Source organism: Eubalaena glacialis, chromosome 8, assembly GCF_028564815.1.
Source record: "Eubalaena glacialis isolate mEubGla1 chromosome 8, mEubGla1.1.hap2.+ XY, whole genome shotgun sequence".
Taxonomy (NCBI): domain Eukaryota; kingdom Metazoa; phylum Chordata; class Mammalia; order Artiodactyla; family Balaenidae; genus Eubalaena; species Eubalaena glacialis.
The window spans coordinates 98,317,252-98,830,106 of NC_083723.1; the positions used below are offsets into that span (position 1 = coordinate 98,317,252).

The 512,855-nt window shown below is 36.0% G+C and overlaps 3 protein-coding genes across 4 annotated transcripts; 2 read left to right on the forward strand and 1 right to left on the reverse strand.

Annotated features, from left to right (window-relative positions):
* Positions 1-4,542: 4,542 nt before the first annotated feature.
* On the forward strand, positions 4,543-483,407 carry KCND2 (potassium voltage-gated channel subfamily D member 2). Its single transcript, XM_061197978.1, has 6 exons — positions 4,543-5,657; positions 470,853-471,015; positions 476,826-476,921; positions 478,317-478,409; positions 481,318-481,565; positions 483,230-483,407. The coding sequence occupies exons 1-6, from the start codon at positions 4,543-4,545 to the stop codon at positions 483,405-483,407; spliced, it is 1,893 nt and encodes a 630-aa protein (XP_061053961.1).
* Positions 72,249-72,611, forward strand: LOC133096402 (large ribosomal subunit protein eL28-like). Its single transcript, XM_061197975.1, has one exon. The coding sequence runs from the start codon at positions 72,249-72,251 to the stop codon at positions 72,609-72,611; it is 363 nt and encodes a 120-aa protein (XP_061053958.1).
* LOC133096403 (COX assembly mitochondrial protein homolog) lies at positions 134,832-135,152 on the reverse strand. Of its 2 annotated transcripts, XM_061197977.1 has the most exons (2): positions 135,136-135,152; positions 134,832-135,045 (listed from the first exon to the last, which is right to left on the reverse strand). In XM_061197977.1, the coding sequence occupies exons 1-2, from the start codon at positions 135,150-135,152 to the stop codon at positions 134,832-134,834; spliced, it is 231 nt and encodes a 76-aa protein (XP_061053960.1). The 2 variants fall into 2 exon arrangements, with proteins under 2 accessions (XP_061053960.1, XP_061053959.1); XM_061197976.1 differs by having other exon boundaries at positions 134,832-135,152.
* Positions 483,408-512,855: the final 29,448 nt, after the last annotated feature.

Here is a 512,855-nt window from a genome sequence, read left to right on the forward strand (position 1 = left end):
GACAATCTCTAAAGGTTACATATTGCATGATTTCCTACATATAACATACTTGAATTGATACATTATAGAGGAGAACAGATTAGTGGTTGACAAGTGATGGGGGCAGTGAAGGAGATGGTTATGGCTATTAAAGGGGATCCTTGTAATGGAAATCTTCTCTATGTTTATTGTGATGGTGGTCACATAAATCTACACGTATGATAAAATTAAACAGAACTAAGTATAAACACATAAAAATTAGTGTATGTAAAACTGGTGAACTCTTAATAAGGTCCACGGATTCTATCAATGTCAATATCCTGGTTGTGAAATTGTACTATAATATGCAACAGTTCACTTTTGGGGGAAACTAGGTAATAGGTATAAGGGATTCCTATTATTTCTCACGACTGCATATGAATCTCTAATTATCTCAAAATAGTTTTTAAAAAATCACTCTAGGTACAGTATAAGGATAGAACGGTAATGAGGGTGGAATACACAAGGATCATTGGATGAGTGTGTGTATTTGTTGGGGGAAGTACTGAAAAACAGGACATGGGCTATGACACCTGCCAGGTTTCTTCCTTGGGCTTTATTCATCCCAAGAAGAGGAAACAGAAGGAGTAGCTGACTGGAGAAGAGAAGGGATGAATTCAATTTTGATTTTGCTGAGTTTATTTTCAATCAGCCAAGCAGAGTTTGTAAAATGATAATACAAGAAGGAAAAACAGGAATTTCTGGACAAGGGAAGAATATAGTGTTCTGCTGGATTCTGTATGCATACTCTTCATATAGCATTTCATTCAATGAATGAATATTAAAATATCAGTTACCTGCATATCATGGCACAGGAATTTTTGAACTCAGAGGCAAGAGTAAATGTACTAAAATAGCTGAATAAAATGAATTGCATTTCCATTATGCATTAAAGTGAAAAGGAACTGAGTTACCCTCCATGTGTGTCAAGTTCTACATTGGTGTTCAGAAGTATTTTTCTGCTTAATCTTCATGACAGGCCTCAAAAGTTAAGTTTTATTATCTATAATTTCTAAACAGAGAAGTTAAGTAATTTGCCAAATGAAACAAAGGCAATGAGTAACTTATTGGGCTAGAATTTGAATCTAGCTGTGTTTAACTTCTAAGCCTCCATCTTTCCACTATCTCAAGAAGCCTGTGGAGAGTCGGGGAGAGCAGACCATAAAACCTTCTTAAAGATGCAGGCTCTATATTATTGCTTCTTTAGACGTTTTGTAGGGTTAAACGTATACGTTTAGATTTGTAAGCGTTCAGTTTCCTACCGGCAAATTTTAAAGGTTCTGTTTAGGTCACTTGTCTCATCTCTACAGGATGGCATGCCAGTTTGGCATCAATTGATCATTCATGGCTTTCCATTCTCTGGATGCACCTGTCATGTCTGGGTTAGGAAGGGGTTAACTTGCTTATACTAATTGCTAAGTAGTCCCCTTCTTTTTATTTTCCAATTAACAGCTCAGGTCGTTGCTGTTGTTTTCAGGTATACAGGCTATACAGATTCTTTAACAAGCATCTTTCTGCTCAACTAAGACAAACAGATGAACAGCAGATATCTTCAGTTCTGGGATCCCAAACTTACATGGTGCGTTAGCTACGACTTCATTAACTACTAACTTGGGATTCCCTAAGCCTCTACACCAGTAAACAAGTAAACAAACCAAAAATACCTTTCCATCTCTACAGAAAATCCTGTGCATTATAAGGTTTGTTTTTCTGCTTCTCTGGCGACTTTCTATATACTCTGTTTTTTAGTTCATGTCTTTTCTTTGAGGTATTTTATTTCAAAATTGTAAGGTTGACACATCATGCCTAAAATCTCTAGGGCCTGAAAGTTGATTCAATTTAAGACGATACACCACAGTCCACTTACTTTACAAACCAAGAAGAGTCCAACCAGATCTTGAAAAGGTAATTTGCAGGTAGACATTGGGCTTCTCTCCTTAGTCAACATAGATGAAGCTTCACTGTTTCCAAACACTCTTATTATTGTTGTTGTTGTTATTATTATTATTACTCAGTAATCTAGATTTAATTTTGAAAGGCATTTCAACAGAAACTCTCCACATTACATCCCATACCCATCAAAATGCAGGCGTAGACCTGAGTAGCATATCTCCTATAAATACTAAAAAGGTGGGTGGGGGCTGGATTTGAGGATATTTATGTGATCTGATGCTCTGTTGGGTCAGTTCATTTTGATCCTTCACCTTTCTAAAGCATCCAGACCTGAGGTGTGGATTTAACTTCTCGCCATTCACGCCATCTAGTGGTTATAAATGTTAGATGCTTGGTTTTAAGAAAGATTTCTAATGACTTGGGGGCGGGGTACTCGAAAAACAAACCCGTTGACAGCGACAATTTCCTAGTCTCCCACATTACGTACCCCTCACAGGGAGCCCTTTACTTTAATCATTTTAAGTGTGCGCATGGATGCGCAGAGAAAATGAACGGGAAGGCACACTCACGGAGACGCACGCCCCTCGACGCTGACATTTAGAAAAGGGTTCTAAGTCCTTCCTGTCATTTGCAAAGGACAGGAAAAGGAGTTGTGGCAAGACCCCGACCAAGGAGGCTGTCTGACTTTTCTGCAAGTGGGACAGATGACATATTAACTCTTGCAACGTTAACATCTGGTTCGAACAAACCAAAAGACCGAGAAAGAGGAAAAAGCGCTTAAAAATTCCGCCGCGGGGCTTTGCAGGTCTTGCTACCCAAGATCCCTCAGAAGACAGCCAATTCCTGCGCTTTCCGCTCTGCTCACCCTCCTACCCAGCTTCTCTCTCTCTTTTTTTCCTTCCCTCCCGCCCCCCCCACCCCCTCACGCTCGCCTTGAACCGGGACCCAGGAAGGCAGAAGCAAGGCATCAGTCCCCTTCCTCCTCTCCTCCACCAAACCACCGCAGCCGAGCGCGTGAAGCTTCCCTTTGTTCAACGAGGCTCGCACTCCTCCCCAGCAGATCCACCTGGATGCTCTCCCTCGGTGACATTTTGCGCCGGGGCTGGTGCGTGGCTGGGGTGGAGCGAGAGGAGCCCGAGGGGGCGGGGGCGGAGAAAGGTCAAGTCGAGGGAAAGGCAGGAGACGCCTTGCATAACCTGCGTGGCGGGGCGTGCGCGCGGTTATTTATTTATTTTCTCCTTATTTATTGATCGCACGAGCAAGAGCGGAGCGGGGAGCCCGGGGAGATGCAGGACCACCCACTGGCGGGGAAGCAACGAGCAGCCCTCCCGCGCCCCCGCGCTGCCGAGCGCCTCTTGCCTCCGCGCTCCGGCGTTTGCCCGCGCCGGCCCCGGCCCCGCCGCGCCGCCGCCGCCCGCCCGGCCGCCCCGCAGCCCCGCCGCCCCGCCGCGCCGCACCGCGCCGCTCGGGCCCCGGCAACCGCCGCGGCGCAGTAAGTTGGCAGGAGCTAGTCCCCTCCGTTCTCGACTCCCCCGCACCTTTTGAACTTGTTGCTGCTGCTCGGCTCGCCTGCGCCTGGCTTTTGGAAGGTGAAAAGGAGGAGGGAGGCACGGAGGAATGGGGGAAGGGGAAGAAGAGCTCGCTTGAGCTTTATTTATGCTCCCTCGGCGCATTGGATTCGGCTGCTCGCGAGCTGCTTTCTCAGCTTTTCCCGTTCCGGGTGCACCGCGAGGAGAAAGTCTCCGCAACTCAGCCCCGGCGCGCACTTCGCCAGGTATGTACCGCGGCCGGGGCGCGTTCTGCGCGGAAGCAGATGTTGCTGCCGCGGCTGCAGTGGCGGCGGCCAGCTCCCGGGCTCTGTAACTGTCACACTGCACCTGAGGTGAACTTGACAAGAGAGTGAAGGGGAGATTGGGCGAATGCTTTTGGCGGACACGGCGGGTGCTCGTAGACGTGGGGGGGAGGATCTATATTAATGCCCTCTGGCCGCGTCCAACGCACAGCACTTCCGTCTCTGCAAATACGTCCCGAGGAGTAGAGGTGGCGACCGGACTCCCAAAGAGACGTGGGGCAGCGGCTGTGACCGCACCTCGGAAGCTACAACAACAGGTCTCCTTCTTGAGATTCCTTTGGCGGGAAGGGCCACTTGGAAAGGGAAGGTTTGAAAGAGCTGAAAGGGAAGGTGGAAGGGTTCCCTAATTCTTCAAAAGAATACCACTGAGTGTCTGTCCTTCGTCTCCTCTATCCTACACGACACGTACTCCAGACTGTGTTAAGGGAGAAATCAAAGACACCTGTTTGAAGAAATTGCGGCATCTAAAGTCACCTGTGTACTTATTTGTGCCAGGGCTAGCCTGGTCCGACTGCAGGAAGAGGTTTGGTTAGGTTTTGTGGGGTGTGATTGTTAGGACATTGTATTTTCCCCCCCGTTACTCCAAATACCTTGTCTTTGAGGGAAACTTGCCCTTCTGAGAACTGTGACTTCACCAGGAGCCCTACCTTGGAATAAGGCTGATACCTCTGGACCACGTTTCTCAGTAGTAGTTGTTGGGGGAAGTGGGTGATTGTGGCTACTCTGAGTGACCCATTGTAGAGACTTCATTGCCCTTCTGGCCTGCACTTGAAGGAACCATGGCGGCGGGGGTAGCAGCGTGGCTCCCCTTTGCAAGGGCAGCGGCCATTGGCTGGATGCCTGTGGCCTCGGGGCCCATGCCAGCTCCCCCGAGGCAGGAGAGGAAAAGGACTCAGGATGCTCTAATTGTGCTGAATGTGAGTGGCACTCGTTTCCAGACATGGCAGGACACCCTGGAACGGTACCCAGACACTCTGCTGGGCAGTTCGGAGAGGGACTTTTTCTACCATCCAGAGACTCAGCAGTATTTTTTTGACCGTGACCCAGATATCTTCCGCCACATCCTGAATTTCTACCGCACTGGGAAACTCCACTACCCTCGCCATGAGTGCATCTCCGCTTATGATGAAGAATTAGCCTTCTTTGGCCTCATCCCAGAAATTATTGGCGACTGCTGTTATGAGGAGTACAAGGACCGCCGGCGAGAGAACGCGGAGCGTCTTCAGGACGATGCTGATACCGACAACAACGGAGAGAGCGCGCTGCCCACTATGACGGCTCGGCAGAGGGTCTGGCGGGCTTTTGAGAACCCTCACACCAGCACAATGGCCCTGGTGTTCTACTATGTTACCGGGTTCTTCATTGCCGTCTCAGTCATCGCTAATGTGGTAGAAACAGTGCCATGTGGGTCTAGCCCAGGTCACATTAAAGAACTGCCCTGTGGGGAGCGGTACGCTGTGGCCTTCTTTTGCTTGGATACAGCCTGCGTCATGATCTTCACCGTTGAGTACTTGCTTCGCCTGGCAGCAGCTCCTAGTCGTTACCGTTTTGTGCGTAGCGTCATGAGTATCATCGACGTGGTGGCCATCCTGCCTTATTACATTGGGCTGGTGATGACAGACAATGAGGATGTCAGTGGAGCCTTTGTCACACTCCGCGTCTTCCGGGTCTTCCGGATCTTTAAGTTTTCCCGCCACTCTCAAGGCCTGCGCATCCTGGGGTACACATTGAAGAGTTGTGCCTCTGAATTGGGCTTCTTGCTCTTCTCGCTCACCATGGCTATCATCATCTTCGCTACAGTTATGTTCTACGCAGAGAAGGGGTCTTCCGCCAGCAAGTTCACCAGCATCCCTGCTGCCTTCTGGTACACCATCGTCACCATGACAACGCTAGGGTAGGTGCCATCAAGGGAAATGGGATGGAGGTGGAATATGTATGTGGTGGTTGTGCACCCCTTAAAGTTATATACTTATTCAGAGCAAATAATCTTTCTCTTTCTTAAATGGGTTCAGGAAAATATTATCTAAATGGTTTTGAAGAACTCTTTTGATCTATGAAATGAGTATGATATAGTGATTGAAGTATTTAGGGAGTTGCTGGCCAGTGTTAAGTATTGATGCCTGAAAGTGATACAGAAAGAAATTTAGGAATTCCTGAATATAAAGATCATCAATATTATATGTATGAATACATAAAAATATAATGACAATGAAAAACGCAAAATTTGTGTCCAAGTAAAGGTATGAAAATACACACTGTATATTGAAATGCCTAGAAAGTGCTTCAGTGTATTGAACTGAAAAGTTTCCATGTATATTTGAAGTATTATTTTCATATGAATACTTCTGGCATGCATTTTCCCTCTAAGAACCATAATTCTCATTTTACAGCATTTTAAGACATAGATTATAGATATTATCAAAGGATTTTGTAATATGTATGCACATATTCATATATATGCATTTTCATTATGGCTGATAAGTTATGCAGTGTTTTAGAATATCAGGGCTGAAACTGATCAACTCTACAAAATGCAGTGGAATGATATTTGCAACATATTTGTTTCTACGTTCATAGTTTCAAATAAAGAAGCAAATGACTCTTATCCACACGTTTTTTTAAGAAACTACAGATCCCATCAGGCAATGGGCCCATATTCATTGAATACACATAGAGGGCAGAGCAGTATCTGATGAGATTGATGGTCACCAAGGGCTGGTTGCATTAGAGAATTTTGGGCCCTAATTTCCTTTTAGAATTCTTTTCTTCATTATTTTGTTTGGTGGTAATGGTGTTTTGCCACCAAAGGGACAAAATTTAAGCTAGAATTAAGATTTTTAGATGATTGAAGAAAGATATGACATTATTAATAATGTAAAACTGCAGAAAAGTAGCAGCATTTATATATTAGAGTATATAGTAAAATAAAATGGTAAGAGCGTTTTACTTTTATGAGTTCTTAGATAAGCCAGGTAGTGATGTTAGTGCCCTTTCTTCAGCTTTATGCTGCTTTTCTTGCATAGTTAATCAGTTCAATAGGATTTGGTAATGGCTGTAAGAAAAAAAGTTATTCCCAAGGCTGCTTTTTAAATTTTGTGTTTCAGCCTAATTTAATTGCCTTCTTTAAATGACAATGTGGTTAAAGTCAACTTAATTTTATTAGACATATTGTGTTGAACAGAATTCTCATGTTGTCCTATGGCTAACTAATGGAATATTTTATATGTGAAGAATTTTGGGCTAAGTCAAGAAATTATATTAAAGTAAAATATAATGACTTATGATTTTGATTTAGTCTCACATATTTTTGAAGGCCTGCTGGTGGATTTTCAAAAATGAATCAGTGAAAATTCTATAACCTACTGCTTATATTTCCCTTTTATCCTGTTGGTAATTTTGTGACACATTTTGAAGAAGATGCAGAATACCTTAGCAGTGCAGGTGCTTAGTTGTAACCAAGAGGTTTGTGTCTTGTTGTCTTTATGTCATTTGAAGTCTTTATTAAGGACAGTTGGATAGTGTAAATCACTATCAGGACTTCAAATTAGAAGTACCTATGAATAAAAAGAGGACTCTATGTTAAGAGGAAATGAAAGAAGAAGTATTAAAAGGAAGTATACTTTAAAAAATTAGGTGTCTGTGACAGTGTTTTTCATGAAGTATCAGTAAGTCATTTTAATACTATATACCCTCTATCTGATTGAATTTAAGCATTATTATAATGAATGTTGATGAGATGCTAATTTCATCTGGCTAGAAATTTCTATTCTAGACTTGAGAAGTTAGTATTATTTTAAAACTTGTTTTCTGAAATGACTTTCAAATTTTTATTTTATTTTGAAATTTATTTTTGTTTTCAGGAAAAGATGAGGAATTGTTAACCACTGATGACAATTTTTATTATATAAATAAAATGCTTAGAAGCATCTACTTTTTGAAATGAATTAAGAAACTAAATCACAATACCTGAGTAAAATCTATGAAATGGTTTTAGTTCACGTGTTCTGAATTTTGGTATGTAAGAAAAATTAAATACACACACTTTCTCAGAACTTGGAAGCAAAATGGGAGTTACTTCTAAGACTTAAGTTCCACTATAGATGAAAATTTTAATTTTCAGGAAATTAAGGTAATTAATGATCCTGGTAATATAGCAGTCATACTTTAAAGATGTAGAAATGTTGTTGCAATCAAGATACAACCCATTTATTGGAGAATATATGCAAACATTTAACAAAGCATATGCTTTATAATATAGCAAAGTTTTCTCAAAAAATGTCTTCTGTTTCTCATCAAAATATATTTTAAATGTATTATACTTTTCTGAAAAAATAGATTTTTTAAAAAAAATCCTGCCTTTTTGGTGTCTTAACTTTGGTTGCATTGTGACTCAACAGCTTTATTTAAGAATAGAAAGTATTAACAAAAGCCCTTGCTTTAATTTATTTTTTACACTGTAGTCTTATACGATGAAGTGTAAGATACAAACTTTTTGGTAAATACTCAGTAGTTGTAGCTAAAATCAATCCGTGTCTGATAGATGACCAGGAATTTCCTATTACAGTCAATGAACTCTTTTTATGGGGCTGTTATTTTTAATGGAGCTAATATTCATCAATTAATGATAATAGAAGTGAAAATGCAATGCTAGACAGTGGTTTTTGAAAGTTCCAGCTCATACAAACATTATCTACATGAAAAGAAAGAGCCAAGAATTTTGTAATTCAGGACTGGCAGAATTACCTGCTACCTCTCAGGTCATTTTAGACAATATTCAGTTGGTTTTTCGGTCTGAAGAAATGAGTGCGTCTACTGTGTATTCATCTAATCATTTCTGTGCTCCCTGAAATAGCAAATATATCATTATTCCATATTTTAACCATGCTCATTACATAAGTAATTATTTGATTTGCTAGTAAAGTGAATGCTTTAAAATATAATTTGAAGCCTACCCATTTCCTATTAATTAAAGTATGAAACATCAAGAGCACAATTTTAAAAATCAATGAAAGAATGTCAGAAAGGTTTTTTTAAAACAATGTTTAAATTGGGTGGCCCTGTATATTTCTTCCTCCATTCAGTCCTTTCTTTCTGAGCATACTTGTTGACCTGCACTGGGCTCTGATGACCCTTTTACTCCCAGCCTCCCTCTTTTCTGCAATGTAACCTCTAGTTACTACCCTAAACTGCCTTGGGAGAATAAGAACCTGGAACTCCTCTTTTGTCTTAATGACCTCTGGGCAGTAACATCCTGTTGTTATTTTTCATTTAGGTGGTAGTACTTAAATGGTGTCAAATTTAGGAAATTTCCAAATGTTCACCCGTAATCAAAAATGATTTTACAAACATATATTTAGCTTCAGTTTACCATTGAACCTTAGGCTCATGACTTGTGAATTAGAAGAGGTACCAGGTGGCACATTAAATATTTGGGGAGCTATTATTTTAGGCAATACCTTCATTCTTGGTTTTCCTGCAAACCTGGGAAAACAAAAATTTAATTTATAGTGTACATTCATCAGAAACAAATGTGGTAGCATTACAACTATGGTCCTAGAAAACTTAGTGTAGTTGTCTATTTATAAGACTATCAAAACTAAATCTATAATATTTTGATTTTAATGTAGTTGGTAAATTGCTATTTTAAGAAACAAAAAAGCAAAATAATTTTATTGTAATTTTCCTAACAATTATGAGGAAAATTCCTCTTTTTAGAATGGCATAATTGTAGGGGGATTATATATTTATATAAAATATGTCATATGTATGTCATATATGTTGTATTTCATATAACATACAAGTATGCTATATATCCCATACAACATATACATATATTAACTGTGTTGTATATGTTATATATTTTATATAGTGCATGTTATAAAGTATATATTATTAAAAAGAAGAAGAAACTTTGAAATATCTTCCTTCTATTCGTCACTATTGTGACTACATAGCTTTACGGAATGTTGGGAGTGTATCTTGTGGAATCATTTATGTAGAGACTTCTGGTTTACCCAGCAATACTGAAAATGGGTGGAATTATAGTTTCCCCTGTGCCAGCATCTATGCATAAATATTGCTAACGTGTTAATCAAATACATCTTCACAAGGTGCCGGGCCGGGGGGCGGCGGGGGGACCAAAATTTATCTTTTGGGTGAAGAGCCATACTATGAGTAACATCCATTTTTATTTTGGCATACTATACCACATTTTTTACAAAGTTCTTTATAGAGCGTGTTAATTGATGAGAGCTGAAAATGAATTTTAAAGAGATGTAGAAAATGTGATATGTATTCCTCTTTTAGCATTACAGGGAACCAAATCTTAAGTGTCTTCATTTTGTTTTAGTCACCATTTGAATTAGAGATAATATTTGACGTGACGTATGTATTTTTTGAAAGTGTGTATTCACCCAGCTTTCTGTGTCTTTTTCTATAAGCATTTGCTTGGTTGAAAGACAGAGGTATGTCAGGAAGAGATGAGATGTGTTCTCTTGGCACGGCATCCTAGGAAAGGGACTGGTTTCTAATTTTCAGTGGGTCTGTTATGATTTTTTTTTTCTTTTCAGGATTTCCCTTTAGAGTACAGATAGACTTGGTCTTATATATATTTTATTTGTATAATTACTTCATTTAATTCTGATGTCATGTATTTTGTATTTGTCTAAACTTTCCTCCCAATTATACTCATCTTTGAAAATGAGTTAATGAAGTTCAAATTTCTTATTCCCTAATTTCTGAATTCCTGGTGGAAGGAAACTTAGCTGTTGTCTATTTAAAATCCATCATTTTACACATACACGATTGTTTTTGGCCTGCTCATAGTTACACAATTAAATATCAGTAGTACTTTTTGAAATTTCAATTTTTTACTCTTTTTTTTTCCCTGAAGACCTTAAAACATTATCTAGAAATGTGCAGTAATAATTAGCTGGGGGTTACTGCGGACGCTCAGGGATAAGAAAAGAATAAATATGCTCTTTATTCTATTATTTTAATGCATTTCTCTCCTAGTTCTACTCTCTGTGACTCACTCTTTCCACATCCCTCAGTATCACTGCTAGCTCTGCATTTATTCATACAGTACTGGAGTTTATCATGAGGTGCCCAGTTGATATAACGCAACCCTGTGTTTCTCATCTGGTGAACTCTTAGGCCATTTGGGGAAAAACTACTTAATGGTGAAATTTTACCTGGCCTGATGGAGAAGAAAATAAATCAGTTATTTTGTCTGAATTATCTATAAAGGAGTTGGCCTGTAGATTGTTAAAAACTGTACAATTTAACTTCTCTTTCATTGAAAGAAGGGGAAAGGTGAAAAGAACTTTCCCTGAAAAGGAGGTATGATTCTTCCTGCAGAGCTGTAAGAATGATTTCACTCTTTTTTTTCCCTACTCTCCATATGTCTTATATTGTTTTCCGAGCGTGAGTATATATATAGAAATAGGCATTGTTCTCCCACTAACTTCAGCAGCTAGATTTGACGGTGTGGGATATGATCTGGTATTGAAAAGAAACCCAGGGTGAAACACTGTCTCTACATTTCTGTGTACATTTGCATATCTCCTTGCATTAGTAGATTCCATTGGATTTTTTTGCCCTTTAGTTTTCTCCTTTGAAAGCCAGCCTTTACACTGACCTTGTCCATGAAGCCTTCTCAACCTCCCAAGCCTACATCTTCTATAGTTGGAATTACACTTGACATTAGTAAATGCTATTTTTTATATAATTTATGGTTTTACTTCTTGCCTGCCTAACTACATTGAAAGGCTTTTGAGGTTTGGGTCTATACCTTTTGGAGACTTATTACCTGGTTACTGTGTTGCCGATCATGCTGTGAGATGATACATGCACACCATGGAGAGCTCCTTAGCCATGGACCAGTGCCATCTCAACATTAGCAAGAATCGACTAATCTAATCACATGCTTTGTTCAATGTTAACAAATTTCAAGTTTTTTTTTTTTATTTGAACACTTTGTCTTTGAATCCATCCTTTTTATTTTTCTCTTTTAACTAGGGAGGGCTGTAACTCATTCTTCTCTGCAAAGGTTAGAATTAATGGCTGTCGATGGCTATTTCCTTAATCAGTTTGCTTTCTGGTGAAGGCTGGGTAAATTACAGGTACCTCTGGGAAGCATATGGAGATATGTTATAATGTAAGTGAATCTGCACAGAAATATACTGCCTTCTTTTTCAAGTTCAGTCCCCTATCTAAATATGAGTAGCCCAAGCGACACATGGGTCAAAAAGATACCTGGGTGACAGTCATTAGAAAGGTGTTCTCTTTCTTACCCAGTAAACACAAATTGACACTTTTTTCCTTTATTCAGGTGCACTCATTTATGCATAGAATGGAATTGTTTAAAAATAGAGAACTATTGTCTGTAAATGACACATGAGATAAATGTATTCTCTGTTCAGGAAGAAGTTTTCATTCTAAGCGATTAAAAGGCAGTTTTACAAAATGTAAATATACATGTAGATACATATCCTGGCATGGTGCAATCCATTTTGCATTGGAAGTTTTGACAAGTCTATTATGTAAAGAAGATCATAATCATAAAAAGTGTGCGGAGAATAGGGAGTGAGTTATCAGAAGTTAATAATGAGAAAAAAATAACATAAGAGTAGGAAGACAGTTGAAATAATGTCAAATAGAATGGGAAGGTTTTGTTCTAAAAGTAAAAGGTCTTGTCTTTTTTGCTCTTATGTGGGCCTGATTCTTCCATCTTCCTCACTTTCCTCACTTTTAAGAATACCAGTAATAGTGCTTTGGGAAACCCAAAGTCTTACCAGTAACTTATGCTCTCAGGAAATCAAAATGTGACTCATCGCGTTCAATTCCATTTAACAGACTTTTGTTGATCACTTACTACCTGTCACTGACCATGGCAGTAAGCATAACTGCCAACTTCCAGACCTTAAGAACTGTGTATTCTAGTAGGAAAGGCAGAAAGTGAACACAGATATATAATTCCAGGCAGTGATGGGTGCTATTAATAAAATAAGTCAGGGTAAGAAGTGTGCTATTTTGTATAGGGGACAGACAAAGCCTTTCCTAGGGGAATATTTGAGCTGATGGCTTTCTGAAGGGATGAAGGAAGTCCTTTGAATATCTGGATGAAGAGTTTAGAAGAAGAGAGAAAAGAATTACCAAGACCGCAAGGTGTATTCTCCCTAAGGCCACTGTAATTGAAGTAAAGCAGGGGCGGGGCTTAGTAGCAAATACTGTCTGAAAGGTTATTGGGATGAGATGATGTAGGACATTGCGGACCATAGAAAAGATCTTTGGTTTCATTTGAGACATAATAGGGAGACATTAGAGAGTTGCGAGCATGGTAGGGATGGGATATAGTTTCTGTATTACAAGATTCATTTGTAGAGTTTAGAAAATTCTGGGTGATGTTTCTTAGTGTGGATGGAAGACCATCAGAATTAGGACCACCTGGGACACTTACAAAAATGTAGATCCTTAGCAGTCACCTAAAACAATTGAAATAATGTCTGGAGGAGGGAACCATGAAAACTGCATTTTCACTTCTCTCATAAAATTTTAAGAACCAGTGATTCTTAAAATTTCCAGTGATCTGGAAGAATGTATGTTGAGGATAGCTCTAATATTCTAATCTGGGAATATTTTTGACCTTAAGCTGGTAATATTTTGAAAGGAGGTTAAAATACACTGTTTAAAACAATGACTCTTGGATCCATGGGTGAATTGAAGTGCATTTCTAATATGCAAGTGGGTTTAATTTCTATATAATTTTGTAATTTGTCTGTAAATAAGGGAACACTGAAAAATGACACTTTGGTACTTGTTTATTGTACTGGCCTCCTATGGCAAGTACTCGACATCCCTTATGCATTATATACATATTCCACCTTTCTTTCTTAAGAGAAAACTAACTTTTCATTGGTCTGAAGAGCTTTATTCCATTTCCTTGCTAACGAATAGTTGGCATATATTCGTAAGTATGCAAAGTTCATCATATAGTCTCATGTGAATTATTATTTTCATCTTTTGTCCTCAATTATTTGTCATTCCTTCTGGCTGGGATTTGGGCTGTGGAATTTGCATTAAGAGAGACCTGTGAGGGGACAATAAAAACTAGAGCTGGAGATGAAAAAAACCAAAACCAAAACCAAAACAACGATCTAGACGAAGTAGCAAAAGTGCTAGTTTTTAATATTACCTAATGAATATATATGTAGGAAGATAGATAGAAACTCAATAATCTTCAGTGTAGGTGATAAACGGATTCTGTTTTGCAAAAGCCCTATCCTATCTTGTGCCAAGGAACAAGGTTTTGTGGATAATGGATATTAGTACTGCTGTTCTGCAGAGCAACTAGAATAAAGACGATACAACTGCTTCCTTTTGGGAGTTTGGGATTGTGAGCTTTTAAACTTACTGACTTCCTAAACTGTCACGCATAGGTGGGCTGAGCTTTCCTCAGTGGGGGCAGAAGCTAATTGGCCAACTGATCATAATGAACATAAGGAATATGGAGTCTTAGATCGGGGTCTGCGAGTTAAGGAAGAGCTTATGAGAAGCCAAGACAGCACCCAGTGTAAAGTCAATCTAAATCTCATGACACCAGAATTTTCTTAGAGTATATTTTTTTTCTCTTTTTCCTCTTTTTTTTTTTTTTTTTTCTATATAAGCAGAAAATTGATTCAAAAGGATTTACTTTTCAAAGAGGAAAATTTTTAATCACATGTTAGGGATTTCAACTGTGGAGGACCTAAAGATAGAAAACAAATTACTAGTGCATTCTTAGATTATAATTGAGCATAAGGGAAGTTTTGTGTAAAAATCCACAGAATGGCTGATTTGATGTTGAGCTTTTTAATTGGCTTTTCATGGCTGCTAGCTTGTCCAAAATGACTTCATAGTCTTTCCTGGTAAATATAGGGAAGTATGTAATGAACCTTTTCCCATGAGGTCTAGGTGCAAAGAGAAGGGTCTTGGGAAAGGTTGATTGAAGATTCCTATGGCCAGGAATTGAAATTCACTTCCTGCCTTGGAGGGTGCTGTCTGATTAGCTGTGGCTACAGGATTTCTGGTTATTAACTTTGGTAAAAGGAGGAAACTTTTGGTCAAAAGTTATGATTCAATCATAAAAGTCCTGATAAATGTAATCTCATGGAAACTTAAATGTCTCTTAGTGTCAAGATCAAGAGACCTGCCATGACATTTCGAAATCTTGGTTTGAAGTGAGATGAGTTAGATGATGCAGGTTTATTCCAAGTCAGATAAATAGGAAAGACAGTCTTATCAACCCTCTGTAATGCCACTTTTGCTGAACAAAATATATGTGGGGAGAGAGAAAAAGGGAAGGAGGGAAGGAGAGGGAGGGAGAATATGAATGAATGTGTGTGTAAGGAGATAATCTGACTTCTAATAGGGCAAGGAAGAGTCTAGATTTATTGGGCCCATACTTTCTGGCAGGCACCACCTCCATAGACATAGCAGTGATATTTTTTCATACCATGCATGGGCTGTCCTTCTTGCTTTGGCACATTTTCATTCCCATTGTCAAGAATGATCAATGAAAATAAGTTAAATAATTATTAGAAACATGTTTTAGTTCAAACAGCTAGAACTGTTATTTAAAAAAATCAAGCAAATTCTTTTAGTCAAATTAGGAAGCTGGAACCCAAAACAATAGAACATGTTTGAGAAACAAGTCTGAATTTGGATATGAAGTTCTTCTAGGAGAATATCAGAGAATATTCAACAAAAATTCATGATCCTGATCAGGTATCCCAGTAAAGGAACCTTAGGCTTCTACCAAAGATTGGAGCCAGACAGAAACATCAGCCAAATACCACTTGCACCGTGCTTCAAAGTTCTGACCTGCTATTGAAATCCGAAATCTTTTAAAAAATGGATTTAAAATTTTTAATCCAGAATATATTTTAATTGGGTCTGTAATTTTTGTTCACTTTTATTTTAGTTGATTTAGAAGAATCTGTTTTATTGAAGAGCTACACATGCAACTTATTTTTAATAATTTGTTTCTAAGCTCATATTGTATTTCTGTTTCTTTGCAGTATCCCTAGGAACCAATTAAGAAAAACAATCCATGGATCTAAAATGCTCTACCTGTAGCCTTGTTGTGTTTAAGGTGCCTTAATATGCCCGCTGACAAAAGTTCTCTCTTCAAAGAACCTCAGACTTTAGTTGAAATCTCCCCTGCAGGTTTTATAACAATGCCTAGAACATTGCTTTGTGGATCATGGATGCTGAATAAAGATTTTTTTTTTCCTTTTTACTGTAGAGTTAAGTGTCCAACCCACTTTAGGTACTTATATCACTCATAATACTTTCTAGCTACTTCTCTCTCAGCTACACACATTCTCTGACACACAAATATCTGCATACAGAAATAAAATTCCCACAGATGCAAAGTCTTCAGCTCAACGTACATTAAAAATTACACATGAAATAAATGTCTAGAGTTTTGACATGCTGATTTTATTCCTCTGTAAAACTGTTCTCCAAATCCTTATTCACCTTCCTTAACCTTCTGAAGAAATCCTCTACATTTCTGTATTATTTCTCTCATCCCTGTGCTGTTGGCTCATAGCTATACATATCTATCCTGGGCCATTCTTCTGAGCTTCAACAAAAATTTCCAGATTTATGCCATCAGGAAATGTTATGGCCTTGGCTTTTATAGACAATCAGCATAAGAAATGGCCATTTAGAGAATATTTCCAAATCTAATGCAAAACCATTAGACATAGACTATTGTCTAGCTAGCACATTACTCACTATCCCATATACTAAGAGCTATGGAAGTGTATATGTATATTTTTTTTTCTTGTATGCTAACTCCATTAGAATTTAGATGTTTCCTGTGTGACTGATGAGAAGAATTTTCAGGCATGTCTAGGGTCACCAGTAATGGATGGAATGGCCAACTAGTGATGTCAGCCATGGTGGGGCATAGAGGAGGGTTTCCTTACCTGGCATAAGCAGTCTCAGTGGCAGAAAAATGCAGAGTGTATTCTGGGCACAGTGCATAGATTCCTTTGGCACTCAAATATCTGTCGAATGTTGACTGAACAAAAATCTGGAATCACTTGTCACGTTTTAAATCTTAATAAATTCTGCCCTGAATGAATTTGAAAGTAATTATTGTAACACAAATAATAGTCCCTTCACTTATAAGTTATATTTGTCCTCATATTTGTATTTTTACTTTTCTCATGTGTTTTGACCCTCATAAGTGATCAATAAATATCCTTGGAATAAATGAAAGTAAATTAAAAATGTCTTTCTGAATGCAAAAAATTCAATTCATATTTGTGAAATTAGGGAAACAATTCTAGCAGGAGGATGGAATAGAGATTGAATTAGATGACATTTGAATCTTGTTTTATGGTCTTAACACTTGAGCACCCTAAATAATCAGTGATACATGACGTATGACTTTACCTCTCTATAATATTGTTCTCTGTAACTGTCTCTCACCATCACCTTAGCATTGGTATTTATTAATAATCTATGAAATTGATGTACATCAGGTGTTGCATTCAGTTGAACATGCTGGAACATTACTGTTTAACAGAAAAAAATATGATGCCCAGAAAAACAGAAAAACAAATGCACAGTCATATGCAAAACCTAGCCAATAAACATAGAATCCAGATTTCATTTAACTCAATTTATTGACTATCCCTATGTGCCAGACAATATATGCTTGGCACTATGAAGAAAAGATATAAGCATGAGAGAATAATTTCTATGCAGAACTGGAATTTTAAATCCTGGCTCTTCTCACTGGCTGACTCTACAGAGCCTGGATGCAGTTTAAAGATATATTTGTGTTTGCACTGTATAAGATGTGTGAAGAACTTTTTAATGCTCTGAAATGAGTGATTGTTTGCCTGGGTTGGAAAGAACAAGAGTCAACCATCAATTCTTGTAGTCATGTTAGAGACTGTGGAGCATATGAAATTACAAGGATATTTGAACAGGGTTATTCTCCTATCACGGCCTCCTTTCCTCCTTTGAGGCCTGTCCTAGTAAATAGGAAAGAATGGCTAGGATGCATGTAAGCTAACTTTTGAGTTGGTTTCTATAGCTGTTGGTTTTCTCTTAATTTTTTTGTTGGTAAAATATAATTGGTATTTGCTTTTTTCCAAATGGTTTAAGATTGCCTATATCCATTGTAGTTTTAAATGATGTCATCATTTAATAATTTATAACAATTGATGTTTAATAAACATCAATTTATAAATAGTTCAGTATTACCATTGAAAATATTATAATATTTGCTCTTTAATATAAATATGTTGATTCAGATAAGTACACTGAAATATATTAAATGTCTTTAAGTGTTCTATATTTTGAAAGACCCATTTCTATGATAAGAAAGCAATTAATTTAAATATTACCTCTCAATTTTCTTAGTGCTTTTGCTCCCTTTGTTCTAATTAACTTTTACTTATTTGCAGCGGTATCCAAATCCCATTTGATTTCATGTTATTTGTTTAAGCCATCATATTCCATGAGACTTACATAAATTCAGTAACATGTTCGCAGATATAGACATTTAAGTGAGATTTTTCAAACAGTAGTTCTTTATATTCTTAGAATCATAGAATCTTGAAACTAAAAACTTCTTGTAGATCACCTGGCTCAAACTTCTACCAGTTGAAAGCCCCTCTTTCTAATATATTCTCTATATTTATATGGCCTTCTATGAACTTTTTTGAATATTCTGTGTAATTGGAAGTTTAAGGCAGCACAACTCACGTTTTTATCCAGTTTTAAAAAATTGAGCTGACATGGAACACCTTTCTCTATCACCCGTTTATCCAGATTAGGTTTTAGAGACTGAACAGAATATGTTTTCTTTTTCACATCTTTTCCAGGGCTGTACTTGAAGAGAGATATCATGTCCCTCCTTAGGCTTTTCTCTGCTGGGGTGACTTTCTTAAGTCATTCAAACTTTGTCATGTAGTGTGATTTCTGGACTCCCCTCATTGCCTTGATCTCAGATATCTGAAGTTGATCTGACTGGAAGAAAGTACATTGAGGTCATGACCTACAGTGACACTAATACTGTGTATCTCTGAATAGGGCCTAAATGCAATGACTTCTATCGATCTTGCGGTAAAATAACAGGTCTTTTATTTTTACTTGAAGCGCTATAAAACCTTTCTTTCTTCTCTTTCCTTATACTGTTTACTACTTGAGCATAAATTCTATCAGATTTTTAAAATCCTTGCTAAATTTCATTCTGTGAGCTAATAAAAATGCATTGTTTGAATGTTACCTAGCTACATGGCTCAGATTTCTCCATGCGTCTGTTTAATTGTATTATAAAAATGAAACAGAACACACAATAGACAATGTTCTTCTGGAAAAGCTATAATAGGAGTCCTTCTCATCAATGGAAGTGTTTATCCATATCGTTGTACCTGAAAGCATCTACCCAGTGCAAACAGACATTTAAAATCCAGTAGGGAAGGGAGAAGAGAAGGAGAGAGTATATTAAAAATCCTAATTGAATTGTTCTAGCACCCACGGGCTAGTCTGGTTCTGTTTGACCAGAGGCTGAGGTTCATTCAGGTTTCTGATGATTTTTCCCATCACTCCCTAGGAAGATCATTAATAATGAGCCTATTAAGACAACTGGGATGGAGAGAGGAAAAGGGTCAGACATGCAGCTTTCCTGTTCCTCCTTATTTGATCCGATTAATTCCATGACATAAAAAATGGAGATGACGATGATGATGATGATCATCATCATCATTATGACAGAAGCTCTCATTTAATGAGTAATTACCCTGGGTCAGGCACTACACTAAGCTCTGCTTTACATACGTTGTTTCTTATAACATGTGATTCTGCCATATAGGCTTTACTTTTATTTCACAGGTAAACAAAATGTGACTTAGAAAGAATGGATTAGTTCTGTCTCCAAAACATGTACACTATCCTCAGAAACACGTAAGTCTAGAAATTATTTATATTTGTCAAGTAACTAGTAGTAGGACTGTAAACTGCTTTTCTAGAGGTAGAAATGCTGTAGGAAAAGGCTTGGTTCAAAGTGTGTCAAGACCAGCAATGACAAAACTAGATTTCCTGCTCTTGAAGTGTATTTACAAAGACTATTATAATAGACTGTTCTAGCAGGTGTTGTTTGTGATTTGCACCATTCCTAATTGAAGTCACTCAAGACGAAACACAATCCTTAACACAGTCATTCTAAAATAGTTTAGTGAAAAGGCGGGCAGGTTGTGGAGCCTTGTTTATTTTATCTTATTGCAGAGGGAAAAAAACCTCTAGGATGTTTTCTAACATCTTCTGTTTGAAGTTATCCAAGCATCTTTGAAATGATACATGACTGGATAAAATATACATTCAGTACAGCGGAGAGGATTGATTGTGTCACTACTTTAGAAATAGACTTTATATTGGCTACAAGAAGTTAGTTGTAGACTCTCATCTGACTTGCTTATTAGTATGTTATGTCAGCGGTAATGAACATATATTAAGTCAGAAAATGATGTCAGCTTACACTTGATAAATGGGCAAACAATATTTTCAACAATCTTAATCTCTTTTTTTCTTCCTGAAAGTAACTTATTACGTTATGTCTCATTTATAAAATCACTAGATTATTAGTGCCTTAAAAAATAAAAAGGTATGATTACAAAGTATATATTTATAAAGACATTTTCATGTAACTTAAAATTTAGAGACAACATACATTTAGGTTATAATGAGCATCTTAGAATGATTTCATAGTTTACTAAAAATTAATTAGGACTTGACTGAAAGCCATTCCTATGATGAAAAATTTATAAAAATCATTAATGTGGTGAAGATTTCCAAGGAAAATATGCTTGTTAGGTAAACACTATGGCCTGTTATTGTGCATTTAACTTCTCTACATTTCTATTATGTATATTGTAGCTATGTACATAGATATGAACACACACATACATACAAAATATATTTGAGAGGCATCTATGTTTATTTATCTTGTACTTTCTCTCTTGTATTAAAAACTTTTAGAGGTCAGGAACTGTATCTAACTTAATTTGATCTAACAGTCTGGGCATTGAATACATTATTTTGCTGATTTTTATGTTGGTTTTGATTAAAATATGCAGTATACTGTTTATAAAGGGAAATTATCTCAGCTTGGTGATAATGATTTTCAATATGTAGCACTAAGAACTCATATTGAAAACAAGGAAGCAAACTCAATAAAACATCAGTTTAGTTCAGCTTTGGCTGCAAGAATATTAAAATGTTCTGTTTCAGTAGCTATTAGAAAATATCAAGATTCTATTCTTTCATTTATTCAGCAAATATTTGAATGCCTACTCTGGGCATGCTCTTGCTAAGTGTTAGGGTTACAAAGATGAATGAGGCATAGTTTCTGCCTTGAAGGCATATGCCATAGTGTAGTCTCTCTCTCTCTCACAATACACACACACACACACACACACACACACACTCACACACACACGCACATTACAATGTGAAGGGTACAGTAATAAAGTTATGCCAGGGAATTATAGGAGCCTTGGAGAGGGACACCTTATCTAGCTGGGAGTCTCATAGAGGGCTTGCTGATAGTGAGTCTTGAATGAACTATTTAAGGTTGAGTATGGGCTCTTAAAAGAAATGAGGATGAGAATGGGAAGATCATTCCAGATGGAGGGAATAACAAAAGCAAAGGTCTAAGTAGGGTATTTTAGCAGTAATACAAATATTAGATATTATGTGTTCAGTATTTACTATGTATTAGTAATTGTGCTAATGGTTTTACATGGATCCTCTAGTTTTTGTCGTACCATAACTTTATAGAAATTTGCAATTTCTATCAATATTTTGCAGATGAGTTAGTACAAACTCAAGAGTCCAAATGTGGGAAAGTTAGGATTCAAGTGCCGGCATCCTGAGTCCAAAATCCCTGCTAGCAAGCACCTTTACACAGTCTTGACTTTTGGGTCGGGATACTCTCAATGCTTTAGAGTGGCTATAAACTGCTCCCCAAAGAAGGATTCACAACAATTGGGCTGGACTCCCTACATTGAGAGTTCATGGAAATTTTTGAGGTAAACACTGAATACTCAAATATAACCTAAAACAATTGGACTTCTTTTTAATGTGCAGTACTAAAGACTGAATTCTGTTTTTCACACATTGAAAAGGTTGGCATAACTCTTCTAGGGCTGGAGAATTTATCTATAGTCATTCAGTATTCTTTTGGCAGGTCAGGATGGCATTCGTGTATGGTATTAAGAAGTGTAAGTGTTGCATCTGAAGTTGACATTTCTTCCAATTCTTGAAAGCTGTGTTTAAAACAAACTGTTTTCTTCCAACTGAAGTGTTTGAGGTCATACTTCAAATGTGGTGACTTTTGTCCCACAAAATTTTCAAAAAGTTTCAAAGTGCTGGATCTCATCAAGTTTAATTCCTAGGACCATGGAGAAAGGAAATCTCTATTTCAATTTAATCTCTTAAAAGTGGATTCCTGATTTCAGGTAATTCTCCTGAGAAACACTTCATCCTAATAACTAGCTCCATATTATCCTTCACTTTTAGAAAAGCAGAACTGAATATGTGCCTTTAGTGTGATCATATGGGAATATTAATTATTTTTTTGAAAAAGCCTCTTTTAGTCCATAGTGAAGTAGTCTGAGTGAATTCTTTATAGTCATCCTAATTATCTGGGTGGTGCTCATCATATAAATTTGGAAGAATACTTTTTTTTTTTTTAATTTATTTATTTATGGCTGTGTTGGGTCTTCGTTTCTGTGCGAGGGCTTTCTCTAGTTGCGGCGAGCGGGGTCCACTCTTCATCGCGGTGCGCGGGCCTCTCACTGTCGCGGCCTCTCTTGTTGCGGAGCACAGGCTCCAGACGCGCAGGCTCAGTAATTGTGGCTCACGGGCCCAGTTGCTCCGCGGCATGTGGGATCTTCCCAGACCAGAGCTCGAACCTGTGTGCCCTGCATTGGCAGGCAGATTCTCAACCACTGCGCCACCAGGGAAGCCCTGGAAGAATACTTTAAATGCGATACTGTACTATACATAGTTATTGAGAGAAGCAGTTTTCCAATACTTAGAGAAATGAAGAATCAAACATTTGAAGTAGTCTTTGGATCTTCTGGCTAGGTTAGAAGAAACCAGAGCCAGAGCTGGAAAAGAGACATCATTACAAAGAGCCAAGAAAGAACAATTAGAATTCCCAAACACTAAACCTTCCATCCAGGTAGCAATTATTTTCTAAGAATTTTTTAAGCTATTGGTTTTTAAAGAATTATAACTTTGATATGATAAGGAGACTGATTCCATTGTTTTTATTAGTTGAACGCTCTTACTTGACATTTATATTTCCATGATGCTTCTTTTAAATCAGATTATTTTTCAATAGCTTCTCTGCATTAATCTTATTTTTCAGAAACTTTATTTTTTTAAACATTTCTAGTCATGGCTATTTTATGAATAGCTATCATTTCCCATGGAGTTTCAAGCCTCCTGGCCTCTAACTGAAATCTTTTGGACATTTTTCTTTTTGTATTTTCTAAATTTGTTCTGTTGAGTAAACATTTTTAAATTAATACTCTTTCAAAGTGTGTTGATACACGAAAATCTAGTTCAGTGTTGTCCAGTAGAACTTTTTGTGATGGTGGAAATGTTCTATATCTTTTTTATTCAAAAGAGTAGCCACTAGCCAAGTGTGTCTGTTGAGCACATGCAATGTGGCTAGGGTGACTGAGGAATTGCATTTTTAATATTATTTAATAGTAATTATTTAAAATTTAATAAGTCGCACGTGGCTAGTAGCCACCTTGTCGTGTAGAGCAATTCTAGTTACTATATTTTAACTGTGTGGCTAGTAAACTTTTGTATTACTAAAGATGTATAATTGAGGTATTAATTTAGAAAGGCAAGCACATCGTAAAAAGGTCTCTATACACAGGTGTCACAGGCTTCTACAAGGACTGTCTTCTCCCTAGGTAATTTTATTGTACAATTAGAACAATCACCAAAAAAGGGAAACTCATTTAACTAGAACACCTCAAATATGCCACTGTGCTACGATGTTGTTGAAAACGAAAATAAGTTTTCACATTGAGAACAACTGGCAATATGAACTATACCAGTCCACTGACTAAAACTTTCTGGCCACTGATACTTTTCAGTCTAGCTATTTAGTGATTGATGAGTTCGTGATTTTAAATTGAATATTCAATGTGATTCAGATGATGGATGATTGAGAGTACTTCCTTATCCAGCCATACATTTCTGGTGCTCCTGCTAATAAACTCTAAAAATAAGTGTTGAGAACCAGCACAAAAAAGTTTTCTGAGAGAAGGATGTTGATTTAAGCATTTCTTTTCACTTCTGCTTTGATGAATTCAAAACAGTATGTGTCAGAGCAAAGTAGGGAATGTTTCTCTCAAAACCTAATCTTGGAGGAAACACACAGAGGATTAAGATCCAGTTCTATTCTGCTCATGCACAGTAATAATAATTGAGCTCTGCTATTAGAAAGGATAGCTCTTAAGCTGTGTCTGACATGGCTACTGGCTCTTGATCCAAGTAAAAAGGTTGAGGACAGATTCGCTGGTTAATGCAACATATATCGTTTAGCCTTACTTGTTATTACTGTTTGGTTCTGTTTCATCTTGTTTTCTTAGTAATACTTTGTACTGTCAGTAAAAGAAGTAGGCAAATGCCATTCATAAACAAAAGTAAATAAATGAGTTACAATCAGTGAGTTAAGAGTTTGATAAGGAGACTGTCATAGCTTTTACACTTTTGTCCTTCTGTGTGTGTGTGTGTGTGTGTGTGTGTGTGTGAGAGAGAGAGAGAGAGAGAGAGAGAGAAACTTGCATGAGAAAATTCTCCTGGATATCTGAGGTTTTCACTATCTTGTTATTTTATTAATATTCACTCATTTTTAAACACCACACTTAATGTAGTTTAGACTTAGATTTAGCTATGAGTAACAGAAATTAAAATGGCTTAAACAAGAGAGACATTTCTTTATTTCTTAAATAAATGAAGTCAGTATTCCAGAGCTGTTTTGGCCATTTCTTCATCAGAGACACAGGCTTCTTTTATCAGGTTCTCTACCAAGTTCAACACATGGCTTCTACCTTACGGTCAAGGTGGTTAATTGAGCTCTAGATATCACATCTGCATTCCATACAGTAAGAAGAAGAAAAGGAAAAAAAGCGGGCAAAGTCCTTATATTAGATGTCTTTCGAGAGATTTCGTAGTAGTTTCCATAGGCAATTCCAGGCCTGATATGACCATGTCTCCCTGTGAGGTAGCTCATCCGGGGGTTTTTGACAGAAGAGATGAAACATTTAGGTTCCAGTAGTAAGATTTCCTTTTGAAGATTAATGCTGAAGTATTGACAGTCAATAGATGACTTTCCTGCCTTATTGTAGAAATAGACAATTATTTTGGCACATACTAGAACTATGATATATACAAAGCTCTGCAAATGAAAATCCAGAACTGGTTCTCTGTTGCAGCAAAGTTGGCATTAAGAAAGATCCACAGTAAAAGGGGTTGGTCCCATTGAGGGAAACATTAGCGGTCCCAGGCCCTAATAAAGATATACTTGATAAGTGACAAACTTCTTTTAGAACAGTTTGGAAAAGATTCACTTCACTAGATTGAATTAACTTAGAATGGACTAATGCATGTTAGTAGGCCATTTATAATTTTATAATTCCATTGTATTTTGTTCAGAAAATAAGAGGCAAGTGATAAAACTCATAATGAACTCCTCACAACCAACAAGTAAAATAACTAAATGGTGTTTCCACAACAAGGAATCATAAATTCATATAATATCCTTGAGTACTGGATTTGCATTCTGATGCTGAATTGGCAGAAAGACTTAGAGAATAAACTAAGAGCATTTGGATTGCTATTTAAGAATACTGGTATAGGTTGTTTTCATTTTGAAATTATCTGAAGCATATTGTTTATCTTTAAAATATATAATGAACATGGATATTACTCAGAAAAAAAAAACACTGAGTGGTGAACATATGCTAAGATTATATTTTCTTTTTGATTAAGTTATTTGTATAGTGACTGATGCATTGTGAAATATTCTCACAAATTTAACAAAACAGATTAATTATGGTTAAATGAAAGTCTTCATTATCATCCAGGAACTTAACAGCTAAGAACTATTCTCCCCCGTATACTCCAAGTTCACTAAGCTTCTGATATCCACAGGTGAACTTCACATTAAGCACAGTTTCTATGGCCCACATTACTTTTTGAGGGTCCATGAGAATGGTTTACTTACTTTTAAAGTAACAGGAAAAAATGAACTTTTAGGTAAAAAATTTTTAATATTTAATATTAATGTATTCATATTTATACCAACACAGTTGTAAAATATCATTTTTAATTTTTTAAGGGAGGAAGGCCCCACAAAAGTTATAATGTCCCCTTGGATAGCCAATAAGAATCTGAAGAAATACCTCCATTGGACATGAAGAATTGCATATAACAATCACACAATAACACATAACAAACAATAACTTAAGCTTCTGTAGTATTAACTACGGAGCCAATGCTCTTGTGTTTTATATTAATTAACTCATTGAATCCTTACAGCAAGCTTCTGAGGCAAGTATTGTTATTATAAACATTCCCATTTTTACGTGATCGATGCCACTCTTTCACTTCTAGGCAAGATCTGGAAATACCTGCTTCTGAGCAGTAAACATAAAAATGCTACAGCCACTGCATTATTATCTGCTTAGTAAAGCAATGAAGCAGAATTAGTCATCAAGTGAACGTTGAGTTTCTCCCGCCACATTTACCAAAGATCTCCTTATTTTGGGGGTGCATTACCATCCAAAAGCTTAAACAGGCTTTAAAGGGTTTTTTTCTGCTGCCGTAGTTGTTTCTGAGCTTAATGAAATGTTAGAATGATTTCTGCCAATTTATTAAGCCCTGGAATCACTTACTTTCTTTATAAATAAGAACTACAAAAACTGCCACCATGTTGGCTCCAATTCCATGGCAGCTCAGTTCCTTCAGAGGAATAAAATTTGGCAACCTCTGAAATTATAGTATTCCAATGTTATCTTTGCTGGCAATAGAATATGAGTTTTTCCAGCTTAGAAATTTTGCTTGAGTTATGCACATAAAGGCAGCATTTGTATAAGCTAAGATTCAAATAGAGACTATAAATTGAAAGTATATTAATTAATCAACAAAAATGACAGAAATTGTGCTGCCGTCATATTTTGCATAACCCCCCCAGTGCTTACTTGAATAAGGGAACAGGGCAAACTGAAACAGGTAACTAGATGACCATTTCTTACTAAAATGCATGTTTGCTAGAATTGTATGTATAATTTCCGTATTCCTGCAGTACTTGTTTCATCGCTAAATATGGCTTTAATTTACTTGTTAGAAGTTAGAACAAACTACACACAAGCTAGTATTTCGACATGTTGCTATTAGATTCTTTCTATCTTATATATTTATATATATGATATATATAATACAGAGAACTATTTACCTAGTTAATTTATCTGCAATAACCAGTATCACTAGTGAAGACTTCCTATATGTTCAAACCAGTTCTAACAACTTATCTAGCTATATTATTACTGTAATAAAATGAATTATTGCATATTCTATGCACTTTAAATAATATTAATTAATACACTAAGCATGCTATTAAAAAGGGTCTTAAATGTTTTATGTATAGTTGAAATGTTTGGATCTAAAAGAGTGATATAAAAACAGCTTATTAATTTTATTCTACCAGAGAATATAATGTCTTCTTGTTAATACTCATGCACAAACTGTATTTAAAAGCATATTTCTGAACTAAGAAATATGGAATGTCTTTTAACCAGAAACCATCCCAGGACCATAGACAGTTTATCAGAATAAATCATATATTTGGAGAGCTTGAGTAGATTTTAGAGGTTACCTCATCTAATGCTCTCATTTTACATATGAGAAAAATGAGATGCGCAAAGGTGAAGTGATCTTTACGAGGTTGCTCAGCTGTTTAGAAGCAGAGATAGAGTAGAAATAAAAACAAGATATTAGAACCTCAGTCTCCTCATTACCATCCTTTACAATACACTTTGTTACCTGTGTTACCTGTTACACAGGTAACAAAGGTAACAATTCAACAGGTAACAACAGGTAACAATTCAAAGTTCTGTTGCTAATATATTTTACATTGTTTGGCAAACACATGTTATAAAGAAAAGATGGGAGGTGTATATTACAAGTCAAAATGACTTGAGAGCTGTCTTTTGGCAATAAAATTTCCATAGATTATAGCAGGGAGAGATGAAGCAATTACTTCATAAAAGAAGATACTATAGTTTTTGAGAAAGAGTAGATGAGGTTTATTCCCAGAGATCTATGAAGAGACTCACCTATAATTGTGAAAAACACAGCTAGTCTTCCTCTGTGGATTATGAAACAACAAAATTGGGGATCTTTTCCCACAGAAGTTGAGAATTGCATTTCCAAACAGAGCTACTATTTACTTTTTTGGAATAAGAGGTTTTAGAGGTTAAAGATCAGATCATTAAATACTTGTCCTTGAAAACTCAGAAAAGGCATTACAGTCAGGCTTTCATATCCATGGGTTCCACATCTGACTGTACTATGCCATTTTATATAAGGGACTTGAGCATTCTTGGATTTTGGTATCCACCGGGGTCCTGGAACCAATTCCCCGAGGATACTGAATATAAGTTTGCTTATTGCTTCTTGATATTCTACCAGGGACAAAGTTTTGATTTTGGCAGAATTCGGGGAAATGCCTTTTATGACTTCAGCCTCTTTTTGGACATAGCAAGATTTAGAACTATTTTCATGGATATTCATCTGGAGCAGGAAAAAATAAGTTCAGACTGTCTTCCTAAGCATCCTGAGATGGGTGAAATAGAGAATGTACCTTTCTACTCTCATTCTGAATATATATGTGTGTGTGTGTGTGTGTGTGTGTGTGTGTGTGTGTGCATACATATATATGTATACACACATCTTTCTTCTGTGTGTCAATGTCTCTTTTAAAATAGTGTCTGCACAAGTGAATAACTAAAAAATTGATCTGTCCAAGAAAAAGCACAGTGGGATCCTTTTTTTCTCTTAGGGCTGTTGGGAGAATTAAATATTGTAACACATGTAAAATAAAGCACTTAGTCAAATGTCTGGCACAGAGTAAGTGCTCAATTACTGTTATTAATTGTGGGTGCAATGGTACCTTTAGCTGTTGAGTTAGTAAGGCTTTTTTCATATAGCACCAAAAGATATTCTGAAACAACTGGGGCAAATCATACTTGCACCAGCAATGAATGAGAATGCCCATTTTTCTGTCACTACCCCATCAGCATAAATGTGCACTGCTTTCTTGTTTCTTTTTCTTTGCACCTCTGATATGTAGTGAAATATAAAATAAATCCATTTAATCATAGCACAAATATAAGTAATAATGATTCTATCATAGGAATAGGTAGGAGAAGTTCACTGTCTTAAAACAAAATAACACAGCACATAGAAAGAATAATGACTTTTAGAAATATGGTTATTGAGACATATTTTCTTAATAATGTAAGGAGCAAACTGAATGACACCTGTTCTTTTCTTGGTAAGATTCCATATAGATGGAGGCCTATAACTGTTCTCAAAGTGTGGTCCCCAGACCAGCAACACTGGCGTCACCTGGGAACTTTTGAGATACGCAAACTCACATGCCCCACCCCAGACAGTCTGCATTAAAAACTCTGGGGGTGAGACCCATCAGTCTGTGTTTTAAAAAGCCCTCCAGCTTATTCTGATGCCTGTTCAAGTGAAGAACCACTAATATATACAAACGGCCTCTCTCACCCTCTTCCTCCTTCCATGTCTCCCTTTCAGTCTTCCTTCCCTTTACCACCATCTCTTCCTCTCTCTCTCATCCATCTCCCTCTTTCTCTCCCCAGTCTTCCCTTTCTGTTCCTCCTATCCTCCCTCTACCGTGAATAGGTGGTCGAAAGTAGGCAGTGAATTATTGTGAAACTAGAGAAGTTGACTAGTTTGACCTAAATACTCAACTGATAATTAAACGAGCCTGATAGGAATGCCTGTCTCCTTGCCTTCAGCCTGACATTCTTTTCACTATGCCACAGTCTGCTAATAGGTTGAAATGCTCTTGAAGAAACCTCCTCCTATTGTCAATATTATTGTCCTCAGAGACACTGTCTCCCTGAATATAATAGAATTTCAAAGCTTACTGATTTAATCTTTCATGCTTCGGATCCAGACACTGCACTATATTCTAGGTGAAAGATTGCTATTTCTTTATTATTAAAGGAGGAACTGTGTCTTCCTAGCTATAATTAGTTACATCAGCCTTCGCATCAAAAGGGTAGTAATTTTCTGAACCAGAGCTTGGAAAAGTAGCAAGAAAATAATTTTACAAGTGTCTTTTTCAAGAGCATGAAAATTATGAGGCTGTAGGTTCAAACTGTTCAGTTGAAAATGTGTCCAAGTTAAGCCAGACATAAATTTATATTCTTTCTATCTTTTTCTTTTCTTGTGGCCCTTCTACGTTGCTATGACATTTTATCTTACCCCGAAGGAATCATAAGGAGATGGCTAGATAAGTAAAAAAGTAGACAACCTGTAATAAAGGAAATTAAGTAGGTGACATCTTCAGCCCAGAGGTAATCAGGGATTTTTTTTCTTATATCTTAATGATGCAATGATAAAGCCTTACCTGATTCTCTGCTTCCAACTTCAGTCTCCTTTATCCTCAACCATGAACTCATTGTTCTCCAAACCGTTCCACTTGCATTTTCCTGCTCCTCAGAGGCTTTGCAGAGTCTATGGGTTCATTGCCCTTTCCTCAACACTCCAAATATTTCCTCCCTCGATTTCTACCTTTAAGTTCTATTCCCCTAAATGAAGCCAAACTTGTCTGTACCAAGTTTAGCCCAGGTTTTCTTGGAGGCATCCTGTAGAATTAAAGTCATTATAAGCTCTTAGTAATAAACTTTCTTACTGCTAACTTAAAGATTTTTTTTATAGATTCTCTTTTTTTTATAAATTAATTTTTTTAATATTTAATTTTGGGTATGTTGGGTCTTTGTTGCTGCACGTGGGCTCTCTCTAGTTGCGGCGAGCGGGGGGCTACTCTTCGTTGTGGTGCGCGGGCTTCTCGTTGCTGTGGCTTCTCTTGTTGTGGGGCACGGGCTCTAGGCGCATGGGCTTCAGTAGTTGTGGCACACGGGCTCAGTAGTTGTGGCTCATGGGTTATAGAGCACAGGCTCAGTAGTTGTGGTGCACAGGCTTAGTTGCTCTGCGGCATGTGGGATCTTCCTGGACCAGGGATCGAACCCGTGTCTCCTGCATTGGCAGGCGGATTCTTAACCACTGCATCACCAGGGAAGTCCCTACTTACTTAATTTTAATTTCGTGAGCAGGGTCTTAAATTTGAATGCTTTTTAAGGGCCCGGCCACTGGTAGCAGATCATTTTGTGAGAATATTCAAATTTACCTGGCTTTTGTCTTTGTCAAGGTTCTTAACATGTATAAGAATGGTACTAATCTTAAGATGTGGGCAGAAATGCGTTTAGGGTAGAGAAGTTTGAGAATTTGTTGAAATGACGTATGTAAAGTGACTAGTGTGTAGCGGACCCAGACTTGTTCCTCCAGCGAGAATTTTGTGGCTCTTCTCTTAGTATCGGAAATCCTGTGTTGCTTTATGGTCTCTCTCCAGTGCCTCATCCATAAAACATCACTTAGACGTTACTCACAAAATTTACATATATTTTATGAACATACTTCACTCTATTTGTTAATAGCCAACTATCTTCTTTTCTTAAACTCAAACATGATTTTTTGTTAAAAATTAGTATTTTTGAACAGCTGTTTAGTCATTGTTTTGAGCTCTTTATGGTGCCCTGTTTATGGAAAATATTCAATAGTATCTGATGAATTTAGTTTTAAATTTAAAAAAGTAAAAATTAAATAGCAAAGTTTAGAAGAGGGTGAAACAAAACAAGTTGAAATATTACTTGTCACACTGTACATAAATAATATTTAACATAAGTCCATTGCTTATGTTTCTTACTACCATTGTAAAAAACAAATGTTTTTGCAAGAAGTATCCCTAACTTTATGAGGCCATGTTCTTCATCAACTTATAATTGCCAGATTACTCAAAAACCTCTATAAAACAACAGGTTTCTCTGTGTATAAGTGGGGGAGGGAGTTGTGTGTATAGAACTTTTTCAAATATTGACTTCTACACCTTCTGCTTATTTCCCCTCTTCTTCCACCCAAATATTTTATATTTCCAATAACTTAAAAAATTATGGTGAGGCATGAAAAATCATCAGGGATAGCTAGAGACAAGGGAAAGAAGAGAAGAAATACATCTAGGAGTAGGATAAAGCAGAAAAATAGAGAGTATTTACACCACTTTTTAGACTGGTACCTTAACACTTTACCTTCCAGGACATTGTATTATCATAGAGTAATCTTCAGCTTAATAAAAGTGACTAGAAAGTGAAAATGTCACAGATTGATAAAGATAGTAAGTGACAAATCATATATGATTAGCAGCTATTACAATCAGGGATATATATATATATAATATATACATACATTTTAAATAATCCTATTTTATGAACTTTGTTCTTTTTGTCAAATTGGTCATAACTCCAGTAAATGGGGAAGACCAAACTGTCATAATAAAAAAGCACAAATCTTCCTTCCAGATAAGTGCACACTGGAGTAGCTTCAGGTGATTTTTGGGCTTGGAATACCTCTCAGGTTGTTCTACCTTAAACTAAGACCTTATGGCTCTTGATATTTCGAGATATCTGAGATAGAGTACACAGAAGAGAATTTTGTAAAACAACAATTTCAAAAATACTTTTAAAATGAATTAAGGGAATTTAATCATGGTTAACTGTCAATTATTTAAATTTAAATTGGGGACTCTGAAGAACATAACATAATATGCTGTAATACATAAAACCATTCTATATTAAGTTGTTAGGCGATCTAGCTGATTTTTGAAATGAGTTAGGTAAAATGTTACTAACATTTCTATGGTAGAAGCTATACAGAAATATTAATTACCACCCTGGTGAAAGTCTTAATCAAAACAACCTTTATGTTAATGGCTATTATTATATCTGATGATAAGAAATACATATTTTTTACAATTGCCTAAACGTATGTTTACAACTATTAAAATAAAATAAAGGTGATAAATGTGCATTTCTTATATAACTGACTTAAAAAAAATTTTAGGGGTTTGAACATTACCTAACTACTTGTGAATACAATTAAATATTTAAGAAAAATTCAAGGGAATATTATTAGTTCATAAATAATACTCAGCATCAAAATTACTGAAACATGTATGTACTAAATATCCCTCAGAGTTTTGCACTGTAGTATTTCATACAAATTGTGACTCTGAGCCAATACCCTACCCCAGCTCTGGCAAAAAATAAGATATTTATTCTTAGAGGAAATTAAACTGCACTTTAAATAGTGAACAATATGCAGACGTAAGCATCATCCGGTCACTCTATGGTTTTCATTAAAGTTTATTCATAGGTTCACTTTTAAAATCCACGCTGTGTTTAAGATTAGGAGCAAGTTTTCATGTCTTATATGATATGTTTCTTTCCTCTACTAGATTTTTCTTCAAAATCTCATGTCATCAGATAAGAGGCATATATCCTTTTGGGGAGCTTCACTTTTACAGGAAAAATAAAACTTTCATAGCAATTTAGGGGAGCATATATTATTATGACTAGTCTTTTCCTTGTGCTTATTTCTTTCAACAGTGGGAATTGTCAGCAAAAGGTGAATGTTTTTAGAAATAGCATGTGAGAATTTTTGTGATTGTTCTTTTACAAGGTGGCAAAAGTATACAAATATGGGATAGTGATGTACCTACCTACTCTGTGCCTCTCTTACAGGTTTCCTATAACTTGTACCAATACAGTCTTATCTCTTGAACATAGTGCATTCATAATGTCATGATATTTGGGTAAAAACTATGACAAGCATATTTCTTTCTCTTCTTCTTCTTGAAAATGGTTTCAAGAACTGGAAATTTGACATTTACCTCATTTCTGAAGTGAGACAGTCTTCCCAGTAGTAGAAGGAGGTTGAACAAGTAGAGAGAAGTGTTTAAACATGCCTGTGTGGTCAGATATCTGTTGTATCACAGCATGCATTACTCATGTTGCATAACCTACCCTGGAAGCATGCCTCAGCCACCTGAGTGCGGCATATCAATGTGTAAAAATTGGAGTCACTCTGTAGAACAGAAGCAAGCTTTAATAGATGCTGCGCAAGCTTCTGAGACCAGACACCATGAAGATTCTCTGGGCTATTTCATTAACAAATTGTATCTCTGCAGCCTGCATTTCTCTACTTATTTATTGAACAGATAATAGGAAACAACTACTTTCTTTGTGAAGTCGTAAATAATATGACAGAAGGATATTAAATGCACTGAGATGTGACCGAAGAGCTAAAACTTGTGGGTTTTAGAATTTTATGATGCAGCCTTTTTTTTTTTCTTCATGAGTACATGTAAAGTAAACAGATATATTTGAGTTGTTTATGTGGGCAATTACCAATTTAATATTACAGCAGCTGAAATGCAACTATCTTAAACTCAGAACTTCTTCTTATACTTCTTCCTGGAATACCACTTGCTGAAGGGCTTTACTAAAGAGAAAAAAAAAAGTTATCTCTTAGCCTTATCCATAGTCCAACTTCAAATGATGTAAAACCTTTTATGATTATAAAGGTGGTTTTATGTCCATGCTTCTCATAATCACCGTATGACTCCTGTAAAGGTGATAGGAGGGCACCAGCTCCTCTGGTCTAACATAGCTTTATCCTGCTTACTGAAATAGTTCCAAGCAGTACCATGCCGAGATGATACATTACCATTCTTACTGCTAGCATCACGAGAGCTCTTTTGGTTTGTCTTTTGAGGGCTTAGTAGGATTCTACAATTATTTTTTAACAGTAAGTGAACAAAAACTCAAGTAGAGATAAAATTGGAGAATTAAGGTTTCAAGGGGCCTAGGCATTGTATTTCTTATTATCAAAATTATCTCAAATTCTATTGGTCAATATACTTTGTTGATTCAAACATTGTTTTCAGTTATTACTGATTACTGAAACATGTCTTAGATATGATCATTTTGGTTTCCTTATCAAGAAGTCGTATTTGTTTTGTCTGAAGAAGTGCAGGAGAAAAATGGCCTTGGAGGCAGATACATCTAGAATTAATTTTGTCTTTGACCAGTTATCAGCTGTGTAAATGACAAGTTACTTAACTTCTCTGAGACTCAGTTTCCCTACCTGAATACAAAAAATAAACGTTTCTAGTTTACAAATTAACTTGAACATACTTATCTCTACTCCTTTCTGAGACCTCATTAAACTGAGAGCAAAGACTAGGAGAGGAGGTGACAACAAATGAATGTTTACCATAAGTTTTTAAGGAATGGGAAATGTGTGGACAGTGGTAAATGACTCAGTAGATCAGATATGCTAAGACCTAAATGTTTTCTACAGGGAACACCGACAGAAAACAACACAATGTGGTGTGCTGCAGGAAACCGTGCAGCTCAGGAAGTGGAAAGACTTGGTATTTTGGAAGAAATGAGTGGGGAATGAGTTAAAGGTCTTTTTTGGGAATAGTTGTGAAGTACTTAGAACAGAGCTGGAGACATAGTGAGCTGTCTAAAAAACAAGCAAACAAATACTTAATATTATATTTTATCTATTCCCTAGAGAAACTCTCGTATTCTTATGCCTGTTACTTTCTTTTTTCTCTAGGGATCTATCCAGTTACATATAAAATAGTATGTTGACCTTCTGTAAATGTCAACCTTCTCTTATTAATATGGTGTCTCGCCTCTATTCTCTGTTGCACGAAGCTTCTCTTTCTATAAAAGTTTTCTGGTTGAATTTCCATGAAGAATAATTCTCTTACCATTTGCCAGGGTCAGGGAAGAGTATTTGCTTGGATGCAACGGGTGAAACACTGGGAAGGAGGTCTAACTATCCATGTAATCCCCAATTCAGCCATATGAGGTGGTGTTACTGATTCATCTCCTGCCTTCAGATTAACCTAGCCCCTCTATCCAATCTCTGATCTTGTCATTCTCTAACTTAAAACTGTTCAGTAACAACTCTCTGTATACAAAAATCCAAACTTTTTATTGTGGCCTTCAAGAAAGGCTCTTTATTGTCTACACACCAATCATGGGGAATTCTTTGACACAAGCGAAATTCTCTCATATGTTTTTGCCTTTATGCATTCTATCCCTTCTGCTTTACACTCTTTAAACTCTTGTGTACTTGAAGGATTTTCTACAATTTCTTCAAATCTTATTTCAATTGTTACTTTTCTGTGACTCCTTTTGACTTACCCAAAGGAACTGTTTTTTTTTTTTTTTCCCATGTTTGCAGAGCACATGAAACATTTCAGAGAAAGGGAGAGAGAGAAAATGAGAAAGAAAATAACATTAACAACGCACAATGTTAATTTTAGGATTAAGAAGAGCTTTAAACTGTGTAAATAAAGAATAATGATTTATCAGAAGCTAAGTCACTTGTATTAACCTAAATTTAAAAAAATTGCATATCTTTCATAATAACAAATAAATAAATTCATAGAACTTATAATTATCTTTCAGTTAGTAGCACACCATATATTACGGTTCCTAAGGACATTGAAGAACAATTGAACTTGATTTATCCTCCCTTATATTTTCTTTAAAAGAAAAATTTTCTAATACATAGATAATTGACACCTGTCAGCTATTATTTGCAGAAATCTCACATTGATATCTGGCTTAAAACATGCGGATTGACACAGAGTATTGAGTCTGTTTTTATTCCTTTATTTCCCCCTGTAGAATTACTACTAGTATATATAATTGTGTTTAAATAATGTGATTAAAGAAAAGCTAATATATATTATAGAAAGTTAAAGTATGTATTGCAGTTTATATTTTGCTGGGTTAGTGGGTACCTTAGACTCGTATTCTTACTTTCATAACATATACAGTTTTTTCTTTTTCCTTTTCTTTATTTAGGTTCTTGATAAAGAGCATAGAGGCGTGCCCCATCCTCTTGTTAGTAGAACTGTGTGCTCTTTGGGAATTTTTGCCAACATATCCATAATTCTTAGTGGAAGTTTCAAGAAGCTGAGATAAGAATGCACATTTTAAAGATCTTTTAAGGGTTTTGTAGATAATTATTCAAGTGGCCTTTGTTATAAAGAAAAAAATTAGAACAATATAAATATTTTAAATATGTCAGAATTTCCCATTACAATGATATTAGGGATTTTAATTAATTACAGAATAATTGGGATAGAGTGGGACCTTTTCATTTGAAGAAGACTTGGGAATGAGCCCAAAGTTTCTAAACTGCCTCCTTTTAGTAATAGCAATGACTGATAATAGTACACACGATATTACACCTACGATATTAGAGGAACTATCCTGAATGGATTATCTCCTTATATCCTTAGAACTCTTAAGTGACAGGGACTTCTTTTACCCACATTTTTTACATGGGTAAACTGATACAGAATTGTAAAGCAATTGCTAAGTTCATGCAGGTAGAAGATTATTGTGTAGAAGATATTTAGAAGGGATATTTGATTCAGTTGTGGATATTTAAAAATTGACATTCATGGGTATGGCAAGGAACATCTTTACATACAGCCTCAGAGTATTACGTAAAGGCTTAACTAATTTTCCCAGGTTTTATTCATTGCCTAAATCAGTAAATGATAGTTCTAGCTTAGTCTTGAATGGATGAGCAAGAAGAAGCATTATCATCATTGGAATTACAGAAAATAAACTCAAATGAATGGATATTGATAGTAGTAAGGATAATAACCACAGAATAAAGTTGAATAAATGGATATATGAATGGTAAATGGATAGGTGGATGGGTCTCCATCAACTATTTCAAAAAGATCCAAAAGGAGCTCTTTTGGTTTTTTTTGGTCTGATGGGATCCTTCCCAACATTTTCACAAATCTTGGGCTTCCAGCTATGATGGCATTACCTGATCTAGAAGGATCTAACATGGCACAGGGCATGGCACAGTTAAAGACATTCTAAGGGCTTTTCCATTGCAGAAATTTGAAAAAGTGAATTTCCTTACGGTAGTTTTTTTGATCATTTGGAACTTTATTAACCAACTCTGCACCCAGAAAGCCAAGAATTGTCTGTTTACTCACACATTTCCATTTTTGTTTGTGTGCACATGAAAACTTCTCTGGAAATATTCTGTCTGGTTCAGCAGAAGGTCGGTTTGAAGTGAACATACATAGAGATGCTTGTGGAATAGAAATTTACCCTCTGTTACTGCTGATTAGGAAATTATCTTAAATGAATTGATAAAGATAGTTTTTCATCTTATTATTCTAAGAGATATGGTATTTCTATTGTATATGTGTATACATGTATGCATGAAAATTAGATAGTGGATAGCTTGTTTCATTGTTAAGGTAAGGACTTTCGGGGACTGAGAACATTTGTTGTTAAATGTTTTCTTGTGAAAAGAAATATTACTAAAATTTAAAAAATACATTGTGCCAATATTAAGTACAGAAAGCATAACTATAGTTAATTGAACTCCAACCACATTTTCTGTCCCTTCTGTTTTTCCTTTCAGTAGTAATTACAAGAAGTGGATGGCAGAGATAGGAAGACTACTTGAAGTCGTAGCAGCTGAGTCTTTGTTGAATGCCTGTTGGCTTCTAAATTGCTCCTAGGTCTGTCCCGGCTGGTGGGGTACCTAAGCTTTGTCATTCTTTAGAAAACTCTGCTCAAGATGTCTACAGGGAATTTTTTGTAAATTTAAAGAACAATGTCCTTCTTTGGAAACATGCAATATTTTTAGAATCCTGTGATATTACACTGTAAGACATAAGCCAACAGTTTACACATCCCTGTCCAGGAAGCTGAATAATAAGTAATCCTGGGAATTTAAACCTCTATTTTAAGCCTCCTTAAGGATACTCTCATTTCTTTTGTGTAAATTCAAAAAAAGCAGAGTCTGATCTTTGACTCACTTCAAAAATAGCCTTATACTAGGGTAGAAAAATGAACAAGTGCAGGTGGAAAGAGCACTATTCAGATTGAGTGAACATATTTCCTATTTTTTGAAATTACTTTTGTGAAAGGTTGTATATAACGTGGGAGATATATTTATTATTTTCCAAATGCATTTTTTTGTGTGTGTTACTTGATTGTTTAAGGGCAAACAAACAAGATCAAAGACCATATGGACCTCTTCTTTTTCTCAAACTCTTGGCTTAAAAGGCTAATTAGTAAGATGAATAATTTATAGACAGTATGAAGGAATAAATGCATAATCAAATTAGTACTTAGTAATTCTTTGGCATTTCATATATTTTATTCTGATTATCCCACAGTACTATAAAAAAGAAATTATAAATCCCATTTTATGCATAGGGAGCCAGATTTTAGAAGCTTGACTGGTCATTCATTCAGCAAATGTGTGTCAGAGCTGGGATAAGCAATGGATCTATAAACAACATAAAGAATGCCAGAGTAATTACAAATTTGTTGCCTGTATACATTACAATGCAAACCAGTACATAATTGTAGCCAATTACCAAGAGATATGATATGGAGCTTGCAATTCATAATAATCTCTACATACAACACGAGCAGAGAAATCTACATGAAATACGAAAAAATAATGAAATGTTATTATAAAAAGTTAAGTGTGTTAAAATTGCCTCTGCCCATTAGCTACATTGGAAGCTTATGTCATAGAGCTATTTCTTTGCTGAAATACCTACATTATCATCACTGATAATCACCACTTTAAGGGAAACACACACACACACACACACACACACACACACGATCTGCAGAGAATATGAAAAGTACAATGATTGAAAGATATATTGAAGTAAATTATCAATTTATTAATTGATCAAAGCTTAGTCCAATGTGAATTGCTTTGTAAAGGGGGAAAAAACATTAATAAGATTTATTTCAGACCCATGCAAGCTTGAAGGAATTGAACCTTGCTTCTGCTGCTTTCTCCTCTCCCCTCCACCACCACATATACATGTGACTCACACTCACAAAAGCAGAGTTTGAGCAGACCCAGAATTTTCTGTGGAAATTGATGCATTCATAGGAAACAGTGTTCGAGTTAATAATTATTATACTTTACTCTGAAAAATCCTGGTTATGCATAGTATGGGATGCTTCTCAGGGTCTCTAGGAATATAAGCCTTTACAGGTTATTTTACGATGACACAGCAAAACTAGAAAGAGTGGAAACCTGTGGTACTTGAGTTTTTCAAAGCAAAGTGGAAGACTCAGAAGCAGAATGGTACCTAAAACTGTCTACTCCTGCAGTGAAACTCAGTATCTCTTACTTAGCTAGGCATAGAAAATAGCACATTTATTGACTACGAAATATTTGACACATTTTGGTGCCACTCTTCTGCCACATTCTGTTCTGGAATAGTCCCTGAAGCCCCAGATGTGGGAGTCACTCTGACTCTGATAATGTCCCCTAGATCAGCATGTTGTAAATTTCCTGGTTCTCAACCACTATTACAAATGTAGGGAAAGTCAAGCAGTGAGATATTGAGTGCCTTGTGGTTTTTCCTTGAACTGTTTTTTGTCCTTTTTTAATACTTAGTATTTTTAGAATTAGTGACTAGCTTCAACTTGGGAGTAAGTGGATTACTAAATCCGATGGTATACATTTTAGAGTGCACAGATCTTTAAATCAAAGGAAAGTACGTGCAATAAACTGTGGGTCTTTGGCATCTCTTAGCTGTTTGGTTTATATCGAACAAATGGCTTTTGCATATTTGTTATATAAATGTTTACACACATTGTGTTTAACTCTTGAAGGAGTATTTCTAGACATGAAGATCCAGTTATAAGATGTAATTTTGATGATATTTTAAAAAACAATTACTATATTTAGCATAATATTTATAATTCCCCTTTCCCCTTACATATTCATATAAATTACCCTGTTAGGTAAATTGTTAGGTAAAATTTCAAATTATATTATATTCACCTTAAAAATTAGATAGTTATTATCTTACTAGGTTTTTTAGGTGAATAAACAAATTTAAACTAAAATCTTTGGGGTGAATTTCCAAGACTAAATGATCTTATTTCGATTGCTTAAAAATTATGTTTCAGTAGTGATGAAAAGAATGAATGACTAGAACCTCAGTTTTCTTCCAAAATAATACTTGTTAAGTTTTATTATCAGAAGTAACATGTGGGTCATGACACTCCGCAATTTGGGAAGTATAACAATAAGTTCACAGTACTGAATTATGTGATGTAGTACTCAAATAGAAAACAAACGGATTCATCAATCGAAACTAATTTTTAAAAATTTTCCAGACTCTGAGCATTCATATATCTATCTTTGAGTTTTTTACCACTATCAAGTGGCATTTATGACCAATAATAGACTATTCTAATTTGTAGCTGACTGAGAAACAGCAAATAATGGTGAAGAGCTACAAAGTAACTCTTACTGGGATCCCTATGACCAATGAGTTTCATGATGCTCTCTCCCTAATAATTGGGAGAAAAAGATTCTTAGAATTGTTTTTTGTCATCTGGGCTTTCATATCCAAGAAGAATGAATATGGAGATAAGTAATGCTGACACATATTCTTAGATAAGACTTCTTTCCCTAAAAGTACAAATCAAACCACTAGGAGAAAGAGGAGTTATCAGGACAAATATAGTTTTAAAAATAAAACACAGATAAGTTACTTTCTCTTGATGTTACATCATTGTACTTCTTTATAATGGTAACAATTTTGATCTATTTTTGACTTTTGATGTTATAAGAAGTGGTTCCAAGGGACTGCAAAAAGTGTGTCAGCACTCAAGACATTTTTACTTCACTATTTGGACAGAACTAGCTAGGTTGAAAACTAGCTGTTCATTACTGAGAAGTGACCATAGCATAGATGAACTTTCATCTCTCATTCTTGGAGCAAATGAATTATTTGAATTAGTGTCATGCTTAAAATGTTTATGTAGCTGTTTTTTTTTCCCTTAGGGGAACTTCAGCAGTAGTGTTTGCTCGGCTCTACCTGTTAATGTCGAGTCTAGAGGGCTGATAGATGAGAAAATGTTGGGATTTTATTATATTTGGCATGGGTTTCTGAAGCATTCCTCAACATATTGGAAATTAGATGGTTCAACAAGACCTGGAAAATGAGTAAGATTTAGGACTGCCAAATTAATAGTAGGTGAGATGAAGAAAACCAACTAGGGAAGTCAACAGACTGCTTGATAAACAAGGAGTAAGAAAGTGCATTAGGGTGTGAACAGATTTCATCAGCAATAGGACTTCCTGGCAAACTATTAATCAGAAGAGAATGTGTGCACTCACCCAATCCTGGGCAGGTTCATCATAGGAAGTGCAGCAGACTAAGTACAGAGCACAGAATCTGCTAAAATCATCTCCTAGAATAGTTTGGAAGAAATAACAGCAACATAGTTTTTTTTCTAGAACTGTCCAGAATTCTGTCTCCTACTTGAACCCTCTAAGACTTAGTCTTTCAGTTCGTCATGCATGATGCATGTGTACTTAATGGCACGAACATATCCAATTTTTTTAATCCAGCACTCTCTGTGTCTATTTTTCTTACGCACTTTTCAGCTAAGTGCCTGTGACAATACCTGAGGCTTATATTAGCTTTCTCAAACCCAAGGAAACCGAGCAGCTATCACACAGCCTTGCTGATATTTTTGTGTCTGTTTTTCCATTGCTGTCACAGTTATTATAGTTAGTGAACCTGGGTATTCAGCATCAGACTAAGAAATCTATCCACTGCAAACTGATGAAAATTGAAGATGATTAAATCATTGGTAACATTGCCAAAGCAGAGTTTTTATAGATGCATCAAAATTCCAGACATCTGGAAGGAGTAGGCATAGCTTGAAACAAAAAAAGAAAAGTATAAAGAAATAAATGCATAAATACATCAATAATCAGTTTATGTCATTCTGCGGGGGGAATGTTGGAAATATTATTTGTTTATTCCAAAAATTTAAATATATCCATGGTTGATAAAGTCATAGTACATTATAAAAGAAGAATAAAAGTATCTCCAGTTTTAGAAATTTAAAAGCTAAAACCATATTCTTTTTCATCTGCCTTAATGTGTTTCACAAGATATGGTAATCCAGGTGCTTCTGGTTTCCATACCACTTTTCCTTGCACCTATTAAAATTCCAATTTTACTTTGAAAGAAAGAAAAATGATTCCATTTCTAGGATTATTTAGCTAGCTAAGTGATGCAAAGACTGTTTTCAGATTTACATTCTTATCACTGCTCTGTAAGCTCAGTTATTTTAACAAGATCTTTCCAATTTCCCCTAATGTTTTTCATAACTACCTCAAGCTTATGTTTAAATCAAAACTCCTTTTTGAAATAACTTATTTCTCCTAGACTTTTGAAGCTTTCAGCATTGTACTTGTATGAAGTTCCTGCTTCTATATGTGAAGTTTGGTATAAAGATTTTCTTTTTCTTCCAGTTGGTTTATTTGAGCTACAGCCAAAGTCATTAACATGAATTTTAGGTTTACATTTTACGGGATATTTTCAAATCATGTTGATGTATTGGCTACTTATTCTGGTTACTATGAAGAAGGACTAACCAAACTTCAAAACAGTAAAATTTCCATTATATATGATAAACAAGTTCTAGAGATCTGTTTTACAATATCGTACTTATAGTTAATGATACTGTATTGCACAGTTAAAAACTTGTTAAGAGAGTAAATATTCAGTTAATTGTTCCTAGCAGGAAAAAAAAAGTATGTGTAAAGCTTTATATTTGGCAAAGAAATGGTATAGCTTTTTATTGTACTAAAGTATTGTGCTTTATGTTCAAGATTTAAAAAAAATCAAATCGTGACATACTACTTGCAGATCATTTTTGTAAATCATTTATATATTCAGTGCTTTATTGAGCAGAAATATTATATATTTCAAACTTCTGAAAGAAACTGTTAGGACTACTTTTATATCAATCTATTTTATGATGAATGGTAAATGTTCTGAGAAAAATACAGCCATCAAAACATGGCATCACATCCTCTAAAAAAATGCATTAATTGTAAATTAGAATATTTTTACATTAATATTTCATTAACCTTTAAGATAGTTAAACCACAATGTATATTTGTCGTACCTACGTTAACACATAGCAAGTTTGTGTCCTTACTTGTAATTACATCCTTCTCCAAAAAAAGGAATGCGTTATGCTTTCTGCATTCAGATGTGCACAGCCTGAATTACATATCTTTCAATGAGAACATCTCACTAATTAAAAATACTCATTTACAATATTTGGTCCTAATATGACTTGCAAGTTACAAGTTACCAAAGATTTAAAGATAGGTTTAGAGTCCTGCAAAGGGAGACAGATTGGTTTTCATCCTCCAACTTCATCCCACTTTGATTTGTGCGAATCTATGATTTGGCTGAGATTACAGTACATAGCTTAGAAATTAAATTGCCTTTGGAGATTATTGCTACCGTGCATGTGTAATTAAGTGTTCTCATTATTGTCTGTAAAGCTGTACAAACCTGCAGTTTTATGGGAAGAGTGTAAAGCCAATGATTTCAAATCAATCAGTTGGAGAGAGTTTTGAGATGTTCCAACCATTAGTTTTGTGAAAAACTTTAAGAAACACAATCTTCCTGCAGTCAGCCTAGATGGATAAAGTAGTAAAAGCTATGCCATGTTAATTAAACAAGCATTTATTCAGAACCTGCTATGTATTTGCCACTGTGTATGCTAGGGTGTGAGGGCTGTTATGAAAGATGTAAGAGTTAGGGAATGTTAGATTTGGGAAGAACTTTAGAGAAAATCTTGGTCCAATTTTTTTACTTTATTGTTGAGACCTAGAAAATGTTAGTGACTTAAGCTCTCATATCTAAAATTAGTGTCAGTACTAGAATTAGAATGCACAAGAGAAAACACAATTAAGCAAGTGAACCTAAGAACGCAGAGTAGGTGTTGGGTTGACTAAAGATAGTAAAGTGTAACTGTTCAAATAAAAGAGTGATGCCATAGGAGGGAAAGTCAAGGAATGATTAAATATAAAATTCTATTTTATTGTTATATGTAGATCATAGACCTTATATTTTTCAAATGCAATCAACTATCACTGATTCCATACGAAAGATGAATTCTCTGTTGATTAATTCATAATGCCCAAAACATGTGGTGAATTAATTAACGCTTTCATAATACTTTAAATTTAATCATAACATTAACAGAACTCTTACATGTTTATGCAGCATATCTATTTGCTCTAACGGCAATGCTTGCTGCTCATGTGGCTTCAAAATACCGTTACCTTGAAATAACTCTCTGGTGGTCTAAATCCAGAGGTTGGGAATCAAATAAAAACTGATGAGCAAATTTTTCCTTCAATGGTGTATGTAACATTTTTAGGGCTTCAAGGCTCTCTTCCAGGCCTCACATCATGAAGAACAAGGAAATACTTTTTATCAATCTAAACAAATAAAATTCATAGTCAATACTAGCATGCCAGATTCAAAAGATGGCTTTCAAAAACTTGTATTGCTCTTTGAGAAAATGCTTTAAATGTTTATAAAGAGATCATCATTACTATATCTCATAGCAATCTGGAAATTAAACAAAATAACCTTATGTCGACATATGGTAGACTTCTCATCGTGTAAAGATTATTTGTATTTTAAATTATTCACCTATAATTTAGAGACAATTTGATGCTGTTGTTCTCATCCCTGTTAGATAGTTTTCCTTTCACCCACTATTTTTTACCCTTCTTGTTCCCTGTAACATTACTACATGGAAACATCAGAGCATTTAGTTTTATATTTTCTGAGCCATGGTTCCCTTCCATTAACCTAGTTAATAGAGATGATTCTAATACCTTTCTTCCTGAATGAACCCTAAATTTGCTGTTTGGTCTTTTTCTTATTTCTTATAGGGCTCTAAGTATAATCTCTGGCATTCCTCCAAAATCACCATGGAGCAACGAGGGACTAGCTATAGAGCTATTTTTATTTTTAAAAGATAAATTGTAGAATAGTTATACACTGTACCAAATTATACTTTTCTTAAACAAAAATCTAAGCCAAAAATAGGACACAGACCTTACATTCTATATTCTGTTCCATAAGCTTCATATATTATAATAGACTTTATTATTAACATCAGGCACAGGTTCTGGGCATTTAAATTTCTTTGTAAGGTAGAAAAGCTTTTCAAAATATTGGTTATGAAATTGAAGGCAAATGGAATATAGAAGCAAATTCTTTTCTCTGCTTCTAAAGGTAGGTCACAATAAATAACACTATAGTTAATTCACCTAAATGTGCCATGTTTTTATACCTTCTTCTTGCTTTAAGCCACTGAAGAAACAAAATCATGTCAAAATCACTTTGGAATTATTTAAAAATATCCTTTAGATAACTGTATTGCTAAATCAATACTTTAAATATTTCAAGAAGCTAGAGATAAGACTTGATATAATTATATTCTTTATTCCATGAAGTCTTACTATATAAACATTTTTGCCCTCCATTTAATGTAGAAGTCATATAATGAATATTATACTTCATGTTTCTTGCTATATATTCTAATTAGCATCATGTTATCTTTTAAGCAATGAAGTATTTTCCTAACATTCAGATTTTAGCTGGTCAGCATTTAAAAGGTCCTGACACGAATTCCAATGTGTGAAGAGAGGGGTTTTCCCCACACATACATCAAACAATGCTACAGACACCAGCCTGGTGACCTACAATCAGATTCCACAGGTTAAGGGAGAAATAGTACAAGACCAGCCCCTTCCCCTACTTTTTTTGATGCCAGGTGCATGCTTGGCATCACCTGTATTTATGACCAACTGGCTGTAAATCAGAGGTTCCCACGACCCCCTCTTTAGGTTTGATTAATTTGCTGAAGTGGCTCACAGAACTTAGAGAACATTTTTCTTACTAGATCACTGGTTTATTATGAAAGAATGTAATTCAGGAACAGCCAGAGGGAAGAGATGCATAGGGCAAGGTATGGGGAAAGGGTACCGAGCTTCCATGCCCTCTGCAGGTGCACTACTCTCCCTACATCTCCACGTGTTCACCAACCCAGAAACACTCCAAACCTAGTCCTTTCGGGGATTTTATGGAGGTTTCATTACAAAGATATGATTGATTAAATTACTGGCCCTTAGTGACTGAACTCACTCAGTCTCCAGCCACTCTCCCCTCCTCGGAATTCAGAGGGTGGGACTGAAAGTTCCAACCCTCTAATCACATGACTGACTCCACTGGCAACTAGCCCCCATCCTTGGGCACTTTCCAAAAGTCACCTCATTAACATAACAAACAAAAGATACCTTTATTTCTCTCAACACTTAGGAGATTCCAAGGGTTTTGGGAGTTGTGAGCAAGAAACCATGGAGGAAGACCAAATATATACGAGGAATATATTTTGGTCATCTGAATGAACAAATATATATTTTTCTTAGGAGTCACAATATCACAGTATTAAATATTAAAGTACATATATTACTTTAGGCTACAAAAATACAAAAGTAAGAAAATCATTTTTTAAATTTTAACAGGAAATATACTGAAATTAAAGTCTGTCTAGTCAGTTAGCCTGCCTGAGTGATCCTGTCCCACCTAGAGCTCCTTTGTCAGTTGGTACTACCTGCATAATAACAAACACTGAGTAGTTTTAGAACGGTATGTGCCAGGCACTAGAAATACACAGAAGTTGAGTAGCTCACAGACCCATAACATAGAGAAGTGTAACATGGATTATATAGAGATACAGGGGTATTAAAAAGGAAAGAGTAATCATATCTGTAGAGGGGACTTAAGGAAAAATTCACAAAGGAAATGTCACTTTCATCTGGCCAGGTAGAGTGAATATGACCCTGCCAGGTGTTCAAGATTGGAAAGAACATCCAAGGCCTATCAGATGCAAAACCCAGAAGTATGAGAATTTGGTACGCCTGTATGGTTCAGTGTGTGTATGTGAAGCATATAATGCAGTCAGGGTGAAGTCATGTAGGCTGCAAATAAGGGAAACGCCTCTCTGCTCAACAAAAGGACTTCAAAGACAGGGGCTCACTAAGGAATTTCAAGTCAAGAAGTAAGATGTGGCTGCACTTTGGAAAATTGAGTAAAGTGGGTTGAAATTGAAAGCAGAAAAGCCAATTAAGAGTTTATCATAATGGCTGTTACGGAAGAAAATGAGAGGGAAGATTGTAGTAAAGGAGAGAGACACGGTTAGAAAGTAGAAGCAGAAGGATATAGTGACAACCTGAAAATGGGAGTTGGAGGGAGGATGGTGATTGCTGTGCCTCTGACCTGGTGGGGTAGAACAAGACAAAGAATGCAAGAACAGCAGGCCTGTTGAAGAAGAGAAGTTCAGTTTTGGATATATTAAAACTAAAGGGTTTGTGGAGATGCTCGGTACCTATAACAAAATACTTTATGAATGAATTAAGGATTGTTCAGTAAGCCTATGTTGCTGTGCTTAGAATCTATATCCAAAGTGTAGTGTTTGAGAGTGTCCAATCCACAATACCTTCTAGTGTTAAGTGCTATCATTTCCATTCACTAGTCATGCATTCATTAGTTAGTTCATTCAAGAGATAGTCGTAGATTTTGCTGTGTAGGCATGTTGCTGCATCATTAAAGACCACAGTCCAGCCTTCTACTATTTTAATTTAGCAGGAAATACTAACAGATAAACTAACAATTACAGTACTGTGTGACTTACTCCATTGGAAGTGGTAGTTTGTTGTTTAATTTGCATGTATGTGATTATTAGGACAAACATTTAAATCAATAGTTGTGTTTCTGTCTATGGTTTTTCTGTGTATATCTTTGGACCATCTCTGTTAAAAAGTAATGAGTTTAAACATCGTTTGTCTAAGGCCTTTATTTTTTGTAATAATAATAAGCTTTGTTTATTGAAAATTGTATTGTCCACCTTTTATATTTGATTATTTGTTGATTTTATTCTATTATTAAAACTACAAGAATGTGTTTACACTTTAAATTTAAAGATATCTCAGGTAGAGTTGGAGACTACATATGTGAAATGCATTGCATTGTGCCTCACAGAGAATATACACATCAACACTTTTTTCTTCCATTCTTTGACTTTTCTTTCTAGTCCCTTTCTTCCCATATACTGTCTAATGTTCTAGTTATGTCCAACACACTCTCTCTTCCATGCTTCAGAAATATATCTTGGAAAGAGGAAACCAAATTTTGGATATCTTTCTGTGCACACCAATCCCTATCACAATTAATCACTCACACAATAAGCATTTATTGGGTATAGCATTCTGGAGATGTTAAGATACATAAAATATGCCTAAAGTGCATTACAGAAGCTCAGAAGAGGTGACATTTACAGTAATGAGAAAAGATGAGTAGGAAATTGCCCCCAAAATACCCAGAGAAAGTGTAAGGATATTACAAGTAGAAAGAATAGGTTCAAAGATTACTAGGCATTAAATGATAAGTATATTGGAGGCAAAAGCTGGTTCAGTTTGGCTGGAGAACTGCACACATAGAAGAAAGTCATGCAGGGTGGGAAAGGTAGCCTAGGTCAGATTGTGAAGGGTTTGTTGTGCCTTACTAAGAAACTTTAAGGTTCTTTTGGATTTTTGTTTGTTTGTTAGACATTGAGAGATGCCAAGCATTTAAATCAGGAGAATGATATAGATACACATTAAATGTTAAAAGGTGCCTCTTTTCATATTCGAGGGGATGACGGAAGAGGAGAGATGCTGAACATATTAATACATAGTGATTTACTGCTAGATGGAGTTTTTAACTATTTTGTTCATGCCTGTGTTGTGTGTGTGTGTATGTGCTTGTGTCTGATTTCTGAAAAATGCATGTTGAGTATGTATGTTTGGTAGGGAGGGATAGAGGGTATATGGTAAAAATGCAGAACTTTTATAGAAAGTATATCGAATTTAGACAGTTTAATGCCTGTCTGTATTGATGAAAAATGATTGTTGAGTATTGAGACCGGGACATCTACTGAAGAGGAATGGGAAGATTAGAGTCATTTTTCAGCTCTAAAATTCTATCCTTGATTCTAACAACCATGTTTTGTTTTGTTTTTTCATTGTTATCAGTACTGTCAAAGGATAATTACTAGTAACAGGGAGAAGTTTGTGTTAAAGGAGTTAACATAGACATAGTCACTGAAATGTATGTTTTAAAAATTGAAAACATACTGGAATTAATAAAGTGTACACTAGCTATTGATCTGAGAATTAACAATAACTAACATTAAAATAAAACAAAACAAAAAGCAAGTATTTGTCAAGCAACACAGTGGTAGGGTTTTATGTTTTCATTGTGGGCATGCCAAATATACTTTTTGTGAGATTTTATATTTTCAGATCTATAAATGACCAATTGAGTTTGAACAAGTGAGTATAAGGACCATTTTAAGAGTATCCTTTGAGCTGAAGAAGCTACAAATATGGTGTAAGAGATTAAGAAATAGAAAAAGGCAATTTGGACAATAAAACAGGAAAATAATAAAGCTGATGGATTAGTTTAATCTACACTATAAAGATTTGGGGATCTAATCTATTACATGGCATTTCTAAAAGGTCCTAAAGAGAAGCTATCATAAAACATCTTGAATATCTGTGAAGTAATCATTTACTGGAAAAGGAACTAGACGTGGGAGGAGGTAGTTCATGGTTAAGGCTGCTGGCTCAGATTAATCGTTCCTATTTTATTTATTTGGTCATTCTTAAATTCTTCAACATAGTAACTTGGCAAAGAGTCTTTACTTCTCTAGGAACCAACTCCAACTTTTATCGTAAACCTGGGTGAGAAGAAATCTATAATCTCCATTTTACCATTAATTAGTTTTTGTTACTGAGTAAAGAAAACTTAATTTCAGGTGAAATGAATCAGTATTGCAGTGAAAGAATTCTTTTAAAAAAGCATACTTGAAATCAATGGGGTATATAAATTAGTCTAGTTCATAACACTTTTTACGTCAAATATAAGCTACCTTTATAGGCTTTTAAGTTTTAGAAGTATAAGAAAATTCAACACTGAATTGTTCTAGATTCCATACTTTGCATGGGGGAAACTAAGACCCAGGGGTACTAAATACCTCATGTGAGGTAGCATTTCCAGTCAGTGACAGGATTAGGAGAAAATCCAACTCCCCTCCCTTGTCCATGGCTCTTTCTGCCATGCAGCAAGGACATGTTATGTCATATGTTAAAGTTTAGAGTATTTTAATTGGAAACAGGTCATAAAGCAAACAAAATTATTTCTAATTATTATAATATAACTTATTTGTCTTGAGATTGTTATTCTAGTCTTGCATAGCTTAAATAAGATGTTATGCATACTTCAGACAACTTATTCATTTAAGGAAGAAAATATTTATTTTTAATTTTGCCACTGACATCATCTAACATTTAGAAGATGTCTGTATACTGTTCCCTGGGTGTTACATCACTGTAAGAATGAAAGATTGCACTTCTCTCTTTGTTAGCTAGTTAGCTGTTAATATTGTCTATGATTTGAGTAAAACTCAGTAAGTAGTATTATTGGCAAGATAGGTAATGGCTGTCTTTTGATAACAGATAATTTGTTCCAATAAATGACTTTTAGGTGTTGGATCAATGAATACTTGGCTTTTTATCTTGTGCCATTAAACTGAAAGTTTTAAACTAAATCCTAGATATTACTAAAAGTAGTTTTTTAGTGTAAATGTAATTTTCTGATTATTTTTGGCCACACGGTGCGGCATATGGGATCCTAGTTCCCCAACCAGGGATTGAACCTGCACCTCCTGCAGTGGAAGTGTGGAGTCTTAACCACTGGACAGCCAGAGAAATCCCAGTTTTCTGATTTATTAAAAAAAAAAACAAAACACAGTTCTGAAACAAAGTCATTGATCAACACAATGGCTTTAATTACTGGATTCAAATAATGACCTGGAAGAAAAATTGTTAGTATTTAAAAATAGAATCAGCCATTTGAGAATAACAGTGTCAGCTGGGTGTGAGATGACTGGCGATTCATATCGATGAGGTGGCATTGACCTGTAATGCCATGTGGGGTCGACCTTTGGTCATAAAGGAGCCCAGTACCCACAGCAGGAAAAGACAACTGATATCAAAGGGAAAGCAGGAGAATAATAGTTCAATTACCAGTGAAATTAGGAACCCTGGTTTTCAAAGTTTTTCTTAATTGCACAAATTGATTTCTTTAAAGATGTGAGTTTGATGAGTTTGATAAATGACATGGGGTTGGGCCCACATAAAAACTTATAAATGAAAGCCTCTCTGGGCACATTCTATTTTCTTAATAGATTATTAAAATATTATTTGTATATACATTTAAATATTTATATTGAGTAAATATATGACTGTTTATTCATATGTTAAATATGCACTTCCTTGATTGGGAAAGACTGATACAGAATACATCCACGCACAGATGCTGCCTACTCTTCTTTTGAGCTTCCTGAGAGGAGCACTCTGATAAATTGAATGTAGCCATTTTAGTACAGTTCATTAATAAATGTTTCATTACTTTATGACAGAGTGGAATAGAAAAATGACACTTGTTTTATACTTTGATCATGGACATCTGGTCAAAAGAAAAGAGTGGAAACTTCTGACTTAAACCAAAAGGTTCAAAAGGAAAGTGATTACATTGAAGATTCTCATTAATCTATTTCTTTAAGTGACTTGTTCAGTCACAACAATATGCATAAATGTGCATAAACATCCATGCATATTTATAGATACAGAAGTAAAATCAAGAATAATTGGTAACCTACTACTGTAGGAAAAATTTATTTCATTTTGTCTTCAAAATGGAGAATTGGAAGAACTCTTCTAGAATGTATTACAGATAATTACAATCAGATTCTCTCAGAATAAGAATATAAAATAATAAATCAAAATAAATATTTATTCATTTTGTTCTTTCACATGTTCTACAAATATGTATTCAGAGCCTATTTGTTTATCTTCTGTCTTGCCCACAAGAATATAAACCACAGGAAAGCAGTGATATGGTCTGCCTTGATTACTGCATTATACCCTGCACCCCTAACTGTGCCTAGACAGGAATAGACATTCAATAAACATAGATGAATGAATGAATGCCTGTTAATGAATGATAAGTGTACGCTGGTGACCAAAATAGGCCTAGCCAGCTGCCTTAATGTCTAGCTGAGGAAGTGAGATAGGATGAAAAAATCAAATCCTTACATCAATAAATATTTAGTGACAATTGTGTTAAACACTATGAAAAAAAATGACATTTTTTTCAGATTTGAAAATGTTAGTTTGTTGATAATAAATTTCTCTTCTATGTTGTCATAAAATATGCAATCTACAAGGCTTGCTAAGTTACTTAAGTTTAGACTCAAAAGGAGAAAAGAAAAAGAGAATAGAATCTACGACTTTTGTGGCAGTTTACATTCTAGAACTAAGGGCATGAATTTGAATATTGTTACCTGTGGTGACCTATTAGCATAAAAGTTCTTTAGAGAGTGCAGGTGGTATTACACAGGAGCTACATCAAAGCTTTAAGATACAGATGTCCCAACATGAGTTTTCACACACCCTAGGAGGAAAGGTTAATGATCACTAAATTCAGAATGTGTTTGTAAATGTTTTTATCTCTACATTTATCTAAAATATTTCTTATATAGACTAGTTAACGTTTAGAATTCCATCTCCCTCTCTTCCTGTATCAAGAATTACTCTCCCAAAAGTGTAAATAGGATTTACTATTTCAAGACTATAGACAAAACTTTGTTTGCTAGAATCAATCCCAAATTACAGAACCTAAAAAAATTTATGAATTAATAAGATTATAGGAAATAATTAATTTTAATATGAGGCACATAATACACTGTTCGACACCTTTATAGCCTTCCTTGAAATTGACTGAAAAAAAAAAAAGCACAATCTAAAGGCTGAGAATTCTGTTTCATTTGGTGGACTTGCTGAGAACTTAAGCCAAGGAGACAGTCTCTCAGATAGCTCTGAGGGACTATTCTGAAGAGGTAAGGGAGGAGCCAGGATATATAGGAGTTTCACAACAAACAACCCCAGATAGTCAGAACATCAAAAGATGACTGTTAATTAAAGAAAACTCAGATCTCTCTAGTTAATGTATTTAGCACTTTTCTATGTATGGGAAGGTGCAAAGGTCTGGGCTTATTGAAATCATTCCTTTGATATGCGCCTTAACTACCTAGGGCCTGTATCCTGTTTTTCTCCATCCTGAATCCCCTCAGGTTATACAGGTGGGTGTGGCTGCAGTGACAGACTGCTTGATGGTCACAACATGCTTTGTTTACTGATATGGCAGGCGACATTCTTTGTCCTCGTTGCACTTATTCAACTCTGTTTCATCTTAAAGGAATGGAAAATATATAAACTCAGGTTTTTGGAAAGTACATTACAGAGGTGGTCACTCTTGCTGTAGAAGATGTCCTCTTTTAGAAAGTTTTAAACAAAACTTTTTAGGTTTTTTTTTTTTTTAAATTGAATCTTCCTATCCAAGAATGTGGTATAACTCTTCACTTATTCAAGTCTTCATTATTCTGAATAAAGTTTATAGATTTCATGTAAAAAAAATAAGAGCTAGGCGTAAGTTGCCATTTCCTAATTATTTATACTTGTTATTTTAATGTAGGATTTTTAATTACCTTGTCACTGGCAACATAACCTTTTAAAAAGCAAACTGTCCCAGGTCATCAAGAATTTTTGGCATTTATTTTTTAATTATATAGCATTTGTGAAAATATCTATTGTATAACATGATCGAATTCCCACTGAGTCCTTTCTTCCTTGGGTGAGTTTCAGAGCATGCCACAGCAATTAGGTTCCTAAGTCTTCAGGTTCAAAGTTGTCCCAGATCTCATTGAGCACCTACTAAGATCTATAACACATAATCACCCACTAAGACATGTATCTTAATTTTGCTCAATCACTTCCTGTAATTTTTCTTCCTGCTACAGTTCTTGTATTTTATTTGTATTTCATGATGTACTGTCATGGCATTCGCAACTGGACCTTGTGGTAGCATCTTGCAATAGCTCAGTCTTTATTGATAGAGGTTTCATTGTTTGTTTCCATAGAACACTGCACAGCTCTTATGAGGTGTTACAAGAAGATTTCCTAAGTGCTTCAGTAGTCCAAGTCATTATTAATTTTTTACTCAATATTTGATATTTTTTGAATATTAACTTTGTGCTAGGCTCTATACATTATCTCCTTTAATTTTTAGAACCACCCTATTGAGTAGATGCTATTATTATTCTCACTTTATACGTGAGGAAGCTGGTGCTTAGAGAAAGTAATTTGCCAACAGCCATAACTAGTAAATAGCAAGGTTGGGAATCTAGGATTATCTGTTTCCTAAGTAAGCATACTTAAGGACTGTGCTGTGAATAGATGGATCTGTTCAATTATAGCATCAAGAGGAGACATTTTATCTTAAATAATGAATGAATGAATGAATGAATGAATCAGTGAGTAAGTAAATTTGTACATAAAATGTGTCTCAACACTAAAGAAAGGCAGGAAAATATTATTAAGAAATGTGGCAAAATTTTAATCTATAGGTTGCTTATCTATCATTTTCAGATTTTGGTTCTGAACTTCAAAATAGGAAAATAATTTTCCGAGCTTATATATAAGATGCATAGGCATACTACAGTCTTAATTTTCCTCAAGTATTGAGTCTACATATACATTCGAATTTGTTTTAGTTATATATTCTTTATATATAAATTATGTGAGTTAACAGATGATATTTCAATAAGTATGCATTTAATGTTTGTGAAACTCAGCTTTCAGTACTTTTTAACAGTCATGTTTTTATCTCACTGAAGTCATCTGAGAAATACCATAAAAATATCTCACTATAAATTGTTCAATTGGTTACTTATTTGCCCTGTCTTAATTCAGTTATGAATCTCCTTAATTTAGCTAATGGGCAGCTACTGCAATCTATTGTCATGGAAATAAAATAATATCATGTGGTAAGATGAAACTACAAGATAATGAAAATATAACTAGCTTAGTATGTTTTTATACTCACGCATACTTTCTGATTCAGAACCTTAATATGAATTTTCCTTGCCATTTCAAAATTAAGTTACATCTCCCAAGAGTTCATTCTGATGCTATTTTCATGAAAATTTCAAAATTTAATGAATGTTAAAGGAAAGAATTCTTGCTTTTCCCAGCAGAAAATGATGGATTTTTGTTCAATAAAATGAGGACATATATCTTTTAATTGTCATGTTGTCTTTTCTGAACTGACCTCCTGCTTGCTAAAGTCCTTTTTGACAATGAATGAACTATTCTGAGCTTCAAAATTTGCAATGATTTGATAAAAATCTTTCAATTTATTCTTAAACTGGCCACTCTGGGTGCCAAATAACTGATTCTGTATAGGGAGTGAAGGAAGTTCTCTCTGCTATTATCCACACAATTAAGAGTTTTTGTTTTTGTTTTTAAGAGTCCAGTAAATTTCAGAATTTCAAAAAATGTAGAAAATGCTTGTTGATTGTGCTACAAATTTGTCCAGGTTATTCATGACTTTAAAAGTCACGTATATTACATTTTATTTTACATCCCAAATGATTAAATAAAATGCTCTGTTAATATTCACAACTGAGAAGTGTTTTCCATTTGTTAGTTTCTTTTGTTTTACTATAAACAAAACAAGATCTATAGAGGGAGTATATTGATCCAGTCTCTAGAACTATATGGCCTGGGTTGAAATCCTAGCTCCCATTCACTAGATAGGTAAACCTTGGGCAAGTTGCTTAAACTTTTTATGTGTTAGTTTCTTCTTCTTTAAAATGAGAATCACAAAATACCTCCTCTAGATGGATGTTGAAAGGACAAAATGAGTCCATCTATTTTAAATATGCAAAAGAATGCCTGGCATATTAAAAAAAAATCAGTTGGCATTTGCTAACATTACTATTCTCAATATATACTTTTTCATCAAACTCAAACACAAAAGCTGCTGAAATAAGAAAAAGGCACAAGAAACTGGTCGTACACTGATATCAAAAATGATGGATGAGTTCAACTTCAGAATGTGAAAAATGATAGAACCATCATGCACGTGCGAGAAATTAATATATGTAGATATTTGGCTATTTCATTATTTTTATGCTACTGTTTCTAAATAAAGCATGATGCTTTCAATACCTCAGAAAGGATTTTAAAAATAGATTATTAAGCATCAACGTTCTTAACTATGTAAAATTCACATACGAACCTAAGTGAAATTGAAATGAGGAATGAAACAGGTTCCAAACTGATTTGAGGATTAAAAAAACAAGAATATTAAGTGGAAAATAACCTTTTAATGAAAATTGCATAGTGTGACTTTGTAATCAATTTCTTTCTTAATCAATTTTTTAAGATTTCAAAACAATATTGTTTTCCTGTGTTTTAGCTTTTCACACTACTAGAGTTAACAGCCATATAGCATGAAACATTTAGGGAAATAACATTTTCCCAGATTTAAATTTTAAACATATGTCTTATTGAATGTACTCATTTTAGTATTAGATAGTAATATTCAAGTAAATTAATATGCTTTAATTATAATTTAGTCACTCTTTATGATTCAAATTTGTAATGAAAAAGGATCAAGGTAAAGAACCTTTGCTTTGCCTTTTTTAACCTTATCCTTTTTTAAAAAAAATTCTGTTTTTAATAGTTGAATATTTTGATCTTGATAGTTTTCAAAATTGTTTTGTCCTTGGCCTGGGCTCTCAGGAGTGGCTTTTCATTATGAAAAAAGAAAGAAATAGAGACAGAAGGAGAAAAATACATGTGTAGTCGAGGAGGGATTAGAAAGGTAGATTTTGCTGGTTTTAACCCTATTAACAGAAGTAACAGAAAAGTGTTTTTGCTTTGTTTTAGCTTTTATAATACCACAAGTAATTGAATAAATTAACAATGGTTATAAAATAGTGACTACGCTTATAATTTATTTTCTGGAAAAACATGTAAGAATATGTCATATTAAAAGAAAAATGCCACCATAATAAATTGTCTTGTGGTTCTTCTGAGGTAAGTGAAAGAATCCAAAGAACTCAAAAATCACCCTGATGCTTTGGCTGCACGTTTAAGTACCATATTCTAAGACTTTAGAATACCTTGATTTTATCCCATTCTCTCTAGCCAAAGGTCTCTCTTTTGCTTTTTGTTTCTCCTTTTAAAATTTCATTTGTGTCCCATTCTCCAGCTCTACTTTCAGTGTCTTTACCCCACTATAGCCAATACCTACTGCAGTGGTATTAGTGAAATGTAAAGTAGTAAGCGAGTTAGTATCAGAAGCAGCTCTTTATCTTCCACCCAATAAAAACAATAATGAAATAATTACCCTTAAAAATATCAGAGAAAGGCAAATATCCACTTGTGGAATCATTTTAAGTGTTCATAACTTTAAGCCAATTATCAATTCCTATTGCAGCATATCGAAACTGATTTTTCAGCACTGCCTAACGTGAGACATAAGGCAATTTGCCACATATACATTTTTTTGAATTTTATTTTATTTTTTTTATACAGCAGGTTCTTATTAGTTATCTGTTTTATACATATTAATGTATACATGTCAATCCCAATCTCCCAATTCATCCTCCCGCCCCCGCATTCCCGCCTTGGTGTCCATACGTTTGTTCTTGACATCTGCGTCTGTATTTCTGCCTTGCAAACCGGTTCATCTGTACCACTTTTCTAGATTCCACATATATGTGTTAATATGTGATATTTGTTTTTCTCTTTCTGACTTACTTGAATCTGTATGACAGTCTCTACGTCCATCCGTGTCTCTACAAATGACCCGATTTTGTTCCTTTTTATGGCTGAGTAATATTCCATTGTATATATGTACCACAACTTCTTTATCCATTCATCTGTCAATGGGCATTTAGGTTGCTTCCATGACCTGGCTATTGTAAATCTTGCTACTGTGAATATTGGGGTGCATGTGTCTTTTTGAATTATGGTTTTCTCTGGGTATATGCCCAGTAGTGGGATTGCTGGGTCATACGGTAATTCTATTTTTCGTTTTTTAAGGAACCTCCATACTGTTCTCCATAGTGGCTGTATCAATTTACATTCCCACCAATGCTGCAAGAGGGTTCCCTTTTCTCCACACCCTCTCCAGCATTTGTTGTTTGCAGATTTTCTGACGATGCCCATTCTAACTGGTGCAAGGTGATACCCCACTGTAGTTCTGATTTGCATTTCTCTAACAATTAGTGAAGTTGAGCAGCTTTTCATGTGCCTCTTGACCATCTGTATGCCTTCTTTGAACCAATGTCTATTTAGATCTTCTGCCCATTTTTTGATTGGGTTGTTTGTTTTTTCAATATTGAGCTGCATGGGCTGTTTATATATTTTGGAGATAAATCCTTTATCCGTTGATTCATTTGCAAATATTTTCTCCCATTCTGAGGGTTCTCTTTTGGTCTTGTTTATAGTTTCCTTTGCTGTGCAAAAGCTTTTAAGTCTCATTAGGTCCCATTTGTTTATTTTTGTTTTTATTTCTATTACTCTAGGAGGTGGGTCAAAAAAGAGCTTGCTGTGATTTATATCAAAGAGTGTTCTTTCTATGTTTTCCTCTAAGAGTTTTATAGTGTCTGGTCTTACATTTAGTCTTTAATCCATTTTGAGTTTATTTTTGTGTATGGTGTTAGGGAGTGTTCTAATTTCATTTTTTACATGTAGCTCTCCAGTTTTCCCAGCACCACTTATTGAAGAGAATGTCTTTTCTTCATTTTATATCCTTGCCTCCTTTGTCATAGATTAGTTGACCATAGGTGCATAGGTTTATCTCTGGGCTTTCTATCCTGTTCCATTGATCTATATGTCTGTTTTTGTGCCAGTACCATATTGTCTTGATTACTGTAGCTTTGTAGTATAGTTTGAAGTCAGGGAGTCTGATTTCTCCAGCTCCACTTTTTTCCCTCAAGATTGCTTTGGCTATTCGGGGTCTTTTGTGTTTCCATGCAAATTGTGAAATTTTATGTTCTAGTTCTGTAAAAAATGCCATTGATAATTTGTTAGGGATTGCACTGAATCTGTAGATTGCTTTGGGTAGTATAGTCATTTTCATAATATTGATTCTTCCAATCCAAGAACATAGAATATCTCTCCATCTGTTTGTGTCATCTTTGATTTCTTTCATCAGTGTCTTATCGTTTTCTGAGTACAGGTCTTTTACCTCCTTAGGTAGGTTTATTCCTAGGTATTTTATTCTTTTTGTTGCAATTGTGAATGGGATTGTTTTCTTAATTTCTCTTTCTGATCTTTCAATGTTAGTGTATAGGAATGCAAGAGATTTCTGTGCATTAATTTTGTATCCTGCAACTTTACCAAATTCATTTATAAGCTCTAATAGTTTTCTGGTGGCATCTTTAGGATTCTTTATGTATAGTATCATGTCATCTGCAAACAGTGACAGTTTTACTCCTTCTTTTGCAGTTTGTATTCCTTTTATTTCTTTTTCTTCTCTGATTGCCATGGCTAGGAGTTCCAAAACTATGCTGAATAATAGTGGTGAGAGTGGACATCCTTGTCTTGTTCCCGATCTTCATATATGGCCTTTATTATGTTGAGGTGTTCCCTCTATGCCCACTTTCTGGAAAGTTTTTATCATAAATAGGTGTTGAATTTTGTCAAAAGCCTTTTCTGCATCTATTGAGATGATCATATGGTTTTTATTCCTCAATTTGTTAATATGGTGTATCACATTGATTGATTTGCGTATATTGAAGAATCCTTGCATCCCTGGGATAAATCCCACTTGATCATGGTGTATGATCCTTTTAATATGTTGTTGGATTCTGTTTGCTACTATTGTGTTGAGGATTTTTGCATCTATGTTCATCAGTGATATTGGTCTGTAATTTTCTTTTTTTGTGGTATCTTTGTCTGGTTTTGGTATCAGGGTGATGGTGGTCTCGTAGAATGAGTTTGGGAGTGTTTCTTCCTCTGAAGTTTCTTGGAAGAGTTTGAGAAGAATGGGTGTTAGCTCTTTTCTAAATGTTTGATAGAATTCACCTGTGAAGCCATCTGGTCCTAGACTTTTGTTTGTTGGAAGATTTTTAATCACAGTTTCAATTTCATTACTTGTGATTGGTCTGTTCATATTTTCTATTTCTTCCTGGTTCAGTCTTGGAAGGTTATACCTTTCTAAGAATTTGTCCATTTCTTCCAGGTTGTCCATTTTATTGGCATAGAGTTGTTTGTAGTAGTCTCTTAGGATGCTTTGTATTTCTGCAGTGTACATTGTAACTTCTGCTTTTTCATTTCTAATTTTATTGATTTGAGCCCTCTCCCTCTTTTTCTTGATGAGTCTGGCTAAAGCTTTATCAATTTTGTTTATCTTCTCAAAGAACCAGCTTTTAGTTTAATTGATCTTTGCTACTGTTTTCTTGGTTTCTATTTCATTTATTTCTGCTCTGATCTTTATGGTTTCTTTCCTTTTACTATTTGTTCTTCTTTCTCTAGTTCCTTTAGGTGTAAGGTTAGATTGTTTACTTGAGATGTTTCATGTTTCTTGAGGTAGGCTTGTATTGCTATAAATTTCCCTGTTAGAACTGCTTTTGCTGCATCCCATAGGTTTTGGATCATCATGTTTTCATTGTCATTTTTCTCTAGGTATTTTTTGCTTTCCTCTTTGATTTCTTCAGTGAGCTCTTGGTTATTTAGTAATGTATTGTTTAGCCTCCATGTGTTTGTGTTTTTTACATTTTTCTTACCTGTAATTGATTTCTAACCTCATAGTGTTGTGGTCGGAAAAGATGCTCGGTATGATTTCAATTTTCTTAAATTTACCAAGGCTTGATTTGTGATCCAGGATGTGATCTACCCTGGAGAATGCTCCGTGTGCACTTGAGAAGAAAGTGTAGTGTACTGTTTTTGGATAGAATGTCCTATAAATATCAATTAAATCTATCTGGTCTATTGTGTCATGTAAAGCTTCTGTTTCCTTATTTACTTTCATTTTGGATGATCTGTCCATTGGTGTAAGTGAGGTGTTAAAGTCCCCCACTATTATTGTGTTACTGTCGATTTCCTCTTTTATAGCTGTTAGCAGTTGCCTTATGTATTGAGGTGCTCCTATGTTGGGTGCATATATATTTATAATTGTTATATTTTCTTCTTGGATTGATCCCTTGATCGTTGTGTAGTGTCCTTCCTTGTCTCTTGTAACATTCTTTATTTTAAAGTCTACTTTATCTGATATGAGTATTGCTACTCCAGCTTTCTTTTGATTTCCATTTGCATGGAATATCTTTTTCCTTCCCCTCCCTTTCAGTCTGTATGTGTCCCTAGGTCTGAAGTGGGTCTCTTGTAGAGAGCATATATATGGGTCTTGTTTTTGTATCCATTCAGTGAGCCTGTGTCTTTTGGTTGGAGCATTTAATCTGTTCACATTTAAGGTAACTATCAATATGTATGTTCCTATGACCACTTCCTAATTATTTTGGGTTTGTTTTTGTAGGTCCTTTTCTTCTCTTGTGTTTCCCACTTAGAGAACTTCCTTCAGCGTTTGTTTTAGAGCTGGTTTGGTGGTGCTGAATTCTCTTAGCTTTAGCTTGTCTGTAAAGCTTTTGATTTCTCCATCTAATCTGAATGAGATCCTTACTGGGTAGAGTAATCTTGGTTTTAGGTTCTTCATTTTCATCACTTTAAATATATTGTGCCACTTCCTTCTGGCTTGTAGAGTTTCTGCTGAGAAATCAGCTATTAATCTTATGGGAGTTCCCTTGTATGTTATTTGTTGTTTTTCCCTTGTTGCTTTTAATAATTTTTCTTTGTCTTTAATTTTTGTCAGTTTGATTACTGTGGGTCTTGGCATGTTTTTCCTTGGGTTTATCCTGCCTGGGACTCTCTGCACTTTCTGAACTTGGGTGGCTATTTCTTTTCCCATGTTAGGAAAGTTTTCGACTATAATCTCTTCAAGTATTTCCTTGGGTCCTTTCTCTCTCTCTTCTCCTTCTGGGACCCCTATAATGCAAATCTTGGTGCGTTTAATGTTGTTCCAGAGGTCTCTTAGGCTGTCTTCATTTCTTCTCATTCTTTTTCCTTATTCTGTTCTTCAGCAGTGAATTCCACCTTTCTGTTTTCCGGGTCACTTATCCGTTCTTCTGCCTCAGTTATTCTGCTATTGATTCCTTCTAGTGTATTTTTCATTTCAGTTATTGTATTGTTCATCTCTATTTGTTTGTTCTTTAATTCTTCTAGGTGTTTGTTCTTTAATTCTTCTAGGTCTTTGTTAAACATTTCTTGCATCTTCTTTATCTTTGCCTCCATTTTTTTTCTGAGGTCCAGGATCATCTTCACTATCATTATTCTGAATTCTTTTTCTGGAAGGTTGCCTATCTCCACTTCATCTAGTTTTTTTTCTGGGGTTTTATCTTGTTCCTTCATCTGGTACATAGTCCTCTGCCTTTTCATTTTGTCTGTCTTTCTGTGAATGTGGTTTTCGTTCCACAGGCTGCAGCATTGTAGTTCTTCTTGCTTCTGCTGTCTTCCCTCTGGTGGATGGGGCTCCACATATATTTTATTCATGCTTAAAAATTAGTGATACATTTACGAAACAAGTTTGAGGGGAGTAATTATGTCGAGTAAAGAAAAGTAGGTAGATGTGGGTGACATTTTTTGGAAGGTTCTTTATTAAATGTAAGTAACCCAATGCAGTTAGATTTTCATTTAATCAAGTAGTACTTCCAGTACAAATGAATGGCTATTGATGCCTTTATATCCTGTACTTTTTCTTAAATGCTTCACTGAAATTTTAATACCCTGGCATCCCAGTTTAGAGCTTCTTTTAAAGGAGTCTTTCATAAAACTTGGGACAGAAACCTGCTCTAGATGACCACATGGAGAGTTTTACAAAAGAGCAACAAATTATAAAAGCTCCGTGTTACTTGGTTACTTAAAATGTGTCTTTCCTCTTCCCTCTTTCTCCCTCTTTCGTTTTACAAAAAATATTGATATTAATCACTGACCTACTTTAGCTTATGGAGCCTAAATTTGACAATTTTGTATAAAGGTTCACATAAAATCATTTTATAATAAGTGAAAAGAGAACTAGACAAGTCTTTTGAAATTAAGCAATCAGAAATTTGGCCAACACAGTAAAGACAACTTATTTAGCAGATTCAAAATCATTTCACTTCACATGCTATTATAAATTATGTAAATCAATAAATGCATCCAGATTTGTTGTGGACAGTCTTTGGTGTTTTGGGTATCTTCTAGACTTTATATTCATAACAGGTATTCCTTACAGTATTGTCTGACAATTGGAAGAGCATGGGGCTGGAGAACAAATACCTGAGTCTGATTCTGTTTCAGTCACTTACTTATCTTGTTATTCTGATGTGTTAAGAAAATTGAGGTTCAACAGGATTATCTGTAAAAGAGGGTTAATAATTCATTTCTTGAATTCTTCATAGGTTTATTGCAAGAATTAATGGAAATATTGTTTGTTTTCAAATTATAAAGAGCTTATAGTAATCAGAGATTATTATAACTACAGATTAGTTGATGTAATTATGTTCCAATGTATTTTTACTAGTTGGCTGGGTTTTACGAAGGCTGAGTTTCTTTTTCCACTCAGATCAGCCACCCTGCAGATGGTTGCTGTCAATCACCAGAAGAAAAAAATGATAAAAGATGGACAGATTCTTAGCAGTTCAGCCCCATTTGTTGAAAAGTAACCTGAACTGTACTCAAACCAGCAAACTCAGTTTCTAATGAAGCACTTCAGGACCTTTGCCACAATGGCACAGTTGACAGGGTAAGAAAAATAAAATTTGAAAGTTGTGCAAAGAATTTAAATATATATTTTTTCTAGAATGCAATCCAGTCGTTGCATGAATTTTGACTCTGAAATTTAACTGATTATATTATAATTATTCTTTCATTTTGATCAATACAGATATTTTAACTAGCCAGTTCCATCTGTAATAACACTTTGGTACTGGAATCAGTAGAATAGCTATTAGCATTAATAAAAATAAATTATTGTTGCCAAAATTCTACTCCATTTCATGGATTTGTGGACAGCCTTTGAGGACCATCTTCCAAAATACTTTTCAAAACATCTCTTGGTGCCTTAGATCTTTACAACTTGTAAGTTTAAAATTTTTTATTTTTAAATGTAATGTAAATGTAATCGTTTTTATTTCATATAAATTAATCATAATCAGAATTTTGTCAGTATAAGGGTGGAGAGATACTAGGTTCTTGAGATAATATATCTGTTTGACATTTTAAGCTACTTTTATGTTGGTTTTCTGTTGCAGTGGACAGTTCTTTAAGAGGAGCAGAGGAAACTCTAGGTTTAGAAGAAGAAAAAGTCTTAAATCCCTGTCACGGGAGCATCAAAATTGGTAAAATAGCCATGGCAGATTAGCCTACAGAATAGAATATTTAAGCAACAAAATAGAAATTTCAAAATAGTTGAATGGATGACATTCTGAAGACTGATGATAGGTATTCTACCTATTTACAAAGGCTAGAACTAATGGCAGTCAGTGGTGATTCCAGGGTCACTCATTTCATCTTGTCTCTTTGGAAAAATGTTCGATTTTCTAATCATTTTAATCACATATCTATAGAATTAGTTGCTTTCTTCTTCTGATCATTCTCATTTGTTTGGGCTAGGTTCACTATGTTTCTGCAGTAACTTATGTGTCCTTACTAGAGAGATGATAATTGTTTCTGACTTGAAGAACATACATTTCAATCCAGGCCTGGAGTAAAAGTTAACCGTCTGAGAGCCTACAAACAAACCAATCAATGACATTCAGCAAAACCTTACTTTCCATATTTTAGTGTTTGTCCTAAGAGTCTAGGCAACTTGGCTCATGGGTAAAAGGTATGCAGAGGTTCCACTTCGAAAACTTGCCCTCTGATAGGGAGAAGTGAATATGCGTGTCACTTCATCTTTAAATTCTAACAGGTCCTGGGCTCAGCAGTAGAAACTGTTTATTTGTGTCACTCCCAGGACCCACCATGCTAAAATATCATGAGTCTTCCTAGAATGTAAGTTTTTTAGGCATAAGATTTTAATCTATGGTGCAGTAAATAAAGAAAAACTAGCTTTTCCTTTTTTTTCCCCAATTCTTTTCCACACAGTAGGATACTGTCACAGTTTAAGAACCTATTCTCCAAGATGGATGTGACAAGTCATCTGGAGATGACTCCTTGAAGACTACAGCCTGACTGTGCTAAGTCCCCATCAAGTCACACCCCTCCTCTCACTGATGAGGTGAGGGCGGGGAGAGTAGGATTGGGTTTTAAGAAGTAGTACGGATAGGAGACATATAAATGACCCTGCTAGCAAGTCAAGGTGTGTCCATGTCTTTTATTTTTCTTTAATTTACTTCTTCCTTCCCTTGCCTGGCAGCAATAGTATGGGGATTGCCATTTATAGTAAAACTTCCCCAAAGTTACTGCATTAGAAGCACAATTTAATTGCTAACATTCATTTTAATCATGGGTTTTTCCTATGTGGCTCAAATACTTAATCAAACTTAGGGAAGCACAAAGAAGCAATATCACAACCAATATTGCTAAGAAGTAAAAGCTTATCCTAATGTAAAAACTCAAAACCATATATTCTAATTATTTTTTGCTAACCCTATTTAAAATGGGATAAACATAGTTACATTTTAAAAAAATTTCCAGTCTCATTCCTTTGTCACAGGAAGTATTTAATCAGGAACTATCAAGGCCTTGTCAAGAATATTATGTAACTAGGATAGGGTGGGTAACTATATTGGATAATGTCTTTAGCTATCTCCAAATCTGAGAGTCTTTGATTCTGTTAATAGTCACCCTGCTTTTTCAGTCCAGTTTCCTAACCTTGAAACTGCCCCTAAATTGTCCATATTGTCATCCAAGATGAAAGTTCCACCTACATTTTTTTTGTGTGTGTGTGGTTTATATGTTAGCTTGAGTTATTTCCAGATCCCTTGACAAATTCTGTCATGTGCTTGCCTATGTAACTTCTTCCCTAGGAAGACCTTTGAAATCAGGTTCCATGAATGGTAAAAATGTTTATATCTATTTCCTGCAGTGTAGGAGCATAGGGATATACTTAGTGGCAATAATATTCCTCTTAAAAATGGATAAATAATTACACAAATCTTTCAGATTCTGAGTTTTGCTCAAGCCAAAATAATTCTCTATATGTAGAGGCAGTTAGAGTTATTCCGGTTCTCGAATTAAGTACTTTTGTGAAACAATCAGTATACTAAAGGTCGAGGGCAGACAGGATGAGAAAAATGTTTCCCTTAACCTTACAGATACACCCAGTGCCTTAGTATCAGGTAGGATGCTTATTAAAATCTCCAAGTAGGTGGAGGTTGGGGTTGGATTGACAGGAGAGCCTAGATCTGTATTTTGAAAAGGATTACTAGGCAATTCTCATAAACACTAAAATAGAAAAAACAAACACTGGTCTACGAAATTATCTTCTCTCCAGCCAGGATTTGTTTACAGTCCCAAACTCTGTGTTCCCACATGAACAGTCACAACTGACTATGCACTGCAAGTAATTTTGTTAGCACTGGTTTGGTCTGCTTTTTTGTTGTAGTTGTTGTTTTCTTTGTAGAACTTATATAATAAGGAAAAGAAAGAAAAATAATAGATGTCCTCACGAATGTACGTACTTACCATACTGCAGGGTGTGACCCATATCTTTAAAATAGTATCATTTTCAGCTTTGAAATAAGAGCAGGCATATAATATTATTTCTCTCTACCTGGCAAATCAACTGTGGTTCTTACATTTATTTTACCTTTGCAGGTAAGTAATTTAAAACATAAAGGATATTGTGAATGACTTTCCATTGCAGGTAGTAATCTTTGCAATTGAAGTCATTTTTTAATCTATTCAAGCAAAGATCTTCAAACCTAATATGTATATGACATAAAACAAAAGGGTCCATCAGAGATTCTGTTTAACCTGGATTCTGTTGATGTGTTTGTTTTTAAATTTTGTTCACTTCTGTTCCTCTGTTGGTAAAATCAGGAGGTTGGAATAGATTCCCAGTAAATTTCCTTACAATTCTTAAGTCCTATTTCCGTAACTTTAACTTTCTAGACCCAAGAAACTAATACATACGTGTGTATAATGTATATATAAGCAAATGCATGTATATATATTATATGTATATAATATGTATATAATGACAAAATAAGAGCACGAATAGATATAGAGAGTCTTTGGAGGAAAAATACTCGAGAGAATCAGTTTACAAATATTTTAATGTGGTGTGGTTTTTGTTTTAAAAACAAAGTTTTTCTGTTCTTTTGAAGTTTTAAAAGTTTTTTTTTTTTAACATCTTTATTGGAGTATAATTGCTTTACAATGGTGTGTTAGTTTCTGCTGTATAACAAAGTGAATCAGCTATACATATACATATATCCCCATATCCCCTCCCTCTTGTGTCTCCCTCCTACCCTCCCATCCCACCCCTCTAGGTGGTCACAAAGCACCGAGCTGATCTCCCTGTGCTATGCGGCTGCTTCCTACTAGCTATTTTACATTTGGTAGTATATATAATTGAGCTGCGCTGAATAAAGTCTAATTGAACATGATATGCTGTGACATGGTGCATCAAAAATGTCAAGCTGTTTTACATTTCAGAGTCTCACAGTAATAAAAATTGTCCCTTTATCCGTTAAATATAACATCTTTACAGAAGAACTCTGACAGGAAGATCTTTAGAAATTTAAACAGTTTAATGACACCACTGAGCACTTTGTTATTCGTGATGGCTGTGTTGTCTTTAGACATCCTAATTATGACCATTTCATTGACTCATAATTTATTAGTTTTTTATTCCTTTGTATCACAGCGTGCTACGGTGAGCAGAGTTCCAAAACATAATTAAATTATGAAAAACTCACAATTCAGACATACTCTGTGGGTTTTGTTTCTTTTTAGTACCTCTTTCTATTCACCTAGTAGTAGAACGTACAGTGACTTTTCTAAGTGATATAGTCAATCTTTGCTTGAGTTATTTTGGGAGGGAAACTTTAAAGGGCTTTGTTTTATCTACATTATTTCTGTTCTTGCTTTCATTTTTGTCTTCCTCTTTCTAACGTGAAGGCAGATTTCTTAGAGCGTAGTATAGTGGTGTTTTGAAGTTACCAGTGGAATTCTCTTTCCCTAGGCTTAGTATCACTTGATGCTACTATTTTATCAACCTCATTGCCTGATAATGAGAAAACTTACAAAATAATTTCAATTTTAAAATGAGTGAGTGTTTTTCAAGTTTTTTTTGAGGGTTATCTACATATATAGACTCTTGATAATGTTTTTAAATTGACTGCAATTATATAAAAATTTTGTAACTGCCAGTTTTAAAGAAGTCATTTGGTCTATTCAGTAAACATATATTTAAATGCACTAAAGGTTTTCTATACAGAGTTGAGTGTAATGAAGGGCACTAGTAGGCAAGAGACCTGGTTTCAGATTCTATCATTCCTACTGTCTTTAATTGCTGTAAAATATCAGGCAACATTAACTAACCTTGAATTTCAGTTGTCTCATTGCAAACTGTGCAAAAGGTCCTCCATTACTGCAGTATTCAGGAATAGACTAGAAAATTATTATGGGAAAACATGTAGAAGAAACATAAACATTGCATACACAACTGGATTATATGAGCTTTAAGGTTCTTCACAATTTTGAGACTCTATTATTCTGTATATAGAATTATTAATTATCATTTAGATGTATATTATCATCGTATTTCAATTATAAAGGATAAATTTCCAATTCTCTTTAGAGCTGTGTGTGTGTGTGTGTAGGGTGTAGGTTTGATAAGCTTATACTTCATTATTTGATCCATTTATTATTTTATATATTAATTGAGCACATACCATGTGTCTACTATTCTAGGCACTAGGGTTACATTAGGGGAACACACATACACACAGACACACACAAAATATTTAGATAAGAGACAGTAATAAATGCTATAGAAAACAAAGCAGAGCTAAGGAGAAGGGGGTCGGGTTGCATTTTTCACTTAAATGGTGAAAATTGATGTCATTGAGAAGATGTTACCTGAGCAAAGACTTGATGTAGTTCAGGGCCATAGGCAAGCACATATCTGGAGGACAGCATCCCAAGAAAGAGTTATGCTAGTGAAAGCCTTTAGAGCATAAGTATGTCTGGTGTGTTCAGTAAGGAGTTCAGGTGGCTGGAGGTGAATGAGTGAGGGAACAATTAGATCAGAAAGGAAGTGGAGCCTGATCTGGCAGTCACTATAGTGCCTTGTTGGTGCTTGTAATGACTTGAGTTTCACTCTAAGAAGAGGAACTGGTAGAGGGTTTGGAGCAGAGGAGAGATTTGATATGATTTAGATTTGACAAGGATCACTGGCTGTTTTGTTGAAATCATTTGCACATAGATGGAAGCAGGAAAACCAGTTAAGAGATGATTTCAGTAATCACTGGAATAATAATAATCATGGCTTGGTATCAAGGTGGTAGCAATGAGAATTGTGAGAAATGATTAGGTTCTGGATATATTTTAAGATATTACAACAGGATTTCCCAAAAATTGGATATGGATGTGAGAAGGGAAAAATCTGGAATGAAGCCGAGATTTTTGTCTGAAAGCAACTGAAAGGATGGGTCACCCATTTAAATGAAAAAACAAAACAGACTGAGTGGAATAGGTTTGCAGGAGGAAGGGAATGAGAAGTTCAGTTTTGGACAAGCCAGTTGGAGATATCTATTTGGCAACTCAATGCATCTGGCAGGTAGGCAGTTGTGTATAGGAGTTTGAAGTTCAGAAAACATGTCTGGGCAAGAAGTTTAAATTTGGGTGATATGATTGTTGTTATTAAAATGTATATGCTGATTGAGGCCACGGTGTAGTGGATGCAGACAGAGGAGAGGGAGAGAATAAAGGACTGAGATCTAGGGAACTCCAACATTAAGAGGTCTGGAAGAGCAGGAGAAACCAACAAAGAAGGTTGAGATGTAAAAATAATATTGTTAGAAGAGAATCAAGAGTGTGGTATCATGGAAGCAAAGTGAAGAAAATATGTCAAGGACAATATACTTGATGTTGATAAGTATGATAACTGAAAAGTGACCATTGGATTTAGCAATTTGGAGGTAATTGGTGATCTTGACATGAATAGTTTTGGTGTAATGATCAGGGGGAAAATCTGACTGGAGAGGGTTAAGGAGCATTAGGAGAAATGGAATTGATATTACTGGGCATAGTCAAATATCTGAAGATATTTTGCTGCAGAAGGGAGAAGATAATCAGTTATAGCTGGTAGGTGAAATGGGGTTTAAAAGATGATTGTTTTAAAATGGGAGAAAAATAACATTTTTGCTGGTGGTGATTTTCTCTACTACATAATAAAAAATTAATAATGCAGAGAAAAGGGAATCAATTCCATTGTGCAGTTTCTTGGATAGGTGATGGAAATTGTATTTAGTGCACAAGGGAAGGTTTTAGACAGGAGTAAATAATCATTATCTCCAGAAACTTGAGAGAAAGCAAAGTATACGGGTTCAATTGTGGGTGAATACATGTCGCTGTGAGAGTTCCTGGAGATTCCTTCTAGTTGCTTCAGTTTTCTCAGTGGAGACAAAGCAAAGCCATCAACTGGGAGTATTAGGATGGAGGTGTTAGAAATTTAAGAAGAAAGGAGAAGTTATGAAATCGTCCTCAAGGAGAGTGGAAAGTACATGTACTAGTGAAATATAGTATGATTGTGGGCAGCCTTCAGAGTCCTCCAACACTTTTTCAAATTGAATTTTTGAAGTGAGATCATTCAGAGTCGCTGTGTGTTTCTACATGCATATTTAGCTGTACAAGTGTGGGTGTTGAAGAGAGAGTTAAATCCAAGCAGAACTGTAATTTTGCCTAGTGAAGGGAGTTGACAGACTGAGATGTGTTTCCTTCAATAGACTGAAGGTCCCAGTGGGCATATGACTGTTAGGGTTGAGATACTGGAGCAAATGAACTGGAAAGAGAGGAGATGATGGTCAGAGAACTGAGGCTGCATGAAACAGAATTGTGAAAGTACGGGCATTACCAACAATGAATAGGTCTAGAAATGGCCAGGCAGTTAATTGGCTGAGATAATAGGCAGGACAAGATATTTAGAGGGAAGAAGATAAAGCAATCAAGAGGCCACAGGTCAGGAAGGATCATATATGTATATACTGAAGTTGTCAATTAAATCAAGAGTCATGTTGGAGCGTATCCGGCCGCCGCCACCCGAGGAGCTGCCGCCATGTCAGAGCATCTGCAATGGATGATCCGGCGGAACTGCTCCAGCTTCTTGATCAAGAGGAGCAAGCAGACGTATAGCCCCGAGCCCAGTAACCTGAAGGCCCGCAGCTCCTTCCGCTACAACAGGTTCATTCACCGCCGGACTGTGGGCGTGGAGCCGGCGGCAGACGGCAAAGGGGTCGTGGTGGTCATGAAGCGGAGATCCAGCCAGCGAAAGGCAGCCACTTTCTACATGCGGACCACCATCAACAAAAACGCCCGGGCGACCCTCAGCAGCATCCGGCACGTGATCCGAAAGAACAGGTACCTCCCGGGTTTGCGCATGGCCGCCATCCGGCAGGCCTGCGCAGCCAGAAGCCTGTGATGGCGAAGAGAAAGCGGACTCGCCCCACCAAGAGCTCCTGAGCGATCTATCCACTTCCCCAATGCAATAAAGCTGTCAGCTGACTTGCCTAAAAAAAAAAAAGAAAAAAAAAAAAGTCATGTTGGAAAGAGTGACCGTTAGGCCAGAGCTAAAATAGTTGGGAAACTTGGAGGAGTTAATTGCAAGGTCATTAAGTGACTTCAACAATGAAGAAAATGAGCAATATAATCTGATGACAGGAGATTAAAAGCCAGGATTTACAGGGAGGAGAGGAGAAAAATGGTATAGAAACGATCATCTATAATGGAAGTGGACATCTTTCAATGTGACCTTTCATAAAAGGCAAACTCTCACATGAGTTTAAAAACTTTATTCTGTCTAGCATAGTGTTGAAACTCACTAAATAATTATAACTGTTTGAACTTTTATGTTGATATTTAGAATAGAGAAGTAAAGTACTTTAAACACAAAGTGTTGTGAAAAAGTACATAGATGAGAGATGCTAGAGAGAATTCTGTGTTAGAGAGAAAAAGTATGAAAGAATAAGGCAGGTGTGGGTTCCAGGACTCTGCCATTTGTGAGCTGCGTTCTTTCTTCATTAAGGTATTTCATCTCTGCAATGGGGATAAAAACAACTACCTCAAGGAGTTGTTGTGAGGGGTAAGTACAATGATTTATGTAAAGCACCTGGCACAGAATAAGCCTTCAATTAATGTTAGTTCCCTCCCTAAAAGTACAGATTCAAATATTGAACATATTTACAGGGTACTGTAGCAAAGATAGACTTCTGAGGGAAATAATTTCTATTTCTGTCACCACTGATAAATGATTCATGAACTCATTCATACACCAACTGTGTGTTATTTCAGTGACTTGAGAATGTGTTCATGGACTCTTACAGATTTTCTTTTTTCAATTTCTAGCTTTATATTACTTATTATAGCATCTACAGAGAACAACAATCAGAAGAAAATCTGGCCATTATTCTCTTTCATAGTGAATACTAAAGTGTTAATTTTTTCTTTTACTTTTTAAAATTATGCAGATGTATGATTAGCATGATCATTGAATAGTATGCAATTTTAAAAAATAATTAAATATTTAGAATATTTTATGAATATGGAATGCATATTATTGAATGATGATAGTATAAATCTAAAGACAATATGCATTTTCTATTAAAATATGCTCATGTTGAATGAATGTTATTAATTGTATTTGCTTATATACAGAATTTCAAAAAGCATTGAGATATATTCTCAGTCATTTATGGTCAATGAGGGAAGTAAAAAAAGACCTAAGAAAAACAAGGATACCATATAAAGTTGTATATTGGGGCAGAGGGAGGAGCTTCATTCCATCCCTTCATTCATGGAGGTACTTAGGACCTTTGTGATCACCTAGAAGCTTATAATCCTTATTGAATCCTCTGTGTACAGCCAGAAGAAAAATACAAAGGAGGAAAGTGCATGAAAGATTTTTAAAGTTTTATAGGCCAGGCGTCAGAGTAGTTGAACGTTGTATTTGCCCACATGGCATTGGCCAGAACTAGTCATAAGGTTCACCCAGATGCAAAGAGGTTGGGCAATGCAGTCTAAACGTGTGGCAAGAAGTAGGATATGTGCTTATGGATGAATTAGCTGCTCTATTCTGGAGTTGATGTATTACTAGATGTTAAATTAGAAGTTAGGTATGAATTCTGTGGTACTACAAAAATGTAGAAAATGGATAGGTCATTTTAAGCTGTCTGAGTACTAGATAGCCCGATAAATGCTTCACAGAAGATATGAACGATCCAGGTAGGCCTTGCAAAACTCAGGGTATTTGGTTTGTCAGGAAAGGGTCTGATATGTTTTTCAAGGAGCAAATAACAGTGAGAGTAGGAATAAACTTGCAGTATATTTCAGCGATGAAATTAGTCTGAGGGGGAAATTGGCTTTAATAACTAAGGCTTAAGAAATCCTCATATATTGATTGGGTATATAAGTTGGACCAGACTAATGTCTGTACTGGATACCAAGGTGAGAAATTGTGTGATTATTGAGAAGCCATATTTGCAACTATGTTGTATTGAAAGTAGTATAATGTTGACAATATACTTAATTAAGAAGTTCATAGCAAATGCAAGCATAATCTGGCATTCTACAGCTTGAATTTTTTATTTTATGTTAATCTGAATAAAGAACTATTTTAACATGATATTCAGGGTAGCTTCTTTTTATAGAAAGCATTGTATAAACTGATGAGTACTTATGCTTATTTCCAGGCAAGGGCTTAGCACCTCAACTATCATTCTAGACATTACTGATAGATCCATAATTTTAGACTTGGAAAGAACTTTTGAGGTAATCTAGTCCTAAGGAGTCAAAAGACTTTTCTAAAGCATCACAGCTTATCCTAAATCTAAATCTAGATATAGATCTCCTAAATTCTGCAGTTTAAGATTGTTATGAAGGAAATCATATTTTCTGTTGTCTTAATTATACCAGCTAAAGTGTGCATATCTTACATAGAAAGGGTCTTCATTAGGTTGTCCTATTACTTTGAAAAATAGCTTAATTTAGCTGCAGTTTAAGGAAAAATAGAATAACTAATATGACACACAAGTGGATATACATTAGAAAACAAATTATGGAGAACAGACTATACCGCCTACTCAGAACTGAACCAGACAAGATAAAGCATATAAGAACAGATATTGCAGTAATGAGAGCGCAGCTGTTTAGGATTCTACGGAAATGTGGGAGACATTATTCATGGAACAAAGAAAAGAAACTAAAGACAACTTTGAAGCAGCACCTTCATATTTAGCCTTATATTGCATATTTTACATATTTTAATCATATCTCACTTCCTTCTGAAATAGACTTGAGATAGTTTATAACAAGATAATGTTACAGTAGCATGGATGCAAGGATAAGACAGGATGCGGTATTGGTGTAATAATACCAGATTACTCATACTAGGTTACTAATGCTAGGGGTAAACTTTTATTTAGGACAAACTTTTGGCATTTAGTTTCTTGACATTCAAATCAAAAAAGAAAAACAAAATTATATTTTATTTTTTGGTAAAATAATATTTAGTAAAATGAAGGAGCAAGTGGGCTTTTATCCCCCCCATAGTTCTGATCTCTAAGAGGAACTAATTTCTCAATTATTTAATAAGATGGTTTTACAAGAGTTAGCTTCACCGTTATCCCGTAAATAAATACTAAACTTTTATTTCTTGCCTGGCTCTCTGCTGAGTTCTTGGGACACATAGATGAAGAGGAAGCATCCTTACCCTTAAGGAGCTCACAGATAGTAAAAAGGTAATTGGGCAGTAAACTCAATCAATGAGTTACTTGTACTCCATAATGGTAGACCACAGGAAAGAGTGTTCAGCACAGTCATAGAGAGAAGACCCCCCCACAGGGTAAGAAATGTTGAATTGCTCTTAAAGTATGAATAGATCAAAGATTAAAAGAGAAATGAGCAGAACTTTCTCTTATCTTAAAAAATGCATAATTTTATGCAGATATTTCTGAGAGAATCTTTGGAGAACCAAAACAGTATAGTTCAGATGCTTAAAATTTAGGAGAACTGGCTGGATAAAAAGTACTAAAATTTGAGGAATGAGCATTTGATTGATTCTTTCGACCCTATTTGAACATAGTTGGTCATATATTTTTCACCTGGCAGTATGCTTTTCTGCCACATAAGTTGTAAGATTGAGACATTTCAAATTTTTTTTTTACTAAAGTCTGGATTATTTTTAATTGTGGTACAATACATATTACATTAAATTTATCATCTTAACCATTTTTAAGTGTGTAATTCAGTATTGTTAAATATATTTAAATTATTGTGCAGCCAATCTCCAGAACCTTTTCATCCTGCAAAACAAACTCTATATCCATTAAACAACTCCCGCTAAATGCCCATCGACAGACGAATGGGTAAAGAAGATGTGGTACATATATACAATGGAATATTACTCAGCCATAAAAAGGAACGAAATTGGGTCATTTGTAGAGACGTGGATGGATCTAGAGACTGTCATACAGAGTGAAGTAAGTCAGAAAGAGAAAAACAAATATCGTATATTAACACGTATATGTGGAATCTAGAAAAATGGTACAGATGAACCAGTTTGCAGAGCAGAAATAGAGACACATGTAGAGAACAAACTTATGGACACCAATGGGGGAAAGTGGCGGGGGGGGTGGTGGTGGTGGGATGAATTGGGAGACTGGGATTGATGTATATACACTAATATGTATAAAACAGATAACTAATAAGAACCTGCTGTATAAAAAAATAAATTAAATTAAAAAAATTTAAACAACAACAACTCCCAGTTTTCCTCTCCTCCGTTCCCTGGCAACCACCATTCTACTTTCTATGAATTTGACTACTCTAGGTCTCTCATGTAAGTGGAGTCATACAATATTTTTTATTGGCTTATTTCTCGTAGCATAATGTCCTCAAAGTTCAGCCATGTGGTCAGAATCTCCTTCCTTTAAAGGCTGAATAATATTCTATTTTATGTATATACCACATTTTATTTAACCATTCATACATCCATGGACATTTCTACCTTTTAACTGTTATGAATATTGCTGCTATGAACATACATGTACAGATATCTCTTAGAGACCCTACTTTCAGTTCATTTGGATATATACACAGAAATGGAATTGCTGAATATATGGTAATTCTATTTTTAATTTTTTGAAGAATCACTATACTGTTTTCCATAGTGGCTGCACCATTTTACATTTCCACTAGCAGTGCCGAAGAGTTCCAATTTCTCCACATTCTCCCTAACATTGATTATTTTATGTTTTTCTGATCGTAGCCATCCTGACGGGTATAAGTGGTATCTCATTGTGGTTTTGATTTGCATTTTTCCAACAATTAGTGATGTTGAGCATGTTTTCATATGCTCCATGTTTTCATATTTGTAATCTTCTGTGAAAAAAATGTCTATTCAAGTTCTTTGCCCATTTCTTAATTGAGTTATTTGGGGTTTTTGTTGTTGTTGTTGGTTTTAGTTCTCTATATATTCTAAATATTAACAGCTTTTAGATATATGATTTGCAAATATTTTCCACCATTCTTTAGGTTGCCTTTTCACTCTGTTGATTGTGTCACTCAAAATGTTTTTTGAAAAAAATCAGAGGAAATCCAGTAGTTGAGATGTTAATGGAATCGGGAAGAAGAGTCTTTGTCCTGGAAGGAAAATGAGAGTGTGAATCACTAATTAATTCTATTTTAAAATATTAGTTGTTAATGCTTATCTTGACAAGGCTGAGATTATGGCTTTCAAGTCCATAAACCCAGAACAGATTATGTTGCCCCATTCCATATTTAATAAAAATGAAAAGACAATTTCAACTGTAAAATTTAAACTTTTCCAAATATGAGAAAAATGTATATTTATTATGAAAGTAAGTAGTTTCTTCAGAATTTTCTGCCTTTATCTCTCTTTTTCTCATCTCTCTTTCTCAATCTCTCTTCTTCTCTGTTTCTGTCTTTCTCTCTCTAAATTTCTTTATACTGCTCCTGCCTGACTGGTGCCTTGGTCTCTTTATTATGTAATCTAGCACACTGTCTTGATGAAAATGTGAGAGAAACTTCTTTTAGATATTTCACTGACTGATATGAGCATTATTAATAAGAGCTGTCATTTCTGTTGTACGTGCTAAGTGCTATTTTTGCTCTGCTCTGGAAAAGAGGAGGATATGAGAGGTTATTTCCCACATAGTTCTTTCCCTCAAAGACATAGTTCAATGGGGAAATGTGAGGCAATAAAACTGGATGAAATATGTTTGTGGCCTTCAGCGTCCCATAACTATTTTTCACTGAAACTATAGTATGAGCGACATTTACCCAAGTAGTTAAGTCCAAATCTTTACATTGTTTTGAATAAGTTGTTTCTAAGAGGGTTTAAACTCAAAAATGTTAACTAGCATCTATATGATCTGTTGCTTTGAAGATTTTCCAAGCCTTTTTTTGGTCTTCCAGTAAATAGTTCTTAAACTCATTATCAGGGTCTTCCAGCGCTTAAAATACTCAAGTAGTCCTAACAGGTTTTGGGCTGTGTATATACAGTTATGAAAACAAAGAGGCCTCATTCTTACCCAGCTTTTTAACTTCTGCATGTGGACCCTTCACTTACGTGGATTTGCAAACTCAGCAGCAACTGCATTAAGGAGCTGAGTAAGCTCAAGAAGGAAGCTCTCATGTTTGACACTAAAAAGTACATTTTCTAGATGAAGATAAATAGGAAATTATTGAACACTATAATGCTGCCTCTTTGATTTCAAATATGGTGAAGATTTCTCTTAGGTGTCCTACACACCACCATTCTACAGAATGAAGTGATTGTTACAGATGAGTCTGGCCACAGTTTTCCTCCTGTTATGGACTGAATGTTTGTGTCCCCGCCCCCCCAGAATTCCTTTGTTGGAATCCTAACTCTCAAGGGGATTGGTATTGGGAGGTGGGGCATTTGGGAGGTGATTATGTCTTGATGGCAGAGCCCTTATAAAAAGATACCCCAAAGAACTAGTTTGCCCCTTCCACCACGTGAGGGGTGCCATCTAGAAGGTGCCATCTCTGAACCAGAAGGCAGGCTCTCACCAGATAACGAGTGAACTGTGAGAAATAAATTTTTGTTGTAATAAGCCACCCGGTCTGTGGTATTTTGTTATAGCAGCCTGAACAGACTAAGACACCTCCCTAAAAGGGCTAACAGAGACATGGCTTCTGGGGATGCTGGCAGCTCTTGGAGGTCTTTCTGAATCGAACTTTAAGAAGCCGTTGCTGATTGTGTTACTAAAGCCTCTAATGATTATTTTGTTGTTCAAATGATATTAAAAGATTGAAAAGGCTATCAATTTAGAACCAAACAAAGTGGGCTCATGTGCCTTGACAAAGATAATATATATCTTGCGAGATAAAGGTCAGGTCTTATCTGAGTCAGGAGTTTAGCACTAACCATTTTTGTACATGCAAGGTAGCTGAGACATAGTTCCTCTGACATAAACAGAGATCAGAGCAGCCAGCGTGCTCTATCCTCCATAAAACCTGATCAAAACATACCTCACAACCTCATTGTGAGTAAATGCAGTCTCCTAGATCCAGCATTCTTTCTAACAAAGAATATGAAAGACCAAAGTGAAAGGGTCCTATCTGGCTGCACCTTAATAGATGTGCTTTAGCCATTATTAAAGGTATGTTTAGGGATTAATCATATCTGTACTTTTTAGAAATATAAGATTGTATATTTCTAAGTTTATGTGTATTAACTGTTGCTTCTTAATTCCTGTAGTTTATTATAATATCCTTAGAAGGCAGATGCTGTGCCTTACTCATCGGCATATCACTGGCAGTAGAGTAGGACTTGAACATGCATAGCCTGCCTAGAGGGCCCATAATAATATACCAAATACTCAATAAATATTTGTTGAATACGTGAATAAACAAGTTGACATATATATTTGTGCTATAGGTTCCAAAGAATAATTTTAATTGACCCACTCTAGAATGGGTATCATTCCACTCTGTTAACATCTCACCATGTCTCCCGTTTATGGGAGGCTTATACTACTTGCCATTACCTCTTTCTCAATCCTCTTAAGAGATTTAGTTTTGTCCTTTTGCATCCACCTAAGGAAGACTCACCATGCTTTCCTGATGCTTCTCAGGGATTAATTAGATGAACATCTCAAGTGGTGTGGGAAATATGAGACCATCATCATCACCACCATCATCACCAACACCACCATCACCGTATCATGTATGAGCTACTCCCCCACCCCACACACATGATGCTTTCCTAGGGAATGTGATCATTTTAATAGTGTCTTTCTGAATTTAATGCACCTACCTTCGATGTTTATCCCCATGAGGTAACTATGAGTAAAATAGCCTGAAGTGCAGCCACTAGTCTCAGATAGTATCCTTGGATGGATTTTCATTGTGGAAATACTTGATTTTGTTGGTCTTTTTTTTTTTTTTTGGAGTGCATAGTTGCTATGCTGGTTACTCAAATTTGCCCTGCTGTTAAACCTTTCTCAAGGACTCTCACTATCTATAAAGAGGAGCTTTTGAACTTCTGTATTATTGAAGATACCATCCAAGTTAATTTATTCAACAAATGTTTCTGAGCAGCTATTATAGCCCAGATACTGTTCTATATACTTTATGTATCACTGAACAAACCCTGCAAAGATTCTGGCCCTCTTGGGGGGTTTAATTTTATTTTATTATTTTTTTTATTTTAAATTTTACTTATCATTTATGTTTGTTTTTCTATCTTTTATTCCTTTTAGTCTGTAGTTCATTACCGACTTCATAAGAACAATGGGATCTTAATGTTATTTATTATTCCTTCCATCAAGTGCTTTTTTAGTTCCTTTACAAATGCAATAACAGTAATTGAATTAATTATATATTTGACAGGTAGATAACACTATACTGTATATGAATTTGTCTCCATTATTTAATGGATAAGAATTTTGATAACTTGATATAATATTATTTTACAGATTTTGTAGGTATATACAATAATATCGTTTTATGAGGTAACTTTATCAGTGTTTATAAAAACTACTAAATTATTAAAGTTTTCATCTGTTACCATTAAATGAGGTGCTCTAAGTGTTCCATTCAAGAAAACAGACATCATTTTTATTGAGTGAGCATAGTTCGTTTTGTCAACCAGTTTATTTCATTAAATTCCAGAATCTCATGCTAATACAATGTTAAGATTGCAGATTTCAACCTTCATAACTCAGGGGAGTGAAAAGTTAGAGTTTTAATAACAGCAATAATTTCTTTACATTTCTTATGCCTTATAATAAAGTGTACACTTAGAACACTAACCAGCAATAGTGGAATTATATATAATCAATGTCAGACAAGTTAATGTTACTAACAGGATCTTAACTTTCATATTCTCTGATTTGTTTTTATCTTTTTTTTTTAACATCTTTATTGGAGTATAATTGCTTTACAATGGTGTGTTAGTTTCTGCTGTATAACAAAGTGAATCAGTTATACATATACATATGTCCCCATATCTCTTCCCTCTTGCATCTCCCTCCCTCCCACCCTCTCTATCCCACCCCTCTAGGTGGTCACAAAGCACCGAGCTGATCTCCCTGTGCTATGTGGCTGCTTCCCACTAGCTATCTATTTTACGTTTGGTAGTGTATGTATGCCCATGCCACTCTCTCACTTTATCACAGCTTACCCTTCCCCCTCCCCATATCCTCAAGTCCATTCTCTAGTAGGTCTGTGTCCTTATTCCCATCTTGCCTCAAGGTTCTTCATGACCATATTTTTTTTTAGATTCCATATATATGTGTTAGCATACAGTATTTGTTTTGCTCTTTCTGACTTACTTCACTCTGAATGACAGTCTCTAGGTCCATCCACCTCACTACAAATAACTCAGTTTCGTTCCTTTTTATGGCTGAGTAATATTCCATTGTATATATGTGCCACATCTTCTTTATCCATTCATCTGTTGATGGACACTTCGGTTGCTTCCATGTCCTGGCTATTGTAAATAGAGCTGCAATGAACATTTTGGTACATGACTCTTTTTGAATTATGGTTTTCTCAGGGTATATGCCCAGTAGTGGGATTACTGGGTCGTATGGTAGTTCTATTTTTAGTTTTTTAAGGAACCTCCATACTGTTCTCCATAGTGGCTGTATCAATTTACATTCCCACCAACAGTGCAAGAGAGTTCCCTTTTCTCCACACCCTCTCCAGCATTTACTGTTGGTAGATTTTTCGATGATGGCCATTCTGACCGGTGTGAGATGATACCTCATTGTAGTTTTGATTTGCATTTCTCTAATGATTAATGATGTTGAGCATTCATTCACGTGTTTGTTGGCAATCTGTATATCTTCTTTGGAGAAATGTCTGTGTAGGTCTTCTGCCCATTTTTGGATTGAGTTGGTTGTTTTTTTAACGTTGAGCTGCATGAGCTGCTTGTAAATTTTGGAGATTAATCCTTTGTCAGTTGCTTCATTTGCAAATATTTTCTCCCATTCTGAGGGTTGTCTTTTTGTCTTGTTTATGGTTTCCTTTGCTGTGCGAAAGCTTTTAAGTTTCATTAGGTCCCATTTGTTTATTTTTGTTTTTATTTCCATTTCTCCAGGAGGTGGGTCAAAAAGGGTCTTGCTGTGATTTATGTCGTAGAGTATTCTGCCTATGTTTTCCTCTAAGAGTTTGATGGTGTCTGTCCTTACATTTAGGTCTTTAATCCATTTTGAGTTTATTTTTGTGTATGGTGTTAGGGAGTGTTCTAAATTCATTCTTTTACATGTAGCTGTCCAGTTATCCCAGCACCACTTATTGAAGAGGCTGTCTTTTCTCTATTGTATATTCTTGCCTCCTTTATCAAAGATAAGGTGACCATATGTGCGTGGGTTTATCTCTGGGCTTTCTATCCTGTTCCATTGATCTATATTTCTGTTTCTGTGCCAGTACCATACTATCTTGATTACTGTAGGTTTGTAGTATTGTCTGAAGTCCGGGAGCCTGATTCCTCCAGCTCTGTTTTTCTTTCTCAAGATTGCTTTGGCTATTCGGGGTCTTTTGTGTTTCCACACAAATTGTGAAATTTTTTGTTCTAGTTCTGTGAAAAATGCCAGTGGTAGTGTGATAGGGATTGCACTGGATCTGTAGATTGCTTTGAGTAGTAGAGTCATTTTCACAATGTTGATTCTTCCAATCCAAGGACATGGTATATCTCTCTATCTATTTATATCATCTTTAATTTCTTTCATCAGTGTCTTATAATTTTTTGCATACAGGTCTTTTGTCTCCTTAGGTAGGTTTATTCCTAGATATTTTATTCTTTTTGTTGCAATGGTAAATGGGAGTGTTTTCTTAATTTCACTTTCAGATTTTTCATCATTGGTGTATAGGAATGCAAGAGATTTCTGTGCATTAATTTTGTATCCTGCTACTTTACCAAATTCATGGATTAGCTCTAGTAGTTTTCTGGTAGCATCTTTAGGATTCTCTACGTATAGTATCATGTCATCTGCAAACAGTGATAGCTTTACTTCTTCTTTTCCAATTTGGATTCCTTTTATTTCTTTTTCTTCTCTGATTGCTGTGGCTAAAACTTCCAAAACTATTTTGAATAATAGTGATGAGAGTGGGCAACCTTGTCTTTTTCTGATCTTAGTGAAAATGGTTTCAGTTTTTCACCATTGAGGACGTTGTTGGCTGTGGGTTTGTCATATATGGCCTTTATTATGTTGAGGAAAGTTCCCTCTATGCCTACTTTCTGGAGGGTTTTTTTTATCATAAATGGGTGTTGAATTTTGTTGAAAGCTTTCTCTGCATCTATTGAGATGATTATATGGTTTTTCTCCTTCAATTTGTTAATATGGTGTATCACGTTGATTGATTTGCGTATATTGAAGAATCCTTGCATTCCTGGGATAAACCCCACTTGATCATAGTGTATGATCCTTTTAATGTGCTGTTGGATTCTGTTTGCTAGTATTTTGTTGAGGATTTTCACATCTATGTTCCTCAGTGATATTGGCCTGTAGTTTTATTTCTTTGTGACATATTTGTCTGGTTTTGGTATCAGGGTGACGGTGGCCTCGTAGAATGAGTTTGGGAGTGTTCCTCCGTCTGCTATATTTTGGAAGAGCTTGAGAAGGATAGGTGTTAGCTCTTCTCTAAATGTTTGATAGAATTCGCCTGTGAAGCCATCTGGTCCTGGGCTTTTGTTTGTTGGAAGATTTTTAATCAGTTTCAATTTCAGTGCTTGTGATTGGTCTGCTCATATTTTCTATTTCTTCCTGGTTCAGTCTCAGAAGGTTGTGCATTTCTAAGAATTTGTCCATTTCTTCCAGGTTGTCCATTTTATTGGCATAGAGTTTCTTGTAGTAATCTCTCATAATTCTTTGTATTTCTGCAGTGTCAATTGTTACTTCTCCTTTTTCATTTCTAATTCTATTGATTTGAGTCTTCTCCCTTTTTTTCTTGATAAGTCTGGCTAATGGTTTATCAATTTTGTTTATCTTCTCAAAGAACCAGCTTTTAGTTTTATTGATCTTTGCTATCGTTTCCTTCATTTCTTTTTCATGTATTTCTGATCTGATCTTTATGATTTCTTTTCTTCTGCTAACTTTGGGGTTTTTTTGGTTCTTCTTTCTCTAATTGCTTTAGGTGTAAGGTTAGGTTGTTTATTTGAGATGTTTCTTGTTTCTTAAGATAGGATTGTATTGCTATAAACTTCCCTCTTAGCAGCTTTTGCTGCATTCCATAGGTTTTGGGTCGTCATGTTTTCATTGTCATTTGTTTCTAGGTATTTTTTGATTTCCTCAGTGATCTCTTGGTTGTTAAGTAGTGTGTTGTTTAGCCTCCATGTGTTTGTATTCTTACAGATATTTTCCTGTAATTGATATCTAGTCTCACAACGTTGTGGTCGGAAAAGATAATTGATACAATTTCAATTTTCTTAAATTTACCAAGGCTTGATTTGTGACCCAACATATGATCTATCCTGGAGAATGTTCCTTGAGCACTTGAGAAGAATGTGTATTCTGTTGTTTTTGGATGGAATGTCCTATAAATATCAACTAAGTCCATCTTGTTTAATGTATCATTTAAAGCTTGTATTTCCTTATTTATCTTCATTTTGGATGATCTGTCCATTGGTGAAAGTCTGATTTGTTTTTAAATTTACAGCTTTAACAGTGCAGTAATGGAAAGATTTTGCATTTAATTTTCTAATTTTTCTGAAGCAGACAAGAACAGATAATAAAGGTAGAAAAGCTGATAATGATTATTTCAGCATGATGACTCTTTTATTAGATAATTTAGAGACAGTCCTGTGAATTTTTAATCAGTGTGTTTGATTTCAGAATGTTTATGCTTATAATATGTCCATGTTATTTCTTACCTCAACTTCTTAGGAAATTTCAACTTAGGGACAGATTTCTATTCACATGATAACCTGTAGCTGAACACCTTTTTAACATATACTGCAAGTAAAATTAATTGTCAAGTCCTAAATTGTGGTCCGAATCATACTTATATTTTGACAAATACTGTTTTAAGCAATATACACCCAGGTCCACTCTATGTATTTAACTGTTAAATCACATAAATTTGTTACACCGCAGAAATGAATCAAAGAAAAATCTACCTTAAACTGGTATATCCCTAGTAAATGTTGTTGTAAAGATACTTAAACGTAGTTATTTTTAAAAAATGGCTTCAAATTATATTTTATATAAAAATCTTATGAATTAGCTACGTCAAATATGCAAAGTATTCTATTATGATGGAAAAGCCATAATTTTGTAGAAAACATTTTTATGTATTATATATTACATATCATATGAACTTTATTTTATATTGCATATTACAGTTTACATTTTATGTTACATGTTGTTTTTTAATGTATATTCATAGTACATATCATATCATGTTATATATATTATGTATCATATGTGTACTTTTAAAAATTTACTCAGTTTAAATTGGATTACCTAAAAATTGGGAGAATGCATACACACATACACACACACACAAACAAACAAAATCCAAGATTATGATTATCACAGACTCTCTCTAAGCCCCCTGCAGTGTTGGCAACAAACACAAGGTAGACCGTGAAGAAGCATGTAGCAAAATTGACACTGTGATTTAATGATCTTGTTTATTGGCTCTTGTTTAGAGGTCAGGTACTTGCATTCAGGGTTGTGGATTTCATGACTTTTATTTTCAAAGTTTAGATAAATATACACTTGGTAGGCAGTTGTCTTCATTGTATGATCTGACATATTCCAAAAAGTTTCATGCTGAAAAATATATCTCCACCTGTCTGCCATGGACCCAGCCAACTCCTGGTACCATATTCTCTGTCATCTTCTGTATCAGTGGTTATTAACCTTGTCTGGATCACAGACCTCATTTGAGAATGTGAAGAAAGCAAAAGACATTCTTCTCTCCAACATGCATACATGATATTCTCTAAAAATTACATATAATTTAATGAGTTTTATAGACCCACCCTACACTTCCTCAAGCCAATCAATGGACATGTTAAGACTTGCTTTTACAAGTTTTTAGAAAACATGTGTTTTAAAAATGGCTTAGGATTTTGCCAATTGAGGACAATATGTCAGCAGGTCAATCCTAGTATATAACTTAGCTTGTATGTGTTTATATGTTACGGTGTATTTTCATCTGGTAATTAGGTAAAATCTTCAAGAATTGAGACATAAGACAAAAAATTCAAAGTCTACACTTGTAGATAATTCAGAGAACACTTTGCAGTCATTAACTGATAATTATTAAGCATCAACTATGTTTCAAAAGCTGTGCTATGCCCTGGGATAAAGTGAAGATAAGGTAAAGTTTCTAACTTCAAGGATATCATAGTCTAGAAGTGAGAAAGACATGTCGGATAATGTTTACAATAAAATTGGGAGAATTTTAAGGAGAGAATTGACAAAATAATAATCCTTAACATTTATTACTAACTCGCTAGATGTCAGGCTATGTGATAACACTCTCTATGAATTCATCTAGATAAAACTCTGTGTGAATTATCTCATTCTGTCTTTGCAACCATATGTAATAAATATTTTTACTAATTTTGTCTTTTACAAAGGCAAAAGTATAACAGAGAGAGCTTGAGTAATTTGCCAAGGTCACTCAGCTGAGAAGTGGCAGCGGAGGAATTGAGGTCAGTATGTGTGACACAGAGCCTCTGTTTCTCCATATTGCATCATCAAAATTTGCTCTTTCAAAGGCTAACTTTAGTAGGAGAGTAGAGGATGCATAGGAGGAGAAGGAGATTAGGGGAAGAAAACTGGTTATAGGGCAGTTTTTTGAGATGCTAAAGGCTTGAACTAACTCAATCTCTTAATAGTGTTGGACAGAAATGAATAAATGTAAGAGATCAGACTTGGTGACTAATTAGATATAAAGGGTTACAGAGAAAAACAATCAAGAGTGACTCCCAGGTCTTTAGCTTGAGTGACTTGTGTAATGATGGTGTCAGAGACAGGAAATGAAAGAGGAACAGCTTGAGGGAAAAGGAAGAAATATGATCAATAATCAGTTAAGATCCTTGAAAGAGCAGTGCCTATAAGACATCTAGTGGACCCTTGAACATATGGGTCTAGAGCTCAAGAAAGGGTTTTGAGCTTGTGCAGGTGCTCAAATTGTGCTCCATACCCCCCTAGGGGTCTCTTAGATACTCTTAGGAAATCCATGGGGTCAAACCTTCTAAATACCATTCAAAGACTTTATTTGCCTTTTTCACACTATTGATATTTGCAATGATGCTGCAAAAGCAATACTGAATAGAGACGCCTTAGCACAAATGAAGGCAGGGATACCAAATTTTCATATTCTTCATCACCACATTTTCACTGTTTAAAAATAAAGAGCCAGTTTCAGTTAAGAATGTGGAAGTGGTAAAAGTTGTTAATCTTATTAAATTTCAACCTTTGAGGGTTTTAATATTTAAATATTTTGTGTGATGAAATGGTAAATATTCACAGAGCACTTCTGCTTCGAACAAAATACTCTTGGTTGTCTCAAGAAGAAACACTTGTGCACTTGCTCAAGTGGCAAACTGAAGTAGCCACTTTTTTCAATGCAATACCATTTTTTTTGAAAGAACAATTGACATGTCTCCTATGATTATTGAGATGTGGGTGTTTGGTAGACATTTGCTCAAAAATGAATGAGGTCAGCCTGTCATAGCCACTACTATGAGTTTTCCAGCTTCCTAATACTTAGAGACTTCTATGATAAGGTGGGGTCTACGTTGAAAATGTGTTTTTTTATATATTTGGTATATAATGTGGCAACATTTGAAAAGTGAGTATAACTCAGGGAACTATATCTCACAAATGTTCAGTGCAGGGTGTTACAAAATTATGCATGGGCAAAAGATCGATTCAAAGCGCAAAATAGAGGAATGGATTTTAATGTAAGAGAATATGGAAACTTCATTGATGGGCTTTCAGATTCCACCTTGCAACTACTTTTAGAAACTGCCGCTAGTCAAGATTTGGTATAGTATCAAAGAAGAATATCCACAGTTATCTGAGAATGCTATTAAAATGCACCACCCTTTCCCAAATATATATCTTTGTTAGGCGGAATTGTCTTCATATGTTTCAACCAAAAGAGCATATCTTAACAGATTGAATACAAAAGCAGGTAGGAGAATCCAACTCTTTTCTATTAAACTGGTCATTAAAGAGATTTGCAAAAATGCAAAACAAAAAGGCACTCTTTCAATTCATTTTAGAAAGTATAGTTATTTTTAATGATAAAGATGTTATTTATGTGAACAAATAATGAGTTTATTATTGCTTTTTTAAAGTAATAAAATGTTTAAATTCAAAAGTTAGAGTGCATTGGTTGATTTGGAAGTGGCTTCTCCCTCAGTTCTAATGGAAAAGATAAAGCCCAGACACTTGCCATTCCCTGAGGTTTATTTTAGATAATGTGTGGTCCTTTGCATATGATGTCCATTGCATAAATGTGTATACACACACATACACATAAAGAATCATGTACTAACGAGATGCTTATTTGATATAGACAAATATGCTTTAAGGGACTTTTTATTTTGCTTTAGTAACTTTAATTAGAAATATTCTAGAGAGAACTCATAACATTTTATATATTAGATATACGTTTTGTAAACTATAATATTCTTTAGTTTTTGCAAGTATCCAAAATATGTTCAAATGAATAATATTAAGACATGTTTTTGGAAGGAATGGAAAAATCATCAAGTCAATATCCTGGTAAACTTAATCATTCTTCTTAAACTTTATCCATCCAAACAACCAAGAAGTGACCCTCTCTGCCTTGCTTGCTTGTTTATTGAAGCTCACTGGCATACATGTATCTTCTAGTAGGAAATTCATGCAGCAGAAACCACACCTTTATCAATTTTTCTCATTATTTGTAATTTCTGAGGAACTTCTACTTAATAGTATTTCTAAATCCTCCATGAAAATTTCTTAAAATAAATGAAAATATCTCTATCACTTCAGCAAATTTGCGTAATTACTTTGTACTTAGCTACTTGGAGAACACTGTGTTTTTGTTTTTCCTAAATTCTTACAGTAAGGAGCTTTTAAAATGTTATATTTTAGAGGTAAGAGCTCCTAGGATTTCAAATAACTCATTTAGATGAGGAAAAGTTATGAGAAAGGGCAAACCAGTCTCAATGGGAGTATGAATTCTGTGATTCCTATGTGTTAACCTTGAACTGAGGGAGGGCACCTAATTTTTTGTGCCAACTCCGTATCAGTGATGCTCTAATGGAAAACTGCTGAGATGTTATATGCTCCCTGAGCAGACGAAATGCCATCCCTGGTGATTATATAATTATAACATTTTTTACAAAGCCATGAAATAATGTGTGCTCCCAGAGGTATGCCATTAACATCATACAAACTATAATTACACTGCTGAGAGTAGCTACTTTAAGGATGACAGCAAGTAGTAGGCTCTATCTTTATAAACATAACATCTTAAGACATTGTAATGGCAATCCTACATCCTAGATGAATATTTTGAATGACCACAGGTCCTACAGTAGTGAATCATGACAATAGGTAAGAAATGAGATGATCATAAAATTGAAATTCTGTTGCCATAACTTAATTGAAAACAGGTGATCAGAGTAGAGGACACCCCCCCACCCCCCTGCCCCCCCGCCAGTGTGGTTGGCTCACTGTTTGGGTATAACCAGGTGTGGAGTTTTGAAAAGCCATAGTTTTGGTAAAGTCAAGAAATAACTGAAATGGAAGCAGGAAAAAAAAATCATGATTTTCATTCCCACATCCTCCCTTGCTGTCAGCTCCTTTTAGGCTTGTCATATTTTCTTATCCAGCGTAGACTAAGAATCTAATATTTCTCATTCTCTCTGTATATTCTTTTATTTTGGCCACACTCTCCAGACTGGTCTCAAGCTCCATGTGAATCCAATCATTCTCTTTTATGTTATTTCCAGGCTAGTTAGCAGTGCTGGAAAGAACTATGTGCCCCTGTGTATAGCTATCTATAAAAAGTTAGGGTAACAGACCGCGCTGTGCTTTTCAGTACTGCCTTGTCCCTAGTAAGCTCTTTATTTTTTTGTCCTCTGTACTTCACCTGCATCTATCAGACCTCTCATAATACATTTACCGCCTTTTGTCAGGTTTTTCCCTACCTTATTCTTTTTCTAATTGTACTATGTAAAATTGTCAAAATAGCCAATGTTTATTAAGCAAGTGTCACCAGAAATTAGAGTCAGTCCTTAACAATTTCTTTTAACTCTAATAATACTGAAAGTTAAGTGTTATTATTATCCAATTTTTAAATGATTAAACTGAAGGCCAACCTACACAGTTATTAATTGGAGGAGCCAGGATTCAAAGTCAGGGTTTTATGATTCCTAAGTCAAAATCATTTCCATTACAATGCGCTCTTCCTCTTTTATACTAGGATTCTTAAGTGATTTTAACTCTATCCTAGCAGTAGTTTAAATCTTCCTTAAAGAGTACTTTCCTCTATAAGAATCTGAAATTCACTCATTCGTGTATACAAACATTTAATCATCTAACATTATTGCAACAAATCAAATATCCTGAGCAGTATAAGAGATTTTTTAAAAATTGGATAATTTTATTTCCTGCCCTGCAGAGTATCGAAGTCAAATAAGGGAGATATGAAAAGTATTCAGTAAATACAGGTAGTGTATTAGTTTTCCAGGGCTGCCATAACAAAATACCACAAACTGGGTGACTTAAACAAAAGAAATTTCTCTCTCACAGTTCTGTAGGCTGTCCGTCCAAGATCAAGGTGTGTGCAGGTTTGGTTTCTCCTGAGGCCTGTCTCCTCAGCTTGCAGACAGCTGCCTCTTTGCCAGTGTTCTCACATGGGCTTTCCCCCATGTGTGTGCTCCTGATATCTCCCACTCTTATAAGGACGCCAGTTCTAGGATTAGGGCCCCACCCGTTGACCTCATTTAACTTTAATTACCTTTTTTAAAGGCTTTATCTCTAAATACGGTCACATTGTTGGGGAGACAGAAGTTGGGCTTCAGCAGATGAATTTTGGGAAGACATAATTCAGTGTATAACAGGCAGCAAATATGATAATTGTCACCAGTGAGTTTTTAAAAAAATACCATGGACGTTTAGAAAATTGAGAGTTACGTATAGTACGGATGGAGGTGATCGTGACACATATGCTGGAGAAAAGGAGATACAAACTAGAACTTAAGTGGATAATTATAATCTGAAGAAAATTTGACACAGGAGAAACAGTACTTCTTATGATGGAAACTGACTGTAAGAGCAAAGTTACTTCTCTAGGGATTAGCGAGGTGTGTATAACTGGTGTATACAACAGGCTTTAGAAGATATGCCAGTACAGATGGTGATGGCTTTGAAAAATCCTCTCAGAGTTGGCATTAGGATAGTCCTTCTTCATCCATAGCAAAATCTAGCAGACTTCGGGTGTTTTGTTTCAAATATCAATACATAATCCAAATTGGATTGATTCAAAGCTAAAATGATCTGTTGGTGGTAGATGAGGTAAATAATTACCATCATTGCACTGAGTTCAAACTTTTCATTTTAGTGCTGTAATGCTTGCAATTTAAGGTTTCATTTTGTCTTTCCTGCATTATCTCATTCTTTCTCCCTCATGAACCCTGAGTTTCTACTAGCTCAATATCAGCAGTAGCCTTAATTTATAGACCCTGTATCTAAGTCTGTCCATATACATTTGCTCATCAGTTTATCTTACTTGAAGCATTCCACCCAACTCCTCTTCATTATTTTAATTGTTTTGTAAAGGCTGTCTTTAAGTTCAGCTTGCATAGGGGTAAGCCTTGCTTGAGGTTTGTAATCAGGGAATTCCTAAACTATGTTTAGGGAAGCATTTGATAATATGCTAGCTATATTGCATATAACTTTGGATATTCCATGCAGGTAAATTTCGTCTCACTGTTAGAAGCAAGGATCTCATCTGGGGCCTCTGCATTGCATTGTGCATACAGCATATACATTGTAAACTTTTTTGACTACAACAGCAGGGTCTATTCTGTGGCATAGGGCAGATTCTTAAAAAGAGAGAGAGAAAGAGACCCTCACTAGCCACAGGTGGCATTCATTCATTGCTCCTTAGTGTTTCATCTTTCCCATTATGCTTCATGAGGGGTTAGTAGTAGTGGTATTTTACAAACTGGAATAAATAATCAGGTTATGCTATTCAGTGCTTCCTATAATGGAACATATTGAGCTCTGTCTGAAGCCTACCTTATGAATGGCAACTTTGGAAAAGATTCTCTACCCTGTGCTTAAATAATTTCTTGAATTTTCTGCCAATAAAGGCACCCTTCCTCTCTTCGTAACAGCACACATTCTGCACATTAAAAGTAAACTTGTTTAGACAATATGTGGGAGGAGGGGAAATTGTTTTATATTTGCCTCTCTGGTGACCTTCTGAACATACTGTGGCTTGTACCACCACCAGCGTAGGCCACAAAGTGTTTGACGTCTCCGAGCGTTTCAGATATTATGAGATCTCATGATATTTTAAGATCTTATGTATCTTTACAATGTTAAGTACCCATACAAATTAAAAAATATAACAAGTTACATCTATTTTGTATAAATGGCAAGGTAAATTTTAATTCTCATTGTTCCCTTATCTTTTCTGTAAAAATAAGTGCCAGTATAAATAAGGGAGGGAGACTTTAAGAACATCTTCTCTGATAATGAAAAGTGCTTAGTTTGGGAACAAGTTCTGCATCATAAAAGCTTTTAACCAGAGAATCTAAGTGTGGAAATTATGTAAATATGGCCTTTTCCTCTGGGGGCAGTATAACTCTCCATGCAGAATTCCAGGTAGGCTACTGAGAAAGATGGTAATGATTACTCCCACCAGCTCATTTTCACTATGTCAATTCAATACATTTTACTGACCTTTATTATGTATCAAATCTCTGATAGGTTTTGCAGGGAGAGGGCAAAGAGGTACCTGTCTTGATCTCAAAGAGCTATATAAGGTTATCTTTTGGTCTAATAATTTTTCTGACCAAAGATTTCCAAGGACCTTCTAATAGAGATAAAGTTTATCGAAGTCATCTCCACCTACCCTTCATTTTACTGTGTGTGCTACACTCTTGTCACATTATATCATACTTTAATCTCTGATCTGGAAGCTTTTGAAAACCATCAGATTTAAAAGTTACAAGAATTTAACAGAATATACCCAAGCCCTGTATAAAGATGATGCCTTTGTGCTTTAAATGTAAAACCATTATTTGGCTTTATATGACATTCACTTTGAAAGTAGACTGAGTGGCTCTAAATAAATTTTTAATTAAGCATCTGATTTAGATGATTTGGGACAGAGTGAAGCTTAATTTCTTTTCCCTGTCTCATTAACCCTTTTTTCCATATCCTTTCTTCATTAAAGGAGATGTGATTTGGTGCTTACCTCTCAATATTGATGCTATTATTGCATATATTTCAATTTAAACAAAACTTAAATTTTAGATACAAGGAAAGAATAAATGGGACACAAATAAAATTCACAATTTTCAAAAAATGGAACTGGCTTTTAATCCATTTTACTTCATCAAAGCCTTAAAATGATGTGTTCATTTTGTTTTTCTTTTTCTTTTCCCACTTTGTGTTATTTATGAGCCTACTGTCTGTAGGCAACAGGTAAAATTCTTTTAAAACATTTGTGCAGACAATGTCATATGTCTTTGTTTAAATAAAATTAAGTTCAGCTCAAATACTCTTTTTCTATAGACACATGTATTGGTAGGACTTTCAATATTGGACATTTATTGTGGCAGGAGAATCCACGCTTGTCTGTGTGACTACATACGGGTTTGGTGGTGCTTACATGAATCCCCAAAGTGGTCCCTCTGTTTTGACTTGCACAGTAGCCTTTATTCCTACAGGTTGAAAGTTACTGTAACCCAAGTGTACAGTGAATGCCTGAATTAAACCTTGAAACCAAGGGCTGCTTAATGAGTTGCCTTTAGCCCATCCTATCCTAAAAATTTTCCTGTCTCGCTCTGGAAAACAAAATAAAAATCTCTTTCTCACTCCTTCGTATAAGCAGAGCTCAGTGCCTAGAAATAATTTCTTACTGCATTCTGGAAGATGAGACAGATTCCCTTTTGTTCCCTAATGAATATAGCTTAGAAATAATACATAAGTTAATCTCTCAGTAGATTATCTGCCTGCATTAAGTTTCCAATAAATCACCTTCCTGTGCTTATTAAAAGGACAATTTGTAAAAGCCATTGATTCGGGGTGGAGACTTGGGATTTGAGGCGTTCAGGACAGATGAGAAGAATGAGAAACACCACCACACAGTGAGTGAGTTGCATGTTAAGTATGTGTGTGAAAAGGAGAGAGCCATGATCGAAGACTGAAAAGCAGAAAGGCAAAATCAGAAGTGGTTGAAAACACAGCTTTGACAATTGCACATGCTGATTTGCTATAATCGCATTAATCCCTATTTGGCTCATTAATGTAATGAGAGAACCTGGTTGAAAGGAAGTTTCAAAATAAGTTCTAATTCTATTTTAAAGATTTTTGTGTGGCTGTCTATTTAATTACCTTAAGGAAGTCTAGTCTATTTCTACACTGTCGAAGCTAAGTAGAAGGATGTACAGTTCCCGAAGAATCTAGTACCTTCTTTGCGAATCCAGTAAACATTATGGCTGTGTGAGGATTTCCTGAAAAAGATATAGAAAGTACGGCTGAAAAATGATAACCAAACCAATAACCTTCCATTTTATATAACTATAGGAGGTTATAATTAAAGCTACACAGTATTACCTACCTGCGTGGTATTTAATCTGTCATTTATTTTCATTTGATCCCAAATTCTTCCGGATGAAATTATAACTAAACCTGTAGTAGAAGAAAGTGCTGCTGTAAAATCTTAAGAAAATTTTTTTCTGAATTATGATAGTCCAGCACTCTCTCCATAAATAATTTTTTGGAACTATTGTAATGTCATGGTTTTTATATAGCCCAACTCTACTCATTTAAATGTCTTTAAAAGTTAAAAGTTACATTTTTTTTCTGGTTTCAATCGCAGGCCATCTTATTGGTGCAAATCATTTATCTGCTTGACGTTTTGCAATCCATAGTCCTATTCATCTTGAGGTTAACTGAAGGTCTGAACAGGCATAGAAAAAGAAGGAAAAGAAAAAGTTTTGTTTTCAAGGCCAGGAAAGTGGTGACCCTATGCTAATGGTCTGGTATTTAATTATATTTCCAAGTGAAAATATGTAAATAGACTGTGAATGCTGCAGCATATGAATAATGGCAAAAGCAGGAAATCAACTGAGAGTCCGTGCGCTCTAATAGCTTACAGGATCTCTGGGTTCTAGCTCTAGCTCTGTATTAACTAGACGACTGACCTTTTGAAAGTCATTTATCCTCCCTGGGCTTCAGCTTCCTCAAGTATAAAATAAGAGGTTGCCGTAGATTCTGCATAAGTTTCCTAAAAGTCATTAATTCTCTGACATAGGCTATATGTTATATGGCTTCCTATCAGAATCAGTTCAACAACGAAATATATTTTATCTTTGGAAATTACACAATATATTTTCTGCTTTTCTACTGAACACTACCATAGGTTGGACCAATGGTGAACAGAAGCAGGAAAGATTCCAGCAGAATATTTTCCCAATAAATTATTAATTGGGAGATAGGGAGGGGGAGGAGTGAAAGGGGAGAAGAGAGTTGTTTTTTAGGGTGACTCTGATATAAATCCTTGAGTGCCTAGTAAATCTCTCAGACTACATATGCGCAAATTTAAACTTCTGACCTTTTGCACAAAGTCTCCTCTAGCTACATCTTCACTATCTCAGTTAATGGAAAACCATGTCCTTCCAATTTCCAGGTGAAACATCTTGGAGCATCCTTGATTCCAAGCTCTTTCTCACATCCCACATGTTATCTAAAACTTTACGTTCTAAATTTATCTGAAAGCAGCTGCTTCACATCACTACTGCGCTGGCCAGAGCCATTGTCGTCGCTTACCTCCATCACCCCATCATCCACTTAACCGGAATCTCTGCTCAACCCTTACCGCATTCAGTGGCCAGAGTTTTCTTGTCAAAACCTGAGTTTGACCATGTTACTTCTCTACTCAGAGATGTGTAATAGCTTCCCATTTGAAACAGAATAAAATCCGAAGTCTTTATAATAGTCAGCGTGGCCTTACATGGTCTTCTCCCATCCTGGCAGTCTTCCCTGACATCTCCTTACTTTTCTGCCCTTCTGATATGTCTCCTCCAGCTGTTCCTCTTGCTCTCTTGCTCACTTTGCCTCAGCCTCATTGGCCTTTTTACTGCTTTTCTTATTCCTGGAGCACGTGAGGGGCCTTTGTACTCACTGTTCCTTTGCCTGGAACACTTTTTCCCAGATATCCACTTGGCTAACTGCATCACCTCCTTCAAGATTCTGCATTATCGTGTTACTGAATCCTGCACCTTGGTCTGGTTTGTTCACTGATGCATCCCAAGCATCTAGAACAGTTCCTGGCACAGAGTAGATACTCAGGGAATACGTGTTGAATGTATTAATCTTAGGTGCTATATTTCTACCACTGGAACTTGTCTTACTTTCTTAGTTGCTAATCTCATCCACGGTGTGTCTAGTTTATAAATTCAACCCTGATATCAGCTTCGTACTTTGTTTTGCCAGGTTCTTTAAGGGGGACTTCACCATTGCCCAGTGTGCCATCTACAATGATGTACTAAATGTTCTCCAGAAGGAAGCTTGGTTTAGTAAATGGAGGCATTTTTGATATTCAGGTTTCTCTGGAGAAAAACAGTGAGAAAAAGAGATAAGCTTTCAAAGTAAAACCATCCACAGACTAGGAGACACACCTTAAGGCTTGGATAAGTTGAGGTGACGACAGGAGGAGAACAGAGATTGTAAGAAGCAAAATAGAAAAGTTACAAACTATTACAAAGAACATATTGGCATGCACAATTGATATTGTCGACAAAGATATAAAACTAGGCACTTAAAACAAGATGGTGATGCTATGACAAAGCTAAGGTAAAATTCACAGCTGTTGCTTATCTCTTCATATTTAGCTTTGAGATAGGAAGGAAGGAATGAAGGAAGGAAGGAAAGTAGGTGCTAATTCAAGAGTACTAACTGACAAAGCCTGCTTTTGAGATGTGTCCTGAGCCAAGGAATCACTTTTAGACGTGGGCAGCAAGAGTTCAAGGCTAGGTAGACAAGTCAAGACCAGGTATCATTTCAGACTGTAGCAATCCAGCAGGTTTCATAATGGGTCAAGACCCTGGAGACTAAGGAGACTAAAAGGCCTGGTACAACATAGACCGAAGGTCAGTGTATCAGCTAGAGATCCTGTTCCTCTTTTCAGTCTCTACTCAGAGAGCTCAGAAGAATGTGTTTGCCTCTATTGTGGCCATGGGTTTAGTCAGTGCCCCTAACAATCCTGCCTTCACCTGAGGAAGGTAAGGGCAGAGGTGCTAGGCCTGTAGGGGATGAATGCAGAGATGAGAAAAATACTGGCATGTCAATTGTTCAATTACTTAATACTTTTTGATGGGCATGGTTAAGGCAACAGAAAAAGAAGGAAATGGAAAATGTACCTGCAAGAAAAGAAAAATGAGGTTTTTTTCAAACTGGATGCTCATGTTCTATATAGAAGCTCTATGCACAGTATTAATGTAAATTTCTTTAAGTATGACAAACAGGTGTTTAGGTGAAGAATCATATATGTGTTAAAAACAACTTGTAAATAAGACAGTTTTGGTGATCATCACTGTGATAGTTAACATCTCCTTCTAAAGTGCCTCTGGGACAGCCCAGCCCAGGAGACTTTGCAGGCTGCAGACAGAGCATGGCATGGCTGCAAGGTGAGCGACAAGTCAGGAACCTGGGCAGGGATGGGTAGAGAGGATTGAACTAACCACCGTTACCAAGCCTCAGATATGGTAAACTGCGAAAAGCTGCCTTTGGCCCCATAACCAGGGCTGAAAAGAACTGAGAGAATTCAATAGTGGGCCTATTGTGAAGAGTTATCACCTGGGCTTCCCTTGGTCTGTTTTGGTTGGCTTTACTGGTGGATAACTTTGTGTGAAGAGGATGAGTCGCTGAGGGTGGCCCCACCTGCTTCCACTCTACAGCCACAACGACCCTTCTACAGGGTTCTGAACACCTTCTCCAGCCTAATGGGACATAGGCCACACACCCACATCCATGCAGATTCTAGAAACCTCCCAGAGTACACATCTGTGTGTCCAGGCAGGACCACTATGCTTGATTCTATATGACATCGTGTCTACGTGAAAGAGGAAATATCAGAAGAGTCCAGAATCACATCCTGGCTCCTCAAATCTTTTAGATGGTAAACTGAGTGAAGGCCAGCAGGAGGAGGGGGTAACCCTTAGAAATATTGGTAGGTTTAAGGCACATGAAGTTCTGGGCAGAACTTCATTGGTTTAATTTCCATGCAGACTGGTTCTCAGACACTTTCTAATGAGATGGACCGAAGGACCCTCATAGAACGTTCCTCCTAGGACTCCCTGTCATCACCTGTCTGCTGAATTCTACCCTCCGTGAAGGCCTCACTCAGTTCTCACCTACCTAGTGAAGCCTTCTCCAAATATTTGCTTCTAGAGGAGATTCAGCCTGTCCCACGCCCTTGGCAATAGTCACATATGCTTTCAAAAGAAGTATTATGGCCTTTGTTTTTTCTCCCAGTACAATGCACTGCACATAGTAGGTGCTCAATTAGTATCTGTTGATATGTTTTGTTTTTGTTTTCACGGGTATTTTCGGGTTTTGCATTAACAGTCAATAATACCACATTGATTTAGCCCCTAAAGTGTCAGAAAATTTAGATGTGGTTTGTGGTATAAAGTGATTGCTATTCAGCACAAATTAGAGCTTTTTATTCTAACTCCAGTAAATGGGGCTTGTGTGTTTAAAAAAATATATTTTTAGTTTGCAATGTGTGATTACATAATGGAGGCCTAGTAATTTTTTTTCATTAATATTCATTTCACTTAGCAGTTCCTTTCTGTGTCTTTGTTTCTGATTCAAGCTGTGGTTCAATTTATTAAAATGACATTCCTTTAAAAGAAGTTCTGTAGCAGACTTTTAAACTGGCATTCCCCACCCCTGTATTTCAGACTGGCCTGTGCCTGGGGCAGGTAGTTTGGAGTCAGTGGATTCATCTCCCATTTTACAGGTGGGTTAATAAAGCTCTGTTATCAAGCAGACCACCCCCCTACCCGCCGCCCTGCCGCAAGGGGTCAGCCCTTTGTAGGGAGACAGTCTGTTGCAGAGGGATCAACAGCGTGGGTGAGGTATCCATGATGTAGGTGTCTATACCAGAACTAGAGGTGTGAACTCAGATAATTTAACCTCTCTGAGCCACAGTTTCCTCATCTTTAAAATGGGGATGCTAAGTCCTAGATTAGAAACTGCACCTGGCACATGGCAGGCACTCAATTAATTATCTTATTGTGCATGGAGACCACGTGAACATCATTGGGTGCCTTGCTGCTTCTTCAGCTGACTTCATTCCAAGAGTTAAGCCATATCTACCAAAGCCAGAACCCCGAGCTCTGAGCAAAGACAAAGCCCCCAGATCTGAGTACAGGGCAACACAGCAGGAGCTAGTGCAGACCACAGAGAGGGTTAATGAAAAGCAACAAGAAATATGCCAGAGAGACGCATTGCAAAAGATAAAAATGCTAGAAAGAATGCCTGCTGGAGAAATGGTAAATACACTTGACCATATTTGAGGTCAGAACAACCACACCCTAGGAATAAACTATTTTGTCCTTAGTAAATGTAGAGTCAAGCTACAGCAAGACACCAAGAGAGCACAGAAAAGCATAATCGATTATGATCAAGAACAAGAAATGACACGGTGACCAATCCCCCGCTGGCCAGGGACGATTCTCTCCCTGGGGAGGGACCCATGGTCAAAGCTAAACTCACACTTTTAGAGTATGTGTGTAATTAGTGGAAAAGCTTAATTTAGCAGTTTGGTAAATTCCATTAGCAGTTTATCTAGGGTATGAAATTAAGCCATTTTCAAGCAAATTCTTTTGGGCTAAAGGCTCCAGTTGAGAATCCTGATGGAAGATGGTTCGTAGAATACATACCCAAATCCATGCAGATTCTAGAAATCTTCTAGAGCAGACACTCACATAAGAGTCAGGGCTGGCTGGACTTGATTCTATATGACATTCCCAACGAGATGAAAGAGGCACGATCAGAGAGTCCAGAATCAAATCCTGGCTCTGAAATTACTATGACCTGGAGTATGGTACATCTCTGACACTGCTTCCTCATCTGGAAAGGGTGGTTGATGATAACTGCCTTATAGGACCTTTGGGAGAAATATATGCGGTGCTGCATAAACGGCTTAGCTCAGAGCCCAGTCCAGAGGAGGGGAGTCTCACAGAAGCTCGTTGGCTGAAGCAAGAGAATTAAACCAAAAAATAGCAAGAAACAGCAGCAGAAGGTTTGCCCGAGTGGAGAGGGCATCTGATGGCAAAACCAGTGTGCAGAGGAGGGAAGCTGAGACACAGCAAGATTGTGAGGGTCTCTGGAGCCAGGGTTAGTATCAAACCCTGTCAGCTGAGAAGATGAAAAAAGTCCTGGTGGTGGTGATGGTGGTGACAGTGGCACAACACCGTGAATGTTCCTAGTACCACTGAACTGTACACTTAAATATCGTTAACATTGTCAATTTTATGTATATTTTAGTCCAATAAAAAAAAGCCCAAGTTAAAAAAAAAAGCTTGTAAATATAATTGAAAAATAAAATGTAGCACTTTGTACTAATTTAAATAAGAGTAAAATAAGAATGTTTAATAGAAGTTTAAAATTATTATTCCAGCATTTATTTAAAATGTTCAAATGGAGAAAGAAAGTGAAATCTAAGAAGGCTTGTAGGGGTTGACAACTGTGCCCTCACTCGTAAGTGATTTTAGACAACTGTTAATTAAAGTAGAGATGATTCCAATTAGCGAACAGCGTCACAGTGAATCACATAGTACCATGAAAAGTAAACTGATGTACTGAGAAATAAACTGAGAAAACCTTGAGTTGTGATGATTAAACACAAGCAGGGCAATGTGTATAAAGGACAGTAAGGTAGGAGTCAAGGAGATTTTCATTTAGAGTTCACTACAGTTTTTGAGGGAGGAAGGCCAAGGGATGGTGATCTAGTAAATGTATCTCTGGCTAGCTGACTTTTATATTCCTTTCCCATGGAATTTTCTGAATCCAAACTATCAAAACCAAGAAGTCACTTGCTGTCCTGAAGTTAAACTTTGCTACTGAGGATTTACAATGTAATAACTACAACCGGACACAGTATTTTGATGCACTGTAGATAACTTCATGCCTTCACGATTTTATCTTTTGAAATCCTGTTTCTATGAGGCAGCAAGTCCGTCAGTCTGGATATGGCCCTGGGATTGGAAAGGTTGGGAGTCTTAATGGATTAACTTTGTATTTAAAATTTCTAAACAAGTGTTAAAATGGTCGTGCTGGGTAGAGTTCTAACTATGTTGGTCTTCTTGGCCTTATTTTAGGGTTTAGTACTGTTTTGTTTATGTTGAGTTGTGCAACATAATTATGTGTGTGGGGCATTATTCATATAATCACTTTTTCAATTCTTAGGGCTGGTAATACAGCCCTGGGTATGGACATGGAAAGTAAACAGGGCTTGGGATTTGGGGAGAATCTCCTGACTGCTCCAGAATAACATACAGACCTTTTTCTCCCAAGCTCCAGGCGCAGTACATTCGCTATATGCTTGCTCTATCCCTGCTGTTTGGCTGGAACCCAACATGTGAGGAAACTAGGTGTAGTTAGAAGACAGCTGTCCTAGAAAACAGCACACCAGTTTGGTTCTAACTTTCTCACTTGAAGTTCTCTGAACTTTTATCTATTCATTTGTTAAAAGCACAGATTGAGCCAAATTATTTCCAGAATCTGAATCGTTATCATTACTGTGGGACCTTGGGTAGTTTACCAACTTTCTGGTCTGTTTCCTCATCTGTTAAATTAAGTGGGATAATAGTTGTTAGCCTCACACATCTCTCCCTCCTTTCCTTCCTTCTTTCTTTATTCTAAGAAGTGAATGAGACAATACATGGGAGAGCATTTTAAGAATTGCAAATGTGTTATATAACCTCAAGGCATTATTTCAGTTTCGAAGGGAGTATAGGTTAACAGCTGTTGAATGCATGTTATGTGCCAGGCACATGACATGTGTTTATAATGCATGGGTTTATAATATTGCATATTATAGTATATAATTTATAATGTCTTATCTCATACAGGCTTAGTAAATTGACAAGGTGGTTATTATACCTTTGCTAGCTGGCATTCATGGATGTAAAGGGATATGTTTAAGGTCAAAACATAAATAGCAGAATTTAGGATTCAGACCCTGGTGTGCCTGATGCCATTCTCCCAAGCTTGTTTCCTGTGGTTTTTAGAGAAGCAGATTCATGAGGTGAACCAAAGGAATCAAGGCAGCTGGGGTTTTCCTGTTCTGTTCTGTTCTGACGGAATATAATGACTACCCTTCTGTTTTCTTTGAAAAAAGATAAAGGGGGTCTGAATACCTTCTTCTATGGGGTAGAGCTGGGAGATAATTTTGGAAATAGTGTTTCTTTCCCTTGCGATATTAGCATCACTGCAGTATCTCATCACTAGAATCTTGAAGTTTTAATAATTGTTCTAAAGTCAGTGTTGAAGAGGAAGTGCCTCTTTGGGGAATTTCAGGACATGAATAACTTTAAAAAGCCCCACAGGTGATTTAAACAGACCTTCCTTCCAATGAGAACGTCTAGTCTATGGTGTAAAGCATTTAAAAAAAAAGTGGAGGGTGGGGAGAGGTCCTTGGCAAATTTTAGAAGCGTCATTCTGATTACTAAACAGCTGTGGGTTTGCTTTTCAGAAGAAAGCCCAGAGACTCAGCTTGTAGGGTCAATTAGTTTCAGAAAATAGTGACCAATTAATTTCATAATCATTTTCAACAGGAACACATAGCAATGAGGACACAGCTGTTAATAGCAAATCTTTCTCTTTCATTGTCCTATCAAGGTGACCAGGGAAGGGCTGCATCAATCCTGACAAATATCTGCTTTAAAGGTTTAAGTTCCTTTGGGATCTTTCCTGCCGGAGTGTAAAAAGGCCTGGGATAGTTGTTTTATTTGATATTAATTCAGCCGGGCAAGCCATAACCAGGAGTGTCACATCTAAATGTCTGAATACACTGCTCATCTTCCACCGTGATTGGTCTCAGATTATAGTACTATGTCAGGGTTCATTTGATCCAAAGCATTTCAGCTTTAGCTTTTACCTCTCGCTGGCTCCAATGAAAGAAATTTCCAGAATGTAAAGGTCGAAGATTTCTTAACCTTTAATAATTTTATTATATTACTCTTCAGAAACTTCTTGCAAATCCTGAGATAATTTTCTCGTTAGTGGTGAAACTGTTAATTGTTGAGAATAGGATAGAGAGTTTTTATTTTTAGTGTAACTTCCTTGGGTTTCAACGTATTTCTTGACAGTTTAAGTATTTTTTTGTGTGGAAGCCAAGCTACTACACTGAAAGAAACCCATTGATGCATCCTTGATGTAAATTTTTAAAGTCTACTTAAAGTGCTTCTTAGTAAACACGGTAATGACCAAATTATCTTTGTTATTCTAAAAGCTAATTTTGCCTGCTAGAGGAAATCTGATTGTAACTTAAGAACATTTGACAGCATTTTTATTTCTAATAAAATGTACAAATTTATCCCAAAGTGTATAAGCTCTCTATACATTCTATTTAAATTTTCAAGAACAATCATTTTTACTAATTCTCCTTTATCATTTTTAGTTTGGTTAGTCATATGACGGTGTTTACAGGAAATTTGACTGTAAGTCAGATCTCTTGGATGTAATTATTAGTTTCCATTGAAAACTGAAAAGAGAAGAAGACTATAATGGAGACAGAGAATGCTTTCCTGGAAGATGAAGGACAGAACTAAATTAAAGAGGGCATTGCGGAGAAATTGAACCACTAAGTTTCTCCTCAAATATTTTTACTTCATCAGATTTCAGTTATTCATTGTCCTTAATTCTGAGGATAATCTACAGCTGCTCATTTCCCAAATAAAACTGGAGTTACTGTTTGGACACGCCTGAGTATGTTGATGGGCACTGCAGTAGAGGTGGTATTTGGTATTGGTTTTATTATTTTTGCTCCTTCTTCTTTGATCAATGTACATGAGCTAGAGTTTGAGAGTTTGACAGTGTTTTGGGGGTTGAGGTAAATTGGTTAAAGTAGAAAGGAATTTTGAAAAGTATAATAACTTCAATTAATATTTCACTAGGATCAACTCAAAAACTATCCAAATGTGCACCAACCTGCTTTGTTGTTGTCTCAAAAAAAACAAAAAACAAAAAACCCACAAACCCCACAAACAACCTGCAAAGCATGTGGCTAATTAGTTATCTCATATTTTGCTTCAGTTTATTTTCAGCTCTGTGAAGTTAGAAAGATGTCACAGCAGTGACTTGTTTTATAAGAAAAAAGGCACTATTTTAATCTTCAAAACACAACAGCTTGCGGGGGTCAATCTTTTAAAGTATATGCTTCACTGGTTGCAATTATTAATCAGTTTCCTTCAGGAAATGTATGAAATTAAATATTAAAGTAGAGATCTAAACAGTGCTACAGTCTCAGGGCTTCTGAGAGCATGATTTTCTTATTAGCCTGAAATAACTGACCTTCCTTATTCTAAATGTAGAATCTGCATGAATATGAAATCTCTCATTCTGTCTCTATACCTCATCATTTGGGCTTTATTTACCTGTTAGCACTTCCTCTCTTTTAATGGGCACGGTTTCTTAGAAGTTAACTTTCCATGATGGCATAGTTAACTGCTAAATAAAGATTTTGTTTATAAAAAGGAAGCTTTCACATTATGCTCACTTTATTGTTGGTTCACTCAGCTGACAATATTTATTTTCCCCCTATCCTGTGCCAGGCGCTACTCGAATTGCTTGGAATCAGTGAACACAACAAAGAACCCTAGCCTCCTGAAGCTTTCATTGTTATGGAAGCTAAAATATATGAATATGAAGCGTATATCATAAGCAAATTACATGGTGATAAGTCCTGTGACAAAACTAAAAAAGAAAACGTAGACAAGTAAAGGGAGTCACGAGTGCCGATTGCATGTGGGGTGGGGAGGAGGGTTACAGTTTTAAAAAGGATGACCTGTTTGCCTTATTAGGAAGGTGGCATTTGGACAGAGACTTGAAGGAAGTGAGGCACTTAGCAGTGGGAATACCTTGAGGAAGAATATTCCAGGCAGAGGGAGAAGCTAGAGCAAAGACTCAAGAGCAAAAGCATTTCCTGGACTGTTTGAGGGCCAGCAGAAGACAGTTTGCCTGGAGGAGACTGAGCAAGGGGGTAGCAGGAGACGAGATTAGAGAGGGACCAGAGGGTGTGGCCCTGTGCAGGTCTCAGAGGGCATAAGTGGCTATGCGAGGACCCAGTGTTTCCTCTGAAAAAAATGGGAAGCTACTACAAAGGTTTGAGCACAGAGTGATATCATCTGATTTATTTGGATTCTGGATACTTTCTGAAAATTGAGTCAACAGGAATTTCTGCTGGATTAGAACTGAGTTCAGGAAGATGCACAATTACATGTATTACCCGTGGAAAGCATAGATATCTCGGTAAATAATATTCATAGCAAATAATAATAGTAATAGCCATAGTCACAGTAAATATTAATATCCAAAGCCTTGTTGTATGTCAGATACTTCCTCTGTTTTACATGTGCAAACTTCATCAATCCTCACAACATACTCTTGGGGGTAAACCATTATTATTCCCATTTTACAGAAGAAGAATGTGAGGCACAGAAAATTAAGTTCCTAGTCCAAGATCACACAGCGGAAAAGGGACAGATTTGAATTTAAATCCAGCATTACCGAGTGCCCTGCTCATAACCTGAACTTTTTGTATGTTGAAGCAAAGATTATTTATAGGAAAAGCCCCAAATAGGAAAAGGTAATGAATACCTCTTATTTTAGAATGGATCTTATTTTGCTTCTTTACAAGGAAAAGATTACAAAGCTGGAAGTATTGACAACGCTGAAGGGGAGTGATTATATTACATCAGATAGTAATATCTTATGTTTATGTTGAGGGGACAACCACAGTTTCTGAACGAAGGTTTATTTCTCCCTGGTGTGACAAGTCTCTCAAGAGCCAGCTGCAGCTTCACTTCTTGCTATCTTCATTCTTGGACTCAGGTGGGATGAACAGCCCTTATCTGGGACAGGTCCGTATCATAAATGATGGCAAAGAGAATGTGCCAGGCCACAGGCTCCCCCTTAAATCTGTCAGGTAGAGACACACGTGGCCTCTGCCCACCTTTCGTTGGCCAAAGCAAGTCACATGACCACTCCTAAGTTCAACAGAGCAGTGCTATCTATACACACATCCCTCAGGGACAGGCCCCATAGAGAGGGATATGAAATTATGAGTAGATTGTAATCTACCACAGTGGCACTGGCTTCAGTTTAAGCCTACTTACATACTTTGCAGCTCCCAATCTGCTGGCATTTTCCAAGGCTGGACCAAACCTATAAATAAAGCAACACACAACACAGCTAATGGATTCCTTAGGTTGGAAGATCTCTTAGACTATTTAAATCAGTGCCTAGGCAGAGAACGCTTGTGAAGAACTGTGGCAGGTTTCCTGATTGGGGCTCAGTGGGGGAACGGAGAGGAGGAGTGTTCTTCTGTATTTTTCTCAGCAAATGGATTTTAAGATTCCATGAAAACCGTTTCTCCTGAAGGAAAATAAAAATACCATACCCTAAAATACTGGGTGGTAATCTGAACTTCAGCCAGCCGTACATAGCTCATGAAGGGAGAGAATTAATAGGAGCTAAGTAAACTATTATTTCACTATCATATCTTCTTCCTTTTATTAGAAGACATATGTAATCTCATAATGTATCTGTTTGCACATTTCTCCCATGCAATGTGAGCTCCTTGAAAACAAAGCCTGTATATTGTCAGCTTTTTCTCTAAAGAGAAAAAGCTTTGTGTACTATCTGGCCTAGTACTTAGCAAATAGAGAATAGTCAGAATTCATGGAGTGAATAAGTGAATGAATGAATGAAATGGCTAACTCAAAGCCAGGTGACTTTATTTGATCAAAGTTATCCTGAAAGCAAGTGGTATGCCAGTGGTTCTAATAATTTAATATTTGCTCTTTGTGCTTCACTTCATGAAATCTTTTTTTTTTAATTTTTTTATTGAATGCAAGATTCTTTAAATTCTATAGTACGTTACAATTTTCAAAAGTTTCACACACATGATTTCGTATAATCCCATAATAACCCTTTTTTCCCCTACCCCTGTATTGCCCCTCCCGCCTTCCCTCTCTCCACTCATAACCACTAGTTTGTTCTCTATATCTGTTGAGTCTGCTTCTTTTTCGTTTTATTCACTAGTTTGTTGTATTTTTTTAGATTCCACATATAAGTGATATGATATACAGTATTTGTCTTTCTCTGTCTGACTTATTTCACTTAGTGCAATGCCTTCCAAGTCCATTCATGTTGCTGCAAATGAAAAAATTTCATTCTTTTTTATGGCTGAGTAGTATTCCACTATATATATATATATATATATATATGTGTGTGTGTGTGTGTGTGTGTGTGTGTGTGTGTGTGTGTATACATATATATATGTATATATACACACAAATGAACTTATTTACAAAACAGAAACAGACTCACAGACATAAAAAAACAATCTTATGGTTACCAAAGGCAAAAGGTGGGGCAGGGAGAGGTAAATTAGGAGTTTGGGATTAACAGATACACGCTAGTATATATAAAATAGATAAACAAGGACCTACTATATAGCACAGGGAACGATACTCAATATCTTGTAATAATGTATAATGGAAAAGAATCTGAAAAAAATATATATGTGTGTAAAAACTGATTCACTTTGCTGTACACCTGAAACTAACAGAACACTGTAAATAAGCTACCCTTCAATTATCTCACAGCTTCTTTATCCATTCCTCTGTTGATGAACACTTAGGCTGCTTCCATATCTTGGATATTGTAAATAATGCTGCTATGAACATTGAGCTGCACGTATCTTTTAGAATTAGTGTTTTTGGATTTTGGGGGATATATACCAAGGAGTGGAATTGCTGGGTCATATTGTAGTTCTATTTTTAGTTTTTTGAGAAACCTCCATAATGTTTTCCACAGGGGCTGCACCAATTTACAATCTCACCAACAGTGTAGGAGGGTTTCCTTTTCTGAAGTTCCTCATCAACATTTGTCATTTGTGTTCTTTTCGATGATAGCTATTCTGACAGGTGTGAGGTGATACTTCATTGTGGTTTTGATTTGCATTTCCCTGATGATTAGTGATGTTGAGCATACAACTCAGCATCAAAAAACAAACAACCCAATCAAAAAATGGGCAGAAGAACTGAATAGCCATTTTTTCCGAAGAGGACATGCAGATGGCCACTCCATGAAATTATGAATGGATCTACAGGATTGATTTTTCTCCACAGAGTTGGACTGTGTGCTAGAAAGCCTTCCTTAGGAATGGGCTGCTCAAGGGGAAGTAGCCACTCTTGAATGTCATAAAAAAGGTCTTTTATATGTCAGAGAACATGTTTTTTGTTTGTTAGTTTTGCTTTGTCCTCTCAGAGTCTCTCGTATTGTTTTAGATACGAGTCACAAACTGTGTGGTAGACATTTTCTACCACACAGATTTAGGATAAGAGATTTAGGATAATTTTATGATACTTTTATGAGAGTAATTTACCCTGTTTATTTCTTGAAGTACTTGTTTTGCTGAAGATTCTCCAGTGTCCAAATATTCAGTATAATTTCTCTATAAACCTCATGCTCCCCCTGCCATTTCTTATACATCTAGAATTGCTATAAATCAAACTGATCTGAAAAGGGAAAAATGTGGAATTCTCTCATGAGCAAATACTTTCAAAATTTAATATCACTGTTACTATTCTACTATGCAATGAATAAAGGTTAATATTTTAAAATCTGAATTTATTTTATTTTTGTAAAAGAATTTACTTCTATATATATGTATATATATGAACTAAATTGGTTTGCTTTGTTTTATTTTGCTTTGTTTTTGAAGATGAAAGTGTCCTTTTACTTTGTAGATCTAGGGAAAAAATATCACAAAATTTGGAATGATGTTCAATTTTTTTACAAAGAAAAAACTGTTATTGAATTGTAGACCCATTTTATAACAACTCTCGTTTCTTTCCTTTTTTGAAATTATAATTATAGAGCTTTTGCCCAAATGGTCAAAACTATGAGTAGAAATTTATCTTTTTGTTTTACTGGTAAACTTCTTTCGAGATAGGTGTGTTTTCCCATAGAGGAACAGGACTGCTAAGTTTGACGCTGTCAAATACTCCAGGACCAAAGCCTCTGCTCAGTCTCCAAAATGGAATAGCTGCCACCAGTCTTTCAACTATAAGTCTTTATGAACTTGGACATTTTGGACGCAAGTTAGAAGTCTGTCAGCTGAATTCCCTTTATAAAGTTTTACTCCAGTTAGGTGCCCTTAGCTTCATTTCCCCTCAGGGATCCTGTAACTTCACTAGAATATTCTCTGAAAAAAATGATACCTTTCAGTGACTTGTGCCTGAGTCCTGTTGGAATTTTCATATTAGTTGCCAATGCCCTAGTACTTTTTTCCTTCCATGTCTAATTAATTTTTAAATTCAGGATGTAATTTACTTGATTTTTATAGAGATTATTTCTACCCTGGGAGTTTTTCATCTTATTTTTGCCTTCCTCTGATCTCGTACTATATTTTTTAATATTACATTGATTTACTTCTTTTTTCTCCTATAAAGAAGGTAGAAAAATACAGTAACCTGATCCTTTTGCTAGGTGGAGAGCAGAATTTGTACCTAGGTCCTGATCTCATTTCTGACTAGTATTAACTGGCATATTTCAATCCAGAATAACCAGTGTACATTTATCATCTCAAATTAGAAAGCAGGAAACTCTTTTATAAGAAATGATTCGTATGCAGATCTAAAAAGCTCTTAGCACCTCCTTACAATTGACTCAGCTTTCACTTGCTCCTTCATTTTTGAAAGTGATAATGAACTTAATTGTTCTTCAGGCCTGTCTGTGCTACTGTAAGGAGGGACATTCCATAGTTTTTGGGTTTGGTCAAGAGCTGTCTCCACACAGGGAAGTGGTCATGAGTATAAACACTTAAAGCTTTAAATATCTAATACCTTCAGAATATGAACATTTAGATCTATGGATAGTAGACAAAATTAAAAAGTCTATATGTTAACAAAACTTGTTTGACTGGCTTTTCCTTTAAACATTTCTTTATTTGTGTGGGTATTGTAGGGAAGAAAAAATATTTTCCCTCTACACTTCTGGGTTCTTGGCTGAGGCACCCCCCCACCCCTCCACCCCTGTAATAAAAGACAGATGAACAGGAGAAAAACCCACAGAAGTTTAATAACATGCATATTCCGGTATACATGGGAGATACCCAGGAAAACTGAGTAACTCCCGAAATGGCCTAAGCCAACTGCTTAAATACCTTCTCCAACTAAAGACAAAAGAGGATGTTGTGAGGCAGGGATCCAGTTATGGGAGGTTTTCAGGCAACAGCACAGTAAACACAGGTATGGTTGTTATATAAGTTTAAGTCTGTGTCTTCTCCATTGATAAGAGTTTCTAGAGATTTAGTCATCTTCCTCTTCTGGTACAGAAAGGAAGACACCCTTACACATGGAAATTTCCCTTATAAATGTAAATGTCTTTTACAAAAGGGTAGCTTCTGCTTGAGTCCTGTGTCTTCTGTTTCTTAAAAAAATAACCAGCTCAAGATAATCCCTACGCAAAAGAGACATATTTTGGGGTGGCAAATTCTGCTCGCCTTCAGTATCAAGTTTGCGCTCAGAAAAATACCACAGGAAATTTGCTGACAAGTTTTCCTTCCTATCCACTGTTAAAGAATGAAGGCAATGTCATTCAAATTAAACAACTCCGAAGTTTCTCGATCTCTATTATGAATATGTCAGAAAGGTTTGAAATATCATGAAAATTAAATATAGACAGTAATTTTATATTCTATAGTTCTATATCTTCTGGCTGGTTAATAAGCCCAGAAATATAAACAGTTAAAATAGTCGATCCTACTACTAGCTTATTTATGGTTAAAAAAGTTGGATGCATAATTAGCATAATTTTGTTGAAAGTGCAGATTGAAAGTATTTTTTAAAATTGCTTAAAATTGCCTTTTTGAGTAAGTTTTTACCTTATTTTATCTATCCTAAGGAGAAGCTTGTCTATTCTAGCCTGGGATTACATTGGTTATATTTTGATTAAATGTAATTTTTGGCAATTATATTCATGATTTTCATATAATTGTTTGACCTTTACATTTGTTTATTCTTACTACAGTGGTTACTCCTTAGTAGATATTCAAGTAACAAATCTTTAAACAAAATTTTAAAGGGAACTAAAAGGTATTTGTGATCAAAGATATTGCATTATAAATGAGCATTTTGTAATTCTTCTTAGCTGGTTTACTTCCTTATACAATACAGTTTAGTGGGGGGCATGAAAAAGAAGGTAGATTTAGACTAAAGGCTAGCATAGTTATATTTTCTGTTACTATTTTAAGATGTTCCTTAGCTGAATTACTGCAAGTTCTCTCTCTGCCTTGCCCTGTTTAAAGATCACACATTGCTTTTCAGATAAAATTTAGAATGTGTAATGGGCAACTTCAGTCCTTTGTCATATGGCCCTACTTTTTCTTTCATCCTCAAACCCTTGTAGGGCATGTTCTAAATTGCTAAAGCACTTCTCCCAAAAGCACTTTGCCCTTTGGTATTTCCGTACCTTTAAAATTGTATTTCTTTTGCCTGAGTGAACATCTCCCCCTTCACCTGCCCTACTATATTTTAATAGTCCTTTAAGATATAAGTCTGATGTCTGCCCTCCACATCCCCAGATGCGGAAACCACGGATAAGGAGGGCCAACTGTGCTGTGCCTTTTTATACAAGGGACTGGAGCAGCCGCGGATTTTGGTATCCATGGGGGTCCTGGAATACAACATGGGGGTCCAGGAACCAATCCTCCCCTCGACTGTATATGTTCTGATGAGCTTCACCAATCCTCATCTGTTCAGACCAAAATACTAGCTCTTTTCAGTGTTTACAGACCTTGCACCTTTCTGGAAAAGAAACTTATATCCCTGCCTTTTAATCATTTCTCACACTGGAACCTAAGCTTCTTTAGAAGAGTCGTCACTTGCCTCGCACTTAACCTTGGCATAGTGCTGGGAACCTATTAGGTGCACAATGCATGGTTTTGTTTTGTTTTTCATTTTTTATTTTGTTGTTGTTTAATGAGTATTCCACAAACTCTGAATTAAAATCTTGAAAGTCTCTTAGACTGTGGTATTTATGATTTGCGTAGATATTGTTTGTTTTCAGTGGAACATACATTTTTGAAGGAATAAGTAAAACAGCTATCTTTTTCTTCACAAAACACTATTAAAAATAACAGCTTATTACGAATTATTAACTGAGGACTTCTGTCCATGCCATTTCTAATCAGAATATACTTGGAAATTCAGATTCCTTCAAGCTCCTGTATGTAAATGCTGTGTGGCATAATGCTTATCACATAGGATAGAAAGTCTTTTTAGAAGGAAGAATCACTGTTCAGTTCTATTCCTTGTCAGTTTAAATGTACCATAACAATGGAAATATGCCTTTTCAATATGCTACATGAATTTATATCAAGGCTTGATAACTGAACTGTCAGAAATCCTAAATTCATGAGAGACTGCATTATTTTTATGTAGATAAAAAGATATGGTTCTCCATTCTGTTATATGAATTGTCTTCACAATATTATGGTTAAAGCTAATGAACCATTCTCTGGCATTTGAAAAGCCAGTTAACGTAGAGTTTTCCTGCCGAAGCTCAAGTTTATAAATGAATTAAGTCTGTTTGTGTGGTCGTTGTAATGATCATGGAATTATTTCTCAACATTATGAAATAACCCCTTTTTGCTCCCAACTCAGGCTGGCATGACATACAAAAAGTAACAAGTCATTTATTTAATCAAAACAAGTTATGTAGGGCTTTAAGGGGGGCAAATAATCCTATAAGGAAAATTAATTGTCATAGCAAATGTATCTTATTGAAATCTGAGTATTTGGCTTAAAGCAAAGTTTTTGTTTTCATTTTCTTTCCCTAAACAGTCAATCCCAATCAAGCACACACACACTACAATGCGCTTGGTGTACTCCTACTGTAAGTAGACTTTCTTGTCTCTCAAACAAGCAACTATTGAGACTTTCTTGTCTCTCAAACAAGCAACTATTTTTTTAAAAGTGTCACATAAAATTCCCAGTGTGTTTTTATCTGTATGCTGCTCCCTCGTCTTGAAATTCCATTGAATTTTAGTTGAATTTCAGATATCAAAAGAAGGCAGTTGAATGGGGGGCAGTCACACTTACATTGTGAGCCAAGAACCCAGTTACAAATAGACAATCCTTGCAGAAACCTCTTAGCAACTTTTGAGGAAATAATTTCAGATTTTCTTTGCCTTATTAAGAGAGTACGTTATTGAAAAACATCATTTATGTTCACTTAATGGTAATTGACATTTCCCTATTGTTATTTTTTAAAGACTTTCTCTTATTTTCTTTTTATATAAAAATAAATATATTTAAATACAAAATATTTTATAACATGAATGTCAATATAAAATAAGATATTATAGGTATGCATATATATGCATTCTATTAGAATCCCTAGACCTGAACTCACCCTCTTTGAAATATTTTTAGCCTATTGACACCATTTATTTCAATTCATTAGCTAATACTGCCTTTCAAGAATCATGAAAAACTTGAGGCTCTATCAGTTTTAGCTCAACTGGATGCTAAAATGACAACATAAAAAATTCATCCATACTGAGATTTTTAAAAATTTCAACATGTTTATTGTCTCTTTTAAAACATTTAGATGACTCTAAATTTTTTATTTTTGTTCAGCTCTTCTGGTAGTATTGGCAGAACCTATAGGTCAGGTTTTTTCTCTCACATAGGAGATGGGCTTTTTTGTGTATATCTTCTATTCACAGTGTCTCTTAATGTTGTGACTTAAGGGAAAATGTTTTCAAATTAGAATTAGGGTTTTTGGTTAACATTAGATGTGGTATTGAAGAAAGTGCTAAGATTGAACTCTGAAAAACTGGGTTCAAATTCTGGCTCAGCCATATATCAGCTGTGAGATTTTAGACAGATCACTTAACATCTATAAAAGTTAACTTTGTCCTCCTAAACCTGAAAGTAATCATCTTGACCCTATTCCCTCTGAGAATTTTTAGAAGGATCAGAGAAATATGGGGTATAGATTTAATTTTAAAAGCAAATTATGATATGTAGGTGAAGCATTTATCACAGAACATTATAATTCATTCCTTAATTGATGCAGGAAAATACATCCGGAGAAGGCAAACAACTAGAAACGTGGTGGACTCAAGGTTCCAAAGCCAGGAGGAGTTTATGTTAGGATTATTAAAGTTTGATTTTTTCACCCCTTGACTAGTTTTCTAAAATATATCCTATTTAATTTCCAAAATCAGTGAGTAGTATGTTAGTAGTAGTTTTCCTAGACATGACAATTTTTAAAGATACCAATTTTGTATACCTGTCATTCCCTACGCCCTGACCTTAATAAAGAAAAGAGGGACTTCACCATGGCACAGTGGTTAAGACTCCACGTTCCCAATGCAGGGGGCCCAGGTTCGATCCCTGGTCAGGGAACTAGATCCCACATGCCGCCACTAAGAGTTCGCATGCCACAACTAAGGAGTCCACCTGCTGCAACTAAAACCTGGCGCAACCAGATAAATCAACAAACAAATACCTTAAGAAAAGAATATATAGGGTCAAGGCAGTATATTAAGGAGTCAAACATAAGTGTATATTCAGGCTTCCCACTAAGAGTCTTAAACTCTCTGTCTTATCTTTATTTGTAAGAATGGGAGCCAATATATTTATTTTGTCCTATATTTTTAAATGGCACATATTCTAGGAACTTACAATATTCTATCATAGTTCCATGGTTTTGCACATGCTGTCCTGCCTGGAATGCTCTTACCAAATCTGTCCACATAGAAAACCTCTGTATATCCTTTACATTTTATCTCAAAAGGTGTGATGTCCTCAGCAATGCCTCCTGGAATGCAGTCAGACAGCTTAGGTGTCCCACTTCATATGCTCACCTTACATATGAAATGTGACCCCCAATAGAGCTGTTAAATTATTAGTTCATTGCTTTTTTTTTGGCCTTCCCTTTCCCAACTAGACTGTATACTTTTAGAGGAAAGAGAATGATGTGTAAGAAGTACTAGATAATTACTTAATAAGTGAATGAACATAGGAAACACCTAAGCCTAACAGTTAAGGCAAATAAAAAGTGTTAGCTTAACATTTCCCTCCCTTTTATTTTTTTTAAAAAATGGTTTATATATATACCACATATCTGTGGCTAAAATTATATACACACATATATATATGTATATAATTTTAACTTTAAAATAAGACTTTAAAATAATTTATATATACAATAGTTAAAAATTTACCTTATGATTACCACATGCCATGATTAACATTTTGAGGAATAAAAAGATGACTTGTTAAAGGTACAGAAATACATCAAAAAACATGTATTATATTACTTTCTTTCAATAAGTACAAATTTTGACAAAGACATTTGGAATATAAACTTAGACCAGCAATCACAAAGTTTGTAGATCTCCTTTGATTAAACCCACACCAACTGAAATGGAAGTTTTTTCCCATGCAATATTTTATGGGAATTAAGGAATAAACTACTTAATTAAGGTATCTCAATAAATTGTATATCTAAATTAGGAATTTCTTTAGTGACCCTCTATTTTCTCTAGTGACACAGGATTTTAAGTGAGTACAATAACTTAACTGAATACAATATGATAATAATTGTATAAAAGTCTTGTGTTAACTCTAAAAGATGTTTGAAATAATAGGTATTGTTATTAAAACAAAACTACATGCAAAGCAGGTTCACAAAAATGTGATTTTTTTTTTTTTACTGCATTACCTAGCCATATAAATCTTTTGGGATAATTTCTGCTTTCAACATAACTTTAAGAGCTCATTGTTAAGTACCAGCTCAAAAATGCCAACATCTCAAAAATGTGGCAAGAAATATAGAAAGTTTCCTTGAATAATTTGCTTTTTTTTGTTTGACTCTTACTTTTTAAAGAATATGGAATATCATATACTAGAACTATTAAAAGGATTAAAAGGGTGATAAAATCTTAGTTGTAATATTACTTTTCTCAGTAGCAAATGGCTCATGTCTTCTGTAATCTATACGGGAAATTTATATGCATGTTTAAGAGGAGAACTCGTTTGTTACTGAAAATACAATAAAATGGAAATAAGTGGCCAGGAAATTTTAATAGTTATTTAAAAGCAGGCAGATCTCTACCCATGCATATTTTTGATACAAGAAATGTGTAATGGGCTTTTTCTTCAAGGTTAACTCTTTCTTAAGAATGGAATAAGAAAGATGATTCTGACATATAGCATAGTGCAGGAAAGCAAGACAGTGTATTTTCTATGAACCATGGAATTTCCAATCTTTGTAATGCAGTTGAGTTTGAAAATATCACTGATAATATTTTGGTTACTGGCATGCAGCCATGGAAGAAGTCCTTCATCCATATGTAATAACATATGTCAGGGAAATAGAAATGATTACTGAATTATTATTATTACTCTTATTTGGTTGATGGAATGATGGCACAGAAAAATTAGGTAAGGTGTTAGACTTTAAGGTCACAATTGATCAATTTCAACTTAAATTTCATGACCCTAGCTTCCTTGCCAATTGACTATACTGCTTTGAAAAATGATATGTTAAATATTGTTTATTTCAATGAAATAAAGTACACTCAAAAGTCTTTGGGTGACTTCCAAAGGAATTTCAAATTGGCCTTTCTTGAAGTCATCCTTAAAATCCCTGCACACACAATCCATTTCTGTCTGTGGCCTAGAAACCTTTCTAAAAGATTTGTTTCTTATTCCTTCTTGTTGAGTACACATGAAAGTAGACTTTCCAAATGTCTTGAGTTAGTCAGACTATATAATATTCTGCCCAACAAAATGTAATTGGGGGAAATATGTGTGACATCTGGGCAGGGGCAGGGAAACACCACAACCCAAGCCTCTTGTCCAGATGGGCGATGCACAAAGTCAAGCTGTCCTGGATCACTAGGTGTATCACATGTACAATAGCCCTGGAGTACTGCAGATACCAACTTTATATCAATGAAATATAAATTTTTCATTGATGCTAGTTATGATATTATGATAAGATACTGAGCTTTGGGGTTTGTTTGTTCCCACAACATAACCTATACTATCCTGATATATATCTTTTTTTTCTGAAGGAAATATGACATATGATATCTGTAATAAATGCATTTATCTACTATATGAAAATATGAATTTATGAGAAAAGTATGGCAAACATCATAATGCCAGTTCAAATTGTAGATAGCTTTTAGAAATACTTACTGCACAAAGAAAAGGACATCAGTGGTCATAAGTATTTTATACGGGAATATTATAAAACCTTACCAGAATTGCTTTACCAACATCATCATTAATTGTACTAGAAACAGGACCAACAGGGACTGCAATTATGTGGCTAATCGGTGTATTGCAGGATAGCATTGTCTTTGTCCATTCATCTATGTCTTTTCTCTTCCTGTTTATAAAGGACTGTATTTGTTCTGAAGTGAGTAGGATCTCTAGGTCGGGGGAGTGTGTGGATGGAGAATTGGTGCCTGACAACTAAAGATCTGTGGTGGCTTCTGGTGCAGCACAAATTCCTAAGTAGTATGACTTTGGGAAATGACCAAGAAAAAAAAAAAAAGAATCAATTAATATGTTTTCAAACCTAACTCATCATCAGATGGAAAATATTTAATAAATTTTACTCCTTTTGTGGTTTTGCTATGAGCAAATTTTAGAGCTACAGACTTACTAATGATATCACATTAAATATTTTTGTAAGGAAACTATTCAGTTTTATATAGGTATTGACTACTTTAGGGACAAATCATGGCCACAATATATAGAAAACGCTGACAAAGAAAAATAGGGTAAGTCCTTTCCCTAAATCCAAACTGAGACAGCATTCTGCCCTACAATATATAACCAGGTTTGGAGAATTTAAGTATGCATATTTATATATTATTAAAATTTTTTTAGATGTAATTACCTCAAGAGCACTGACAATTTACCAACAATAGTGGGTTAATTAGATTATTTTAAATTCACAAAATGGTTTCTTAAGGAGTTGTCAAAAACACCAAAAATTTAAAGGTGTTACTCACAGAAAGTTTGAAGATATGAAAAATTTTCAGAATATATTGCTAAAGAAATCAGGTAACAAAATATTACACATAATACAATTTTTATTTCATGAAGGTAATTATATACTGTAATTGGTTTTTGCTCAAGGGAAGTGATTTCAAGTTTTATTGTTAATAATATGATACACAATGAAAATAAGATATGGCAGATTTATTTGTGGCTACATTCTGCCAAATTCTTTACTATCTTTTTAATTTGATATAATGAGAGGGATGAAAGAAAGCCTTTTTTTAGTGCTAGATGGAAAAATAAGTAGTAAATTAATGGGGATAGAATAATACATAGAAGTGTTGTTTATAATTTCAAATATAACTGAGGAAGATTCAACTACCCTCAGAGATAAGATACTCCCAAATAATATGAAGAAACAAGGAATGTCAAAATTATGAGTAAATGGTTTCTATGATGTATAATTGTAAGGTTTGGTTAGATTTAAATTTTATTTCTGCTAGAAAGTATTTTTAGCTAGGTAAAAACAATTTATATTTAAATGTGACTATGCCATTAAATTTTAAGAATGAGAAAGGAGGGAACTAGTACTTTCTTATTAGGTTTAATGGAAAACTAAACAATGATAAAACTCAGAAGTCAAATGCATAATTTTTGTATTTATAGAGATAAGAGTATAGTCAGTGGTTTTATATGACTTATTTACTTGACTTTATAGTTCATCTAGAATCCAGTCAACTTTGTCATGCTGAACACATTTTTATTTTTCCTTAAGGAGTTCAAAGAATATGTAGCTGATTATGAAGCATATTCCAACTAGGAGAAAGCATTTTTTCTTTCTATTTTAATTCAAGAAAATAGGGAAATGTTTTAGAATCTAAAAATATCCAACCTTCTTTTACTCTCCCCAGATAATCTTCTCATTGTGTAAAGAATGAATATGAGACGAATTCTAATCGGTTAGATATCGATTGGGTCATTTAAAAACACAAATGAAAATTTTATATAGCATAAATTTCCAAGCTGGGAACAAGAACATGGTAAATTTGTTAAGCTACTGGGAGAGTACAAGCATAGAAAGCATTCTATTCATTTTAGAATATTTATAGTACATTTTCTGTCCCAAATGAAATAATAATGTTTACCTTTAATAAAACTGAAATACAAACAAAATGACTTGGTGATTTTTTTTTTTTTAAGTCCTACACGTTGCTAAAATTTCACTTTGGAACAAAAGTATCTGCTCCGATAATTCCTGTTAACTTCTTACCTTTTGCTACTCTGAGTTAATGATTAACATTAACAGGCAAACTTAAGTTTCTTTCCTTGAGTGTATTTTTCTCTTTTCTTCCTCCACTTTTATTGAGATATAATTGACATACAGCACTGTATAAGTTTAAGGTGTATATGATTTGACTTACAGACATCATGAAGTGATGACCACAGTAGTTTAGTGAACATCCGTCATCTCATATAGATATAAAATTAAAGAAATAAAAACATATTTCCTTGCGATGAGAACTTTTAGGATTTACTCTCTTAACTTTCACATATAACTTACAGCAGTGTTCATTGTATTTATCATGTTGTATGTTATATCCCTAGTACTTATTTATCTTATAACTGGAAGTTTGTACCTTTCAACTACCTTCATTCACTCTTCCCCCTCCCCCTTCCCACACACTTGCCTCTGGTAACCACAAATCTCATCTCTTTTTCTATGAGATTGTGTGTTTGTTTGTTTTTGAAATATACTTGACCCACAACACTATGTTAGTTCTTCGTACACAAAGGAGTGATTTGATATTTGTATACATTTCAAAATGATCACCATAAGTCTAGTTATCATTCATCCTAACTTTCATATAACTAAAAAGTAGCAGCTAAGTTATAGTCAAATTGAATTATATTGTAGTATTGTGAAGACTTTGGGGATATTTACTAAAAAAATTCTATGGAGGCTTTCCAAGGCTTACTCTTTAATTACATTTTTAGATCATCTTTCTTTGTAAGTTGAAACTATAAGTTGAAAATTCGTTTAGTACACCTAACCTCCTGAACATCATAGCTTAGCCTAGCCTACCTTAAAAGTGCTCGAACGCTTACGTTAGACTACAGTTGGACAAAATCATCTAACACAAAGCTTATTTCAGAATAAAGTGTTGAATAGCTCATGTAATTCATTGAATACTGTACTGAAAGTGAAAAACAGAAGGGTTGTCTGGGTACGGAATGGTTGTAAGTGTATCAGTTGTTTATTCTCATGATCGACTGTCTGACTGGGAGCTGCGGCTCACTGCTGCTGCCCAGCATCACAAGAGTATCACACCACATATTGCTAGCCTGGGAAAAGATCAAAATTCAAAATTCGAAGTATGGTTTCTACCTAATTGCTTTCACACTGTCATAAAGTTGAAAACTCGTAAGTTAAACCATCAGAAGTCGGGAACCATCTGTATTGCATTCTGTCTTCTCAGTTATATGTCTATTGATAACTTTTATGAATATATATTAACAGGAAGCAAAAGACTGTCAACAAAGTAAATATTTAAAAAGTGCTACAGTATTAGTTACTACTAGCTCCATCAGCACAAATGGCTCCCCTTCCCTCCATCCGTGACGCATAATTTCAGTGTGCATCTGATACTCCTATGCCTGACTAACATGCTCTATAGTTTTACAATGAATTTTTGTGGGACTATTTTTTTTGAAATTGGACATGTGTGTCAGTTATCTATTGCTGCATAATGAACCATCCCCAAAACTTCATAGCTCAAAACAACAACAGTCATTCTTTTTGTTCATGGATCTGCTATTTGGGCAGGATTCAACAGTTACAACTGGTTTATGCCATGTTACGCCACCTGGGGCATCTCCACTGGGGGCTGAAGGAGCCATGTCCAAGATGGTGCACTCATGTGGTGGGTGGGCTGGTTCAGGTATGCAGAATACTACATACCACTTGAAACTATCCACTAGATGACTTGATCTAAATCTCTTTTACACGGGCATACAAAATCTTTTTAGGACATTGATTTTCCTGCCTGGAAGATGTTAGGCACGATATAGGTAGCAGGCTAAGTGAATCTTTGCTTAAAAATAACACTCCCAGATATTTTGAGAGCAAAATTCAGAACTGGTTCATATCACTGCCACTCACATTCAAGTGGTCAGAACTTAATCACATGGCCATACCTAGCTGCAGAGAAGGCTGGTAGTGTAGTCTTGAGCAAGGGGACCTTATGCCTAACCAAAACTCTATTCTTATAGAAGAAAGAATGAGTATTTAGTGAAAACTAGCAGTCTTTCATAACTTCGCAGACTGTTTAGTTATCCTTTCCTTTGTGTAAACAAAGATATTTGTACATAACTTCACTGAAAGCATATATCCTGCCATTTTGTAAGGATGAGTTTTTTGAATGCAGGAATTCCCTGTGTATCTCTGAATATCCCATGCCTAGATCCATGCCTGGCCCAAAAAAGTAGGTGCTTAGTAAATATTAGTTGAATGGATGAATTTTTCAAAAACATCCACGTTGTCACCAATCATATTTACCTATCCCAATGTAAGGAAAATTAGCAAATAGATGAATACTGAAAAGGGGCAAATTTAACTTCTAATTTGGCATAGAAAAAAGACTACTCAATTCTTCCAAATTCTTAGTCAGTAAAAAACCGCTATCAAAGCCAATAATTCAGACAAGAAAAAAATGCACGGTTCCAAGGGATATGATGTTTTCATTTGTAGACTCTTTACTGTTCTAGAAATAGCTGAACTGTGAGCCATGCCTAGCCAAAGACAACATTAAAGGTTTTGAGGAAAGAAAAGTGTTCTTGATATACACAGTTTCATCAGTCCTATACCAGTATTTTCATATGTTTCTCCTTTTCTTTACAATTATAGCTCAGTTGGCCTATGCACTGGTTTCCAGTCGTTCTGCATTGAGCTATTTTCATTCTAGTACATAGTTATTTTCAGTCTCACCTGGAAATGAGTGCAGTGACCACCTGATGATACTGATTCCATCTAACCTTCTTTGTATTCCAAGATGGAGCACACATTATTTTTGGTTTGACACTGCTTTGTATTGATCCTAAGAATTCAGCGCAAGCCTTTCCTTTTTTCTTTTTTTGTCTAGCCTCAGGAGTCTGTCAGAATGACACAGCCATTAAAATGTAGGTTTGACGGTAGGACAGACAAAGTCAGAAGCATTTGTACATTGTTTACGTCAGGAGTCGTTGCACTCAGATTTCAACTTGGAAGAGGACACTAGAATAGTTCAGGATATAGAAATATTTCTCAAGAGTTAAACATATTTATTTTTATGTTTGTTCCACATCCATTTGTGAGATCTGTTTTATATGATCATGTGTAATTGATGTATCACGGGTGATTAGTTTCTCTTGCCAACACCTTTCTCCTCTGGCGTTTGCTACCTTCTTGCCTCTCCCTTCTCAGTAGCTCTTTAGAGCACAAGGTTACCGAGGATGTCTCCAGGTATTTCAGGGATGGCTGGAAACCACAGGAGGTGGCCCTGAACAGTTCCGTGCAAAGGGCCCAAATAGAAAGAGTAAATACAGTTCCAAATATTCCTTGGTAATCAGTTAGCAATACTTCTTAAAAAGGCAAAAGAGTTAGAATTAAGGCATCCCTTTCTTTTATATTTAGGAATTCAGAAATCTTTATGGGATCCTGTCTTCCTTTTTTAGTTTTTTTTAACCTAAGAAATACAAACCATTTACATTTATATTCTACTGACAAATGCTGACATTTCCGGAAATTTCACTGTTGAATGAAACATCTGGTCATTCTTACCTCCTCATAAAGAAGTGTCTTAGCATTCTTAACACTGTCTTAACATTGCTCGTTGTTGAAGCTACTTTTCAGAAATTTCCTTGAAGGAAATTGAGGGGAAAATATTGAGGAATTATATTCTACTTAACATTTTCATAAGTAGCTACAATCAAAGTATGACAGTAATTAAAGGATGTTTCTGTCCTTACCAACTTCAGTTCTTTATTCAATGTAATTTTTCCAGCGAGGTCATTCTAACTAAATTAAATCACCATGTCCATCACCGCTTGCTTTATTTTTCTTCTGGGCACTTGTCACTGTCTAACATACTATATACTTTATTTGTTGTCTTGTTTGTCATCTCCCTTCTGCCACTAGAATGTAAGCTCCTTGAAAGTACAGACTTTTATTCTGTTTTGATTCTTGCTAGATTCCCAGCTGCTAAAACAGTGTCTGCCACATAGCAGACCAGACTCTCAGTAAATATTTGTTATATGAATAATTGAGTGACACGTTGAATAAATATACATGTGATATTTACTTAAAATTCCATGTTATTTGTGAGATTCTCCAAGTTATTGTCAAAGAATTTTGGTATTAATTGAAGTTTATGTAACTTTATTTTGCCTCTTAAAGGAAGTAAAGATGGTGACTTGGGAAAATTGCCACAAATGCTAAAAATTATGATTGTTTTCTTTTCTAATGGACAATTTAATGAAGAGTTTTTATTTTTTAATCATTTTTACATTTGAGTGGCTTATTTTTGCGTGTATGTCACTGCATAAGCCAAATGGGGACTTTTGCACTAAATTTCTAAGCACATGGTACTCCTTATATCTATACCCCTCTCCCCTGGGTCTTCTCATTATTCAAGCTATTAAGAAAGCAGCATGAAATCCCAATTGTATTTTATAAATTGATTAGGAATATAATTCTTCAAAATGTCCTTTTGTGAATGACAAAGATAGGGAAACCTTGATCACCAGAAGGTTGGACTAAATGAATATTCTCTTTTAACTTTTAGCCTTTAACAGTTGAGGATTTATTTTTTCAGTAAGCAGTGCAACTTCTATTTGTTTTAATTTTATGGTACAAAAATAAACCTCCTCCAATAGTGCCTATGCTTTCTTAATAGGATGCTGGTGATAATACATTATTATTTTTACAAATATTATTATTACTATCACTAGTGAGGATTTTGCAATGTCTTTTGGCCATCATGACAGCTGAATAACAGTCATCAGCATACATTTATATAATCAAAGAAAGTATATGAGATTCTTAGGCTAAAATTCTGATATATTTGTGTTAACTGGCCGTTGCCTGTTTTCCAAAGAACTAGATCATTGTAAATGTGTTTATATTTTTAAAGTTTTGATATATTTAATTGTTTTAATTGAATGGGTTATTGTTTAAGTGTTTACTAATTATTTCTGGGAAAAATAGAAATTTAAAGCACCTGGTATCTATTTCAAATTATTGGTAAAGTAGAAAACTTTATGGTGATGTAGAAATTAACCCCTGCCCCCAGGAAAAGTATTTTTATAGAATTGAATAAAAGCCAACTTTTAAATTCAGCTGTGTACAGTTCTCTATGATCAGTGAACTATACCTGCTGATACAAATGAGAGTTTAGCAAGAAACATTTTGGCCTAATGTCATCAGCATAATCCATCGCCCTCTCCCCAGTGCCAACATGGGGTATTAGTGCGCAGAGTAGGTGTCCAATAAGTATGTGCTGAATGAATGAATGACTGTGTGCTTAAATCCTCTTTTCTCAGCAAGGCAGAGGCCTGGGTTTCTGACTCAGATTGGGGTAAGAGAGGGATGTGATGGGGTGGGGGGTAAAACCTGTTTGTAGTTTTAGGGAGGGGGGAAAAGGGAACCGGAATTAAATTGCCAAGCCAGGAAGTTTGGAAATAAAAGGGCAGTTGGCAAACTTTAAATCCTTGGGAGTTGACTGAGAGCAAAAACCACCCCAGTGAAGGTTCTGCCATAGATATCAATCCAGATGGACTAAAGCAAAGCTGTTTACATGGGCTTCCATGGGCATATTTTCAGGCATGTGAGTGTTCTCTACAATAATTCTGTTTTAGAATGAGTGATATCTCTTTGCTGATAATCTAAAATAAGTTAATATAAGCCTCTTTCTTGTTGAATATATATATTCTGCTGCTAGATTTTACTCTTCGCTTTAGAAATTTTTTTTTTAACTTTTTTTTTTTTTTTGATTTCTATTTATTTATTTATTTATGGCTATGTTGGGTCTTCGTTTCTGTGCGAGGGCTTTCTCTAGTTGTGGCAAGCGGGGGCCGCTCTTCATCGCGGTGCGCAGGCCTCTCACTATCGCGGCCTCTCTTGTTGCGGAGCACAGGCTCCAGACGCGCAGGCTCAGTAATTGTGGCTCACGGGCCCAGTTGCTCCGCGGCATGTGGGATCTTCCCAGACCAGGGCTCGAACCTGTGTCCCCTGCATTGGCAGGCAGATTCTCAACCACTGCGCCACCAGGAAACCCTAGAATTTTTATGTACAAACATTTTGCTTCTATGTTGTTCTATTTAATTGTCTAGGGCTACTGAGAAAAGATAGAAGTAGACAATACATAAATAATACATTTTCATTAAAGAGAGGTCAAATGACCTTAATCCACACAGTAGAAAGCTGAATTTACATTGTCCAGTAGGGAAAGTGAGGGGAGAATGATTTTCACATAGCATGTTCAATAGGATGGGCTTAGTGAATTCAAAAGGTCCGTAAAGTAGCAGTTACTTAATTGCTATGTGCTAAAAATTATTAAATTTAAAAATCATCCTTCACATTAACTTGTTAATGTAATTTAGAATTAACCTGATTTGTATTGGTTTTACGTTCTGTTGTGTTTAAATTGTAGCATTTTAGTTATTTTAGGCTTATGAAAATTATAAGCATAAGGAATGTTTAACATAGATTTATATTTATATGGTTGTGCAGTATAGAAACAAACCTCTCCTGGGTTGTTGAAACCTTTATATGGAGCCCTTGGCATTTCTCAAGTTTCAGTTCAAGAAGTGGAGTCAAGAGAAATTCCTTTGGTCAGTTATTAAGGAGAGAGAGCTGGTTTGGACTTTTTAATCTCATTATAAATTCATGTTCATGGTCCTTATTGATTAAATGGATGGAAATTATTATTTCCTATTACAATCTTTAAGATTACATTAACTAATGAGGGGAAAATGAGCACATTAGCAATATCTCAAACCAAATACTTTTTTTTTTTTTTTGATTGGAGTATAATTGATTTACAATGTTGTGTTAGTTTCAGGTGTACAGCAAAGTGAATCAGTGATACATATACATATATCCAGTCTTTCTTAGATTCTTTTCCCATAGAAGCCATTACAGAGTATTGAGTAGAGTTCCCTGTGCTATACAGTAGGTCCTTATTAGTTATCTATTTTATATATAGTAGTGTGTATATGTCAATCTCAGCCTCACAATTTATCCCTCCCCCCCAAACCAAATACTTTTTGTATTACTTTTCTTTGATTTGATTTCATAAATATAAGATGTTTCACTATCTACTAATGAAAATATAAAAATGCATGACACAGAGTTTAAAAAAATGACATATTCCTTGTTTATAGGGATACATTTTGTGATGATAATTCTGATCACAATGATGATGATATCTATCACTTAAGAGGAACTTACCACTTGCTAGTGGTATGGTTTATGTTATATGGTCGGCACTTGTATATTTTATCTAATTTAATCCTCACGGTAACCTCATGAGAAAGATAGTTATTATTACTGTTTTACAGATAACAAAAACTGAGTCTTTGAGAGCTTAGATAATTGAGCTAAGGTCACACAGTTCTTGCAAAGTAGAACTGGATGGGGTTCAATTTAATCTCTAAGCTACATAGTTCCCCTCAAAAGTTATATTAAAATATTTTTATGTTTAAGATACAGTATTAAATAATGTAGTAATCAAAAGATAATTTAAGTAAGATAATTTGAGTAATCAAAAGATAGTTATGAGTTTTAGTCTTCTTCATTTTGTGTATCAATAAATGTCTTTGCTCCTAATTTTTTACTTGTTCAATAATAGATACATATGAAACTTATATGTCATTCATCATTCCCTGGATAATTCACATTTAAAATTTGTATAGATTAGAAGTGGACGATGTTGCCTTTTCTCCTCCATTCATTCAAATATCAAATATCCAAAATACCAAATATCAAAATACTTGGTTTTTAAAATGTTTAGAATGTTTTGAAAGAGAATATCTCTTCAAAGTTAAACCTATTAATAGTTTCCAGATTTATTATGTGAATATTATGAGTAATTTTGTCCTTATATCTAATTTGTTCTCCAGGCTATTTTAAGTAGAAAGATATTTATCACAACAAGGCCGATGTTAATGACTTTGAAAATGATGTCCTTACTGGGGTGATTTTTTTGCTATTCTAGAATTGCTCCACCAGAACTGTCATAAGCACCATTCTTCCTCTTGTAATGTTTATGTTACAATTAGTTAGTTCACAGGCACAGAGCTGATGTTGTCATTTAACATAACTACTGTATATAGGATATTAAAATTGATGAATACAAATATCATAAAATTCAGAGATATTTTATTAATCCTAAACTATTTACCAATCTGGCTTCCCTCTCCTATATGAATTTCAGTGGTAAGAATACATATTTAAAGCAAATATTATTTATCACATAAAATTCATATTTATTAACATACTATGTTGCTTTCACTTTTTTCCTCCAAACACTGTAATGGAGATATTTGGTACTCAATATGAAAAATGAAAGTTAATAGGGTGAAGTTTGATAGCCTCAATTTCTTTTCTTTTGTTTTCTGAATTGTCCAAAATACCCAGACCTTTTGAATTAACGGACTTTGAGTTCATTTCCAATCTAATGGAATTTACTATGTGACCTTGAAAAATATTTAATTTCTTTGAGCCTTAAGATAAATATATATAAAAAATAGGGATAAGAGTACACAACTATCAGACTTGGGAGAAATAAATCAGATACCAATATGTTAATTACCTAGCATAGTACCAGGCTCAGAGAGAGACTGTGAATATTAGTTACTTTTACCTAATAAGCACTGAAAAATCATTCAAAATTCTTTAACTCTTAATCTTAGATACCTTCACAGAGAGAAATTTCTTAGTATCAAAGAAATACATTGACTTCTCACATCTCTTTAAGCAGGTGAGATGCACATGTGTACTGTTAAAAAGTTTTATGTGTTGTTTGCAATGTTTGATGTACTTTCTTTCCTCTTTATCATATATCAATATAACCTGGCTAACGTATAGTTTGTTTAAACACCATATATCCTATGACGTTTGATTAGGGAAATTTGTGAAGATTTAAGATTCAGAAATTTCAGGCCGATTACTTTGTTTTGGTGCTTAGGTTACTTAAAAAATTCTTCATGTGATGATTTCCTCAGCACCTCATTGAAACGTCACCAGATAAAGCCATCAGGCAACATGGTGCATAGGCGCATTCCTTTCTATTTTTAATGCTTGAAAAGTATTCTTAGAAATTTCTTGCAATTCTGTTGTATTTAGTAATCCAAAGATATAAAATTCTCTAATCACCATAAATCTCAAATGGTGAAATTTTTGGAAGGAGAGCAACTTTTCACACTACTTTAAAAAACATATGACTTCATAAGGGAGAGATGTGTGATAAATTAATATAGGCAGATAATATATTCTATTTTAGGGCATAAATAATTGTTCTAACTGTGTGCTATAATGAATTTATAGGAGGAAAAATAACCAGGAATGGAAGGGACTTCTAGTGACTATCTGTTAGCTCTTCCTGCTGTCAAGTCATCACTTAAACCATCTAAATCAAATGAAATGTTCATATACGTCTTAAGATAAAAGTTGCTTTTACCTGCCTTTGGCTGAATGAGAAGAAAAGTAGTTTCTTTTAGCTTTATCTGCAATGAAGCAGATTCTTCTTTGGCTACTTGATTGTCAGAAACATGCTGTTCTATGCCATTCAAATTAATGATGCTAAGTTTAGATTCCCTGTTATTGAAACTCTCTTACTTATAACTCCTCTAACCTTTATATACTTGATGCTTAGCTATGCGGGGGTTTATTCCTGAAGATTTTCTAGTTTCACATATCAATGGAGGTGACATTATTTCTGCAAAGAATTTGGCTTTGTTTGTATTTTTTTTTTAATCTTCAATGTATGGTGAACTCTAAAAGATTATTCCACATTCTTTAGTTACAATTTTACATTGTACATAGTAAACGTATTTGAGACACTTTCCAGTAACTATTCTAATATTTAATTTCAAACTCAATATAACTCAATATAAGTAAATGTTAACTAGTAAAACGGCTCCAGTTCTTTGACCTCTTATTTAATTTTCAAGGTAGGAATGTTAACATTGGCTTGGAGTATTGGATAAGTAATTTTTCCAGTGACATAGAAATTGCATTTTTTTCCTCCCTAACCACAGTTACACAAAATTTTGTACTTTCTGCATATGTAAATTGCCTATTTTACTTGGGGCTACCCTTTATGTTCACTTACAACTTCCAACAGAGCAAATCCCAGAAGTTCAGCCATACACTGAGGTAAATAGATTACCCAAATTAATAGCTGAACTTCCAAATATAGTCAGATTAATAGGTACAAGTCCATAGTCTGACCTGGCCACATGCCGGCAATTACTTGTTTAATTTGATCCATGAAGATAGCTAAGTTGGTCAATGTCAAACCCAATATTCACTCTTTGACCTGAATGTACATTCTGTGTTGGTCAAATTAATTATAAGATCAATTAGTTTTCCTCCTTATTGTTGAGGACATTATGTGAGGCTGTGTGTAGAGCTTCGCAGAATCAACTAGTGTGCCTCAGCTAATAGTTTTCTGATTTATATCCTCAGGGTCAAGAAGTGTTTTTTATGTTAAATGTCCATGACACTCTGCTGACTTAGCCTGGAACAACTCCAAATGATTTATTCTTTGGGATGGCTATAATAGTTATATTTTAACATTAATAATAAGACTTTATTATCTTATCTATATTATTATATATTCAATAGAACATTAGTCACCTAACTTGAAATTATATTTTTCACTGAGTTTGTATTTTTAACTAGCTGCATTGATTATTATTTGTGAGTTCTTATTAACATCAGGAAACAGTGTGACTTCCAGGCAACTCAGTTAATTAGAAGGTAAGTGTTCAATATTCCTGATGTTAATTTAGCTTTTGTGTGTGCGTGTGTGTATGTGTGTCTTAGTATAACTCTCTAAATAATTTCTGTATGTTTAACAAATGTGAGCCATTAGTCATAGGGAGATTCAATGGCAAGGGCAAGAACCTTTCAGATTCATCTCTGACACACCACAGAATACCATGACCATATTATAAAACAGACCAGACATTAATGGGTTTTTGTTATTGTTGTTATTTTACCAAATGACCTGTCTTGCTAAATGACTTTACTGTTGTATTTTGTCAGTATTTAGCATGTCCCTCTAGGCTTTGGAAAGCCAAGCTATCCACATTTAATTATTTTCCATTTTCCTTAAGTTAATCTTTCTGAGTTGTTCCTGCGTTGCTTATCTGATTTTCTTTCTTAGTTTATCTACATGTTCCTAGGAATGAAGGCCCTGTACTATGTACACATTTCATTCTCCATAGAATAAATAATGAGGTATTACCTTAACTCTTCACTTGGTTGAGAGAGATTATGTAGCAGCCAATATAAAAGTGCCTATTTTAACAGCTAAAATTAACAAAATTCAAATTAAATTTGGAGTCTTTTCATTAAGCTAGTTCACCGAAGTAGAAAATATCATTTTAATAAGATTCAAAACATATCCACGAATATAAGTAAAGCACCTGGCATGTATGACTACATATTTTGAACAGATTCTCCACTTATCCAATCAGTAGTTGGTACTTCTTTCCCTTATTCCACTGTTATATATAAGGTCTTTTGACTACAACTACAATACAGAATAAAAAGTTAGAAATTCTAAAGGATGTGTTTCTTTTTCTTGTAGCATGGTCCTGCCAAGTCATGGACTTTAAAGCTGTCAATTGTAGTACTATAAATAGTTTCTACATTTGCTAAGTTTAACAGTGCTCCTCATTTTCTTTAAATTTTGCTATTTAACAACTAAATCATAACTTCGGTTAATCTATTTACTTGGTGACTGAGACCAAAATCTAATGAAAAGCAATGGAATGAACATATTCAGGTTATAGTTTTAGCATTTCTGTTAGATGGATTTACTTAAATAATCATAATGTCCTGGTAATTTGTATGTGTAAGGGTTTTAAATAAGTATAAAGTGCTCTGTAGCTATTGCTTCTTTTTTTGTTTGTTGTTGTTTAACTCGATATGAACAAACTAAGGTGGTTTATAGAAAAATAGAAACGGAAAAAAGACATATAGATTCAATCATTTAAAAACTGCTTTGAAGTTGGAGAAATGTCATTAAGGATAAAATAATAACCAATTTCAATATTAGAGGCAGCTGTATCATTATAAACTGAGTTTGAAAACTTATGTTTACAAAGGGAAGATTTATTGGCAGTAAAAGACACATGCAGAGAATATCTTAATAGCGTGTTCAAGTAATCATGACAATTGATATGACACCCAAAGTCCTCAGTATATTCCAAACAGGCAAAGAAAAATAAACATTATTACCTAAGTATTTAATTGATGTTCATAGTGATTATCATGGTGGTTTTGGTCAGTTCATCTTTATTGCTGTTGGTCATCTTTCTTAAATTTCTGATTGTTTTACTTCTCTACTAAAATCACCAACCAACCAGCCAAGCAGCCAGGCAACCAGCCTACCTGCCTTCTACCTACCTACCTACTGCATAAGCGAACAACAAATAAAAACATTCTGCGGTAAACAAACTAACAAATGAAAACATTCTCTAGCTCTTTAGTATATAGGATGAAATGAAAATCCATTAGTGTGTGTTTTGTTCACTTTTGCCTATTTTTCTTTTCCAGAGTTATCTCCTGTAGTTCTTAGGGTCAATACAAAACCAGACACAGAGGACACTTCACTTTTCCCGCCCAAAACTTCCTTTGAACCTCCAGTGCCTCTGCTCTTGACGCTTCTTTTGAGACACTGGTTTTCTTCTCCGTCAACTCAGCCTAATTCAAACTTTAAAGTCCAATTCATCTCAATTTTCTAACCCTTTCCCCTCCTACCTCCATAAATTTCCATAATACCTTGTAAATACATATGGTTATTTTCTTAGGTACTGCTTAGTAGCTAGAACTTGGGATTCATGAGGGTAGTAAAACATTTTGGTCATTACGAATTTAGCACAGCATTGACACCTATTAGACTCTCATCCATAGGTTACTGAAGGAATAAATGAAAAGAATGAAGGAAGGAATAAAGTGGTATAATTGTATTTTTACTAATAATTTAAAGTTCCCTGGGGGCTCTCATAAAAATTAGCATTTATCATACATCTGTAATCATTTTATGGCACATGGGGCATGTTTTTATTAAAGTTTTATACACACACACACACAAACACATGATTCTACAGCTAGTGCTTGGGAAAATAATAAATTTGTTTTCCAGTGTTTTTTTCTTAAATGTCTTCCTAGACTCCACAATGTATATTTTACTCGTGTCTTTCATCCTAGTATCTATACTGTTTTGTAACTCATTGTTCACTTAACAATATGTAATTAACATTTCCCCATATGATTAAATATTCTTCTATATTATCATGTTAGTTAGAAATTTCAGATATCTCAAGGTTTTATCTGTTTAAAAATATTGCTGTACTAAACAAGATTAGAGTTAAATGATTAAATACAATTATTTATGGTGAACAACTTTCTAAAAACTGAATCACTGCTTCCAAGAGCTTGAACAGTTTTGAGATATATATATACATATACACACCCCCCCACACATATATATATATATACACACACATATATATATATATTGCTCTTTTGCCTGCCAGATATATTATAAGTAATTATATGTCAACCAGCTGGTTGTAAAATTGGCCATTTTCTGAATGCATAGCAGCAATACTGGGATAAATGTATGTGTGTGTGTGTGTGTGTGTGTGCAATTTCCTTTAACAACAAAATAATGACATTGTCCTAGTAGAAGTGATAATTGAAAGTAACACTAATAAATTTTGTAAAAGCAAGCTAGAAAAAAATGTACATTGAGAACTATCCTGGATGTAATATGAAACTTCTGTTCAATGATTATTCATTCATTCATCTTTCATTCACTTTTGTATATAAAAAATTATTGACTGAACACACACTATATTCCAGGCACTGTGCTGGATGACTGGGATACAAAGATCAATGGGCCGTGACCTTAGCCTTACACCTCTGCAGAGTATACTTACGTAAAATAGATCCATTACTGTAAAACATGGCTGCAAGAGATACCTGAACAAAGTGTCCTGTGAGTGAGTGAGTGAGTGAGTGGGTGGGTGGGGAAGTTGGTAGAGGCTTCACAGAGAAGCTACTTGAGCTAGCTCTAATAGTATAAGTAGGAGTTTATCGAAAAGTAAAGGAAAAAATAAGAAAAGTAAACACAAACAAATATATATAGTTCAAATAATGAATAGGTATTTGTTTGGTTGATTTTTATTTTTAAATTTTTTTTTAAGTTTAAAAAAAATCTTTATTTCAGATAAAATTATTTCCATTATTAAGGATAAAGCAAACGCACTTCCTTGAGTCCATCATTTCAGGTGACTGTGATTTCCATGAACATTGGCGTTCCTGAGTATCATTTGAATATTTGCCTACATGCTTGTGGGAAGCTTCCTCAGCCTTTTCTTGGTAGGAATTCCAGTTTTTCTGAATTCTTCCCTTTCCTTCAGGTATTCCATTTTGCATTCTTCATGAAAGGCTGGATCATTATAGTAAGCAGTTAGACATTCTTTCAATGCAGAATTTTCTTTCTGGCATTTTACTACCACAAGGATTCCAGAGTCCTTGAAACATTTAGTGAAATCTTGAACTTGTTCAGTACATCTCTCTCGGGCCTTTTCTCTCATTATTTTAGGGAGCAAAACATCTTTTTCGACTTGTCTGAGATGCGGCTCTGCGGGGTCGAGCGCCATGTCCGCGCCCGGGAGGTGGCAGCGGCCCACACAGGTCTGGTTGGTTTTTAAATGAAAGAGAAATATGATTTGGGCCCACATTGTGGAATACTGAGTGGCCCATACCTTGATAAGAAGTTCCATAATTAGTGTAAAAAGCAAGCGAAATAGGTTTTTTTACTTTGATACATCTGTATATTGTAGTATGATTGCCACTGAGGCAATATTTATCACATTACATTATTATAGTACAGTATTATTGACTATGTTTCTTATACTGTGCATTAGATCCCTATGGCTTATTATTTACTGCTAGTTACAAGCTTGTACCCTTAAACACCATCAATCTAATTCCCCCACCCCCCATCCCCTGGTAAGCATCATTTTACTCTCTTTTGTACAGATTAGACTTTTTTAGATTCTACATATAAGTGATATTGTACAGTATTTGTCCTTCTCTGTCTGACTTACCTTGTTTAGCACAATGTGCTCAAGGTCCATCCTTGTCATAAATGGCAGGATATCTTCCTTTCTCATGGCTGAATAGTATTCAATTGTGTATATATGTACCACATCTTTTTTAGCCATTTATCCATTGGTGGGCATTTGGGTTGTTTCCATATCTTGGCTATTGAGAATAATGCTGCAATAAATATGGGTGTGCATATATCTCGTCAAAATCCTGTTTTCATTTCCTTTGGATTTTTACCCAGAAATGGAATTGCTGGATCATATGGTAGATATATTTTTAATATTTGAGGAACCTCCATATAGTTTTTCCTAGTGGTTGGACTAATTTACATTCCTACCAACAGTGTATAAGGGTTCCCTTTTCACCACATCCTCACCAGCATCTGTTTGTCTTTTTGGTAATAGCCGTCCTAATAGGTGTGAGGTGATATCTCACTCTAGTTTTGATTTGCATTTCCGTGATGATTAGTGATGTTGAACATTTTTTTCATGTACCTGTTGGCCATTTCGATGTTCTCTCTGGAAAAATGTCTAATTAGTTCGTCTGCCCATGTTAATATCAGATTTTGTTTGGGGTTTTTGTTATTCATATATGTTAATTCTTTATATATTTTGGATGTTAACCCCTTATATTTTAGATATTAACCCCTTATTCAAAATATGATTTGCAAAATTTTTTCCCATTCTATAGGCTGTGTTTTCATTTCGTTGACTTTTTTTTTTTTTGCCGAGTAGAATGTTTTGAATTTGATGTTGTTCCATTTGTTGATTTTTTACTTTTGTTATTTGTGCTAGCAAAAGAGGTTTTTAAATAGGAGAGTGACAAACTTTTCATAAAAGAAAAATACCATAAAGCAATGTAGAGAATAGACCAGAGTGGAGGAGAAGCTTGTAGTAAGAAAATAATGAGGAAACTGTTAGAATAGGCCACCTGATAGAGGCCATGTCTTAGCGGTGGTGGCAATGGAGAGAAGCTAGATTATCGTACCTACTGGGTGTGTTGGTTGAACAGAAGGGAAGAAGTAAAGATCTGAGGTTGCAAAGAAACCTTATTACAGAATAAGCTCCTTTGCCATTTTACTACCTGTGTTCTAGGGTACCATCCTCTCCTGGGATCCAATCCTGAGGTACAGAGATCCCAGAGACACGAGAGGGCCAGTGAATGCACTGAATTTTATGGGCAACAATTTGGAGACATGAAGATCCATAGTCTTCATCAGATTCTCATCTCAGATTCAAGGGGAAAACTTTTAAAAATTGTAAGTCGATGTGTTTAATAGGTACTTTTCTAGGGAGAGACTCCATGCTTTTCATCAGTTCCTTTTAGTAGATTATAACACCAAATAGCTGAAGACTGCTGATCTATCTGATAGATACCCTTTTATTTTTTCACAGATTTTCTTTGTATTTAGGTCCAGTTGTTAGGACAGGGTTGCAGGGCAGTGTGGCATAAAATACATGGGTTTAAGTCAGAGATACCTGGGTTGGCATCCAGGCTCTTCAATAATGCTGCGTGACCTAGGCAAAATTGCTTAAACTCGAATAACTGCAGTTTCTTCATTTGTAAAATGAAGAGAGTGACATCTAGTTCAAATATGGGGCTATTCATAAGAACTTATTAGCCCAGCACTTAGTTGAGTGGCTGGTCAATAGAAGACATTCAATAAGTCACAGCAATAATGAACACTGTTGTTATTATCCTTACATTTATTAGATAGCAATGCTGAGGCTCATCTCAGTTCTCTCCCCTCTATGAAGCCTTCATTTATCACCCCATCTAAAGTCAATCTCACCCTTTTCTGAGCTCTTTGCTTGTACTTCCTCTTGAGATCTACCTTACTTTTACTGAGATTATAGTGTATATGTCTTCGTCTCATCCAGTTTACTAGATATTAGGGCTTTATTCATCTTGTATTCCCTTTAGTGATGGCTATCATACATTCTACACAGATGAGGCACAAAATTTAAATATTTTGTATACAACACAATATTTAATATTTCCACAGTATATTTGGTTCAGTGGCACCTATCAGAGGACTTGTCACACCATATTGGCTCCCTGATAACACAGTAGATTCTGTGGGCAGCGTCTGTTGTGTATTCATGGTGCTTACATTGCATTAGAGGAAGAAAAGTTTGATCATGGGCTTCTTGCACTTGAAAAAACTTGGCTTTTACTTTTACTCTTTAAAAAATAAATATTAGATGTCCTGTCACTTATGTGATGTGATATAAAACCTTAAATCTTTATATAGTTTTGGAAGTATTGTATTAAAATGTCCCATATTTTCTAAAACCTCATGTAACTCAAACATCTGGAAAAACCTAGTAACAAATAATGTATAGATAGTTCAGATTTGGTTTTTATACTGTCATTCTTCACATAATAATTTCTGTATGTATTTTTCCGGTAAGTAATTTATCCCAAACTAATTATGTAAATTAAAATTTCAGGAAGGCTATGAAGCACTAACAACTCAGTTATATTATCTCAAAACATTATAATCACCTCACTGAGTAGCAGCAGAAATAGAGGTCAGAGCATTTTGTTTGTCTTAATGTGGCTCTTCTGTTTTGATTTTTTTTAAGTTACATCTGAACACAATTTTCTATATCAACAATGATGCCACTTTAAAATATCTAAATGCGAAAGGGCTGTACCATAAGGAGAAACACTGCGGTCTCATTGGAAAAATTTTAAAGAAACATTTTGTGATTTTTTAAGTGTATAAAGTAGACAGAAAACAACTGGCACCCCATTAAAGCAAACTCTTGTGATCATAGTACACAGCTGTCAGACAACCACGTTCCAAAACATCTAAACCTTCCACATGCTTAGACGGCCCTGTGCTTGTTTATCACAGCACCAATCACGCTCTATTTCCATCATCTGTTGACTTGTCTGTCTTCCACACTGGAAGGCATTACTTTCTTTTCAAACCATCTTTACACTCCCAGAGCCTATCTAGTACCTGGCACGTGGAAGGCAATAAATTGTTGTTTATGGAAGCAATTAGCGAAGTAAATAATTATCTAATTAATTAAATGACCTCTGTGTTTTCCAACAATTTTCAAACTTTAATGTGCCGAAAAATTACCTGCAAATTTAGTTTTAAAATGTAAATCGATAACCTCTGCACACATGGATTCTAATTCCATAGGTTATGCAGCCTGAGAACATGCATCTTAACAAGGCCACCAGTGTTTCTGCTTCAGGAGCAAAGATCACTCTTTAAAAATATTGATAGAGTATCATTCATGTGATTAAGAACTCTTCTTCATTCAGGCAAACTTCCGCAAAATCATTGGGCTGTTGTTCACTGATTCTGAATTGAGAGGGTCAGAGTGAGTGAGGACTGAACAGTGTAAGAAAAGTCCTGAGGGGCTCATGGGGCACACTGGTGAAAGGCTTTGCTCAAACTTTCCCTGATTCTGTGTCTGTTAGATTTGTGAGGTTTGCATGAATAGAAGGTAAAGCTAAAGGCAAACTTGACAATGTGGGCAGACTGCAGGACAGCCTAAGGATCCAGATAAAGTCTAGTCTACCAGTTGGGCTGCATTGGGGTCACTATCCAAGAAATAAGCAGGGAGAAAAAATCTAGGCCAGGTAACAGAAGAGCATCTCAAGATACAGATCATGCAAGCATACTGACACCAGAAAACTCTGAGTGTGACTTCGGATACCTGGACAAACCCATCCTTCCTCAGTTCCTATTTTAAGTTTCTCAATGTTAGTTGATGGGAGCTAGCAAAGTATCTGCTGCTCCCAGAGTTGGATATGCTTCTTAGGTATTGGTCATAGTGGAAGGTTAGATCGTCTAAAGTGTTTATACTTTCAGATTCCCCAGAATCTTTGAAAAATATTGGTCAAATTCTTGGACTCTAAGCCAGATCTAATAAATCAGTATCTCCGGGGAGCACACAATGGGAATTGATTTATGAGCATTCTTTAGGTGGTTCAGATGATTGGCCTGGTGTGGGAGCCATGACTTTAAAAAGCCTTCATAGATATTTCATTAATGAAAAATTTTTGTTGTATTTATTAGGAGTCATATCTTTCTGCCCCCCATCTTTAGCCCCACACGTTTCTGCCTCTTGCACACAACTCCTCTCCTCATATGTCTCTTAGTAGCCTCCTGTCCAAAATTACTTTGTCGTAGACTTGCTTTTTTAGGTATTCTAACCCTCTAAACTTAATAGTAATTTCCTCTATTCCTTTTCCATCAATTTTCAGTCTAAAGACTTATTTTTCTCTCCTTTTATTTCCTCTGCACAATTTATATCCTAAAGCACATTCAAATTGCATGTCATAATGTCATACACCCTCTCCCCACCCACTTTTTCATGCACCCACATAGGTAGCATGTTAGCTGGCTTACATTTCTAAAAACAATCAGGGGCCAATGACTCTGTGTGAACAAGTGAGCAAGGTCATTATTAATCTTAAAATGTCAGAATAAAGTTCTAAAATGGAGAAAGTTGCTGAGAAAAATGGAAGATGAGTTCACAATTGAGCCGGATGCCTAAGACATTTTACATTCTGACTTGTTTTAACAAGATTCTACTGCTTTGTAATTCATTTACAGAATGCTTATAGCCTCCCATTGGCTCAGTGCTCCCATTTATTCAGCGACTGTAAATAATAGACATCAGCAAAGCTTTTGAAATCTTCAGATGAAAGGAACTAAATTAAGGAAGCTTCCCCTGTTCATCCCTTTCCCACAAAATGGATGCTGACTAGAACACAGAAAGCAAGGAACACAGAAAGCAAGGAGCAGTGTAGTAATCTTACAACCTAGTATAGTCCAGCTTTTGAGAACCATGAGTGCTTCTTTTCTATGTACTGAAAGTTTTTTTTTTAATAAATATTTTTTTCTCAATTGGAACATGGTATTTCGTCTTAAGCTGTGAGAGAGATTGGAAAAGGCAATATCAAATCAGTTACATTATGTGGATTAATGGCGCAGTAGTTTCTTTCTTCAGTTATCGCAAGCTGGTTGCTATTTTAAGGTTATTATTATCACATACTACTGTACCTGAGAGTGAAATTTTTCATTACCATCCAAAGATGCTTCATTTTGTTGCTTAGCAGGGGAAACTTTGATAAATAAATTCCAGCATTTTTTAATGTTCCCATGGACCTAAAATGTACCTGCAATTTTTAAAATTTTATACAGATTATTGTTTTATATTGTTTACTTACACAATCTACATATTTTAAATTATTAGATGATTGAGCTAGCAGCGGATGAGGTTATAATTTTAATGAAGTGCTAAACCTTCCCGTGATATTACAGTTGAGTTAGGGAACCAGTCAGTACTCGCTACTCTGGGCCAACGGTGTTTAATTAGATCAGTGTGATAAATAAAATTGGGAAGCATTACTTGAAATATAGAATATACTTAACTTAGATAACAATGGATTGGCAATTAAAAAATTTATATTAGACCTCTTTGTCATTTAATCACTTTACGATATCTGATAATGTCAGTATTCAGTACTGCAGAATGCAGTAAGCAAAACACAATGTTGCCTACTAAGATCAAGTTACTGCTGGGCATTGTATGGGATGTAAGAAGTACAGACATGTTCTCAGCCTTCCAGGACCTCAAAATGCATTTGAGGGACAGATAGATAGATAAGTAAGTAGATAGATGGAGAGATAGATAGAATAGATAGATAGATAGATAGATAGACAGATAAAAGGATAGGTAAGATATATGGCATTTGTTTTCAGTAACACATCTCACACTCATTTTTCATTCAACTCAGCTGACAATTATCTATACCATATAGCCTCTCCTATTCTGTAGCTTCAAATAGTTATTTAAATTCATGAACTTTTTGTACCTTAGAGAAGATACATTTGCTTGTTTTTTTGTATTTGTTTTCTAGAATAGCTTAGGTATTGTGGATAAAGGAAACCCCTATTAAGTGCTAAAGTGTTATTGTAGTCCTCATTATCATTTTGTTATTATAGGATGTAAGCATTTTTAAATGCACTGTTTATTTCCTTGATGTCTTAAAAAGAAAAAATCAAGTATGTTTTTTTTTTTTTTTCTATTTAGATGCATCATTATGTTCATCAGGGTTTGTGATAATTTAAAGGGAAATTGTCACTATAGAATGGATATGATGGAAATCTCTTGGTTTCCTGGAAAAATGCATTATTGATCTACCTTTATGTCATTTGTATTTTTTCTCCTAAAAATGTGTGAGGCAGTTAGGTGATTTCCTGCACTGCTTCTACTAAATTACTACTAAATTAATAAGTGAATCAAAGGCTAAAGCATACTTCTTCCAAGGGGTAGTTTCATTCTGTAGAAAACTATCAACTCTATTATTGATATCAATGATCCTGAGTTTGTCAGTATCTTTGAAATGTCATCTCAGAGTTCCTCATCACCAATGTGAAGGATCATCTACAAGACTGCAGTATTCACCCTGTCCTCTATAGCACTTGCTTTGATTTTACTCCCAATGTGGGAAGGAGGAGTATTTTTAACTTCTGTAGTTTTTTAAAGAGAATTACATTTTTAGGGGTGGAGAGCTGGAGTGTGGGCAGGGTTTTTGTGACATATCAAAAGGTTAATAAAATTAGAAATCCCATGCTTAATGTTATGGCAATAATAAAATTAATAACTATTTGATAATGTCATGTTATCCTGAGAATCCTTCATTCCTAAATTACATTTGTTTTGTGAACATTCCAGAAGTTAGACTGTATTAAGAAATTAGTTTTCTACAAGATCATGAAATTCTTTTAAAGCCTCAAGGTTTTGCTTACTATCTTTTTTTAAATGTCTGATGTAATTATTCCATTTCAAATGCCAGAGCTTGATTCTGTGACTAATACAGCTTAGTAAGCTGTATCTACTTATTTGTAAAATGCTTTTTTTAGTGAATGTGGTAGCAATAGTAATGGTCTCCCACAAAGATGCCTACATTCTAATCCTCAGAATCTATCAAAATGTTATGTTACATGGCAAAGGGCTGACCTTAAGATAAGTAGATTATCTGTATTGTCCTGTTGGACCAAGGGTCCCTACAGAGGGAAGAGTGAGGCAGAAGAGTAAGAACCAGAGGGATGTCATCCTGAGAAGGGCTCAGATCGTCGCTGGTTTTGATGCTAGAAGGGGGACGTGGCCCAAGGAATAGGGGAAGCCTCTAGAACCTGGAAAGTGAAAGAAAATGGTTTCTCTTCTAGAGCCTCAGGAAGGAAAGTAGCCCAGTGAGACCCATTTCAGATTTTTGACCTCCAAAAGTGTAAGATGATAAATTTGTGTTGTTTTAAGCCACTAGGGTTTGGTAATTTGTTACAGCGGCAATAGGAAACTAAAACAGTGAGTATTGGAGTCAAAGGTAGGAGCATTCTGATGCAGTTTCCTGGAGAGTCAGTCAAACAAAATTGCTGAATTCCTATATTTTGGTGATTGTGTGTAAGGGTGCTTCTCTGAAATTTTGCATCGTTCAGAATCTTTGTACAACACAAATAGATACACATTCCTAGGCCTAATGCAGAGCCAGTGTAGATGAAATACCTCTGCACTGACACATCAACATTTTCCTGTATTTCTCTTTAAAAGTAAAATTATAGAATCATCTTCTTATTTCCATTTATATTGACTTTTCAAGTTATTAGACATCAAATTAGAAGTCTTATAAATGTTTTCTCTTTCTGTAATATTCTTGTTATAGTATGGTGCTCCTAGCTTAGTATTTCTGCTATGGCATACAATGAAATAGGCCACTGTGCCAATTCTGTGTTTCGGCTTAGTGTGTCAGGATGCAATTGCTTTAAGCCTTCGAGAACCCAGTACTGACAAGGCTCTGAGGCGACTGAGGTACAGTTAGGTTGGGTCCTATATCTGCAGGCTAGCCATAGGCTGAGAAAAATAATATATAAAAATAACTGCAACTGTATAGCACAGGGAACTCTACTCACTGCTCTGTGGTGACCTAAATGAGAAGGAAATCCAAAAAAGAGGGGATATATGTATACATATAGCTGATTCACTTTGCTGTACAGTATAAACTAACACAATATTGTAAAGCAACTATACTCCAATAAAATTTTTTTTTAAATGACTGGAAAAAAATTTTTTTAATAAAAATAAAAACAACACACACACACACAAAATAACTGCAGTGACTAAATGTGCCAGTTGGGAATGGACCTTGACTCAATCAAGGATAAGCTCCTCTCCCCACAACCCTTATTCAATATCTGAAACTAATTTTCTTGTCAACTGCATTATTATGAACTTTCATCAAATCTTTAACCGTGGTCATTTTTTAAGTCTTTTGTCATTTACAGACAGTTCTGGGTGTACTCTGATGCTTTTGTAAATATGTTCCTATAAAAGGGTTTCATCTTCAGGAAATTCATGGAAAAGACTCTGACAAGTACAGGTTTCTGGTACCTGACTGTACTGCTGAACTGAATGAATAAGCATTTTCAGAACTCTAATGAAAAACTGATGAGCTCATAAAAGTGCTAACAAAAGATCAAGATGAAAAAAAAAAATTAATTACATGGGACTGAGTGAACTGATGAGGATGAGTATAATTTTTGTGACTTTCTGGTTGAATTTAAAAAAAGAAAAAATCCCACAAGGACTCAGAGGCAAAGAATATACAAATCAATTTTCACTGCAAAGTAAAGGAGCTGTTGCAGTGGAGGATTACTGGACTGAATGTCAATATTATGACATAGTATGAGTGTGTTTCATGTTTGGTAATTGCAATCATTGTTGCTTTTGTTGTGGTCATCCATGTACAGTGCTTGGTGTCAGTCTATTTATCTCTTGTAAAAATAAAATACAGTGTGTGTGAAAAAAAAAAAAAAAAAAAAAAAAAGAAGGTTTTTTTCACTTAACTAATGTGGAACCCAAACATCAAAGTGATTCACGTAACCAAGCTGGTTCAAATGATGTTCAATGCTTGATTTGGATATTTTGAGTATGTCTGCAGTCTCCCGCATGGTATAATGTTGATTGTTCTCAATTAACGTCTCCATTTGATTACTATCAACTGGTCTACCCGACTGTGGAGCATCGTCCAGTGAAAAATCTCCAGCACGAAACTTCTCAAACCACTTTTGAAACATTTGATCAGTCACAGCACCTTCTCCATGCACTACACAAATCTTTTTTTTGCGTTTCAGTTGCTTTTTTTTACCGTTCTTGAAATAATAAAGCATAATTTGCTGAAAAAAAAAAAAAAAATCTGAAACTGATTTAACTCCACAGATGAGAACCAGGAGGACTCTGAACCTGGAGTTTGGAGATTCACTCTGAAGTATCGAAAGATTCCACTTGTTTTTATTTATTGGTTAAGTAGGGTTTCTCAGCCTCGGCGCTATTGATGTCTGGATCAGATAATCCTTTATTGTGCAGGGCCATCCTGGGGAGTACAGGATGTTGAGAAGTATCCATGGCCTCTGCCCACTGGATGTCACTAACAAACCCCTACTCTGGTTGTAACAGCCAACAAGGTCTCCAGATGTTGCCAAATGTCCCCAATGGGGCAAAATCGCCTCTGGTCGAGAACCACGGGATTTCTGTACTTGAGCACTTAACCTTTTTTCTGCAACCAGACTCCATTTTATAACTCACTTTTAGTAGATGAGCTCTGTTGTAACAGCACCTTTCAAGGTATCTGTATTTATAGCCACAGACGGAACAGCCCCAAATTTAAATACTGTGTTCTCCCTAGATCTCAGTCACCACGAGTAGTCATATTCTCAGCTATGAGATTGCACAATATCCTTCCTCCCTTCTCTTTTACCATGAACTATCTATCTGTAAAACCTCTCTGATAAAATATTCTACCCTGCTAGATTTTGTCCATTGACTTCTGGAGGCATCTTCCCTGATGGACCCAGCCTGATGGATACCTATAATTTTTTCATCCCATTAATCTGTAGTTTGTCCCATTCTACCAGAGCCTTATTTCTGGCAGTTCAATTTATTTAAAAAAAACGAATCTATCCTTATGTCATTTTCACACATACACCTCCACCACCAACAACAGTTGAGGCCTGGGTACCAAATAAGACTCTATTTACAAGTAACAGAAACCAAATCGAGAAAGCTTAAGTAGAAAAGCAATGCAAAGCAAAACAAGAAAAAAATGGTTAACTGATTAAATATAAATTGTCTCAGAAAAATCAAAGCATGCAGAATGACCTCAGGATTGCATGCAAGAATTGGGAAGTGGTCAGGACCTCAGGGAATGTATGCATCCTTCTTCTGTCTCTGTCTCCTCCATATTTCCATGATTCTCTTTTTTTCGGCAGGCTGGCTTTCTCTCATGCACTGTCCACATGACAAGATGGCTGAGCCAAAGCTCCCAAGAGTTTATAAGCTCTCCTTTTCAGAGATTAACCCAAACTGAACTATATATTTGTGACCATAGGTGTGTGAAGGAGACTTCTCACTGTCAGGTAAGAAGATGCCCCAGAGATGAGAGCCACAGATTGGTTCAGAAATTTACCCAAATTACCTGGTCACCAACACAGAATACAATTCAACGTTTTTTCAGATGACTGAAAACAATTCCACATGCAGAATTTTAACTGTATGAAAGCAATTAAAGTAAGAACACATCATCTTTGGGAAAAACACACATTAGGATAATTATGTATCAACACTCATATTTCACAATTTATCAAAGAGACATTTTAGAGGCATTTTTGCCCAGATACAAAAAATGTCTTTTCTGTTTAGGGAAATAGAAATTTAATTTTTCTTCTGCATGTAAAGAAATAAATAAAAATATCAGGATATTTGAAAAAAATTTCTAAGGGTTTTTGCACATTGTTGAAACTAATGTAAAAATAGAAATCTATTTCCAAGACAAAAAGGATAATACAACCTTTGTGTGAAGGCACAATGATGAGTTTTTTTTGTAAAGCACGTTTGTTCAGACCATGCTTGAAAATTAATATTTCAGTAGAGAGCATACAGGAAATTTCAGTATGTTAAGACAAAAAACTGGGAAGTTTGGATGTTTATGTTTTCCTAGTAAGGAGGCTCTGCTTTATTTTCTGACAAGTTCACTGACAGAGCTTTAGAGGTAACATAACGGTATCTGCACTTAGCTGTCAGCCAGGAATGAGTCACTCTTGAATTTACTAAAAATGACATGATCAACATGGCATAGTAATGAACCCTGGGGAGGATTTTAAGATACGATGTGGCACCAGATCCTCTCATTAGTGCCATGGGTCTCATTAGTACATGTCATTTTTCTAACCTTTACAGCATGGCTGGTAGAATACAGCAAACACTGAATCTCTCTACATTTGTGACATCTCTTAATGTCACATCTCTTAATAAAAAAATACTGTTTATAGCTTGTTGAATTTTCTAAACATGTTTTAAAGATGAGGAAATGGCATAAAGCAAGGAAAATGAGAAAACCCCTTAGATTTTGTGGAAAAAAAAGGTATGCTAATACACTGAGTGGGAAGAAGTGCTTGTTTCCTGTCAGTCCTTACATCCCAGGGAGGCAGCAAGCATCCCATAGGGGCAAGAGCCTGTGCTTCAAGCTAGGGTTCTAGACCCAGCTCTGCCAGCAATAACTTGAGTTTCTCTTAACCTCTCTTAGATTCATTTTTGAAATGCGTGATATAGGAAAAGAGCTATAGGATTGTTTTTTATTACACTTGGTTTTTTTTCAAGGCTCTTTGTGAATGTTTCCTCTTGTATCCCCCTCTCTCCATTGATGGATCAAATAACAAATGCCAGGCATAGTGATAGGCACTGCAGATAAAATCAGGGACTTCATTCTATATAGGTAAAGTTGAAATAAGATTGTAATATGTAAGTGGATTCATTCACACCCCCCCCAATTCATATTTAACTGTATAAAAACCCTTTTGGGAACAAATTTAACAAAGTTTGAATGCTGTTTATTTGCAGTTAACAAGATGATGGAGAGAAGCAGCTGGATTTGGGATTTAAATGCCTCCATCTAAATTTCACAACTTATCTTGAGAAAGCAGAGGATCCACTTTTTTTCAAAAGGACCAGAAATAAAAATATCCAGTATAGCTTTAGCATTTTAAAGGCTAAAACATGTAATAAAGATTGTGTTAAAGTAAGTCCAGTACATCATTTGTTATTTTCAGTTTTTAAGTTAACATTTACCATGTGCTACTTCAAGCCGACTTTACAAAGTCTGTCATGGCTAGTACCTCGTGTGGCAAATCCCAGGGGTGTCCCGACCTTCCTCAAGGGTGACTGATAGTTGGGCAGGTCCAGGTGTACTGAGTGGTGAGGATTGATATGGATACAACTGAGGTGTAGAAACAAGGAAGAGTAATGGAAAATACATCTTACTCAAAGATGGCATCTTATTCTGATGACTTGCCAAAAATACAGAATAATTTTTAATGTGAGATTTATACAAAACACATTTCCATGTATATTTACATAAATATTTCAAGTAAAATGAGTAAATAAGCACTAAAATATATCAGCTACATGCACACCATTATAAGGTTATATCTGCCAAATTCATAACAGTAAATGTCACCTCCAAATCAAAATTAAGAGAACAACAGATTTTTAAAAAGTCTGATTTGTCAGGTAGTTACCGAACTACCTATCATCATATGACTAATTTGTCTTTCTAAAGGCAGAATCGTGACAGATATTAAATGTAGAATGAAGGTAGGAGGATTCAATACTTTTCAAGGTAGTGGTTTAGACATCAGGAAAGCTCTTGGGGAAATACCATATGCTAGTGCAACTGTAAATTGCATTGAGTGTTTATTGGTTTCTGTCATTGGTATGGTAGGTATTGGTTAGTGATAAAAATGAAGGAAAATTCATTTGTAGCTTTCATTTTTCAGTTGTGTGCTTTCTGGTAGGTGTATTTGTCTTGTGTAGGAGGCAGAAAGGTGCTACTTTAGAATTCAATTCTAATCACAGAAAAGATATTTTAATGTAATTGATTTGTTCTCCAGTGGAATAGGAGAGGTATAAAATATCTGATGAAGTAACTATGATGCATCAATAGTTAATCGTAATGGATGAAATTTGTCTTTACTTCTTGAATACAGTTATTTTTCCCTGTCAAAGAATAATTATTTCAAATAAAATTCAAAGCGCTGTCTTTAAGATATGCATTATTTCTTCTAGGAATCTCAAAGTCAGCCTCATTTGCACAACATAAAATATGTAAATTCCCCATCATTTGAAATTCTCTTTCACTGCATTAATATAAAAGCTTATGATTTTAGTAAATCCCTTCTGCTGGTTTAGAAGCAGCAACAAAAGATCAGCCATTTATGGTGTGCCTGCTATAGGTACTTGCCCTGGGTGAACAGTAAGAGAATCCAGGTATAGGTCAAAGAGTTTAAAGACATTTTTTGAAAGGCAAAACAGATGCATGCTAAAAATTTAAATAACTTTCTAGTCAATAGCAGAAATATGTGACAAAGTAGTACATGATTAATTGCAAAGTAATGGCTTAGGCAATAATTGCTAAAGGGGTTCATAGAAAAAGATCACTTCATTGAAGAGGTGAGCCACACATTAAACCAAGGGGAGGAATTGAGCTGAATAATGAAGGATGGGTCAGGGCCAGAGAGGCATTCTAGGCTGAAGAAATGCCCATAGCTCAGACAGAGAGATGAGAAAGTAAAATGATTTTTTTAGATAAGGGTGAGTATGGATATATGAAGAGCTTCTGTATGGAGTGGAAAGGCTAGAAAATTAGCTGAGAGTCAGGGAATAATGTCTTTTGAATGTCTGGCTAAGTGATTTTGATTTCATCCGTTAAATAAGTATTTTCCAGATCATAGTCATCAGAACTTCAGAAAGTCCTATGAGATGTGATTGCTACTCCTGGGGAAGGAGTAAAGACAGGAGTGAAATTTAGAAGTTCAATATATTTGGGAACTTCTCAATTAAAAAAAAAAGTAAGCAAGTTCCCGTATAACAGGTCTTCATAGAGCCCTTAATATATTAATGTGCATTGTGAAACTATAAGAGGATACACCTTCATATATGCTAGAAATTTAAAATAATTTGATATTACTGAACAGTACTATATGAATAGGTAAGAGGTGAAAGGTGAGGCTGGAGAGTCATACTGAAGAGTTTTCACTTGATTGTGCAGGTTCTTGATTAAGTAGGTGATGGGTAGTCAAGGAAAGGTTATAGGAAGATTGTCATATTCAGATTTACAGTTTTGAAAGGTCATCCTGGTGACAAGCCAAGAGGCTCCTATAATCACTCATTTAAGAAATGGGGGCCTGAACCAAGGCAGTGGCAGCAGAAATGGACAAGAAAGGTCTAGTTCAAAAATATCTAAGGATTGTCTTTTCGTCTTGTTTATGGTTTCCTTTGCTGTGCAAAAGCTTTTAAGTTTCATTAGGTCCCATTTGTTTATTTTTGTTTTTATTTCCATTTCTCTAGGAGCTGGGTCAAAGAGGATCTTGCTGTGATTTATGTCATAGAGTGTTCTGCCTATGTTTTCCTCTAAGAGTTTGATAGTGTCTGGCCTTACATTTAGGTCTTTAATCCATTTTGAGTTTATTTTTGTGTATGGTGTTAGGGAGTGTTCTAATTTCATACTTTTACATGTACCTGTCCAGTTTTCCCAGCACCACTTATTGAAGAAGCTATCTTTTCTCCACTGTATATTCTTGCCTCCTGTATCAAAGATAAGGTGACCATGTGTGTGGGGGTTTATCTCTGGGCTTTCTATCCTGTTCCATTGATCTATATTTCTGTTTTTGTGCCAGTACCATCCTGTCTTGATTACTGTAGCTTTGTAGTGTAGTCTGAAGTCTGGGAGCCTGATTCCTCCAGCTCTGTTTTTCTTTCTCAAGATTGCTTTGGCTATTCGGGGTCTTCTGGGAGAAAATATTTGCAAATGAAACAACTGATAAAGGATTAATCTCCAAAATTTACAAGCAGCTCATGCAGCTCAATATCAAAAAAAGAAACAACCCAATCCAAAAATAGGCAGAAGACCTAAATAGACATTTCTCCAAAGAAGATATACAGATTGCCAACAAACACATGAAAGAATGCTCAACATCATTAATCATTAAAGAAATGCAAATCAAAACTACAATGAGATATCATCTCACACCGGTCAGAATGGCCATCATCAAAAAATCTACCAACAGTAAATGCTGGAGAGGGTGTGGAGAAAAGGGAACCCTCTTGCACTGTTGGTGGGAATGTAAATTGATACAGCCACTATGGAGAACAGTATGGAGGTTCCTTAAAAAACTAAAAATAGAACTACCATGTGACCCAGCAATCCCACTACTGGGCATATACCCTGAGAAAACCATAATTCAAAAAGAGTCATGTACCAAAATGTTCATTGCAGCTCTATTTACAATAGCCAGAACATGGAAGCAACCAAAGTGTCCATCAACAGATGAATGGATAAAGAAGATGTGGCATATATATACAATGGAATATTACTCAGCCATAAAAAGAAACGGAATTGAGTTATTTGTAGTGAGGTGGATGGACCTAGAGTCTGTCATACAGAGTGAAGTAAGTCAGAAAGAGAAAAAACAAATACCTTATGCTATCACATATATATGGAATCTAAGGGGAAAAAAATGGTCATGAAGAACCTAGGGGCAAGACGGGAATAAAGACACAGACCTACTAGAGAATGAACTTGAGGATATGGGGAGGGGGAAGGGTAAATTGTGATAAAGTGAGAGAGTGGCATGGACATATATACACTACCAAATGTAAAATAGATAGCTAGTGGGAAGCAGCCACATAGCACAGGGAGATCAGCTCGGTGCTTTGTGACCACCTAGAGGGGTGGGATAGGGAGGGTGGGAGGGAGGGAGACGCAAGACGGAGGAGATATGGGGATATATATATATGTATAGCTGATTCACTTTGTTATACAGCAGAAACTAACACACCATTGTAGAGCAATTATACTCCAGTAAAGATGTTAAAAAAAAAAAACTAAGGAATATAATCCTAAACTCCTGATGACTGAAGGGATATGAAAGTCAGGAAGGAGTTAACAATGAATGTTGAGCTTGTAACTCTGGAAACTGAGTGAAAAGCAGTATCAGTCATCAATTCAGGGAACAAAAGAAGAGCAGAATGGGGTGAAGGGCAGGTATAATGAAGGAAGACAAACAGTGAGCTGAATCTGTGGTGGGTGTTGGGCTTGAGGTCCCAGTAGTATATCCAGAGGAATCTATCAAAGAGATATTCAAATTTACATATCTGGAACCCAGGAGAGAGATCTGATCTAGAGATAAAAGTTTGCAAGTCACTGCATGCCATGATACAACATGTGAAGACATGGGAGATGATAACACTTACACAGACCATATAGTGAAGATAGTAAGATCACCAAAGACATCGTCCGAGAAAAATGAAGAATATAAAACAAAAGAGATTAAGATTAGCATTATCCAAACACAGTATTAGAAATTGTTTTATACTCCATTACTGTTCAGCTCAAAATGGGACTCCCTATTACTTCATGAGTTAGTTGTGACCAATGACCTCTCTACCCCCCCCCCCAACACACACACCACAGGGAGTTTGGTGCTCTCAGTCACTGAGGAGCAGAATCAGATATAGATTACTCTCTTTTTTCCCCCTTATTTATTTATTTAAATATGGATATCTAGTTGTGACAGTGCTGTTTGTTGAGAATACTACCCTTTCTCATTGGTTACCTTTGCTCATTGAAAAGCATCTGACCACATGTGTAAGAGTCAGTTTTTGGACTCCATATTCTATTCCATTAATGAATATGCCTGTCTTTATGCTAATATGACACTTATTTCTATACCACTACACTTATAGCATTATACTGAGTCTTTAAATGAAATCGTGCAATTCCTCCAGTTATGTTCATTAGAATTCTTTTGGCTATGATAGGCCCTTTGTAATTCTGTGTAAATTTAGATTAAGTTTGTCACTTTCTACAAAAATCCCTTCTGAAATTTTAATTGATATTGCATTAAATGTGTTGATTAATTTGGTAAGTATTAGCATCGTAATAGTATTGTGTCATCTATTCCATGACCATGGTATGTCCCAGTACTTATGTCTTTTTTACTTTCTCTTAGCAATGTTCTGTAGTTTTCAAAGTAAATATCCTGAGCATATTTTTATGTTTATTCCTATGCATTTCATGTTTTTAGATACTACCGTAAATGGTATTTTTTTTTTATTTAAATTTTTACTTGTCCATTTTCCTTGAAGATTGTTGAGACAGTACCTATGGGGAAAAGCACACATCTTTTTTTACTCTTACTTTATACCTGGTTATATGTTGACTAGCTTAACTTATTCTCTTGCAATCACTATTTTCAAGAACTTAGCCTCAGATACAGATATCGGTGACCCCAATAAATTCTTTACAGTTCAAATTTAACAATGCTAAAAGAAGTTTAAAAGGAAGAAATATTTCTGTTCTAACTACAGTTATCTATCAAGTTAGCCCGGTCAGATCCACTCTTTGGGTGTGACTATATGTATGTGTGAATAAAAGAAAGAGGGGGAGGTATACATAGAAAGAAAAGACCCTGGATACATAGGTATACATAAAAGAAAAGAGGAAGAAAGAGCACCAAGACACCGAAGAAGTATTTGAAAATATACTAGCAAGAAAATAACATGTAATACCTATTTTTTACTTCTATATTTTCATAGTGAATGCTCAAACATCATATAATGTATAGGTTATATTAGTTATTATTTACAGAAGAAGAGATTGAGGATTGGAAATATAGTGTCTTTCCCAGTATTATGGAAATGGTAAGTAGCAAATGATGTAGCGGTACTTGGGCCTTGTGAATCTCTTTTGATTGTACTATTTTCTTCAGTTACCTAGTTAGGGCTTTTGCAACTCATGTAACTAATTGCATCTTTCAAGAACTATACATAGGCATAATTATCCCTGCCTGAGTACCATCTAGCAGCCAGATGGTCAGTAGGTAAAGCTGGATTTATGTATTTTACTTCTAACAATATCATACTACATTTTATTTTTTTATTTATGTTCTTCCTGGTCCAAAAGAATCTTAAAAAGAAGGCTTCGCTGGGATTGCTCAATCAGGAGACAAACAAAAAGAGATTGATTTAGAATAATTTGATCCAATTATGGATAAACTCGATAACTGAGTCACTGAGAAGTTACATGTTTAAATCAAACAAATAAATAAAAATTAAATTCAGAATTACTGAATTGTTATGAGCATAGTTTCAATATCATCTCTCTCTCTAGGAAATCAACAATGGTTGTCTTATGATTGGATTATCGTAAGTTCTTCTCAGTTCTGTTCTTCTGTTTTCAGAGTCTTGATGTGCCATTTCCTTATCATATAGGTTGCAGAGAGAGCTTAAGAATCTCACTATACTTTACTAGGTTTGCAGGTAATCTGTTACCAAGACTTTACTTTTTTATTTGGATTCACCTTGGTTCTTCATCTTTTCTTACTCCTTTTGAAAAATTTACGAATAGTACATGCACTACACCACTCCTTGTGGTCTCCTATATAGTTTATTTTTCTGTAGTTTCTGTTTTTCACCTCTAAGCCTGAAAATAACTATGTGGCTGCTGTCACTCTATCCTGAGCTCCCCACTCTGTTTGATCACCAAGGATCTTTGTATTGCTAGCTTTTTCTAAGACAATGCATTCACTGAAGCTATAGTAGTTTGAAATATATTCTAAATGCTTTCTGAGCTATTAATTTCTTCAGGAAACTCTGGCAGTTTTGCTTTCTAGTAGAGTATCATCCTGGATTGTCACCCAACATCCTAATGCTTTCATTTTAAGATTCTTCAGGCAACATTAAAACAGCAGCCCTTTGAAATCTACAACTTCTGCAGAAGCTCTGGCAGTACTTCTTTATACCAGATCAAGTATTCTGCATTCGCATGTTAAATATAAATTCGCTGCTTTCGGTTAGTTCTGTTGAAATCCTAACCAATGAAAAAGCTTGAAAATTTCCTGCAGTAGAAGTTTGATATGATATGGATAGAGTAGGAATTGTGACTAGTAGCACCATCCTCCCAATACTGTAATTAAGAAGACTTTATTTAAGAAGTAGGATATTTAAAGGAAGATTCAACATTCACATCAATGTTGATCATGTTGATAGTGGCTAGTTAATGGAAATCTGCTGAACAATCCAGTGAAATGGTAAAGTACAATTTGAGTAAAATAAAAATTTCAAGAATTATTGAAGACTGTTAAGTTATCTATAGCATCAAACATTAATATTTCATTTAGATAAATTAATTTTTCAACTAGGAAATAACTAACAGTAGAAGAATTTTCAGGTGCTAAATAAACCATAACTTCTTCTGGGTTTATTTGTCCAGATGTCTCTACATTTGCATTTTGTTAGAGAAAAATGTGTGTTTAATTTTTGACATTTCTTTGATATATAATAGCAGTAGTTGTTCAATTATTGAGCGCACGTATTTCAGTTTTCTTCTGCAACCCAATTCTTTTTTTTTTTTTAACATCTTTATTGGAGTATAATTGCTTTACAATGTTGTGTTAGTTTCTGCTGTATTACAAAGTGAATCAGATATACGTATACATATATCCCCATATCTCCTCCCTCTTGCGTCTCTCTCCCACCTCCCTATCCCACCCCTCTAGGAGGTCTCAAAGCACCAAGCTGATCCCCCTGTGCTATGCAGCTGCTTCCCACTAACTATCTATTTTACGTTTGGTAGTGTATATATGTCAATGCCACTCTCTCACTTTGTCCCAGCTTACCCTTCCCACTCCCCGTGTCCTCAAGTCCATTCTCTACGTCTGTGTCTTTATTCCTGTCCTGCCCCTAGGTTCTTCAGAACCATTTTTTTTTTAAGATTCCATATATGTGTGTTAGCATACGGTATTTGTTTTTCTCTTTCTGACTTACTTCACTCTGTATGACAGACTCTAGGTCCATCCACCTCACTACACATAACTCAATTTCGTGTCTTTTTATGTCTGAGTAATATTCCATTGCATATATGTGCCACATCTTCTTTATCCATTCATCTGTCGATGGGCATTTAGGTTGCTTCCATGTCCTGGCTATTGTAAATAGTGCTGCAATGAGCATTGGGGTGCATGTGTCTTTTTGAATTATGGTTTTCTCAGGGTATATGCCCAGTAGTGGGATTGCTGGGTCGTATGGTAGTTCTATATTTAAGGAACCTCCATACTGTTCTCCATAGTGGCTGTATCAATTTACATTCCCACCAACAGTGCAAGAGGGTTCCCTTTTCTCCACACCCTCTCCAGCATTTATTGTTTGTAGATTTTTTGATGATGGCCATTCTGACCGGTGTGAGGTGATACCTCACTGTAGTTTTGATTTGCATTTCTCTAATGATTAGTGATGTTGAGCATCCTTTCATGTGTTTTGCAACCCAATGCTTGCAGTAATGGGTTGGTGCATGTTGGTGTGATACCCTAGTTGCTAGAGTCTAGTGCCTCATTTTGACCTCCTCATCTCCCATAAACTTTTCTGCTATGATTCAGGCAGTCAGTCTCATAACCGTGCTGTATATTTACCCCTCAAAACCATATCACCTCCACTAATTTAAGCTTCTTACTTTGTGAGTACACCTTTAATATTGAAGTATACCCCATAGGATGATTTTCCACTTCATCGTCACCTCAGTTTCCTTGATGTTACTGTAATTGTCCTCCCTTCATTCATCAGCTTGATTGTTGAAGTACCCGCATATGATCATTCTTTCACCCCATCTGAAGGAGAGGCCTCTGACACCTTATCATTATCAGAGGCCTCTCTTTCTTCATTAGCTGCTCCCACTCTTTCCCCCTAGTTTCATTTTTCTTCTAACTAGGTTGAATTGCATGGATCATCATGTCACTATGTTCATGTCAATACCCCAGATTCCATTGCCCCACTGGCTTTGGCCTTTTGATCATGAAAATCCTCAAACCCTGATGAAGGCAACTATTTGTTCTATCTGGCCTGTATCTGTATAGCTGGGCTCAGCCAGATACAATAACAGTGCACGTCAAATTAGTGCCACTATAATTAGTGTGTGTTGATTAACCTCAACTGGACTATCATTGCCATATAATCCTACTACATTTTGTCATTCCCGCCTTCTGAAAAGATTATTTCAAGCCTGCTCTATGCTCTACAAAACTGCAACATCCCTATTACTCCATTCATTCCCTGTACATAACCTAGCCAAAACAAGAAAAAACAAAATGAAACAAAACCCTCTTGATAGCAACTTTCTCAAACCTTGCTATGATACCCCACCTGCATTTACACTGTCCACTTTTTATCCCGGCATGTTTTTAAATCCAGTCAAAATTTTTGGGTCTTCGGCTTAGGGGATCATACCTTCCTTCTTGTAACACTGTTTTTTTTTTTCCTATACCAACATAATTTTTTGTGTTGTTTTCCTCCTACCTCTCTGTTCCCACTTTCTCAATGACCTTTGCTTGCCCACTTTTCTCTACTTTTCTGTTAAATCCTGGGATACTGTAGGCTCAGTCTGAGGCCTGCCCTGACCCTTCCATTCTATATGTCATCCTAGGCTAGTTAACCCAGTGAATGGCTTCAGCTCAAAACCAGTCATTCATGCCAGTGACTCTGATTATATTTCCATCGCATTCCTCTCCTGACCTCCAGAGGAGTATATCAGCTGTCTTCTAGATATTACCAGTTAGATGTTCAGAAAAGCACATCAAATTCAACATGTTCCAAGTTATACATACTTAGTTATACAAGTTATACAGCCTTCCTCCTATGTTCCATCCCTTAATGGAACGGACAGCCATCTTCCTGTTTACAAAACCAGAAACTTGAGAGTCATTCTGAACATCTTTTTTTCTTTCACCTTTTATTCAATTCATTAGGAAGCCTTGTTGATTTAGGCTCCAAATATGTTTGAGTCACTCTTCTCAACATCACCATCATTATCGCACCCAAGTACATCTTCTCTTGCCTGGACTGCTTCAATAGTATCCTGTTTGGCCTGCTCATATCTTTTCTTAGATCTCTCTCTTTTTTCTACAACAGCCAGAAATAGTTTGAATTATTAATCTTTCTTGGCTTAAAACTATTCTACCCCACTTTGTGCTCCAGCAACATTGGCTTTTATCAGTTTATTTAATGTGTCAATCCCCTATCTATCTCAGGGCCTTTCACATACTCTTGCCTCTATTTCAAAGGTACCCCCTCCCTGCCCTGCCTTTCTCCCTCCATCCCACCACCACCCATGCCTACTTGTTTTTATGGTCTTGGCTCAGATATCACTTCTTCAAAGAAGTCTCCTTTGACATTCTAGATAATATTAGTCTCCTGCAGTTGGCTTTCACAGTATCTTATAACTGTTTTCCATAAAATCTGGTTTAACAACTCTAAGTATGTATTGAAATAACGATCAATTTCATGAGAAACAAGCAGTCCAATTCAGCAAACGTTTACTGAGTGTCTAACACCAGACCCAGTCTATGCTCTTGAAAATCTCATAATCAGAGAATTCACCCACATTTTAAAAAAATAAGTGAAATGATACTTTCAAAGAATAATGCAGCCCTTATTTCAATTGAATGAATGTTTTCCAAGTAACTACCTTATGCCAGGCACAAAGGAAAAACATAAACCTGGCACTAAAGGGACTTAGACTATCAGGGAAAATATTTTAAAAAATAATAATATAATGAGCTATATATAATGCAGATATTAAGGAAGTTTTCTGATGAGAAAAAGGTTGGGCAAGCCTGATAAGTATTTTAAGTAAATACCCTCCTACTAGGACATCTAGTTCTTAAATCCATGTTAATCACAGGAAATGATTGTGCCCCCCCAGGCAAGAAAAATTTCAGTCTGTGGAAATGAAATTTCAAAGGGACTTATACAAAATCATACATTTGGTTTCCTTGGTTGTTAGAATAAATCTGAGCTAATCATGTCCCATCCCCCTCATCCCTCCAAGCTTTTCATTTTTTCAGATGACTGAAGAGATTTATTGAGACCTTACGGCTGTTCACTCCCTAATAAAGTTCTCCCTCAGTCATCCTGCTAATTTGGTTGACTGGTCTATTTCTAAAAATTAGCAGTTTTCAGAAACAGCCTCCAGTATTGTGGCTGTGAAAAATCTGTTGAGAAGAAATAAAAGGCTAAAATAAAATCTAATACTGTAAGCAAGTATAAATTTTTTGGAATGATATACAGTCCTGTGTTGTGCCAGTTTAGTCCCTCAGGCAGGAAAAAAAGCAATCTGATTTTCTGAAACATTCAAATTTCTCACCTAAGCTCAGCTAAGAATACATCATTATGGGAAGCAGAGTGGAAAGTCACCATTTTATCCTTTAATTTACAGTGTCAGTGGGAACAGCACAACACAGAATCCAAAGTTCAAAGAAAGAAAAATATCTGGCTTATGGTGAATAGAAACTTAATTTCTTTGAACCAGGTATCCAGGCCCTGCTGTGTAGCTTTAACACTGGGCATTCTAAGACTTCTTTTAATGGCCTTTTATAAATTTCAGAAATATAATAAAATATTCACTTAAAAGAAACCACTAAATAGCCACTTGGTAAAAGCTGATCCAAGAAAAGATTTCATTTGGATTATGAAGTATTTTACTTGTTTTAAGATAGAACAACTTTTTTTAGATTGTCCTTCATCTAGTACAAAAGGTCAATTCTACTTTCTTCCTCAGTTGTGATATTAATCTCTGGTTTTCGTTCTAAATCCTATTAAGAGAGAGTAGAAGCTTAACTTTATCATCTTAATGCCAAGATCTCAGCAGCATTTATCTAGATATAAACAAGGATGCCTTTCAGAAGGTTATATTCTGATGATAATGAAGAAAGGGGCTCATACATTAATTACCATGATTTCACAAAATGTAGTGTTTAGTTAAGATTCATAAGCACCTTTTATTATTTTCCCAACCTGATAAGCAAGAAAAGTTAAGGAAAATTTATCTTGTGATAAAAAGATACACCTCAGGAACCAACTACTTTCAGCAACAAAGGTCTACCTTGAACTGGACTTAATACAGATCCAAGACACCAACTGATCTCAACCCAAGCAGCTTATTAGAATAACCCCGTACAGGAAGTGGGTGGCTTTCAGAAATACCCATTCCCCAGATGCCTGACACACAGAGATTCTAATGAAATTGGTCTCAAATGGGGCTCTGTCATGGGTAATCTTCGATTAGTTTACCACGTGATGCTTATATTCATCCAGGCTTGAGAATCACTGGCTAGATGCTTGACCCCAACTCACCTCTCTCAATTAATTGGGCAGCAGCATTCAGGTTAAAGAAACAACTTTGAGTAACTGAAACTCAACTCTGAGAATGCCATCTGGCCTCCCACCCATAGTACCCACAAGGAGTTGGACTATTTTTTTCCCTTAATTTTTCCACCAAACAGATCCATTGCTTTAATATCCTAACCATTGCTAAAATGAGGCATTAATTTATTCAGGAAGGCAGGTCATTCAGTGAAAAAAAAATCATGAGTTAAATCACTTGCTTAGCTAAATTGACACTTGCTGTCTGCTGAATATTTAGTCAGATAGCCCTTCCCCAAGTCCTCTGTTGGTGAAACAATTTATCACTGTACCACTGAATCCTTCTGCCTTTTTAAAAATATATAATTGAATGTGAGTGACTCCCTGCCTTATATTTTCCTCTAAAAATGTACTGTTCCTATTGTCAAATCGGAACATATTTTACTTCCTATATATATATCACCCACAAGTCATTTTTAAACCTGGATCACTGTCTATCCTGAAATAAAAGGTCTACTACAAGGGAGGGGCAACTTTTTCCTCCCGCATCTCTTAAGCTTCGAATTCCCATCTGCTATGCATTGCTGAAGGGGTTGCTAATGCATTTTCCATAGCTTCTGCATTTTTAGGAAGCAGAATTAAAATGATTGGTCAAAGAAAAGAAAACCCTTTATTTATAAGTGATTTCTGTTAAATTTAAGTATATTTAGAATACAGATGAATCCCATTTGTCCTGGCAACGTGTTACCGGCATTTGTATGTACAAAGGAATCTCCTTTTAATGCAGTTGACTAAGCAGTAGGATCCAATACGAAGCCTCTCTTGGAGCTGATCCAAAATGTGTTCTTGGCTATTGGAGCACCTCAATTGACAAGGCAGGAAATGGCAGTGGTGGGAGGTTGTGTACATACGGTTGACCCTTGAACAACATGGGTTTCAACTGCATGGGTCCATTTATATGTGGATTTTTTAAAATAGTAAATACAGCAGTACTGCACATCTGCCATTGTTTGAATTTCGAAGCTGAACCTCGGTTACAGAGGAACCACAGTACGTGGATTTTTCTCTGTGTGAGGGAAGGCTCCCCTCACGCCTTCACTGTTCAAGGGTCAGCTATGTGTGTGTGTGTGTGTATGTGTGTATATTTACACACATTTTTATACACACACATATATGTACACACATGCATATAAACACATATATATGTATATGTGTGTATATATATACACACATATGTAAGGACATAGAAAAAGTTAAAACCAAAAACACTATCAAAAGCTGATGGCCACAACCTATAGTCACGATCTAAGAATTAATTCCACTATCATCAGATTTTTAAAACTGGATTAGAAAAAATAAACATGGCTGGCCTAAATAAACTTCACTCCCAGTGACCCTCACTGCCTGAAAAAAAAAAAAAACTGTAGAAAGGTACTTTTTTTTTCCTCCCTGACTCCTACTAACTGATCTCTGGGCAGATAATCAAGAACTGAAGGTCATCAATTTTGCATAATGGTAAAAGTACAGTTCTCTGAATTTGAGTTCTGGCTTTGCCAGGTTGTTGCAGTTTGGCCTTAAGAAATTTTCTAATCTAGCTAAATATCAGTTTCTTTTTAAAAATTTATAACGAAAGAGATCTACCTTAGTGTTGTTATGAGTACTATATACAATTAATCCATGCAAAAGTCTTTAGTTAGTGCCTAGCATAGAATAATTTCTCTATAATTAGTAATGATTAAATTGCATTCCAAGAAAGATATTTTTATAAGTGGACATTATACCCATTTTATTTTTACAAATATTCAGAGATTTAAAATTACAGAAAACAGAGACACAAAGAATTTATATACAGGAACCCACTACCTCGTGCAGTCAGTGGGTCAATAGAAGAGACTCAGGGTAAGATTGCCTGTTTGGTTGAAGGCGCTCAACAATTATTTGCAGAATTAATGAAAATAGGTCTTGATGGGGGGGAAGGGGAAAGGAAGAGTTTGGTGATGGTGCCTCTTAAAAGAGCAGTTTCCCAGGTACTTAATGAGATGAGCTTCAGATAAGTAGCTGGGAGACAATCATACCTACAACTGCATGTTCAATAGTCAAGGACAGCTTCAGTAGAAGAGGTTTATATCCATCTGGAGTGGAGAGAGAAGTGTCTAAAAAAGGCATCTGATCAGCCTGCAAGTAGACAGTGAAACAAAATCCATAATCTTGTCATCTTGTCTCTTGATGACTAAGGAGGTGGGATACATTTTCATTATCTGAGTACTGTATAGGTAAGAAGGAAAAAAAAAACCCAAATTCAAACTAAAAAAATAAAAACTATAAAGACCAAAGGAAGAGAACAACATCTTCAGAATGATGGCTGGCAAATACATCCTCTGAAAACTATTAACATAGGAATCAACCATTTATGTAATTTGGCATACATAAAATCATGAGCTATGTGAGACAGAAATTTATGAGAACAAACTGGAGTGCTGAGTGATATTGTTATAACAATAACAATATATTATACTTTTTACAATAACAGTTATAATTATGGCTGTTAATATTGTGACAAGTATTCAATCCTATAAAAAATAAAATATATCAATAAAAATACATAACAATAAGATATGACCAAAATATATTTTAAGTTATGAGATTATACTTGGCACTGTTAGATTTCCTAATCATAGCACTTGCAATTCAAGTATCTGCCACTTTAGTTAGTGACAGGTGTGGGTAACTGAGGGGTGATGCTCAGTCATCAACAACAATAATGTCAATGTCCTTTATGTGTGAATTGAGCACTGTTATCATATTGTCTTAGTAATTGTAAATGTAGATAATTACCTCTGTTCTAGAGATGATGAAACTTTGGCTCAGAAAGCTTAGACAATTTACTCTGAGATAGAAGTACAGGATAGAGCCCTTGTCTGTGGCCAGGACACTTCAGCCTTTCCTATGAAGTGACCTGCACACATGACATCCGTGCTGAAACTCAGGTTTCTATTTTGAATATTGGAGAACTGGACGTGTTCATCACAAAAAAGCAATGTGAAAGTGTTTTAAACATTTTGCCATATTGTTGGGTCTGACCATGACGAGACTAGGAATCTTTTTCCAAAGCTCCATGAGTGATTGTTAATTTTCAGCCAGGTTTAGAGCTCACCATTTGGAAACACTCTGATGAGAATCTGGCATGAACCATTCAATCTCACGTACTCCTTGATCTCAATATATAGAGCATTCCCGTTTTTAGTTAGGACCATATGAATACCAGTCATCATTTCAAGCTGCTCCCTCTTTATTGAGATACCACACTCTGAATTGCTAGGCTAGTCTACTTACAATCTAGATAGCAAGGTAGAACCCCTCCATCCACAATCTCGGTACCAGCCAGCCCAACACAACTACTCCTCACAAGAGAAGTGGTGGGAACCACGGACCTGCAGTCGCTTTTTAAGGAGTTGTGCACTGTGGAGGCATCACATGTCAGAAGCATGGCTTCTGGGAAATTCCTTGTAGAGATGCAGCAGGACGGCAGCATGGCAGAAGGCTGTTCAGTACATTCTCCTTGCACAGCCTTTAGGAAAATTACTAAGTTCATGAAATGCTAAATGTAGAAAAAGAGTGAAGGGGTGGATCCTCTCATCTGGGCCTGACATATGTACCATGGTTGAAATTTTGCATACTCTAATGCAGATATGCCAAAATCTGTACCTTCTTTATGTTCTGTAAGTGATCTAAATATCCTCAGGAGCCTTACCATTCTGGCTGGTAGAAAATAAATATAAGCTTCTCAAGCTTTCCTTATTTAAAACCTTTTGTTGTTCTTCAAAACATTTTGAAGCATCTCAAGAAAATATGCGATCAATTCGAATCCCAAATCCCACTCAGTGCTGTTTTTCCCTCTTCTCCCTCCTTCCTCAGTGCAGTTATCCTTATGAGATTGGAAAAGGATCCGTTTTCCTTGGGCTAACTTCTGGGTTTGTTCTGGTCCTACCCTCATGTGATATGGTGGGTCTGTGGCATGGGGTACCCATTTCTGTGGGTCTCTGGCCTTGGCGACTGCTGAGGCATTTCAAACCCTCTTTGGTTCTCGTGTGTTCCCTGTTAGTAGCCTCTGTTGCTGAGACTATCCTCTGGAGATAACCATGATGTTCTGATTCTTCCCACCTGGTTCTCTGGACTCGACTTCTTTCACAGATGCTGTAAAACCTGAGGCTCAGACCCTTCCTCCATCCAATCCCCTGCTTTGGGTTCCCTAGTCTGTAGCCTTAGCTATGTGGTTACTCTACTCGCTGTGAATCTAGCTTCATGGCAGCCCTCTGGCCCTCAACTCAGCATTTTTCCCCCTGTACACATTGTGACCCTGTGCGATTTGGGGAATTTCTTATACTCCAGGAGTCAAGATAGAGTATCAGAGTCAGTTCACCTCATGCCATTTTGTGTCTGCTAAGGGTACTCCATGTTTGCAAGGGAGCATGCTACAAGGCAGTCTGTCCCAGCCCGCAGTCTGCATTGATACTTCCCACAGACACTTCTGAACTGCTGCCATGTATGTAGCTTCAGTGTCCTGCTGAATACAGGCCTTCTCTCAGAAGCTTGTGATCATTATGGGTTACACCTTGAGAAGAAAGATGCAAATCCCCTGCCATGGGACTTTCCCAAACTATCTGATCTATTGTTTTGACCTTAAATGGAGACCTTGGTGTCAAACCTCTGACTTGACCTCTTCTCTGCCCCCAGCTACCTCCCTTAGACCAGAGGACATTCATTTACTTATCCTCCTGTTTTACAAAATTCTCCCTTTTAGTCTCATTGCCTCCTCTAAAAGTAGTACGTGCCCTTCTTTCTAACCTGGGGTCATATGGTTGGAAGGGTTGCTGGTGAATATGATTTATTCATCATTCAGCTCAATACTATTTGAAAGGTTTGCCTTTTACATTAGATTTGACACTAGAATCTGACGGAGGCAGTTCTTTGGAGATATCAGAAGTAAATTGTCAGGCTAAACCTTCAGCTTAACCCCAAAAGTAAGAGCATCCTGCGTTCTTAAATGTGTCTTACAGATCACACCTAAATTGATGCTTGGGTTTGTTTGTTTGTTTGTTTTTCTCTCATAAAGCTGCTTACAGAGTCTCCATATGGTCTGAGCACAAGAATCTACCCCATTTAAGAGGGGACACAGTTGAAACTGGACTGACTTGTCTTCCTTTACTCTCTATGACAGACAGGAAATATTTCTCTCTCTGGAAGAACCCATTACACTCATGCTGCATTACTGGCTTTTATAACAAAATGATATATTTTATTGCCTTGTTTACTAACCCTTCCTGTTCTGGTACACACTGCTGGCATTTTAAAATTTGGCTATCAAAACCAAACTGCTTCTTTTAGTGATTTTACTCTTTATTTTCTGTCAGATTGTTTTAACTCAACTTGAACAAAATAAGATATAATAATTTTGGATATATTAATTCCCACAGCCCTTTAAGATAAATTTGCTTGTTTCACACTAGGTTTAACAATAAGGCACTTTTCTTAATTCTTCTCATTTGACAAAAGTATTAAAATGGTAGGTTATCCTGTAGGCTTCTGAGGAAATGATTAATTATTCTGTATTTCCTTTAAGTTCTGGCGATAGCTGTGCCATTGACAAACTGTTACAGCTTATGTTAATATTGATGACAAAGTTAATATTATTTCAACAGGACTTGACTCTCAAGTCGGTGGACCTTAGTAGCTACGAAACTTTGGGATCAGAACCTTGGGAGTTCAAGTCCTAGCACAGCCACCATTGGATTTGTGACCCTGTGCATGTTAATAATGTCTCTAAGGTTGTCATCTCCAAATTGCAGGTGATGTTAAATACTTGACAGAACTGAATGATGCCTACATGAGATAAAGTATGTAAAGAGTCTGGCTCAGAGTAAGACCTGTGTGAAAGCAGTGAATGTTTTCTACTGGTTTGTCACATACAATTTAGGGCAACTAATTAAGATGGTGATATCGGCATTGCCATGCAAAACAATCACAAGGAATAAAAGCGGTGGGATATTTTGGTCACAATCACTTCTATTAATGGTCATGAGCCTAGCTCTGGAAGCCAACAACAGATGCCACAGAAAGAAAGATGTAGTTGCTCTGGGGGTTTCTGCAATGTCTTCGGACATAGTTCCCCTGTTTAATAAACAATGCATTCCTACAGATGGATTTGCCCTCATCTTCCACTTCATAGGCAGAGACCAGAAATCAGACCCGTGTAAGAAATCTGAACCTAGCTACTAAAGAAAATAATAAGAGGTATAAAAGTAAATGAAGTTACAAATAAATTGCCAGCTTATGTGACAATATTTGTGAAGTCAGGTTTAATCTACCCCTTAATCTAAAGGCAAATTAGTGAAGGACTTTTTTTTTCTCCACAGCTTCAAGACAGAGCTAACTATATTTGTGCTTTAGTGTGACATGCATTTTGCTAGTTTATTTCCACAGTTAATATCTGCTGCTATCATAGATTTGTCTTGGAAAAAAAAAAAAAACATTTCAAGGCAGAGTTTACTAAAAGGGGGAACAGATTGATTCAATTTTTCTAGTAAAACTTCAGAATCGTTACTCTCTCCCTGTTCTTTTTCAAAGGTGTATATAATGAGTTTTCTTTGTTTTGCATATTTGTATATTCTTTTTCCTCTTCCTTATGTTCTTCTCTGCTATGTTTATATTTATATAACAGGTGCAAACTGAGCATCGAATGGAGTGAGAAAAGCAGTAATAAACAGTGACATCTTGGCACACCCCCTCCATCTAGGTTGCTAGAAATGCATCTTGCCCTATCCACTCTCATTATATAGAACATTTTGCCACTTTGCAAAGGATATTGGAATGAATACATGGGATATAACACACACACTCACACACACACACACACACACCATTGCCAAGGCCACAGATATGTAATGCTTGCATGAGACAGTGTTTCTCAACATTTATTCAGTCAACAGCTATTTTGGGGGGGAATTAATATGCTAAGGAACATGTCATACAGTGATGAAATAGCTGAAGTAGACACATGAATTCTGCCTTCATGATGACCCCAGTGCCAGCATCACCTATTTCATTTGCATCTACCACTGCTGTACATTCTAGCTACTTTTATACTGTAGACATTTTCCATTCTCTGTCACAGGGTTTTCTCTGTAACTCAACTCTACTCAGATTCTCCCTTTGTTATTTAGCATAGCAGCATCTTGCTGTGAGCGTGCTGCAAAGTCCCTTCCTCTGATTCTAGACTGCACCATTCACCGAAGTCACATCATTCTTTTCAGAGATGTACTGGAAGCACATTAATCCTGGCCCTATTGCCGTGCTGAATCATGTTTCCCCCTGGCTTGTGGGGAGCAAGCAAATCAACCTTCTCAATCACCTCATCTGCTACACCATTCTTTTGTATTTTTTTTTAAACTCCCTCCTAAATTTCAGCAGGTTTTCTTTTATGTCCCTCTCTCTCTCCCTTACAGTCTTCCCCCATTCCTGTCTCATTTTTATTTTTTATAACTTGCCAATTTTATTTTGGAAGGGAATTACCTGAAAATAGTACCAACTTCTCTATTTATATGTAAATTATCTTAGGTGTATCAACAATTGATCGTATTTTTAAAAATGAATAAGAAAATATCTCCCAGGTCTAAAATGAAGAGAGCACATAATTAGGTTTGTATGCAATTATAATGCTTCACTAAATGAAGGGAAGAAATAAAAAATTCTATTTCTTATACATATAGTATTTCCTTAAACTGGAATTATTTTCTATATGTTAACCTTCCCAAAATATAAAATCCTATCCAAATTTAATTTTCATACACTCTTTTATGTCATAAAGACAAGGATATTTATTTAGTAGAAATCAAATGGAAGAAAGAATTAGGATTTCTCCATGTTCTAAGAGACTTCTATAACATTGAAAAGTGATTTACATTTTTGTATTTTCAAGATGCTGCCGATCAATTTAATTTTGGGCTTCACTCTTAAAAGTTAAATAACCAAGCTAAATTCAAATGTTGTAATCATATTTCCTGCAGCCTTAGAATACACTACTCTCTTTGGAGAATATCATAAGGAGCAATGCACTCTTTATTTGCAGGTCTCCCTTCCATTTATAATATTACTTCTGGTAAGAGGAAAAATCTCCATGGGAAATGTCTTCATTGTCAAGTGTATGTGATGAATACAGAAAAATCCCAGATTGGCATTTTAAGCTAGTCATGTTCTCTCAAGTTTGCTTTGATGTAGAGAGTGGTCTCAGAGCAACTTCCCCAGTGTTTCCCAGTGCCTTTGTCACAGTTTGTTTCATGTTTACTTTCCCTAAGTTAGTGTCATTTTACTGTTTTGATCATAAACCAGCATCTGCCAGTATTTCACACAAATTTAAATTACATAAAGATCCCAAATTCCTAGGGCATAGCACATAGTTCTTTCTCCCAGCCCTTTTCCCATATCCCCTGCCACTGCTCAGGAACACCCTGTTGTAAGCAGGGTCTTGTCACTCTGCCCCTGTGGTCTGCACCACACACTCAAACATCATTCAGCAGACCAGACAATCTTGACGAATTTCAGCCGGAACCTTGGACTGACCACTTCTGGTCTCCACATGAGAAATCTCTTCAGACCATTAACATCCACAAATGGGAAGGACTGAGCTGGGCATATCAACATTTCACCCACTACTCTAGCAATGCCAAGGCTCTGGTATCGAGTACAATGAGTTGTGAATGGATTATTAAAAGCTGGCAACAAATGTGTATTTTTTTTACGTGTGAAACAAATATAAAAATCTAAGAATATAAAAATATGTGAGAAAATGATTATCCATTTTTATAAGAACCTTTGTATCAAGGAATTCTTTAACTCTAGTAAAAAGATAATGCTGATATATTTTATTTAAAAAATTGAGATTCTTGTTTTGTTCGCTACTAGAGTATTTTTTTTTAACTCCATTGCTGCTGTGACTCTTTTCTCAATAGAGATAACACAGTTATCTAATCATTGAAAAAGACGCCTATATCAGTCTCTCCCTCCTTTAAGTCTTTGACATGTCTGAAAATCTTTCAAGATTATACATTTTTGTAGCAATAGTATCCTTCTGTATGATCATAAAATTCTCAGAGCTATATTTTTCAATTTGAATATTATAAACACTTGAACATAGGGCATTAAAACAAAGCACATTTATCATGTTCAACTTGATGTTTTATATTATGGATATCAACCCATTTTTTAAACGTCTGCTCTACAATTAAAATTCTATAAAACTAAGTCAACAGGTAACTGCCTTAGTTGATTGTGTGATGACTACTAAGAGTATTTGTTCTCATATTGCTTAATATCTAACAGGGGCTGCATGCAGTGAAGCAATCAATTCCAATATACTGTAGTAAATGCTATGATAAAAGAGGTACAGATGCTGTGGAAGCAGAATTGAACAATGATGAAGTGTTGAAACCGTAGCATTAAAGGGGCAAGAATAGGAAGTGAATATCAGGAGAAAAGAAAGAATGTTCCACTCAAAGAGGATAACATACGTGATGACTGGGAATCTGGGGAGAAAGAATATCATATTGAAGAAACTGAAGATGTGTTTGACTTTATCATGAAGCTTGATGTAGATGTGGTAAATGACAAAAAAGGAAACAGTTAAGCAGGGTCAAATTAGAAAGTATTAAACTATGAGAAAGCATTTGGGACTTTTTATTGAGGGAAATAGAGAACTGTTAAAGAATTGTAAGTGAATCAATAAACTCTGGCTCTACGAGGAGGAATAAATTGGTGCAGTGCATAACATTGAAATAATATTGAAATAATTTGATTGAGAGATGTTTTCTGAACTAAGTAAGAGCATTGGTGATGGATTTTCAATCAAAAGAAAAAATCAAAATTAATTTATAACTTACTCGGTTTCTTGCCTTTAATTCTGGACTACAAAAAGAACACATAAGCCCCTGTAACATTTCTTAAAAGTCCTCTGTTTTGCCTCTAAATTTGTTAACCTCTATTCTTCTGATTCTCCATAACAAAACCAAGAACAGGGAATTGAAATGATTCTAGATGGCAGTCTTAAGGAAACATGTACATGGCGGTGCCTACCAATGAGAGGGGAAGCAGGGAGAGGCTCAGTCCTAGAGGGAAGAAAATTAGATCAGTGTTGGATCTTTTGAATGTTAGGTTTCCAGGGAAGAGACTAACTCAAGGTGAGATTCATTGACCTCTAGGATTCCCCAGGAATTCTTGGGAATTCACAAGATCAAATCTAATTTCATAACATTATTAAGATGTTACTTTCTTTTTTCTCACTGTGTTGGTCTTTTTACTAATGGTGCAAAAGCAGTGGTGGGTAAAACTCTTGATAGTTTTGCAATAGTCTCTTGTAGTCATTATATTCCTCACTTGCAAAAGAAACCTTTAAAAGCCAGTAAATTACTAATTTTAATAAATGTCAACCCCTCGGTACTTATTTTTTAATAATATTGCGACCTAATGGGAGGTGTGCAAAGAGAACTTGCACTGCATATAGATTGTCTTGAGGGGGAAGGGGGGAAGGCAAAAAAGAACCTTGTGTGATTGTCTCAGTTTGAGCTGAACTAGCCAGTTTTTTCTTGGAGCACCATTTTTACCTGAAAGAACAACTGATAGACAGACTCTGATTGTTCAGATTCGGTTATCTGGCTGACATATCAAAATTGAATAAAATGAGCCCTTCACTTAAAGAAAAACTACTGACAGTATTTGTTGTCAATAATAAAATTCATATTTTCTGGTAAAAATCAGAAAGTTGTAAAACTAGTGTCTGTCACTGTAAGCTTAACATCTAATAAAGACATTCTTGATAGGATTGGAATATTTTTTAAATACAACTTTTTTATTTGGTATAATGAAATATGTCAACATTTGGAAAATCTGTGTATCTCAATGAATTAATATTTTCCAAATGACCTGTATATGATTTTACAAAATTATGCATAGCTAACAGATCCATTCAAAGTGAAAGCTGGACCAATGGATTTTAGTGTTACAGAGTCCTAAAATTTCACTGATCTGTGTGTTAGTTTTCTAGGGCTGCCATGACAAAATAACACATGCAGGGTGGCATAACAACAGAAATTTGTTTTCTCACTGTTCTGAGGGCTATGTGTTCAAGATCAAGGTGCCAGCAGATTTGATTTCTCCTGAGGCCTCTTTCCTCGGCTGGCAGATGACCGTCCTCTTGCTGTGTCCTCACACGGACTTTTACATCCCTCGTGTCTCTCCCCTTCTTGTAAGGGTACCAGTCATTTTATATTAGGGCCTCACACTTATAACCCCATTTAATCTTAGTTGCTTCATTGAAAGCCCTATCTCTATAAACAGGCACGCTGGGGGTTAGGGCTTCAAACATAAATTTTGGGGGACATAATTCAGTACATAACAATCTGTTTTCAGATTCCACATTGAAACCAACTTTTAAGCATCTATCACTTCCCAAGTTTTGGTGTAGTATTGAAGAATATCCACAATTACCTGATAAGGCTGTTGAACTACTACTCCCTTTCTCAAATATATATTTTTGTGAAGCCAGATTTTCTTCACATACTTCAACCAAGACAGAGTATCATAAAAGACTGAATGCATGCATCCAGCTGCCTATATTAAGCCACACATTTGCAAAACGTACAATGCCACTCTTCCACTACATTTTTACTTTCAAAGATATTTATCATCAAAACATGCTTTTAAAATACACGATGGAATTTTTGCTATTATTTTTAGTGAATCAGTAAATTTTTACCTTAATCTAACATGGCCAATATCAATAAATACAACACACATAAACAACAGCTCTGTAGGGTCCTCATTACTTTCTAAGTGTCCAAAGGGTTACTTAGACCAAAAAGTTTAACATCTACTGCTTAAGAATATCAGCATAGATGTTAGCTATGTGAGTTTAGAACTTGTGGTTATCCTGAAGATGATTCACCAAAGTCAAAGTCAAAGAACAAGTACGAAGAAATCGATAACTGACTTTAAAAAAGGCCTGAGAAATACCTGTATTTAAGGGTCACATAGAGAAGAATGAGCTGGCAAAGAAGAGTGACAAGGAAGACCTACTTTTTGTTACGTGCTATGCTGAGATCTAGGTACACAGAAATAAGCAAAACAAACATGGCCCATGCTTTCACTGAGCTTATAGTTCAATGGAAAAAAAGGCGGAAACACCTTTTTTTTGAAAGGCCAGGAAAACTAGTTTCAAGGAGGGAGAGGTGAGTGTCAATGACTGCACAGAATTCAGTTAGCTGAGGGCAGAAAAGTACTCCCTGTGGAATCGAGGGGGTTGGTTTGCCTTCCATTTGGAACTGTTCCTGAGAACTTAGATTAGTATGCAGTGGTAGGAGGGTTATCACTTCATTCAAAACATAAACCCCCGTTGATCAGTTCTAATTCCTAAAGCACATGGCCTTAGGATGAATCTACATTTAACTCCACTAAATGTATGCTCATCCATCCTAGAGGAATCCTAGAAAACATCTTCTGAATCAATCAAAGCATTAATATTTTCACTATGACAGAACTTCAGATACTTAAAGACAGTCATTACTTATTCCTTTAGTGTTTTGTTCCCCAATGTAAATATCACCAATTCTTTGAAGCAGTTCTCAGATGACAAGATTTGTATTACTCCATCCATCCTGATAGCTCCCCTCAAGACTTATCTTGGTATATTAATGCCTCTATAAAGATTGCTCAGGATTGCATACTGTGTTTCCTTAGGTGTGTTTACAGTTATGTACGTACATTGGAACTATTGCACTTCTTGACATAGACACTACATTTTTCTTAATAACCTAAGAAAACATCATATCGATGTACATTTACTTGTCTAGTGTGGCAAGGATAATGCTCAGTTTTGTAGAGATGTGTTTAAAATGGAATACTATTCATACTTTTTATATATGCCTGAGTACATATCATACACATATATGTGTATGTGTATACAGTCACCATTTTTAGAAAGCAACTTGAAAATAGCTTTTAAGAGAAATGAAAATAGTTGTAACATTTTACCAAGTAACACCATTCCTGATAATTAATTTTATAGCAATAATTTTTAAAAAGGAAAACCCCTCTGCAGTTGCCTGAGCTTGAACATCATTGTGTCTCTGCTGGAGAATTATTTGTCTCATCTGCAGTCCCTTCCTTGTCAGTCTGTCCACTACATCATTCCCAGACGTATTATTCTAAGTCCCAATTTAGTCATTTCAGGGCGCTACTTCAAAACCCTTCATGGTTCCCCATCAATTGCAAGGCCAAATCCCCTAATCCGATTTCCATGGCCTTTCACAATCTGGATCCTGCCTGTTTCCACCTCCATCTCCTACTACTCCTCAACTACGCCTCCAGGCTTCAATCACACAGGGTGGGTGGGTCTTGCCTCTCCAGCTGTGACTTTTCGGAGGATGCAGGAAGGGGATTTGGGAAGGGTGAGAAGGGAATAATAATCAGGATCATCTGGAATCTGTACATGCCCCTCTCCCACTTCTCAGAGCTATTCACATCCCCCAACCAGAGGTGGGACCCCTTGTTGAGTGTGGCTGCAGTGATAAGCCATTGTTAACGATGAGAGAGTGTCATGTCCTCTAGCTGAATCAGAATAGATAAAAGATGCAGCAGCACTGCTCTCCCTATCTGTGTGCTGTGTAAAATCCAAATCTTTCTTCAGAACTCTGTTCAAATATTGCCTCTCCTCTGAAGCCCTGTCTGTCTCCTATCATCAGGGGTTCTATATATATTGTATTCAGTTGAACTATGACAACCGAGTATTATTTGGTCATTTTTGGCCCCCAGGAAACTCACTGTAATATGGTTCAATCTACTAACAGGTCTCTGAGCACATATCTCACAGCATTTAATCCTTTGTTTATAAATAAGTCTGTCTCCCACTTAGACTGTTACCTCTGGAGCTTAGAAATCACACTGTATCCCTTATAACCAGCACTATTGCCTGGCATGTAGTAAATGCTCAGTAAATGAGTATTGAATAAAATGATGATTAGTAAAAAAAACTTTTAACCTAATACTCAACAGTAGAAGAAATATGACATTTTATGATCATCAAAATTAGTTCAGCATTGAGAACATGAGCAAACATGCACTAATACTTATAGTATAACAACAGGATTAAAATACTATAGAAGATGGTTTATGCAAGTAGACAAAATTTGAAAAGAAGCAGGAAGTGTTAGGATAAGTGATGAGGTTATGATTATTTTTCTACTTTAAAAATTATGTTTTTTTACTTAATATTTTTAAAAGAAATGCATTTTTAAGCTTGGGTTAAATGCAGGTTTGGTGTATGACATACTATTTGCTTACTGTTGAGGGCCTAGAATGCTTTAAATCTTTGCATCTCCATAAATCTTCATAATGCAGGTGTGTTATATATAGATGACCAACAACCATTAGTTAAACAAATGGGAAATTTAAGTGCCCAAAAGATAGGTAAGGGAAGTAATAGCTAGAAAATATTTTGTTAAGGGATTCCAGTGAGTCAAAGCTAAACTTGCTTCATTGCATTTAGAAGAAGCACTGGTGAAACAAATAAAAATGGGTCCAATACTGTTGGGGGTCTGACTCCCTCAGATCCCCTACCTGTATCCTTAAGGTGGTGGTGAAGCCAAGCTTCCTGGGAGAGTTTGACTAAACCACAGGAGGGATCTACCAGAGAAAAGATGGCAAGTTCTTGTTAGTTTTACTTTTTGTCTTTTTTTTTTCCCTTTTGTGCAGTGGGTAAAATTATCAAAGGAATAAAAGCAGGTGTGTCCATGCCTGGAATTTCTATCTCTTTCAGGGCTGCCAGTGTAGAGTTTCCAGAGAAGCCTGGGGCAGCCGAAGAATCATGCTCCTGACCCCTGGTTGTGAGCACTGTCTCTCATAAGCAGGGCCTTATAGTACTTGTGTCTGAGCAGAGGCTATGGGTCTAGAAAATACCATTTCTTCCTTGTTTCTCTTTCCTTTCTTGCATCTTATTTATCCCTCTATACCAATTTTCTCCTCTGTGAACTAGGCAGCAATTCATGTGCAATGAATTGAAGGAGAAACTACACTAAAAGGAGAAATGGTTACACCAAGAGCTCCTATTCTGGCTGGAGTTTACTGCTTGTTTGCCTTTGGACAGTGGCCTCTTGTGGGGACACAAACTAGAGAGACGGTCAAAGCTCATGGGTCCCAATGTGATGCTTTGACCTAATTAGTTTATTTTCACTGCTGTGTAAAAAGAACTTAGAGAAGAAATAGACCTTTCCAGGTGTGAGCTATTACACTGAAATAGCATTTCCCACCTGCACTAGTCTGTAATCATTGTCCATTAGTAGATGTCAGAGGACACATTGTCTTCTATTTAAGACTCACAGGACTGGTGGACTTTAAAAAAAAAAAAAAAGAAATGTGATATATTTGCATAGCAGAGAACTACTCACATCTAATCTGTAGGGAGAAAGCATGAATAATTTATCTCGTGAATATTAAAATTCATATATAGAATATAAAAAATAAATTTTAGACTAGCTACCCTCCCATTCCTTCTAGTTTACATTATGTTTTAGAAAACCTGTGTTTCTTAAACTTTAAAAGTAACTGGATACACAGTGAGGAAATCATCTCATTTTTTAGGAAATATTATAAAGCACAAGGTAATGATGGTTGTAACAAATGAAGAACCTTAGGAAAAAATGAATTGTGCATTCATACAATTTAGAACCAATTGAAACTTAAATTGGACATTAATAATAACATTAACAGCAACAACAACAGAATTCAAAGGGGACCTAAATCACTAAACTGAACTACAATTCCCTTGTACGCATGTTATAGCTGGCCTCAACGGAGCCCATCATCTCTGCCCTTTCCCATTTTTCCCTTTCTCAGTGGAGTATGTCGATTTGAATATTTGGGCAATGGAAGTGTTTTCTCAGCTCCCCTAGCAGAGTTTGCTGCCCATTAAGGCACTGTGCATTGTATTGAGGAAAATTAAGATCCAGGATTTAGATCTACAGCCATGTGATACCTGGTCTAATCAGATGCAAATGTTAGGAAATTGGTCTAAGACTGGAATATGAAGGCTGAAATGTTGACCATAACAAATTACCATATGACCACAGACTGGAGAAATACAGTGCTTGAAACTAAAATAAAGAGACACACAAACAATAAAGGAAGGGAAGACCATCAAACTTTATTATACTTCTAAGATGGATAAACTATTGTTATATATAAAAAGATTACATTATTTCCAGTAAAAATTGGCCTTCATCACTTTGACAAGCTTAAGGGGAGTATAAGAAAAAAAAAAAAAGGTAGAGAGGAAACCCTGGTTAGACAAATATTCTCATGGTAGATATTAATATGTACTAAGATTCAGGGATGAAGGGTAATCTATAAATAAAATAATGATGATATGTAGTTTAGTTAGGAAATAGAGATTAGAAGTTAAAAATAATTAGGTAGATTATGTAAATACAATAATTAGAATGCAGTATTTGATTAATAAGAGTTGTCCTATGTGTCATTCATAGACTCGTAGCAGAGAGAAATCTCAGTGTATAAGCTCAGGTGTTCAAGTATGCAAAAAACACCGTTTTCTGTATTTTTCTCTAGCTGAACTTAATTTGTATTCTGGTCCCCAGTTCCATCACATGGCAGAAACTCAATCTCAGTGAGCATTCACCGACTCTCCTCCAGGACTGTGTCTACAAATTGCCAGGTGAGGGGCCATCTGGCCCTCAGTGTCCTCAGCTGTCCCTGCTGGCACCCACTGAGACATCCTTCTTTGAGTCTGGTCTGTGGTCACTGTTCCTTGCAGGTTGCCACTGCAGCCTCCTCGTCCTCATTCCAAGGACACATTAAGCCTGCTGGCTCTCTGTGCATTTTTCACTGGAGAAATTTTGCTTCTCCCGTATGGCTCGAGGCTAAGGACAATTCTGTGAGCTACACTTAACCCACATGCCTGGTCAAATCTTGCTTTTAGAGAGCCCCGATTCATCTGAAGTTTTTTTCATTATTCTCCCAACACTGGGATTATTCTGTGGGCATCAGTAAAGCAAACATCCTTTCTCAGTGATGTCACAAACATCTAGACTCTTCTTTTTTTGCCTCTCACTTTCTTTTTCTTCCTAGCCTATGGAATTTTGCCCCAGAGAGGGAGCTGACGTAGGAAGAAGAACTTTTTATACTCACTCTGCATTCCTGCAAATCCTTTGGATTTGGAAACTCAAAATCTAGTAACTGAATGTTATTTCCTTTTATTTATAATATGTTGGTCACTAATTGATACAATGAGAATGGAATATTCTAATTATCTGAGTTAGGGGAAGGGGCATAAGAAAAAAAAATATTAAGAACAGAAGTCACATTGGTAATAATATCTCTAGGTAACCTTCTAGAGATAATTTTCAAGTAATCAGGTAAAATTAATTAAACCTATATTATGAATTTACATATATGCTACTGAACAACATAGTGATATATTTATTTCACCTATTTCCATATCAGATACTGAATAATACGGCAAATATGTTTATAGATTTGAAACTTTTTTTTCTTATAGTACCATTAGAAACAAACTGAAGCCAACACATTAGATGGCAGCTCTGTGTTGTCAAATTCTGAATGGCTAAACAAATGTAATCCAATTTTATCCAGTAATAAAGTGCAGAAATATAGATCAATAGAACAGGATAGAAAGCCCAGAGAGAAACCCACGCACATATGGTCACCTTATTTTTGACAAAGGAGGCAAGAATATACCATGGAGAAAAGAGAGCCCCTTCAATAAGTGGTGCTGGGAAAACTGGACAGCTACATGTAAAAGAATGAAATTAGAACACTCCCTAACACCATACACAAAAATAAACTCAAAATGTATTAAAGACCTAAATGTAAGGCCCAACACTATCAAACTCTTAGAGGAAAACATAGGCAGAACACTCTATGATATAAATCACAGCATGATCCTTTTTGACCCAGCTCCTGGAGAATTGGATATAAAAACAAAAATAAACAAATGGGACCTAATGAAACTTAAAAGCTTTTGCACAGCAAAGGAAACCATAAACAAGATGAAAAAACAACCCTCAGAATGGGAGAAAATATTTGCAAATGAAGTAACTGACAAAGGATTAATCTCCAAAATATACAAGCAGCTCATGCAGTTCAATATCCAAAAAACTAACAACCCAATCCAAAAATGGGCAGAAGACCTAAATAGACATTTCTCCAAAGAAGATACACAAATCGCCAACATACACATGAAAGGATGCTCAACATCACTAATCGTTAGAGAAATTCAAATCAAAACCACAATGAGGAATCACCTCACACCGGTCAGAATGGCCATCATCAAAACATCTACAAACAATAAATGCTGTAGAGGGTGTGGAGAAAAGGGAACCCTCTTGCACTGTTGGTGGGAATGTAAATTGATACAGCCACTATGGAGAACAGTATGGAGGCTCCTTAAAAAACCAAAAATAGAACTACCATATGACCCAGCAATCCCACTCCTGGGCATATACCCTGAGAAAACCATAATTCAAAAAGAGTCATGTATCACAATGTTCATTGCAGCTCTATTTACAATAACCAGGACATGGAAGCAACCTAAGTGTCCATCGACAGATGAATGGATAAAGAAGATGTGGCACATATATGCAGTGGAATATTACTCAGCCATAAAAAGCAATGAAATTGAGTTATTTGTAGTGAGGTGGTTGGACCTACAGTCTGTCATACAGAGTGAAGTAAGTCAGAAAGAGAAAAACAAATACTGTATGCTAACACATACATATGGAATCTAAAAAAAAAAAAAAAAAAGGTTCTGAAGAACCTAGAGGCAGGACAGGAATAAAGACGCAGACGTAGAGAATGGACTTGAGGTCACGGGGAGGGGGAAGGGTAAGCTGGGACGAAGTGAGAAAGTGGCATTGACATATATACACTGCCAAATGTAAAATAGCTAGTGGGAAGCAGCAGCATAGCACAGGGAGATCAGCTCGGTGCTTTGTGACCACCTAGAGGGGTGGGATAGGGAGGGTGGGAGGGAGACGCAAGAGGGAGGAGATATGGGGATATATATATATGTATAGCTGATTCACTTTGTTATACAGCAGAAACTAACACACCATTGTAAAGCAATTATACTCCAATAAAGATGTTAAAAAAAAAGAGAGAATATATAGCTTCAATTATAAATAATATACTTAAGGTCCTTACAATCCTGAGATTTGAATTTATGATCATATTACATTTTCTTGTGTGTTATATCATTATATTTTGCAAAATAGTGAAACTAACAATGAACAATGAGAAGTTCCATATGCCTAATTTTTACACTGGAAAAATATGACATGTTAATCAACTTTTTTGTTTAGTGCTCTTATAAATGAAAGTGTTATAAAGAGTTATAAATTCCTTAGAGAAACAAACAAACAAAAAATCAGATTTTATTGTATACATTCAGCCTGACTCATAGCTTGTTTTTGTTCATTTTCAATTTATTTATATATAGTTATTGAAATTGTAAACCACATTATATTGTTTTAAGCAGCTTTTTTTTTTTCCCCATAACATTCATGCACTACTCAATTCACAGATATTTATTAACCTTCTTATTCATGTCAGAACCTTGTTCTAGAAACTTAAATCATGTTCAGGGTGGCTGGGTCTTAGTTCAAGAAGGTCAGTAGCGGAATAGCCGTACCTGATACTGCTTTGCCCCATACATGAAATATTGGGCTGACAGAATCAAACCTCCACTTAATTAAGAAAGCAGACATTATGTTTTGAAAGACATTGAACTTTGAATTGCCTTTTAGGGGAAGTTAGGGTATACTGTGCTTCAAATATATGTTGCAGGTGCCATGTTTAAGGAAATAATTGAAATAAATTTTTCTCAGGATCTAGAGCCTACCAATTACAATAGGATTTAATTGGTTTTGAGTCAAAGGATCTTCAGCTAGTGTTTTGTTTTGAAATATGTAATAAAAATAGTAGTTGTGGGAGGAACAATTGAGTTCCAAACTCAGATGCATCTTGGCTCTATAAAAGTAGGTGCATTAACATAAAATTCTGAGAAATACTTGAATTTCCATTCTTCAGCATCAGTTCAATCATTTATACATCATTATCAAATAAATGCTAAATATTAACTGAATCCCTGTTCTGTGTTGGTCAGCATGGTAGACCTGGGTATAAAAGTACTGACAAGGCCTCCTCTTTAGAATTTAAAATCTTGGTTTATACATGCACCTGTTTTTCCCACAACCTGACTCCTGAAATTATATCATAAAAATTTACCTTCCTCATTGGTTCACCAGATATTTCCTATATACAGATTTTCAGGGAAAATACAAACCTGATAATGAAGTTGAATGTACTTATTCCCTACATAGCCTCTTCCAGGTTCTCTCTTTCATGCTACCTTGCCAAAAAAGAATGTGTGTGTGCCCGTCGGGGTGCTTTTATTTACCTCTTAGAATCTCTACTCAAACCAGAAGTTAGAATGGCACAAATAACATTCGTAATTCAAACTATTTTAAACATAATCCAATCTTTGAAGATTCAGAAGGGACAGAGGATTTTACAGTGATGCCTTCATCATTATGAAACATTATTTTTCAATCTCCTGTAAACGTACTGAGTGTTGGATAGTAAGGAATTCCATTTGATATATCATCAAATAAACCATACCAAATTGTAATTGAATTCTAGGTTTCCTGGAATCATGTTTACTTTCAGTATAGGATTATATTCATTGGGACCCAGTATAGAAAAAGAAATTCTTAAGCTAGCTCTGTGATCTTGGTCAGTCCTCCTTAAAGAATTCTTGAAAACAAATATTATATTTTGTACTCATGTTCTAGGGAAGGAAGAGTAACAGGAATAAAATATAATTTAATATTTGACTTTTAGATGAGGCTGTTTACAAAATTAAACAGATGGTTAGTGATTTCAGATGAGAGATGGTGAACGATTTTCAAAAATGCAAGAATTTATTTCATTTTATTCATCCAGGTAGAAAGCAAGGTTTTCTTTAGTTACTTGTAGGTTTCTGAATTCACTTTGCTGTACAGAAATTGAGGGAATGAAGGCAGGTAACAAAATACTAACAAAATGTTTTAAAAGGAGAGTAGTTAACCCCAAATGTGTACTTAGAACTTCTGTCTCTCATTTATTTTCATTCATATTCGTCCCAGAGAGGCACTTCCAGAGCTCCCTGTATAACCAGCTCCCTCCCTGACCTCTGGCACACTGAATTGTGCTCGCAGACGCGTCCTCCTGAAATGAGTGCAGAAATATTTTCTGAATCTCAGGGTTTCTATGATCCTGGTGAGCTTTAATATATTCCTGGGTTACATCTTTCCGGGATTAATATATTCCGGGTTACATCTTTCCTGGGTTACATTTTCCGGGATTTTCTGAAGATATCTCTAATTATTCTATCTTTGCAAAAAAGAAATATCTTTAATATCAAGGACAGTTTTTCAATAAGCAAGTAACCAAAAATGCTCAAATTTTGAGGGTATCCTTTTTCTGTGTCTGTAGTCATCTTTCAGTTGAGTGAGAAGTAGTCAGAACCCTCGTGCTGTTGGTTCAACTTCCATTACACACACTGATGGCACATGGAAATAAAATAATACAAGAGCACCTCACATTACACTACAACTAGCAATTTCATGGAAGACAAAATACATCAAACCAATTGCCTGGCTTTGGAAAGACAAAACTAGTTAGTGAGTAAAAGGATAATTTCACAGATATTTTGAAATTAAACAATGTTCCATAGTACCAGAGGGACCTGCATCTGAATCCTGAGTCTTTTCTTTGTAGTTTTGTGAAATTGTCCAAGTTATGTAACTTCTCTGTTATACAAATTGTTCACCTATTTTAATAAAATATGCCTAAAAGCTGTTAGGAGAATGAAATTAGTGTGAAATTTAGTATTATGATTAACATCAGAGGTATATGAGTATGTGGCACACAGTAGGACCTTAATATATATTTCTTTTATTTGTTGCACAACAAGTGGGCACAATCCTATTCATTTTGTTCTTCAGGAAGTAGCTCTTTGACTTTGAGGCTCATTTATCCAAGTAGGGGTTTACTTTTAATTCTGGAAACAAATGGCAGGGTGGGCTTTGTTTACTTTTTCTTTATGTAAAAAGTGACCATGAACTCTATAATAGTCTATAAAATAATAAATGACTTGTAAAAATAAATGGGTATCTAACAGGCAACCCAGAGAAAATGGGACAAAAAATTATCTTTTACGCAACATGTAATTAACCTGTAGACGTTTTTCCTACACCTAGTTAGACAACAACTAATTGCTGCGTGAGTTTAACAAATGGTTAGTTATGGAACTAAAATTAATTAGGGGAAATCTCATGGTGCTTCAAGGAATCAGCTTATCAGAAAATAATGTATGTGCTCAAGATTTATGGTTACCACACTCTGCCCATGGCTATAAATTTCTTTCTGGAACCTTGACTATTGTTGTGGGTTTGTGTAAACTACCAGCAGGTTGGCAGCCAGATGATATCCAAGCAAGTTCTTCCTAGTTTCCACTTCTTATCTTTTCCCTTTGGTTAACTGACATCCAGGGAAACTTGTTCAGAATCAAGGACAAGTCCTAGTTCTTGGTTAAAAAGTGCCACAGACCCTGGCATATACTTTCTTCCAATTGAAACAGAGACTGCACACCACAGCTCTTTTCCAGATTCCACGGAGGAAGTTCAGAAGTTCCAGCATCAGGGCACGCTGCCTATTACTAACAAAGAGAATCTTCCACGGACTGTACTATGTGGATCCCCCATTAGCAATTAAAGAAATGAAGGAAGGAAGCATTATGGTCTGGGATCTCAGGCTTGCAGTCCATGGGTCTAATGCAGTCAGCACATACATTGTGTGTCTCCAGCGTGGTGATGGTTAACAGCATTGAATGCCAATACCTTTAGTTCAGTGTGCTTTTCCTAGTCTACTACCATTCCCTCTGCAACCTGTTATCTTAAATTTGTGGATTTGAGTTTGCAACTCTTGATATAGAACCAAGAGTTGCAAACTCAACTCCTCCTTTTATTGTATTAAATAATTAAACCTTTCTTTAATTGAGAAGGAAAATAATAAGTAGAGACTTTAAAGAATTTTATAAAATACCAAATGCTATGCAAAAAAATAAGTGGGAACCTAAAAGTCAGCAGAGTGAAAAAAGAAAACAGCAAATCGTTTTTGAAGCAACATGTAATTAACCTATTGAACATCATGATTTGCATAGCTGGAAAGGAATTAATTGCTGGGTGTGTTAATATAACACACATCAAGTAATTTTTACAGACCCTCATCTAAGAAGTCACAGAACATTTTCTAGAACACAAAATGGTCTTGTGACTGGTTCTAACAGCACACTGTACATAGCCGTCAGTGACCTCTGTACAGAGCTGGCCGGTGTGGTTGGCCGTGTATGTCCATCATTTCCAGCTTTTGCTTTAAAGCAAACTCAGGAAGAAACAGTCTTAGGCTATTTGAATTTTTAAAGATAAAGTAAAAGAAGATATTTAAGGTCCATAAATGTTTTCAGGATTATTAATTGGCCACCTTTATTTCGGTCTGGGAGAGAAAGAGTATACAAGAGTGTGCATACAGATGTGTGCATGCTTGTGCATGTGTGACTCACTCTATCACTTCCAAGTATTTCTGGGCTAGTAGCTCTTAGTCATGAAGCACTGGAGCTGTGTCAGGTTTGACAGACAACCTCAGGTGTGTAGCCCCAGAGCAGCAGCTCCCGTGCTTGCTTTTAACAGCTCATCAGGGTGAGGTGTGCTGCTGAAATTGCGTTTCTGATGCTTGCTTTCCCACTATCTCCCTCAAGGCAATGTTACTGTGACAGACTAAAGAGTTAGGTAGAAGAAATTCTGGCTTTGAAAGATTAGATGGGATTTTCCTCCCCTTCTCAGGTCCTAAGCCCTTAGAAAAACTTGAATGTCTCACTGGTTAACGATTTCCAAGGAGGGGGAAAAAAAGAGTTCTCCTACGGAGGAAAAGAATATGAGTAAGAGATTGGGGCCACAGCCTCTTTCCACGGAGAAATTGGCATTGCCGCTATTCATCTCCTATTCCTTCTCACTGCCTATAAACACCACCTGACTCACCTCCCCTTTGCCAGTTTTTCCCAACTCACTCACCTTGCCGATGAGTGCCAAATTGCTCCTGTTGAATCATAATATTCCTTATTCTCAGTGCTTTCAAAGACTCATCATATCATTCCTCAATTACAAAACTTTCAAAGATACCCCATTGAAAAAGACAAAAAGTCTGCTAATTAAGACACACTTATTTGCATGGCATCTGATGTCCAGAGTGATATTGGAGCCCACTTTCCAACTTCATTTCTTACTGCTTCCTTTCATAGACTGTATCCTTCAGTTTTTCTCAACTGGATTGCTTTTGGCATTCTTGCAGGGGGTTTTGTTGTGTGGCACTAATTAAAGAACCTTTAGGCTCCTTGGCTTTAGTGCAGTCAGTGCCAACAGCACCTCTCAGTCATAGTGACAAACGAAAATGCCCCACCCATTTCTGAACCTTCAATGAGAGTGCTTTACTCCCCTTCAAGATGAGACCTGTTCTTGAACTTCACTTGCCTTCCTGCCTTCATTCCTTATTCATGCTGTTTCCTTGGCTTGAAATGTCCCTTATGTCTTCATACACTGACTCATGATGCCTTAATGAAATTACCTCAATCCCTAGTTCAAAGAGATTTCCCCTTCCTTTTGAATTCCCGAGGCAATTCATATTCATCGAATACCTACACATGCCAGGCAGTCTTGCTGCTTGCTTTATATGCATTATTTCCACTTAACTTTGTCCTTCCTGGCTCACAATGAGTGGTATTGAAACTTACTCACTTCCCAAAGGTCACCCCTCCCTACCTCTTCCATCTTCTTCCCACCAGAGGTCAAGTTAGAGGTTAAATCTAAGCTCTCTAATCTTATTAGACCTTTAACATTTAGCAGTTTCTATCCTAGGTATGAAGCACCTTTTACTAATTTTCATAAAGGCAATATATTGACTTAGTTATTGCCTAGACTTGCCATTTTCATATCTTACCTTCTGTACCAGACAGTAGCTCTTTAAAGTCAAGGCATCTGATTTTTCTTATTTACTAAGGACCCCTGCAGAGTACACTGGGGTCTCCAATAGGTCTCAGAAAATGTTTGCTGTAAAAATCTGGACACTGAAAAAATGACTAATGGATTCTAATTCTCAGTGCTTATTTTAAAGCCCAGAGCAGTTCAAAAGAGTCAAGATCCAGAATATCAGACTATTGGTTGGGGTTGGGGGTGGTTGGGTGAGAACAGCTTAAAAAATTAAAACTAAGGAAACTTACGGAAGTAAACTTCAGCCTTTCAAACAAATACATGATAACAATGTCATACTATAAAACCAACATAAAATGCCAGGAAAAATTTGGTATTTTAAGGATGTTAATGGGCAACCATTCAGAGCACATTAGGAAGGGTGATTGCACAATTCCCGTTACCATCAATGAAACTCATATGGTAAAATTCACACATACTGCAGTGGAAGCATGACCTCAACTGTCATTGGACATGTTACTTTTCGTGGTGTGTGATTTCCCCTTCTAATTTGAGGCAATTTAATTTTCTGCCCACTTCACAAAGAAATGTCAGGCTGAATGACTAGGGCATTGATATTGAACATCTTTCTTCATACATTGTATTTACAGTAAAATTGATTCTGTTATCCTTGATAGCACCAAATAAAAAGCAAAAACTGCAGTATTCTTTAATAGATACTCCCCTTTGAAAATCAGAATTTGGACACAAATTACAGTCATACTTGGAGAACATCTTAGTAGGAATTTGAAATTTTAAAAACAAATTTTTTTGTGAACAAATAAGAAAATCCGTTATTGAAGAACAATAATATATTATTTGTCTTACTGTAAAATTTCGTGATGAACTATATATTGACAAAGTTTCAATACTTCGATTCTGTGTTCATTTTAAATTTCATAAATCAAATATGGAGTAGTGGTTAAAAGGACAGTCTCTGGAACCAGACTGTTCACAGATTGGCTCTACTGGTAACCAGCTTTGTCATCTTGGGTGAGTTATTTAACATTCCTGGGCCTCAGTTTCCTTACTGATTAATTGAGAGGATTAGAATTTCTACCTCATAAGATTAATAACTTTAAAGCACTTTTAAGAGTACTTAGTTCATGGTGATGTCCAGTAAATGTTCATTATCGATATTATCTTATTATAAATATGATAGATATTGTATTGGAAGAAACATAAGATAAACCAGTTCTCACATTTGTTTTATTATTATGCTCTTTCAAAATATATTTGCTATGATTATTCTATTTTATTGTATATTAGGGAAAAGGATAGCAATGTAACACATATGTTATATAATTATTTTAGAGGACTCTTAATGCCTAAATATCAGTGAATAACCAAGAATGGGACTTATTAACTAATCCATATACAATTTTTTATCTACCTCTCCCTCTCTTAATCCAACACAGCCATTCAATCTAATTGCTTGACCATTTCTACTGGATTCTTCATTTTTATCATTTAACTCTGGCTTGGCACATAGTAAGCATTCAGTAAGTATTAATTTAATCCAATCTGTTTCAAAATAAGTATTTCACTTTATTTCTGCAATTCTCCATCTAGTCAGTACGCCCAGCCATCATGCCCTGGGGGCTTTGATCTTTTGTCTTTCCCATCTGAGGAGCAGTTTAAGCTCCCTCATCTCCTGATTCTTGGTTTTTTTTTTTTTTTTTTTTTAATTTATTTATGTATTTATATTTATGGCTGTGTTGGGTCTTTGTTTCTGTGCGAGGGCTTTCTCTAGTTGCGGCAAGTGGGGGCCACTCTTCATCGCGGTGCGCGGGCCTGTCACTGTCGCGGCCTCTCTTGTTGCGGAGCACAGGCTCCAGACGCGCAGGCTCAGTAATTGTGGCTCACGGGCCTAGTTGCTCCGCGGCATGTGGGATCTTCCCAGACCAGGGCTCGAACCCGTGTTCCCTGCATTGGCAGGCGGATTCTCAACCACTGCGCCACCAGGGAAGGCCCCTCATGATTCTTATATACTGCTTTTAGTCCACCTTAATCGCTGTCTCCTCAACTCTCTCACGACCAGATTCAGTGCAATAGAATTTAGCACTACATTTATTTAGTTTCATGTTGAATTTGACTCTTCAACTAGATCATAGGCAAGTTAAGGGCAGAGATGAATTTGATACTTTTTTGTAACATCTCACCATTTCCTTAGAGTGTAATTGTTCCAATGTTAAAGGAAGGAAGAGTTGCAATATTGCATTTGTATATTACATATTTATAGATACACACAAATATATTATCATGTGAAGTTGGGGAGTTAGGGCAGGATTCTAGCTTCTAACTCACTGACACTAAATGAGTATGTATTTCCCTTATACTCGTAGGCCAACTGTGAGTTGGCCCTGTACTCAGTTTCTACTGTTATGGGAGATGGGGGATGGCAAAGCAAATATCTTGGAGTTTACTAGGAGTCTAATACAGCTATTAATCAGTCATAGAGACCATTGAAATTGAATTAATATAATTTCACATGCCATTCTAATGTATTCTGCATCTCTCAAAATTTGGTGTACCTAGTTCTAATTCTGTAAAGACTCAAAGAGATTCAAAGTTATAGTGCAGTTAAATAATGCAGTGTTTCACTATATAAATTGTAAGCATATATTTTATAAGTAATAGCTCTCCTTAATTGAGTTTGACACTGTTTTATCCCCATTTATATAGATGAGGAAATTGAAACTCCAAGAGGTTAAATAATTACTCAAGATCACACAGGTTGGAAATGGATGAGCTGGGATTCAAAGCTAGGAAGTCTGGCCCCACAGCCCACATTGTAACTACCATGCCATACCCCATAGGTTGCCTACACAAAGCCTCTGCCACCCACTTCCTTTCTGAGAGCCCTTCTGTGTGGTAGTCACTTTCCTGGTCTCCCTGAAGGCAAGGATGGATTATATAACCTAGTTCTGGCCAACAGGATTAGAAGAAATGCCTTCTGGGTCTTTAATTTTCTACACTGGCAAAAAAAAAAAAAAAAAAAAAGAAAGACGTGTTAAAGGAGGCCCAGTTTTTTCCCTAATTTTAGATATTGATGTGTGAGGATGCAATGCTTAGAGCTTCTGTAGGCATCTTGCAACTGAAAAGAAGGTCAAGAGAATTACAGAATCACTCAGTGGCTATAAATATTTAGGCTTGTGTACCAACCCTGTATCTCCATTCTTATGAATGTCTTGTACTGTGAGAATAATAATTTTTTTTTTTTTTTACTTAAGCTAACTTTTTGTTGGATATTGTTACCTGCAGTTCAAAACCTCCTAAAAGATGAAACTATAAATCTCTATGATTTCTTCTACTCTTAGATCTTGTCATAAAATATGACATTTTACTTCTAATCAGCAAGATTAGTATTCCCATCTGAATATTGATGAGCATCTTACGTTATTTCAGGTTTTCATATGGGTATGATTGTATTTGTAAGACTGTTTTGTTTTCCAGTGTATAGCTATTTTTTATTCTTGGCCAGACATGAAATAAATACAATACTTTTATCTTTTCCAGTTTACCTTTTACTAATTATTAGATCACCACCTTGATTCATGAATTACTAGTTTTAAAAAATGTTCTAAATTGCATTGGCAAATTTGACAAAGAAAGCCTTAATTTTTAAAATGTGGATTCATTTGAATTATTTGCCCTTTTCATACCAAATAATAGTCACTGTTAGAAAAATGAAAGTGTATTTCAGTTTCATTCCCTTCTTTATATTTAAATTGAACTTAAACTTGTATTAATATATTAGCATCTGTCATACGACCTTCACCAGGCCCCGTTCACCTAAACCAACAATCATACATGAAGAACTATAAATTTTTCCTTCAAATTTAAAAATTTGGTCACATTGCCCCTCTGCCTTTCCCTGAACAGATTGAAGGTAAGAATCAATCACCATTTAAGAAGATTTTAGATTCTCTGTAAGAGAAGGTAATATATTCCCAGTTTGTTTTAGTTTTATGCTTGTTTTTATAAAACATTGGTTCATTAGCAGCTAAACATTTTTAATATTTGAAAAATACATCTTCATTTAAAGCTACGAGTTTAATTTCATTGTGATAGGCTAGGATGTGAAGACTTAGATTTATTAGCATTAATAGAAGCAAATGCATAATGTTTAAACCATTAAGATAAGAAAATCATCCCTTAGGGAGTATTTCAACTGAGGAAGCAAAAAAAAAAAAAAAAAAAAGTCCTTAGATAAGCCTGCCATTCACTCTATAATTTAGTTGCAGTGCCTGACAACTGTGATGTCAGAGTACATAACACCGCAGCCTGCTCTGCTCATTTCAAGTCTGAAATTGTAATGACAAAGTGCCAGTTTCAGCCTTTTGTGAATAAGATCATCGAGCAAAATTCAGAGGTTTAGATATATCACTGCAGTCACTCTCTATAATATGAAATTTTGAAAAAACAAATCAGTTAAGAATTCCTACGGTGAGACATCATAATAGTGTCCTCTGAAGATTCCATTGCATGAATTACTTAAATACATGTGTTTGATTTAAGTGAAGAAACTACCATTCTCCACCTAAGTACATAATAGGGGTTCAATAAAAGTTTACTGGTTTGAATGCATGATCTGATTTTGAGATACTAGGAGAAGAGACAGAGGACATACACTTTGTCTGAGAGTGAGTATAAAATCATCTAAAGTCATAGGCTGGGGGTCATGTTTGGGATAGAGCACATCTCCTTCATCTCATATTTTCATAAAGAGATTGAGACTTCTCATCCACTGTCCAGGAGAGAAGATATTAAAGTGAACGTTTATGATACATCTCCCTACTTAGCCTTCCCTGAAGAGGAGATGGAGGGACTTACCTGTTGGTGAGATTGAGGAACCTAACATCCATTGGACCGTGCCCCGAGAATGGGCTGAATTTTCTTTAACTAAAAGTAGAAAGCAATCGTCTGTAATTCTCACTCTCATTCTCACTCCTCTTCCTTCTCTCTCTTGCCTTTTTCTCAAGCAAAGCATTTCCCATCCTCTTTGCTTCCTATCTGCCTGTAGCTCAGGCAGAACTTTTTCATTGCAATGGTCCATTTGGTTTGAGGTAAAAGGCCTGAGTTTTCTATTGTTGCCTGTAACAATAGCAAAGCCAGTGCTGTATCGGCTTGTCACGTGGCTCTCTGTGTCTGCTAGCAGTTGGTTGGAATTTACAGGAGGAAACGGGTCGACTGCTTGGCTTACCTTAATGTCCAATAAATCACTAAATCCTAGGGAGCATCAGTTCTCAAGAAAAAAATATATTTAGAAGAACTCTGGGTACAGAGTGGGGAATTTGAATGACAGGCACTTCTGTTATATAATTCTGTGCAGAAGTAAGACATCGATAAAAGTTTTGTAGCTTATTTAGATGTTTCTTACAAAAAATAAAGTAATAAAAATAATCATAGGTATAATTGATTGAATATATTGTTATAGGCCAGGTGCTGTACTATGTGTTACATATTTTTATATCAGTTATTCCGACACCTTCCCAGTACAGATTGACAAACTCCTAATACTAAATAATAACGACTACAGTGTCTCTGTAGACTGGTAAAGCCCAAATGAATGACCTAAGTTTTATACAGAATAGCTAGACACATGGCTCTGGTGAGGTCACCTCTCCTTCCAAGACCATTTCAGACTTTGCTTATCAATCACAACATAATCACTACCAATCAACCTGTACTGGCTCAGAGAGATGGAATCTCTTTGCCATCATGGTGCTGTCATAACCCCAGAAGGGTCTAAACTCTTGATTTCCTATGCTTAGTTGTCACTTAGAACTCTAGAAATATCAGTGGCTTGGAAGAATGTTCCAAATAGCAAGTCATAGGCTAGGCCCACATGTACTGATGAATCAAGGGAACCATTTCCGGTACTCTTCCTGTTTTGTGAACTGTCTGGATAGTAATCTATGTCTGTGATTATCTAAACGACAACAGAAATCAATAAAAGCTTTTTTACGGATAAAATACTTTTTAATTTTATCATTTTCTTCCTGTTTAAGAGCACATTTTACAGACTTTGAGAGGCAAGAAAAATGTGAATATAGAACAGACCAATAAAGTCTATTAAAATGCATAACATTTTTAAATTGAAGGTCTTTGCAGGCTAGTGACTTAGAGAACAGGCTTTGGTGTCAAATATCTCTGGGTTCAGGTTCTAGCTCTGTCACTCTATTTCCCTGTGCAGGTTACTTAATAGCTCTGCTCCTTGATTTGTACTCATTGTATAGGTTTGATGGAAAGGTGAGTGAGATGAGATTTTTGAATGCACTTAGCATGGGGCCTTCACACATATAGGCCATTATTATTATTTTTAATTGAAGTATAGTTGATTTATAATGCTGTGTTAGTTTCTGGTGTACAGCAGAAGTGATTCAGTTATACATGTATCTATATATCTATATATTCTTTTTCATATTCTTTTTCGTGATAGGTTATTACAAGATATTGAATATAGTTCCCTGTGCTATATTAACAAGGTCCAACAGTAGGACCTTGTTATCTATTTTATACATAGTAATTTGTATCTGCTAATCCCAAACTCCGAATTTATCCCTCCCCCCTTTCCCCTTTGGTAACCACAGGTTTGTTTTCTATGTCTGTGAGTCTGCTTTGTAAATAAGTTCATTTGTATCATATTTTAGATTCCACATATAAGTGATATCATATGATATTTGTCTTTCTCTGTCTGACTTACTTCACTTAGTATGATATCTCTAGGGCAATTATTTTTTAACTATTATTGCATATTAATGCCAGAAGACAAAGTTGATAGAGTGCAGAGCCTTCAAACCATGCTCCTCATGGAGAAGATTGGCAGGCCTGTCAGTGTCTTCCTCTTCAACTCTGCTTTTATCTGATTCACATGCATGGGTTTGGCTATAAAATTTCATTTGAACAAATAGTAATATGATGTTTTTGTCTTAAAATGACTGGTCTAATGAAAGGATTTCCTTTGTAAGTAATGACTGGTTGGGTGACATTGGGCAATTGACCTAACTCCTCTGAAACCCATTACTATAAAATAATGGCATTGGTTTGGATGATCCTTAATAATCTGTACAAATCTCAAAATCTATTCTTTAGTTGGTATTAATTTTTAGCATTGATTTAGCACTTCAAACTTTAATTCATTTACCCTTATCTTTGGTTTTCACAATATTAATATCTTTATATCAATATAGTACTTAGAGAAATTCAACTATTTATTTCTGTTTTCCTGGTTTACTTTCTCTCTGGGAATATCACAATAAGTAAATGCAGTTTCATTACTATGAAACTGATTATCGTATTAGCTATAAATTTGAAATTATTGTCATGTTAATTGTGTGTGTAAAGCAGCATTGTAAGAACAGATTTAGTCTAGTATTTATTTCACCTTTTAAAATGTGTTATTGAAAACTATATAAAATTTTATCAGAGAGAGAGGATGCCAAAGGATTTGATCTCATTAACACTGCATGAAAAAAGTCTGTGCTTTTGCTTATGTGCAATTTTGTATGGAAAGAATCCATACAATTTATCAGGTTTTCAAATTGTCAGTGACCCCAAAATCAGAAACTATTTCCATTACTTCTCATCTACTTCCTATCAAATCCTACCTGAGCTGCATTCTTTCCCTTCAATATGCTCCTCCATATTTTTGCAAATATGAAGACAGACAAATAGGAAGACAGAAGTGGGGATTGCAAGCCACTATCTTCTATTCCATCTCAGGGTAATGCATATACATTTTTAAAAGTGGGATGTGACATTTATTGTTTCATTAAATGGTTATTTATTGAGCACTGCATTGGTGAGGATTCTTCATTCCAAGTAACAAAGCCAAGTTTGGCTATTTAAGGAGAAATAAGTTATGAAAGGATATTGGGTAACTCATAGTGCAGTTGAGAAGTTTAGAGAACGAAGCATGGGACTCAGCAAGCAAGAATTTCACCCAAAGCCATACCTCAGAACTAATCTGATAAGGAAAGAGCAGCTAAGAAAAGGACGTGCTAACTGTCCCCTGCATCATGTGTACTAACCCTACAGGCTACGTTCTCTGCGGCTGTCTCTGCAAGGAGGACCCCAGATCACAAATCTGGGCCCAGGACACAAAGGAAGCCGGGGAAGCAAATATTTAACACGTTTACCTTCTGCAAGTCAGACAGTCTTTGATTATCAACCAAGACTCATTGATGAGTCTTCCCACAACTTAGAAATGGTTTCAGATGCTAGAAGGCCAAAATGAATAAAAGTGTTTGTTATTCTATGTTCACCATAACCAGACAGTGTGTGTCAGGTCCTGTACCAGCCCTGAGAAAATGAAAATGAATAATTCATGTTCCTTGTTTCCAAGAGAAACAGAGTCTAATGAGAGTGATGGGCAAATGGAAAATTTGAATCTTATGTGATAGGGTCTATGGGACCATAAAGTGAGAACCCCTGACTGACAAGATGAAAATATATACCAGAATTATTTGAGAATTGTCCAGTTATTAACTTTAAATCAAGAAAATAAATGGAGCATTCTTTCTACATAGAAAAATCCTTGGATTTTCATCCTTAACTCTGCTCTTTTTCTCACACCTTATATCTGATCCACCAGCAAATCCTGTTGACTCTTCCTTCAGTTTGTACCCTGAAAAGTATTATTATTACTATTATTTCCTAACGCCTACTGTCTTTGCAAAACAAAGCAGCCAATGCGAACCAATTAAAGTGGAAGAGCATGTCCCTCAGAACCTTCCAATGGCCCTCAGTCTCTCCCAGAAGAAAATCCCCAATAGTTAGAGTGGCCTGCAAAGCCCTGCAAGACTTGGCCTGTCATCTCCACCACTGCTGCTCTGGCCACTTCCTCCCTCATTCCTGTACTCTAACCACACTTGCCTCCTGACTGTTCTCCCGGCACAGGAGATACTTTCCTACCTAGGGTGCTTGATCTCACCTGGTTCTTGTTTGTTCCTTCTTCCTACAATGCTCTTGCCCAAATTATCTGCATAGCATGCTCCTTCACTTCCTTTAGTCTTTACTCACATATACCTTTCTCTGAACACCCTATTTACAATTTCAGTGACTATTCCCACCCCCAACATGGCACTCCCCATCCCACTTCCTTGCTTTACATTTTTCCGTAGCAGTTATCGCTGTCTATTGTTTTATATCACTTGTTTATTTTGTGTGCTGCTTGTATACTCCTCCCCTAGAATGTAAGCTCCATGAGAGCAAGGACTTCTGTCTGTCTGATTAGTTCTCCATCTGCAGTGCCTAAAACCCAGTAAGTTCTTGGCATATGGTAAACACTCAAAAATATTCGTCCAGTACATGATTGAATAAAGACCCCAACTGAAGGATAAAAACACATACAGACTTTCCTTTCTGCCATAACATTTTCTCCTTGTGCCTTAGAATTTATTTTCATAGTAATTTAACTTTAGAATCTTTTATTTGAACATCATATTTACATCCTCACCCCTATGAACCCACAGTCCAGGAATCCTCCTTGTGTTCCAGATAAATACCCTCTTTTCTTGTCCTCCAAATATCAGAGATAAAAGAACAAGGAAATAGCACAATTAATAAACTGAGACTGCATCTTCTACTTGTTTCTTTTTCAATGCCTCCTTCCTTTTGCTTCTCTCTGATAACGATTCTCATCCTAGAATTTAATCTAGGCAGAAGAGAATGTTTCCCTTGTTCAAACTTAGGTGAAGGAAATTCTTTTCCTAAGTGTGTCCTAGGCCACCAGCTTCCTCCATAACTAAGCATAACATTATTATCTCTGTGTAGACTTAGTTGAGCTCTCCTTAGAGAATTTTAGTAAATGAGGACTATAGACCAGGCACCCTTTAGGAGCTTTCAAAGCTGTAATGTAATTTAATTCCAAGAACAATATTAGAGCTCTAAATTATTATCCCCATACTACAGTTTAAAAAACTGAAGTTGGACAAAAATAGGCAGTGTGCCCACAGTCAGCTATCTAGTGATGGAGCTTACATCCAAACTCACGTCAGCCTGACTCCAGAAATGGTTCTTCTTCCACTTTCTTGTATCCTGATTGCAGATGTCTCTTCATGCATCCTGTCTCCTGTTTCATCATTCCAGTTTTATTCTCAGCCCCCAAAGACATCCTTAAGTTACTAAAAAACTTAAGAGAATTTGTTTCATCACCAAGATCTTTTGTTTTTTTCATTTTAACATTTGTAATTAGAATCTAGAATATAAACCACAGAAGCAATTATCCATTTTGAACACATGAAGGGAAGTAAGTTACCAAAAAAGCTAAAAACAGCCTGTGGAAGTATCAGGGGCATTTATAGACTGATGCTGGTTGTATTTTACAGGCTAACGAGAAACTAGAGGCAATCACCCTAATTTGAGGGTTCAGCTTGCCCCTGACCACTTTCTTTCAATCTAAACAAAAAGAAGCACAAAGAATACAAAAAGATTTAAGAGGCTTGACACTATTCTTTACAGATTCAACCAAGACAAGCAGTTCTTTTTTTATAGACTATTGGAAAAAAATTAATACCTTCCCAGATAGTTGAGACATGTTTGTTTTACTGCTTTGATACATTGCTTGGAAAAAAAGTTCTACTTCATGCTTTATTGTTGAACCTAACGTCTGACTTTTGTTCTGCTGTCACCCAGCACCTTCCTTGTTCCTGGATGCCAAAAGTCATAGGAGACAATGTGCTGCCTCAAGCCTCCTTGCTTGTGGTTATGGCGTCATTAGCACCTTCTGCCCCAGGCACCCCTGTTTAAAGAACTCCAGCAGCTCTTACAGTGATTTGTACCACTGACAGGATAGCAGCTAATTAGCCTTGGTGGTTTGTCAGCTGCCACTGAGGTCACTCACTTCTGTCCTCTTTGTGGAAAATATTCCTGAAAGCAGGTGCTTTTCCACTAGGACTCCTAGAGTAAATTATAATTACATTGTTTTCTCAGATTGAAAAAAACAATATTTCTTCCATCACTGCTGTTATCTTCAAGCAGCTGGGTATTTCAGGTATTTTGCTACCATGCCTCCCCCCGACCTGCCACTCCTGGTTCATTTTTAAGACACACAGATTCTTTCATCAATGCCCAGTTAAAACCTACTTGGCTCTGTCTCTTAGTTTCCTTTTCATTCATGTTATTCTTCTACCACATGTATAGTTTTAGATATTTGGGGAGGTTGCTAAATATTTGAGCTGCTATTTGAAGTTATATAATTGACAGAGACTTCTACTAACTGTCAGTTTTCTAAGAGGTGCAGGATGCTTTTTCAAAGAAAACTATAAATATGTATGTAGATTAATGGAAATTATGTTATTTTTGCAATATAGAATGCTATTTTTATTTTTTTTTGAAAAACAAAAACAGATTTCTACCCTCATTTAATTTTGCTTTTGTCACCTTTCTAAAATCATAATCTTCCCACTCCTGTACTTGTAGTTTTCCATTGCAGATCTAACAAATCAGTGAGTATGCTTAGTAAATTCACAAAATTTTTAAATGTACTCGAGAAAGTTGGATCCTTACATGCATTCCTCTTTAAAAATAACCAAAAAAAAAAAAAAAACCAAAAAGACAATCATTTTTATCAATCTAAATGGAAATTAAGGCACTTAGGATATTAAAAATGTCAGAAATTAAGTAATACGATTAAGTTCTTCACACAGTGGCATGAGATATGTAAGAAGGTGCTGACAAATTTTTAGTATTGATTAATCTCTCTACACATAATTTCATTGATGTTGTTTCCTTAGCACACTTCAAAACGTATTGTACAAAAAAATCCCCCCAAAAAAGTGGATTTTTTTGGTGTGCAATGGGCTACAAAGTTAAGGCCTTCAGCAGATACTTAAAATTTGTTATCTGAAATGAAATCCTATAAACAAGTTTATTAAACATGATAAAATTAATACAAATAGAGTATCAACCTTTTAAAAGAGGAAAGTCCAACATGAATACTCACCATTCGACTCTGGTATAAAGTCTAGATTCTGAGATTCAGTCAGCTTTGCCTTGTTGAGAATAAATTTGGAGGTAAGTGTGCATTGTAAAGAGTGTAGATAGTGAAAACTCTAACTGTAATGGGTCTCTGGCCAGGGAGAAATATTACCATTTCTAATAGTGCTGTTGTAATAGAATAATACTTATGATTATAGAAACCCCTAAAATGCTTTTGAAAATATATCATTATAGGAAATAGAAGAGTAAATACTTTCTGCCCTGAGTCCTTTCTCTGGTTGGCTTCAATAATCATCTATCTTGTTACTTTATTCTGTATTAAGTAATACTAATCCCTATTTTATCATACAATGTACAGCTCTTTTCCATGAAAAGAAATGAAACAGGAATATAACTAGTAGAAAGGCACAAGAAAGGAAAAACGAATGAACTTTTCAAATAAGAACCACGATACAAAAACGATATCACTATAATTGATTTTCATATTTTCAGTGGAGTGTACAAATACTGAAAATAAAAAAAAGAGTATACTAGTTTGTTGCTCTGCTTTAATCCTGTTTTCTGTTTGTATATTTACCCATACTTATTTTCTTACCATCTGTGTGTCAAACTAAGACAGGTCATGCTTCTACTAGTTACCAATCACAAAATCTCAAAGTTTAGCACAACATAAGCTTATTTGTTCCCCTTTGAAGTCTTGTGGAGATCAGTGAAGGTAGCTTATAATTTACTAGTTTGTTCTGGTGTCTACTTTTTTAATGGAATCTTTCCCATACAAGCTGAGATAATTAAATCATGACTTAATTTTAAACGTTGGCAATATAATGTGTCCTTCAAGACAGAAGAATTATGTCTTTTCAATTGTAATGATATAATCTAGAAGAATATATTAATTAAATCTCTCTTAAATCTCTCATAGTAAATGTAACATAATATTCTTAAAGTGCTCTCTTTTAAAGTTACTTTAGGGTTTTATTTTTCACATTTGTAATCTCTGAAGTCAGATCCATAGGTGTGTAAATGAGCATTAAGTGTTTCTTTTTAATTCTTCAAATTACTTTGTATTGCAAAGTATTACAGGCAACACAGTGTGATAAGCAGAATTCCTCTATGCCTTTGGGTTACTCTGTCTTGTTCTTTCCCATTTTGATATGACCTAGTCTAAAATGAGAGACACATTCTTTAAAGTGGCTAATCTGTATAGTTTAAACAAAATCATTCAGCTGTCAGTCTTCTCTCTTTACCCCTGGGCTGTAAATTATAGGTTGAATTTACCAGGATCCACAGTATTTGATTTACAGAAGGAAACAAAGGAGACATCTTTGATTGCAACCTCTTTTACCATTTATATCTTGGTTTATCAGAATTGAAGGTGACATTGCTGATTATATGACTCCAAGAAAAGGACCGCTGGTCATGGATTGAACTTCTTACCACACACGTGAAATCTTTGTGTATAGAAAATAATGCCAGTCTATTCTTGAAGGGTAAGAATCGAGGCATGGATATCGCAGCGGAATATCCTGACTGAATGCATTGGATAGTGCAAAGGTTTCTCATTTCTTCCTCTTGCAGTTGAGCCTGTTTTTTCAAGAAGAGCATGTACTGAGCCACCCCAAAGCATATCACAGCACTGCCTGGTTTTCCCCAGGCTGTCATTTAGGCTATCCTGCTATATCAGATTGGGTTGTCAGGGATCCTGGCTCTGGCTGAGTCTATCCTAGCAAGCTAGTTAGATAGTTTGATTTGCCTAGTTAAGGTTATAAAATGTTTATTTCCACAGAGACAAACCAATAGTATAACTAATTATTTGTCACATGAAATTTTTAATCTCATTTGTTTATTTATTTCTTAGATATTATGTGAATAATATACAATGCCCACCTACCTTTAGGACACTTAAAAGCTAGTGGCTGAGGGAGCAGATACATGTAGGAATCATACTAGCTGTTTGAACTGTGGTGTAGAATAAGGAGTGATTCATTCACTGAGATAAAGGGAGAGCTGGGGCTTGCTTAGGGTATTCGTTTTTTTATTGCTACCTAGCAAATCACCACAAAATTAGCAGCTTAAAACAACAACCATTTATTATCTCACAGTTCTCTAGGTTTGAAGTTCCAGTGGGTTTGCCTGGATTTTCTGCTCTGGGTCTCACAAGGCTGAAGTCAAGATGTCAGCTAAGTTCAGCTCTTACCTAGAGGCTCTGGGGGGAGAATCTGTTTCCAAGCCCACTCAGGTTGTTGGCTGAGTCCCATTCTTTGGGGCTGTAGGTCTGAGCTCCTGGTTTCCTTGATGGCTGTGGGCCTGGGGGTCACCATCTGCTCCTGGAGGCCACCTGCCTTCTTTTTCATAGGGTCCCCTTCATCTTCAAATCTAGCAATGGCATTTGAAGCCCTCATGCCTCTTATGTCTGTGACTTTTCCCTTTTGCTACCAGCCAGAAAAAAACTCATAACTTTTTAAGGGCTTATATAATTAGAATAAACCTACCTAGGCAATCTCATATTTTATTTTATTTTTATTTATTTATTTTTGGCTGCGTTGGGTCTTTGTTGCTGCGTGCTGGCTTTCTCTAGTTGCGGCGAGCGGGGACTACTCTTTGTTGCGGAGCACGGGCTCTAGGCGAGCAGGCTTCAGTAGTTGTGGCTCGCGGGCTCTAGAGCTCAGGCTCAGTAGTTGTGGCGCACGGGCTTAGTTCCTCCGCGTCATGTGGGATCTTCCCGGACCAGGGCTCAAACCCGTGTCCCCTGCATTGGCAGGCGGATTCTTAACCACTGCGCCACCTGGGAAGTCCAACAATCTCTTATTTTAAAATTAACTGATGAGTAATCTTAATTAGAAGGGCAAAATCCCATTTGCCACGTAAGGTCACATAATCACTGGAGTAACATCAGGGAGCAAAGGTCATGGGGGCCAGTCTAGAATTCTGCACACTAAGTTAGAGAAGTCTTTTTTACAGATCTAAGGTTGAACCCCAGTATTTGGGAGAGAAAGGACAGAGAAATGGGACATTAAAGTTAAGGTCATATTGTGAAGGCAGCTGGGAAAGTCCAGTGTGGTTGTATCGAAACCCTCAAGTAATACCCATCTTGGATTCTTAGGGGAAAATATTATGCGTTGTCATAGACTTTAATTCCTATGCAGCTAAGTGCAAATACCATATGGCAAACTGTGTAACTGATGTATCAAGAGAAGGATACAATGAGACATAAAGAATGAGCACAGAGGAAGGGCATCTTACTCAGCTCTGGCCAGCTGGAGGTATCCAGAAAGATTTCCATGAAGAAACTTGAACTGAATTTTTAAAAATAAGCATATATGCCAGGTAAGTGGGTGGGAATAATGAGTGGACCACAAAGAGAGAAATAAAATATCAAAGAGGGGAAGAAAGTGGTATGTGCAAGAGGAAGGGTACATTTCAGTGTTAAACTGATGAGATCAGTTTGTATGTGTTCAGTTAGAGGTGTTTGAAACGAAGAAAGGGAAATGCCTAGCCAGCCGTCCCTTAGACCTATTTGTCTGAGGTTTGGAGGTGGAACTGGTTAAATATCAAGATGTGAGCAACACTTGTGTACTGGGAGTATTTAAAGTCAGGGGTTTGAGAGAGTCATCCCAAAGGAGAGCATAAGGGTATAGGAGTCGAAATCAACATGCTGTAGTATAGGATTAACGGGAAATAAATAGAGTAGAAAATATGAGTGGAGGCTACTCTTTCAAGAAGGTTGGCTTAGAGGAAAATGAGTGTTATAACATTAGTTAAAGAATGATGTATCTTCTCAAACAGGGTTTCTCAACAGCCAATAGACATTTAAGGATGCATAACTTTACTATGGGGGGCTGTTCTGTGCATTATAAAGTATTTAGCAGCCATCCCTGAGCTCTACCCACTGGATGCCAGCAGTATATCCCCTGCAAGCTGTGACAGCCAGAATATCTCCAATCATTACCAAATGCCTTCTGGGGGCAAATTCATCCCCAGTTGAGAACCATTGTTCTAGAAGGCGTTCATTTTAAATAAATAATCAATAAGCATAAATGCAATTAGAAGAGGATAAGACTGAATATTGAAAGATCCAATGGAGAAAGAGAAACAGTCTGTTGATGGGATCACTGGGAATAAGAGCATTCAAAGGAGGAAAATATGAAGAGTAATACTGTTCACAGGGTTTGGAGGAAAACTGAGAGAGGCTGCCAGACAATGCTGTCATAGCCTGTGATATTCTTATCATTAGATATTTTTAAAAGGAAGCCAATTGTCTCTGTTCCTACCTGAAGACAGTCCTCCCACTTGTGTCCTGGATTCCAGCCATTCTCACCTTCTCGAGAACATTGCTCAAGCAATGCTCCCTTACTCTTCCTCAGTAATAAATTGTCCCTCTCTACAGATTATTTCTGTGGTAAAAACAATTCAAGATTCTGTGAAAAGAGCTCTTGAACCCCCAGACAGGGGGTTACAGTTACTTGCTTACAGTTTTCGAGGCCAAAAGTCTGAAATGAGCATTATGGGGTTAAAATCAAGGTGCCTGTTGGTGCTGTGTTCTTCTGAAGGCTCCAGGGCAGGATCCGTTCCCTTGTCTTTTCCAGCTTCTAGAGTCTGCCTACATCTCTCGGCTCACGATCCCATGTCTGTCTTTAAAGTGCATCATTTCAACCTCTGCTTCCATCATCCCATCTCTTTCTTATGACTTTGACATTTTTGCCTCTATCTTAGAAGGATATTTGGGATTACATTGGGCCCACATGGACATTCCAGGATAATCTTCCCATCTCAAGATCTTTAAAACATCTCCAAATTCCCTTTTGCCATGTAAGGTAACATACTAAGAGGTACCAAGAATTAGGATGTGGACATATTTGGGGGGCCTACTACTGTTTGGTGAAAGGAAGACTATGACAATATGATGAGAATTATGTAGGTTAGATACATGGGATGGAGGAGGAAGAATTACATCTAGAAGACATTTTGACTGAAAATAAGTCAAACCTTGGTCATAATATGTGGAATGAAAGAGATGGTCCTATCCATCTAAGACGGAATTAGAATAGGACCTGTGTCCCTAAGGAAAGGGTAATGCATGGTGGTTCTTAATGTTCACTCCATGTCATTCTCATTTTTATCAGTCTACTAGAAAATTTAGCAGTTTAATTTCTGGTGCATTTGGAGGCCATCAGGTGTTCTTTAAATGCAGCCTCTCAGGAAAATAAAGTTTCATCAGAACCATCTGGAAAGTCTACATTCACAAGGGAACCGAGTGGCAGACCCAACCTGCTTAGGATACACATTTCATGCAAATGTGTTAGGGCACAAATGCTACTGATCTCACGTCTGAAATGGTCAATGGAGGTCGTGTTATTGCTGTTCTATTATTAGCAATATGAAATTTCCAATCTGTTTACTTTGTTTGGTCACCTGAGATCAATTTCATAATAAGCTGCACAGAACACATTCTACTAAGCACTGACTCAGGAAAGAAAACACGGTTGTAACCAGAAGTGGGTGTTGATGCCTAATACATGTAAATGTAGCAAAAAAATATTAGACAATGAAAGTTAGCTCCCAGATGGTACTACCATCTGGAACATAAATCCATAAAGGTACTTCTGTAGTATTTTTGTAATGAAAAATCAGGCCTTACTGAGAATTTTTAATGGCCACTTACAAAGCTCACTGTTAACATTAGTGTTGATAAATGACAATTACGCATATATATACAAACATTCATCAAGGTAAGATCTGGAAGCTTTGGACCTCTGTTAAAGAAAAAGTGTGTTGTAAACTAATTGGTCTCTGGGAAAATGCATGCAGCTGGTTTAGTAACCAGGGTGTGAAAAATTTTAATTCCGTCTAAGTACAGAAAACAGCATTTGTCTATTAGGACTTTTCTCTTTGTTTTCCCATTTAAATCCCTCACAAATATTAACTAAGTACTTTGCTTAATTCTCTCTTACATTCTCATTTCACAGCTAGATGAATAAGAGAAAGACAATTAGTAATCTATTTGCAGCTTTAAAGTAAATAACAAATGGAGTCTCCCTGCTATAATATGATTTTCTCTAAAGCAGATAGGGAAATGAGGATGGCTTTGTCTGAACACTGTTTAAGGAGTGTCCTTCTTTTAATGTCATTACCTTATTCATGATACACATCTGCAGCACCCCCAGACAGTACTGTAATAATAGCTCTTTCCACTGATTATTTGCATGAAAATTCCCTAATTTATACTTGTAACATTCCTTTCTGGAAAAAAATCAAGTGACTTCTACTTGGAAACTTAATTTTCTATAGGATATTTTTAGAAAATTGTATTCTTTTATGGATATTTAAAAGGCCATAGCAGCAACAAGCCTATCTATATGCCATGATTTTATTTACATATTTATGTATTTTTTAACATTGAATTGGTTCCACTGTTGCTGTCTTCTACGGGATGAAAGTTGAAGAACTTTAGGGCTGAATTTCAATGTGATCTATCAGAGAAATGTGCAGTAAACAGCAGACAGATTGATTTCCTAGAAACCTGTCATAATGAGATTGCACAGGATATAGACCCAGCTTCAGGCTTATTCTTCACTGATCCCCAACTGAAAGCAGGGATACTGCTGACCATGAAATCCCACTTGTTTCCGTATTAGAACCTACTTAGGAAACATGGCCTCTGGATGATAATAGCAGATTCTGGAAAGATCCTTATGTATATGGCATGTGTAGATACACAGACACACACATGAAGTGCCTCTTATCCTCAAAGTTCCCCTCCACAACTTAAGTCCCTATATTTGAAAATTAAATTGAAAACTTACTAACTTTTGATCCATTATGCATTTCATTGGTATAAATTCCTCAAATGTCAAGCATGAGTAATTCACAACATAGATGAATTAGATCCTCTCATTTGTGAAGCTTGGCACTTCATCGTTGTCATACCTCTGTAATGGAATAGGTTTAGTTATTAGCTGAATATAATCTTATAAAGATGTATATTTGAAAGTAAAATGGAATTCATGTTTTCATCCATGAGTGGCATATTTAAATTCTCTTCACAGTAAAGTGCTACATATAATTTCATTTTGGAATTCTAAATGTCTTTAGTGGATGCATAGCTTTTTAGCATTAAATATGACCTGCGTGTTCATTCTTAGCTCCCCGGTGCCAGAAAACTTCAACAAAAGGATATGGGAGAGTCTAACAACACTAATATTGTTAGGGAAATCATCATTAGTCAATGCTGTATTTCAGTAGAAGAGGATTGGGAGCTCAAGTCCCATTTCCGTTTCTGTCTGTTTTTAACTGCCAGATGCATAGGATATTTCCCCAGAAAGGTTCAGTGGAATATGACAGAGTCAAAAACCAAATTAGCAGCCCTGGACGGTGGCCATGCACTGGAGTGAAATATAGATCAGCACAAATGTCTCTCATCCTCTCTGTTAGACCAATTGTGAGTGTTTTTCTGATGGAAACACTTATAAATCTGATCTGAGTCTGTTAAATTGAAAACTACCAAAATAACTGCATGATACAAGCGTTGGTATTACTCAAATCAGAGGCTGAAAACTCTGTCTCTTGTTCATAAAGAAAGAAAAAGTAAGAACACTGAATTTTTATGTCCTATTAGTAGTGTAAAAATATCACACTTGCCATTTTGGTTCGTTATACAGATTACAAATATTGGTTGAGTATTACTCTGAGATCTGAGATTATGACTAGTCATTTATCTCTCATGATAGGAGATGTAGTAAAATTTCACTTCATTTTCTTACTGAGTGTTGAGCATAGATTCCTAGGGTGACATGATATCTGAAATTGTTTTCCTTTTATTAATAACAAGATTAATAGTCCCTCCATACTCGTGTATGATAATTGGTATACACAGTACCTCTCTTCCTGAGAAACACTCATACTATCACAAAATAATAAAGCTCAAACCTCACATAGCACCATTTCACCACTACCACTACCAGCTACATCTACTCAAAAGGAAGAGATAAAATTTACTTACATTATTAAATGAATTAAATTTTTGCCAACTAGGAATATCCAGAAGTCTGGGATATTTATCCCTGAAAGCCCCCAGTTCCTTTTCCACTCAACGCACAAGGACTTTAACATTAGTGCATTATGTGTGCCTTGCCTATTTGTCACTTCTCTAGGTGAGCTAGTGTCAGCTTTTTAAATACAGATTGAGGGTTTATGTCCTGGATCTAACACCATAGTAACATTTTTTTCAAACTTAACCATGCAAAGGCTATTCTTTCCCTCATAGGCTATTCCTCCCTCAGTTCTCATCCAACTTCCGTAAACTTTTTAAATAGAGAATGTGGTTTTTTTTGCTGGTGGTGGTTGCTTTTTTTTTTGCTTTCAGAGAAAACGGTAAGTAGAAATGAGAAGGAACTAGGTGACCTTTAACTTCCCTTCCAAAGCTTAGAGAGTTTAGCAGTTTATGATCCTATAAGAATTGATAACTTGTCTAGAAAAGGCATAGAATGGAACCATTGTAGTGGACGAGGGGGAATAGAGAGGGATGGATGTCATGGTAACTCAATGCATTTGTTAGAATATCATACATGTACTGTTTTATGACACTATATATGTAATATAGAATGTAGTTAAAATGCATCCAGTCTTCATTTATGGATTGAATTAATGTTCTTGGTAATACCTCACAGGCCAATGTGTGAATTGGTAACAGGGCTTAATAACTTCCCATATACATTTCATTAACTTAAATAAGAAAAAAGAAAACTGTGAGTATAACATTAAAACCATTAGAAATTACAAGTGAACCATCAATTAACTGACATGGAAGACACTGGAATTGGTTAATATGCTGATCAAAATTCCATGTAATTAACTGTCACACTGAATTATAGGCAAACCGTACTTAACTATATATACATATATATATATACACATTATATATGTGTATATATATATATATATATATATCTCAATCACATAAATAAAGAAATTTTTAAGTGAGCTACTACGTTTTAATATGATAGGAAAGACTACATATCTTCATTTATTAGCAGTACTTCTTAAGAATCTACTGGAAAGTTATTATCTTTTTTGCCTACCTGTCCTCAAATTGAAGATATCATTATTTTTTTCATAGTATAAATCCTCAAAATAAAAATAAATTATTGTGGCAGGTGTACAAATAATAGCAACTTATGGTTGTCTTGACTGGAGTTATACATTCCTCTAAATGTTTAACTGGAAGAAACAATTCTTTTAAAAATATCTCCAAATTATCCCTAAATAGAAAATACATGCATGAAATATTGACACCACAGATATGGAATCACTTACATTTGATACTGCAAGGTGTACCTTTTTTGACTTGGGGAGCATTCTAATAATGAGTGTCCAGAAATTTGAGCTCTTTACTGTCACTATCTGTCCACTTCACTCATAGCCAAGCTATTCAATCTCTCTGAGACTTTAATTCACTATAACCTCACAAGCACTGTCCTCAGGGACTATGCCATGAGGAGACTAATGATGACAAGAGAACATTATTCTTTTGAAAATTAAACTTATAGGATAGGATACTGAATTCTACTCTCAGTTACAAAATATCAGAGTGTATGTCAAATATTCTTTAAAATTGAATAATGTAAAGTGTTGGAGCAAAGTTGTAATAATATGGTACTATTCAGTAAAGCAAAATGTAGGGAAAGGAATCACATACCTTCAGTGGGGTGGAGGATCATGAATGGTAAAATCTTCAAAGAACGTGTGGCCAATAACAAAACAACAATTAGACGAGAAGAATAAGCATTTATCATGCGTCGAGTATTACCTCCGTTAACCCTCACTGTATTACTATAATTATTATCCCCATTTTAGAAATAAGGAAAACAAAATTCAGGAAAGTGATGTAATTTACCTGAGGTTGTATTGCTACCAAGTGGCAAGTGGGTGGGAGTCTTGCTAAAAGGAATATGCCAGGTTAGTGTGACCTCAGGAATGAGCGAAAAGCAGGCCAGGAAAAATGCCAGAAGAGATAGTACCTGGAGTAAAAAGTCCATTGTGTCACAGTGGAAAGTGCATAGGCTTTAGAATAACATTGCGCTAATAGCAAATCCCTGTCATCAGCTTGTGATCATGGGCAATTTACCTTATCAAGTCTCAAGTTCTTGTAAAATAGCGATAATAATATATTTTCTCATAAGATTGTTGTGAGGCTTGAAATACATATACACATAGACTCACACAGACACAGACAGACACACACATAGTTTGTTTTTCATTTCTTTGTTGGTTGGTAGGTTGTGTTTTTGTTTCTGTTTTTGTTTTAACTTTCTGGAGGAAGCTTGGAGTATTGTGAAAAGTTCAAGCTTTAGAACAACCATAACTAGACTGTGAACTAGACTCTTAAAACTTAGGAATCACAGGGATACAGAATGCTATGAACAATAGAAAATCCAAAACTGACTATAATTGTAAGTTTGTGAAGGCAAATGGTGACACTAGGAAAGACACTCAGGAAAAAGTACAGCCGTGAACCTGGGAATCAGCATGTGGCTGAAATCCACAAGGAGTCAGTAAGAGTTGACAAAGGATTGTTAACAAGTTAATAAAACTAGGAAGCAAAACCAAAAAGAAATCCGTCTGTGAAAATATAGACCATGACAGTTAGGAGTGCCCTGATGGCAAGGATGGCTAGAGCCTGACCCGGAATGTGGAGCTTTCCAGCCACAACCAGCCCTGGGGCCTGCATGTGGCCAGCATGCAGCCCCAGGTTTGCATGGAGGCAGTGCTGAGGCTCAGATGCAGCACTCAGGGGTGGAGGAAACTGAGCTCTGAGGGACGTGCGAGAGCTGGGTGTGGAGCTTGTGATTGAGCTGGTGGTTGATGGAACGTGATCCGAAGCAACAATGGATTATGCTTAATTTAGAGGACTGAACCTTGCATGGCCACTCTCACAGGGAATAATGTGTCTGGTGACAACAACAAAAAGCATCATTTTTGGAAGGCATCCAGGTCAGGTTTCATGACTCGGGGGCTCTGCACTTTCTCTGACTGAAAGACTCTCCACCATGATCATTTGGCTCAGTCTTTCTAACCATTCAGTGTGCTGCTCCAGTGCCATCTCCTTCAAAGGGCCTCCTCTGATCACCACACATAATAGTTCTTCTTCCACCACCCTCAGTTATTTTTGTATCAGGATAGTAAATGTCACTCAACACCAACTCATGCTTAGAGGTAATGTAATTTCTTTTTATGTCTATGATTAACCTAGCTTCCTTTATGCTTAACCTATGCAGTGGTTAATAAGAAAAAAAAAAAAGCTTCTAATCTAACCAAAAGTATTTTTTTAATTCAATAATTTTAACAGTGTGGAGGAATATTCAGCTTTTATGGATAGAAATGCTCAGTCTTTTAGCTATTCTCCCGTAACTCTGCTTCCCTTCTCTAGTCACTGGGTATATCGGGGGAAGGAGGAGGGTTTGTGACCATATCATGAGAAGGGAGATTCAGTATCCCTGGGAGGAGATCTCAGGTCCTTGGGACTCAAGGTAGTGTTCTTTATTCAACTAGTTGATGCTCCTCCTGTGGTCATTCTTGACTGAAGTCTGTAGTCATATAATTTTGATGTGGCTTAATGATGCCCCTTTCCCATGTCCCATTAATCTCAGTGGTCCCTTCACTATGGCACTCCATGGTCTTGCTGCGTCTTGTTGTCAGCCCCAGCTTCGGTGATGCCCAGTCCTTTCTACAAAGGCACTGTCCCAACTATTTTCTATGGCACCCTCCACCCACAAATTCCCTAGCCACAGCTTCTAATTAGGTGCTATGGATGCCACATGGACACGGAGATCTCCCAGTGCCTGACCATTCTGCTCTGCCAAGTTCATGCGAAAGCATCAGAGGTGCATGTGGGGTCACCTGAGTGGTGGCTTCTTTTCAGAGTCCTTAATGAGGAATAAAAGCGAGAGCATTCTCTGCCCTTTGCTGCTTCTCTCAACTATGTAATATCCCCTAACCACCATCTCCCCACCTCAACACTGGTGATCTTCATCTAGTTTCTCCAGGGAAGGAGGGCAGGGGACGTCAAGGTCATTTGCTTCTCTACGTATTCTCGTTCTAGCCCTTGCCAATCAGGACCGCTGTCATCTTCTCTTCTCAGGACATTCACTTTTGACCATATAGGACCTGGTTTTAGATACAGTGAAATGTACAATGCTCACCCAAAGTGAGCATTGTCCATTTCACTCTTTGAGAACTTTTGCTATGAGAAATGCTAATTCCGTCCAGACATTTTTACTCAGAAAAGTTTTAGGTTCAGAAAGACAAAGGAGAAAAAAGGGATTAAGAGTTTCTAAACATTATGCCTCTTAAGAAGCAAGAGGTACTTATATTTCTCTCTGTTTTCTTCAGTTTGGTTCTTAAAGTTGTACATAAATACATAGGAATACATTCTGGTGTATATCAGGGGAAAAGATAAAGTAAACTAACATTTGTTGAGGGACTGATATGCACAGGGTGCTGCTCTGTCATTTCATTCCCTCCTCCCTTAAGTAGGATCTTTGTAATGATCTCGCACACTGCTTGCTACAGAATAGGCTAAATGCTCTATCCCTTTCTTTAAAATTATTTGTAACTGAAAATGTGAATACTTTTTAAACATGTCAAAGCCGTTTTATTTACATTTTTCCTGTGAGATCCTCACACCAGCTCTGTTGTTGTGGAAGAAGGTTGCCGGCAGCTCTGTTTCAGAGGGAGAACCCGTGGTTCCCAGACTTTACACGACTGGTTCCAGTGTCAAATAACAGAGCATGGTGGACGAGGAATAGCATGCATGGATGGAATGAATGTCATTTTGCTCTTCTCTTCCAGGCTTCCTCGTGTTCTCATAGCATTATAGTAAGCAACAGAATGTTTAACGTGGCATTATATACGTTGTGTAATATTGTGCCAGTATAGCATTGCTGAATGTTAATCTTAACACAGATCTGACCAATTTGCTTAAATTTGGTTAAAATTAAAGACAGAAGAGACAAAATATTATAGAGTTCCCACCACATCAAATCCTGGTACCTCAAATTATATACTGACAATTGCCAGAAAATGGTTATGGGAGGATGCAAAATGCAGCAAGTTTCAAAGGTGAATGTTCATCATTATAACCAACCTAAGAATTGCTCCTTAATTCCATTAGAAAAGAATGTATGAGTTTTCAGAAAACAGTGGCTTTATGAATGTTAATCTTTATTTCTGTGTGAACTCAGCTATATAAGTGGTTGAGTGCATACAGCCTAGGGAGAAATTAATCCCAGTGACTCAGTTTTCTCATCTGTGTTAAGAGTTCCTATCTGATGAGGTTGTCGTGAGATTTAAAACACATAAACCAACTTTAACAGTGCCTGGCACAGAGCAGGAAGTGTTTAGCTGTCACTAGAGTGTAAGCTCCTGAAAGCAGAAATTCTTGTCTGATTTCTTCACTGCTATAATTCCAGTGTCTATAACAGTACTTAACCTAGAAAGATACTTTCAAATTTGTGGCAATTAATCGAACACTTTTTATTTAATCAAATAGGCAAGCTAGACAATGTGAAGCTAACCAGCCCATCCCATTCTATTCATACCATGAACCCTTTAAGTCAATTAACACTTTAGACTTGACTCACCCTTCCTCATATTGAATTGCTGTTTTTCTGGTATATGGTGTGCATATAGGTGTCTCTGTGGGAAGGGTGAGGAGGGGGTAGGTGAGAAATAGTGCTTTTATACATAACCTTACTAATTGCATCCTTACTCCTCCTTTCAAAATATCCATTATACTCTTTCTCTTTTCAAAAGAAATTTGTGCTGACTTATGTTAGAGTACAACACAACCTAATAAAGTAGAAAGAGGAAACTTTCAATCAATAAAAGGAAAAGAAAGAAATATCTAAACAGTAAGAGCCATTGCTGTGTTTGAGCATCACAATGGACTCGAAACACGTGCACAGCCCTTAACCTTCACAAATACCATCCAGCAGGGCTGGCCTCATCTCATGACTAAAGTGGTAAGTTAGGTAGCTATTACCACAGGACATTTTTGAGAAGTAGTTAGATTGTTCTATAACACCAGCATATTTCTCCCTTTGACCTAACGTCAGCGTATGAATGTTTAGATACAGATACGTAAGAGAGTGGCTACAGGATAGCTTGAATTTGTTTAGAAGTACCTCACTCTATACTACTACTTTACTACAAGCTATCTGTCTTACTATATGCTAACTATCTTGCTACGTATTAAGTAGCTTAGAGAGACATTCTGAACATTAAAATTTAATTTTAAAACAAGAGAGAAAGAATTGCATGAAACTATTTACTAAGGCAGTTGGTCTAAGTAAGGCACTGCAGTCAAGCATGCTGGACAAATTGGGATGGCATTTATCTAGCACTGAGTAAATTAGAATAATATAGGGCCTACTGAATATTTCAGCAACGTTGTTGGATATTCCTCATTTGGACTCCCTACTTGTAAGGTGAGATCAGCATGAGTATCTTTAGTTATTAGAAGACACATAAATTGGAGTCAAAACTAGTAGTAAGAATTGCTTTCTTTTTCAAAATTCTGCTCACAGACCTGTCCATTTATCTCTCATCACTAGCTTTTCTCTTCAAAATGTGTAAAGTGGATTCTGTCCCTTTTATGTGAATGCTAAGAATATAATAATAATTATTATAATAGTTATTTTAATCATTTATTTATCTTTACTACAATTAATTCATCAACAATTTGTAGCAAAAATAAAAAAGAAATAGACCGTATAAAGTCAATTACATTTATAATCTTTATGCTCTTAAAATTGCCCCTAAATGTAGCCCAAATGAGAAATCTGTCCTAAAACACTTGCACTTGTTAAAGCATTCTGCAAGCATAAAAGATTCTGTGCTGTAATATTATATATGATACTTTTAAATGGTGCTTTTATCACTCATAAATTTTCAGTATGTCATACATTGAAATTTACCTTACATCACCTGTAAATGATCACTTAGTCATACTAGCTACCCCATTGATATCAACAGTAAGTGCTGCTGATTTTCAGGTAAGAAAAAAAAAATTTGTCAATGAATTTGTCAAAGATTTTCACTTTACTATAAGGATGGTACTGGCACCAAATTCTGCTATTGTCCTCATTTTTTCTTTATACCAGAGGCCCATGGAAAGAGTGGAAATTAATTTAGCCTCAACTTAGATAATGAATCATGAAAAAAGATTTCTTTTCCTGATGTAATATGAAAAATAAAGAACTTAAAAAAATTTTTAAATCTCTTATGATCTGGGTAAAGAATTGCTTAAATATTTTTGAATAGTATAATTACAGCTATAAGAAAAAAAATTGAGTTGGAGAAAAAGCCCTACTAACAATTCATATTTCCAACTCTATAACAATTTCTTGTACTGGCCTCTGGCTATAATGTTTTCTATCAGACTCCAGAGACAGGATCTTTTATCTCTTTCTTAGACAATCCGGGAAAATAACCATACGGGGATATTATAATTATATCCACGTAAAATAGAAGGAAACTTGATCCTCTCTAATTTAATAATGTATTAAACCATTAATATTTTTCTCCCTCATTATGCGTTTTTATAGGAAGGATAGTACCTTAGAGTCTTCTTCTTGATTCAAATGATATAATTCATTTGAATTTGATACTAACCAGGGAAATAAGTATTTTCTGCATCTTTGCTGTAGGGAACAGTTGAAACAAATGCATTGAAATTCATGACTCACACTTGACTACAGACAATACCAACTGAAAATTCAAGGTTGTAGTGTTACAGATGTGTTGTGAGGCTTCATACATACAAGTTCATCAATGAGAGGCAAAGGAACAGCAAAACCTCATAAATTTTTTCCTAAGAAGCTTAAAATACATTCCTTTAGTGCGCAGCTACATTGGTGTTTGTTTATCAGAAAAATTCTGAATACATATTACAGATTTGTTTGTTTTCGTTTCACATACAGAACATAGAGTTAAAGTAATATTTCAACTTTAATTACAGATTTAGTAGATCACTCTTATCCACTCAGATTTCACCATTATATGTATTCTAGTAGAACATTGATCATACATATCTGTATAACAGTAAGTTAAGATGAAAATTATACTGGGTGTTTATAAAATTTCAGCTTTCTTGTACAATAAAATTAACCTAATATTTTAAAAAGAGGTATATTATCAAACATTAAAATCTGTTTTAATCAACCCATGGGAATAAAATGGTATTTTCTTTGGCTTGATTTTGAAATACTTTTTAATTTAGTGAGTTAGTGAACTTTAAAGACAAGAAAGAAGTATAAGCATATAAAGTTACAAAAGAACTAGAAAAAATGTGTTTAACTACAAAGGACTTTTTATTCCTTAAAGCGTACCTGTAACAAACCTCAAAACGTATATCATTATTTTCAACAGTAGTTACTATTTCTTTTTTTTTAGTAGTTACTTTTTATGGAAGAGTTATTTCAAAAAATATTTTTAAAATATATTCTGATGTATTTCAAGGGATTTCTAAAATGCTTATTCTGGTAATTCTCAGCATGAATTTTCTATTTGGTTTGTATAAATATCCCTCTAAAAGGAGAGAGAATCAGAATACAGTACTCAAATAGAGAAGGGATATATAAACCATTATTACATGGTAGCGTTGGGATGGTGATGAAGGCTGATACCTGCCCAAACCATAAATTTCTGTGCTCAGTTATCAAGAACTTTATTCATAAAAGACTTTAAGGTTTAAACTGATAAGATTACCATGTCTTATTGTTGACTATTTTTGACCATATATATCAGCTTTCATGTGGTGATTAAATGAGTGCATTTAATATTGTTTGTAATTAGGTCTGTGCATATGCTAAATTTTCTTTCACCATTCAGAAGGAAGGTGTTGTAACACTGAGATCTGTGGATGCCTGCAATAAAGAAAAAATACATAATAGAAATGACAAAGCATTTGCAAAGTGTTCTTCCTTTTTGATAAGGCATCATTTGAAAACTTTTGACATACATTTTGCCAAACCGCTAGAAGACACATGGTAGAGACACATTGTCAATTAATGATTGAATACTATTTTTTAAAAGATATCATTTTGGTAAAATGACATGATATAGGAATTTGTTTTAAAATACTTCAGGAAATTGTAGAGAGTAGTTGAAGCGAATGGGGCAAAATCATGAAAACTGTTGAATCTGATGATTTTATGAGGATTTGGTTTATTTTTATCTCTAGATTCCTATGTTTTATTTTTTCATAAAGTTTTTAAAAGATATCTTTTGACCATTAAAAATCATAAATTTATAATATGCAGGCATTTGTCATATTTGAAATCAGATTTAATTCTCTTATCTCTGTGCTAATTTTAACATTCCTAACTTTAGAAATATATGGGGAAAATATGTCTTGAATTCATTTTGGTCATTAAAATAAACTTTTTGTGGCATTTTTTTAGATATCTAAAAAATTATATCCAGAAAGCTCTTAGAAATCTGTAAGTCAGAATCTTTTCTTCTTACTCTTAAAGGCCAAATTGATTTTTTTTCACATTCTCATACATTTCCCATTTCACTTAGCATGTAAGCTTGCAGTCCATATACTACTCAAATTAGTTCTAAATGTGAATCTAAGGAGCGGTGAAATGAGACTCTCATCATATTTCTTGAGTTTAACCTGTAAACTTATCTATAAGTGCTCTTGTCCTAGAAGTATTCACAGGGTAACTTAATTGCATTAAGTAAGCTCTACAGCTGATATAATCAAGTCTAATTGGCTAATCTTGCTAAACCTGGAACTACCATAGTCTTTGGGGCAGTGAAGCTTAGTTGCCTACCTGAAGATCCACTCATTTTTCTCCTTACCTTATTCACAATGGCCCTGCACTCAACAAAAGGAGATATTTCACAGACTTTCTTGCAGCTCTAGTTTGAGAAACACAAGTTAGGCAACTTCCAGGAAATCTTTTTAAAGAGAGAAAGCGTACCCTTTATTATTTTATTCTTTATTATTTTACTGCTGCTCTCCTCTAGCTCAAACTGCCATTTGGGGGCATACCCTGTACTCTAATAATTGCATTTTATTTTTAATCATCATCACCACCACCATCATCATCATCATCACTGGCATTTATTGAGTATTTGTGTTCTGAGAACAGTGATAAATTGCTTATGATTAACAGTGTCACATTACTCATAACCCTTTAAATTAGGTTCTGTTATCTTCATTTAACATGTGAGAAAACCAAGGCTTAGCAAGGTTAAATGGTTTGAGAAAGTTCACAGCATCTCTATGAGGTACAGCTGAGATTTAAACCCGAGGCTGTCTGACTTGAAAGTTTAGGTTCTTAACCACTGTGGTATAGGGCTTTCTGAAATAAAGGCTTTATATTTCATTTAAGAATTGACTTTTAAAAAAATTTCAATTAGCCTTTTTTACTGACAGGATCAGAGACTTTAAGAAGAACATAGTATTTACATCAGATCTTGAAAAGTGCGTGGCTTTCAACAAGGGGAATGCTGAGGAGAAAAACACAAGAAAAGGAAATATGATGATTTAGAATTTGTTCAGATTGAGTTTGAGATGCTTGAATGATAAAGACGTGGAAGTAATCAACAGGCAACTGGAATATGAATCTGTATCCCTCAGCTTTTTAAAAGGTCAGAGCTAGACATATAGATATGAGAGTTATTTGCTTGGAAGTGATATTTTTCAATAGAAATATCTGAGATTATCTGAAAGGAACAGTAGAAAGCTAAAAACAAAAAATTGGTGAAGGATTCTTGAAAATATCTGCATTTAGAGAAAGGGAAATGAAGAATGTAGCAATGGCAACTGAGAGGATTCTGAGAAGTGAGAGGAGGCCAGTTAGGAACATACAGTGTCAAAGTAGCCAAGGAGAGAAACAGTGAAAGAAAGAAACAGCGGTAGAAAATGTTACAGATACATTCAATAGGGCAGGAACTCAAAAGTTGAAAATTAGAAAGGTACTCATAACCTTGAAGAAAGCAATTTCAGCCAACTAGTAAAATGATAGGCTGATTGTGTTACTGATAAGTAAATATCCGTTGAAGGATTAGACACACCAAGTATAGAATATTGTTTCTAGAAGTTTGACAAGAGGGAAGAATGTGTATGATCAGGTATCTGAGTGGGAAGAAGAATCCAGTGAAGATGCTTTTGTTGTTATTGTCTTGTTTGAAAATTTCTTTTAGCATGGAGAAGTTTGAATATGTGATAGCTGAAAACAATGGTTAAAGTGTTTTAATGTGAAGATTAAAAAAAGACAAAACAGAAATTTATGAGGAGCAAGGTAATTCATTGGCGATAGGAAGTGAGGTCAAGGCAGGTGTGGACAAGGGACACTCTGATGTGACTATTATTAATCTATTTCATTTTGAGTTTTTATTATCGGCTAAACCTTCATTTCTGCTTCTAGATTTGGAAAGGTCTCATAGCTATCCTAAGATTTCAGGGGGTTGGACAGGTGTCCCTTGTCCTCTTGAGGCCACCAATTGTGGAGTTATTTTCCATAATTCTATAAAGGGTTTACACCTACTTTCTTTTATGTAGATATGGAATCTAGCTTATTACATAGGAGGAGAAACAGACATCTCCAAAAAGCAACAAATTTCTAATATGGAATGCATTTCTGTTGAAATACATTCCAACAAATACTTTTTTCCCTAAAATTAAAATGGTCATTTGCAGCATTCCCAGTTGAACTTGCTTACTATATCTTTTAATGCTTTTTCCATTCTAAGTGGTTTCGTGTTTTTTCTAATTTATTTTATAGAACATATCAAATATATAATATAAAGCTCTTGCAGAGTCTCCAATTAAGAGATGGATCTACATTTATGTGACCCCCTCATTTTATTTTACGAACTTGTCAAGGTTGTATTGTTTAAAAAAAGCTATCAATATGAGAGTTTTATACCTTTGGGGTTTTTTTCTTCATAGTAAAATAAAATACACACACATACCCTATTTCTAAGATCCAGGCTTACCTACATTATATGTATATGTGTGTATACACACACACACACATTTTCATATACATATATATGTAAAGAAAAATTAGAACAAATTAAAAATGCTTTGGAGGCATTTTAGGAAACATTTTGAAAACCTTTAATGTTTATGCTTTTATGTTTTTATTTTTAGTTTTGGATGAACTAGAAAATAATCTTTCATTTAATATAATACTTGCACCCATCAACATTTTGTTACAATAACTGGAGTTTTGTATTATATTAATGATGAAATTACTGAGGTTGTATTCTGGACGTTACTTCTTCAACTTATAAAACTCTCATCTAAATCTCAAATCCTAAAATGCCCAGGGTTAATTATCCGAGAGTAATAAAATCTCCATTGTCCCTTCAAATAATGCCAAGAAAGAATTGACTGCATGGCAACATGAAATATCAAAGTGTAGGAATGGAAATACAGTGCCTGAACAGGAATCTGGACAATGACATATGACCATAGCTTTTCATAAAGCACAAAAGAAGAGAACAGTAGTCCTTGATTTGGTCAGACAGAAGAGTGACCTCGAGATGTTTCACAGAAGACTTGCCTCGACTGGAGTCCCTATGGACAAAAGATGTGCTCTATGTGTGGAAGACACTAGAGAATTTTTTGAATCAACTAGGAAATATAAAAAAGAAAATTGATAACAATTGCCACCTCACCAAAGATGCTATCTGTTCCATTCTTTGTAAAATAGTAACTTGAAGACCCTTCACAATATTTTATTATTTTTCCTAGCATTTGTTACGACCACATACTATGTTTGTTTTTGTATTTTCCATCTCCCTTCTCTAGAAAATAAGCTACAAGAGAGAAGAGACCTTGTTTGTGTTATTCATTGGTGTATTACCAGCCCCTAATATATATAATGTGTTCAGTAAATATTTTAAATGCATAAATGAATGAATGAACAGATCTGAATGATTCGAATTCATTCACCCGTGAGTTAATGTATTTTTGATGTACAAAATATTTATATTAATATAATAATTTGTGACAAGCTAATTATAAGCTATATGATAATGAAAACTATATCTAATATGTTTGAATGCTATAAACACAACCTTTGAGATGTATTTCTGGGGAAAATTTTTGTTGGAAATTAACATTTAGATATGTTTGGTATAAGTGAAGATATATGTTTAGCGCTCCCCCATCCAGGAGGCCTACCAAGGTTATAATAATATAAAATAAAAAGGCAAAAAACTAGGGAAGTCAAAGAGAATTTGAAGAGAAATGATGAATGAAAAATATCATAGAAATTTTGGAAGCCCAAGAGTGGAGGAGAGGAATGGTAGTTGACTCAGAAGACCAGAAAACATGAAACCTAAGCCTGCAGGAAGAAGCCAAGAGGGTGTAAGGTGATTAATGCTGCAGAGCTCTAGAAGAAACACTCAGAAATTGCAGGTACCAAATTCTTCTGAAGGTAGAAGAGTAAGGTAAGACAGATTGATTACAAGTTAAGGTAGGGAGGAATTAGCCAGCCAACAGCAGTACTAGGAAAGGACCAGAGGTTTCCATTCCACAAAATGGAATCAGAAAACCTGTATGTAGATTCATGGACTCCAGATGCAGGTAGATCATCGAAATGAACACAAAGGGAATGAGTAAAAATTTCCATGCTGAATGGTGAGAAATGGCAGGCTTCTTTCTGTGTCTGGCTCACTTCTTGTCTTTTTTCTGGTTTGGCTAACCCACAAATTATGTGAATCAGTTACAGTAATTGAGACAATGCAAAGGGAAATTGTAAAATACTACTACCTACCTAATGTTGTCCTTTTAAATATATATGTAATAAGCCCAAATATATTTGTCTAGACCTTGAGGAATGCTAGACATTAAAAAGCAAAATCAATGTTAACTTTCAATCCCAATTTAAATGAATTGAACTATTGAAACATCAGAGCTACAAAGGAAACATGCTGCCACAGAACAATTTCAATGTTCTTGACTGACGTAAGCAAATTGGAACTATATGAAGGATCAGGGCTGCAAATGGCTTTGAAAGCCATAAATTGTAAAATCAATACGCTAAGCTACTGGAATCCAATGTGAAAAGCATGGTCCGGGAAAACTCTAGTGATCAGCCTCGCTCCCACCAACACCTGGCATCCATTCTATAAATTACATTTTAACAGGTTTAGCTTTCTTGCCAAATAGGCCTACACATCTTACTAGAAATAAAGAATGTTTTTTAAGTTGAGAAAAAAGGATACCCTTAATATTAGAGCAAGCAACAATTTAGCTCTCAGTATCAGAAACTGAGCTAAATCACTCTTCTATGTACAACTAAGCGCCAAAGTCCAAATAGGAGAAAAATGAACAACTGTTTGAAAAATGGAATATCAGGAAAAATGAAGGACCTGGAAGATATGAGATAGAATTAAAAAAAGAGAGGGAGAAAAATAGAATGTCTTCAGCTATCTCCAATGTCACTAAACTTCACAGAATCTAAACAATAGATCCAATTGCATGGGACATGCACGGTCGCCCCAAGCCTTCCCCATCTATGAGGTGGTGTAGAAAAACTCTGTTGGGACAGCATCACCATCATTATACTTGAAATTCTTGGAAAGGCAAGGTAATGAAATACTGAAACCGCATCTCACCTCAACTGCCCAGACTTCACCTCAGCTAAGACCTTTTTTCAAATAATATGAAAAAGATCTGAAGATTTTACATATCAAGTACAAAAACAGAATCAAAATAGTTATCCATTATGCAGACACCGATACAAAAGATGTGCAATTAAAAAGGGGGGCCAGGATGGTACTACCAGTGGCTTTATTTTCATAGAAGGACTAAGGGTATATTGTTTAAAATATTTGTAAATCTTTTATTTAAGTAATTTTATGTAATTAAGTATTTTATGTAATTATGTATTAATACTTTAAAAATATTGCTTGTAGAAGATTATGTTATTTAAACATTAAAATAATATATGTTAATGTAAAATAAAATTGGTTTCTTTATTTGGGAAAAAATGTTATCCTCATGCTTTTTATTTAACTTATTTCATGTTTATTTACTAATTCTGTATTCCCATTTATGAATTGTCTTTTTAGTCCATTATTCTGTATTTGAAAAAAATTAAATTTAAAAAACATTATTGTCCTTTAAATAGAAGTAATATTAATAGGAAAGTCAACTTAATCACTTGTGACTTATTTTAGGTATCTAACATGCTAATTAAAGCCAAAGTATATTTTCCAGATTTTAAAAAAATAAGCACATATTCAATAAGTGACTCTAAATAATCTGTCCAATTTTCCCTAACCATTTGAAAGTGTAGAATGTTAGATCATTAGGATAAATCAACAATTACAGCTAAATGTTAACAAGTATCCTGATTAAAATTACTGCTAGAAATTATTCTGCTAGAAATAAATTCAGTCTTTCTGCATATATATTAATATTCTGTATATTAAACATAAGCCAAAATAATCCTATACTCCCATCTAGAATAGTTTGTATTTGTATAGCTAATACATCATATCTAAACACTTAGCATAAATAGGAATTAATTCATACATAATAAAAAGGACCTGTATATCTATAGATCATTTTATTATTGTTATTACTATATTATAAGTTAGTTCTCTTTAATTGATATGTGAATGAGTCAGATATGGGTATAAATTATATATGTTAATATTATTTATATACTATATGTACACAGTATACAAATTAAGGATTAATAACCTTAATAGAATAATAGTTCTATTATTTGATTAGGGAATTTCTTTCTTGTTTTTCTTTTGAAAGACAGGCATTTATACAATTAACACAGTTATACAAGTTAAGCTACAAACTTCCAACTGAAATAAAAGTCATCATCACATGCTCTAAATAAGTAACTTTCACAGAAATTCCACATCCACTACAAAGATCTCCTCCCCCTATCCCTGATGGATCGTCCGACTTGCTGATGAGGCATATTCTATAAAGTTATTTTTCCATGTTACATTAACAGTGATTTCAATAGAGATGAAAGTGTTTTCATTTCAGTTGCTGTTATTCACTCAATCACACCATTATCAAAATCAGTGCTAATCTGAAAAGTGGTGGTATTTTTTGTAGTTAAAGAAAGCACTAGGCTTCTTGTCCCATCCCAAAGGGACATAGAAGGAGTATCAGATTTAAAGCAATAAACATTGTGGATCCTGTAAATTTAAGAAATTAGTAAAGATTACCTAAACTTCCATTATGTGTGCTCTATGATAATTTTGGCAGAAATACAGAAGATATCTGAAAGCATTTTAGATGGCAACTCAATCTAACACCCACCTTTATAGGTGGGCCAGCCAGATGAGCAAAAAAAAATGGGCAATGAGAGGAGTCATCCTGTCATTCTGTAAACAAAGAAGCACCTTTATTAAACTGCACTTAAAACCTAGGCTTTGTCAGGGCAATCTGGAAGCCTAAACCCTAGGAGGGTTACCAGAATGCTCTGTCTCCACAGCTCCCCTGGGCAGAGGACAATCGGGTTTGGAGAACAAGAATCAGAGATTTCAGTAATACTCTAGTGTCTGGAAACTTGGGTGGAAACAAAATTATAATTTCATTTTTCCCCAGTCTCATTGATATTTAGCATTTCCCTCAAATATGAATTTTCCTCAAATTTAGCATTTCCCTCAAATGTTTGTAAGCAACAAACACAGTAGTATCACTATCCTGCTATGTCATCATATCATATTGCATTATGGTAGTTGCACTCATATAGAGTTTAAACTCATCTCTACTTTGTGATTTAGGTAGTTATTAGAATGTAATCCTAGATATTATCTTATATGATTTGTTGATAACAAAGCATATCATGATTTAGTTTCTAATACATTTATAACCGAACTTCGGTATTAATGGTTTTTGTTTTAATCCTATGTATTTATTTTATGCATTTTAGAACTCTATTCAGAAAAGGAACCCATATATTTCATCAAAATTCCAAAGGCGTGCATGACACATAAACATGAAGATGCTCAAAATACAGACCACGAGTTAAGCAGCAGCATCAGATCACATCAAGTCTAAGATGTTGAGTGATTTTTATGCCATAACTCTGTGGCTCTAGTCTGTACCTTAAGCACTCCCTAGGAGATTGCAAAAGTGCTAAGGGATTTGGAGTGATTGGATGAAAGAATTATTTACAAAAAACAAATATGGATAGCTCAGGAAATAAAGTTTCTCTCCATATTCAGCATTAGTCATCACCATCTGGCATAAAACTGCTAAAGCAAGTAAATCTGTCATCTCATTGCTGAAGTTATACTGAGGTTCCGAGAGCGATTGGACAAAGTACGCAGGCCACATCTACAAACCAGAACGAGGGACTTAGTGAATGCTTAGTGACTAGTAAAGACCAGATGACCAAAGAGCTTCTATTGTGCTTTCACACTGATAGGACGTAGGAGAGAAGACCTGCCACCAGGCTTCTAATATAGGATTAACAAAATAGCTCCAACTCATCAAAAATAAGCAGAGACATTCACATGTGTTCATCACAATAAGATTCTGAATCATGTCTAAGAAACATGAACACATATCACATTCCAAGTGTTGAGTTCACTGGGTTGAAGATACCACGGAGGAGCAAGAAAACTTCCTTATTGGGTAATACTGTGTTCCCTGAAATGTAAATGTATCAGTTAATCATGGGACAAGTAGCAATGGGGTGCCCACTATGGGCAAGGCACTAATGTGTCATTCCTACAGCAATAGGACAGACATATGATATCAGACATTCTAGCAACTTAAAGAAAGTTTTTCTAGTATTGTAGAAAGGTTTCTCTTTCTTTTGAAGAGGTAGAATACTATGGGTTTTAGCCTATATTCATAATTAAAGGTAACTTCCTTTTATGTTTCATGGAGCTATAGTAAAAAGGCTCACCTCAGGCATATGGGAATAATAGTCTAGATTCCTAGTATATAACAGAGCAAGTTCTGTGAAGATTCACAGGAAATAATCATATCTTTAAGTGTTAAATGCATAGGAATAATATAAAACCTTAGCAGAATACCTGTGGATTTATTTTAAGTACTATGAGCACTTTAACTCATTTAAAAAATGAAATCTCAGAATTCTGTCATCTCTTCATTTTAATTTTAGCTTTAATTCTCATTTCATGTATTTAAAATTTTAGAAGCAATTAGGAAATGTTTGAAAGTGCTACTACTATTAGCACTATTTATGTGATTAGTGCAATTATGTAATTAATGTAAATAATTACAACCTAGCAATTATAGTTTATTATGTTTTAATGAAATATCTATAATGCTAAGAAATTTCAAATAACAGTCGGAATTTTAATTTAAATCTTTGGCCTTTTGAATCATGTCTAATCAAAATTTTTATTAATAGTGCTGTGCAAAATAGCAGTTACAATTTCATGTTTTCAAATGGAGAAATGTCTTCTTTATGCCTTGTATAAGTCTATTCCAGACATCAGTATTTTCCTGACCACACTATTTCAGGGCCATCAATCAAATAAGAAGCAATTTATTTCTCTAGATCTTGGAACATTTCAATTCCCATTTCTACTTATTCTTGTGGAATGAGAATCTACTAAAAAGTAAGATACACATGCAGACAGAAAATTATCTATTCTCTGTAGTAACAAAATCATAACATAATGTGTGATTGAGAAGGAAAGTCTTAAGGTAGGTGGATTTCTTGAAGTCACTTTATAGATAAGCTGGTGTGTTCCACACCAAAATTTGTTAGCATCTCTCTACTAAAACATTGTTTTATATATATATCTATATATGCACATTCATATATGTATATATGTATATAAGTGTGTATATATATATATGAACATATATATATATGCTTAGAAGGAAGCTTCTGTTTCCTTTCCACACCCTTCCTATCCCATCATCTTATAAGCATCCTATAGAACAATAATTAGTATTTTTCTTAATAATTTAAGAAGAAATTTTAGCAAAAGAAACATGTTCTCTGCAAAAGAGAGAAATATATAATTGAACCACGATGATGATCATTGGGGATATAACAACAAAGAATGTACAATCCTTCCTTTCAAGGAATTTACAGTTTAATAGGCTGGAGACAGACATCTGAAGAAACAACATATGATTTCATAAAGAATTAATGCAAATACAGAAGAAAAAAAGCCAATAGAAAAATTGGCAAAGGTCATAAACAGGCATTTTCTTTTCACAGAAGAGCAAACACAGAAACACCATAAACCTATAAAAAGATTCTCAATACTATCAAAAATAAGAGAATACAAATTAAGACCATAACAAAATAACATTCGACACCTACTATTATTTGTGAAAATTAAGAATTTTAACAAGGGCAAGATTTAGTGAAGATATGAAACTTTGCAAACTCATATATGTTGTATGGGAGTAGAAATTGATACCATCAATTTTGAAACTCTTGAATATTTGTATCAGGACATATGATCCAGAGTATACTCCTATACTCATAGGAGTGTAGTCAGAATAGTGTTAAACAAGAAACATCTCAAATATACAATTGGTAAATAAATCACAATATATTTATACAATGGTATCTTAAATAAGCAATAAAAATTACTGACCTACAGGTAATTACATTCAAAAGGAATGGATCATTTGATTATATGTAGAACATTTGATTAGTATGTTTGATTAGAACATTATGTATAGTATCATTTGATTATGTATAGAACAGTATAGTTTTTTGACAGTTTAAAAATCAGCAAACAAAACAATTAGGGACACATATATGTGGAGAAAAAGCTGCATCTTAAAGCAATAAAATCATAAAATAAAGCTTAGCATAGCTGTTTCTTTTGGTGGGGAAGATGGAAGATGGCACCCAGAAGGAGCAGTCAGGTAGCATCAAGAAGCAATAATGTCTGGACATTAAGTTAATTGATGAGTTTTCAGGTGTACATTATCATTATGACCTTTAGTTTAGTATGCATTACATATGTTTTTTTTCCTATATATTATGACAACATGTTTAAAAGGAAAGAATTTAAATAAGATATTTATGTCACATGAAAACGTGTCTCTAAAAGAGCAATATTTAGAAAGCATTGCAGAGGAGCTGCGGTTGAAGTGGAGAGAGAAATCACCTGGAAAAGCTATATTTAGGTCAGACTAGCATAAAAAATAAAAATTAGATAAGGCACGGGTCTGTATAGGAAAGTATCTCATGGCTTATGGACAGTTTTTGTTTACCTTAAAAATACATTAATGCTCCAAAGAGAAGTGCATTTAAACAATTCTAAAAATATCCAAATTTCCTTACTAAATAGCACTGCTGTGGAAGCCAAATGATATTTTAATTTTCTAAAATATGGTTGGGGATGTATTCTAATACAATTTAAATTCTGCAGGAATTTGTGTGCATGGCATGCCATTTTATTTTTCGGTGCTCTAGACTAATGCATTCTTACAGGAAATGATTATATCACTGCATGTTAAAGTGTATCACATGTCTGAAAATAGTCAAAATATATGTAAATCAGTATTTCAAGTAGGACCTAATGGAACCATTTAAATAGGCTTGTTGAAGCTTGACCCATAATTGTGATTACACCAGTGTGTTGTCAATTTGACTTCCCACTGCTAGTTGATCACCAGAGGACATAAATAACCCTGGAGTGTATAATTTAAATCTTTGGCCTTTTGTGCCTTGCCACAAGTAGTTATTTAAATTCAGCTTCTCTCTACTCCCCTGAAATCATATGCATTAGTAATAATAAAGCTGCCGAAATAAGTGGATGCTTGGGAAATATAATCAAATCTTTAAAACGTGTTAGTTTTATTTTTTTTCTCCCTAGTATACTAACCTGGAAACCCTTCATGTTTACATTTTATAAAAGCTAACATTCAAACCTATTCTACAAGCAGTAGAAAAATGTGGGCTGTTTCTAAGCATAGTGTTGTTTTGAATATTAATGAGGTCAAACATTCCATTTCAAAAACAAAAATATTAGCAACCCACTCTTGGATATTTTAAAGCAGGACAGAATGATAACTGTATTTTAACCAATTCAATATGATCCAGCTCTTCGATGAGACCTTCTTTATCATTGTGAGATAAGAAACAAGCCTGTCAAACCAATTTGCCCAGGTCCTTGTGTCCCTTTCAATCAGGAAAGTTGGGGCTGTAATGTTACTGACCCAGAACTGTGCAGATTGTTCATTAGCATAATGGCTGATCAACCTAATGCATTTTAATGCCATTAACTTTTCCCTATCCCCAGGAAGGAGAAGAAATGCAGATAGCTACAATTTTAGATTTGTCATGGGTAGATTTTCGGTTGAGATTCTCTTTTTCCTGAATTTCATAGGCTCAAAGTCACTCATAAACCTCCTTCACTTCTGTCTGAGGTCAAGATTGATAGGTGGATTACTAGAAAGAAAAGTGAAGACAACAGTCCAAAATACTCTACCCATGTCCTGCTCCACCCACCTTAGGAGTAGTGTCTACCTGAGTTGAGGCAAAAGCAGTCTCAAATCAGTAACTCTGTCTTTAAGGCAGCAAGAAGGATAAGAACTTCTTAGGCTTTGAGAAAGTATAATATTCTACTCTATTGTTGTTTAACAGGCAGTATACCAGGGACAGGCAGCAGGTATGTGACATAGCCAAAGAAATGCTAGAAGGGGATGAATTAACACAAGAGGCAGGCAAAATCAAATAAAGAAAAGGTCAATATAGACAGGTAGCTTCAGAACTAAATACAAGTAAGAGGAGTCATTTTCAAAGGTTGTGGGAATCAAGAAGGCAAGACCAATGGCTGTTAGAAGAGGAAAAGAGATCTTCTCTGGCCTAGAGACCTCCTTGGGCAAAAGCTGTTCCATAAACCACATCACTCTCCCTGAGAAGTTTCCTTGATAGATAGATGTTGGAGGACTTGGATCGCTAATCTCAGACTTACTTGATAGTGTCACTCTTGGTCCGAGTTGAGGCCACAGTTGGCTTCAGATGAGAAGGCCACGTGTTCTAAACTGTCTCGCAGCAGGTGGATGTAACTGCCACCTGCTTCTTGAAGCTTTTCCTAATCCCTGCCCACTGTCCCTTACCTTTCTTTTCTCCAAATCTCTGTTGTACTTTGTAGCAGGTTTCGTTCTCTGGTTTGGGTTTTAATTATTTTTGTCTTACCTTCCCTATAAGAAGCTAGCCTCCCTAACATTTGGAATTATGGGTAATTTGTATACACACCCTGTACTACCTAGTACAATCACTTGTTAAGCCGAAGAAAATTCATTATCCAACCTCATGAAAAGCTATTAATCTGGCTTAATGATGATGATGATGGCATTTGAATTTGTCCAGGTTCTTTTTACGATAAAGATAATTTACAAGAACTGTCATGTATTTGAGACTATGATAATATCCTTTCTCTGCTAAGTGTTATGTGTAGCATGTAAAAATACTGATTAATTATTCTCTTTGTTAACTAGACTGAAATGTGAAGTGAAAATAAAGGATACTGCTAACATTTAGAGATAAAAATAATAAGCACATAAGAGCATCCAATTCTATCAAGATCTCTTTAATTGCATTGTTATTAATTTCCAGCAAGCTCCCACGGTTCCCTTCATGTGATGTATATTTTAAGAGATCATCTTGCCCTTATGGTCCCTTTGGAGGGTCAGTATGGCCACAATTGGAAAATGAAATTATTCATAAGGGCAGGATTCTGCTCCGTCTTGGAAAACTTTCTGAAAAAGGTGAATCCTCAGAATGTTTAAAAGATCAGAGTTAACAAGTTGTATTCCCTAAGATTAGGTTCATGTGTTTATTTAAGTTAGGATCGTGTTAATAGGTTTTTAAAAGATCGAGATTTATATTTCCTTTGTGTCAGGAGGTAAATGTGGCTCTGCTCCATGAAGTCCCCAGGGACTCAGGCACCTGCCAGCCATCCCAGGTGTAACCATCCTTCTCACTTTCCAAGATGGCAAAGTGTAGCTTCATCCATTACACTCAATATCCATGGACAATGGGAAAAGTGGCAAAGGTTGTAGCACTACCATGTTTTAAGGAATGATCCCAGAAGCCAGAAGCCCAGAAGCACAGAACATTTCCAACTGCATTTTATTGACGTGAATTTATTACATAGTCAAACTTAACACAAAAGAACCCGGGAAAGTAGTTTTACTTCAAATATTCACTCAGATAAAACTCCGGGGTTTGACTTTAGTGGGAGAAGAGGAGTATGGATAGCAGAGGTCACCTAGCAACCTCTGCCACAAAAGAGTATCCATTAAAAAGAAGGTTTTTAGAGAAATAAATGAATGAAACAAGAGTAGAGGAAGAAACAAGGTCTTCATAATTTTTGCAATTTGCCATGAAGGTTCTTATTTAATAATCACTTTGAAGAGATATCCATTTACCAACATTTTGTAAGTATCAGATACCACTTTCATTGAGATAGACACCTTATAAGGCACGGTAGCTTCTAGGGGCTATTAAAAGAGCATTCAATAAACCAAATGAGAACAATATATTAAAAGGGACCCTGGAAACCCGAGCATGTTAGTGTCTACCTACAGGAAATAAATTTTGTTCATAAGGCCTAGGCTGATCAGTGTAAAAAGTTTTCGTATTTTTTAATTGCTTTTAAAGAGGCCAAATGAATTGCACTAGATACTATTTTCCAGCATGGTCACTTGAAGATATGAGTAAAAATATTACTATACTATTCACTTCATAGGAAAATTTTTCTTTGGGACTAACACAAGAAATCTCTGATTTGACTTGCATTTAAAATTATGGGCAGGAAGCAGTTCATCCACATGAGCCATGTATCATAAATTATATTCTAATTGCCTAACATGTCAAGTTTCTATACTGCTAAATATTCAGCTGAAGCAAAGGGAGGAAAACCTCATTATATACTAAGCTGTATTTAAATGGATTCTCTGATAAGGGAAATTTTACAAAGTCTGCTCAGACTTACGGAAATTAATGAATGTTCAAAATATATTCATGTATTTTATCATAAGTACATTATAACTCAATTAAAAACAAATAATAATCCATATTATCCTATTAATTTTATTTTATATTTAAAGTTCCATTATAAGGGAGAAACCGTATTTCCTTATTTTTATCATCAGTAGCAAAAAGACATTTTATTTCTGATTTTATATGCTGTATTTGGGATCTGTACAATGTACATTTAAAAAATTGCAGTCTTATTTTTTAAGAACATAAAGCCATTTTCAAGTAATAATTTTCATCACAGAAATTCTTTTAAGTAGCGTGGCACTTTTAATCATATTGTTCTCTTTATCTAGAATGTCCTTCAATTTGCTCCAATCCCCTCTGCCCGTGTCCACTCCCCATCACACACCCTTCTGTTAGAGCAAGTCCTACTTTTAAGACCCAGTTTACATGCTATTGTGAAAATATTTTATGCTGTCTCCACCTAAAAGCCATGCCTAACTCTTTTGCCTTCCACATGTACTTGTCTGATGTATCATACAGCACATACTTTTATGGTATAGAATCCTGACTTGATCCTTATCTCTTCTATTAGATGACTCATTTTTTGAGCACCAGATCCCTATCTGATTAATTCTGGTACCACCACTTGCCCCCATGTAGCACAGGGTACCCGGCACATAGTGAATGCTCAAAAAATACAATAGTTGTGGATGTAAAATATAGTAACACTTAAATAAATACTGGATTATATTGGCATTTTCATTACATTATGTTTTGTACATGGGCTTTTTTAGTTCCAAAGAGTTGATTCGCTCTGTTTCCTGATAATTGTTTTACTAAATTAGATACTGTTCTCAGAGATCAGAGAAGGTCTCTGACCATTTCTGGTGGTTTTTGGTGTGAGTTAAGAAGATTTTATTTGAACTGACAACAAAGTCCAGAGGTGGGAAATGACTGATTATTCTGTGCTTCACCAAATGCTAGCAAGGAAGGGGCCTGCTAGGTACAGCCTCTATTTAACCCATCATCTCCACCAATCATCTTAAACATTAAGTCAGTGTTCTTGTACTTAAACACTTCGCTTTTCCGTAGCTATAGTATCAGTGCTTATTACTTCTCCTATCAAGTAATGAAGTACAGTGTGTTTTCTGGCATATCTGACTTGATGCTAAGCCCTCACTCTGGGAACACTCTTGCAGATTTCATGAGGAATATCACAATTCCCAGTGTTAGAAGTTCCCAGGTGCTTGTACTTCTTTGAAATGCTTCCAAAGAAACATTTTTCTAGATAAGATGTTAAAAAAAACCTTTAAATATCCTAAGGTAATTCAATAAAAAAACCAAAACTGATTAAACCAAAGAATCTAACAGACAACAACAATAGCAAAATAAAACCAAAACTCTAGGTTATGCAACTTTCCAAAGGAAAACAGAATTTCATCATTACATAACTTAAAATTTTGCCTCATTTCATAAACTTTACTTTTTTAAAACATATGCATCTGTGAGTTATGATGAATGTGGGTTTAAGTATTATTACTGAGAACATTCCTCCTCTAATGCCAAAACATGAATAAATAATGTGACTTTTGGTTCACTTTTCATTCTCTTGTACCACAAATAATGGTTAAATTTGTATTTGACTTCTGGCTAGAATTCGTTCTTTCTGTGTGGAAAAAAAAAAATGCAGTGCTAAATTCACTAGGCTTTATAAGAACTCATCAAATTTTAGCTAAAACCTAAAGCCATGTTTTCAGTATGTTTTTCAAGTAAGATTAGTTACTCCAGAATCTGTTAGTCCGTGTTCTTTGTTTCTTAGTGGCACTAGTATTTATACTTTGACATATGTCATCTTGGGGAACAGACTCACAGCACAGTAATGACCTTGCCAAGGACCAAGAGGTGTGTCTTAAAGAATTATAATCTCTTGTTAGTCGATTTATGTGATTACTGTGTAAAACAGAACTTGTTCAGTAATGATGGATGGCAATCCTGCAGGTATTGACTGATCTTTAGAAATATTTATATGACAGGTCCCTTAAGGTTTTGTATATTATAGTAGAGAATAACTGCATACAGAAAAGGAATGAGTTGTGATTCAGTTCTTGAGCAATGTGCTTATCATATTTCTTCCATGCCCAGTCTAAAAACTGAACATTTGCCAGTGTAGTAGAAATAAGTGGCATGTAAATAAATGCCCTCTGCCCTTTCAGAGCATCATCTTTGTAAAAAAATTTATGATTTTGAAGAGAACAACAAAATTATTTGTTAGGTGAAGAATTTATATAAAATCAAAATCTACTTGAATTTTTTAGCTTCTAAACTCAACATGCTCTCTTGATACATTTCTAGGCTGGGAACTGCAGACAGACACAGACACACAAACATAAGAAATTCAGCCTATGCTGACAATTCTGCTTTGTTTAGGGAATTCCAACTCTTGTATGTGAGATCATGTATTTCCATCTGTGGCTCTCTGTATTTCCCTGGGTGTTTCAGATTTTTAAAAATCTTCACTTTTAAAATTTAATTTTCCATGAAATATTTACTTCAGGTGACTAGAAGAAAAATGTTTGACAGAGTTAAAGTTTTTCAGAACGTGTACTTTAAAAATGTTTCATTGAATTAATTAAACAAAGGATATTCACAGAAAAACAATCTGTAAAAATTATAAAATGTTTGTAAGCAGTGCTTTGAATGAGCCGGATGAATGCGATATAATCAAAAAGCATCTTTATTTTTACTTTACTATCGTTTTAAAATTTACTCCATGGGGGGAGGTCTCTAGCCAGTGGTTGAAATGTAATGTAAGGAACCCATTAACTGCTACCTTGTTTAATAGCAAGCTCAGTCCCATATAACCTTCAGTTCTATATTATCATCAAAACACTGATTTAACTGTAAAATTTTTCATCTCCCAAAGCTGAGGCCTGATAATGGTTGGCTCCTGGCTTGGAGAATGTAAGATATTGCCTTTCTTATCTCCTTCCCTTCTCCCAAGCTTTCACTCCTTTTTCCACCATCTTGTCAACTAAACTTTCTGACCTCAGCAGAGTTGCAGAAGAACGGAGAGAGGCAAACAGAGAGGGGAGGTAGAGCTCCTGACTGGTACCATGGCTTCGACTTGCCTGAGCCTAGCAGGTGTTTAGACTCTTTCATGGGCCACTTGACCTGGGGTCTGTCATCTGAAGTTCCCTCAGTCTGGATGAATGTTTCTCTATTCCAGCTGGTTGCTTCTTGCTTCAGCAAGAACTAGGAATTCACCAATCCACTCCCGGCTTTGGTTGGCTGAGGCGGTCCTATCAAAACAGGATTCTGTGTTCCTTTTCTTGAACAAACTGTAGGAATTCAAGCTAATTCCAACACAGCAGCCGTTCTCCTTCAGTCCAGCACCAAAGCAGTTAGCGAGCTTCTATCCTGTTAGGTCTCCTGGCTGGAAGTCGGACTCTGGTTCTTTGTATCTCCCATCTACAGGGAAACACATAAAGGTTTTCTAAGTGGTCCCATTAAATGCTGTCTGTCCTGACATGCACAGTCTCTCTCCAGGAAATCTGCCCTGTAAACCTCCCACTTCATATCACCTTTCCTAACCATGTCATGTGCTTGAAGTAGGTAAGGCGAAACTGGTTTTTCAGTTTTTATTTATCTATTTTGAATTTTTTTGCAGGGTACATCCTCTTAACTTATCTGCTACCTATATTGCCTTAGGGTCTAGGCTGAAATCCATTTTAACATCTTGCAAATGTAATCTCCTGCACTACAGCCATTTAGCTGTTCCTTTGCAAGCATCCTAAAATGGATCGAATTCAAAGAGGAAAATAGAGGAGGAAGAGGAGGCTCCCATGTTGAATGAATATTGTGAGATTTTTCTCCAATTCATATTTTATGAAATAAAAATTAAATGGCATATCCAAGATAAAAGTAACAATAATCCATACAAATATTGCAGAGTTGATGTTTTAAAACTTGAGATTACAAATTCATTTCTAAAGTAAGAGGGTTGAGGGACTTCCCTGGCAGTCCAGCGGTTAAGACTCTGCTCTTCCAGTGCAGGGGTTACAGGTTCGATCCCTGGTCGGGAAATAAGATCCCACATGCCGTGAGGCGTGGCCAAAAAAAAAGATGGGACTAAAGTGAGAGGGTTGAAAGCTGCGGCCAAGAACACACCTGAGACTCGTGTGTCCTCTTTTCAGTCCCTAAGACTCAAATGATTTTCCACATAAGTTTTTTAAACTTTCTGCTCTTTCTTCTACATCTCTCCCTTATACTCTCTTCCTTTCCTCCACCTTTCCTACCCCTCTTTTCTTCACCTTTCTGCATGCTGTCCTTTGCTCCTCTTCTATATTTGCTTCTGAAGATGATGAAAACTTGTCCACGTTCAGCTCATAATTCCTCAGTTTCCTCTACATTTAGTCCCTTCTCGATCCTGAGGTCCCCAGCTATTTAAAACTGAAAAGACGTCCAGATGTTCATATTTACACACAGGTGTGTCTGTTTTTTATGAAGCCTGCAGCCTTATACAGTTTGGGGTGGGGAGGAAACCATGGTAAGCGATAGAAATAAAATACAAAATAAGGAATATAAATTAAGTTCGGGACCTTGGAAAAGACCCTTGCAAGAAAGGGGCCCTGAAGCTTCATTAGCTTCGCAGCAAATCCGCCTCTGCATCCGTATATAAAAAGCCTTGAAAAATCTTTTGCTCCTTCCTTCTGTCTTTCTAAAACAGTCATAATTAGATAGCTGCTTCCCTACGTCTTTCCCCTAGGTTATATAAGAATAAATAATGAAAGAAACTTGTTCGTTCAGATCTTCAAGAACTGATTCTTATGTGGGTATTAAATATAAAAGATACATCACAGTAATTAGGTAACTCTTTTTGGTATACACAAATATATTATAGTGTACAAAAACATAATTTTAGCTCATTCAACATCCTCACACTTATATAACTAGTAATGATGCCAAAATAATATTACTATGTCTCTTAAAATAATTCTTTAGTTCAAAACGTGCAATAAATGGAATGATTTTTGAGTTCTTAGACAGTTCCTTATTATGCTAACAAAATTACTTCAACCCAATGAAATATGGAACGTGTTAGCTTTCTCTTGTTTAACTATTATTTTACATAAACCTTAAAATATAACCTCAAGAATATGGTTCTATTTTTATCACTCATTGAAAAAAGCCTTTATGTTGCTTCTTATTGTAAATAACTAAATTTACAATGCTTGTCCCTTGTGTTATATTTGATGGCAGTTAATTGTTAGTTGGTTTTAATTATACATCATAGTCTTTGTTCTGGAGACAATCCAAAGAGTAGATCATCTTGGTGTGTAATTTACTGAAACAGTTTCTAGGCAGGCTGCCATACTAAAGTCCATGTGGTACAATTGTCATTAAAATTAGAAAAATATTGGTATACATGTTTGAATTAAGGATTAGGGGGTGATTCTATAAACTATGGAAAGCTCAGCAAAGTATTAAGAAGGTTTGAGTTCAGCCAAAGGCCTAATTTCTAAATATCATTACAATAGACAGATGTACTTCTTGTACTTGTGGTAAGACTTTGATGATCACTGCTTCTGCTGGTAGAATTTTGGATCACTCATAAATATTGATATATTCTTTTTTAGCAGGTGAGTAGGTAAATATTGTTAGCATCTGGTATTGGATAAGACACTAAGAAATATTGTCCCATTATAAACTATAGAGCACTTGAGCTTTTTAAAATAAAGGGCCCAAATTCTGGTTAATATTTGTTAAAGATAACATTTTACCCAATTTAAAAAATAGTAAAAATGCTCAGGCAGTATTTAATGTCATAAATTTATTCTCATGAATTTTAAAACAACTGCTCTGCTAGCTACCATTGAATAGCATCATTAAACGTTATTTTATTTTTGTTATTTTATTTTTGAAACTCAGTAAAAATGTGTCAGGCAGAGACTAGCATGAGCTGGCTGAAGATAAAAGCACTAGGCACTCTTTTAAAATAAAAGACATGTCTTTCCACTCCTTCTTCCTCTTCACATCTATCTTAGGAATCTTCAAAAACAAATCTCAGGGCAGAGAGCAAAAGAAACAAAACAAGACACAGAAACAGAACTTGGGTTTGCTGAAGTAAAGCAGTGAGCTGCAAATACAGCTCTGAAAATCTCAATCAATTGCTTTTATTTTAGTATTATGCCAAAACATTATTCTTTTACAGTAAAACTTAGGAAAATATAGAGAAACTGCATGTTTGTAATAAAGTAACAAAAAACATATTTTTGTTTTCTTCTAAAATGGAATTTTTTCATGTCAATCAAAAATCTAAGTTTCAATAAAGTCTCTTGCCCCTGGCCCTATGTCAGCTTACACACTCTCCAGCTTTGACAGTTCCCCCGCCAGGCCAACCTAAACCCAAGGAGCTATTTGCATGATATATGAATAGCTAGCATAGTGGTAAGAATTCTGGACTCAGAGTTGATATAATAGATAAAGGAGAAAAACATACTGCTGGAGTAAGGTCATAAGGACCGACCTGCTTACTCATGTCTAATTTTACTCACCATTCATTGTCTGGGTGCTACTTGCTCTTTTAACGTCTAATTTCTTGTTTGACCTTGTATGGAAAAAGCACATTTGGCATTAAAATCTATTTTCTCATAAAAAAATGTAGATAGATTATTTCCTTTTAATGTTTTTATTCTTTAAATTTAACACAAGAATTTTAAAAGTCTTTTCTACAGTATATTTGCTTCCAATAATTTAAACTAATTGTTGATTTGAATCCCTGAAAAGGAAAAATGGCAATCTTGCCTTCTCTTTCAAAATTCTTTTTTTCAATTGTTTTTTTCCCCACAAAATTTGGAAGTAAGAAGAAATACATAAAGAAAGCAGATATTTTTTAAAGTGAAGACTATGAGATTATAGTTCTATTCAATAAATATCAAGCTCAATTCATGTGCCAGGAAATGTGCTAGATTCTGGGTACAAAAAAATAAATATGATTCCTGCCCTTGAGCAGCATATAGGCAAGGGCAGTGACTAGTTAATTGGATTAGAGCAGCATACTAAATGATGCCAAGATCATAGATTCCACTTATGGACCAATTAGCTCATCTTTGTTCTATGGCCATAGATTGCATACAGATTAGATACTTTCATGGGTTTGTGCATTTGTACTATATTTCTTGCCAAAAAGAACTTGAAAGAGCATCCAGCAAAGATATATAGAGTACAGAAACTCTGTGAAATATAATAGAAAAGTTTTCTGAGACTGTATTTCATAAGGCTATTCAAACGTACAAAAAATTTATTTCTATTTTAGCCTATGAAACACATTGAAACCGAAATGTACTTATTAATTCAGTAATCTGGAAAATATTTAAAACTGTAAAATGGTCTTAATAAAGAAACTTAACAATTCCCTAATTCACTTATTATAAACCAAGCCTTAAATATAGACTCTAGATCAAGGATAACAGATACAAATACCCAAAGATAATAATTTGCAGAATGAGAGATTTCTTAGCTGTCGCTAGAGTATCTGTAAACAAATTTTCTGCAATAGAATTATCGGTTAAGTCCTTTTTAATTTTCTTATTTAATTACTATCTATATTATTTGCATGTCTTTCATTGTTGTAAGATTCATAATAATCATAATTTTATTCATTTTCTGAGGAATCCCACAAATAAGAAGAAAGTAAGGATGGAATTTCTGACAAATATCAGAGGCTGTAGCTATGCATTTATATATGTTACATATTACATATACATTGTTTTATAATAATAAATTAACCAGTTGGCTTGATTGGTTCAGTTAAACATTTTTTCAAACTGGTTATTTGACATTACTTAGTAAGACCATATATGATCATGGACCTTATTCTTCATCTTTTAATAAAATGTATTAAACATTTTAAGGAAATAGTTTTTCTTAGTCTTGTTCTTCCAGTGTAGGGACTTGGAAAGGAGAGCAAGATTTAGATGCTGGATCTATAACAAATCCTTTTATGAATAGGATTTCTACTTATTTACCGGATTTGTGTTGAATGGGGACAGGGCAGAGACTTCTGGTTACCCTGCATGTCAGTCCTTTTCTTCTTCCTTACTAATAAGCCCTAATTTTTAGCTAGGCTTATGACCACATGGAATAAAGGCCACATCTTTCAGCCTTCCTGCAGTTAGGTGGGACCAAGAGGTGAAGTTCTGGCTAATGGGTTGTAAGCAGGAGTCTTAAATGTGCAATTTATAAGGAAGTTCCCCGTATGTCCATTCCACTTCCACCTCTCTGTTGGTTGGAATGCGCACCTGATGACTAATACTTCAGCAGTTATCTTGAAATGTGAGGTGACCTGAGAAGGGGAGCCTATGTGTTATGGAATGTCAGGATAGAATGCGTCTGCATCCCTTTTATCATGAAGCTCCTTTTAGCCCTATACCTCTTAGTTGTGGACTTTTGGGTAAGAAATATATTCTTATCTTACATAAGGCACTGTTGTTGTTGGGTTTCTTTTTTAGATTTTATTTTTACTTGCATTCCAAACTATACTTAACATATAAAAAAGCATTTTTGACGTAACATGGCATTATTATTATATAATATGTTGAAGTTGATTTTCATAATAGCATTTCATAAACATAAGCTCCTTGGGGGTAAGTGTCAAATATTTGAAATTTTATTTTGAAACTACATTACCCTTAATTTAATGATAAGCTTGTTCTCTTTAGAATTGTTAAGAGGTATTGAGTCTATATTGGTACTTTGATTATTTTAATGAAATTCAGAGTTTTGTTTCCTTATTAGCCACAATGCAAACCAAGGCACATTTATAAGATTTTAATTAGTCTTTTATTTTAAAAAATAAAACTCATCAACAGAAAGAATTGGTTGATTTTTTCCTCTTTTTAAAAAAAGTTTCTAAATAGTTTCTAGAACAAATCAAAATTGTTTCTTATAGTTAAAATATCACTTTTTGTATTATGAATATTATATCCTTTGCTGATATCCACAGTTTTACATTCTATTAGAAAGCTGGTTTAAAAAATCAATTGTAATGTATTTCTGTTCTCTGGGGATCTGAGATTTCCAATCAGAAATGAGTATTTAACATTATCTGAAACTCTAAACAAGAACTCTATTATTTTTTATAACACCCAAAATGAACTGATAGATTTTGAAGATTTCATACTCAAAGGAAGTTGCTAGAAAGATGGTCTCAAGGAAGGTAGCAGTAGATATAATTCTCCCATTCATTCTGCCCTCTGGCTGCCATACACTACTTATTCCTAGTAAGGTAGAAAGAAAAGAAAAAAAAGCTGTGTTTAAAAAATTAAATTATATCTCTCAAAATGATTGCTCTAGCAGTCTTTTTCTAACAGTCTTTCACTACTGGTCTTAAAGGAAGTCAAGGTGATGTCAACTAGACTTATTGTGGTGATCATTTTGCAATGTATACAAATAGTGAATCATTATGCTGTACACCTGAAATGAATATAATGTTACATGTCAATTATACCTCAATTAAAAAATGAATTAAAAATAAGTAAAAGGAAGCCAAAGTCAATGTGAAAAAACACAGATGCTTCAAGTTGCAAAAATGCCTATTTTAGCTGTTCCCAAAATTCTGTAAATTACTTTAAAAATTGTTCCGAACAGTCTATAAAATCATTGATCCAAACTATAGAAAGCTTGTTGTGCCACACAATTGTATATATTTTCTGCCAACTTTGTGGCATCCGCCAATATTATTACCAAGGCAAACTAGATGAATCCACTTTTATCCTCTTCCAGATACACACTTTCAGGTTGCAAGTTACCTTCTATGATTTATTTTTTCCTTCAATAGTCCCTTTTAAAGAAATTAGGGAACAAGCTGTGCTTTTTCCCCAGCCTACTGTTTCCAGAGACTGGCACTAATTAAAGATTAGATGAAATATTGGATACTAATAAAATACTAGACATTGATAAAATATTAGAAACAAAACATATTTGTGAATATGCATGTGACATAAACTGGCAAAACATGAAAGAAATGTTTCTGCCAAGAAGTTTTCAAATCAGCATAAGGATGAATCAATTAAAACTTTTATTTTACTTGTAATTATACTTATAATGTAAAAATATTAGGGTCACTGTCACAGCCAAGACAAGTCCAAGAAAAAATGACTGCTAAATATAATGGGGTATCCTAAATGGGATCCTGGAACAGAAAGGGGACATTAGGTAAAAACTAAGGAAATCTGAATAAATTATGGGCTTTATTTAATAACAATGTATCAATATAGCTTTATTAATTATAATAAATGTGCCACACTAATGTAAGATGCTAAGAATAGGGGAAATTGAGTGTGGAATATATATGGGAACTCTCTATACTCTGCAATTTTTGTGTAAATGTAAAACAGTTCTAAAATAAAAAGTGCATTTAAAAAACACATTAAAATATTATGTGGTCTAGAGATAGGCATTCAAAAAGAATCTTATTTAGGGCTGGAATTCTCACTTCAGTTTACAAGCTTCACAAAGATCGAATGTTTTACCTGTTTTGGCAACACACTAGAGAGGTCATGTGGCTTGTTGGAGATCAAATAGCATCTTAATTTTTTGGATGTTGTGTATTGGCATTTATTATATTTGTGCATAGAATGTCAGGTGCACCCAACATATTAATAAGTGGCTGCAATGGCATTTTCTATGTTATGTCAATGCAATGTAAAAGCAATTTCCAGTTGCAAAACTATTTGCCAACTTATGTTCATGTAGTTAAAATGGATTTTGCCTCTCATTCAGGAAATAATTCCTATAATTCTTGCAGTAAGGTATACAATACCTACCTAGGACTCAATATGTTAACCTTTGGATAACCTTTGGTTCTTTCTTCTAACCAAGCACTTGCCCAGGAGCAGGGGCTGTGAGGTAGCTGTTGTGGTGAAAATACTGTCTCTCTTACATCTCTTACATCATTTATGACCATCTAGTTATAAAACCCTACAGGTTTTCAGTCTGTTTCTCCTCTATCATTTCTTGTGCTTCAGTGTTTGAAGGTTAACGTTTATGTTTTCCTATGTGACAAAAAATTCCCTAGTACACACATCACTAGCACCAACGTTCAGGCTAAGAGGCCTTGATTTCCTGGCCTCAAAGACGCCCTTTTCAGCAAAATAGGTTGATGTTAGCATATGAAATATGGCATGTTCTAGCTGTCAGAGACAACTAGGCAATGGTCTAAGCACTCTACATGTATTCAAGTTCACGTTTAACAAACTCTTTGAGGGTGGCAGTATTCTTAATTTTAGAGGAAGAGGAAGCTGAGGCCAGAAATTTTCAATTCACTTGCCCAAGATCATGAACTATTTAGTATTGGAACCAGGTTTTCAATACAGGTGGCCTGGATCCAAATTCTCATCCTACACCACCTTCCAGAATCTTGTCAGTGCATGAAACTATTGAAGGAAGCATTGTTTAGGGAACTTAAGGATATAAATCCAAGGGTCCTTAAAGCACCTTATCTCAATTTATTCATTGATAAATATATGCAATTTAACTAGATGCCAATTTCCCAAAGACTGGTTGGGGGAGGGGACTATTTGATGTCATATCTTTTAACAACCCTCTCCATGAATTTTGAAAATTCTCTATTTAGTAAGCACTAAATTCTTTCCCACATTCAAAATTAGCTGACAACTGTAGCTTTAAATGTATTAATTTTTAGAACATTTTAAGATGTTGGGCATACCATTCACAAATTACAGATTTAGCCATCCTAACCAATTTTCCCTACTTTACCCTCTGCCCCCCATATCAGTTCTCCACAAAGCAGCCAGGAAGTCTTTGCAGACCTGAATCACTCCTCTACCCACACTTTCCAAAGGCTTCCCATTTTCAGGAAAAAAAAAAACACCCAAATCCTAAAATGGTCTGTAAGCCCTCACATAATTTATTATCTGCCTCCTTCACGTGAGTGCGTGCGTACACACACACACACACACACACACACACACACTTCTCAAAGCTTTTTCTAACTACTGATTCCCTTGCACACTCCTTACCAACCACTCTCATCTCCTCGCTGTTTCTTAACATGTCGGGAACACTGCAACTCAGAGAATTGTAGTTCCTCTCTCTGGAGCGTTTTTTCACCTATGGCTCATTCTTACTTTTTCCACATCTCTTCTCAAAAAATCACCTTTATCAAGGAGACTTTACCAAATCCTCCCTCATCCTATGCATGCAAATCCTTGTTACTATGCTTTGCTTTTCCCCAAAAGACTTATCACCATCCAACATCATTATACACTTAATATTTTATTTGATTTTTATTTGTCCTGTCCTCCAAGTATGTCATCTTCTTGAAGGCAGAGGTTCATTTTGTTTACTAGGTATACTTGGTCCATCATGGGTGTTCAATAGATATTTGTTGAGTGAATAAATGAATGAATGAATCTAAAAAGTGTTATATACCTTATGCAGCATGCAGTGGGATACACATCAATATTTTCTTTTCTTCCTTGGCGATTTATACATCCTAAGAATGATTTCTACATTATTTGAATACAATAAATTGTTACTCTCTCAATTTCTGCACACGGAGACATATGGCTTTAAGTTCTGATATTGCCATTTCTATTAGTGGGGCTGTTGTGTGAGGTTTTTGACCTTCTTGAGATTGTGTCCTCAACTGTAATGTGGGGATAATAACACCAATCTTGCAGATTTCAGTGAGGAGATAATACCTAAAAGATATTAAGTTAGAGTTTTATGGAAATGTCAGGCTACTATACAGCTGTTCATCATTGAGAACATTTATGCCCCTAACAGAAGAGGATCCCATACCAGCCCATTTGTATTATATGATAACAGCCCCACCTCCCCACTACTTCCCAAACATGACACCAATGGAATTTCTTCAGTTATGCTTCCTTTTCATTCAGATGATTGGAGCAACCTGAGATAAATTGCCTTCGCCCTAACCCAGATGTGTGAATTACCAACTACCATTATTTATTCATACCAATACCTCCCTTCATTGACATTGAATAATTGAGAGTTGATTGTGTTTAGGAAGATCAACAACCCCATAGTACAGTTCACTTTTCAAAGCAGAGAATTTGCCAAACTTCAAAAGGATAAAGAAGAATTAATGCATTTCAAAAACAATGCAAGTGCAAAATTTTTATTTACATTGAAAATTGGTAATGATATTGATGAACAATATAGATTAAAGATAAAGACTGATAGAACAGTAAGAAAGATCTGTGATGTATGTAGTTGCTAATTTTGTTATAAATATTAGATTTTAAATATTAATTAGATATAAATATTAAACATTTTAGTGTATATTATGTTTAGTTTTTAAATTTTTAAAAATTTGTTAATAAACAGAAAAAATTTATTGAGTCTATTGGGCTACATTAGCATCACATTAACTTCTTCTAACCTTCAGAAATTAGGAAAAGGTAGCAATTATACTCTTAACAATTTGCTTTAGAATCAACCAATTAATCATTCATTGCCCATGGCACTAATAAGTCATTAGTCTTGTAGGGGCTCATTATAAAGAGCAATATGTAGACAGGTTCATTTAGGTAATTCTTTCTGAATGTTGATGAGGTTATTTGTAGATGATACATGCATGTTAGGATCAATTTAACAAATTAGTGAGGGTTTTCTTTCTCCTTTTTTTGAAGGCAGGAAGGACAGAGACTGTCTAAATCAACTAAGAATTACAGTTTTGAGATGTTGTTGAAGTTTCTTTAAAGTGGGTGAATGGAGCAATTTTCTAGTGAAACCCAGTTTTTATATCTTAATCTATTAAGATATATTTATATCTTAACCTATTAGCAGCTCACAAAATTCTAATGATTGTGCACACACGTTCTGAAGCATGTGTTGAGAAATGCACATTTGGAAGGTTTTAACTGTAGAAGACTTTGAAGCCAACCAATGCAGGCAATCAATAGTGACATTGCATCACTATTTTTCTTCATACATACACATACCACACACACACACACACACATTCATTTTTATTATCTTAATTCATTTAACTTTTAAACTCTCTTTGCCACTTATGATTCAGATTTAGGTTGTATCCGTGTGAGGTTAAATAATTTAACATTTTTATAGACTCAGGTACTCCAATTTTTTTGCTTGTTTTGCCTGGCTTTCATTTTTTTTTATTGGAGTATAATTGGTTTACAATGTTGTGTTAGTTTCTGCTGTACAATGAAGTGAATCAGCTATATGTATACATATATCCCCTTCCTCTTGGACCTCCCCCCAACCCCATCCCACCCATCTAGGTCATCACAGAGCACTGAGCTGAGCTCCCTGTGCTATACAGCAGGTTCCCACTAGCTATCTATGTTACACATGGTAGTATATTTATGTCAAACCTAATCTCCCAGTTCACCCCACCCTCCCCTCCCCTCCGTGTCCACAGGTCCATTCTCTATGTCTTATTGGACTAATTTATTTCACTGAAGTGACCCTCCGGTTTCATTAATGGAATCAACCAGTTGCTTTGGTTGATGAATACAATGTAAGCAGATGAGTATAAAGATACAGAGAAACCTAGTTCTAGTTTAATTAGTAATAACACTTGGGTGTGGTTTTTTCCTAATTGCCAGCTCTTTGTTGATATATTTGCACATGTAAGTATAGAAAAATGCATCCTTAAGATAAAAATCACATTTAATGTGGACATTTTTATTTTAGGAAACCAATAAAGTGATTGAAAATATCCATCCAAAGCTACTACAAATTAAAATTACTCTATACTTCAGGAATTGTTTTGAAGACAATTTGATTTAAACCATACCATTACTCTAGCAAAACACCAAGACTAACATTTAATGTATTGTTACTAACAATTTAAATTCACTAATGAGCGTTTAAATGTGAATTCATTAATAATACTGGCCCAAACTCTGCCCTTGGATACTCACATGTTGCTTCTTTTGAGGTCAATGGGATATATGCTGGAAGGACTAAGCAACTGATAAAAGGATTTATTTTTTTATCTATAGCATACTTATACTTATAGGGGTATAGTTTCTTTGAAAAGATGTTGCAAATATGAACAATATAAGTTAGATCTGATTTTCACAGTCAAAACCTGGTATGATTGATGGTTTTGCTCATGACCAGTGACCTGCTCATATTCTTACCTGTCCACACCAAAAACCCAGAAGGCAAAGAACGCTTTGTAACTGTCAAAAATATGAAAAATATGTCAAAAGAACATGAAATCAGTTGTGAAGCAGAAGTCATGGTTCAGTTTTCTCAAAGACAATATATAGATTGCAAATGTCCAAGTTATAAGCACCCCACTAATACATGTCACACTGTGCCCAGGATACTGATAACCTCGTTCTTATGAATTAAATCAAGCATTACTTAAGTCAACTATAATTTATAGTCCCACCTAATATAAATATTTATTAAGTGTGTTTAAATAGGACATTCCAGTACCCAATCATATAAAAAATTTAAACTTATTTACAATTTACCTTTATTGCAACAAATTAGATAGTGAATGTGTGCTTCCACATGAGTTATTGAAGTCAGGAAGTTCACTTCTACTTAAAAAGTACTCTTGTTCCATTTTTTAAAATCTATTGTTCTCTTGTTATATTATTTTATAAGAGCAAAAGGCCTCCAACCAGTACTTTGTGTTTTTTGCACAGCAAAAGAGACAGGTAGTTCTGAGTTGTTCTCACTCTTCCTGTTTGCTTACCCTCCCCCACAGCCAAAATGACCTAATCGTCTTCCGCTTATAGGCTCCTGATTTCCTGCCTCTGCCACTTCCTCTTACATTTTCCTGACCATCAATCTCAACTCATATCAAAGGTCTCATTCATGGCGCAGTGGAAATACATGTGTTTTGTGGAGCCTCCCCTGATCACTGCATCTGGAAGTGTTTACTCCTTTCTGTCAGTTTTTATTGCTGTATCAGTCGGGATCCAGTCAGAAAAACAATCCATTACAGTTATTTTACCAGAGAGAATTTAATCAAGAATTTGTTTAAACAGGTATGGGAGGGCAAATGGAGAGGGGAAACCTGAGTTTATCAAGAGACAGTAATTGTAGGAAGAATACATCACCCTTAGGGCTGGGCGAACCTAGCTCTAGAGGTTGGGATTATGAGAACCTAGAATTTTGGAGGCAGTCCCCGGGGGCTGGGACCCACACCTTCAGGAGGGGACATGTTCTGCCACTGCTGATGCCTCAAGAACTCAAAGGAGGTCCCCCCACAGAATGAGGACTTGGAATTCTGAGAATGAGGCATCACAGCTGGCTTCACAGATTGAGAGGGAAATGGATTATTGAACAAATTGATGCTCTGAGTCAACTGCTGAGGTGATGTTGGTAGGAGCAGGAAGCAAAACAGTAAAGTGGCACCTCTCTTCTCCCTCCTTCAACCATCTACTCTTTTGATTGGAGAAAACTAACAGGGAGCCAGCTGGCAAAGGAGAAGCCAACTTCAGCATCACAAAATAGCGTAGAAGGGTGGATTTGACACTGAGAGATAGTAATGCATCTTAGCATTTTAATTATACCTCTTTCAAATACTTAGCATTTTCTTCTTTCTAATGTAGTGTTCTGTATTATCTTATCTCCTAAGATCCTTGAGAATGGTATCTGTATATGATTCATATTTTGATCCTCCAAATTTCAATTAATATTGTTGAATAAGTGAATATGTGAATTCCCCCAAATCAAAGGCTTTTCCTTTTCAATTGTAAGTACTGAATGTTTCTTTATAAAAGAAGATCACAGAAAATTAGTTTTTCTTTTCCTTGACACTTGAGATAATTTTTCTAGGATTTTATTGAGTATGCTTATGGTAATACATGTATCCAAACAAAAGCAGACAAGATAGTGTTCTTTTTAAAATTAATCTTTTAGTAGTTTATATAATTATGCAAACATTGCTTCAATTTCTCAAGAGATGTATTGTTTCTCAGTCCAGCCTTACCTCATTCTCCTGTCTCTACGAAGAGAGAGAGCAGAATCCAAGAAAGAAACCCTGATGGTGTTCCAAAGCTGAGCCAACTGAAGGAGGAGATTGTATAGGATAAGGCATAAAAGTGTTGGGGAAGAAACTGAGGTTCAAGGTGATGATCTTTATGCTACTCACATCCAAAAATGATTTACTGGTAGAAGTCTATGTATATACTGCCTGATTCTCCAAGTACTGTAAATTGAGCTCACGAGGGTGAATAGGCTGAACTCTATTAATATAAATAGTCTGTATTTAACTTGACAGAAAAGTGGGAACTCTGCTGTTGACCCACAAATACATATCTACTAATACAAAATACACATACATTCACTCAAACATGTGGGCCGTTACATGTTACACTTCAGAGCTTCAGGAAGGCTTTTTAATGGATAGAAAGGTTTTACAATGAGGTCTTTCCTCATCAACTAAAGAAGTGTTGCATAAAATTCTACATAAAACTCAAGAGGTTCTGATGTTAGTCTGAGAGGTATGAAATCAGCATTATAACTTGTCAAAATTTTATCTGCTCCAAAGGAAACCATTTGTTCCAGTGAAATAATTTTATGTCTAGTATGTCAGGTTCTAACCTACAAAACAATGGTAAACTAGGAATTGATTATTCATTTTACAAATTATTGACTACACAATTACTTTTATTAATGTAACCTCATTGCATATTAAAAAAGCAATTCCATTTATCAAAATTGGATTTGCACACAATTTTTCAGATAATGATTTTTGTGAATTGATCTGTATTGCAGGAGGCACAATCATAGTTAAATCTGATGAGAGTTAGACCCTGTTAATTATATACTCAATATCCTCTTTGAAAAAAATGAGGAAAATGTTATTCTCAGTATAGTTGTTGAGTCAGAATTGCATCTTCTATAACTATTTCTGTAACTGTTGTTCACAAATACTATCCATAGCTGAAGTTCAAGTTATAATTAATATCAGTAAGCTGTGAAGTGTCAGCAAAATCATTATTTAGTATCTGATTTCTAAAAGAAGCAGTGCAGCATAACAGTAAAAAAGTATAGGATTTGGGTTAAAATACAGTCTCCTTCACTTACTAGCTATGTGACCTTAGGCAAATTATTTATTTGAACCTCTCAATGTACAAAATTTCTTAAATTTGTTATGCAGATTAAAAAAATTTAGGAGCCCAAGTATTTAACACATAACTTCAATAAAGGGTGGCTATTATGAATACATTACTATTGTCAAATTTAACCATTTTTTATCTGTCTTCATTGCATATTTATACATGAACAACTTATAAGATATTCATCTCAGGAGTGCATTTAAATATAAATCCTCTTGTATTTCACAATCAGTTTTCAATATTATACAGCTCTCCTTACCTGAAACCTTAATGTGCTGGTCAAATAGCTCATTTAAAATAAATTTTACAGGGCTTCCCTGGTGGCGCAGTGGTTGAGAATCCGCCTGCCAATGCAGGGGACACGGGTTTGAGCCCTGGTCTGGGAAGATCCCACATGCCGCGGAGCAACTAGGCCGGTGAGCAACAACTACTGAGCCTGCACGTCTGGAGCTTGTGCTCTGCAACAAGAGAGGCCGCCATAGTGAGAGGCCCGCACTCCGCGATGAAGAGTGGCCCCCGCTTGCCACAACTAGAGAAGGCCCTCGCACAGAAACGAAGACCCAACACAGCCAAAAACAAATAAATAAAAAAATAAAAATAAAAATAAAGGAATTCCTTAAAAAAAAAAACAAACTTTACACTAGTATGAGCTATAGGTCTTCTTAGAAGATTCAAGCATGTGTTTTGTTCCCTTCCCCTCCATACACTTCTCCTTGGGCATACTGCTTTCAGCCATTTATTATTTGCATGTTCTCTGGGCTCTGTCTACATGGCTCAAGACTATACAATCATCTATGTTTAAAGAAAGAGTTTGTTAACCAGGAATCTGTAGCCCTGTCTCTTCAAAAGAAGAGCATCAGGTCTGGGGATTAAAAAATGGACAGGGAATTTTCCTTATGTCATAGCATTATACTAGACCTTGTGTGTGTGTGTGTGTGTGTGTTATCTCATAATCAGAATTTATTATTCTGCTGTATCATGTTTCTAAGGCAAATCCACACTACCCTTTCCATCCAAGGATTCTTTCTCAGGAATAGAAAATTGACTGACTACATAGTGTTGTCTCAATAAATTTCATTATAAAAACATTTTTTAAAAATTCAGTTGAGACATTGAGGTGAATGCTCACTACTTAAAAATAAAGTAGCTAAAAGGAAAAAAATGAAGCCAATAACTTAGGCTTCATTCCAAGAATAAGGTGTGAAATCAACAATTTCTTATAATTTTTCTCCTTGTATCATCTGGAAGATTATCACAGTTCTTAACTGCATTTCAATTCAATTCAGTAGATTTTCCCTAAAATTCATCAATACACTAAACCATCTGCTAGAATAAAGTTCAGGAATGAAGTTATATGTACAGATTATATTCATTCACTCTACAAACGTGGATATGAAGTAGAAAAATATTGTTATAGTGAATCTAAATTTTGTTATATTTGTTATCAATATATAGATAAGAAACGTGGAATCTGAGGTAAATAAGAACTGAAGAATTAAAACAACAATTTGTTTCAGTATGATAGCACTTTGCCATAGGATAGATCATGGTTTCCAAAGATGTTCATGCTCTAATTTTTGGACCTTGTGGATATGATACTTGATGGAGTACAAGAGACTGCAGCTGTTGTTAAAATTAAAGATACTATCATGAATTTTCCAAGGAGGCCCAGCCTAATCACATGAGCTTTGAGAAGCAGAGTACTTTCTCTGGCTGGAAGAAGAAGGAATGCCACAGAAGAGGAAGTCTGAGAGATTGGGAGCTTGAGACTGACTGGACAGACTGTTGTTGAGTCCGAAAAGGGCGTGGCCAACATGGCAGGGAGCACAGGTGGCCTTAAGCAGCTGAGAGCAGCTCTTGGCTGACTGCCAGCAGGGAAAGAGGGCCCTTAGCCCTACAACAAGGACCTGAATTCTGCCCATAACCTGGATGAGCTTGGAAATAGATTCTTCTCCAGAATTATACCTCATAATTCCACGTAAGAGGCTAGACCAACTAACACCTTGATTTCAGTTTTGTGAGATTAGGAGAAGAGAAACCAGCTGACCCTGCCTGGACTTCAGATCTAAGAGAACTGTTGTTTTAAGCCACTAACTTCATGGTAATGTGTTAAGGCAACAATAGAAAACTAGTATATATTTTTCCCCAGTTCTCTTTCACATGAAGGTGTTATTTCTGTAACAGAGCTATCAGACAAAATAAAATTTTTTAAAATAATAAAATGTATTCTTTTACATGTATTTAGAGTTTTTACACTCAAGCCTGATTCATTACCTTCATATTTATTTAAAATAGTTTCTAAAATTCTTATGTGATTGAAGTTAATGTAATATTTATGCAATCAAAGTTAACGTTAAGACATATAATGATTTTATCAGGTAAGCCATGAATATAAATTACAAATTATCATAATTATTTAAGATCATAATATTTTCCTGGTGAAAATATTTTTTCAAAAGTTATGGTTATTCTTATTAATTTTGCAAGTGCACTTTCACAATGAATATATTAACAAGAGTTCTTTATGATGAATAAATAATAATAACCATTTAAGAATAAAAATAATTACAACATGGATGGAAAGTCCTTGTTTAAATGGTTTTGTCTGCCATTTATGCACAATATGAGTTAGCAGAGGATATGGTATTTAACAAATATTGTCATTTCAACAATCCCAATTCTTAGAATATATTTTAATGAAATACTTCTAAATATGAAAAAGTTATGCATAAGGGTATTCATTGCAGTGTCCTTTATGGTAACTTCAATTTATGATACTGAAGTGAACTAGGCAATAGTGATATGGTTACCCAAATTCTGGGATACAAACTCAATAAAAAATGATGTACCTGTATAAAAGATAGTTATAAATATATAGAAACTCATAAGATTATGATTTTAAGTGAAAATACACAAAAACCCATGCTATTATAATAACTTAAAACCTTTAGTATTTGAAAAGGAAGAGAATACATACAAATATTAATAGCTTTTTGAATAATGGAATTATAATAATAGTTTCTTTTGTATTTTCAAATAATTTATGGTTATATAATTTGTACAATTTTATTTAAATGCATTAAAAATAGACATCATACCTATTTCTTAAACCCTAGGAGTCTGATTGAAGTCTTTCTTCTCACATAATTCCATAGCTTAACGGAGTCTGAGCTTGGACAGCAATGGGTGTTGCATTATGCTTACAGTGAAGTATCAAAAAAAAATCTTGAAAATGAGGGAGAAAAACTGACCCTTGACATTTTGCTCACAGAAATCAATAAGAGAGTCATCCTTTCCTGCTCATCTTTACCAGTACTGGTCCAGGCTACAGCACCAGTCACCTCATCTTCCTTCAATCATTTCTCACATCCCAGTGCAGTCAGAATGATGGATTTCAGTAGGAGATCTGCTCACATCACCTTGCTTAAACTTTCTAATAGCTCTCCTTATCTCTGAGGTTAAAGGATAAAATTCTTAACTTGGCTAACAAAGCTGAGCAGAGCCTGCCACCACCAGACTTTCCAGCTCTTTTCCAAGGCCCTCGTATTCTCACTCTCTGCTCTTCAATTGTATCGTTCTTCAGACAGTGTCCCAAACATGGCAGGCCTTTGCTCAGCCTTTTCCCTCTGCACCACTTCGCAATCTGTTTGTGATGTTAATACCCAGTTATCCTTCAGATATCAGCTCCAACACCTTCATTATAGTTCAGGACCTATTTGTGTTGTATATGCACTTATCTAATACTCATTCCTTTGTAGTGCTCATTTAAATCAATTTGTAAGTATACTTTCATTTTTGTGATTATTTGATTACCTGTCTCTGTCAACATAATGGAAACACTAGGATTAGGTCTCTTTGTTACCTGGTGCTTAGAACAATAACACATAATAGGTGCTCAATAAATATTTTTGAATGTATGAATGAATGGGTGACGGAAGTGATACTATAAATTAGCTCAGTGTAAAATCAAAAGCACCTTTAAGTAAAACTCAAATTGCTAGTACAATATGGCAAATGAAGGTGCCATTGGACTTCAAGTATTATAGTTTCATTGGCAAGGTTAGCATTATTGCATAAATTATTGTTAGCATGAATGCATCAGTGTAGCTTAGTCTAATCCATTAAACATTTGAATCAACAAGTTGCTAAGTCTTTATGTTCTTTTTCCAATAAACCTTTTGATTCCAAGTTGGCTTTTGAAGTGATTAAGTTTACAGGAAGAAATGTGATGGCAATAAAGCATGAATATGCTGGCTCAGTTGTCAGTTTTGCTCATGTAAATTACTAAGTTAGTATTCTGATTTTATATAAAATTGTATAGATGTGTCTATGGCCCTAAGAAGTGGGGCTCTTTCAATATGGTGACAAAATTAAGTTTTGGGATTTGCTGGGTTTAGCTCTAACCCTGAACTGTGAAAAATTTACTGAACACAGGTACTTTATAATTTCTCATTGGATGAGGTCAACTGGCCTTTTCCAAACCATGTACAGTCATTTATAATGTGCCTTTTAATTTAATATGCCAATATTCATTGGCTTCTATGCAAGATGAGAAAAAAAACCTCTATGTATGTATATGTATGAAGATAGAAGTTTTCATTTAACAGACATTTCCTAAATAGGATAGAGAGATGAAGAGAGTTCTTGACCTTGAGAAGGTTAGAGGAAATAGACATGAATCAGTGAAATAAAAGAAAATGCAGTAAACAAAAACAACAACAATAGCATATATGCTCAAGGAAGCTTCTGAAAAAGAATAGAGAATATATAATTTCTGAATGAAGAGTGTGACAGTGTGATAGTAACTAGATAATGAGACAGACATGAAGCTAAGGTTATTTTATTATATTAGAAAATGATCAGCTGAACCAACTATACATTTAATTTTTTATTGGTGACAGGATGCTAGTAAATGAAGGAAAGATGAACATGTAGAATTCAGAGCAGTTTAAAAAAAAAAAGAAAAAGAGAGAGTTTGGATATGTATACTAGTTAAGGTAACTGTAGATGCTATTACAAATAATCTCCAATTTTTAATGGATGAATATTTTAGAACTTTATTTGGCCCTCACATGTCAAGGTGGGTGGCTTCCCTCCATATAGTGATTCAGAAACCCAGGTTCCATCTATCTTTTAATTCTACCATCCTCTTCTGCATTTAGGTAGCTAAAGATAAAAGAGAATGGAAAAGGCATGCCCACTTCGTGAACAATCTGTACATATTCCATTGGTGGAATCTAGTCACAGGGTCAAGCTTGGCTGCAAGGTAGACTGACTGGGAAATGTAGTCTACAGATGACACTGTGGAAAGAGGGTCATTAAATGACAATAGTTTTCTACCAATTAAGCTCTGTGAAATTTATATTGAGGCACATGAAAGCAAAATCTATAATCTTAGCACCCTAACATAAGAATACTATAAATGCAGTGAAAGGAAAATGAATACATTCTAATTTAAATAACTTCACCCCAAAATATATTTTATCAGTTTTTGGAAAGCATGAAACCTAAAACCTCTACCCTTAGAGTACAATATTAGGTGGTCAATTTCAATAAATCATTTCTAGGATTATAATCCAAATGTTTCCTTAATTTTCACTCGTAATTATGAATTACAGAAGGAAGAAATGATTACTAAATCAATTGAGCATGCCTCTTTTACCTGTATCAGATTTATTTTATAAGCATGATTAGATAATCTTAAATTTGTAGAATATTTTTATCCTTCTTGGACTTTCAAAATTTTTAATGCACTGTTTTTGATTAAATAGTGAAAGTATTTAGATATTGAGTCACATGCAGCAAAGGAATAGATAAAATTGAATTTTTAAATATATTCAATTAATGTTTTGGGACATTGATTTCCCAGTGTCTAAATTAAGCATAATAATATATGCCTCAGATACCTCATAGGACTGTTACAAGATTCAAATGAAAAGGATGTGAAAGTTGTTAGAACATTAAAAGTAATTTATAAATATAATATCTATCTGTCTATGTGTGTTTGTGTGTGTGTAGGTGTGTAGTTTGTATATGTATGCACACATACACACATAAGGACACCTAAAGCGTACTTCTAATGGGGTAGTAGAACAGCAGAATAATCTATTAGGTAAATTGGAAGAAAGGCCTATTTTCTGAGATGTATCTTGACATCCCTCTGTCCTGTATCATCAGCTAATTAGCTGCCTGAAGGCAAGTTCGATCTCTCAGGGTGCTGTCCACCTCTAATATTCTATGAAAAAGTAAAATTGTAACGATAATGGAATTGCATTTCACACACAAAGTTACAGCTCACCCTTTCTAGTCTCAGCCTCCACTTTGATTTGATTTATTTCAGCTTTCGTTCTGGGACTCCACCTGTCACTTTTCCTGATCACTCTCTTCTATAGCTCCATTTGCCCTCTTGTCCCCAGCCTGATGTTAGGAAGTGAAATTATTTTCTGCTGTAGTCCTCTATGTTCGCTTTCATTTGGACTTTTCAGAAAAGGTCTTGTGTAAGCACTATTCAAAAATCCAAGTTAATGTACCCAATTGGACACAGGGTACAGAATTAGAACAGAATGCACAAAGACTGAATCCTCAACCCAGGACTTATGGCATGACCATGAGTGAATCACTTAATCTCGTCAGGCTTTAGCTAAGGGAATTACCTTAGTTACTCACTCCAGGATACAGAAATTGAAAGATCAATGGGATAATATATGTAAAGTGATCTTTGGAAAGAAGCAGAGGGGTAAACAAGACTTCTTCGCATCCTCTTCTGCTTTTAGAAATGAATTGCTCTAATGTGCTTTGTTACGATTGCCATGTAAGTGGTTCACTTTCAAACACTGCTGTAAATCCTAGCAAAAGTGGTTGTTCAGCATAAGTTAGAATAACGGTACTAAGAATCATCTGTGCTGGACCAGAGAGGGTAAATATAAGTGATGAATATTCAGGTTCATTATGTTCTAAATCCCAATTTGATAGAGCTGCTTTGTAACATTAGAGAAATCACATTGTGTTAAGTCTCAGGTTCTGTGTCTCTAAAATCTGGTAAATTTACTGCTGGTTTCATGAATAATAAAGCAAATCTCTCTAAAGTGCTCATTTAGTGGATATACTAAATAATAAAGGGATTCCTTGTATTCTGCTATTTTCAGTAATGCTTCTTGCCTTCATTACTTAGACATACATGTCTTTTTTATTTTTATTCTGAATTCATACTATTTTTCACTAGATTGTGCCTAAATTGAAGCAACCAGAGACAGAAAAAAACCAGAGCCTATGTAGGTGAACCATACAGATGAGGAGGATAAAACAGTCTCCAATTCATTGGATTCTAGAGTACCAGGAAGTGCCTTTTAAATGCAGGCTGTGTGTATAAATGGATTTAAAACACAAAGCCAGATGCAAAGCTGAGGGAAGCCAAATAGCCCTTGCCCTAAACTGGCAAGGCTTAGAGTTCTGGTGCTACAAACCATCAGCTAGATCTGGCATGTTTTCACGAATTACTATATTAGACTGGACCATGAAAAAATAATTTATCGTCAGGAACAATTCGAAGGGTGGAGAACAACCCTGATTGCCAAGAACACTTATAAATTTTGCAACAGATACACAGTTCAGAAGGTTTACTACCGTCTGTTTCTCCCCTCTTCATCAGTAATGCTGGTAGGATCATAAACCTAATCACTGATGCTAATTTATTTCTCCTGCCTGCACAGCTGCACTTTTCTAGGACTTGACACAGGAAGTGATTTGAGTATGTATGGATTTCACCAATCTGACTGTCTAATCAGGGATACTATGGTGTAAACTGTAGCTTTACAATCTCCTTGAATCCTCATTTTCAGCACTTACATCTTTAAAGACACCAATTTATTGTGTGCTTGCCAATATAATACTGGTTTTTAAATTCTTATAATAGTTATATATAACTCTTATGATAGTTAACCAGACTAGTGAATTATTCCTATATGTAAATTTGAGCTGTCTGGACCACTAGATACAAAGAAAATGTAGGTCCAAATCCCTAGCTTTCATTCAAGGTCTCCTCAAATGACAGATCTTGCATAGAGTCTTCCCTGATTCATGTAGGGGGAAGAAATGGCTAGCCTGGAACTGCCATAGTTCTTCTATGAAGCAAACTACTTCCCATCTCATTTTACAGGTATGTCTACATATCTGATCTCTCCCACTAGTCTATAAAGTTCTAAAAGTTCAAGGCTCTGATTTATTAATTCTTCAGAGAAAACAGAATTTTTTCTCTAAAGAATTAATATATGCTTCCTACTGCATATAGGATAACCACCAAACCTTTACTATAGCTTATAAGTAGAGTGGACATAGCATTTATCTCATCTTTTTGAGTGAAAGGAGGAATTGCTACTCATTACTTTTGTGATAATAAGTATAAAGTCCTGAGAAAATTGAGATGTATGGCCGCTGTACTTACACAAGTTCTTCATGATTTGGACATTGCCTTGATTTCCAGACTGATTCTCCATCATGCTCTCATACACACTCTGAACTATAGCCATGCTAAATTGTTTGCAATGCCCCACAGGTGCGATGTTCTCTCTCATGTCTAAACCTCTGCAGAAGACTCAGCTGAAATGGCAGTTCTCCGTAATCCTTTTTTCAGCTCTCAGAAAGAGCATCAGCCCTGTAGGACTGTGTGCAGATTCTGATCATCTTCATTTTTTTTTAATACCGCCGAAGAGTTTTTGACTTATTGTAAGTACATCATTAATTATAGTGTTTTGAGAAAGATTTATTTAAAAAAAATTAATTATAATCCAAACTGGACCCAAGTATTACATTCTGGTCTGAATATAAAACTAGAAAATAAAATCACATGGCATCAAATCTGGCTTTGAATTTTATATCTTTAAGGTGACCAGTGCATGACATTTACACCCTGACTCACCCGTAATGTTTAATAAATTGCTAAAAGAGAAGCAGTGAAATACTTGTAAGTCACCATCTGTCCTTTAAATTGAGCCCATAACATTTCAGGTATGGTAAACCGTATTGTGATTGTGCTATTGATGTTAGACAGTAACTTCAGTTACTGGAAGCTATGTTCTTTAACATTACTGCTCTATTATAACTGTGCTTGGTTTCTGCCATTAAAGAGTATTGTGCAAAAATACAGGGAGGCAAAATTTTATGTGTGCTTTGAATAATGAAGCAGATTTCCAGACTTCAGAACAAATTAGTCTTATTTTGTTGAGTAAATAAATATTTAAAATACTAATGATTTTATCTGATTAGATAGTAGTCTGTGTATGTATGTTTGTGTATCTTTACATGGACAAGCGATTTAAGATATATATATATATATATATATATACAGATTTTTTTAAGCTGACATGATTTTTACATAAAAATAATCATAAGCCAGAGTATACCAATTCAACATTTTGAAACATCTCAATGAGAAGTAAAAATACTGCTATTCTTAGTAAGCCAAAAAAAGGTGTTGCATCAAGAAGAGTGAAATGTGAAAAGTATAGAAGTTTCATCAGAAAATTTTTGAAAATCAGTATTGTTTGAAATTACAAAAATTAGAAAGTCAGCTAATGTCCTCAAAGGCCAAAGTCAGAAGGAACTAACAAAATGTACTAAGAATAATAAGGCAGTAGGAGCTGAGAAATAGGAGTACAGCCTGGTAGTGAAATAAAATATGCAACAATTACATTGCTTTTAAAAGTTTTTGCTTCAGTTCCATGCTAGCTTTAAAATATATATTAAAATGCTTTTACTTTTAAACTCAGTCTTCAAGCTGTACTAAATATGTACATAACCTCCATTTGTTTAGAAATGTAACTTCATTTTCCATAATTACCATCCTAACTGCTATTCCAGTAGGGCTTTGTTAATTTACACTAATGACAGGGAGACAATTGCTGAATTTTTGCAAGTTACTAAGTAAGTAAACAAATATAAAAAAAGTCATGGATATTTCATTTCAGGATGTAGTTTATTTATTTATTTTGACAATTTTAGTATAGTTCTTAATTATTCTGATAATACTAGGACCAGTCAATATCCTGATGTGTATTCTATGAAACTTAAAATATAAGAGATGCTTTCTTGCCAACAAATTGCTTGGGTTAGCCAGCTTAGGGTACCAAATTATCCTGAGATAATAAAGTTTACTTTTTTGGGGAGTGTATTCAATGTATCCCCATTTTGGGGAGTGTATTCAACATTTTTGGGGGAGTGTACTCAAAGCTGTTGTATACTATACTTGTCTTTGAGGACCTCACACTCTAGTATGACTTGGAACTTGTATTTTTTTAAAATACTTAACAATCTTCATTTATTCCCGATTTCCTTCTTTAGTCATTCTAAATTAATGAGGTATAACTATAATTTATCTTGAACTATGTTTTAGGCTAAAGGGCATTTATCTTTTGTTAGTTACTATTGCTATTACTGTTAGTTTTAGATAGGATAAATTCCCAGACTCTGTGACACCTCCTAAATCTTTCCCTAAATGTTTATTTACTATTCTGTACAAATTCAAGCTATCACTTGAAAAAAACTTTAAAATTATATGTTTAAACTATGATTTGGGGAATAACTTTTAAAATTTATAGCTCCAGAATAGAAATTGAGATTTTTTGATTCTGAGCCTAAGTCATAAAATGAACCAAGGCATGAGACTTACCCCCTTTGAGTCTCCAGAATTTTAATTAGTTTCTGAGTTCTTACCTTACTTTCTGGGAATGTTTTTATTTTATTTCAGGGCACTAACTTTTATTCAGAATTCTATGACTGTAAAATCTTAAATCAGCATAAATAGAAGCTGGTGTAAGTGAAATAAATTCAAAATTCCTGCTTACAATTCTGAGGACACAATTAAGTATCTGGCAGGAAATCCCAGTCTTTTCCCCAGGGGGCCACACACACACACACACACACACACACACACACACACACACACACTTGGAGAATTCATACTTTTGCAAGATTTGAATTGACTCACAAATCTCTCTATACCCTTCATATAATTTTCCAACATTAACATTATACCGTCTTTACTTACTAATGCAAGTAAACACCATGTACCTTGTGTAATACCATTTATCCATTCAGTAATCATTTTCTAAATTAGTGAGTGAAAAAAGAAAACCTATCATAAATGCCCTGTTGACCCATACTACCTCAGCAAGACCATATTGAGACTTCTTACATTCGTTTCTATGCACACAATCCTGTCTGATTTCTCCTTTAGAAACGTTTTCAATTTTCCCGTGTTAATAACCTCATTATAACATAATTGTGTTTACTGTGTTATTCTAATACTCATAGTCTAGACAAGCATGTTTGCGTCCTCTTCTTCGTCCTTTCTTCTTCTTTAACAAATGATAATCTCCCCTAATAATCCTGGGATTCCCAAGGTCTCTAAAGCCTTCTCCACAGGAGAACAGAAGTCACTGCCTTTTCTTGACCCAACACATTCTCACTAGATCATGCTTCTTACCATGCTGACATATGAGTGTGATCTATTCATTGTCTTTTATGAATTTTTATGTACAATTCACCCAACATTACTTTCTGATTCTGATTCATTTCAGGATTCAACTAATCAATATTGACTGCACATTTTAGAAACACGGTATAGAAGAAAAAATGGATCTTAAATAAAAACGTTTGAAATGAATCCCAACTATGAATTTTATGTGGCTTTGGGGGAAAATAATTCCCTTAAACTCTCCTGAAGTTGTCTTCTCATATACAGAAGGAAGATTATACTTGAAAGTAAAAATGCAAGGATGTAAACGTTACCTTACAGTAAAATTTTAAAGAAAATATCTTATTATCTTCTTTTGTTCTGATTGTACCTAACAAAGGAATCCAAATACAGTGCTCAGTATCCCCATGCACCCCAAAAGAAAACTGATTTAATTAGTTTGAGAAACTTGATAAAAACAGTCTCAAATTTTGATTTTTTTCTATTTTTGAAAATATCATGTGTCCTATAAACCAATAAAATAAATGACTTAGAAATGAAACTTATTGTAGGGGGGAAAGATTTAATTAAACCCTTAAATATCAAGTTTTGATAATTATTTATTGTAGAAAAATGTTTACCTAAATTTATAATTGTCCTACTTCTTGTTTTTTAAATGCCATGACATTCATGCTGGACGTGCTTCTTTTTTTCAAAACAGGGATCTGAGTTTTTTTGTCTTTCAATTTCTATTGACATCTTATTCGTTGTCAGAAGAACAATAAGCTGAACCCCCAAATAACCCTCCAGAATCAATTTTTAGAAGGTAATAATGTCTCTTTCCGATACCTAAGAGCACATAAAATATTTGACTTTAATTCAATAATAACAGCAACGGACCATTTTAACTTTCGTAACCAATAGAGCTCGTGGTAATATAATGAAGTACATCAGATCCACTGAGTTATTATGATGGCACTTTATCAGCTCTGCACAACGTGCTGGCAGAGAAGGTACATCGATATATTTACTCTAATATATATTGTTACGCAGTATGCGATAAATTCTCTAGTTTATGGCCTTCTGGGAACTGAGGGAAATGATTCAATTAGCAAGAACACGTGAACTAGGGGAAATTAAATCAACTTTAATAAAAACATCTATAAAACATGTTGCGAGCAAAGTATAGTGGTCATTAGGGGCCTCATTCCTGGAAATCAATAAAACATTTCAAGGGTCGTATTTTTATAACTTCTTCTTGCATGTTAGTTGGACTCAGCTCAAGGGCACCCCGAAAACTGCCAAAAACTGAAGACTCCTGACTTCAGGGACACCACACTTCTAACGAGGTTGCTAGGTGTGCATTAGCCCTACGTATGGAACTGGGCCTGTGAAAGCGTCACAGCAAGTGATACGTGAATTTAACGTTGGTAGGAAACACATGCAAGAAAGGTGGAACTCATGAGATTTTTGTTTTCCCTCAAAACTCAAGGTTTCCTTGACCAGATATGGTTTTCATCCATTTTTACCTATTCAGATCCTGCTCCTCTTTCATAATTGTGGGAGTGGCGATGCTTTCTATTGCCTCTTTATACATTTATGTGTTTTTTTCAACTTTTCTAAAATACCTATGTATTTTTAATTGCCCTTACAAAGTAAATAAATAAATTCAAGCATATTTGAAACAGAGCAAAAATGCAAATATGTGCATGTCTTCTTCACTGCTTCCTGCTTCCCGTACCTCCATTTTCAATTCTACAACTAGCCTCTCAGGTAATTGCTGTTTACAATCTAGTATGTGTTCTTCTAGAAATATGTCGAATATTTTTTAAATTTTTTAAATCTCTATGCACGTTTCAGGGCCCAGTTCAGGGAGCCACCTGACCCTAAAACATTTTTCAATCTTCCCCCTGGTCAAATTGACTTCTTTTTTTATGTTCCTATAGTTCTTTGCTTAAACTTCTACTGCAGCATTAATTGCACTCTGCATTGTCTTATTATAGTTATATGTACGTGTCTTTCTTCCACAGAGACCCTTAATTAAGTAAAGATTGGGATAATGACTAATATGTCTTTACATTAACTGCCATACTCACAGGAAATATAAGGACATATTTATTAAATGAATAAATGGATGAATGTATGGCATATCTGTGAAATAGGGCAAGTAATGGATGCTAAGGAGCAGACAGGTTTGTAGAAAAGGGATATTTATCCATCTGTTTTGATCACAGAGAATTGCTGTGACCTAATTGTGGAAAGTGATAAAATAAATACATTTTTTAAATGTAGCTCTGGCTTTTACTATTGTGCTACACAATAACATATTACAACAATTCAGATATACTTACTTTTCTCTGTGATTTTATTACTATTCTGCTACAAAGACAAACATTGTTCCAATACTCTCAGACCCTCAGGGAAGGAAGAATGATTTTCACAGTAGTTTATACAAATACGGCTCTTTAAATTGGATCAGGAAAGCTTCTTTACAAACGACAGCAGTCATAGAATTTAGACTCTCAATTGCAATATAAAATTAAATTTTCAGTTTTTCCTAGCTGTGGAGAATGATTTAGAGGTTAGATTGGAAAGGAAAACTTGTTACATATGTAGAAGAGGTTTTAAAAGTGATTCATTATAAGAAAAACAAATTGATGACATTTTAGAAGGTCCTTAGCAATGAGCTATTTTAGTTTGGGGTCCTTGAATCAATCTAAATATGCAATTTGGGCAAAACATTAATTCATAGTCATGTAAGGTATTATATGTCATTTAAAAAGAAACGAAATTGTCATAGGAGTCTATATCTTCTATTTTTTTGGACTCTCTCCATCTTAATATACTCAGACTAGCCAGCACCTTCCAGAACATGGAAGAGAAATTGGCTCACCTTAATGAGATAACCCACAACAAGTAAATGAAACAGAAAGATGATGCAAACTGCCCTGAAATGATAGCTCTCTTCTATGCAACCATGGCTACAGTATTACAAAATTTTCCACTCTTCTGTTGCCAACTCTTTGGTAGTATTATGTATTTCTACATAATGATAACCTCTGTTCTAGTTTGACTACTGTTCTCAACTTCAGTGTCCCTTAACATTGACCTATGTGGCACATGAGAGAATAAAGCTATAGGATTCAGGGGACCTTCAAATTGACAAACATCTTTATAAGCATCTGTAACTAATTCCTTCCTATGATTTTTTTTTTCTACTAGCAACTAATACAAAATTCAATGCAGGAAAGGTAAATATTATGAGTCGATGTCTCCTAAAAACAATATTTGGACAAATTCTCTGCTTAATAGTTTTCCTCCGTGGCTGTTGGTAGCTTTCACAAACAAGGGACTTCAGTGAAGGTGGTGTCCAGCAAATGTGTGCTATGAATGATTATCTGGGAGCATATGGACCCATTTTGAAACTTAAGTCTGGGCCATGCTTTCTGTCTCCTTTCTTATGTGCCCCTCTTAGGTTCCCACAAGCACTAGTTGTATTAAAATTTGTGATTCGACGGTGTCTACTTTTGAGCTTAAGTGAGAAAGAGGTTCTCCTAGTGGCTTATTCAGCAATGAAACAGAGTATCTGAATTACTGGAATGTAAAAGACACCAGACTATTTCACCTTCACCCTGTTCTTCTCTTCTAGAAAGCTTTTCATGGCAGCCCTCCAGCTGCTTTTCTTCCAGTTGAATTTGAAATGCTCTATTACCTTGGCTAAATTTCAACTATGTCAGTAAAATCCCAAAGAGCAAATCAAGCTAGCAGCAAAAGTGCTTTTCCTAAGTAAATAGACTGCTGACCCCCAAATTTGAGAAGAGACACCATACCATCAAGATTATTTCATTGTCAGTTTTAATAAAGGCAGTCATTTTCTTGTGCAGGGCTATCCATTGATGAACTCAGTTTAAAGGAGCTGCCTATCTCCTTGGACTGAACACAGCTCATGGCAGTACTTGAGTTCACTTATTGTGCTACCAGTATGACCAACACTACCCCAGTCGCCACTATAAAACACCAGAGACTGGCCTCAAAAGGGAGGTCATCGGTCTTCCCCTAAAAAGCAATCAGGACTAAGTCCATCATGTCATACATCCTCAATAACCTCAGCTTCTATAAACAACCCATTCCTTTCTCTTCTGAAACAAACTAATCAAAGCATGTGGTTTTTGTTGATTACATCCACCATCCTTCTTTGTAGTGCTAAGTAACATTGTCTTCACTCCCAAAGTCATCACTGGTTGAAATCAACTACGCTACTCTTTCATCATTCTTGGTGAGTCCAGGAAGGTCTTCCATCTAACACTGAGATCCTTGGTCATGTCTTCTAATGAATAGCTCTTCTATCCCACCTTATGAACCCATTTCCAGGGTCTTCCTAGACCTGGTCAATCCCAATCATTATAGGCAACATCTCTAAAATCTCAATTTCAAGTATTTCACTGTCTGAGCACTGCTTATTACCTCTCCACCTTACTTCTTTTATGAGCCCAATTTTAGCCATTATTCAACCCCATAGGAACCTGCAATTCATTGACACTATTAATGTTTAACTGTCCCTCACCCCCACTTAACCTTACTGCCCTTATACATAGCTTAGATTACATGACTCACCATTATAATTGTCACTCCCTTGCCTACTCCCTCATGTTCTTTGCCTGTTTTTTTCCCTTATCAAACTCACCTGTCAAACTTGAGCTTTAGTTAAAAATCCATCTCTCCTCCTACTGCCAGCCTACAGTGAGCAGTGAACATGGCTGAAGAAAACCAACAGCTGTACTGATTGATGTTAAATTTATGGCCACAGATTTATGACTCAGCATTTCCCAGAAATCCTCCTGCATTTCTGTTGTCAGTCCATGCTCCCACACTCTGAAATGACTGTTTGATAACTTCTCTTCTCTCCTCAAACCTCAAGTGTCTCCTCCCCCATCCTAACTCTTTCAGCTGATTACCTTGACTTTTATATCCTTTGAAGAAAAGCTATCAGATGATAACTTTCTAATTATTCCACCACAAATGTACCAACCTTTCTTCACTTTACCCATATACTTCTGTTTACTCCTGTTTCAATGGGTGAACTGTCCCTGACACTATTGAAGTCCAGCAATTTAATCTCTATGCCACCCCTTCTCATGCACTCAAAGTCCTTGCTCATTTTTCTCCTGCACCAATTAATTGATTGTTCCCATCAGCATACAAACGTTCTGAAATATTCCCACCTTAGGGAAAAAGCTTCTTTGATCAAAAGTCCCTCTCCAGCTGTCACCCTTTATAGAAAAACTCCTCAAAATGTTTGTTTCTATTACTTTCTCTCTTGATATTTTTTTTTTAAACATCTTTCTTGGAGTGTAATTGCTTTACAATGGGATACAGCCGGGCTTTTAAGCCCACTTTGCTCCTGAAAGTCCTCTTTCCTGGGTCCCCAGTAACATCAACCCTGCTTACTTCAGTGGTCAATTCTCAGCCTTCATTTTATTTGATAGTTGCTTTTGACACATTAATTTACTACCTCCTTACAAAAGGCTTCCTGTACTTGGTTCCCATGCCACGACACTTTTCTGGTTTTTAGCCTATTTGACTAGCTACTCTTTTAATCTCATTTCTTCGTTCTTCTTTCCCTCTCTAAGAAATGCTGGAGTTGTGCAGCTATCTGACCTTGGGCCTCATCTCTCTTTAATCCACATTCCCTCTCCAGGTGATCTTATCCAGTCTTATTGCTTTAAATATTGCACAGACTCTCAGGCCTCAGGCTGAAAATTCTCCTCTGAGTTCTGCTTAACTGTCCGATGGGCATATCAAACAGAACACTTGATGTTCTGTAATGTATGTAATGTGGGGATTAAGTCATATTTTTTTAAGTTCATTTTAAAAACCAGAGGGAAGGCAAGGAAAATGGTGATTCTTGCTAAATCTATGCAGTAATTGTACCAATATCAATTATATTTCTGAAATTTTCTCTATGATTTCAATGCATCATTATTTCTTTTAAACTAAAAAATAAAAGCTATGTCCACATTCTTTAAATATATCAAATATCCATACCTGTGGACATGTAACATGGCTACAGAGAAATAAATAAAACAAATAGGCTCACATCCAAGTAAGTTATAAAGTACAGACAATAAGCCTTTAAATCACTTAAACCTAAGCTAAATAGTTATTTTTAACATCCTAATACAATTGACAATGTAACATTAAAATTGTTATAATATCCTCGTTGTAAAATCCTGTATTCTTTCAATAAAAAGCCATGTCACAAAGCTAGTTGTGACATATCAACAAAAAATGAAAGTGCCCACTAGCTGAAATAAAAAGATCATATAGTCCTTTCAAATTACTACAAAAACAAAAGATATGGAAGATTACTGAAATTTAGTGGGAGGATGATGCAGAAAAGAAGCATAAAATAATAGGAAAAATATGATTTAAAGTTAAGATGTAATATATCAGTTATGAAAATAAACAAAAGGAACAAAATGCCCATTTGAATATTATATATATATATATATGTGCTTTTTATATGTCACCTCTAAAGCAAAATGACACTAAAATAATTATGAACAGTCATGAGAGAGGAAAATGCTCACAGGCAATATAAAATGAAGATATAGGATAAGCTATTATGTAGTCATATATAATAATGTCTTAAGAATAAATGCATATGCAAACACAACACACACACACACACACACACACCACACACACATTCCCCTGGAAAGATATGAAGTACATGTTTGCAGTAGTTTGCAGATGAAAAGTTGACAAATGATATTACTCTCTTCTTTTTACTTCCCTGTATTTTATATTTTTGTTGGTAAATATTCATTATTTTCATATCAGCAAAGGTTAATATCAATACATTATTTAAATAAATTACAGCTCATCTTTAAAACCTTTAGTCTCCGCCCATTTACAAAGTATTTCACCCTGAATTCAAGGACTTCCAAAGTCTACTGCACTTACCAACTTTCCAGTCATTTTTCTGATCTGTTATGTTAAAACTGCTCCAACTAAAGAGGTCTACCTTCTGATCTTCAAGCACTGTGCAAGTTTTCACCTTTAGCCAAGGTTGTAATGCCTTCAGGGTCCAGCTCACATTTTAGTTCCTTCATGAACCATTTGAGACCATCATAACCTTTGGACATTATTCTCACCACAGATTCTCAGAGCATTTTTTCATCTGACATTTGACAACGGATTTCTGGCATAGTTTTTAAATTTTCAGTAATTATGTTCCCTAAGTATTAGGTACTACTAAAGAAACAAAGTAGATACCCTGCATCAAGCTCAGAACTCTACCTACAAAGGCCCTTAAGAAATTTTGGTATTGTTCTAAAGGATAAAATGAACTAACATAAATCCATTACTAATGTTTGAAAATAATTTCTATTAAACCAAGACATGTATTTGTTTAACCTCAGATAAATGTGAAATATGCTGGTTTTATGAAAAACTAGGATAGGTCATAGTAATTGGATAAGTGGATCTACCACATCCCCTTCTTACTCCTTCTTGTCCGGATCTGTCCATGGTCCCCCCCATCCTGACGTATAAATGTTTCCACAGATCTCTCTTTGCAGTCCCTTAGCCACTGTAAGTATGGGGAGTTAATAGCTTGAATATCAATTACATAATATAACTCTAGTTAAATAATAATTGATGCAGAATAATTAATGGTCTCCTTTTGAAAGTGACTAGTTTGAAAAAGGATTGAAAAATCCCAGTCATAAAATTGGAATGGTAAGGCCAAGAAGAATTCTCCATCTCCCTGATGCACTATGTCATTCATAGCTCAAAGATTTTGAAAAAAAAAATCTTTGTTTTGTTTGACAACATTCCATGGTAGTCTAGAAAATGGATATTAAAATGTCTCTTGGGCTTCCCTGGTGGCGCAGTGGTTGAGAATCTGCCTGCCAATGCAGGGGACACGGGTTCGAGCCCTGGTCTGGGAAGATCCCACATGCCGCAGAGCAACTAGGCCTGTGAACCACAACTACTGAGCCTGCACGTCTGGAGCCTGTGCTCCGCAACAAGAGAGGCCGCGATAGTGAGAGGCCCGCGCACCACGATGAAGAGTGGCCCCCACTTGCCACAACTAGAGAAAGCCCTCGCACAGAAATGAAGACCCAACACAGCCATAAATAAATAAATAAATAAATAAACAAATAAAATTTTTAAAAAAAGAAGTGTTTATTTTAAAAAAAAAAAAGTCTCTTGTATGAATCTCCTATACAGAAGATGTCCAAATAATTTATGTAGATACATGCCACTCAAGGAGGTGAAGTGTAATTCCTTCCCCTTATAGGCTGCATTTGGTGACTTCCTTCATAATAGTAGAGTATGGAAGGAGCAGGGAATAACTTACATTTAAGAAATATGAAAAGCACTGCCTCAGGCATGTGATCAAGGTTCACATCATCAGTATAAGTCCTACTGATAGAATGTACCATTATAAGATATAATAGGAATGGCATTTTACTTCCGTAGTCTTCCTCCCCCAAACCCTAACTTCAGTCTAACCACAAGAAAAATAACAGACAAACCCAAATTGAAGGACACGCTACAAAATACCAATTAATATTCCTCAAAACTTTCAAGGTGATCTAAACAAGGAAAATCTGAGAAACCGCCCCTGTCTAGAGGAGCCTAAGGATACATGTGATGACTGAATGTAAGGTGGTATCCTGGATGGGACCCTGGAACAGAAAATAGACAGGGAAAAAAACAATTAAATCTGAGCAAAGTGTGGACTTTAGTTAATAGCACTTAACCAGTGTGGGTTTCTTAATTGTGACAACGTACCGTAGTAATGCAAGTTGTTAGCAATAGCAATTGTCGAAACGGGGAGGGATAAATAGGGGTATAAATCTAAATCTATTCTAAAATAAAAAGGTTGTTTAAATTTTAAAATGTCTCTTGTACTACCCACTATAAAATAGCATTTAATGTTTACAGGAACATACCAGATCAAGTAGAGTGATAAAAGAAATAATTTTTCATCTTTGGTATGTAATATTCTTTAAATGAAAAGGGTTCTGGTTAAAGAAGAATGTATTCTAGAAAGTCATTCTATCACTCCAGCAAGACTGTGTTTTATGTATAGTCTTTGGTTTTAAAGAGTTGTAACTGCTGCAAATACAGTTGAAATACATGTCTCAATAAATAAGAGGGAAAGTGGATGAATCCTAGTAAAACCTTACTATTTTAGGAATCTTCTGGAGAATTATGGGTTGTTCTGTATCCTTTGGATGTCTCCATTCTGCTGTAGCTAAAGCATGACTTACTTCCATCATTGTTCCCTTTCACAGATAACAATACACACACATGCTATGTGCTTGTCTCATCTGGCATACGTAGTTCAAGAATGCAGGCTTATTCTGATGATTTGTATACTTTGAGTCATAAATGGTTTAATAGTATTTTCCTCTCTGCTGTTCCATTACGATTTCTGGCTTCTTTGAACAAAGGTAATTATTGGTAGTCTATCTTAAAAACCTTTACTTAATAGGTGTTTTGTGCAATAGTTAGATGAGGACATGTCATTTATTTCTAGCAGATTTTATTTTGGAGCTGGAAGGTAGCATAGAGTTCACTTACTACAAAACCTTTATTCTTTAAAGGAAGAAATTGAGGCAGAGAGGGGTAAATCATTTACCCCTTTATTCTGATTTAAATCATTTACCATTGCAAAGCATGTACTGGAAATCTACTCCTACTGTTCTAAAATACTTCCCACAAACTAATATTCACAACAATTATTTCCCCAACATTTTGGATTTTAATAAAGTTATTTAAATTTGTAGTTATCACAGTTTCTGACAGAATGTGTTGATATTCATATTTTTGACAAATGGAGCAACCATTCTAAAATCGTACTGTATCATTTGTGGATGATAATAGGATATAAATGAATGTGCCACCCACAGCAGGATGAAGGACCCAGCTGGAGATAGTCCATGATCCTCAGAAGACTTTAGCATGGTCCATAATGCTGAATTACTTGGGTTTTGTGTGTGTGTACGTGTGTATGTGTGTGTATGTGGCACAGCTGAAAGATAATTTAAAAGAAAATACAGTCCACTATTTTTTGTCTTTTATTCATTTATGTGCTAGAGATCCCTAGGCAATGTAGCCACTATTAAGCTAGTTATCCATTGAAATTATTTTGTGAAACGGACAATAATTATATATAATATATTAATTATAAGTAATATGTAATAATTATAAGTAATATATATCAATTATATATATTATAGGTAGATATTAATCTATACATATCTTATAGGCAAGAACAAAGGGGGAGATTATTATAAAAAGTCAAATAAATAGACTATCAATTGATAGCTAGATATTACAGAATGCATATACACATATCTTTAACTTCATTCTTTCTCATAAGCAGTTAATTTGCATATTTGCCTTGGGAGTTCAGGAACATCTGTGGTAACTATCTGGATTTAGTTGCCAAAAGCCTCTAGCCTTATGAACCCAAAGTCACCTCTGAAAAGAGCTTTGGGGCTTATGATCAGTGTGATGATTCCTTACAAGGGTATCAGTGTCTGTCATGCATCTGATAGAAAATCCTGCCAAAGAACACTAAGCACAGGGCAGCAGAACCACGGAAGGAAGACGGGAAAATAAGGCTCTCAGAGGCGCTGACTGGCGTCCCCCATGTAATGCCTGAGGATATAGCTCAGGCATCACCAAAAATGGAACCCACTGATGGGGACCCAGAAACAAGCTTTGGCTATTAAGCCTTTACCTGAACTGTCCTATAGTGCAGCTAGGCATCCCTATTAGCCCTGAAGTCTTAATAGCACAACTCGAAGATGTGTGGCACATCCAGAGATGAAAATAAGAAAATGTCTTTGACGAGAAGAGCAAGCTTCCACCGTAGTGAAGCTTACAGAATGGGAGTTAGAAAACAAAATAGCTAAGGCATCAAGTGAAATGATATACTTGTAAAATGTTTCAGCAGTAGGTGTTATATAACAGGTAAAATGCTATTTAAGCTTACCTTATGATACAAAATTCTCAAAATCTCTTTAAGGCTATTTTTATAAATTGTGCTATTTTAATGTGAGTATATAGGCATTGATAGATCTACACATTAATGATGTACTTTTCATATAGCCTTTAAGCTTCATGTCCTAATACAGTTACTTAAATATTCTCCAGCTGGTTTGAGAAGACCCATATATAGCAACTTTTTGTCATACCTTGTTGATATATTAGTTTTGACTGTGTTTTGAAAACATGTCAAAATTTGGGAGTGACAATTACAATTTTTCTTAATTAGAGCCTCAGACATTTGGATGATGCCAAAGGCTTAGATAAATATTCATATATGGAGTAATGCTCAAATTTCACACACTTTGTTAGCATGCCAACTACAAAAGAAGTTGTGCCCAATAAAGCTGCCTCCTAGGAGGATGTCTGTGTCTACACAGGCAACTTTCAACCACTGTAGTAGATAAGTCAATCAAGATGATAATCAAATTCATCAAAATAATGTGTCCATTTTTGGATTGGGTTGTAAGCAATTATACTCCAATAAAGATGTTAAAAATAAATTAATTAAATTAAAAAAATAATGTGTCGACTTTCTTTTTATTTTATTTTATTTTATTTATTTATTTTTTAACATCTTTATTGGAGTATAATTACTTTACAATGGTGTGTTAGTTTCTGCTTTATAACAAAGTGAATCAGTTATACATATACATATGTCCCCATATCTCTTCCCTCTTGCGTCTCCCTCCCTCCCACCCTCCCCATCCCACCCCTCCAGGTGGTCACAAAGCACAGACCTGACCTCCCTGTGCTATGCGGCTGCTTCCCACTAGCTATCTATTTTACGTTTGGTAGTGTATATATGTCCATGCCACTCTCTCACTTTGTCCCAGCTTACCCTTCCCCCTCCCCATATCCTCAAGTCCATTCTCTAGTAGGTCTGTGTCTTTATTCCCATCTTGCCACTAGATTCTTCATGACCTTTTTTTTTTTTTCCTTAGATTCCATATATATGTGTTAGCATACTGTGTCGACTTTCTTAACTGATTTCCTTGAATGGATTGACTCTGCTTCACTAAAAATAGAAATGTAACAGCTTTCATTGCTCAATGACTGAATTGGTTAGTGTCTGTCTGTATAGCTAAAACATTTCATAAGAGCAAAATAGTTAACTTACTGACTTGATAGTTTCAAAATCATTTGAAATTATTTTATTCTTTTTATTAAAAATAATTCAAGATGGTAGAACTCAAAACAGTATTGCTCATTTATCCTCTCTCCACCCCAGCTTATGCTCTATTTCACTTTTTCCCCCAATACTTTTTTCAAATGTAGTTAAAGGGATTAATAGAAAAATAAAGACCTATAAAATGCTACCTAATAGTAGATTCAAAAGTTATGAGTACTCATCAAATTGCTATTACATTTCTAAACCTGTACTCTCAATTTCTGTCCTTATCTCAACTTAAATGCAGGGGAAGGGAAGAACCCTAGCTCCTTTGCGTACCTCTGCTATAGAATAGATCTGTTGTTAACAAACCTGGCTGATCATTAGAACCACCATTGGGAAAGCTCTATAAAAGAGAGTGTCCTGAATGAGTGCATTTATTCAGATGATGGAGGAGGTGAGAGTATTTCCCGTTTAGATAAGAGTGTGGAATGCATCATCTACTCACACAAAAACCAGCTGCCACAGCACCTCATGAAATATAGAAAAACCGGAGAGCTTACAAGTTCAAATTCCAGAATCCTTAGTCTGGAGGAGGATTTTCTGAGCTCATGCATGAGGCTTGCATGCTCTAAGCTCATAAAGCCCTTCAGTTGGCGGCCACCAGGACAGGCCATAGTCAGCTTACTTTCCAGCTGCCTCTGACCACAAGCCTGGAAGCACCAGATGATCTGAGAGCAGGAGGAGGATCTTGGCCTCGGTGGTTTGCATAAACATGGTGTGATAATTCTTCTGGTCAGGAGGAAAGAGAAATGGGCCATATTATGTCATTAATCATCAAAATTGTATGTCCATGTATATATTTGATAATAAATTCACAGGCATCTGGGCTAATTCATTTGAAAGTATTTTATAACCAATGTCATATTGGGTCTTCTATTTAACATTTTTCTTTATGGTGAAAGATCATTATAATATTCCAAATGTTTACCTTAAACACATATCATTTTACAATCATTTTTGGTTTAATGAGATGTTTCTGTGACCTATTTTATTAAATATTTTAAATGCTTTGATATCAGGAACACGAGTCAATTATTTGCTTATTACAACTTGATACATTAATGGAGTTAGAAATAGAACCCAAAATTTCAGATTCTCAGGACTCAGCGCTCCAATTTGAAAGGCAATAAGTAAATCAAAGACAGTGTCAGTGTCAACCATCAAACAATAATATCAATATATTGGATTAGATTTCAATTCATTACAGTAAGCACTTTTCATACATTGGGTAATTTTATTTCATTTTCAAGTGTCAACACCTTTTAAGTGTTTTAAAATCAGTTTTATAACTGGCTTTGGGAGAAACACAACACTTGACACTGTTCACTTAGCTGATTATCATGTATTATGAGAGTGAAGCAGTTTTAAAAGAAATTGACTCATCTTATTCCTCTCTAAATAGCACAGGATTTCTAAGGTGTTGATTCTCCATAACTGTGAGAAAAATAGTAAAATTACCCTGGTAAGTGTCCCAACTTCTAGCACAGCAACAGCATTAAGTGATTAAGACCTAATTCTAACATTGTTCTAAGTAAAATGCCCTAACCAACCCTCCATGTTCTTTTCAGTTCACTTCAGCATGTTTCCAGATTGTTTAATGAAATGTGTCCTGTCAGTGTCTGACCCCTCTGGGAGCCAGTGAATACTTTTATTCCTAAATAACATTAGAGAGATCTTTACCTTTTCCAGTAATCTATTGATACAATTTGGAAGCCTGAGCATGTGGCTTGGGAAGCATGACTTACTGTTGAAATATTGTCTCTTGTAACAACTCTTTGCATTAGGATGCAGCAAATGACTTCTATTTATTGCTCACTTGCTATGGTTCAGACAATGTAATAAATAATTCTAGCTGTTATAGCAGTCCAGCAAGGGGAGGAGTATCCCTGTTAACCTGTCCATTTGACCCTACTTGCTCATAACCAGAGTCAATTTTGATAAATTTGCATCCAGAAAAAGATGACTCACAGGGACACACCACACACACACACACACACACACACACACACACACACACCCATGCTGCACTCAAACTGGTCTTTAAAGGTATTGAAAAATATCACAGCTATAATTAAAATGTTCTTGTAGACTATAGGTGGTCTCCATTGCATACGTTATAGAAATTCTTCTTTCTGTAAGCTATGTTATCTCCAAAACTTCCAATCTCTTTCCTTTTTCTTCCAACATCAGTCCCTCTGGCCTTGCTCTGCTCTAACCACTCCCCTCTCTGGCCGCTTCTCTGGTCTCCTCCTCAGTCCAATGTCATGCCCCCTAGGATTTCTTCATTCTTCTCTAGTAGAGCAAGCCTTTCTTTGTCTTCTCCAGTTGTCCTCTTATTACATATCCTTTTCCAGTTCAACAAAAGACTAGCACGTTTCTGCTTTAGGAGATAGGGGAAGAAGGAGCGCATGTAAACCCTTAAATTCTAGAATTCTTTGTCACATTCCCATTTCTCAGATGAGAAAAATGAGATTCTGATAAGTAAAGTAACTTGTTCAGCTGCTTAAGTCGTCAAAATACTGCTAAGTATTTTAACAAGAATTTAAAGAAAGTGGTTAGATCTTTTAAATTTATGTTTTTTCCACTACATAACACTGTTTATTGTGGTAGAAATTATGTCCAGATGTATGAACTTTAAAAACCAAAGATAGTTGTCTGGTATATAGGATGTATCCTCTGTAGGAAACTCCTGTTGATTCTCAAAAATCTGTCAGTCCCTTTTATTTTATCTTTCTTTTTAAGTCAAGGTTGCATAACCCATTTAAGTGTTTAATCTGAAAAGAATCCTGGGAATTTTTTCTCAGCCAGTCTGCCTTCTGAATGATAGACATCACTGAATACAACGGACTCTTATTCATTTCTGATAAGAACCTGCATTTTAGACAATTATTATCTCCTAAAAAGGTGTCACTTTGTATGAGCTTTTTGGTGGCATGTGTAGTTGGGATAGACCATCATTCTAACCAACTAATCTGAAAAACTGAGTCAATAGACAAGGAAGTGATGATCACATGACTCCTGAGAAAGCAAATATTAGTGATTGCTGTCTACTTCCATGACCAATTTGAATTATGGGTTTCCATAGGTAAAAACATTAGCATTCATATGGTAATGTTTAGTCCTCTCTGAACTGGCCACCTCCAAAAAATTAGTTTTGATTGAGATAGTAACATATTGTGAAAAATAAATTTCTTAAAGGGATAATATTCTATGTTAAGGCAAATTATAACAGGTTAGGAGAAGTAGGAAACAGGAAAGCAAAAAAACTGCAGCTGGGAAGATTAGCAGAAATTCTAAGGAATGGTTCATGCTTGGATTCCATCACGTAACAGATACAACCTTATCTTACACACAATTTTGAGCAAGGATGTCATTTAACATCAATGTATTCTTTAATATTTTTCCAACAATGGAATTACAAAAAAAGCAATATCGTCATTAAAATATCTTATTTGTTTTATTCTAAATTAAATTTTATCTAAGGAACTACTTTTAAATTAGTAACCATTTATAAATTAATAATCCCTATGCAACCACAAGATACTGGAAACATTTTCATAAAGGATGAACATCAACCTAAAATTAGCAGTGGCCTCTTGACCTTGGCTTTGTAATTGGTTAATCCTTAAAAAAAAAAAAAATCTCTGAATCATGGCTCCATCTGCAATATCAATTTAACAATGTCAGGATCAAATTCCCAGGACAAATTTTGCTCTCCTGCATTTCTGTCCTTGATAATAATTACACATGTTCCCACAAACTCATTCTCAATGACTTTTGCTCATTTCTTAATTCCTCGGTGACTGAAAAAGTTGGAGTTCAAAATCACCTGATTTTCTTGGGAAGTCAAGTGATAAGAGATGATTAGAGCTGTTCTGTATAAGTCTGCTGAGAATTCCTTAAGTTACCTTGGAAATAAGAACAAGTCTGAATATCAAAAAATAGAGATAACGCTTACTTATAGAAAGCCTCTGAGAATATTCAATACTAGTAGTTCCTTCATGGTTCTGAAAACTACATTAGAGATTTTTTCACATTTCTATAAACTTCCCTCTCTCCTATCCAATCAAACATGGCCATGGGTGTAAACTAAATATTTAGATTCTAATCCTAGACGTGTCTTTGAAAGGAAAAATGTCTTGTAAAAGTAACTTGATTCATGCTGTCATTATGTGCAGAAATTACCTCTACTTCCCACCCATCAATCTCTGTATTTCTAGGTACCTACCCCTGCAGTAGTTAGACACTGAGAATGAGATAGTAGAATTGAACAACAAGGCAGATATCCATCTTGCTAGTTCGCCCTCATTGAAGTTAAGCCAGATCTCAGAGAAAACATTGGAGAGCCTCGACTGATACAGAATTATTTGAACATTTGAGTAACAGGTCAGCCAGTATAGGATTGATACACTAACAAATGAAATGTGAGTTTTAGCAAGCATGACTTTGAAAACAAGATAGAAGTTATTGGTGTTGAAGCAGTTTAAAAAAATACTCAGAGTTACAGAAAAAAAAAAAGTCATTCTGAAAATAAATGAAGAACATGTTCTAACCTCTCATTTAGCAACTGCTGTTACCAAGAAAAAAAATCAAATTTGAAATAAATCTTCCTTCAACTAGCAAGCCATTAGAGCTCAAAAGTCATTGTTTTTAGAATCCAGGGTTATTAGCTTCTTGACTCTCTGAGCTGACCATATACCGAAAAATATGCTTAGAGAGGGGAAACATCATAATCTACAAGGAGAGTTCGCTCAAGAAATTTAAATAAAACATACAAAACTAAAATATACAATAACTTATTCACAATATATATAAATGTTTAATTTTCTTCCCCAAATTTTGGCAAGATAAATATCAAATGGCAATTATCTGGCCTCTGTCTCTGCCTCCCAGTAGGATCCAACAATTCCGGAAAGTAATGATCTCTATTTTGAAAATCAAATTTATTAGTGGGTCTCAAGACTTGTTTATTGAGCACAGTTCTAACCCTGTTAATGCAACAGTGTGAATGGGTTGGGAAGGAGGAGATGGGTGAAATAGGGACATCAGCAGTAATACTCTTCTTTCCTTGAATTTTAGAGATGGATCTACTTAGCAATGTGTGAGAGAGAAATCATTTCATATGCACTTTTCAAAGTGATTCACATCCATTATTTCACTTGGTCCTCTTATTAACTCTGTGAATTAAGAGAAGGAAGGTTTCCCTATTTCTCTATTTGAAATTGGAAATCCAAGACTCAAAGCATTTATTTTCCCACATCACGTGACTGCTAAGTCATAGATGCAAAAGTAGAAGCCACCAGGTCCTTCTGACTGTAAGTTTAAGTCCTCTTCTTTTAAATCCTTCTGACACCTGGAAAACATGTCCTTCCACAAGTTCACCCTGACAGTATCCAAATTGTGAGTTGGACAGCTGGGTTGATAAACTCTTGGGCAATAAATAGTTCATTGAGTACTCAAAAGCGAATTGTCTACGTGGATAGGACTACAATACGCAATACAGACTTAAGTTATATTTAGCACAATAAGAGAATTTATCCATTTTACATTAGGGTCTAGTATAATATGTATTTCATGCTGTCTACAATGTAATCTTATTTTTATAAATTTATTTATATCTTATTTATTTATCTTTGGCTGTGTTGGGTCTTCGATGCTGCGTACGGGCTTTCTCTAGTTGCAGCAAGCAGGGGCTACTCTTCCTTGTGGTGTGTGGACTTATTGCGGTGGCTTCTCTTGTTGCAGAGCACAGGCTCTAGGTACGAGGGTTTGAGAAGTTGTGGCATGTGGGCTCAGTAGTTGTGGCTCGCTGGCTGTAGAGCGTGGGCTCAGTAGTTGTGGTGCACGGGCTTAGTTGCTCTGCAGCGTGTGGGATCTTCCCGGACCAGGGCTTGAACCTGTGTCCCCTGCATTGACAGGTAGATTCTTAACCACTGCACCACCAGGGAAGTCCCTACAATGTAATCTTAAATACAAATCTTATGTCTTTAAACATTGTTTATGCTCTCATGTTTTGGAGTTTCAGTCAATATAAAATAATATTCATAATTTTTTAAATTTTTATCTTCTATTTCACTCTTCCCATGAAATCTAGATCTGTTATCAAAGTCAGAAATGATAAGTCATCTTATAACCAATGTTCTTCAGTAACTTATAAACTGGTTACTTATAAACTGTAAGCACTGGCACTACTAGAGTAAAAACAATTATTTGAAAATAAAATTTGTAATATACACGAAGTTACAAGAAATCAATCTGAATGCTCAATAGTTATTTATATTTAAGTCTTCATTCTGTTAGATTAAAATGAGACTTAAAAGGTCAAAGACAGACAAATTGTGAATGAATCAATTTTAGCCAGCATTGAAGTTGGCCAGAATCTCTTGGACTTTCACCGTGAACTTCAGTAAGAGCTGAATGATTGAAATCATTGTCTATTCTACTCTAATGGTATCTGAAGAAGTTCTGCCTCTGAGTTCACTTTCCAGGAAAGTGGATTTTTGTGGGTCTTATTGTCCCTGAGCCTCCATTTTCTTTTCAGTTTTTACTGCAAAAGAATCTTCCCTTTTTCTTGGCTCTGGCAAAATGACAAGCAGAGACTCAGGGATATGCTTGTTTCAGACCCATAGAAGCTATCAGAACTCTCAGTTGGCTCTGCTTTTTCTTTCTGTTGTTGCTATTAAAGGGTCCAGTACATCTAGGGGTGATACGGATTTCAAAGTCAGCCTGAGGATGTGGATAAATTATTCACTCATCTTAAAAAAGCACTTTACTTAAAATAACTCTAGGCAACTAAGAATTATGCTGTTCTTCTATGTTTAATTTTAAGTGCAAAAAAAGACTAACAGGTGCTTCCTGAATGTTCTTTGTATTGTCAGTGGTGTAGAATGTCATCCCATGATTGATGCTATGTGAATACTGACTTGAGACTTGAGTAATGTATTAAGAATGTGAGGCAGTCAGCTTTGTTCACCTTCATTTGTCCTACAGATTTTTAGATACAGCCTTTTCAAGGATGGAGTGAAGCAGCAGTATTTCAGGCAGAGCTCTGGCCTCAGACTGTGTAACAAACAAGTGTGATAGTGACCAGGAGGCCTAAACTCATGGGAACTCAGTGTCCACATTTCTGTATGGAAGCAGCTGTTCCAACTTTATGACCTTAAAAACGTTTTCCAGCTTTCTCAGTTCTACAAAGAAAAGATGTTTCTCTAGCCAGCAACGGGGTGCTCCAGAGAACTGGCCAAGAGAAATGGCTGGTAGGATTTCCAGCAGGACATGCATTTACTTGGGTAATCACCACCCAGTTCAGGAACCAGAGGAGGAGTCTGGAGACTCATTAGAAATAACCAAGCTCTCGCTTTTGTGGAAGTCTGCTTTGCTTGTGACTTTTTACTAGTGTGAAATTTTGTGTCAGAATGAAATTGTCCCAGGACTTACCTGGGGGCGCAGTGGTTAAGAATCCACCTGCCATTACAGGGGACACAGTTCGATCCCTGGTCCGGGAAGATCCCACATGCCGCGGAGCAACTAAGCCCCTGTGCCACAACTACTGAGGCCGTGAGCCACAGCCACTGAGCCCACAAGCCACAACTACTGAAGCCCACGCGCCTAGAGCTCGTGCTCTGCAACAAGAGAAACCACCGCAATGAGAAGCCCACGCGCCACAACGAAGAGTAGCCCCCGCTCGCCACAACTAGAGAAAGCCCGTGCGCAGCAGGGAAGACACAACGCAGCCCAAAATTAATTAATTAATTAATTAATTTTTAATAAAAAGAATGAAATTGTCCCAAATCACATTGTTAGGTGGGGGGGAAGGAATGGAAGGAGGAGGTAGAAACTTATTTCTGACTAGATGAACTAATTAAAAGCACTACTACTAGGGAGGTGAGCAGGAGTCTTCCTTAGTTTAAATGGATGTTACCAGTTTCTATGCGGAGTGAGTTAGGAGAATCTGAAAGCCCAGCCTGCATTCCTCCTTCTAGCCAGCATGTATTCCCCAAAGAGACTGATTTCTCTGAGATCAAACAAGGGAGGTCTTGCCTCCATAACGCTCTTAGTGGGAAAGGAAGGTTCCACATCAGTACCTTAGCAGTACATGCTCATTAAATATTTGTTGAATGAATGAATTAAAAAGAAGTGAAGGAATGAGGCTCTTGTGGCTTTCCTTTGGGAAGTATGCTGTCAGATTCAGTCATTTTACCAGAGCCTGCTGAAGGGGAACTGATATAGAAGTTATATTTCAGTGGGAAAGAAGGAGGGTGATGTTACCAGCGGCAAGCTCCATGGCTACATGTTGCTGATGAAGACTGTAAAAAGGGCTGGACCAGAAAGGCTGGCAAAGGAGGTGGAAAGCCCTGGACAAGAAGCAAATCGAGGGACATACCTGGGAGGACTGACCACAGACGGATGTCGAGCTCATTGACAACATGGCAGTGTTTCGTTTCAGTCACCGTTTCTGTTTGGTTGTGGCATTCAGATGTCGTCTATTTTACCCGACTTCGGATTCAAAAGAAGCACTCAGTTGCAGGAATTGCATTTTAACAGGGTTGGTATCTCAGGGAAAACTGACCCTACATCCATTAAGCTGCCACAAGCCACAGAAACAAGGGCTGACCCTTTTGAAGTGAAAGGAGAAGCAGCACATCAGCTTTAGACATGGAGATTCTAAAGGGAAGGCACATTCACACTGTACTGTAATCGAGCCATGTTGGAAATTAAAAGCATGCCATTTTTAAGAGGACCTCTATCCTGATGAGCTGATTGAATAAAACATCTCTTTCTGTTCTATAGATCAGTCACCATTTACAGAAATTAGCCATTTTCTATTGAGGACACAGGGGGAATATGTAGGAAAGTTAAATGGGAAGAGGATGAAGAGAAAGCAGAGAGATGAGAAGAGTCATTTTCTCTAAGCATCCCAGCACACTTCTGCCGCCAAGGCTGCATCTTTGCACACTTGGTGCTTGTGTGTTGATTAACACCAGTATAGTGTATCTGTTGTTACTTAACTGACATGTTGCTGCAAATTATAGCTAGAGCACCGTAGTGGGTTACAGATACAAATAACATTTAAAATAATTTCTTTCCTTTATACCTGGAGGAATTGCGAACTCAACAGCAGGTTTTCCCTTTACTCTAAAAGTCCATCCTGCTAACTGAGTAAAATAGCTGTTTTTCGGTTCCTGCTGAGTTTTAGATGTAATGTGTTGTAAGGTGTTTATCCTCTCACCGATTAGCTCCCATTACCATTAATGGGAGTTGCCTGAGCAAGTGCTCCATGAAGAAGTGAAAGTATTATCTTCTCAGGATGCTTTCTAGGGAGATGCTTTCTTTCAGTGAATTATTTTCTTCACCTCAACTATCCTAAGTGTGACATCCTTTCTTGTCCTGTCAGGTTTTGTTTTTTTCTATAGTGTTGGCAAATAACATAGAGCCATATCAAAAAGGATTATAATAAAGGGCATAAAGATAATAAAGGAGAGTTGGAAGAGTAGTTGGAAGCATGGATAATTTAGCAATCTCCCCCAAGGGCACAGCCAATCTCACACAGAGCTGGAGTTAGAAGGTGCCTCTGTGAAGGGATTTTTTGGATTGCAAGACACCCATCTTCTTAAATCCCCCCCACCCATAACCAGCTCTCACTGGTTCTGCCTGTTCTCTTGCCTTTTGGGGGAATGGTATTAAAATTGGAGTGAATTTTCTTCTCTTTTTTAAAGTTTAAATACCCTAAAAAGCGAAGTATATCACCAGCTGGTTTAGTAAGGTACGCAGTGAATAGGACTATTCTCATTTTACAAATGGAGAAAAATGAGGTAACACAAGATTCAGTGACATTTCAGAAATTGGCCAGAGATGATTATCTCTTAGCCCGGTCATCAGAAGAAAATGGTTAGAATTGTCCCATCACGTCATTTCATATTTTGCTTGAAGCAGGGAGACCCACCAGATATGGCCAAACTAAAGAGACAGAATGAATAATATTCAATTGGTCAGATCTCATTGTGGGCTGATATATCTGCAGATTTGCCAAATGGTATTTGACTGTACTTGATTCCATTTTATGTTAAGAAACAGGAAATGGTTTTGCAACCAAGCACTTTGTTGTCAACCACAGGAAGCTCGCATGTTTGCATTCACACATGCTCTTCAAGGTCTCCAGGGAGCTGTTTCAGGATAAAACATGCCTTCATAACTCTCTGCCTGTAGAGTAAGAACAATTTGCCTTTTATGTTTGCAGACTCTTCCTATCAGTTTGAGAGAAAGCAAATTCTGAGGAAGGAGGCAAAGTAATAAGTCACTTTCCTATGGACTTTCCCAGTCAAACACATGAATGGAGTTGGAAAAACAACCTTGAAATAGCACTTCTCAAATGGAAATACCTCCTTTTAAAAGATTAAATTAGGGTGTTATGATCAGCAGCAGACCAGCTCTAAAGAAAGAATTGTGTTGTGTTGGAAGCCCACAAGGAAAAAGGAGTAAAGAATAAAGAGAATTTGCAATTATTTATTCTAGAGAACCGAAGATTGAAAAATGCCAGTCAATATTCAAGTACAATAAAAGCTTGTAAGTTGCTTTTCTATTCATTCAGAATTTTTAATAAACTGGCAGGACTCTAATAAAGTTCCTCTTTATGTTATGTTCAAGAGAGAGACTCTAGGAAAGAAAGGGGACAGAATAGTTACTTGGAAATATTTGAACAGTTTAAGAAAGAACGATTTCCACTATCAGTAGGCATATAAAAATTTTCTTCTAAAATAAATTCTATACAATTATAAACCATTCATATCTATCAAAAGCAGATCCCTAAGAACCCCTAGTAGTGAAAAGCTCAACATATGGCTGCCTGTCCCCTAAATTTCCTTTATTTGTTCATATATATTTACTCATTCATTGATCAGTTTTGCCAGGCCCTGTACTAGGTATTGGAGATGTAAAATTGAATCATGCAAGGTGTGTGGAGAAAATTTGAAATTGTATTTCTCTCTGTTAATAACATTGTACCTGTGAGTCAGGGTTTTTTATGAGATAGAACTCATCAAATTTTCTCAGTGCACAGGAAGACACCATCACATTTGTTTCATTGTAAGTTAGCTTTCACACTTAAAAAAAAATCGCCACAGAATACCATTGTAAAAGCCACATGATTTCTTATTAGCTAAACCAGGAGAGGTCTAGATTTTTTAAGGCCCTCTTGCTTTTCCTCCTATCAAACTGTGTCTATGCTATAAAGGATAGCAATGTCTGTTCGCTGTAGCCTGTAATCTGTGTACCCAGTCATTCATTCATCTAATATTCATTGGATGTTTATTATGTGCCAGGCACTTGCTGTGCTCAGGTACTGAAGAAATGAAGATGAATGAAACAAAATCCTTGCCCTCAAGTAGCCTCTGGAGTTATAGCACTTCCAAGAGGACATCAGATAACCAGGAGACAGAGTGTTAGTGCTGGTTACAATGCATTTCTCTTTGACCTTCTTTGGAGATCATAACAACCTGGGTTGACACAGGATACAAGAAACCCAGTGAGAAATAGACTCCAAGAAAATAGACTGCAATCACTCTCTACCCTCAAGGGAAATAAAAGTCTTATATAAGTATATGCAAATCCTAGAATGGAATGTTTCCTTATAATCCCACATATGTAAATTATAGTGAGATCCAAGTACATTAAAATTTCAGTTCTGCTGCACCAAAAGAATTCACAAAAGTTACTTTCTGTTGGATTAAGAGAATGGGCAGTGTGTTTATTCATTGGATAAAAAGGGCTAGCTAATTATGAGAGAAGATTTTAAAATCCACATTTTTTACAACTCATATTACCTATTCCTGCCATTAACCACCCCTCTGAACACCTTACCCTTTTGTCTATAAATTTTTTAAAGCTCTGCTTTGCTTTTACAACTGGGTTATAAGTCCCTTGACTGTGCAGCTCCTGCACCTACTACAATGTACTGTGTACACTGGGTAGTCAATATGCCGTTTCTGCTGCTACAGCTGTTGATGAGGTTGATAAATCATCATCTCAATCCATCTCTAAATAGAGAAACGGCCTGCATCTGTTGGGGATGATTTTAGACCATCCTGTAGCACAGAGATTAGATCACTCAGCAAAGGAAAATGATTCTCATAGTATTTATTGGCTGAAGGGAAATTTTTAAAGAGATGAGCTAGAATTAAGTAGAGGAGAAGAGGAGATTCTAGCAGCTTTATACACCCACATTATATGGCTCAGAGAATGGTGTGAATGGGGGCTCCCATCCTGGACATTGCAAATTTTCCTTCTCTCCCTTAATAAAAGTTTATTATGCAGATTGCTTAGGCAAAAACTGGAGGTCTTCTGGGTCATCTCATCCTGTGACCTTGATAAGCAGCTCACACCCTCACAGGCCTTAACATTTAATGTGCTTCGTGTGGGAATTACTAGTGTTTTGTTATTACTCCCAACAGAGTTAGCCTACTTTCCTGCTGAGCTGGAAAGGATTCAAAAATCAGTTTTGACCACAAGTACACACCAAAGAGTAAAGGGTAGCTTTGGACCCAAGAGGCAGTAACTGTAGTTCAGAGAATTAACTCAATTAGATCGTCTAGCGTAAATACAATATGTCCTTCCTGCTACTGCTATCAAACCATACTTGGGTCTACTTACCCGTGCACAGTAAAGCCAATCTACTGACACTGGGTTGTGGTGAAGGAAATTACAGTGTTTATTGTAGGTACCAGACAAGGAGTACGGGGCAGCTAATGCTCAAAAAACCTGAACTCCCCAATGGGTTATAGGGAAGAATCTTTAAGGGCAAGGTGAGGGACGGGAGTCGCAGAGTGTGTGATCAGCTTGTGCACAATTCTCTGATTGGTTGATGGTGAGGTAACAGGGCAGTGTTAAGAAATGAACATTATCAATTCTTAGGCTCCAACCAGTCTTGGGACCATGTACTCATAGTCATCATGTAGTTAACTTCTTCCATTTGGTGGGGGTTTTAACATCTGTAAAACAACTCAAACATGGACATTAGATACTGTCATCTATGTACTTCAGGGAGGAAATAAAGATTCTGTGACTGCCATATGACTGATTTACTGTTTAAATTGTTACCAGTTCTCCTGGCCCAATTGCTACTTTTGTCCCTACATGTTCTTGTCCTTTCAGTCATTGATTCTTGAGCCAGGCTTTTGTGACTCAGGGGAGGCCCGGGAGACTACAGCTTTTCTACAAACAAGAGGCAGGCAGAGACCATGACTTGGGGCGGGGGGGGGGGTCTGTCCCTGGAAGGCTCCATAGGATCCTGCTCAGTTATACTACTCCTGGCTAGTTTCACATCATCTCCACTATCAGTCAGAGCTACAGTTCTCAAACATTAACTGGCATCAGAATCACCTGGAGGGTTTATAAAAGATTGCTGGCATCTACCTCCCGAGTTTTGGGTTTAGTAGTTCTGGGATGATGCCAAGAATTTACATTTCTAACATTCCTAGGAGATGCTGATGCTGCCAGTCTTGGGACACATTGAGAACCCCTGCATTATAGAAAGCAGAAGAAAGAAGTTCTCATGGATCTTTGGAGTTAGACACAGAATGAAACATAGCTAGCTGCTGCTTCTTACATGACAGGCTTTACCCTCTCTCCTTCACAGTTGCCTGACTTTCTTGATTTCTCCTAATCTCCTTCTTCCATCCATTCATTTACATACTCAAAGTCAGCAGTGGATCTAAGAACAAAACACTAAGAATCTACAAAGTCCTGATTGGTCCCACATTTAGTTGTATGGTGCTTTTCTTTCACTCTAATCTGAATTTCAATGTAAATGGGTGCCAGGGAACCACATTGCTGTACACCCACCCAGAGATCTGCAGGTCTTTCATCTCCTGATTCCCTCACAGGGACAATGATGCCACACATTCCTGGTGTCTGCTGACCCCTAGTGGCTCGTGATGCCATCCCCTTTCCTATATTGGTTTTCACAGACTAAACTAGGGGAGGATCATGGTTGGGGTGATGGTAATAATATTGACCAACCATTTGCAATTTGGGGAAAAAACACGGACATGTTAATTATTTTTTCCTGCTTTATATTTTCTTAGTAGAAAGTAACAATGATTGGCAAAGTCTTCTACTCCATAAAAATCAAATCTGACAGGTCAACTTCTTACAAATTCAAGACAGTGAGCTATCTACAAAATCCAACTGTTTGCTAAGGATTTAGCTTCTTTTAACTGTAGAGATTAAAATCTGAGTGAAAAGGAGGTTTTGTGTGGTTCCAAAGAAATGAAATTTAAAGGCATATTTAAATAGGTGTAAAATGTAAATCAACTGTGAAGATAATGACACTTGTTTCAGGGAACACTTAAGTCAGATTAAGTTTCCAATTGAGTTGCTCAGTATTCCTGAATATGAGCATATCTGCCAGAAAATTTGCGGCTTTTAGTATAGTACATAGTTGTTAAATGAGTATACCCATAAACAAAAAAAGAGATAGTTTTCCTTATGGACAAAGAAAATAGCTTAAAATGCACTAACATTCTATATTGTTAGTACTAAGGAATTATACCTTTTAATGTTTAAACAAGGGGAGAGTTTAAAACTGAAAAGAACAGCATTGGAAATGACTGGCACTTGAGCAATTCTTGAACTAAAGGCAAACTTGAATGGACACATGTGAGGTACAAGAGAGTGCTGACTACTTATACAAACTCCTTGATACCATCATCTTGTACAGTGAGTCCCCTACATCCGAACAAGTTCCTTTCTGAGAGCACGTTCATAAGTCCAATTTGTTCATAATACTTTTCACACAAATAGTACATAAAAGACAAACACAAAAAATAAAGAAAACATTTTTAATCTTACACTACAGTACCTTGAAAAGTACAGTAGTACAGTACAACAGCCGGCATACAGGAGCTGGCATCGAGTGAACAGGCAAGCAGAGTTAGTGACTGGAGGAGGGAGAGGAGATGGGAGATGGTAGAGCTGAAAGATCGTCAACAATGGGAGATGGAGGGCGAGCTGCAATTTCACTCATGTCTGACGTTAATGGCACAGGTTCTGGTTCCTTGCCGGATTCAATTCTATGTACCCTCTTGAAAAAACGATCCAGTGATGTCTGGGTAGTACTGTACCAGCTACATCACCACTGCTTTTACGCTTGCTTCTGGACATCCTGGGCTTGAAATAAAGATACTGCACTACTGTACTCTATACAGTACTGTACAGTAAAGTACACAAAAGCACAACCACTTGTAGAGGATGCACACACGTGACAATGTATGCCAGGCACGTGAACTAACTTACGTGACTGGACATTCACAACTTGAAGGTTCGTATGTAGGGGACTTACTGTATATGACTTCAAAGAGATCGATATTAAGTGAAAAATAGTGACCAAAATAATCTCCCAACACTATTTGTTGTCCTCCTATCCCTCCACGCCTCAAAAGTGAAGGGGCATAATGAACACTAAAATGAATATATTTTCTTGGTGAGCCACAGAGGAGGAATCTTCTTTACAAGGAATAATCTTTAAATCAAGGGTTGGCTTGACTGTGCCAGAGCACACACACGGGGAGCCTCTGATTTCAACCAGGTTAAGGTGACCCGTGATTCTATGTGTATTGTTAGAAAGGAGAAGAGAACAGAAGCTGGTGAGGAGGCTTTTCTCGAGGAGCATGGAGACGTGTGCTGGGGAGAGCAGAGGGTCTGACTATGTGGGCACCGTTGCCACCTTGAAGGCTCTCCCCTTAGAACAGCTGGATCACTACCCGGGAGTTTGCTTCTGTTTTCTCACTATTTCAGTCTTTTTCTGGCAGGTTCTTTTAGGATCTCATCAGGTATGTAGCTATAGTGCTTTATTCACTACGACATTTTACTTTATTGGGATGCAGAATGAAGACTTGCTACCAAAGCACAGATTTGGAAGAGAGAGGATTTATTGCACAAATGCACAGAGAAACAGTATTATCTGAAAAAATGTGAGCTGGAAAATGACCTAGACTTACAACATTAATAAAACAGATTTACCTGTATAATAGACACGAAATATAAATCACTGGAAGGAATTTTTCATAAAACCGACTTTCCTTGGGTAGAGGTCTGTCTCTCTGTTATCTTCGTCCTAGTTGGAGATTTTGCACTGTTGTTCACTAACATTTTACAGGTGTTACTGTGCATATTGTTAAATCAACGAGTGTGTTAATCTATAAAAGTTCCCAACCCTTGAAGTTTGTAACCCAAGGTTTTATTTCTGAATCTTGCACTTGCTGGCTGCGAGTGTTTCATTTTTCCTGTCTTCGAGGTAACACATTGCTTGTTCCTACCAATGAGAAATACTTTCCAGAATATTTTGTGTCATTTTAAAAAAAAATTGTTTCTAGATATCTTTAAAACCATATATAAAATGGTGAAATAAAACAATTTGTATAAGTAATAGCTCAGGTTCTCTGCCATGCCTTTAATCATGCTGTTGGTCTTGCTTGAAATGTCCCTTCATTTCCCTCTTCCAATACAAAGTCCGTCTTCTCCAAGGAATACTCCTAAAACTCTCAATGCCTACATTTTTCTTGTTTTTATTCCTAATTACTGACTTACTGTACTAATAACATACTTACAACTTTCCTACTAGAGTACATCCATATTTTTAATTGATTTGCATGTCTCTCTACCTCTATAGCCTAAGCTCCTTGAGAGGTTCAGAACTTTGTTTTCTGTTATTCCTGAATTCCAACTAACAGAACATCAATACAATAAGTGCTCAGTAAAAATCCTTTGCGTTAAATTTCATGTCAAGACCCAGCCTAATCCTAGTTTATGTGGCAGTTGTAGAGGCAACTAAGAAATAATGAGCAATTAAAAAAGAATAATTCTTGTTCTGTGGTTTATAAGTACCAAACTCCTGAAGAAATATAAGATGTGAGTATCTGCAATTGTCCTAATTGGCTAACTTCCTGCGTCCTGGCTGAGAAAATTAACAATATAGGCCTCTTAAATTTTTATTAATGTTTCCCCCGATGCTTTTACTATTAATATTTTTCCCTAGCTCTACAAAATATTCAGAGGCTTTTGGAAGATTATCATATAGATTTTCATGGCATGTTTCATTACGTTTTCATATAGTTTAGAACTCAACAAAAGGGTTCACCTCCAAAAAGTTATGATCTGATTATTATAAGGTAAGATTTTATTGCAGGATTAAATAATAAAAATAACTAGAAAACTGTGCAAGGGAGAGAATATAAATGGCCCTGATGAATCACAAAAGGAGAGGCGTTGCAATCATAGGTAGCGGGATAAGACAGTCGAGGAAGGACAACTATCAAACCCTTAAATTATAGCATGCTTGGTGACATTCACAGTTCTGAAAACCTTTTCCTCCTACACACAGACACATCCTCATCCTAACTGTTCACCCCCAGAATGGAGGGGGACATTAACACCTTATTTTCAACTCAGAATTAAATTAATTTTATCTATCTGTACATCACTTGGAATTCTAGGAAGAACTAAATAGGATCTGTCGGATATATGTGAACAACTAATTAGCCACTCTGTTTCTTACAATATCTTCACTTGAATGATTCTCTCATTGAAAATAATGGTCTTTGTCCTATGGTGAAACAGATTGAGTCAGCTGTTCCCTGAGTTTTTCAAGTGATGAGCTGATGAATGTGTCCTTTATTTGCAGGATAATTTGGGCCTTAAACTTCTATTTTTTTATAACTGTCCGTTCCCTCAACAGCTCTATCCCCTTTGTCTATGTAGACTCAGGCTTGTCTGATGAGAAGCAAGAGCAAATATTTAGGAAATCATTGCATCCAACAGGGCACAATAATATAAAAGGAGGGAGGTAGTCCAAAACATCATGCCAAGACCCTTTGGTTTATAAATTATCTGAATAGATAAATGATTGATAAGTGATATAGCCAGAGGTCACAGAGTAAATACTTCTTTTTTCTTTTACATTTTTTTACATTCATTTTTACATTTACATTTACATTTTTTCTTTTTTCTTTTACATTTTTACATTTTACATTACATTACTTTTTTCTTTTACATTTTACATTACATTTTAAATGATTGATAAGTGATATAGCCAGAGGTCACAGAGTAAATAGTTCTTTTTTCTTTTACATTACTGACATGTAAACCTAAATATTGGTTAAAAAACATTAAAATGTTACTACATCCCTCAGAAGTTGAGTCACCTTTTATGAGAATACAATTAGCTTTCAGCGTATAACTTTATTCCCTGGTGAAGTGATAGTCATCGTGCTATCATAAGGAAAATTAAGTAAAAATTACCTAAAGAACTTTGAATTCCATTTTATGATGATAACCATACTAGGATGACTACTACTACTACTATTACTACACTACTACTACTACTGATAATCGTTACAGTTAGCAGAGTACTTTCTATATACCAGGCATTGTGCACACACCATCTCACTTTCGATCTGACAATTTCTAGTGGTCAGCACTACTCCTGAAGAGTACTCTTCCCATTCTACAGATGACAAACCAAAGACTTAGGCAGATTAGAAAATCTCCTCAAGCTCATACAGCTAGAAAGGAGTAGACCAGGGAGTCAGGGCTAAATATCAGCCACCACCCTTAAAGACAAGATTTATCCTAGGGACTACTATTTCATTATTTTATATCTAGTTATGACAATATTTTCTAAATGAAAAAAATTAGGCAAATGGTCTGATAGGAACAAAAAAGTATACTCATGAGAAAGTGGGACAGTATGCTTGAAACTGAGACTCTGTTGGACAGTTATGACTGTGGGATAGCTGTGCTTTGGAGCGCTCGGTGGAATCCAGTCCGCGATACAGTAAGTTGCTGTACACTAGCATTTGGCTTTAGTTAATTGTGATCTTTGAAACGCGATATGCTAATCTTCCACATCCATATCTGAGTTCATGAATTAAGTTTCTAATGATATCCATCAGAAGATTAATCAATACCTTAATAAATAGTAACTCTGATCGCCGAAGGAGGTATTGTGAAATATTCACAGTCCTTTTGAGTAGAAAGTTCTCAGATAAAGGACAATGCTAACATAAACAATTGAATGTTGCATTCAAAACAGCTTTCTGTGGACCATGATACAGCTGCAATGACTTTCCTGTTCCTCTACTGAAATCATAACGTGACTGTCTTTCATAAAATAATAATTTTAAGCAAACAGTGCATGTGGGCCAAAATCGTTGGGTCGATCTCAGGTAAAATTTAGCATTAATATGGTTGACTCATAAATAATTCGTCATTGATATAAACACTCCTGATTTCCACAGGAAAATCTTTTTCCCAGTTCCCAAAAAATCATTTTTGCAGTCCATTTTTACTACACAAAAGCTTGCCATAGATTAATCAGCAGAAGAAATTTTAGGTATTCAGTAGTTTTAAAAGGTTACATTTAAAAGACTTGCTACTTGAAGTGGAATGGTGAATCAAATTTGATTTAAAATATATGCCTTTAAAAAAATCTCCAATCAAATAACCAGTGGGAAAAGTGACAATAAAATATTGGAACTAGTCATTTTTAAAAGCCAATATCATCTTAAATGATAGGGATTCAGTTTCTATACAGCACTTCCTGGGCTCAAGGTCAAAACTTTAATGTGGCAACTGGCTTAAGCTAAAATCTTTTGCATTTGTGAGAGAGAAGGGTTTGGTGTTTGAAATAGATGCAAATGAATACTAAGACAGGGGAAATCTTGCAGAATTAAATTTAAAAAGCTGTCTTTTAGAAAATTCTGTCTACCAGCCTGTCTCACTGACCTAAGCAACAGGCTGAGAAATCAAGATCATTAGTTTAATATCCCCCTGCCTGAAATTTTCTACATGATGTGTTTCTCTCAGTGTCTCATATTTGAAATGTTGAATAATTGCTCAAATCTATTGAAGTCATAAATGTTAAAGGATCATTGGGATAATTCTTGTCCACCTTACTAATTTCAGTGGAGAAGAAAATGGATCAGAGAAACTATATATGACCTGCCCAACGCTACAAAAATAGTAGGGAGCAACACGGTCAATTATTATGTCAAATGTTGATTAGCCTGTAAGCCAGCCATTAGTACTGTCGTATCACAGCAGCTTTACAAAGAGTAAGGCTGATTAACAAATACACCAATATGTTTGTGTACAAACGATCAATCTTTCAAGATGATTACCTTAAGAGGATATACAAATATTCCAGTGATTGCCAAAAAAAAGAGTTTTGGAGACCCCTTTTTAGAGCCAGATCTTCCAACATTTATGCGTTTATTTAGTTATTTCTTAACAGTGACTGAGAGCCTACTATGCATTGGGCACCACAAATAAAGAGATAAAAGCCACTATATCCTTGTTCTTAAGGACAGCAGTAGAAGTGAAGATGGACAAAAGGAGACATGAGTAGGAAGCACAGTTAATAAAATTGGAAGATTGATTGGATTTAAGACACACAAGGAAGGTGGAGAGGGTGAAGGTTAATAGTAACTTACATATACTGTATCAGGCACTGTTCCAAGGATTTATGAAAATTAATCCTCAAACCAACATACAACGTATAACTATTCTCATCTTTATTTTACAGATGAGGAAACTGAGGCTCAGAAATAATGAACTTTCCCAAAGTCACAGAGCTGGGATATGAACCCAAGCAGTTCAGCTATAGAGTCCACATTCTTAATCACTAAGCTATTATAGGATGGTTCTGATGCCTCGAGTACCTAAGCAGATGGAAGTATTTCTAAAGAAAATTGGATGTGAAGAAGTACAAATAGGTTTATGAAGAAGGGAGAAAGATGGCCATCTTTTTTTATTTGGACAGACTCAGGGAACTGTTATGGAGTCAAATGTTTTTACATAGTGGTCAGGGCTGCATTTATCTCTCTGGGAGTTATCAGCGCAAAGGTAGCAGTTGATAATATGGGTGTGGCCAAGATTGTTCAGAAAGGATATACTGAGTGATAAGTGAGGTTCTCTGAAGTACAGACACCCACACTTAAGGAAATAGAGCAGAAAATAAACCAGCAAAGTTGATTGAGATGGAAAAGTCAGAAAGAAAAAGAATAAAACTTAAGAATATTGTATTAAAAATTCAAAGATTAGAACATGTTCCACAGTGTCAGCTTCAAAGGCAAGCCATGGAATCGAAGGGTGAAAATATATCCACTGAAATTGATAACAAGGAGGTACCGAGTGAAAGAGTAAAAAGCCATTGTGTGGTATGTCGAACCATGGATTTTCAGTGGTCAGGAATTAGTGATGAGACGGACTTCTTGCTGAAAAAAATTTATTGTGAAGTGGAGAAATAGTTGGGGTTGAGGTAAGCCAAAAAGGATTTTTTCTCGCAGATAATAACATCCTGATTTTTATATAAAAAGATGTGAGTTGTTCTCTCACTTATAAAAAACAGACTTTTAACTACATTCAAAATAAAACAGTCTCTTAAAGGACAATTATTTGGCATCATTTGAAACATTAAAAAAATGAATCGCAAACTCTAATGCCGTAAAATAAAACAGATACCTTTAAACAAATGTACATAACAGGAACTGCACTTGACTCTAAAGATCTGTATTGAGCAAATATGGGCACAGTCAGGAATGGTTTGGTGAACAAAAGTAAATATGTCAAATTACTACAAGATAATGAAATATACTATATGCCAGTAATAGAGTCAATGAGATGAAGTATCTTTGTGAAAAAGTATTTGGAAACTGTACTAATATTCAGGAAAAAACTTCAGCCTATCTGCAATATGAACAAATTTGAAATGTCAGGCAACGTGAAATGTGTATATTCTTGTTTTACCTTAGACCTCAACCAAGCCATTTATTGTTTACCACAGTTAGAGGTTCTAATATTACAAGTGTTTCTCTACAATAGAACCTCAACATACCTGTTAGAGGAAAGCTCAATATAATTATTTTCCCTGGTAATCAAAGAATTATCCTTTCTGAGAAAATGCTATGTCTTAAAAGCTGAAAATTCTGTAAGGATACACGTACTGTGATGAAGAAGGAAATAAAAGGAGTGCCTGTCAAGCTCCATGAGCTCATGAATAGCTGGCTGAAAAATACTATGACATGTTACAGCCAGATCACTCTTAGAAATATAATTAAACATTCTTCCCTTTCCACTATTACGAAGGATATGCACTAAGAGAAGCCACCGCAATGAGAAGCCCGCACACCGCGGCGCAACAAAAGAAAGCCCGCGGGCAGCAATGAAGATCCAACGCAGCCAAAAATAAATGAATGTATTTATAAAAAAAAAAAAAAAAATTTAGAAGAAAAATACCAAAGTAGTGAAGGGCTTTTCTCTTACCGTAAAAGCCTTTCCTCCTGAATTTCCTGCCTCAGATTACAACACTGTTCACTTAATTGCCCAGCACGTGAGATACCCTTCTCTACTCTTTGTTTCCCCATCACCCACATCAATCACTAAATCCTTTCAATTCTATTCCCTTTCTATAGGCTACACCAATCTATCATCTGTTTCTCCAGTGTCCCTACCTAGAATTCAATTATCATTTTTTAAGCCTTCAAACTGGTCACACTGCCTTCAATTCTGCTCCTCCCCAATTCATTCTCCACACGGGTAGGGATCATTCTAAAATGTAAATGTAATTTCTTCAGTGTCTTGCCATCACCAAAAGACTGGAGTCCAAATTCCTCAGAATGATGTATAAAATCCTTAATGATCTGATTCATGTTTTCTTTCACCTCTACATTCAGGTCCAAACTTAACCACCTGTACCATTTCAAATAGTCCAGGCACACTCCTAAATCCAAGCCTTTGCAGAAACTCTTCCCTCTGCATGGAATACCCTAATTGCACCTTTCCCACTTCTTAACCTGGATAACTACTACTCTTTAATTTGTCCACATAAGTGTCTTCCCCTTCAGGAATCCCCCCATAATGTCCCAAAGCTGAGTTAGGTATCTCTTACATGCTCCCCATACAGCCTGTACTTAGCCCATTGGAACATTTATAAAACCACATTAAAATAGCCTGTCTAAAAATATAGATCAATGGAATAGGATAGAAAGCCCAGAGATAAACCCACGCACATATGGTCACCTTATCTTTGATAAAGGAGGCAAGAATATACAATGGAGAAAAGACAGCCTCTTCAATAAGTGGTGCTGAGAAAACTGGACAGCTACATGTAAAACAATGAAATTAGAACACTTCCTAACACCACACACAAAAATAAACTCAAAATGGATTAAAGACCTAAATGTAAGACCAGGCACTATAAAACTCTTAGAGGAAAACATAGGCAGAACACTCTATGACATAAATCACAGCAAGATCCTTTTGACCCACCTGAAATGGAAATAAAAACAAAAATAAACAAATGGGACCTAATGAAACTTAAAAGCTTTTGCACAGCAAAGGAAACCATAAACAAGACCAAAAGACAACCCTCAGAATGGGAGAAAATATCTGCAAATGAAGCAACTGACAAAGGATTAATCTCCAAGATTTACAAGCAGCTCATGCAGCTCAGTATCAAAAAAACAAACAACCCAATCCAAAAATGGGCAGAAGACCTAAATAGACATTTCTCCAAAGAAGATATACAGATTGCCAACAAACACATGAAAGAATGCTCAACATCACTAATCATTAGAGAAATGCAAATCAAAACTACAATGAGGTATCACCTCACACCAGTCAGAATGGCCATCATCAAAAAATCTACAAACAGTAAATGCTGGAGAGGGTGTGGAGAAAAGGGAACCCTCTTGCACTGTTGGTGGGAATGTAAATTGATACAGCCACTATGGACAACAGTATGGAGGTTCCTTAAAAAACTAAAAATAGAACTACCATATGACCCAGCAATCCCACTACTGGGCATATACCCTGAGAAAACCATAATTCAAAAAGAGTCATGTACCACAATGTTCATTGCAGCTTTATTTACAATAGCCAGGACATGGAAGCAACCTAAGTGTCCATCGACAGATGAATGGATAAAGAAGATGTGGCACGTATATACAATGGAATATTACTCCACCATAAAAAGAAACGAAATTGAGTTATTTGTAGTGAGGTGGATGGACCTAGAGACTGTTGTACAGAGTGAAGTAAATCAGAACGAGGAAAACAAATACCATATGCTAACACACATATATGGAATCTAAAGAAAAAGAAATGGTTATGAAGAACCTAGGGGCAGGACAGGAATAAAGACGCAGATGTAGAGAATGGACTTGAGGACATGGGGAGGGGGAAGGGTAAGCTAGGACGAAGTGACAGAATGACATGGACATATATACACTACCAAATGTAAAATAGATAGCTAGTGGGAAGCAGCCTCATAGCACAGAGAGATCAGCTCAGTGCTTTGTGACCACCTAGAGGGGTGGGATAGTGAGGGTGGGAGGGAGACACAAGAGGGAAGATATATGGGGATATATGTATATGTATAGCTGATTCACTTTGTTATACAGCAGAAACTAACACGCCACTGTAAAACAATTATACTCCAATAAAGATGTTAAAAAAAAGTTATTATATAAAAAAAAATCGCCTGTCTATATATTTATTTATTTATTTTATACATCTTTATTGGAGTATAATTGCTTCACAATGCTGTGTTAGTTTCTGTTGTACAACAACTTGAATCAGCCATATGCATACATATATCCCTATATCCTCTCCCTCTTGAGCCTCCCTCCCACCCTCCCTATCCTACCTTTCTAGGTCATCGCAAAGCACCAAGCTGATCTCCCTGTGCTATGCAGCTGCTTCCCACTAGCTATCTATTTTACATTTAGTAGTATATATATGTCGATGCTACTCTCACTTGGTCTATATATTTATGTTTCTACTTGTAGCTACTTAAGGATAAACAGTGTGTCTTCTTTACTTTTAGATGTATACTAAAGGGAAAAAAGTGAATAAATGAATTTTTAAAAAATCCTCATTTCTATAATACTATACGAAAATATGTGAACAAATAACTTTGTCTCTGCAAGCCTCTGTTTGCTCATCCATAAAAGCACAAGATCACTGAAAAGATCAAAAGGGATAATTAATCTAGAACTCATTAATAATAATAAGGCAAATATCTAATGTGTGCTATATTGTTGTAATTTTTGTTCTCGTTAATGATTCCTTGTGAAATTGATGCCATAGATACGGCTGCTTTTATGATCAGCTTGAGACAGCACCCTAGGTTCTTCTCCATATTGCAGATCTGGGCTCTCCCATCCACATTTTGACGGCCCATCAGTCAAAGGATTTCCTGGAGAAAACCAGAATAGTAGCCCATGGATTAATGACTGGTTACTAAGAGTTTGCATCAATAAATTAGAGCTGTTTGATTAATAAAGATGTTACTCAACAAGGATATAAATACATATACTTCTGCCATACATTTCTTAATAGGTTGTAATAGAATTAGATTTAACCTCAAAAACATCAGAATTAATTTAACTCTTTGGGGTTTTCTCCATATAATTACTTGTGGTTTAGAAGTTTTCACTCAGGAGGTTTTACATGCATACTAGGAAAACATATGTAAAAATCAAGGGAACAAATGTATTTTTTATAAAGCATGAGAAATGTCAAGATTGTCTCTAATAATCCTTATGTAGTTATATAAGGCCTTAAACATCTGCTTCTCAATTTTTCTGTATCTAATTGTTACCTAAGATTTATAATAAAATATATAATTAATATTCCCACTGCTAGAAATTCTGATTCAGTACTCTAGTTCAGGGCTGAGGAATTTGCATTTTAATGAGAACCTCGAATGATTCTGATACAGGTTTTAATCAGTTCATCCTTTAGAATCCTCTCTACAAAATGTGCCCAACTTCATTCTTATTTTTAATCATACTTAATATATTACCGAACATGCCTGCTCATGTAGAGTGACATTTGTAGATGCTTGCAATGGGGGTGAGGTTCTCATTTTCAAAATTTGCATTCACTCATACTCAATTTAAGTTCCAATAATATAAATAATACATTTCTCTTACATTTTAAGTAGGACACTATATATTATGAATAGATACCCACAGATTAAAGATAAAATCATTTTCATGTGACTATTATCCTCTTATCGGCATTGTGTTAGAGTGGAAAGACCTGAACTGGACACAAGGAGATCTGCATTGTCACTACTTCTGTGACCTTGGACGATGCACCTCATAGCTGTAGACCTCAAGATCCATATCTGGGCAAGGAGATTGTACTAATAAATACTCTTTAAAATGCTTTTCAGATTGAAGGCTATGACATTATCATTTTAATTTATAAGAAAAATTATTTTATTCCCATCACAGAAAAGAGAGGGAATAAAACTTAGTAAAAATAGACATTCTAGGACTGTAACAGCCCCTCTGGGTGCATCTCCAGTAAAGAGAACGATGGCAAGGTCATATTGAATATACATCCAATGAATAAAATTATCAGTTCATAATATAGTTGTGTTGACAGCTTTTCTGTGAAAAGCCTGTTTAGGATCTGGTAAGTTCTAACACAGTTGGTTTAGGGAATTCTGTTTGTAAGAATCTTTCTGCATAGGTGTGAAACCATAGATCATTTTCTAGAAAAGAATGAGAGTTCCTGAGATTTCATGATTTTCATAATGAAATGCATGTCTGTTAAGTCAGGGAAAAAGAGGCTTGGGATTCTCTTCGTACAGTGTTCCTTCTTTGAATAATAAAAATATGACTGTATATCCTTGCCGAGTACCTGAGAAGGAATTTGCAAGACTCTGCTTCTGTTCTACTAAGTAAATCAAAGTCTGCATTGTTGACAAGTATTTTTAACTTTCAGAAATTCTGTCGAGATGAGAATGATTAGTCAATTTTCCAGTGATTTAACACAAGGATTACAGAATTATTCTCTAATTCCTGAGTATACAAGCCATCCTATTCGTCAAAGGAAACCCAAAGGACTTAATATTGAGGGCTCCCAGACCATAATACCCATCCATAGAGGTTAGCTGATGGTTGCCATGGATAGTAAGAGCCCCTGAGAACTTCTAATGCTAAAAAAAAAAAAGATGCTCTTACTCAGGGACTTGTAATTTTTTTTCTCTTACTGACATGGGTATGTTGAGGGTGTCACTTTGGCATTTGTATTCATCTACTCTGAAATAACAGAACATTGTATGGATTAGGGGAAAGGGAAAGAATTAATCGGGAAAAGAGACATTGTTTTCCTCATTGTTCTAAATTACTTGATGTAATGTAACCTAGATATTAATATGTCTTTTAAAATATTTCTGTCACCTCTTTAGCAAGAATTTCCATTACTATTTTATAAGACTCACTGAGGCTCAGGGAAGTTTAACAAATCAACAGAACAGAATATATACATACACACACACACACATATACACACACACACATATATAAACACACAAACTTATGGTTCCCAAATCTCATTTCCATATATTTTTCTTTTTTGTTATTAAGACATTGCTTCTTCTAAATGTTCAAGTTATTCATCTTTTTCACACATGATTTTCATAGAGAACTTTATACAAATAAATTTAAATACATTTACATTCATACCTAAACCTCTAACAGTGGGCTAAGATGTTGGCTCATATATGGAGTTTATGATTATGCTTTACTAATGAGTGCATTGAAAAATGCTAAACATTTTGTTTGTATATAAGCCTGTTCTGCATTTTTAGAAATAGGAAATTATTTTTCATCAGTGCATCTATTATCAGACATGTCTCTGAAGGAAAAAAAAACTCCAATAAAATAATCCCCATGTTCTTTCTCCTGTTGTGCTTATCTGTATTCAAAGACCATTGCAACCAACCCTTTTATTATCTCTTCAGCAGTCACAATGATTGCTATGCTTTTGCATAGAATATGAAGGTTCTTCTTTATAAAAGCTCTGTAATAGGTATAACCATACTCTGCTACCTGATCTGTGAACAGCCATATATAATTCTATATACTTAATGTAATTCCTTAGTGATCCAAAATTTCAATAGAAATGGTATCCAGTTTATATTTTTATATCGTTCCCTCCACTTGATACAAATGACTGCCTCAAGTATATTCGTTGTTTTGAAATCCATGCATCTGTCATCTGAAAAATAGCCAGCAATCTGAAAAGAAAATAAATTTGTCACAATTTCGAACTCAGAAGTAGATTTTCTTTCAGGTATACCTATGAAGCTTGAGCTACAGTTTTGCATTTCAGACAGGAATATGGTAGAGCACTTTTAGAATTTTAGCTACCAGGGTGAGGACAACCCATAAACTTCTGCAATCACTTGCCTTTATACGCAAATATTTTCAGAGAGACACAAATATCTAAAATGAGTAAATGCTTTTCTCCTCCCAGTATAAAGCATTGCTTATAATTGCTTCCTGACACAATAATTATGCAGTATAACATTTTCATTAACATTTATATTGCTGCCTGAAAAAGCTGGTTGCAGATTTTAAATCTTGTGCACTGACGTCATGTGTGCCATCATGCCAATGCTTAGGGAAGAAAATTAGATGTTTGTCGATAAGATCACCATCTGTAGGATCAAACCAAGTTAGCACTCACCTCTTTCATCTTTCCAGTTACACATAGGTTGTATCAATGGTGCATGTAGTGCCCCTGAATTTAACCAATGCATGAGTAAAGGATTAATTTAGGACTTCCCTACGTATGTTCTTGGTAATAGACCTACATGAAAAATGGTTGATACAAATCAGTTTCCAATTTAAAGCATTGCAAAAATATCCAGGAACATTTACATAAGCCTTTTCAACATAAGTAGAGGAACTAAGTTTAATGACTTTGAGGCAGGCAGCAAATAAACCCTTTTCTAACCCTGAAGATTAATACCGTAGAAAATTTAGTGGGGTTACGTGAAGACTGCTCTATATTAAACTAAAAATCTCAGGCTTAAAACTCCGTTAAGTATTCTGTGATGAATTAAAAATCATTTGACTCTAGAACTACTGAGTTTCTAAAGAGACTGACCAGATTCTTATTTATCCTTAGCAAAATGTGCATTCCCATTATTAGGATAAAGACTAATCAAGAAAAAAAGTCCTATTGAACTTCAAATAATTCAAATGACTATAAAGGAATGAGAAATTAAGACATTGCAATTCCTTTCAAAACACTTTTGTATCTTACTTTAGGGCAAAGGTTTTATCAAAACCAAACCCCAAGACTTCCAAAAGAGTTACTTAAGAAATGTGACAAATGTCCCAATCATGGAAATATGGCTTTAAAGTACAATTAACAGTCAGGATTTTAACACCTAGAATTAGTGTTGAGAGGTGGATTAGCGCATGAATTCTGGGCCAGGCTGTCTGGTTTCTAACATTTTTTAATTTTTTATCTTCAGCACGTTACTAAACCTCTCTGCGTCTTTAATCCCCTTACCAATAAAATGGAGCTAGTAAGAGGACCTACCCCTTCGAGTTGCTATGAGAAAAAAATGAGTTAATTTAGTAAGTGCTATATAAGTGTTTGCTATGGTAAAGATGATGAGGGTTTTTATGAATTATTTGGTATTTAGGAGTTGATTATTCATCTACTGCATAAAGGCAGGGTATGTCTGGTTTTTGGTTCTTTTGTTGTTGTTTTTTTAAATTTTTGTTTCCCCTGGCACTTCCTAGATGTTCAATAACTGGCTGAATGAGTGAATGCATCATTCACTTCTGGTCACTCTATTTCTCATTAGCACCACCAACAGATAGAAAGGATAAGTGCATAGGAATAGAGTAAAAAATAAAATGTTAATTTGGTGGCATAGTTCTGAGTTGATCCAGAAGGAAGTTTGCATTAATAAGTACATTTATTTCTCAATTTATTCGTGCTATGCACATCTCTTTCATATAAAGATATTTCTGAGGTGACCACATTGTATGCTCTAGTTAGCACCTTCCTTAACTATAGTATTACTTAAGAACCTTTACAAATAAGTGGATGCTCTAATTCCATACTTGATTCCTTGATTAATCTAGTTCCTGGATTAATGATAAGAGAAACAGAATACCCTCCAGTGCTGTATTCCTAACAATACGATGTCTAATTGTTCATTGTTGCCTCTGAAAATTATTGATCTAATTATTTCCTGATTGCATCCCCTTATTTATAAATAAAGCTTAATAACCCAAATCATTTATTTCACTTTGGGGGATGTTGTTATTAGTACAAATCAAAATTAAGAACTCAGACTGGAGTAATGAAGCCTTTTTTTTTTCTGCTTGTTTACCACCTTTCGCCAACCCCTGCACCCCCCACACACAGAATGCTCCTGCATCACGGAAAAGAAACACAATCGATATTTTAAAAAAACAAACTGACTCTGCATCAGTAAATATAAAATACTGTCGTAAAAAAAAAAAAAAAAAAAAAAAATACTGTCGTATGGGAAATTTTTCCTATGTTTGCCAATTATATACCTAGCAGGTGTTACTTAAAGAAAATCTAGTTTGGAGAATAAAAAAAGAAAGATTTTTTAGCTTAAATGATCTTTCCAGTAAAACACAGTATAATATCTCTCTAAGGTGATTTTTGTAAACTCTTGTTTATAAATTGAGATTCTGAGATAGAGGACAGTGGAGGTTGATGTATAATTGGAGAGCAGCCTGCACTGGGCCATAAGACTGACAGGTTGATTGAGCTGTAATGGAGACAAGGGACCTTTCAGAAGGGGGATTGATTTTTATTTGACAAATGCTAATGATGGTTGAAAAAAAGATCACTGAAACACTCCCACCACTGTCTCTGTTAGGTAATAAATTAAGGATGTTTAGAGAAGTGCCAATCTCCCTCTGTATGTAAATACTTGTTTTAATTGATGTTCCTCCTACCTCTTAACCTTTGTGTAAATAATTTGTGTTTGTTAGAATATAATTTTAGAATATCTGCATAATATAAGGAAATTAGATGTTTGGAAATTGGCGGTTGAATTCTAGTGATATTTAAGTTTCTCCCTTTCCTTCAATTTTTCTCTGTTTCTGATAATCTTTGTGTGATCTTTGCATTTTCTCTTGTGCTCTCTCAAAACAACTTATTACTAAATCTCATAATATCTTCTTCTATATTCATGTATAAATAACATATTACCTTTCTCACTAAAGATGCTTCTCAGTTAAGGATTTGACCATTCCTGTATTCATTATAGTTTTACCTCTATTATAGTTTCCTCACATTGTTACCTTCATCTTCAGATTTCTTAAAATTCCAATCACCTAGCAGCATTTCTTTCACAAATATAGCAACACCAATCCTGTTCTTGACAGCGAGTGTAACTTTTCCTTTCCTGGCTAATGTCCCAAGTGGTATAAACAGTTGGTATTTCTTAACTATGTCCTGTGTTAGTAATGTTAAAAAGGTTTGAAAAATAAAAGTGCCACTGTGATACAAATACTGCTGTAACTTTGCCGAATCTAAGGACTTTCACCCCATTGCTCCTTTCTAGGCTTCTTTAGCATTTCTGTGACCACACCCACTCCTCACCCCACCTCAGAGCTTCACCAGAGCAGAGCTTATATGTTCCTCTCCACTGCCACTCACATTCAGGTATTTATGGTATGGTAGGTATATGGACTGTGTGTACCTAAGCATCTTTGCCTAGCTCAGCATTTACTATATTTACCCTTTATTTGTGACTCATAAATCTACTAGCTTTACAGCTTTGAATTGAAGAGAGAAGCTGAAGTATGAATAAAATAGAGAAAAGGATTTAGAAAGACAACATTATTAGATTTAATAAATGAATTAAAACTGAAATCAGATAAATGAAATGGAATCTTGGCTCAACTCGGGTACAGTTCTTGAAGCTCTGTGCAAAGCACAGAGCAGTGATTCAGTATGGGTTTGTGGAAGGAAGGGAGGGAGGGAAGGAAGGAGGGAGAGAAAGAAAAAGGCAAAGCGTAAGGCAGTCTGGCTGCTCTTTCAATCAGTTCCTGAATTGAGGACAGACCAGCTTTCCATGCCTCTCTCACTCTACCCTGGAAAAATGGACAGGAAACAATTCAGGTTTAGGTTTTTATTTTACATAAAGTATCATGGCTGGAACTACTCCTTAGGGTTCCTTGGCATGTTCAACATCTGTCTTCTCTTTAGAAGCTACATAACTCTTTCTCAATGAACCATCTTCCACAATATGCAGCACCTAAACATCTGGCTAAATAAAACCAATTATACTATTAAAAATAAACCAGGATTTGCCAACAGTATGATCCACTAGCCTAGTCTTCCACAAAGGCAGGCATTTGTACTCCAAACACAATTGTATGGATTTGCTGTTTATGTTTTTCACCAAAACTATTTTTCCTCTTTCTTCTCTCTGATATCATTTCACTCTTAATCTCTACTCCCAGAAACCTGATTAGAATGGTAAAACTAAGGAATAGTGACCGAAAGGGGAACAATAGTGAACAGAAATGCTTAGCTTCCAAACCTGGATTTTCCCAGCTTTATCTTTGTGACCAGTTTCTTATTGGTGGTGTTTATCTGCATTACCTTCATCTGTGTGTCACTTGGGTAAATAAAAAGAATGATTTCCCTGATTCTTACCATATAGGCTTAGGCAGAAGCTGAGAATGGAGCTATTGCTTGATTTTTCTCATCAGTACAATGTCTGCTTTTTTTTTTCAAGTAAATTAAAATACAGTTCATTGATTGCTTAAACAATGTACAAAGACCATCTGTTCAAAAATATTTTTACATTAATATGAGAGTAGTAAATATCTAGGTGCATAGGTTGTGGTATTAGACTGGAGAATGGATTTCAAACGCAATTCACTCTACACTATCACTGTTTGCAAAGACAGTGTAGAAGTGTATGGTTTCTACATATAGATCCTCTTCAAATTACCCTTGTGACCTCATGAGAACACATGAGAGAGGATCTTACTACGTATCGCTAGCCTGGGAAAAGATCAAAATTCGAAGTTCAGTTTTGTATTGCTGAATTCGTATTGCTTTTGTACCATCACAAAGTTGAGAAAATCACAAGTCAAAACCTTGTAAGTCTAGGAGCGCCTTTTTTTAAAATTAATTTTTATTGGAGTATAGTTGATTTGTAATGTTGTGTTAGTTTCTGCTACACAGAAAAGTGAATCAGCTATACATATACATATATCTACTCTTTTTTATATTCTATTCCCATATAGGTCATTACAGAGTATTGAGTAGAGTTCCTTGTGCTATACAGTAGGTTCTTATTAGTTATCTGTTTTATATATAGTAGTGTGTATATGTCAATGCCAGTCTTTCAATTCATCCTTCCACCCCTTTTCCCCTTGGTAACCATAAGTTTGTTTTCTACATCTATGACTCTATTTCTGTTTTTTTTGTTTGTTTGTTTTTAAAGAAGTTCTTTATTTTATTTTTTGTAAACTATTTAAATTTATTTATTTATTTATTTATTTTTGGCTGCATTGGGTCTTCGTTACTCTGTGCAGGCTTTCTCTACTTGTGGCGAGCAGGGGCTACTCTTCCTTGCAGTGCACGGGCTTCTCATTGCAGTGGCTTCTCTTGTTGTGGAGCATGGGCTCTAGGCGCGCGGGCTTCAGTAGTTGTGGCTCACGGGCTCTAGAGCGCAGGCTCAGTAGTTGTGGCGCAGGGGCTTAGTTGCTCCGCGGCATGTGGGATCTTCCCGGACCAGGGCATGAACCTGTGTCCCCTGCATTGGCAGGCAGATTCTTAACCACTGTGCCACCAGGGAAGCCCCTATTTCTGTTTTGTAAATAGGTTCATTTGTACCATTTTTTTACATTCCACATAGAAGCGATATCATATGATATTTCTCTTTCTCTGTCTGACTTACTTCACTCAGTATGATGATCTCTAGGTCCATCTATGTCACTGCAAATGGCATTATTTCATTCTTTTTTATAGCTGAGTAATATTCCATTGTATATACATACTACATCTTTTTTATACATTCCTCCGTCGATGGACATTTAGGTTGCTTCCATGTCCTGGCTATTGTAAATAGTGCTGTGATGAACATTGGGGTACATGTATCTTTTCTAATTATGGTTTTCTCCAGATATACGCCCAGGAGTGGGATAGCTGGACCATATGGTAGCTCTATTTTTAGTTCTTTCCGGATCACCCTAGAAGCGAAGTGCCATGTTTAGAAACGTCTTTACATGGTTTATATGTGGTTTATTACTTGTACAAATGCTTATGTATACATCAGACAATACATTGCCTTATTCAATGTGACAAATTATGATGATTTAAATTCTATCTTTAAAAATTCTGATAAAGCAGCAAACTTGATTACTTTAATCTCCCACAACAGGTAAATTTACACATACAAGAAAAATAACTATGTCACTCATGTTGTAATGCTTCACTTTTTTTTTCCATTTTTTGTTTTCTATTACACATTATCAGTCTTCAGATGCAATTGTAAAATGCTCATTGGAAGCTAGCCTCAAGTATCATTTTCAAGGTTTGACTGAAATGTTGAAAGTCTACCAGAAATGCAAGAAGAAACAAATTTCCAGGCTTTGCTCATCTGAAGTTCCCATAGCACTGCAAATTGAAGTGAAGACTTTACCTGAAACAGTTGTTCTGCCACTTGCGTTTTTCCCCCTTAAATTTATTTGACAATTACTGTCCTTACCCACCTGCTCCTCCTAGTAGTCCAGGGCACCTAAGGACATTTTTCATAAAAAATGAAGGAGGGGTTCCCTGGTGGCGCAGTGGTTGAGAATCTGCCTGCCAATGCAGGGGACACGGGTTCGAGCCCTGGTCTGGGAAGATCCCACATGCCGCGGAGCAACTAGGCCCGTGAGCCACAACTACTGAACCTGCGCGTCTGGAGCCTGTGCTCCGCAACAAGAGAGGCCGCGACAGTGAGAGGCCCGCGCACCGCGATGAAGAGTGGACCCCGCTTGCCGCAACTAGAGAAAGCCCTCGCACAGAAACGAAGACCCAACATAGCAATCAATCAATCAATCAATCAATCAATCTTTAAAAAAATAAAAATTAAAATTAAAAAATTTTAAAAAATGAAGGGAATGGATTTGGAAAATACATCTTTTGGAGAGAGGTTTCATTCATTAAAAAAATATCTTTTGGGTGCTATCAACTTGAGAGTAATGTAAATGCAAGCCTACGAGGGTAAATAAATATCCCTGTGAGAAGAAGAAAGAGCCTTTTGCATGTCTGATACAGTCACAAGGCCCAAACCTTAATATGTAGTCAAGTGAGATACCACACATTGAGCAAGATACCAGTTCTGTAAAAGTCCACTTAAATAAATTAAAGTCGAGAAGTTATTCTGAAATTAAATCAAGAAAAGAAAATTTAGAATCCTGTGAGAAATGCTATCTTCAATTTTCTGTATACTATTCTCATTTTAAATAAATTTGGGCATTAAAAATATTTGTACATTGCTTTAATGCTTTAATCTCGGCAATTTTGTCCCTGTGCTAGTATTAGGCATTTAAAGAGAGGCCAAGTTAAAGATCCTCTTAGAATGAGGAAAAAATAAAACTAATTTAAGTAAATCCTAGAAAATATTAAGGCTGAAGGTCCTCGACTTTTTCTTGTTCTTTCACTAGATAGAGAATAATATTTATATTTTTCCATCACAGAATTTAATCTAGAATATGAACAAAAATAACACTGTTGACAGTTGTTTATAATGCAGTTAAATGTATTCAGTTTTAAAATCTGAAGGACTTCCTTTTAATTGCCTCCAAAAGGAATTGATTTTAGGTGTATGTTGACCAAGGTAGCTTGAACTCAATCACAGTCAACTGTCTTGTGACCGTGCAAGTGAACAGAAATACTCGACAACAGCCAAGTTCCACATATCATATGTGAAAGTAAAAATGAAAGGTGATTAAAAATAGCAATGACAATACTTGAAAAGGAACAAATGAAAACAAAAATGGCACTTCATGTGCTCAGGAAGGCCTTTAGTTACAATATCTGATCAATGACCCAAACATTTAAAAGAAATGGAGAACTCGGGCATTGAGTAAAAGGTTATTGCAGCAAAGGACAAAGTATCAAAGAACCAAAATAAATTATCAAAAATAATGATAAGCCAAGTTTGAGAGCCATCTAGACTGATGGCTCTCAGACTTGGCTGCACATTTAAATCACCTGGGGAGCATTAAAAAATACCAGATACCAAAGCCTGAGTCCTACTCTCAGAAATTGTTTTTATTGAGCTGGGGTACAGCCTGTGCATTGGGATTTTTATAGCTTCTAGGTGATTCTGATGTGGTGCCAGGGTTAGACACCACTGTTCTAGACTGTTTCTCTCAAGCATTCTCACTCACTCCTTCTCACTCTTTCTGTTCAAATCAGCTTTTGCAACTTGAACGAAACAAACAGTAATAGTTTGATCTTTGGGGGGACTATTATGGTGGTTTTCTAGAGATGTTTTTCTTTGAAGTATCTAAAATTTCCTTACTTATAAATAGAGCGGATCCTTACTATAAGACGGATCCCATTCTTCCCTCTTACGAAGAGATATAGTAAATAAATAAATAACTCCTTATCAAGAGTCTCCTTATAAAATGATTCTGACAATTTAAAATCTGTACGCCTGGCCATATGGTGCTCAGAGTTTGGGGAACCTACAATCAGGAGAATATGCTCTTATTCAGCCCTGAGTCTCAAGCTGTGTTTGGACCAGAAGCAAGCTGTGACTCTGGCATCACATTATGGACAAGCATAGTCCTAACTCACATGCCCTTGGAAGAATCTTTTCCCATCTCTTACCTCAGCTTTCTCATCTCTAAAATAAATGAGTTTGACAAAGTCATGTCTAAAATTCTTAGCAGTTCTTAGATTGTACACTTCATTTTTTCACATCTTAGTGAATTTCTTTTCCTTTCTATATGTACATATACATTGCTCTACTACTCAAATAGGATCATGATGTATACAAAGTTTTACATCCTAATTCTCTCACAATTTTATGTCGTGGCTGGTTGGAACACATCATGCTTATTGTGGCAAACAGAGAAAGTTAGGACAAAATTATTTTCAAATATCATGCAATTTTAAAGTACAATATTTTAATCACTGCACAGTGTTACGTCTTAACAAATGTGTTAGCTCTTACGCTACTGTTAAACATTTAGGTTGCTTCCAGTGTTTTTATGTTCATAAATAATGTTATGAGGAAAAACTTTATGCCTTTGATTACCTCTAATTATTTCCTTGGGCTAGATTCTGTGGGACTGCAAGTTCAAAGAGTATGAATAATTTTGGAGTTCTTTATTCATATTGCCAAACTGGATGTCAAAAAAATTTGTTTGCAAATGTAAATTTCCTCTGGCAGCTTGTGAAAGAGCCCCAGGCACCACCCTGTCACAAAAATGAAGTATCTTTTTTGTTCAGTTGTATAAGTGAATGGAAGATTTACCTCTAAACCTGTTTTCTTCATTCTCCCGAAAAATAGACTACTCCATCCTTAGGCCAGTCGTAGAAAGTGAGAAGAATCCACAGATGATGACAGCCTGATAAAGACTGATGTGCACAATTGTGTAATGTCTTACTGTTAAAAAAAAATGGATCATGTTGCCAATATCCTTATGAAGAATATATAAACATGTAATGATGATTTTTTAAATTTTAACAATGAGAGATTTTTAAATGATCTCTTTCATGTTTTAAGAAAAACTAAACATTAAATCTGGGAAGAGAGAAAAGAACAGTAATAATATAGCCGCAAGGTCATTTTGATTTTTCCCTTTTATTTTTTGTCCATAACTTATTATGAATGTGCCAGTTGTGAACTATGTCTTTCCTGGAACACACGTCATTCCTACAGTTCTGTAAAGTGACTTTCTCTTGGCTGCAAGGATAAGAATGAAGACCTACTCGCCTCCATTTCAGCCCATGCTGAGCAGCACTTAGTTAACTATGTCTTCCTGGACTCTTAAAAACAAACAAACAAACAAAAAACAACCTTAGTATTCTTAAGAAAAAAGCCTTTCAGATAAGTTTTTATTCATTCAAAAAGAATCCTCTTGTGAAGCAATGAAACACCAACTTAAAATTCTACTCATTTTATATTGCCATAAAAAATGCTAATCTAGCACATTTAATCTTATCACTTATGGTTGCTCCACCAGCCTACAGTTAGCCAATAATTGCTTTGTAATTATTTTCTATCCTCAGCAAGGTGAGTAATAAGATATACCATTCAAGAAATAAAGTTTATGAAATCTACATTTGTTCTTATAAAATGAAAACTATCCCTCCCTAGAATTCCACTCCAGAACGAACACTTTATTTTTTATTTATTTATTTTTTAACATCTTTATTGGAGTATAATTGCTTTACAATGGTGTGTTAGTTTCTGCTTTATAACAAAGTGAATCAGCTATACATATGCGTATATCCCCATATCTCTTCCCTCTTGCGTCTCCCTCCCTTGCACCCTCCCTATCCCACCCCAGTAGGTGGTCAAAAAACACCGAACTGATCTCCCTGTGCTATTCGGCTGCTTCCCACCAGCTATCGGTTTTACATTTGGTAGTGTATATATGTCCATGCCACTCTCTCACTTTGTCCCAGCAAGATGTTTTTCCAAAGATGTACAGAGTCCACATATTTCTAATTTTGCTTCAAGTTAAAGAGCATTTATTTTAACCATAATAAACCAGAAATAAACTCTAGAAAGAGTATAGCATAAAATTGGGCAATTTCCCTTTGCGCTAAGTATGCTAGAGCAGAAGAAAAGTTAAGCATTGAAAGAATGATGGAGGGGACCTAGACGTGGGATATGCCAGCAAATCTGGGAATGCCCTTAGTGGCCCAAGGCTGAACATCCTGTCTCCATCCTTGATACTGAGAAACATGTGGTTGAAGACTGAGTCTTAGAAGCCCCCAGTGTTGCCTGGATTATATCCATACCCACAGATGACATTTCACATGAAAATCCCACTGTCTCCATCCCATTTCTCACAGATATTAATGTCCTACTATTTCCTTCAGGGTTTGCATATCAGTAGACCATAACCATTCTCAGTAGGGCAGTGAAAACCTAGAGAAAAAGAATAAGAGAAGGCGAGCTAGTCCAGAAAACAGGTGAACTGTCCCTCCTCTTCTTAGTCCTCTCCCCTCCTCCCCCCTTGACTCCCTCCTCCTTTTACTGCCAGACAAACAGTCAGCAAAGCAGACCTGAAACTTGAGAGCCAGCAGAAGCCACTAATCCAAATTAGGACACTACATCTTCTAAGTGATAATTATTCAGACAGTCTCTCATTGTTTACAAACACCTGCCCCTGTTCCAAATGTCTCATGTTTTCTGTTGATTCTTAAATACATTCACAATTCACCTTTTCTTAGAACTTGTATTCTGTTAATAAGAAAGACATGATTTTCTTTTACATTATAAGAAGCCATTTTTGTGTGTTTGACAAACTACTTTAATATCTTACGCTGTCTGCTTTGTAATTTGCAGCCAGAATCTGAAGATAACTTCCATATCTTTAGTGTATGGGCTTGTTTTCATTCTGACACAGTGATCAGCCTGAAAAGGTAGTGAGCCCCCCACCTCTAAAAGCACTCGAAGAAAGGCCAAATGACCTTCATGTAAGGAGAGCTGAGCAAGGAATCCTAAATTCAGTGGAAGACTGGCCTAAATAATTTCTATATTATATGTTGACTGCAATAATTCATATATGACACCTATTTCCAAAATTATTTGAGATGACATACAGTAAAATATGTACTATGAGTCTGCTAAACTGGAATTTGAAACTAAACTTCTGAGAACTCAAGATAAATGATTCCTAATGTAATGCCTTATTAGCAGGTGTAATAACGAGGAGTATTCACGAAGCAGAGTTTTCTAAGCTTACTCATGCTGTTCTGAACAAATTTGCTAAGTGTGACAGTGTCAACAGATTGTAGTTTTTAGAGTCAGTTTAAGTTCCTCTTTCTAAAAGCAAGTTTACAGTTTGTTTCTCACTTGCCTATAGAAGCCCTATTGAAAATATTTTCTGAGTCTGATAAAGTTTCTATCATAGGCGGCCCTTAACACAGTCTTGCCCCCAGTAGGGACGATGTAAAAGTGTGTGGATTGAACTGAAGAGAGAAATATGGATCCTGATGGGGATATAATTAGATTATAAAAGAGGAATAAATTACAACAATAAGGAGCAGAAATAGCAACGGTTCAGTTCCTTTCTGTGTGGAGAGAAGCAATGCTCCACCTACATTTATTCCTCACAGAAGAAAAATGTGGCTTGTAGCTTTAGTTTCTGTAGCTTTAGTTTAGTGGCTTTTATTTCTGCTCAAATAGAGAGTAGGCATGGTGAACAAGCAGCAAGCTATTTGCCTGGAATCCAAAATTGGCAGATATTAACAATTTATCAAAATGCAAAAGGAAAAGAAAAGAAAGCCCTCGATCCCCTTAATGTTTAAGGATAATACATATCACTCTTCATCTAGAAAAAACAGTATAATTGCTCCCCACCTTTTCTCCTTGGATTTTTCAGAACCTGGTCCGTGACCTCTCCCAGCCCCAATACTGCAGCAAAGTTAATCACTCCCTTCTCGCTGCCCCTCAAAGATCCAAACGCTTCCTAATCAAGATAAAAAAAAAAAATCATGTGACCCTTCTCCCACTAGCTCCTCTTCAATTTTTAAAAATTATTTCTAGCAAATCTAAACTTTTCAATGAAGGGGTTTTGTTTTGCCATCATATATACCCTCCTCATTCTAATATTATGCAGTGAAGCTTCTGTCCTCATCCTGTACTGATATTGTTTTAAGGACACAAATGATCATCTGCTCATTAAATTAGTCTGTTTCCCTTCACCTTTCTACTGCCTTTTCTATTATTGGCCACTCGCTACTTCTCCCACAGGTTAGATTCTGTCACACTGCGAGGACTTGAGTCTCTTCCAAGCCCTCTGACTAATCCTCCTCCACCTCTTTTGCTGATATTCTCTATCCAACCATTCTATAAAGTGTGCTTTTCCCTCAAGATATTTAGCTTTGTGCTCATTTTTTTCTTTATGTCTTCATCCTCAGAGATCTTTTCCACTCCTAAACTTCCAAGGATTAAGTCAATGTCTCAGCAAATCTTTAAAGGATAATAAATAAACAAACAAATAAATAAATTTCCCCTAAAAAAACATCTCTTCATCTTTTGGTCAATTTTGGTCTTATCCTTGGCCCCAATCCTGGCCCAGCAGGAGTTTTATTTTTATTATTCATTTTCTTTCCTTCCTTTCCAGGCTCACCTTCAGCTCTTATATAACCCACAGAACTTTCAAAATGGCTTCAAACAGTTTTCTTGGCTTTTAATTGTAGTCTGTCATCTCTCGTCCTATCTGGTTTTCATTGCACTCTCTTTCTGCATATGTGAGTTGTTTTGTGTGTGTATATCTTCTTTTCCAACTTCACTGTAAGCTGCTGGAGGGTAGAAAGCATATTATGTATTTGCAGTATGACCTATAGAACAAGCAGAGCGTCTTACTCATAGTTAATATTGAATAGGTACCTGTAACCATGATGATAATTGATAAGAACTCAGTCACTGTTAGGAGCGTGGATAAGGAATATCCTGTACCCTTTCCTCCCTTATTTCGGATCTCTACTCTGATCAATACGCTCCACACCGCAGGACCACTCCACGTTCATTGCCATGGTCTCTAATTCTTCTTTTTTTTCCTTTTTATTTTATTGAAGTATAGTTGATTTACAATGTAGTGTTAGTTTCAGGTGTACAGCACAATGATTCAGTTATACATGTACATGTATATGTATCTATTCTTTTTCAGATTCTTTTTCCTTATTGGTTATTACAAAATACTGAGTAGAGTTCTCTGTGCTGTACAGTAGGACCTTGTTGTTTATCTATTTTATATATAGTAGTGTGTATATGTTAATCCCAGCCTCCTAATTTATCCCTTTCCCCCCTTTCACCTTTGGCAACCATAAGTTTGTTTTCTATGTCTGTGGGTCTATTTCTGTTTTGTAAATAAGTTCATTTGTATCTTTTTTTTAGACTCCACATATAAGCAATATCATATGATATTTGTCTTTGTCTGGCTTACTTCACTTAGTATGGTAATCTCTAGGTCCATCTATGCTGCTGCAAATGGCATTATTTCATTCTTTTTTATGGCTGAGTAATATTCTATTGTATATATGTATCACATCTTTATCCATTCATCTGGCGATGGACATTTAGGTTGCTTCCATGTCTTGGCTATTGTAAATGGAGCTGCAATGAACATTGGGGTGCATTCTTCTTGATGACTATTTTTATTTCCCAAATTTATGTTTAAAAATATGATTTTTTCTAATGTGTTTTATATTATTGATATAATGTACAGTTTTTGAAACTGAACTATGAACTGTTGAATTGAACCAAATACGTACATAAAAATATTTATGTTTATACATGCACACACAAAGACATATGTATGTGTGTAAATGTGTGTGTATTATATTTTGTATTATTTTGCTAGTGCTGCCATAATAAAGTACCACAGACTGAGTGACTTAAATACCAGAAGTTTATTTTCTCACAGTTCTGGAGGCTAGAAATCTAAGACCAAGGTGTCGGCAGGGTTGATGTCTTCTGAAGTCTCTGTCCTTGGTTTGTAGATGACAGTCTTCTTCGTGCTTTCCCATGGTCTTCCCTCTGTACTTTGCTGTGTCCAAATTTCCTCTTCTTATAAGGACAACAGTCATATTGCATTAGGGACCACCAAAATGATTTCATTTTAATTTAATTGCCTCTTTAGGGATCCTATCTCCAGATATTCACATTCTGAGATTAGGACTTCAACATATGAATTTTGGGGGGAACAAATTCAGCCACTGTGTGTGTGTGTGTGTGTGTGTGTGTGTGTGTGTGTGTGTACGGTGAAAGAAACTCAAGTAAAAAAATTATGACAGGGAAGTATTGGAAGACATTAAGCTTTGAAGGAAAAAAATATCAAACAAGAATTTAATCAACCATCCAGACTAATGTCTAAAGAATTCAGCTGGGAAGGCGTCAACCACAGGACATAAGGGAGGTCATCGGATTCAACAGTGTTGGGTCAGTGAGGAAAGGAAGTGGCTAATAGATCCAATGGAATTTCAGAGGGGTGTTAATCATATCAATTTTTATTCCCTTGAGAAATTCTCATGAAACTGAGGTAAATATCTGGAATGCACAATTGACAGAGACATATGGAGCGCATGCTTTATTCATATAAATAAGCTTTCTATCCTCTTCAGGGGCATACATTACATTTTAAATTACCTCATAGCACATATGCTGCCCTTGTGTATCAACAGCTTAGCCTTCCATGCAGATCCATTTCCCAAAACTTCCCCTAGACCTGGGTCACTTATTGATGGTGTTCAGTCGTGGCTTTTACTGATCATTGTTAGTTTCACTTTCAGGTGGCTCTTACAGCACATTTTAAAGTCTCCTTGCTGATATCCCTGCTGTTATTTCTTAGGTGACTCATGTTGCAATTTTGCAAACTGACTCTCTTAACAGAAAGAAGAAATACATTGACTCGGCTAAGATGGATTTTACGTTCAGTGTCATTCTAAACTATCAGTGAAAAAAATTGAACATGTTAGTATTTGAAACAAGTACATTGGGAGCAATATAAAGGCGCCCCTTTTAGGAATTAGCTTCCTGCAGAACATTCTCCTGCCAGAAGGACTCACCCCAACTCCCCCAAACTCTCACAGAAACATAATGGGACTCTCAACAATCCTTACTGGTCATCCTCAAGATGTGAACCACGTACAATCTCTGTACAAGGCATTCTGCAAGCTCAGGCACACTGGGTGAAAGATGAAATATTCACTAAAACAAAATAAAAGCTGAAAATGTGCAGTCGTATTGGGCTTATTAAAAAATACCATATTAGTTCTCATGATCAGCATTGAAATGAAAAAAAAAAATTCAATGGCAGAAAAAGAAGGGAACCACAGGTAGCCAGGATTTCTTTGGTATATTTGTGTGAGTTAGAGCTGACTTTTTTCACCTGGCTGAGCACACCCTTTTCAGGATGGCAGCATAGGAGAGCACTTGGGTTGGGCAGGGCTTTTTTCAAACTGTGTATGTATCTCAGAGTTCCTGATACATACATAGTGTGCCTCTCTTTCTTGGGAATGACCAAGTAGAATAGTGACATTACTAATGCTTGCTTTTTTGTGCACATGAAGTGCTGAGAAATATTAGAGTTATATAAATTCACCTCAGTGAAAACATGTCAAGCCCTTAGATGACTCACAAGGAAACATGGAGGGAAGAACATAGGCAGAGAAAGGGGGAAAGACAGGGGTAAGTAAGGAATATTACCAAGGTTGACAAAGGTTTAGTGTGGTCCAATTTGAAATTCTTAAAATATATGGGAAAGGGGAGGTTTGTGAATGTGCTCACTACATAGGCACGACTTGGGCAGACAGAATAAATAGAGGAAAGAATGCAGAGAAACATACTGTGCCAGGACTTTGTAGAGGAAGCCAGGGTCTGAAATTCAGGTAGACTGGAAGAAGGTTAGTTTGTAACATATATTTAAAAAGGTATGAGATCATACACCAGGCAAGGAGAGAAAGCACAGTAGGAAACAAGTAGAAGGCAGGTGCCATTTATAAAGGCAGGTAAAGAATGAACTCCAGGAGGCAGGGCAGGGAATCAAGAAGCTGGGCCAGGGGACTAAAGACAAAACGTGGTCAGTGATACAGATCAATGCTTAGCTGTTGGAACCAGGGACCTCCACCAAAAGTGATATTTGATAGCAATGGTAATGAATCTTAATCCCTTAAATGTTCACCGCTAGTAAATTAGATAATCTTTCCCGATGTCTCTGAGCCATCACTGCCTATTCATTGAGTCCACATTAATGAGAAAATTCCCAGGTTTCACTGGGTTGAATTGGCAGATTTTCAAGATTGATCCTTTAACAGTCATGTGGCTCAGTCCAGCTCAGTCTATAAATTCTGAGCTCATTTGTGTAATCCTTTCTCAAGAAAAATACAACAGGCTATACTCTCTCTGATGTCTATATGAGCTTTTTTCCGCAATATATTATATGATCAGATTCTAAATATCTTAGGTAGCATACGATATAAACATACAGTGATTATAAACACACACAAACGTGTGTGTGTACATAAAAGCCAGGTAATTGCAAAATAATGGCATTATACCTTCTTATGAAAATCACGCCTGTCTATTCCAAAGTTAAACTAGTGATGCTGGCTCTTATTTATTTTTCTTGCTGAAGGCTTTTCCATTCTCATTTTCTCTATTTAAATACTGAAATGCTCATCATTGTTGTATTTTTTTGTCTTTGTTCTTGTCAAAGGACAAAAGCAATCTTTGGTTACACTTAACATTCACCAAAATCTTTATTCATAATTAAACTTGTAAGATATGGTGTTGTTATCAAAGTCATTATAAATTGAACCTGTATCAGAAATTGTCAGGTACAAATAAAGAATGTTCTGCCACTTTTAAGCAATTGAGTCTCCCTTTTCTCTACTGTATAAGTCTGTACAATTGTGCATTTTGTAGACTAACTGTCAAAGAGCTGAAAATATATTATTAGTGATTTCAGTATTTTATTGTTGAGATTTTCACTGCTTCCTCAATGGTTTCCTGACTTTCAGAGGATTTTTTTCTTTTTCTTCTTCTCATTTCCTACCGGGGTAGCATTTTAAGTAGATGTTATAAATCTCTGCCAAAGGCACATTCATAGCCCTGCTTGAATGGTTTCATTTAGGCTAAGACTACCCTTACTTTTCAAGTCTCTTCAACATCTTTTATCATGATGAAATAACACTTTGTTTTCATTAAAGAATGAAGCCCAACTACCTAAAAAGCCCCCAAAATAAATATAGATGACTTCTTTGATTTTGGAATATATCCAATATTATACCACATTATTAAATTAACTTCAGATTTCTACTTGAAATCCAAACATGGCTTTTTAGCTAGTCTTTTTTTTTTCTTAAGGATAGAAGGGCACAATCTCTGAATATATACATTTTTAATATATCCACTATTTTAGCTCTATAAATCAAACACATTTGATGCCCAAATGCTGTAAACATTTTCCGTAAAGGCAAACAGAATTCTGGTATCTTGTTTTGCAATTTTAGTCAAACATTTTCTAAAATGCTAGTGATGAGTGTGGTATTTTTTTTTAAAAGCTTCCAAGACCTCTAATTCAGGCCACAGTTGTTTCTTTAAAATGCACCACATCTAGCGGAGACATGTGTTGAGTCACAGATTCAAAAGGGAACGTGGGAAATAGAAATCTTTCCCAAATTCCATTTCTAACCTAGACAAGTAGATACTAAGAATACTATTTTTTTAAAGGTGTCATAGTTTTTCAAAATTTTAGCCTCAAGGCAGCTATATGCTATTCTTCTTGATCTGTTTTACAATCAGTAAGAATAGTTTATTCATGTGGTCATAAGTGACAGGGGAATGCATATCATAATGATTTACAGGATTTTTTTTTCCAGGTGAATAGAGCTCCTAACAGATATATCTATCTTTGGGGAAAGAAAAAAAATCAAGTGAATCACAGATGAGATAACCTTTCTCTTCAACGTTTCTTTTGTAACATCAGTCACTCTGTTCTCTCCATATAATGATGAAGAACAACCACTTTCAGGTTTATAAAATCTCCTATCTTCACAATGTCCCAGTCTCATGAAGTATTACACTGCTTTTATAATAATGCATGAAGTCCATGTTACAGCTCCTACTGTGTGCATTTCTTCTTATAACTTTAATTTTATAGTGCTTCAAATAACATAAAGAATAATTTAGTAGTATTCACAAATGCTTATCTACAGACAGCTCCTATAGATTTTGCAGTAGACTCAAAGATCCCCTAAAGTCTGAGACCTGTGTTTAGAAGCCAAGGGTGTTTTACAAGTACTTTAAAAATAACTTTGTATTCATGTTCATTCCTGAATAGTAAAATATCAGTCAGAGAAAGGATACCCGCTTCACCCAGTAAATAACAAAACTATCTCTTTTTATTTTAAAATATGTGCTTCTCTCCTTAGCTGAATGTTTATACAGTTATAATTTGTAGGACATAATTCTATGGTTCTTAATGTAATAAAAACTCACATGAAATTTTTTAAACATCTTTATTGGAGTATAGTTGCTTTGCAATGTTGTGTTAGTTTCTGCTGTATAACAAAGTGAATCAGCTATATGTATACATATATCCCCATATCCCCTCCCTCTTGCACCTCCCTCCCACTCTCACTATCCTACCCCTCTAGGTGGTCACAAAGCACCCAGCTGATCTCCCTGTGTTATGCGGCTGCTTCCCACTAGCTATCTATTTTACATTTGGTAGTGTATATATGTCCATGTCACTCTGTCACTTCGTCCCAGCTTACCCTTCCCCCTCCCCATGTCCTCAAGTGCATTCTCTACGTCTGCGTCTTTATTCCTGTCCTGCCCCTAGGTTCATCAGAACCTCTTTTTTTTTTTTTTTTTTTTTTTTTTAGATTCCATATATGTGTTAGCATATGGTATTTGTTTTCCTCTTTCTGACTTACTTCACTCTGTATGACAGACTCTAGGTCCATCCACCTCACTACAAATAAGTCAATTTCGTTTCCTTTTATGGCTGAGTAATATTCCATTGTATATATGTGCTGCATCTCCTTTATCCATTCATCTGTCGATGGACACTTAGGTTGCTTTCAGGTCCTGGCTATTGTAAATAGTGCTGCAATGAACATTGTGGTACATGACTCTTTTTGAATTATGGTTTTCTCAGGGTATATGCCCAGTAGTGGGATTGCTGGGTCATATGGTAGTTCTATTTTTAGTTTTTTAAGGAATCTCCACACTGTTCTCCATAGTGGCTGTATCAATTTACATTCCCACCAACAGTGCAAGAGGGTTCCCTTTTCTCCACACCCTCTCCAGCATTTACTGTTTGTAGATTTTTTGATGATGGCCATTCTGACCAGTATGAGGTGATACCTTCTTGTAGTTTTGATTTACATTTCTCAAATGATTAGTGATGTTGAGCATCCTTTCATGTGTTTGTTGTTGGCAATCTGTATATCTTCTTTGGAGAAGTGTCTGTTTAGGTCTTCTGCCCATTTTTGGATTGGGTTGTTTGTTTTGTTGATACTGAGCTGCATGAGCTGCTTGTATATTTTGGAGATTAATCCTTTGTCAGTTGCTTCGTTTGCAAATATTTTCTCCCATTTGAGGGTTGTCTTTTCATCTTGTTTATGGTTTCCTTTGCTGTGCAAAAGCTTTTAAGTTTCATTAGGTCCCATTTGTTTATATTTGTTTTTATTTCCATTTCTCTAGGAGGTGGGTCAAAAAGGATCTTGCTGTGATTTATGTCATAGAGTGTTCTGCCTATGTTTTCCTCTAAGAGTTTTATGGTGTCTGGCCTTACATTTAGGTCTTTAATCCATTTTGAGTTTATTTTTGTGTGTGGTGTTAGGAAGTGTTCTAATTTCATTCTTTCACATGTAGCTGTCCAGTTTTCCCAGCACCACTTATTGAAGAGGCTGTCTTCTCTCCATTGTATATTCTTGCCTCCTTTATCAAAGATAAGGTGACCTTATGTGCATAAAACTCACATGAAATTTAATGAGACTTTTACTGAAGGAAAGTGAGGAGTTAGTGGCATTTCTGATTTTAAGTGCTTTTCTTATTATTTCATTATATTCTAAAAGGTGTATGGAAGGTAATTTAGAGTCCCTATCTCATTGTAACTTGCATTTGTAATCCTAAATTCCAGAATTAAAATGATGTAAATGATAGTGTGTCCTTTTGAAGGGCGTATATAGTAATCATTGATTTTTATCATAGCTAGAAATAATAGAGATAGGTAACTATGTAAAAATTATGTATATATAATATATAAACTTTATATTACATATGTATGTATATGTATATATAATACACACACACACACACACACACACACACACACAGGATTCCTTAACTCTATCAAATATGTCAAAAGTGAAGTGGTCCAGATGAAGCCCAGTAGGTAGGAGACTGAATTCTGCCATCAGGAGCAAAGGGCCTCAGGGGCTGGTTTAGTTCTAGGATATCTCAGGATTTGTACCCAGGGCTCTTGAGGAAACAGTAATGAGCTTGTTTTTACGGAATGGGTCCCTCAGACTAGAATCTAGGTCCCTCAGACTAGAATCTAGGATTAGAACCTCAGAGACCATTTAGTTTGGGCCCATCATCTTAAAATTGAATCTAATAGGAAACTACCTATAGAAAGCAAAGCAGAACACTACTCACCCCACTACTTACCAGGAAGGAAGGAACTTGATTCTGTTTCACAGCTGCAGTCACTCCCCCCTCCTCTTGACATCTGTGGGCCTCAGAAACACAAGCTTGTGAAGAAAACTGCATTCACTCACCAATTAAGATGAAGACTTTAAAAGGCGGGTGGAAGACGGCATAGCAAAATAGACAGAAACAGGAAGAGAACTGAATTAATTTTATACCATCGTCTAATGTATATTTTTAAATTACCCTTATCTAATTTCTTTAGGTTTGGGACCAATTATCTATCTGCCTATCTGGCAGTATTTTTTTCAATAAAGTTTCACAGAGCAATGTTGTGGAGTTTCAGAGTATTATCTCTTGCACTAAGTTTGAAAAACCCAAATTAAAATGTCATAAAGCAAAATATAGTGTGCGTTGTCATAAAGCAAGGCAACAACATTCATCAAAAACACCTCCTAAGCCAGCCCAGAAGCGTTCTTCGGAAGACACAGGCCGAAGCTGATAAATACTTAACCGTAAAATTAGGAGCTGGCTCACATGCCTAGGCAATGTTTATTTGCACAAAGCTAAATTCGATCATGCAATAGCTTGAGAATCTTCTTTTTTTCTAAGGTGAGAACTTAACATAAATAATGGATAATAGATTTTAAGTGCACGTTAGACTGTGGACTATGATATAAATTCATGGTGTGAAATAAACATCAGAGGTGAATGATGAATATGCATAACACAAGAATAAATAGAAATTTCGACTTTAAAACTTGTTAACGCTCTTACCAAAATATACATTTAATATATAATATAATATACATAGACATATTGAAGAACGTAGTAGACTATTTTGGCAGCTGAGACTGTAGATATTTTAAGCCATAGGACCAAGAACATTTGACAACCATTTACTACAAGTGAAAGCATTTGCAAGAGGACAGGCAGTGACTATTGAAGTGCTTTCTAGCTCACTGAGCCTAAAGTCCTCAAATGCTAGGACAAGGCAGCAGGCAGTAAAGTTTATGATTGTTACTTTTTTATTTTAACATCCGATTTAATACAAAAAGTTTGCCTTTTATGAGTTCAATTATTTATGAGTTCAATTTCTTTTAAAATAATTTATTCTCTGGGAAGAATAACTGCCATCATTTTTTTTCCCCCAGTGGAGAACTGAAAACTTTACAAGTGAATTCTATTAATTCAGGTGTCTTTTCTGGAGTCAGAACTTGGGCAAATTACTTGATCTCACTGTGCCCCAGTTTATTCCTGTTTAGAATGGGGATTATGATAGTAGTAACTTCCTAGAGTTAAGTGGAAACTTGAGTGAGAACATCTAAGTGCTCAATATATGGTTTTATTATTATTATTACTATTATTATTATTGCCATTTTGTTTATTTCTAGTCAGAGAGAGGCCTCTGAAGTTTACCTCTTGGTTGTGTTCCTTAATTTTCATAAAGGCTCTTAACTTCATCCTCTGCACAGTGGATTGTTCCTCCCTTTGATCAGTCACCAAAAAAATATGACTCTTGCCAGAGATTTCAGCCTTCAAATCCTTGCTTTTATTCCTTATCAAAAGCCTGATTGTGGCAAATATTAATGGGACATTAAAACTATCCATTCATTTATTGGAGGGATTCTGAATGTGAGGAATGTAGGGTGCTGCTAGGTCCTTCATTTTTCATAGAAGTTTTTTTCATTACATATATTGTAACTGTAATTTTGTGTCTATATTTTTGGAGGGAGATGTTCCAATCACAACTTTCATCTAATTCTCAGGATAGGTGGCCCCAAATCCACATTTTTGTGAGATTTTCTGAATATTCTAATTTTACCCTTGGGTCAATTCAGGCCGCCATAAAATTATATATGTGAACTGTAGTGGTTTTGTCTTTCGTAGAATTTTTTACCAAATTAAATTTTGGTGTTATATCACTGTCACCTATTTTTCAATGGTACTTATTATGTAGATCATTGTTTAGGATGACCTTTACGATAACCTTCACAATAATCTTGTTATGAGGACTTGATAAGAGAAATTTTACTTATGTCTCAGTGTCAGGAAAGGTTCTGAAAAGCTGTCTGTGTTTATATCATAAGAAAAGTAAATATTTTTTTTCTTGGACTGCTAGAAAATCTCCACTGCAATTTGTATACAGGTTTTCCATGTTAAATTAATTACGGATTGATTATTTTCCTAACATGATACTGCTTCATCTGGATTTCCCATGCACTTTCTTTGAAAAAGTCAAAAATGAGAAGCCATTTCCCCAGTATATACCACCACCAACCATGTTCAATGCCTTTCAGTAAAGTTATACCTCAGATTTCCACCCATATAGTTATGATTACAAATGAAACATTTCTTTTCAAATTTGTTGAATGCTCATGAGATATTTGGTGACTTTAGTTTCAAAACATGTAGCAATATTAAAGTGTACTCTTTTGTAGCTTACATTATTCTGAATTATTGCCCACTGAATATCGAAGTAGCAAAAGAATGGATTGGCCTATAGAGGGAGCCAATGTGGTTCAATGGGAAGGGCCCCACTCATGGAGCTGGAACACTGATTCTAATCCAGGCTCTGCAACTTCAGGCAGAAGTTTATCCTCTCCAGGAGTAGAAGACAACACCAGTACATCTATACACCTCATGAGATCGGGTTAGGATAAATAAAATAATACAGCAGAACGTGTTGTGAAAAATATTATAAGCTTAATCAAGAATTGTAACCGTGCTCAACCTTATCCTTTGAACCTGTGGTTAAAGGGCTCTCAAGCAATATAAATGTAGTCAGTCTTCTATTTAGTCTGCCTTCACCATCTATTACTTATCTGATCTTGGGCAAGTTTCTGAGCCTGCCCACCCCTCAGTCTTCTCACAGCTTGTTGAGAGGAATAAATGAGATAATGCCTGGAAGATCCTCTGTATAGTCTTTTCCTTCGTGGTGAAGTTCGATAAATCTTAGCCATTGTTATTAACATGTAATTCCTTTGCCTTGTCCTTAGAGTTAATAGGCATTACAAAATGAAACCCCATTTTGTTAAGCTGCAATATATACACTCAGGGTAAATGGTTTCCTATACTAGCAACCAGTGGCTGACAAGATTTTATAAACAATAATTAATGAGATTCTAGGCACTGATTAAAATTTAATGGAAAAATTTTAATTTAAAAATTGCTGTTCAGAGTATCCTAGTCACCCGGTTTTAGTTTAACGGCAGTGGATGCAGCGGAGGGGCTTTAACAAGGCAGCTGCTACCATGGTTGTGCTGTCAGGTGTGTTCAGTCACCAGGTACACAGTCCAGCTGTACACACAACTCCGGCAAAACACAGTCCTGCAACAACAGAGCCATGGTCCCTTTCCTCCATAAAGAAGCAAATGGAGTGGAAGGCTTTATTGTAGCTTTAATTATGTACACAATTTTAGAGAAAGTGGACAAAGTTTCTTGGAAATCACAAATGAACATCTTCATTATGCATGCCACATCCTTTCTTCAGAATCTCTTTATTGCAGCTTTAATGTAGTTGGCAACAATTATATAAATTGTAAAGACTAGAAAATATTAGTGTGTCTAGGTCTAATAAAAGAAATTTCATTTTGATCGGAAGAAAATTAAGATGCATAGCCATTAAAGTGCTTCTAGCGCTACTCAAAATTTCTTCATAGTATTCATTCCTTATAAATGTATTTTATGAAGATATTTATGAAGTCTAAAAGGAGGTGGAAATGTCTAATGGGATTGCAACATGATGTTTATACACACTCTTGATACTAGTATTTTCTGGGAGACTAGTGAGGTGCCTATTGTCAATATGCATTGAGAAATATCAAATATTACAAGCAAACATTTTTTGTTAAAGCGTTCATAGGAAAGAGCCATCTCAGATACCAGCAAAAACAGACTATATAGGAACAAATATAAAATTCTTTCAAAAAGATTTTGTGCAAACCTAGCTTAGTTTAGCTAAGCAGTAAGATGAAATGAAAGAAAAGCTCCCACCTATCAAATATTCCTTCCCAGAGCAGGCATTGGAACCCAAATAAGATGCAATATGTGACAGCTGATCCAATCACATACTAATTTCATTTTTCCTAAAGAATTCTTGATTTGGAGTAGAACAGCCTCCTGATTGATTCTCCAAACAGAATTAACTTCAAAATGCACAAGCAAGGAGCTAAGTAAATTTCTCTGCCAGACCGAGGTCCATAGGCATTGTCCTTTTATATACTGGAGGAGAATGTCACAGAAGCCTTTCAAATATAAACTGTCTGTCGCTCCCACTGTTATTAAGATCAGGTCAAATGGTTAATTATGATAGGAAAACCATGTCCCAGCCACAAATATCCTCGCCAATAGCCAGTTAAGAAAATTCATCCAAACGATTTTGGCAGGAAGAAGCTTTCCTACCACAGGCCCTGTTAGTGGTGTTCTATGGCAACAGATTTATTAAATCACAAAATCGAAGGACTCTGTAATTTATGTGTATGTATATATACATATGCATGTGTGTGTGTGTGTGTGTGTATATATATATATGTATAAAACCAGACATAAATAAGCAAAAGATGTAACCAGACCATTACCTACACCCAAAGTACAAATAGGACACCACAGAAACCAAATGTTGGTTCTCTGGTCCCTTGCCTACTTCACTAGAGGGAAATGAAGACTTTTGCCTGCAGTCTTTTCCTTCACCTAATTATTCTATGAGGAGGGAGAAGGGAGGTTCTCTCATATATCACCAGAGCAGTCCCTCTACTTGAATGGTCCACTAGCCACTATACCCTGCTGCCTCTGGACAGCTGCCCACACCGGTACTGGCCTCCACCAAGCGGCCAGCCTTGTCACTCTTCTCTGTGACTCATGGGGATCTTCCACTTTTCATAACCAGATAATTCAAAGGGCAGAGGTTTTAGAACTCTAATACATAAGGGTATTCTCCCAAGGGACTCCAAATCTCAATGAACATCAGGATCATCTTATAAACGCTTTTAAAAATAGGTTTGGGGATCTCACCTCCAACCAAGCTAACGTGAAACTCTAGAAGTAGATCTCATGACATCTGGATTTGGAACAAGTTCCGCACAGTAAAGGCATTTGGTAAGGGTGCAAAAAATAGTTGTTGAATTAATTCTTAGGCAGATAGTACAACCCAGTATACAGATTGGTTTTTGGAAATCACGGTTTACACCACAGCTCTTTTCTTCCTGTGGTGGAACAGCTACTTCAAAGCCCCAAACATACAGGGAGAGTTAAAGAAGTCCTCAAACATTCAATAACAAACTGGAGGTTGGTATATCAGAAGTCCACAGTGTACCTCTAGGGAGAGATGTTGCCTAAGACTCCTGCATACCAAGCAGAATAATCTCACTTCAGTTCCCACTAAACTCATAATAGAAATCAGTACTTTAAAAATCCATTTTAAAGAAATTGTTCTCTCCTTGCTAATATCTCAAAGAATACATTGGGGCTTAGAGACTGCCAAGTCAAAACAATCTCAATGATATTTTTTAATCCCCTTTTTGAGAGGCCGTAGAATAAAAACAGTTGAACTTTAAAATGATCAAGTGAGTTTCTCTTAAAACCACACTGTGGGTTCCTCAAAAGGTAGAGCTTTGTACCTATAGGACCCAGCAGATGGAAGGCACTCAAATAATATGATCTGGAAGAAAGAGAGGGAGGGAGGAAGGGAGGGAGAAAAGAGGAAAGGGAAGGAGGCAGAGAGGAGAGAGAGAGAAAGGTAGAGAAACTAAGGGAAAGTAGGAGTAATCTCTGAGTGAAGTAATGAATGAATGAATGACTCTTGTTAACATTGACCTTATGTTTGCCTTTTTGATAATCTTTATGAAACCAGAAGGTAAAGATGCTCACCCTCTTCATTATAATGATATTAAATGAATTGTTCCAGATAGTCTTTGATAAGTGCAACCTTGTCTCTCTTTTATTTACTTAGATTCACTGTACGTCTCAACAATATTAGGCAAATTAAAATATTAATTTTCCCTGAAGAACTCTTTTATAATTATGTTAACTTTGGGACTTTTTAATGAATTAAATATTAGCCAAACTACTGCCAAATTGTTATTCATATATGAAAAGTATGATACCGGCCAGTATATGCTTAGAAAGTAATAAAGCAAAGATACACTGGTTCCAAAAATATGAAGGATCAATATGCCTATTTGTAGTAGGAAGTTACATGTTAAAAGAGAAACTAACATTTTATGTGAGTAAAAATTACAAAATGCTGTCTTGCAGATATTGTCTTGCCAGTTTTTCAGGCAAAGAAAGGCACAGAAAGGATCTGAATCTCCATCAAGTCCCACCAAAGCCATACTTTGAACTCAATGTGTTTGACTTCAAAGATTATGTTCTTTTGAGGTAAATATTATTAGGAATCTGGATCAGGATTGAAAAGAGTACTTGCCCATGGCTGATAAATAAAATCCATATAATGCTACCCAATAAATACTTATTGCATCATACTATGTTTACTATGTGTTAGTTCCTATGTAATTGCTACCTGATCACAAAACAGTTAGATCCTGTGTCTACCCTAAAGAATTCCATGGTCTCCACAGAAGGATAAAACAATGCTCATGTGATTATGCTACATTTTGTTAAGCCCTGAGAGGGAAGTAAATAATCCTAGTTAACATGTGTCTAGCAATTCTATATGCCAGGCACTGTACCAAGGACTATGTGTCAACCTCACAGGAAACTCAGAAAACTGAGACTTAGAGACATGAAGTAATTTATCCAAGACTGAAGTTCAAACTCAGGTAGTCTATTTCTGGCACTCTTGCACTTAACTACTACATTTCTTCCCAGGTTAGAAAGTAAAGGAGAGACTGGAATAAGGGAGGTCAGTTAGGTTACTGCAATAGTCCATGTTGAAAGATGATGAGGACCTGAACTAGAATGGCAACAGTGGAATTGGGAAAGAATTAGACAAGAGACACTTGAGAGAGAGAGAAATGAGAGCACTTGATGCCTAATTGGATTTGAAGGAGACAATGAGAGACATTGATAAGAGACGGGAGGAGTCAAAGATCAAGGGCTTTACAGTCCCACTACTGGGCATATACCCCGAGAAAACCATAATTCAGAAAGAGTCATGTACCACAGTGTTCACTGAAGCTGTATTTACAATAGCCAGGACATGGAAGCAACCGAAGTGTCCATCGACAGATGAATGGATAAAGAAGATGTGGCACATATATACAATGGAATATTACTCAGCCATAAAAAGAAACGAAATTGAGTTATTTGTAGTGAGGTGGATGGACCTACAGTCTGTCATACAGAGTGAAGTAAGTCAGAAAGAGAAAAACAAATACCGTATGCTAACACATATATGGAATCTAAAAAAAAAAAAGGTTCTGAAGAAACTAGGAGCAGGACAGGAATAAAGACACAGACGTAGAGAATGGACTTGAGGACACGGGGGGGGGGGGTGAAGGGTAAGCTGGAAAAAAGTGAGAGAGTAGTGCTGACATATATACACTACCAAATGTAAAATAGATAGCTAGTGGGAAGCAGCCGCATAGCACAGGGAGATCAGCTTGGTGCTTTGTGACCACCTAGAGGGGTGGGATAGGGAGGGTGGGAGGGAGACGCAAGAGGGAGGGGATATGGGGATATATGTATATGTATAGCTGATTCACTTTGTTATAAAGCAGAAACTAACACACCATTGTAAAGCAATTATGCTCCAATAAAGACGTTAAAAAAAAAAATTCCTAAAAAAAAAAAAAAAAAGATCAAGGGCTTTAGCCCAAATGAAGAGAAGAATGGTATATCCTTAACAAAAATAGAAAATAAAGGATCAAGAGAGATTTGTAGGGAGGAGAAATTGGTTTAACTTTTTAGACTTTTTTTGAATGAAAGATTCTTTAAATTCTGCTTTTCAATTTTCAAAAGTTTCACACACATGATTTCATATAATCCCATAATAACCTTTTTTTTTCCTTAATTTTGCTCTGCTTTTTCTAGTTCCTTGAAGTAGGATTTAGATAATTGATTTCAGATCTTTACTCAATTCTAACATAAGCATTTAGTGCTGTAAATTTCCATCTTGGTGCTCTTAGCTATATCCCACAAATTTTAATATGCTGTGTTGTCTTTTTTTTTTTTGCTGCGTTGTCGTTTTTATTTCTTTCTATGTATATAAATTTCATTTTTGACCTATGGGTTATTTAGAAGTGTGCAGTTTAATTTCCAAGTGTTTAGAAATTTTCCTATTATCTTTCCATTACTGATTTTTAGTTTGATTCTGTTACGGGGAGAGAATATACTATATATGATTAAAATTCTTTTAAATTTGTTAAGGTTTGTTTTATGTCCCACAATAAGGCTTATCTTGGTGAATGTTTCATGGGAGATTGAAAAGAATGTGTATTCTACTGCTGTTGGGTAAAGTGTTCTATTAATATCAATTAGATCCTGTTGTTTGATGGTATTTTCAGATAATAACCTTTTTTTTGAATCCCCTACCCCTATATTGCCCCTCCTCCCTTCCTTCTCCCTACTGGTAACCACTACTTTGTTCTCTATATCTGTAACTCTGCTTCTTTTTCATTTTATTCACTAGTTTGTTGTATTTTTTATATTCCACATATAAGTGATATCAGACAGTATTTGGCTTTCTCTGGGTTTAACTCTTGACATGTTTAGTTTAAAATAAAAAAATTTCATAGGCGCAATAAGATTTCTAATCATTTAAGACTCAGGAATAAAAATGACCCCAAAGACAGATTGAGCAGGCAAGTCTGCTGTTAAAGATGCTATCTATCATGTACGGAAGGAGACACGTTGTTTAGCTTCCTTTAATGAAACTCTGTATCAACACATAAGGTGTATTACTCATTGGGGTCTTACATCCTTGGGGGTTGCGGATTCTACAATTCTCATTACACAATGACTGACAAGGACCTGGGAACCATCTTTTGGGAAAGTGAGACAACCTAATGATTTTCATCCTGAAGATCCTGGGTGAGTATCCCCACACCTAAACATTCTTTTTATTTTAAATTTTCATGCTGAAGAAGGTTATTTGGGAACTATAAATACTTTTAAATTTCATGAGAGTCGAGCTGGTCAGTCTAGTTTCATGAGTTGCCATGTTCTTATTAGAAGACAGCCTGTACTAAGTTGCCAGAAGCTGTGATTAGATAGGGAAACATCAGCCTCTGTCCCTAGGGGACTCTTCTTTCAGTCAAGAGGACCATCTGGGCTTGGTGTGGGAGATTTGTTTGCAGATACTAAAAACTGCCTCCCCAAAAGCATTTGGCCTCTTGTGAACAATATGTAAATTTTCCTCCAGAGAGAGTGCTTCAACCCCAAACCGTTGGCACTTCTGGTTCTGCAGTAAAAGGCTTTATTTATTTATATTTCTTTTTTCTTCATAACTATCTAAATTAACTTGTTCCATTCCATTGGGGGATAAAAAGTTGACCTTTCCTTTATAACTTAAAGTTTAATATGATTGAATTTTGTGTAAAAACTCAGGAACATTGGTGGGAATATTTATTAACTCTAACCCTAAAAGGTAGTTCCTTTTACTGTGGAATAATTATCTTAGTGCTCAATAAGTTTAATGCATTTATGTCATAGCACCATATTCTTATTGTTAAATTATCATTTCATACAGGGAAGAAACATCGTTTATGTAGTTTTTTATATGGGATTGCTGGGTCATTTGATAGTGGTATGTTTAAGAAACTGACAAACTTTTCCAAAGGGGTTCTGTATTTTGCATGCTGACAAGCCACGGATGAGAGTTTCAGTTGATTCACCCCCTTGTCAGTACCTGGTATTGTCAGGTTTCTTTCGCAGGGGTGGGAGAATGTGGGCGTTGTTTTCATCTTAATTTTATTTTCACATAAGTCAAATAGTTGTTCAGAACTTTTGCTCATTTTTTATAACTGGGTTGTGTGTTTTATAATTATTGAGAATTGAGAGTTCTCTGTATATTCTAGATAAAATTCCTCTGTAGTGTTATTTTCCTGCAAATATTTTCTCCGAGGCTTTTGCTTGCCTTTTCATTTTCTTAAATGACTTTTAAAGAGTAAGAGTTTGTAATTTTTATGAACATCAATTTATGTGAGTTTTTATCCCATTAATGATCATGCTTTTAGTGTCATATTAATGAAATCTTTCATTTACCCAAGGTGAAGACATTTTACTATTTTTTTTCAAATTTTGTTGTTTTGCCTTTTACGTTTATGTCTCTGATCCATTTGACTTAATTTTTTATATAGTGTGAGGTATGGATGAAGGATAGGTATTCTGGGTGTCCAATAACAACTGGACCATTTGTTCAGAAGATTATCATTTTTCCATTAAATTGCCTTTGCACCTTCATAGAAAATAAATTGACCATGTATGTGTGGGTCTATTTCTAAACTTACTATTTAGTTCCATTTATGTATTTGTCTATCCTTTTGACAATACCACACTGTCTTGATTATTTAGCTTCATAGTAGGTCTTGAAATCAGACAATGAGTCCTCTAAAGTTGCTTTTCTTCTTCAAAATTATTTTGGCTAATCTGGATTCTTTGCATATCCACATAAATTTTGGAATACACTTATTCATTTCCACAAAAATATTCTGCAGAAATGTTTACCAGGATTATACTGAATCTCTAGAAAAGTTCTGGGAAGAATTGACATTTTAACAATATTGTCTTCCTCATTGTATTTCTCCACTTATTTAGGTCTTTGATTTGTTTCATCAATGTTTTGTGGTTATCAGCATACAAATCTTGCATTTTGCTAAATTTGCACTTATATATTTCATGGTGTTTTGGTGCTATGTTAAATTGTACTTTATTTCAATTTCCAGTTGTTAGTATATAGAAATGAAATTAATTTTTGTATGTTGACTTTGCATCTGGCACCTTGCTAAACTCACATATTAGTTCTAGTAGGTTTTATGAAGATTTGTTGACATTATCTCGGGGGGGCCAAAAGGTTCATTCATTTTTTTTTCCGTAAGATGGCTCTAGTAGCGCTTAGTTGTCTTTAACTTCATTTGAAACAATTTTGTTAGATTGTATGTGACATATCTATCATATCAGCATGCATTTACAAACAGACATCAAAATTGGTGAATTTTTGTGTAGCCATTTTAATATTGAAGATGGAAGAAAAAAGCAATATTTTCAGCATATTATGCTTTATTATTTCAAGAAAGGTAAAAACGCAACTGAAACGCACAAAAAGATTTGTGCATTGTGTGGGGAAGGTGCGGTGACTGATGGAACATGTCAAAAGTGGTTTGCGAAGTTTCGTGCTGGAGATTTCTCGCTGTACGATACTCCACTGTCGGGTAGACCAGTTGAAGTTGATAGCGATCAAATCGAAACAATAACTGAGAACAATCAACATTATACCATACAGGAGATAGCCGACATACTCAAAACATCCAAATCAAGTGCTGAAAATCATTTACACCAGCTTGGTTATGTGAATCGCTTTGATGTTTGGGTTCCACATAAATTAAGTGGAAAAAAACCTTCTTGACAGTATTTCCGCATGCGATTCTCTACTGAAACATAATGAAAATGTTCTGTTTTTAAAACAAGTTGTGACGGGTGATGAAAAGTGGATACTGTACAACAACGTGGAATGGAAGAGATCGTGGGGCAAGTGAAATGGACTACCACCAACCACACCAAAGGCTGATCTTCATCCAAAGAAGGTGGGTATATGGTGGGATTGGAAGGGAGTCCTCTATTATGAGCTCCTTCCGGAAAACCAAACGATTAATTCCAACAAGTACTACTCCCAGTTAGACCCACTGAAAGCAGCACTCAACAAAAAGCGTCCAGAATTAGTCAACAGAAAACACATAATTTTCCATCAGGATAACACAAGACCGCATGTTTCTTTGATGACCAGGCAAAAACTGTTACAGCTTGGCTGGGAAGTTCTGATTCATCTGCCATATTCACCAGACATTGCACCTTCGAATTTCCATTTATTTCAGTCTTTACAAAATTCTCTTAATGAAAAAAATTTCAATTCCCTGGAAGACTGTAAAAGGCACCTGGAACAGTTCTTTGCTAAAAAAGATAAAAAGTTTTGGGAAGATGGAATTATGAAGTTGCCTGAAAAATGGCAGAAGGTAGTAGAACAAAAGGGTGAATACGTTCAATAAAATTCTTGGTGAAAATGAAAAATGTGTCTTTTATTTTTACTTAAAAAAACCAAAGGCACTTTTTGGCCCACCCAATAGATAATCATAACTCTGTGAATAGAAATTTTATTTCTTTGTTTCTGATCTGTGTGCATTTTTTCCTTGCTTCATTCACTGTCCTTCTGCAAAATGATGAATTGGAGTGATAGGAGCAGACATTTTTACCCTGTTTTTGATTATAGGGGAAAAGCATATAGTCTTTCCTAATTAAGTTTGGTGTTGCATCTAGGTTTTCAGTAGATGCCCTTTTCCTAGGTTGAGAAAATTATCTTTTATTCGTACATTCTAAGAATTTTTATCATGGAGTGATGTGAATTATGTCAACTTCTTTTCCCTGAATTTATTGAGATTATCATACAGTTTTTATTTTTCTTCTTTAGTTTATTGATACTGTATTTCTTTACTTAAAGAACTTTGTAAGAGTCTATATTGGATAATCACAGGATGAAAACTTCATGTCAGAGAATGGAACCTCTTTCCAGAAGTTTACACAGTGCATATTTATGGGGTTAAATCAGACTTTAAACATCCAATGCCACTCCATCCTTCTATGTACACTGAGCAGACAGATACTGAAAAGCTTTCTTAGTCTCAGTAAATCCTAAAGAAATCATCCAAGTATTAATTTTTAATAATTTAGTTCTACTCTTTCAAGTTGAAAATTTAGAATAACTAAAATTAAATATAATTCTATTGACTCGGCATTTTATTGGACATGTAAAATATTCAAATGTGTCTCATTGGAATGAGTTCAACTGAAACCTTCTATGAAAAGAGTATAGATATTTAAGAATGCCAACATTTCCAAATGGATGTCAAACTTCATTTCAGATAATCTACTAATTGTTCATTCAAAAGAAAACCAGCAGACTGTGAAAGTCAATTGTAAATTGTTTTTCTAAAAATAGAGGGGACTAACAATGATGTGTCTAATTACCAGATGAGCATTATTGCTTATATTAAGACATCATTTGCCATTACTTATTAGCGATTTGGGAAAATTGATTGTAAATTTCCTTTGTTCCTAATTCTAAATAACTTCATATGTGATTTTCAAAATTCCCAGAAATGGAAAATATCTTAATGTGGTTTATGCATTATTTCAATGAATGTTTGTTAATTGAACAACTGGATAAATCAATGAATCATGTATCCTTTTTTACTGAAAAAAATTTAAATATTCCATTATGAATACTTCCCTAATCTCTATCCAGTTTTAAAGCTTTTGTATTTGTATATTTTTATTGGGTCCCCTTTTATCTGATAAATAAGATATATGTTTTTAGTACTATATAGTCAATCAATAAGTATTTAAGCAGATTATTTTTCCTATGCAAATTCTTGTGCTAGGCGCTATGAATGCAAAGATAAATGAAACATAGTGTCTACCTTCTTGGATTGAATTTATGTGCTATTCTACTGAGTGAATCAGATGCATAAATAATAGTTAGGATATTGTAAATACCTTCAGAGTAAGGACTGCATTATATTTACTCATATTTGTGGCCATTGTGTTAAAACAATGTGTGCCACATAGCATGCACTTACACGCCTGATGCTGCAGTCGTAGAACTCTAAAAAAATATTGAGGTGGCACAGAGGATCCAATGACCAATTCTTCCTAGAGAAGTCTATTTAGAGGAGATGATATTTGAACTGAATCCCATGGGTCGGAGAGAGAAAGAAAGTCGAACAGTAGAAGGACATAAGTAAAGGTCCTTTAGTGCTAGTAAAGTGGTTTCCAAGACTCAGGTGACTCTACCATATAAGGCAGTGGTTGCAGAAACTCTCTGTTTACAAGAGCTAACCTGTGGACAGGGAATGGAGATTTAGCCTTCTTGCTTGGGATCCATTTCTCTGAAGGAAATGCAGATGACAGCTAAAGAAAAGTAACTATATATTAAGTTGTATATTATAGGACAGATTAAGCTAGCAACATTTGATTCAAGAGTTGTATATTATAACAGTCTTTTAGTAAAAACCATCCTGATCAATCCTTTCTGCCTCTTCTCTCAAAAAGCCCCTGTAATAGGTCACTACTAAAAGCATTAAAACTTCTCACCAGCAGTGAACCACAGTATCCCTTGGAACACATAACCCCTCCTCACTTACCTAATTTACAGGTCCACCTGCCCACGTGCGAGGCCAACACAGAAATCCATTCAGTGATTTTTGCAATTTGCTCACCTTGAAGAGGTAGAGAAAGAAAATTTTCCAATATAAAACTGTCCAGTGAAGAAAAGAGCATATAATTTAGGACACTCGACAGCAGACAGCATTAGTTATTGCTGTTCCCTATGCACTGAACAAAAGCTGCAGAGCTCCATTCCGACTGACAGAATTATGGCCTCCACTTCAAGTCTTTTGTGGTACGGATGTAAATAATAAAGTCATATAAGCAGCAATAAGGGGAAATTTCAACATCCTCTACATTTATCAGATTTCCTCATTTTAGAGAATTCATGGGTGTTAAATGTATTATCATGGAAAAATATTGGACCTCAATGATCCTCTAAATGTGTCAAAATTCCTGGTGTTGGGATTCATCTGTCTGTTACCTCTTTTTTTCTACAAGTACACCACCAAGGTTTTGTGTACATTTTTCTTGTTTGTTTTTTTCTTGGTCATCCCACTTCAGATGCATGTGCTTCCTGCAGTCATCTATCCAATATTCCTGGACCCCATGACCCAACCTCCGCATTAGGAAATTGTGAAAATGCTGAGCAGAGAGCGGGATTGATGCAGGTAACATAGATGAGGGCACCCCTCTTAAGCTACAATATGGAGCTTGAATATTTTCCAGTCTTTCGACTATTTCATTAAAATTATAGAGTATGAGTTTCTAACCTAAAACACTAGTAGATATGTAAAGAGAATCCCCTTTAGAAATTTATCCTGCCTCAAAGAACAAACATCTCAAATCTTTTGAGGAATGAATGCCCAAAATTCAGAAAGACATCCACTGAAAATGTTACAAAGCTCATCATTTTCTTCTCTAGTTTTTTCTATGGAAACATTTTAGAGGAATTCTTGAAATAAAGTAGAGCAGATAGAAATAAAGACTCAGGTTCAGAAACAGTTTGCAAGAGTAAATATTACTCTTAGAAATCTATGGAAATGTTCCCTGTACTCCTGAGAGAGAGATAAGAATGAACTCAACACAAATTGTGTGAGAGATTCAATTATTAACCTACAAAGAAATAATAGAGCAAAACATTTCCTGGAAAAATATGATGTCGTCTACATATGAGCCTGGTATAACAGAGAGAACACTACCTACATATGGAACTAGAAGACCTACGTTTTCCCACTCATTGACATGTGACCTATTTGAATTTACTTAAATTCTTTGAATCTCCATCTCTTCATTTACAAAATTAAAGCATAGTAGAATCTGGATTACTATTTAATGGGTTCCTATTGAAGTTCAAGTATAATAGCAAACATGGAAGCACCTTTTACAGCTCCTCAACCCAGAAGGAGACTATGATGGGTGTTCCTTCTAAGAACAGCTTCTCAAATATCCCAAGTGGACTGCTCATGTGTCAAAGCCCCAGGCCAGACCGTTTCCAAGAGTCAGGCTGTCTGCTTTTCTGAGGGTGAGTGTGGTCCTGAGTTCTATACCACACTCTGAGTGCACAGTTAGGGTTTGAGGCTGGTGCCCAGTCCTGTAGTTGATGTGTATTATCTGTTTGCAGGGTTGTGATAAGCGGCACGATGCTATAGAAAGAACAAGTGGTCAGCAGTGAGATAGGCATAGGTTCAATCTTGGCTCCACACCTATTAAGCATCCCTGGCTTTCACCTCCTGTGCTGACTTTTTGGGTAGAGCCAGACATCCTATCCTGGCCTTCTCCAGACCCACAACAAATCCCGGTGTTGAAAGTTTCTCTGGTCCCTGTCGTGTGAAAACATACTTGCAAAATGTTCATCATAGTGAATTTTATCTCTACTGGCAGAGATGGAGTGGAAGATTCAGCTCTCTGTAATAAGAAATGCAAAATAAGTCATACCCTTTGTCGTACACTGATTCTTACGATTTAAGAAATTTTTAAAAATTTAGTGGGAAGCTGGTATAATATATGGGCTTTGTAATTAAATAAGCCTGAATTCAGGACCCAATCTTATCACTTCTTGCCTGTTTGTCCTGAATCTTATTAAACCCAGTTTCCGTAGCTGTAAAAGGGAGTGATCCCTTGAGCCACACCTAATAGGATCATGTAATTAAATGCAATTTAAAATGGGCAGTGCAAGGCCTGACATTTAATGAATTCTAAAATGTGAAAGATTACTATTATTCTGTAAGTATTATGTGCTATTATTCTGATTACTGTTATTCTTATTAAGTGAAACTTGATAAGGATGCTTTACCTCTTTGTCTTTTTACCTTGGTATTTTTAAACTAAGGTGGTATCTCTTCTTTCAGAGGATCCAATTTAGATTCAAAGTTCTCTCTGGCAATTAAAGTAGAAACAGGTGCTCCTTGCATTTTCTTGTCTGGAATATGCAAAAGTTTGATTTGTTTTTATTTATATATTTATGCTTTAATCATTGTGGAAAACAGACTGAATACTTTTTAGTACTGTGTCAAGTACAGAATGTAACAGGAAAAATATCTTTTTATGGTGCATCATCTTTCATCTAACAATTATTAAAAAACATTCATAAAAGTGACCTCTTAATCATTCTAGCATACCTTGACATAGGTAGAATGTTACTACCTATTATTCATATAGGAAAATTATTTTGCAGATGATTCCTACTCTATCCATTTGAAATTAGCTCTTCTCCTGAACTGCAAGCAATTTTTGAAATGACATCAATGCAGTTTTTTGTTCTACATTTTTATTATTATAGTCATTTAATAATACTTCCTTGAGATCTTTTACAATACATATAGGTCTCATCAGTGGTTCTCAGCAGGGCAATTTTGACCCCCTTGTGACATTTGTCAATGGCTGAAACAGTTGCACAACCATTATCTAATTTCAGAACATCTTTATTACCCCCAAAAGAAACTCTATACCGTTATCTGTCACTCCTCACTCTCGCCTCCCTCAAGGTCCTGGCAACCACTACTCTATTTTGTCTCTATGGATTTGCCTATTCTGGACATTTCATATAAATGGAGTCATACCATATGTGGCCTTTAGTATCTAGCATCTTTCACCCAGCATAATGTTGTCAAGGTTTATCCATGTTGTAGCCTATATTAGTACATCATTCAGTTTTATGGCTGAATAATATTCCATTATATGAGTATACCACATTTCGTTTATCCATTCATCAACTGATAGACATTTGGCTTGTTTCCACTTTTTGGCTTTTATGATTAATTCTGGTATTAACATTCATATACAAGATTTTGTGAGGAAATATCTTTTCTGTTCTCCTGGGTATATAATTAAGAGCGGAATTGATGTGTCATATAGTAACTCAATGTCAAACTTTTTGAGGGACTGCCAAATTGTTTTTCAAACTGACTGCAACATTTTACATTTCTACTAGCAAGTATAAGGGTCCCAATTCCACAAATCCACATCAGCACTTATTATTTATCTTTTCTTAGAACCATCATACTAGGTGTGAAGTGGTATTGATTTTCATTTTCCTTATGGTTAATGATGCTGAGCATCTTTTCTCATGCTTATTGGCCATTTGTGTATCTTCTTTGGAGAAATGATTATTCAAATCCTTTGCCCATTTTTAATTTTTTGTCTTTATTGTGTTGTGAGCATTATTTACATATTATAGATACAAGTTCCTTATTAGATATATGATTTGCAAATATTTTCTCCCATTCCATGGACTGTCTTTTCACTTCCTTGATAGGGTCCTTTTAAGCACACAATTTTTAATTTTGATGAATCCAGTTTATCTATTTTTTTCTTTTGTTGTCTGTGCTTTTGGTGTTATATCTAAGAAACCATTGCCTGATCTAAGATCATGAAGATTTACACCTGTGTTTTCTTATGTGAGTTGTACTGTTTTAACTCTTCTGTTTAGATATTTGATCCACATTGAGTTAACTTTTGTATATAATGTGCATAGGGGTCCTGTTTCTGGACTCTTAATTCTGTTCCATTGATCTACATCTATCTATCTTTATGCCGGTACCTCACTGTCTTGATTATTGTAGATTTGTAGTAAGTTTTAAAATCAGAAAGTGCGAGTCACAACTAGTTCTTCAAGATTGTTTTTACTACCTTAGGTCTCTAGAATTTCTATATGAATTTTAGGACAGCTTGTCAATTTCTGCAAAGCAGCCAGCTGGGATCCTGATAGAGATAGTGTTGAATCCGTAGATTAATTTGGGGAATTTTGCCATTTTAGCCATGCAAACACAGGATATCCTTCCATTCACTTAGGTGTTTAATTTCTTTCTATGGTGTTTTGGAGTTTTCAGTGTACAAGTCTTATGCTTTTTTTGTTAGCTCTATTCCTAAATATTTTATTCTTTGTGAAGCTATTATAAATGGAATTTTTTTCCTAATTTTGTTTTTGGATTGTTTATTGCTAGTACATAGAAATATGATTGATTTTCACATATTAATCTTATTTCCTTCAATCATCAGAACTCATTTATTGGCTCTATTTGTGTGTGTGTGTGTGTGTGTGTGTGTGTATTCCTTAGGGTTTTCTATATACAGGATCATGTCATCTTCAAATACAGATAGATTTACTTCTTCATTTCCAATCTAGATGCCTTTTATTTCTTTTTCTTATCTAATTGCCCTGACTAGAAACTCCAGTAAAATATCTTTTTCCTGATCTTAGGGGGAAGCATTCAGTATTTCACCATTAAGGATGATGTTAGATATAGGTTTTTCATCGATTCCAGTTATTAGGTTGAACAAGTTCCCTTCTATTCCTAGTTTGAAGGGTATTTTCATCATGAAAGAGTGTTGGATTTTTCCAAATATTTTCCCCCATCTGTTGAGATGATCATGTGTTCTGCTCCCTTATTGATTGATATTATGTATTACAGTGATTAATTTTCAAATGTTAAACTAACCCTGCATTCCTGTCAGGCTGCTAGCTTTCACTGTGATTACAGGGCTGTTGGTTTTAAAGAATCCTATGAAGCTGGGGAGAACAGAATGGGAATAGGTGAGTTAAAAACATGTAAACCTCACTTTTCTTATGGAGATTCAACCATTTTTTTCTTTGAATAAATGCTCTCCACGTTGTTGCAAGCCTTTGGTTAACTTCCAGACTTCTGTAAGAGTGTATTTTGATCATTTTTGTCAGTGTTGTCATTGCTTTTATGAAGGTGAGGTTTTCAGAGGTTCTACCTTGCCATCCCCACTGCCATCACTCCATTAATGCAATCTTTTTTTCAGAAAAATGTTTTCTTCCAGTTTTACTGAGACATTAATGCAATCTTAAGGATAACATTGAATATTTCTGAGTATTCATTGAATATTACTGAATATTCAATGCAAAATATCTATAGGGTAAGAAACCTACAGACTTTCAATTTTATTTTCTAGTTCCATCCACTCTCTCATAAACCATGTTATTATTTATCTGTTTGTCCCTTTATCCCAGGTAAATATTCATTCATTAAGTTCATTCTTTCATTATTTATTCAGTGAATTCTATGCTTAAGGCACTTTTTAGTGTATACAAGATTACTCTCAATGTGATAAATAAGACATGTGTGTGACTAAAATATAAGTCAAACATGATAAATTTTTTAAGAGGGATACAGATAATGGGATTTCAAAATAAGGGTGAAGGAATATTGCTCTCACCTCGGAGACTAAGTAGGCAAGGTTCCACAGAGTCTGTACTGTTTGTTTTGGACAAAGCATGAGTAGGGGTGAAATGGGTAAGATGGAGGAAGAGGAATTCAGACAAAGGAAGCAGTAGAAACAATGGCATGGACATTAAGAAAACACTAGTCCCAGACAGGAAAAGGGAAGTAGGTCTGTTTGACTGTTGCTTAGAATATCTGAAAGAAAATAGTGACAAATAAGGTTAAAGAAATATTAAGCCTAGACTAAGGACTGCATTTAATACCAGTCTAAGCAATGTAGATTTTTTTTTTCTTCTGTAGGAGGCATAGAGCTGTTGAAGATTGCATGATTAGATCTACACTCCAGAAAACTTATTGTTCGTATGTCTATAATAGCTGAGAAATTTAATTGAAGGATACACTGTGATCAAATATAATTCAGAATCAAGAGGAAAGCAGTATAGAAAGATGGAAAATTGTAAATAAAATCTAAAATAGCATAGACTGCGGGATGAAGAGGGGATGGTGACACCAGCCTCCTGATGATTTTATAACTTACTTGTTTTAGATTTATTTGCTTTTCAGAGGTCCTTAGAACCAGCAATCTTTCATTACACGTATAAGCACAACTGAAAGTCCCAGGCAACAGGATACCACACAGAGATAAAATTATCCAGGCATTTCTTCCATTTGCAAGTACATAGAAAGGCTTTTAATGGTGTTGCTACATTTTCTATTTACAGGGTCCTTGGTTATAGGACTTCTAGTTTTTCCAACCTAATTTATAGTACCTCTGATCCCAGCACAACAGATTAATTTGCCTCTCATCTTTTGTTTGCAGAAGTCCAAAGCTGAACTGCAGCATAGTCTTCACGGTCCTTTTGCTTTGTTTTCTTCTGTCGTTTCACTTCTGCTGTTTGGGCTTCCCACAATTTTCTATTCTTTACTCCCAGCTCTCCAGAGTTATATGGTTTCCAGTACTTTATTCACTCAGCCACATCATCAGGAAGACTAGGAAAATTTAACAGTTAACATTAAATATGGCCAGCAACTCCTCCAAACACCAAGTGGAAAAATTCCTTCACAGTTTGAACTAGTGTCCGATACCGTTAATCTGCCAGACTTCCAAAGGTCTGGTTGGCTTTCACGATTAAACTGCCTTCTTAAAAACAAAACAAAACAAGAACAATGGCAAAAACAAAAACAAGTAACTGACCAGTTAGTTGGTGTACCCTCTAAGGAGTCACACGTACACCGCCTAGTTGTCTGTTACACAAAGGACATCTGACTCTTTGTGGGACACTTTCCTACTTAGGCTTAGATATGACCTTGGTTTTCAGCAAGTTAATCATCTCAGAACACCATGCTGGTCATGCAAAGCAGTTCATAATATTCTGAATGTTTTTCTTACATGGTTAAGAATGCAATAATACAACAGCTACTGAATCACTGTCTTAAGGACTTTGATAATGTCCATAGCATATTAAGTTGAGGGAAACAGATTCTATAATAAAGCTTCCATTTCCCCTGTGATGTCTTAGAGCGTATTAGATGGACTGAAATTGTTAACTAACATTTTTCACTTTCATTGATGAGAAGGAGAGGGTTGCACAGCCCTCTGTCAACCCTGACACAACTGTTCATATGATTTGGAGTAGTCTTGGGAACTTACTAAATATATATCTTGGCAGTCAGACTTTGCCAGAAACGGATCCACTGATGTGGTTAAACCAACACTGGGGAAGGCTAATGCATATAGTATGTATATCTTGACGTCACCCACTATTTTTCTATAATTGCTGTGCAAAAAAAAAAAAAAAAACTTTTGTGTTTGAGTTTTGTGAACTTTTGAAGCTTAAAGACACTGAGGATTTTGTAGTACAAGCCATTTCTGAAGAATTCTCCCATCTGTTGTGTTTTCAACGGGAGAAGTTAAGGCCAGGATTTCTGGTTAAATTTTAAAAGATCTGCTTACCACTAGATCTCTTCCACACAGGTCCAGCTACGTAATTTTCAAAATGAAAATGCCAAGCCTCATGTACAGAAATTATTTTTAAATTTCAAGACAGTCATAGCTGAGCTTTAAAACAAGTGTAAGGCCATTGTAAACACAGGACCCTGTATGACGGCACAGGTCACACGCCCATAAATCTGCCCTTCTTCCATGTACCCTTTGACTATAAATGAAGAGCAATACGAAAATCCTCTACCTTGGACTTGTGAAGTCCACAGCCTGCTCATAGGAATGCTGAATGTTTAAATATAAAGTGCTGTTTTGCAATAATTTAGAATGAGTATAGTAATTATCCCACAAATAACACACATCTATTTGAGTGCCTACTGTGTGCTAGGTGCTTTCAGATATATTATCATATTTACTTTATACAAAACCCCAGATACTCAATTGCATGTGTGACTAAACCACACAAGGTGTCTGACTATCCTGCCCTTAACTTGAAGTTACAGAAAGGATAATGAAAGTATGAAGCAGGCCTCGATAACACCTTTTAGCTGAACCAGCTGTACTTCTTAGTCTCCCTGAGGATTATGGAACAATCTTTGAAACATTTTAAGAATAAGAAGCCAGATCCCTCCTCAATAACTGAAAAGCTCACAGTGCGAGAACCAAGTGTTTCATGCAGGGCAGCTGGGTTTAACCACCTCCATCCCAAAATGCAAGAGAAATAGAGAATTTCCTGGACTAGTGTTTGTCCCACTCTCATATGCACATGAATCACTGCGGATATTGATAAAATGCAGAGTCTGATTCCATTGTGGAGTGGGACCCGAGATTCTGAATTTCCTACAAGGTTTCCAGAGAAGCCTGTACTGGTGGTGGTCTGGACTGTCCTCGAGAGGCAAGGCTCTGGAGGAAACAAATCAATTACCTGCCCTGCAATAAACCCAGGAGAGCTATACTACTATGAAGTCACTATTCATGAGGAAACTAACTATTTTCAGAGCTTTGTATAGTCATTCCATGATTATGTCATTTTTAAGGAAGCTACATTCTCTCTTTCTTATAAAACGCATGTCTTCATGCTAAAGGGGAGCGTAACAGCATGCTCTTCATCTGCTCACCTTGTTTTTATTGCTTTTTTATGTAGATACATGTGTATTTTCAGGATTATGAACCAACCTTCCCTTTTATTCTCTTCACCCACTCAGCTGTTCTTAGAACTCCAAGCTCCCATCTACCAAAAGCCATTTCTCACATCATTTCTGCAAACACCCATCTTGCCATCCCAAAGAAATCACACATGATCTAAGTTTTACTTCTATCATTAAGGGAGGATAATTGCTTACTAAGTACCATGTCCTGCAGCCTACAGCCGCCCTCTGGAAGTAGGGAACCGTGTCATTAAATGAAAGCCGGTGGGAGACAAGGTTACCCTGATGACGAATATCTGGGTTCCTCTATGCTTTGTTACTTAAAAAATTCCAAACAGTTTTCAGAGAGTGTTTCATGATTATACACATAATTTGTCATTGTACCTTTTTGTGCTTTTCTAAAATGTGAATCTGCAAAGAGTTTTGTTATAAATTCAGAACTTCATGTTAAGAACAGAATCTTAAAGAAAACTGAGGTAGTCAACCATAAACTTTCAAGGCCACTTGCAGCAGTTCATCGACCTCCTCTGGCCCAGCCAAGGAAGATTTGTGACTTGGTGCCCTCTATTTTCAGGGGGTGTAGGTTAACATTTAAATGAATTTTTGATGAAAGGATGTAAGTGGGTTTGGGATATTTATTTGGTTAGAGTTGGGGTGAAAGGGCAGTGGAAAGAATTGTTCTTAAAACTCTGGTCTGTGTCCAGAAAACTCCGATTGAATTGTTCAGATTAGAAAGGAACAGATGAATAAAGATGCAGAGATTAAAACCTGAGAGAGAGAATATAAAAAGATTTAATTTTCTGTTCTCCACAATAAAGTGAAAAACAGACTTTGTTCCAAGATGAGTCGCCTGATAAGATGACCTTTTAAGACTTCCTTTTAATGATCTTTAAAACATCCTCTAAAGGTTACAAAACCTTGGAATCATCACAGGGCTCTTGCCTGTGCTTGCTTGAGTAAACCGCTAATGGAGGTTAGGAGAGAAAAGGATGTTTCATAGGAAGATATCTTTGGCCCATGGTGTTTATACCGCACGGGTGGGGCTCTGCCGTAACAGCTCTGTTGAATTTTCTCTTACCAAAAAGACTGTTTACGCACAACCATTGGGGGTTCTCCAAACACTGAAATGCGCTTGATCCGAAATGAATGCAGCGACTTGGTTCTTCCAGCTTTCCCAATCCGCCCTATAGAAAATTTAGCCAGTAGCTCTCTCTCCCCAAGATGTGTCTTTTGTGAATTGCTGACTACTAATGAGCAGATACAGAGCTATTGCTCCGTTGCTAATTTGTCCCTGAATTAATATATAAAGCGTTGATAAACAACTCAGGCTGAATTTGAACAAGCAACTATATCAGAACAAAAGCACCACAATTCGTCTTTCAAATCCCCTCTGCCCAAACCCTTAAACTTACAGTGCATGAAATAAAGAGCGAATGTTACACTTTGTTCCATAGCCCTGTGTCCTCATGACACTCCTTCTTTGTACAGTAGCGTTTCCCATTAAAGAAAGTAATTAAGAGTCATTCAGCAGTGAAAGAAGTAACACGTACGATGTGCTGCTAAGGTACTAAATAAGGTACTAAATAAATTATGAAGGAATATGTAGAAATATAAAACAGCCATGCCTGTTTTACTGCATTTCATGTGAGACATGCATATTTGTTTTACAAACTTTTTCACGTTATTCTTCAAATAATTAAGTTTTACCCCTTTCAGAGTGTTGCATTAAATAGTCCGACTAATTACTGCATGCACACATTAAGATTCCAGGTCTTTATAATTCACTGGCTAAAGGTAAGTCCTAAGAAACCTGCGTTTCAATCATGGAGGTTAGTTCCTAAAAGAATGAGGCCCTTCTTATCATATATGTAATGAGTTTTGGTTACTAGCCTTTATAATTTTTTAATCTATATGAAACTTGATAAACTCATGAACACTATAATCACATGTGTCTCACTCGGTTACTTCTTTAGACATTTGAAGAAGGATGTTAAAATAATTGAATTTCCACTGATGAATTGGAAAAGGGTTGCATGTTATTCCCAGACCTTGTTTCACAAATCGTTTTATAAATTCAAATTGTAAAATAAATGAAATTTCAAACAAACTGCTCTTTATAGAATAGTGTGCATACGAATCTATTGATAGGAAAAGCTCAAAGATAGCCATAGAAATTGAGAGGAAATTCAGTACGTTGTATAGTAGAACACTGGATGTTTCCCTTAATTTTCAATTCCTTTTTAGGGCCATGCTCTGGGTTTGGGGGACATCTACCAGCTATTACACAGTGATTCAGAAAAATGGCACACCACAGTACCTCAAAAGGTCAATTGGTCTACTCTCTGCCTGCAGATAGCTGGAAAATGCAAACCTCAAGAAAGAAAACTTGCAACCATTTACACAATTAAAGACAGTTATGTTTCAGCATTTGTTTCTTTTTTTCCTCCAGAATGAACAAATTCCTATTCCTTGAATTGCTCCTTGCATTATACCATGATGTAATTCATCCCTGATGTAGGAGGGGAAAATTCTGGCTGAGAAGTCAGGTACTTCCTTTTCCTTATGACACCTTTTGTCACTTTCAGGAGTAGAATTACAGTCCTCTCTATATTTTCTTGATTGTTAACATTCCTAAAAGGCAGTTCCTATTTCCCTACAAAGATACTAAGCAAAGTTGAATTCCGCACTTCACATCCCAATACATTTAAATTATGAAATGTATACTCCTATTGTTGTTGGAGTCTAAAAATTATTTGTATATAAAATGCTTTTTAGGTAAACAAATCTCTAATAAAGCATTTTAACCTTTGTTGGAATAATTTTTTAAAAGATTATACTCAAAACTCAGTGCCTTCAACAGTTGGCACAAAATGTTCCAATGGAGACTCATTTTGAGGTTTGCTTGATTTGAACCTCAGGGCCCTTTCATCTATAATAAAGCCTATAGAAGTAAAAATCCACCTCATCTAATTTTATTTGCAGTTGTAGACTCTGCTGCTTCATTCATTTCCTTTGCCAAAAGTCTTCCAGATTTTGTCTCCCAACACCCTCTCCCCATACACACATATTCTTCCCCACCTATATGTGTATGTTCCCCAGCTAAACTCAATTAAAAAGTGATGAACATTGGATTAAAACTTCATTTACTAACCTGATGTGTGCCAGGAGATAGTCAACGTCATGGGATAATTATGGTAAAAATGTTTTTTGTATTGATTTTTATTCTAATGTCAAGTAATTATATTCAGCACTTTGTAGTAAAATGCACACGAATACCTTACGGAGAAAATACAGCGTTTGCATAATTTTTAAAATAAAACAAGAGACTTCAGAGAAACTTCCAGAGGGAGATATTTACCATTTTCTGCCTAGGAGAAAATGTAGTGGAAAAGTTTAATAAGTACTAAGCTTACTGTGTTATACCTTGTTCCTTTCCTTTCCACTAACAATTTAACTGCATTTATCATAGACTCATAGAATTCACAGTAAGAAAAGATAGGTAAGATCATCTAAACAATCCTTCATGGACAGATGAAGAAATGGAGGCCCTGAAAACTTGAATGCTCTTTTTTAAAATCAAATTCACACAACTAGATAGCTACAATAACCATGTGAGGATTTATAACCCTGACTCTAATTCATGTTCTCCCTACTACTCCATAATGCTTCATGGACATGTTTGTTTTTCTTTGCTTTTGCTTCAGAAATCCACAAATAGAAGGATGACTTAGCCAAATCATCAGTGACAGAAAGTGGCCTTGCCATTGACAGTCTTTCACTGAAATCTGGCTCCAAGATCATTTATAAACAGAATTTGGATTGGCAGATAGTTTGTAAACCCCACTGAGTGTGGCTCCATTTCTGAAGGCCAATGGTCTAATTATAAGATATTCTTATGTAGAAATTGTTTGCTAGCCTAGCCCGGGGAAATAACAGTAGTGAAGAAGTCCAATGTATTATTGTCTTAAAGGAGAAGTACTCTCCCATATTTCAAGGCAATATGCCCATTGTCTTCCTGGGGGCTGACACTTGTAGCTTTCCTGGGTGCATCCTTATTTGATAAGGGGCAACGCCAACTCAGAGTGACAGGATGCTAAAGTGCTACTGTTTCTTCCCAATAGCCAAGGTCTTCTCCATGTGGTTTATTGTTGTTCCTTTAGCATCTCTCCTGTAAATCCTGCCTGTGGTTACCAGAATGTAGTTCTATATAAATCACCTTTTTAACTGCCCTGCTATTGTACTAGAAAATAGGAGAGAGTAAAATGTAGCAAATAATTGCTTCTCCAGGGCTTGGCTTTCCTAGTATTATAGATTCATGGCATGATCTGAAATTGCATCAGGCTACATGGGCTCCTTTTCCAAAGGAGCCATTTCCTTCTCTCAAAACTGTATCCTTTGCCTTGAAGCTACTTGATGTTCAAGGATGACATGTTAAAATGACTGGAATTACATTGACTTGCAAAGTTCAGGGAGTTCTTACTTCTTGGAATTTGGTTCTACATCAATCACATAGGTTGAGTTTTTCAATGAATTGAGGTAAACATATTTTCAGGGTTAATGGTGAGAAATATCTGGGATGTTATTATACTGGATAACAAGTTAGTTCAATAGATCAACATGATTGGAACACAAGATGCATTATTGTTGAAGAGGTGTGATAGAACAGAGATAATCCTGGGTAATTTTGGAGGGTCTTGAGTGTCATTCTCATCTGAGTACCTCTGACTTTATTCTAAATGTTAGGGGAAACATAAATAGTTTGAAGAACATAAAATGATAACCTGGTGAGAGGAAGAGGGTGGGGATATAGCAACAACACAGAGTAGGGGGGCATTTACCATTTGCAATAATATAGATAAGAAACAGTGATACTCATTTAACAAATGTTTTCGTATCTAAATGTGCCAGATTCTGTGTTTTGGTTCTATGATGATAAAATAGACTAATATGACTATTGTCCTTATGGAGTTTACTTTCTAGTATCCAGAAATAGACAAAAAGAAAATCTAATTAATGCTGGGGAAAAAATAAACAAATACACAGAATATAAGGTAACCTAGGAGAATATACTTTAAATATGATGATGAAGAATGGACTTTCCAAGAAGTTGGTATGTCAGCTAATGTGATGAGTGGGAATCTCAACACAACCAATGAGAAGAAGACATTCAGAGGAACAAGGAAAAGCTTTGCTTGTTCAAAGTACTTATAGAGGATCAGTGCAATTGGAGCTCAAATGATTCTGGAGGGAAAAACAAGGAGGGGAGGGGAGTAATCATTCAGAGCCATCTAAGACATGGCAAAGACTTGAGATTTCATTCTAAGTGAAATAAACTGCAATTGAAAGGGTAATTCCAAGAGAACCTCATGCTTAGATTTAAGATTTACCTGGTAAGAGGATCCCGTTGCTGTTGTGTCAATACTGGTTTGTGGAAAGGAGGTGGAAAAGGAGAAGGGAGTTAGGGGGTAACTGTTACAATGATCTGAAGTAGGCTCATAAAAATAGTCATGAGGGGCTCCCCTCGTGGCGCAGTGGTTGAGAATCTGCCTGCCAATGCAGGGGACACGGGTTCGAGCCCTGGTCTGGGAAGATCCCACATGCCGCGGAGCAACTGGGCCCGTGAGCCACAACTACTGAGCCTGCGCGTCTGGAGCCTGTGCTCCGCAACAAGAGAGGCCGCGATAGTGAGAGGCCCGCGCACCGCGATGAAGAGTGGCCCCCGCTCACCGCAACTAGAGAAAGCCCTCGCACAGAAACGAAGACCCAGCACAGCCAAAAATAAATAAATAAATAAATAAATTTATTTAAAAAAACAGTCATGAAAAGAAGTTGTGGGATTTGAGACCATCTATTGTGGATAAATTGCTGAAGATTCAGAGTTGTATGTTTAGAAAAAGGGAGTAATTCCAGATACCTGACTTCAGCAACTGGGTATATTGATTGAGAAGGAAAAGAATGGGAAGGACGAGTTGAAGATATTTTGGCCATATTAAGCTTGAGATATCTGGAGACATTCTCAGAATGAGAGAAGCATCATCACTCATGTGATGGCCAAGGGACTGGGAGATATCACCCCAATTTTGGAGTTTGTAGAGCCTCATCAAACTCTACACCCAAACAATTCTCTTCGTCCCTCTGTTTGTATGACAGAAACATTCACCTGGAGACCCCTGAGGAGGTTTAGACACTCTTTTGAAAGTCATATCAACTATGCTAAAATGAACATTACAGCAGCATTAAGAATATATCCCAACGGAGATGAAGAGTTTTTTTCTCTCCTTTGCATATCGTTAAGTGTTTTACAATGTAATGTTGTCCTAGAAGAAATTTTATCAACATTGTCAGAACCTATACATATTCGAACAAATTCTTTCCCTTCAAAGCAATCCCTTTAGGAGGCTGCATATCTTCTCTAGAAATGCTAGCTTTATTGACATTACTTCTGGAAACTTCCTTTGAAATTGCCTTCAGAGCTTTTAGAAAGAATATTTTTAAATGATGATGTTTTCTTCTCTAAAGATTAACTAATTTTCAGAAACAGCCAAAGTTTCAATAAGCAAAATATGGTGTATAAAACAAGGATCAAAATTAGACAAAGGGACTAATAAAATTATAGTCCCTATAAAGGGACTATAAATCAAATAGACATATTTTCCCATATGGCTCATAACTGGCTGAAAAGACAATTACAAAAGAAGAATTACAGAATAATTGAAAGTAGTTGTAGCTTCCCATATTGACTCTTGGTTTCTACAAAATATTTTGACATTTTCTTAAAATCGTAAGACTTTAAAATCACACCAAACATTTCAACAGATAACACTAACTAGAATCAATTACTGTGAGATGCTTCACCTTCATTTCACGTATTCCTAATAATTACAACCAGCATTAGCCACCATCTATTGCAAAGATGTTTCTATGTAAATTTATGTGTGTGAAATGGAAAAAGGAACTAAGCCCTTAGCTAACAGGTTGAGTTCTCTTAGGCTTTGTAAAAAGCAATTTAGCCTTGAATGACTCTTTGTAAAGAGTTCTCTGTTTTGCTATAATTCTGAATCTTTATTATACATATTGTCAGAGAAGTTGACAGGCACATTGTGAATTTCATGAGTTACACCCAGACCTGGAGAATTTGACCTTTGATAAAATTAATTTTATGGTAAAGAATTGCAGCTCTGTACCACCTGAGCCCTTTTCCCACAACTGAGATACTACTAGAGACTCTGCAGATTTCTCAATGGGTCGTAACAACCAGCATTTAATCTCAATACTGCAAACAGCACCCTAGAGTTAACATGTGAACATTCAAGGGAATGTACCTTCGTCCCAATAAAGGACACTCCAGGGTGCATGTACCGGTCTACTACCAAGAATTCAAGATATGCTAAGTGTGGCAGATTCCTAGGTTACTGATTTTGACCTGCCAAATCTAGCATTGTTTCCCACTGGATGATGAAATTTACAAAAGACACGGTCTAAAGAAAAGTTGCCTTAGTTTCAAGGTCAATTTATGTCTATTTCTGCTTTTCTGACTCTTATTGTGGTTTTGAAATGTCCCTCAGCCTTGACTTTTGTTTACCTTTCATTGGGCTATACAGGGTGTCAGGGTAGTCTTTGTTACATTTATGTTCTCAATGTATGGCACAGAGCAGGTTATGAATAAATCTTTTTGTGGGAAGGAAGGGAGGGAGGGAGGGAGGAAGTTAAGTTTACTGGATTTCACAGGCTTGAAAAAATTATGGCCTGGAGTCAAAATGCCTGTATTAAAATCCTATTTGCTGTTTAACAACTAAGTAATTTAAGGAAAAAATGATTTTCTCCCATTGAGCGCTATGCAATGAAATTTTTTGGATACAATTTGTACCAATCTGTAAAGGCTGTTGTAAGGATTAAATGAGATAACGCATATAAAGTTGTTAGTATAATACATGTGTACTCTGTACTATTCTAACTGTAAATAGTTCTATGTATTTTAGCTTTTATCTTAAGGGGATGTCATGAATCCATTTCAGAATCTGATGGATATGGACCATCTCCTCAAATAATTTTGTGACTTTAATAAGCTCTTCAAACCTATCCATGTAGTTTATATTAAGAACCATTCATTAAAATTAGTCACTTATTTTCAGCTCCACATCATGACTCATTAGTGAAGTCAAATCTACTTATTTTGTAAGGACCAGTAATACTTTTTAACGAAAGAGAATAGAATAAAATATAAAATAGGATATATCTTCCATCTTATTTAAATAGGGGAAACAAAGGTAAAAGTTTCATGAAACTTTGTTTCAGGGGTGTGTGTATGTTAGGTTATACTGTAACTTGCGTTTCTCAAGGTGGGTCACACTTGAGCATCCTTCATACCCTAATGCCTAATCACCTTCTTAGCCCTTCTTGTTCTTAGCTCCACCCAGTGTCCTTGATTCTCAGCCCTTTCTGCTTTTAGTTCCACCTTGTCTCTTTCTTCCCAAACATCTGAGCACAACGTGCACATGCTACTGACCATAGGGTTAATCATTCAAAAATGAATTACCTAACCCCAGTGATCACGTTAATCACTGTATATTAACCCCACCAGCAACGTAAATGTCACGTTCGGAAGATAAGACGTATGATGTAAATTCCAGGTGTGCCATGTGGATGACTTATATTCCAGAGTTTCACTGTCATACTGCCCTTAGGCTCTGACCTGGGAGCATGTTATACATGAAACGGGTATAGCAAGATGCTTCTAGCAACTATATTCTTCTGGATAACATCCAAATCACCATTTGTATGCCACAGCTTGATACCTTATAGTGAAATTGTACTACAGCTTGATACCTTATAATGAAATTGTAATGAATGTGTGTTCTAGATTTTTGTAATGAATTGCTTTAAGCCAATTTATCCACTTTCCCATCTTGGAACCAGAATCAAACGATGAGTCAAATATGAGTCAAGTGACTCTTCTGTAAAACATAATTCCATTTCTACATTTAAATTATTTTCTATTTAAATTTTAGAATTAAATAGATAATATTGTGTTCACAAAAGCCTAAAAAGTTTGTAGTTAAATGACATCATCTAAGCTCTCTGTCTCAATGATCATTAATCTGTCTTCTTCCTAAAAAATTATCTCATAAAAAAGGATAGTTTCTCAGTGAGTCTAAACTGAATTAGAGCTACATTAACTTTATGGTCCCTAATTATAAACATGTATTATTTGGTATAGAAGTTTATCAATTATTAACATAATTAACATTTAGCATTTGTACGACTGCAATTGTTTCACAAGGAGATACATAAAATTATTTCAGAAAAAAATGCAAGCTTTTACTGTCTTCCTCCTAGTATACATTTTTTCTAACTATCACATTAATGATTGATTTACAGTGGACTAGGATAGGCCTTTTCAGTTCCAGTTTAATCTGGTCTAAATGAACTTCAGTCAGCAACATTTTGCTGTATTTCAGGCTGGAGCCATCAGTTAAAAAACCCATAAAGCATTTCTTTCTGATATCCTCTGTTCTCACATTAGTGATTTTAGGAAGATTTGCCAGAGGAATCCCAGAAGTTGAAAGTCATTATTTATTTACTATCTCTTATCTTAGATATTTGTCGTATGACTGAAGAATGAAATAGGTATATCAGGGGATGAAAACATGACTAAACTTTTTACCCTAACATCACCTGGCCTATGGACTAAGGACATGGATGTGTCTTGAGGGTAAACATCTTCAATAAGCTCCGAAACGTGAATGTTCAAGATGTGTGACTTCATATATACTATGTGAATAGTTGAAACAAAGCAGCTACCTGTTCGTGCATGAATTTAAGAAATCAGAAAACCAACCAGTGGTGTAATAAATATTATTTTGTGCATGCAAACTTAGAAAATATAATTCACAGGCATGAAATAGAATTTGTAACAATGGCAACGGAAACTAAACAACCAGAATATGATCACATGACATGGTTCCTTAAAGAGCATTAACCCAACAGTCAGGAAGCCTTAATTTTATTTGTCTTATTGTCATGACGATTCTTGGCTTGGTGTAGTCTTTTGAAAACTGAACATCGAATTATGAATTTGTGAAACAGAAATACAAAAGCAAGATTCATATCTGCCCTATTCAAGATAGTGTGTGCGAAAGAGGAGGCTGAAAAGGATTTGTTTTGCAAATAAATGTACCAAGCTGTGGAGTTATTCATAAAGCTAATATTTAGGCAATATGAGTATCCTTCTTCTAATGTCTTAAAAATCAACATTTCTGTCTAATTACATGAAAAAAATAGTTTATATTACCTCAAATGACGAGATTCTTAAGAATTTTTTAAGTACAGAAATAATTCTATTAATTATGAAAAGAAAACAATAATTAAGTAACATTTAAAAATTGGTATCTTGAGTTTTTCATTTAAATACTATCACTCATTCTCTCATATGAAAAACTGGCAGAATTCTAACTACAAAAAAACTCTCTTACTCTTGAGAGGGATTCAGTCATTTTCATTCCTTTACAATCTATAAGGTCTTATCCATGAAAGAATATAATCTGGAGCTCAGGGTAAACGTTGAGGGCAGGGACCATGTTTATCTTGCTCACTGCTATATCTCTAGCACAGTTCCTATCAGTCAGAGTTCAGTTAATATATTTTGTTCACGTATTTTGAATAAATGAAGGAACAAAGCTAAATCTAGGAAAACTAAACTTGACAAAATTGTTCGTGGTTTTAATACAGAAGAAAAAGATTCCTACAAGGTATTTTTCACCAAAACATTCTATTACAAAAGACTTTAAATTTCTTGGGAAAACTAAGTGAATTTGTATCAATTCTTTTTGTCCAGGAATTTGTAAAAACTCATGATTTTAAGAATTAGGCTACTTCTCTCCACTGATAGGAAGAGGGAAAATTGATATGCTAAGTCATAAGGTCTTGATCCAAATAAGTTGAATGTTATTGGACAAGTAAAAACCTGTTTGCAAAGGTTTAGATCCTGGGCAAACCTTGGGTAAAATTAAAAAAGAGATCTTTAACATACCCCTGTGATATCTTGTCACCTTGAGCCTCTCTCTCATTCTGCCAAGTCACCCCCTAACCTTTCACTTGTGCTTCTGTTAAACACATTGAAGGATGAAGTGCCAATTTTTGCAGTGATTCTGGGGACAATGCACCTGCCTGTATTGCTTAACCCAGACACTCCCAAATACAGGTTAATACATTCTGAAGTCTGTGATAAATATTTTAGTTTTCATGGGAGCAAAATTAAACAATACAGACAGTGAAGTGAGCTTTTCATTAAAGTATTTTTTCAATTTAAAACCTGCTCTTTAATATAAAATGTAATTTCTTTTATAAAATAATGGTGATATTAAGTGTTGGGTTGTTTTTTCTAAAAAAAATAAATAATGAAGTTGGTAAAATTTGTTGTCACCAAGTATAAATAATTTAAAACATGTAGGCAGCTGGTAATTGAAAAACACATTTTGAGACAGAATAAAAAGAACAAAAGAGAAAATGTTGCATAGCTTTATGCAAGAAGAAAACAAGATTAAAGGGGTAAATTTCAGTATCTCCATTTACAACTGCTATTGACTGATGAAGGCAGAAAGTCTAGGCGTGCTATGAGTGGAGTTATTTCCTTTTTTGTTCATCTTTTCTGAAAGAGTTCTGCTACCTCTGATACTTCTGTGAAGAATGGCATTCAACTATATAAAAAAAATGAAGGAATATCTTTTTTTGGAGAATGAAGCTAGCCTTCTTTCTCAAAGGCTTATTTCTTTATTTAATTAATTCGTTATGACCTGACCAAGTTATAAAGGAAACTCTTACAATATACTCTATGGGCTGTACTAGATTATAAGAAAAAGAAAATTGCCACTTATAACAAAATAAAAATCCTCTACTTAAGTAAATGGCTTATTGCCATGTTATATTGGATTTTAAACAACCTAGAACTGATGTGTCTGAGTTCGTTTTAAGAGAATTCAGCATACGTTAAGCCTCTCTAGAAGAATGGTTTAATTATTAAGACATCAACTTTAAAGTTTAGAGATCATGAAAACTAATATATTTGCATTTACAGGATTCTGTTTTAAGAGAGGGAGCCTGATGTTATGGAAAAACCCAAATGAACTTCTTGGCCAACCCAATAGATATGACAGGTTTTCTATGGGATGACTGAATGGGAGTTTCTACCCAAAGATTATTTACCAAGTGTTATTAGGTAATTAAATTAATTAATTAATAACAAAATAATTAATGTAAATAATAAATATACAGTCTCATCGTTTCTGTTAATAAGTAAACAAATAAATACATTAATAAAACATATCCTACTTTCCCACTGTATTCAGGAGATCATAGCGGAATCATTGAATACTCAGGCTAATGTCATTATTTTATTCTCTCAGGCTTTCAAATAACTCTTCTGTTTCCACACACATACACACACACACGCACACTTTAGACCCCCTTCCTTTATATTGAGACATTTGTGACTAAACCAAACCAGTGTATGTCCTATGTTGTCAAAATTGAAAAAATTCTCCTTTGGAGAATTGTTAATTTTCAGATACCAATGTAATATTTATTTAGTACCTTCAATCAGTCCTATAGCAGAATCAAAGAAGCATAAAGGTGAAGACTTGAAAAGTCTTTGAGGAATTTCCTGGCGGTCCAGTGGTTAGGACTCGGTGCTCACGCTGCCGAGGGCCCGGGTTCAATTCCTGGTTGGGGAAAAAGATCCCACAAGCCAAGCACAACAGGGCCAAAAAAAAAAAAAAAAAAAAAGGTCAGAGAAGTCTTTGAAATCAAGTTCGAGAAAAATAACATATTCAACGGAAAAGTAATGTATGAGTAGTGAAATAAATGACAAGTTTAGGCAGGGGAATGTCAAAAAGAAAGAACAGAGAAAACAGCCATGGATTTAAATCCTGACCTGGACAATAGCTGACTAGTATATAATCTTTTTTTTTTTTTTTTAACTTTGGGTTTATTTATTTAATTTATTTATTTATTTATGGCTGTGTTGGGTCTTCAATTCTGTGCGAGGGCTTTCTCTAGTTGTGGCAAGTGGGGGCCACTCTTCATCGCGGTGCGCGGGCCTCTCACTATCGTGGCCTCTCTTGTTGCGGAGCACAGGCTCCAGACGCGCAGGCTCAATAGTTGTGGCTCACGGGCCCAGTTGCTCTGCAGCATGTGGGATCCTCCCAGACCAGGGCTCAAACCCGCGTCCCCTGCATTGGCAGGCAGACTCTCAACCACTGCGCCACCAGGGAAGCCCTATCATCTTTTTAAACCCACTTTTTTCTCATGTGTCAAATGAGGGTACTAATAACTACATAGCATGATCATTGCGGGGATTGGAAACAAGACACCTTAAATGGCTAGCATTGGACCAAGTATACGCATTAGAATCAGCAAATGAGTGTTTATTATTATTAGTGGTACTCCACGGCGTAGTTATTATTGTATTGGCTGTGATCTTCTCTCCCTTCAGCATCCCCCCACCCTGGAAACTTTGTTTATACTTTTCTGCCGACTTTCACTCTGCCTTGATCATTTAGTGCTCCACAATTAGTTGGTGATCTGTGTGAGGGCAGGTATGATTTGCTCATGTTTGTATCCTCCACCACGGTGCTCCTCCAACTTTAATCACAGAGGGATCCTGTTACCATGAAGACTCGAGCCTGGCTCAATAGGTTTCAGTAGGATTCTGAGATTCTGCATTTTCAACAATGCTTCTGGCTCCTCTGACCACACTTTGAGTACCAAGGTCCTACAGCACTCACACCACTGCCTTGCATATGGAAGACATTCAGTAATATTTCTTGAATTAAAAAGATACCACGAAACACATGATTTAAACTGTCAAATTAATTACAGAAACAATCATTTTTAAGGTGCTCAGAGAAAGGAACTGCAGAAAGCTTTATGAGTATTTACCCAGGTCCTGAAGAATTACAAAAATATGAATGGTCAGAGTGGAAGACAAGCAATTCTAGGCTTGTAGAAGGTGAGCCAAATTGTGTAGGGGCGAAGCACAAGGAATGTTCAGAGATTAGTATAGCCAACGTGCCCAAAGCATAAGATTTAGTTTAGGTTGAAAATAAGTTGGAACAAGTTGGTTGATGCAAATGTTTGACTAATAAGCAATGAACAAATGTAGAGTCTTTGAGCTGCCTGTAAAGTGATCATTATGTTTTTAGGAAAGTTATTCTTGGTGGTGGTGTGTAAAATGGTTCAAGAGAAAATGGAAGATGGGAGATTCAACAAGCTCTTAACTTTAGCTTCTGTCAATTCAATTAAGCTTCCAGGATTTAAATTTGACATCAAATAAAAGACATCCTTACACATCATTCCCTTTGCTATGTTAAATCGCATAACTAAGCCTGAACAAAATTAGATAGAAGTATCAGTATATTTCAGACTCAAGATAAATTTGTTTCATGGATCCTTCTACCAAATAGTACACATTAATTATGGTGCAGCTTTCCTGAATTTGAGCATCTCCAGACTTTTGAGATCTTCAGCAACTTTACCACCAAAAAAGAAAAACAACAAAAATAATTTATTGCATTCTATTGGGAGACTCATATTTGGCACAATTATTATTATTCTCTCATATTTAAAAATATTGTCATTAAACAGTTAATACGTGGAATTACTAACAACCCATGGAGGAGGAAGCCAATCAGATATCTTTCATAAAAAATTAAAATGTAAAAAGAGAACATGGCATTGTCTGATAATATATTTAATGATAGGAGTAGTCATGTTTGGGAAAGCAGCTTTATTATATTGTAAAAGAAGCAACACAAGTTTTGATCAAATTTATAAAGTTCACAGCTGAGAAAAATCACTCACTAATGTATATCTAAAAGCATCTGATTTCAGTTTTGCCTATTATGTGATTCACTTCCCGGGGAAGAAATAGAATGAAACTTGACCCATATCGTATGGTCTTAACATCTAACTATAGTACGTAGTGGCCATAAAATTAACTGAAAAGTAGCCCTCATAAGTGATATCTAAGATCAGGTGATATAGTGTACTGCATCACTTAGAACCAATGGAACAGAGTAAGTAATTGGCAGCAAAAAAAATTTTTTTAAAGCATAGTAAAATGGCAAAGTAAGGCTGCTGCCATTAACAGAAAAATGTAATGATCTCATTAAAGACATTGCATGCAGTCTCCATTCCAGTTCTCACATCTCTGGATTTTTCTCTAAGCTTTGCAAAAATACTATCTACTATCACATAATTTTAACTTAATTTAAATGTAAAATAAGAATAAATTTTAGAACTTTATTATAGGTTTCATATTTATGTTGCAGTGTTCCATATACTGTATCGATATTTCAACTGATTTCTTGCCTCCCCCCTTTTCTAATCTGAGATAGAATCATTCATTTAATTCAGACTGAAAAGTCTCACGGTAAGGGTCCATTAATCCATACTATATATGAGGGAGAAAATTTATTTTACTTATGGAAAACTCAATAGAAATCATGAAGAAATTCAAAGATTATTGGAATAAGGCATATTCGGAAGCATATCTAAGCTTTTCGAACTGTGAAATCTGACTGAGAAAGTCACGATAATAACTTTCTTATGAAAAAGTTGAGGGAATCATGAATGTGTTAGACAAAAGCAAGAACAAATATAAGAAACTTGAAAATTTTGGATTCATTGCTGATTTCACTTTTACATTTTATTACTGATTATGATAAATCTTCAATATTTTGTCCTAACTGCAAATGGAAAAAGAGAAGTTTTAAGCTACCTTTATAAAATTTCTTTGGGAGAATGTAATTTTGAATATGTAGGTAAGGACATATGAAAGGACAAAGATACACTTTAAATTTTGCGATATTTTAAATCTAAAACAAGAACCTATTTTCAATTGTTATAACAATGTTTATACTTCCTATGGGTTTTTTTAATTAATTTTTATTGGAGTATGGTTGCTTTACAATGTAGTGTTAACCTCCACTGCACAGCAAAATGAATCAGCCATACACATACAGATATCCCCTCCATTTGGACTTCCCTCCCATTTAGGTTACCACAGTGCATTAGGTAGAGTTCCGTGTGCTATACAATATGTTCCCATCAGTTGTCTATTTTATGCATAGTATCAGTAATGTATATGTGTCAATCCCAGTCTCCCAATTCCTCCCACCTCGCCCCTTTCCCCCTTGGTATCCATACATTTTTTCTCTATGTCTGTGTCTCTATGCTTTGCAAATAAGATCATCTATACCATTTTATATTCCACATATATGCATTATTATACAATATTTGCTTTTCTCTTTCTGACTTACTTCACTCTGTATGACACTCTGTAGGTCCATCCACATCTCTACAAATGACCCAATTTTATTCCTTTTTATGGCTGAGTAATATTCCATCGTATATATGTAACACATCTTTTTTTTTTTTTTTTAACATCTTTATTGGAGTATAATTGCTTTACAGTGGTGTGTTAGTTTCTGATTTATAACAAAGTGAATCAGTAATACATATACATATGTCCCCATATCTCTTCCCTCTTACATCTCCCTCCCTCCCACCCTGCCTATGCAACCCCTCTAGGTGGTCACAAAGCACCGAGCTGATCTCCCTGTGCTATGCGGCTGCTTCCCACTAGCTATCTATTCTACGTTTGGTAGTGTATATATGTCCATGCCACTCTCTCACTTTGTCCCAGCTTACCCTTTCCCCACCTCATATCCTCAAGTCCATTCTCTAGTAGGTCTGCATCTTTATTCCCATCTTGCCCCTAGGTTCTTCATGACCATTTTTTTTTTTTCTTTTTAGATTCCATATATATGTGTTAGCATACGGTATTTGTTTTGCTCTTTCTGACTTACTTCACTCTGTATGACAGTCTCTAGGTCCATCCACCTCACTACAAATAACTCAGTTTCATTCCTCTTTATGGCTGAGTAATATTCCATTGTATATATGTGCCACATCTTCTTTATCCATTCATCTGTTGATGGACACTTCGGTTACTTTCATGTCCTGGCTGTTGTAAATAGAGCCGCAATGAACATTTTGGTACATGACTCTTTTTGAATTATGGTTTTCTCTGGGTATATGCCCAGTAGTGGGATTGCTGGGTCATATGGTAGTTCTATTTTTAGTTTTTTAAGGAACCTCCATACTGTTATCCATATTGGCTGTATCAATTTACATTCCCACCAACAGTGCAAGAGGGTTCCCCTTTCTCCACACCCTCTCCAGCATTTATTGTTGGTAGATTTTTTGATGATGGCCATTCTGACTGGTGTGAGATGATATCTCATCGTAGTTTTGATTTGCATTTCTCTAATGATTAATGATGTTGAGCATTCTCTCATGTGTCTGTTGGCAATCTGTTTATCTTCTTTGGAGAAATGTCTGTTTAGGTCTTCTGCCCATTTTTGGATTGGGTTGATTGTTTTTTTAATGTTGAGCTGCATGAGCTGCTTGTAAATTTTGGAGATTAATTCTTTGTCAGTCGCTTCATTTGCAAATATTTTTTCCCATTCTGAAGGTTATCTTTTCGTCTTGTTTATGGTTTCCTTTGCTGTGCAAAAGCTTTTAAGTTTCATTAGGTCCCATTTGTTTATTTGTGTTTTTATTTCCCTTTCTCTAGGAGGTGGGTCAAAAAGGATCTTGCTGTGATTTATGTCATAGAGTGTTCTTCCTCTGTTTTCCTCTAACAGTTTGATAGTGTCTGGCCTTACATTTAGGTCTTTAATCCATTTTGAGTTTATTTTTGTGTATGGTGTTAGGGAGTGTTCTAATTTCATTCTTTTACATGTAGCTGTCCAGTTTTCCCAGCACCACTTATTGAAGAGGCTGTCTTTTCTCCACTGTATATTCTTGCCTCCTTTATCAAAGATAAGGTGACCATATGTGTGTGGGTTTATCTCTGGGCTTTCTATCCTGTTCCACTGATCTATATTTCTGTTTTTGTGCCAGTACCATACTGTCTTGATTACTGTAGCTTTGTAGTATAGTCTGAAGTCAGGGAGTCTGATTCCTCCAGCTCCGTTTTTCTTTCTCAAGATTGCTTTGGCTATTCGGGGTCTTTTGTGCTTCCATACAAATTGTGAAATTTTTTGTTCTAATTCTGTGAAAAATGCCATTGGTAGTTTGATAGGGATTGCATTGAATCTGTAGATTGCTTTGGGTAGTAGAGTCATTTTCACAATGTTGATTCTTCCAATCCAAGAACATGGTATATCTCTCCATCTATTTGTATCATCTTTAATTTCTTTCATCAGGGTCTTATACTTTTCTGCATACAGGTCTTTTGTCTCCTTAGGTAGGTTTATTCCTAGATATTTTATTCTGTTTGTTGCAATGGTAAATGGGAGTGTTTTCTTAATTTCACTTTCACATTTTTCATCATTAGTGTATAGGAATGCAAGAGATTTCTGTGCATTAATTTTGTATCCTGCTACTTTATCAAATTCATTGGTCAGCTCTAGTAGTTTTCTGGTAGCATCTTTAGGATTCTCTATGTATAGTATCATGTCATTTGCAAACAGTGACAGCTTTACTTCTTCTTTTCCGATTTGGATTCCTTTTATTTCTTTTTCTTCTCTGATTGCTGTGGCTAAAACTTCCACAACTATGTTGAATAATAGTGGTGAGACTGGGCAACATTGTCTTGTTCCTGATCTTAGTGGAAATGGTTTCAGTTTTTCACCATTGAGGATGATGTTGGCTATGGGTTTGTCATATATGACCTTTATTATGTTGAGGAAAGTTCCCTCTATGCCTACTTTCTGGAGGGTTTTTATCATAAATGGGTGTTGAATTTTGTCAAAAGCTTTCTCTGCATCTATTGAGATGATCATATGGTTTTTCTCCTTCAATTTGTTAATATGGTGTATCACGTTGATTGTTTTGCGTATGTTGAGGAATCCTTGCATTCCTGGGATAAACCCCACTTGATCATAGTGTATGATCCTTTTAATGTGCTGTTGGATTCTGTTTGCTAGTATTTTTTAGAGGATTTTTGCCTCTATGTTCATCAGTGATATTGGCCTGCAGTTTTCTTTCTTTGTGACATCTTTGTCTGCTTTTGGTATCAGAGTGATGGTGGCCTCGTAGAATGCGTTTGGGAGTGTTCCTCCCTCTGCTATGTTTTGGAAGAGTTTGAGAAGGATAGGTGTTAGCTCTTCTCTAAATGTTTGATAGAATTCGCCTGTGAAGGCACCTGATCCTGGGCTTTTGTTTGTTGGAAGATTTTTAATCACAGTTTCAATTTCAGTGCTTGTGATTGGTCTGTTCATATTTTCTATTTCTTCCTGGTTCAGTCTCAGAAAGTTTTGCCTTTCTAAGAATTTGTGCATTACTTCCAGGTTGTCCATTTTATTGGCATACAGTTGCTTGTAGTAATCTCTCATGATCCTTTGTATTTCTGCAGTGTCAGTTGTTACTTCTCCTTTTTCATTTCTAATTCTATTGATTTGAGTCTTCTCCATTTTTTTCTTGATAAGTCTGGCTAATGGTTTATCAATTTTGTTTATCGTCTCAAAGAACCAGCTTTTAGTTTTATTGATCTTTGCTATCATTTCATTTCTTTTTCATTTATTTCTGATCTGATCTTTATGATTTCTTTCCTTCTGCTAACTTTGGGGTTTTTTTGTTCTTCTTTTTCTAATTGCTTTAGGTGTAAGATTAGGTTGTTTATTTGAGATGTTTCTTGTTTCTTAAGGTAGGATTCTATTGCTATAAACGTCCCTCTTAGAACTGCTTTTGCTGCATCCCATAGGTTTTGGGTCGTCGTGTTTTCATTGTCATTTGTTTCTAGGTATTTTTTGATTTCCTCTTTGATTTCTTCAGTGATCTCTTGGTAATTAAGTAATGTGTTGTTTAGCCTCCATGTGTTTGTATTTCTTCAGATTTTTTCCTGTAATTGATATCTAGTCTCATAGCATTGTGGTCGGAAAAGATACTTGATAACGATTTCAATTTTCTTAAATTTACCAAGGCTTGATTTGTGACCCAAGATATGATCTATCCTGGAGAATGTTCCATGAGCACTTGAGAAGAATGTGTATTCTGTTGTTTTTGGATGTGTATTCTGTTGTTTTTGGATGTCCTATAAATATCAATTAAGTCCATCTTGTTTAATGTATCATTTAAAGCTTGTGTTTCCTTATTTATTTTCATTTTGGATGATCTGTCCATTGGTGAAAGTGGGATGTTAAAGTCCCCTGTTATGATTGTGTTACTGTCGATTTCCCTTTTTATGGCTGTTAGTATTTGCCTTATGTATTGAGGTGCTCCTATGTTGGGTGCATAAATATTTACAATTGTTACATCTTCTTCTTGGATTGATCCCTTGATCGTTATATAGTGTCCTTCTTTGTCTCTTGTAATAGTCTTTGTTTTAAAGTCTATTTTGTCTGATATGAGAGTTGCTACTCCAACTTTCTTTTGATTTCCATTTGCATGGAATATCTTTTTCTATCCCCTCACTTTCTGTCTGTATGTGTCCCTAGGTCTGAAGTGGGTCTCTTGTAGACAGCATATGTATACAGGTCTTGTTTTTGTATCCATTCAGCTAATCTACATCTTTTGGTTGGAGCATTTAATCCATTTACATGTAAGGTAATTATCGATATGTATGTTCCTATTACCATTTTCTTAATTATTTTGGGTTTATTATTGTAGGTCTTTTCCTTCTCTTGTGTTTCCTGCCTAGAGAAGTTCCTTTAGCATTTGTTGTAAAGCTGGTTTGGTGGTGCTGAATTCTCTTAGCTTTTGCTTGTCTGTAAAGATTTTAATTTCTCCATCAAATCTGAATGAGATCCTTGCTGGGTAGAGTAATCTTGGTTGTAGGTTTTTCTCCTTCATCACTTTAAATATGTCCTGCCACTCCCTTCTGGCTTGCAGAGTTTCTGCTGAAAGATCAGCTGTTAACCTTATGGGGATTCCCTTATGTGTTATTTGTTGTTTTTCCCTTGCTGCTTTTAATATTTGTTCTCTGTATTTAATTTTTGATAGTTTGATTAATATGTGTCTTGGCATGTTTCTCCTTGGATTTATCCTGTATGGGACTCTCTGTGCTTCCTGGACTTGATTAACTATTTCCTTTCCCATATTAGGGAAGTTTTCAACTATAATCTCTTCAAATATTTTCTCAGACTCTGATACCAGTCTGTATCAGAGTCTGGGACCCCTATAATTCGAATGTTGGTGCATTTAATGTTGTCCCAGAGGTCTCTGAGACTATCCTTAATTCCTTTCATTCTTTTTTCTTTATTCTGCTCTGCAGTAGTTATTTCCACTATTTTATCTTCCAGGTCACTTATCCGTTCTTCTGCCTCAGTTATTGTGCTATTGATCCCTTCTAGAGAATTTTAAATTTCATTTATTGTGTTGTTCATCACTGTTTGTTTGCTCTTTAGTTCTTCTAGGTCCTTGTTAAACGTTTCTTGTATTTTTTCCATTCTATTTCCAAGATTTTGGATCATCTTTACTATCATTATTCTGAATTCTTTTTCAGGTAGACTGCCTATTTCCTCTTCATTTTTTAGGTCTGGTTGGTTTTTGCCTTGCTCCTTCAACTGCTGTGTGTTTCTCTGTCTTCTCATTTTGCTTAACTTACTGTGTTTGGGGTCTCCTTTTCACAGGCTGCAGGTTCGTAGTTCCCGTTGTTTTTGGTGTCTGCCCCCAGTGGTTAAGGTTGGTTCAGTGTGTTGTGTAGGCTTCCTGGTGGAGGGGACTAGTGCCTGTGTTCTGGTGGATGAGGCTGGATCTTGTCTTTCTGTTGGGCAGGTCCACGTCTGGTGGTGTGTTTTGGGGTGTCTGTGGCCTTCTTATGATTTTAGGCAGACTCTGTGCTAATGGGTGGGGCTGTGTTCCTGTCTTGCTAGTTGTTTGGCATAGGGTGTCCAACACTGTAGCTTGCTGGTCGTTGAGTGGAGCTGGGTCTTGGCATTGAGATGGAGATCTCTGGGAGATATTCACCGTTTGATATTACGTGGAGCTGGGAGGTCTCTTGTGGACCAGTGTCCTAAACTTGGCTCTCCCACCTCAGTGGCACAGCCCTGACGCCTGGCTGGAGCACCAAGAGCCTGTCCCCCACACAGCTCAGAATAAAAGGGAGGAAAGAAAGAAAGAAAGAAAAAGATAAATAAAATAAAATAAAATAAAATAGTTATTAAAATAAAAAATAATTATTAAGGAAAAAGAATTTTAATTAATTTAAAAACAAAAACAAAAACGGACAGACAGAACCCTAGGACAAATGGTAAAAGCAAAGCTGTACAGACAAAATCACACACAGAAGCATACACGTACACACTCACAAAAAGAGAAAAAGGGAAATATATATATATATCGTTGCTCCCAAAGTCCACCTCCTCAATTTGGGATGATTCGTTGTCTATTCAGGTTTTCCACAGATGCAGGTACATCAAGTTGATTGTGGAGCTTTAATCCGCTGCTCCTGAGGCTGCTGGGAGAGATTTCCCTTTCTCTTCTTTGTTCGCACAGCTCCTGGGGTTCAGCTTTGGATTTGGCCCCGCCTCTGCGTGTAGGTCACCTGAGGGCGTCCGTTCCTGCTCAGACAGGACGGGGTTAAAGGAGCAGCTGATTCGGGGGCTCTGGCTCAGTCAGGCCGGGGGGAGGGAGCGGTATGGAGGAGGCGAGGCGAGCCTGCGGCGGCAGAGGCCGGTGTGACATTGCAGCAGCCTGAGGCGCGCCATGCGTTCTCCCGGGTAAGTTGTCCCTGGATCACGGGACCCTGGCAGTGGCGGGCTGCACAGGCTCCTGGGAGCGGTGGTGTGGAGAGTGACCTGTGCTTGCACACAGGCTTCTTGGTGGCGGCAGCAGCAGCCTTAGCGTCTCATGCCCGTCTCTGGGGTCCGCGCTGATAACCGCGGCTCACGCCCGCCTCTGGAGCTCCTTTAAGCGGCGCTCTGAATCCCCTCTCCTCGCGTACCAGGAAACAAAGAGGCAAGAAAAAGTCTCTTGTCTCTTTGGCAGCCGCAGACCTTTTCCCGGACTCCCTCCCGGCTAGTTGTGGTGCGCTAGCCCCTTCAGGCTGTGTTCACGCAGCCAACCCCAGTCCTCTCCCTGGGATCCGACCGAAGCCCGAGCCTCAGCTCCCAGCCCCCGCCCGCCCCGGCGGGTGAGCAGACAAGCCTCTCGGGCTGTGAGTGCTGCTCGGCGCCGAGCCTCTGTGCGGGAATCTCTCCGCTTTGCCCTCCGCACCCCTGTTGCTGCGCTCTCCTCTGTGGCTCCGAAGCTCCCCACTCCGCCACCCGCAGTCTCTGCCCACGAAGGGGCTTCCTAGTGTGTGGAAACTTCTCCTCCTTCACAGCTCCCTCCCAGAGGTACAGGTCCCATCCCTATTCTTTTGTCTCTGTTTTTTCTTTTGCCCTACCCAGGTACATGGGGAGTTTCTTGCCTTTTGGGAAGTCTGAGGTCTTCTGCCAGCGTTCAGTAGGTGTTCTGTAGGAGTTGTTCCACATGTAGATGTATTTCTGATGTATTTGTGGGGAGGAAGGTGATCTCCGCGTCTTACTCTTCCGCCATCTTAAAGCTCTCCCCCCACATCTTCTTTATCTGTCAGTGGACATTTAGGTTGTATCCATGACCTGGCTATCGTAAATAGTGCTGCTATGAACATTGGGGTGTATATGTTTTTTTTAATTATGGTTTTCTCTGGATATGTGCCCAGTAGTGGGATTGCTGGATCATATAGTAGTTCTGTTTTTAGTTTTTTAAGGCACCTCCATACTGTTTTCCATAATGGCTGTATCAACTTACATTCCCATCAACAGTGTATGAGGGTTCCCTTTTCTCCACACCCTCTCCATTATTTACTGTTTGTCGATTTTTTGTTGATGGCCATTCTGACTGGTGTGAGGTGATACCTCATTGTAGTTTTGATTTGCGTTTCTCTAATAATTAGTGATGTTGAGCAGCTTTTCATGTGCTTCTTGGCCATTTGTAAGTCTTCTTTGGAGAGATGTCTATTTAGGTCTTCTGCCCATTTTTGGATTGGGTTGTTTGTTTTTTTAATATTGAGCTGCATGAACTGTTTATATATTTTGGAGATTAATCCTTTGTCCATTGATTCATTTGCAAATATTTTCTCCCATTCTGAGAGTTGTCTTTTAGTCTTGTTTATGGTTTCCTTTGCTGTGCAAAAGCTTTTAAGTTTATTAGGTCCCATTTGTTTATTTCTGTTTTAATTTTCATTACTCTAGGAGGTGGGTCGAAAAAGATTTTGCTGTGATTTATGTCAAAGAATGTTGTGCCTATGTTTTCCTCTAAGAGTTTTACTGTGTCTGGTAAAACATTTAGCCTATAGTTTTTGCTTTAAATTTAATATCACTATTAAAAATGTGTGGTCTACATTAATAGTTAATCATTTACTTTTCTCACATTTTCTATTTTATTGCTTGATAAATAAATAGTTTATAAATTTGTCTGATCCATTTTTGTATCTATATAAAAAACCAAACTCTAAGAAGAGTAAGTTTATGTACTAAATATATAGTAAAAAATTTATCAAAAGCCCACTTTGCCATTAAGCATTACAGTGGAGAATCCATAAAAGAAAGGGTATGGCCTCTTTTTTCAAGTATCATCTACTCCTTTGGAGATGTAACAAGGATTCATAAAAGTCAATGCCAATTATCATTCTGTATATTAATGTGTATATTTCTAATGAAATTTAGGTTAAAAGAGTAATCATAGCTAGGTGGTACTAACCAAGGTGATCCTGAGGTTAATGAATTTTGCAAAGAGTACGTGGTTGGCTAGTTGTAGTATAAGTGCCATCATCAACCAACACTATTTGTTTCCAACAATAGTATCAAAAACTGGCATATCTCTAAATCAGTCCATAATTAATGGCACCAATCTCTTCTGGAATACTGGAATTTACTTAAAAATAAATGTTACAGTAGCCTCCCCTGCACATTAAGATGCAATTGTCTTTAAGATCTGAAAGCTGATTCATTGTGTGACCTTGGGCAAATCATTGCCTTTCTATTTGTAAGATTTTCTTCCTATTTTTAAAAAGGAGATTATAGTCTTTGCCCTATGCAACCCATAATGTTGTTTGGAAGTTCAAATGAAGCTCACAGTAAATATACCTTGAAAAATGTGGTACACGATAGAAATATATCTCTGTAAGATTCTCCTACAGAGAACCTCATGCTTGTTAGCTCACTATCCCCAAGTTCCCGCCCGGTGCTGTGATATGCAGTAAGCACAGTCTCTGTCTCTTTGAGTTTGTCTAATATTTTATCTAGAGCTGGTCAACATCGACTCCCATCTGTGCACAGTACGATTTTCATCATACACCACAAAGGTATTATATTCTGATATAACTTCGAGTAAGCACTTAGTATAGTAGGAACCTAAACGGGACTGGAAATTGAATCCACTGTTTCCACGAACCCTTATTTAATATCTGCAATGTGTCCAGCATTGTGCTTGTCACGGGGACACAGAGAAGACATTGCCTGCCTTTCTGGGTCTTTTCAACTAGTTGAAGAGAAAAGCAAATGCACATAGAATAACATCCTACTTTTAATATGATTATTTTTTAAAATGGATAAAGGAGAAATGTTTATTTTAACAAAGAGGTATTTGATTTAAAAGGTTATAACAGGACTCTTAATGTTGATTTATGTCAGTTTTTCAAACAAATACTTATTTGAAAAGTAAAGTTCCTATTAAATGTTACCCACTAGAGTATATTTCAGCTCTAAAAGATTTGTTCTTTAATTTGATTCACTTGACAATGTCCTTCTAGCAGTCACATTAATAAGCTTCTCAGAGAGCTCATCTCTTCTATTAAATTAAAGTGATATGTTTTGGTCTATACTACAGTTTAAGGTGGGACGTTATGACAATGTCCCAAATAGTTTAATCAAAGATTTTCATGCATATAGAATTGTATATACCCACTGTGTAGGTGCATTTATAATAGATTATGTATAATATTAAGACCATCTATTAATTTATTATAAATAGGCCAGGAAACCATCCATTTATTTGCAGACACCTAGTAATTGCTGCTTCAATCACCTTTGCTGAGAGGCCTTAAGGAATCCAAAGTTAAAACTTTATTTAATCTACAATAATTAGTAATTTGAGAAATTAAAAAAAAAAGTTTGTTAGGCCTGAAAGGTTCCAGGAGTCTTTGACCCTGAGTAGATATAACAACACACACACACACACACACACACACACACACACACACACACATATATATTTTAATCTAAGAAACACTGATGGCAGCAAATATACAAATATATGGAAAGGAGAAAAACCATATAACAAGACACAGATGCAGTATAAAGAAGTAAAGACAGATAATAATTAAGACAGAGATTTTGATCATCTCCTCTCATGAGTTGATGGGAAAGCTAAAGGTATAAAACCAAACACGTAGGCAAACCAAAACTCCATGCTATTTTCTGAACAATAGGGTCACCTCAGAGGTACTAAGAGAGAGCCCAGGTACTCTTAGAGTTACTGCATCAAACACAAAGAGAGCAAGTCAGTACAGACATTCCACAGGCTCAAGGGGATATGTACATTACGAGACACTGAGGCAATGTTAGCTTTGGTGCTGCTAACCAACTGTGCCTGTCCTCACCAGAAATCTCCTCTGAGGTAATTTCAATTTTTTAGTGACTGTTTTTCCAGGTGAGTAAGTCAGATTTTGAAGCAAAGTATACCTGCATACCTGTAATTGAAGGGACTAAGAATGCCATTTCCCTTGGCATATATGTGTCATAAATAAGAATACATTAATGAAATCAGAACTAACCATGGCCCTATAGGGGAAAAATTCTTTCCCTTATGTTCCTAGGAATCCTAGAGGCTATAGAAGGAGCATATTCCATAAGCCCAAGTGCCCAGGTCCAGCCACTACATAAATGGATAGCACCCCAGGAAACTTCTGTAAATCTGGCTTTAATTACAGAAGTCTCCACACTATCACGTCATATGGCTTTTCTGTATTAATTCAGTAAATTTGTATTGTGTTCCTACATTGTGCCAGGCATTGTTCTTATGTGCTGATGAAACTACCGTGAAAAACCAAAGTCTCAGAACTCAGGGACTAATTCTAGTTAAAGGATGAAGATTATAAATATGCAATGAATATGATGAAGCTATTGAGAAAAATGAGGGGAGTAAGGGAGTGAGTGATATAGGAGCTCATGGAAGAGTGTCTGATAAAGTGTCATTTCAGGAATAATTTAAATAAACTAAAAGAAAGAGCCATGCAGTATCTGTGAGAAGAATTTTCAAGGCAGAAGAAATAAGTTCAAGGGCCCTGAGGCAAGAAACTGCTCAGCCTGTATGAGTATGAGAAAGAGGGCTCAGGTTGGTCTAGAGCAAGCAAAGAGAACAGAATGAATTGGGACTGGAGGAGACAATGCAAAGCAAGTGATGTAGACCTTGTAAACCATGCATTGAACTTTTGATTTTATCAATGCTTTGAGTGAGATGAAAATTAAAGAATCAGACATATTTAAATGAATTGCTCTGCCTATTGAATGATGAACAGTGGGTAAGTCCAAGGTGGAAGCTGTGAGTTAGTTGGAAGACGATTACAGTAGTACAGGTGAGAGCTATATGGCTTCCATTGGGTGGGTAGGTGACATGGTTGGACTAGACAAGATTCTAGATATATTTGGAGGCTGTTGGATGGACTGTGGTGTGTGTGAGAAAGAGAAGGAGTAAGGGATGATTCTAAAGCTTTTAGTCTGAACAACTGGAATAATGGAGCTGTGTTGGAACAGATGGGTGGAAATTAAGTTTGGTTTTGAACATATGAAGCTTGAGATGTCAATTGAGTGTCTAAATGGAAACTAATTAGGCTGTTGGATATATGAGTCTGGAGTTCAAGGGAGAAGTTGGGGCTGAAGTTATAAATGTGGGAGTCATGAGTATGCATACAATAATTAACATAGGAGTGAGTGCACCAAAGGAAAGAAATGCCAGCACTGTCATTTAAAGAAGATAAAGACAATGAGTATATGATCGTGGCATTTCTCTCACTGAGGGGGATGTTCTCAAAGGATGGTAAACCAGTTGTTTTGCCATATTCAGCATTGAACCATGTGTAGATAGGCAATTAGCAAGTCACTTTCATAATGACATGGAACACCGAGGCATTACTGACCCCAATACACTGAACTAGTTACTCTTTGGCCAGTACAAATTCATTAACATTTTGGAAATGATTAAGGCACCATAGTGTCTTCAAAAAAAGAAACATGATACAGAATCTTCGTGATACAGACAGTGATGTGAAGAGTCAAAGTTGCTGTTGCATTTGTTTAATGTGCAAAAAGTTTTCTTTTTTTCCAAACTATCCAAAATTTTAGGTGTCAATTTCCATTGCTCTAGTTATAGAAATATCCAGCTATGATTCAACAGAGTCCATTCCTTCAGACATGAATGGTAGAGAAACTGTTACACCAAAAATTCAGATCCTTTTTATTTCATAAGAACTTGTTTTAAACATTTTTATAAAGGAACTATTAGGAAAGCCTAGTAAATAAAAATATCCATATAATACTAGTACAATTGCTTCTTATTGCTTATGTCATTAGGGAAATCCCAAACTACTAGAAGAATGAGAATTATGGTATCTCTCTTAAAGGCTATTGAGTCACATGTACTTTTCACAATATGGTTTTCTAGGTTAAATGACATGAGTTTCTGAATATTTAAGTTAAAGTTTTGCATTTTCATTTGTTGTGTTAATATGAAAATTATTCCTGCCAGAAGCAGACTACAACAGTATTTTAAGGAAGAAATTGAAATTAGGTATATGTGCCTGCTAATGCTATGAGAATAGTGCTAACTACATCTGCTAACTAAATCTGTAAATTAGAAAATCTTTGGTTTAGTGATCATATCAGCCTTAAGGATCTGCAGTTTAAAAGAGATTAGATGTATTTCTAACAACTACTTCCAAAACTACTGATAGAAGAGGAAATGAATGCCTATTATCTTGAAAAATGTCTGAAATTTTTTTCATGGTAGTATTTTGATCCTTTTTTCATTCAGATGACATTGAATCAAACATAGGGTATCATAAAATATCACTTTTGCAAGTTTAAATAATATGTTCTCACAATCTCCATCCACTGAATCATTATCTATCCAACTCTTTTTTTCTGAGATGCTGATATATTTGTCTAGACCTAAAACTACGAATATACTAAAAAGTAGCCCGGCATTTAGATAGTCTTAACATTTCCATTTGTGGCCCAGTGATTTTTTAAATCAAAACTAGTGTCTAAAGTTACTGAAATTCATTACTTTGCAAAGGCTTAAAATAATGTAAATGTGAAAGACCACATTAAAAATGCAAGCTTTTATATGAGTCTTTTTCACTTTTAAGGAGGATACACAGAGAAATCAGCTTTAGAGTTTTCCTCTGGCAGGAAATAAAATTGCATAGTCTACTTGATGCAGTGCTTTCTAAAACAGCATATTTGACTACTTTATGGAGTTGGAATTCTGGATGATATTGGAAAGGAATGACTATCATTTGGACTACACATCACTATGCATAGATTGCCGTTTATAGCTACAAATAGAAAATATGGAAAAGTAACTTTATGTACACATAGTTCATTTTATCTTTTCCTAATAAAAGCATCAAGTACCAATAGTTCATTATTTTCAATTTAACCTAGAAATGGGGATTATAAACTCTTCATTATACAAATGTATTAATTCTCTTTAGAAAAATTCTTACAAAGGAATAACAGAGAAAGATTAAAATAATAGGTACCCTATGTGGTCACTATTGTCCTCATTTTATTCATGTATTCAGTATGTTGTGGACTCGCAAAATCAAGTCATTAGGACACTGTCTCAATTCATGACGTCAGGGCTCCCAACTCAATTGCAGGTTCTTGTCATTACTCTAACTAAGGCCTCAATTTTCTTGGAGAATAAATGGATTCCTATATATTTTTATAACCTCTCCAGGACATAACATGGTTTCTATATGATTAGAGAAGAGCAGTTCCAGTAAATTGTATTCATGATGCAGCATCTGCTATTAAAGTCTGCCAATTTTCTATTTCTAAAAAAAAAAATGGTACAGAATATTGCATAATTCTGCAATTTGCTATCATTAGGATGTAATTTCAGCAATATATATGCACACACGCTGAACAGTGGGAAACAAGGGCATACTTCCAGAAAACAAATAATTCTGTCTTGTATACACCTTGCATCTAAGAAATTGAAAGTAGTTAAAATAAATGAAATTTTAAAGCCAGAGACAACAACCAGTAACTTACAGTTACTACTTTCTTTAGAGAGGTGAAGTACATTACATACAGAACAAGAAACTGGCTCTGTCTGGAATTATTTGAAGAGTGAGAGGAACATTCTGAATACACACACACATATATATATATATATATATATATATATATATATTTTTTTTTTTACTACTGAAATATGGAGGTCATATTTCTCATTACAAAATGAGAAAAAAAGAAAGTATACTTGACCAAAATTTCCCACACCGTGTCTATTTTATTCATTTGATTTTACTAAATAATAATAACCATGATTTATTTATTGCCCTCTGTATAATATACATGCTATGTAAATTAACCCACTAAATCATTACAACATCACTAAGTGTTATTTACTATCTCACAGATCAGGAAATGGGCATGGAAATTTACGTAGCATGCCATGGATCACACAGTGAGGATCTGGGGTTAATATTCTGCTCTGCTAACTTTAGAGGTAGCCTATGAACTTAGAAGGACTCCCCATTAGACAGGCCGGCATCTATCTGATTGGTTGTCTACAGTCTATCTTCAGAGACACCAAGATTCTCCCATGACTGATCAGGACTCACTTTCTTTCACTGTATTAAGGTGAATCTCCAACCTTGGTATAAGGAGAGACTTTAAAACCTGCAGTGATTCTTAAACTGTTAGTCAAGCTACAAGAAAAATAATTCCATTGGTAACAACACACTTACAGGCTTGATTATCCTATGTAAATCACACAAATAAAACCTTGATTTATTGCCATTTCAAGTATTGAGAGAAATGTCTTCTTTCTTTCTCAGAGAAAAAAGAAATTAAGAGGTGGTGGGGTTAAAGATGTCTGTTTTTCAATTTAGATTAATTGGCAATTTGCTCTTAAAACTTATTGTTCTTTCACTAGAGCTGTGGAAAGGAGAACAATGCTACTGGTTATAAAGTTTCTGTTTTTCGGCAAATTTGGCAGGTAGGTCCGAAGAGACTCATCCATTAGGGGAAACTATTTATTAATGCAAAGAAAATCACTTTTCAAGCATATTGAAGCAAGGCCTGAAGCTGCAATGTATTCATATAGAGAGAAACCAACTCTAATGCAGGCATTTAATGGATGGTCAAGAAAGGGCAATAAACATTTGGAAGAAAAAAGACATGTTATTTCCTAGGACAATACTGTAATAAAGTTAAGAAAGTTTAAGTGCTTTATCAAAATTACTGGAAGACTATGGGCCTAAGATTGGAACCCAGAGAATTTAATTATGTAGCCCATGTTTTCAACCATTTTGCTACTCTGAATTCATCATATGGTGTATAAATGAAAAAGCTTAGTGTCATGGACATATATACACTACCAAATGTAAAATAGATAGCTAGTGGGAAGCAGCCGCATAGCACAGGGAGATCAGCTTGGTGCTTTGTGACCACCTAGAGGGGTGGGATAGGGAAGGTGGGAGGGAGGGAGATGCAAGAGGGAAGAGATATGGGAACATATGTATATGTATAACTGATTCACTTTGTTATAAAGCAGAAACTAACACACCATTGTAAAGCAATTATACTTCAATAAAGATGTTTAAAAAAAAAAAAAAGCTTAGTAGTCTCTTCTGACAAAATGGCAGAAGCCATTTTGGTTAAGAAAATCTATAAGCCTGAACTTATGTCAACCTTATGTTGTCTAGAGAATATGTCAAGTTTTATATTGGGTAAGATAGCAAGGATTTCAAATCTGAGCATTGGGCAAGCATTTTGAAGCTATTTGAGTATAAGGAAAACAAATTATCATAAACGCATGAAAATATATGGTTGTAAAGATAAGGTCAGCTTTCTAAATAGTATCTAATATCACCATGATCCTTGACATTTGTAGAATCTTTTCATTTTAGACAATGTAATATTGATCTAATCAATTGACTATAAAATTTGAAGCTACAAATTCTAGGCTTGTAATCAACCTTGGGTAAGAAACACTTTTCAACTCTTTGAGCCTCAGGTGCTTTATTTACAAAATGGGGGTATTACACAAGCCATAAATATTAATTGAATAATAATACTTATATTACAATGCCTTTTTACATTAAGATTTTGTGTATAGGTTTAAGTGAGAAAACATGCTGTAAACACGCTAAAATTTGATCTAAGGATCGGATAGTATTACTTGTCTATTCCATCTCTACTCAAATGTCTCAAACACATTTCTTCCTTAATAAGACCAACACTGAACTGCTCCATTCACCATGTTTCCTGGCACAGGAATCGGTACTACATACACTGGATACTCAATCCAGAACCCTGGGTGTTATACTTGTGATCGCATTCAACTCACTTGCCACATCCTGTTCCTCACCTAGTCTGTTAAATGAACCCCAGTTAGCTCCCTAAGCCATCCGACATAACTTACTGCCACCATTATTTCTCATCTGGCACTTGTGGTAACTCCTAAGAGACTCCTCATGCTTTTTCTTGATCACCTCCTTCCTATTCACTTTGCAACCAAAGTGAAATTTTAAAATTATAAAAGTGACCATGTCACCATCCTATCTAAAGCCCTGTAATAGCTTCTCACTGGCCGTAGGGTAAAGTCCGGTCCATATTGAGATCCCCATGACTCTCGCTGCCCCCCAATCCATCCTCACCTCAGGCTACTCCCCCACCTCCAGATCTGGATGTCAGCGACTTTGGAACTGCTGCAGAACTACCTCATAGGTCCTCTTACTCACATGTCAACCACGTCATGCTGTTCCCTTTTCCTGAAATAGTCTTACCTCTTATTTACTCGGATGATTCCTCTTGATCCTCAAAATCTATTTGTTGACATCGTTTCCTTAGCAAGGACTTTCCCAATCTCTCAAACTGGGTTAAATCCTCCTGCTAGTGGGAATCTGATACCTTTTACTTCCCTGCTGAAAATAGTCATGACATTTAAGTTTCTTGTTTTATGAACTTGCCTGTCTCATTCACATCTGTAGCCCTAGAGTCTAGAGCATGTCATCCATAAATATATCGATATTCAAAACTGACTGTGTGATGTAACAGATAAATGAATGGCTAAAATAATAATACTAAACATTCAGTTGGCTAGGATAGGAATCAACATATTTCATCTTGAGACCCATTGGAAGGACTAAGTATTGGCTGTGGGTGCTACCTTGACTTGTCAAGATATTAGTGTCTCATTATAAAGTTTGAGGGCAGGGTTAGTACCTTATTCTCTTTATCCTGAGAGCCAGAAAAATGCTGAGAACATTATAAGAACTACACAAATATTGGTAGGCATAAGGGAAGGGGTGAGCTTGTTTGCTAAAATGTGAAAGATTGAAAATACAACAGACAATGTTGACCAAATGAAAAAAAAAGAAAATACGACAGAGATCATATAATCAGATGAGTGTTTGTTCCCTCCCTCAGAATAGACACCCTGTGTGGAGAAAAGGGAACCCTCCTGCACTGTTGGTGGGAATGTAAATTGATACAGCCACTATGGAGAACAATATGTGGAGGTTCCTTAAAAAACTAAAAATAGAACTACAATACAACCCAGCAATCCCACTACTGGGCATATACCCTGAGAAAACCATAATTCAAAAAGAGTCATGTACCACAATGTTCATTGCAGCACTATTTACAATAGCCAGGACATGGAAGCAACCTAAGTGTCCATTGACAGATGAATGGATAAAGAAGATGTGGCACATATATACAATGGAATATTACTCGGCCAAATAAATACCGTATGCTAACAGATATATATGGAATCTAAAAAAAAAAAAAAAAGTTCTGAAGAACCTAGGGGCAGGACAGGAATAAAGACGCAGACATAAAGAATGGATATGAGGACACGGGGTGGGGGAAGGGTAAGCTGGGACGAAGTGAGAGAGTGGCATAGACATATATGCACTACCAAATGTAAAATAGATAGCTAGTGGGAAGCAGCCACATAGCAGAGGGAGATCAGCTCGGTGCTTTGTGACCACCTAGAGGGGTGGGATATGGAGAGTGGGAGGGAGACGCAAGAGGGAGGAGATATGGGGATATATGTATATGTATTCATATACTGAATTCAAAGCTGATTCACTTTGTTACAAAGCAGAAACTAACATACCATTGTAAACCAATTATACTCCAATAAAGATGTTAAGAAAGAAAAAGAATAGACACCCTGGAGCACATATGTTTATTCCAGGGATGCCGCCATTTTTTATGATACTTGATACTCTTTTTAAAAAAATTATCTTTGGGATGATAAAAACTTTCTTCATAATATCTGCAACAATTACAAGTATTTAAGCTTTAAGTATATCTTTGAATTTTTTAACCATCCAAATTTAAGAGCTATGAATGGTGAGCTCTAATTTGCAAGGACAAAATATTGTTTTGGGGTTTGAGGGAAAAAAATAGAAAAATAATGAAACTGAATTTCTTGGATGAGTCTTAAACTCTCCAAGAACAATTCTTAAAGAGTTTCAAAAATATTTAAGGCAATGGAACAGGAAGACTTCAAATGACAATATTCGTTTGCTTGTCCAGGGATGGGTATGTTTATTTAAAAATCAATTCCTGGACTAAAGGCACTTATTGATAAGCTTGAAAACACAGCTGTGGTCTTTCTATTCTAGAAGCTACTATCTTTTGTCTGAGTAAAGTGGTTTCTGAGCCTCACTTCTAGTTCCACAGCTATTCTCTTGATTGATGGGTTTATTTATTCACTGATTTATTCACTTCCTTATTTATTCTTTTATTTAACAAATACACAGTGATCAGAAATTACCTGTTAGATAAGGGATATGTAACAATGCCCTAAAAGGAATCTTACTTTGTGGCTTGGGAGTCAGGACAAGACTATAACGACAGGCAGCAGAAGTCAGGGCACGTCATAGCATTATGGAGGTTTAGTGAAAGGAAGAACGCAAGCTAGCTGCAAAATCTTCATTACTTTTATATGATAAGCACTCTTCCTCATTATGAAATATTTATGCTTGCACTAAAGAGTCTAGAGCATGTTTCTTGGTATTTTAATAATGCTTCACGGGCTGTGTTTGCTGTGGATGCTATTCTTTTTTTGCATAATTAAGTAATGAAGCAATTAGCACAGCAGGCACATGTCAACTAGGTAGTGGTTAAAATTTGTGATTAACTAGATTTTTTGCTGTGTTTGCCAATATCCTCCTTCTTATCAAATGAAGCTGCACTTTTCTCACTTATGAAGAGATTGTGTTCCCACATAGCTGCAGCTTTGCCTGTATAATAATGCAACTAGATGAGTTTTAGCAAAATGTCTTGATGACATGAAAGAATGTATTAAAGAGCTGTCTGAAGATCTGTGAAGTAAACTACTAAGAACATCATTTAGGTTAAAAAATATTCAGGAATACGCATTTTGCAAGATATCTAAACTGGCAGCTTTCTCCTCTGTAATCCACCGAGTAATAGCCCAGCTCTTCAATTCTTTTACACAATGCCTATACACCCTCTGGCAAACTGACAACCAAATACTCTACTGTTAAGGACTTGCAGAAGTATGAGCAGGAGAACTGGCACTTATAAGTTATATTTTTGTGGCTCCATGATGTAAACTAACTGGAGAGAGAAGACAGTTCATCCAGAATCAAGGTCTGCCCTGTAATTTCATTCAACAGGCATTCCTTGTGAACCATTCCATGCCAGCACTTTTCTCTCTGAGCCAAAGATGAGTAAGAAGTGGTGTCTGCCCTTGAAGAATGTACAGTCTAGACCAAGTGAGTAACTAGATTTGCTTCATAGTTAAGTCACATTTCAAGACACATAATAAGTGCCAAAAAATGTTTGCTAAATTTTGATGAGTCTCATTTCTCGAATTGAGTCTCCATAACTTGCCATCTAGCTTCTTATCTCTTTCCATAGACTTCAGAAGAAGAGTCGAATTAAATAAGAAACTGGTGAGGATAGTAAAAAGAGTCCCAACATTATGTCTGAAAAATCAGGTTCCTTCTCTGTTTCTTACTTGTTGCATAAATCCAAAACCTCATTGAGTCCAAAATACATGGGCGTTAATACTACCTGTCCTGCCAAAGTACAAGGGGTTGTAACCAGACTCAAAACAGATAAAAGATTTGAGATGGATACTGTTTTGCTTCCAGTTTTATTGAGATATAATTGGCATACAGCACTGTATGTATAAGCCTAAGGTTTGTAGCATAATGATTTGACTTACATACATCATGAAATGATGACCACAAGAGGTTTAGTGAGCATCCGTCATCTCATATGGACACAACATTAAAGAAATAAATTACTTTCCCATGTGATAAGAACCCTTAGGTTTTGCTCTCTTAACAACTTTCATTTATCACCTGTAGCAGTGTTATCTTTATCACGTTGTACATTACATTCCTGGTACTTATTTATCTTATAATTGGAAGTTTGTACTTTTCGACTCTCTTCATCTAATTCCCCTTCCCCCAACCCCAGCCTATGGTAACCACACATCTGATCTCTTTTTCTGTGAGTTTGTTTTTGAAGTATAATTGACCTACAATACTATGGTAGTTCCTGGTACACAACATAGCGATTTAATATTTCTATACATTTCAAATTGATCACCATGATAAATCTAGCTGTCATCTGACACCATACAAAGATATTACAAAATTATTGGCTATATTCCCCACGTTGTACATTTTATACCTGTGACTCATTTATTTTGTAACTGAAGGTTTTTACCTGTTAATCATCCTCACCTATGTCTCTCTCTTTGAAAAGTAGTATTCTTAGTCAAATTTTTTCTTTAAAATCTTTGCATTTCTCAACTATTTCTAGGCAATCGTCCACTTAAGGAGTAAGAAACAACTCTAGTGTGATTCCTTTATTGGTCATCAATAATACTATACAAATACAGAAAAGAGTTTGTTTCTGTCCATTTCTGATATAAGCATTAACCTAAAGCCACAATTTATCTAGCCATTTCAATGCCTATATTGTTTGTGGATAAGTAAATTAACTTGATGTAATCACTGTTTAGGTGAAAAAAGTCCGTCTATGGTGACTTTTTACTAAGCCAGAATTGGGAAATACGTTCTCTAAATTTCTTAAGATAATTAAAGTGCTTGAAGTGTATTTATCCCTATCAATAGTCTGGAGAGTATGATAGCCATCACAGAGTTCTGGGACCTAGGTGGAAGACATTAGCTCCTGGGTGGCTTTGGCTGAGAGTTTGAAAATGAAGACCCAGTGGAATGCCTGCCACCCCCAAAGCTAAAATAAAGTATAAAGAAGCAGACACTGGAAGACAACCATCCTTCAAAAATACAAACACTACTGATACAGGAAACAGTAAAATTGAGATATTAGATCATACTGGCTTAAGTGGCAGAGGAGAATAAAATGGCTGCAGTGAAGTTAAGGTCAGAGCAAAATTTTGACAGGTACATTTAGGATTAGGGTCTTCCCTAGGAATTTCTTAGACGTGTACTGGTAAAGAAGATCTTGCCTACAAGCTCTCGGGCTGTTTTTATCTTTCTCATTTTACTGTTTAAGTCCAAAACAAATGAATGGAGAGCTGTAAAACAGCTCCAGTGAAAACTCTCCATGACTGCCTCTCTATCTGAGCTTCCAGAGATTTGGGATCTGTAAGACACACTGAACCACAAGCCGACCGAGGGACAGACATAGTCGGGATGGTAGATTTAAGATAACTCCTAAGTGTACCTCTAGGTATTCTAGTTCCATAATAGATGCAGTAGGAAACTAATTTGCAAAAGGGAGAATTTTCCCTAAAATTTGGGGAGAGATTTGGATTCTCTACATAACTGATAACTAGATATTTACTTTACAACTTTCAAGTTTATTCTCTCGAGTGTTAAATTTCATGTAAATGCTAAAAGGGTCCTTTGGACAGAATATGATATTATCCCTTAGGAGAGGATAGAGATGATATATGTATAGTTCTCAGTGTGATGACAAAATCATTTCCTCCCTAAGATTTTGAGAATAATAGGTCTCATTTGTAAACAGTCTTCACACTGAGGAGGCTTACATACCTCCCTCTACTTCAAAATGGAAAGTTCTCTCTGGAAATCAAAAGAGTACTTGCACCCAGCAGGTGCTTCATACATGCTTTAGACTTGTACAGAAATGAAAGAGACCATTAAAAGTGCCAAAAATGTATAGATTATTTACAGTCATGACTCCCATTGAGAGAGAGGTCTTATAGTGTGTGTGTGTGTGTCTGTGTGTATGTGTGTGTGTGTGTGTATGTCTGGAGAGAAAGAGAGATTGATTTATCAAAGTGAAAAACAAAAATATATAGGTTGTCACTTTGCCAGATTCCTCTGTAGAGATATTCTGCTGAGAGTGTTTTCAAGCTCATTTTCCCAGAATGAACTTTATAGAACAGTTTTCCTGTGGTGCCTCATGTATACTTGAAAGAACTTCAAATGCTAGCATGCAGACACACCTTGGTATTACTAAATAAGGCCTAGAGAAAGAGACAATACAGCAGCTTTGATGGCATTGATTTGGGGAAGAGATCTCCTTCTTGGCAGTAGAAGATAGAGAAAATTGTATCAATTTTTCTGACTTTATTCACAGAGCAAATGCAAGTGAAAAAGAATAACTCTGGAACCGCACAGAATCAGGAGGCCTGCTTTTGTGCTGGGATGTTGGGAAACGTCTCCTTTCAATATGATACATTTTTAAGTACCAGAGAACAAAGCTTGAAAAACAGGAATGCTGGTCTTTTTATAGGGAATAAAATGATTCCTTCCAAAGGAAGAAGAGGCACAACTATGGGCCTCTGTCCCTTCTCTTTAAAATATGCTACTGTCAGCTCTAGCGGGGAGCAGTGCAACTCCACCCCCTGGGGAAAAAAAAACAGTGCTTCTCCCATTCTTCTCATTATGTTGATCATTTGCAACAGAATGGGCATAGTGGTTTTTCAAGGATTCATGTTAATACTTGTCTATAATGCTGAAATATTAGACACATCAATTCAGTTCACACTCAGGATAGGGGAAAGGTAAGCAAACTTTACTCCAATCTTCAGTAGCAGACACAAGTAAAGAACATATCTAACCCAACTCACCCACCCTTAAAACTGAAAAGTGTGTCTGCCTGTTTTGTTATGTGTTTGAGACATGTGGAGGCTTATTCTGTGCCAGTTAGCAAGCGTGGTTTCTGGGAACTAAAAAATGCTTCGCACAAAGAGATTTCTCTACCTGCAGGGGTGGAGTTTGTATCAACGGCTTAGCATCACTAATATCCCATAGTATTTTTTAATATATTTTTGTTTAACTAATAATCTTAATTCTAAAAATTAGAAAGAGCAGTAAATGTTCCATATAATTCTCATACCCACGTATATGCATCATACCACTTCCGCCACATTCATTTTTCAGACTTACGGATATTTTAAATGTAACTTTTTTAATAACGTTGAATGCTTTCAAAGATTGATTATTCAGCAGTATTTCTTCCTTCCCTCTGTAGTTTTAGCCTACCCTGTGGAGTGTGTTGATGAAAAGTCTTGTAATATATTGAGCCTTCACTGAAATTTATTATCCTTTTTAGTTGACATATATAAATATCCTAAATGAAATGTTGGCACCGCCATCAAAGTACTAAAATATGTCATCATTCCTCTCTAGCAATTTCATATTTTACGTGTGTTTGATGTTAATGTGAATGTTATATTCAGGCTTAATAAATATATGGTAAGAAGAAAAATAAATGTCAATAGGATCCTTGAACTCTTTCATTAAATGGTTGTGTTGCATAAAAATACATCATAAACATAAGAGGCACTGTAAATCTTATTTATCAACGGTATATAGTTCCATATATTTAAGTGATTTATATTTGTATAAGTGTATATTTCCATAGAGACAAGGCTAAAGTTATAATGCAAACTCACAAAAACATGTCTCACAAGAGGAAAAGTTTTATGTTCATTGTGTTGTGAATTTGGTTATTACTAATAGCTCATGGTGTAAATCCTTCATTTGGCTTCTTGTTCTGAAAGATATTGCCCAGTCATTGGAGCCATGGAGCCGAGGACCAGGTTGGTGATATGATTTGCATTTTTTGCTACGTGGGCTACATTTCTCATGGAAGGATTATAGAGTAAAGGCAAGGGAAAGAGAGTGAGCTGAGAAATGCTCCTTCCACAACCAGTGTAGGATGTCTAATTATCCAGAGAATTAAAATGGAATCTGATTGAAGTCCTCAGGGCTTCGTTTAGGCCAACTACTTAGTTAACCTAGCAGATCCAATTACCTAGTCTCTGTGTAGATCTGGCATCAGCTCATTCAGGGGCTGTCATTTGGCCGCCCCCAGCTAATCCTGCAATGTTGAACCCAAGGAGAACACGTGGGGAAAATAAAACGAGATAGTCTTTCTGGAATGGCTATTCCAAAAGGCCCTGAGCCCTCTAGATTCCCTGGAGACAAGCAAAGCTTTTCCCCCACTGGCATGCTTGTAGAGACCAAACTCATCTGTGAGCTTGTGTAAATCACATTGATAATGGACATTTTCTCCAAGTATCTGCCTCTCTTTTCCACTGGGTACCTGAGTCCCACTGACTTTAATAGGACTTGTGAGGGGGCATCCCAGGAGAAATGCCCCCCAGATGCAATGGGCTGATAAATAAAACTTCAAAGTGGCATTGCTTAATATCCACGCAATGACATGAAATGAAATGACATTATTAATGTCATTATTACATCACTGAATTGGATATTCCTTGTAAAGTGAGAATCTTATTAAAACTTTTCTGAGCATTTTTCTTTTTTTTTTCCATTTGATACTTAAAAGTCCAATTATAAAAATTTCCTGGAAAGAGTAACCAGTGTTCTGTGTTATGAAGCATAATGATAAAAGATAATGGGGGGAAAAAAAGGAAAGAAAAGTGTTCACCTACTAACATGTAGCCTGAAAAATCAGCCATTGTCACTCACTAACAAGGTAAGAGCTCGTAGAATTTCCCTGTCCTTATTGGTGCTGGGATTTTGATGCCTAGTTTAAGTTCATATAACAAAAATATTATTGAATCAGAATGTAATTAAAGTATTTCTGGATGTTTGCTCTTGAGAGCATCTTTCTAATGGGCTTCATTTTTCCTATATATTTATGAGCGCTGACTATTGCCAGCTTTTTTTTTTTTATTGTTTCCCTATTTGTATCACAAAAACATCCCAGGATCAAAGATATTGATCTTGCCCTCAAAGAGAAATCTGCAACCAGATCTGTCCATTCATATAATAAAAAATGCCATTTTTATTGCATACACATTTTAGTATACCTATAATATATACCATATACAATTTATATATAATATTTGTATGTCAAATGCTTATTTTTTAAATGCCTTTTTATATACATTTTTAGTATATAAAAGTGCTATGTGACTTTAAATCCTTTAAGGAGAAATAAAAATTTTTCAATGCATTTTAACAGGCTTTTTTCTTTTCTGTTAGATATTCCACCTCTTTAAGTCAGGAACCATATTTTATTATAATAATCAACATTTATAAACTACCTCAGAATTTACAGAGCACTTTCACATACATTGTCTATTTAAATCTAACTATCTCTCTATGAAGCAGTCATTGTAGATTAAAAAACTGGTTCTCAAAGAGGTTAAGTGGTTTGCCAAGATTACACATCTAGAAAATAAAATACTAAGACTTTAAGCATGTTATGTGATACCAAAATAGCATGTTTTTCCATAATACATATCGGAATTTTTATAATAAAATTTTCAACTCTATGAAAATTATAACTCCCATTGTATAGCACCCTCCAGCTTTCAGAGCGTGTTATTCCATAATATCTGTCATAAAAATCCCTCCAGACACAACTGTCTCAAGCTCTGCACATAGTAAGTGTGAAAAAAAGTTTGCTAAATAAAAGAATGACAAGTTAAGAGCAGTATAGAGTAAGTCCCCAGTACAAACCTTCAAGTTGCAAACTTTCAAAGATGCGAACATGTGTTCACATGTCCAGTCACAGAAGTTAGTTCACATGTCTGGCGTACATTGTCACGTGAGTGCATCCTCTACAAGTGGTTGTGCTTTTGTGTACTTTACTGTACAGTACGGTATAGAGTACAGTAATACAGTATCTTTATTTCAAGCCCAGGATGTCCAGAAGCAAGCATAAAAGCAGCAGTGATGTAGCTGGTACAGTACTACCCAGACATCACTGGATTGTTTTTTCAAGAAGGTATATAGAATTGGATCCAGCAAGGAACCAGAACCTGTGCCATCAGCGTCAGGCGTGAGTGAAATTGCAGCTTGCCCTCCGTCTCCTATTGCTGATGATCCATCAGCTCTACCATCTCCCATCTCCTCTCCCTCTTCCAGTCACTAACTCTTCTTGCCTGTTCACTCAATGCCAGCCCCTGTATGCCAGCTGTTGTACTGTACTACTGTACTTTTCAAGATACTGTACCGTAAGATTAAAAATGTTTATTTTTGTATTTGTTTGTTTGTTATGTATTATTTGTGTGAAAAGTATTATAAACCTATTACAGTACAGTACTACATAGCTGATTGTGTTAGTTGCGTACCTAGACTTTGTTGGACTTACGAACGCGCTCTCGCAACAGAGCTCATTCGTATTAGGGGACTTACTGTATATTGGAATTTTTTACTGAATAAGGCACCATCCTCTAAACCCTTTCTGTATTTCACATATAAATACTTTTTTGTGCCAAAGTAAGGAACTAAGAATATTAGACATGGGAAATACTTTTAATCTCATGAGTGACATTAACATAATAAGAATAAAATGTAAAAGTAGGCTTCATATGATAGGCTGTGATTTCTGAATGTTAACACAGAATAAGAAATACCCTGATTTGTAAAGTTAACTTTATCATATTGAAACTTCCCTATATTTCTCAAAACTATTAACTTAGAAATATATAAAAGTCGAAGATGTCGAAAACAAGATGGTGGAGTAGAAGGACCTGCTCTCACTCCCTCTTGCGAGAGCACCAGAATCACAACTAGCTGCTGGACAATCACTGACAGGAAGACACTGGAACTCACCAAAAAAGATACCCCACATCCAAAGACAAAGGAGAAGTCACAATGAGACAGTATGAGGGGCGCAATCAGAGTAAAATCAAATCCCGTAACTGGTGGGTGGGTGACTCACAGACTGGTGAACACATATACCACAGAAGTCCACCCACTGGAGTGGAGGTTCTGAGCCCCACGTCAGGCTTCCCAACCTGGGGGTCCGGCAACAGGAGGAGGAATTCCTAGAGAATCAGACTTTGAAGCCTAGTGGGAATTGATTGCAGGACTTCGACAGGACTGGGAGAAAAAGAGACTCCACTCTTGGAGGGCACACACAAAGTAGTGTGTGCGTTGGGACCCAGGGGAAGGAGCAGTGACCCCGGGGGAGACTGAACCAGACCTACCTGCTAGTGTTGGAGGGTCTCCTGCAGAGGCGGGGGGGGGGGGGGCTGTGGCTCACCTTGGGGACAAGGACACTGACAGCAGAAATTCTGGGAAGTACTCCTTGGCATGAGCCCTCCCAGAATCTGTCATTAGCCCCACCAAAGAGCCCAGGTAGGCTCCAGTGTTGGGTTGCCTCAGGCCAAACAACCAACAGGGAGGGAACCCAGCCCCACCCATCAACAGTCAAGTGCATTAAAGTTTTACTGAGCTCTGCCCACCAGAGCAACAGTCAGCTCTATCCACCACCAGTCCCTCCCATCAAGCCTCTTAGATAGCCTCATCCACCAGAGGGCAGACAGCAGAAGCACGAAGAACTACAGTCCTGCAGCCTGTGGAACAAAAACCACATTCACAGAAAGATAGACAAGATGAAAAGGCAGAGGGCTATATACCAGATGAAGGAACAAGATAAAACCCCAGAAAAACAACTAAATGAAGTGGAGATAGGCAACCTTCCAGAAAAAGAATTCAGAATAATGATAGTGAAGATGATCCAGGACCTCAGAAAAAGAATGGAGGCAAAGATCGAGAAAATGCAAGAAATGTTTAACAAATACCTAGAAGAATTAAAGAACAAACAAACAGAGATGAACAATACAATAACTGAAATGAAAACTACACAAGAAGGAATCAATAGCAGAATAACTGACTCAGAAGAACGGATAAGTGACCTGGAAGACAGAATGGTGGAATTCACTGCTGTGGAACAGAATAAAGAAAAAAGAATGAAAAGAAATGAAGACAGCCTAAGAGACCTCTGGGACAACACTAAATGCAACAACATTCGCATTATAGGGGTCCCAGAAGGAGAAGAGAGAGAGAGAAAGGACCAGAGAAAATATTTGAAGAGATTATAGTCGAAAACTTCCCTAACATGGGAAAGGAAATAGCCACCCAAGTCCAGGAAGCGCAGTGAGTCCCATACAGGATAAACCCAAGGAGAAACACGCCGAGACACATAGTAATCAAATTGGCAAAAATTAAAGACAAAGAAAAATTATTGAAAGCAGCAAGGGAAAAACGACAAATAACATACAAGGGAACTCCCATAAGGTTAAAAGCTGATTTCTCAGCAGAAACTCTACAAGCCAGAAGGGAGTGGCATGATATACTTAAAGTGATGAAAGGGAAGAACCTACAACCAAGATTACTGTACCCTGCCAGGATCTCATTCAGATTTGATGGAGAAATCAAAAGCTTTACAGACAAGCAAAAGCTAAGAGAATTCAGCACCACCAAACCAGCTCTACAACAGATGCTAAAGGAACTTCTCTAAGTGGGAAACACACGAGAAGAAAAGGACCTACAAAAACAAACCCAAAACAATTAAGAAAATGGTCATAGGAACATACATAGCGATAATTACCTTAAACGTGAATGGATTAAATGCTCCAACCAAAAGACACAGGCTTGCTGAATGGATACAAAAACAAGACCCATATATATGCTGTCTACAAGAGACCCACTTCAGACCTAGGGACACATACAGACTGAGAGTGAGAGGATGGAAAAAGATATTCCATGCAAATGGAAATCAAAAGAAAGCTGGAGTAGCAATATCATATCAGATAAAATAGACTTTAAAATAAAGAATGTTACAAGAGACAAGGAAGGACACTACATAATGATCAAGGGATCAATCCAAGAAGAAGATATAATAATTATAAATATATATGCACCCAACATAGGAGCACCTCAATACATAAGGCAACTGCTAACAGCTATAAAAGAGGAAATCGACAGTAACACAAAAATAGTGGAGGACTTTAACACCTCACTTACACCAATGGACAGATCATCCAAAATGAAAATAAATAAGGAAACAGAAGCTTTAAATGACACAATAGACCAGATGCATTTAATTGATATTTATAGGGCATTCCATCCAAAAACAGCAGATTACACTTTCTTCTCAAGTGTGCATGGAACAGTCTCCAGGAGAGATCACATCTTGGGTCACAAATCAAGCCTCAGTACATTTACGAAAATTGCAATCATATCAAGCATCTTTTCTGACCACAACGCTATGAGATTAGAAATGAATTACAGGGAAAAAAACACAAACAGATGGAGGCTAAACAATACGTTACTAAATAACCAGGAGCTCACTGAAGAAATCAAAGAGGAAATCAAAAAATACCTAGAGACAAATGACAATGAAAACACGACCATCCAAAACCTATGGGATGCAGCAAAAGCAGTTCTAAGAGGGAAGTTTATAGCTATACAAACCTACCTCAAGAAACAAGAAAAATCTCAAGTAAACAATCTAACCTTACACCTAAAGGAACTAGAGAAAGAAGAACAAACAAACCCCAAAGTTAGCAGAAGGAAAGAAATCATAAAGATCAGAGCAGAAATAAATGAAATAGAAACCAAGAAAACAGTAGCAAAGATCAATAAAACTAAAAGCTGGTTCTTTGAGAAGATAAACAAAATTGATTAACCATTAGCCAGACTCATCAAGAAAAAGAGGAAGAGGACTCAAATCAATAAAATTAGAAATGAAAAAGGAGAAGTGACAACAGACAGCACAGAAATACAAAGCATCCTAAGAGACTACTAGAAGCAACTCTATGCCAATAAAATGGACAACCTGGAAGAAATGGACAAATTCTCAGAAAGGTATAACCTTCCAAGACTGAACCAGGAAGAAACAGAAAATATGAACAGACCAATCACAAGTAATGAAATTGAAACTGTGATTAAAAATCTTCCAACAAACAAAAGTCCAGGACCAGATGGCTTCACAGGTGAATTCTATCAAACATTTAGAGAAGAGGTAACACCCATTCTTCTCAAACTCTTCCAAAAAATTGCAGAGGAAGGAACACTCCCAAACTCATTCTATGAGGCCACCATCACCCTGATACCAAAACCAGACAAAGCTACTACAAAAAAAGAAAATTACAGACCAATATCACTGATGAATATAGATGCAAAAATCCTCAACAAAATACTAGCAAACAGAATCCAACAACACATTAAAAGGATCATACACCACAATCAAGTGGGATTTATCCCAGGGATGCAAGGATTCTTCAATATACGCAAATCAATCAATGTGATACACCATATTAACAAATTGAAGAATAAAAACCATATGATCATCTCAATAGATGCAGAAAAAGCTTTTGACAAAATTCCACACCCATTTATGATAAAAACTCTCCAGAAAGTGGGCATAGAGGGAACCTACCTCAACTTAATAAAGGCCATATACGACAAACCCACAGCAAACATCATTCTCAATGGTGAAAAACTGAAAGCATTTCCTCTAAGATCAGGAACGAGACAAGGATGTCCACTCTCACCACTATTATTCAACATAGTTTTGGAAGTCCCAGCCACGGCAATCAGAGAAGAAAAAGAAATAAAAGGAATACAAATTGGAAGAGAAGACGTAAAACTGTCACTGTGTGCAGATGACATGATACTATACATAGAGAATCCTAAAAATGCCACCAGAAAACTACTAAAGCTAATCAATGAATTTGGTAAAGTAGCAGGATACAAAATTAATGCACAGAAATCTCTTGCATTCCTATACACTAATGATGAAAAATCTGAAAGAGAAATTATGGAAACACTCCCATTTACCATTGCAACAAAAAGAATAAAATACCCAGGAATAAACCTACCTAGGGAGACAAAAGACCTGTATGCAGAAAACTATAAGACACTGATGAAAGAAATTAAAGATGTTACCAACAGATGGAGAGATATACCATGTTCTTGGATTGGAGGAATCAATATTGTGAAAATGACTGTACTACCCAAAGCAATCTACAGATTTAATGCAATCCCTATCAAATTACCAATGGCATTTTTTACGGAGCTAGAACAAATCATCTTAAAATTTGTATGGAGACACAAAAGACCCTGAATAGCCAAAGCAGTCTTGAGGGAAAAAAACGGAGCTGGAGGAATCAGGCTCCCTGACTTCAGACTATACTACAAAGCTACAGTAATCAAGACAGTATGGTACTGGCACAGAAACAGAAACATAGATCAAGGGAACAAGGTAGAAAGCCCAGAGATAAACCCACGCACCTATGGTCAACTAATCTATGACAAAGGAGGCGAGGACATACAATGGAGAAAAGACAGTCTCTTCAATAAGTGGTGCTGGGAAAACTGGACAGCTACATGTAAAAGAATGAAATTAGAACACTCCCTAACACCATACACAAAAATAAACTCAAAATTGATTTGAGACCTAAATGTAAGACCGGACACTATAAAACTCTTAGAGGAAAACATAGGAAGAACATTCTTTGACATAAATCACAGCAAGATCTTTTTTGATCCACCTCCTAGAGTAATGGAAATAAAAACAAAAATAAACAAATGGGACCTAATGAAACTTCAAAGCTTTTGCACAGCAAAGGAAACCATAAACAAGACTAAAAGACAACCCTCAGAATGGGAGAAAATATTTGCAAACGAATCAACGGACAAAGGATTAATCTCCAAAATGTATAAACAGCTCATGCAGCTCAATATTAAAGAAACAAACAACCCAATCCAAAAATGGGCAGAAGACCTAAATAGACATTTCTCCAAAGAAGACATACAGATGGCCAAGAAGCACATGAAAGCTGCTCAACATCACTAATTATTAGAGAAATGCAAATCAAAACTACAATGAGGTATCACCTCACACCAGTTAGAATGGGCATCATCAGAAAATCTACAAACAACAAATGCTGGAGAGGGTATGGAGAAAAGGGAACCCTCTTGCACTGTTGGTGGGAATGTAAATTGATACAGCCACTATGGAGAACAGTGTGGAGATTCCTTAAAAAACTAAAAATAGAATTACCATATGATCCAGCAATCCCACTACTGGGCATATACCCAGAGAAAACCATAATTCAAAAAGACACATGCACCCCAATGTTCATTGCAGCACTATTTACAATAGCCAGGTCATGGAAGCAACCTAAGTGTCCATCGACAGACGAATGGAGAAAGAAGATGTGGTACATATATACAATGGAATATTACTCAGCCATAAAAAGGAACGAAATTGAGTCATTTGTTGAGATGTGGATGGATCTAGAGACTGTCATACAGAGTGAAGTAAGTCAGAAAGAGAAAAACAAATATCGTATATTAATGCATGTATGTAGAACCTAGAAGAATGGTACAGATGAACCGGTTTTCAGGGCAGAAGTTGAGACACAGATGTAGAGAACAAACGTATGGACACCAAGGGGGGAAAACAACGGTGGGGTGGGAATGGTGGTGTGCTGAATTGGGTGATTGGGATTGACATGTATACACTGATGTGTATAAAATTGATGACTAATAAGAACCTGCAGTATAAAAAAAAACAAACAAAAAAAACAACTAATACTAAATTTTCTTTGGGTTATTTGTATGGAAATATGTTAATATAAATGTTTCAGACATTACATGAAATTTTGAAAAATCTTATGTGTTCAGTATAATAAGTCATAATTCTAGTTATTACTTTAAAATGTATATCTCAGAAATAACTAAATTTCCTTGTCAATTGCATTATTATGAACTTTCATCAAATCTTTAACCGTGGTCATTTTTAAGTCTTTTGTCATTTATAGACAGTTCTGGGTGTACTTTCATGCTTTTGCAAAAATGTTCGTATAAAAGGGTTTCATCTTCAAGGAATTCATGGAAAAGACTCTGACAAGTACAGGTTTCTGGTAACTGATTATACTGCTGAACTGAATGAATAAGCATTTTCAGAACTCTAATGGAAAACTGATGAATTCATAAAAGTGCTAACAAAAGATCAAAATGAAAAAATAATTAATTACATGGGACTGAGTGAACTGATGAGGATGATTATAATTTTTGTGACTTTCTGTTTGAATAAAAGAAAAAAAAATCCCACAAGGACTCAGAGGCAAAAAATATACAAATCAATTTTCACTGCAAAGTAAAGGAGCTGTTACAGTGGAGGATTACTGGACTGAATGTCAATATTATGATATAGTATGAGTGTGTTTCGTGTTTGGTAATTGCAATCATTGTTGCTTTTGTTGTGGTCATCCATTTACAATGCTTGGTGTCAGTTTATTTATCTCTTGTAAAAATGAAATACAGTGTGTGTGTGTGTGTCTGTGTGTGTGTGAAAAAAAAAAACTCCATTGAAGAAAAGACAAGAGTTTAAAGAAAATGTATCTACATGTGATAACAATATTATAGCTATTTATATTATGAAGTCATAAATTGACAATTTAAATATTTTGGTGTAAAATTTAAAAACATATCTTTATCCTATTAAAAGGCATCCTCAGTGATAAAAAAAAAAGAAATATATAAAACTCAATTGTAAAAGCAATCTCTATTGCCACAGGTGTGTATGATTTGATCAAAGTAATAGATATTTATATCTTTAGCTATATAGTGTTTCATTACTATATAGTACAGGGAACTCTACTCAATACTCTGTAATGGCCTATCTGGGAAAAGAATCTAAAAAAGAGTGGATATATATATTTGTATAACAGATTCACTTTGCTGTACACCTGAACTTAACACAACATTGTAAATCAATTATGCCCCAATAAAAATTTTAAAATATATAAATAAATGTCTGTGAGGGGTTTTAGGGAAATAGATGGCTTTCACTGTTTCAGGGTTTGGGGAAATCATTTCAACATATTAGAAACCAAAGTACTTTTAAAGACCAAACATGCTTGGAAGACTGACAAATAAGGATCACAACTTTTTTTCAAAAAGTGATGTTAAATATACTTCCTATTATATATTATATACACACAGCACACTACAAAATAATTGTACAAGAATACCTTAAGGAAAAATTTAAAATACTTTAGTCATGAGTGAAACAGAAAGATAATTACTACCTACTCTCAAAAATAGAGAACGTTTACATGACACATTAATTTTTAATGATATAAATTCAAGGAATATTTAAAATAAAATAATGATTTTATGATATAATATTAGCATAATATTATTAGTTTTCTATGTTATTATTTTCAGGGCATATTATTAGGAAAAACATAAGTAATCTAGGCTTATTTCTTCCTGTTATCGCACTAAAAACCATTTCAAAATGAACTTGGCAAAAGTATGTATGTTTTTAAAGTGAGATATGTTTAAATGTTAACTAACTTATACCCTAGTTCTTAAGAAACTGAATGAAATCTCCATAGGGACACAACCTACCAAGTTTGAGTTTAGAGTAATATTTCAAGGCTAGGACAGGAATTTCAGAATATTATATGTAGAGAAAGATAATATGATGGGTATTAGGGACATTCCTGTTTTCAGCTCTACTGGAAAATATATTAGTCACAAACTAGAACTTAGTTCCTTTTCTGAGGCCCAGACATTCCAGCCAGGCTCTACTGACAAATAAAATTTGGTGATTCTAGAAAGGTAGGTGCTGTAAATGATAGACCTGTTAGCTTTACCAAGGAAACTGCCAGGATAGATGACTTAAAAATCAATTTCCAAACCCCTAAAAACGAACGAAGTGCCAGGAAATGGTCATATTTAATTTCTATAATACTAAATAATGTTAGCATAAATATATCAAAGCAAAGAAATCATTAGCAAAGATTTTATTTCTGGTCAAGATGACAGCATCCAGTTTTGTCTCAACTAGATTAAATGTTCCTTGTAAGCATAAAATGTTTGTCTTTCACACAAAGATAGGGATGTGCACATCACAAAAATTCACTTTATAATTTCATGATGGATTTAGGTTCTGTTTACTGGTAAATTGTTCATTACTGTCAGAAGCCAGGTCCTATCCTTGGAGTTAATTAAGAGTAGATTTACTTAGAGTGAGAACTACAGAAATTATTTGTGTGTCTAATGTTTACTCCCTCTCCTAGTGCATCCTAGACTGGAAATGACTTTCGTTGATAATTCTTTTAAACCCTCATAGTGGTTGTGTTTACTGGCTGGGATTTGGTCCTAAGTATATAGGCTAGGGTTAGAATCTATTTAGACCACATTTGTTTTGACAGTTAACAGTATGCGGACCATGATAGACAATGAATATTTGTTGAATTGATTCACAGTTATACTAGCTTATGCGTTGCTAGTTTGCTTTTTCCCTGTGCAGTTGTTCTGTCTCTCTGTAAACTTCTTATATGTCCTATATCTGCCTTCAATCTCTTTGTGCCTACTGCAATGATCTGCGTTCAAGAGGACATTTGTTATATGTTGTTAAATGACTCAGGAAATTGGTTTAGTAAAACAGATATAAGTTCAGAAGTAGTTCCATTCCTTACAACTAAATGAAGAGATTGAACAGAACTGTAGCCCTGAGCCTCATTGCTATAAAAGTCTGCCTATCAGCTGGCCACGTGATAAATATCATGCTAATATAGGGTTTTGTGTCCAATGGCTGGATATTTTACATTCATTTGTATAAAACCATAAACTCAAGGGACACTTAGGAAGGTTCATTTTCCTTCTCTTTTAGGAAGAATTGGAAGCCCTCACATTTAGTGAGGTGAGAAAATAGATACCATCATGTAAGCATCCACCACCAGGATGTGGCTTTGTTATCTTTTGTGCAGATCTGGACCATGAAATCACTTCTGTGGCAGTAGGAAATTAAAATGAGATCTGCTGGAATTATTTTGCAATCCAGACATTTCCCTATAACAATCTGACCCAAGATTTTCTTCCTACAACCATTTGTGACACATTTAACAGAACCCAGTAAGTGACTCTTTTTCCAAATAAGCAATGAAAAGAAACTTGAAAATCATTCACTCCACAACAACCATCCTATGGCGTTGGTATCCTTGATCTCCATGGCCCGACTCCTGCCTAGTTCCTGTCCTTCTACAATGATAGCTCCTTCTTTTCCCTTTTCCCAATAGCTTAGAATTGTTTCACTGTTAGATGCAATCATGGCCAAAGACATCTTTTTAAAAAATTATTTCTCTATTTGTGATTTTGTTGATTGTGATTTATTTAAAATTAGGTATTTGACTCTCAATTTTGCTTATTGTGATTTCTTTTCTGTCTCAACTCTCATCTTTAGATTTGTTTTGCTGTGATGCAGTAATAGACTTTTCCCACTCCAAGACTCTATGAATAGCTGCATAGTTTCCATTTTATGGGGAGAAAAAAGGAAGGAAGAAACTAGAGCTCAGTTTCTAAATGCGGAAGCTATTTAAAGCAAAATGCAAGAGAATATACAGATATCCTACCAGTGGGGAAAGAATTAAATCAATTTGTTTTCATCTCAGCAAAAAGATTCAAGACTGAATTAGTGCAAACAGTATTCCTATAGACAACAGTAAGAAAAGTGCATTTTCTGATAACCAAAATACAAGCCTAACTATGCTTTTTGAACTTTCCTTCTTGATTTTATTTACTCAATTGTGTTTGATCTTATGGAAAGACAACTCAAGGAACCATTTTTTTATTAAACTTTCAGATTCATTTCTCAGATACACAGAGTTTTAAGAAATAGCCTAAATGAAAATATTAGGTTGAGAGTATTTCTTTTATCTGAGGCATTGTGAAGTAATAATCTCTATACTGCTAGGTCTTGAACTTGACTTCCCCTGTGATTTGTTTTTCCATTTTCAGCTCTACCCTTACACAGTGATGCTCCCCATTGACTGAGTGTATCTGAATTCAAAGACTTGTGATCTTAATTTGCCTTCAGTTAAACATCATGTCAACCTTCAGGGCATAGAGTTTGCTTTCACTGTATCAGCCTCAGGCTGCCCTGACTGCCATTGAACCCAGTTCTCTGTGGCTGGCTACAGGTGTGAGGATAGTACCTTCAATCTTCAATACTTAAATCACAACTGCCATGGCTTTTAGGAAAAGAGGAGGATATATCACCATAGACAATCCCTGCCTATACTACTATTCCACAACAACCCATGGACCACACGCCATCATTTTTATTTTACTCCTGATAAAACCATTTGTCTTCTGTGTGTCCTACACATCAAGATTCCTCTCACCTTTCCCACTCCTTTTACAAACATTAATGATTTGTTAGGAAAGCAATCTAATTAAATCAGTTTGTTTTCATATTGAAAATAAAGCTCTTTTTATTTCTAGTCAAATTAAGAAGCCAAGAGTTTGGTGAAAGATTTGGCTGTGGAAAAAAAAAGGCTAATTATTTTCTTTTACATGAAGGGCTTACCATTCAAGTCTAATTGTTGTTCAGTACAATACTATTAATATACTTCATCAAATATTTGTCAGGTTAACTTTGTTGTAAGTTTCCATTAGTTTTAATATTCAATTCTGTCTATATGTGTGTGTTTGTGTGTATACTATCTGGTATTTATACTTTTATGTTCACTTAACATGGATATCCACTCACAACTTTTAATAAATTTAGTGGAAACATTGACCAGAATATATAGATTTTATTCACATATATATGCTATATATAGACTTAGATATGCTCATGAATATGGATATGGTTCTTTTGTGTATATATATAGAGAGAGATGCATACAGGAATCTTGCCTTGCTTATACAATCATGTCTAAGTAGAGTCATATTAGCAATGGTTTATAAACTAATTAATTATTAGTTATGTTTTATTTTTTATTGAATAAATAAGTGGATGAATGATTTCATACTTCTAACAAGGGATATGATTAAAATATCTTTTTCTTCTCTTCTTTATTACCTTTTTATCTAATATTTTGTCTCCATGGAGAGAGGCAGAAAACCTGATGGCCCATAGTAGAGGCTCAATAAATATTTACAATTAAAATAATGAATAAGTAAAGGTAATAATGATCACAGATTGGGATGAATGAGTATGTGTAGTGCAGATCAAAAAATCAAACAGAAGAGGGATTAAAAAGATAATAAAGAGAAATGGGGGCTCAATTATGGGGTTACCATGGAAATGGAAGTAAAAACTAAATTCAAGTAGCAAGTAGAAGGAAGAAAAGGAAAAATATTAAGGAATATAGTTTACTAGAAGGACATGAAAATAGAGAAGAAGAGTAGGGAGACAGACAAGAAGGAAAAAAGCAAGAACACGCTCACTGCAAGATGGAGGGAGAAAGAAGAGGGATGTGGAAAGGAGCAGATAAGGCACAGCAACACAGGTGAGCAGACACAAGCAGAGAGGAATTCAGACAGTGCAAAAATGCAAAGGACACCTCAGTGTGAGAGGAAAGGAACTAGGCCACTGTGTTAACTCTGTGCCTCCAGTATACATTTATGACTTTGGGTTGACTTCAAATTTCAAATTTGATATCTTCCTCAAACTTTTAAAAATAACAAAATCCATGATGATTAGAAGGCCTAAAAGCCCTGAAAAATTAGACTTTCATATGCACTGTGTATACAGTTCACTACAGCGACCCTAAGATATAATTTACCTATGTGTTCTAACCAGAATAGCATTTTCTGTTTATGGCTACTGTGTTTTTTATAACTTAACTTATATCTCTTAGTAATACTACAAAGTCATTGTAAATTGTATTTTAATTTCTTAAAAGCAAATTCTTATTAAGAGATGATAGTAATGTAATTAAAAATTAATAATCACATTAATGAAGCTTTTGCTTAGCAAATTGAAATGCACCTCTTATAAAAACAAGAAGTTTCATAGACTCCTTGACACTGGAAGAAAAGATCTTAACGACAGACTAATCTTAACCCCTCATTTAAATGTTGAGGAAAGTGAGCCTACAGTTGTTAAGGGACTCTCCCAAGGACATATAGCTAATTAGTGACAGAAAAATTGAGTAGAACTCAAACTTAGACTTCTTTTCTCAGTGATAATCAAGGTACGTAGTCTTGTGATTTTTTTATGTAGAGCTATGTTATTATCTAAGAAATGCATCATTACTCACACATTAGCACTGATAAGATTTTTTTTAATCCTATGGCATTTTTTGTTCTATGAAGATAGTCAAAAATTGGAATTCATTACAGAGAAGAAAAAAAATCTTCTAAGATAAGTAAGTCAGTAATGTTCAATGGATAAATAATAGGATATTCCAAGAATGCTTACTTTAAGTAAATAGTTGGAGAGAGACAGAGAGGGGTAGGGAGGATGGGATAGGGGGGAAGAGAAAGAGAGAGAGTCCTAATAAAGTATCTTTTCTCCAAAGGGCAAAGATATTTCATTGAGAAATAAAGGAAGTTAATCAACATTGGACTTAGATTGAATTGTCTCATATTTATGAATTCATAAAAGTCAAATAAAGAAAAATGAATCACCAGAATTCCATGTGACTAAGGTTTCATATATATGCATGTGCACTTTTAAAAGAGTAATGAAAACCATCAGAATTTGGGGGAGGGACTCATAAATATTTTTAAAACTTTCTTGTTCTATAGAAATTATTCAAGATTTCTTCTAACTGTGATATTCTGGTCTAGTTTGCCTAGCCATGTCATACTCTTATGGGGGCAAAGAGGAATGCCAGTATAATTCATAGTGGAGTTGGCTTTTTGGTTATTTTGATGGTCACTCAACTAGACATTTATCTAATTGTGTTAACAAGATTTACCAATGTGGGTAAGAATTCAGAATTAATAGTAGTTGATTCAGAAATCTCATAGAGCTGTGCCTACTGACCTATAATGAATAAAACAAAATAAATATCATCTTGTTATTTTGGTATAGCTTGATAGGCTTTGTATAGTGCTTTCACATTCACTATTTTTATAACAACATTGTATAAAATAAGTAGGAAAAACCTCAGCTTGAAAATGAGGTTAGAGGTAGATGAAGTGATTTGCCTAGACTAATAATTGAGTCTTTTTTGAAGTTATGATTAGAATCCATTTCATCTAATTCCTAGCTTAGAGCCTCTTCCATCCAGGAGAAGATAAGCCCCAAGAAGGCAAGAAATTTTGTATTTCCACCAAACTGCTGGGCACATTGTGGGTATTCAAAAAGTTCATGTTTAATTAATGAGTGATAAATCTACATCATTCTGCTTCTCACTGGTATCCTGTTTCCTTTCTCTAAATTTTAAATTTGAGTTCATAAATTATTTTAAGACAATCAATTATTCAAGGCACCTTTTCTTCTGCCTTAAAATTAGTTTCTTTTTTTGAGTCTTCTCAAAAGGAAAACATTTGGTCCCCATGAACACCTTACACATTTCTGATTTTATCAATCTTCTTGTGACTGCCTATTTCTGGTGAATAATATGTTTCAATCCAGTTTAACAAGGCTGGAAATCTGTTAATTTTAATGTAAGATACATTTCCTCTCTACCTCCCAAATTATCCAAAAGCCCTTCTGTCACAGATAATGCAATCTAATGAGAAATGGATCAGAGCAAAAAGAAGAAAGAACTAGAAGGATAGAAAGACATGCTTCTGCTCTAGATGCCCTCATGCCTCTTGACTTTAGCTGTCTATATTTCTCAGTGATTACAAAAACAAAACCAAAAAACATTGGGAAAACCCATTGTTAACTCATAACTTAGAGACTGTGGTAGTAGAGATAACTAATCAGAAGCCCAGATTTCCTCATGTAGTCCAAGAGAATGGACCTCGAGAACTAAGAAGACATTTCTGGAAATGATCTTAATTGGATCATATTTGGGGTAAGTGGAGATGTACTATCTCTATGTGGTTCCATGAGCTACCTCTTAATGTTGGTGTTTGGAAGGCTCACCATTTCATTGTCCATCTCAACTCTAATTTCATTTCCTTCTGCTAGAGAGAGGAAACTAGGCATAGCTTGAGTTTGGAGAGAAGAAGAGACTAAGATATCTACCACAAAAGAAAAACAACTTTTAAGTTTTCCAGAACCTTTGTAATTTCCTCATTATGTTATAATTTTTACCCCCATCTTCTTTCTCCTAGTGATTAGCAGGAAAACTTTTAGTGTATAGAGGATGTATTTTTGGTGACCGCAAGAACAGAGGTGATTGCAGAAACTCACCTTCTCTACAATCATTCTTCATGGAGAAGAACCCCCAGGGACAGTGGAATAGTCAAAGCTCAATAAGGGAAAGATTTGAGACCAAATCTCAGTGATTCTGCAGGACTTGGATCTCAGCTGGGCCTGAGAGATGCCTTCATTAGTTCATTTGTTTCCTAGCAGGCAGCATCTTGTCTTTCATCCAAAGCTTGAATTTGGTGTCGGAACGTCTTAAGACATGAATTCTGCCTTTACAAATAACTAGCCATACAACCTAGAATGAGCTATCTCTTATACATGCCAATTAGCTCATCTAAAACAATAATATTATTTACATCATGGATGTATTGTGAGGATAAAAAAGATGGTGCTCAGCATCCACTTATTCATAAAACAAGCAATAGTTAACACACTTACGAAGTAACAAGTGTTATGCTAAATACTGAGGATATACAAAAACTTGAGTTCCTGACCTGAAGGTCTCACAGTCCAGAAAGGTTGCTGAGAGGTCAGTAAATAAACAGAAAGAGAAGGGCACACAGTGAGAAGGGGCATAATATAAATAGAGGACTGTGGGAATTATCTATGGGGAGAGAGAATCATTAACTTTTCTTGGGGAAAATTAACAAGCAATAGACTTGAAAAAAGGCGTGTTTTTATGTGTATTCTGTCTACCCAACTTTATTTTTTATTTATGCATTTATTTTTAGAATTTATTTATTTATTTATTGGCTGCGTTGGGTCTTCATTGCTGCGCGCGGGCTTTCTCTCATTGCGGCGAGCGGGGGCTACTCTTCGTTGCAGTGCGGGCTTCTCATTGCGGCGGCCTCTCTTGCTGCAGAGCATGGGCTCTAGGCGTGCAGGCTCCGGTAGTTGTGGCTCACGGGCTCAGTAGCTGTGGCTCGCGGGCTCTAGAGCACAAGCTCAGTAGTTGTGGCGCCTGGGCTTAGTTGCTCCGCAGCATGTGGGATCTTCCCTGGACCAGGGCTCGAACCTGTGTCCCCTGCATTGGTAGGCAGATTCTTAACCACTGCACCACCAGAGAAGCCCTGTCTACCCCCACTTTAAACTGTGCCTTAAATGTATTCAAACCATTTCCAATTCTGAATTTTCTGTACAGTGTTCGTATATGGTTAGCACTCAAAAATGTTTATTATTAGCAATTATTTTAATACCCTTTTCCATTAAGTTGTATTGTTTTATTACAGAGAAGGCAGGGGTGATTGAAATCTCTCACATGGTTCTACAGCCAGTTTTAATAGCAAGTTGTGCTTGATTCTTTCTTCAAATCCTAGGATGACCCCGAGAATGCGGGTTATTTGATATTTTCAGGAAGAAAAAAAAATTTTTTTTTTTTTAATTTATTTTATTTATTTATTTTTGGCTGCGTTGGGTCTTCGTTGCTGCACGCGGGCCCTCTCCAGTTGCGGTGAGCGGGGGCTACTCTTCGCCGCGGTGCGCAGGCTTCTCACTGTGGTGGCTCCTCTTGTTGCGGAGCACGGGCTCTAGGCACACGGGCTTCAGCAGCTGTGGCTCACGGGCTCTAGAGCGCAGGCTCAGTAGCTGTGGCGCACGGGCTCAGTTGCTCCGCGGCATGTGGGATCCTCCCAGACCAGGGCTCGAACCCGTGTCCCCTGCATTAGCAGGCAGATTCCCAAACACTGCGCCACCAGGGAAGCCCGAAAAATGTTTTTTAACAGAATGCAAAATATCATATTCATATTTAATTAAGCAGGTATTGACTGGAGATATGGTACTTTCAACATAAAATACTCTATGAATGTGAGGAGTAATAGATACTTGTATCCATTGCGTGTTGACATGTTAAATGGTACAATTTATATGGAGAGTGACTTGGAAATATCAATCATAATTTATAATTCACAGAATATTTGATTCATCAATACTAATTCTAAAAATGTATTGTGCAGACATATTGGCCATTTGTGAAGTAACATATGTATAAGAATATTTATTGTAGTGGTTATAGTAGCAAAAAATTTGAAACCACATAAATGTTCAACACAGTAGTGGACTGGATTATTGAATTATTAGATAAATTTTAGACATTGTATGAATGTATCAGACAGTTACATAGACTGTAATACTATACAATGGTTAAAAAGAATTAGATGTCACAATATGTACTGATATAATGTCAAGAAAAATGGCAAAGTGCACAATTGTGTGTGTCGTATAAAATCATTAGTGCAGAAAGATATAACTTTATGGATATAAATATAGATATAGCTTTGAATATCGATATGGATAAACACATATTGCATCTGTGTATTCTTATATATTAATAACTATCCCTAAAAGGATACACAAAAAATAGTCACAATGGTTACAGGGGAAGGGGAGAAAATTGAAATATTCACTTATCATTATATACACTTTTGTTCTCTTTGAACATGATATTATGTGTATGTATTACCTATTCAAAAAGCATTAAATGAGTTAACAAAAGAAATACCTAAAACACAGAATGTCTCCCCAACCATATTTATAAAAATTATCATGGTGGGAAGTTTTTCTGTAAATTCACAAGTTATACATGTTAATCCATTTTTATATTTATGTAGAAGAAAGTTTGAATTTTTTCTAAGGGAGAATATTTTTAAAAGTCTTTAAATTACTTTTTCCCCCAGGAAGTCAATAAACTTAGATTACTTTACTCCAAAACAAGCAGCATCAGCTATAAAAAAAGGGATGAATCCTATATTTGATAGCATAAATGAGGCATAATAATCAAAGGAAAAAACCTTTTGAAAAGAAGAATGTGTAAGCTACTGGATCCTTGGGACGCCAGCAGTAACTTACACACCATTACTTATTCAGGTTTGCATTCCTAATTACTCCTTGGGAAAAAAAAGATAATTATTATACTATAGTGATTACTCCTTTCATCGCACAAGAGAAACAATGCTGATATAGGCACATCTTAAAGAAATATAACTCTAGTCTGTTGATAAAGTTATTTATGTACAATATTTTAAGGGGAATATGTTAATAGAAAAAACACATTTCTTAAAGGAGCATTGAGCTTTTCAGTAAACTCTTGTGCTCAAGTTTTTCTAGAAAAAGTACATGAAGTCAGTTTAATACTAGATTCTAATTGTTCATGACCTACTAGCTTTCTCACAGACGTTTGTTAAAGCAACATTACTGAACCATACACTTAAAAATGATTAAGATGAAAAAAAATGATTAAGATGGTAAAGCTTATGCTATTTTTTTACCACAATATTAAAAAAAAAAACTAATGGAAGATCGGAAGAATGAAAAAGGAAGGAAAAATTTGCCTCTTTGCTGTGAATAATTATCTATATTCTAGTTAGAAAAGGTCTAAAACACAAGCGTTAATATTTGCCTACAATTATAATTGAAATTATCTATCTCTATATCTGTATCTATATATCTAATCAATCTAATTATATAGAGCAAGATTAAAGAAGAAAGGCTATACCTTGATTGCACACACTCAAACCGCAAACTTTGCTGGGTTTTTAACTGTTTAAAATTATATTTAGTTCGCAATTTTGCAGAAGTATTTTAACAAAGGGGGGGAACTTTTTAAAATTTTTACTGGAGTATAGTTGCTTTACAATGTTGTGTTAGTTTCTGCTGTACGGCAAAGTGAATCAGCTATACGTACACATGTATTTCCTCTTTTTTGGATTTCCTTCCCATTTAAGTCACCACAGAGCATTGAGTAGAGTTCCCTGTGCTATAAAGGAGGTTCTCATTAGTCATCTGTTTTATACAGAGTAGTGTATATATGTCAATCCCAATCTCCCAATTCAACCCACCTCCCACTTCCCCTGCCCCTGTATCCATATGTCTGTTCTGTACATCTGTGTCTCTATTTCTGCTTTGCAAATAAGTTCATCTGTATCATTTTTCTAGATTCCACATATAAGTGATATTATATGATATTTGCTTTTCTCTTTCTGACTTACTTCACTCTGTATGACAGTCTCTAGGTCTATCCACATCTCTGCAAATTGCACAATTTCATTCCTTTTTATGGCTGAGTAATATTCCATTGTATATATGTACCACATCTTCTTTATCCATTCTTCTGTTGATGGACATTTAGGTTGCTTCCATGTCCTGGCTATTGTAAATAGTGCTGCAATGAACATTGGGGCACATGTATTTTTTGAATTATGGTTTTCTCCGGGTATATGCCCAGGAGTGGGATTGCTGGGTCATGTGATAGTTCTATTTTTAGTTTTTTAAGGAACCTCCATACTGTTCTCCATAGTGGCTGTATCAGTTTACATTCCCACCAACAGTGTAAGAGGGTTCAAAGGGGGGAAACTTTTAATATACCATTAACTCTTCTTTATCCGCTTACAGATTATCTATATCATGTATTTAGTACTAAATGGTGTTCCATACTAGCATGTATCTCTTTTCATGGCTGATCTGGCTTTCCTGGTCATCAGTTGGGGTATATTTATAAATACAATTTTTTTTTTAAACTTGAGAGTTATGTTTTATTCAGTGGACATACTGAGGACTTCAAGCCTGGGAGACAGCATCTCAAGTAACCCTGAGAAAATCGCTCCAAGGAGGTGAGGGGGGAGCTAGGATATATAGGAGTTTTGTAACAAAGGGCAGGGAGTAGGAATAAAAGATTACTGTTAATAAAAGAAAACTAGATATCTCAAGTTAAGGAAAGTACTGTTTTTCTATGTATGGGAAGATGTAAGAGTCTGGGCTCACTGAAATCATTCTTTTGATATGCACCTCAGCTATCTGGGGCCAGTATCCTGTGTTTTCACATCCTGAGTTTCCTCAGGGCTCACCAGCTCACCATAGGAGTTGGCTGCAATCTCTGATAGCTGTGACATCCTTTGTTTACTGATATGGCAGGCAATATTCCATTTCTCAGTTCCTCCTTTTGGTCCAAAATTAGACCAATGTTTGGGAGACATTTCATGACCAATTTTTGTCCCACGGTATAAATACAAATTTTATTAATATCCTAAACCGAACAAAATTCAGAAGGTGAGCATGTGGAAAATACTTAAGGTTATATTCTAGAGGCCAAAGTGTGTTCATGCTTTTTAGATTATGCACATCACTGACCCTTTACATTACTGTGGACTAGACTTGACTCATAGGTATTTAACCAAATGAACCACAGAAAACTCTTTCCTTTAATCATTTGTCACTGTAAAGCAAATGTCTAAATCTGAAATGGTAGAAATGGAGCTTTCCTTATATTTTTAAATACACAGAGCATGCTGAAATTAAGTATTTAGGATTCATATCCAAGTGTACCTATAATGTATTTTAATAAGGTCATGAATAATGAAGTAATTTGATACAATGTGGAAAAGCTGTGAAGTGTAGCATTCAAGTAATATTTATCTATGAGGTGTATCCATTTTATGGTTCTCTTTTCATAAATTTCATTTCCACTTATGGAGTTGTGTCATACGCAGGCTAATTAATATGACTTATCCTGTGGCTAAGTAGGAATGTTTTTCACTTTTCCTTTATCCTTTCACCTTGTGCAAAATTATTATTCCCATCAGCACCTCATTTATCTCTCCCACTCACCCTAGGGAGTCTCTCGTGCAGAACAGCTAGGAGGTGTATATGGGGGAGCGACAATCTGGCAGCCTCATCATAAAATGTGATATGTTAGCTATTTCCCTTTCCAAGGGACCTATCCAGCTGAGACTGTACGAGGCCTCTGGGCCACACATGCAAATGCAGCAAACTCACATCCCAAGAAAACTTTTTGCCATAAAGGCGGAGGGAAATACCTCTTTAACAGTGCTTGCACAGAGGGGAAAAACATTCTGTTTTCTGGAAGTTGGTCATGTCGGAGAAATAAACAGCTATAGCCACGTGGCAAGAGGAGATATTTTCACTGGACCAGATACGCATAGAAATGGAATTCAGTTCCATGCATTCTTATTGCTAATTCTGGGAAGATTGTTCATCTCCAGTATACAAAGGCCATTTTGCAAAATCGAATAGGGTACTGTCAAAAACAGTAAAAAATAATTTGAGCTTATGTTATTAGAAACAGATTATTTTTGCCCATAACAGATGTGAAAACAGGCATTGATATACAGCATACCAAATTTTCTCTGATATTATGGTACTGACCCTCATTTGAGCCTATTGCTGGCTCTTGGTAGATGGGAAGATTTTACTCTTAATTTATATTCATTAGGCATGTACTTTGCCTTGTGGCTGTTTTTCAATATTTGATAGATTTATGTAGGTTTATATATTCTGGTTTTACTCTTGACCAGTAAAACACATTCTGAAGGATCTTGCTAATATTCATGCTTCAGCTTGTTATGGAACAAAGAGAAGATAAGTGGCCTGGATACTGGTTAACCTAATACCAAATCCATTTCCCACCAGAATTTGATCAATACCCCTAATCAAACTCATATGATATTTTAGACAAAAGGCAATTTTTTTCAAGAGGAAGAGCTATCAGTAGTGATAGTTGTAAGCCCCAAACAAGCAAGAAATTGAGTCTGCTTTGTTCTTCCTATATCCCCAATATCTAAAACAGCTCATGTATTTGTATTCTTTTGTGGTTTAGATGCAGACTGCTATGCAGAATAATCTCCAAAACATGAAATCAGATGAGTGATTTCATTGTTTTAATCAAACAAAGTTATTCTGGCAAATATTTATGATACACATAATGTCTACTGGGTGACATGGGGTTTAGACATAAATGACAAGCAGTTCATCATGTATGTGATTGAAATTATCATTATTTAAAGTAACCAAATCAGTTGTTTTTTTATGTTTTTCTCTCTTCATTGGATCAGTTTTCCAGAGCTTATTTTCAACCATGGCTGTTTTCCCTGATATTATGTGAAAATTAAGTCATTATCTATGTCAACAGCACCAACATATACTCCAACATTTAAATCTTAAAAGAAAAGGTCCTGATTGGAGTAGAGTTGATTTACAATGTTGTGTTAGTTTCTGCTGTACAGCAAAGTGAATCAGTTACACATATACATATATCTACTCTTTTTTAGCTTCTTTTCCGATATAGGTCATTACAGAGTATTGAGTAGAGTTCCCTGTGCTATAGAGTAGGTCCTCATTAGTTACCTATTTTATATATAGTAGTGTGTATATATCAGTCCCAATCTTCTTTACCTTCAAACAGCCAGGGATCATTTGACAGAGTCCTAGCCCCAGCATGCCAAAGTGTTTCCTTTGCTCCAGGATTCACTCTCCTAATCATTATTATAATCCTCTTATTGCCTCACATTTAAAATGCTATGTAACAAGTCATTAAAATGCTTTACCTGAAGGTATTCTCCTTACACACACATTCATTCAACAGTTGTCCAGTGCAGTACATGATAGGCATTGTGGGATGGCCCTACAGCAGCAGGAATGTGTTGAATACTGAAAAAATACAAAAATGAACAAAACTGAATCCTTCCTTCAAACTTAAACACCAATAAGAGAGGTGAAATATATACAGGGATTGGAACCTTCGTGACTTTGTATGAAATAATCCTCAATATATGACTAACGGAATGAATAATGACTTAGTCCGTCTGGGCTGCTATAAGAAAAGATACAAAAAAACTGGGTGGCTTATAAATAACAGAAATGTATCTCTCATAGTTCTGGAGGCCGAGAAGTCCAAGATCAAGGCACTAGCAGATGCGGTGTCTGGTGAGAGCTCCTGCCTGGTCATAGATGACCATCTTTTCCTTGTGTCCTCACATGGCAGAAGGGGCAAGGGAGCTCTCTGGGACCTCTTATATAAAGGCACTAATCCCATTCATGAAGGTTCCGCCCACATGAACTAATCACCGCCCCCAATGCCCCACTTCCAAATTCCATCACATTGGAGATTGTTTCAACGTAATGAATTTTTTTTTTGAGGGGGTGACATAAACATTCAGTCAATAGCAGTAATTTTTGCTAAGACTAGGGATTTATAAAACAGGAAAGTGCTGGGTGCCTAAAGGTAAATGGTGGAAAGGGAGAAGAAGCAAATATGCCACCAATGGAGAGAAGGGAGCAAAGAAAGAAGATTATTCAAACTTGAGAGACCAGTTTCCCTTTGGTCCTGCCATGCCTTCATCTGAGCAAAAGTATGTAAAAGGTTTGTCTATACCTCTAGGATGAGGGGATCTGAGCTCCACATATCCTACAATCGAGCTGATAGGAGGCAGCTATCTCTTTGAAACTCTTTACTAACTCAACTCTGAGTTATAACTATAGCTGTAAAATGACACAACCACATGGACTCCCTGATCAGAGACCTTAATCCAACAAGCATGGCAGTAAAAGACGCCACCTGCAAAGCAGTATTTGTGTGTGGAATTACGTGACATATTTAAATTCTGTATATACAAGGGTGGAAAATGACTGGCAAATGCACGGTTGCCTCCTACATTTAAATTGCGATTGTGAAACTTTTCTTTGATTAAGATGTTGTAGTGTTGATTGCATACCATGAGGAGAAAATAGTAAGTAAATTAGCAACTGTCCTTGTACGTCAATCCAATGAGTCATTTATAGTTAAACAGAAAACGAATTTCCACAAGGCAAATATAGCAAAAAAGATTACTTTTTGATTTTCTAGTTGCTTCAGAGATCAGTAGGAAGGATTATCACCCCCTAGAGATTCTGTAGGTTCCTTGTGGGTGAGATATTATGAATGGTCGTGATTGATATAGTATGTTACAAGGTAAATAACTTCTTGTTATAGACATTTCCCCCTACTACAACATATGGGCAAAGCATACTTTTAATTATGTTATTCAAATTCTACTATTTTTTTTTTTTAAGTTGGTAACTGGTGTCCAAGAGGAAAGCAAGTTTTGACTCTCCTTGGTCCTGAACTGTTTCTTCGAATTAAAAGCAGTGAGCATTGTACATAAAGTCTTCTGGTTAAAATGCATACATTCTTTTTTTTTTAATTTTCAGAAGAGAAACAATGACTTATCATGTGAAGAAAGCTTCTTAATCAAGAAGAAAGTCTTTTCTCTAAATAAAACAAAAGTAGATATGAAAAGGAATCTTCAGTTAAGAATGGATCATTTCTTTTCCCTATGTATCATGCCTCCTATTTCTTTCCAGTTGGTTGGATTTCAATAGAAATAACTTTTATGTTAAGTTTGTTTAGATTTAATTTACTATAGAAACTCAAACCGTGTCATTATTATTGATTAGGATAGAGCTGCCAGCGTGGCCTTGAAAAACCATTATATGCAAATGTGCAAACATAGATCATTATAATATGAACTGAGGCTTGCTTGCATACAAAAGTATCAATGGTATTAGCATAGCCAAGAATATGTTGTAATGGCTCTGTAATTTCGATCAAGAATACAGTACTCTTGGATTTGATTGAATGACATATTTGTAAAAAATGCATTCCTATCATGTAGCTTTTTTCTACCCACCATTTAAAAATGAACCATCCAATAGGCCTTTTTTCTAGAAAACGGGAAGAGAAGGAGTGTTAAGTACCACTTTCTTTCAATCCTATTTTATATGGTAAACTTTCTCAAATGATATTTAGATCATGCTTTTTAACTTCAGTACAGTTTATAAAGGCAAGTGGGTTCAAAAGATCTGAACCTACGTGATAACTTTGGGGGAGTGGAGAGCAGAGAGGATTGACTCTCCTAATCCTCAAAATGGCTGATCTGCATTGCTCCTAGAAGCAGAGACAAAAAACCTTTATTTGTTTAAAAACTGGCCGTGAAGAAGCAGTTTATTATTTTTTGAGCACAAAAATATGCTGCGGTGCTGTTAGTCATGATACTCATGGCCACAGGCTCCTGAGGCTTAGAGTGAGGGACACAAGGTAAAAGAAGAAAGGAGAGTAGCATAGGCTATGAGATCGTGTTACACAAGACTTTGGTGAATGGTGTTTCAGATCATTACACTTATGATACCTGAGTAAATGAAATAATACGTTGAAGAGTTTCTTAATGACAACCTACTCTGTGGCTGGACTTTAATAAGCTTTTACCCATCGTTTGAACAGTTCCTATAGAATGTTCATCCTGTGTTACTACACAGTGTTTGCCGTAGAGAACATGGCTAGATATTCCATACATTTTTTGTAAAATTTAATTGAATAAGCATTATAATCTTCTTCTAAATACCTCCAAGAATTTAGAATACTGTTGCTTTTAGTCAGGTAAAAGTTTTGGTATAACAATTATCATTTTGATTATCAGAAAATTCTGTATAACCTAGCCCTATCTATAGCCCAGCATATTTCCCAAATAAGCAATGTTTCAATGACCTGATTATATTTCTTTCCTTACAACACAGTTCTACACAATGGCTTTTTCTATTTCTTGTTCCTATAATAGCCATACTTTACCAAAAAAAGTAAAATAAAATGTGTGCTATTTATAACATGTGAGGGGAGGCAAGCTGAGTTTACATATCAAGTAAAAATATCTATTCTTCATTTTCTTCTTTCTAAATGAAGATGAAGTTATCCTTCAAATTCTCTTAACCTTTCTTACTCCAAATAACTCAACCACCTAAATAAAATTTACCTATGTACCAAATTATCCACTGAAACACAAGAACTGCAAAAAGAAATTTAAAACCAGAAGGTAAGGGTACAATAAAGATTTGGACCTGATCCTGATTTCTGACATCTATTTATTTCTTCAATGGACTCCAAAGACTTTTAACTTACTAAATGACTTGGTCAGCCAACACAATGACTGATTCATCCGAATGCGTTCAGGCTAGAAAGAAGTTTTAACAGGTTCCCCAACTTGTTTATAAGGGTGACTAACCAAACATATAACTAGAACTATTTTACTGATAATCAGGAGTCTTATGAAGCTCTCCAAACCATTCAAGCCTGACCCCAGCCTGGGGAAAAGTATGTTCCTCTAGACCGCTATCTGATATATAATGTGACTTGGAAGGGTACATTTGTAACATGTGCTAGAACATGATAGTTTGGAAGTACTTTAATTTCTTCCTCTTCTTATTTCTTGGAGCACTTTCTAAGTACTTATCTCAGAGAAATAATCACTTACTACTTTTTTTTTTTTTACTACTGGAGTCCACTTTTACTTCACGTCAATTAACCATATTAACAAAAAGGAGAGGTTACAAATGAAATCACTTTATGATCAAATTTCACTAATAAACAACAAAAAGAGCAAAATAACAATTTTTTGATTTTTCATAAAGTGATTTTATGCCTTCCCTACTTGCTTTATCTTTAGTTTTTTTTTATTTTATGAAATGGGACAATTAAAAAGATGACAACCCCATGATGGTCCTCCAATTTTATGATGATTTTGCTAATCTATGATAAATTAAAAAAACTTTAAGAACAACAGCAAAAATTTTTTAAACTTTTACTTTTTAAATTTGCTAAATTTTTTAACTATAGAGCAAAACAGCTAGATATAACAGTAAAAATGTACAAAGTGTAAAGGAAAAAATTTAGTCATTTATCCCCACTATTCTCCAGTCTCATCTTTCTGAGTTAACCAATACTAACCTATCTATATTTATATTTTTTCACTTTTCTCTATGCTCATAAAAATGTGTTTACATATATATGTATATGATTACAAGTACATGCTTAATTCTCTGTAATGTGACATGTGTTTCTCACTTAATACTGGATCATGGATAAAATTCCAAGCTAATGCAGCTATGAAAGAGGTTGTCATGAAAACACACTCTTTGCAATATCTCTTCACCTGCAGGTGCAGCCTCTTCTCTGTCTTTCAAGAGTCAGCAACTACTTTTCTCACCATTATCTACCACAATTTAAATTTCCAGAGCATTTCATAGCATTTGTGCTCAGTGATGCAACTATAATTCTAGAGTATTTGCGTAGGAGAACAAAAGTGAGTCAATGTCTCTATGACCTTTGATGACCTATTGCAGTGGCCTTCATTTCAATACTAAACACCTTTGCAATAAAGGCACCTGCAAGCAAGCATATACATGTACACTTGCATACATGCATGCATGTACACACACACACACACACACACACACACACACATTTTGAATCCTGGATACATAATTTTAGACAATTTTTGTTTTTGCATTAGTGTCTTAGTTTTTTGTTAGTTGGCTGTTCGTTCTTCAGCCTTCTTATCATCATGAATGGTCTTGCTTTAAAAACAACTACTTTTACTTTTTCAACATACTATTTATTTTCCTGCCTTGATCAAAATTGTTTATAAACCAATCATCAGAGCTTTGTCTGACGTCATCATATGAATGTCTTAAGTCTTCACCAAACTGGTACAGTGCTTTTTATTTGACAAGATTCTTGAAGCCATGTTTTAATTAACCAGAATTTAAAGCACAGGGACCCCAAATGCTGATGTTTCCAGAAAAGTTGAGTTTTATGTGGATGGCAGTGGCACTTCAGTTCATAAACTTAATTCCTTTTTGCCACTCAGGTTATAGAGCAAACAGGTGGATATTTAAGGGGATGATGGAGTAAAAGGAAATAAGCTTGAGTATCACCATAATAAAATAATCTATTGAGTAATTACTGAAATAATCTGATTTTGTTTATGAGTTGGTTGGTTGTTGAGTTGATAATTATTTGTCTTTTTGTAGTTCTACATTTTAAAAAAATGCCAGATATTTAGGTTGAACGTTACTAACGCATCTACCTCTCTCCTAGGCAATACCCACGCTTGATTTGTTTTACACACAACTTTACTTGATGTGTCAATGCACTTTTCAGTATCTTAAACTGAGTTAATTCTTCATTAACCAGTTTACTGAGTTGCATGCCTATGTAGCACAAAAACAGATTCAAGACCCTTATTTTCTTCCAAATATTGTCAACAACTTTTATTCCTTGAGGGTACGGAGGAAAGATGTTGTGTTTGCCTGTGGACTTGCTAGCAATAAAGCCAGCATTAAATTAGTTAAGGAAGAAGAAGGGCAATTGGGAGGTTCTTCTGTGCTGCTTTTACTAATCTAAAAGAAATCACTGGAGTCATTTACTTTTCATTCTCTTTACGATCATTGACTAACACAGCCCATCTCTTTTTCTTCAAATAGTTCTGCAATGATCAAACTAGATTAGCTCTTTCTGTGGTTATGTCTTATTTTACAAGCATAATTATTCAAATAACAAATGGGAAAATCATCCAGAAGCACACAGAGCCAATCAAGTATAAAGCTGCAATTGCTCTATTAGTAATTACAGATAGCATTTCAAATATGGTCCATATTTTTGCAAATAACCGAATATGCTAAATATTAAGTTCTTGATTAGACAAGTAAAATTTCAAATCAACCAGAAAATAATACTGGCGAGGAGGACAGAATTATTAAGAAAACTATTATGGGGTACAAGTCTCTGAGAAATTTGAAAGGATTTTATTTTAAAAGACCAAGCAGGTTTGACAGTTATTCACAAGCGACTGCATAATGCCAGTCTAGCATTACATCACAAAATATTTTTAACGTTGAATCAGTCTGATAAATTGTTAGTTATACATCTAAATATGCCATGGTGGGGGGGTGTTGGGAAAGGAACATTAAAGAACACTGTGATCTGTGACATTAAAAGGCAGAAATGATTAAAAAGACCACCATCAGCAAGGAGAAAAAGTGAATTCCTACCAATTAGGATGGAGAACTGTAGTTGGTCAATTTTGAATACCTACTATGTGCCAGGTGCCCCACTAGTGTCTAAAAATACTAAGATAAAAGATGCAGTTAATTTCCTTGAGGAATGTACAATCTAGTACTTACTAGAACAGTGCAATTCTGATAAAACAAGGCCTCAAAATGTAAATGATACCTTAGGTCACCCTTGGGAACTTCAGGTTGGAATTTTATTTCCCTATTTACTCAAGGGTAAATTAGCATATGTGCAAGTGAGAATGTCCCCATTTTCCTGTTTGTTGTCCAATGTGAGGTATGTGTAAGCCCTTGCAGGAGCATCTCCAGTGCCTACCATCTGGACCCAACCCTATGTTGCTAGGTTAAGTCAGCACAGTTAGTCTAACTCTTAACCGCTAGGTCCCTCCACCTCATCTAAGAACAAACTCCATCAAAGGATAATGCTTCAACATGTCTCTTTTTATTTACCACTTATATGTAGTTCTCTGGATAATACAAGGGGGCAAAAAAGCACCAATACTTAGGAAATTAACAGTAGAGAAATTTTAGGGTCAAATTTATTCAATAGGTCTCTAATTTGTACTTTTTAGCTACACAGAGGGAGAGACAAAGGAAAATTGAGGGAAGAGTAGGAGGAGAAAGAGGAAGAAACAGAAAGAAAGAGAGAAAGAAGCCTAAGTAAATCCTGCAGAAGACTTCATGAGGAGAATATACATCACAAGCTGAATTCCAATCAACTATCTACTAATTAGGCATAAAGTGGCAGGTTAATTTTAAGCTTAGCCTCTTTTTCCCCTAGTAGAATAAGACTCTTACTATAGCAAAGAGCATAGGCTTTGATTTCTCATTTTTAATTTGATAAGAAAAACCTATATGGTGGCTAGTTAGAGGAAAGTGGTCCATTAACGAAGATTCCTAACTTTGAGGGACATCTAGGTTCTACTAAAAGCTGTGGCTCTCTCCAGAAAAGTGCAGATGCCACATACATAGAAAGTCTTTTGCATATAGCTTCAAAGTGGTCTCAGAATCCATGCAGCCATCGATGGATCCAGGTTTGGGTTAATATGTTATCTATCTTAGCTGCATTTCCAAGTAATTAATTATAGTAATAAGAAAGAAAAAAGTGAACTCTATACTGTATATATATAAAAATCTAAGAAGTAACATCCTGGGCCAGATGAATGCATGTATGTAATAAGAATCTAAGGAACACCACACTGGGTGAGATTAATGGGCCTCTAGCCCCATATTCAGTTTCTAAGAGTGGTCTTAAGAAAAAATTGGAGAGCATGAGAAATACCTCATAATTCCCATTTTATGTAAAATATTAGAATCCTTCAGCCAAATATCTCTAACCTTTTCATGGTTATCCAGTTTCTGTCTCTATGCCGCAGACATGAACATGCCTGAACTTGTCTCTTTAACTGAACTTCAGAAAAAGGAGAAAGAAATAAAAAAGGGAACAAAGAAACAGCTGGCCCAGACGTGTCACTCCACTTTGACCTTAGCTTCTTTCCCTGACAAAAAACACAAATGCTCTTCTCAGGTGTGAGATGATGACATAGAATACCAAAGATGACATGTAATGCCAAAGTAAACTTATTATACACTGACAGCCCCAAATAGAAGCAGAAAGTGCCTTTAAATATGTCAGTAACTAAAAAGTTTTTTTTTTACTATGCCCAAGTGACCCAGAGGAAGAATATACACATTAAAATATGTGTGTCTCATCTCCCCCAAAATAAAATCAAAATTCACTGAAGCAGTCTTAAATAATGGTTTACTAGGGGAAAAATGTGTTAAGAATAAATTTTTCATGGGACAAAGTTGCACATTTAACCAGTGTGCCTATATTATCAAAATGAATGGATTTTCTTCTTTGAAAAATTTCACACATCAATAGTAACATAAAGTTCAGTAATTATCTTCTGTCTTCTCTCTTTCTAACATGGTGTGGTGCAGTAATTATTCTATGTCAAGATGTAAAGCAGCTGGGACTTGAACAGAAATTAACACACATTTCACATAGGTCATGATCTGAGAATGTCTTTTTTTGCCCAAGTGAAAAGAACTGGGGGAAAAAAAGAGGAGGGATTTCGTGAGAAAGGAAAGTCACTATTTCAATATGCCTTTAAAATAATTATCTCGGGCTTCCCTGGTGGCGCAGTGGTTGAGAGTCTGCCTGCCAATGCAAGGGACACGGGTTCGAGCCCTGGTCTGGGAAGATCCCACGTGCCGCGGAGCAACTAGGCCCGTGAGCCACAACTACTGAGCCTGCGCATCTGGAGCTTGTGCTCCGCAACGAGAGGCCGCGACAATGAGATGCCCGCGCACCGCGATGAAGAGTGGCCCCCACTCGCCGCAACTAGAGAAAGCCCACGCACAGAAATGAAGACCCAACACAGCCAAAAATAAATAAGTAAATAAATAAGTAAATAAAATAAAAAAATAAAAATTTAAATAATTATCTCTACATTAAAAATGCCAAAAAATAAAATTCTAATGAATTCTAATAGCCCTTTTAGGAAGTGTTCCTGACTTTTAAAATGTTTCTTAACATAAAGCAATCAGGTGGCTGGTTGAACAGTAAAATTACACTGTATCAGCTTCAGGATATTAGTTCAAGTCTAATAAAATTTTAATAGAAATATGTTCGATGACTTTAACTTACTGCTGAATGAATAGTACTCTGCAGGATTTGGTAGTATATGACCCAAGAAAAGATTATTAAGAAGATGTATAATGCACTTTTATAAAAGATATTTGCAGGAAACCACTAGATGATACAGAAAATCAATAATGCCCTAGTGCCAATTTCAGCAGCATTAAAATTACAGAGCTTGTTGATATTTATGATGATAGAGCTACCAAATCATTGCATTTTTATCTTTCACTACATTGGCATTTTTCTTTATTATCTAGGACCAGTTGCAAAATTTGATTAGTTCCTTTTAAAAGTGTTTTATAGATTATCCTGTTTCTAAACAGCTCTTCTCAAAAAACTTTAGCAGTCCATTCTTTCTAGTTCATCATGTAAATAGATTGGTAAAGCTCTTTTCTTTTAGGGAAGCCATAATAATTGTAAAATATTAAGACATTCAAAATGGATCTTAGCAGAACCAACTAAATAGGATTTAATAAACAGAGTTACTCAGCTTTCTTTATTTCCTAGAGGAAACAAATAATGATAGTCTAACCTCATTATCTCCCATGTGTAAAATGGAGGTGATAGTAATAATAATGAATTTTCCAAGAGGAGAATTCTTTGTAGGCTACAAATAAATCTTTTGAGTTTCAGCCATGTCCTTCTCCAAGATCACTCAAATTATCATACAAACAGGAATATAGAGCTTACATTTACTTGGCTTCTGAAGTTGCTCTATGAGTTTCTCTAACCTGCTAGAACCAATGGAATTTAGATAAATTTATACAACTAGAAGAGAAAATAATGGATATGGTGAAACACTGTTTTCATCATTTGCTAACTTGGTGCTCTGGCTATAGGAAAACAAAAGCTATCTGACTACATATCTCAGTTACTAGGCTTTTCCACAGGTAAGGAGATACAAAGAGAGAATCCACTGAAAGGCTGTCTAGATTTCCTATCTCCAACTTGAGAAGGGCAAGAAAAACTTTAATGATTTCCCAAACGCTGAGCTTTTCTATATAGCTGTAGAATATAGAAATAGCAACTGGCAGAGGCAAAGTCTTCTCACTGGTGGCTTCCATGAATTATGAAGTTGGCTTCACTCATAAGAATCTGGGAGAAACCTTTCAGATTTTATACTGTACTAAAATTCCCATGCATCATCCCTTTTTCCATAGTAACCAGTCTGGTATAGTCAAACAAATACAAGATCCATAAATATATAGCATTCCAGTTGTCTCAAACTGGATATTTTGTAACTTCCTCAAAACTAACATGTTCAAAATTAAATTCCCTTTCTTTCCCACAAAATCTGCATCTCTTCTTTTATTCCCATACTGGTGGTAAGCTTCTGCATCTAACCAGTTGCCCAACCAGAAATCTGAGAGTCATCATTGACATTGAGCCTCTTCAGCCACCATTCCTATTTGTGTTAAGTCTACAGATCTCAAAGTCATCCTCCTCCACATCATTACTTCACACTTGAATGCATCATCAACCTCCTTACTGGTCTCCTGTCTTGTCTTGTCCTGCTCTAACCAATTCTTTGCTCTGCAGCCAGAATGAGCCTACCAAAATGCAGATCTTACTATGTCATTCCCTTGCTATAAATCCTTCAGTGGTTCCTCATAGACTATAAAATGAAGTTGAAGTCCTCATTATGGCATTAAATGCCCTCCATGACCTAGGGACAACATTCAACATCATCTGCATTTCCCAATCTATATTCCAGGCATTCTGAATTGCGTGAGTTTTTGAATGTTTCTCACTCATTCTTCCTGCCTTTATACAGCCTTCCCTTCTTTACCTGCCTAACTCTGATTTTTCCTTCAAAGGCAACACAACACCTGTAAAACGCCTTATTTAAATGACCTGCCACAGGCCAGCCTAATCTAGGTGTCCCTCTAATGACAACCAAAAGTATTTTATTTATATTAGTCCCATAATAGACTCTACCTGTGAATCTAAGGCACTCAATTTAAAGTCTGAAAAACCTTGAATTTGTATCCTAGGGTCTCATATGAGTTCAATCAATATAAATTGATAGAATAGTAAATTAAGGAATGAATATATGAGTGCAGGTTTAGGCATGTTAAATTTTATCTAGAATTTCCTGAGGGAAAGCTGTTAGTAGACCTGGTTATATTCTATGTGTCTGAGAATTTTTTAGACAAATATTTTCAGATAAACAACCTAATCCCTCCAGTTATTAAATTTTCCCTTCTCCTATTAAAAAATAGGTAAATCCTAAAGGTAATTTATTGGTATATCTTCCTAGTTCTACAATTCCATAAACTTCTAGCTTCATGGCCAACCACATGTGCCTGCAAGGCCCAAGGCCCTCAAATTTAATATTAGTGCAGTTTACTTATATTCTACCTGGGGTCTGTATGTGGGAGGAGGGCTTTTCTTTTCTCAAAAAAGTAAAATAGTATAGTGTGTCTTTATAATAAAATTAATTTCAAAATAAATGTCTTCAATATACATCGCTTTAAAAAGCAATTTCTTGATATTTACAGAATTTCTATGATGTTTACTGACTTGATCTTATCCCAGCCTTGATCAGAAGTTTAAAAAAAAAAAAAAAACTTTTCCAACCTGCAACTTTCTTTGGAAATAAGACTTTCTTTTCTTCTTTTCTTACAAATCTTTCGTCAAATCACAACTATTTCATCTATCTAGTTAATTAGAATCAATACAAATCTTAAACTCTGTTCACACTACTTTAGCTTGCTAACTCCAATGGTTTTTAACCTGATGATTCTTTATTGAGTGGCTGCTATTTGTCTATGGTGATTGCATGCTTATATGCAGCGTATGTCTAAGATGCTGGAATATGTATAAGAATGAATCGTAGCGAGACTTCCCATATGCCACAGACCTATTTCTATCTCAGACCTATCTGCATGCAGCTGGAACTGTAGATGTCAGGAAAAAGAATGACCTCAAAGGTCATTGTGCTCTCACAACACTTCTTATTTCTCAATGATCTCATTTATTATAGTATTAGAATGAGCTATATAGCTGCCAACCCCTCGACTAGTTTGTAAGTTATCGAAGTGTAGCATCCACTTACTTATTTTTCTATCCTCAGCAGCAAAAACAACCTAGCATTTAGAGATGCTCAATAAATGTGTTGTTGTATTGAACTGTTTTGGCCAGTTGCTTTTCTGTTGCCAACGTTGAAACGATTTTCTTTGATTGTGTGTGTGTATGTGTGTGTGTGAAGTCTTGTCTTTAAAAGCTTCCCTTTCTTTTTTGCAATTAAGTGGAATTTTATCATTAACTGAAAACATAGTTTGGATGTATTTCACTTTGTTTAAATGCAGTGTGGGCATCGCTTAGTCTCACTGTGCTCAGCTCTGCATCATTGAACTTAACGGATCGACTTAGTTTCTAGATGTCTTTAAATTGTGTGGATTGTTAGTCTTTCTCAGTTGTAGAGTTACCTGTAGCATTTTCTGTATTTGGCTTAACACCGGATTCATTCATTTTAGATTATACGAATTCTACATTGGCTACAAACTCATATTTCTTTAATAATGCCTTGAATATTATAATCTGATTCATTTGAAGATAAATATATTTTGAGATATAGAGATGAGTTAAGAAGTGAGCAAAATTCCTGATCAATTATTTACATTTCTCTTGGGAAATACTGTGCATATATTTGCCATGGTAACCAGGCTTGTTTTCTAGTTTTCTTCCAACATTTCCTTCCCTTGTGTTTCTGGCTATTTCAAAATACAATGACTAAAATGCTTACAAATGCAACTGTTCGATGATGCAGGATAGAAGTTAGAAAAGAAGAATCTGGGTGATCAAGCTACATAAGAACTAAGAATGGTATCTTCTTTTAAAGGATTTAACTGTAGTAATCAAATTTGCTGCATTGTTGAAGGACAGAAACCTGAAATCATAAAGTCATACCTAATTACGTTGGGTCCTGATTAAATAAGCATTCTGTCAATCCAGTGGGTAATCACTATGGAAAAATCAAGCAATGCATGATCAGAGTGGGTTGAAAACTGCTATTCTTATCACAGAGACCCTGACAGTGATCAGGCTGCCAGGATTTAAGAGCAGAGGGTGACTATGTAACAGTCTTTGGAACTGAATAAAGGCAGAAATCACAACTACTGGGCCTGGTAAAAAAAATTTTTTACGACTTGATATTTAGTGAAAACAGAGACAGTGCTAACAAGATGATACATTTAATACAAATGTAAGATGATACAAATGTAATACATTACATGACTGACATCAGAGGGTCTGCCAGTAGCCAGTCACCTTGGAAAAAATCAGTTCCAAGGAAGAATAAGCCAATAAACCAAGAACTGATAAGACCCAGGAAAGGATGATGAAACAGGCCACTTGTGAGTCCCAAAGACTCCCTATCCAGCTAGTTTTTGTGAAATAGTTAAGGACAGAGATGGGTCCACTACTGAGTTGAGTTTCCATGACCATCTATAATTGGTGGTGAGAACTCAAGTATATATGAAAGATCCAATGCTGATCTAAATGTTACTTTAAATTACAGAAATTTGAATATCCAGTAGATAGAATATAGGAACCCGAACTTCCAGAGACATCAAGAGCATAAATTAGATGAGGCCTGTCAGTCTTTGGGACATCATCTCCAGTTGTTATATGTGATTTTAGTACTTTCATTTTCATTTTCAAAGTGCTGAGATATTACAAAGACTAGCTTCTGTAGGAAAAGATTTCAATATGAATGTGTTCTTTAATTCCTAAGTTGACTAACGTAGGCTTATGTTTTAAAAGGAGATTCAAGCTTATTTCTAGGTCAGTAAGAATATGTATAGCAAGCGTTATTTTAGGGTTCATGAAACTAATCAGTAGTCCATATAGTTTAATCAGCGTTCCATCTATATGTTTTATTGGAAACATAATCATTAATTTCTGAACCATTTTGTTGAATTGTCAGTGCAATAGATGGCTTTAATGAATTGAGACCAAGGCTGATCCTTCACTCCATTTATTGAAAATACGCCTTATCTGAACAGAACACATGTACTGTGTTAGCATGGGTTACATTTAAACTTCATTGTGATTCTTAAATATTAATTCTAAGATGGTTAAGGGAATCTGATCTTAGCAAGAACATCACTTACATTGATACCAGCAGCTAAATAGATATTTTGCGTTTCCAATTCCCTGTTGCATTTTATTGAATAGGACTTAGTTTTACAGTTTTTAATTCCCTAGAACTGGACTTCCCTGGTGGCACAGTTGTTAAGAATCCGCCTGCCAATGCAGGGAACACGGGTTCGATCCTTGGTCCGGGAAGATCCCATATGCTGCGGGGCGACTAAGCCCGGGCACCACAACTACTGAGCCTGCGCTCTAGAGCCCACGAGCCACAACTACTGAGTCCGTGCTCCGCAACAAGAGAAGCCACCACAATGAGAAGCCTGTGCACCGCAATGAAGGGTAGCCCCCGCTCGCCACAACTAGAGAAAGCCCTCACGCAGCAACAAAGACACAACGCAGCCAAAAATTAATTAATTAATTAATTAACTTCAAAAATAATTATAATTCCCTAGAACTCTTACACCATATAGATATTGATACTGATATCACTACAGATACAGATATAGACATAGATATAGATATAGATATAAAATACATACATGGGTATACATATATATGCATATATATACGTATATTAAAGTCTTTCATATTTATGTATATATATTCCCTCTCAATAAGGGCATATTGTGAATATAACAGTCTAGTTTGTGTGTGTGCGTGTGTGTGTGTGTGTGTATGTATTAATTCAAAGCATAAAACCTTTTGGCACTTGATCCAGTTGTACCTGACTTTAGAACTACACTTGTAAGGTAACAGTACTTTCTAAAAGAATTTTATTGCTTTTAAACCTTAAGCCCTTCAAAAGTACTAAATCTGGTAGCGAATATATGCAGACAGAATATATATATATGACTAGGCCGTTACACAACTTACATAAACAGTGAAGTTTCTGTACTTGTATATATTTCCATCCTGTTCCATCAGATAGCCTACCCTGAGGCTTCATTTTATCACCCTTCTTGTCCCATAAAGTTTCTTGAGATTTTTTTATTGAAAGAAACAATGAAAATGCCAATTAGTTATATTTTTCATCATAATCATTTTTTTTATACTAAAGGAGCCCTCTGCCTTTTCTGTTCCTGCTTCTGTACTCTACTTCCAATGAGTTTCATTGCCCCAAAGCTATCATTTTTAGGCTTCTAATATTGTTTTCTGTCCACAGGGCTTAATAACTACTTCTTAATGGATTTTGTTTACCTTAGAGGCAGGCATTTTGGAAAATTCAGCTTATATTAGGGCAGGATTAAAAACTTCTATGTGGCTTTGGGGGCTTCTTCCCTCAGAAAATTAAAATGGTGTAATCTTTTGACTGAAAGAGGAACTGAAAGAATTCCTTTTAAAATGAGACACTTGGGGTTTGAAAGGGCTCACAAAAGAAGACAACCCTGCGTGTATTTAAATGCATGGACAGCATATTTTATGCACAGAATTAATTTAGTTCCTTTATTTTTTTTTCACCTGCTTAAAGAAATTGCTGCCTAACCAAGCACTAGAAGCAGAAGTTCTATTGCTCCACTAAGAATAACCATGAAATCCAAGCTGTACATTCCTTTTAAAAGCTTTTTTTTAAACTTAAAATTTTCTTCATTTCTCTGCTCCCTTTAATCATGAAAAAAATGTCCATTTCGTAAGTGATTTAAATAATGCCAAATTCAATACCCAGAAGGGGTCCTATCATTTATTCATTTGCTCACTTAAACATGCATCGCTCAAGTGCCCCTAATACCTACATAGATTGATACGAAGACCCAGAGTCATCTCTTCATAATGTGGCTACCGATAGATTAAGAGAGAGGAAGAAGTCGGAGATGGCTTAAATTGGGGTAGGTAGACATATACAAGAGAATTAAAAGAGGAAGCTGCATTTTGTTTTAGACCTGATTCATTTACATGTGAATAGTTGTCACCTACAGTACCATTTAAAGGACAGCAGTCACTAACTGATAGAAGAAACAACATTCAGAGAATAGTCATCATCTACAGCAAACTTCCAAACTCCTCAGCACATTACCAATATTTCTCTTCCACATTTACCACTATCTGCCTTGTTTTAGTTATTACTATGTATACATGTTGTATCTCTGATCCTAGACTGTGAGCCCCATGAGGGCAACGACTTGTGACTGTTTCATCCACGTATGGTACCAGACAGCATGCCTTACAACAGAAGGCACATAGCAAATACTCAATGAATGAATAAAACAAATTACAAGGCAAAATAACACATGCTAAGTGCCACATACATGGGATCTTTGACCAAATGTCATATTACAGAGGACTTCTCTGGCCACCAGTCCATATTTTTCTCCAGGCGCAATCTCTCTAACCACTCACTTTGCAAAGTTCTTATTGCTGCCTTTCATTTCATTAAATATTAATTTATTTTCAGTCTAATCCAATACTACGTTAGCTCCTTGGGAGAAGGGAATTTGTTTTATTCACTGCTGTGAAAATCCCTTCATTTTACAGCGTTGCCTGACACAAAGAAGTATTCAGTAAATATTTGTTGAATAAAGAAATGAAGAAATAAGGTAGGGAATAATAAGTTTAATTTTAGATAAAACGGATTTTAGGCACAAGTCATCCAGATACAGTTAATAAACTCTGAATCACTAAATCAAAAAGAGCAAGTCCCCTTTGGTCTTGAGGCCCCTGACTGATATGCCAGCATGGTACCATGTGTTGGCACAGCTGTTGGACTATCGGTAATGGTATACAATGCTGGTTAGTGCTTTAAGATGAAACCCCATAGTTCACATTCAAGGACTGAAATTAGTTTCACATTTTGAACAACGTATTCATGGCTAGTGCATCTCAGGCTATATAAACAAGCAGTTCTCCAGAGGAGACTTATTTCAAAGTGGCATTTGGATGTCACGCGTGGCCCCTAACAAGTTCAATGCCCAGGCCTATTCATTTCAGAGCACTGGACTGAAATTAGGAGTTCCAGGACCTCTGTTGCTACTAAATAATTGAGGAGCCTTAGATTTCTGTGTTTTAGTTTTCTCCTCTCTGGATGGAGGTGTAGAGGGTGTAGAGGTGGCATACTTGGATTATAAAATCCCTTCAGTTGTCATGCTTCCAGATTCTTTTATCATCAGTGAGGAAGGTTTTGATAGAGAAATGGGGAAGATGACTAACTGAACACATTCACCCTGCAAGCACAATTCTTCACCTGTGCCGACATCTGGTGACATTTCTGTTAGAAATATTTAAAATGCATCAATAACAAATAATTTCTATATCCACCTCTATAAAATGAAGGCATAAGCATTATGATTTTACTAGAAAGTTACTAAACTTCCTTCTACTCAATTTTTATCAAACTATCCTATGCACATAAATGAGTTTGGGGCTACATAATTCCTCTCTGTCTTTTGGTTATCACTATTTACATTTTTATTGTTGAATATCAAGAAGCCTATTTGTCAGCAGTATTGCTAAGAAAACACAGGAAGAGTATGTGGATGCTAGTTTTTATATCAGAGATAGGGGATTATTTTTAATACCATGCATAGAAATACACTTTACTGAATGTTCATATGAAAGGGTTTTATTTATCTCATAATAACATAATTAAGCTAACTAAGCAGCTAATACTAACTTAGAGATAATTAAATGAAACTCCCAAAAAGGCACAGTTAAACTTTAGATAACTGTACAATGGAAAAAATACTGTTTTTTTAAACGATAAAATCCTACGTAATGTAATGAATGTAAATTAGCTTTAATTGCAGTTTAAAGTCTCATTTTCAAAAATATAATCTCAAACTCTGCTAGAACATAAGTTATCATAACTTGAAGCAATTCAGTTCATCAATGCAATAGTAACCTTCCCTTATTTTCCTTTTTCCAAGTTAAAGAACGTAAACATAATTTCACAAGATTTCTGTATGTTTTCTCCAAGTGTAGGTTATTATCACTACATCAATTATTTCCCTCAGAGATATGTGGAGGAATAAAAGATAATATTAACAAATATGAGCTCCATAATACAATACATCTGTTGCTGCACATGGTGAATTATATTATCAGGACACTTAAAAATTAAAAATTAGCAATCTTTCAGATGCATTTTCAATAATGGTCACCTTTCCTAATTAGTAGAATACAGAGTAAAATAAAATCTAGGACAGTGAATTGAAATAACATGTAAAATGGGTTAAAATTCCTATGATGTGCTGTTCCTTCTATAAAACACCAATATACACGAAAAGCGCAAAGACTCCATGGAACCAACTAAAAATGATCCCAGCTCTCCGCTAATGGTATTAAAAACTGGTCCTACTGATTAGCCATTTTAATGATTATTGAAAGACACAGCACTCTGTTTTATAACAACATCATAAGCTAAAGCTGAGAGAAGTCCTCAGAAATGAAGCAGTGACTCAGGATTATGTGAATGGGGAACATGGTTGTAACTGTATGGGTTAAGATTTTTAGCTATATGTAACACAATGCCCAGCTAAAAGTACTTTAAGAAATAGTCATTTATTGTCTCTCTCTTAACAAGAGTTCTGGAGTTAGGCCATTCCATGTTTGATTTAGTAGCTTAATAACGTTTATTCCACTTCTCTGCTCTGTCTTCATTTGGTGTGTTGGTGATTTCCCTACTTAGGGTTTTAAGATAACTATAACAGCTGTAAGTACCATGTCTTCATAGAACAACTTCCAAATGAATAAAAGGGCCAGTTTTCCCATGTGCTGGGACTTCCAGCAGACTCCCCATCTATCCTGTTGGCCAAAACTGCTTCACTTGTCCATCTCAAAACCCATTATTGGCAGAGACAAATGGGATTGCCATGGCTGACTTAGACAACCTATTGGATTATCTCATGAAACACTGGTTGGATGCCGCTTTTTCAGAGAAAAACATTATCCCATACCTGAGCAAAATTGGACTTCTTTAAGGAAGAAAAAAGAGGTATGACTGAAGAAAAAGGAAACACCAATATCTGCCACAGAAATTGAATATGAGTGCAATTTTTCACCTGAAAAATATAATTAAATTCTGACTTTTAGTCAGTCCTGAAAGTAGAGACACTAACTGAGGAAATCACTTCCTCCCCCTAGCAATCTGAGCCAAGTTTTATAACAAACACCAAACAAAGTGTCTGTCATTCAGTGCATGTTTGATGAATAAATGAAAAAGTCCTACAGTTGTTGATTTGCTTTCTCTGTTGATGACACTGCAAATGGAGATGGAGGAGGAACTTTAGTCCACTATAGACATACTAGTTGGCATTTCTTAAACAAGTCAGCAAGAAGACACACTAATAATGATGTGTGTCCAAGAAACTCTGTAGGGTATCGTGTTGAAAGATATCTGTGGAACTCAGAAGTGCTTTATCCTCTGTGAAAAGGGATAGCATCAAGATAACTAATTGGAAAGATACTGGTAGCATTTTTATAGTCAGTGCAAGAAGCAAATACTCAAAATGAATGTGAAAAGTTCTATTTTCTAAGATACTTAGCAAAAGGAATAATTAAACTATTTAAATAATATTATAACTCTTATTTAACATATGCACAATTTGAACATGTATAACACAATCAGGACATTCTATGCTCAGAGAAAAAAGATGACTAAGGAGATTGAAAATTTGAGGGTAGCAGTGTATTCAATGACAAGGTCAGATGAGCATAGTTACGACAAAAGCAAGTTCTAGTACAGAAACTTTAGTAAAATAGGGGATAAGAATTCTGAATAATCAAAAAGTTAAATCCCCTTGATTTTTCTTTAAGAAGAAAAAGAATTTAGAAGTAGAAATAGCGCTTCAGAGATTCAGCAGACTTGAGAGTTGAGACCTTAAATGCAGATGGAGTAATGGTAGGAATGGTGAAGTAAACACAGATGATTTCATTGCAGCATGTATAAAATAACCTTGTACTTTTTTTTTATGTTTCTGTGGCTTCTTATTTAGGCCATTGGGATAATAGGGACCATCTCCACATAGAGCCTTTATTTAGTAAAATTGTTGTAATAAGAAAATGGAGAACTTTATCATCACCTAAAAGCAAAAGGGATATTGCCGATTAACTAGAAAGCCTCTGTCAAGACAAGGCCTAATTTTGTACAAAGTATTGAACTCTGTGTGCATGCTAGCGTAGAGTCGCCTTACACCTGAGGCCTTCAAATATAGCAAGTTCATCTTTGCTAAAATATGTTTCATGAAGTTCAAGTTAGCACACTGCATTTCAGTGCCTGGGGCCTCGTGGCTTATGCAACTACATGTAATTAGAAGTCATTTTTAAGGAGTCATAGATTAATAGAAAAAAATTACAAGAAGCACTCCTAGAATATCATAATAGGATATGTGAATTTCCCTTGTAGATAATGAGACCTGTAGCAGATTGGTTAGTAGTTTTCATCCTATTCCCATTAAGAAATTAGAGGTTTTGCAATTCAAGCTAACTTTAAGCCACACAGGAAGGTACATATTCTGGGTAGACTCTGGGTAGTTACTCTGGTATATCTTCTGGTAGATCTTAAGTCTCAGAAACAATTACTAGTAAGGCCCAGAGGCAGCAACACAGATGAGCACTGAGAAAGGTAGAGTCCCTGTGTGTGTCTAAACCAAGACTAGGAGAAAGGTGAAACTCTCTCCCGCTCCACTGTAGGGAACATCACCCTTACCGATTTGGTTGTTAAAAATTGGGCAGTTAATTAAGCACTAAGAATGTGTACGCTCTGAGGGTTCTTCTGTGTCATGAGACCTGTCTTGGTCCAATACAGACATTGATGCAGGAGTCTGTTCAAGTTCTCACAAACACTTCCCTCGCATCAGATTACGTGTCTGGGACAATAATCTGACAATATGCGTGGAGCCCTAGGAAGTGGATATGATATCAGATGCCACAGTGTCAGTTGGCAGAATTTGGAGCTCTGAGATAAATGCATGATCACAGAGCTGAACACAGAAATATCCAAATGCAAGTGTAGCCAACTCCTGCTCTGCAAGCTATTTGTCACTGCAGAATCTGGTCTCATTCAGCATTGCAGTGTCAACTCCATATCTGCTGTCACAAAAGCAGTTAAATTTCTACTCCACAGCTTTGTTTGAATCCTGATAAAATATGTTTTGTTCTACATAAGGAAGAAAGCTCTTTCAAAAAACAGTTTCTAAGGAACATTCTGACAAGCCAATTTTTTTAAATTACTACTAAGAAAAAGTAAAAAGTGATGCCATTCTGATAGGAAGAGAACCTTTCTTCCCCGCTCCCCTGGTAGTCAGGTGTTGTCCGATTAGAATCTGTTTCTACCTTTCCTCTGAGTCCTTTACAGCAGTACCGGCCACGGCCTGTTAGAAACCTGGCCGCGCAGCAGGAGGTGAGCGGCAGGCAAGCGAGCGAAGCTTCATCTGCCGCTCCCCATCACTCACATTACCGCCTGAACTCCCCCCCGCCTTCCATGGAAAAATTGTCTTCCACGAAACTGGTCCCTGGTGCCGAAAAGGTTGGGGACCACTGCTTTATAGGGAAAAGAAGCAAGAATTCCTGGATCTCAGAGAGAATATTCAAGAGACTGAAAAGATTGACCATTCCCCTTCCCCCGCCCCCGCCACACCCCTGTACATTCAGCAGGAAGCAGTTTAAAAACGTTCTCTCTAGCAAAGGTCAAGATATTAGTCCCTGAGGGATATAGCCTAGAGCAGTGGTCCCCAACCTTTTTGGCACCAGGGACCGGTTTCATGGAAGACAATTTTTCCACAGACAGGGGTGGGGAGGAGGGGATGGTTCAGGCGGTAATGCGAGTGATGGGGAGCGATGGGGAGCGGCAGAGGAAGCTTCCTTCACTCACCCGCCGGTCACCTCCTGCTGTGCGGCGCAGTTCCAAACAGGCCACAGACCAGTACTAGCTTGTGTCCTGGGGTTTGGGGACCCCTGGCTTAGAGGGTCTTTGCATCAAGCATTTTGCATTTCTGAAGGCCCACATAAGAATATCTGGATTCCAAATAAGATTAAATGGTGAGTTATAATAAGCAATATTCTAGTCAAGGTGTTCTCGTAATATTAAGGGCAAAAGATACATAATTCTTATAGTTAGTGAAATAGGGATTGAAATATACCTTTTAAAATACTTCACCTTTTTAAAACAGTTTACTTATTTCAAAACTATCTCTTTTGTCATTGAAGTTCAGTTATTTAAGTGTACTTATAATAATAAAATAAGGGTAGATAAATCAATATTGCAGGTATGGAAAGAATTCTGCATTTAGTTTAGACTGTGAGGCTGAATCCTACTGCAATTTGGGTAAAGAATTTCTGAACTTTTTCTGTAAAGCACCAGAGAGTAAATATTTCCAGCTTTGCAGACCATACACACTTTGTGGAAATTACTCAACTCTGCCATTGTAGCATGAAAGCAATCACAGAAAACACACAAATGAACATGTGTGAGCTCCAATAGAACTTTATAGGCCCTGATATTTGAATTTCATACCATTTCCTTGTGTCATGAAAATTTTTTTTATTGTTTTCAGTCATTTAAAATTTTAAGAACTGTTCTTAGCTTGCAGGCTGTACAAGAACATGAGGTAGACCAAATTCGCCCACGGGCTGTAATTTGACAAACCTTGCTCTATAGTTGGAGGTCTTCCCAGTCCCTGAAGATCCTACATAGAGCAATGAGAATTCATTGTCCTTATCTCTGAGCTTCTGAAAACTATGTCTGTTATTCTCAGTCTTTGTTTCATTTTGAGACTCCATCTTCATTACATAACATATAAGACAGAGCATGAGGAAGGGAAGTCTTACCTCCTGTATGCCAATAGCCAGATCCAGAATATGAAAAAAAAGAAAGGGAGGGCCGTTTGCAGATGGGATAACTCAGTGATATATCCAAAAGCAGACTACTCGTAGTCAATCTTCTCTTCCAAATGGTACCCCCTCTGCTTTACCATTTTTCCAGATGCTAGAGAGAACCTTATCATGGTTATCACCCACACATAGTGTCATTATATTGCAAAGTCTTATTTCATGAGAAATGGGACCATGAGCTGAAAAATGCACAGAGATGGGCCTAACTCAGATATTCACATTGCATTTTCTGTTTCTGGACAAGAAAAATGCAAAACAGGACACAAAAAATTAAACAGCACTGTACAGAATACCATGAAACACTGGTATTGTTTTCTTTTTGCTTGTCACCAATTTTGAATCATAGTGAATAATACTGCAAAAAATTCAGTTCCCCTTTTTATAAATGTTTGTACCTTGGATACATACATTGAAACAGGTACTTAATTTTGTCTTTGAACTAAAATATTTCCAGCTCAATAATCTAATTTCATAGTTTGCTGTATTTTTGTTTATAAAGAGTGTGAATCTAAAATCACCGTCTGTATAATTCAGACCTAATGTTTACTTGAACTATATATAATAAATCTCAAATCATAAAATTTGTGATGCAGGTTGCCCCTCATTTTATTTTTGGATCAATATACTGATTTACTAATAATGATTTATATGAAAACTTGGTTATAAATCATCACTATCCTTCTCTCTAAAGCTACTTGGATAATGTACTTGAAGATTGTAATAAGGTGCTTCTTTGTAGCATGGAATTTGTGTAAGTCAACTTCATTTTGCAGTCCCTTTTTTATTCTCCCTAGGGACAAATAAATAAATGAGGGTAGGAAACTAAACAGCTTTTTTTATCTTGGGAATATTCTCCATTAAGTAATTCCCCAGAGCATCCTTCAGCTAAGCAGCAAGGTTCCTGGCCTTCTGTACCAGGGTAGGGGAGTGGAAGAGTTTGAAGGTTATATACTAGCGCCCATCTCTTAAACCCTTTTACCATCAACCAAGGGATGTGTTGAAGTTCTATTCAAATCAACAATACTTCTAGATACTTCTACATACTTCCTGATCTTCTCCTTGGCACCCTGTAAATCACAGTACAAATTTTTTATGTATTTCTGACATTAGAAAATATTTCTTTTTTCAACAATAATTTTTTATCAAAAATGAAAATATTATTTATTTTCAGTGACAGACGTTCAATAGACAAGTATGCTCCCTGGTACTTGTCCATGAAGAGCTAATGTATTATGCAAGTGTGAGGCATGCAGAAAAATACCCTCTTTAGGATGACTTTTAAATTGGCTTTATTCTTTTTTAAATGAAAACACACATACACACAAAGATGGTTGTATTACCTTTTCAGGTAATACTTCTTAAGAAGGAAAGAAATTCACAAATAACTCCCAGGAGGTATTGATGACATTTAAGTGAAGACCTAAAGGCCTTGGATATCTAGGAAAAGAGGATTCCAGGCAAGTGCAAAAGCCCAGAGGCAGGAGCATGTATGTTGTTGGTGAAGAATAGCATGGAGGCCAGCGAGTAACACTAGTACAGGGAGGGCAGGAAGCTTTACCCGGGTGTCAGATGATGTATGCCGTGTAGACCATGCCAATGACTTTGGTTTCATCCGCAGTGAGGTTAGAAGACAATGCAGGGTTTTAAGCAGAGCAGTAAAATCTATCAGACATTTCTAACATCTGCTTTGTCAGGATCTCTGGTTACTAGACTAAACTTGACTATGAGGGACAAGGCACAAGTGGGGAGACCAATCAGGAGGCTGTCACAATAATCCAGGAGAGAGAAGATGGTGGCTTGACCGGAGTGTTGGCAGAGAACATGTAAAGAAGAGAAGGGACAGTAGGTATATTTCAGATGTTGGGCTGACGTGGTTTGCTAGCAGATTGCACAGTGAGTGTAAGAGGAAGATGTCCAGGATGGCTCCAAGGATTTTGGCCTGAGCAGCTAGAGGAATGATGCTACCTTTAAACTGGGAGAGGCAGGGAGTAACAAAACCAGAGAGGAAGATTAAGAGTGGAGTTTGGGACATGTTAATGTTGAGATGCTTACTGGACATCAAATCGACATGACACATGAGCGGTTGGATGTGTGAGTCTGGAATGTAAGGACAAGATCTAGTTTGGGCGTCATCTGAGTATAAATGTTAGAAAGCCAGTCACGCTACGATCACCAAGGGAGTGAGTATGCATATAAAAGAGAGGTGGTGCTGGTCCTGAGGGCTGGGTGACTCCAGTGCAAAGGGGTGCGTGCAACGTGGAGGCTGAGAAGCAGAGGTCAGCTAGGAGGGAAACCAGCAGAACTCGGGGTCCTAAAGCCGAGTGAAGGAAGTGTTTCAAGGAGGAGCGTGTGTTCATCTGTGTCAAATGCTGTGAAAGGACCAAGTCAGACCAACACTGTGAATTGATCTTCAGATTTAGCCACTCAGAGGACATTCAAAGGAGCAGTTTTGGTGAAGTGGCGGGGAAGAAAGTCTAATAATGAAAGGAGATGCCCTGGGGATGGCATCTTTCAAAGAATGTTGCTATAAGGGAAGGAAGGAGAGAAACAAAGAGGCAGCCAGAGAGGGCAGTGGAGTCAAGAGAGATTTTTCTTTTGTTTGATGGTGGGTAGTTGGAGAAGAGATAACAAACCTGTTAGTGTGTGTGTGTGTGTGTGTATGTGTGTGTGAGAGAGATATTACATGAAGGCCAACTCCTAGTGCAACAAAGAACGCCACAGCTCGATAATCTACTCCAAGGGTAACTTCTGAAATGATGGTCCTTGACTATGATGCTTTGTGAATCACTTAACTCCAAATTTTCTATTAAAGATCTTTGGAAGCTATCTTTTCTTTTTCTCGTCCAGTTTTGTCCATAAAGTAGTCACTTATTATAATGAGAGTAAATGTCACACTAGATTATGTTTATGTGACTGACAGAATTCAGATTCCCCAGACTTGACAGACAGGACGAGTGAGGAAAAGAGATTTCCCAGGCACAGTCCTTTAATAAAAAGTTAATTTTATCCCAGAGTCCAAGACCTCCTGCAAGGAACCCATCCCTTCTAGGATTAACTAGAAGAGAATTATTATCCAATAAGAGAGTGTCTTGCTGCTTGGGACTGCTGAATTTTGTCACTTTGTAGCAGGAGTTTTTATGTAGATGGGGACTTCGAGTGCTCTATTCTGTCCAAGCCACAGGGCCTGGGAGAGAATTCAGCCCCTACAAGGCACTCCGTACTGTGAAGCTGCCTCAGTTCTATTCATTACAATGAAACTCCTATGAGGGAAGAAGCTTTATTTTCTATTGAGTGGTTGTAATGTGATTGAACATAGAGTTTCTGGGCAACCGACTGTTTTGAACTCCAAAGTATATTTTTTCCCCAAAGGAACAAAGGAATTTCTATTCATTTACTCAAAGGAAGAGTAAACCTATGAAAGTCTACTAAAACAACTACTATCCCAGAAAAATGAGCCAAAGAAGCATAAGATACAAACATAAAATAGAAATATATTTCCTATTCAACTTATTCAACTTCCTGATTCCAGAAATTCAAAATACAGAAATACCAGCAGTCATGCATTTTCAAGGTCAATTCATCAACACATAAGCATTTACATTTTCTATCAGCTTTTTGGGTTCTATTCTAGCATAGTCTGTTTTTCTGTTTATACTTATAGAAAGGGGAAAAGGAAAAGATACTAGCAGCCCTATTATTCACTCTCACAACACCATCTACTTCTCCTTTATACTTAATAGTTATAATTCTTTATAGAAAGGGGAAAAGGAAAAGATACTAGTAGCCCTATTATTCACTCTCACAACACCATCTACTTCTGCTTTACACTTAATAGTTATAATTCTTTACACTCACTATGTCCTACTTTGATTAATGTTTGTCTCTTTTATTTATTAGACAGTAAGCTGATGTGGGCCGGGATCATTCTCCCACTTTGAGGCACCAACTTATCCTCAGTGACAAACACAGTCCTTAGCAAATAGGAAGTGGTTTAAAAATAGTTTTCAGTAGATAATGAAAAAAGAATGAGAGGACCGAGGCAAAGAAAAGAGGGAGAGGGAGAAGGAGAGATAAAAAGGGGAGAAGAAGAGAGAAAGGAAAGAAGTAGGGAAGCAAAATAGCCTCTAGTGTGTGATTATTGCATGTCTAGCTCCGTATTGGCTATTTTATATATGCCACCTCAAAAATTAATCCTCACAAAAAAGTATTATTACTCCTATTTTACAGAAGAAAAAACTGAGACTCAGAGAGGTTAAGGTCACACAACTGGAAAGTGGCAGCTAGAACAGTGCCCTGTCTAAATCCCCAATGCGTCTATCTGTGTCTTTCCTTTCTACTCTCCTGGGACAACAGGGGTAGCAATATGACAGAGAAAGGCCAGAAAGGAGATGAAACGTCAAAACATTTGAAAATTGACGAGAATAATCTTCTCTGTCTACTTACTAGGAATTAGACTCAGAACCACCTCTTGGCAACCCATATTGGTGCCTTGTTTCCCAAGCCCATTTGTGCCAGTGCCTCCAGCTTGATGCAATTATTGTCTACATTTCCCCAAACTTTAAAACTTGGTCTCTCTGTCCTATCTACATTTTGGTGGGGCAGGCCCATCCCAGCTTGGTATTTTGGAGAACAGCCCTTCATGTTAGACACTTAGACCTAGGTAGGGTCCTCACAGGTGGTCTTTACAAAGTATCTTATGTTCTTAAGAACTGTACAGTCTGGTGCCTGGGATTAATTAAGTCAGACACAATCTATAAATAACTAAGTGTGACTTTGAAATCCTTTCTTCTACTGGAAATGGCCAGTTATACACTAAGTTGGAGGACAATTATCTCTTCTTTTATGAGCCAGGCCAGAGATAATGTCAAGTCCTAACTCAGCTGCCCTCTGTTCCAGTAGAATGATAGATTGTTTTTCCATAATTATGTCCTACAGCCTCCAATTATGAAAAAGACTAAGACTAAAATGAGTTAGAAGGACCACTGCAATTCTGTTTCTTGTTGATATTACTACCCATCATGATGCCTAGGGTGCTCTGAGATGTTTGCCCTTGCCCTGTGCTGGTTAGTAGATGACTGTGAAGTTAAACCTCAGCACTGGGCAAGCTCAGAAATCACATGACTTGCTGTTCCAAGTAAGAAAATCTCTGTAAAATCACTGTTGTTGTTTGCTATTGAGTTATATGGGTTCCTTATATAGTTTGGATATGAATCCCTTATCAGATATGTGGTTTGCAAATATTTTCTCCCATTCCATAGGTTGCTATTTCATTTTGTTGATTGTTTCTTTTGTTGTGTAGAAGCATTTTAGTTTGATGTAGTCTCACTCATTTATTTTTTATTTTGTTGCTTGTACTTCAGGCATCATATGCAAAAAGTCATTGTCAAGGAGGATTTTCCCTATGTTTTCTTCTAGGAGTTTTATGGTTTCAGGTCTTACATTTGAGTTCTTAATTCATTTTGGGTTCATATTTGTGGATGGTGTAAGATAAGGGTCTCATTTAATTCTTTTGCGTGTGAATATCCAATTTCTCCTATAATATTTATTGACGAAACTGTCTGAATTAGCATGTTTTTAATAATCCCCAAATGTGTATGCCTTCAAGTGAAATTATAATGAAAAAGCAGGAAGTGGCAAGTGCATGTGTGAACCTAATGAATACATTTATTGATGATGATGATGACGATGACAAAAACAGTGAAAATGGAAATTTCATTTTCTTCTGCTTATCCATGCAGAGCCCTCTGCTTTCTCCTCTCTGCATTTAAAGCCCTTTATTTATTTATTTTTAGTAAAGTTTGAGATCATGTAAGACTAATCAGAATACATATAAAGTATTTCAAAGTAGAAGTTCACTGAGTAGTTTACAGATGTTAAGTTGATTGACCACAAGGCCATGAGCTGATTTCAAAAAGAGGTGTAAAATGAAGTGCCAAAATAAATCGAAGAGTCAACTAATCCTCATACAAGGAGCACCACGGACTGGAGTTCCATATCATATCAATCCTTTTACTTAATAGTCTCAACGGAAACCACTTCTGGGAGCATCAAACAAGGCATCCAGCCAGAATTGTCATTATCCCAAGCAACATTTCTATTGCATAAAGCTATCTAACTCAAACTGTAATTTACTTTTAGAAAAACCTGGTTTTATTTTTCCTAGACAACCCACTGTGATGCTCTTTTCCATATGGGTTGCAGACATTCTTGGTTAGTACTGAATGAGTAAAAGGAAATCATTTCACTATATATATTTTTTTCCTCAACAGAAAAAAATTTTGGCTGAGCTGAAAGATAAATTACCATTTTGTTAAGAGTGCCAGGGCCAAGTTTAATTTAACCATTCTCATTGCTAATTAGGAGTGACCTGCAAAGACCCCACCCAACATGTAATACTTTAATGGAAGTGTATGGGGACCTCCTGGGTCATTTTTCTATATTAAAGTTGGTCATGTTACAAAACTGTGTGAACTGAATCTAAACCTTAAATTGTCTTGCTTGATGAGTAAGTAAAATGCTTATAGATTATCAATATCAATATAATTACTTACATATTTGAAAAATACATTTATATACATTTGCAAACAGTGACATTATCCCTTTTTAAAATCTTGAGGATACTCTATTTTGTAGAGCTTTGAACTGCTGAATCAGGGAAAGTGTTATCATTTTCACATAGGGAGAGAGTGTATTGAGGGGATCAATTTTCCCTAAGTGCTGATAAATGAGTGAGTTTGCATTCTAATTACAGGTATAGTTTATGTGTTTTCTCCTTTCAAATGAGATTACCATGAGGTAAAGTCATCAGAGGAAAACTTTTTGTACTGCACCAGATAATTTTTGCATTACTTAACTAAGCGTCTTTCCAGTGTTGATTTTTAGAATGCCAAGCTCTAAAAAGTTAATACTTTTTCCGTCTAGTTGAATAAAATAATCCCCCTTTAGATTTATCTTTGTGTGAGAGGAATTTTTATTATAATTATTTGTTTTAGAAGCTATGAAGAGCTCCAGGATATTTAAAAAGAGCACCAAGATACCTCATAAAAAAGAGTTCCTAGTCTGATATGCTAAACAGGTTTTAACAGCTTTTGCAGAGTATAAATTTTTCCTATATACTCTAATATGTAAGTCATGCATGTGGTGATATACAGATTATCCTTTAGAGAGGTTTCATAAAAACGTGAGAGCATGTAAAATGCAAAAGAGTAAGGAAGCAATAGATTTACCCTCACGGACCCACTGCAAGAGAATGAAAAGTAGAAGCTGAGAGGCTAATGACAGGATAATGGTAAGAACAGCAATCAACAAAGCTGTGAAATATAGTTAAAGTGGAAGTAGCCTGCCACTAAACAGTAAAATATAGTCAGCAGGGCCTGAGACTGAAGAAATATGTTTAACATCGTGTATCAACTGCTCTCAAATAAAATTACTGGACATTTTAGAAAATAATAAAGAGCTTTTGTTTATAGTTCACCCAATTGTGGTTGTGGATTTTTAAATATCACTATACTTATACTCTGAAAAAAGGTCAAGGAATAATTCTTTAGGTTACCCATAACCCTCATATTTTAGGCGAGCATATTTGTCTATATAAATTTACTTTAAAAGTATATGGAGAGTCCCTTTGTTTATCACAGAGCAACTATTGCAGGTTACTTAAGAGCATGCAGGCTGTAGCCAGACTGCTGGACTTAACTTTCAGGTCTACTGCCTACTAGTGGTGATATTCTAGACAATTTCCTTAACCTCTCTGTGACTCAGTTTCCCAATTTGTTAAATGATAATCATCACCATTATCATCATCATCTTCATTATCTACCTTATAATGTTGTTATGAGGATTAAATGAGATAATACATATAAAACAGTAAGAAACAGAGCCTGGCACATTTTGTGCCCTCAGTAAATGTCAGCTATTCATGACTACCATGAGTTATGAGCTAGTCCACATGCTATCTCAACTTGAAATAATGGATGAAGTCATTTGTGCATAAAATCACTCAACAGATATTTAGTGAGTACCTACTGGTGCCAGGCTGTAGATTAATTGACTAAATTTAGAATAAATCCTAGTGTCAGACCCAATAAGTAGGCCAGGTTTCTAATCACAATTACCCTATAAAAGGAATTTGGTATTAGGATCTGACATGTATTTCTCCCTCACCACCAAGAAAACAGTTGTGTTTTGGGTTCAAAAGATAGGGAAACAAGAAAATACTACTATGATTATTCTGTAGTTCTTTCCTATACACTTAGGTATTTCTTTAATGTAAAAAAAAGTCTGTAAACTTAATAGGAATTTACTTATGAAAAAAGACTAGTTGAGATAGATGATTAAAGTCCAGCAAATGAAAAACGGATGAAATCAGTGAATAATGTATCCAAACTATGGCTCTATTTGCAAAGGTTAAGGAAACATTCACTCATTTATTCAGAAGGATTCCTTGAGTTCATTTGTATGAATCACTGTAGCAGATCCCAAAGACAGAGATAAACAACCTGAAGCCCAGCTCAAAAGGAGCTAACAGTGGAGTGAGAATGATTTATAAGTAATTGAATAATACAACAGAGTGAAAACATTAAACAGAAGTAAGACCTTGGTGTTATGGGGGCAAAGAACAGGAGCACCTGAGAGGGAAAATCCCCCATTAAGGTCAGGAACATTTCCAGGCAGAAATGAAACTTGAAATTAATCTTAAAGGATGAATGAGTTTTCCAAAGCAAAGAGGAATAGAGAAGGAAAATAAGGATGTCATCACCCAAAAGAGAAAACACTGTTGGAGAAGAGGGTAGAGGCAGCAGCTTGACATTTAGGTGGGTGAGATGAGTCTTAGGTTTGTAGATTGTTTTAAGGATTACAGAAATACAACTCTAAATTTCAGGAAAGAGAATGTACAATTATGAGTCATCAGAAAATAGGTGGCATGTGAAGTGAGAGAGAAAAAAACTCTAGATAGAATACTAAGAAAAACAATGTTTCAAGCATGGTGGGAGAAAAGACACAGCGAATGAGAATAAGGGGTGGCTACTAAATTGGGAGATTCAGGACAAGAACTCCCACGGAAGCTGAGAGTTAAGAGAGCTTCAGGGATAATGTTAAAAAGACTGGCAAATGCTAAAGGTTGGTCAAGATAAATTACATTAGTAAAGTCTCATCAAAGTGAGGATAGAGAGTGAGTTACACTAATCTTTCATGAAGTTTATCTCTAAAGGAAAGGACACTAAAGTAAATGGTCCTTTAGTGTCTCACTGAGTGGTGAGAAGTGTTTGTTGTTTTTGTTTGGTTTTTGTTGTTCATGTATATTTACTGCAAATAATGAGCCAGTAGAAAGGGAGAAGCTTCATATGGCTAATTGATATAAGGCTAATTACACTTGAGAAAAGAACACATTTCTTTAAAAAGTCTTTTAAAAAGAACGCTCACAAAGTTATCTGTATCCATATTAACTCTTTCCCACTAAGTAGGACTGTGCCTTGTGGAAGCAGTGGGGGACATGATCCCAGAGTGATAGCCTGTTCAATTTACAAAGCCACATTTTTATTTATGGCCATCATATGAAATTATGACATGATAAATAAGCTATCTCTTAGGGTTTTTTTTTGTTTGAAGTCAATATTCCATTTAGATATGATCTTACAACCATGACATAAATCATAATTAATACATTATGGCCCTCGTCAACATGCAAACTTTTGAGCACTTAAAAAACAAAAAAATTAATTTTTCAAAAGTTGACAACAATTTTAATCAGGTTGGCAGGTCATTAATGAAGCAAACAAATTTTGAAATCAATGTTTTCATTTCTGCAGATGTAGCACAAAACTATCCTAGGATGGTTAAGATTCATTTGCTCATTAAATATTTAGTAAACACAAAAGTGTATAGGGTTGTGCAGAGTCATAAAGGGGAAGACAATAGCTAATAAATGTAATGTTAAAAAAAAAAAAAACTTCTGTAGTGTCCATTATGATCTGTATCAAGATTCATTTTGACCAGGTAACTTAAACAAGATAGAAGTACCTTTGACCCTTACATATAAGAAGAATAAAGGTAGGACATAGAAGGCTGATACAGTGACTCCACAAAGTCTAGAGAGACACAGTCTCCTTATAGATCATTGCTCCCTTATCCTTAAGATGTGCCCTTGTCCTCATGGCCAAAAAGGGCTGCTGGAGTTCCATCTATTTCATTTATGTTCCAGGCAATAGAAGGTAGAAAGGGGAAAAATATAGATATTCCCTTTCCTTTTTAAGGAAAATTCCCCCAAAATTCTTTCCAACATATCTGCATTTATTTCACTGCCCAGCACTTAGTCACATGGTAATACCTAGCTGAATTAGTACCTAGTTGAATGGCTGTAATGCATAGCCAAAAAAATTAGGGTTCTACCCTCCTTCATTGTTGGTGGGAATGTAAATTGGTGCAGCCACTATGGAAAACAGTATGGAGGTTCCTTAAAAAACTAAAAATAGAGTTGCCATGTGATCCAGCAATCCCACTCCTGGGCCTATATTTGGAGAAAACGCTTCAAATTCAAAAAGATACATGCACCCCAATGTTCATAGCAGCACTATTTACAATAACCAAGACATGGAAGCAACCTAAATGTCCATTGACAGATGAATGGATAAAGAAGATGTAGTATATATGTACAGTGGAAAACTCAGACATTAAAAAGAATGGAATAATGCCATTTGCAGCAACATGGATGGACCTAGAGATTATCATACTAAGTGAAGTAAGTCAGAAAGAGAAAGACAAATATCATATGATATCAGTTATATGTGGAATCTAAAATATGATACAAGTGAACTTATTTACAAAACAGAAACAGACTCAGAGACATAGAAGACAAACTTATGGTTACCAAAGGGGAAAGTGGGGTGGGGGGGAGATAAATTAGGAGTTTGGGATTATCAGATACAAACTACTATATATATAACAGATAAACAACAAGGTCTACTGTATGGCACAGGGAACTATATTCAGAATCCTGTAATAAAACATAATGGAAAAGAATATATATATATATATATATATATATATATATATATATATATGTGCAACCGAATCACTTTGCTGTACACCAGAAACTAACACAACATTGTAAATCAACTATACTTCAATTGCAAAAAATTTGGGTTCTAGTTCTATTACTAAGGAAAATGTATACTAGCTATATTGACTTTATAGAAATTTCTGCCACACAATTCCACTCACAATGAAAATTAAAAGCTTCCAAAGCTCCCTCCCTGCCCAGCAAGGAAGGAGACAAGAAGTGAAGTAGACACTAGGTGAATTTAGCATGGAAATCAGGATGGCTACTTGGTCATGTTCTAAAGGAGAGCTCATCTTCCTAAGTCATTTGCCTGGAAAGTTATATTAGATCACTTTGTGATTATTCTTGTCTTAGCTCAGTTTACACAATTCTAATATATCCATGAAAAGAGTGGAAAACTTGGTCTCAAATGTGGAATGTGGAATCTAGATGTCCTAATTGGTCCAGTGACTGGGGGGCTAAGTTGGCATTATTGAGAAACTCTGGAATGGCTGCTGTCAAAGAGAAAAAATATCTGACCATGGGTCAAATTTTCACACATGCCACTTTTCACTGGAACATGAGCTGGATACAACCATCACTGCCACCAACTGCCTATTAAATTAACACCAAAATGATAGCTGCCTCTACCCCTCATCAGTAACTTCCTCTAGGAATTATCCAAGGTCAGTGTTCTTCCATTCTTACTACTTCATGACAGGAGTCAGCATTTAGCCATCACCCTTCAGATGGTGATATTCAGGACCTTGGCAAACTGCCTTTCAAAGGTGGTGAACCCTAGTGGAGAATAATTACCTGGATATTGAACTGATTTTTTTCACCCTTTATGGTTAAAATTATTGGGAGCAATGTGGCTATGCTGACAGAGTGTTTGGTTGCCAATTTTTTCTTTCGGTTGACTGTAAGTGGAAAATGACGTGAGGCCGTTCATTGACTGTAACATTCAGAAGGACAGTTATCACACAGCCCTAAATTGGGGGCCTAAGTTCAAGAAGGAGAAAAGAAAGTGCATCCCCAGAGTGAGAAATTGGGTATTTGTTAGAGGCATGTGGGACTTGCAGCCAGAAAAGTGCTGATACATTGCAGGTGGCACTGGCCACACTGTGGTGTCAGCAATATCACATCAGCAGGTCAGATCAAATTTCCACGGCAATCGACAAGGGCTCTGACATGGATGGCAAAAAGCCAGGAGCAAACCAAACCCAGAAATCCCATCTTGTAGCTACGCAAAGCAGCTTTATTTCACCACTAGCCTAGCACACTTGGATGTCTCATGAAACATTTGACAAAATGCTGTGTTTTAGGGAGCCATCCACATCACTGATGGTTTCCCTGGCATCTTTCTATAGCCAATAATAAAAATAGTAATAGCTAACACTTACTGAGCTTTTAGGGTATGCGAGGCACTCTGCTAAATTTATATTCATTTCACCTTACATAATAATGGCTATTGGCCAAATACTATCCAGTCCTGTCTACATTCCTTCTAATAGAATCCTGAATGAAGAAGTCTAGGTAAAGAATATTACCTTTCATGACCTCTATCTGTTTATTCGAGAAGAACAAAAATCAATATCAGTGTAATCAACCATAACATAGCCAAGTAGCAATTTGTAGAAAAAGGCACTTCTAAAATAGCAGAATTTCATAATAAATTCCGTTTATTTTTGGATGATGCATTATTCAGGATGGTAGAATTCCCAAGATGTTTTTTCCCTAGGGACTTAAATAAATCTTCTAAATGCTTGAACTTCAGTTTGAAATACAGAAATGATTCTTAAATCTTAAAGCCCTGGTCAGGTACGTTGTTTTTCTTATAATGTATCTTTTCTTCAAAGGCTGTTGCTGCTCAGTGAGAAAATTCAGTCTTGAGTATTTATATACCAAGGTTTCTGTTCAAGGAATATTTAAAAGTTATTAACCAGATTGTTGATTTCAATGGCAAGCCATAATCATTTCACAGATAGCAAGAAAAGAAGCACAAAATAATAAGGGCATAACATAAGCCATGTCTAAACGCCCACATTTTGAATCTTACGTATATTAACTTCAACAAAATTGGTAAAATATTTACTATTTGTAGTCAACCAAGATCTGGGTTAAATCCTATTTTGCCCCTTATCATTTGGGTGGCCATGTGTAAGTTAATGTATCTAAGTTTCATTGTCCCTATATATATCATACTACATTATGCATGGATTAGAAATAATATATGTAAAACACAGCAGGTGCTACTGATAGCGAGTATTACTGTCATTTTTCTAGTCTAAATAATCTAGATGACAAAGTGTAAATCCTTTAAAATGAATGAACATGTGGAATAAAATTTAAATCACTTTTTAAAGGAATTCATATTTAAATTTCTTGAATATTGCCTATTAATCTATTCTTTTGGAATAGAACTGTGAAGTATTAGATGTGAATTTACCAAAGGTAAATAGTTTTTATTCAAGGAGTATTGAGCTATGTCTGGGATTCTTGTACATTATCAGAATAAGTAAATTTTAATGGAAGGAAACCAGGAGACCCAAGTTCTTGGCTCTGCTCCAACACTTATTCAGGAACTTTGAGCTGCATCCCTTGTAAGATGTCAATGACCTTAATGTAAAAATGAGGGATTTAATTGGATGATCTCTATGGCTTCTAACATCCAACAGTCATGTGTTCAAAATCACATAAAATTCCATCAGCAGAAATTACTTCCTTTGGCTTTAGACACTGGTAGGTAGTGTGGTATAACAGATAGAACACAGTTTGGAGTCAGACAAAGGTGAGTTCCAGCCCAGCTTTGTTTTCCAGTTACATGATCTTTAGCAAGTTATTCATCTGCTCGAGGCCATTTTCTCACTTTTAAAATGTCGATGATAGCTACCTGCTGGGAACGTTGTGAAGATTAGAGATGCTGTCGGTATTCAATAATTTGATGGCATTCAATTAATCATAACTATTATTTTTCAGAGTCCTCCAGTAAAATGCAAATTCATTGAGAAGGATGATTTTTCAGGACTTTTTTCCCTGCCAGGAACAGAGAGTCATTCAAATCCCAGTAAATGAGAGATGTGAAGCAGGGGTGTTATAAAGTTACAGAGAGATCCATGGATCTCAAGACAGAGCATGTTGGAATGAGGACTTGAAAAGGAATAAAGGTCTTGCTCTCTCCCCTTTCTCTCTGCTCACATGATGTATTGCTCAGTTTCTCTCTTCTCTCTTTACCCATTCCAACCCTAGTCTCCATAGCTCCCTGGAATCCCCTTCTGTCTCTCTTATCCCCATAAAGGGTTCCTTATTGACTAACTTCTATTTCACTTCCAGCTGTGGACCAGAGTGTAAAACCAGAGGGTGGGATTGTGCAGTTCACTGTTCATTTTATAAAGTTAGATTAGAAGACCCTTTGGAACGGGTATATAGCAGAGGCTAGTACCCCACCATAAAATTGTACTAAGGGTAACAGAAAATGCTTGTCACCATAACATTAATTTTCTGATGATTAAGATGTATAGAGTTGAACTGAGGATGGTAACAGCTTTTAGGGGGTCTGAAGCTTATATAGTTTTGAGGACTCTTTAAGACAAACATGCAAAATGAATGCAAATTTCATAGAAAAATATTTATTTAGAATTATGAAAATACAGCAAATTATACATTTTAAGAAAGTTGAATAGTAACATAAATGTCACAAAATCCAGAAAATATTTCTACGAATTAATTGTTTAACACACATTTATAATACTTTTCCCTTACATTTTTAGGTCACATACTAGTTGCTCACCTCTTTGCATAAGAATAGTATTTGTAGTATTTTCTACATAGAGAATATAAGCAGAATTCAGTCTGTGCTATAGCATAGTTGATCAAAATTTGGTTTTATTTAACTGATATTTGGGATGCATAAAACAGACATATTTATAGTTTGTAGTACTATTACAGGTTTGTTTCCTAAAAAGGCAAGAATTCTGTCTTTCTAGAAATGTAACTAAGTACAATTCTACTTTAAAATTCCCATTAAAAGTGTATGAGGCAGTGTACCTTTAATTATCAATTCTATCCCTGACAGGAGAAAACTTGTCTTTTAACTTGACATTAATGAGAACTTAATCTTTTGCTTACCACTTTACACATCTGATGATTGGAAGAATTTTCCTCAGACTAGCTTCTGGATAATCTAGAAGAAACCCACCTATTTCCATCGCCAGATGATGTAGAGCACATTTCTATATTGATACAGATTCTAGCCCTGTGCCTTTGGGTCAGGTACAGGGAGACTGGCACAGAGGGTGGTAGGTGTATTTCTGGAAATAATTCCTACACCAGGACAGCTATGACAATAGTAACTATTCATGGAAGTGGCTATGAATCACATAAATGTAGCCCACTAAACTCAAACTACATGTATGCTCAACTTAATCCTTTAGCCAGATCCCAAAATGCTCCAACACTTTCTGACCAAAGGGGAAATATGAAGACGGTAAAGTACAAGTAGAAAGAGACAGCAGCACTAGTCTATAGTGGGTACAATAACTTACTCTGGAAAATTAAACAAATATAGACTTGACACTGTGAACACATTGGTAGGACCCTTCTCAGAGCCCTGAAGTTCATGCTTTGTTATCTGCCTCTGGTTGGGGTGAGCAAGGGGTTGTCAAGCACGCAGGATGCTGCTGACGGACAAGGCAGGCTGCAGTAGGATACTGCTCCATCAGCTTGAGGGCTCTGGGTGATTAAGGGAAGAAGACTGTAAGAGAGCTAGTGATGAGGGGGCAAAGTGACAGCAAAGACCACCCTCACCTATCACAGTGTTTTGCTCAGGGATAGTTCTACATTTGCCAGCCTTTCCCAGATGTTCCTGCTTTGGCAAGAAACTAGCTAACTTGACCTCAGACCTGGGATTCCATCAGGGAAGATGACACAGAGCCTGTTTTCCGATAAAAGAGGCATAAGGGAGATGCTAATTCCGTGATTGGCAGAAAGGGAGAGACAAAAGTGACAACTCAAAGAGAAGAAAGACACTTTTTTTTCATAACAGTTACTAAAATCAATGACAAGTAAAAGAAAACTAAAGACAGGAAGGAAAGACCTTCACTAGCTTTCTTTAATTGAAATGCTCTTATGCCCATAGGGAAGCATGCTATCACAATGCAATGAAACAAAACTGAGTCAGGCAACATATAGATTCACACCATGAACTACGGGCCTCCCGAGTAAATTCGTTAGAAATTGATATGTGTGTATAAGAAAGAGCTTTGCCAAGGAGAGAGAATGAACAGAATGGAATCCTATTCCATACTTAAAGGTCAGCTAAATATCATTAAATGAGTGACTATGCTGATAAGGAACTTTCTAGAAAAATATTTATACACACATTGCCTAGTATGAATGGATAGTGAGGATAAGTCTAAAAATCACCTTCTAGACCGACTAGTATAAGCCTTCTAATAATAATAAAGTTATCTTGTGTTCACTGTGTACTATTGCCAGGACTGTACTCCTACTCATCTTCTATGTCTCAACTTAAATATTTCACTACCCAAAATAAATTAGGTCTCAACACCCTCCCCAATTTTCTTGTTCAAGATATCCTTGTCTTTCTTCATAACCCTTATCCTAATGTGTAATTATGCACTTACTTTTTGTTTATCGGTTGAATTTCTGTCTTCCTCTTTACCATGTAAGTTCCATGAAGGTAAAGAGACTCACTTGTGTACCTCACAGTATACCCAGTAGGCTCAATAAATATAGGTTGATTAAATAATTAAGTGATGAGAAAACTGAAGCTTAGAAAAGTGAGGCCATGGCTAAGTGGCAGAACATGATTTAAATCTAGCTCTAGGTGGCTTCAAAGCCTTTGGACTTAACCACTGTGTCACCCTGTTCATGCCAGCTAGGCTACGTAATTCGCAGAACTGAGCGCAGAATAAAAATGCGAGCCCCTGTTCAAAAAGCATGAAAAAAAGTCCCTTAAAATGGAAAGTTTTATCCCTTCTTCCACAGTTTCCCTTCACTTGTCATAATTTTTATTTGCTGCTTAATAGCGTTCTAAATAAAGAAAACTTACAACTTTAAATTATTACCATAAATTTTATAGTTCATCTTTACACTGGGCAATATCAGTGTTAAATGCAAACGTGAATATTCCCCTTCTACACAGAAACACCAAAATTACACAATCCGCATTTCATAACGCAAATACACATGTGTATTTTGGTTTTATAAGAATAATGGAAACGCTGCACAAAACTAACTCAGTTGTTTTTATGTACCTTCAATGATTAGCTCCCATTACACCAACATTGTCAACCTTTGGCTTGCTGATGAGTGAGGAAAGGCTGAAGGGAAAAGTTTTGGATTCCTACGGGTTGCCCTATCTTTCCCCTTTCCTTCTAGGTCATCCTTTTCAGCATAAGTGGTCCGCGAATGGAGGAAAAAAACAGGAGGAAAAAGGGATGTGGTGGAGGTTCTTGTTCACGGTTCTTAGAATGCCGTTTCTTCTTTCTGTGTTCGAACCACATTCTGCTTCAAGAGGAAAGCGTGACTTTTCAGGGCTGTGAGCACTCCCCACTTCCTCAGGCGGGGATGTAACACTCATCTTGTACTTGCTTTGAGTCTTGCTGAACTCCCACCTAGTGTGGACCCACTAGGATCCTGTGCTCAAGGGACGTGTTATATGCAAATAGAGCAGCAAGGAACAGCCGACGCCCATGCTGTGCGCATCTCCCCCGCTCTTGTGTGTGCTCCGTCGTCCCACAGGATTGCACTTACAAAACACAACATCAAAGGTAGAATTATTAAGAATTTCAAGATGGCAGCAGTAGAACATTAAACCCAGCAGGGGGCCTTTGTGAGCACGTGGCCATGTGTAAATGCAACGTCACACACCCATGAAGCCAGCCCTGTGCGCTGTCTTGTATCTACTGTGTGTTGCTGCTTTGTACCTGATGGTTTAATCACACTTCAAATTCACAGTAATGAATCAAATTATAATAAGGTAAAGATCCCTAATTTCAATACACTGTGAGGACAAGGAAGAACGACAAATCGTGCCCAAGTCTCTTTTCAAACTTCTATTGTAACTGATAAGGAAGGCACATACATATGTTTGCACACCAGGAATAAGGAATTATTTTTATTTGCAGACATTTATCATTGCTTTGCCATTGACTGAGCTATTAAATATTCAAACCTGAGCAGGGAGCAGGTAATTTAGTGAAGCAATATTTTCTCCTCCGTCTCATTATTAAAATTGAATAAAAGTTAAATTATACAATAATGCAATTGCAAATATTTTAGCCAGGAGGACGTTGTACACTTCAGCCCCTTTGGAAAGAGAGATAGTCATAAAGGAGGTCAACTATCATCTCAGTTCTTTGAGCCTGGTTTGATTTTGCATTTTTCCCCAGTTTCTCCTGACATGAACCCCAGTTCTGAGGGCAAATGGTCTGGTAACCATACCAAACACAAGTTTTCTTATTTACCATCATAACTTGGGGCTGTCTTGGCGTAAGGAGCCATTCTAAGATTGGTACTTAGACTGTATCAAGAAAATTAACAAACTGAGGATTTCAGCTCTGTTTGACAGATAAGAAAACTTAGTCTCGTCAAGGTTAAGTAATTCACACACAGGCTACATGGCAGCAGTAGGATTTGCACTCAGGGCTGGCAGAACATGCATTCCTACCTGATCCATTCTCACTACACTCACTAAAGCAAGAGATACAATAATGATAATATCTGTATGCTTTTACCAAACTAGAGCTATTGTACACTTTTCGCCCCTTGGTCTGATTTTTTAATTCATATTAGTCAGTTAGCTATGTTCTTCTGTACGTTTTTAGACTGTCGACACTGTTGCTCACATATTTTCTGCTTTTCTGCCACTAGTTATCTGAAGATATAAATACACAGTATACTTCCTTAAACTATACTACAATTAGAAAATTTTGTACTAAACTTTTTCCTGGTTCATATATATAATACAAAAATATAAAATGTAGATTACATATTACATTTATATACTTTTTTATATATTGTATATAACATACAAATGCTTACATAAAAATAATAAAGTAATCATCAGTTGTCTGAGAGATGTCACATCCTCTCGTCAAAGATACTGATTTTAGCATTTGGTTAAAGATTCAAAAATACTGATTTCATCAATATAGTGCCTATGTACATTTAGATCTCTAAGTTTATATTCCACATGCTGTATAACATTTATTATTTATTCAATAAAGCCGAAGGTCAGTATATGTAAAGCAATGAATTTAACACTGTATTTGAATGACTTGCATTTACTTCACCAGGAAGCCTAAAACAGTTCAATGTCTGTTAGCTATGAAGATGTTCTTTTCCAAACTTAATTTAAGAAATACCAAAGGCCTATAATGAAGGAAATTATGTTTTTCTTATGAAAGCAACTAGAACCAGATAGGCCGTGGAGAGGGTCATGCCAGCAAAAGGGACCCAATAGGGTTCCCTAAATTAAATCACAGAAGGAAATAGCTTTTCTTGTCACTGAGGATTTGATACGACTTCTTCGTATTTCTTTAGGAATAAGTGAAAGATTTTCAATGGTTTTTGTGTTTTATACAAGTTCTGTTCAGATTTAGTTCAGAGAATATTCTGGTTCTATTCCTTGAGGCTTTGGTTTCTGGGCAAAAGCAATTCATAACAGATTTTTCAGTGTGAGTTCATTTTTTATTTTGGTTCATTTTAATATGAAGGTTCACCAAGGTCTGTATTTAAAGTTAGGAGCACAATTAATTTTATTGAGTTTCAGGCTATAATCAGGCAACACAGGAAATGAAAAAATAAAAATACACAAAAAAAGTAGACAGTAAAAGAGCTGATTGTGTAATAAAGACTCTAAATAAGGTTAAGGAAAATTAAGAAGACTGAGTATTTATGCTCTAGAGTTGATAGCTGATGTCTCAGGTGCTTCCTCCCAATTTAAATGATTAACCGTTGATGTGATCAGGCAGAACTGGGGCTTCTTGCTCTACTTTTTGTCAACATGGATCTTAAAAGGACTGAGATAGAAAGCGCTCTCTCTTTGGTATGGTGGGTCTAATTTGTACTTGCATCCGTGGAGCCTATTTAACTTTTTAAAACTTCAGTTTTGTGGTTTTCCTTTGAATTTTGGATTTCTGAAATCTATTTTTTAACTTAGCTTTATAGTCTAGGAAGAATATAAATGAACAAAAGAATATTAGATAGGAGAGCAAACAGAAGTCCATAATGAAAAGTGCAATACATTTCCACCTGAGAAAATAAATTTTATTTGATTTTAAAATAGAAGGAAACTAAAAGAAATAGTCCTTTAAAATTGGAAGTTCAAAAACCAGCTACAGGTCCCTGAAGTGAGGGCTGAACCTAAATTTCCTGAACGGATTCAGGATCTACCCCCATTTGCTTCTTGAAAGACATTTTTTCCACCTGCAAGGTCCAGAATGCCTGGGGTCAGACTTCAGCTCTGCCATTGATAAGCGTGCATGTCACCTGCATGCAAAGCATCATTTGTAAAAAGGGAAAAAGACTACATGTAAGCCCCTTGAAGAATGTGAGGTCAGGCCCACCTAGCCCTTCTTGCTTCTCCTGTGATTGTCCCTGCAGGTACTTAGCCCCTTTAAGCCTTCTTTCCTTTATCTGTAAACTAAGGGTAAATAATAACACCTACCCAATGATGGGGTTATGAACTTTGTATAAATATGATTTATGAAATGCACCAACTCATCTCTAACAGCAGAGTCCCCCTGGATGAGACGGTTTAGAGTAATAACCCCCCATCACAAATTGGGAAGTAGAAAGAGTGACTATGCTCATCCCCACATATCGCAGATAATCAGACAGTCTCAGAGAGGTTAGATTATTCACTCTACGTCCACAAGTCTGGTAGGAGACAGGGCTGAACTTGACCACAGCAGTTCTGACTCCCTGTCTTGTCAAGATTAAAATGAGATATCTCCAATCTTGTTGCTTCAAATAAAATGCCATCAACTGGGAAACAGTAATAAGGGGCATAATATGCTAGTGTTTGATAACGAGTAACAGTAGACCCCTTTTTTTTTTAGTAAAATCCATGCAGGTTACAAATCTTGGCAATGTGCCATCAGAGATGGACATGATTTCTGACAAGTGTCTCTGCAATAAACCCTCATTCAAATGATCCTGTCATCTCTTGCTAATCTGAAATTTAAATGCGTCTAATTTTTCCTGAAACAAACTAAAGTGCCAACTGGGGCTCGTTGACCTCTGCTGTCATTGGGACGTTTTGCTGTAACGTTATTAGTTATGTGAACTGCACAGCTAAAATGTGAGGGTAAGGACTTTAGGAAGTCTGGATTGTGATGATACACTATTCTTGTTTTGGTTTGGTTTAGTTTTACTGGAATACCAGAAGCAAATTCAGACATAGCAAATATGAAAAAGCCTAGTAACAATACTGGCTCGATAGCAAGCATTTCCCTCTGTGCAATAGCTTATTTCAGGAAAGCTATAAAATGAAAAAGCTTTTTGCTCATATCTGGAGAGTAGTAGATCTATTACAGTGCTTTCTTGAGCACATTGATTATTATTTAATCTCTAATGCTAATAGGTAATGAATACAAGAAAATCAAATATTCGATATATAATTCTGAGTCCTATAATCACTCAGTTTTCCTAAACAAGCTCACTGTTGTTTTCTTCCTATAAAGTCATTTCCTTCCTACATGCCTCCATTGAGAATGTATGTTCAAGCATCGAGAATTTTAATCTACCAGCTAAAGTTAATCAGATAAAGCTTCCTTTAGGTGATAAAGGAGTTCTGACAAAGAAATAAATTACTGTTTTTATCTGATTAGGTAAGTAAAAACATGTGTTGTTATAAACACAATGCAATTAACATATAAAAAGTGTTCAGTTATAATTCATAGATTTGTTTGTATCACAACCCAGGATGAGCCAACCTTGTGCCTGCAAATAGCTATACATGGAAACAACTAATCACATTGATGTAGCTTACCAGTTGTTATTTCTCATCTTTGAACTCTTTTCTTCCAGAATTGTATATTAATTTGGAATCATAAGAACTTAGCAATATTCAGACGCATTTCGCCTGTTCTTTCTGTATTATCCAGTTTGCTCACATTTAATACTTACGGTACTTAGCTTCCCCTGGGGAGGAGAAGTATGTTCTATAATGAAATAGAAGATAAAAATGGAAAATCCCATCACGATAGCCATTCCTAACCTTTGGGAATTGAGACATCTTTCTCTTCTCGTTCTGAGTTTATAACGTGCACCCATTTTTAATTAGAGGGCAGAATGCCATATATAAAATTTTCAAGTGAACGAAATAGAAATTAAATCACAGAAAAGCTTTTTGGAACCATCAAATAGCTCTTGAGATAATTAAAGACTTACTGAGATAGTAGGAACCAATGATGGTGAATCAAGAGCTTAGAGCCTGAAGATGGTGCAAACCAACTATACAAAATAGACCTCTCACTCATTTCTGTGGCTTTCCTTGGCATCCACCTTCTGAGGCATTAGAGATAGAGCACTCTCATAACAGAGCAAACTTGACTGCTGCTTCAAGAGGATCTTGGTTGGTGGAGGTGGTTACTGTTGGTGACTCATGTCTCTCTGCTTACGCATGGCAGGGATTTGGCAGAGTGTTCAAAGTAAGGTGATCTCTGTTGTCCCAAAGTTAGTTCTCTTTCGCTTTTTGTGTTTTTGTTCTGTTTTGTTTTATGCGGGGTTTTTTAGAGTTGTTAAGGTTAGTTTTGGAGAAAAAAAAAAAATTGGTAGTTGTGTAACCAGGTAAAGTAAGAAAATCTTCAAGGTTGGTTCTGCCCCTCTGAAATTGTACTTTACATATCCAATTAATGAAAGAATAGAAAATATTGCTACACTTACCTCTTTGCGTCCAGTTAATAACCCTTAACTGCTGGCTGCTCTTCTTACCTGAATCCATTACTCCATGAGAGTGAGATGCTCCTGCTCTCAGAAGAAGACATCACCATGAGAAGAGTGGATGTTCTGTACACAAAGGCATGAAAACAGCTAAAACAAACTCAGTAAAACCATCCTCAAAGTCCCTTACTTGTTATGTCAGGATGCTGGAATTGCAATTACCACAAGATTACATTTGTTTCTGAGTAGAAAAGTTGAGAGGAGGTTAAAACAACACATCACGTATATCATGAGGAAGATCGTAGAGCTTAAAATTAACACATACTCCCAAGACCCCACATCCTCTTTCATTAATGGTACCATGTTTCAGTAGGTATGTAGTGATGACTCTTCAAAGGCACCAAAATATTCTCTGACTTGACATTAAAGCCAACATGTAGCTTTCCATGTGTTCTCTACTTGCTATCTTTACTGAAAACCACCTGTGTACTTGTTTGACTTTTGTCATTAATTAATGATTAGGGAGTTAAACTTATATCTTACCTAATCAATTTGGTTTAAAAAAACAACTACTTCATTTTATTTTAGATGTGAAATTTGCTTGACTTCACTCAGATAAATTTCCTACTTGCCTACTCACTTAGTAAACCTAAGCAGAATTCCACTCAAAATTATATTTCTAGGCTAGCAGGAGCTTATAATTACCTAGATTCATTCTTATTTCAAATCTTCTGTAATCTTTGGGATATTTCAACAAGAAAGCCTCACTTCAAAGGTGATAAAAATATTTTTTTCACATCTTATTCCTTCTAAATGATAAAATAATTAGCATCAAACTGTGTATAAACCATGTAAGTTAAAAACCATGAATAGAGTTAGGAAGTTATATTAAAACTTGTTTTTTTCTGATTTCATTGAATCGAGTTTCACTGAAGAAAAATGAAACATGTTGGCCACATTCCCTTTTTGACTTCCCTACATTAATTTGCTTATTGGGTTCTCCGCTCTCATCTTTGCACAGAGCAAGGTTTCATAAATGCATATTGACATGCCCACTGTAGGCTTATGCAGAAGGGAGAATTAATCCTCCATTGTGTAGCAGTCAAGTCCTATTTAGTGGTTTGTCTGCAAAGATCAATACAGGGTCTCTAAGGCATAATGGCTGGCTCCGTTCACTCCTGCTAGACAAACAAATGCCCTTTTAAAAGTCAGTTCACGAAAAAAGCTTTTTCTAGACACAACCAGCCCTGGGTAAAACTTTCAAACAGTCCAAGTTTGGACTTCAGTGCTGCAGGCTTCATTGCTGGGCCCTATTTCCTTCTTTGAACCTTTCCTTCCCCGTTAAAATCTGCCTTCAAGAAACAATTTGATATATAAATTTAATCCCAAAGAGATACAAATGAGTTCAAAGGCTTAATGTGTTAGCACTCTCAAGAATAGTTGTACTTTAGCAAAGAGAAGAATTCTTAGGCAGAATAGGTTGCTCGTCTTGGAATTTAAGTAATTCAAAGAGCATGAGAGACAGGAAGTTGCCAGGAAGGTTATCTCAGCATCATCAGAGGCAGGGACTTACTCCACCTCCTCGTAAGACCATCCCTGCTGCTAGGAGTTGCCTGGAAGCCTCTTAACAACGTATCCTTTCTTTTGATTGTTTGGCTCACTCCTTTTTATTCTTCTAGACTCAGTTCCAATCTGCCTCCTTTCCAAATACTTGTGGAAGTATTTCCCAAGTACACTCAACTCCAGAGGAATTCCCCAGTTATTTCTATTACAGTGGTGGTCACTTGTTATTTCCTGTGCAGGCTCTCTCCCTACTAGAAGTCACTAAGGACAAGGACTGCTGCTTTTAGCTCTGCCTTCCCAGACTTAGCAGAGGTTTTGGAATATAGTACATCCTCCTCCCACCCTCTGTAGCAATATCATGTAAAGAGTAGACAGCAGGAATTCCCTGGCAGTCCAGTGTTTAAGACTTGGGCTTTCATTGCCATGGACCTAAGTTCAATCCCTGGTCGGGGAACTAGGATCCCACAAGCCATGCGGTGCGGCCAAGAAACAAAAAAAAGAGTAGACAGCAAGCCAACAATCAACTGTTTCCCCTTTCATCTGCTTTACACTCATTGACACCAGTAGTGGTGGAAGGGGTTGTGATGGGAAAGGGGCAGATGAGCTGGGATACAGAGGTTCCTCTACTCTCTTCCCTCCACAGGGTACATTTTTAAAGTCAAAAATTACAAAATGTTTGAAGAAGTATGTCTAACAGTATTGAGGAAACATTTAGTTGAATGGTTTCAAACTCTTCTACAGGAAAACAACACTTAACCTTTCCGCAGTGAGTTGATTACACAAAGAATGGCCCCTGTAAGTCAGAGGTTGATAAAATACAACCCACACGTCCAGTACAGCCCATCTCCTGTTTTTGTACCACTTGTGATTTTAGAAGCGCATGTACATATTTAAATGGTTAGGGGAAGAAAATCAAAAGAAGAAGAATATTTCTGGAACACATAGAATTATATGAAATTCAAATTTCAGGGCCCATAAATAAAGTTTTTATTTATTTATGGGCACAAATTTTTATTGGATTATAGTTACCCTCATTCATTTCTGGATTATCTAGGCCTGTTTTTGCACTACAACAAAAAAGTTGAGTAGTTGTGACAGAAGCCATATGTCCTGCAAAGCCTAAAATATCACCATCTTGCCCTTTACAGAAAGAGTGCTCTGAATGAGCATGTTAGGAACAACACAGGCAACCTGATGACATTATTTACCTCTCTTTTAAAGACAGTTCAGAAACAATTGAGAATGAGGAAAGGAGATTCACTTAGGGTTGAAGAGAGTAAACCATTGGGGCATTCCTCCTTAGTATGAATAGTAGAGGTCTAAACAAGATAATGAACGATGTTTCCAGCAGAGGTTAGATCAGATAGAGCTCAATGCAAATAACCTTAGGCATCTTGAAGGTAAGAGAAAATATACATAAGTATTTAGAAACCTGAGATAATGAGAGTTCAATTATTTGTTCATTGCTCTAACTTCCTTCCTTAACTGGGAGATCTTTGGGGGAGAAAAAAGAACCAAGTATTGAATTTATTATCAGTATCGAAGTACCTCACGCATTATAGGAACTAGATAAACTTTTGAGTAAGAAAGGGAGAGAGAAAAGAAAGGAAGAAAATGTATTTAAGAGGAATATTTGCTTTTATCATTTACTTTAACTTATTTTTTCTTTTTTATATGTGGAAGTTCACTACTTTAAGTGCTTTTATCCAAGCAGACAATTTTATTTGTATGTATAAAACCACAAGCAAATGTTTCAAGGAATATTTCAAGAAATGTTACTTCTGCTGTTTCAAGTTTCAGCCTCATTTTCTCATAGTGAAAAATCAAGCACCATTGATCACATAGTGACTGCTTTTAGAGGTTAAGGCCCTGTGTTGTAAAGGCTTTACTCTACAGCTGTAAATAAACAGTTATCATAAACTTTCATTAGTGGTAGAAACATCAAGTTGTCAAACAAATTTTAAAAGAGTATTCCAGCTCTCCATGTTAATGACATCTATAACGGGACCACTATGTACTTTCTTGTTTTTAATTTAAAGCAGACATCGTTTATTATCATTTTATTGCCAAAACCCTCATCCACAATCTTATATTTTCCTTTAAACATAAGAATATTTTTTCTGTACTTAAATTTATAACTAACAGCTAGGCTCTGACATGTTTAGCTATAGACTTTCATTACTAGAATAAAAAACAACAAAAATAACAACAACCAAAGCAGATACTTCTGCAACAAACAGGCTCACAAGCAACTAAACTAATTGTGGAACTCTATTCATTTTGGAAGGTAATTTGGTTTCACATCTATTCACCTGCCCTTAAAATATGCTTTAATTTATTACTAATGGCATTCTCAATGATCTGTTGAAGGATACAACTCTGAAATGATTTATTCTAATTAAGAGCCTCTTGTCAGCACTTACCACAAGCCTTGGAAGCCACAAGGGACCAGCTTTTATTACACATTGTGCCCAATTTCATACAAGTAGAACATTTTACAATCATCTGATCTAATTGGACATCTTTATAAGATTGCTTTATGTTTGGCATTTTTTTTCTCACTCTGTCAAAACAGATATTTTGGTTCTTTAGCTTATTCTCAATTTACGATGGATTGAAACACACATCTTTGATAGAAACTGAAATACCTCAAGCCTGCCCTAGAAGAAGATCCAACTGTCCCTTAGTCCTTAGGGTAGGAAGCCTGATGTGCTTGTGATGTTTCCAAAAATAAGATGGCATGACACATGGCACTGCTACCCAGAGAGTTCCTATCAGTCTCACTACCAGGATTCTAATTCTGGTAAAATGTAATTTGCTGCTTTTTAGGGGAGCTCTGGAGTCAATCAACCAAATAACAGCTCTGCGTCTGGGTCATAACATCTTGGAATCAGAACGGACTTTAGCAGTGAGCTGTGGTGAAGTGGGCAGAGACCTGCTTTGGGGGGAAAAAGCCCTGGGTTCTGGTTGGATCAGGCCTTTTACTAGCTGCACCCTAGTGGTCTGCATTTCCCAGGCTGGCTTGTGATCTGATTTTTTGCCAGGCAGGCCAAAGGGAGGTTGGAAGGGGATGGAGGAGGAACCAGGTTTCCTTCTTTGCATCCTCTAAGGCAGCAGTTAACCCTCTTCAGTGGCTCTTCTTCCTTCTCAAAGGCCTGGTAAGGACCCAGCTTCCAGCAGGGTCTCTGCCCTTGAGCTCAGCAAGCTTTCTCCTCCTTTGCCCCTGCAACCTCATGGTGGAATGCCTTCCAGCTGCTGTGACCCCCTGGGTTAGCCTCCAGTCCTGTCTCCACAAATCCACCTCCGCCCTGCGAAAAGAATTCCCTTCATTAAGTCCATTCTGTTGTAAATACTTGAGGTCGTTTCTGTTTTCCTGCTTAGACCCTGAATACAAACAATACTATTTTAAAAGTAAGGTATTGTGCCTATAATCTAACATCATTTCCAGAAAAATTAAGTAGATAGGAACATACAAAAAGATGTCAGAAAGTATTAGTGTGCTTGGAATGTGAGATATATTCTGGAATTTTTTTAAATTTTAATTTCTAGTTTCAACTTATTTTTACATAATTTGTTTCCTCTTTTTCCTTAAAATGAAACTTCAGGAAAATAATGTTTTATAGAAGTTTCTTTTTAGTTGGTTTATGTTTTAACGGGTGCACCTTTTTGTTTCATTGTAATTTTTTGAAGCTAGATCCTATCAGAATGCAAACACAGGAGAATTTTCGTATAGAAATCTGACCAATTAGGACTATAGAGGTAGAGACATGTATTTATTTAAGACCCTCTTCATTTATGTTTTTTCAGGATATGCCTTAACTTACATAGGTAATAGAAAAAATGATCATTCAATCAATGCTTTAATCTCCTAAGAAGAGGTGAAAGAATCTAAACACAAAATGAATATAGTATCTTCATTCAATTTTAGAAAATAACTTTGTCTCACACTGAACAGAATAGAATTGTTCTCCAAAAGCATCTCTAATGTAAATATAGGCCCTTGGATTCTCATCAGAAACAAAGTTTGTTTAAGGATATAGAAACTTTCTAGGTTAAATTGAAGACCAGAATTTTAGAGGAAATGCCTGGCTGTCTTTGGGAGGTTAAATCACAGCTTCTCCAATCTCACTTCCTATTATATTTAAACAGCTGTGACTATTTGCATGAGGCATAATCATATTAAATTATTTTTGCTTAAAGAACTTTGGAATTTTTAACAGGAAAGAAGTGACTTTCCTGGTCAGTGACTGGGCAGAATGATGCATAGATAGGGAAGTTACAAGGCAGGCATCTGACCTGGCTGTATGCCTCGTGAGAAACCGTTCGGTGCTAGTGAGCTCCAAACTGGATTCTCTCCTTCACTACAAGACAGGAGGAGCCCGGCACCTGCCCAGGATGGTCAGCTGAGTGAGGGGTGCCAGGCCATTCATGGAACTGCCACTAGGTCATGCTATAGACAGAATGTGCCCCCCGCCCCAAATTCATATGTTAAATCCTAACACTCAATGTGACGGTATTTGGAGGTGGGGCCTTTGGAAGGTGATTAGGTCATGAGGGTGGAGCCCTCATGCGTAGGATTAGTGTCCCCAAAGAGCTCCCTCCCTCCTGCTGCCATGTGAGGACATGCAAAAGGACAGCCATCAGTGAACTAGGAGGTGGGTTCTCACCAGACACTAAACATGTCAGCATCTTGACCTTGGACTTCACAGCCTCTAGATCTACAGAAATGACACAACTTGTGTTTGCTGCACCACCTTTTCCTTCAGACACTGCTGCTGCCAAATCAGAGCCTAATTGCCTGCAAGACAGGCAAGTCTTATCTCCAGTACAATTAGAATTGTGTGCGTTCCTTTTTGTAAAATTTAAAGAGTAGGTAATAGGAGGCAAAATTATCAAGCCTTCCTGGGTGGAAGATGTGTTAGTTCATTACTGGATAATCCGTAAGTAATTTTTAAAGTACAGTTCAAAATAAAATAGGTAAATACTTGAAGACATCTTAAAGGTGTCATGAGGCCTATAACAGCTAACAGGTCTTAGACTGTGTAAACTCAGGTGGAAAAAAAAATAGAAATTTTCATGATAAACATCTCCACTTCATGCTTTTATTTAGCCCAACTGAATTCTCCTGTAAGACTGGTGCTGCAGGCAGAATCCTGGGGACCAACTCCTCCTTCTTCCCATGGTAAAGGCACTTCCGGAGGCTGAATGCATTGTAAACAATGAATAATTTTGGTGGTGTTAGCAGAGGAGATCAGTGGCTGGTTATAAGAAAACAGACTTACGAGCAGAACTGTTGAAATGGCACTGGGATTTGGCTCCCTGGGTGACGGCCCGAAGTGCAGCAGCTGTGACTTAGAACCGGGAACAGTGGGGAGCTTCCTCCAACAGAGTTACCTTTCAAAGGACAGCAGCAGCAGGTAACTGAAGAAAGTTCCCAGTGTGAGAGCAGCTCTGACAGTTGAAGATGAAACCCCTTGGGATGCAAAACCTGAACACACAAAAATATGGAAATTGGTGCCATCAGCCCAAAGCCAAGATGACCAGGTATTTGTGGGGACCTTGACTTGCTAGATGGATTAACTTTCTTCTGGTGGAAGATAAGCATATCTCCTCCAATATACTCCCAGGGCATAACCAGAAAGGACCTTGTTAAGAAAAATGGGTACCAAACAATGACATTTTCAGAGAATTGCTGATGCTCACTATCTAAGATTAGCAGCATCCTCGAGAAGATTAGAGAGATGTGGAAGGACTTAGCCATTTCCCAGGATGACATGTGAGATTCAGAGAAGCATGAGTCATATGTGTTCAAATTGTTGGACACTTGAGGATTGCAAAACCTGTCAAATTTGAAGGGATTTGTATTTTGAAATTCTGGCCGGATACATGTTAGTTAAGCATGTGACAATGGAAAGCCGGTTGGAACTGAAAAGTGTCAGGTCTCTTGGCTTCTCTGTTCATTTAAAATCATGTAGGTTAAAAATAATTTCTCTGGGTATAAAAAGTAAGGTTAATTGACAGTGTAGAACTGGGTTATTCTGGGCATATCATCTAAGTATCCGAAGAGGAATTTAGACAAATTGAGGAGATGAGATGGTGCTGGGCCTGGAGAAGAAAAGGAAATCTGATTAAGAGAAAAAGAGCAGGAGATGTGTACTCTCCTTCACTCCCTCCCATATTTATTGTTTACCATCAAACCTCTCCCTGGAGGATTTATTTAAGCAGTAAACATTTATTGAGTTTCAACTATTTGCTCAGCACTTGGACAAGGTGTGTGCTAGACTTGGGTTTATAATGATGACGTGATCCTTGACCTCCTGGACCTCCTAGTTTAGTGGGAGAAAAAAGACCTGTAAAAAAACTAATTCTGCTCTGTTAGTTGCAAGCAGCATGGAAGGCATTGAAGAAGGAGGCTTTACTCTTACTGGACAGAGAGAAAATTGTCAAGAAGTTCTTCAAATAAGAACCGATGCCTTTAAAAAAAAAAAAAGAAGAACTGATGCCTGATCTTTGTCACTGTAAATTAGTTCACCCAAAGGATTTATGCAAAGGAGAGTATTCTGGAACGAAAAGTGTATACAAAGTCATAGACGAATGGAGGGATGTAGTACATTTCAGTAATAGAAAGTTATTTGCTCCAATTAGAGCTTGAGGGGTATGGGGGTGAGCAGTGGAAGATGGGGGCCAAGTCATGAAGAGCTGTGTGAATCATGCTAAGAAGCTGTAGCTTTTTCCTGCAGGTGATGGAGAGACAATGAAGGCTTTCATGCAGGAGAATGACATGATCAGACTCTAAGATATGTGAGGGTGAAAGGATAGCTTCAGGCAACAAAGACTAGGATCCAAGAGCAAGGGAAAGTATTTCCGGTGGTCCCACAGCTGGGAAAGCCAGCTCCAGGGTTGTTTTGTTTTGTTTTGTTTTTAATATGCATGCCTCACAATAATCAATTGTACATATATTTTCATAACTTTTTTAAAAACGAAGAATAAAGTAAATGTGAGAATGGGGACTCTGACAAGAATACTTTGAAAATAACAAAGCATTCTTTAAAGAAGACTATAAAGGCTTTTACTGATGATATTTATTTGGGTAAAAAATGTTTTATTAGGATATTGGGTCATAGTCGTGTGGTTTATTTGCAGCCTTTAAAGTCTCATTTGATCATTTAATAGGCTAAAATCAAGAGAAAAAATAGAAGACAGAAAAGAATTTGTGTTTGAAAAAGGCACAAGCTGGAGGAACAGTTAGTGAGCCCCTGAAATCTTGTGTTGAGAGCTTAGTGTACAAATGGGAGTAAATGTGCCAAAAGAATCTGTCCTTTCCTCAGTTTTCCCCTTTTCTATACACAAACCCAATCCTTTAATTCCCCCTAATTTTTAGACTAAAAGCCTTGGTTAAAGGGCTCCTTATTGAAAATAACGCTTCAGTGATATTTCACATTACAGAAATGTACGTATCTTTCTACAAGAAATAGAAAATGCTGTCAGAATTCTGTTCCGTCTTTTTGGAAACACCCTAAACATAGATAATCTATGACATTGGTGAGGTTTTGTCCTGTTCAGCTTTCCAGAGGAATGAGATGCCCAAAATATATCCTAAATATTGAATGTGTGTAGGCAAAGATAAGGAATCAGTACAGGCAATTTACTGGAAATACTTCTCTCTCTCTCTCCCTCAGCTTGTGAAAACCAAAAGAGATACTGATTTCCAAACTTTCATTTAGGTTTTTATGCCCCCTAGTGGGTATTTGGTATTTCTGCAGTTGTAAAATAATGCTGGGATTTTCACAGCATTTCCTTTGTGCAGTGTGTGTTCAAACTGTTTATACTGACAAAGTGATATGTCCTTAAATATTCAAACTCTACATTTTAAACATTATTTGGACCATTACACTTTCAATAATTTTATAAAAGCTCTGACAACCTTCAGGAAAATGCCTATGAAGACAGAAACTATCATAGAGTTCCCTGACCCACCTGAATTTTACTCACGAATTCCTTAAGAATCCATGGACTCCTGGCTAGGAGACTCTATTTATGGGAATAAGGGCTTACTCTAGCTGCACCTTTCATTTAGTAGATGCTAAGATTATTAATGTTGTGAACAGTGGAAAAAGTAAAAATGAAAAATACACTTTAAAAAATTAGCTCAAAATTTGGTTTAGATTTAAAGAAACAGGAGAAGACACAGAATACTCTAAATAACTATCTATGTTAGTTAATCCAAAAAAAATGGTCAAATTTTCAACACAGCTAGGATAGTATAGTGACTGATCCTACAGGAAAAGAGGTGGAAACAAAATCAAGGCAGCTTTTTAGGCAAACATTGATTTTACCATGTCAAAGAGAAATCTGCCTATTGTCAAAGTAATACCAGGGCCCCTCTGGCAAACAAGTTCTGTACCATAAGCAGGTGTCATATAGCAACACTTATAAAAAAGCTGTTTGCTATTTGCAAACATTGCAGCTACTATAAAAATTATCCATCAAACTGTGATCCTTCTGGAATACTAAGTTGATGGCAGAAAAATTCATGAATAACATAGCTACTGAGACCCTAAGGGGTAGAATTATTAGTTGAGAAGTGATCCAGCTTCCAGGTCAGAAGAAAATATTTCTCAGACTTCTCTGACTAGCAGTCAGGTCTAGGAGAAAAATTCAAACGCAAAATCAGTAATTAAAATGCACACACACACACAATCAGCTAATTGCTTTTACCAGGATGTTATTATACATATCACTTACCTTTATCTAATTATTTAGTTAGATGTCTTAGTCCATTTGGGCTGTTATAACAAAATACCACAGATTAGGTAGTTTATAAGCAACAAAAATGTATTTCTCAGAGTCCTGGAGGCCGAGAAGTCCAAAGTTATGGCGCCAGCAGAGTCTATGTGGTAGCTGGTGAGGCCCATTTCCTGGTTCACAGACTGCCCTTCTCTGTGTGTCTTCACATATCAGAAGGGGCTATAGGGAGCTTTGTGGGGTCTCTTTTTACAAAAGCATGAAGCCCATTCATGAGAGCTCCACCCTCATGACCTAATCATCTCCCAAAGGCCGCCCCCCGGATCCCCCCCCGCCTCCTAACATCATCACAGGGGGCGTTAGGATTTCAACTTATGAATTGTGTATGGGGGTGAGGGAGAATGTAAACATATCATAATCAGATACCTAGTTTTCAAATACTTCTACCCCCAAATCCTGATTTATGTCCCATACAAAGTTGTTGGGTTTTTTTTTAATACTAACGTAGTAGCCGAAATACAGTATTTATTGAACTAGCACCTGCTGGATACAACGTACAGGATGTCCTGGACTTCAGTGCAACTGTACAGAATCCATTCACTCTGTCCCTTATACCTAGCAATTTGAGACTTTTTCATTGTAAAAAAGAAAAAGGGAGAGCAAGAGATTGAATTACAGTAAGCATCAAGGTTTACTTTCAAATCAGCATTTCCTTCCTGTTATACGAAGATCTTTTCTACCTTTATAATTATTCATAGAATTCCTGGGTTTTGTTTTCTTTCTTGGTATCCATGGGAAATAGTTTCACAGATGGAAAGTCATGCCTTAGCTGGGGAGATTTGCCTTATATAACATTTCTCCTTTATCCAATGAGCCTACGTTTATACTCTTCAAATAAAACGAGAAGAAAAAAATAGAACTGTATGAATAGGACTAGGAAGCTAGCAGTATTGTGTTCACACTGTGTTAAAAAATTCAAGGAAATTGTTCTCCATTTTAGATCTAAATGTTTTTAGCCATATGATTTCTGGAGACATGCCAAAAATTGAAAATTTGAGTAGATATTAGTAAAATTTGGTTTACACCGTATTATGCTTAAAAATTATTTAGACTTTCTAACCTATTTCAGTATTACTTGATAAATTGGGAAGATGGATAGTTAGATTGATAGATAGGTGATATATTCATTCTATCTGATTGTCTGAATTAACCAGATTTACCACTTTTTGGCATTGAATGCATGCCAGAATTCAAGTACTTAGCATGAAACTTTTGGATAATATTAGAGATTAAAATCTTCAAGAATCAACAATTGAAACTCTTCTTGAGAAATTGGTCCTCCACGCAATATGATCTTTAACATATGGCAAAATATGTAATTTTAACCAAGTATTTTGAGGCAGTAAGTGCACATTTAGAATTAACATTTTTATGTGAATGACACCTCCATATTGTACCTTTTAACTAATGTAAGGAGGAAAGGGAGCAATAAACATAAAGTTTGGCAGATGTTCAGGATGAAAAAGGAGCAGAAAGAAACTGGAGTGACTCTATATGTTGAATGTAGGAGAAAGAAGGAAAAGTTAGAAGAAGCAGAGGAAAGTAAAAGTATGGGGAAAGCGTCCCTTCCATTAACAAAGTTCAAGCCTACTCATTTTTCATTATGTAAAACTAATTGGTAGTGTTTCTTTTATATTATGCTATCCTCTCTACTGTTTTCTTCTAAATTTTAAGAATTCAAAATTTATCTTATTTGACTTTAGAGGCCCCTTATACTCTATGAATCAATTTTATTTAAATATAAAAAAAAAAATCTCTGTGGAAACAAAACCACATCTATGTAATGTTTTGGTGTAACTCTTTTTGGAGAATGGATTTTTGAAGACTTGAGGCATAATATTAAATTCTGAAGAAAACAAGAAAGAATAGAATATATAATACTGCTGGGCTTAGCATAAATTTAAGAATAAGGAGTTGGGAAGAGTAAGGTGTGTTTTTATATGATAAATAAAAAATAAAATACCAACCGGTAAACGAGTTCCCTAGGATAAGAATAATCATTAAAAGATGGCAGTACTGTAGGCAATACGTAAACTTTAAAATGATCATTTGGCCACAGTAAGTGTCACTTCGCATTATGAAGTTTTCTATGCTACGCCTTTCCTCCACTGAATTTCAGAGATATGATTCCTGAGGTCTGTAAGGCTGTTTTGCTTCTGACTACGAGTTGGAGTTTGAATACTAGTTAAAAGATCCTTTGTTGAACAAAGGAAAGCACCTGGTTTGCCAGAGAGCCATTTCCCATCCCTAGCAGATTCTGTGCTCAGTTACAAGTTTGCAGGTAAAAATTACCCGTTTCGATTCTCAAGGTCATTCCCAAGTGAGAAGAGAGACCAAATGGACAATGTAAGAACAGATACAAATCACACTGTGCATTTTCCATGATTCTCCAACAGAGTCAAATGAATGAAATGTGCTTCAAATATTACAAATATCAACAGCAGTTTAATCTTAATAAGGACAGGGGGCCAAGGAGAAGAGCAGACAGGGTAGTAGATTCAGTACCAAGGGGTGCATGGAAGGGGGCAGCAGGTGCTCCTTTGGGATCAGCCAAGCCTTGGGCTGTCCTTGCATGAGGAATCACAGGGCAGCCTGGGCTACCTTAGTATCCTGCCTGTTCTGCTCCCTTGTGCTTTCACCATCTCCCTCGGCTTTGGCTACCATCCTAATTTCCTGTAATGTGTGAAAGATCTGTCTTTCCACCCAAGAGTAGAAAGATGAGAGATATTCCCACCAATGAGCACTGTATTCTCACTGCCTCTTCCCACCGTAATCATTGCGGTACTGGTCAGTCATCTCAAATGCTCACTTGTACTTTCTTGATTGTGAAGGAAATTTGGATTACAAAACAAACATGACAAAGGTAAATAACAGATATAACTGTATTTGATGCAGATTAGCATGGCTATATGACATTAAACCACCCCTTTTGTATCTGTTATCTCTTTCCCCTTATGGATCCTTCTAGATGGGAATTTGCTGCCTCTCAGCAAGCTGGTTTATATCCTTACTTTCTCCCCTTTTGTTACAACACGAACAAGATATTTCATTTTACCCATTTTTTTCCCCCTCTGAGTAATGAGTTCAGTTTCTGCTTTATTTATTCAAATTATAATCTCTGTTTATATTCAAAAAAGGATTTACAGTGATTATTTTTCTAGTTGAATCCCAGGCACCTCATCAAAAATTGCTTTCTCAGGGAAACTTGCTTTATCAATTGGCCCAGAATCCCTTTGACTGAATCCCTCAGAATCTATTTTCTCCCTTCTTCTTTTAGGTGTGGGCTTTCTAAGGGCATGATTAGCCCCCTCCCTATCACCACCACCACCTGCCATCTGAGTTTACCAATCTCTCTTCTTAAAGTCTTACTGAACTTTGGGTTCGGTTTAGCCCTTAATTTTTTCTAATAATCACAAGTATGCTGACCTTGCCCACTGGATGACATAGTGAGCCTAAAATACAAAAAGTAGTTAATAAATAGTAATTTAAAAAAAACTCTTAGAAAGAGGCAGGAACAACTATATGAGGGATTCATTTAGCTATTTTAATTTATTTTAAAAGGTTTACTTTAATTATCGATACATGGACTTAATGCTTATCTTCTCTGGCTATAACAAATAGTTGAGTTTTATTTACTTTCCTTTTTGAGAGACACTTTCTAGATCCTAACTGTTAAACATTAAAATCAAATCTCTTTTTTGAAAAGCTGTTTTTAAGTATGCATGTACATATGGGGGGGTATGTGTGTTATAGATTTCTTCAGAGCTCATGCACAGTCAGTGCAAAAGGAAAGAAGATATTTATAAATTATCGCCGGGCACTCATGAACTGTGGTGAACCTGGTAATTGGCTCATGTGCGCAGCGTTGTATAAAAAGTTGATCTTCCACTGGCCGATCCTTATGGTAAGAAGGACCTCAAGCCTTTTACGCTCACCTTGTAAATTCCTTTAGTTTTGACTGTTTCCTCACTAACATAATCTTCAGATTATGATTTGGCTTCCCCGATGGACTATGGAAAGAGACCCTGTTTCATATGGACGTAGCGTTCCAGTTCTTGGGTTGGTTTTTTTTTTTTTACTGTAAATTAATACTGTCGTTCTGATGCCAGAACCGTGTGGGAATTTTAGTTACAGTGAATTAGCTCAACTGCTGATCAAACACTGACAAGAATGAGTCACTGAGCCTTCAAAGCAGAGGACTAGAGCCTGGAACGGGGTCACAGAATGAAGTGCTATATTCCCACCGTAATCATTGCGGTACTGGTCAGTCATCTCAAATGTTCACTTATACTTTCTTGATTGTGAAGGAAATTTGGATTACAAAACAAACATGACAAAGGTAAATAACAGATATAACTGTATTTGATGCAGATTAGCATGGCTATTTGACATTAAACCACCCCTTTTGTATCTGTTATCTCTTTCCCCTTATGGATCCTTCATCATCACTCTCAGCAGCCTTTCCTGGGCCAATTCTTCTGCAACTTCCATCTCCATATTGACATATAAATGTGTTCCCACAAAAAACAATGTTAATTAGAATGATCGTTTCCTAGATCACCCTTCAAGATACAGTGTATCCCCAAGTACTATCAAACTCCCTAAGTCTGGATTCCACTATCTCTGCCCTGTTTCTAAGGACTAAACTCTCAGTGCGCTGAGCACCCTGGAGCCCTGAAGCAAGCAGGGAGTAGCTGGAGCTCCAGAGGTGCAGCTGGGCAACTTCTGCAATATTATGATCAGAAGATCTCCTTCTTGAAACTAATAGAATGTTATATGTCACTTATATCTCAATTAAAAATGCATATATCAAATCGACATGTTGTCCACCTGAAACTAACATAATGTTATATGTCACTTATATTTCAATAAAAAAAGACCTCCTCCTTGCCCCCCTCTCCGGGAATGAACTCTTAGAAGAACTTTATATCAATAAGGTAGAGAAAATATATTCATTTAACGAATATTTATTAAGAACTTGCTTTGTGCTAGTGAGATACAAAATAGAACAGCTCCAGCTTTATCAAGGTTATATTCTCATGTCAGCAGGGCATGTGGGGAGCCAAAGAATAAACACATTAACAAATTAGAAAGTTTCGTGTGTTAATAAGTACTGTGAAGATAATCAAATGGGAAGGTGTTATAGAGAAAGACTGGGGGGAAAGAATAACACCACTAAGGGGAAGATGGCCAGAAAATAACTTCTGGAATGGAGACAATTAAGTCTCAACCTGAATAATGATGATCTAGGGGCTGCACATGTGATAGAAATTCAGATGGCCAGTGTGGCCAGAGGATGGGGAGCCTGGTGGAAGATGGTGTGAAATATAGCCAGAAACTAAAGGATGTAAGCCGTTGGAGACAAAAGTGAGGAGTTTGGATTTATTTTAGTTTCAGGTTTATTAGAAGGTTTAAGGAAAGTAGCAAGAGCCCAATCTCCATTTTAAAAACTACAACTCCGGCTGTTATATTGGTATGAATTCTAACGAGGTAAATGTAGAAAAGAAAGTTCAAGTAAGAAGCGATATCCATGGCTCTGGGAAGCGATGATGATGGCTTAGATTATTGTAAAATGGAGGTTAAGGAAAGAGACCCAGATGGAATATAATTTGGTTTGGTCAGAGGCAGCAAGACTAGCTGAGAAATGAGATGCAGGGACTAAAGGGGTGGCTCTTTCTGTGTTGATATGAGCAACTGGGTGGTTTGTGGTTCCATTTAATTAGAGGTGGTAGACTATGAGAGGAACAGATTTGAGGGGGCTGGAGGAACCTAGGGAAATAAGAGTTCCTCTGTGGCTAATTTAAGTCTTAATTGGTTCTTAAACATCTAGCGGTAGGAATAATCAGAGCAGAATCCACTGTCTGATTTTCAAGATAGACATCAGGGGTGTCAATGTAAGTTAGTGTATCGGCAGCATGTAGATAGTTCTAAGCTATCTGGACTGGATAAAATCACATAGGAAGAGGGTTTATACGGAGAAGATAAGAGGCTGAGACCTAAATTACTCCAAAATTTAGAAATCAGATAAGGGAAAGAAGCCAGAAAAGAAGATGGAGAAGAAGCAACCAATGAGGTAGAAGGCCACTAAGGAAATTTGCTAACATTGAAGCCAACAGAAAGTATTTTAAGGAGAGAGAAAACCAATCAAACACAAATAAGAGATTGAGTAAGATCATCATGGAGAAATGGCCATTGGATTTCACAAGTGAAGGTTAATGGGACCTTGGAAAGTTCATTTTTTTAAGATAGTATATCTGATGACAGGAATGTGATGTACCACTTTTTCTATTTAAATTTCATAACCAGTCCAATGTTGAAAAAAATTAAGTGGAAAAGAGTGTTATCTAGACTATAAAATTCAGCATGGAAATGTTGACTATAAGTAAATGTAAAGAACAATGCCATGTGATATAAAGGACAAATTAACCAGTTCTCATTACATCATCTGGCTTAAAATATTTTCCAATCAAAGCAATTTGTAAATGTTAGAGTCAATTTCTGCAAAGTGGAAAAGTAATTTTTGTACTCAGATATTCATAATGTCTAGTTTATTGAAGTCTTAAGCCATGTATATTTTAGCCATGAGGTAGAGATACATTGGTCCAAAAAATCATTTGAGTTAAAGCTGAAAACTATTTGTAGCAGATAGAAATAACTTTCTATGACTTAGTATATTTTTTTCTCTAACCCAAGGTATGGTGACATGGTACCAAAAACCATAGCAGGGAAGATTTTCGGGTCCATCTGTTCGCTGAGCGGGGTCTTGGTCATTGCTCTGCCTGTCCCAGTGATTGTATCCAACTTCAGTCGAATCTACCACCAAAATCAACGAGCAGACAAACGGAGAGCACAAAAGGTGTGTATTCAGTTCTGTGCAACCACGATTTAGCGTCTCCCATTTTGTATAGTAAGCTTTAAAATCCCCTACTGGCTATTCAGTGTTCTGGATTTGGTCGATAGTTGCATCAGTCAGCACAAGCTAAATTATACTATAGTAAAAAAGAACCTTAATATCTTAGTGGCTTAAAGCAACAAGGAGTATTTCTTAATCATGCTACAGATCGGTCTGGTGATAGAAACACCATCTTGGCAAGGTGCATCTGCAATCATTCAAGCAGGGGTAAAAGGACATGATGATTCACACACTGACTCCTAAAACTTCCTCCTGGAAGTGGGCCAAATCACTTCCATCTCTACTGCCTTAACCAAAGTAAGTCACATAGCCGTGTGTAACTTCAAAACAGGCAGGGAAAGACAATCCTCCTGTGCAACCAGAGACAAAAGGAAAGAAATATTTGGTGAACAGCAGTAATGATAGTAGTAAAATCAAAGCTAGATTCTTGGCAAATTTTATTAGAATCAGATTTCTTGATCTGATTCATTTAGTCTCTGTCCGTCAGGGATCAAGCTGGTTCCAGTAGACAGGGGCTATTAAAGGGCACCAAAATATGTCTCAGATATCCAACATAGTTGACACAGGAAGTAGGAGAAATTTGATCATTAGTAGCTGAGTTTTATTTTTGGCCCAGCAGTTTACTGTTTCTCTGAACTTCACATCAGTGAACTAATCTCAGAGTAAACAGGTTGCATACTCATTTGTGAAAGCAGAAAAACAATACCTACATCACAATAAGATTAAGATTATATGTAAATGTATATAAATATATATAAGCATATCATAATATTAACAAGATTTAACATTTACTGGTGGCTTCCTATGTGCCAGGTATTGGTTTGATGTTTTTTTTAAAAAAAAATAATTCATATAATCTTCTCAACAAGTCTAGAAGTTAGTTACCATTATTATTCCTATTTCGTAGAGGAGAATTCTAAACTACCCAGGATTTGAGAAATTCTAAGGTTGCATACCTAAAAAATTGGAGAACTCTCACTCAATCCAAGGGATCTGGCTTCCAGGTTCACACACTTGAACACTAAGGTAGATGCCTCTCAGAAAAACTAACTACAAGAGGGAAGAGATATGGGAACACATGTACCTGTATAGCTGATTCACTTTGTTATAAAGCAGAAACTAACACACCATTGTAAAGCAATTATACTCCAATAAAGATGTTAAAAAAAAGAAAAACTGACTAAATGTTAGCACACTTCCCCTCCCCATTCTTTGTCAAAATAATCACCTTGAGAGTCAGGGCCCTTGTTGCTTAAAAATAATTACGGAAATCTCTTTTACAGTTTCCTTAAGGCTATGGTGCTAGATTTCCGGGATTCTTCATGGATACCGTATCATGTCCTTTAAGAATAGATTTATTTTTTTAATATCAAAAAAAATTCATAACCATGACTTAAGTGGATGTACAATACGGGTATAACTATAAAATATCATGAGAGATTTTGGTGCAGTTCATAATTGGCTTTGTAGGTAGTTCTAGAACAGGATTTTAAACATGCTTTCGAACAATGTTGATCTCTTTAGTAAAGCAAAAAGTATACTTTATACTTCATACAGTATAAAATATAAAACCTCATAAAGTAACTCTTTGGAAAGTTCAGGTTAATCAACATGGTCACACAGCATGTTGTCCAGAGAATTTGTTGACATCCATTGTCAGAGGTCTGCTTCCTTTAGCAAAGAATCACTCTTTTAGCCTTGTAGTTTCTTGCTTTATGGAATCCCCCATTTTTGGACAAGTATCAAGCCTTTAACTAATTATTGTAGAGAATAGTAATAAATAAAACTGATAATCCAATAAACAAGGCACCCTCTGGGCAGTTGTAGTCTCAGGCAGGGCACACTTTCACAAGCAGAGATGGAGGAATTTTGGCCACAGTTGGCCTCCATCAGGGCTTGTCATGTACCACAGCTGTGGCTCTGCCCACACACTACAGTCTCTCTACTGGGTACACACAAGTGCATTGTTTAAAAATAACAGAAATCCTACAAAAAGCATAGCTCTCCAGCATCCATCCATCTCCAGTCTAGAAACTTCTTCTTTAATATGAGCCACCTATCATTCATTTTCTCAATGCCAAAAAAAAAAGAGCTACCTGCATGAAAACTGTTCGAAGTACAAATCTGATTTTCAAATAAACCAGTCTTCAAAATATCTGTTATTTTTTTAAATTTTGTCATCTGCAACAAGCAAATCAATATAGAAAATCTTAGAATGTTTTAGAAGCTTTTTTGTCTAAATAAATTTAGAATGCAAAAATATGATATTTAAAAAGTACACTAAATTGAAAAGCATGTTTTATGAATTTTTTATCTTTAAAGTATCTCCTGTATTCTAAGTTTCTGCCATAATGCAATGAATTTTAATATTGTGACTACTAATATATAGAAAGCCAAATATAATAACCTAATGTGACATGTCCAGTAAATAGTTTGTGACCAAAAACTGAACAAAGTCATCTGAGAAAGAAAGGTAGATATGGAAATAAATAAGTTACTTACCAAGGGATATTTTCTATTTTCCTTCCCAAGAAATTTTTTAAAAAACAATAAACATTCGTTAGGCTAAGATAGTTTTGATTTATCTGGAACTGGGTGATTTGACAAATATCAGAGTTATGCAAAAATAACCAGCTAATTCAGCCAAGCAAGATGTCCATTCAGTAAAAGTGTCAGTCAAGCTGAATAATAAATATTACAAAATGCTTTTTTAGACCAGAATTTTTTATGTTTAGTCCCATTGACAGCACCAAGCTCAAGCAAAACCTTATACACAATTAAAATAGGACAGTCTTGCATATCTGCACTTGCTCTTTTCAATTAAAATAGCAAGTGTTCAGTATCTGAAGAAAAATCCTCTTCTACACATGCACACACACACACACACCAGAATATAATGGCATAATATGGAGACATTTAGTCTCTTTTCTTACTCTCTTCAGATTTCTGAATCTTATGTCCCAAGTCCTGCATCCTCAATGTAACTTTCCCTTGACAGACCAACTCATAGTCATTTCTCTCTCCCTCCCAAATCTTACGTCACTTGCTATCTCTATTCTCTATTTCGCAATTCTGTTTGACTTTATTTTTACTTTTATCTTTTTATGAATATTATCTTCTTAGCCAAAGCTTAATATATCTTGAGAGCATTACCATGTCTTACATTTTAATGCCTTATACTTATTTCCATTTTTTAATCTACTATTTCTGGTATTCTGGTTGAAGGCCAGCATTCAGCAGACATTTGGCATGGTGCGCCACAAGACCAAGTAAACCAATTAACTCATATAGTATTGTAGTAAAATGAAAGAGAAGTTGTGAATGAAACTGAGATGGGAGGTTCTTTTTCTAACACAGTACATGACTTAGCAAAATGGCTATTCTGTCTCTAAAACAACTGTTTCTTTTTCCCTAAACTTAGAACTACTTCTGTGGTAGTGGTTGCCATAATATGTAGGTTTTCCATTATGGAAAATATGTCATTTTCCTTTGTTGGACAGTATTTTTGGGTAATGTACATGTCTCATTTATGAAAGAAAGTAATATGTCCTAATACTGAGGCTAAATGCTTGGAGAATGACATAGATGAGACTAGTAACTATGATATAGGCAATATAATTACATGCAGTGGTTGCAAAAAAAAAAAAAAAGAAAGAAAGAAAGAGGAGGGGAGGGGGGGAGGAGGGGAAGGTTGAGGGAGGAAGGGAACCAGAAAAGGCATTGAATGTTCCAGGAGCCCAGTGAGACTTTAGGACTGAAGTTTCAACAATACCCCTTTCTGGAAATCAAATGTATATTTATATTACTTATTTCTGAATTATTACGTCAATTCTAAGTCATTTCCAAATGTGCTTGTCACTTCCCGTTGTTTTACTGAGTCTGTTCTGAAATCCTGGCTGCACCACACAGCTTGAAGTTAAGCATTTTCTACCTTCCAACTTCATTCTCTAGTACTGTCTCAGTATTTTGAGTCATCTAAACACTATCGTGCCAACCAAGAGTGAAATTTGTCTATTTTTCCCATCACTTATAAATATGATCTTTGTACAGTTTTATTTTAACCTGGAATCAGCACACAGGAAGAAGAAATTCACAGAGGAAGAGAGAAGGGATGGGGTTGAAGCCAGATGATATCTTAATGCTATTCTGAGAGCTTCCAACGTCTAGGTGCTACTGTCAAATGCTGTGGGTGTGGGTAAAAGGGCACCTTGGTACAACTGTGGAGGGAAGTTTGGTAAAACCTATCAAACAAAACAAACACACACACCCTTTGATCCAGGAATAATGCTGCTTCTAAAAATTTGTCTTGCAGATCAGTTCATCATGATGTTCCAAGCAGGCAAAATTGCTTGTAGTAGCAAAAAATGCCTTAAAAATTAATTGTGGTTGGCCTGCTAGCTAAATGATGCTTCTCATTCCTACAGTGGTATATTACACAACCCTAAATAAATGAGGTGGCTTTATGTAGATATGGGAGGAGTCCCACTTGTACTAAATGAAAACAGCTGAGTGCAGAAAAGTGTGCAGCATATTCTCCCAAGTAAAAATGTATGCGTATATACATAGGAATATATATTTGCTTTTATATGTCTAGAATATTTCTGGTAAGATTCTCTAGAAATATTGCCAGTGGTTGACTCTGAAGAACAGGAGTAGGTAAGTCCAGAGAGACTTACTTGTTTTTCATGTACTATTGTAGTCTCAAAATTTTTGTCATATGTATATATTCATTTTCCATTTTAAAAATCTAGATAATTAAAATTGTTTTATTAAAAAGAAGATTCCAGGGCTAGAGACTGAGATAGTCTTCCTCTGGGTTGTTTAGAAAGGGAAAAGACAGAGTCATTACAAGTAAGTTCTTACCCAAGCCACTCCAGTTTCTTCCTTGCATACAGTTGTTATATGTGTCACACGAACAGAATGGTCACCAAAATAGTGCTTCCCAGGAAATGAAAACCAGACTCATACCATGACAGTCTGGGGCAGATATACAACAGCAGTTTTAAAGTAGAACAGAATATCAGAAGTCCAACCAGTAGACAAAGTGGATAAATTTAGGGATTTTTTTTTTTCTTAGAGAGCCCATGTTGTTCAATACAGCGTCTACACTGGCCAATTTAACAAAAGAATTGCAAAAACAGAATTTGATATTTGACGATGCAGATACAACTGAATAGTTTTTTTTTAAGGAAGGACTGAAGGAAGGGAGAGAGGAAGGAAGGAAGGAGAGCGGGAGGGAAGCAGGTAAGAAATAAAGAGGAGAGGGTAGGGGAGGGGTGGGGAAGAGAGGAGGAAAGAAAAAAAAGACAGGCAGTAGGTTCCTGGAACTTAATTACTAAATTTAAAAAGAACATTAGTTTAAATGAAAAGAAGTTGGCTGTTGGTTTGCTGGGTCTTCATTTCATTAAGTCACTCAGATTGGAATAAGTGAAAATATAAGCCGTACTGCTATTTTTCTCTTGATACAATTGACAGAAACAACACTGAAATAACGTGATCTTACTGTAAAGACTTAATTACAATTCTTAAATGTATAACCCAACCCCAAAGTAGTTCATCAATCTCACTGATAAACGTTAACTAAAATAAAGCACTTAAACGGTGGAAGTTTACTTTTCAGTAGTTACATGTGAGAAGCTGGCATGCTTTTAAAAATATGTACGCTGACAGTAGGATTATATAAGAATGCACTCAGTGTTTTAAGAAATCCAGTCATAGATCTTAATAGGACATTGCTTTTTTTTCTCTTACAGAAAGCCAGACTGGCCAGGATCCGGGCAGCCAAAAGCGGAAGTGCAAACGCTTATATGCAGAGCAAACGGAATGGCTTACTCAGTAACCAACGGCAGGTACAGTCAAGCATTTCGTTTCCTCTAATGTTCAAATTATTGGTGCAATATTGATTTAGTTCTACTTAACCATATAATTTTATCGTGGGTAATTACGAAAATGGCTATGAAACAACAAAAGTGTCATCTTTGAATAACCTCGCCCTGTACCATCTTTTCTCTTTTTTTTTAAGAGGAAAAAAAATGTGTCTTTACTAGAACTATCCACGAAAATTGTTTTCTAACAATGCCATCCCAGGTGGAATACAATGACTCTGTATGTTTAGTATACATATTATGGTTTATAATACCATATTTCCACAAAAACAAACCAGGACTCCTGGAAAAATAGCCAATTCCATGCCTGTCGCCCTGTACCATCTTACTGGCTGGAGGCTAGAAGCTGGGCTATGAAATATTGCTAGTGAATCATGATTCCCATTCATGGTTGGGCAATATTTCTGCACTATCTCACATAAACTTGGGAAAAGTCAAAAATTCTCAACGACTCAAATACCTAGGTTTTGTTTTTTTTTTTAATTTCAAAATTATGTATGCGGGCTTCCCTGGTGGCGCAGTGGTTGAGAGTCTGCCTGCCAGTGCAGGGGGCACGGGTTCGAGCCCTGGTCTGGGAAGATCCCACATGCCGCGGAGCAAATGGGCCCGTGAGCCACAGCTGCTGAGCCTGCGCGTCTGGAGCCTGTGCTCCGCAACAAGAGAGGCCGCGACAGTGAGAGGACCGCGCACCGCGATGAAGAGTGGCCCCCACTTGCCGCAACTAGAGAAAGCCCTCGCACAGAAACGAAGACCCAACACAGCCAAAAATAAATAAAGAAATAAATAAATTAAAAAAAAAAATTATGTATGCTCCTTAAAGTTCATTTGAGTGGAGATGCGGCGGCGGGAGGGTTGACATGGTGTCTTGTTTTACTTCTTACTGAAGAGGGAACACCATTCTGTGTTATAAAGTTCACATGGTATGAAATATAATTTGAGAAACTTTACTTTTACCTCAAAACTCTCTTTTAATGTTTAGGATTCCAATCATCTTTACTTACGTAATAGCTTTTGTGTAGGTAAGCATGATGGTGGTTTCAGGATTATCTAAGTACTAGCTTAAATATTATTATCCCAGGCTTTCCAAGGTAGTTGGGAGATGAATGAGTAAAAGAAAATCAAATTTTCAATTCATGGAGGCAAGTCTAAAAGGCCAGACCGCTAATTTGACGAAAACGTAAATGCTGATTATCAAACTCAAAAGCAACTCTACATTTGATCCATTTTAGTTAAAAAAAAATTAAATGCTGCCATTTAATCTCAGGAAATAGGCCAGATCTCTCTGTGGAAATATGTGGCCGAGGTGCTCATTGTTTGCAAATAAAATAGAAAACCCTTCTGTCTTCCCCCTGTTAACAGTCCTCTGAGGATGAGCAAGCCTTTGTTGGCAAATCCGGCTCCAGCTTTGAAACCCAGCACCACCACCTGCTTCACTGCCTGGAAAAAACCACGGTAAGGAAAAGGCAGGACTGCCTGCCCCTGCACCTCAGACAGCAATCCCATTGGTTTTTGTGAATATTTAAGGCATCCAAGCACGATTTCACCGTCTGCATTACTGCAAAATATACTAAAAACCAAACAAACCCACAATAATTGAAATTACTTTGAAAGACTGTAGTGACATTTCAACTTAGAAAGTATTTTAGAGACTTATTAAAATGTTTTTATCCTTAGTGGTAATCTTAACCATAGGCTAAAATATCAGTTTAATGCAGATGGAAAATTGTCTTCCAATAGCTGACTGACTGCAAGTCCTATAAAATATCTTCTTCTCCTGATTCTTAAAATGCTGATTAAACAGAAATAAAAATAATGAAGTTTAAGTGTTCCTGACATCTGGATAAAGGGAATAGCAAGAGCAATAACAAAATAGAGAATAACTGAATATAAGCATTTCTTTCATTCACACGTATAATAAACAGAGATTGATAATAAAAACTATCTGTTCTCATAAGAAAAATGACGCATTTAATTACTGGCATACCCCTTGGGGCTGAGGATTCAGTCTGCATTTCTCCACTTGTAAGCTCCCAGTTGGACCGCCTCTTTAACAAAAGCATCTGTTTCCTAGCTAGCTTGTCAAAAGGGATCACAGTCTGTGACCACAGAGCAGAATAAAACTTTCACTGTATTTGAATCAAGTCTGCTTGTTCACTCACCAGAGACACATATTTGTATTCTCAATTCTGACATACTGTCCATCCACTTATTCATATACTTATATAGTCTTTCAACCAACATGTATTACTTGCCTATTATGTGCCAGACAGTGAGCCAGACCCAAGATACACCGTGAAGTCAAGTATGGCCTCTGTCCCCCTTGAGCCTGCAGGTTTGGGACAAAACATGGATGTTACTGGAGAAGGACAACTATCAGGGGAAGCAAAAATGGGGCCCCAGTGGACTGGGGGCAAAGAGGGCGGAGCCAGAGGGTACCAGATCAGGCAAGGCTTCCTGGTGGAACTTGAGTTAAGACCCACAGGACGATTATGAGTTTGTTAGGCAAAGAAATGAAGGGGCTAAAAGTTGATGTAAGCACCTGAGGAAGACTGGAACTTGGCCTAAGAGGAAGTAAAAGAACTTGAGGGTGGTCAGAGGAAAGAGGGTACCATGGCACAAGTAGAGGAGCAGAGGAAGGCAGTGGCCAGATAACCTTGTGTTTTGGAGGCACGTAGAGAATTTTGATCTTTATCTCGTAATAAATGGAAAATTATTTGAGGGCTTTAAACAGATTATATTAGTATCTTAAATAAAGATCTATACTTTATTAGGATAACTCTTTGAAAGTTAAATGATAACAATAATCAAATGTATTTATCTCTATCTTTTTCTTTCTATTTTCATTTTTTGACTATTTTACCTTTTAGGGTTTTTTTAGTCAAAAATTATTTAATACTAATTAATATAGTTTAAATTGCACTACCTACAAAAATATATGTTAACCTGCCACAGAATGACTTCCTCCCTTTCAATCACTGATGAGATAAATTAGAATGTCACGCCTTATGACTTGTATTATGTATGTGAAATGTGCACTGTAAAAGAAGAAAACAGATTGTGACTCCTTTGTGAGCTATATTTTTTTCTATAAAATTTAATATTTAACATGAAATTCTGTCTTAGCTGATCATATTATCCTCTGGACTCTAAACAGAATGTTAAATTTCATTTACTTCAAAATGCTTGTCTCAGCAAAGAAATGGCAAAATGAGTAACTAAAACAATATTTTTCCTATTAGCCAGTAAGTTCCTTCAGTTGTTTTACTAATATTTTAGGATGAGAGATGGTTAAGTGAAATTTGGCATGGACAAAGCCTTCCATTATAAGACTATTCCCACCCACACAAAGAAAAAAAATAGTAATTGAAGATATTCTTAGTAGTTCAGACCAAAAATGTTTTCCCTTATGTTTCTGAGGTAAAAGTCTGGCATAGGCAATTTAGGAAGCAATTCTTTATTAAATATTTTAAAAGCAAATTTTACACTGTTTCACTAAGATGTGGTATATGAAATGATGTCCATCACTGTTGGCTTCTGGGTTAGAGGAACATAGACAGAGATCATGGGTCCAGCCAGTGATGTATCACAAAGATAAGAATGGAGACCTCAAAAGTTCAGTGCTAACCCCTTCTGGGTCAGATATAAAGTGATACATTCTGATAAATTTATTTTACTTAATGAATAAGTCTTATTTTACTTATTTAATAAGTCATATTTTTCTATACACTGGGAATTTTAGAGGAGCATCTAAAGGAATGGGAATTGTCTTAGTTATCTCATTTTCTGATTAAAAAATATTCTCAATCCCATGTGAAAATATTTGCTAATATATAACAGACAATCTAACTTGGAACATTCTATTAAAATAGTCTCTTTCTCATAACTTCAGTCTGTCAGTTTGTTTAAAAATAAAGTACATGTGAATTTACACATTCCCCATGGGTATTATCTATATTCATTTTTGAGGGTTTCTAATATTTAGTTTATAACTTCCAGATTTTATATTTAACTTAATAAATGATATTTCAAGGTAAAGTTAGTCTATAAACGGATACTAAATCAGTCTGTGTATATCAATCTCAGGGTCTAACTAGAGAGATATTATTTTCACACAAAGGCCAACAAGAAGCTTTGATATTCTAATTATTCTGAAAATGATATTTTTTTTACCCATAAGATAGTGTCAATGTACGTGGGCATATTTCATTTCTAAAAAGAAAACTATTCAAATCTTTTTTTTCAGAGGTAAAATGTGATAATACTGTAAGTCAACCATACTTCAGGAAAAGCAATAAATACATTTTTTTAAGTTACAATGTGTTTCTGTGCCCTTTTCACATTTCTTACCGCTGTGGAACAGAATCACGAGTTTGTGGATGAACAAGTCTTCGAAGAAAGCTGCATGGAAGTTGCAACAGTTAATCGTCCTTCAAGTCGCAGTCCCTCTGTCTCTTCACAACAAGGCGTCACCAGCACTTGCTGTTCAAGGCGACACAAAAAAACTTTCCGCATTCCAAACGCCAACATATCAGGAAGCCACCGAGGCAGTGTGCAAGAACTCAGCACGATTCAGATTAGATGTGTGGAGAGAACCCCGCTATCTAACAGGTACCTGAGATTAATCTGTGTGCATTCACACGCCTGTGCTGTTTCTCAGAGCACATCTCCACCTGCTGTCATGCTGCCACCTCTGTGGCAATTAAATCCTAGTTCCTCGGGTCTAGAATGAGACAAAACTGGTCTGAAACAAGTCAGAAAATTAATCTACTGTAATATTCATTAAGAGTCAAAGGTAGTAGCTGAATCAGTACTAAAAGAATAGAAAGAAGATAAGAAGGTCAGGCACACACAAACGTATTCTTACCTCTTCAACCTCACAACTTTTTCTTGAGCAGATACCTCTACACTCAGGAGTCCCCTAAGTCAACACACATGGCCTGAAATGATAGTCAACACAAGCAAAAGAGACAAATTAAATTGACATTGATAGGATTGAAAGGTATTCAACAGCACCCAAAAATATTCAACGTAGTCAATGTCACAGTGAAAACTAAAACTATGCCCAAAGGAATCTTTTGAATCAGGAATCTTTTGATCAAAAAGGTATTTGGGGCCTCAACAAACACAAAAATCAATCCAATATCAAAAAAAGATAAGCAAAATGCTGAAATTGTTTACCTCTGGTGAGTTTATGGGCAATTTAAGTGAAATTTTTCTATTGGTATTTTCCCTTTGCTTCTGATTACGTGCTACTTGTCTTGACCAAAATCATACATGTGTAATAATAAGTATCAATAGTACATTTCAACTAGATAAATCATTAAAAAGATCAATTTCTGCCCAAAGAATTTTCCTTTGTTCTTCAAATTAAAAAGCCTATCTTTTCAGATTAACAGTCTGTTAATTCAGTGCTACTTCTTTGTTGGCATCCAACAGTCTTTGTGGAAAACCTGTATGAGATTCTGAATTTGGGCTCTGACTTACATAAATCAGATGTCTCTGGGATTAGAATATTAAATGTTGGAGCAATGAAAGATTTCTGTCTCTAAGATATTCTACCTGTATGTTGTTTTACATTTATTCCAAAACAAAGTAGAAAATGAAGAAGTGGTTATAAAGAAAATCTTAGGACAAACATTTTAATTAAGTTTTCTATGGAAAAAAAGTAGTTTAAAGCTCCTATGTCTACCCTCCTTACTCCTACCCTCTTTCCTCCTCCCTACACAGAGTATATAACTCATGCAAGAATACCACTTGGGAAAATGTTTAAGTATTAGTAATGACTAACTTGAGTTCTTAACATTTGCCTGTCACTAAGTTGAGAGCCTTAGGGGCCTCATATATCCCAAAGAGACAAGGTAGTAAAGAGATTCTGTGGTCAAAAGAATTGAGGTTTATCCACAGGGTATGCCCCTTTCATGATGGAATCTCAAACCTCTCAGAGGTCCTGTCTTAGAGGAAACTATTTTACTTTGCTCAACCTAGGCTTTCCAAAACTCACCTGCTCCTCTTTTTTGCATTTTTGTAGAAAACACTTTGAGAAACACATTGAACCAAATTCAGCTGGCTTTTAGACACTTATTCGATGTTAATGCCCTAATGTTCACGTTAATTTATCTTAAGGTTTGGTGTTTCATTTTTTTAAATCTTGGTGATTGTTCTTAGCCATTTAAAATGTTACGTATAAACATGAAAACATGTATTCCTCCGTGACTGGAAAAAAAAATTTAAGTAAACAACTCACTTTCTTAAATCTATTTTTTCCTCATCAGCCGATCCAGTTTAAATGCCAAAATGGAAGAGTGTGTTAAACTAAACTGTGAACAACCTTATGTGACTACAGCAATAATAAGCATCCCAACACCTCCAGTAACCACCCCCGAAGGAGATGACAGGCCAGAGTCTCCTGAGTACTCAGGAGGCAACATTGTCAGAGTGTCTGCTCTGTAAGACAATCGGAATCAGGTCCAAGAGAATTTGAGCCCTGGCTGTGGAAAGAATCCCAATGTGGAAGAAAGAAGACACAATAAACGTTTTGCAGATGAAAACGACAAAGCAAGGAGGTTGGTAGTGAAACAAAGACAGAGTTTCCAAACTTGAAGATGGAAATAAAACCACCAAATGGCATTTCTGATGGAGTCTAACCTGTCATACCGAGAAATAGTCTGTGGCCCTTTGACTTTGTGAATGAGCACAATGAAATGCCGCCTATTGATGCTTCTTATGACCAGAACTCTTTTTTAATAAAATAAATAAAATAAATCTTTGAACATAAAGTTCCAGTTGAATGCAAAACAAAAAAATACGGAAAACATTTTGATAAAAATTTTTCCTGTTAAAACCATGAACATTGGCTATGATGAAGATTATTACACATTAAAAAAAGAAACCTCATACAACACGTTTGTATTGACTGAAGGAAACCATCTTAATGCATGCTAGAATTCTTTGGAGCCGTGATCTCAGTTTCCTTACGTTGTCTTCAGAATCGGCATGATAAACTATAATTGTAGAAAGAGGGAATTTCTGTGTACTTACAACAAGCTGATTGTTCATGTTCCATGGTGGGCTGTGCAAATAAACTCCTTTTAGAACTGCAGTATTTCTCATGGGGATGCTCACTAGTAAATCTAAAGTGTTCAGATAGTTCAGTATTAATTATTGTTTTACCTTGCACCTAGATACTGTTACAACTGCAATAATTCATTGTACACCTGTTGTATCAGGAATCAGGATTTTTTGTTGTTGTATTTCCAGATCTTCTTAGATACAGTAAGAGGCACATTCCATAGGAAAACTTCTGGTGTCGCCAGGTTTTAGATAACTTTTTAATCCAAAACCCTGTGCCATAAATGTTTTTCTGTAATATTCTTTGGTCCACTGTATTCCTGTGACAGTGCATTATTTGTTCCTGTATTTCTATAGCACATTTCTATTGGATTTATCATCATCAGCTGGACTAATGTTTTGCAGTTCAAAGGACTTTCCTACTTTTGTATTCTCCAACAAGTTATCTTATAAGTAGATTATCATCATCATCAATCCCCTTGTCAAAAATCAGGAAAAAAAGGAGTTGACATCTATGAATTATCTCTAACCTTTTTGCTGTTATGGAAAAGCCCAGATACTGGATATATCATTGTATGTTTCATGAAAAGAATTGGCTGGGATTAGTATCACAGGATCAGTGATCCCAGAGTCTCACTTGATGTATTATTTATTTTGCTTTAGATCTCGAATACATTTTGAGAATAACTAGCGTGAATTGAAATGCAGAGATAAACTGGAGTGCTTTATGCAGCAATATTTGTTGAAAGCATGCTTTCTATGCCACTGGGGAAGGCAGCACAGATTTGTCTCAGAAAGGTTCCTGTATATTGCAAGGAGCAATTTTCTCCTCTAAATCAGGAGGACAGGAGTTTGATGATGCAAAATTGAGCTCTATGTACATTTAACTGAAAAGTCTTGATATCTTTTCATCTTTAAAATATATCAGCAGACATGTCTGCACGTGACAGTGTAAAAAAGTTTTATGTCCAGTGAAAAGTTTTGTTCATTCCAAACCACCACTGTAAGGAATAAAGTTTAGCTTCAATACATGGAAAGAGTTAATAATTATCCCTCTACTGTAGAGATTTTAAAATGCTTATCATAATTTATCATAAAAAGGAATTAATCCAACCATTTTCAAGTAAAGCCAGAAATTCTTGCTTCCCATTTCTAGACTAGCTTCCGGAACAATGCTGTGCACACAGTAGATTTATAAACACTTGCTGAGTGAAAGTCAGATAAACTCTACTATCTCACGGGAAGAACTGGCTTTATTCCTAGTATGTCTTTTTAAAAGTTACTAATCTTCCTGAAGCGTGAATATTAATAATTATATTAACACCTGCCTCATGTCACTTTATGCTTCTAGAGCAAATATATAGTGAAACTTCTTTGATGGCATTTGTTGAAAAACTTTTTAAAAAGTAGGCTAAAGAAAACTCAATCAGGAATACTTAGGTCTTTTGATTCCCAATGAAAAGTTCTATTTTCATGTTCTTAATATTACATTTAAAAATGCAGTTAGATTATTTCTGTTGACAATCTGCCTCCTTTTCAACTTATCATTTATCTAAAACTATTAATTTCTTTAGACTTTTGGAAAAGAAAAAAATTTTTTGGTGTTTTAGGTGATTTAAAACTATACTGTGTTGGTGGTGAATGACTATTGATGACTGTGTTAAGTGCATCTGTATTGTAAGTGAAATGTAATTATTTCTGTGTGCCATATGGAGTAACCAAGGTCATTGTTTTTGACAATTTTGTTTGAAATTTGTATATCTTATTTCAAAGGATAGCATAATATCTGCATTATGCTGGAAAAAATGGACCTTTGGAAAATACTTAAATAAAACATGTGCATGCTTGAACAGGACAACATGGTTGACTGTTGCCCTTTTTTTTGTAGACTTCCTTCCTTTCCAAAATCTAGGGTGTACTACACTCTTCATACATATTTTGGAGAAGCCTGTAACATGGACAAACTCAACCCATCGATCGTGTGTGACACAAATCTACTCTAAATGGTGGAGATAATAATTTTCTGCCAACAATGGGAATTTAGGCAGAGACTTCAATAGAGAAGTTAATACCATTTAAAGATAAAAGAGTGCCACTACTTTAAATAGTCATTTTTGGAAATATCTTGGCAACTACACCTCCATAGCTACTAACTATGATAATATAAGTGTATTGCAAGGTTTTACTGGTTATTAAAAAAAAGATAGTCGGGTTAAAATCAGTTGTTTTTTATATACAATATTTTCAAGTAGAATGCTTTCTTCAGTGTGTGACCCACAGTTATTAGCCTGTACCCTAAAGGCCACTTGCCTCTTTCACAGTGTGGACCAGAGAGAAGTAAGGCTGATACCTGAAACTTACACACTTCTTGATCATCACTGCTTGCGTTAAGCAAAGAGAAGCTCTGGGGTAATAACTTTGGTCAATAACCCAATTAGATTCTTAGTCAAAGACTCTTTTCTATCTATGGAAACAGGCGATTTATTTGTCTAGCTATATGTGTGTGTGTGTATTTATTTATATTTATACACATACACACAGATTTTTTATTCTTTTTTTAAAAAATATACACATACCGATGGTTTCTCTTCAACAGGGGACCAAAACCAAGAAAATGTTAAGAGATTACTAGAAGAAGGAGAAAGAGTAAGTCATTTAGTTAGTACAGAGAGTGCTTTTAACTAGTGATAACTAGTGAGTCTCTTGAGTGGATAGTCTCCATTTTTTTCTTATTAATTATTTTCCTTTACAGTCCTTGATTTATTGAGATGCCAATCTTGCATTAAAAAGGTTCAACACACCTCCGTATTCCTTCAACTTTGTTATAGAGTTGACCTGAAAATAGCCTCCAGGGAGTTATATCAATGACTGCCGGCAACATTGCTCAAAAGAATAAAAAGGGTTCTTGATAGATAACTCCTCTGAGTTTTATAAGAAAGCCAACTCCTCCTCCCTAGGGTGTTATTAAAGTGTTTGATTAACTCACAGGTACAAGAATGGTTATTTGTCGGCACTGTGTAAACTTCATCAGAACTGTCAACACAATCATGTAGGCGACTGTAATTTTTTGAAAAAATAAGAGTTTAAATTATCCACCTGAGCTGGCTGTGTTTAGGGTGGTAAGACAGCCTCCAAAAAGTAAGATTTTGTACATATAAGGAATTGTGACTTTTGAACACCACATTTGCTTAAGACAATTATAGTATATATATATATTGCAAAAAGCTTTTAGAGGAAATAATATTAGATCCATATTTTACCTTCTAATCCTGTGTTCTTTACTGCCCACCTTATCTTTTCCCTGCTTTCTCTTCAAGCACTAATCATTCTTTTACTAGATTATTCTCCCTCTTTCCCTAATCATTTTCCTTTCTGGTTTTTCTATGGAAATCCACTAAGTAACTACTGTTCATTCTATTTATAACTCTAGTTATTGAGTACAGAGGATGGCCTAGAGATGGTGATAGGTGCTGGAGAAATAGCAATCAGGAATCCAGACCAAATCCTCCTCAAGGGCTTATGTAGGGGAAAACAGCTTGAAGTACTCTCTGCTTCGCTTTGCTATTCAGAATCACACACGACAGGTATTCTCCCTTCTGTCATATTGACAGTCATTTTTCTACTTAATCTCCTGAAGATATCTCTTCAGCGGAGTTTACATCAGATGGTGTTCTTTGAAGTACTTTCTAAAATCTCCCCATCAGGTCATTAAAATCCTCGTTCTGTAGGCTATGGTCCTCTTTCTGTGGGGGGAGGGGGAGCAGAAAAAGAGCGCACGAGTATTTCTGAAGAATGGAAAACAAGACAAGACAAAGCAAACAGAAGAGGAGGTAGAACTTCACGTTGATGATTTGAGCATTGTAAAAACACAGCCTTTTCCAGGTATGCACTCTGCTCTTCCTACCATAGTTTCAAAAGATGTGAAGAAAGCTATTAAAACAGTTTTACAGGAAGAGTACCACACAGTGCTGCTGTGAATCCTAACATCACACCTCAAATTAGTTCATCTGACTCTTCCCATTGAGATGTGTGCGAGAATGGCACAACAGAGCAGTAAGTCTAGAAAGAAAGGGAAGTTTATAATTAGTGGCACTCACCAAAAAGGTGGGCCGAGGTGGTCTATGTTAGTTCCAGAACATGGGGCTGGCTGAAGAAGGGTATTAAAGGGTGGGACCAAAGATGTAGACAGAGATTTGGAGGAACCCTAGAAGACAAGGGTTGGGGGCATTGACAAGGGCTACAAGGTGATAGAGCAGCATCCTTGAGTTTCGATTCTAATTGACAATCCAACATTTTTTTTTGGTATGATCAAGTTAATTCCTTTGTTAGAGCTACACATTACAACACCAAAAGGTATTTATCTTGACCTATTAGCAGTTTCTAATATTTAAACATTGATAAATTGCTCAGAGATCTCCCAAGCTCCCTGTACAACAGAGAATGAAACCCTAAAATAGCAGAGTAAGGAACTGCACCTTGGGTAGATGAATCTGTTAGATTTCCTTATCAGAGGCACTGGATATAAAAATTTCAAAAGTAAAAATGTCACACACAATATTACATAGGGCTTAATCTGGACTTAATGTGCTTTATTTTTATTCTCAGCCAACCTCGTAAGAAATCAATGTACAAACCATAGAGGAAAAATTCTAATGCATTCTTTTCAATATACAGGTTCTTTCTTCTATAGATTCAAAATGGGCACTAAATAACAATGATTATAACAACCATGAAAAGATAACAATAATAATGGCTGATAATTTTTATTTAGTCCTAAATATATGCCACTCACTGTGCTAATCACTTTACACGCATCAATCCATTAATTACATGTATAAATCTAAGCTCTGTATTGGCCACATTCTGGTTGAGAAAACTGTAACACTGAAAACTGATGGGTCTGGGTTTTCCTAATTCAAAGAATATAAAATTTTAAACTAAATCACAGAGTTCTATTTTGTAGAAATATTGATGCTATTTCTTTTCCTAGAGTAAAAGAGAAATTTTTTTAAATGGGAGGTAGGAGGAAGTCTTATTATATCCCTGCTCTAATGGCTACAATGTCGTTATCAAAGACGATCAATTTTTCTTTCCATTTTCTTTGATCTAAGTTTTTTTCTTATCTTGAAAAATGTGTTATTAGTAAATATTCCTGATTGACTATTGGTGAATTAAAATAAAAATGGAACCTAGCTGGGAAATATAGTGCTGTCCTAGTTGACAAAGATTTTCTAACAATTGTGTATCATCATAGCAAACATATTGAGTTAGTTTTCCAGGAACAGAGAGAATTGTGTGTTAGAGCATACATCATCTCTTGCTCACTCCCCTTCTTGAACAAGGCTTGCCAGATTCTCAAGGTTGTTGATCAGGGCTGTAGTTACATGTGCAGCATCTAATTGGCCCATAGTCCATATCCTAGAGGCTTATAATAACAGAACATTTTAGAATTAAGGTCAAAACCACAATTCCCACGCTTCATTATCTTTTGTATCTTCCTCAAATTCCTGCAGGCAAAAGTTCTGGAGGGCGATAATGAAATGCCTATTGGCATCCAATACCACATACAAAATAAGGCACAGAAAGATTCAGATAGGCAAAGTGATGGCATAAATCAGTACTCCAAGTTAATACGATACGATTAAAAATATTTTTGGATTTTTCCATCCTCACAAAGAATTCCAAACTTTTTCTGTAGGTAGTTGATAGCTTTTATTTTCTCCTAATAAAATAGAAAGCTTTAGGAAAGGTGTAAACATGGATATTTGATTTATATTGAACTGTAGAAAATTTAATGTACCTTTTAAAATGGTACTTGGGATATAACTGTTTGTCATAAAACTTCTTTGGGTTTCATCGTTTGCATGTTTTATGTTCCAAAATAACAGTGGCCTATTAATAATTTCTTTTTACCTTCCACTTCAATCTTTCCTTTCCTATTTCTCAAAAGGTAAATATATTACTCATTGGGAGTATTAATGTTGTGTCCAAAACTTTCTTTACATGAAAAATTAAGGTGCAATTATTATTAAAAAGAAAAGTATAGAAATATTAATATTACACATGGCCTATCATTTTCAAATCCTACTGAATATGATGATAAATTATAAAAATTTGCTTCCATGAAATAGTAAAATTTCTCCAAATTGTCTTACAGAAGGATAAAAATTCTCATTTCTGTTTTTTCCAAAGTAGGAATATATAGCAGGTAAACTCTAATATAAAAATCAAGCTATATTTTGAAAAGGAGACATATATATAGTATCAGACAGCTCCACTAGTATCTAAAACAAAATGCATTTATCCATCCAAGTGTGCACGAGCCCACTAATGAGAGACTAAGAAAGAAATGGGGCCATGAGTGACTGAATGAACCTGAAACTGTATATGGTTTAGAAGAAATAGAGTTTGAAAGACCAGAAGAATTCAACGTCATGTCAGTTTCTTTCACTATCTTACCTAGAATTCAGCTCATTGGCAAAGATTCTGAGAATTTAGTTCAATTACATTGCAGTTATTTACTGTTAGATATAGATTATCAATTTTGTAGGATTATTTGAAATTAATTCAAGACATTTCCCCCATCATCTATAGCCTCAAGTTATAGTAAGTATCTCAACGGAAATTTAGTATGAATGCTAAAATGATTATAATAAACTCAATTTAGGAGAATAATGTTAAGGCCATAAGTCAAAAAGTGAGGTTATAAATGCTTCAGTTTATGGTGTCTGAGTGTCTCTGATTCTGATTAAATATGTTTCTATAATAATCCCTGACCATAGTCAAAATTTAAATACAAATGAACTTTAGAGTGACTATTGTTCATTTTTAATTAGCTGTACTTCCCTTCTCCTAACAGAGAAAAATGGTGTTATTTCTTCTCATAACAGAGAAAAATATATTCAACGACCAAAATACACTTTAGAGCACAGCCTCAACAGTTTTTCACAATATAAGGGAAACTCAAACAAATAAGTTAACTTAAGCATCCAGTACATTTCTCATAATAGAAACATGTGAAGTAATATAAAATATTATTATGAAAATACAAGTTCTTAGGAAATTTCTTGCATATACATTTCTATTTTTAATCATAGATTACTAGACAATTTATGTAGTGGTTTTCTTATGAAATCTTTTATGTCTCAGATAAAACTCAGGAGGGAAAATGTGGGAGGGAGAGAGTGAGCACACACACACACACCCAGCCGGAACGTGGAGTTCCATTTATTTTACTACCTGATGTATTTTAATGAAATGTGGAAGGAAACTTTTGCTTGACAGTAATCATTTCTTCGGGTGTTTTTTTCTCCGTTGATTGTAGAAATTATAATGTAGTAATGTCTTGGCTTTTTGAATCAATCTTCCTGAAAAGAAGAATCAAAGAAACATTCTTAGGATTACCAAACAACATTGTCTTTTTTCTAAAGCTTCAATGCATAGAATGCCTGAAACTGCAGGTTAGCTAGAACAGGGAAATAATAAGATAGCAGTGATTTTGAGTATACACATGAAAAAGAGAAACTGATTGCTTATTAACTTGCAAATGTATTGAGAATCTGTCCCTTTTTAGGTTACTTTAAAATAAAGCAACAGATAGGTTTTTTTTAAATTTTTTAATTCATTTCTTAGCTAAATTTATTTTAAACGTTAAGGTAATTATGCCTGATATTGAGGTTGTGAAAAGGAAACTATCCTTCTATTGTATTACCATGAAATTAAAAAGGACACTAAGAACTTCAAATTCTTGTTTTCAAAATGTATCTATGAGCTCCTGCCTTATTCTTCCTACTTTTCAAGGGGCTAAGCCACTTTCTCTGGGCTTTATAATTTATAAGGTTCACAGATGTACACACATGCCCACATTCTCCAGTCTACCTTAGTCATTGTATATGACACTGTGTGGAGAACTGTGGATACACCCAGAGGAAGGAAGAAAAGTCCCCCCACTCAAAGGGAATGTTAATGCATCCTGAATATTAAGCAGTGAAGATGCAACTCAAGTAAGTTGTGTGAAGCCCCCTTAACACAGAGTTTAATGGCCATAGCTTCAAATTATATAAATTACAAGAGATTTTCTAACAAAGAAGTGGGTTTTTTAAGGAATGATTCTTGCATTATACGTCAGCTATGACAAAAACAGTTCTGCAAAGGGGCATAATGACTCTCAGGCCATAGAGGTAGCCATTCTATTCATTCATTTTCTTTGTGAGCACATTGTACGTTCCAGGCAGCATGTTAGGTGCTGGGATAAAACAATGACAAGATCCTGTTCTTGTTGGTATTGTAGGGGAGGAAAAATCATTTCCCTCTACCCTTCTGAGTTCTTGGCTGAGACCCCTTGTAGCAAAACATAGACTAACAAGAGAAAAGCAAGCAAAGAAAAATAAAGAAGTTTCTTAACAGTATACCTCATGTATATATGTGAGATACTCAGAGAAAATGAGTAAACCCCCTAGGTGGCCTAGAATTCAGGATTAAATACCATCTTAATAGGGAAAGGGGGGAGTGGGATGTAGGCTTCTTAGGGGACAGTAGACGATTTGTAGGAAAGATAAATGGACCCTTAGAAGAATAGATGGAAGTGACGATCATTTATGACAAAGTGTGTCTGGGTGTGGGGCAGACTTCTAGTCTCCTCTTCTGTGACAAGAGTCAGTCCCGCCTGGTTGAAGAAATGTCCGGGGAGGAGAAATGATGACAATTGAGTTGCTTTTGGAGGCTCTATCTTTATGCAGATAAGGGCAGTTCAGAGAACATCTCTCCCTGCCTTTGCTGTATTTCAAGTGCCTGCAGTGCCAAATAATCAATATACCAAAGCAGCATATCTTGGAGTGGCAAGTCCTAAACTCTTACAGTCATATTTTGGGGCGGCATGTCCTGCTACCTTTCAGTATTTATAGTCTACTCATTGACTTGCACCCAACATAGGCAGACATATATAGATAATTAAGCAAACTAAGTTCCTAGTGACACACCAGGAAAAAAGTATAAAGTGCTCATATCAGCAATGCAATGGTGGGGTGGGGAGGAGTTGGGGGATACTTAACATGGTGTTGAAGAAATGGCCTGTAGGAAAAGGCATGTGAGACCTGAAGAAGGAAGAGCCAGACACGCACAGAACATTCCAGGCCTAGGAAGCACACATACATTTGCCTTGGGAATGTAAAGAACCTATCTATTTGATTTCAGTAAAATTCATGGGTTTTAATTTTTCCCTTCTACTACCTGTTATTTCAGGCCTTTATATGCTCCGGGAGTGAAATTTTTCTGGGTATTTTAAAGAAATCAACAGTTTATCATTCTTGGTTCCTATTTCTTTCCCTTTCATAGTGAAGTGCCAAAATAAAGGCCTTTCAGTGAAAATGACAGCTAATATTTATTCATGAAGCAGCCAACATGAGCCATTCACTTCCTTTCAAGTCTCAGCAACAGCTTTGGAGTTGGAGTTAGGAAAACCATTTTCCAAGCAAGGAAATTAACTAGGCCTGGGCCACAGCACCAGTGAGTGATTAAGATGGAACTAAACCCAGGTGAGGTACGAAGCCGGTGCACATCCCCCCTCCAACAGAGTCTCTCCTTTTGTTAACAGTAAAATTAAATAGTATCAAATCTGCATGTAACACACAATTCTGGATTTCACCACTTAAAGGCAACAGATCTAGGAACAGCTTGTGACTTGCTTATCTCTGCATTGTGCTTTCATCCCTGAAATGATGAAGTACTTGTATCAGCCGCGGTTCATTCATTCACTTCATTAATTCAACAGATACTGATTAAGCACTGCTCTGCTAGACACTTGAAATAAAACAACGGACAAGACAAATACGAGTCCCATCATCACAGTGTTTGCATCTAGTTGAAAAGACTATCATTAAGCAAATAAAGACACAGATAATACATAATTGCAAATGGTTAAGATTCAAGGTCCAGAAAAGTTCTCTTTGAGGACATATTTACTGGGGCTCAAAAGAGAGAAGTGGGAATTATCCAAAAAAGGGGAGAAAAACATTCCAGGCCGTCCCTAGAAGCAAACTTGAAATGCACAAGAGAGTAAAGCTCTTGAAACATTTGAAAACCTGTTAGAAGGGTTATGTGGATGAGCCACAGTGAGTGACAGGGGGAGTGAACACAGGTTGGGAAGTGGACATGGCAGAAGACATGTCTGAATTTATAGGCCCTTCCACTTAAGGATTTTGGATTTTGTCCTCCGTCCAATGGGAAATCATGAAGAATTCTGAGAAGAGGAGTGACAGGATCCAATTTGTGCTTTTTAAAGATCACTCTAGTTGCTGTGTGCTGAAGAATCATTTGGAGAAGAGGGCAGGAAAGAAGCAGGAAGACCAATTAGGAACCCATTTCAGTAACTCAAGTGAGAGACGAGGTGTGGCTGATTTAGAGTGGTGTCCGAGAGAACTGGACGACTTAAGGAACATTTTGGAGTTAACGTCAAAGAGACCTGGGACTTCCCTGGTCGTCCAGTGGTTAAGAATTCGCCTCTAGTGCAGGGGGTGAGGGTTCGATCCCTGGTCGGGGAGCTAAGATCCCACATGCCTCGCGGCCAAAACACGAAGACATAAAACAGAAGCAATATTGTAACAAATTCAATAAAGACTTTAAAAAAATGGTCCACATCAAAAAAAAAAAATCTAAAAAAAAAAAAGTCAAGAAGACTTGGAAATAACTGGTGTCAGCATGAGAAAATTCTAAGAAAGCTGTCAATTTCTGATTTAAGTAGCTGAGTGGAAGAAAGTGTCATTTGCTGAGACAATCAGGAGTTTTGCTTTGAACATGTTATGAATCATGTCAGGAGCAGGAGAAATAATAGCAGTCAGAAGGAGAATTGGTAAATATTTATTAAATGTTTACTATATGCCAGGCACAGTTTGTAAGTGCTTTAAATGTATTTATTTATTTATCATCAGAAAAGCCCTGTAAAGTATATATAGACAAAAACGCGGAGGCACAGAATTGTCGCAAACTTACGCAGAGTCACACAGCAAATAAGTTGCGAGATGGGGATTGAACCCCAGCTTTCTGACTCCGACTCTGAAGCCTGAACAACTCCGGGGAGCTCTCTCTTTGGTCTTTAAGTAAGCAGTCAGATATCGGAGTACACAGCACAAAAGAGGATTCACTGCAGAGTTATTCACTGGGGAATCAGCCTCACAGAGGAGGTATTTAAATTCAAGGGGATGGAACAAAGTGTAGAATAAGAGAGGGATCCCTGGAATGATCCAAGGGGAGCTACAAAGTAGTCTGAGAAAGAGCAGCCTGATAGACAGGAGGAAGCCGGCTGAGTGTAGATGGATTTCGAGAAGAAAAGAAGGCTCAACTCACTGAATGCTGCTGGAATGTCTAGGAAGGTAAGAGTTTGGGCGATCTGGCACCACAGTGGGCATCACTGAACTGAACAAAAGTACATGATGTGACGTGGTGAGAGCAAAACGTAGACTGCATTAGAGACTGGAACTGGAGAAAACATTCTGGAACTGCTTGGCTCCAAAGCGCAGCTCAGAGATGAAGAGATTTCTAAGAGGAATATGGGGTAAAAGGAGGTGGTTTTTTTAATTTTCTCAGCTTAACGGGATATAATACATGTTCCAGTCTTGGTAAGAAATATCTAGTAGATAGAAAAATAAAGGTTGAAGTTGCAGGAAAGAGAGGAGAAATGTAAAGAGTGAAGAAAGGGAAGCGTGGAGTCAGAATGCAGGAGAAGGACAAGGCCCTGGATGGGAGCAGGACGGCTTCCTCTGGGACACCAACGGGCACCTGTCTGAAAGGTTCCCTGGGTGCCCATGTGTGACAGACACGGAATAGTGACGGAAAATGCTCCCTTGCTGTCCTCTTCTTGTGGACCCCAAGGAATTGCTGTGTCTCGTGGGAACAAGCTTGCCCTTCCATTGTTCTGAATAAAAGGAGGAATGACTTTCTAAAGAGCACCCAGAAATCTCTGAAGCACAAAACCATACCAGGCACGGATAGCACTCAGCAAAATTTGGGAACAACTGACTTTTTCATTGTTTTTTTTTTTTTTTTCTATATTCCGTCTCTGTGCTCTCTTTCATTCCCCAGAGTTGCCCAATTCTACAGATGAGAAGGAATCCCTGTGATCCAGGGAGATAATTCAGGAGATGTCACCTGAGTCAGCAAACCACCCACCCACCACCCAAGGGTCCCTGGGTCTCCTTTTCTGAGACCCCTGCACTCAGTCTTACCTCTGGCTGTTGTCAGCAAGTGCTGGGTGGAACACAGTCTAATTAATCATAACTCACAAGAAGATACAGATGATGGATGCAACTCCCAGGATATTTGCAATTGAAAAGAAACCACTTAAACTTAATGTATCTCTAGAGAAATATTAATATTGAGAGAGAAGATATCTGTGATCCTTGAGTTTTCTCAAGGGAGCCGTCTATTCTGCCTAATCTGCCTATCAATCAAGATGGCCCTGTATACACCAGACACACCACATACACACATGAAGGCACACACACACACACAGACATACATGTACATATACTCAGACACACACTAAGATACATTCCCAGACACGCACTAACATATCGAGATACACATACATTATACACACCCACAGAGCATGCACACAAACACACATATACACACAAACACAGATACAGATGCCCACAGTGTATGCTGACATACCTAAGTACTGTGTATGGTGAAGATCCGTGTGGCTGGCTAGTAGGCAGAGACAAGAAAATGTAGAAAATTCTAAGTCAGAGCAAACAGTTTGGGTTTATCATTCTAAGTGGAATAGAAAGCCATTATAAGAGTTTTAAATGCAGGCGTGACAAGAACTGATTTTATTTTCAAAATGCCACCATGGCTGGACTCCGGAGAATACTTACAAGGATCAGAGAAGAAGCAGGGAAACCTCTTAGGAGGCAATTGCAGTGGTCCAGATGAGAAGAGAGCTATCTCAGACTAGAGTGGGAACAGTGGAGATGGAGAAAGTGGTAGATGCAGGAAAGACCCTGAAGAAAGTGCTGACAGGACTTGCTGAGGGATTAGACATGAGACGGGGAAAAGCTTAAACAACTGGGTGGATTTACTGAAAACGGGGAGGCTGGGAGAGAACTCTGAAAGCAAGAGTTCTGTTAGCTATGGTACATTTTAAACTCTTGTGATCATTGTGGAAATGTGAAGGAGGAGCTGGATATATAAAACCGGAGCTACCAGGAGAGGTCAGGGCTGAAGGTAGAAACATAGAATTTTGAGACTAGGGATGGGGTTTGGAGCATGGTACTAGAGGATGCTGGGAAGGTGAGCGTGCACGTAAAGAAGAGCTCAGAGCAGCTGGGGACCGTCCAACATTTGAAGGCAAGCAGAGAAGGAGAGGCAGCAAAGAAAGTAGAAGAAACTCTCAGTGAAGGATGAGAGTTTCATCTTGGGTGAGTTTTCTTGCCCATTCTCACTCTCTCTCTTGCCCTGAAGATCACTTGCCCTGAAGCAAGCTGGCTGCTGTGCTGTGAGGTGACCGACATAGAGAGGACAGTGGACAACTGGTCTCAACTTGCCAGTCATTTAAGTAAACCTACTTGGAATTAGATACTTTGTTCCCAGTCAAACCTCCAAATAACTGCTTTCTCATCCAATGTCTTCATGAGAGACCCTGAGCTGGAACCACCCAGCTGAGCAGTTCTCAGAAATTATGAGATAATAAATATTTGTTGTTTTAAGCCACTACGTTTTTTTTTTAAATTGAAGTATAGTTGATTTACAATCTTGTTTTAGTTTCTGCAAAGTGATTCAGTTTTATATATATTCTTTTTCAGATTATTTTCCCTTATAGGTTATTACAAAGTATTGAGTAGAGTTCCCTATGCTATATAGTAGGTCCTTGTTGGTTATCTATTTTATATATAGTGGTCTGTATATGTTAATCCCAAACCCCTAATTTATCTCTCCCCCACTTTCCCCTTTGGTAACTAAGCCACAGAGTTTTGTGCTTAGTATGTTAGGAAACAATAGTTAACTAATTCCTCAGCACAGAAGACAGAAAATGCTGTGTAACTGTGTGTAATAAGCTGCCCCTCTACTGTTCTTACTGCTTTACTCTGAAGAGAAAAGAAAAATCATATCTGCTAAGTGTATTTGGAGAGACCAGAATTGATAGCATCTTTTATCCACACAGAAATGAACCCTTGTGGCATGGATCCATGTGTGGGCAACATCTTCCACCTTCAGCTATTTTTGGTCAAAGTACTACCTACCTGAATCAGCATTTCTGGTGATGAAACACAACCCCATAGGGTCAATACACTGTGTTTCATAAAGGATTCCCCAAAGGAATTGCTTTAAACATTTCCCAATCTCCCTAAAATTGGAAGGTCAAGACCAAGAAAACACGGAAAGAGTAAGGAGAATGAAGAGTCGGGGAGATGGAAAGGAAAAACCCAGAAGCCCAGGCTCTACCACTACCCAGCTGTGAGACCTGGGAAATGTATCCAGCCTTTGCTCCTCAATGTGTACATCTCTGAAATGAACTTCAGTCCATCCCACAGAGAGATGAGAGGGTTACATAAAATAAAATATGTGCAAAGCCCTTTCAAATGACAAGGTTTTAGGACGATCCTGTCTACTCCCTCTGTTAGTGGTGTGTTAATAGAAATAGCTGATTAGAGGTCAGTGGTTTGTTTGAGGATAGAATACCTTTATTCAGGTGACCCTGAATGTTCCTCTTTCAAATTGTTCATGTATTGTATGAGCTCAGCACATTTTACTCCAAAGCACACATTTCTACTGAAGTGTCTCCATGTAGCTTCATGCACCTGATTCAGCTATTCTTCTATTTTTCTTTTATAAATGATTATTAGAAGCTTTGTTCTTTCTCCTCTTTGATAATTCTTGGTCTGAACTATTTTTATCGAATTAAAGACACAGAAAATCTCAGGGAAGGGCTGTCGGTTCCGAGTCGGGTTAACTAGAGTTTTCAGCATCAGTTTCTACTCCCATTTCTCTCTGTTAAAATCATCAAAAAGAATCATAGTAATCATAGCAGTCAGTGGTAAACAGATGATTGTATTAAAGGCCACTTACACATAAAACCCACACTTTGAGATGAAATGTGTATAAGCAAAATATATGTGCTCATGCTTGGTTATTGAGATAACTGTGGAGTTGGACTTAAATTTTTATTTTTTATTAGCTTCTTCCTTTCCTAACCTTTAATATAAAGGAAAAGGGTATTCCTAGGGGAAGCTGCTGATCTCCAAGAATGAATGAATAAAACCATCATAATGGCAAGATTGATCCATCCAACTAATCAAAGAAACATGGAGAATTAGCATCTCTTCATAAAAAATTTTAAAGTAGAACATAAATTTCATCTAATTTTGTCTTTTACAAAAAGACAAAATATTTTTGTAATCAATTTTTTTGTAATCAATTCTTTTTAAGGGCCTTTATTTTAAGAATCACTTTTCCAAAACCCCTGTGATGTGATCTGTGCTACAAACATGTTTACTTGCAACCGTTGGCTTCATCTTGATTGTTTGAGATTTTTAGAATATTTTTAATATGAAATATTTTGAAAACACGGAAAAATAGGAAGAATAAACAAACACTTGTGTTCTCACCACTAAAACCCAACAAATGTTAATGTTTTGCCTTGTTTGGTTCAGATATTTTTATTATTTTTAAGAAATGAAGCATTAAAATGACAGGTGAAGCATTTCAGATTCCAATTTCCTCCTTCCCTTTTCAGGCACAAACCTTACCTGAGATTTGTAAGTTACACTGTCCCTTTACATACCAATAGTTTTTCTACATATATACACACACACACACACACACACACACACACACACACAAATTAAATGAAGTTGAGATGCCAGAATGTCTTTGGTATATTGTAGATGGACACATTCAAATGCTTAGGGAGGCAGGAATTTGGAGTGAATTTATCATGTGTGTCCCTTTCACCAACCCAATAAGTCTAGTCCAAGGGAGTGTTCAGAAAATACTGTATTTACCAATGCATGGAGAAATATACTGGTAAGGAAAGGACCAACATCCTAAAAAGCTCAGGGCGCTTTAAGCCAGCGATGATGTTGAGAGATGCTCCCTTTGAAACGGGCTCCCTGATTCACAGTCTTAAGGAACAGCTGGAGGTGAAGATCCACGTGGCCAGCAGGATTAGAGAGCAGTAATCAAAATAGTTTAACCCATAGAGATCTTTGGTAGTGGCTAATTGATCTCTGCTTAACCCACAGAGATCTTTGGTGTTCCTAGAACAAATATATTTGGACACTGTATAATATAAGAAAAACATTTTTAATCTTTAATTCTTGTGAGCAGAGTCTTGACTTTAACTGACACCATGGAGAATCACAATCTGTCACTCAGTTCGCAGATTTGAGCCAGTTTGTAAATGTGGCCCCATAATGAAAGGAGAACCAGATTCCCTTAAGGATCCCCCTTGCCACACTACCACAAGGAAGTTGTGTAAATCTTCTTCCTTGAGTTTCCCAAAGGTACCTGCAGTCATTTACTAGTGTGGCTGTGCACTGGGGAAAGAGGAATACCAGACTCTTCACAGATTATTGAACTGGCTCTGAGCTAACACTAATCTGGGGAGATCCTATGCATCAGTGTGGCCCAGGACTCGGAGGAGGGACTTATGGAAGTCAGTGACCTACATTAAATGGGTTATAATACAGAGAAAGGAATGCAAAAGTCAGAGTCTATCTCACAGTGGATCAAGTGGGTGTGTGAACTCACCTGTGCTTACCTATGCAGCTTCTGAATGTAAATCATGCTTCAACAACAGAAAATATATCCACTGTAGCTCTTTGATCCAAGGAGTAAGGACTGTAAAGCAGGAAGGATCAAATGACAGTGGTTGGAATAGCCCCCTCTCTTCAAAAATCACCAATAATATGTCAGAGATGAGTGCCACTATCAAATTTGATAGTGTCCTCTCCATTTAATTCACCTACGTGGTCTATGCCAAAGACACATGGATCTTGTAGACTTACATGGACTTTTATAATCAAGTAGTGTTGCCTCTTGCACTGTTGGTCAAAATGTGATTAATAGTATGTTGATATTAAATCTGCTAAATGCTTTTTCTCTAGACCAATTAGTAAAGACCAAAGAAGCAATTTGCTTTTATATGGCAGGGTAGTACTATAGATTCCACTTATTAATTCAGGGCTTTGAAGACTCTGGCTTCTCTGTGGTGATCAAGTTCCAGGGATCTTGATCATCTGTTTGTCCCACCACACATTATGCTGGCCTGCTATTTTGGTAATATCATTCTCATTAAATGTGTAATTAAATGTGTGGGAATACTAATACAGGGAAACTGAATTCCTGCAAGTTGTCCTTCACCTTGACAAATATGACACCATTTTCTCAGCGTGCAATCCCTTTTCTTTACTTTTTCCCTTTACCTGATTTAAAAAAAAATCACGTCTCTCCTCACAATTTTCCCTTAAGTAGCCTCTCTTACAAGATGTGCTCATTTTTTTCTTAATTTCCTGACCATTGCTTCTCTGTGTCTTTCACTGGTTGTACTTCTCCAACACACACACAAACACTGCTCGGTCTCTGTCATTGCTCATAATCTCCTCACGTGGAATGTGCTTTTGTGTCAGAATTTATGAGGAAAGAGGACTCCAGTCCAGAAATTTTGAGTAGAAAAGGATTTAAGACAGGGAATTAGAAGCATACCCAACTTGAGGGCCAGAGGAAGCAGAAGTAAGGCCAGAAGGTGGCCAGAAGTCTAGAAGTGATTGCTCACAGCAATGAGGCCACCAGTGAGAAGTCAGACTACAGCTGCCACAGGAATAAGTGAAGACTGAGCCTTCTGAACATCATAAAAATAGCTCTCATTGGAATAATCTACCCAGAAGCCATATAAGAAGGAAATTTTGAGGAATGAGCTCCAGACTTCTTTCCTATGAAACATAGGAGAATGATGAACAGAGATGCTGCTGAGTTGACAGAAGATAATCCAATTGTTTCCAAGGCCCTAAGCTCATCACTATTACACATCTATCTCTAATAGGAGCTTCTCCTTTAAGAACCTGTATCATCCTGACTTTGCCATGACAAACGTGAATCCAAAACAAAATCTTTTTTACATCAGTTCCACCTTCGAGTTTTCTCTTCTGTCTCTGGGACTGTATTCTCCTGAATTTTTGACTTGCATGTCAGGAAGTCAAATTTTATTTCTTCTTCACAATTTGTGAGTTTCCTACTTTCCATAACTGGTTTCTTTTTTCTCAACCACGCTGGACACACAATACTGCAAGATATCATTACCCAGTTTCTGTATTTCTACATTCAGTTCACCCACCCTTCAGAGTACTTTTCTTTCCGTCTATCCTCCATGCTATATAAATGCAGATTTCAAAAATAAGGCTCTGCTGATAAAAACCCATGTGGGGTTCTCCATGTCCTCAGAATCTTCCAAAATTTGTACAAGGCCCTCCATTATCTGACCCCAACCTACTTCTGTGTTTTTGTCTTCTCCAGTCATAAAGGGCTTCTCTCTGCTGTGGACACACACGATGCTAACACCCATCTCTTTGATTTCCTTATAATGACCCTAACCTGAAATATCCTTCTCATTTTTTTCTCATTAAAATTTGCCTCACCACAAGTACAATTTTTCCATGATGCGCCAAAACTTCAGCCTACTTTGATGTCTTGCTATTTCTGAAATCCTATATCTGTACCACACACTTTGCATTTAGCCTTACACTATTTTTCAGAGTTTTTAATTCAATTCACACATTAATGAGTACCTTCAGTTGCCAGGAACTGTACCAGGCACTGGTTAACTATTGCATGTCCATTTGCCTATCTCTCACTTAAACTGTGAGTTCCTTGAGGCAGGGATTATAACTTATTTTGTTTTTCTGATCTTCACAGTGTCCAGTGCAACTTATTCTACATAACAGATGTTCAATGGATCTCACTAAATTGAATTGAATTGGTCTCAAACTTGGCAAGAGAAAAATGAGAAGATGAATTCCAAAGAAAACAAGGAGAGAATAGAAGGAAATTAGGAACCATCATTAGACATCTGATTGTCAGATTGATTCATACTGAACCTCAAGCGGAATAATAGCACATTATACCTTCATCACAGCAATTTTCTTCAATTTTGCTAGAGCACAGCTTTCCAGAGGGAAATAGATTTCTAAGCTATGCATGTGTGGAGAACTTAACGACACAAGGGCAGTTAAATTCTCACACACTTAGTCCATAATATATAAAAGGTAATAGCCCAAGGCTTAATTTTTAATTCTGGAAAATCCATCTATTTTTTTCCCCTTTAACTGTTCAAGCAACAGGACCCTGACCTTTGACAAGCATTTAAACAATGAATTCTAAAACAGGGGGAACTTTCTCCTTCCTCAGTAAGTAACAGATGCTTTCCGTCTCTCTTTAATAGATCAATCAAAGATCTTTATTTATAGGCCTATTTTTGTTAAACCTTCTTTTAAGAGTAAGAAAAAGAATATATTCTGAGAGCACCATAGAGATGGTCTGGGCTGGAGCAGAATGAAATCCCTGAGGAATGGAAGAGATGCTGCATCTGATTGCCTAGCTTGTCACTGAATCATTGCAAGGTCCTAACTGACCAAGCTTAAGAGCAGTCTCAGCATTTGATTTATTCAGCTCTGTCCAGGCAAAATTACCTTGAAGGAAAGCAGGAGAAATTATGCAAAGTTCTAATAAACTATTAATGACTAGACACTAGGGTTCATAAATTGCTCAAATGGTTAACAAAGAAAATGTCAGCAAAACTCAGGGCAGGACTGAGAACATCCAGTTCAAGTAGGAGAAAGGAAGAAGTGAACCACAGTCCAAACAGGCCAGTAGAGACCTAGCCTATGGGAAATGGGGTTCAAACACTGTCAGAGCTTAAGACACCTCCTAAATTTCCTAGCATCCCCATGACAGTTTCCTCATGCCCATTTTTATTCCCTCCCTCCATATCCTCCCAAAAGCAACCATTGATCTGCTTTTGTCACTATAAATTAATTTGCATTTTCTAGAGTTTTGTATAAATTGAATCACATAGTATGCACTATTTATAGTTTGGCCTCTTTCACTCAGAATAATTCTTCTGATTATTACCGATATTGTTTTGAATATCCATAGGTACACAATAGGAAAAGGAATATGCTTTGGTACCATATCTAAGAAATTGCCTGATCTGGGGTTACAATTTTTTCTATATTTTCTTTTAGAAGTATTGTTTTAGTTGTATATTTATGTTTGTGATCAGTTTTGAATTACTTCTGTTCATGGTCTGAGGTATCGAACAAAGTTGCAGGGTGGGGGGGAGTTTTTTTTGTTTTTGTGTATGGATATCTAAATTTTTCAGTGCTATTTGTTGAAAGGAAGGATTATCCTTTTGCCACTAAATTGTCTTTGCCACTAAATTGTCTTTGCACTTTGCCACTGAACTGCCTTTGCACTTTTGTCAGAAATTAATTGTTCTTATATGTAAGGTTTATTTCTGGACTTTTCATTCTGTTTCATTGCTCTATTTGTCTGTTTTGACATGAGTACCACATAGTCTTGATAGCATTATAATATTTTTTGAAATCCAGTAGTATTCATCCTCGAACTTTGTTCTTACGTTTCAACTTTTAAAAAATATTTTAATTCTTTTGCATTTTCATATGAATTTGAGAATTAGCTTGTCAATTTCTACAAAAACACCTTCTAGGATATTAATGGAGATTCTATTGAATCAAGAGATCAATTGAGGGCAAATTATCATCTTAACAATAATAAGTCTTCTGATTCATGAACGTGCTCTATATCTTCATTTACTTAGGTATTCCTTAATTTCTCTCAGAAATGTTTTATAGTTTTCAATGTATAAGTCTTTCACATCTTATTTTATTCCAAGAAATATCTTTAACTTTTAGTATTTTAATGTAATTGTAAATAGTATTTTTAAATTTCAATTTCTGTATGTAGTGTATAGAAAACAATTTAGTTTTTCATATTGACTTTGTATTTTGCATTCTTACTAAAATTGCTTATTAGTTCTAGTAGTTCTTTTGTAGATTCCATTGGATTTTCTACAGAGACAATCATGTGGTCAGCAAATAAAGAGAGTCTGGATTCCTTTTTTTTCTTTTTCTTTTCCTTGTATAATAAGAAAAAATTCTTATATATTTACTCATGCAGTAGGCCCTCTATTATCCTTTGACATTTCTTGTAGTATGGTCTTCTGGCAATGGATTTTTTCAGCTTTCGTATGTCTGAAAAAGTCTTCATTTTATCACCATTGAAAAGATATTTTTTATGGGTAGAGAGTTCTAGTTTTCTTTCAACACCAGCTATTGTTCCACTACCATCTTGCATACATTGTTTTGTCAAGAACTTGACTGTCATGCTGATGCTTGTTCTTCTCTACATAAGACTGTTTACCTCTGGCTCCTTTCAAGATTTCCTATGTATCACTGGTTTTGAGCAAACTGATTATATTGTGCCTTGGTGTAGTTTTTTTCATGTTTTGGTTGAACATCAAAGGTTGGGGTCCTTTGATATTCTTGGATCTTTTAAAATCAAACTTGAGAATTTTTCTAACATTATTTCTTCAAATCCTTCTTTTGCCCCTTTCCTTTGAGGATGCCAGTTACATCTATGTTAGACCATTTGAACCGGTCACAGCTCGACGATGCACTTTTCACTGTTTCTGAATTTTTTTCCTCTCTCTGGCTTCCTTTTGGTGTAATTTATATTGCTATGTCTTGAAATGCGTTAGTCTTTTCTTCTGCAGTGGCTAATCTGCTGTTAGTTCTAGCCAGCGTATCTTTCATGTCACACTTTATAGTTTTCATCTCTATAAATCTGTCTTTATTAAAAATATCTTCCCTAGCTCTATGTCATTTTTTAACACATGGAATACCACAATAATTATTCCTTTAATATCTTTGCTAGCTTTAACATATATTCTGGATCTATTTCAATTTATGTTTTTCTCTTCATCAAGGGTCACATTTTTTTGCTTTTTAGCTGATAATCTTTGATTGGATATCAGATTTTATGAATGTTCCTTTGTTGAGTGCCCCAGCAAGAAAACGTTTATATTTCCTTAAATATTCTTGAGCTTTGTTTTAGATGTAGTTATATTATGTGGAAACAATATGATAATCCAGGGTCTTACTTTTTTGGTGTGTTTGGTGCCAGTAGAGCCGTATTTATTTGAAGGCTAATTATTCTCCACTACTGAGGTGAGACTTTCTGAGTACTCCACCCACTTCCCTGTGAATTATGAGGCTTTCGAGTCTGCTGGTGAAACAGCACAATTCCCAGTCCTATGTGGACACCAGGCACCATTTTCTCTAATTCTTTTGAGTATGCTAAGTGGTACTCTTCTGAACACTCAAAGGGGACAGTCTACATATCCATTGGGCTTTTTATTTGTGCATCTCTCTCTTCCATCACCCTGTCCTCCAAACTCTTACTGCCCTGGTCTCCTGGCATTCTGAGCTCCACCTTTTCTCATTATGGAGTTCTCTAGGCTCTACTTAGGTTCTCCCTTCTTTCACCACATCTTGGAAGCTCTCTCAAGGCAACGAGTTGGGAAAACCACAGGACTCACCTCATTTGTTACCAGTCTCTTATAGATCACTATCCTTTATTGCTTGATGTCCAGTGTTTTAAAAACCGTGTTTCAAATATTTCGTTATTGTTATTTATTTCAGGCAGGAGGGTAAATTTGGTCCCTGTTATTCTATCTTGGCTGCAAGTGGAAGTCTTATTTTGCACTCTTAATATTGATAGGGTTAGACTAAAGGATCTCTTTTCTTATAGAAACAAAGACAGGGTGTATACCTTCCAAATTTTTAAACTAAAATAAAATTTTAATTAAATACATTTAAAGGACTCTAGCTTGTCCTTTAGATAATATCTATCAAAAAAGAATGTGTCAGGACTTCCCTGGTGGCGCAGTGGTTAAGAATCCGCCTGCCAATGTAGGGGACACGGGTTCGATCCCTGGTCCAGGAAGATCCCACATGCCGCGAAGCAATTAAGCCCGTGTGCCACAACTACTGAGCCTGTGCTCTAGAGCCTGCAAGCCACCACTACTGAGCCCCCGTGCCACAACTACTGAAGTCTGCGAGCTAAGGCTCGTGCTCTGCAACAAGAGAAGCCACCGCAGTGAGAAGTCCGCACACCACAACAAAGGGTAGACCCCACTTGACGCAACTAAAGTAAGTCTGCGCACAGCATCGAAGACCCAATGCAGCCAAAAATAAATAAAAATTTTTAAAAAATGAATGTGTCACACACATACGAAACAAATGAATATAACTTTTGAATATACACAGAAAATCAGGAAGAAGTACAAGTTAGTAAAATTCAGCAATATATTAAACTGACAATATGTCATGACCAAGAAATTAAAAATAATTTAGGAAATTTGTTAATACAATAGCTTTCTTGTAAAGTAGTTAAGAGCATGGACTCTGAATTTAAACAAACCTGTTAAAATCTCAGCAATATCACTTACTGGTTATATTGGGTTGGCCAAAAATGTCGTTCAGGTTTTTCCGTAACGTCTTACCCAAACGAACTTTTTGGCCAACCCACTATAATTCTGGGCATGTTCCTTAACATTGCTGATCCATACTTACCTTACCTTTATTATAAAACTGACTTCCTTGGAATTACAAGAAGAATAAATGAAACACTTTGACCCACTCAGCAAAAAAGTTTTGGATACCACATATTTTTTTAAAGTTACTTCCTGGAATTTGCATGGAAATTGCAACGTTAGTAGTGATCTGCTCCAATCTCCAAGTCTCCAGAGATTTCTTCAGGGAGGTGTACTCAGCTTTTACTCAGTACACTCCCGGTTAAACAAATGTAGATTTAAAAGTTCAAGGATTGCGGGTTAGGCGTAAAAGCATTTTATAAATCTAAGACACTATCATATTATTAGGCCACAGGTACAATTTAATAGTTCACTCAGACATTTATAAAACTTGGCCAAGCTCTAAATGCATTCTGCAGATCCAATCTACATCCATTTATAGCTAAATAAGTACTTAGCCTTTGATAACCCAGTGTCCTATCTCACTCAAGAACAGATGACCTCCTTTAGAGCAGTTCCTCCTTCTTGGAATCATTTTGGACAATAGCTTTTGATTCATTTAACCAACTCACAACTCATGCATATATTAATTTGTATACACAGTGAATAGATTTATAACATACATAAGAAACACTGTCTAGGCTTATGCAAAATGCTGAGTGGGATATGAAATGGCATAATATTTTCTCTCAAGAGAGACCAGATGTATAAAGATAGAATACTAATACTATAAATGAAAAATAATATAAAATAGAAAATGCAAGGACCAAACTAGCAACAAATAAATACTGAGCTCAGAGGAGGACAGATTGCTGTGGGGTGAAGTGGTAGAGGAAAGCTTCACATAGGAATTAGCTGCTGAGCTAGGACCTAAAAGGTTGAGTGCAAGGTGAACTTGTGGAGATGAAGGCATGTCAGGGAAGCACCACAATGCAAACAAAATCAAGGAGGCACGGGATGTGTGGGATGATAGAGGCAATGAGTGAACCATGGTTGGCTCATCTGGCAGTGTATAGTGACAAGTGGGAAAGTTTTAGGGGATAGGTTTGGAAGAATAAGTTCAAGTGGAAGATTTTATCCTGCATGTAATTAGGAATGCAGCAGAGATTGCTGGTTGACACAAATACCCACTTTCCCCTCTTTCTATTGTCATCAAATTTCCTGGTTTAACTGGTCACATGGGTATCTGGAACAAAGACTATTTCCCACCCACCCCTCCATCTATGAGATGTGAATGAAAGCCGTGTATGCTTCTGGGTATGTCCTCAAAGGGAAGAGGCATGCCTCTTCCCCTTTCACTTTCCACTTTCTCCAGCCTGCTGCCTGAACTGTGAAAGTAGAGTGTGCCACCTGAGACCAGGTGTAAGGAGAACACCGTGGCACAGCCGAGTAGCCAGAGAGGAGTCTGAGTCCTTGACACCTTCAGGCAACCAAGACTTGGGCTACTCACACACGTATGTTTTATTAAATATAAAGTCGCTTCTATTTTGTGTAAGTTACTGTATATTACAGCCAACCCTGTGTGCTGAACTATTGCTTCCCTGCAGTCCTCCCTTAGCCAGGCAAGACCTAGGCTGGCCAGTCACCTCTGACCTTCATGTACCCGGTGTGTTATAGAAATGACTTCTACACTAACGAATTGGGAAGCTCTGTCTTAGTTAAAACAGGGAACCCCTGGAAGAGTCTGAGTAAGGAAGTGACTTGCTAAAAATTGTGTTTTACAAGAATTAATTTGAGTAACATATAGCAGATCAGTGCTGCCTCGGGCTAGAGGTGGGGATTGGAAGAATTTATAGCAAAGGGGCATGATGGAATTCTTTTGAGATGATGAAATGTGCTATATCTTGATTGTGGTTTTGGTTATGAGTATATATATATATATATATTTGTCAAAACTAACTAATACTTAAAATAGGTTATATATATATGTGTGTGTATATATATATATATATATACCGTCAATAAAATTGATTAAAGACCTTAAGTTGGCTGTGTGTGCAAAATAGATCAATAGGAGGAGACAAGAGGTAGGGAGAACAATTTATGACTTCAAACAAACCTTTAGATCGTTTAGACTTGTTCTGGGGAAATAGTGGGAAGAATGAAATTAATAGACAAAAGACTCATTTTGAGGGAAGAAGTAGCAGAATTTGGAGATAAATTTGCCCTGGAAATATTGATTCACATGTGGGAGGATCTGGCTTTTCTATGTAAGGCATGAGCTGAGCTTCCCCACAGGCTGGTGAAGATGCCACATCACAAAACGGAGAGGGACGAAGATCGAGCCCGCTTACTAGTTAAATATACTTCCTCAGTCTCTCCAAGTCCCTCTTTTTCATTTGTAAAATGAGGTTAATGATGCCTATAGATTGCAAAAAAATGTTGTGGAGAGCATAGAAAAAAATGTGGAAAACACCTAGCACCCTCTGGCCTGGCACCTAGTAGGCACCCTGAATGCAAGAGATAAAGAATGGTTGTAATCACACATTATAATAGAAAATAAATGAGCTTCCAAGATGATATCAAAGACTCTCCCATTGTGGTTCTAGGAGGTGCTCGGACGTGAGAAAATAACTCAGTTAATAGGAAAGACAAATCCACTTGTAAATCATGGGATGATAGGAAGGGGCGTCGGGTGAGGCAACGTGGCAGTTGGCAGTATTTTTTCTAAAGGAGGAGGCTCCTTATGCCCCAGAAGTTTCAGTGTTGTATTCATTTCTCTTTTCTTTACCTCCCTTGACTCACCTCCAAGAGTGGGAGTTGAGACGAAAAGAAGCTCTTGTAGCATGCTGCTTAAGATTCCCCTCATGTGAGATTTGGTTCTCAGCCCATTTTCTGTCAGGCTTCCTGAGATCTGAAAGCAATGCATAAAAATTCTCAGGCTCGGCAGTGAACTCTCCTGAGCTCCAGGCTGGAATTTACAGCCGCCTGTACACACCTCCGTCTGCACGTCCTGCAGGCATGTCCAACCCAGCATGTCCCAAACCAAATTAATTACCCTCCCACACACCCGCTCCCGCTCCAGTCTTCTGTCCCGGTTAATGCCATTGCCAATTTCCCAGGTACAAAATCTAGACATTTCAGTTCTTTCGCTTCTCATCTCACACTCCCCAAGATCAATCTGCTGTCAATTTTTGTGGATTCATCTGTGCTCTGCACTATGTTTTTGACTTGCGTTGCCCTGGTGAGGATTCGTCTCTCTCCTGGACCACAGCAACAGCGATCTAGCCAGTCCCCCTCCAGAAGCTCCAATGTCCTGCAACTCCAGAGTGCTCCTTACCTAGACTAGCCAAAGGATGGCCCACCCTGCAGAGCTGTGTAATGGATGTACCTGTCCCCCTGCCCCCAGCTTCTCACTTGGCTAATCCAGTTAAATTTCAGAAACACAAATCACTTCTCTTTCTGAAAATACTTCAATGACTCACCATTGAATTTACAGAACAAAGTCCCCAAAGCCAAATTTCACTCATTTCCTTTCCCATGGTATCTCTTCAAGCCTTCTATGCTCTGTCTAACCACATTGAATGGCAGGCCCTGCTCCCCAAATAATGTAACTTTTTAACCTCAGAGTCAGTGGCTCATGGAATACTATGCACAAGCCAGCTAAGCTCTTCCTGACTCAGGTCTCCTCAGTGTAGCTACCTTCATTCCACTGTCCTCCATCTCATATTCCTAGGCTGTGTTCCTGTACTAATCTCATCGGTGGATAGCACGAGTGTCTCAATCAGATTTTACAGTGCTAGAGGACAAACACCATCTCCTGTTGTCATCTCTGAATCTCCAAGGCCCTTTGAATTGACTGAGTCAATTATTTTCACCAGTCTGAAAATAATTTCTTAGTTTAAGAAATGGTGATTTTTACAAAAGAAAGCTTTTAAAAATAGCAAAGAAACAGTTACTTGTTTGCAATGTACCCAGAGAGTGAATTCCCTCAATTCTACTATATTAAATACACTTTTTAAAGTCCCTTGCAGTTTTATTATTCCAGGTGCACTGATACTATGAGGCCTTTGTAGTCCACTGCTATAAATGTCATTTGTTCCCATTAAGCAAGCGTATAAGTGTATGAGATGGTTGTCTAAATTAATGTTGACTATTTTAGACAGTATTAAGTCAGGTAATATATCAAAAATGTAGAAATTAATGGGCAACACCAGAAAATCTACAAACAACAAATGCTGGAGAGGGTGTGGAGAAAAGGGAACGCTCTTGCACTGTTGGTGGGAATGTAAACTGATACAGCCACTATGGAGAACAGTACGGAGGTTCCTTAAAAAACTAAAAATAGAATTACCGTATGACCCAGCAATCCCACTACTGGGCATATACCTAGAGAAAACCATAATTCAAAAAGACACATGCATCCCAATGTTCATTGCAGCACTATTTACAATAGTCAGGTCATGGAAGCAACCTAAATGCCCATCAACAGATGAATGGATAAAGAAGTTGTGGTACATATATACAATGGAATATTACTCAACCATAAAAAGGAACAAAATTGGGTCATTTGTAGAGATGTGGATGGATCTAGAGACTGTCATACAGAGTGAAGTAAGTCAGAAAGAGAAAAACAAATATTGTATATTAATGCGTATATGTGGAATCTAGAAAAATGGTACAGATGAACCAGTTTGCAAGGCAGAAGCTGAGACACAGATGTAGAGAACAAACGTATGGACACCAAGGGGGGAAAGCGGGGTCGGGGGGGGATGAATTGGGAGATTGGGATTGACATGTGTACACTAATATGTATAAAATGGTTAACTAATAAGAACCTGCTGTATAAAAAATAAATAAATAAAATAAAAATTTTTAAATGTAGACATTATTTATAATTTGGGCTTTTTTTTTTTTTAATCACTGAGCTCATTACAATATATGTTTGTTCTTTCTGTGACTATAAGATATGTCAAAAGAGAAGCAGCCAAATTTGACTAATTATCCAAATAATTCAAATAATACTCACAGCTGTCTTAATTACTTGGGCAGTTTAGGTGAAATTATGGGAAGTTGAGTTGTTAAGGAAATTAGAAAAAGGGATGCTTTCGGTTCTGATTGAGCATGTTATCTACTCAATTTTTATTTAAATTATGGAAGAGATGAAATCTAGCAGTTGATTTCCAATTTTGTATTCCTTAGACTCATTTTCTTTTAGAAATTACTTTAAGAAACTGGGATATGAAAACATTGAGAAGATAAATTGACATAAATGGGCATATGTT

Bases quoted from the DNA above. Each gene is read 5' to 3' on its own strand.
- KCND2 (XM_061197978.1), top strand. From the start codon at position 4,543: ATGGCGGCGGGGGTAGCAGCGTGGCTCCCCTTTGCAAGGGCAGCGGCC. The intron at 5,658-470,852 runs GTAGGTGCCATC...CTCTAACCCAAG, and splicing joins GTCACCATGACAACGCTAGG to GTATGGTGACATGGTACCAA. The intron at 471,016-476,825 runs GTGTGTATTCAG...TTTCTCTTACAG, and splicing joins ACAAACGGAGAGCACAAAAG to AAAGCCAGACTGGCCAGGAT.
- LOC133096402 (XM_061197975.1), top strand. From the start codon at position 72,249: ATGTCAGAGCATCTGCAATGGATGATCCGGCGGAACTGCTCCAGCTTC.
- LOC133096403 (XM_061197976.1), bottom strand. From the start codon at position 135,152: ATGGCGCTCGACCCCGCAGAGCCGCATCTCAGACAAGTCGAAAAAGAT.